This window comes from Buteo buteo, chromosome 4 (genome assembly GCF_964188355.1).
Source record: "Buteo buteo chromosome 4, bButBut1.hap1.1, whole genome shotgun sequence".
In the NCBI taxonomy this organism is placed as follows: Eukaryota; Metazoa; Chordata; class Aves; order Accipitriformes; family Accipitridae; genus Buteo; species Buteo buteo.
The window spans coordinates 44,415,024-44,991,739 of record NC_134174.1 but is presented as its reverse complement, the minus strand read 5'-3'; the positions used below and the strand labels follow the sequence as shown (position 1 = coordinate 44,991,739).

The 576,716-nt window shown below is 38.2% G+C and overlaps 5 protein-coding genes across 18 annotated transcripts in view; 4 read left to right on the top strand and 1 right to left on the bottom strand.

Moving 5' to 3' along the window:
• Window positions 1-51,584: 51,584 nt before the first annotated feature.
• On the top strand, window positions 51,585-59,668 carry PLAU (plasminogen activator, urokinase). The gene is made up of 11 exons (XM_075025733.1): window positions 51,585-51,684; window positions 53,303-53,414; window positions 54,561-54,615; window positions 54,794-54,898; window positions 55,451-55,616; window positions 55,960-56,045; window positions 56,179-56,368; window positions 56,995-57,149; window positions 58,138-58,278; window positions 58,862-59,007; window positions 59,440-59,668. Exons 2-11 carry the CDS (start codon window positions 53,355-53,357, stop codon window positions 59,632-59,634), a joined length of 1,299 nt encoding a protein of 432 aa, XP_074881834.1. The 5' UTR covers window positions 51,585-51,684; window positions 53,303-53,354; the 3' UTR covers window positions 59,635-59,668.
• A 54,345-nt stretch (window positions 59,669-114,013) lies between these two features.
• VCL (vinculin) lies at window positions 114,014-179,674 on the top strand. Of its 7 annotated transcripts, none has more exons than XM_075025718.1 (22): window positions 114,014-114,442; window positions 137,376-137,446; window positions 143,746-143,896; window positions 145,841-145,949; window positions 148,421-148,543; window positions 148,814-148,974; window positions 154,934-155,024; window positions 156,272-156,419; window positions 158,811-158,964; window positions 159,996-160,171; window positions 161,368-161,558; window positions 164,276-164,475; window positions 164,973-165,101; window positions 166,140-166,289; window positions 166,901-167,009; window positions 168,035-168,337; window positions 168,927-169,051; window positions 169,357-169,542; window positions 172,988-173,197; window positions 175,397-175,600; window positions 176,241-176,345; window positions 177,063-179,674. In XM_075025718.1, the coding sequence occupies exons 1-22, from the start codon at window positions 114,275-114,277 to the stop codon at window positions 177,207-177,209; spliced, it is 3,411 nt and encodes a 1,136-aa protein (XP_074881819.1). In that variant the 5' UTR covers window positions 114,014-114,274; the 3' UTR covers window positions 177,210-179,674. The 7 variants fall into 7 exon arrangements, with proteins under 7 accessions (XP_074881819.1, XP_074881816.1, XP_074881817.1 ...); XM_075025715.1 differs by having other exon boundaries at window positions 158,811-158,976; XM_075025716.1 differs by having other exon boundaries at window positions 154,931-155,024.
• Window positions 179,675-181,853: 2,179 nt separating this feature from the next.
• On the bottom strand, window positions 181,854-201,597 carry AP3M1 (adaptor related protein complex 3 subunit mu 1). 4 transcript variants are annotated; one of them, XM_075025731.1, is made up of 10 exons: window positions 201,469-201,596; window positions 200,209-200,365; window positions 192,500-192,775; window positions 191,610-191,781; window positions 189,156-189,293; window positions 187,099-187,184; window positions 186,659-186,792; window positions 185,770-185,977; window positions 184,227-184,371; window positions 181,854-182,907 (listed from the first exon to the last, which is right to left on the bottom strand). In XM_075025731.1, the coding sequence occupies exons 3-10, from the start codon at window positions 192,770-192,772 to the stop codon at window positions 182,807-182,809; spliced, it is 1,257 nt and encodes a 418-aa protein (XP_074881832.1). In that variant the 5' UTR covers window positions 192,773-192,775; window positions 200,209-200,365; window positions 201,469-201,596; the 3' UTR covers window positions 181,854-182,806. The 4 variants fall into 4 exon arrangements, with proteins under 4 accessions (XP_074881832.1, XP_074881831.1, XP_074881829.1 ...); XM_075025730.1 differs by lacking the exon at window positions 200,209-200,365 and adding an exon at window positions 193,990-194,183 and having other exon boundaries at window positions 201,469-201,591; XM_075025728.1 differs by having other exon boundaries at window positions 200,289-200,365; window positions 201,469-201,590.
• ADK (adenosine kinase) lies at window positions 201,527-501,878 on the top strand. 5 transcript variants are annotated; one of them, XM_075025723.1, is made up of 12 exons: window positions 201,527-202,005; window positions 217,787-217,861; window positions 237,993-238,046; window positions 283,282-283,360; window positions 341,004-341,176; window positions 348,806-348,914; window positions 418,723-418,893; window positions 452,285-452,320; window positions 458,946-459,060; window positions 482,849-482,935; window positions 499,778-499,837; window positions 500,356-501,869. In XM_075025723.1, exons 1-11 carry the CDS (start codon window positions 201,527-201,529, stop codon window positions 499,798-499,800), a joined length of 1,401 nt encoding a protein of 466 aa, XP_074881824.1. In that variant the 3' UTR covers window positions 499,801-499,837; window positions 500,356-501,869. The 5 variants fall into 5 exon arrangements, with proteins under 5 accessions (XP_074881824.1, XP_074881823.1, XP_074881826.1 ...); XM_075025722.1 differs by lacking the exon at window positions 499,778-499,837 and having other exon boundaries at window positions 500,356-501,849; XM_075025726.1 differs by lacking the exons at window positions 201,527-202,005; window positions 499,778-499,837 and adding an exon at window positions 210,826-210,965 and having other exon boundaries at window positions 500,356-501,816.
• Window positions 501,879-529,186: 27,308 nt separating this feature from the next.
• KAT6B (lysine acetyltransferase 6B) overlaps window positions 529,187-576,716 on the top strand; it is a 114,922-nt gene continuing 67,392 nt past the window's right edge. Inside the window, exons 1-2 of the mRNA XM_075026722.1 lie at window positions 529,187-529,383; window positions 536,210-537,105. Of these exons, the coding sequence (XP_074882823.1) occupies window positions 536,485-537,105 (621 nt within the window). The 5' untranslated portion in view covers window positions 529,187-529,383; window positions 536,210-536,484. The remainder of the gene's footprint in view (window positions 529,384-536,209; window positions 537,106-576,716) is intronic.

Genomic DNA, 576,716 nt, shown 5'->3' with positions numbered 1-576,716 from the left:
TCTATCTGGCCTGAAGAATAGTTCCAGTTTGCAGAGGAGGCCTCCTTAGGCTCTCTGAATGCCACTTGTCCAAAAAGACCTGGCGGGTGGCCTGCCTGGGAAAAAGAGAGCAAAAGCATGGAAGCGGAGGTGACCTAGTGATGTGTCAGCAAGGAGTGGCAGGCCTGAAAAAGACAGTACAGAGCCAAAATGGGATAGAGGCATATAATCAAAGACTACTTTGCTACAACAGTTCTGCCCTGCAGAGATCTTTTTTTTTATCCTGTGAGGCAGGAACCCTGAAGAAACATCACCTGACCTTCCCAGGGCTGATGCTTGGTGACTGACAGTGCTGTTGACACAACTGTCAGGTTATTTCATCATAAAATTTGGCCCCTTAATTGCTAAATTTAGTTCTTCATTATTTCAGAGAATGGCTGACTGAAGATCTGCACGTTTGTCAAAAAGATTTACAAAGGGAACAAAACCAAGCCTTAGCAGTGTGGATGTTCAGACTCTCCTCTGTTAAAAACACCTTTGGCTTTGCACATGTAAAATATCTTCTATCTTGGACAGCAGCATGCTCTTCACGTAGTCATTAGTCAAACTACGCAGCATGTCTAGGTGGTAAGTAAGCTTTATAGTCCACTAAATGGATATGTATAGTGAGAAACTGAAAAATTCTGACTTACCTAAAGCAACAAAACAAGATGGTAGCAAACAATTCGGATCTAGATGATAACATTTTCCTACTTTGCTTGATGTTACTCTTTTAGGCTAACTAGCAGAAGTCTTCAACTTTGTCTCTGAAACCAAATCTTTTCATTCCATATGTGTGGGATCTTCCCATTCTACACTGGCCAGGCTGGAAATCATAGGCTTCTTGCCATTAAAAAAAAAATCAAACTGTTATGTTTCAAAAAAGTTGTCCGCATTTCACAAGTTTCTGTCTCCACTAGTTTCATGCTTTGAACAAAATTTTAAAATCATATCTGATGAGGATATGTCCTCTGCATCTGATAACTTATCAATTCCCTGGAGTCCACACTCCAGCTGTTGATGTCTGCCTACATAAGGACTCAAGCATGCTAACTGTATTAGAAAAGGAGGCAAGATAAATGGCCAAGACACACCATAAATGGTCAAAGCACACCAATATAAGCAGAGATCAAAGAGGTATCTGCATCCCGTCAGAAGCTGGAACAGAGAAAAGATTTAAGAGCCTTTCTCTCTTACTGGCATGGGCACCAGGGCAAGACTGCCCAGATCTGGAACCCAGAAACATTGCTGCTCTTTATAAGTAAAGGAGCTCAGCTTAATTTTTTTTTGCTGAGAATTCACTGCTTGTTTTAATGTCCCCACAAACTCTTTGGCAGCAGCACAAAGGCTTCTTCAGACAGCTGTGGGATATTACTGAGCACATCATGCTCCTAGCAATGCAGTTATTCCCTAACCGCTGTATAATTAAGGGCTTTGTTGAGGTCTAGTGACATATTTGTGCATTTGAAGTGCTGCACCTTGTTTCATAGGTCAGATTGACATGCACCAAGAAAAAAGCCTAATTTCTAGCCAAACTTTTATCTGCAAAGGTGGATTCTTTAATAGTGCTTCATAGATGCTGGAGGTGTAGTCCATCCCCAACCTACTCCACTTGTCCTCCCGTTGGAACATAACCATTCTCTGTGTTTGATTTTAGTCACTATTAAAGCCCCGGTGCTCAATTAGAGATCTGACTTGGCTCTCTCAAGATCAGAGCAGCTAAACATTGAGCCTTTTGTTCTCATCGCCCAGTGAAAGGAGAATGAGATTCCTGAGTGGATGATTCTATCTTATTTGATCATCGTTTATAATTTCTTCCTTTGTTTCCTGTGATGGATTTCCCTGGGAAAGAAACAAAGAAGCTTTCCCTGCCTGGTGTGTGATCTCCTTGCCCTTCTGCTGACAAGCCAAATGATTGGTGCTGACTGGTGATAATATTACAGTCTATGCAAGAGGCAAAGGGGAAATGACCTGTCAGCACTCAGATAATAAAACTTGCAACTGCCACATTTCACTGCTGATAACTTATTTGTATTTCTGTCTTTTTAGAGCCTTTTTCACCCTGGAAAATCCTAAAGAAATTTTAAAATACATTCAGGAATTAAAGGCTGATTCTACCAACTTCTTTTCATGCAGGTGCTTCAAGAAAATCTGCAATAAAATCATGGGGATGACTCACATAAATGTCTGCAGAGGCAAGCACCATTCTTCTATTCTAAGTAGTAAGTACATTTACCGAGTACACCATATGCATTGTCTGCAAGATGGAAGGTTGCGTCTGTAAAACAGGCATCAAGACAGCTGAGAAAAATTTTAAACAACTTGAGTGACAAACACCTATCACCTTCAAATGCCTAATTTCTGTTATAAGTGCCATTTCATATTTTATGTCCCAACAACATAAAGATATGAGAACTACTTGAGATGTTATCAATCCTCTGCATTTTTCTAGTTCATCACTATCTGCTCCTTTCATGTGCAGATATTTAAGAAGATTTAAGGAATTCTGGATCAAGCTTTGATATATGTAGAAAGAAAGATAAAATATTGTCTAAAAGGATTTTAGATGAGTTTTCAAAAAATATCACATATAGAGAAAAAAAGAAAAAAGAAAAAAAAACCATTTTGTCATCACAAAGACTAGCATGTTAAATAAAACTCACAAGGCAGTATAATAGAGAAGCGATTATCTGGGCAAGTATGAGCATTCCAACCTGCTCCTATAGTAGAAACTATAGACCGACTTTTCTACAGTGACTAAAACCCCCTGAGGCTTAAAGTAATTTAACCTGCTTTTCTTAAGGAAGTATGTTCTATGTAGGTTTTGGCAACATTTTATTTTTCACACATGAGGAATTAACCAGCAAAACATCCTGCCCTTTCTCACACAGATGAAATAAGCTATATGATTTTCCATGAGAGTTTTTCTCCTCAATAGAAGATTAAAAAAAATAATAAAAAAGAAAACACAGAGCAAAACCCAATCTAATCTCTGTTGAAAACATGACGTTTGGTAGAATATTTATTCTTATGGGAACTGGAATAAGATACCAACTTCTAAGAGTTTTTTTTCAGTGGGATTTTGCATATCCATTGTATCTGCAATTTTGGGTGTTTTTCATAATCATAAGCGCCCCCACTGACTAGGGTGACTTAAAAACTTCGGTCACTCACTACTCCATGTCTTTCTGGCCTATAAAGGAGGTTGGGTAAGAACGGCACAGGGCTGAAACTCATAGCACTCCCAGAAAACATTTCTGATTCTCTCACGGATGTTCTGCAAGACATCAGGCAAGTCAGTGTCAACCTGCTGCAAAATCTAACTCTGTATTGGGTTTATGCACCACCTTTCCATCTATAAAATGAAAAGAGTGGCATTTTAGAACAGAAAGTCTTCAGGGCAGGGAGGGTGACTTAGCAAGTAGTTGTAAATTTTCTGGCAGGTTAGAAGCCTGATTTCAGAACCGGCCTCCAGCCAAAACCTTAAAGGTAACGCAGGAGATAATAATAAACTTTTATGCAGCTTCCTTGTGAAGCACCTGGGTACTATCAGTGATCATTATCTGACCTTGTCTTTTTCATGGCTACTGCATTGCATGCAAGGTGCTAAGAGTTATAGCTAATTATGGTAGTTTCATATACCCACATGAAAAAAACTAAAAGATTTCAGGTAACTGATAGCAAAACAGGTGTCAAAGGCCTCTGATCAAGACCCACACATCTCCAGTGGAACAGTGTTACAGGATATGCAGTTGTTAATAGAATTTTTGAAGACCTGTCCAGAATAGGAGAGGCAAGAGCTGAAATTTTGCTTTCCTGTGAGCAGTGACACTTGGATAAATGGGGCCTGCTTCAGTGCAAAGGAAGTTCCTAAGCACTTAATAGAATAATTTGCATGCTGGCCTTTTATTGTTTTGTCCTTCTTCTGTGACTCCTGTCCTCTAGATGCATAAGTAATAAGTAAGTTTTTCTGTGTCCTTGTACCATCAAAAAATCACAGGTCCCTTCCAAACAAGTTGTTTGGAGGTGGTCAGGCAGAGTAAAGCTGGAAGAACAATGATGGCTGGAACAATAGGCTGAAAACACCTTTGAAACATGGTTATACCCAGAAAAAAAAGAGAAGACCTGGGGATTGTCATTCCAATAACTAGATCTGGAGAGGTTTGAAAGAAAAGGCCATAGATATGGCTAGTCCTGAATAACAGCTGTTCTAAAATATATATTTCTATCATACAGAAGAATGTAATTTTATATCTCCTAGGTCTGTAATATTGCTTCTTCTAAGTCCAGAAGGGGTGGATAGAGTGATTCTAGTCTAAGATGGTGTATATAAAATCTATTGGTGTTCCAGTTTCAAATAAATGTGCTATATTATTTTAAATTACCTGTATATAAAGTCAGTCTTCATATTCTCTGCCATCCACCTTCAAAACAGATATGGCATACCCTCTTAAGGAATCGGGAACTGTTGAGTAGATAATGATGTCAACATGAATGTGCTTGTAGCAGCAAAACCAGTTTCTACAGGAAGATGGACATTCTGTGGGTGCTACCATTGAATGTTGTAATTTTCATGCAATTGCTAACATGGGTGCCTACCCACCCTCTGGTAGCTTGCTGAAGACATGTCACATGATACTCAGATACTTAGTTGATTTTTTACTTGTATTTCAAGATATCTCCCCTAGTTCAAGTCTGGGCCAAAAGATAATAAAAACTATGTATTTTCAAATTTAGGAAATTAGTATGCTTTATCTTCCACTATGGAAGCTGCTTTCTTTGTGACTTGTTCACGCAGCTCAGTGAACAGGCACTAGAAATATCAGGTAAAAATAAATTCTTATTCTCTTTTGGTGACAGTCCCACCTGCAAGCTGTGATGGTCATGTCTTTTCTGGGGTCACTGAAAGAGCAGGCCTTTCTACGTGAGCCTTCGCTGATGACAGTGTCATATCCACACATGTGCTCGCATTGCTGCACGTTTCTGTTTCTTCCATTAAGCTTTGGAAGTGCTAATAAGAAGCTGAAGTACTGTGCCCTAGCCAAGAGTATGTAAACCTCAAAGAGTTCAGGTTCTAAATAAGAAAGAAAAAGTAAAGAAAGTAGTGGGTGAAAGGAAGCACTGGTAGCCCAATTTGATAGATGAGAATCAATCTGAAGAGATATTAAAGGTCAGTTTCAAGAGGTACATACGCACAGCAAGACTTTCAGAGGTAGCTAGACTAGTTAAATTCTTGAACCATTCAGTGAAAGAGAGTTACCTGCAGGTAGGGTCAAGTTCCAAAACACAGTTCCTCTACACCCATTACTGGAGGCCAGATCTGAGGCAGGTTAAAATCAGAACATGTCTTGCACCTGTGACAAACAGAAGCTTAATACTGTAACTGGCTTTGGAGATTGCTATTTGGTGCTGAGACTGGCTTATTCTGTATAGCAAATAGTCTGGCTGGCTAATTCTTTCCAGCTGCGTTAAGCCACATCTCTTGCAGTACACAACCACTCTCTTCCTGGAGAAGACCCAGCATCCTTCCTCCTTAAGCTTTAGCGAACTACAGTTTTATTATCAGAAAATGTCTGGGTCCATGTGTCTTACAGCATTGTTGCTATGGGCTAGCTAGTCAAATCAATATACAGTCCAGAAGGAGACCAGCAGCAGTCTATTTTCTGGCTATTTTTATGTGTGTTGAGTTCAAGTAAGAATCATCCCAGGGTCAAGATGGAAAATCCTAAGTACTCTGGAATCCATTGAAGCTCTCAGCCTTCAACTATCTGTATTTCTTACCCTATTAATTCTTGTATCTTCTTATCATTCCTTCTCGCCTCCCCAATGTCCTACAGATACTGGATATGAGCTCCAGACACAGCTCTACAACTGTGGGTGAGCCTGATTGCCTTGACACCTTGCAAGAAGTCAGTGGGAAAGTCTGCCTCTTCTCAGTAGGCTCTGCTATCTCTGTACCACACCACCCATTAGTTCTATTTCCCAGGGTGGCACCAACTGACTTGCTTTATATTTAGCTACTGAAAGTCTCATGATGTTTCAGAATGTCCTCAGGTAAACTTACTAACTCCTCTGTCAAACCCACGAGTCAAGCCAGACAGCTTCTACTGTCTCACACGCTAAAAAGAAAGTTAGTCCTCAGTAGTCTTTTTTGATCAGAAAAGCCTGTGTATTAGGTGAGACAACCACACCTATCTTAACACATCTGCTTGTTTGAGCTTTTCTTAACCAAACAGCCAATAAACCTCCAATAACCAAAGGAAAGGAATAGGTTTTCCCACACAGAGCTGCAATACTCTACACTGCAAAGAGAAAGTGGATTATAAGGCCTCCTCTTTAGCTAGATCTCAGGACACAGGATGGACAGCCTAAAAGTCAGAAATAACTTCTCATTGCTAGGGTGCCTTCCACAGACAGCCAGAGCTGGAGGAAGAGCTACAATCCCAACAGGTTGCCAAGATGTATCAGGAGAGAAGGCAGGATTTCTGTCTTGTTTCCACTATGTTACCCTTGTCTTCTCTCCCCACAACCCTGTAACCTCAGTTCTCTTCACAGAGATACAGGTAGAGATAGTAAGTAACTTATCTTGGAAGTGCTGGCTTCCATGACACTAGACTTTGGATGTTGCCAGGATTAAAGATCAGTTTGGCCAAATAGAGTGAGCAATGTAGGCATCTATGAGAGATCTGCTAAAAGGCAGCTGCAGCTGGGGAAGAGCTAACTTTCAGTAGGAAACAAAGCCATGAAGAGCAGGTGTGAAACAGTAAGATGTGATAAAGAAATACAGGAAGGTGGACTTCTTTCCTGGATGTGGATCCCAGCTCATTTGTTGTTCTCCCTTCAGCCATACCTTGCCTGTTTGTGTGATCCTTTCACACAACCGAGGAGGAGGTGGGAGTTCTTGAAAGGTAGCGTACATGGGGTACAGTAGACTGGAGAAATGTAGTGAAGTGTCTGTGGAGCAAGACTCAGGATAAGACCATTTACCTCCTTGGTGGATCAATCCTGCTTGCTACCCTTCTCTCTCCGTGTACTCCTTAGGGAACTTGCTCATGTGTCCATATCCAAATGAAGCTCTGCAAAAGCCAGCATGAGCAGCTTTCTGCAGACCACTGTCTTGTTTCATGTATGCTTCACTGAGCTCTGCTTTCATCACAGCCCACTTTCTTTCCAAAGAGCTCTCAGTCCCTCCAGTCCCAAGTGGAGACAATGATCTGCACTCTCCTCTGCTCACACTCTGGGGATGTCTCCAGATTCATAAACCTCTTTAGCCCCCTCCACAGAGCCTTTGAGGAGCCCTTCCTTAAAGTTCACACCACCTGTTTAATTGTTAAGTCCTCTTACCTGGATGCAGGGCATGTCTGCATTAGTACATGCTCATTATTTTATTATTTGCTTTCCTGTTTTGCTCATGACTTTCAAAATGGTTTCTGAAAGATTGGGCATCTCTGTTCTCTGTCTACCTTAACGGGGACTTTGACTTGTGATGCTTAGACAAAAAACCCCTTGTAAGACCCAGGCATGTTTTCACAATCATTCTGCCTGACGGAGGTGTTGGGAAACATCTCAATTACAGTGTGCGCAAGTGCTCTGTAAAAGCAAACAACTCCCCAGCTTTCTCTAATGTGTTAATAGGTCTACTATAACTGTAAAAGGGAAAAAACTCAACAGGAAAGGCAGACATGACCAGTTCCTTCCTTAGTCTCATTGACTTCAGCTCTGCCACTCTGAGCCACCAAAGGCAATGGGGAAGGGAATTCAGGGGAAGTAAGCTGGGGCAATGAGCTACACAATACAATGCACAACGTACATGCTGCAGAACAAGACATAGGCCCAGACAAGTCAGAGCATCACTCAGGCCTGTGAACAGCACCTGAGTGTTGCCAAAGTCCAAAAGCAGCCGCAGGCAGGTCTGTAGTGGTCACAGAATCACCTGCATGGTGTGGAGTGAGGAGGTCCCAGATTAATCCCTAGGCCATGAGACTTACCAAGACAACCCATGCAGGCTGATTAAGGTATGCTTCTGTTTCTTTCCTTGTTCTTGGTGTTTTTCACTGCCTTGTTATGTCAATAACACAGTGTAACAACAACATATCTTTTCAAGCTCACTTCTCTACTTATTTTTTTTAGAAGTAGGAAAAAAGTGTGTCCCATCTGTAACTTGCTGTACCTCACTCTCTCTCTAGCAAAAATTGGAATGGCTGTAGAAATCCACAGATTAGCTACAAAATTCAGCCCATAAAATATCTACAGTCTCTCCTATCAACAGACAATGGATGAGTTCCTGTAGTTTTGTTCTGGTTTTAGGCAGCTGCCAGAAAACAGCCCTATGATGAAGAATGGGCTTCTGGGTTGCAATTCTCAAAGGTATCCGAGAGACGCAGGCACTTCATTTTATTTCAGACTCCAGAGGAGTTCAGTGCAGGAGCGTGCACTTGTGAGTGATTGTGATCTGAGATGCTGTCCTGGATTCTTGGCTGAAATGGAAGATCAGACATCCAGAGAACTAAGGGTTCATTCAGGCTACTGATGTCCTCCACAACTTTGAGAAGTGCCACCCCTCCCGCCAACATCTGCACCTGTAACATGGGAAATTTATAAGTTTCCTAATGGCAAAGGAGGTAGGATTAAATTGATGAGTCTGTGAAACATTGTGTGAAAAAATCAAGTACACAGGACACTTTCAGGAAAAGAATATACACTTGCTACATCACTGAAAAAGTATAATAGAGTGGTAATCATTAAAAACATAACACAGCAACTTGGATTAAAGGAGAATATGGATTTTAGCCAAGAAAGAAAACCCTATACTAACCATTTACCAAATATTTGTGGACTGCACTTTAAGACTTACTTAAATGAAGGCTCCACTGGACACCTTTGGACAAAGCTGATACCTAAGATAGAGCTACCAACATATTAAGGTATTTCAGAAAAGGGGACGCAGCTCTACTGGTATTGGCATTCCCTTGCAAACTCCTAAAAGGCATACAGAGAGAATTACATTATTTTTCCTGAGAAAAGTGGTTTTTTTTCTCTGACTATACAGGAGCTAGCTGACTCGCACACACAGAGTTCTGTGTGTCTGAATTGATTAACTGTCTATTAAAGGATTTCTAAATCATATTTTATAGCTTATACTATTAGAGGGCTCTCCAAAGCCATATTTTCAATAGGCCATAGTCTTACAGTTATGGGAAAACTGGTGTGTATTCATGAGTTACTTGGTACAGCCAAGTGCCCTTTAGCTTGCTAGCATCCTCCATCAGGAGTCTGGAATTAAAATACACTGAGTCCCTGATTTCAATTTTGTTTCCTTGTCTAAAGGAGAGGAGAATATGAACAGGACTTCACTGGTATCAAAAGTGTTTCTTAGTCATCTGGTGATGACCACCAGTAGTCCTGATGATAAGTCAGAACCAGAGTTCCCCTCTGTTTCAAAGGACCGGAGCTTTACTAAATCAAAACACAGTCCCAAAGACTGAGACTTTGATCTTGCCTTGACATACTCATATATACAGTGCACCTGTAAAGGAAATAATTTTCATTCAGACTTGCAAACACAGGAATAAGTACTCTGCATAGTTATTTGCTTAGCTAATCCAGCCAAAGGAAAAATTTGCCTGAAGGAACATGTCAACAGTTTGCTGAACAAAGGCTGCTTGTGTTCCAGGTGAATTTCCAGCCTTTTTCTGGTTAAATCCCTGACGAATACTCCACAGGCTAACTTCAGTTTGTAAAACAGGTTCTGACTATGATGGTTCATCATTAAACCAGTTGTTAGATAGATTCCCAGCTCTATGTCAGAGCTGAGAACATTCAGTACGTAATTGGACTTTCCTGTTCCGAAAGTTTGGTGTTTATTTGACCAGAAAACAGTCATTAAAGGTCACTTTCATGAGCATGAGGAAAAAAACATGAATCTTGTATAACTCAGGGTTATATAATAATTTTGTGGCTGAAATCATAATGGTGATTTGCTATTTTTGTTGCCACATGACAGATGCCAATCCAGCTGCTCTGTTCTCCCTCCAGGCACAGCCTCCCCTCCCCCAATGCCACCAGGAGGAGACAAGACATACAGAGGAGCTGAATACTGTAGGAAAACAATCTGCTGTGAGCCAGATACTTTGGTCCCACAAGTCTGCATAGCACCGTGTGAATGAGGGATACCGAGATACTGCCCTTGTACAAGCAGTGCAAAGTTGCAGAAGCAGCTCTGACCTCTTCTGCACTGGAATCATTCCCTTCTGTATATAAAAAGAAACAGGGAATGAGTCAGAAATGGGGAGAGAGAATATGGGAAAAGGAGAGTCATGTTTCAGACCAGGAAAAGGATGGGGATGGAACAAAGCTCTCTAGACCTGAGCAGTTAGTCCAGCTGTCTCTGTCACACTGCTACACAAGCAGCACAAGTTGAAATGGTTTCCTGCAGCATATAGCTAAAAGCCAGAAAGGCACCCTGAAAGCATTTGAGTGAACAGTAGAATTGCACCCCCAAAGTTGTTGTGAAAAGGAGCAAATCCTTAATCACTGCTTGTCAGTTATCCCAGCCTGCCTCACACTTCCTTGCTTAATGTGGCCTTAGGACTCTGGCAAGGAAATAAAATAAAATAAAAAAAAGAATCACATCTTCCCATACTAAATATGAGTATTGCAGCATACCAAACCCAAAAGCCCAGGTATAACCTTTTGCACTTTATTCTGTATATAAGAAAATTTATTTGTAAATGACAAAAAAATCTGGTTTTACTCAGTCCTTGTGAACTTGGAAATGAAATCTTTGTTTAAGTGGGTTTCTTCCATCATACATTCACACTGGCTTATTATTGCAGAATAGCAGGCGAGTGCTGAGCTGAGAACATTGGTTTGCCATTGTCTGAATGGTCACAAAATGCTGAGTTTTGCACAAAATAACTTTTTACTTCAAAGTTTCTCAGAAGATCCGAGTTGTTTGCACAGGTTTGCTATTCTATGTTTGCTTACAAGTGCTGAACTGTAGATGTGCTTGTTATTACATGGAAGATACTAAGTGCTAGAGGGTTGTTTGGTTTTTGTTGTTGGCTTTTGGTTGTTTTTTTTTTGTTTTCCATGGTACCAAGTATCAGTTGTACTGAAAAAAACCAAACAATTAACCAAACCCTTCAAACCCCATTAAAGCTAATGCCTTAATTAATTCTCTATTTCATTCCCCCCTTTCTTGTGGCAAACATAAGAACTGTAAAACAGTTATGACATATTCGTTTAAACTTCTAGACAGGATAAAAGAGTGGAATTACAACAATTACATGTTAAGTCTTTAATGAACAATTCTTAACCTATCTACAATTAACTACATAAAAATCTTAGAAGTGATAGTATTCTTCTTCTGATGAAGAAAATACCTCTCAATTGTCTCTCAACTGCAGGTAAATTCTGCTCTCATTTGCACTGTGTAAACAAAGTAGCTCCACTTAATTAAATTCCTGTTATATCCTGAGGAACCATAATTTGCTACTCAATTAAAAGAGCTGAACATTATAGATCAGATGCAAATGACTGTCTTATTACTTTACAGAAAGGCTCTCATCCTAAAAAAATGGAAGACCCAGCACCCTTCATGCACTGTTATGCATATCAAGAAGCACAAACTTTGTATTCCTCATTTTTAACATCCTCCAAATAAAATGAGAAATAGAATAGGAATATACAGATGAGAAGTTACATCCAAATAAAATGAGAAATAGAATAGGAATATACACATAAGAAGCCACATTTGGGATCTTATGAACAGAGGAGATACTAGTAGAGGCAACAGGTTTTAGAGGAACTGTGTGCTCTGCCCTAAGGCATTTCAATGCAATTTGGGCATTTAAATCCCCAAGATGCTTACCAAAATATCACCTTTAAATAAGAAAAAAGCAGCCTAAGAATCATTTACCTCAAGGATAATTACATTAAGCAGTAAAGTTAGAACTGACATAAAAGAAGCAGAGCATGCCCACGGCAAAGTTCTTGGAATTCCTTTATCCAAATTCAAAATATTTTATTAAAGAGGATTTGAAATTGTTGCTTCATAACAGACAGATAGATGCCTGTGAAGAAGCTCTGCCTTAACATGGACATATGCTTTCAAAGGGATATTTTAGAATTATGGATGCTGAGCTAGTCCCTTCTGAGACATGCAAAGATGGTCTTGTCTCATAGCAAACCCCATCTCTGAATCTAGAATTTTATTCTTCCCTTTAGAAGTATTTGATAATTTTGTATTACCCAGAACTATAAAACCTGAGGCTTTTCCATCTAAAAATGATGTTGTATTAATGCTGTCAACAAGAAATTGCTGTCTCTATGCTGTTTTCAATTACTGTACAGTTGGAATTAATTATTATGACATCTGGTTGCTCCAATCCGTGTGATTCACTGAGTTCACTGTCTAGCAATTTGGTGGTCACGCTCTTAGCATCTAGTCTGTGAATGGGCACCACACCGTAACATTCACCCTTTGACTGTTTTTGCAGCTAAGCTCCTTCTTTTTCAGTCTTGTCTTTTCTGTGAGCCTCTTCCTCCTACTGGCCAGCCTCATCTCCTTCCATGGTCTCTTTCATACCAAAGTGCTGTGCAGCTTCTGGTACATTGTCTGTTCAATGCATGTATTTTGACTATATGTTTCCACATTGCTTTTTTTCATTGCAGATTTTCATGGAGTGATGCTTGGAATACTGTGGTCTTTCCACAGTATTTGTGAAACATGATTAATCCAGTTCCTAGTGGGATGTAAGCTTGGATATGAGTAAACAGAATGTAACCAACCATTCATATCAACCTCCTAGTTTACATCAAACTTCTACTGACTCCAAACATATGTCTGCAACTGACAAAATGTTTGCCCATCATTTTAGAAATATTTACAAGAGAAAGTGAAAGGTAAGGGGGAAAGTGACCTATAGATAAAGGTCTTCTTGGATAACTCTGCCATTTAAATAGCTGCCCAAGGACACTCCCTCCCTCACTGTACTGTAACACTAAGAAAAGCTCTGTAAATGAATAGCTGGTTGAACTGCAACTGTACAACCTGCCTGACAGCCCCATCTGGCTGTGTCCATAACTGTCCATACCTTGGAAAATCTAAGGATAACACTGGTTACTCTTGGTGGTGTAGGTGGTTGTCAGTATGCTCAGGACTGTAAAGATTCTGTCACTGCTGGTGGCAGTCTCTGCTTTTAAGTTCATATGGCATCTCATTCAACTTCAGCCTGTGGAGCAACTTCTGAGGACAGGCTGTGTGTTCCTACTAGAACCTCCATCCAGGGCCATGTCCCTCAATTTGGTGTAGTGAAGCTGACAGCCAGAGTGTACCTTCTCCCTGTGGCAGAGGAAAATCTGGCCCCATTTTTACAATCCCGTGCACTACAACTAGGTCAGTGAATCATACTGGTGACTCACTGCGGTGTCTGTTGATTATAAGCACTTTGGTGGATGCCTGTTCTTAAAAATCATTGCTGCAGAGGCCAGGACTTTAGGAAACATGTTTATAGGAATATTGGTGGTTTTGAATTTGAAATGGGATTTACAAAAAATTAACCGAAACCCACAGAAAAGCAGATTCATCCCTGCCAACTCATTCTCTGGCTCTACTGACCAATGCCCAAGAGAGGAAGACAGGTCACCAGTTCAAGTTTGCAATCTTCAGCTGGCAAGAGTTTGCATCATTACTTTATCGTGACATGGCATTACCCTGCTGTAATACAGTGTATCGTATGCTGCATCAATCAGGAGCCTGATAATGACCACAGGGAGCAAAATTCTCACCTCAAATGCTTTAAAAAAAAACATTTTGCTTAAACTAATGACATTTTCATGGGTCCTATGATTTCCTACCTGAATTCATGCTTCAAGCCTTCTTCCAATAATCGGGATGGTAAAAAATATAATGGAGATTCTTCACTGCTCAGATACACCAAGGAACCTTGAAGTAATATAGCAACCGTAGAAAGTGGTGCCATGAAATTGTGAAATTTGGCAATCCTGACAAACTGGAGGGTGGCTTGCTGCTCCCTCCTAGTTAGCTCATAGGAGCATCCAGCCAGGGAAGGAGGCTGAGTTACTACACAGAGTCCTTTGGGCCCACTTTGTGACATGATGTCTATGTAAGAACTCAAATGTTTCCATGGTTTTATTAAACATGACCAGACTTTGAGCCAGCATGAACTCAAAATTCTTGGGTTTTTTTGCCTGCTTTATTTTAACTTTCATAATTTCTGAAATTAAAATCTGTTCTTCCCCCTTCTAGTGTTCCCTGGGTCTGTGCTGCTGGGGTGGAGGTGGGGGTGCAACATTGCTGGCCAGCTAGTTTTGGGAATTCTTCAAATATCGTGTATTCAGCCTCAGGAGAAAGGAGTGGCTTGCATGACATGATTGTGACAGATTTAATTGATTAATTTACTCCTTTCCCAGGATCATGGTGCCTTGTAACTGGGTTTGGGAGCAGAACCTCTGACTTTCCTATGCAAGTAAGAACTGTGACATGTTCAGAAGGTAAAGAACAAAAATAGGCAATCTGATCAATGCGGTGAATTAGAAACCAAATTTTGCACAATAGTTCTGATCTGCCAGCTGCAGTCCTGACTGCTGTCCTCAGACTCTGTTAATCAAATCCTTGGGCTTTCAAACTTGTGACAGACACATCACTTCCCCTGCAGACCACTTCCACTTATTAACAACAGGAAATTGTCTCCGAAAAAGACATGTGCTTTGCTTGGAGCGCCAGCTTTGGCACCCAGAAGGAACACTTCCTCTTAGACCTCAGAGCTCTTTAGTGCTCTGCTGGTTCTTCTCTGTTTTGACCCATCATTCTCCCTCCCACTGCAAATAACCAGCACTAAGATAGGTCCATTATTGTAATATTCACCTGTGGAAAGGGAAAAAAAAAAGCCCTCTGAACCATTAAAATGCAACATATATACCAATGCTCCTTTGGAGCTACACTAGGCTTGCCTGCATTAGCCAATAACAGGTTCTTTATTAGTGTGTCCTCTATTCCACTGTTACTAAGGGGCTACTGCATCATTAACGCATCTATGCACCAGGTCTGTTGCAATGTCTGCAGAACGTGGTTTCTTCTCAGTAACACATTGATGTCAGAACTACCAATGACCAATAGTGCCTGGACAATGGTTTGGGTGACAAAACTTAGGTCAAGCAAATTTGGCACATTCTCTTTGTAAATGTAAGACTTTTACTTGGGAGGAGACACGGTCCCTTAAAGGGCACATTCCCTAAGCCTTAGCCCAAAGCTCTTTACTAACAGTGAAATAATAAAGCAATTAATTAGAAGCACCACCTACAATGCTACTCATGGCCTAATGTTACATCTGACAGCTGCATTTCTATTATAATAGCTTGTTTTTATTGGCTGGGTTTTCTTGGCCAGGGTCTGGTTCAAGCCATACAGAAAGGAAGAATTCTAAAAACTCTGTAATGCTGCCAGCTCTTTCTGTAAAAAATGTTCTCAGGGGATGGGGAGGAGGTTCAAATGTGTTGTGATTTGACTGCTTCCTCCCCATTTCTGTGGAAAGAAGTGATAGCCTGTGTCTAAAGAGGTCAATCACACAATGGTAATAGGAAGAAATAGAGAATCTCTACTGTGAAAAGATGGTGGGGCAATATTTGGAAAGAAGTCACTGGTGATCCAATGTGTATTCTCAAAAGAAAGGACGTCTGGAAAGCAAAGTGGGTTTTTGAACCGGAACTATGAATAAAAACTTGAATATGGACATGAACGTAAGACTTAAAAAAATCTTATCCATCCTTCATTGAGCTGTTTTATTGTCTCACCTGTTTTTCTTAGCTGTCATGACTGCAAGAGCAAATATGGAAGAAGGCAACAAAAATTTCCCCAAATACAAAACCTCTGGACTACATATATTGCTCACTCCATTGTAGCCACTCTACAATGAACAATTACTTTTACCCTGAATGTCTGGCTGCCCTAATGTCAGTGACAGTGCTGGCACTTCTCCATTTGTTGCAGTATTAGCAGCCCAACTCCACGCTATTTATGTTCAGGAGTTTTGACAACTTTGTCCTCTAGATTTGCATGGCTGTGTAGGCAAGCTGCTAAAAATAATCAAACTGTTTCTACTCTAACACAGTCAATAGGTGATACACAAGAATTTGAGGAGAAATTCCTAAAACTGCCAGAGTTATACAGTATCATGATGAAGTATAATCACTGCAGATTTTTTTTTCCAATTAAAATACTTTAAATGCATAAACCCTGGTTCAGGAATGCATTTAAGCAGATTTTTCATTTTCAACACATGTGACTTACAGGCTGGTCTGAAAAGGCGTGATTTCTTGAACCAAGACAGTATGGATTATAATTACACAGTGCATTCATACCATACTGACTTCATTATAAAGTAATCTCAAATATAAGATGATGTTTAATTTTGGAAAATCAGAGATGAAAAATGAAGAAGAAATTATTAACATTCACTTTGTTCTGCTGCACCACAGTCCGGCCCCTTAAGTCCCTGTGCTATATACACAGGGGATCTTCCACAGTCCTGTTGACAGCCCCACCCAGCTGCTTCTTCTCCCAGTCCCACCGGGCTCCACAGAGCTAGTTAATCCAACTCTGTGCCACCCTGCAGCTCCCTGGAGCTCTAGACTGAGATGATGCTAACAGAGAAGGGGGAATGCAAAAGGGTCCCACTGACTATATAATAATGACTGAAGAAGGTCAGGCTATTTATATCCCCCACTATCCTCTCCAACAGGGATTATAAAATCTACACCTTCACAGGAATGGGAACAGGCTAAGCAAACAGGACTGTTTCTCCCTAACTCTCTCAGCCTCCATATATTTACAGTTTCATCCTGTGTGGCTGCTAGGTATTTAGCAGTACCTCCCTAGTCATGTAATTATAAACCGCACAACAAGGGGCTTCAGCTAACACACTGTGCTACTGGAGTAGCATCTGCCCTTAAGTACATCTCATTTGGGTTCATTGCAGAAATCACTTCTGCTCCCAGGTAAGCCTAAAGCATGCTAACAAGAGCTAACACAGCTTTGTCAAGAACAAATCATGTTAAACCATGTTTCCTTCTTGGTGCAGGAGGCCTACTGACCTCTCGAAGAAGAGGTAATAGATATATTTCCAGCACAACCCCATATGATATTCTCATAGGGAAACTAGTGAAATACAGTCTCTAGATGGACACTGCTATGGAGTGGTCCTACGATATGAAAAAGCATACATACAGTAGTCATCTGTGTTTTGCTGGCAAACAGAGAACTCTTTTAAGTCAGTTCCCACAGGCCTGGTACTAGCCAATGTTTTCGTTAACAATTTGGATGACATATTGGAGATTACAGTTATAACTTCTGTCACAGTGCAAAACTTGGGGGGATTGCAAGTGCTCTGCAGAGCAGGTCAAGATTTCAAAATTATTTTGATTAGGAAAAGAGAAAGTTCAAACACAGTAAGATGAAACTCAAGAAAGAGAAGTACAAACTACCACCCTTGAGAGGGGAGAATGAAAGCACACAAATTCAAAATGAAGAATAATTGCTTACTAGTGAAAGAGCAGTGAAGCATTTGGGCAAAATGTCATACACTGAATAGGGATCAATAATGTGATGGTGACAAAAAAGGTAAATCTCAGCTTGTTCTAAATTATCAGTATTGTTGTGGATTAGAGAATGGAGGTGAAAATCCTATGCTTCTGAGTGCTAGTGAAGAGGAATATGGTATTACTCTAAAGACAAACAAAATAAAGATGTAGGCAAACTGGACAAAGTCCAGAGAAGGGCAACATGAATGATAAATCAACTAGAAAACATGCCCTAGAAGGAAAAGTTGAAGAAATTGGGTTGATAGAGTCTGGAAAAGAGATAACTATGAAGAACCATGAGGAAACACAAAGGTAAAAGGCTTCTAATGCATGAAAGGATGTTATAAAAAAAATAGTGATGAACTCTTCTCCATCTTTAGTGGTAGGAAAACAGGAAGTAAGTATAATATGCAGAAGCTGAGAGTTAGTACTAACACTTCAATACTATCGAAAAAGCTCTTAAAGAAGTTACTTGGGGAGGTTTTAAGTCCCATTCACCAGAGATTTGAACACAAATGTGTCTCAGGAATTTGTGACTGTTTGTATCTGCTTATAACTAATACTACTGCAGTGAGGAGGTTACATGACCTCTCAAAGTTCCCTTTCATTTTCACATTTCTGGGATCATTTTAGTCATATAGGAAAATACAAACACGGAAGTATGATGGCTTCCCTAAGCTAAGACAGACTAGAAAGAGCCAAGAGAGAACACAGATCATGAGACTTTAAATTCTCTGCTGTAAGCAATACCTCTTCTCCACACTATGTACACAGCACTAAGCACTAAGCAAATTGATATACATTCCCAAAATTCTCAGGGAAATTTCCAGATTCCTCCTCCTTTTTATACACTATACATTAAGTGTTAAGACTGGTAACTTAATGTTACTGAACATCATTGGGACAGTTATGGCAGTAATTCTAAATAGTCTCACATTTTTATCAGGATTATGGATAGAGAATGTCAGGTTGCCTTTGTCTGCCAAGGACACCTATTCCTTTGTAGTACTTGTAGACCTGTGAAAGAATACGTGAGTCCTCTGTGTCAACATTTATAACTCAGTCTGCTCACCATGAAGAGAAGAGCCATCACAGCAGTGACAACCTAGGGGCATACCTAAATTCCACTTCAGGCATGGAGGCAGCTCTTTCCATTCCTTTTCTCAGTAATCAGTAGCACAGCCTCTGCAAGCTGGCCTGCATGATAGACAAGTAGCAGATTTCTTATCCTGGCACACTAAATGTTCTTCAGAGCAAACCAGAGAAACCTGTTTTTTGGCTTTTGCTTTAATTGCCATAGAGTTGATATGGTTTGGGGTTTCATGGGGTGGGGTTTTAAAAACTATTTTCAAAACAGCAGGAAGGGTGAAATAGATATTATCATTATTCAACATGCAAGGCTCAAATACTGGTGAAGATCAGGTTAGAACTTAAGGCAATTTTGGCAAACTAGAAAAACAATTAAAAAAAAAAAAAGAATGTAAATCTCTTTTGGTGAACACAAGGAATTGAGCTGCAATGAGAAGATGGCACTGGCTGGGATACTACTGTCCTGGCAGCAGTTCTGTGGGAATAGATCTCAGGGTTATAGTCATTCACAGAGGATGAGTCAACAACATCATGCTGCTGTGAAAAATGCAGGCACTATAGTGAAGTGTCTACACTGGAATATGGCCTGTACAACACAGGAAATAATCTTGCTTCGCTATCTGCTTAGGCACTTGTAAAGCCTCAGCTGAAGCACTGGGTGCAGTTCTAGGTGCCAAGGACATGGGCCAGTAAGAGACAGAAAGAGACCAACTAATGCATTCAGAGGTTCAGGAAACACTTCCTGTGAGCAGAAATCAGACACACTGCCTCAGTCACAGAAGAAGGCAAGAGAGGGGATGCTGTAGCAGTCTTAAAGTACATAAGGAGTGTAACAATAAAAGGTATAAATTCCTGTGGTAGACAAGACAAGAACTAATAGATTTCAGTTGCAGTGACTGTAATCCAAATTTTCATTAGAATAAATTGATGAGGAGCATACACTGTCTCTATTATCATAGTTTTTTTAAAGCAGGTGAAACAATATCATAGAGTGACCCTGCTTTTGGACAGAGGGATGAACCTAAGGTTCCTTCAAATATCATTTGGTTTATAATTTAATGAAAGAAAGAGTAGCCAGGATGTTCTATTGTAGATGGCTCGTTCCTGAGCTTAAGACTATAAAAGAAAACAAATATAAAAAAGTGATGTACAACCCTCTGCCTCTCAGACAACTTCCTTCTCACAAGACCATGCGGATGTGAATGTTATCAATTCCTGTTATGATATGCATAAATATAAAAATACTAACATGGGAAAAAAGAACCTCAAGCAAATCACCCTCTTCCTCTTTAATCTTTGACACAAGTTACTTCTGTCCAACAACAAGAAAAAAAATGCATCTGGTTTATGCCTATTATGGAAATGGAGAAGTGTTTGACACAGTAACTGCAAATCTTTCTAACAAACATTACTCCTTCCAGAAATTAATTCCTTGCCTAACACTATAATCCATTACACAGCCCAAAGCCTCTGTGAGACACAATGCCTTCAGATACCTAGGAATTAGTTAATCTTTTTAAATTGCTGTGACTGCAGGTTTATCTAATTTCCCTATGCCTCAGTCCCTATTTCCTGGGAATACTACAAGGTTAAAACCATGACTGTCAAAGAAAAGTCACTAAACAGATACATCACAATATACTTAAACCAGTCTTTACCTTGCCAATACATCAAAAAATAGGGAATGGGCTAGATAGTATGTTGGCTGGCATGTCAGCTACTCCTATTACACACAGCTTTTAAAATTAACAATACTTTAGCAGCATTTAGTTTTGGTTTTATTTGGAAGATGCCTCCGGTAGTCATAAAATCTCAAAAGGATCTGAAAACCAGGAAAAGCATCACTCCTCACTTTCTTTCATTTAGTAAAAATGGCTGGTATAATTGCTAAAAGAACCTCAATGACTTGCATAAGTTAAGAGATATTTAGATTCAATAAACATATTTTCCACATGAGAACATCTGAAATTAAAGATCCATTTTCACAGCTGGAAGCATTACCATAATGAAGATCCTTATGGGAGCATTTCTATGCTGACTGAGGATTCAAAATAAGAAAAAAATAAAGTATATATAAGTCTCATCCAGACTCAGGGTTCAGGATACTGGGATCAAGGGGTTGAACCTCATTTACTGATTATAATCCTGCAAAGAGCAGGCTGCAGAAGAGAAGGAAATAGAAACATTCCCACCATCTGCCAAGCAACCAGCTTTACATGGTGCAAGCACTACAAGAAGTAGAACAACTCAGATTCTGACAGGGAACATGGACTGTAATCCTGCAGCCCGGGAGCTCTTGTGTTCTTGGCCAGACAGGAGAGACCACCAACATGGACAGAGCTTCTACTGCCTAGAAAAACCTGTCTGAAAAGACAGTTATCCTTCATTCAATTTGATTAAGACAGTTGTAAGACATAAAATATTGGTGTGGTAATATGACAACTTTTGCACACCTTTCTGCATCTGAAATAATGACTCTGAATGAACTTTCTTTCCTATTTGCCTCTTCAGATCAAAGTATGTTACAAGATTTCTTGTAACATACAAGAAATTTCAAACATATGCTATATTCTTAAATGTAAGGATATTAATAGACAAATTGCCAAACAGGAATGGTTTTCTAAACAAGACCTCTGAAGTAATAAAACACAGAAAACCAGAGATGGTTACAGAGGACAGACCCAGCAACCTCAGTACTGAAAACAGCGCCAAGAACAATACTGGGGACCTTGACTCATGGAGAGCTGTTTTAAGTTCCCAAGTAAACTACTGCACATCTGCATTATATCCTGGAGAAAAGCCAGACTTGGAGATTTTATCTTCGTCTTTTATGAAACTCCTTAAAGTTACTCTTGGGCAATCTCAGACAACACTGAACAGAATTTAGGAAATACAGGACTCCATTGGCTAAACTGGCTGAAATAAGCTGAAGACAAGTAACTTGTAAGCATGCCAGCTTCAGCCCAGTAGGCCATTTGTGCTTCTTGAGATTCACTTTAACCCAAGTTTGTTTGACAAAGGCAAGGAAAAGTTGCTACAAACGATTGTGCTTCTACGTGTTACAGTATTTGCACTGTTGATTGAACAAACTCTATTTGTCCTCTTCAACATATTTTTCTCCAGCATTCATACTGTTATAATCATAAATGTACATTAAGGAACACCAGAATTGCATTCAAGATACTTCAAACTATCACACTGTATTTAATACAGAGAAGAGAATGACTTGTATAATCAATACTGAGCTTTTAAAATTAGTAAAGAAAACAACTTGACAGCCTTCTCCATGCACTCATAATTTACGGGAGAATTATTTTCTTTCCTAGGTTAGGCTAAGTCTCTGAACATGTCTCTAAAATATGCAGCTTTGCCATGAATTGCATAAACAATTAGCAGAAAAACCAGCAGCTGAAGCCAAATCTGAGAGGAAGAATATTTCCATGACAGAACAAACCCATATAATCATGGTTTAGTTCCACATCAATATCTGTAACCATGCTGGTATGGGATAAGAAAGACAGAAGGCCCACGAAGCCATTCATTTTTTCCATTCCAAGTATTTTTTGGATCTTACCACATGATTATTTAACTTCTTTAGGATATTAAAATAAAAACTTTAACACATTAAACTACATCATCTGGTTCATATTCATTCCTCATTCTACTGACACATTCAAAGAATTGTCAAATAAGAGAAGCAAGATTTACACTTGCAAAACCTGTATTCTTTCATACTCTGAGAACATCATCCTCCAGTGTTCCCTCCATTTTAGCTACAGTTTCAAATAATTGTTGGGAATAAATGTAAGGTTTTTTGGTATACAATACTCGTGAGTTAACCTTGGAATATTTTTCAACACAAGAGCAATACATAGTAATTCTGATCCTCTTCAGCAGCAGCAATTTTGGTTAAGAAGCAGCACTGTTTTTAACATTCCTGTGCCTCATATTAAAGTTCATTCAGAAGTTTCAGATGCTGCTTACCTCCTAACAGTGCTCCTTCTTTCTGAACTACTAGTTTGATCAGGCACCCCTCTTTCTGATATCTCATTTTTCATATATATTACAAGGAGCAAGCAGGTCCAAGACAGGTCTCTCTCCAAAATTAATAGAGAAGATAGATATAGAAAGTTGGTTTGCAATCACAGCAATTGTCTAAATTTCCTAACTGTGTTTCCTAAATACCTTGTGATCCACTAGGCCAACCAAATTGGTCATGGGCTTGCCTTTTCCAATAAACTTAAGGTGTCACATGATTCTTTTGTTTGATTTTACAACATTCACCATTTTCTGAATTATTTGTAATTATATATTCCCTCTTAATGCCTGTCATAATTTATACTCCAGTTTACTGATTTCATTTGTCAAAGACATCAGTGTGGCTTTAGTGGATTTTCAAACCTCATCATGTAGCCAAAATAATTCTTTGAAAGGGAATGGGACAAATGTTTTTTCAAACTTCTGTATTTCACTCCAATGCCTTTTAAAATCATTTAAATTAACTGAAATCGAGCAAGCATGGATACAGGATCAAATATCACCCCGTCATACCAATGCAATGCCTCTTTGAAACAGCACAGGTGTCAAATAAATCAAGTTTCAATGCCATAGAAGTGGGCTACTAAAAAAGGCAGGCCAGATGGGAAAAACCCAAGACAAAATCACAAAGTTCAGAAAGGATCGTGCATGTATCAGCCAAAATCTGAGCTGTAAATTCAAAAGAAAGAAAAAATGCAATTTGGCTGGTGGTTAATAGTCATTAACAAACTGCAAATAACAGAAGAAGAGAGACTACAATGTATGGTATGCAGTATCTATGCAGAGGAAATGAATAAAGGTGACCCTACAAGGTTGATGGTAGTCATATTCAGTCTTAAAAGTTACTTAAGTCACATCCTACTTTGTTTGGAAATACAGCCCACAGTTATGTAAAGCAAGACAGACTTAGCGTCAAGTCATGATTGCATAAACTTATTTACAATAGCATAAATAAAGGAAGCAGCGTGAAAAATATGTTGAAAATCTGACTGATGTTAGACAGTCCTCTCACTATTGCAATCATTTCACTGCTGTGGTGATCAGCAAACTTGCATAGGGACAGATATGTCTAAAAATTGTTCCTTGTCATCAAAAATACTAAATATGTAAACAAAGCTTAGTTCTGTGTTGGACCTGAGGAATGAGTCATATGGGTAGTGAGACAACTAATAGCGTCACAAGCATCTGGACTGTACTCTTCTGTGGATGCAAGTTTAGATAAGGTGACACCTTAGAAGAGGCAATATGGTATGTCCTTCTAAGGGGATACACTAACATGCTTCAGAAGAGCTGTGTTATTTCCTGTATATTTGAAATGTCAAGAAGTACTATGAAGGGCAACCTTATTCTTCAGATCCTGAGTTTGGTACAACTACATAAATTAATATTTCACTCATGTAAGACTTGGATATTGAATTCTTTGATAATTGGACTGAAAACTGTAAGTCAGTCCTTGCTCTGGCACCGTTACTATCAAAAGAGGCACATCTCTATACACCTTGATGATTTTTATCATCACTCTGCCCACAAACATGGGGAAGGTTGCTTACTAAGCTGTACTTCCACGGTATTATATCCAATTTTCTTACCCAGATCTGACATGTCATGAAGTCTATTGGTAAAATAGTTGCACTTCAAGATCTTATTTACATACCTCTTGACATCAATAGAAACATTGGTACTAAAAGGTACCGCACAGCAGACCCTCACTATACATTTAAACATCTATGAAACATCAGAAGAAACTCATGCAAGGACATCATCTAAATACTTTTCTTCTTCTTCACCCAATTCATATTACTGAAGTTCAGAATTTAATTCTGCATCTTTTGTATATTAATAAATTCAAATGTAGATTTTAATGTATGTATTTAAGAACAAAAAATCTGCCCCTTGAAAGTTTTTGGGTAGGTAAAACTCACACAGCTGTGTTACTTCAAGTGTCAGAATCTATTTCTGCATGTCAGCAACAACAAAATAATCCTATAGATTAGCTCCTGACAAGGACAGTAAAGCATACAGGCTTTCAATATTGTTAAGAGAAGAGACAGGTCTGGTGCATGGGCAGAACACAGAGCTCCAAGCAATACAAGAATTTATGATGCTTAACTCTATCAGTAAGACCCTTTTTGGGGTGTCAAATAAGTGTTGTAAGTTTAATTAGCATGTATGATTCTCAGAAAATAAGGAGTTTTAACGTACGTAAATCCTGTGTTGTTTTTGGTGAAGAAAAGCTAATAAAATACACTAGTTTAAGAGCACCTGTTCATTACTCCTCCCTGAGAGCTGCAAGAGGATCAATATTATGTACAACCTAAGAATACATCTGCAAGATTTACGGATTTTAACTTTGAAACATTTCAGATGAAAAGAAATTTTCAGGTTGCATTAGAAAGTGTTACCACTAGACAAGTGACTAGGAATTTTTTATGATATTTCTATACTAGTAGAAGTCTTTGTGCAGGTGCTACTATGCTAGAATGGAAGAGGGTTAAGGATACTAATATATTTTATTTTGCTCACAAAATTACTCATGCTCAAGATGCGAAGTATTCCAAATAAAAATTTCCATAATAAACTAGGCCAGAGGCAGGGATTTTCTAAAGAACATGAGAAAATGGTGTGATAAATCTCATTGAACTCCAGGTCATTCAGGAGGTCACCTGAAATAAGCATAAAGGATTAATGCAAGAAGTGTGACAATTTTATCTTCTGAACCTCTAGCTTTAACTGTGTAATTTGCATACATGCTGAACAGCCTTTTGCATGAAATACGCGGGATCTGTGAAATAAGACAGGAAGAAATCTAAAACTAGCCATATTGACAGATCCTGGGTCAAAAAACATTAGTCCAGCTTTTCATGTCATAGAGATATTAATAATAGGAAGGAAATCCTTATCAGCATTGGAAGAAGGGATAACTTTATCAGCCAAACAGCAAACACAATATCCTATTCTTTTGTCTTCCTCATTAAAATTAACATCTCCACAGAAGTGGAAGTCTGATTCAGAGTTTCTACAGATTTTTAATGACTAAAAAAGTCAGGAAATGGGAATGGTGATACAAAAAGTATCTAGTTTTCATCTTCCCAGGGATGAACGCAGTACTCCACTTGAGTGCGCGCAGTACTTCACTGCAGGACAATGCATGTGATGTGTGTCAGTGCACTGTATATATTTATGTTGCTGCTCCCCTCCCACTAAGTGGAAGTTACTGCAGAAAATACAGAACCAGATGGGAATTTAAACCCACTCCTATTGTATTTTATTTTAGCTACACTACTCTTTTATATTAAATACATAGATAGAATAACTGACAGCAGAACACTGAAAGAAAAGGGAAATGGGCCTTAAAGAGTGGTACCAGAAGCAGGCAGTTCATTGTGGAAGAGGAGTAAGCACTATTTTGACCGCTGACGAAAGCAAATTGGTTTCAAATTGTGTTTAGCTTCATTCTGACAAAACCATTAAGATTCTGCAAGTTAGTACTCAACTTCCATGGTCCAGAAGGTCTGAATGTTTATCCAGACTTCAGAATGATGCTGGTTTTATCAAAATTGAACTACTATTCTTCCTCCCAACAGGCCCCAAACATACCTCTTTACTCTTTCTAGCAGGCACTAGCATCTCCATTGTACCTTCTCTTGTCCCTATAGGACATGATATTTGCTTTCTTCCAACATGCCCTTACTGATTTTGAGGAGTCTTTGTGCATGTAAAGCAGAGGAAAACTGCTCAGTTTGTATCTCCTAATTATCTTTGTATTACCCTTGTTAGGTGCCTGGGGAAGTATCTTTTCTTCTCAAAGCAAAGCATCTTGGGGTTCATTTAATATTCCCTATTAGTACTCTAACTAGCTATGCCCTTAAGATGTGAAAAAATGCAGTCTTCAGTCATCTACAGTTTGAGGGCAAGAGAAAGACTAGCAGGTCCTTAGCCTTTTCTCCTTCCCTTGCAAGACATTTCAAAGTGAAAATGAGTGACTGATGGCAGAAGAATTGTTGAAGTTCTTCCATCCCTTTGGATACTTGGCGTGTGAGACATGTTTGTTAAATTAACTTTGTAGAGGTTTAAGGGTATAATGATAGGGATTTATGTGCAGGAAGAAGTTCTTTACCCATCTTTCCAGGTCAGGGGCAGCAATTCTACATAAGTTTCGGGTTTTTTGTTGGTTTTTGTTTGTTTGTTTGTGTTTTGCTGCTGACAACATCTATCATCATAAACCAGAAAATGAAAACACTTGTAATTTTCATAAAACACAGGCCTTGGTTACTCTAACACCTGTGTTCTGTGGATGTCCTTATTCCAAATAGTTAAAATTATGGATTTATTCATCATTTCAGTGATCAGATAGATACGCTGTCACCATTACCAGCTGCTGAACTTTGCCTTCCACACAGGAAGCTGTTTTTACCAACAGGGTTCTCTTTTTAGGACACTTCAATTTAAATTGAGCTACATTTTGCTTGAAAGATGTAGGATCTGTAAAATATCTGACAGGGAAAAATATAAAATTATTAAAAAATTATATATTTTTTCAAAAGCCTGACGTTTAATTTCTCAAGTGTTGTACTTTCCAAACAACTAGCACATAAATACATTTTTTGGCAGCCAGTAAACATTCCAGCTAGAATACCAATACCATGTATCAGCAGAAAGTAAACATCTGATTTACCCTAACATCTCAGACAGAGGAACTGAGTTAATATACTGGACAATCAAACACAAAGCCCTAATCTCCGCAGAAATTAACACTGTATCATACCATAGCAAAGACTGGTTTTGATAGACATGTCATCTTTAAGATTGGAGATCTCAATTTGTCAATATTCTAATACACATCTCCTGAAATCTATTAGGTGGGCAGATGTCTATGAGCAATGCTCATTTAAAGAGAACAGAGATATATAGGAATTCACTTTGCAGCTCATGAAAATGATTTGGGGAATCTTTCTAGGCCTGCCATTGATTTCTCTCTCCAGATTTCATTTTTATGACCTTGATCTAGTCAGCTGAACTTTCCATACCTTAGTTTCTCATTTGCTGTCCTACCAAATAATGGTATTTTAGTTGAATTGTGATTTTTCTGAAATTATGACTTTCTATGCATTTATAAAATGCTTAAAACAACAAAATCCTATTCTATTGTAGGCTTTTGAAGGACCAAACCCAGAAAATAGGTCTAGATTGCAACAGCTTTAAAAAACAAACAAACAAACAAAAAGATACAATATGTTTTTGGGTGGCCAGGATAAGACACTTAAGTCAACTTTTCATCAAACTTAAGTGCCAACTCAGGAATCTTTGAAAGGGGTGAACTGAAGCACCCACATTTAAAAAAAATTCAGCACTTGTAATGTACTCAAGGTAATTCCATACACTTCATGGACTTGAATCACCTGTTAGCATAGCACATGAGTTTCGCTAGCTTTTTTATTCTAAATATAGACCACACATATTGAGGTCCTTTATGTAATCTTAAAAATTACTCCACACCCAAACTAAACTAATTTACCATGAATGACCCAGAACTCCTTTGACTCCATTAGAGACAGCAGGCATGCAAAGAAATGCAATGTCCCAAGAGCTGTGGGAAAACTGTATACTTTGGACTGACAGGCCACTTTATTTCATACTTCATGAATAAACAAATCTGTTCCAATTAGTAAGTATTAAGGGTTCCTGTAACAACTTGTATTTACAAACCGGAACACATTAAATGCCATGAAAGAATGTGGAGTATGCAACAACATGAAAAGAGAAATATTTATCATCTACTTTAAATGATAAGCCCAAGGTCTCCAAGGAAAGACTGATGTTAAAATCAGAGAAATATGGACGTCTGATAAAGTCTTAATTTCAAGGGGTTTTTTTTGTTCTTTATGAATTTTTCCAAGGCTACTCTGTAGTCTCCAGAACAGCAGGATACTTTTCTTCATATTCTCTGAAAGAGAGAAATAATAGTTGAGGGTATTTATCACTATGGAGCCATTAAAAATGGAAATAATGAAACCAAACACATCATGCACAGTCACACACACTGCCCCCAGGGTGCTTCAATGCTCATGTGATTTTGCTGAAGATACCTGTAAGTAAAGCCCTGGAATGGAACTCACAAGACTTAGATTTACACCCTGTTTTGCCACTGACCTATAAGCAATATAATTTAAACTTTTGGTGCTTCCAGCTAAACCATTTATTCATACTATTGTCTACCCAGAATACTAGATGCAATTTACAGCTGGTATCCCCCACAAATGTAGTGTGTTTATCAGAGTTTTTAGTCTAGACCATGTGTTATGGGAATTTAACTTTAAGACTATTCAGGAGAACTTTAAGACTTTGCACGGAGACTTTTTCTTACATTTCTGAGTGGGGTCAGTTTTGGTATAGGTAAAGTGCCAGCAGTTGCCTAGAGCAGGTGATTGCTAGGGCACAACTGGAAATGAGTAATGACCAAGGCTGCAAGCAATCAGATGTGCGTCTGTGGTTGTCTTCAGAGGAAGTATCAGGGTATGGGAGATGACAGCTCCAGCTGGCAGTGAGGGGAATATATCCACTTAGCTATACCAGCCTCTGCCATGGCTTTCCTTCCATCCCTTACATACACTTGGGAGCAGCAAAAGCAGCAAGCTGGTCTCTCTTCCAGTTTAAACTGTGTATGACAGTTTTATGGACGTGGGTTTCATTTTGTCTCTTGTTCTTAAAAAGGGCAAAACAAGAGCTGACCTGCTAGGAAGCATTTAAATACTTTAATTTTTGCTTAATGAGAAAGGCAAATAAAATACTACTTTTATTTGTATTTTTAGCGGCATAAATTTTTAATGAATTGACTGGAAACCAGGCTGAAACTTGTATTACCTTTTTCCCAGTTAATCTCAAGGGACTGAAAATAGTCAGCCATCTTCATTACAGAAAAAAATAAATAAATGGATCCCCTATTGACCAAAAGCACCACAGAAGAGTATTTGGCGGCTGTGACTATTAGTGCTACTTCCTCCTACTAACTGTATTCTTATAACCAGAGCTTTTACTGTTTCAGCTAATGAGTCTGTAAAAGTAGCATACAATTCCACCATCTGTACATTTCCTAATTGCATCGATAGCTATGAATACAACTGTTCAAAGGTCACAAACTGTGACGTCAGTGGAAATGTGAGGGTGTAGCTAGGGACAAATTTTGACTCACTATTTGTAAGTGATCAGTCTAATGACCAGTCCAATACTGAGCTATTTCATCACAGTGGAAGACGTTTACCATTTTTCTAGAAATTTTTCGAATTATTTAAGTAACATTCATACATTTGTAACAAAAATGCAATGCTGCTCTCTTCCTATAATGCACTGAATAGTTTACTTTTAAAACATAGTGTGACAAGCACAATATCTGGTAGTGCCACAGTATCTTTTCAAAATCACTGCCAGCTGTCAAGATTGCACAGCCCTGGGCTAAATCTTTGCTCAAGGGAAACAATAAGCAGGAACTTGCAGATACAACCAGTTGAGATGTTTTTGAAACACCTGAAAGTTAAAAAGGTAAGCTGTTTATATAGTTTTAATCACAAGTGTTGGTTGAGTCTATCAAATAACTTAAGACTGTGGACAATGTGACAGCTTCTTTAGTCCATCTGTGAATACTGGTGTCTCACTAAAATGCTATCTGGGGACTGGGTACTATGGCAAAAACTTTGGTGTTCCTGTGTTTTCAGCCCAGGTGGTAATGTGAGCCATTTCTTTCATTTCTGAGCTCTACCTCTACTTCAGCAGTTATAAAAGAGCAGCAAGAGTTCTCACAATATCTATTTTACAGAACTACACTGGTTATTGTCTGGAGAATTATCATCAGATAGAAATGCTCAGGCACAGGTGGAAACCAAGACACATACGAAACCTTAACTGTTCCAAATTTTCACACTTTAAGAAAGAAAACTAACCCTGCAATTCTTTTGTAATTTGATAGAAGATAATAACTTGACCTTACAAAAACAGGCTGAAAGGTGCCTGCTAGCCTTGAAATTTGTGATCCCCTCACTCTTGTAGTCCCTCTCTATTGTGCATAAACTGGTGGCTCACCCAAATCAGCAGGATTTAACATACACCTAGGAAAGAAGTAAAGGATACCCTTCCTTTTTGCCCCATCCTTGTGGAGTGACACAACGTGACATTCACAGATCCACACAACAGTCAGACCAGAAAAACAATTTATATAAACAACCACAATTGCCACAAGTAGCAAACAGTCTGAGGAGAGGAGGGAAGCAAAAACCATGAGAGATGGAGGAAGCTGATGAAAGGGTGGTTGGGCTAACAGTCTTTGCTGGGCATGCCTCTGATAGTACAAGGGTATCTTTGTGGGCTGTCCAGAAGGATTGCTCACAATGAGATAGTTGGGGAAAACAGCTGAACATGGTAATACAACTGTCCATAGGACAGGAGGTAGGAGGAAAAGGGACAAGTCATCAACACCTTTCACATAAATTTCACAGAGAACAGCACCCACAGACACCTATCTTAGGAACACATCCTACTGTAAATATGACATTCTACAGTAAATATGAGTAATTCATAGTCCTCCATCACTCAGTTATTTTGCTCGTACTACATTGCTTTTCCTCTTCTAGGTTACTGATTTAATGAAGAGCTTCCTGCACTATAAAGTCAACAAGCAATGTTATGACGTACCTCTCCAACACAACATGTTACGTGTACCTCAGCAAACAGAATGGCAGAAGCACGTACAGCATGACTAATTTCAGGACTGAGATACAAAAATTATGTAGGACAAGGAAACACACGTGCTTTAGGTGAGAACTTAACTCACCCCACTACCTTTATGCCTGGAAGTGCATCACTAAGTTGGCACTTCAGCAGACAGCAGAATAGTGCTGCTCAGAGGATCTGTTTGCGAGCCTTGGCATAAGAGATGTGCTGGAGAACTGGAGATCAACAAGACATGCTCTACAGATCTGAGACAGTGGTGCAGCTCACAGAAAAGCAACTTGGAAGTGGTTGTAACTTGGATGCCTGTGCAACAGATGATTGAGTGGGGTTCACACTTTTGAATCTGTCTACAGGGCAATCTAGTGGCACTGCAACTTGTGTAGACATATCCTAAGAAGCTTTAAGCATGAATCTTCAGTGCTGCCAGCATAGCTGTGGCAGCTTCAGCACCACATGGCCAAAAGGGACTACAGGTCTAGTGATGAAAACTACATGCCCCTGCAGCTCTACTCGATGTAGCTAAGTTAGCAAGTGTAAAGCTGCCTACACTAACTGTGCTTCCCATCTGGGTTAGGGGAAGTTTCAGATACAGTTTGCAGGGAGTTTATATTAAGGCATCCAAATCAGTAACACCCTGTGAAATGAACGTTTACTGTTAGTTAGCTCTTTTCAGGTTCTGCCCTAAAATAGCCATGTTTCTTAATGTGTGTCAAATGTAGCAAGAACTGGACGTGGTGCATGACAGCTACATATCTTTCCTCCAAAGCCTGCTTGTTTTAATATTTTTCACAATAATTAAGAGGTTACCTGCCTCAATCTTCCTGCATTTGAATGGTCACTTTGGTTATTCAGCTACGAATGAAAGAATTCTAAGAATTGTTTTGGTTTCTACCATTTTATTTCAAAAAATATAAAAAGCCAGCCCAAACCTTATTCTTTCCTTTTTTAACCAAGAAGACATCTTAATTAATTTCAGCTGTGTTTACAGTTATACTTTTTGTCACTATGAGTTCTAGATTACAAGATAAACCAACAATTGCTTTGAACTCCACAGGGAATTTATTCCAGCTTACTGGAGTATTCTTATCATACTTTAAAAATCTTTAAAAACTAAACAAAACTAAAAAGCCCCCTCTTGTTTACACAGAATGTGTTCAAATATGATGTGACCAAATGCTCATGCAACATCAGGCAGCAGGATGCACTGGTGAATTCTGAGAAGTTGCAGACTAGCAGTGAGAAGACACAAGGCATTTTATTGAGAAATTCATGCTGCTAGCATTCCCTGAAACATATCCCTTTGCAAATTTTGTCTCATTTGGAAGGGTGAAAACAAACGGGTTTGCATAATAGGATAGGATAGAATAGAATATGTTGTGCACCTTGCTTTTTGATGTAACACCAGGTAATTAAGTCCCTTGCTTTAGAGTTCAAATTTTTTTTATTCTATTATCACAGACTACTTTCAAACATATTACAGAAACTCCTCTCTCTGCATGTCTTTGGAGTAAGCCAGGATTTCTTCCCTGTAAGGACATGATGTCATTTCAACCCATGACTCTTGCATGTCAGATAGTTTCTAGAATGAATATGAGAAAGATAAACTTCTTTCATTTATTGTTGCTTGTGTGGCAATACCCAGCTACACCTTACTTTCAGGTGAGAGCTGTTTTATTGATCTATCTGGAACCCCAGGAAAAGACACTTCCTCCTGAACAGATCCCACTGGCAACAGGTTTAGTTCTTATCCTACCAATCCAGTGCAGTGGAGAGAAAAGCCCTAGCCTTCCTCCATGGAACTGTTTCTCTTTACATCTTTTCCAGCTGTGGCAGACATTTTTGGTCTTTGTGGAATAATACTTTAAGGAACATTCTGCTACTTTTTGAGGCCAGCAGCTGCATAAAAATGATTGTTTTTATTAGAAGGCCTTCCTGAAATTATTTCTGTGAAAGGAGTAATGTTTTTTTCTTGAAAGCAATCAAATGCATTTATTGTGCAGGCAAAATAATTCGCTTTCCTAGTAGAAAGAATTGAAGTGGACTACAATTTCACAACGTGAAACTCATTCCTGCCTGGTCACCTCCAAAACTGAATAGGCTTCAGGATGTCTGGCACCTTCCAGTTCCTCTAAGGTCAAAACTATCAACTCTTTGCTCTCATGTTTTGAAACTGGATGTTCATAACCATTTAAAAATGGAACTTGGAAACAGACCTCATTTCTGCCAAGTTAGAGAAAAAGGGTCAAAATTGGACTTTCATTTCTAACATTTTATTTTGAAACAAGGACAATGAAAAGGAACTAAATTTGTATGAAGTTCCATTGGAGACAATGAACTTGTCTTAATTTTTAATATCCATTTTAAATTACTTGACTTTTTATCCATGAAACATGGACAATCAAAGTCTTATGAATTCTTCAGGAATATCCTGATCAAGTGAATCACACCTCAATAGGGAGCTTGCCCTACGCTTACTTTCTTTCATAGCTGCTGTCACATGCCTACCTCTCATTCACATTCATGACCTCTCTAGCAACCCATGGGAACTCAAAAAAGTAGTAGGAAAGTGCAGTAAGTGATATGAATAAATGTCTGTAATGCTAAAGATATGGTTGTTTCCAGCAGCTTCAGGAAAATTAATGTTCCCTGTCTTTGCTATCTGTGGTACTCCTGATAATGGCTGATGGGTACATATACCCAATGGGCCTGAAAATTACTTTTCTTCTCCCCTGAAGTCTGAGGAAGAGGTGGAGGGGAGATGGTAGAGCTTTGCTTCCATTTCTTTGGCTGCTCTGTATGTTTTCACATTGCTAGGTGTCAAAAGTTTTGAGGGTTTTTTTGAGGCAGTTGGAAATAACAGAAAGAAGACCTGTGCTAAATAATAACCCAGCCCTCTTCAGTCAGCAGCTTGGGAAAAGTCTGGCTTAAAATTCAAGCACTAGAATAAAAGGCAGGTCTCTGTCCCACACTTCACCCTGACCGCTTATGGCCTTGAAAATTTAACTTCTTATCTATAAATGCAGGGGGAAAGCAAGGCAAATAAATGTTTGAGGCAGAGTCAGGCAAGATGCTCCTATATAAGCATCTTTAGCTAGATAACATGTAATATGGATGACAGAGGTCTACATCTGGTGACTGTGCCTACTGCCACACACTTCAGAAAGAAATCTCATGGGTAGAAAGGCAACAGTGAAAATGTTATCTGCAGCTGCAAACAACCTCAATTAGCTGCTTTTAGAGAATGAGCTGACAAGCATTTCTCACCAGGGTGAACCACTGGGGAAAGAATCTGCTAGCAGAGCTTTGTTTACGACAGAAAAGAAAGAATGAAGAAAAGTACTTTGCCAGGAAGTGAGAGAAACAGAAACTTCCTGCTGCCACTAAACAAGGTGTTCTTGTTTATGTGTCTGAAGGAAATGGGGAAGTTGCCTTGATATACCTAAAAAGACCTTTGGGTAAAAGACATGCTTCTCCTCAATATTTGACATTCAGTCTCTCTTAATCTCCATCCCACAGAGCTGTGTGTACCCTGGCTAAAACTCTTACAGTTAGGTGAGACACCATCCACTTTTTGCTTGCGGATCAGGCTGCATAAAGCAAACAGGTCCACTGTAAGCAAATGAGATGTGTAAAAGCCATGTAAGCAGACATCAAGGAGGGGTGCCAGCTACTCATCTCCTTGCAAAATGCAGTGCATGCTCACAAACCATAAGCACTGACACATGCTTGAATTCTCAAGCAGTAAAAAAGCCCTGTCCTACCCATTTTATCTTCAACCTGCAGTTCCAAGGAGAGGGTGAAATAAGCCTGCCCTTTCCATTCTTAATCAGATACACAACAGTTTTGCCTGTTCATGATCCCACGAGGCTCAGAAATAGCAGAGTGCAGGAAGTGGCAACAAATCCCATTCATGAACCAGGTTCAATACAGGACGGAACAATGCCTTTTGTTTGCTCAATGATCTTTCACTGACACGCTGTAAAAAATCTCCCTAAAGCTAAAGTTAGAAGGGATTTTTGCTGCCTAGTTACTTGGCAATGTAAGACCTTTCCAGTAAGTCTTCAACTACTAATCCTTCCCCATGACTTTAAATGAGTAACTGCTTCAGCATGATACCAGTATCTTCACAGTTCTCCAAAGGCTAAGAAAGAGGTAGTCAAGTCATAAAACCTCAAAATAACAATGTTACTATTTTTTTCAGTTCTCTTTTGCCAGTCTCTAAGAGCAGAATTTCCCAGGAAGCCAGAGTCCTTGCAGAGGGACTCGACTGTCTATGATCCCACAGCTCTTGCCAACTAGCCCAACTCATCACCTGCACTCTGTGAGCTTCCACACTATGGCAATACAGGTATAAAATAGCAGCATTTCTGACTGAAGAGCTTTTTAAAGATTTTAATTTTCTGCACTGCGTAAGTCTTTTCAGTATTACAAAGTGAGAGCAATACACCAACAAAACCCCAACATGCTCACAAACAGGTTGCTTGGCTTCTATAGTTGTTCACAGAACTACAGGCAGAAAATGTGCTAGTTGAAGAAACACCCTAAAAGCAAGACTTAAAACAAGCAAAATTTGAAAAATTTAATGAAAAACTACTTAGCTGAAAATGGGCTAACATGAAATACATTAGTGTATGTTTGCACAGTACAAAGACAAACAATTATTTGCTTTTTTTAAATAAACAGACACTAATATACACATGCAATGTACACCAATATGCTAACTGGATATGACACAATCGATTTCTTTTGTTGTATGTTTTGTAAACTGTCAGAATGTAGACAGCCTAAATCGTCATATCTGAGGGGGACAGAGAAGCCACAAAGAAAGGTGCTGCAACAGGCAGGATATGGCAGATGAAGGCATCAGTAAGGATTCTGATCAAAATGGAGTTATGGTCAACTAGTAAGCTTCAGCATAGGCAGGTTGCTATGTGGGTGGAAGGTAGGGTGAAGGGATACCAGGCGTTTCATAATGGTTGGCATTTCTGGTTCAATACATAGTGAGTACTGGCACTCTATATTGTGTTGCTGGCGGTTGGTCTCACAAGGTCGCAGACTTTGAAAGCTCCTGTTACAAATTGCATATGATTAAATTGCTTTGCCTATATTATCCCTTTCCACATTTCTTTAGAAGTGTTTCAACATATTTCTAGTCCAAAGCCCTGTATTTAGAACCTTATTTTTCACTGACCATTTCCTTCTCCTTCCCTTTGCTTGACTAAGTGACCCAGCCCTTCCTCTAGCTTTCTCTCCTGGGGCAGCATCCAGGCTCCCTCACTTCCTTCACGATCAAGTGGAAAATTTTGTTTTGGAGGGTGGAGGAAAGATAAAGGAAGGGGAAGGGGAGAGACCAGATTAATTGGTGTGCTGTGCATGATCAGTGTGTTCTTTATACGACACCAAGAGAACTTCTTGATCACGTTTCAGAGTGAAATCTTACCACTGTTTCTCACATTGAGTAATATCCTATTCCTCACTCTGATGGAATGATTTATTCCTTTAGGAACAAAAGGGCTTGGACCTGCAAGTCCAGTTCCAGCAGGTGCTCAGAGTTGGTACTGTTGTGCCCAGGGAACTGAATTTTGTGTGCTTATGTCCCTTTTTCTGCTGTGGAAGCTACTGCATCACCCTTGATGAACTGCATCTTCTTGCTAAGATGATACCTCTAATGTTTAAACACATTCTCAACATTAATGGAGGTACTCACATGTTGACAAACAACTCCATTACATCCACTTGCTAAATGAGCTACCTAACATAACTCCATAACTCCAGAAATCAGTTAACCATTACATACAGATTACAGGGGTTAACTAAATGGTCCAAAAAGCATCTTCCTGCTACAAAATTCAAACCATTTATTTGTAGCTAGTAATGATGTTAACAATAATGCTAGCAGGTCCAAAACGAGTGTTACCAAGACTCCTACTAAAATTTCTCTAAAATTAAGTCAAATGTGGGTAGATAGTATTTCATAATTACAAAAAATGAAAATCAGGAAAATGATAAAAAGACTTCGGTGAACAATTAAACATGAAAAAGATTTACAATTCTAAGCACTATGTCATCAACTATATGTGGGATCACAGCAACCTACACTGCCTGCTGGACAACTTCAGATTTGAAACTGTGACCTTTCATAGCAGCTTCTGGCATTACTTTGTAAATCCGGGTACCAAAATTTGCTGCCACAAACCTTCACTTAAATTAGTGTGTGGAAAAATTACACTAGACATCTGTTTTGAGGACTTATTTTTCTTAAATTGTAAAGTTGGGATTTTTTCTAGGTAACAATGGGAATGAAAAAAAAAAACAAAACAAACAGAAAACCTATTGAGTAGAGAACAATTCTGTACTGGATATGTGATCCAGAAGGAAAGTTCACATGTGCGGAGCATCTTCAGTTTAAACTTTGCTGAGGTTTGTTCAATTCATATCCATAAATTAAGACTTTGTTTAGAAAAGGCTGTTCTGAGTCACTGTGCACATCTACTGGGTCATGAGTCCTGAGAGGAAATGTATGGCAAATGCCTCAGTACATCCCTCCAGCTGCAAAATTGAACTAGCTGAAAAAGCTCAGACAGCTTACAGTGATGGTGTCTGTCTGAAAGACAGTCTCCAAGCGGGATAAGTCACGGGACTGCAAAACTGCAGGTGCCAAGCCTGGCACTTCCATCAGTGCCCACAGAAAGACAGACTGCACATCTGAGTTGTAGCAGTCATCCTTCCAACATGCCTAGAGGATAGTGACCAGCTAAGTGCAGGAAAAAGGTACAAGCTTCGAGGAAAGGAGAAGAATTGTTCTCCCAATGAAGTAAGTGGGGGAAATTTGTAATTATTCCTGTCTGGAATCAGGGATGTTGAGGTTAATAACACTGTTCTCATCAATAGTTCAATGAATTTCCCAGTGGCCATAGTCACGAATTTAGTTCTATATTCCACACTCTAGAAACACATTCGGACACTGGCTCAACACTGACTCAGTGGGCTAGGTGCCGTTTACTGAATCACAAATACCACTTCCTGCGGGACTGTTTCTGCCTGTAGTATTTTGAAGGAGTGCTTAGCTGGTTAGTTTAGAATCAACCTCACAACTTAAGACAACAAAGTTGCAGAACATATGCAGTTTGTGTAGCATTTGAACAAAATACACTACTCTATCCCACAGACTTTGAATGAGGTTATTCAAATGCGGTAGCATTTCATACAAGTTATACAATATTCATTTTTTTCTTAGGAAGATAAACTAAGTTTTTTCAAATGAAAAAACAGAAAGCATGTCTATCTTTATGCTTCTCGTGCTTTGTGTCTTTCTTCAATGGCACTGCAAAGCACTTCTTTATAACAGAATGGACATCTTATTGAAGAGGATGATTTTTCCTTATCAGGAAGTCATGATAGCTAAAACTTTCTGAGAGAGTTGGATTTCCATATCTTAGGCTGGACAACACTTTTAGAAACAGACATAAACAAAACAAGCAACTCTTAGGTCACTGTAATATTACACATTTTAAAAACAAATAAAGTACTAGTGGGGGAATTTTACATAGTACTATTAATAGAAATTACACATATAATTTCATGTGCACATACCGCACATGACTGCCTCAGCTCAAATTCATTGCTAAGTTTCTGGTCAATAATGCTGATAAATGTACTTGTCTTTATGATATGTGAAAGACAATGGTCTCTTCCTCTTGGTGATAGACTGTTGGCTGCAAGTAGCTAAATGGTTAATTCCTAGTGAGGATCAGTGAGTTTATCATGAGGTCATGCTTGCATGCCAGTGCTAACCACTTCAGCTGTACATGGGACAGCAGAGCTGTTTCTGCAACACAGCCAAGCCTAAGCACTCTCCTACAGTTTTGTGACTCTCCTGCTATTTTCCATTAGCAAAAGTTTTGGCAAGCTGTGCTTATAAAAATGTTTGCCAAGTACTAGGAATATGCATGAAATAAAGCTGTAATCAGAAGTAATGGATGCTTCTGTTTAGATTTCTCAGTTAGCCCAGCTGTAACTATTCTCATTTGAGAGCTGATTTAAAATACATTTGACTACTTGCATGTCTGCCAAAGAAGCCAATATTTCACAAGTATCTGCTTTAAGTAGTAAGTCACTTTTCATTCTAAGAATGACTAAAGATTTAATTAGTCTGGAGGCTCAGTTACCTAGAGTTCTGAAGAAGTTTGTCCAAAAGGAGAGTAGTAGTACGAGAAGACAACTGTATAAGCCTGACCATGATCTGCTAGCACATTCAAATTTCCTTCTTAAGTTTATTGCACAAGGAGCTAGGACATTATTTTGCTGGTAGAGTAACACCACTGACCTCTTATCCCATACCTGAATGATGAAAAAAAAGAACCACAGGCAAACTTGAAAATTCAAATCAGAAATTCTCAGATGACATAAGGTGGGCTGCGTGTGTGGCAGGCACTAAGATCTGAACCACATCTTTTGCAGTGGATATAATTTTTAGCTTATACAGGCAGCCTGAATAGATCCATAGCATTCACAGTATTCCTATACACCCAAAACTTCAGCTTCTAAGTACCTTATTGTGGAATTTCCCATAGGCACAACCCAACATGATGCTGCAGAAGATTGCCCTGCTGTGGAATACAGGTTTCAGCAGAGGTGAGATGGCAATAGTACTATACAAGAACTCATGATTTCACTCTTTCCTTCAGTCATTGCATAAGATGCACCATTCTTAGGCTTTGGGATAGAGTATCAGATAAGGACACATTCCTATTGTTAATCACCTGCTTAAAAGCAGTGCTTATGAGCAATAAACACTTTTATTTTGTCAAGAAGTAAAAAGAAACCATAAAGTTGACTTCCAGCTGCTCAGCTTTCTGGATCCTTCTCTTCCTAGAAAGACTTCTTTAAAATAAGTATTACTATTGCTTCAAAAGGTAAATCTCATGTCAGCGTTCAGAGAACTACCTGTAAAATCAAAGGTGCCTCAGAGCTCCCGAGGAGTCACAGGTCCTAGGATTCTACTGGTTCTAATAGCATTGGTCCATCTAACATCTGAAGAAATCACCTCATAACATGAAAGTCACACCAGGTATTTAGGCATATATTCTTATTTTCACTTTTATTAAATTGCTGGAAAATCTCCATGTCATTTATTAATAACCAAAACATAGCTTATAATATTTCTTTTGCCTTTTAAAGTGTCTGTACTACGTAGATATATATTAGAGCTTATATTTATATTTTTTATAGTTTTTTGAAGATACTTAAGGTAAAGTTTGCCTGTGTGTCTAGTCTGAAGTTACTTACACAAACTGTTGCAAGTTATAGTACTTCATATATGCTTGCACAGACTTGAATGTCACATGCTCAAACTGTGGTTTCCTTATGTTCCTTAAATGATTTTGTCTTTGCTCTTTTTCTGTATTTTCTCATTTTTTTTAGGAATCAGTCCTCTCAGTATTTATCACAGCTACGGAGAAAATGTCAAACATGCCTATAGAAGGCAATGCAGAGAAACATAGAGGTTCAAGCGTGCCAAATAATCTTGCTCCAGAACTGAGACCTGTGAAACCAGAACAGTGCAGCGCTGTCAGTTTAATGAACATTACTTTCAGGAATTATCTCATGTTAATGTAGTGACATGCTTTGAGAATCAAAGCAAATACCTCTGCCTGGCACTGAATACGATTGTGGAATCACCTACTAATATATCACCAGGCTGTCAAAGACAAGATAATTTCCTTTTTCAATACAAATCACATAGTGGCAAGAACAAAAGGCAGAGGAATAGCATTAATCACCTAAAACTATCTGAATCAAGCAAGTGACCTAGTAGCCTACATTGCCTTTATTAGAATTTAGCTTGAAAATCATCACTCTTACAAGCTTAATTTCCACAGCTATCAAATTTAGGCATGGAAACATAAAAAAAAAAAAAAAAAAGGTGCTTGGCCTGGTTCAGAATGCCTGAGGTAGGTATTTCATGTCCTTATGTCCCATGAGAGCATTCCTAAAAACTTTTAACAGCTCCTATGGTATATGAGCTCAGGCTTTTCTAGAACCCTTGCACAGCTGACATTCAGTGCCTGCACTAGAAACACCCTTTTGCCCCTTAAGACTCATATCAAGTTATCTTCTAAGAGCAGGAGCTTGACAAAAGAGCCAGCAGTAGGAGCACCCACTTTTTGCAGTTACCCTGAAAGGAAAGATTGGGATTCCAGGCTCTTGTCAGCCTGCAGCATGGATTTCTAGCTTTTACAGTGAAGAGGGTAGCCTAGGACAGGAGTCATTCTCCACCTTTTCCTGATGAGAATGAGGCCCTGCAGAAAGAGAAAAGGGAGATCTATGAGGCCCAAGACACAATGAGTAACTAGGTAGCTTTCCAGGAAAAGCTGTTCCATTGGAACGTATGTTCTGCAGTGGACTTTTTGTATAATTTTGTGGGTACAAAAAACTAGTGATGAGTTATTATGGCCCAAATGCTGACCCATGTTACACCAATATAAACGTGTTATGGCATAACTGAGCTTATAGATGTGTATTTCAGAAAAGGGTTTGCATCTCTGATTTAGTAGGTATTTTGGTATCCAGACCTATTCCACTGAAATGAACAGAAGACAAGGATCTCCTTAAGCTAGTTTTCTTTTAAATAATATTTATTGCAGCATAAAGTAGTTTTTAAGTACAGCATAATACAGTAGCTTAGGATTTGTCCTGACATTCCTTACTCCCACTGAGTAACGCTTATTCACAGAAGTAGTTCCATATAATGAATTGTGTTACACAGACTATATTAGAAATTTCCATTTATCTCAGGGGAATTCACAGAGGCTGGCAAAAGCTTTCCTATTGGACTACAACATGAATGTTCATCACCAGGTGCCAGGAGGGAAAATCTAATTCTTTCCCATAGTCTGTCTTACCTTAACAATATCCCACTCTTTACACTACTTGCAACTTCTTCACACATTGATCACTTCAGAGCTCACCAAATACAAACTTAACAGTGGAGTTTCTCCTCCAACTCCAGTTTAGACTTTCTCCAGTCTTCCTCTGTCCTTTGCATGGAGTGGAAGCTATTCTCACCAGAACTGTTCAGAAGCAGAGCTCTGTCCTCGTTCTCCTGGGCTTGGGCACTCCCTTTACACATCACTGGCCACGTTCCACAGCTCTCTCCTTCACTGCCTCTCTTCGTACCCTTCTAACTCAACAATTCTTGCCTTGAAATGGCTCTCTTTTGGTTCCATTTTTGCCTTCATTTTATATCTCACTTGGAAACAAACTAATTTGCCATGTCTATGTGGGTGATGTTACACCTCTACTGTAAACCTCCCTCACTCTGTCAAAGAGTAAATTCACACATCTCTCTGGTATCAGCTTTTGTAAGACCTTTCATAAGAACAAACTCAACTTAATAATAACAGAGCTCCATCTTTCCTGGTCCTTTTGGGTCCAAACCCACTGTCCTCCACCTCCTTTCTCTATCATTAAAAGCAATGCAACTTTTCTGCCTGCCAGAAGTGTTGACAAATTCAATTCAACTTCTCTTGTCTGCACTCAGAAAAGGTCCTGCAAAGGCTTCTCTTGTGGAATTCTCTTTGATCAAGTCATCCTGCATGATCCACCTGTTCTTAACTGAGTCAACCATACATAATTTGTTTTCACTCTCAGAGCATCTCATGACCTACGCCCTCTAGGCCTACGCTCTCACATTCATCCTTTGGATGCTGACTCCTAAATAACCTGCGTGACCAACCTCCACTGTCCTCTTACCAACTTTTCTGATATTAAGTCCATGGATAAGTGGCTTTCAACCTTTTCCAGCACAACATTCATTTGCTAGTCTGTTCTCCTTCCACTTCTGACAACTGCTTACTTAATAACACTTCTTTCTTCCCCTTTTCCTGGCTAAACCACAGCAGTTTCTGAAAGGCAAATGACACTTAACACTGCCTTTCCCCCTCCACCACCTTCCACCCTGCCTTTCTGATCATGACTACAACAGTACCAGCATGCACCCCAAGATGCTGAGCCTTATGGGTTTATTAGCATGCACTCTGCTCTACACCTTGCATTCTCCATCTCCCCTGTAAATGTCTGTCTCACTCACTGCTTGGTCCATAGAGGCAAGTGAGCGTACTCGTGACACGTCTTGGGGAACAAAGGGAAGATGCACTCCAAAGCTGTTTCAAAACCTCCCAGTGATGGAAGCTTTGTTGTTTCTCAATTTGAGATACTTTGCTCAAAAAACACATACATTTCAGAAGAAATAAAATATTTTCATTTCCAACAGTTCTAACCAAAATCACAGAACGGCACAAGTGGTCAGTGTTGCCAAGAAAAAGCCATGGAGACAGAGGAGGGAGGCAGAAAGTAAGTATTTCTGCTTTCTGGCAGGAATACCCTTGGTAGTACTGATGATAGGTTACTATATGCAAGAACTTCCTTCTGGAATACTTTGCACAAGCATGAAAAGAAGGCCTATTTTGCAAACAAAAAGTGTTTTAAAAACTTTTTTTCTGTTGTGCTTTTCATATACGAGAAGGCTCTGTAATCTCTCGGGGTTATTTTGGGTTTTTTTTTTTGTCCTCTTTGTCCATCAATAAATGCTGAACTGCCATAGTCAGGATAAGTGTTAAAGTTATTGCAGGAGAGCAAGCACAACTTTCTTTAGAGATGTATTTACTTAAACTCTATAAACTTTAAACAACAATCAGCAAACAAAGATTAGGGAAAGTAGCACAGTGTCAATACTAGAAATAAGTTATAAGTACTAGAAATAAATTACAGGAAGCTAACCAGAAAAAAAAGGAAGACTGCAGCCAAAACATCCGAAGGAGTGGGAGAAAAGATAAGTACTATTATTAGAGCACCCGAGATACAGGCTATTATTAGAGTACCCAAGTTAATTCTGTTTCCCCTTTCTTCTCAGCAGTTTCTTTATGAGCTTATGCAGGAAAAATGCTGCTCTTCAACAGCACCCAGGAAGCAACTTGTTTTTTCTCCTTAAAACTCTTTTTCCTCTGAATTGTTTAACAGCTGTTCACTTGCAAGTGTACTGAGACTGCCTGACACACTGTGGGCTCTCTACACTCCCATCTTTCTGCATTTGGTATCCTTTTCCTTCAGCTGTAAAATTACAGAGGTGTCTTTTTTTTCTCCAGAGTTTTTTCAGTACTTCATAGAACAGTCCATGACTACTGTCACTAATGTTATGATTACAGAGTTGTTTTTCTGTAGCTTGTATTTATTTAAATAATTAAGGCTTTAGAAATTTATACTGCTGCCCACCTTTATGGTACCTGGATATTTACAGTCAAAGTAATCCTGCCTTTAAGGATCGTAGCACAATTCTTTGCCATGGCTGCAAGAAATCTGCATCTCTAGTAAGCAGCAACTCAGCCTAGCTGCTACCCTCTGGGCAGACAGGGGTCCCTGCCACTTATCCTGCACCCCTAGATTCGACCCGAGATGTGTGAGACCTACACAACATGCTGTTTTCTCCCTAGAGGCCACACTAATAAGAGAAGGCAGTGTCACACCCTATCGAGAGCAGGAACAATTAATTGTCTCTCCACTAAGACATTTGTTATAGTATTAGTGCTGCTTGGCAGGACAGCCTGTAAAATCACCGCTTTCTTCCTTGTAGGTAGGAACTGCCTTTGTTAGTTTAGGCATTTATCTTCCTTCATGAGTAGGAAAGCCAAAGACAGAGGGGGAAGGAGTGGAATCCTAAATGATCTTTCCAGGCAGCCTCTTGCAGAGATGAGCAGTGCCAGTTTTCTCACCTGGGCTGTATTGCACAGGGGGTTAGGGTGTGCTGCTTCCCTGGATACACCGTCACTAGGATACAGCATGCAGAACTCATCCCACAAAATTTGCTTTCTTCCCAGTTTTTAGCAAATCTATTTTCTCCAGAAGTCTGCCAACTGGCATGCTCTTAGTTTGTTGGTTTTCCTGTGGAATGTGAATCTGATTGACTGATGCACTGGAGAAATAATAGTCCAAGCCAGCTGTTTCTGTAAATTTTCAATGTTAGATTTCAGTGTGCTATTCCAGATCAGTAAATGGCAGGCACGCATAGGATTCACTTGAAAAATATCCTACTTCAGAACTTAAGATCACCAAAAGAAGCACAGTTTAATCCCTAAAAAACTCTGTATTTGCTTTCTGCCTTCTAGCTTTAGACTCAGAAGACTTCTTTTCTGGGTTTCCCCCAGTGCTACCAGCAACTAGAAACTAAAGACAGGCCTAGACCTAAACACAAACATAATTTTAAGCTGTTTAGAATCTGGATGCAACATCTGTAGCTCAGACTAATCTTTGCTTTGGATATTAGCTGTCTCAACTGAGCAATTTCAACAAATGTCAGAGAGAATTGCGATTTTCATAATCAATGGATTTTCATAAATGCTACGTGAGATACAAAACATAGTTTAAAAGCAGGTGCACATCAAGCTGATGAAGAAATCCTCACATGTGATCATTGCTGTTCAAAAAAATATCTGTATCCGGACAGCTCACTGAAACAACAAATCATTGTATACAAAAAAAGAACATTCATCAAGTAGCTGCTTTCTACGCATGAATGAAATGGGCCTAGTGACAGGGAATTTCATAGGTGCTCAAGATGCTCAGGCTGTACCTAGAAGAGTGAACTTCTAGCACAGTCAGCTGTTTTGAAGAATGCAGCTGGAGTATCCAACAAAACTGTGCTTGAGAGGGATCATATTGTTTTAAAGCTTCAACCACATTCTCTCCTAGTGTAATAAAATAGCTGAGCCAACAGCAGTTGGTTGCTTGTTGTGACTGAAGCATGTCTGCAAGTTTTTTATTATACTGTCTTAGTTCAGAGATAAAGGCTGGATACTCCTGCTGCTCCTAAAGCAACAAGTAGTGTCAACAAGCATCTGGAGACACTCCAGTGGCCCTCAGCTGATACACTCTGCTACTTCTACCCACACAGATAACACAGGTAAGAGAAAAACAGCAGGCAGCAAGGAAAAGGAACAAAATTTTAAATAAACAAAGAAACCTGAGTAGCTGAATTATACCTAAAGGAAATGAGATCACCATTTGCTTCAGATTCCAACCACAAACTGACAAGTAATCAAGAGTCATTAAAGTACAAGAATTTTTATGAATCACATTTGACTTAAAATCAGCTACTCTGGAAATTCCTGGGACTCATACAAGCTGTAATTTGAAAGAATAAGATTAAAAACTGAGCTCTATATTTTTAACTTTACGAATGGTGGTAATGTAACATTTGAAATCTGTTGGTTTACATTTAAAAATCTATTGGTTTATTCAGTCATATCTGTTATTATCTAAAGATCTAGAGGTAAACTGATTAAAAGAATTAACTTGGCTAATATCAAAGGGAGAATACAAAATGAAAGTGCCTGTGTTTTTAAAGGTGAAGCTAGAATATTCTGAAACAACTTTATACTGGAAAATTTCCTTTAAACTTGTAACACATTTTATGACTGTCTTGAAATCCTTTCTGCCATAATCCAAAATTTACTGCAGCCCAATACTGCTTGATTTTGAAGCCACATTCCAATACACAAAGCAGTTGTAAATATAGCTATATTCTTCATATTCTATACCCACACTTGGGGCTACTTAATTCAGTGACAAGCTATTTTCTTTAAAAAAAAAAACAACAACAAACTATTATAATTTTGGAGATGACAAGTCATGTCAAAAGGTGTTTTCTCTAGCTTTTGTATTCTTGATCACTAACTAAATACTGAATGTGAGGCTTAACCCTGCTCTTTTATGTGAGATGACAGAGGTTTAGGCACACATAACTGCTCATATGCAAATTCACACCTCTCTGTTCCTAATGCACTATAAGTAGAGAGGACTTGCAGATGATTTTTCTATTCCATGGGAAGTCATGTTGGCAAAACAGACATTTTACTAGTCAAAGGACTAATTCTGATATTACTTATATGTGATACAAACCAGATTGTGCTCCACACAACCACCAGGCTTAAGGCAATATAAAGCCTCAGGTGTATCTGAGCTCTGACTCTGAGAGCCCCTTGAACAGAAGGGACTGCTCCGCCTGCAATGAGCCCCATTACCTTCAGTGGGGGCTTGCAGAAGTGCCTGCTCACAGAGCCAGGACTTCAGGTTTAGGGAAGATTTCTAAGTATGGCTGTAATTTTAAGTGTGTAGAGATTCCTATTAGACTAGTGAGTGTCTCTGACTGAGAAAATCAGTGTGGAATATCAGGATACCACAGTAGGGGAATTTTTTTCTGACAGAACAGCACTTCTGTGGCAGTTCTTTTTACTAATATTTAAAGGGTTACTTAACTCTTCATGAATTCTATCCTTCTGGGGTTTACTGATGGACCACCAGGATCAATGTGTGGTAGATGGTATTTTCCTTTAGTTTTAATATTTTATCATCAGCTGTGAAAATGAACACTGGAACTAATAATAACTCCACACTGGCAACTTCTGCAAAACAATGTGAACCTCACAATCTCTTTCAGTGCACCACCATGAGATAAAAGCCCTGTATTTCTTTAAAAGGGTCGGTGTCCTCATCTAGTTGGAATGGAATGATATCTTTTCTAAATTTGCTAAGTCAAGCTGGCAAATTAGTCTGAAATTTTCAAGTTACTTCAACTATAAAATAAAAGAATCTGCAAGATTTTTACTGGCAACCAAAAACTAAATCACATAATCACAGTAAACCAAGAACTGCCTGACTGTGGGTCTGATCCTACTAGCTCTTCAGGGTTGGTTCCACTGCATCTGACCTCTGTTTGAGAGAAGTACTATACAAGCGCAAGGCGTTCACAGACTTGGATCCCATGAGCAGCTCATAATAGGTGTATACATTTTCTTTACCCTGTGCTATAATCCAGGTACAGACAAGAGAAGTACATAAAGCCCTATTATTAACAGCCCTGACTATGTAAATGAGAGAATGACTTTAGATTATGAACTGTATTTTCTTGTTTAGATGCTGTACTTCTACTAAGACGGTAAAGTGTCTTCTACAAGGTCACCCATACCGCTTCCTGTAGCACCTCTCTTTTCTTCAGAAGTCTTCCCCACTTCCATCTTGCCCACACCCCTGCCAAATTCAGATAAGAGACCAAAGTGATGAAACCACAGACATGTATAAGGAAAAAGAACTAAAGAGTGGAAAGCAGAAAGTGGCTCTCAAAATAAAAAACCTGTTCACGGGTCTCTACAAGAACTTCTCTCTTAAGCCCCACGGCTTGTCATTAATCAGTACCTCCTGGGCAAATAAGGTCCACTGAGAGTCTTTCAGTAGGCATTTCATTTTGTTCACTGTTCTTCCCAAACAACTTTGATTTTGAGTTATGAAGACCTTCTTTTCCTCTGTCCTATCACGATCTTATTCTGGAGTGGCAACATGGCTTGCAACAGGGCCCTTCTAAACTCATTACTGCATGTCTCAAGAACAAATCCTGACCCTGAAGCTACCGAAAGTCCCTTGGTCCTATTTCACCCCTCCCACTTCCTGCATTTCCTATCTGTGCAGGCAGGTCCAGCTTTCAGGTCAGGTGGCAGTCTTGCCAGAACTGCCAGGCTACAGATTTTCCAAGGTCTCTGTCTTAAGGCAGTGGACACAGCAAGAGTCCAAGGATTTATTTCACCGGAAACCTCACTTCAGATCTTGTGCCAGCCATTAGCCAGCTCAGTGCACTCAGGCACTGGAAATTATCTCATCCATTTCCGCTTCCCTAGGAGTCACTTAATGCTCATAGAGATCATGCAGCCTTGTTTGCTGTGAGATTACTTGCAGTATCAAAGCAAACTCATTTGCGGCTAGCTTGGATATCTCTCTGCGAAACCATAGTTTAGTTCAATCATTCAGCTATAATTAATTCACCTGTCTAGGTGCAAATATTCAGATCAAAGGAATTCGATGGCACTAAAGCTGTACTGCAAACCCATAGGAGTTTCTGATCAGTAACTGTTACCAGCTCGATGGAAACAAAGTGACACCACAGCCCGGGTCACTTCTCCTGGTGGCCTTTTATATATATTTTATCACTGAGAATAAAGTAATGCAGTACTTCAGTAAAACCTAAGTATATGACAAATGGTAGAAAAAGGGATTTTTGAATCTTGCAGTACCTTGTGCCAGAGTGCAGATAACAAAAGGTTTTGGCTCTTGGGCCTGGGAAACAAGTATGAACCATCAGGTTTTAGGAGGAAAATGAGTAACAGGGGACATCTACACAGCTTGGTCAAAAGTTCAGGGAGATCCTTGCTCACACTACTACAGCACTTCTCAGGGAACCCAGATGCTCTAGGGTTGACTCTTTTTCCAGAGAGTTTGAGGAAGCCACCAAGGCCTAGCACCTCTTTCTTGGGAGCGTGGAGGAGGAAGGAGAGGAGCTGTCCAGCCCCAAGGAGTCCTCTTTCTTGCACCTTGTCCTTTCCCTGCTCTCCCTGCTGAATCAAACCATGACCCATTTATTCATTTGTTATGTGTAAGCTTGGTGTATTAAAATTCATTAAGTGAGTAAATGTTCCAGACTGCTTTTAAAATCTGGATTATTTGTCCACCCCTGGAATTTATTCCCTAGGATAAGTTTACTCCACAGCCAGTCCTCTAAAGTAAAGAGAGTGCCATGGGGATTCTACCTTGATGTTTTCTGCCCTGTTTCTTAAGAGGATCTAATTGCTTGTGATGTTGATATATTCAGTCACCACAGAGAGAGAGAAAAATGACTCTCCTGAAATTCAGAAAGATTTGTTCCTTACCTATGCTCATTTTTGGACTTCCAGCTTGAGCTGTTTCTCTTGACTTAGTTCCTGCCATTCAGTGAAGTGAATTCAGTGTGCTTTTGGCAGATGTGAGGTCTGTTCTGATGTGAGCTTGAAGATCTAAACAGAAAGGAATAGAGAATGTAAGCACCAGTACCCAAATAAAGGTATGGTTATGCCACAGACTTGACACAAATAGAAGGTGGGGAGGGAAGAACAAAGCTAAGCCATATTCATACTAGTGAAGTTAGATGTCAAACATAAAAGGGCGGTCTCTTTAAGCTATGAATTGTCCAGTTATGAAAACATTCCTCCTTGGGGATATTCAGGTCAACTCCTGCTCTGACCTGGCCTCTGAAGAAACTGCTCTTCATCAGCTACATAGCCTATGGAGACCTGCCTCAGCTTAGTCACCTGCACTACCTGAAGGTAAACCCTATGAATATACCCACAAATACTACGTACTGGTTTACTGTTATTCACTGCGTTGCTACAACATCACAGCATAATGTGAAAAATCACATTTGACTGGGCTAGGAAATACTATCTATTTTGCTGGGCCTGCATTCTTAGATAGACATCTATCAGTTCATGTGTCCATCCACATCTTATGAAATGACCTCACTCTGAATATTTCTTTGGAAGACAAAGTATGGGAAAACCACGACCAATGTTTCAGGACCTGCAGATTGCTCAGGGGCAAGGGAACTTGTAAGCAGCTTTGGAGTAGATGAGTTTAGCCCCTGCTGTGAGCCCCATGTCCTAATAGATTCCAGCTGGAATGAGGAACGCACCCTGCTCACCGCGAATGTCCTGTGTTTCAGCTGGAGGCAGCTCTCTGTTCTCTGAAAGAACGTTCAGTGCCTCAAGCACGCATTCTGGCCCAATACCCCCTCCCAGCGGGCTGTGTTTAACCCACACCTGAATCAATTTAATCCTCTATTAATTAATAAATCATTTGTGCTTCTCTCATTATGGGTAGTCCCATATGAATAAAATACACCACGCGTGTTCGTATCTCTAGGCGTGTTTCAACACAAGTCATTCTTCTCATAGCTGTCACTTACATTTCTCTTTTGTTTTTTTTTAATGCCTCTAAGAAATTGCTGCCGCGGGGAAGCCAAGGAGCCTCTTACAGAAATCTAACTCCGAACGAAGTTGTTTGTTCGCCCTGACCGTACTCCCCACCCCCCGAAACCAAAAAAGCAGCATTTAAAATTTCCCCCTTGAGTCACGCCAGCAGCTTTTCCTTGCAGCGAGGTAAGCTCCGAGGCGTTCGCGGGTCCCGGGGGGGGGGGGGGGGCGGGCACAGCGGCCCCGCCCCGGGGCGGTGGCAGCGGCCCCGCCCCAGCTCGGCTTTTATAGCGCCCGCCCGGCGTGGGGCCGCCAGCAGCTGCCGCTCTGCGCCTGCCGTCCCGCACCGGCCCCAGCTCGACACCTCCTCATCTCGCGGCCTCCCGGGCTGGTAAGTGCGATGCCTTTAATAACCGAATTATGACTCAAGGGCAAAAAAGCCGCGTCTAAGTCGAACTGAATTAAGTGGTTGCTCTTTAAATTTAAAAAAACAGTACGATCTCATGTGATGCAGTATTTCAGCGGTGGGGACGATCTGTTCTACATGCTACAGTATAATTGTGATTTTCACAAGAAAGCAACGGTACTGCTATTTGTGATGTTAAGGCTGGGCCTGAGAAACTGATTTTGGTAACAAATAACAAATTACTTGTATAGCTGCTGATTGTGCTAAAAATTATTATCTTAATGTGAATAATGCTTAAGGGAAAAGATATCTGCTGAAATCACACCTGAATCTGATAAGCCTGATTTACCAAGTCCATGTACCTGAGGCATGATTTGCTTTCTTGCATTATGAAACCTGCTTATAAGCAAAGGGTGTATCTATATTAGCATTTTGGTTTGCATCACACCAGCTTTTTTCAAATGAATCCAGTGATCCTCTCTATTCCCCGTGTTTTGGTTCATGCCACCGAATGGCTTTAGACTACTTGCACTGTAGTTCTTCCAAATAAAACCAAATGGGAAGATGTATTCCAGGTATCAGCAGGTGTTCAGTCTGCAGGACCAAACTAGAACTAGTCCAACACAGAAACCTCTGAAGCAGATACAGTGTGGAGCAGGTCTTCAGCACCAACTCAGTTCTGCATACTCTCTCCTACTGCATCGCACTGCTTGCCAATGTAAATATAACTAAGATTCCCATGGAATCTTTTAAAAATCAAGTTTTCCAGTTTTCTAGCACTGATGACACTTTAAAAAAATATAAAAATTCCATGACTTGCAATTTAGAAAATTTAGATTGCAATTAGAAAAAGACATATTGGTACTTTATAGCTCTCTTCTCCCATTGTTTTTACAAGCTAGTTTTTTTAACAGTCACTCTTGGGAAGATTGCTATACATGCTTGGCTACAAGATCCAGCTGCATATAAGAAACCAAGGCAGAATATGTTCTAAGCATCTCTGATACTGTAAATAAGTGAGGTAACATCAGGACCAGACTTTCAAGAGTTTGCAGTGGTCAGAGGCGCTCAGTGAGGTGGCCAGGCTTATGTAAGAGCCTAGCAACAACAAGATGCAGTCAGCAACTACAGAGGTAATGAAGAAAGGAGCTTTCCCTTTCATACCCTAAATGTGGATGTTCAGTGCTTTTGTTGCAAGGTAGTAATAATTGGTTAAATGGGTACAAACAGCTGGACAGCAACTAAAGTGTTAGTCCACACTACAGACACTGAGTATGGACTTTTCCAATTTCCCTTTCCCCACTTCATTTAGAGTCTAAAAAAATCTGGTTGTATTGCTAAATGTAAAAAAAAAAAACAAACCAAACCAACCCACAAACAAACAAAACCCCCCCCCCAAAAAAAAACCAAACCCCAAAAAACTTCAAACAATAACCTCTAATTTAATATATGGAAATAATAAGCAGATATTCCACAACAAGTCAGTGCTTAATTCTTCTGTCAATCGTGTTGTGATTCTTCTGAAACCAACTGAACACAACAGAAATAAGAAAGCTGACTCTGCAAGCTACAACATGACACTAAGTTCTTCTTTTATTTTCAGAATCAAAATAATACAGATAGAAGAGGAACGAAGGGAGAAGTTAACTAACAACATGAAGTTACTCATCTTCTTCACAGTAACTCTGGGCACACTTGTCATGGGACTAGATTCTGTAAGTTTTGAAATAAATGGTGGGGGGGGTTCACTTGGAACAGCTTCTGGTTTTGATTATACTTCTGCTTTGGACAGTGTAGTTGGCTTTTAACTTGAATTCTCCTTTTTGCTTCCTTTGCATGTACATATACATCTGCTGCATATATACCTTCAAGAAACATGTTTTTGAACACTTTGGGTTTTCTTCTGATTTTGTTCCACCCTAAGATGTCTGCTAGCATTCAAATAGTGAAGACATTGTGCAATAACCAAGAAATCTAGCTTTTCTGTTTTTTTCTTAATGCAATTTAGATCTGGACACTGAGTATCAAGAGCTCACTGGTCTTTCATGGAGGTGGATATTAGGTCTTAACTAAATTTCCATCTCCCCTACTTGAAAGTGTAATGCTAAAAAAGGAGCAACAGATATGAATTTGAATATTTTTGACTATCAACTTGTATGACAGTTGGTATCTATCAGCAGAGCCATTCACCAAGGTTATGGAATTATATTGTTACCATTACTTGTTTTTAACTCAGGCAAGCCCACTTGACCTCTGGGAAAAGCATACTAAAAGCCTAATCTTATTTAATTCCATGGAGAAAGAAATATGCAGCCTGCAAAGCAGAGGCAGGACCTGACGTGCGGGGCAAGAATCCATTGTTGTATAAATCTACTGGCTTTTATTCCATAGCACAAACGTGAAGCACCAAGGTCACCAAAATGACAGAGGCAGCTGGAGAATGTTGCATCTTTGCTGCACTGCTTTGGTGGCTGAGAGGTGGAGAGGGAGAAGTTCCCTTTCCCATTTTAAGGACACTGACCGTTGAGAGCTCTTTAGGTACTTATAGCAGAGATAACTGCAATGTTGACCTGATGCAGTGGACCAGCTTGGTGGGGTTTTTCTAAGAGTTTTTGTGTGGTGTGGGTTTTTTGTTGTTTGGCGGTTTTGCTGGGTTTTTCCCCCCCCCCATTCTGCTTTGCTCAAGTAGAGTTCCACTTACTATTCGCATCCAGATACCACAGAGCAGGTTCAGCTGTTAACTACATGCAAAAACCTAAACTATTGAAGGTATGCAGTAGGGGACAGCACTTTGGCCCGTAAAAGATGATCAAACCACATAAAAGAAACCATTTCCTTAAAATCCTTTTTTTTCCTCTTAGGTTTATAGCAAGAAACACTACAAGCTGTCATATAAACACAGATCAGATCGCAAGGGTAAATACCTGCCTGTTCCCCTTGAACCTAAAAAACCCCTTGTTATCCTGCAATTACGTCTTCATACAAGAAGGAAGACTTTTAATGATACTTAAACACCTAAAACTTTGTTTGCAACTACATTTCACTTCATCATTCAAATGTTTTGTGCCTAATTAGTGATGTCCTTTTCTTGCAGAATGCCATTGTTTGAATGGAGGAACCTGCATTACCTATTACCTCTTCAGCGGAATCAATCGTTGCATATGTCCAGAAGGATACACTGGAATTCACTGTGAACTAGGTAGAGTATCTATCTTCTTTAATGCTAAGTAAATTGATTAAAAGGATCTAAAAAGATAGGCAAATAATGAATATGAAATGCCAAGTGAAAGTATTACCCACAAACATGTAACTGGAAATCCTTTAGCACCTTATGCTAACAGGCTAAGTGAGGAGTAACAACTAAATATTGGTGTAAAATCAGGATCTCTAATTTATTTTTTTGTCCCTGTCTCCTCATTAATGTTGCCTACCTCCCAAATGTTTTAGTTTGGGGTGGAAAAAAGTGAACTTGTTTGGGAGTGTTCAGAAGCAGAAGAACTGATTATATTGTGAAGTACACTGAAACTATTAAAGAAGCAATATGCATGCTTTAAAGCATAAGATACTTGATGCTCAAAATTAATTTAGAACAAACTTAATAAGAATATATAAACAGTCCAGATTTTGCATCATCTGTTTTCAAGTGTAATCCATGAACTTTTTTCTTATTAGAAGGATCCATACAGATTATGTCTGTCTCAGAAAAATTATAAACAAGAACATGCTGCTAACAAAAGATTTATTTTCTCAGACACTGAAAGAATATGCTATACTGAGAATGGGGAGGACTACAGAGGAATGGCAACAGAAGACAAATGTCTGCCATGGGACCTTCCCTCAGTAATCAGTAGGGGTCATTACCATGCTCGCTTGAAGAATGCTTTGCAGCTTGGACTGGGCAAACACAGCTACTGCAGGTAAGAAAAGCATTACTCTTCCTGGGATGAATTCTATTGTCACAGCCCCAGAAGTGCCTCAAGTGATGGTACATGTTTTAAAAAAATAGAAAAATATTACAGAGATTAATTTTGACTAAAAATATTCAGAATGTGACTTTTTGAAGTGTTTAGAGTTCTTGCTTACCACTGAAGCTGATTGTACTGCAAAATTCACAGTATGTAATAGTCAGTTTTTAATTATTTTCTTTGGCATATCTTGCAACTGAACACTTCTGGCCTTTTCAGGACAGTTAGAATTCTAAGACACTATAATTTTTTTTTAAACTATCTTTATGAAAAGAACACTTCCTTTGTCTTCTAGAAATCCAAATGGAAGGAACAGGCCCTGGTGTTACACCAAAAAGGGATTCACCATTCAAGAAACACCCTGCAACATAGAGAAGTGTGGTAAGTAACATTAGTTTCAAGACAACTGGTTGGTTTTGGTTTTTTTGTTTTGGTTTGGTTTTTTGGTTTTTTTGATAGCACAAGGTTGGTGCTTAGTTGTAAGGACATCTAAACAAAATTCTTCTTTCTATAGGGCGTGCATGTGGTCAAAGGAGCATCAGCAAATACTTCAAGATTGTTGGTGGAAGCCAGGCAGAGGTTGAGTCTCAGCCTTGGATAGCTGGCATCTTCCAAAACATAAGGGGCATTGACCAATTTCTGTGTGGTGGCAGCCTCATTGACCCTTGCTGGGTGCTTACAGCAGCACACTGTTTTCATAATCCGTAAGTTTACAGTTCCACATACTTCTTATTTGCAAGTTTCTTCAACTGATTTCTTTGCGTGACACTCACTGAGCAATCCTTAAAAATGTATGATAGTAAGAGTGTTCTTTTGAGCAAAACAAGAAGAGCAGCCATAAACATTAAGCCTCTGGGAGTCCAAGTATAGCAGAATGAGCTAGCAAGATGCTAATGTTTTGGTGGATTATGCAATTTAAATAGCTTTAGCCTAAATTGGAGCCAGGGCTTCATTTTACCTTGGCTCTTCCCAAAACTTAGAAGTTGTACTGAAGTGATGAGCAATAAATTTATGGGTGTTTTTTGTTGTCTTATCTGTGGAAAGGTGATCCTTCTGGCATCCTGCAGAGGATTCTCATCACCAATGCCTGGCATTAGTAGCAGCTAGCTAGGTGTGCATTTCAAAATGCCTGAACATCTATCTTAATCCCTTCAAATGGAAAATCTGGATGCTTTTCTTTAGCATAGTGGATCAACTTTCAAAGCTGACTACATCTTGCTTTTTCTTGTCAGCATGAAAGTAAACAGGAAATGGAACTGGGACTGGATCTAAACTGTTGACCTCACTCTCAGAAACTAGTAGTCTTCACAAATCTCTTATTTTCACTCAGGTCAAAAAAACCACAAGACAAATCCATCTATAAAGTCTTCCTTGGAAAGTCCATACTGAATGTTACTGATGATAAGGAACAAGTATTCATGGTTGATGACATCATCTCTCACACTGACTTTACAGATGACACAGGTGGCAATGAGAATGATATTGGTAAGTGTCATTTTAATATGAGCCTTTAAAACACTGAGGATAGCTGAAGACTACATAATTGTGGCACACATCTTCTAAAATAAGGAGAATCAGAGATGAGATGAAGGGGAACAGGAACTAGGTGTTTCTGAGAACTAGGTCTGTGCTGAGCAAGACTTTTCCACTTGTATAAATTTGGTTTGTGGCACATGTCAGGCACATTACCTGGCACACAGTCAACTATAAGCCTGTCTTATCTCTGGATCTGTACAAGGCATGGCTTTTTCATAAGCATCCCATTTCTACCATCTTATTTTATGTCTACAGAGATCACACTGTATGTATAATAAATAATGAAAAAATGCATGCACAGTAGGTTTCATCATATGAATAGGAATGCCATATCAGGTACCACATTAGCTGAAGGTTATCTTGAATTAATCCAGACTTCCATAAGTCTCTCTGGCTTTCACAAACCTATCCCTAAACCAACAAAGTCAGAGATGGGTTTTTGCAACTTACACAGAACAGACTTGCCACTCTTGCACTTGACATTTAGAACTCTACCACTCTGTCCAAATTCCTGCTGCTAAGTAAAAAGATTCTAAGAAGAGCTTCATGAGCCCTTCTGTTGAGAAGAACAATATAAAATGCCCCCTCTTCAGCAAGGCAGTGGGTGCCAACCTCTACAGCCAGTCAGGAAGTTGAGGTTTTAAAACATCTGAAGACATACTTGCCAAAGAATCTTCCCTGAGCTATCAGCCCCTAATGCATTCAGGAAGGAAGTTCAAGTTGGAATGTTTGCCAATTTTAGCGCTGGGAAATTAATTTTATTGTTACTATATAATGACCCAGTGTCATTCCAAAAGCAATAAGAAGAACCATGTGTAACCAGAACTAAATGTAACTGCAACTATTCCTGTTAGCTGTACCCAATACTCTTACTGTCAGAACTTGAGGGGAAAAACTTGTTTTATGTATCTAACTGTATCTTCTCTGACTTTCTTAGCTCTGATAAGGATAAGAACAACTTCTGGACAGTGTGCAGTAGAATCCAAATATGTCAGAACAGTTTGCTTGCCAGAGAAGAACCTCTACTTACAAGACAATACCCGGTGTGAAATATCAGGCTATGGAAAACAAGATTTTTGTAAGTGAATGACTTCTCTTTCCAAAGTTGTATTTCCACAGTGTGGGAACTGGATGGTTTTTATACTATGATCTGCAAAGGATTAAAAAGATTTCTTTCTATTATTCTATGTACTTCATGTGCATCTCTGAAAGATGATCTTTGCTATCATCTTCTCTAGTTGTCCATGGCATTTCTTATGTGATGCTTCTTATGCTTGTCAACCATACAAAGTAAGCCAAGATGTAAAACACAGCAATTTTTTCATTCCTGCTGTGGTGAGGAATAGAGAAAATTAAAGCTGTGTGGGAGTATTAACAAAGGATTGCATTTATGTAGAACTTCCTTCAAAAACTATCAAACTCTTTCTCTCTATAACCCAAGCTTTACAGTTTGCATCTGGAACACTTCTTTTTCTCTTTAAAACTTACTAATTAACAGTAGAAGTAAACCAGTACTGCATAAGTTGGAAATAAGAGCCTCAAATCAGAACTGGAATAGTTATGCTAATTTCTTTTAAGTGCTGAAAGTGTGTGTTATGGGGTTTTTTGTTTGTTTTTTTGTCTTGGATGGTGAAAATAGTTAAATAATCTTTTGTTTGCAGATGACATCTACTATGCTCAAAGACTGATGTCGGCCACTGTAAACTTAGTATCACAGGAAAAGTGCAAGAAATACTACGACAATATCAGAGTAACTGACAACATGGTCTGTGCTGGAGATCCTGCATGGGTGACTGATGCGTGCAAGGTAAAACTGGTTTGTTTTATCTTCTGAAGAATTTTAAATGCATGTACACTATATGGATCAGCTGGTCGCATCTTGTAATTCTACTAGTCAGAAGAGTCTCTCTATGTAGCTTGGTACATTGGCTTTGACCTTATATCGCTAGCCTAATATCTGTGATTATAAACTTAGGATGGAGTGTTGTGTGCAAGGTAACCATTCTCTCTTTGCCCTGCTATGGGGGAACTAGAGAACTGCTTACCTTACAGACTGTGTTTAAATCACAGCAGATGCTGAGCCTTCTGCTCCATCTATGCAGTGTTCTCAAAAATCATAGCTTTAGCTCAGTGGTATTTACTAGCTTGTTTCACTCCAGAACAACAAGAATCACAGGCTCCCTGTTATAAAGGCTCCATCTGCAGAAAATGGCCTAATATGCTCTCTTTCCATTGTCAGGGAGACTCCGGTGGCCCCATGGTCTGTGAGCACAATGGCAGGATGATACTTTATGGGATTGTCAGCTGGGGAGATGGCTGTGCAAAGGCAAACAAGCCTGGTGTTTACACCAGAGTTACTCGATACCTTAACTGGATTGATTCCAATATGAATGCGGTAATTGCCAAGAGTCGTTTTCTTCCTGAACCAAAGTGACCTTTTTTCTACAGCTGGACTCAAATGAAGAAAATTAAGCCTATACTGATGCCAGGACACTAAAGTCCTGAATGTCATGAGGCTTTCCTCTTAAATGCTTGTGTGGTCTGCCACTCACATCAGTGTTCCTGAGGCAGAGAGATGGTTGACGTATTATCTTACTACTCTGAGTTACCTGAAAACCACTCAGTGGGAAGCTAAAATATTTAACATTTAAATGATTATTCCCATGCATGATACTATGCATATCAAGTTATGTGTCTACTTTATTTATGAATTGGCATTTGGTCTGGAATTATTAGTACAGTTTTAATTTATTTAACGCAAGCATTCATTTTATACATGGCCTGAGTTTAAAAACTTTCCTCATCACACTGAACAATACCAAGACTCAAGTCCTAGAAACCTAACCTGTTAAGACCAGTACTGAGAGGGTGATAAGGCTTTGCATCAGAAAGTGGAAGAAACTGCATCAGCATTCTTATCACAAATGTGTGAAGAAGGACCAAAGTCTACTTAGACTGAGGCAACGCCTGGTGTACAGTGTCATTTGCTATAGACCCAATGTATAGCAAAATCTGATGGATGGCACATGTGGCTGTCAGCATTACAAACTCTCAATGTATTCCACTTAAAAACTGTGCTGCAAGGTGGCAAACTGGAATCTTGACTGGACTTCCAGGTCACATCTGAAGGGGTCTGGGTCCCCTGGAAAGTCCGATTGTGCAACCTTTCTACATGTGCAAGTCTGTGCAACCTATGCACCCAGGAGAGGATTTAAGGACTTGGCACCTGTTGAATGCTGCATATGTCAAAAGTCAGAAGTCTACTTCCATTCATTTACCTGATATTATATGAAAACTACTTCTTTTTTTCCCCGAGACTTACTGGTTTTATTTTTAAACTTGTCTTTGTTTTATAGATTTGAATTATTTGTATGAGGGCTGGAACCTCAAACTTTATTTAATTATTTTTACTGTGTTTAACTTATTTGTATTAAGAATGTTAAAATATCATTAAAAAAAATCTGTTATTCTTATGCATCTGTTTTTCTTCTCCTGAAAGGGGAAGGGTATGATTTGGAGGAACTGCCATTATTAAATTCTAATCTGAACCGGTAAACCATAAATGTTTGAACTTTCTATTTATTAAAACATTCCATATGAGAAATTAATGTCCTCTACTCTGGGTTAGAGTGCTAGAAAACTATGTGTACACTAGCAAGACAGCATAGGATAAGCAACAGTGCTGAGGACCGAATATCCATGCTGTTTAGGCTTCACCCTAAGGAAATACATTTCTCATACTCCAGAACTGCTCTGCAATAAGATCCAAATCACTTTGTGGGAGGGAGCAAGTGATAAGTTTCAAAAGTTCACTCAACTTGACTAAAATGCTACTGCATGTGGAAGAATGCAATGCAGCAATATCATAGAAAGGTGCTAAAAGGAAAGTGATAGTTTCAGCTTTCCTCAGTACTTCTTTGTGGACACTAATTTTCAAAAAGAAGCATTTGCAGTTAACCTCAAGTGTTGCTAAGTGAAATCTGAGGTAGTAGAAATTATATCTGAAGAGCAAGATTTATTTATATTTCAGTTTATTTTCCTTTTCAAGAAAGAAGTTTAACTGGAAGAGAATTCATAGTAGAGAGTGCTAAGAGCAAAGAAATACTTAAAAAGGGAATTGGCTTTAATTCTGGATAAAATGTCACAATTAAACTCAAAGGAAGTCCTTGCTGAAGATGATACATTCTTTCGTTTGGGCAGAAAATATTCTCAAGATCTCTTTTGGGTGGTTGAGGGAACACAGTGAGATCCTAGCACCATCCTAAAGATCATGTGCTATCTGCTTTGATTTTGGTTCTTTTAAGGAAGCTATAAGATGAGACAAACTGGAGACAGTAGTATAAACAGTGTTTATAGCAAATTTACAGAGAAGAGTTTGTATCACAGCATCTAGATACCATAGATTTGTGTGATGTTTGTAATTGTGAAAGTAAAAGGCTTGCACATGTAACAATATCCTGCCAAGCATTAAATAAATTCCTGCACTGAAATGGCCATCATGGAGCAAATTAGCAGCCTAGTTAGCAGGCTAATTTCTGAAGTGAGCAGTCCCATCCGTCCTAACTGAATAACACAGTGAGCCAGCAATACTCCAGTAGTTACTGGTCAAAAGATCTCAGACTAGCAATTTGGCTTGCTATTTTTTGGCCTATTTTTAAAAAAAGTTAGTACCTAAATGTTTTGTTAGTTGTTAATCTCCTCTCATAAATGCAGAATTTGGGGTCAAATTACAGGATCTCTAGCAAAATTTAACTGATTTTTGTAAATCAGACCATATTCATGTTTACTTACTCATTATAGTTCATTCAAGATTTCAGAAAAAAAATTCAGATGTGTATATGCAATCATTCCTTATGGAGCTCTCATACAAACCTTGTGGTCTCAGTCACTAGTTGCTTGATGCTGAACAGTTACAGATTTCAGAATCATTTTGGAAAAGTCTTGAGCAAGAAATATGTTGTGACCTACAAGCAGTGCTCTGACTACAAAGGAGCAGAATTGGCTCTTTTTAGAAAGTACTTAAAGTAACACTTTGGTCAAATGTTTTTTTGTCATGTTATACACACCAAAGAATGTAAAAAACCTCCAAAGAGAAAAACATATTTTTCCTTTTTTTTTTTTTATCAAATAGAGATGAGCTAGATAAACTCAACTCGTTAGACTGATTGATGTCTTCACTTCATAGAAAGGCAACTGTGAAATTAGAGTTGCTCAGGTACAAATTCAACTATAACAATGCTTTCAAAAATCAAGGGAAAATGCATAAACTAAATTCTCTCTTTCCAAAAAGCATACTGGTATTTGTAAGAAGCATGCTACATTTTGTAGCTTATTGTAGTCTGGGTACCTGAACCTTGCACATTGGTGATGGAATGATAGGAATAAGAATCTTAATGAACTCTTGTCCTTTAGATTCAAGACTGAAGCATGTAACATCTGGACTATTTACAACTCTGTTATTGTTAAAAGTCACATGTCTTTGTACTTCAATTTCCCTGCTATAAAATGGGTGGGACAGTACTTCCTTTCTCCCACAGATCTGCCTGGGTATGATTTGTCAGAAGGAGGAAGAGTTGACAACCGTGTGAATGTTCTGTGAGTAACATGTTGACATCCCAGTCTCGTGCAGGGACAGCAAGCACTACTTAAACACAAAATGATTACTGACAATACTGGATTGTGAACTGTTTGTCAATACAATTTGTGGTTGGGACCTGCAAACAGAAATTTATTAGTAGAGGTTACCACTGTGTGTGGTAGAGTTATCTGGCAAAAGCATGCTGTTTGTGGACTGCTGATAAAAGTTTGCACAGGGAGTTAAAATTGCATTGTTTTTAGAGAATGAGCTGCAGATCTCCTCTGAGAGACTGTGAGACTGGAGACTGTGCAAGACAAGAAGGAAGGCACATCTTCACTGCTTTTCTAGACAGTAACTAACAGGACAGCCTGACCAGTGTCAGGAGAGAATACTTCGGGCACCAAGTAAGCAAAGGTAATATAATTTTAGACAAAAATATACTATGTTTTAATCATATTTTTCAGGATGCTACAGCTTTCTCCCTTCAGTATTTCTTTCATTTAAACATTTATCAAAGTACTAAAGTCAACAGATTTCCAACAGGTGGAGAATATAGATATCTTCAGGGCAATTGCATATTATTATCTTTGTAATGACGAGCACATTTGTCATTGACTTCTATGGGCTTTTTCTATGAATAAAGTCAATACAATGTAAATTTCAACTTATTCCCATCATTATAAGTAAGAATGAAAAAGGAGCGATAAACATATGCATTTAGGTCTCTCTCATTTTGAAACTCAGGAAGCTCTGGAGAAAGTATGAATAAAGATAGAGTCTTAGGAGCAGAGGAAATTTAGATGATGTTTTGGGTGTGCAATCTTATTTGTTCTTTAGTTTATGTTAAATAAACTGCCCCAACAAAAGTGAAATCTTTAAACAAATATACAGTGTACATATATCTCTGATTTGGCTGCTATAATATTTCATATACTCTCTTTCAATGTTCTCTGCATGACTTTGCCCCACAACTAAAATATTGTGGTCGGTTGGCCCTGGCTGGACGCCAGGTGCCCACCAAAGCTGCTCTACCTCTCCCCCCCTTAGCTAGACAGGGGAAAGAAAATATAACAAAGGGCTCATAGGTTAAGATAAGGATAGGGAGAGATCACTCAACCAATTACTGTCACGGGCAAAACAGACTCAACTTAGGGAAAATTAATTTATTGCTAATCAAACCAGAGTAGGGTAATGAGAAATAAAACCAAATCTCAAAACACCTTCCCCCCATCCCTCCCTTCTTCCCAGGCACAGTTTCACTCCCTAATTCTCTACCTACCCCCACCAGTGGCACAGGGGGACGAGGAATGGGGGTTACGGTCAGTTCATCATGTATTGTCTCTGCCACTCCATCCGTTTCAGGGGCAGGACTCATCACACTCTTCCTCTGCTCCAGCATGGGGTTCCTCCCATGGGAGACAGTCCTCCATGAACTTCTTCAATGTGGGTCCTTCCCAGAGGCTACAATTCTTCACAAACTACTCCAGCATGGGTCCCTTCCACAGGGTATGGTCCTTCAGGAGCACACTGCTCCAGCATGGGCCCTCCACAGGATCACAAGCCCTGCCAGTAAACCTGCTCCAACATAGGCTCCTCTCTCCACAGGTCCACAGGTCCTGCCAGAAGCCTGCTCCAGCATGGGCTTCCCACAGGGTCACAGCCTCCTTTGGTCATCTACCTGCTCTGGCGTGGGGTCCTCCATGGGCTGCAGGTGGCTATTTGCTCCACCGTGGACCTCCACGGGCTGCAGGGGGACAGCCTGCCTCACCATGATCTTCACTACGGGCTGCAGGGGAATCTCTGCTCCGGCACCTGGAACACCTCCTTCTTCACTGACCTTGGTGTCTACTGGATTGTTTTTCTTACATATTCTCACTCCTCTCTCTGGCTGCAGTTTCTGTGCCACAGTGACTGGTTTTTTCCCTTCTTAAATCTGTTATCCCAGAGGCGCTACCACTGTCACTGATGGGCTTGTCCTTGGCCAGCGGTGGGGCCATCTTGGGGCCGGCTGGCATTGGCTCTGTCAGACACAGGGGAAGCTTCCAGCAGCTTCTCACAGAAGCCACCCCTGTAGCCCCTCTGCTTCCAAAACCTTGTCACACAGACCCAACACGCAAGTAATCTGATTGGCTAGTTATCAGACCCCGGGAAAGAGAAAGGCAGAAGATGAGAACACTGTTTTGCAAAACTGTCTCTTCCTGCAACAGAATCCACAGGAAACATTTTCCTTCCCTCCTTACAAAAAGTGAGCAGAGGACAATCCAGGTTGCAGTGCTGGTGATGATGAAGAGAAACAGCTTAGAGAACTGTGTATGGTGCTTGGCAAACACCACTGAAGAATGACAAGAGAAATATTAGAGAGAAGACTTTTTTTGAAGATGTTAGATATCTGGTGGGTACTAACATACATGCAAAACACATGTTGATATCATAAATCTGTGTGGACACATATTTAGCTAACGGTCGCAAGAGCATTCCAGATGCCTTTAGAAGACCTTGAACAGAATAAACAAGAAGACAAAAAAAGAGAAAGATGCCAATTAGAAGAACACAGGTGCGCATTCCACAATAAAGGGAACTTGGCACAAAGAACCTCAATTCTGCAGTTTATCTTGACCAATTAAGCTGAGACAAGTTTCGCATGTTTTAGTTGGTATAACCAATTATGCCTTATGTTTATGCGCATGTACAGAGTTGATAAAATCAATCATATTTTATGCTTGTGCGCGTGTACAGTGACTTTGCAGAATATGTGATTATAAATATGTGTGTGTTTTAGCAATAAATGTCATCTGCTTTCAGCTTTACAGGCGTCCGTTTATTTCTACCTCCTGCAAATCTGCTCTTAAGCGTATCGTTCCTTGATTTCAGATATGTGGCAGGCAACAGAAAGGAGTAGAATGGGAGTCCAACAAGCATTTAGAAACAGCTGAGAGGTGGGCATCAGCCAAAGAGAAGAGATCATATTCTCAGAAGCCTTAGGAGCTTAACTAATATGAACTCAAGTCCCTACTTATCTTCAATATGTCCACAGAAGAAACATTAAGCAATGATGATAAACCAGTATCTGATGTGTCCAGAGCATAGGAAGCTAGTTTAGCCTGTCAGCTGCTACAAGGAAGTGATGCATCCTGAATGGACAGACCACTTTACCTTATATAGCTGAAGCTTTCTTCATGGAAGTGAAACTAAAATGTGACTCAGCACTTAAAAATAAAATCTGTTTTAAATAAAATAAGTTATGGTGAAACATGATATATAGTCACCTATTCGTTGCATATGTTACACCATGTCCATGTGGAATTGTATGTGTGGGAGGATGTTGTTTGTGCATATCGAAACCCAAACTAATAAAGAGCAATATGACTATTTGGTCACCAAGCTTTTGGCTCAGTTCTGACACTTAACCAGAGTTCTTGCTTTGGGGCAAATGAGAACAGAACTTATCCATGAAAAAAAAGAGAATCAAACCTTTCTGCATTCATCAAGCTTGTAATCTGAAGTTTCAGATACCTCCATCTCAAGCCAAAGTAAAAAAAGCAAGTGACATACTTGAAATAATGCATATTCATTAAAGACCAAATCTGAGTTCAAACTTGGTCTGGAATACCCCTTCCAAATCCACCGCATAACATGCAGTTATAGAAATAGGCAATCTGAGCAGAATTTGGGTTGTGTTGTTTAACCTTTTGGCAAGTGAAGGAAGTGGAACATTAAGAAGTAAAAATGCAATAAACTTGTGGAACAAGTGCTATGTACTGCATGAACAGTAAAATGAGATGTAGACCCACAAGTCAAGCATGAAAACATATGCAGACCCACATGAGCAGCGTGCTCAATTCCTGTGTCCTGTTCCACAGCTACAGCCAACTAGTTGACTCATTCAGATTAAGGCTGCATCTGTCTGGTAAGATACACTACCAATATTTGAAGCTGGAAGGACTGCAAGTATACCAGCATCCAAACAGAATTCAGAGTGAGCTTAGCAAACCAGAGTTATCGGAAATGAACAAGCTAATAAAGACGAACAGGAATAACCAAACACACAGATGTAGATGAGTGACAACTGATATTAAAGGAGATCCAGAAAGCATAGCAGACCACAAGCTGGATTTAAGTCAACAGTATTGAGTAAAAAAATATAAACATGCTGACACGTACACCAGAGCACAGTTCGTAAACCTAGGGACTAGGCAGATACTCAGCTGTGTCTTGTTTTGAGCATCATTCCTGATGAGAACGGAACAATAATGATCAATGGTCTAGAACAGGACAAGGAGAAAAGACTGAAAGTATTTGGTTTATTTTATCTAGAAAAGCAAAATCTACAAGGGACATTTTCTTCAAAGGGGAAAAGGCTGCAGCCGATAAGGGAATAAACTGTCCTCTGTGTCTGTGGGAGATAGGGTGAGAAGCAATAAGCCTGGTTGCAGGAAGGGAAACCAAATTGAAGTATTATGAAATTACTCTACTGGTAAAAGTAGTGAAGCACGACGATAAATGGCATTGACTGGTGTTGAACCTCCTCCACTGGAATTTTTCAGAACAATTTAGACAGAGGTTGGTTTGGGCTTCTGCAATGAAGCTGGAAGAGATTTTGAGAAATCATCTAATCTCAGGTTCCCTATTTTATTATGAAATAAATGAACATGCTCAGTGACTGAGATGACTACATGAAAATGCAGACACCACAGGGAAGTTTAGAAATAGTATTACACAATTGAACTGTCTTTTTAGAAAGTGGCTTTTAAAAAATGGCTCCTGTGAGAGAAAATGGTCTGGATTTCTGAATTAACAATGAAAGGCGAACCTTTTAATGGCAGACTAATAACTACAAAAAGTTTTGACCAAACTTTTCAGTGACTCTTAACAAAATAATATTCCAGACAGAACTAGAATCAAATTAATTATTTCCATGTCCCACTGGGCAAAATATTTTCAATGAATAACATGTGCAACTGGCAAGAGAGTAAAATTATTATCCCCCATTGGATAGTGGAAACGTTATTTCTCTACTGAATAACTGGGAAGTGTTTTGTACATAATGCTATGACTTGGCATCATACGCATGAATTACCTCAGTATGTTTCTAGCTGGAGGCCTCTGGCTGTGATAAAACCTTCCAAAGCACAGTATTGTCATAAGGAAGCAATCTCGGAAGAAGCTGAAAATCACAGGCAACCACCTGATTTTGTCAGTCACAGGCTTATGCATTTTAGGATCTGATGCCTGGTTGGTGACAGTATAATTCCAGAAAACCAGATGGACACATTTACAAATAAAAAACATCCACAGGCAGTTTCATAATTTATTAGAAATGAAGCAAAGTATCTCTCCTAGTCACAGCTCAGATGTTCTAAGTTCAGCATATTCATAACTTCAGCAGCAGTAATTAAGAATCACCATTTACTAATTCTTCCTTAAATTTTCTTAAATTTTGTGTTGTGGCACAAAACTTTAGCCTAAGTTAAAACAAAACATCCTAAAGTGACATAAATCAGAACATCACTACAGCTGTTGAAACTGCAGCTGTTCCATGAAGATCACAGCATGTACTTGGCATTACTACAGCACACCAGCACCCATGATAAAAAAATCTTCACTAATGTTCCAATTCCTTCATCTTCAAATGCACCTGCAAAGTCTGACACATTGCAAATTGGGGTGATTGGGTAACTTTTTTTATTTTTAAACATGCTTACGTGCTGTATTAATAGCAGCCCCAGCCTCATGAAGAACTGCCTTGAACAGGTACCCTTGACTGTCTCAGTCGTATTTTGCTCTAGAACTTGCTAGCCAGAACCTGAGCCAACATTGCAGGACAACAAGTAGCTTTAAGCAGCTGCCATTCAAAAATGAATTGATTTGTCTCAGAAATTATTCTGACTAATAATCTTCCAGAAAAATAAGAGAAACTATCAGACTCAAATCAGCAACAGAATTCAAGTGCCATCACTCAAGTGGGAAGACATTTTTACTTCCTTATGTGGTTAACAGCTTCTGCTTTATTTCTGGAAAGATCTTAGCAGTCATTTTACAATTGTGATTCTTCACAGAATGTCCTAGGTATCCTTGTTTGGGTGTTTGATTTGGCTTTGAATGCCAAATGGGGCATGGAGGTAGAAAGCGGTGGAAGAATCCCTCAAAAACATGGGGTAGAAATGATCATTGAGTCTATCATGTGAAGACTGGGCACAACAGAAATATTTAAAGTATTCAGTTTTATACGAGGATCACTGAAGAGACTGAATCTAAGCTTGGCTGTTTCATTTCCCTTACACATCTTGCATGTGGGATCAAGTGTATTTGATCATAGACATCACATTTCATGTATACAATGTTTAAGAACGATTGCTAATTTCATTTTAAACTAGATGTAAACAGATAAAATTGAAATCTCTTTCCAGAACAAACAAATTTCATGTAAAATAACTGCAACAAGGTTTATCCTACATATTAAATCTTCTAGCATCCAAGGACACTTCTGTCTTATATAGGCTTGTTTTAAGACATGCAGTATCAAGAGCTTTTTTGTTTATTACCTGGGGAGGCAAATCAGAGAAATTTATCATACTCTGTAGCTGAAACCAGGCTATGGAAATATTTTTAGATGGTCGACTTGACTCAGCCTCAAACCTACATTAAAGGGACTTTTAGAACATTTAAGCGGGAATTACATAAGCTACTAGCTTTGCTCTAAAAATTTTGGAACAATTTTTGTTTTTGCAGTCATATTCTAGTCTTAAAATACACATATGTCCTCCTGAAGCGTGAAAACAATCACATGGACTGGAAAAATACTGACTGTTCAGAGGCAACAGAGCTATCAAACATATAAGCTGACAAATGGTGGGAAGCAGATAAAGAGACAGTGGATTCCAGCCTCCCAAGGATGCTAGCTTATGAGTGCTTTGAATTGCAAAGCTTAAAAATAAAGTTTGTCACCTGACTGTAATCTATGTCAGCAGGCTTGTAAATCAATAAACTTGCAATAATAACAAAAAGATTAATTATTAATTGCAGCATTGAAAACGTCATGAGGCAGCAATGTTTGAAGACCTCTCAGGATCTAGATAGAATATCTCAGTGAAAATATACCAGACTAAAGTGCCAGGCTATACATTGATGCTGATAGATTTTGTGTCAGTATAAGAAAAGAGACAAGTATACAGGTTGGTTTTAAAAAGTTAATCATCTTCCTCTGTTTGACAGTTTTACAGCTACAAAGGCTGTGTGGTAACAAAATCTGAATTTCAGAAATACGTGAGCTTTTTTGCTACATTTTTTCCTACCAACCATTCAGGACAAAGGCTGAAGTTTTTACATACATATATGATGTATTTCACCAATTTAACATCAAAAGATCCTGCAAATCTCTAGCATTTGAGCTTCTGCATTCAACAGCCTGAGAAGGTAGATCTATCTGCTGGTATATCCTGGTTTCTACAAGGACAATCAAGATCAGATGCTATTTAATTATTGTTTTTTCAGTGTCTGGTTATCTATTACACTTGTCCAGCCACTGCACCTAAATTTACAGTCTGTGGGCTCTTCGAATGGCAAAGAGCATTTCTGTATGAGCTTTCTTACTTACAAGGTTATCAGTACCCCAGCCATGTTGTTGGTATCACTGCCAAACAGAACTCTTAGTCTTGTATTTTTAGTTACAGAAGCTTGCCATGAAAACAAAGATGCATCAGGACAGTCTTTATACAGATTCAGCAACAGAAATTTAAAAGGCCTCAGATCAAAGATATGGGTAATCAGATCAATGTGGGGATTTGTGAGCTATCAGAGAAATAATGTTTTAAAGAGAAAATGTAAATATAGCACTGAGGAAAGCACCCAGCCTCCAAAAGACACCTTTATTACTCAATGATCTACAGGAGCACTTGAATTCTTATTTCCAGATTTAGTCCTACTTGCCTGGGCCAACTTCATCTCTTGTTTTACAGGAAACCATCTCACACCTACAAAGCTCCCAGCAGACAGGGCAGCTCCCCTGTCCTTAAATGCCACTATTGTCTGTTAAAAGTTTTATGAACATCTGAAGAAAAAGTAATTATGTCTTTCATTGATTGGCCTAGATACACTCAAACATTGATGGGTCGCACTTGCTTTTGTTCAAATCTATTTTTGAAGTTATGTGCCTGCAATCGATAACCCAGCATCTCGTTTCCTCTCACGGTACCAATGTACAGAACTGCCACTAGATGGGGCAGCAGTCTCAGAGAAGGAGATGCTGTCGCTCACTGCCAACGCAGAAACAATTTACTCAGCCTATGCACGTAAATCACACTGAAGTGGTTTTCTTTATAGCATAAACTTTGCTCCCCTTCCACCTCAGTAGTTATGAAAAGGCGAGCAAGGGATAAACAGTAGGTACTCAGCCATTTACGTGACCCTGCCAAACAAGACTGTGACTCCTCGTTGACATTTATAATCTTGCTTCTTCCTGATTTCAGGCAAATCTAGCACACTACACGGCAGCAGCAGAGTCAGAATGCTGCCCTTATGAGAATCCCTTGTCACAACAAAGCCCTCGTGAAAAAAAAAAAAAAGGCCAGTTATTTCACATCACGCTCACAGGAAGGCATGGAAATGGGGAAAATTGCTTAAGAAGAAATTGCAAAAGCGCAGTACAGTACATTACCGTTTTCCTCCAACAATGCATGAGATCCACTAAAATAGCATAGGCAAACATAAACCGGCACAAAAAATACGAGCAAACACGCCAATACTAAATCTTGCCAAAGGGTAACAGTTATTATTGTTTTAAGTGGGAGTGATGACAGTGATCTTCCCCCGAGCCGCTCTAAAGCGCTAGATGGCTAAAACACAACTGCTGCCGCATCATGGCATTTGCTGGGAGCATCCCCCTCCGCCGCCCCGCTCGGCGGCGGCTCCGCTGGGGGCGCCCACGCTTCGCGGCGGCGGGGCCGGGGCGGCAGGGCAGGGGGCGGCGGCGGCGGGGAAGGGAAGCCCCCGGTCGGCTGGGCGTGCGAGGACAGAGCCGGGCAGCCCAGGCCGGGGCAGGCTAGCCAGGCGTGCGTGCTGTAATACAGAACCACAGGGAGGGGAAGGTGCCTTTTCCCCGGCACACCCCAGACACCCGCAGTGATGCGAGGCTGTAAGCCCCGCTTATGAAAATATTAGTTGTCATATTATTATGAAAATATTAACCTCAGGCCGTGTGGCCACATCTAAGTATGAGTCAGCTCGGTGCTCTGGCCTGAGAGCTGCAAAATGTTACTGCTCCTCGGATGGACATGCTGGTGAGGCTGGAGGTGGCATCCCAAACATGACACTGAGGTCTTCCTGGGACTAACACGCGACCACTTTTCTCCAGACCAATTCCGTTACATGCCACACACAAACAGAGACTAGTACTTTGCTGTACCCAAGTTACAACATACTGCAATTTCCTTTGAGTTGGTTTAATCTCTTGGATTTTGGATGCTGAAAGTTTTAACTACAAGACAATGCCCACAAAGTTTCTACAGGTGCTTGGGGAACTCAGTCCTTGACTGCTTTCTGAAGGTAGTGCAGACATGCTCAGGTAATAGCCAGAAGTTTTTTTATAATTTATTTTTCATGGGTCTTCACATCTGACATCTGGCACATTCAGGCAAGGAAGCAAAGTACTGTCAAATGACTTTTGACGATGCACTTCCGTCAGAAGGCGTATGAACGTTTTCAAAACACAACTGATTTTGCACTGAGTAATTATTGTAATCTATTCAGGCACCAATGCACAGCTAAAAAGACAAATCTTATCAGTTTGTTCAAGAAGTTGTCCCATTCTGAAAGTAAAAATGGCATTATAATATCAAAATACGTGTAACACAGAGGCTAACAGAACATCCAGCCAGAAAGCACTTGCATATGTTTAACAAATAAGCCTGCACACCCCTTTGCTACTGGTGTCTGATCTGTGTTATCATTTGGTGCCAAATTACATGAAGCCCATGACCTGAATATTAGGAATCCTTATCATTCTGGATCTGGGAAACATGAAGCTGTTAAAACACCTGTGACTGGAAAACATGCGTTGTAAGGCCAAGAAATTTTTTCAGGCTCTAATTTATCAATTTTTTTTTAATACATTGCTGTTAGAGAAATATGAACTGTATGTCAAAGATAAAAAATCATAGTTCATCATGCCATTGAACAGCACTTTAAAGATTATTTTCTCCTTGACTTATGAACAGAACTCAATATTGTTTAAAGAAGCAAATGCTACTTTTCCAGACCAAAACTGAACAGGTAAGTAATCTCATTCTGCAGATGTCAAACAAACATGACATCCATCAGAATGCCTGAGATATTCTGCATTTCTTGCAACTTACCCACCCCCATTAGAAACTGGTTGTGTAACATTTAAATAGGTTTGTAACATAGTTTGTTAGACTGTTACAAGAACACAGCATACAAAAATTACCTAGTTTGTAGGTTAATATTGATCTTCGTTATAGAAGTTACAATCTAAAATGATACCAAATCACTCATTCCTTTTATAGTCATTTCTGCCACAAGTATATGATATACCATGTTTTCAAAGTAAATGAGATTAAGCTGTGGCAATCAGCATTGAATCAGAAGTTAAAGGAGGAGGTAGATAATTTTCATAATCTTCAGTAATTTTCAAAATTATTTCTAGAATTGATACCTTTTGCAAAAATGGGTGGTTCAGATGCCAAGAATAAATGAGTAGAATTTTTTTTGCTTAAAGGATAAATTCTGACCAAAATTGTGAAGACAATTTAGTGTAGAAGAAATTTTTCTAATGCATTCAGTTACAAATTAAATTAAAGATAACAGTCAAGTAATTTCCTCAACAAGATGCATTTGACCTATTAATCTATGCTACATAAACTCAAGAAGGCATTACACAGGAAAAATCTCTCCCATGCAAAAGATGGGGATTAAACAGCTGTCATTTCCAGGCCCTGCTGGAGAATGAGGTTTAATGCAGAAGCTCCTACTGTTACTGCCCAGGCTGCTCTCTGCATGGCAGCCTTTCAGTATCTGTGAGAAGGTAATAGCCAGAAGCTGCAATAGCTGCAGATTTAATGAGGGATATTTAACGTGTATCGCTGGGACACTCAAAAGGGTCCAGAGAACTGCTATCTTCCAGCATATGCATGAAAACAGAATTCTGCACCTTAGTTCAAACACACACTTGTTGGCTCCTGTAAGTTAATTCAGTGTCTTTCTTCATGGACAGCTCCTGATTTTCCAGCTCTCTGAGATCAAAGCTTATTGTGCCTTTCATAGCAGTTATATAGCTGATAGCATCTGCAGCTCTTTTGCAAGACAGTGCAGATACATCCGTATTCAGCTATCAAACATTCAGTTCTCAAACCTCAGTATCAGATGGTCAGTCTAAGAGTAGTTACAGACACTGCAAGATCCAGGGGTGTATCTCCTGTACTCTTTGGATGTACTCCTGGTCTCTTCAGCACGGAACCTACTTTAAGTTGTGTGTCTCCTTTCTGCTTCTGTGTTTGTCCATCTCTCAAAAAATTGTTTAACAGTTCCTACATTTCTCTATTCACTGGATAAGTATTTCTACCTTTACACATAAGAGGCGCATCATGCAAATATACATAGAATAGATTTCCTTACTATAAGAAAGTGCAGAATTCCATTAGAGGAAAAGGTACTACGTGCCATGAAGAGCAGACTTAAAAAAAAAAAATCTTGTTCTTCACTGTCTTTTCTTTTGTCAAAAAAACCCAAGTATCTTCTTCTTTAATCCTTTCTCAAGTAATCGGAGAATTGTAACAATTAATTTCTTCCCCTGTTGTGAATGTACATTGATAAAAACATCATCTTGCTGGAAAAGAAACAACTCATTTCAGAGGTTTTTATTTGTTTAAATAAAGACTCAATAAATCAACAAACCAAACATTAACAAAAGTAAAGTCAGCCTTAAAAGCATTAGTCAAATTGTCTCAGGTCTTAAATTTGAATTTCCCTTTTTTTGTTGGTTTCCTTAGAATCATCTCTTTGGTCAGTAAGGAATTTTGTGAGCTCCTGTAATCACACATGAAAGCTGTTATTGCCCCTAGTTAAGAGACAGGTAAGTGAAGCTAAACTGTAGGTAAGCAAACAGCCTTCAAGAAGAAAGGCAAGTGTCTATTGCTTATTTAGCATATGGTTCAAATGTGTCCACACACCAGTGTTTGGTCTGGCATACAATTCAAGAAGTAAAGAAATTAAATGGGAACGCTATCACCCTGCCCCCAGCCCTGAGATACTGAAGCCACTTTGTAAAATAACTGGACAGACAATACAAGAAAAAGGAGGAGGGACTCAAAGGCAGCAAATCAAGCTAGAGCTACACTTTGGCATAAACCTTCCAAGCATGGGTACAAATTTTGCTCTGCCAATGAGCTGTAAAACAGCTTTGGGCTCCAAATAGCCTGTTTCATGGGCAGGATGTGATACACAAACCTGAATTTCTGACCAAGATTTACAGAGAAGCTCTTCAATTTATGGCTGTTGTAGATAATTTTTAAGTGTAGGAAGGAATCTATTATCTATGGATGTTTCTTTTCTTTTCCTGAAGCTCTGCAGAGGTAGGGTACAAGGTGAGAATGACTTTCCAAAAGTTTTATTAGGACCTCTGAATGGTTGGGTAGCTAGAGAATGTTGGGACCCTACTTCTAAAGCAGATATAGACTAGCACAAACTTGTAGAAACCAACCACTAGTTCTAATACTATACTTCAGTATTCACAAGTCAGACTGTCTTGGTTAGCTAAGGAAGAAAATGTTTTTAGGGACAGAAATTAATATCCCAAGCTATGAAGCTAACCAGTACAGGACATGGCAGAATATTCACAATGCACAGGCCCAGTTCACTAAAGATCAAGATGTATTTGTTTAAAGAGAAGTTTTTACATATGCAACAAAAAGATAAAATAAGTGTGTTCACAGCTCAATAAGAGGAAAAGAGGTGGGTTTTTGTTGTATTTTACTTTTTGATGCAAATTATTCCCACTGTTCCAACAAGGTGTCGACCCGTATCTAAACCAAGTATTTACTACCCTGCAGGACATTTTCAGATTAGGTCCATAAGCAATATAACTATGTCAGTTAAAAAAGCACATAGAAAACACTTGTATTTTGTCACGAAACATGTCACAGCTTTATTTTAGCTGTCGTAAAGGGGTTAAACTCTGCTAAAGAGGAAAGCATTGCTTCAGCAAATGAACCCTATTTTCTTTCCTAACTATACAAAGTGTTGCATATATTTTCCGCTCTAGCAATCTCATTTTCATTGTTTCACACTACCATCCTGAATAGTAATTTGGCTTTGAATAATTCCCCTCATCATAATGCAGATGTCAACACCAAACAATACAGGCACAAGCTACAGTGTATGCAGCAGCTCTGGTTTAAAATGCAGACTCTTGTACGTAGAGCCAGTGGAGCATGTGGTTTTTATTTTTCAGCTGTTTCCAACAGGTTGAAAATTCCACAGGCTACAGAGTCTTGAATTATTTAGAATGCTGCTTTAGAATACTCCCTAGCTAGAAAAATACATAAAGAGGGGGGGAAATTACTTCATTTTACTTCACTGGATAGATTTGTTCCCTAAATAGTAGTGCCTTTCTAGGGAGCAGAGACTAAGAACATAAAACATGCCAGTTCAGGAGAACATATTGATTCATTATATTAATGAGACTCAAGAGCAATTTCATCATTGAACAAGACTAGCAGCAGGGCTATTCCTCTGCCTCTGTGACATGAGAGGAATAAAACTAAGCTGTAGGACTTACTTGACTACTTGGAACTGACAAAACTTAGGTAGGTGTAGAATAGATTAGCCTGCAATTGCTTTAACAGCACGGTGTTGGGGAACCAAACACCATGGCAGTTGTTAGTCAGAAAGAAATGGCTAAACATATTTATTCAAATGCATTGGTGATTTAAGTTAAATGTTTAAAAAATGTAAGTTAAATGTTTTAAAAAAATCTATTATTCATGGGCCTCTCTTGAGTAAAAGAGCATGCACCCAGCAAGGGAGTAAGTTAAGGTCAGATTTCTCATTAGGAATCTTTTTCCATCTCCTCTGCATGTATCTTCCCTCAAAAAAAAAATCCTCTGCAAATCGTGTTTGTCTAGATAATGTCCTAATGAATAAAACAGCGGGGCTTTAAATTTTTTTTCAGGATCAAGCCCAAATATTCAGTCCTGTCCTCCTCAATGCCAGCAGCTCCCATTGAATCTCACAGGCACCAAGTACTCATTCCAGAGGCAGAATCTGGCAACTTTCTCTTACCCTAAAGTTCAGATTGTCATGAAATAGAAATATACCTCAGTGAGATCAAATGCCTGCAAAGACAACTCTCAATCAAGAGATTCAAGACACTACAAAATGCACAAGTGTGAACTTCCTAGGCAGTTTATACTTTGAAAACATTTGCAAGTCATAGTTTCAAGGCTAGGCTGCAGCTCTAGCAAGAAGCTGAGAAGGAACTGAACTGCTGTAGCAATAGTGCTCTTTCTCTGAAGAGCCCCTCTGGGGCTTTCCTCACTTAGACCTGTCAAGTCTCATTGCTCTGAGCATATGACTGACTCAATTAGACCTCAGCTTATGCACTTGCCCACTTCTGCCACAGAGTCTGCATTTCATGTATTTGCAGTGCCAGGATTTTCCTCTGGCTCTTTGCTGTGCCTTGTTCATGGGGTTTCAGAAAGAGCAGACATGGCAGCAATGCACAGTTTCTGGGCAGCTTTCTAGCAGCTCTGCACTTTCCCACAAACACGTGAATCCATGACATGGCCTTGAGCATGCCAGATGCACAACCTTCTCCCTCATCAGCTAGAGTCCCATGAGTCAGCATCAATATCTGTTAAAAGATTCATGCTCTGAACATCAACTCAGTGAGCAAAGGGAATATAATTCAACAAATCTCTCCATGTCTAATTACATAGTGCTTGCACTCAACTGAAGCCTACCAGAAGCAAACAGTCAACATTGCCAGCTTCATGTGGACTGGTAACTAGTCACCAAATTGGCTGCAACTTTCCCCTGCTCCAAGCAGCGAATGGAGCTCAATCACTGACTGAGAGATGAATGCCTGTGGGCCCAGCTTTGCTTCTGAAACTGATGTGCACTAAGAGTGGAAGCCCTGCACATCATGCAAAGGCCAGACAACTTGTCTCCTCTGTTTCTCAAAGCCATGATGGAAGCAAAGGGCTACATTTCGTGCAGGTTCTTGGCTTTAGTAGTGACTCCCATTTCAAGGCACAGTGGAAGATTATTCAGTAAGAACTAATCATACTTACAAAATCACATCCTCTACTGACTGTAATTAGACAACTTAAGCATTAAATTTTTGCATTAGGCTTTTCATTTTCAAAACACATTCCTAGGACTAACAAAAATACAGAATAAAAAAGGCTGAAAACCTTAAACTCAGGGAGGCCACATTAATTTATGCATCCATCTGGTAAGCGCCGTTATTCTTTTTGGCATAGTACTTAGCAGAAGATAGTTATTTTCTATGGCTCAAATCACTTCATTGTTTTGTTAGTACTTATACTGATTAATTAAAATGACATGTGAAAAACCATCAAAGCATAACTTCTATTAAGTGGGGAATTTATTATCATCAGCATAGCCTAAAATTGATGCCTTAATTGAATTTGCTGCAAAAGCTGCACTACCAAGCCAGGTGAGCAATATTGCAATGTCATGTATTCTGTGCCTAGCCAGTTGCTTGTATGTTCAGAAGGAAAATAAGCTTAGTGGTGTATGAAGACATAAAATTTTTCAGGCATTTAGACTAATTAAAACAAGTAATTCCAACAAAAAGGAAATGGGCACGGAAATGAGCCTCCATTTGGAATCTGTAAGGGCAGTTAATGCATTAAAAAATGGCATATTGGTTGTGAAGACAGAGGTTCATATAAAAATATTCTGTCAATCCCAGTTAGCCATTATCAATATTTTTGAAATTAAGAAACAAGCTAAAAGCCATATAAACCAAAAGGAATGAGGAATTAGATTTCATGAGTGATCATTCCCCTGTGGGACAAGCCTTTAGTACACTGCTTGATGACTGGTTGGAAATACTAACAATTAAAGCAACCTTCAACTCTTCCTTTGGCTGACATTGTTCTTGGTGGAATTAGTTATAATAATGCCAGCTTTGAGAAATGGCTATGATGCAAGGCTGCATGCTTACAGAACAGGTATGTGTTGATGTCAGAAGATAATTTGCAGCAAAAATGTGGGTTTTTTTTCTGATTATCTGTATACAAAGAGGACAAAGGGTGCTTCTGCACCCCTGATACTGACAAATAAAACCACAGAGTGCTTTCTAAGACAACTTTATCCTGGTGTCACCAAGCCGCTAAATGCTTATTATCATACCGGGAAAGATCATGACACATCAATGAAATCAACTGCAATTATGTTTCTCAGCTGGGGCTGGTGTGTCAAGTATAGAAAAGAACTTTAAAATTAGCTCCCCATTTCACTTACCGTTCTCTGGTTACAAAGATATGAGGTTTGAACCTGCAATGTTCTTGTCTTCCTTCAGCTCAGCATCTCTCTCATGTTCACAGGTGAGACTTGGTTTAAAACAAGCAGCCTAGTCAACAAGAATCCTGTACTGCAGAACAAGCTAAATAGTTTTCTGTGAGTTTCTAGTGCCAAAGGAAGCACCAATGGTATTTAACAGTGTGTTTAGTTAGAAATAATACCATTCATCCTAAAGTGGGATAACAAAAGCTATGAGAACTTGTAATGATAATTGGTGTTTTGCTCAAAGCCCAGAGGTATTTACACTTTCATTTATAAGAAAAATTGTATCCCTCATGGTTGCAGAGAAAAAAGTAAAATAATGACTCAGGTGTTTCCTTAGACAAAACAAAGAAAGAAATGAAAAAATCTCATGATTCTCAAAGAAAAGTCCATGATTTTACAGGATGACGGGGGAGGGGAGAGATGAGAAGGGATACAGAAGTCTGCACAATTTTAACATACTTGAACTCTGTATATTTGTGATGTAATGTATTTTAAAGATCATCCACAGGGAAGCCTAAACAAACAGAAGACAAACCTGAGTGGTTATAATATTGCTAACATTTGCATTTCACTTTTACATGCTGCACCACAATAACAAGAATAAAGAACCAGACCACCCTATCTTAATTCTCTCCTGCACAATTTTTCAAGCTCCCCAGATCAGTGTTATTTCCCCTTTGCAATGAAAGCAGGCAAAGCCTTTCGATACTTTTGTAATAATGGAAGGGTTAAGGAAAATGGGTATTTACTGTGGATTTTCATCCCACATCACTCTAAATCAGGCAGAGCATGGCTTTAAATGGGCTTTTCCACACACCATGCTGGTAGCCCTACTTTTCAAGCTGAACCCAACCAGCAGTCTGTAACTCAGTCTTTAAATATCTCCTTCTGCCTATTTCTCAGAATTTTCATATTACCCAATAATTTTACTGAAGATCTAATTTCCACAAACTAGCTCTACATATTACCCAGCAATATCACTGTCTCTTAAAAACCTTTTTTATTCATGTGCAAGCAAGTTTTAAGTTTTAGAAGAAAAGCTTGTTTTCTAGGCCTGTGTGTAGCAAGAAGAATGTAGCAGGCTTCCACATCACTGGTTTCGTCTTAATTGAAAAGCCAGCTTGCAATGACTCAATACCTACCACCAGAATCCACCAGAATAATATATCAAAATATGAAAGAGTAACTTTTTTTTTTTTTTCCTCCTGTTGGCTTGGCAGCATTTCACTCTACTGACACTCTATTCAGCATGACCAGGCCAAACACGAAGCTGAGAATTTTAGCTGAGCTGAAGCCACACACTCAATCATATAACCATACTTCTTCCAGTAGCCAAGCTAAATTGCCCAGACTTATCAGGGCACCTCCACGCTGCATTGCATGGTAGTGGGTACGCACTGACTAAGTACTAGTGTAGAGGGAAGAAAGACAGACAAATCATCTTACAACAACCTCACTTGCTCAGGAGAGTGACTAAAATAGCCTTTGAAGTTAGATGGGGCAGGATGAATGTCTCTGGTGGTTTTGGGCATATATTTAAAGTGTTCTGAAAATGCAGTGAACATGACAGGTTACCTTGAAAGCAAACAGAAGGAGCCAATCCACTACTAAGCCTCAAAAGCACGGCCATTAAGGATCTTGTAATGTCTTATTTGGGAAAGCTGGTAAGTGCCAAATCAATGAAGATATAATTTTAGATCACTGATTTCTAAGTAAGAATGCAGAAAAGGTATTGTGCTCATTTTTAAAAAACAGACCAACTCATAAAAGTAGGAAAAAAATACTGTCCGCTGTTCTACACCAGGATGCCACTTTGAATAATCTATATACAGCATCAGGTCATAGAGAATTTCATAATTGTACAATGAAGATGAAGGAGAAGCTGAAAGCACAGAAATTATATGAAATTGCATGTTACAGCATGAAAGTAAAATACATATGAGGGGTCTTTTCTCTTTCATGGTCCTGCTGAAGAAAGCAAGATCATTAGGCATCACTAGCATCCAAAAGCTTCCCCCAGAGATGAAAACCCCAATGGATTTCACAGAACCATCATCTGCCCTTGCTCTTTTCTTCAAGCCAGAAAACTGTCCTTAGCTAAGGTAAAACAGACCAGGTCCTCTGGCACAACTGAAACAACCGAAGGATAGATCCTTGTTATTTCCTGACCTTGGTCCTGATTTTCCCATCATCATATTGCACAGGTTTAGGGTTACTCTGACTGACATTATGTGAGAAAGCCCCAGGTGGTTTTACAGCTTCCAGATAAGCTCTTTGCCTTATCCTGGCACAGCCATTGTGCCAGCATCTGAGAAAGCTGTGATGTAGAGCTGACTGTTGTTTTTTCAGCAACATTTGCCAATATTTACTCACGGAAGAGGAGTGGCAGATGGTAACGAATGAGTCATTGGTAAATAATGCAAGAACATTTTTTAACTAACCCTGAAGCAATCCGTTGGGATTGCTGGAGATCCCTATGAGACACATGACACCCACATCAATTCCATGGACTTAGCTTTAAGGAGAGTCTAGTTACAAATGCAGAGGTGGAACACTGATTTGAAGTAAATTTTATAGTGCTTGTTTTTCTCATCTCCGTCTATGCTTCCAAATAATTTTTTATTAATTACGTTTGCAAATGTCTGTAGTCCTTGAAGTCAGAGGGCACTCCTGGAAGCTCAAAGGAGGCTCCATAGCACCATTAGCTCAGAAATAATTTCCCATACATAACTGAGTGTTATGCTTTTTTTCCCTAAATTAGACATTGCAACACATGCACAGACAAAATCAGACATAATAGCAGTTGAACCACTGAGCTGAGTTAATAACTTGTGTCAACGTGGTGCGACTCATTCCTTAAATAAGAAAATTCTCATAATGTTGAGTAGTAAGAGGCCAGCATACTTATCTATTGAAGTACATTCATTTTCTCTTCTCCAGCACCATTGTGTAGCTATTGCTTATGGATCCAGGCTTAAGACAGCATAAGCAAAAAAATCAGAAAGTCTAAAACAAATATATAAGGCAACAGTTAGTGAGTGGATTTTACTGGGAGCCCCTATTCATTGTGACAGAAAGATTTCAAAATGAAGGCAAGTGAAGGCAAAGTCAGACAAATAAAATGTCATTTATGATTCCTTTTCAGAAATACAGTATATCTCATGAACATCCCTTCATTCTGTTTCCTTCAGCAGATTGACACATATTGTCCTCCTTGACTGGTAAGCCTCAGCCACAATGGGCTCAGCAGTATGCTATATTTCTGCACATTCACATCCACCCAGTACCATCTTTAACCACAATATTGCTTAGTCATTTCCTTACAAGTTTATGTCTCATCAGCAGTATAGGTCCACATATATGGATATGTGGAAACATATGTGGAAATTTTCAGAACCAACACAAACACAATTTTAGCTAATTGATCATTTAAGGAGGCAGTGAAATTTTATCAGAAACTGAAATGTTCCCCCTTTCAGACTTCCAGTCCTCACTTGTTCCTTCGGTCAGTGCAGGTTTAGATCTGAAATTTGGTTGTGCTGCTGCCTAGCAGCACGTACACAAGGCAGGAGCAAAAAAGAGTTCTACCGATGCCTAGAAAGCCCCAGCTCAGCGTAAAGCAATTGTAAACTTAGCTAAATGAGCTAGCATCACTCATCAGTCATCCAGAATTAGTATTACACTGCTGAGTGGCAGAAGAACACAATGGCCCATTACCAGACAAAATATAAAATCAGAGCCAAATATTAGAGCTCTGCCTTTTTCCTACAATGAGAAATGAAGGATTATATTCTACAGGTGTTAAGATGCACCAGTACTCTGAGAACATCCAACAACTAAAGAGCTATAGAAACTCTATTCTCTTTTGCCAGGACTAACACCTCAAACAGCAAGAAATCTTTAGCCATTGGTGAACAACAAAAACCATGAAGAAAACCCACAAACTACAGCTCTGTTTCATTGTTAATTGTTTTTTGTAAGTCATCTTTCCCACCCTTATCCACCTACTTTACTTTGAAATCTGTGTACCAGCATATCTCTTGTGTGCATGTGCCACACACACTTACATGCTGTCTGATGTTTGGCTTCCTGTATGATACAGAAGCAGAGATTCTTCTTACAAGCACCAAGCATCTACTCAGACAATGAGCACATCACAAATTGATTCTGAGGATCTGGAAGACAATGTCACTTCTTAGAATTATTGTGCCATCTCACAAATGGAAAAAACAGTATCTCCTAATCAAGGTAAAAATGTATTTCCTGAAGCTGAACTACGAACATAATTTTTAAATTTTTCAGCTTACAATGTCCAAGCACACTCAGATTTCTCCCTCCAGAATCAGTCTCCCTATTGGTATTTGCATCTTTCTCCAGATGACTAGGAAATTACACCTTAGCAGGTGCAGAAAGAAATTACTATACAGACAGTGCTCTGGTTGAAGAGACAGAAATAGTGATGTATTCACTTTATAACTGACTGGCACTTGCTATCGACCATGTAAACCCTCCACTATGACATGCTGATTAGCGTGCACTGTAATTTATCAGCCAGCTGTTCCATTCTGTGCCTTATAATCCATGCTCTAAAAATGCTGTCTTTAAGTGCTGTTGCTACCTGCTAGACTATAGTTTGCAAGTTTAAAGCGCAGAAACCTCCTAAATCATCAAGAGCAAGAAAAGAAGATATCATTAATTTAAAATACTTCTATTTAAACATACATTTCTAAAGAGCAAAATGTAGTCAGGCAGGTTGTTAAAACACCTAGATACTAATGATCACAAAGCCGTATGTGCTACACCGTATTTGTGGAGACCCCTGCAACTGTTGCTCTTCACCAAGTGTCCCTGACAGCCCAGCAGCATTTTCAGTACAATTACAAAAGCAGATTAGAGAAAGCTACAATTTATTGTAAGCAAGTGAAACAGAATGAAGCCAGCTCCACAGCACTGCAGTAAACCTACCCAATTTCAGCAGTGCTTGTCAAAATAAGGATCCTGAATATGACTTTGAACAGAAACCTGAGAAATTTAGGCTAGTCTGTATCCTTCCCATTCTCTTTTTCCTTCTGTTTAATTGGTTGTGTGATGGAAACAAGCACCAACACTGGCCTGCGACAAGAACTAATGCAAGAGTTGCACTTCTGATGCAAGTAATTTTACAGTAAAATGAAAATAGCCATGTACAAGACAGTAGTTGTGTGTAGACAATATTTAGTAATTTTGACTTTTTTGGTTTGCTTTCCAGCCCTGCTCCAGCTTGCATGTTTCTCTATACAGTTCTAACCCTCTAATACTTTGGCATCAATAATCTTCAGATTTTGTATCCTCACTGACTTCAGGTCAGATATTGTGAAATACTATGAAAGAGAAATGACATTAGTGAAAAAGGTTAGGAAAAGGATATGGTCAGAGTTCTATAAAGAACAGATTAGTTCAAGGAAAAAAAAAAAAGAAAGAAAAGAATATTATGTTCTGTTACAGTCTGGTCACTAGGAACCACCACACGAGAGGCAGAAGTGAGAAAGGCCAATGCACCAAAATTTGGCTTGTGGCTAGTTCAGGCCTTCTATGATTGATTTCTAAGACTTTTCTCATGCTCTGGCATAACAGATAGGCTCTTTAATTGCAAATTTTGAGCTTAAATATGTATTTCAAAGCCATCCATCACTATGGCATTTGGATGACTTTTGAGAAATACACTGGTAAAGCAAAATCATCACACTGGCCACTGCCTTCCTGGCATGTTCAAAACTGTCACAACCATCAGCAGAGAACATCCAGGGCCTAAAGCAGCAGAAAGTCTGTTCTTATGAAGGAAAAACGGACACCTGAACAGACCATACATAATGCCACACAGCCAAGACATTGCAATCTGCTGAATACTGTCTTCAGGGCAGAGGAAAGTTAATTGAAGAAAAAACATTTAAAGTAACAATAAAAAAACCCCAAACTAGTCATAATTAGATGGTTGGCACTTTGATAGATCTGCAGTAATTAAAATATGGAAGAGTTTTAGCTCTAAGCTCTTAACAGTGGGAAACCAGAAGACTCATGTTCCTGGGCAGGCAAGACAACTGCTGAAATTTAACATACATGGTAATTTAATTGAAACATTACTACAGGTTTGGGAAAAACAATACTTCAATCCTGGAAAAGCTCTTTCTTCACTAGAAAAGACAGAAATAACATTTCAGTGTAGTATTTACCAAAGGAACCACTACTTCCCTGCCATCCTTCCCCTGTCTACATTCTGTTTTCTAAGAACTACAAAGATTAAAAAAAAGGAAGAGGAACCTGAACAAGTAAAAGCAAGTTTGTGGTTGGTTACTATTTAAAATATCAGTATGTCTAGATCCATTCATTCAGAATGGCCTCAAGCCTAATGGACTGGTTCTTGTTTCTGTACTTCATGTTTATGAAACATGAAGATTTTCCAGTTGTATCACAGCAATTTCTAGGTAGGATTACACCAGAGAGTCCTTTGATCCTTGACTCTGCAACTGCATCATAATAAAGCATTTCATCTGTCCTCCACAAAACTGTGTTTTCAGAATTCTGCACTAACTGGAGTTTGGAATAAAGTAAACAATATATGATAAATAATTCTGTGCATTTAAGTGACTGTGTCAGGACAGCAAACAACTGAGCTCGTACATCTTTTGCAATCTGAGCGTGAGACTACTGCTTTAGATACCGAGAGCGAGGATGCACAGTGACACGCTCTCTGTTGCTGATGTAGGGAGACTGCTTGCTGCCCCAGTGTATGCATTCAGAGTGTCTTAGTGGCTTTCCCAGAGTTCAGTCTTAAGTTTGAGACACTGAAAAATTTATCATATCCTTTCCTTTGAGCAAGTCACTCACACAGTATACCTCAAAACTTTTTTACTTCTCTACATGCCTTGTACTAAGCGATATCCTGTCTTTCTACACGGGGTAAGTATTGTGCCTGCTCTGTCACAATGCCAGTCTGAAGGCAACAGAAAGCACTGGCATTGGCAGGGTGTCCCTAATCAGCTCAAACCTTCTGCCTCTTGTTTCCAAGTCACCAACCCTTCTATTTCTGTACAAGCTGCATGATCTCTGATGGCATAACATAGTTGTGGTGCCTTGCTTTCTTGGGTTTCTGGATGCTTCACATCTGTGGTCTGCCTGTTACACTGACTAACAACCCATTTCTTCATGTAGCTTAGGGTGACCTGATGAAAATGCACATATTTGGAGATAGTCCCAGTTGCATTATATGTCCACATTGGAATTTGCCCTCTTTCATTATATAGATCCTGAACTTCAAATGAGCATTATATTTTACTTGAATAGTACATTTCATAAGTTTGTCATCATAAACAGTGATGTTTGATAGGTGCCTCTCATTTGCAAAATGAAATAAGAAGTACTGCATTTCAAATTAAATGCATAGTAGTAGCTAAAACGACTGCAAAACTCAAACCCTGCCATGAGTATTACTGGCACTCAGCAACCTTATATAAGTTTAAAATGAGCAATATTATTTATATAACATAACTGCAGAGGCACTAAACACACTGTGCAATGCAAGAAGAGGTGTATACTTTTTTATCCCAGTCAGTTACAAGAAGTGCAGAAAAACACTTACAAACCTCCTTGTTTAGAACTTAAAGCATCCTTCAAGTATTACCATGGAAGTGTCTAATAGCCAATGTGTGCTGCAGAAGGTTATTCTACAGCACCAAAGAGCAGATTTATTTGCCTATGCTGTCATGGTAGGCATCCAAAAACCCCCCACAGGAGAACCCTGCATACAATGTTCACTCTTTTACAGAAAATGGATTTTTTTGTCTGCTTTAGTAGTGACACACAGAAAAGGACAAATACATTTCTGCTTGGGATTTCCCGATCAAAGCTGCCTGCATTCAGACAACACTACTTGCACAGTAAAGTCACCTGCTTTTAGGACATGCCGGAATTACTGTGTATGCATAGCTGTTTTACTCAACACTTTCCAGAAGGCCTGTGACAGCGAACATGCCCAGGGTTTCTGGAAGCGCAAACCTGGATCAGAGCTGTTGGGCCCTTACAGCGGTGTCCGGTTCAGGATTTTCACATATTCTTTGGTATATTTGCATTTTGCTTATTCAGAAAAAATGAAATAGAAGGACAAGGTTATTGTTATGTTTCTAATTGTTTGTTAGTTTCAGCCAAAAGCAGAATTACTATTTTTATTTATATATTTCATCCACACACAAAGAAGCTCAGGGTTTAACACACAGTCAGACCCACTGCATACAGGTGATATTATTCTCAATGCTGAAATATTTATTTACATGTGTGCCTGCTTGCTTACATTAGTTTCAAAGTGGCTGAACAAAAAGCAAATTAACAGAAAATAGAGTAAAGTGTAAGTAAAAGAAAACCAAGAGAAATGTTGAAGAAACTTCTTCCAGGACACATAGTGAGACAGTGTCAATGCTGGAGTCCTAAGACTCAGCAGTTCTTGGATTTGGAGCTCAAAGCTCAAGCAGAATATGCTTTTATCTCTCAGCTCAAAAAACTGCAGATTCAATTCAAAATAATTTATATTATCCTCTACCTACTGTCAGGCTTCCCTCTGTATGAGTTGTTCAAAGATTTGGGATAACCTCATTGTCTTAGCAGTGATTCATATAAACAACAAGAAAAATCATAAATAGCAACAATTATGGTTGATATCATCTGGTGCCCATGCCAGGAGGAGGCTGCCTGCCAAGGGGAACATTCCTTGCAAGTTAGTCCTACAACGTGCTGGCAGCCAGCAGTGCCTGGAACAAATCTGATGTTCCGCTCAGTTGGGCTGCTCCCAGGGCTCCAGTGAGGCAGGGCAACACAGGGTTGTTTCAGGGAGCCCCCCAGGGAGCACGGAAATGGGGCATTGCCTCTCCATCTGTACAAGGGAGGCTTTGTGATACGTGGAAGCATTTTGTAAAAGTTTCTAATGTAAAGCATAGGAAGAAAAAAAACACACTAGGGAGGTCAAGCTCTGCTTCTCAGACATTTGTTTTCATCTGTTACCATGCCTTAAACTGAACTATTCTTTTTTATTTAATATGTTGTGTTTCACAGTGAAGGATGTGTCAAGATTTTTAGCATCAATCTCCATGACAGAGTCGACAGCTAGCACAGATGATTGTTTCCGTATGTAAAGCATATTGTAGCTTTTGGACTTGTAAGCATCAGATTTTGTGTATTGTAGTAGGAGGGGCACTTGTAAGAGAAGTGATTTAAAACTAAAGCAAGTCTGTATTCAGTGCAGTTCTTTCTGGAGTCTCCCAAAGGTTAAGGGTAATTTCTTTAAGATCTTGACTTCCACCACAGAAAAATGCAAGCCTACCCTGTTGAAGGCTGAACTGCCTCTTCATTTTTGAGTGTAGCATTTCCTGATACCTTTTTAATACATGGTCAGAGGTAGGAATATGCTTGCCTTGTAACTTAATATCAGATTAGGACAGTAGATGCTACTGCCATGCCACCTTACCAGATGAGTATAGCACTTATATGAATGTCTGTTAAAATGCTTTTTGAAGTTCAGAAAAAATTAAGTATCTTCCATTTCCTGCTGCTCATAGTAGCTGTGAACATTTTTATTTCACACTAAGCAAGCACAGAGATCCCTATGCTGACAAGTGCAGACAATTTCAGATTCTCTGAGTCTGCACGGCTCCATTTTCCAGGTTGATTGACTACATTTTACTCTTCATGACCTTAAAAGAGTATTCTAAGAACAATTTCTGTGAGTAGCGAGAAGATGTATTTTGTTCAGTAAAAGATGGCAACTTCAGCTGTTGAGAATTTAATGGAAACATACATTATGTTCTGTGATGTGCTCAATTTTAATTAAAAACAAGCAAAGCAAAAACAGAAAAAAAATCCCTTTTATGTCACCATCTATCTTTCTTAAAATTTACCTGACTTAACAATCACCATCTTGATTCAATTCTTAAGCTTAAAGATGAAGATGAGGAATCTTTTCTCAGAAGGTACTAAGTATCACTGAAACTCTGTAGAACTTAGCTGATTTAGTAGCCGCTAGGTTATTAATTTCATACTTACACTTTTTTTACTTATACTTTTTTTGGCTGTTAAAATCATCCAAGGTCTTTATTTCAACCTGACACTAAATGAGAACTGAAAATAGAAAAAAAAATTCATAAATAGGGAAGTAATTTTTCAGAAGTTTAGACACTTTAGAGCTTGAAGCAGCTTGGTTAGGGGAACTGGAGCTTCTCTTCAGTGTGATAGCACAACAACGGTGACCCCTCCAAGTGCCCAGGTTTGGAAAGAAGGCTGCAGTGTCCAAGTATGCTCAACATGTGAGAGCCCATGACATGAAACTTTCTTCTACCCCTGTCTCAATGCCTATTTATATGAAGCATTGACTATTCTGAACTCAGGCATGTTATTCCATTTCATTGCTGTTGTCCTGTATTCCAATGTCTAGTTATGTTACCTAGAAAATCATGACATGATGTGCTGACTCCTTTCTTGAAAGAAGATTTTGTGATGTTTTATTGGTGGAGAATTTCTTTAAGCGAGACATCAGATAACCTGACTACATGCTTCATGTCTTTTCCTAGAAAAGATGTTTTTAAAATATGCATGCAATGTATTTTAGTTAATTAAGCACATCTACACCTCAATAAAAAGAATATTGTATGCTGGCTGATGTTGCAAACATCTTTGCTAAAAAGATTTCTTTGTAGTTATCAGTATCATCTTAAATACAGGAAGAGCCTTGAAATGTGTTTTTAAGTACTGAAAGCAGAACTTGTCTGGAGAGACATGTAGCCTTTTTAAGTCTAAGAAGAAAGGGATTTAAAAGGACTGAATAGCTCAAAGTATTAGCAATAAAAGACAGACATTTTCACATATAAACTTGTCTGAGTTCATCCAAATTCAACAGCAACTTAGGTCATCAAATTAAAAGAAGCTTTGGTGGTTCACTGGAAGCAAGTTTGTGGCTCTCAGCCCAGTTTCTAGAGAAAAGATACTAATCAAAAACATGCCTTTATTTGGCATTCATACTGGGTGTTTCAGAAAAGACCAAGAAATGAAAATACACAGAGCAGTTCTCTTAAAATATGTAATATTAGTGGCCTAGCTAGAATAGCATGTGGGAAATGTAACCTCCCTTTTTTCAGCTGTGGATATGCAATGCAATCCATGAATAAAAGCAGATTTTTATAGTATTACTAATGCAAAAATTTCTAAAAACATGTAATATATTCAGTAAGTGGGAAGGAGAGTTCAGGTGATTCACCACTGAATTCCTCATTCCTAAACTTAAACTCTGTTTATAGCATAATGCGACTTACCATTTTACATTGCTGTCATGGGCTTTCTTTTGTACAGTCCTTCCCCGTAAAACTGGACCCAGATGAAGCTGGACTCCCTTCTATCAAGAACACTGTAGGTATGTATCATGCTTTTATAAGACACAGCTATCCTACATGCACAAGGGACACTGGTGAGCTTCAAGTCCTTGAGCAGACAGTGGTATCAAAGGCATTGAAGTCGCTACAATGAGCCACGACCAAAGCTGCCTGGCTGGGAGGAGCGTGCAGGTCACTGCCCATCGACTTGGGCTGAGACAGTGGGAATTCCACAAGTGATCAGGTCTTCTTGCTCAGCAGAGCAGCCAGCAGACAAGACTTCTGCATCCAGTTGCCAGCTTAACTTTCTGCATAAAAATTCTTCAGTTTCATGGGCATGCATGTTTCTCCAAGTGTAAAAAACAAAGCTAGACACTGGGAAAAAGGCATAGATTTTCTGAGAATCTACAAATGAATAGTATTTCCCCAAGCAAAAAAGGTGGGGGAGGGAGAAAAATGCCTTTTTCCTTAGACAACTTCTCATATATAAGCATATGAAAATTCTAGAGATGTTCATATTGCTGTAAGCTTTATTGCGATGAGTAACCCCACAAAGACAAGCTGCATTTTCATGAAGAATCATTCTGTACATTTCTTTTCATCAAAGCACCCATGGACTTTTTGTTGGGTGCCCTCTATTCACGATCCAGTTCTCTCAGTCTGTGTGATCAAATTAATTCTGTGCCTAGAAATCAAATAATCTCCTTATGTAGGTGTTATGAATACAGAAATGCACACACATTATCAGACTGTTTACTGTTTGCCTCTTCTCCTTTAGAAATGGGGGAGGGACAGGTCCAGAGCACTCTAGCTATAAATGCTTTCTGTATATCATTGCATGGTACACTTGCGCTCACCAAATTCAGGCTGGTGGTAAAAATAACCCTCTCTTGAAGAGCAGACATTAATTTATCTACTAGGGTTTCCACCTGTTAACATTTTTCAGAGAGGGGCCCTGTCTGGAAGTAACTCTGTATTTCATGATGAACTCTATGTGCTTTACTGGACAGGACCAAGATGTGACTCATTGCTCTGAGATGTGTAAATATTAAACCTGTTTCAGCCATGGAGGCTCAGACTTGTCTGGTAATAGACAGACATCAGTGGCTCAGCTGAAAAGAGACCGCAAAAATCTGGACTCTTGATACTTTTCTTTTACCTGAAAGAAACGTTAGCACTCTTGAGAGTAATCTCAAGAAATAAGTCACTATAAGGAAGACATCACCAAATAGGAGCAGCAGGCTCTGCTTTCTAGAAGATAAAAAAATGTTTGCATCAGTCAGTAGCACACCTTAGTGATCTTTAAGTCATGCTTCTCCGTCCTGCTGGTCGCAAGATCATAATAACGGTCACTGGGAAAGTCACATTTTCTGATCACTGTGGGATTTACTCACGTGTTCTTGCATTACAAGTTTTTCTCTCAGGCTGTTCTCAAGTTACCTGAAATAGTTTTGCAAAAGATTTCAAGGCAGGGGAGAAGCAATGAACATTTAGCAGGACATAATTTATTAAAGGTTATTCCTAATGCCCTAGCCATCACAATACTAAATCATCATGTCAAATTAAGCAGAAGGCTTATTACTGAAACAATAGGCAAAATCAACTGTTTCCCATACTGTGCTCCCAATTATTTTCAAACTTTTATCAATTTACAATTTTTAAATCAAAATGGAATAACTTTTTTTTTAGATTTACATAAGGTTAATATAACATTCTCTGTCTTTTTCAGCATTATGTCATGACATTCTAGAATTCCTTGAGCCAAATGTATCTGAATTTAAACATTATTTGGCTACTGGAGTCATAAAATCATGGCAGTTATATATCAGGGGACATATTAACGGCAGTGATTCTGGTTAATGCAGAGATTGCCATTATCATTGAGAGGCAAGACAGACAAAGTAATTGCAATATTTTGGGTACCTGTGCACTAATTGAGCACCTGTATTGTTTTGCAAGAATCAGAAAAAAGGTGCAGTCCAGAAAAGCATCACATGATGAGGTCTTGCTCCTGCCCTGATAATACTGCTGGTAAGTTAAATGTATGTCTACAGAAAAAAAGCCACAGCAATATATAACCATTCATTTAGTGAGATGTGCTATGAAAGGTAATTGAAAATGCTTTGGTTTTGACATAAAAGATTCCATATCAAAGAGGATACAGTAGGGCTGGAAATTGGGAAGGATTTATTTATCTTAGCAGTGTGGCAGCTCAAGAAAATTTCCTAGCAGTGTACAACAGCAAGAATCAAGAATATCACAAGACAGAGCATAGTTTAGCTGTATACAATTCAGTGAGGAAGACAGGAAATTCAGTGAGGAAGACAGGAAGCTAGATGGAGGGCAGTTTTCACTGTTAACAATTCAGAAGCTACACCATGACAAAGTGGAGACTGCACCAATACAAGGGCTTAACCCTCACTGCTCATACACATATTGTTTCCTGCAGTTACTAGCAGCATGACCTCATCAACACTTGCTCAGCTTGATACAGAGCAGGGGTGCTGATATCCATCACTCGTACAGAGCCAGTACATGGTCTTAGCACTATATAAGACCTATGGCCTAGTGGCTGTGTGGTGCCAAGTCTTGTGAATTAGAGTCAGTTCCTGAGTTATCCTCAAGGGCTCTGATCACAGTACCAACCAAGGTATACTTACCTAGGAGTTGTTAACAGATGCCCCATTTCCCCACCTTCCATTTTGTTCCTCCAAATAAGAAATAACCTGCAACCACTGTGACACACAGAAGCTGTAACAGATAAACAATTCACTTCCCATATAAGAGACACTACAGCTCCAGCCTATGACATTCTGACAAAGATACTGGTATCAAGACAGCATAGCTTTCCAAATGGGACTACAGGCTATTCTGTCTCTGCTATTTGATGATCACTCCTGACCCTGAACTAGTCTTTAACATTGTAGGGAAAAAAATTAGCAACTAAAACTTCAGAAAGAATTCAGTACTGATATATACATCCTTTGACAGGGTCAGAGGGTGTCACAAGAACAAACCCTGGCGAAGCTTCTTTAATAATTAGCTTGAGAGAGATCCAAGCATCTTATTTTTGTCAACAGATGAAGGAAAACAGGAACAAACTGAAATTTTAATATCTCTAGCAGATATTCCCCCAAGGCTTTTCTCCGGGGCAGGAGAGTTCATTTGTGCATGTGCCAGTTATATAGCCAGTGACAGCTGAGTGAAACAGAGGGGGGAAAAGGGATTCTTCTCCATGTAGCTATCACACTTTGATGAATTTTCTTCTTGTATGACTTACACTGGCAACACAACAGAAATCCAGGTCTTTCCAAATAAACAATGCAAAAAGCCTGACTCAAGGAACTCTGAATCAGCCTTTAGTTTCCCACAGAAAAACAGCAGCTTTACACTTCCGGTCTGCGTATCTTATTTTAGATTACGGAAACTATTTTCACAGATCACTTAGTGGCATGAAAAGTTAGGATTTGATGTTACAAGATCCCAAATCTCTTTTTTCCACTAGAGCAAAAAACATCAGATGGTCAAAACCTCATAGCTTTAGTTGCTGTTAAACTGGATTTGATTTTGTTTTATGGCAATCTTCATCAGCCTTACTATTTTTGAGTCCTTCTCCTACTTTGTGCAATGACTGCTAGCAGGTATGGATTTACAGATTTCAGAAACATAGAACAATTCTGCAACTGTAGTGTATCATGTTGTTATAACAGTTGGTAGTCTTGAAGAAGAGGAAGCTTGCAATTAGCATGCAGTACACTTGCAAGAAATCTGGAAGAAAATACTTGAAGAGTTGTCTACACATGTTGCTAGAATCAATGGTTGTAGTAATCCAGGGATTCTCTGTAATAACTCAGTGTCGTACAAAATTTAAATTACAACAGCCACCTCATTGCTGATGCTCTATTTCAGATAGCTTCAAGCTAGAGACTGGGCTAAGTTTGTGTTTGAATACACTACAGCCAATTTCCCAAGTAAAAGACACCTGGTTCTTTCTATACTAAGAGTTTCATTACTTCTGAAAGTGCCAGTTAAAACCCAAGCACATCTGTTTGTTTGGTTTGGGTTTTTTGTTGTTGTTGTTTTGGTTTTGGTTTTGTTTTTTTAAAGGAATATTCCAAACCAGGTTTATGAACACTGATAAGAAAAATCGGCATCTTCTGCTTTTATTCCTATAGTACCTGCACATTGTATTCTCTCTGGAGAAGTGCTCTTTATTCTGTCTCCTGATTGGCTACCAAGGCTTCAAAGAGACAGTCTTTACAAAGGTTCTCATGCCACATCTTTCCTAATGTACTTGAGCTCTACTGCAAGGAATTAATGAATGGGAAGAAAACCCTTCTTGGCTTTCACTTTCTAATCAGAATTTGTAACAGTACCTGTCAGAAATAGCATTTTAGTTATAAATAGATAAGATTTGAGATACCTACCAAGGTGCAAACACAGAACGTTCCAAAGCCACTTCATAAGCCCTTCTCAGAATCAAACTGCACTTCAAAAGAGTACTTTTAAAAGTATGAACTGTCTTCAACCATCGAATGACCTGACACTTCAAATAAATATTTCCAAAAAACCATCATAAAGATGATTGATGGATTCTGTAGAAGTTTAGCCATTAGCTTTCTGCTATCACACAGCTTTAAATTGAAGATGGAAAAGATGATACAGCTTCCCTGACAGTTCTCAGTAAGGGAAGCACTGTAGAACCTTCAAGGCCCGAACCAAAACGAGGAACTCCTGCAGAAGTAGAGTTCATATTTATGAACTACAGCATCCTGCTCTGAAAAGCTCATTTCCCAAGCTATATAAGGTATTTTCTAGGAGTCACCATCTCTGAGATTATTAAGTTTCAGAAGCACAGAGTACCAGTAACTTTCTTTGCAACAGATTTAGAGACATTATCTATAGTACAAAAATATTTGACATTAAATAGAGGAAAATTCCGAATCCCTTCCTAGGCCTGTACTGGCCACTGATAAAGATTAGCCCAATGCAAACTAAATACATTAGTAAACTAGCACATTTAATGGGGACAACAGAAAGTAAGTCAGATCCTGAAAAGTCATGTAGTATTGTAATTAAGTGTAGCGTTGTAATTAAGTGTTGTGACTCATGCTACTTTCTGGGATTTTAGAATTAGAGTGCTGCATTTCTGAGCTTTTCTTCCCAAAATAGATATGGGAATTAGATATATTCATTTAACAGTTTGCATGGCATTAAATAATTAGAGAACTCTAGAACTAGTGCTCTATTAGTAGTAATAGTGAGGCTAAGAAGAAAACTTCTAAAGTTTTAGAGTCAGTAAGGTTGAATGCTGAGTTAGTGGGGATTAGAAGATTACCTAAACTGATATAATGAAATCAGTTTATTTCATTAGATAATAAGCAGGCAAAATTATGCCTCTCAAAAGAAAAGCCTAACAATGACTGTCCAGCCTTAAAACAAAAAACACTACTGAATGTCTGAATACACTGCAGTCATAGGGGAACTCTAAAGCCTAGCTGGCTGACACTGGGGCTTGTGGGCATGATGAGACAAGTTGTCTGCTTTAGTATCTTGTTTTAAAGCCTCTTCCACACCATCATGTCAAGTTCAGGAGAAAGCTATAGCCTAAGAAGTACAGATGTGGGTGATGAATTTGTTTCAGACTGTGAGTTAATAACAACTTGATTAGCCAATAGGCTAAATGAGAGTGATGATACACATGGCGTGAAGGGAGCCTGTCTCATGACTTGTCACTGAATTCCCAGTGATAGCTATGAACTGTTCCAGTATTTCTGAACAGATTAAAGGTGACTTGTTTTTAAAGGAGATTTTAAATTAGCTTTCATACACGATTCATTTTTATTTCTTTTTTTAAAAACTTTACTCCATATTAAATGACAACTGAGAACTCATCTCATGCACAATGAGTTGCACGCCTTGGGCGGCTGCTCTTCAAAAACTTGACTTCAGGTCACAGCCCACGTTGTTGCAACACTGCAGATCATTTGAAATCTATGGCATTATCTGGTCTGTTCTAGCTACGTGGAAAGAGTAAGCCACAGTTGCAGCTTCTTATGTTCCTGTACAAGGTAAACTCACAAGAAAAAGGGACAAAAAATACTATGAGTGGAGATTACTCCAGGACTGAGAAAAGCACAAGTTTGCTGTCTCTCTTACAAGACCAGAGGTCGTACTGTTTCCTCTTATCATGGTTTAACCCCAGCTCGCAACTAGGCACCACACAGCCTCTCACTCACCTCCCTGACAGTGGGATGGGGGAGAGAATCAGAAGGGTAAAAGTGAGAAAACTCATGAGTTGAGATGAAGACAATTTAATAAGTAAAGCAAAAGCCACACATGCAAGCAAACCAAAACAAGGAATTCATTCACTGCTTCCCATCAGCAGGCAGGTGTTCAGCCATCTCTAGGAAAGCAGGGCTCCATCACGTGTAATGGCTACTTTGGAAGGCAAACGCCATCACTCGGAACATCCCCCCCTTTCTTCTTCCCCCAGCTTTAGATGCTGAGCATGATGCCATATGATCTGGAATATTCCTTTGGTCAGTTGGGGTCAGCTGTCCTGGCTGTGTCCCTTCCCAACTTCCTGTGCTCCCCCAGCCTACTCACTGGTAGGGTGAGGTGAGAAGCAGAAAAGGCTTTGGCTCTGTAAGCACTGCTCAGCAGTAACCAAAACATCCCTGTGTTATCAACACTATTTTCAGCACAAATCCAAAACATAACCCCACACTAGCTACGATGAAGAAAATTAACTCTATCCCAGCCAAAATCAGCGCACCTCTATATCAGTGTCTGCAGGTCTAATTCTAAATAAAGACCAGGCCTTTGTGTCTTTACACATGTACACATTTACATAACATGTAAATAAAATCATAGTTTACACTGTCTTACTGACTTTTTCATGGTAACTATATACAGTTTCCACTGCAAGAAGAAATACTTGTCTTTCTGCTAGCCTTCTGAGTGCTATTTGGTATGCCCAGTTCTTCAGCAAATAGAAAATTAATATTGTCCCACATGAAGTGGGCAGACTATTCCTAGGGGAGGCAGAATAAATGGTCTGCTAGGAAAAATTTACAGCTCTACTCCATACATTGTGACAACTCTGTAAATTGTTAGCAAATAGGCGGCACTGCACCAAACTGCAGTTGAGGCACTTCCTATCAGGGGTTTAAACATAACCAAGGGGATATGCCCACCTCTCAGGAGAATGCTAATAGCAGTTTTGTAATGGTAATAGACTATTGTTACCAAAAAGCATGTTGGAATGTCTCAGACTATATAAATTCTGTCTTAGAGGCCCATATGAGCTGCTTGTCATCTCCCAGAGTGTCTGAGAACTCTGGAGACACTGGAAGATGTTCTGGAAGATGTTAAATCTCATCAACCACATTCATGACTGAATGGATGTTCCCCAACTTCCACGATAGTTATAAAGCCCCCCATACATTACTTATTCCTTTGTGGCTCTTCATACAGGTACCTCATTCATGCCAACCTCTGTGCAGTTTGCTAATCACTTTACTGCAAAAAGGATGAGCTAGTAGAGACTGTGCACTATGTTTTACCATATCACTACTTACTGTCATCAAACACTGTTGACCACATCTATAGCTGAGCTAGTATCTGGAAGTTGTATAGCAAAAGCAATTTATTTGCTGCAGAAAGTTGGATTTAGTTTTAAACAGACTAAGTAATGTTCAGAGTGTTTATGTACACAGTCCAAGGGCAGCTCCTGTTCTGCTTCACAACTTCCTTTGCAATATCCAGGAGCACCTCTGGATTGTCACGAGTTTAAGTCTAGATTGAATGTGTTTGGGAATAATGTGCACGTACCTAAACATATAATTCTGTTGCATTCATTTTGCAAGTTTCTTCAAAATTAAAAACTCTGGTAATGCTCAAATGGGAAAAAAGTTTGTGGATTTTTTTCCAGGTCACATAAGTTCTTTGAAGTTCAAAGATAAATTCCTTGCTCTATTAAAATATGTGTCAGTTCTGCTACTTAATTCAGTGTGATGAGGATTTCAGCAAAGATATTTCCTTGCATGCTTAGGACTTGGATAAAATTTTGCAAAGTTGGGCTAAGTACTTAAGAAATCTGGGAAAAATCATAGCTTACATGGAAATTATGAAAGACTGAGGTATAAGATCTGGGGGGGGGGTGTTTGTGTCTACGTACAGCTAGTAACTAATATTAAGTATTCTCCCATATGTTCAAACATTCCTATAAGCATTTGAGAAACATACAGAAGTCTTACAATAGTATGATTTACACAGAGTAAATAAATCATCCTTGTGTAAGGAAGTTGTAACTATGCCAAACATTTCAAGAATGGGAGTGTGGAGGAAAAGAGACATAAGTAGTATCACATCATCTCTATCTGGAATCTAAAACCTAAAGTTAAAAATTCAAGAGAATGGATTCTTGGCTGCATATTTTAGTGGAGCTAGAGAAGTTGAAAGAATCAGCTTAGAATATCCAGAATCAGCAGAAGAAAACCAACAGTGTACTCAGGTGCTAATTCAGTGCTGTATCCAAGATCACTGGCTAAAACCCATAACAGCATTAAACTGGGAAGCTAACTCTGAGACCACTTCAACACATCTGAATGCGTTAACAGTAAGGCAATCAACATTCAACTGTGTAATTACTGTGTTCATGTCAAATCACAGAAGATAAAGGCACATAGAAACAGTGCTCTAAAATGGCTCAAGAAGAGCCGTCTACAGACTAAGCCTAAAATTATGACTTAGGAATTTCCAGCCACTATTAAAGAATGAAAAAATGTTTATTTTTAAACAGTCTCAGTTCCTTCTTTTCTAAAATAAGGACTTACTCCATGCCAGCCTCAGAAGAGAGCACTACATATTAGCTAATATCTAACACATCCTTTGAAAAATATATAGTGCTGAATGAACTTGCAAAGAACATCAAAAGATATAAGTAATATCATTACTTGCAGAGAAAAAAGAACATCAGCAAATAGGGAGATCAACCTACCAGCAGACAGATTGATATTACTATCACTGCTAAACAATATTTTCAGTTACTTATAATAGTAATTTTTGGTGGCAAAAAGATAGGACTATTCACTGTTGATAATGTCAAATCATTATGTATTCTGTCTGTATCTTATAGACTACAACCAGAGTTTTGTGAGTTCAGCAGTTTTGTAAGTCCAGATACTTCTGAACATCATTTTGCCAGTGTGTGAATCACACAGCCTGTAAAAAAGACTACCCTAGTGGGATTTTCATATGTAGTGGAATGCAAGCATCTAAATTCTGACCCAGCATGTACTATTTCATGGCAGAAAGTAGCTTGCTCAGCCTTTCAGGTTACAAGACAAGTAACAGGAGAAATTCACTGCCACATTACAGGGGTGAAACCCTCAGTTTTCTACCTTAGGTGGGAATTCCTAAGTAGGGATTCTTACACCTTCCTCTAAAGGTGTCAGGACTGGCCACAATCTGATTGGACTTGACAGGTTAGTGGTCTGATCTATATGACAACTGCTACTTTCCTACAAAAAGTCTGTGTAAGTATTTGTGCTCATAGGAAAATATAAATAGGAAGTATTTTCTATTTCTTATATCAAACAAAAGTAACTTTGTCTGCTTCTGGAATACTAAGTCTGAACTCAGTGTGGCTGTAGGGTGCTAGCTGGGAATAAAAGAGAAAAGAAAAGAAGCCTGGAGATTTTCACAAAGCTCTGGAGCATACCATGCATATGTAAACATTTGCAGTAGCATTAGCAGCAGTGCCAAATTACCTCTCTTCTCACTGTAAAGGGTATCTTCTGACTGTGGCAACTGCAAGAAAATACATATCTAAGGTGTCAACTGCCTTCTCTTTAATTTTGCAGGCTGGGGGGACAATGCCACCTTGTTTCCTGTGTATGGCCCTGCTTGAAATTCGGCCTACAGAGAGCAGAAGGGGAAACAGTGCAGGAGAAAGAAACAAAACTCCTTTGATTCTGGGATGGGGCAGGGGAGAGCAACATAGTGGATTTGGATGGAAGAAGAACAGTTCTCCATTCTGCAGTATTATCAGCTGCATGGTTAATTCCCTGGAGTGCTCCTGCAGTGTCCATATATTCAAATGTACTGAAAGTAAGCTGTAACTTAAGAGTATTTAACATATTTTATTGCAGACTCAAAGCTGATTGTAGCCAATTGTCACCATTTTAAATATAAATCAATTTATATTTGCATGTACTTTGAAGTTATTTTGTTGTCAGTAAAAAACCAATGATTTTATCATAATGGTTACTTCTTTCCTGAGGACTCTTTTTTGTCTCAGCTTGTCCCAGAGTTGAATCTTGCCTAAATGACTCTTTCCAAACGAATGTCATCATTGTTATCATTGTTGTCTTCTTTTCTACTTTTTTCTTTTCTTCTTTTTTTTTTTTTTTTTGTGGGTTGGTTTGTTTTGTTTAAATATATATTGGCAGCTTTAGATGTTATCACAGAACAGCCATGCCTGGGACGCTATAGACAGGTGCTGGGCAAGATTCTTTACATAGCTCTTCTGTGACAAGGCACCTCAAACTTTGACCTCTGGCACCTGTTGTTCTTCTGGTCCTGGATTTTCTAGGGAGTTGTCTCTCTCCTCCCTGAATGTCCACACTCCCTCTTGTTCTACCCCTGGGCCTCCCAAGTTCTTGCCTTTATGCAGCTCCTGCAGTTCCAATCCTGGACTGGAGAGACCCTGAGCAGAATCTAAGCTATGCAGATTCAGTATATTGGGTTGTTTGTGGGTTAGGTTTTGGCTTTTTTCTTTGTTTGTTTTGTTTTTTAGTTTTATTTGCTCTTTTCCTAATGTTCTCTTAGAGATACAAGCTAAGGTCAGGCCTGGGTTGCAACTCTACTTCTTCCCACTTTGTGGGTGATGGACAGAGCAGAACGGCAGTGGCCAGGATGGAGTGTTTACACTTCCTCCTCTACAGTGGTGTGGACCATTGCATGATGCAGTATGATCTGCAGGATTTCAACGCAAAGGCCATAGTCTCCCGCTCAGACAGCATCTCTGAGTTTATCTGCTTGCACGCACTATTAAAGGCTATGTGTAAAAAGTAAATACAGGCCTCTCACTACTATAATCAGCATAACTGCTTTGGACTTTTGCACTGTGACATAGGCCATCTGTCATATTATTATTTCTTAAAAAAATACTTGTGCTCCTTTCGCATTTTTTTTTTTTAGAAGAATAACAACACTTGTTTGCTAGTGTGGAATGGAACAAAAATTTTCTTCAGTAAAGCCTATCTGCAAATACAAATCCACAAACCATGTTATCTGTTGTGTTCCCCAGCTGATCATTGTCCTGAACATCATAATCTCTCTTTTGCATTCTGTGTAAGAAAGTCCTCATGTAGTCCCACCTGTTCCTGCACTGGCAGGTTTACTTCCTACCATAACATGTGGCAATTAACATTTATACCTCATCTTGGCACTGATATGCAATCAAAGGGGTCCTCAGCATGTTAAGAGTCAGGAGCCCTGGAGTCCCCTTCTATAACCACCTGAAAGGTACTTGCTTTTAGGGTTTGAGCCACGCAAATCTGTGAACCATGATTCTTGTTATATTTCAGATCTTAAACTGATGTTGATCACATATTTTGCAACTAGACCACTGAAAGGAGAACCAGAGTCCAGTGTCCAGTACTGTGTTATCCCCAGGATCCTCTCAGCTGCAAGATTTGGAAGGCAACTGTGCCGAGGTGACACACTTTGTAGCCATCAAGTACCACAACCAGCTCTCAGAAACACATTGCCTGTACAGAGCTTTACTGACAACAGCAAGCGCAGCGTAGCACCTTCCCTACTGATAGTCACATTTGGAAATACACTTAGTGGTACTATTTTTAACTCTTCCTGAAAGCTATAGAAGTACTGGTTTCCTACGGGAGCTGAAGGAAGCTAACCTCCTAAGGGTGTTGGGCTGTGGATGCATGAACTGTATCTGCTCAGATGCAGGGGGATTTCTTAAAATGTTTTGCTTCAGTTTAAACCCATATTCTTTCTCTCCCTTACTATTACTTTGAAATTAAAATATAGAAGGCATGTTTCCTTTGCTAAAAGGAAGTCTATGCTCACCGTCATTTCATGGACAAAATAAAATCTTCTCCTTTCATGAAAGCCCTCGGATACTTGAAGCAGTCCTGTCTGTAGAACGCTTATATGATTTTCCCAAAATAATTTTTCTCGCTGTCTCAGTCCTTTGTTCAGAGTCTGTTTTCTTTACCTCATTTTCAGATCTAATTTTCCCTGGGTTTCTATTGCATTATGTTCTCTCTGTCCTCTCTCCCAGTCTCCAAGAGCAATGCAAACCTAATTAAAGACTCATGGAATTTTTAGGCTATGTTAGTTAGAAATGGTTAAAAATTGAAAAGAAAATAGGTTTGCATGAAGCCATGGGAGGTTGTTTCCAGGCTTCTTTTTTGGAAGAGAGATGCCACAAGTTTACTCCCAGCTTACAGGAAGGAGATGCAAGGATTGTACCTCACATAGAGTGTCATAAGCATGGAAATAAGGTGCACAGGAGTACACAAATAGGTATCCTTAATATATGTACAATTTTCTTCTTACGTGTTTTGAGTGCTAAAAGCATGTGTGGCAGTTAGAGGTTTGTCCAGCAGGCAGTCTCTGCCACATGACTAGATGCAAGCCCATGCCATGACCTGACCCTCAGCTGTGCCTCCCAGATCACTGTGTCCACAGTTGTCCATAGGGTCAGGACATGATGATGCAGCATGCATTCTGTTTTCCCTCACATTATCGCTAATTTTGAAATAGGAACAGTGCTGTGTTTATATAACATGTATCATTGTTGTAACAGAGATGAATCAATCCTAGCAGAAGAAAAGCTCAGTCACACAGAAGAGGAAGTAACAGCAACAGCAGATAACAGGTTACTTCCATATCGCACATTATCACTCTGAAGTTTCTCATTACCCTGACACCAATTTTGGTGTTAGAGCAGAACCATTTTACAGCAACAACATAAAGACACACAGAATCAGGCCACGTGTATCATCTAGCACACTGTCCCAGCTCTGACAGTAGTCAACAGTACATGTCTGTGAAAGCGTACAAAAGCAGGGCAAGAATAAAATAACAATTCTCAAAGTACAGGTGTCCAGATGAAAAATCTAAAGCTGAGTATCTTCTTGAGCCAGAAGTAGCGTCTCTGTGTTTAATAGACCCTGATGGGATTATCTACTGTGAATTTGTTCAAATAGCTTTTGAACATTTTTTACTTTTGAACTTTGTTCCATATAAAGTTTTGGAATCAATAACATCTTTTGATGATGATAAAGTGAAAATATCTCTCTACTAAAGTTATAAGCACTTAACATTCAAAATCCTTTATTTTGTCATTCATAGCTACAGATAGCACAATTTTTTTTTTAATCTCCAACTAAAGTCTGAGCATTTTAAGCACGTACTGTGAGGGACAGCCTTTCACGTGTTTATGAACTCATTTTCAGACCCCATGATCATGTACAGGATGGAAGATGAAAAGCGGAACCAAATCAGGCATTAGGGTTTAAGCCTTTTGAGGAGTAAAACACATCTTTCAAACAGCAGCCAAAGCAATGTGTTCTTACAGAATGAAGTACAAAATTTCTGCAGTTAGACAGAAACAAGTTAATCAAAGTTGCAACATTTCCTTTGTTGAACAGCTCTGAAAGCTAATGGTGTAATTTAGTAGCACTCCTACTAAATCTTTCACTGATAGCACATTAGCTGAATCACTATGACTCAAACATTAAAGTCCTAATTTGAGAGACTTATGACTTGAAACTTAGAAGTCCTTCCCATTACAACTTGCACATGGTATCTTTATTTTGGTCATGGTGGTAGTGGTAGAGGAGAAGCATGAAGGCACACAAGAAGTTTTTTAGAACCCGCAGAGAGAAATGTTGATGGTTTTGCCTAATGATATATAAATAATATACTCTCATATATACCACCATAATATACCACCCTGAAGAAACTCAAATTCAATTGTTCAGATGGCAGAGTGAGTTTCAGAAGTTTGAAGCACAGGGCAATCAAATCTCTTTTGCTAACAGAAGACAGGATTCTTCCTATAGGGAGTTTGGAAAGAAAAACAGAATCTTTTACCTTCATCTTAACAGAGTCTCCCAGGACAACAAGCACCCTATCTCTTCTACAGCCATTCTTGCCTGAGCTATTCTAGAAAATTCACAGCTACTTCACAATGAGTAAGGGAAACTAGCCTACAGATTATTTTCCTTCATAAAAAGCCCACCCCCATAAGAGGGCTTTTCTAATAGCATTTCAATTTGTAAGACATTGGCTTCATTTTCTTTGGTTGTTTCCTAAAGCCAGATTTATCCTCATGCTAACAAAAGGTCCTAAAACTTGTCTATAATGCAGCCAATAAGGGTACCACTTACAAAGTATTCTGTAAACAGTGGCTCACTAGAAATGTGAACCACTTTGCAGCCCTCTACTCTGTCAGACTTGGCCTTGCTGGTTTGGCTCTGTACTCTTTTGGCCTGTAGGCCACTGCTGCTCTACGTGCCTGGCTGACACAGCTACCACTACTTATGGAAGTCAGAAGCCTCAAAAACCTGCAACAGCTAAATATGAGCGAATCTACCAGCTAGTAGCTAGAATCTGTTGATCCTCTGCTTTCTTGGGGCTTTTTTAAAAGTTCCTCCATATGCTAAATGTATATTAAAAGCTCTTGTTAATCCTTTGAATAAGGATTTGCAGAATGTGAGGTCTAAATATTGGTGAATTTAGTTCTGTTGAGAGAGACTGTTCTGGCAAAATTTCAACCAGACCTGGTAGTAAGCCCCACTAATCTTCTCACAAGTGTTATTCTTATAAGTCTTCCTGATAAATCTGCAAACCCAACAGATTGGTATTGGCAGAGTATCGATACACATTTGGATTTGGGGTAAGTGCACTATTACATACTGAAAAACAGAATTGAAAAAAAATAGCTGCACTTCTGTTGTTCAGGCCCTAGGCAGTTAACATTCAACAATGCTTCTTTCTGCTATCACAGTATTTGTATTTCATTCCTTTATTCTGACTAAAGCATTACAGCAGTTACCTTTCTGAACAAATTCCAAGAAGCTCATGTACTCCCAACTATTTTGTCCCTTGCTGTGCTGAGGATGGCTTCCCAGGCTACTATGGCTGCTTCTCTTCTCCCATATTTGGAAGTTGGCCTGAGTATGGAGATCCCCTGTGGGTTTCTGTTTAAATTCCAGAGTCACTGTTGCACATTACCATTTCCTTCAGTTGATGTAAGTCAAATACAGTATGAGTGAAAAATGTGAGTATAGGCTTGGCTACTGCTTTGCAAGAGAAACTGTAATAAATGCAGAAAGTTTATCTCAGGAGAAAATGTTTCACAAGCGCAGCATGCTTTGCAGTGTGATGCTGCTGAGGCTACTGACCCTCATTTGGCAGCAGTCTGCACACACTTTACCACTGTGTACCACATTTAAATGGCAATGCTGACACAGTATGCAACAGTAAAGACTAACACACTTGCATGGAAAAGATTGTTGCCTGGCATCAGGGGCATTTTTCTATATGCAGAGCCCAAAACCTAAACAGGAATTTCATTTCACCCCTAAAATTTTAGGGCATCTGCAGCAACCTTAGTAGCCCTTAATTTTTGCTTCTCATCTTCCAGCAGCTCCAAGACAGCAGAACCCAAACATATACTAGTTTCAAAAAATGTTAAAATTTTTATTAATCAAGTGTTATTTTCTGTCAGTGGACTGAATACATGATATCATATGGAACATAATACCTTAAATAAGAATGATTTTAAAATAATTCAACAGACTAATAGTTTATAGCCAAGCTCCTTTAGGAGACGGTTTATGAACCTCTCATTCCTATCTCTGAATACTCACATGGGTAATGTCACCTGTGTAACGGGGCAAAAATCCAGTCCATTAAAGCTTGACCCCTACAGGAAAGTAAGGCAAAGCACAGGGATCTTCTCTATGTGTAAGAGATTCACAATTTAATTCTTAATAGCTATGAGTCTAGCTACAGAGGAGACTAAGAGAAAGATGATCATATTTTCAGTACACTTTAAAAAGATTCTAAAACAAATTTTATACATATAACATGTCATGAGGACAGTCTTTTCAAGCCCAGAAATGTTGCATGGATCAACGTAATTCTGGATTCTTCCCTTTGCAACAGGATAAAACTCTCACTACAGTTCTAATGATCTTGAAACCTATGAGTAGCACACTGTTGAATACACACTGTCTTTTCTGTGACACCACTGCATTTTTATGAGGAACAGCAAACAAAATGTACTTACTCACAGAGCAATCTTACAATGAGTCTTACTGAATTTTCTGGAAGTACAAGGCCCAATTATGTGAAAATTATGTGAACTGTAGGTTCAGGATCTCAGGGCAGGAAGAAGGAAGTATTTTTGTATTAGGTTAATTTGCTTTCCTTAATGTAATTACTTGAAGCTCCTCTGAGGTCTGGGATACTACAAGAGTTTTAGTCGAGATGAATTAATGAATATGGCACAGGTAAGAAACTCAAAAATATGTCAATGTGATTTATTCTGTGGATTTATACCTCTGCTGTATATGGAAGGGGTTTATACATATACAGAGAAATCTGGTGCTATCTAGCAATTTCTTTTTTAAGTATTGCCTAATTTGGCCATTTAGTACTTGCTGATGGCAGTAAACTCCCATATCTACTAATACAAAGCTACAAATCTTTAGTATGCATGCTAAATAATATAATTATTTAAGCCATAAAGAATCTATGAAAGAGTTAAAGATCTTCACAATTATCCAGTAAAAAAGCAATGACATATATGAATATATTCAAAGAGTTCATTATTACTAAATATAGTATTATTTAATTTTAGCCAGTGGCTTTTCCAGAAGCCTTGGCCAGTCCAAAGGCTTTGGCTTTGTGATGAATTGGAATGTACACAAAATTGCAGAAACCCCTGAGCCTGTTCATTCTGCACTAGGGATATAAATAATTTACGAGACTCCAAACCAGCAAAACGCTTAAAATTTCAGACTAATCTTACACTTACCAATACACACATGCTTTAACACTTCGGTAAATCAAATCCAGGTGAGGAACTACTAGGAAAGGAGTTGATACATACAAGCACCTAATATTACGGGGTGGGGGGGAAAGCCTGCAGAGGCACCAATAAACACGTAGCCAAAAAAATGCAAGTATTGCATAGGTCATCTTCTAGGCTGATTTGGATACAGGGGTCCTTGAAATTGAATTGAACATAATTACATGCAAAAATCAAGAACTGACTGAGTATCAAGATGTGCTCTTGCAATGCAGATAAAAAAATTTAAGACCTTACTGTAGGCATCTCAGCTGAGGTACCTGTCCATTTCAGTGCAAAGTAAAACATGGAAGCTTAAACTGATCAACAAGAGCAATTTAAACCAACCTTTCACTTTTTAAGGAAATGCACAAAGAGCATACAAGAAGTCAGTTGCCACATCTTAGCTGGTAGATGCAGCAGCTCTGTAAATTGCCTGATCACAAGAGTCTTACTGCTCCCAAAACCCACATTCTTAGAAAAGAATCATGGTGCAGCAAAGGACATTTAAATCTGAGTGACAGCAACCACATGAGGTTTAATATTCTTAACTTAAACACATTTAACATCTTCAGTTTACTTGCCTCAATTTCCCTGTGTCCATGTGTAGACATGACCATAAATATTAACCAAAATCACTAGTGGTAAAATGAATGTTTAGACTGTTAAAATGGTCACCTACTGTGAATAAAGCATTTACATTTTCTACCACATACTCAATTACATTGACAAGCTCTGAGCCAGCATACATATACTTGGAACACAAATACACATCCCTCATTGCCTAAAAAGGTTATTTAAAAGAACACTGCCATAACAAATATGATACTTGGTGGGATATATAGGAATAGTTTTTTCAATTCTTTTTTCTTGTAGTGGTACTTATCTATCCAATCACAGAGTCAAGTTCCTAAAAACTACCTGTTGCTTTTTGAAAAACCAAAGTCTACTGTAGGTTCATAGTAATGTTGTCAGAGGAGTAGAAAGACTTTTTGTTTGCATATACTGTGAATAGACTGTAATTTTAACTACACATACACTGTCATATATGCTTTGCATATATACAATAATATATTCTCATCTGGAATTTTTCAGAAGAAATGCAAGAAAATCTGTTTTTTTAACCTCATTCTTAGTTAGCAATTTCTAGAATAAACAACATATACACACACATATATTTAATATGCTTATCTTTCTTTTCTACATGTTTTATGTTCTTAAAAACATTCCTTGAATTGTGTTGTTATAATTGCTGTGATACTCCACAATAAACCACTCAAGAATGCTGTGTAGTTAGTGTTTTGAGTTGAAAGCAGTTGGCACAGTAACTAAGAAGATGAAAAAACAAGCTACATTTGCACTTTTGGTTTCCCAGCAGATGCTACATAGCTGTGTAGAACTTCCAGCAAGAAACTCCTTGAAGGAGACTGTAAACTGGTAGCAGCATTCTCTGCAGATCTAAGCCCCACTATGTTTTAAGACCACAACACACCTATAGAAGGGCAGTTAGGAACCAATCAGCGTTGTGTGATGAAACAAAGTTCCTATTGAGGAGATGGCTGACAACTGTGATTTAAATTTTCCAATCCTAATAGGCTGCTCCCATCTAGCTCAGACAGTGACTTATGATGAGTCAGCATAGAAAAATCCTGAAGTGTTGGTCTCACTGCAGTTCCTAGAACACAGTCAGCCAAGACCCAGAACTAAACAGAACCTAACCTAGTTTCATGGCAGAAGTCATCTTTATAATGGCAAGGCACATTGACAATTATGGTGAAGTTACACTGTGATACCTCCTTAGTAATCTGCTCTTTCATTCCCCTAGGCTGTCATTTCTTAGGTGTGAAATGTGTTCATTCTGTGCCAATCACCTACACACTATAGCTATCAATATAGCAATACCATTCTACAACAAACCCATGAAAAATTTAGAATTTATGTTTAAGACAGACATTATCACAGAAGGAAAGCTTTTTTTTTTTTTTTTTTTTTTTTACTTCAATCATCCATCGCTTACTCCTTAGATTACCCAAAGTTAATGGCTTGGTAAGAGGGAAGTGCAGAATGCATTGACCTTACAGTCTACATCCACTGATCAACAGTAGCCTCCAATCCTCCAGAAGCTGATAAAAAGAGATGCTAATCCTTAAATTTCAACATATGCTTAAATCTTCATAGGATCAAGACAGTAATGCAATCCAGTTTATGCAATATATGAATACAGCATTTCTGTAAACTTTTTCAGGCAGCTAATCAGGTATTACTCAGAAAAGTTAGAAGTTGGTACAGTCAGGGTACAACATCTGGTCATTCCAGGGAAAAGTGATTAATCACAGCCAAGTGCATTTGCCTAGAGAACCTAATCCTTCTCTGCTGTGGTACCTAATACTGAAAATAACTACTGTAAAATGTAGGTTAGTGCTCAGAGCTAACCAGACACATGTACTTCAATGAAGTATTAATACTAGCAAACCACCTTGTAATTACAGACAACTGCAATTTCATGAATCTCTTTGAAAATAGTTCTGTTCCACTGCTCCTGCCACTTGCAGCTGCAGGGCCATGTACCCTGACTGCAGGGTACAGAACTCTCCGAAAGATACTGTAGAAGAGGCTGCATCGCAACTACGTTGTTTGTAAGTACAGTGTTCTCCTTTTTTCTATCAAAGCCTATTAATTCTGTATTCATACATCTCACTTCAGTGGAAGTAAAGAGAGGATTTCTTTGCTTCATTGAAAGACTTCATCATGTGTGAGAAAAGGAGAATGTATTATCTGATCATCTGGGACAAAGAGACATTATGGCCCTAAAGTCAGTGGAGATTTTTGTAAGCAGAAGAGTCTGCTGTCATCAAGTTCTCTGCAGAAATGGGTTCAACTGGACTCACCTGAGTTCTTATGAAATAGTAAAAGACATGGAAAGAGTGATTTAAGAGCTAATCCTTTCATTCTAATCACTTTAACTTAGTTGAGATGCTAGTCACCACTGTTGTGCTAATAATAGATACTGCTTCTTAAAAACGGTAAGATTTTGAGCGTGTGAAAAAGAAAGGAGTTACAGCATCTCTTTTTTTCTCAGTGGGAAATCCATTGTCGCATGTTTAATACCATACTGGAAGAGGACAGAAGAATTCATACATTTCCACCTTGGGCTCAATAAACAGAAAATATTGTGATCAAATCTATCATTACTTTCTACCATCTGTTAAGGCCTGGAGAGTTAATGAAACTGTATAAACTGGAGAAGCAATGTCATAGTATAATTAATGTATAATTACAGACTGAATAGTGCAAAGGGCAAAAGAAACTGATTTTTTTTTAAAGTACCTGCTGCAAAGCTGTTATTCACATGACATCAATGCAACAGATCTGAATACTGCAAAGGAAAGAGAAAACACTGTAAGGGTGGTAGTTGGAAAAAAAACCCAAAAAAGCAGTGCTACATGTATTTCTGTTAATTGCATGGAATTTTCTCCAGATGTGGCTTCAGAAATTAGGTAGCCACAGCAATATCAGGCAGAGAATTTCAGCGATGGGCCTGCAGTACACTCAGTACAGACAATAAAAATTGATTTTTGCATGTGCAAAAATTACACCAATATAACCCAAACAGTGGAACAAACTCTTAATACCAACATACTCTCAAATACAAACACACATATTTTGGCCCTGTAGTTGAGTAAAGTTTCAGAAGGCCTCCAGAAATGTCCGTATGTTCTATATTTTAGTTTGCCTGTAGTAACTATATATATTAGAGCCACCAAAACAGCCTTTTATAATGATCAGATAACACTTTTTTTTCTTTAAAACATATGCATGCACATGCATATTTCAGCCAGAACAGAGTATACAAGATCCCAGACTTAAAGCCATTATTTTTAATCAGAGAACTTAGCTTATATGCAAGTCCCACAAATGACTGAATATGTGGTTTATTAGGTTTGCAGATTATTAGTTCATAACATGGACTAATTGCTTTTTGTAATTCCCAGCTGCTGCACATTACTATCTAGAAGGATTTTTATGTGTGCTCATTATTACCGATCCATAGTATGCTAAAGAGACACTGCTGGGAATGCATATACTAGAAACGATAAGTACATGCTATATAGCCAATAGCTAACAACATAAAATATTCTTATGGTGCATAGTTCAAGTCACTTAATTCACCCATTACTGCTGAGAGGCTGATATTTTAAGTATGTTTTCACTGCCAATAACATAATTTGATTATCTGTTATCAAGCCTACAAGTATACCTCTTTCCAAACAAAATTGGATTATACAACATGGAAATTAGTTGTCTGACTTCTACCATTGCAGATTCAATAAATACACACATATAAACACAATTCCCAGCATACTAAAAGAGGACAACAAAAAAAGAAATTCAGAGCTAAAGGTGTTGTTAAGATTTCTAACCCTGCACAAAACCTGTTTTTCTTAGCTCTTTAGGCCTACAACTTGTAACTATCCCCGTAGCTCCAACAACGGCAACTCTGGTACCAGAAGTTATTAGGACGGATCCTCGTGCACACCAGAAGCCTTACTGATTTAAATGCTCTTTCTATGTATCCCTGTGTCTGCTGTTAGGACCAGCTGTGTTCAAACACTGCACAGAAAACATACTGTTTGCTCTGAAACATTTAGGAGCGAAAGCTAGTCTGACAGGAACATTCATTTATAGCTTAAAATAGCAGCACCAGCACAAAGAGAAAAATACCTAAAAGCCAGTAATAATTTTCCAAATCTAATTCTGCGCTCACGTTATCAAGGAAAGGAAGATGTACAGACTGCAACCCTGCAACCCTTTACTCACATGCTTTATTTTATTACCATGAGTACTCCCAGTGTCACAAAAGGTACTGCCCAGGCAGCACCAGAGCACGGGCAACGTACCATTCTGTATGAGCTCACACCCCAAGTTTTATTAAGACTGGCAATGGCATTTAGGGGCCTCAGGACAGCACGCTCCTAAATAACGACGCCTTAAGGCGGGGGGCAGCGGGCCGCCGACGGCTGGCGGCAGGCGGAGAGCCGGCGACGGCAGGCCGCCCGCCCGCCGCTACCGAGCCGCGGGGCCGTAGCACCTCACCCCCGGCGGAGCAGCTGCCGGCAGCCGTGCTCCAACGTGAGCGCTACGGAAAAGCGGGAATTTATGTTACCCGCCGGCTACAGTTGGCATTCCTTCCCCCAAAACCACGTCGCTCACCTAAATGTATTTAAACGAGGTCCCCCGCCCGTGCCGCTGTTATCACCGGGGGTTATAACGGTAAAAACCCTTCTCCTGCGACTCGGCGCGCCCGGCCCGCCCCGCCACCGCCCGGCACTGACCCCCAGCAGCGGGCCGCCTAACAGCTCTCCCGATGGAGCGCGGCCGGGGCAGCGGGGGCCGCCGTCCGGCCGCGTCCCCTCAGCCTCAGAGGGGCAACCGTCGAGGAGCGGGTCGGCCGGGGCACCCCTCCCCACCTCAGGCGGGGGGCGCGGGCAGGAATCGGTCCCCACCGCCTCCCGCCACTTCTCTTCAGGGTGGGGGGGCGGAAGCGGTTGGGACCGCGCCCGGGGCGGGCCGGGGCGGCTGCGGGCGCTCTGCGGAGAGGGCTGTGGGGACAGCACGCCTCCGCCCGTGGAGGGGCGCCTCAGGGCGGCAGCCGCCGCGGGGGCGGGGAACAGGTCGCGCCAGCGGCGTGAGGAGCGCTCCTCGCAAGAAGCCGCCCGAAACAGCGGCGAAGGATGGGGGCAGCGGGCGAGGGACGCCCCCTCCCCGGTTACAGCCGGCCACACGCACCCCGCCGGGAGGCCCCATGTCAGCCCGACGGAGCAAACTTCTGCCGCGGGAGGGGCGGAGGAATCCCGCCACCGCCCGCCTCATCCCCCATTCCCTCAGCCATCCTCCCGGCTTTAATCGTCTCCTTATATGGACACCAGAATGTCTGACGTCATATCAACGCTGGGAAACCAGCGCCCGCGCAACCAGGCTTGGCTGACAAGGCGGGTGGTGCGGGAAAGGCGGGGGCGGAGGGGGAGGGAAGCGCTGGAATGTTGATGGACGTGGCACTGCGCCACTGGGAGCGGCGGTCCCCCTTCAGCTATTGGGCAAGGGCGGCCGAGGGGGCGGGGAGCCGTGGGAGGGGTAGGTTGTGGTTGTTGAAAAGCCGCCGCCTGGGTGAGGAGCTGTGCCAGTGTGGGGTGGGCGCTGCCAGGGGGAGGCAGGAGGGCACGGGTTCGAGTCCCGCCTCCGAGAGCTGCTTCTCTAGGCTGCCGCGATCCGCTGAGGGGAGGGAGGTCCGAGTGGTCGTTTGTTTTCCTCTTCTTCCTCGTTCTTCTCTTTGCGCGGAGGCCGCGGCTTTCTCTGTGGGGCGCCAGCCCGCAGGGACAGAGTTTGCCAGGAGTTTGTGCGGACTTCGGGCCCCAGCCCTCCCCCCCCCCGCCCCGCCGCCGCCATGCCCGTCTTCCACACGCGTACCATCGAGAGCATCCTGGAGCCGGTGGCCCAGCAGATCTCCCACCTGGTCATCATGCACGAGGAGGGGGAGGTGGACGGCAAGGCCATTCCGGACCTCACCGCCCCCGTGTCGGCCGTGCAGGCCGCTGTCAGCAACCTGGTGCGGGTGAGTAGCGGCGGCCGGCCCGCCTTCTCCGCTCCTCCTCACGGGAGCAACTTTGGCCGCCGCGGCCAACTTCGTGGTCCCACGGCCGCGGAGCCCGCCCCGGCCTGTCGCGTACAGGTGCGCCGGGCTCCCCTCCCCCCCGCTCCCCGCGCTGGCCGTTGGCCGCCCGACCGGCGCCCCGTAATGGAGCGGCTTCCCTAGGGAGGCACTGTGTGGAGGCGGGGGCCGGGAAGGGGTTAAGTTGGGAGGCTTTCTGGACCTCTGCGGCTCCTGTCTGGAAGCCGCCTTCGGCTGTTCCCGCCCCGGCCGGCGAAGGAGCTCGGCGAGCCGTTCTGCAGAGGAACGAATTGTCCGGAACAGCGAGTTGTTCGCCGTCTTCGTGACTGAAAAAGTCCGCCTTTTCCCCGCGTGAGGGACAGCATCACGCTGAAGCGCAGTGAAGGGCTGTAATTGTTGCTGTTTGTACCGTCCTATCCTCTCCGTGCGGAGTGCACCCTGAAACGCCTCACAGATGTCTCTGATACGCTGTGTGGTTTTTTGCTGTGTTGGAAACTCCTGTTTTAAGTGTATGCACTATAAAAGGCAAAACGCTTACTTGGTGTGATCCTGTCCTAAAAAAAAAAAAACAAAAAAACAACCCTAAATCTCCCAGGCGTTTGATAATGATTTTTATATTGGTGAAGGCTGGCAGTTTGTTATCAGTGTGGGAGTCGAGAAGAGACAGACCTGTGGCTTCTAGGCAAAGTTTGGAGTTGTAATTTGTTTTGTTTGTTACATAGCCTCGAGTGTGGGTTAACAGTTTGCTTGTGGGAAGCTAAAGGTGGCTGAAAATCGGCTTGGATCTCTCGAATTTTTGAAAGCAGCTATAGGTAGCGTGTCTCTAAGATCTGAGTATTTGCAATATGGGCATTTCAGTCTGAGAAGTGCAAATGACTAATACATTTGAAATGTTTTAGTTATATTAGTACTTTTATAACCAACTGCATCAGAAGAATAGCAAACTGTTGCAGGGCAGAAGTGTCTTGTTTGATACAGAAAGCACTGCAATGTTGCGTGCTTCTCTATTTCATTAAGAATTACCTGGTAATACTTACCTTGCACTTCTGTTAAGTTCATTTGCAGATACTCTGAGTTAATTTTTAAACATCAGATGTTACTTGCTCACTTTGAATCCTGTAAAACGCTTAAGTAATTTGTGGCAAGTGATATCCCTTGCCAGCAAACGTATACCTTAAAATGAAATAGCTACATACAGTTAAAATATTGTGACACTGTTAACTGATGTATTAATGCACTGAAATCACGAGGCTTGTGGGCATAAGAAGCTGTCAAGATGACTAATATATGTGATGTGTTTATCAGATTTTGGCTTGTAGTACTTGCTACTGCTAGAATAACTTGCCACTTTGAGGTTTTGCAGTTTACTACAGTGTAACTACAACTCTCAGTCCCCGTGACTTAATGAATTTTACAGGATGTACTGTCTGGAATACTTGTGCTTCTTGCTGACTTCAGCTGAAACTCTTGTTTTTATGAAAAACAATTGGTCTGCAGTGATGAACTGATGTAATAGGTATATTGGCTGTAAGGGTGTGAAGCCTGAGTGTATGAAATACTTTTCCTTGAAAGGAAGACTTTAGAATATCGCTTTGCCTCTCTGAGCTTAGCCTGTATGGCTGGATCGTGTGACTATTCCCCCCACCCCGTCCTCCTGAAAGAAACCTCATCTGATAAAGTAGCATTTATTAGAGAAATGCAGAAACAGAATTAGTTTCTTTCTGCAGCTTGCTAATGCCAGCATTTTGGACTGTTTTGGAAGCCTCTGGTTTTCTTTTCTTGCCTACTAGCTAGATAGAAGGAAAAACTGTTGAACTATTTTTTTGTGTTAATTCACAAAGAGCAAATAGAAGTGGTGTAATCTGAGGTGGTACTTACAAGGAAGATGCCCTGATCTGGTAGAATACAGCTTTGACTATACTAGGAAAAATACAGGAATAAAGTTCAGTTTCCTATCTGGAGCTGTGTTTTCAGTGCGTCATTCTGAAGTGTAAAGGTGATATGTGAAACTGCAGTTTCACAGAAGCAGGGATATTTGTGCAGACAGGTTATCTAATTGTGAGCCTTCTGGTGGCTTCACAGGTGACAGCAAAGATGGAATTGCCAGTATAACCAGGACAGTAATGTAGCTGCTGGCTCTTTGTGTTGCTTCCTGTCTGCTCAGGGTTCTTCATGTAGTGTGAGTATCACAAAGTGTATGTGACAGGAAATACTGACCAGCAGAGAAGTTTTTCACTGATAATTTGTTACACACAACAGCACTGTTCTCTAGCTCCCCAGTAAAGGACTCCACAGTTTGGAAGGTGCGATCTTTAATTCATCTTAACTATTGCATCTGTAAGTAACTGCTGTTAACAATAGTTGAAGTGCTGAGACCCATTCTTCTGCAAGGCCTAGGAGACGTGCTGTGTGGGGAAATGGGCTAGGAAATGAGAAAATCACTGAGGAAGGAGTCATGTGCAGTAACTTAAGAAAAGTTTATTTTGTTGATGTTCCTGAGATGGAGTTAACACAATACACTATATCCAAGAGTGAACAGAGGTTGATAGATATGAGAGTCTTAAAGTAAGACTACTGGATGAGATAAAAGGGAGTCCTACATAACTTGACTATAGACCTCTATATGAGAACTTTTCCTTAGGTTTGCCGTTGAGCATGCATTTCTATATTTTCTGTCAGAAATGTATGTGCTGTATTTTAAGTTTGTCTGAAGCCACCTTAAGTTTCATGGGTTTGCACACCCAAGACAACCTACTGTAGGGATGCTTCCCCATCAGAACCGAATTGTAAAGTAATCCTAGGTAAGACATAGTCCGAGTCATTGTTGAAGTTAATTAAATAAGTAAATCTTTAAAAGTTAGTCTCTTTCCCATGGTAAATACCAAAGACTTGGTATTCTGCTTTTCTGTATTAGTTCCCAGTATGTCGCAGTTTGATTCTACTGTCTTGAATATTCATGTTAGGGGATAGCTTTTGCAGAACAATACTCAAATTGTTTTGAAGTAATCTGGTGGAATTTCTTAACTGTGAGATAAGGTAAGTGCTGCCCACATGCAAAATGCCTTTGCATGTAGAGGTAAGCAGCAGAAGCTTTTTTGCACAAAAATAACCTTTGACTGGAGCCAAGAGTTTGAGGGAGAGGCTTCATATTAATATCACAAGATTATTAATGTACTAAATCAGTTCTTTTTTTAACAGAAGATCTTAATGTTTTTATTGACTGATACTTGGAGTGGATGTGTGCCTCTTATGTGAGGGTTGGGGTTTAGTTTGGTATTCCTTGTAGCTAAAGATGTAACACTGTAAGACAACAGAGTTGGTTGGGGCGAGGAAATAGTCAAGCCCAACAGGCAAGGAATAATTTGGAGCTTGCTAAATACTCTATTAGTGGGCAGTGAAATGAAATTCTGAATTCTGACTGGTCAAACTTTGCTGGGAGGTTGTGAACCGTATGGTGGTTTTCTAATTTTTAATAAAACATTCATCCAACTTTTAGCCTATTTTTAAAAAGAGGGATTTCTATCAAAGATGACTAATAATGATGAAGAAAACTTAAACCTATCACACACATTATATAAAATAACTTCATTTCATGCGGGAGAAAAATCTCTACTAGCCAGTAGTGAATTTACAAGCATTTATGTTCAGGGTAATGTTATATTACTGCCAAACAGAGAAAGCAAATTCTACTCTGCCATTTTAAACTCCATTCACTTACTGCCTTGTATGGGTTCTGGCTTTCTGTCAGTACAGGCATAGCCCACTTGTCACTTCTCTCCACTGTTTTGTACAGAACTGCTTCACAGCAGTGTTGCTTCTGCTCTGCCAAATACAAACACTACCATGGGTGAAGCTGCTGAGTTTGGCAGATAGGGAAGTAATCCTGTGCATGAGTATTAAGGTGATAGAGAGGAACCTGAGAAGGGACTTAAGGAGTACATATAATTTAAATACTGGAGCAGGATCAGCAACTCAAGGAGATGTTGGCTTTTCAGTGGCTGGGTTGTTGAACCATGTCCATGCTCTGAAAGCTCTGACCTGCTTTACTTGAGACCAAATAAATGCCTTATTACCCTGTTTTTCTGTTCTTCATTTTGACTGAGCTTGAGCCATCTGAGGAAAGTGACACTGGTATGAAATTCTCATAATGAAAGATTTAAGACATGGTCACAAATGAAGTGGCTGAGATCTTTCAGAACAGAGACCTGCTCTGAAAGGCCAGCAATTGTCTAGCTGATGATGCAGCTTCTGCCTTTCCATCCTCCATGCTACAGGTGCTGTCCTTTTGTATTTGAATCTATGTTTCATAAGTCTCTACATGCATCCAATTTCTATTACATTCTTTTTTATGGGGAAAAATTGCTTTAACTCTCAAAATTGTTAACTATCACATCTCTCAAGAATGTATTCTTGGTGGATGCTGTGATATGCTTTTATTTACCTACTGAGTTTTGGGGGCTTATGAAGCTATACTGACATCTTTCTGCATCTCAGTCACTAACGGCTACTAGCAGGTCAGGCTAATCATCAGTAAGGATCTCTTAGCATATAAATATCCTGTCTCGTACTCATGGTTTATTAGCTGTTTTCTTTAAGTAGAGCAGGGCCAAGCACTATCTTTAAAAGTAAGTAAATGCAGTCTGGAGTAAAATTAAGCTTAACTGGAGATTGTACTTGATGAGAATAACACCCTATAGCACTAGGTCAAACAGTCATTCATGTCATAGGTTTGTCACTTCCTAAAGTTGTGAGGTCAGTCTCTTTAAACTACCACCAGCTGAAACCCACCCCATCCAAGTACAACTAAAACCACACAGATTACTCTCAAAACAGGTAAAATTATACCAGTACTTAGGCAGTGACATAAAGTTTAAAACAGACCGAACAAAAAAACCCAAACCTCAACTGTGGTAGAGCTGCATTTAGTGTAGCTGTAGCAGCTGTCCTATCTCATCCTAGTAGATGAAGAAGTAGTAATCACCTGAAGTAATCAGCATGTTCTGGGTGTATATCCATGGGACTCTGTCAGTTGTGAAGTTGCCTGGGGTTGTAGTGCCATGCAGAAAGGGCTGTGCATTTTCCCTGGACAGGCTGTGAATAGCCTATCAACACCTGAAAACCACCAGCTTGGAAACTGCCTATATTAAATGAATTTGAAAAATACTGCCTGCCTTGAAATACTTGTCACGATTGCAGCAGCAAAAGTCAAGCACATGGCTAAACACTTAGAGTGAGGAGAAATGGTCTGATTGTTGTGGAGAGTGGGTGGTAAAACAGCTTCCTCATCCCTAAGTTTTCTCCTGGCATAGCTGACTTGCCTGTATCTCAGGGTACACAAGAGAAGAGTGAGCTGTTGAGGACAGCTTAGTGTTTCTCTTTTGAGAGAAAAATTAGTTTGCAATACTTACATTTATGTGTCTTGGAAAAGGATGGAGAAGAAGGGAAAAAGATAAGCTTTTTCCTTGCAGAATTTTCACAGCACAAAAGATGTTTCTCAAGGATTTGTAGTAACTTTCTGAAGTTTTTTCTCAATGTTTGTAACTTGCCATGGGTTATGTATAGATCTGCACCCCCCCATTTCTAGTTTATTGTATTGGAATATATTTGAGCTGGAAGAAATGAGTTCTTACAGCAGCTCATCTGAACTCTACAGAACTCAGAACTTTGTGACAATGAGAGTACTAGAAGAGCCCTGATGATCTCAAGAGAGTAAGTCTTTTCATTATAGGTTTCTAGGTCTTGCCTATGTGTAGTAGAAACTTGTGATTAGTGTTAGAAGAGTGTTTTTTAAATAATAAAAATTTCCTTCTTTTTTGAAATACAACATTCTACTACCTGAAATTTCTTTAGGGATAATTTACCATATTGTGGGAACTGTGGCCATATGCTCTGAGAAAGTGGATAAAACCCATTAGGGTGTGTGCATGGGAGGGACAGGGTGAAAAGTGATTAATGATTAATCAGACAAAGCAACTTTGTAATAACAAAAGCACATCATAAACTTTTTTCTTGCTTTTATCTGTTAGGAATTATCTTTACATAAGTGATAAATCAGCTTCCAATTTGAATGGAAAAATCTTTGTTCTATATTATATTTGGAAGTTAATTTATACCAGTCTCTTCCATCAGCTTTAAAAGGAATCATTTGTTCTCTGTTCCTTTAAGGGTGCATAGAGATGGTGAATGCCTCCATTAGTAATCACATGCAGCTTGCTTTTTGGGCATAAAAACTGAGAACGTTATTGTGGAATGGATAACCTTAAAGTGGCAGTCAGACTAAAAAATTCCATATGCCAACAATATGGTGTATACCACTCCTGCTTTGGAAAACTTAACATATGCTTTCTGCTGCATAAGTGAATTATACCAGTGAGGGAGGAGTTGTTAAATCCATATTAAGGGCCAATGTTTGGTGATTTATTCTTGTTTCTGACTTCTTGTAACTTTAGAATGTCATTAACTTTTGCTTTGTGCTTTGAAACAAGAAGTTACTTTTCTCTATGTAGTGGTATTGGACTGTAGGCATGGAATTCCTTTTATAGAGTTTAATAAAACAATGAACCAAATAAGATATGGTTGAGTATGTTTTACACTTAGAAATGTGTAGCTTCAGGACATAAGTGGGGTAATTTACAGGTGTCTACCTCTTCCCAGTATAGTTGAAATTTGGACTGATGAAGCAAGTCTTTGAGAGGGCTCGGGGGTGAGGTGTGTGTGTGTTAAAGATGGCTTTAAAGATGTGTTAGCAAATGTTGTATTAATGCTAGTTACTGGAAATAATGCCTGAGATCATTAACCAGTTGTTGTAAATGCTAAGCTATGTTTCTTGTTCCAAATCTGCTAGAATTCTTAAAAGCCAAATGACACTTTTTTCCCAATTACTTTTCCAAAGGAGGCAATAGGCCAGTCCTAGTCAGTCTTTGCCTTGCGTACTGCTTAATTTTGGTAGTGGCTTCATGTATAGTTAAGACTAGCTTTTTATCCATACTTCTCTGTTGTATAGCTTGTATGTGTTGTTCCTAAGCTTTTGTTTGTGACTGAATTGTTTTACTAAGTCTTACTGGCTTTGCATTTTTTTTCACCTCAAATATGAAGACAAAGTATCTACTGTTAGTAATATCAATCTCCTGCTATTTCTCACTCTGAAAAGTAAGTCAGACTGGCAAACTGTACCTTAAGAAATGTTGCAATGTAATGTGGTGGTTTTTGTTGTGTTTTTTTTTTTCTTTAGTGACACAAATTTTATTCTATCACTTGATCAGTCAAATGTTGAGAAGGAGTTCTTGATACAGGACTTGCCTCTGTGGCCATGGTTCTTAATTCCTGCAAAATTATAACCTTCCTGGCATTTATCTTTAAACACAGCAATAGGACCTCTTACTAAGGAGCACTGTTGTTAACTCATTTGAACAGTAAAGTATCTTTTTTATAGCTATATAACTGTTAGAAGTGCATCCGCTAAATGAATTGTAATGTTTAATTGCATAGTTTCTTCCTTAATTTTTATGACAACAGGCAAGAGAGAATTAACCCTAAATTGTGTTCTGTGATTGGAGTCTAAAGTAGCAATTTGTGTTGATGCATGGAAATACACCACAGATAAGTGGTTATTGCAACTACCTGCATTTCAGAAGACACTTTGTGAATACAAGATGACTTGCTGCATGGAGAGATGAAATGATGAAATAAAGGCTGGATCTCTTTTTCAGTTACAAATATTTCACCAATAATATCTCCTTAAAATGTGAGCCTAGCATCCTAACAGCTGAAAACTGAATTGGGGTGGGGGGACACACATGACACATGCCATATGCATAATATTTGGAAGTAGGTCTAGTTTGTCCCTGCAGTAATTTCAGGCCCTACTGTATCTGTAAGAATATGAAACTGGATAGAGAATCAGTAGAGAGGGCAAACCTTTCCTTTTTTTACTTTGCTCAATAATTCAAGTCTACTGAGGTATGGCTTGTACTTGCCCCATCCTGAGACTAGAACCAAAGTTTTCCGTGAATATATATGGAACAACTCACTTTGAACAAATCTCTTATTCTGAAGTAAATAATATTCTGATGCTTCAGAAAAATTATTTACATTATGAAAGATGATCACTGGATAACAATACTGGCTTATGAAAGGGGAAAGAAGGAGAAAAAAACCCCACCTCTTAACTCTCAAAGGCTTTCCATGATTACTGAAACTGTCAGCTCCTATTGACTCTCAGTGGATGATGATCTTTAACTCTTTCTCTCACTGAGACAACATGTGTTGGAACAGTTTCCTAGTACCCTGACTTCATGGGTAGGATAGGAAACTGATGATTAATGTCAGGGTTCTCCAGTAAAGAGTGGAGAAAAGAAACAAGCCATTCCTGTAGAAAACTTGTGTGTCTTGTTGCTTTTGCCTTAGAATCCTTATGAAGAGACCTTCATAATAACTGCATTGCATTTTCCATCAATGATTACACCCACAGAATAGTGAATGTAACCTGATCTTTCATACAGGATACGTTTTCCTTGTGCCAAACTTCCAGTGCATCCTGGGGACCTGGGATTGCCAAAGGCAGATCTTCTCAGTAAAGACTGAGGTAAAGAGGGTACTGAGTACTCAGCCTTTTCTGTGTTGTGACCAGGCCCCCCACCTATTCAGCAGTGGGCCCACGTTTTATCTAGTCTTCATTTTGCTGCTGTACTTACACAAGCATTTTTTATTGTTCTTCATGTCCCTCACCAGATTCAACTCCAGATAGATTTTTGGGATGGAGCCCATCCCTGTATGCTCAGGTAACATCTCTGCATTCCTCCCGAGTCATCTGTCCATACTTCTACTTCTTGTGTACCTACTTTTCATGCCAGTTTTGTCAGGAGCATTGTGTTCATCCATGCAGGCCTCCTGCCACCTTTGATTAACTTCCTGCTCATCAGAGTGAACCATCCTTGAGCTTGGAGGAGGTGATCCTTGAAAATCAACTAGCTCTCCAGAGCTGCTCTTCTTTCTAAGACTGTATCCCATGGGATTTCTCCAAGTAGGTCCCTGTAAGAGGCTAAAGTCTTTTCTGAAGCTCAGGGTCTGATTTGTCTTGTTTCTTCCTTTCAGGATCCTGCATTCCATGATCTCATGGTCACTGTAGCTAAGGTTGTGCCTGATGTTTGCATTCCCAACCAGTTTTTCCTTGTTTCTAACAGCAGAGTGCCTCCTGTCTTTGGCTCCTCAACCTGTACCTATCTACTAATGAAAGATGATAGTGTGTGATAGAAATACAGTATTTCTCATTGCAGTGGAGGTAAGCAATTGCCATTTTAAACTGATGTTCTGTGATGGCCTAAGAAGGTTTGACCTGAAGCAACTACCATGCTTAAATGTTGTCCTCAGAGACATATGGTGCATAAATGAAATGATGAATAACAGAACCAAGGAAAAAGTACTGCTTTGGCTAGTTCTACAAGCTTTATGCTTGGATGTCTTTGTGTATGCAGCTTAAAATGTTGGGGTATGCTGCATCTGTTCTGGTCTTACTACTCTACAAACTAAAGTTGTGACAGTTTTCAGTCCCTTGACTAGGATACAGTAAATGTTGTGTGGTAATTCCAAAATTGTCTAAATTCTTTAACTGTCCTAAAAGGTACAGATTAGTTCAAGGCAGTCTCAGTTCAGGTTAGCAGTAGGCAAAGACCAAAAGCCTTGTTCTGTAATGAACATAGATGTAACTGCATTTGCAATTCATAAGGACGTTCTGGAGTATTTGATGTTCTTGTGATGATATTTATCCAGCAATGCATGTCTTTAAAGTAGGTGCTAGAAAAGGTTGCTTTTTGTTTTTTCTTTTTAATGGACACACTGATGGCAGTACCAGGCTATGTGTTCTTTTCAATGTTTATCTTCTGTCTGTGGGAATAGTAAAATACAACGGTATTAAACTTGAACTGCATTTTACTAGCTGAGTCTTTGCATGAACTACAGAGTCAAGCCCTGTCCCTCCTTAAATGCTGAAGACTGCACAATAGGTAGAGAAATTAATTTCTTAAATAGGTATGGTCACAGAAGTGCCAAAGTAGCAGTATGAGAAATGGCAGTTATATCTGTAACCTCTGAATTGATGAGGAGCACTCTGGCCTGTACTGGGTAAGTCACAAGTGTCACCTTAGCTGAGTCATTGTGTGATGGCAAACAGTAATGACTGTTCTCTTCTGTCTTTAGTTTTTTTAAAATTCTATTCAAATAGTTGCTATACAATGTAAGGAGCAGGTGCATCAAAATGGGAAGCTTATTAAAGTCTGAGCCAGGAAAGTCCATATCAACTTCCTTGCCCATTCTAGTCTTTCAGTCATTTCAGCTCTTCATTTGCAGCAGAGTCTGAAGACTCCTCCTGTCAAGCAGGGAAGCTATTAAAAGTTGTCATCTGAAACTTCAGTTATTCCAGCTGAGTCGTTTCCTCTGCTGTCTTCAAACCTCTTCCTGAGTTTGAAAGATGCTGCATATTGTGACTGTTGTTGAGGAGGGAAGCATTAATAAAACTTTCTTTTCTTATGCAGGCCTTGTTTTATTTGCCTGCACAAATACTTCCTCAGAAGGAGCAGAAACAGACTTCAACCAGGCTGATAGTATGTGTGAGAGCCAGGTAACTTGTAAGTTGCTAGAGTATTTGGGTGGACTTGGTTCCTGGTGACCACAAATTCGGTTATGTTTTGAAAAAAATGGACTTCTTGTAAATGAGTAAAATATCTGTCTGTGCATAGGCAACAAACGGCTAAACTGTTAATCTCCAAATGGGATAGTAGTACATAATTGAATGAAACAATTAGTGCTAAGGTTTAGCTGTATGCAAGCTGGCATGTTCAACTTTCCTATTTAAACTTTATGGAAACCTTGTCAGTTGCTAAAATACATCCATGTAGTCATCTAAACTTGCTTAGGAGAGGTTTTTAATACTGAAGTGTGTGATGTGCTGAATCTTTATCTTAAGAGTTATTACTATTAAAAAAAAAAAAGCTGCTTCAAGCATCCACTTGGAAGTTACTGGGAAGGTTACTTACTTTGGTGTGTGTTATTTGCTTTTAGAATCTTCCTTTCTTTGTAACTTTGCTCAAGATTGATCTCAAGATGTTTCCCATTTCAGCCTCTCAATGTGTATACAGGTGTCTAAATATACTTCAGCTGTCTTCAAAAGCTGATTTGGTTACAAACAGGTTACAAAACCCACTCAATACTTGAAAGAAAACTTATTCTCAAGTGTAAAAACACTTTTAAATTACTGTGTAACTCTTACAAGGTTTTAGGTGAGAGAACAAGTAAACTGACTAGTGTTTGGACTAAACTAAAAATCACTTTCACAAGCTTAGCTATCTTTGCAGCTTTTACAGCATAATAGTTGTGCTGAATAAGAGCTAAACAAATGGAGTTTCTCTCAAACTCCATAGTAGTAGTGAAAAGGTCACTTTTTATTTAGCTTGCCCTGATACAATGATGAAAAAACTGTATTGTGAAGGGCTAGTAACTGCCAAACCACTGACTTAACTGTAGCAACTGAAGTGCTGCTTGATTATTTGCCACACTTATAAAAAATTCCCTTTTTCTAAAAAAAATCAAGGGGTGGGGAGTGGGAACCTCAGTAAATTTTAGGTAGGTTTCAGCTTGACTTCAGTCTTCCTCTGAGGGTAAAAAAAAAACAACAAAAAAAACCAACAAAAAAACACCCAAAACCCCAAAAACAAACAAACAAAACCCCAAAAGGTAATAGCATGACATTTCCTTTAATTCTCTTAAGTTAATGCTGGAGAAAACCTGCATTCCTTAGCTCTCTGACTAGACTCGACTGGCACTTGAGCTGTCAGACCAGTTGAATGCACCCCACCCCCCATACAGCCGGAAGGAATGTATTTTTCTGTTGATCTGAATTTTTTTTTCCTCTTCCCAGCTTGACATCACTGATTATCATAGTTCAAAGCTATAGAATATAAAGTGTTTTATCTCTCAGTTGCAAGCTAATTTCTGGCGTAACAGTTTTGCTCTGGCATTTTTTTTTTTGTGGGGGGGAGCAGTTGGAATCTCTGACCTGTTCTCCAATTACTCAGGACAGTGAAATGCTAAAGAAACTTTGCTACCCTGAAGCAGTTACAAGCTGCTACAAAGATTTGTTGCTTAGCCTTTGTTGTGGCAAATTTTTATATAATTGTCTTGCACCTTTTTCTTGTAAACTTCCTTGCACATGGCTTATTAGTTTTAAGTATTTTGGTGATGCTATTAACTAACCTTGTTACTGTGTGGCAATGTAGGAAGTAAGCTGTGAAGGGGTTTGTGAACTTGATGGATCTAGCTTCTGCTTTCACAGTTGAATACAATTCCTTTCTTCAGACATGTTTTCCAGTTTGCTTGTTAGCTGGCCCAAAAACTTGTATTTCTGTTTAATATAGTATAACGGTTGCTCAGAAGAGTGTTCTTTTCTGTTTCATTGCTTTCAAATCTGGAGCAACTTCCTCAAATAGGACAAAACATTGTTGGTAACAAGTGTAGCTTCTTATTATGGGAGGTGCTTTTAGTCAGATTTGCAGCAATACTGCTGTTTTTTTAACCACATTCTTGTAGAAGGTAAAGGAACTTCATCTCGAAAGGTGTTTACCTTACAAAGACTTAAAAGATTTTTTCATTGATTTCTATTAAACTTCTGAAAGGATTTTAATAGCTAGAAATGGTACCTATAACTTCTCAGAGTGGTAGCAATTATATACTATCAATTATTGGTGGCACTTTAATATCCTTTTCCTAATGCGGAGTTGATTTGTCAACATTCTTCTAATGTGACACAGCAATGGTCTGCTGTTATATGTGAACTGGATAATATTATGTATTTATACAGTGCCTAGCACAATGGAGCTCTAAAATGCTAACAAATTACAGTGAAAAAACTTCTGTTGTTTTAAAGAGTTGAACTTTCTGATGTCCCTTTATGATTCAGTGTCAAATTTAAAGATGAATTTTTAAGACAAGTTTATAGACGCTTTACTTCTCTACAATTTCAAACTAACGGTGACTAGGATTATTCCTTTTGTCTGCAAGAGGTGAAGCCAGGTTTGCCAGTCATGGGAACTTAACAAAATAAGCAGTTTTAGCCTAGATATTTGTAGGTACTGGACTGTAACATTCAAATTGCTGGCTTACACTACCTAATTTTTCCCCCTTTGTTTCAGCTGAGGATAGCAGCTTCATGTTACAGAGCTACACTGAGAAAGTCTGTCCATCCCATCAAGCATGTCCAGTTACTACTGCCTGGAGTAATGGGGCCAAACAAATCCATTGATACAAAGAAAAGTCCCACTGATTTCGGTATTATGTGAACTAAGCTTTCCAGTAGTGACTGCAAGAGTAAGAGTAATGCTTTCATAATGCTTGAATTGGGTGAACCTAGAGAAGTATAATGTAATGTATGTTAATGTTAGTCCAAAGCACTGTTTTAGAAGTAGGCTGGTTCCAGCACCGTTTTGGGTGGAAGTAGGTTTTATGGCTGAATCTAGGCTGTGAAAGTGGCTGAGAGTAGATTCTATGCTAGATGGCATGGAAGATAATAATTATTCTGAGTGGGAAGTTAGATCTATAGAATGAATTAAATCATAAGAATTTTCAAAGGAATCACTGACACCTAGGAATTGGATTACACCACTCTTACTGGTTATGTCATCCCATAGGAGAAGATTCTGACTACATTGTTAATATCTGCTGCTGTGCTATAGTTTATTAGCCTTTACCACAAAAAACACTTAATCTCTTCAAAGAATAATTTTCTTTTTCAGTATGAGTCAAGAATTAAATAGCAAATGCTCTTGAAAGTAGTTGTTTTTAAAGCTTTTCTGGATGTGAACAGTAGTTTGCTACTTGACCACATAGTAAGCTTAAGTTTTATTAAAAACTAATTTTAACAGCTAAGTCTTCATCTAACTCAGAACTAATGCCAGATCAGTCACTTATTTGTCTGATTTTTTAAATGTCATGTATCAGTTATTTCTGCTGAGTGGCTGCTTTGTAATAGTTTTCAAATTCTTTGTGATGACTCAGCACATAAGTGGGTTATCTTCTACATGCTGAATTCCTTGCAGAGCTGGTATAAGTGGTCATGAGTACTGAAAGCAAAATCAAGCTGGAAAACAATCACATAATATTAAGTTTCTGACACACTTAGGTTTTTAATGGTGCTGTAAATGAGCACTGTCCCTTGGAAAACAGCCCACCATTCCTAGTCCTTATTCTGTTTAATGTAACTAGATATTGTTGTAGCTAATTAAAACATCACATTTAACATGTGAGCAATTATTTACACCATTAACTTATTGTACACTTGAATTAACTGGTAGTCAAGTAAAATGAGACTCTTATGAAAGACAAATTGACCAATATGCTACAGAAGGTGAATAACAACTATAAAATACCATGTTAGTACATACCTTGCTGGTGAAGAAACATTTACTGTGGCAGGGCTTATGCCAGCTGTGAGTTGCTGTTGCTTCAACCATGTATTAGTGAGCACATGAAGGTATTTTTAATATAATATTGAAAACTTGGTGAAAAACACTAGTCATCTAAAATTACCTTTATTGATAAAGTATGTTTCCCTTGAGGGAAATACTAGGATTAAACAAAGTCAATGAGGGACAGAACTCTGTCTAGTTCCTGCATTTGCAGGTTGACTTAAGTAAATAGATTAAAGCAGCATCTCTTATGTATTCCTTCTCTGCCGCAGTACCTTGTTTAGCACTAAACCAATTTAGTTTTTCTAACCCATCAAGGTAATGGAAATAGATCCTTGCTTGACAGGGCTGCAGATAAATAAGCTGGCACTGATGACAGGCAGATGGGAACAAATTCAGTAACGTAGAACTGTGTCATGGGAAGAGGTGGGGGGAATTATCATAAGAATTTCAGAATTGCTTAGAATGAAGAGTGGTCTCATGACAGTGGCTTTGGCAAAATAGTTAAATTTAGAACATGCTAAAAAGCAGTGTCATGTAAATGGTGGGGTGGTGAGTTTTCTTCTGTTTATCTACTGATAAATACATTGCCTATCAGGTGCTGTGAGTCTTTATTCTGATTTGTTGTGTCTTAAAATCAATGATGATTGGTATTTCTCCTCGCTCTGCTATCAGAGATGTTCAAAACTGCTTTTTCTCATGCTTATCATTTTGTCTTCCTGCAGGAAACTGTTGGTGTCTTGAACTTGAAAAAAGTCTGTTACTCTAGAACAACTGGTGCTCTGGGAGGGAGCTCATAAGGGAAGCAGTGCTGCCCTTTCTTTCTGTGGAAGGGGGAAAGTCATTGTTGAACAGTCTGGCATTCAGAAGTCAGTACAAGTTTGCATGTAACAAACAGAAGATCCTAAAATTCAGTGCCTGATAGCCAACCTCCATTTTTCAGTTGTGGTATTATATTAAATATGCCTCAGTTAACAATACCTGTCAAATTAGCAGTGTTTTGCACAGGTAAAATGGGTTATAAAAAGTAGCAACAGATTTTGTAGTTAACTAAATATCAAAGTGAAATTAAGGCATTTATAGTGGACAGCTGCCTGGCACCTGATTTAGTCAGACATCTTAGAAACTTGAGAGGAAGAAAATTTTCTGCTGTTCTGCATCTGAAACTTACTCAAGTAGTGGCAGAGAATACATATGAATTTGTCTTGTCTTTCTCCAGCTCCTTGAATATTTTCTGTGTCAACACATGGATAAGTGAAATACTAATTTAATATTATTATTAGAGACCACCCCCAATTTAGTTTGTCATTCTGATGAAGGATAAAAATAGCCTGGGGAGAAAGTTCATTACTACCTATGTGAAGCTATACCTTGGGTTGGTTTAGAGACTGTGCAGTACAATATTTATCTATATTAGAAACACAGATTCTCACAGGCTGCTATCTGGAAAGAGATCTTTCTTCCACTTGATATCATCTATGAACTTCCTATGGTGAGACTTTTTTTTACTCTGTTACCAACAGCCTTAATCTTAAGTAAACTTTCCAGATACTTCTACTTGACTTAACACTTGGAAGGCTGGGGAGACAGGATTTATCTCAGTTACTGGGGTGGGAGAGGGAAATCCTCACCAACCAAGATTTTCTCCAACATGCAGATATTAGCAGATTGTCAAAGATGATGCAAACCTACCACTAGCATCACAAGGTTTGCTTGCTTTCAGACAAGCATCTAAATAATGAGAGAGTTTAGCTCTGTGATATTACATGTGTTACCTTTTAGTACAGTACTCATCTGTGTATATGTCTGCAGCAGGATTTATGTTAAGAGGTGCTCTGAAACTTAGTGGTGATTTGCAGGTCTGGGTACATGGAGATGAACTGGAAGAGCTTTTGGAGTCTTCATGCTGTTTGATATGAGGGACTGTCCTTAGACTTCCTTGTAATGTAAAAGTAGCTAATTGCAGCTGTGAATCTCATTTGTAGAGGACAATTGCTGTATCTTATTTTCCCAAGTGAGTTTTGTATATGCTCAGAGGTCAGAGCTGACTTATTTCACTGCAGTGGAGTTATAATGTCTTAAAGTAGTTGTAACTTGGAAGTACTGGCTTAGAAGAAGAAACTCTTCTCTTGATAAAAGAACTGATTTCCGAATTATAATAGTTCTGTAAAAAGTCTCACATAATCAGTATGTGCTTTTGTTTCCTTTAAGTTGTGCATCCTATAATTAGCTAAACCATCCAAGCCTCAGCTCTGTACTGGTAACAGAGTTAGTAGGCATTAGCAGCATGACTACAAGTCTTTGGATACCCAAATGATGTCACTTTCTGGTTTCCATATGGTTCTCGTTTTGTAGTTATGTATTTTACTTGGACAGCAGGATTTCCTTAGCCTCAGGCCCATTGAATTTGTCTTAATCGCCAGTGTAGACAGGTAGGTCAGTTTGCTGCTATTGGGGACCAGATGGCTGGAGTGTTCTAATTTGACTTATTGCCAGATGGCTTTCAAATTGTACCTTGCTATGCCTGGAATGCAGTCTCCAGGGTAATCATGAGGAAACCAGGAGCCAGTATACAGCTTCCATATTAACTGAAAGGCGAAGTGAATAGGCTCTGATTCAGCAGTCTCTTTAGGTTCATGCCTGCCTGGAAGGAAAAGTAGTCTTGTTGACTGATGTCACTGGTAGTACATATGCATTGTTCTTTTGGTGTAAAATAGAAGCAGGAAGAGAATTCAGCTTCATATTTCTTTGGACTTATTTTTCAGTCTCTAATTGCACTGGCCTATTCCCCTACGGAGAAGTAGAAAAACTTAAAGCTTCTTACCCCAGTGTTAAACTCGCTTAATTGCAAGTGACTTATCAGTAACACTTTTAAATCAAAGCAAGATGAGAGTGGAATGATGAAGAAATTGGAGATTTGCTTTGTTAAATGTTTCCAATAGAACCTTTGAAGGAAAAACAAAGGTTTTTTTGGGGGGGGGGGGGGAGGAGGAAATTGTATCTTGTTATAACTGACTTTTTTCAGTCTTGTTGAATGAGAAGGATTACATTGTGAGGAGTGACCTGTAAACATGTTCTCTTAGATTATTTTTTTTCTAAAAACATTTCAACATTGCTTGCCACTTCTGCTCACAGTTTGTGGAAAGTTCTCTTTTTACTAGAAGCTGTTTATGTCATCTGATGATTTTTGAGTGACTTCTCAACTTTAGGTGGGACCAGGAAGTTTCATGATGTACCCCAAAGCTGTTTGACTTGCATCTGGCAAAGTTTTATGCTTTGCTGCTAAGCCAGGATGTATGCATTTCTGTTTTGGTAACACTTACCACATGGCATGATAAAACAACATTCACTCCAACAGCTGTGTTTTTAAAAGAACTGAGAGAAATAGCTTGAAATACCAACAACTGATCTACTTGATACTGTAAATTTAAAGACAGAACATGGGTTACAATCAAAATACTGTGACTGACAACAATGAAGGTAAACAGCTAAGTCTTGTTTTGTTTCTCTTTTGCTGCCAGAGAGGTCCTTCCCAAAAGCTTACCATGTAATTTGGCTCCAATGACTGATTTCACAAAAGGAAAACTGAACAATTGTGAAGTAGTTATTGAGCCCTTGCCACTTTGGAACCCACTGAGACAAACTGTCTCTGAACTCAGTTTGAGATAAAGGACCTGCTTTCTGTACCTGCAATGGACATGCCTTGTGGGGGAGGGATGAACTCTATGAAAGGTATAGGATATACAACTTGATACCATTAAGTTCAGTCATTTTTATTATATTGTCATGCGTAAGACCCATCAGTATGTAATGTGAATTCAAAATGCTTTCATGAAGATTTAATTCTCTATGCCAATATTGTATTTTTCAGTCTGGACTGAAATGTACATCACCTATGCCAGCAAGGAGTAGGCATAAATTTGGTGTAACTTTGGCTTGCTTCTAGCTCTGCTTGATGGATTGTTCATAGTCTTGAAATCTAGGCCAGTTCTACTTTCTTAAAATGTGGGGTGGGGGGAAAGGACTGGCAACTCTGTTTTGAGATGGATTCTAGACATGGATATGCAATGTAGAAACTACTGTTATTGTAGAGTTATAGCAAATACTTAAGTTTATTTTTTCAGGACAGACATCTAAAGAAATTGAGAAAGAAGTTGCTGAGAGCTTCATGGAACTGCACTGATGTATAACAAATATATAACAAATTTTTGATGTGAGACTTAACGCTCCCGTTGTCATGTCACTATTCTTCCTGGAAGATTGCAAAACATAGAAGAATGTGTAAACCAGCAATTGGATTTTTAATGCTAAAGTTGCTTTTACAACATACAGACTAGATCACTTTGTGTGGTACTTTGATTTGTCAAGCAAAACTCGTACTGTAGCTAATTTCTTGGGAGTTTCTTTCTGACCTGGGGCTCTACTAGTGTTGCAGCCAGGGCTGTGTGTGTTCACTGGATGATGATGTGGGAATATTTTTAGTTTTGGGCTCCTTGCTAAAATGGCAGATGTTTTAAATTAGCTTCTGGAACATCGCAAGAACTAATTCTTCTAAGGTCGCCTTCCTTTTTAACTGGGGAAATCCTATAAGCTGCAAGGAAGATTTAACTTCCAGCATTTGGCAAATTGTCAATTTGGTATTGTCAATATAGGTATTCAGATGAATATTTGTTAAAAACCAAACAAACAATTAAAACCAACCCCAAACAATAAGCTTTGGACTCTCATCTTAAATATTTGTGTTTTATTCTATATGATACTTGCAATTTGCACTTTCAAACTTCTAGAAGTTAAGAGAACTAGATATTTCTGGGTGTTCGTGGTGTCGTTTTTTAAACAAAGTCTTAGAGAATTACAGTAGCTGAAACTATTTCCTTTTCTCACTGAACAGCTGTTCTTTGCTATATCCAGCAGGCTAAGAAGATGGGAAAGGGACCTTGTGGGTACCTATGTCTTGTCGTTCCTGCAGTAAGAAGCAGACATGACAAAAAGTTGCAAAACTGGTTATGAGGAAAAACCTCAACCTGATCAGAAAGTTTTCCTCTTGCTTTTCCATGGAGAAAATACTCCCCATCAGGAAGTTTCAAACATACTGATCCTCTACTAATCAGTGGCGGATAAGAGTGCATAAGACGGCTTTTAACTTTGCTTGTACAAAACCAGCAGGAAATCTCAATCACTTCCTGGTTCTTCTAGCTGCATTCCTAGAAGGCTTTTCAGGAGCCATATATGCCCTCTGACTTGTGTGTGTCCATTTCTTTTAAATTTCTAGATTTGTCTGCCTCTTGTTCCCTGTTGTTGAGTAGCAGGGAGCAAGCAGGGAAGTAGCTCATTCTTTATCTCTGTTCAGCTGATTTGCCTCTAATCTCCCAAAGAGTATGGAAATGAATATGGATGGGAAAAAGTTCTAACTATGATGCTGTCTTGGTAAGTTTTGCTTGAGAGCTTCCCTTACTCTGTGCTCCTCTGGGCAGGTACAGTGTTCAAGAAGTTATGGTCCCTTTACAGGGTTAACTAGTGTCTTTGGGACCGTGAGTAATGGCCACTTCAGTATTAATTAACAGCAGAAGCTTCTGTTCCATGGAGACTGTTGCTTCCCAATTAGTTAGGGAAAGATTGTCTTGGGAGGTAAGAGTATCTGAAACTCAAGTAGGAATCCTGTTTTTTCCACATGTATACTGTTGGATAGAAATAAAATACAGGTTTCCCAGATAATTGTTCTGTATTAGCATGAAGCTTGACAAGTCTTCTGCCTGAAACAGGGAATGTGTAGATATTATATCTTAAAGGAAAAAAAATAAGTCTTTATTCCCTTGGTGTTGGAGTATGGGGAAGGTAGACCTGAGTGAATCTCTACCTTGTGTTACACTGCAGTGTGTCCAAAAATTGCTTAGGCCATGTAAAAATTCAGTCTGAAAAACAAGGATCTTATTAAAACAAAAAGTAAGAAAAAAAAAATCCCCCGAACCACAAAGCTAAAAAGGAAAACCCACAAAACTCTTTCGGGGTTGTGTATTTTTAGTCATGAATGTGGCTTCGTGTTTTGAGACTTTGTCTGTTAAGTGGTATGCGTAGTACATTTGTTCTTTACATGCCATCTCTGTACTTTGGCTACAAATGCAAAGAACAACTTCTGGAAAGGTTAATAGTATGTAAATATGAAATGCTTTCCTTTGAGGCACAAGGTTTTATATTTAAACAGATCCAGTGAGTGTGTGCTGTATTGGTGCTTAAAATATGGTAAGAAATCCTTTCTTCTGGAAAGGTAGGGGACCTTTTTAATTGAGGCCTCACAGGAACTGGCTAAAATCTCGTGTCCTGTCTGTGTGCTATATAGTGCTGAGGATATTGGAGGAATGAGTATTTCTGCTTTGTGATGGACTTGGAAGAGCAATGTCTTTGGAGTTTAGGACAGTTTTGAGGTTAAAACTCCCCACAAAAAATGAAAATGGGAATTGACTCATATCCCATATGTTACTTTCTTTTGAAGACCAAAGATCCTAGCTGGCCATATATGACTGTCCATATGTATATGTGTATGTATAAATATATAAAGTGCATATATACAGTGTGTACATATCTATCTATAATTAGTTGATAATGCTTCTTTGAGTAGTGAACCTATAGATAGTCTCTTATAGAAGAGACTTATGCTTTCCAGACTAAAGGAAGAAATGCTTTTTGTATGGTCTAATAAAAATAGAAGTAACTTACCCTTGATGCTTGATGTATTGTAACTTGAGCAGAAGTTGTTTCTTGGTTGCTCATGAGTGACTGTTCAATATAAAATACCAATAGTGATTGTTAGAATGACCTTTAAATTGAAGCCCACCCATTGTAAACTTTATTCTTCATGCATTCTTTAAAAACTGTATATCCTCAGAAATAAATTTTTTAAATATACTGAACGATACGCAAATTGGTACAGCTGCAAGAGAAGTGTTGCAGGCCTGGTTCTTTGGAAATAAAGTATTACTCATCATTTTCACCTGGTGCCAGTGTTCTGTCAGAATGATGTGTAGTCCAAAGTTTATGCAAATTACTCCTTTTCTGTGTCATCTTTATCATGCATGTGTGCATACAAATGCCAGAAATATAAACATGTCTTTCATAAGTGCAATGGAAATAATTAGAACAAAGCAGGCTTATCCTCTGGTGGGTCATGTTACCCTATCCCAAGAAACAGGGCGTGAGATAAATTTATAATTGTGCTTCTGAGGCATTGCCATGAAATTTAGGAGTCAAAGCAATGCTGCAGTGCTGTGCTTTAGGAGGGAGCATGGCTGTTAGTGAGCCTACAATGAACATAAAAGACAGAAACCTATCATAAAATTGATGGCCTTTAACTTCCTCTCTGCTCTTCCCTTCATGACTTGCAAATATCTATGTGGCTTCTTATGAGTCTAGTACTAATATATTAGAAAAAAAAAAAAAGGTAGGCTAGGCTGACTCTGTGTTTGATCCAAATAAAATACTAGGGTCAATGTACTTTTGTAAAGCCCCTCTGAAAAGGACCAGACTAGGGAGCCACAGTTTTCAGCAAGCAGCATAAATTTGCAAGGAAATGGTGCTTCTGGAAGGCTACATAGCATTAGAACTAGCAAGTGCTGTGCATAGTGGCACACTACAACTTCTGTCAAAAACCAGCAAATCTTTAAACACCAGCTGATCAGGGATTTTCAGGGCTATCTTGTCCAGCTTGAGCAGGCCTGGCAGCTCTTAACACAAACCAGTGTCTGGGTTAAAGACCTTCTGCTTTGTGATGCCTTTCTGAATAGCTTATTCAGCTGGAAAATACAGTGAACAAAGGAGCTGGAAATATTTTGTCAAGTTGGTGATCTCACAGTTCAGAGAGCCAGCTAGCAATTATGAAGAATTCTATTGTATAACACAAGAACTAGTATATAGAAAACTCCAGATCTTACTCTATCTCTTTCTTTATTAGCTTCTGCATAATTATTTTTGCCTAAAGGATGGTGTGAATGTGCATGTGGGGTGTATTCTCAGTAATTAACTACATTTTTCTAATAGACTAGGTTGAATAGCAAAATGGGGGTAACTTTTTTTTTAACTTTGAACTTGATTTCTGACTTGTGGGGATTAGGAGGTGGGGAAGCCTACAGAGTTTACGGTGATTAAGTTTTTACGACCAAGTGTAGCAAACAATATTGTTTCTATGGAGAGAAGGAAGAGTGTGTGTCCCCCAGTTAATTTAGTAGAGATGTTGGCATGAAACAACATGATTTCTAAAGCATTAGACTAACCACAGTATATAGTGGTCTCAAAAATATACACATCAAACCTAGTGAAAGGCATTATCATTAGTACAAATAATTTTTTTGTTGTTGCTGTTTTGCTGTTTGTTTTCACCTAGGCTTTACAGTGAAATTCTGAATCTTAAATATGACTTCTTTCTCCTGCAGGTTGGAAAAGAGACTGTGCAGACAACAGAAGACCAGATATTGAAAAGGGATATGCCACCAGCATTTATCAAGTAAACTCATTTAATTGTAAATCTTCTATTGTAGGTACAGGAAACCTGTTCCAATGATAGATCACTGTTACTCATTTCTACTGTACAGATTAGAAAATACTCTTATGTTTGCATAGCTCTTTGGGGTCTCAAGGCTGACCTTTGTTAGGAATGACCTTTCTGCCAGCAGTGACTTTTCCTGTTACATGCTGTATATACAGGTACATATCTAGGGTATTTTTTCCTTTAAAAATAACAACCAAAACAAAATCAGGGTAACAATGGTACTTATCTATGTGCTGTTGTACTTTTGCCTAATAGTGTCAGACATAACGTGGTGTTCTCAATCTTTTCTATTAATTTGGTTGGTGGAAAAGTATGAATTTGTCAGTACAGGCAGCTGATGCATGATGTAACTGCCTGGAAATCTAAGACATTTAAAGAGCAGTGACTGACACTTAATTCCATGGCTTGGTGTCAAGGACAAATGACTTCCTCCTTCTGCTGCCTTAAGTCTTAAAAATCATACATCACTTCTTGTAGAATTGCCAAGCTTCTTACTACCAACTGATAAACTTTTGCTGAAGTGGCTTTGTCCTACAACCTACTGAATGTAGTGACCTCTTTATTAGTGTTGTCCAATCTGTACAGAATGACTGAATATTTTACTCTATTCCCGAACACAAAACAGGTAGATAGTCAAAACAAAGTATTGAGGCAAGAAAATACTAAAAATGAGAACAGACATGATGTCTAAAGAGAAAATTTATATTACGGTAGTGAAAAAAGGATTTAGTTTGTTGTATTGTAGGTTGACAAAATGACTACTACTAATAATAAAAATGCCTAGAACCAGGTGGTATTAGTGTAAGAGTTCAAAAATGAAATAGCTGAATTATTAGTGAATTACAGTCTCTTGTTTGAGAGTTCCTGGTATGTCAATGAAGGTGATGCTACTGCCTGAGAAGCTTTCTAGGGGAATCTGGGGAACAGGAGGTCTATAGGTCTGACATACCTTTGGAGCAAATGACTAGAAATTCTGTCCTAGAGAAGAGAATTAACAGATCCCAAATATATATCATTTGCTTTGGGCAAATTAACAGTGTATCTGTGGAGGCAAATTCTGCCTTATAAATCTGTTGGTGTTCTTAGAAATACCACGAACAGGGATAAGGGGTAATCTAGGTGATGCATATACACTGATTTTTAAACTTTTTGGCAAAGTCTGAAGGCTTTTAAGAAAATGAAGTAGCCACAGAGTACTAAGAAAAGTTCTTGTATGGAAAAGAGAAAATTGAGGGTGAAAGGAAAAATTACATGGTTAACCCTGACAGTGGTAGGATGTAACCAGTAGGGCTGTAGAGATCTCTGCTGGGATTGTGCTTTTCACCATATTCACAAATGCCGTGGAAATCAGCATGATCTGTGAGGCAAAAGTACTTGCTGGTGACCCAAAGTATTGCCCAGGGTAGTGAGATTAGTGGATAACTCCACTGCAGGACCTTATTAAACTGAGTGACTTGATACTAAGTCTGAATGAAATTATTTTGAAAGATCTGAAATGATGTACACATTGGAGAGCAGCAGATAGGATGACTGACTCTGAACTGACCATTACCAAGAGTGAGCAAGGTCTGGGAGCTGTGATACATTGGTGATAGCATCCATTGTATGCTCAGTAGTGGTCAAAAAGTAAACCAAATGTTAGGTTTATAAGCAAAGAACGAGAGATCAAAATGTCACTGTATATTTTTCTCCCACATCTTGAATACTGCGTGCACTTGTGGTCCCTAAATTTTAGAAAGGCTGTAGTAGAACTGGAAGAAGCTCATAGAAGGTATGAATTGCTTCTGTATAAGGCAAAGATAAGTAGGCTGGAACTCTTCAGCCTGGAAAAGGTGACAGAGAGGATTGAGGCCCTGACAAAGGTCTAAGGAAGTATGAGTTGCATGGAGAAGATGGAAACTTGAACATGTCTTCCTGTGCAAGAACTTGATGGGGGCATTGCTTTAAGCTAGTAGTTATAAACCAACAATAGAGAGAGCTTCTTTGTACAGCAAATCATGTACTGTTAAAATTCTTTGTATAGGTTTGGAGGTTAATAGATAAGTTATTGGAGGAATCCACTGCGGGTTATCAAATAGACGAACAGCAGGAAATCCCAAGAACTGAAAATAGTTGGAGGATGGGAGAGCGCCCAGAGGAAGTATGATAAATGCTTGTCCTGTTCTTAACCTTCCGTAGTCATCTACTTGCAGCTACTTTTGGAGACAGGATACTGAGCTAAATGGACCTTTGATACAATCCACTACAGTATTTGTTATGCTGTGTTCCTGGTGTGTGCTCTGGTTTGGGTGTAGAGGAGCTTGATTTTTTTTTTTTTGAGGGGAGTGTTTATATACTGAAATGAGATCAAAACTTTTTTTCTTGCTTCTTGATCAGTTGTATATGAACATGTAATTTTGATTGTGCTCATTTTCTAGGATGTGTAGAGTTTTAGTTAATTTCCAGCTGCTTCTTCACCTAGAGAAGTAAGGGATTAAGGAAAAGAGATTTCCTTAATTGCTGCACTGTAACCAGCCTTTTGATCATCACTTAGCAGATCGTGGAGACTTAAACAGTTAAATTACTGTAGAAATTTGATACAAGCACTGCTGAATAGTACTACTTTATGCTGGGTGCAAGAACTTTTTCTGCAGCAATTAATGATTGCTTGAATTGTGATATAATGAAAAATGGGAAACAAAGCTATCTATCACAGTAATGAAGCCTACTTCATAGAGTACTTGCTGTCCTAGATGCAGTAACATGAGTTAGGAATGTTCAGTGACCTTTATGAATGGTAATCTATTGCATTTGTTGGGGTTTTTTTGTTAATTTGTGGTTTATATCAAAACGAACTAGTACGCATTAACAGTTCCTTGTTAACACTATGGAATGTGTTGTCACTGATACCTGTTGTAGGGACAAGTGACAGTCACAGGTGAGCTGCCAAGGAAGTCTTATGTTTTCCTGCATTAAAGGGCATGATTTGGATGCAGGAAGTGAAACAGATGAGGGTTGGGTTTTTTCTTTCCTGAGAGAAGGGGGTTTTGTTTCTGAAGTATTAGTTCAGGAATTGGCATTTCTCTTTAAGGGAGTGCTCTAGCAGAGCTTGTACTGCACATGGATGATGGGGTAAGGAGCAGTGCGTGTGCACTAGCACTGCATTCCCTGTCCATATTTTCTTTTCAAAAGGACCACCAGTCTTGAGGGAACCACTCTTGGAGGATGAGGGAGAAGATCTGTTTAGTCTTTGAAAAGACTTGGGTTTTGTCTTGCCTGAGACAGGCATTGAGGGTTCATAATGACTGTATATGACGGTAATCTGTAAAATTTTTCAGTAGGAGCGTGATGGTGCAGCAAAGTATGTTGGCTGCTGAGAAGCTATCATGCATCCCTTCGCTTGCTACTAACATAAACCACATTGGAACTGTTGACCTAGAGTTAAAAAATGCTGTGTTCTTTATCTTAATTGTCTTAATCACCAGGGAGTATGAGTAATGCATATAATTTATATCAGATGTTTTGCAATGTGTTCATATTTCTTATTGTGCTTCTCTTGTAAAGAAGGAAAAAACTGTAATCTGTAGTCAAAGAGTAGGTTAACACCTGATTCATTTATACAGAGAATAAAAATTTGTGTGTGTTTAACTTGCACATGCAAACTCATTAAATAAGTCAAGCAGTAATGCTATTCTACATTAACATTATTTTGGTAGCCAAGCTGGAGCTGCATTGCTAGTAACTGTATTAACAAATTAATATTAATGTAAAATATTTGCTTTTCAATTTATATTTCTAGAACTGCAAGTAATCTAAACTGTAGTGAGCAAACTCACTGTGATTTAAGTGATTAGAAATTGAAACAAGCATTGTTCAAGCATCAAAGGCATTGTCTGGCATTTTTGGGCAGGCATCTCTGGGAAAAACAGAGGTCAATCCTAAAACCTAAAAACTAAAATGGTAGTTTAGTATAAGCTAAACTGTTTTCCTCACATTTAATAAGGAACACGCTAACAGGAATGAAGCTGATTGACTACCTAAAGTAGTATGGTTGGAAATATGACCTGTGTCTTCTCCACAAAGAATTTGGCTGGTGTTAACATAGCTTTATTGTAATCATGCCTCAAAAATAAATACACTTTTTTTTGTAAAGCTGGGATTTTTTTAGGTTGTGATATAATACAGGGATTGGAAAATTCACCATAGCAATGAACTTCTATTCAAAACTTTTGAATGTGTTTTGATTTTTATCATAGAACAAGCAGTTCATTTCAGTGAATATTTTTAGTGTGGTTTTTTTTTTTTAATGTAAAGTAATGGAATTACTTTTTTCCCAAAATTCTAATCTTTGTTTCTTAGCATGTATGTTTGCAGGGGATGAAGGGTGTCTGGTTCTTAAACACCACTCTGCTTTTTTGTACGTAGCGCACATTCCTTAAGTCTTTCAAAAGCATTGAGAAGTTTATACAAAATAGACATTATACAAAAGGAAAGTTTACCTTTCAAAGGTTCAACTCTACAAAGTTTTCTTTTACAGTTTTTAATCTTTAGAAACTTAATTTTTGTTAATTATGGTGACTTCTGGAGTAATACACATTTAGGATAATTAATTTCTTTACAAATGAAAAAGCTAGCCTTGAGATAATTATTAGTATTAAACAGATGACCATGAAATTGAACTGTAGGAAATTAAGTATTTCTGAGCCTATAGCTCTGAGCTTGCTGAATAGGTGATTTGTTTAATCCCTTTCTTGGAAGAGGTGAAAAGAATAAATTTGAGAAGCAAGCACAGAAATCTAATTTAGTGAAGTCAGTTGACTTTGATAATACAACTAAGTATGTTGCATAGTAATGAGCAGACCATTCGCACTTTCTGCCTTGAAGTCCTGCTGTATTTTCTTACTCAGTTATGAGTTACCACCACCTGATGTGCTGAGCAGATGTCTCACTAAAGAGCAGGTTGTAAGGTCAGCTGGCTCAATTCAATCTACTTTAGGGAGCCATTAGGTGAAAACTTTACTTTCTGAAAAAAGTGTGTTTTCCTGTAATAAGTATCTTATTTCTAGTATAGTTAAATATAGATGTAACCATTAAGTTCTGCCATTTCTGTTAACAGGGGATGTAGGGGAGACAATGGGATAACAGTGTAACTTTCCAATAGTACTTAACTGAAAGTATGATAAAAGAGTGTGTCCAAGTGGTCAGTAGAAAATGGGCTATATGAGAAGCATAAAAAAGTTGCAATAAAGAGATAGTATTGCTGTAATAAAAGGGTTTAATATTTCTTGCAGCCTTGTGTAACTTGAATGAGCACATGGCACTAACATGCATAGAGACTATGTATTAGACTACACTTACATTTCTGTCAAAGAAATGGGAGAAAATGGAGGAAAGTCACAGTGTAGTCAACAACTGCAGTTGTGAGTAGCATAGCTAACATGGAAGTGAAGTCTGAATTTTGTATTTCTCTAAGCTGTCATGAAGTAATTGCATCAAGCGAACAAAACTGAAAGCTTTTAAATGTTCCAGTTCTTGATGTTTTAAAATTGTGTTAAATGGCTTGATGGAACCTAATTTCAGAGCTCATTTGCTTATTGTAGTATCTTATGTTACTGTTATTACCTCTGTAATATCTTACAAAACCTCTTTTCTGTTTTTAAGTCTGGAATTGCAAGCTGCATTTGAAATTCATACCTTATCACTAAATCTTGTGGCTATTTAAAATGCTATTTCTGTCATGAGTGTTAACACTCTGAAGAGCTGGACTACAGCTTCAAAGATGAGGGCACAGTGTCTTGATTTTCTTAATACTATGTTCTTTTGTCTTAATGCGTAGCTATCATTTAATATTTATTAATAGCAATTGCTTCTTGAATGACGATGCAAATACAAGCCCGATAAATTTTAGCAATTACCTTGATTGTGAAGTCCTAAAAGAATAATTGTTTTGTCCTCTGCCCTTGTCATTAAGAATGAAGGATGCTTCACCATGTTGGGAGCTCATCTTAATGACACTGTATTGACTGCTGTACATGGGATACTTCCAACATTCCCTGTATTGGAAGACTGCATGACTTCTGAAAAACTGTGTTGTACAGTTGCTGGTTACTTTCTTGTTAAAATAAATACTCTATCTTTTTAAAATATAAAGGTGTAGAATGATCAGTTTGCAGTGCTTTAAGTAGTAAAGGTAAAAACAAATCCAGCATTTTTTCAAGTCTGTTGTCATATAGACAGAAACTAATCAGCAAGTTTTGTCTGATGACCTTCCATAGAGTGGAGAATGCCTGCACCAAACTTGTTCGGGCAGCCCAGATGCTGCAAGCAGATCCTTATTCAGTACCAGCTCGTGATTATCTAATTGATGGATCAAGAGGCATCCTTTCTGGAACGTCAGACTTACTTCTGACATTTGATGAAGCAGAGGTAGGAAACACAACATGACTGACATAGGTATCTGCACAATAGTATTATTAATTCAAATATTCACTGAACTGCATTAGCTAATCTAAACTATTGAGTAGATGAATGTGGTTTTGATCGTTTTAGCTTGATTGGAAGCGTATTTTGCATTCCTTTCTGTCAGAAAGAGCTTAGGCTTGTTGCTTTAAGAGCATCTTTGTATGACATGTTTAGGTGTTGCCTGTGATTATTTCTCAAAAAGGCCAGACCCCATCAACCCTGTCTTATATCTTGCTGACACTTTTCTGTATTCCCTTCACCATACCCATTACTGATAATTATATTCTGTGTATACCTTCACTGAAAAGCCCTAGGCCGCTCCTAACATGTCTGTCTGACTCATTAGCTGTGGCAATTTAATTAGCCTTGGGGCATGGGAGGTAATATGAATTTGGACTGGCTGGCTGGTCAGCCAGAAGATGTTTCTGATAGATATAACAGTTGCTATGTTTTGGCTGCTGCACAAGCCAAAAAGTGGCTCAGAGGTGCTGTTTGTCCATACTCAGATGGACAAAAAAGCCAGAATTGCAAAGAAACTTAAAAAGGAGGTTTTGAGTGTCATATTTGAAAATGTTTCTTTGTTACAAATCTTTCTTACTCTTGTGATCGTCTTTCTGGGAATGTGGAGTCATGCTCATTTCTAAATAGTGAATATCATGCTACTAGGAGGAAATGAAGCTCACGCTGTTAGAACTGCTGATGTTAATTCTAAATTTTACCCGTGCAACAATCTATGTTAATCTATGAAATTGTGTTACTCTTCCTGCTGTTCCAAGTAGTCTAACATGCCATCCTTGTCTCTCATTTAATCAGCTTATGGTACTCTTAGCATGTTCCTCTGAAATGAGGAGAATGCTATGGCATTTCTCACTGGCACTTGTGATTACTCATTATTTTAAGTGGTTTTTAATAGATAATATGAAGTGTTATAGGACAGAATTGCAAGGAAGTTAAGAGCTTTTAATCTCCATGCTTCCAGTGTTTAGGGAATGAGTTGACTTCTGTGGAGTTAATGCTTCATTGAACTAATCTGACAACTGCATGTTAACCAAAACAAAAATATTAGTGTGGAATGATTGACTTTTCACAAATACAAAAGCTGGCATGTCTCTATCCTACTATGTTTCAAGATAAACTAATATTGGGACAAAACTGAAATGAGTTTTAGAGGAAACTATAATCTGTTCTAGGGACTGAACACTGCATTTGGTTGGTGTGAATGAAATGTTAATTAACTCATTCTTCAATTAGAATTGTATGTGGTCTTGTCAGAAATAATGTGGTTCAGGAGGTTAGAAGATTAACTGACAGAGAACTCTGTTTTGGAATCAAGTATGAACTGAAGAAGTTAAGCTGAGGCAGATGTCCAGAGGTAAATAAAGTACAGCCTTCACAGATTTTTCTGGAAAGCTTAAGATGTTGGATCTACCTTTCCCGCTGGAATGCTGGATAATGCTTTATCCATATGTAAAGCTGTGTGGTGAATAATATTTCCTCTGAAAGCTTGGAGTCTGCTTTCTATATAGTTTTGCTTTGTGATTTAATAAGTTAAAAAAAATTTATTGATGAAATTGCAATGAAAAACTTCAAGCATTCCAGCATTATTAAATGCACTTCCTTATAACCTATTCTCTCAATGTTATTCTTCATTTATCATATGAAGAGAAAACACTAGAAGTAGGATTTTGCATTTGTGTAGTGGAATGCTGATTAAATATTGTCTCTGTCAATATAGCACTCTTGAGTAATGGCATTATGGGTAACTTAATTAGTATCCCAGACCTTTGTGATTGCCTGTATGCCATGTTGGCAGATGCTATACCTATTCTGTTCTAATAATAGGCTTGCATTTCTAATTCAAATGTAACTTAGCTTCATCTAATAAATGATGGAATGTTCCTTTTTTAGGTCCGTAAAATCATCCGTGTCTGCAAAGGAATATTGGAATATCTGACTGTGGCGGAAGTAGTAGAGACTATGGAGGATTTGGTGACATACACAAAGAATCTAGGGCCAGGTTTGATTTGCTACAGCTTATCATAAACATACTGAGTATAGTCTTTTCCACTGCCTTTTCTTCCCCCCACACCTTCATTGCCTGTTTTGAGTGTTTGGACAATGATAAAGCAGTTGCTTTGAAAGTGTCTGTTGGAAAGTTTTAAACTAGAGAGTGAATGATGACTATTTTCTGATTCACATTCCCTTAAGAATGTAGAAGAGTCAAGATTTTGGTAAATGATATGTACTACACAGATGATATGTACTGGACTTTTCCTACAGAATATTATATGAGGGAAGTAAGCATTCATTAGTAATGGTAAAACAAAAAAATTGAAAAAGCTGTGTAATTAAGCACTCACAGCTATAAAGTCCATTAAGCTGGTAAAATGTCTGCACTAATTGAGATGGTTAGGCCTAGTAGGAATTTCTTGGGGTAGTATAAGCTACATGTCATATATTAGCATCTTAATGAGGTTGCAGAAATAGCTGTCTTGCAGTATATACAAAAGCCCAGCTGTTACAGAAATTCTTTTTGTTCATTATTTGATGCTCCTTCACTACTTGTTACTTCACTGTTAACTCGCACTTTCACTGGTGGAAGTGATTGGTAAGTGAAGCACTGTGTTGCTATAGAGGAAACCTACCATTAACCTCTGTCATCTACTACAAATGCTTTAGTTTCAGCAAGCATAAAGTAGTTTAGGTATTTAACAAAAGCATTCTATAAAATCTAGATGTTGTGGTAATGTAGGAAGATGTTAGAATTAAAGTTACACTGAACAGAAGAATGCTTCTATGAACAGCAGGAATCTAGTTAGTACTTTATATATAAATAAGAATACGTATGTAGTGTAATAATAACTAGCTGATAAATGAAATGACTAGCAGTTGTCATGTCACAGAGCATGTTTGTAGATTATCCTGTTTTTATTTAACGTGTATACTTTACCCTGTTTCTAGATGTGAAAAACTTTAAGTTCCATATGAAGGTATAGTATTCTTTAAACTCTTTTGTGTCCTGTGAGAAGTTACCTTCAACTAAATAATTTGCCTCATTTTTGAACGGGAAAAGATGAAGCAAAAAGGGCAGTCTTCTCTTTCTGTGAAAATTGTTCTTTGACTTGGTATATACAATTTCAGTTTCTCTGTGGTCATTGTCTTCCATGTCTTTCAAATGGAAGTTTCCCCAAACTTCAGTTTACTCTATTTGGCTTAGTCACAAGCATTTGGGACTTTTCACTGAACCTCACAGACATAATTTGCTGTTATGTGTGTATGATAAAGTTAATAGGTGTTGAGCAAGTGTCTTAATTTCTTAGGATAAGATGTAGTCTTGTACCTTTATTGCAAATAATCTTCTCTAAACTCATGCTGTTCTGAATAAGTAGCTAATCTTGTGCTTTTGGCATGCTCTGGAAGCACTGTCTTTGCCTGAGCTAAATGCTGCTCAACACGTACAGCCCGTGCCCACAAAACTTTTTATGCCTGTAGTCCTTGTTCCCTTCAGCTGTATCAGTGGGCATCTGAACTTAACTGTTAATGCGAGCACTATATAAATAACAGAAATACACATAAAATCAACAAAGTGCTTATAGGTTTTATGTTGGAAGTAGAGAGGAGAACATGATTACCTATTTAGGCTTTTTTCATTTGAAAGGAAAGGTGGTTCTGCACAACTTCCCCTTCTGTGCTGTCGGTGTGGGTATTCTGCTACTTTCCAGTGATGTCATTAAAGCTCATTTAACCTTTTTGTTATATTAAGATGCCTAAGATGCTAACCAGCAGAAAAGTAATTCAGCCAAAGAGTATACAGCTTTCTTCCAGGTTTTTCCTCTGTAGGAGAGAGAGAGTAGAACCACAACAGCACCAATTTAAATCAGCTTAAATTTTTATGAAGCTGTCTGAAGTTTCCACATGTGCTATGTGGTAAACCTCATGAGTCTTAGCTATTGAAAACAGATTTGCTCCAGAATAAATTTAATTCTTTCCACACTTTTAGAGCACTGAAAGATTTCTAGCAGAACTGAAGTATAAATAGATACAATTCTTGAACTCTCTTAGAAACTCAAGGCAAACAAACAAAACCCTGATGTTTGCTTTTTCTGCTGTTCACATGTAAGGCTTTGATCAAGACTTAACAGAAAAGGAAATACATTCTGTAAATTAGCTTCCAGAGTTCATTAAGTGACTTCATGTCCTAAAGCAGTCATTTCAGGTATTTTCCTATTTTATTACTGGCCTTTTAAAGCAAGGATTTTGAGGAGTCCATTCTACTTTGCATAATGGCTAGGCTTTGAATCAGTGGTTTCTCTGAAGCATCTGGAATGTGTTTTAAGTAACAGCTGCTAATATAAAAATCAACTTGTAAACTTCAATATAGTTGTCATAACTCATTACACTTTGTTCTTGTTTAGAAAGCTCAACCGTTGCAAATTAGACTTAATACTACATTTATTTATGACTATATTCAATTACTTTAATCTTTAGGGATGACAAAGATGGCCAAAATGATTGATGAGAGACAACAGGAATTAACTCATCAGGAGCATAGGATTATGCTGGTAAACTCCATGAATACCGTGAAGGAGCTATTGCCAGTACTTATTTCAGGTATTTTCAGCTTTAATATTTAATATCTGAATTGCTGTCTATCTTGAACTGGAGTTCCCAAGTATTATGTTTATTAAAAATAACAGCCTGGACATTGCTTCTGTACTCGTTGCAAATAACTGTGGTTCTTGAATTAAAACTAGTCTCTTTGAGATAAAATGGTCCATGCAAAAGAAAATGTACTACCTTTGTATAAATGCAGTAGGAGGTCACCTTGAGCATTGATTGTATCTTGCATGTGCCTTTTTCTAATCTATGGTATTTTCACAGCTATGAAGATTTTCGTAACCACGAAAAATTCTAAAAGCCAGGGAATAGAAGAGGCCTTGAAAAATCGCAATTTCACAGTAGAGAAAATGAGTGCTGAGATAAATGAAATAATTCGTGTATTACAACTCACTTCCTGGGATGAAGATGCCTGGGCGAGCAAGGTACGTTTCACATGTACATTTGCCTATGGAAGTCTAATTTTTATCTACTGCATTATACACTTATGAACTTGCTTTTGAGACTGTTGAAATACGTATTTGTGCATCAGTTTTGTAACACTATGTAATCACATTGTATAATCTCTTCAAGGTTGAAGAACATCTTCAGAGGTGATTGTATTAACGTATCTTTCAAAATTAGCTTTCTCTCCATAAGCTAAGTTAAAGGAGCGTGGCATTTGAAGGTGGCTCAGTAGTTTACTGCACCTGAGTGGTCAAACAGAAGACTTAGATTTGTTCACGATTTAGTTTTGGCATGATTAGGAAATTCTGGAATATAGCATATTCCTCCTGGAGAAATACTTCCCCCCCCCCCCCCCCCCCCCCCCGTATATAGCTACCCTACATAATCACATTTGACAGAAGAAAGTTAGGTCTAAAAGTTATCGTTTATACATTAAACTGGTCTTGTAGCTAGGCATTCATAAGTGAGATTACCCAAGATTATTCTTCTAGATGCTACTAGAAAAGATAAGCTGCTGTCATACTCCTTGTGCAAAAGGCCTGAAGTTGAGAAATTTGAGTCAATTTTTGAGGATCCCTCCTTGAACACCTTCCCCTTTTCCCCTGCCCCATTTTTAGTCTGGACATGGGAGTAAATTTCAAGTGTCTGCCTTGTCTCAAAGAAATATATGTTAGACTGAACAGCCTTTTTGGATAAGTATGTCTGTGAAGCTGGCATATGGATGGTGTTGGTTCCTTACAACTCAGTGTTAAGCTGTGTCGTGACTGCAACTGCTTACCTGGAGTTAAGTGGTGCTCTTAAGTGATACCCACTGAAGATACTGAAATGTCTAGAAGACCATAAAGCAGATCTGACAGGCAGAATTGTAAAAGTGTTGTTGTGGGCTTACAAATAAATGTAGCTGCATAACTGAAATACCTGCCAATTTTTTTGAGTACCTTGAAGTAAATTCCTGAAGGTTTTTTTTTTTAAGGGTTAGTGCTGTGAGCAACAAGTAACTGTAAATATATTTAAAGAAAATATTGAGACCTGAAGCCAGACGTATTAACAAATTAAGTCTTTTGGAAAATCTAACATTGATGTAATATAGGCATTAAAATCACTTTGGCCTATATTGTTTGGCACTTGACCCTTAGTTTGCCTTTTGATCTATTTTGTCACTATCACTTCCTTATTATGACTACTTTGTGCATCTTTGTTTTTGTTCTCCTGTTTCTTACCCTTTTCTCACTTTTAGAAGGTAAGCTTTCTTCCACACCCTACACCTCTACCTTGTACTAAAACCAAAAAAAGCATGTATGTGGGGTTTTGTGCTGTGTGCAGACTGTGTGCTGTGCAACTTTTTACTTCTGTGCCAGCTGTGACACTATACTTACAAATATACACACGGAAGTTTTAAAAGGATCTTAATAGCTCTGTCTAGCTGTCTGTAGAACTGGCTGTCACTAAGAGAATGGTAACTGCAAGCTGAACTGCATTAAGACTATCTGAGTCTGATTAGAGTTAGCCCAAGGTTAGCCCAAGCACATTCTTGCTGAATGCTTTTGTGTTAACTTATGTTACTAGTTTCTGTAGCTGCAAATAAAGGATCCGGTCATGTAGGAACAAGCTTTCTGCATGCCCAGAAAACTTTATTAAGTCAGGAACTTTGTTGATTCTGTAGTGTTTCACCAGCAGCCTTCCTTAAGTTCAAATGGTTTGTGTTCTTCATGTCTTGGCCTAAAACCTCAGTTTTGTATGTGCATTTTTTCAATTCAGTTTTATTTTTGGATTTAAGCACTCCTGTATTTTACAAAGGACAAATACAGTTTTACTTTACATGACAAATTTGAAAATTCTTCTGGTAAAAAAAAAAAGACTGTTGCAAGTTACTCCTCTTGGTAGCAAGGCAGACCAACAAAAGATTTTATTAAGAAAATAGTTGATGCATTAGCAGTATATCCAAACAGGAAATATTGTCATTATGTGTAATGCATAAATATGTTTTGTGGACTAGTATAATCAAAGTTATCATTCTGTTCTGAGTTGAGATCTTTTTCATTGTATTTTGTTTTTGAATTAAGGTACGCTGACAATTTGGAACTGTAGCACTGGGCATTAACCAAACAGTTATGACAAAGAATTTGAGTTGAAAAATGTCAGATGAAGAAGCAGGCACTAATTTACTAATGGCCACCCATTACAGACCTTTTCTGTATTTGCATATATATCTAATGGTTGACTTACTATTTTTCTGGGACAGAGATGGAGGAGTTCTGTAATTCCACTTGAGATTACTGTTGTATGCATTTTGTGCCTGGTGGTCAAGGGAAACAGATTTTCCCCATGCTTTTCTGGAGCAAAGTAAGGTGTGTTTAGGGATGCACAGCCTTGAATTTTTACCTGTGTAGTACATGCTATTATTGATGTTGGAGTTAATTTTATGTTTATTATTCTATCTTGAATTGTTTATACATTGAAGTATCACAAGATCTACCTAGAGATAGTGGAGAATGAGCAAGTATATGGAGCCAGCGTTGTAGGCTTTTTTGTAAACTATGTTGTTGGTCTTTCTAGACTCTGAAATGCATGTTACTGTTACTGGATTGCAGTAATCTCTGCTTGCACCAACACTGGATTTTTTTTTAAATAGTATACTGATTTAGAACTGAAATACTGAGCAAATAATAATCTCTGACAAAATCTTTGGGGGGAAAAAAAATCTGTATTTATTTCTTCCATTCATAGCTTTGTACCTTTTTCCTTAATCTTTTCATTTTACAAAGAGTTTAGCTTTCTCTTGTACATTCTTAGTGTTTACTTTTAAATAAACTTGAAGTAATACTCAATTCAAACATCTTCTATTTCTATAGCAATGGAGGGAGTTAAAAGTTGTGGGAAGCTGAGAAGTATCTAGTGTCCTGCAGGATTGAACCCTGGATCGTGACTAAGCTATCTATTCTGCCAGAAGGCTCGCTTTGCCTATTTCCTTCAACATTGCCTTCTTTGGTAATGAAATGCAGATATTGCTAGACTAGACCACGTTATTGAGTCAGAGGTTGTGTTTTATATTCAACAAGGGATTGTGTAGGATTTATTTTGCTCCTTTTCAAAGCAGTGCCCATACCACCTGCTCCATGAATAATCTCAAAATTCTTGGTAGTGGCAGAAGTGATGCATAAAGGTATCTTGAAGTGCTTATTTGCTTTAGGAACTGATTTGTAAAAAGCCAACTTACTCTTTTTTTCCCTTCAGACAATGTTGCCTTAGTTGTTTAACTTGATTAACTTAAGTTGTTTATCTCTTCTGAAAAGGTAATAGTGCTGCTTTTGTTAATGAAATTCCTTTTGCTGGCAGGGGAACTGTGGGGAGAGGAGGGAAAGAATCCTTTTTTGCTGATAAAACTACTCTATATGAAACTTTTTTGCAAGATAGCTGTAGGATTTTTTCTTTTCCTGATTGCAACTGATATTCTGCTGCAAGTCCCAAAGAGTAAAACTTTAAACGTACTTAGCTGTTCAGGAAGGAACAAGGCATTTAAACTGCTCCAGAAATCAGGAATATCAAGACACTTTGAAGCAGTAAGACCTTGAGCAAGTTGCATTGTTTTGTTTAAATTGACTATTTCTACTTTTGTCTTCCTGCTTAATAGCCTGAATTGGTGGATAAGTCTAGACATTTCAGGATTGCTACACCTTTGTCACTTGCCAAGTATCTGACACCAGACACAGCTGTGGCAGAAACAAAAGTGCAGTACCAACAAACCTAGTTAAGGATGTGTTCTAATTTCCTATTTAAAAATTACTTGTCTCATTGCAATGAAAACTCCTTATGAGGCTAAAGCTGAGACACATTCCTTGCTGTGGCAGCGTGAGCTGTGAAGATGGGAAATCTGTGCTTAAGAGCAGTTGTCCTTGAACACTTCGACTGCTACACTAGGATTTTACCAGATTTTTTTAAATAGGAAAAGGGGACAGTATTTTGCAAACATGAGTGCAGAGCCACACAGGATAGCAAGACTTACACTGCAGAGCAATCCATTTCTATAGCCTTCATATGATAGGACAGATGGATCCTGTTATTGCTTGGGTAGCACTAGTAATTACAAAATCATGAGTGTAAAAGATAAAATACCCTTGATTTTTGTCCCCTGATATAAGACTTTAGATTCAGAGGCTTCTATATAATTTTGTTGAAACTGCAACTCTGCAGGCAGCTGAGACAACACAAAAGCCCGTGTTAGTAAAAGGGACGGGCAAAGACAGTTTTCCCAACACTCTCCTTTTCTCAGCCATCCCACACCTATCAACTCATCAACACACTAAGCAACATCTGTTGCCTTTTTAAAAATTTAGTTCTTTGTTTCAAATTATTTCTGGGTAGACAGGCCTGCAGTAGACCATTCATTCCAAACTAAAGGAGCTTCAGCCAATATATAAAACAACAGAAAACTAACACCTACCTTCATAGCTAGTAAGGTTTTTATATACATTTGAATACTTAAGTGATTATTTCCTTCTCTCTTATATATTAAATGCACAATTCTCAAGCTATAGAGAAGATGACTTTTAAAAGAATGTGCCTACCTTCCACCCCTAGCTGCATAGCCTACCCTTTTGAAGTTGTTTTTTTTTTTTAAACAGGTCCTGACCTAAGCTCTGATACCCAGTTTTTAGATTTGAGAATGAAACATCCAGGTGAAAATGACTCTGCTTTTGGTGTGCCCTCTCAGGCTGTGATTCAAGGGCCCTTAAAAATATCCTGCAGACTGTTGCATGACCTTTTAGAAAGTTGGTTGCTGAATTTTATAGCACCTTATGAATAGCTGACAGACCAACATGCCTGAAAAAAAAGCCAAAATATTTACAGTGAAGTGTCTTTGACACTAAGCATGCAGAATAAACTACTCCACAAAAATGTGGCAGCTTTTTAGTATTGTCGGGGTATTGCATGCCGTACCAGATACTGATCAATGATGCTAGTAAGCTTCTCTTCATAAGTGTTGGATATGGACAGTCCAATTCAGTTAATAACGCTAGAGCCAGGCTTCTTTTCATCACCTGTATACTAGTCATGGGATGTTAGGTGCATTTCAAATGATTTCCATGATATGTGTGGTAAAAAGCTATTTTGGCTTTTTCCCAACTTTCTACTTAAGGTACTTGTTACTCTTTTCACTGGCTTTCCATTTATGTAAGATAGAGAACTTCTGGCCTCTAGTGGAGAGATGACATGTGAACAATTAACAGAGCATGCAGAGAAATGAGAACTGGATGGGTTTATCTCCTCTAGTCAAAGAGGTGTTGGATAATAGCAGCATAAAAGTCAAATAAGGAGCTTCTCTGATGCTCCTGGCAGAGGAGTTCTGAGTTCAAAACAACCACATGTGAATACATGTGTTTGTCTCCTAAGACATTTAACTCCATATTTGAGAATTCCAGGAATTAGTTGGCAGTCTATTTTTCTGTAAACAGCAGCTGTTTGACTTTAAGCAGCAGAGCAGGTGAAAAATGCAGATGTGCAGCCTCTTACACTGGAGTGAGTAATAAAATTCACTGGCCAATTTCCATTTTTGAAAATTTTACTCTAATCTCGTTGTTACAACTTTCCTATGTGGCCTGATGTACATTAAGGAAAAAAAATGGAACTAACTCCAAGATGTGTGCTTATTTGAGTTCTGACTTCAAAAATTAAAACACTAGTAAATAAAGAGTAGAAAAACCACTAAAATTGCATGTATATTTTCTGCATTTTGAGTGAAATGAAAATGTTTGTCTTAATTGGAAAAGAGTGATTATGATCCGCTTGTTTGAAAATGGGGTTTGAGCTGCTTATATGGGTGTGTTTCTGTAAGTAGACTCTGCTTTATAGAACTTCTGTCTGCTTTGGCTGTGTTGACTATTTGTGATTTTATTTTTTTTTTTTGAGAATCATTTTGGTGGTTTCTCTTTTGTAAAGGACACTGAAGCCATGAAAAGAGCTTTAGCCTTAATAGATTCAAAGATGAATCAAGCAAAAGGTTGGCTGAGAGATCCAAATGCACCACCAGGTAATATTTTAAAAAAAAGAACAGCACAAAGTATTTTGATTTTTAAAGGTCTGAATAATTCTGTTTAAGAAAAAATTGCCTTTAAGCATTTATAACCCATACATAGGGAATCATTCTGAAGGAGCCTGTATTTATTCCTTTCTTTACATACTAGAGATTTAACAAGTTGCGTCTTGTGACCTGGACAGCTTTGCTTGTTTTCAGTTGTCTAAATAATATACTCTGTGTAACGTGCATGGTTTTCCTTTGCATTCCACTAGTAAAAACAAAACCCCATAAATTGCATTGAACAGTATTTAACTGCAGTGGTTGCTAACACTTAAAATCCCTCCTCTTGTATTTTCAAATTCGTGTAACGTTAGATTTGCCTAAAAATCTCTTTTAGCATTTCTCTTTCACACTTGACATAAAACTTTTTAATATGATAATCTGCTGTAAATACTGTAACTGCAGTCACCTTTACTTATATGAAGATTTTGCCTTTGTTATGCATCTTTAAAGCAAATAAAACCAGATTGAAGCCTGTTTCATTTGGACTTTGAAACACCTTATCTGAAAGACTTCCTCTGAAATTGAAGCCAAAATAATAGAGTTGTAAAAGTTGAAGTGAATTGCTGTTATTTGTGGAGCTGCTGCTTACACTACTTCTGACCTCATTCCTTTTGCCACACTCAATTCCAGAAACCTCAAAGTTATTTTCAGAGCCTTCTGTCATTGAGAATGACAATTAATGACACAAACTATTAAAAATTCAGTATCTAAGGATAAATGCAAAGATAATTGTAGAACTTGCTGCAAATCAGATTTTACTGGGTGTGTTACTTATGGCATTAGGGTGGGTTGCAAGTAAAAGGAATCTTGTTCTTGCATCTTCTTAGCCAAAATCAAGTCAGATTTGCAACTGGTGTAAGTTAAGGCTACATGAATCTTGCCATGTTGCTCTTTCCCTTCTCAGCCTAAATTACAGATTCTATAATGAAGTATTTATAGAAATTAAGCTATGATAACAGAACGATTAAATGACTTGAAATACACAGCATGTGATGCACATTATGGTTATGCTATATTGTTTCAGAAATTCTGTCCCATTATAATTATTACATTTGGTGTATATCTCATAGTTTTTGATAAATGTATTCTCATGCTGAACCTAATGCAGTTAATGTGGTGGGACATGATGAGACTAGCAGTTTACTCATACATGCCAAGGAATGTCTTGTTTGTTTTACTAACTGATTACATCTTAGGGGATGCTGGTGAGCAAGCAATAAGGCAGATCCTTGACGAAGCTGGAAAAGCAGGAGAACTGTGTGCAGGCAAAGAACGCAGAGAGATTCTGGGAACATGCAAAACGTTGGGCCAGATGACTGATCAACTGGCTGATCTCCGAGCTAGGTAAATCTGTTACTTCTAATGGTCAGTTTTCCAGTAGTATTAAACCAGATTTTCTGACTTGCAGTTGTGTCATTTCCTAACCTGTCAGAGAGCAGGCCAGTGGCTGTATTTTGCCTGTTTTACTTCAGTCTCTTCTGATACGAATAGTATGTCTTAATATGTGAAACCTTAATTATTTAACATGATGAGCAAAACTGCTCAAGTAGATAATTCAGAGTTTGTTTAATGTCAAACACATAACCTTCCTCCAAATTAGGCAGAAATGAAATTTTAAACTGTACTGTTTAAGTCTGCTCTCCTAAGAGGATATACCCCAATGGACTGTAAGATACATGAATATTCTAGGTTTTAGGTGTTTATTGGGATGCTAGACCACAAGCAGTAGTTGTTGATGTTTCAGTCACTGATTAAATTCTGCTGAACTTCATGTGCATTTCTTGCTTAGTTTTATTTAACGAGAGCCCTTTATCAGTTTTCTGCCTCCTCATTAGAAATCGGTCTTTTGAATTTAAGGGGTTTTGATTTTAGGTAGCAGATGAGTTTCTTTAAATTTACTGTATTTTTTTGATGTTAGATACTATGGCCTTTTGTTCTTTTGCCAAAAAGTAGGAAGTATGATATTCCTTTGTGAAGGCATAAAGATGATGCACTAAGAAATACCTGTTCCATGTAGTTTGAACACTATAACCCAGTTTTCTTGGAGCATAAGGAATTTTTCAGCTGCTTATCAATGTAGTAAATTGTTAAGCTAGAGTGCTTTAACATTGGTTTCTTTATTTTATTGTAACACTCCTCCCCACCCCCCAAAAATACCACACCCAGAAACCCTAGAAAGCTATTCATTGCGATCCATTAGGGATACAGGTAATGGTTTAATGGTATAAAATTTTCTCCTAAATGTTAATGTGTCTTTCAAATAGTCAGAAAAAGCAATGCAAGTTAGGAGTTTATGTCAAAAAAACCCAAACAAAACCAACAAAAAACTTTTAGGTAAAATAAGTGCCTCTTCTGACTTAAGACCCTAGTGAAGTGCAGGAAGTGAGCAAATTCAAATTAATTGGAGAACTGTGTTTTGTGTTACCTTAAGAATAAAGTACCTGCCATCACTTTAAATCCATAGACTGCTATGCTCTGAAATGATACGTACACGAGCTTGGAATAGTTCTATAACTTATTTCCCTGAAGAGTTGCTACTTTGCAATATGAAGGCTAAAAAGGCCAAAATTCAGAAATTGTTATATTGTCATTGAAGTGATGCATATTAGCTATAATAGTGGTAGTGGATGAGAAGCTGGTTTTAGTTTATCTTCATTGGGATTTCCAGCTGATTGACCTGAGAGAATGCAAGAGCTTCTTCGTAATAGTTTTTTCAGTGTTAGAAATTAGGCTAAACTCTTACTCTTCTTGTAAAGCAGCAGCTGCTGTCAGCTTTGTATTGTGTGAAGTTTTTGGAGGTGAGGTGGAGGAAGAGACAGGACTAAGATTTACTAACAAACGGTTCATTTAGATGTTGGTTTAATACTTAAATAACTTCAACTCAGCCTGTGAGAAATAAGGTAAAAAGAAACATAACTTGAGACTCTGGCTTGACTGTGTAAATACACCTCAGCATCTCAGTAGCATGCTTGTCATCCTTCCACTTACTATGGTCTTTTTAAAGTTAGTAGTTTGATAAAGTTAGCATGCTCAAAAAGCTTTCCAGTAGTCATATTATTTTGAAATGGAGTATGAGATTTCTTATGCAAAACTAATGTTCTCAGGCATATGTATTTGAAGTAATCCTTCTATCCAACTTTTAACTCCTCAGCATTTGAACAAAGAGTGGTAGTGCTGCAAATTTTCTACAGCCCTGTAAATTTGTATTGCTAGCACCCTTTTCACCACTTTGAAGAGTCTTACCAATAGCCCATAACCTTTAATCTACTTTGTTGACATGATTGAGGCAACTAAGACATCTTATTTTCACTTACTTAAGTGAAGACAGCAAGTCTGTATGGTGAGACGTAACTCCTGCAGGTTCTGACTGACCTGCAACAATCTATAAATGAGGACATAACAGGCCTTGCCCTGGGTACTTTAATGGTACTGTATCCTCAAATAGCCTTACTTTGTGACACTTAAAAAAATGTTTGTTCTACTGAGCATGCTAAATGTTAAATTCTGGAAAGGGGAAAATATGCTCTTAGTTTTAAACTTTTCTTGTTGTGGTCTTCCTCCTCAGTTATTTTTGTTTTTCCAGGGTGAGGGGAAAAAAAAAAATCTGATTAAATACTGTATCTCTTGCAATAATTGTTGGGAATGCTCATAAACAGTTTTTGTTGCCTCTTCATTAGAAAAGAGCTTTGTTTAATCCTGAGCTGAATCTGTGATGATCTTTTTTGTCTTGGGCAGAGGACAGGGTGCTACACCCATGGCTATGCAGAAAGCACAGCAGGTGTCACAAGGTCTGGATTTACTCACTGCAAAAGTGGAGAATGCAGCTCGCAAATTGGAGGCCATGACAAACTCTAAGCAGGCAATTGCTAAGAAGATTGATGCTGCTCAGGTACCACTAATGGTATAATAAATACTTAGAACATGATTATGTTACTGCTGTTAGAGCTGTTATACTGAACTATTGTAGTTGTTTCCAAACACAACACAGTTACTCGTTAGAAAGAACATATGGGGGATACTCACTTTTACAAAGAAAAATCTTAAATTCAGTAATTTACAGGGTGCTGTGAGTTTTGCTGTAGCGTATGACAGTTTTAAAATAATTTTCTTAGTATTGCTAAACATTTCAAGTATGAAATTAGAATGAAGGAACACCCTAAATCTGGACATAAACTGATCTTACTAAAGAAAAGAGTAGGGGAGTTTCACACTGCACGGATCTATCTCTGGGTAAAACCAGAGCCTTTTTACCCCTCTGGATAAAAACAGAGCCTTTCCTTGGGCTCTGTTTTGGGAGTGGAGTTCAGTTAGAACTTCATATTCATGACAAAAGCAAACCAGTGTTCATGAAACTACTTGTAGTTGATTGTTTATTTTTGTAACTTTTAATCTTCCTCAGTGGTCAGCCTATTAGTGATGATGATGGTTGTCAAATAATGAACATTCTATATATACCTTATCTAAATGTGAGTGTGTATAGAATTATATATATGGATAAATATACATTAATATTATGTATATTTTTTGAATGAAATGATAATGAGACTTTTTAGGAAGAGCTCTGTAAAGAGTGCCACACTGTGCACAAGAGCATCTGTTTTTATTTTTTTTCTGAAAGTCAGATGATGAGTCTCTAAAGCCACTAGTTAAATTTTACTTCTGAAAATACTGTTGGCAAATGTTGGGGGGAGAATGTAAAATCTTTGGGTAGATTTCATCTAGTTCGATATCTTTTTCAAAACAGAAAATCTGCTAGACAATAGAACAACTTCATGGTATCTAATAAACAGAAATTGCTTTTGAAAAGTATTTTCTGTTAAATACAGATTGAAAGCTGTATTGGTATTTCTTTCTGTTTAAAAATCTCTGTAGAAATAGTATTACTGTTTATCTTGACTCATACACAACTTTTCTATTAAGAATTGGCTTGCAGATCCTAATGGGGGCAGTGAAGGAGAAGAACATATTCGGGGGATTATGGCTGAAGCAAGGAAAGTTGCAGAATTATGTGAGGAGCCTAAAGAAAGAGATGATATCCTTCGTTCCTTGGGGGAGATCTCTGCTTTGACAGCTAAGCTGTCAGATCTGCGACGACAGTATGTACTAGTTTTATCATCGTTAATTTATTTGAATGACTTCCATTTGCAGTTCAAAGTACTGAACAAAATCAGAATATTGATGATTAATTGGGGAATATATTTTCCTCCAAGAACTGGGAATTGGCATCTTATACTTTTGAGTTTCAATCCTGCATTTAGTAAAAATTGAATGTGAGGAATTGCTCAGTTCCGGTGTGGGGGGTGCTAAATTTTTAACATCCTTAACAAAAATTTAATTTATAAAATATGGTATTCATTTTAATGTGTCAGTCTAATGATTTCTATCCCAAAGTCCAACTTGTACTATCTTCCTCAAAAAAACCCAAAAACAAAATAAAAAAAAAAAAATAAAAAAACCCCACCCAAAACAAACTAGGGTTGTATTACCTAGAAAATAATTTTTCTGCTGCTTTGGAATATTTGACAGGCAAACTGAAGCCAAAAGTGAACTGTCAAAGCACTTCAAAGGAATGAGATAATGTGAAATTCAAGTTTGTTTATAAAGACAAATGTCATCACTGTTTTTTGCTAAGCTGTTTATTAAATGGCAAGGTAGAATGTCTACCCTTCAGCCAGTGTCAGTGTTCTAAGCTGTAACTGCAAACTGTATGAAAAAATAAGACTTTCAGAAATTATATTTCTATATCAGTTTTGCAAAAAGGGTGCTTGAGAATGGAAGTGGAGGAAGTTATTGTATAAACTGTGATCTTCATCAATGGCTAGTTGCAATATGGGGACAAATACATTTCTTTCTTCATTAGACACTTTAATCAAGTTTTTCTTGAGATTTATCTACTGCAGATCTTAATGCGCTACCTTTTTTCAAGTTTATATATAGCCTTGGGTCTGTTGCTGCTTACTTTTCTGCTTGTAATCTGTGTGGCATTATTGTGGTTGCTCATAAAACAGCCATGAGTATGAGAAATAAGTCATACATCAGTATTATCAATGACAGTACCATGCCTTCCCCAACCTCAGTGCTGTGTTGAACATACATAATATCCAGGTACCACAGCAGAGAAGTGTGAGGTGGGGATTTATGAGTGTCAGATCTGCACTATTTGCTCTGAGACTTAAGTGTCAAATTTAACCTTATTTAAAAAGATGAAGTACCTTTTGTTGTGTATTCCTGCTGAATTTGGGACTAGCCGTAAATGATCTTTGTATGACTATACTTTTTTTTTAATACTTAGTGGAAAAGGTGACTCTCCTGAGGCCCGTGCGTTGGCTAAGCAAATAGCGACATCACTTCAGAATTTGCAGTCCAAAACAAACAGGGCTGTAGCAAACACTAGGCCAGTTAAAGCAGCTGTCCATTTGGAAGGCAAGATTGAGCAAGCTCAAAGGTGGATAGACAATCCTACAGTTGCTGATCGGGGAGTAGGTGAGTGTTTCCGTGTGCTCTTCCCCCCAGAGTTTTATGGTTAAACTCGTTAGTAATTTTTATGACTGAAACTACTGCTCCCGGGATGCTGAGCTTGTGTGAAATCTCTTTACTGATGTGGAGACCTGCAGTTTGTGGCTGGAGGTTTAGAGCCAAGTCCTGGCTGTGATATTATTGAATCAAGCTGGCCCATGATTCTCTTTGTCTTCTTGAAAGAACAGCTTTGGTGAAGGATAGGAGAACGTGTGCTGTAGAATAGACAAACTTTAGACTACTCCTTGCTCTTATTATCTTGCCAATATAGTATCTTGAATTTGAATTTATATCTACTCCAGCAAATTGAGTCCTTCAGAGGGGAGAAAAACATTCATAAATCTGACCTAAAAATATCATTTCTTGTATGATTTCTGGGTTACCTGAGGAGAATGCTACTTAATCAGAGAGAAAGGTGATCTGAGAATCCAAGCATGCTATCGACGAGCATATAATTATAGTTCAGGCCTTGCTCTACTGAGAGCTTATTGTAAACCATTTCTGAATTTCTTGTTTAGCTTCTTCTGAAGCTATTGCAAGTAGGTGGATGAAGCTTGAAAACTGAATTCAGTAGTTTTTTCCATAGCAGTTAAGTCTGAGCAGTGCAGCTGATAACAATGAGTGGAAACATGCCTTATAAGAAGCAGTATAACTGCAAACCTTTATTTTCTCTTTCTCACACCTTTCCCTGTGTGTCAAGATAACTTCTGTTGTGTGAATAACCATTCCTTGAATTAAAGATTTAGTGATGTTGATAGCTTGGACACTTCTGAAGTGCAAATTTATATGCAATATTTTAAACAGAATAGCGGAGTTCCATGTTTTGACATCTTCTGATGAGCAAATTGTGCACAGGATGAGATGACTAAGGCGGCAGTAGGTAGGTCTTTGGCAGTAGATGGTAGGTAGGCAGTAGATGGTTTTCAGCCACTGCCAAAACTTCCTAATCTTGATGTTTCTCTTGAACACAATAACCTGTGAGGCAGTTGGCTCAAAAAAGCACAAAACCTAAACTTAATTTTTATTATTTTTAGTTGAAAAGAAACAAAAGTAACTTGAAAAGAAACAAAGGTAACTTAAATCCCGTTTGAACCCTGTATGTGCATAGTTAATCATGAGGCCTGTATACATACCCAAATCTTCCTGAAGGAACTGAAGCTTCTCAACACAGGCTATATACTACAGAATTTAATCAATTGATGGAGCAATACATATGACAAAAATGTGTGTAGAGATGCAAGATGTTGCATGTCCTGTAACTAAAGTTTCTAGTTTAATAAAAAAATTCTGTAGCTTGAAGTCATTGTACAATTTTTTTAAATTTAAATGTCTTTCACTTGCATAGGCACTTGGCAGGTTGCTTATAGGAAAGGAGTATTAAGACTATAAATCGGGTATGTGCTTTCTTCAGTCTGGACAGCACTTCTGGTAGAAATTGGCCTAATATTTTCAGTGCTACAATAATGTGAAAATACTTTAGTGTTCTCTGCAGTATGCACCATGTGAGAAATAACTTTGTGTTTGCAGTTATCCCAGGGTTGTGTTTCAACATGAACTGAATTTTGAAGTAACAAGGCCGAAAGTGTATTTTATTTTATAAACACATGGGCTGCTTCAGTAGTGTTAGCTGCTACAAATATTTACATGCAGTCATATTATGAATTATCCTAGTTAAGTAATGGCTAAAGTAATTGTAATTGGCAGGTACAAACTAGGCAAGATGTTTTGAAATACTAAACTGGTATGTGAAGTGTACTTGCTTGGCTGCACTTGACTTATGCAAAACAACAATTAAAAAACATCCTGGAACATTCCAACAGCAGCAAACTTAGCCACACTAATAAGCTTTCTAAAATGATGGTGGCAGTGCTGAGTGATTCTTGGATAGTCAGGTCATGTGACAACTTCCTTCCAAGTAATTTTGAGCTTGATCATGAACTTGGATTACTTGTGTGTTAGTGTTGGCTTAAAATGATTCTTCAGTAGGTCTTTAAAGGACTTTATATATGATGACTTCTTTTAAAAGAATACTACTATTGTGTTATTGAAAGAACAGGGGAGCATATTTTTGTGAAAGAACAGAAAGCTTCTGTAAGCGAATGAAGGAAATCACCCACGCTAAAAATAAATTTTTTTACAGAAAAACTTCCAACACACTGTGGAGGCTTTGTAAGGTGTTCCCCCCTCCCCATCCTGGACACTTGACACTTCTTACCCATGATTTCTGGAATCCTGGGAGAGGGTATTCTGCTTTTTCATTTGTGTTCTACTTGGCTTTTGTCCCCCTCTTACTCCTCATCTTCTAATGACTGGTAATGATGTGGAGATGAATTGCAGTACTTGGAATTTGCAAGTGCTTTCTATTGGAATCAACAGATTAGTTACATAGGAGTTCCTGACAGCTGTAATGTTTAACTTTTGTCAGACCACCCTAGTTAAAAAGGATGTGCCTGTAGCCAGAGGTGCTGTAATAAGCAAAAAGAAACCGGTGAGAGTTGAATTCCTCTATGGGTTTGAATTGCAATTACTCAATGATAAACTGCACAAGATACTTTCCACTACATAAGGGTGTTCTTAAAAGCCCAGGAATTCTGAAGTGTCACTTACTTCATGGTGCATCTGATCTACGCTTTCAATTTTTTGTTCCACTGTATGTTAATGCAACATGACATTTTCCACTGTAGGCCAGGCAGCAATTCGTGGTCTGGTTGCAGAAGGTCGTCGTCTAGCCAATGTCATGATGGGACCTTATCGTCAAGACTTGCTTGCCAAATGTGACCGTGTAGACCAACTAGCTGCTCAGCTAGCTGACCTTGCAGCAAGAGGGGAGGGAGAATCTCCTCAGGCCAGGGCAATTGCTGCTCAGCTTCAGGATTCACTAAAGGTAAAAATCTGCTCTTGTGCAGTTCAACACATGATATGCTGAATGCTCCTCTGATGAAGTGCTTGTGTGTGGGAGGCATCAACAGAAATAAAAGTGCAGCAAAATCCTGTTGTTTTAGCTGAGATGCTTAAAGCAGACTTTTTATGAAGGCCTTGATATCATGCCGTAGGGATTAATTCCCAATGAACAATTTATAAGAAAAATCAAAGTCTCATTTAAAATAAAAATAGTATGCTAGTATTGCGAATTTGAGGGGCAAGGTCTCAAATTGTGCTGTCCATAGCTTCTGATGCTGCTTCAAGGAGCGGTATGTAAGCTTCTTGTATTTCAAATTATTTAAAAGGTGGTTCATTGATCATGCTTTTAAGATCATTTTACCTTAATAGCTGCCATTGTAATGGGATTGCTTTTTTTTCCCAAAAGAGGTTTTATGGGATTTGAATCCCTACAAACTTAATATTCCTGTATCATATGCTTACAATTTTCCTTTTTTTAAGGATCTTAAAACACGGATGCAAGAGGCAATGACCCAGGAGGTTTCTGATGTTTTTAGTGACACCACAACTCCTATTAAATTGTTAGCAGTAGCAGCCACTGCTCCCTCTGATGCTCCCAATAGAGATGAGGCAAGTATACCCAGGTGGTCTTTTTCCTATGTGAAGCTTCAGTTATTGTTTAATTTTACGGGAATTGGTATTTTGAAAAATTAATGAGTATTTTGAAAAACAAATTGATATTTTTTTTCTTAAGCTTGTGATACGTGCTTATTAATCCTGACAGCGTAATGATTACCATGCAAATCTCTCTGGACTCTAGGATATTGCACATTGTGCTGTATATCCCTGGAAACTGTATTGCCCTGGACTTCAATAAATGGCAAAGATTTCTCACTCTGATGTTCTTACCACATTGCCTTCAGCATGCTAAAAATTCTTGTGCAAAAATCACTGACACACTAGTTAGTGGATTGTATATCTCAACATTATATAAGCTGATTAAAATAGTCAAATTCATGCCAAGATTGATTAACAGATTTAACCTATTCTCTTGCTAGATAGTATCCTGTACCTCAAACCAACTGGCTGCATATGAATTATCTAAAACTCTGTGTCTGGCAGCTCTGTTTGACTAATTGATTTTAACATGATCAAAATGATTCCCAAGGCCTTGGGGAATTTAGCTTTATGACAAGAGAGCTTTTTGTCAAAGTATTCTGTGTCTTGAGTAATTAAGGACTATGGAAGGAGGGAATTTTTTCAAATATGAAGCTTTATCTTTTTAGGGTAAAAACACATATTTATCTTCCAAATATATTTCCTTTTGGATTATGGGTTTAAAGATTAATGTATGAGCTAAAATAGCTTTAATACAGTATTTGTTACAACAGTAGTCATCAGGAATTAGTGTACTTAATACCTCAAAGCTATAAAGTGTGGTAGTATCCTTTGTTGCCCAAATGAGTTAGTAAAGAAGAAAGTCCAGTAATGTAAAGATTCAAAAAAATAAAACAGCTTCAAAGCTTTTGTGTCCTCTTGCATTCTGTCAGGAGATGAATGAAGTTTGGATGTTATGAAAGTGTCCCTGATATTTGATGCTTTGAAGAAATTGTGTATTCTATTAGGAAAGTTAGGCTCTTATAATGGTTTTTCTCTTCTGACAACTAGGTGTTTGATGAAAGAGCAGCAAACTTTGAAAACCATGCTGCTAGACTGGGAGCTACAGCAGAAAAAGCAGCTGCAGTTGGAACTGCAAATAAAACTACTGTGGAGGGCATTCAGGCAACAGTGAAATCAGCAAGGGAACTTACCCCACAGGTTTGCTTCCTTAGTCTCGAAAGGCTATTAAAAGGGCTGGGGATGACTTCTGTGGAATGTGCTTTATGCTTCTGTTCTCAGACAATGATGTTAATACCAGCAAAGAACATAGCGCTGACACTCTTAAAAGGGGAATGACAAATATTTGTGTGCATGATACCAAGTAGAACAAACTGATTAAATGACATGTCTTATTCTTCAACTTCTGGACACAAGTGTTAGTGACTTACTCTTGAAACAAAATTACTTTGAGGCTTAGTAAAATATTTAAGTGGAAAACACACTCTTTAATTTTATTTTTTTTTTTCCAAATTAAACTTCTGCTTAAAGTTTTGGTAGTGTAATAAGTATTGTACTTTAGTGTTTTCAAGAAGTGTTTTTAAGATATATTACCATGTAACTGAAGTTGCAGAAAACAAGTATTTATGTCAACAAATTCCAGAAGCATTGTAAATCTTAAAGCAGCTAGATGTTGAACTAGAATTAATGAACTAGTATTCCAAATAAGGTGCTACACATCCAGTCCTGAAAAAACAAATGCATTTTCAAGAATATGTGTGATGTCGTTATATACTGATACTTCCATAATTTAAAACGTTTTCCATTGGCAGGTAGTATCAGCTGCTCGTATCCTCCTGAGAAATCCTGGAAATCAAGCTGCTTATGAACATTTTGAGACAATGAAAAACCAATGGATTGATAATGTAGAAAAAATGACAGGTAAAGCAGGAATTTCTGCTGAAGATTATATTTGTGGCTAGCTAGCTGGTATAGACTTTTTTCCCCTATTCTGTTTGGATTGATGAAACATGCGTAACAGTAACAACTGATTAAAAAAAGAAAGAGGAGAAGTGGGAATATGCTCTCTTGTCTTCAGAAATCTGTGTATGTTACAGCGTAAACAAAATAGCTTGCTTCATAAGTCTTAATTTTGATACGTAGGGGAGCAAATTCAGCTTTAGTTCTTTTGTGGGAAAAACAATACCATTACTTTTTATTGTGATTGCTATTCTAGCAGTATTATCACTGTAGCAACTTGAGGGTTTTTTCTGCATAATCTTGGCATGTTGAATGAGGACATGAGATAATTAAGTGAAGGTAAGAAAACATGTTCAAAATGATGTAACAGCTTGATTAAAGCAGTGAATAAAACAACGCTACTGATCTACTGAATCTTGCCAAGACACTTAAAATGTTTCAGTCCTTCCAAAGTGCAGATTCTTTGTGCTGGTCTGCTAATCTCCTGACTGTGTACTACCTCCTTCTCCATCCCCATAATTAAATTGTGGGTATTTTAAATCTTACTGCCTTGTCACTATATATCACCCTTAAGTAATAGCATAGACAGAGGGATATTTCCTTTTGAATAAATGGGAGAGGTACAAAAAGTACTGAATATGCTTAAAGAAATTTGGTGGGAGGAAGGAATCTCTGCTGCATATATTGTGTAAGCCTGTTCTTAACTCAAGCAACATTCCACAGTAGGTGAGTAAGCTTGGGATGGCATTAGTAGGAGCAAGCTTGACCATGGTTACTGTGATAGAGGTACCACACAATCAGAAGTAAAACTGTAGTAACACATTTGGTCTGATTTCCATGCCCCCTTCTGTCTGTGTCATCATTGTGTTCCGCCCCCCCCCAGTTTGGAAATACTAACTTTTCTGGTTGTGAACAGTCTCTGGAATACCAAATGTCCCTTTCCACAGATGAAACTAGAATATTAACGTGTTTAACTTTTATTTTAGGGTTGGTGGATGAAGCTATTGACACTAAATCTTTGCTGGATGCATCAGAAGAGGCTATTAAGAAAGATCTTGATAAATGTAAAGTTGCGATGGCCAACATGCAACCTCAGATGCTGGTAGCTGGTGCCACCAGCATTGCTAGACGAGCAAACCGCATCCTACTGGTAGCAAAACGGGAGGTTGAAAATTCAGAAGACCCCAAATTCCGTGAGGCTGTTAAAGTAGCCTCTGATGAGCTAAGCAAAACTATATCACCGATGGTAATGGATGCTAAAGCTGTGGCAGGAAACATTTCTGACCCTGGTAAGGATTCAGTCAGCTGATTTCAAATGTATTTTTTACTGCCTGAAGATAATGTGAAGTAGTGCTCATTTCATCTTGTACAGCTGTGTACCCCCTTTTATGCAAATATTGCATACACTTAAATCCCAGAATGGTGAAATTAAGGTCACACCACTAACTGCTGAATCCTGCTCTTCCAAAATGCAATCAAAGACCTTTGGCATGTTCAAGGGAAAAGGATTCAGCATTCTAGTTTATTATGTGATTTCATCATTTTTGTTAGAAGTATTTGTTATTAGTTGTCAGTAGTACTACTTTATATAACAAAATATTACATAATTTCTTTTATTCTAAAAGTTGGTTTGGGAATTACTTTGGCTACTGATAGTGACTATTACTCAACCTGGGCTTTATTTTATGCATGTTGCATATGACACTAATATTTCAAACGTAAATCCACTGTAAACAATTTGGTAGTTTTTAAACATTTGTTTTTCACAGATATAAGTGTACTCAGCATAGCACATTATAGAAGTAATTTTTTGGGGTAGTGTTGCAGTTCTAAATATTACAGAATGCTATTAAACTGGTAATGGGATTTTTTGTTCAGCTTTGCAGAAGAGTTTCTTGGATTCTGGATACAGAATTCTGGGAGCTGTGGCCAAAGTCAGAGAAGCCTTCCAGCCTCAGGAACCAGATTTTCCCCCTCCTCCTCCTGACCTTGAGCAGCTTCATGTAAGTGCAGCATAGTTTGTAATACAATACACAGTTGTCACCAACATATGGAATGCACACTGAAATTAATCGAGTATATTTTCATTCCTTAGCAATAAAATGCATTGTCTGGCCAGCCATATGTACAAGTAACCTTAAGTCTCAAAAATACCAATTCAGCTTTCAAAAGAAGAGATTAAAACATAATATTTCTTGAAAAACTGGAAAAAAGCATGAGGTCATGAAATCATGTCTTGCCAAGACACCATCCTTTACTCAATCTGTGTACTATTTCATTGCACGCAATAAATTTTTGCCTTTCTTAGCTGACTGATGAACTTGCTCCTCCAAAACCACCACTTCCAGAAGGTGAGGTTCCTCCTCCCAGACCACCACCACCTGAAGAAAAGGATGAAGAATTCCCAGAGCAGAAAGCAGGAGAAGCTATTAATCAGCCCATGATGATGGCTGCTAGGCAGTTGCACGATGAAGCCCGGAAATGGTCTAGCAAGGTAAGAAGTTACGTGTTATTTTTAATTTTTTTAGGATCAGTGCATTTGATCCAAAGTCAGTTGTCTCAATGACAGAGAAAGTCTTTTATAGACCAAAAAGTAAAAACACTGCCGTAGGAGGAATTAGAAACCCTTTCAAGTTTGGAGTGAGCTAGGGTCAACTGTTCTAATACTCAGGATTGCTAGAAGGCTTTATTAACATATCTCTAAACACAAATATGCCTTGTATGCTAAGCTGTTTGTGATCCTTGATGCTAGTATTGCCTAGAGAGCCACTAATACTTACGTCTTTCTAGGCTGACAAGCTGCTATATTTAAGTGACTTTGAAAGGTCTGTATGGATGTTGCAGATGCCAGCTGCAGGAATCATGAACTGGTTTGTTTTAATTCTGGAAGGAGCTGCAAGTTACTTTGCAGTTAATCTGGTGCATTTATGATTGGAAAAGTGACTGTATATAGATGGCCTGGTCTCATTCTTTTTTTGTAGTGAGTCACATGCTATCAAGGCCAAAATCCTTCATTTCCTTACCATTTCAGTGCTATGACAAAGCAGTGTGAACTTGTCATTCTTACAAATGCTAATATAATTTTTCTTGCTTTCCCCTCAAAAAGCTACGTTTTTCCTCTGGCAGCAACTGAGTAAGAACTTCTGAGATTTAGGCTTCTGCAGGTATAAATTAAAGGTCAGAATTTGGCTTTTAAAATCTCCACCTTTTTTTCTCCACCAAATTAGATGGTGAATGAGAAGATAAACTTCAGTAGCTTACAGAATCAACTTCAGTGCTTTATGCTTAAGGAACATCCATTTTGGAAGTACAGATAAAATACAAGCAAAGTTCTTCAAATCTGTTTGAGTGTCTCTTCCATAAAATGAAAAGCTCTCTTTTCCCCATACTTCTGGATATACCAAATACATATTTGTATTACTGGAGGGATAGTAGCAGAATGTATTACTCATCTCAGAATGTAGTTTTGAGGCCAAAAGCCTTAATTTCAGCTTCCTAAAAGTGTTTTGATGTTTGAATTCCAAAATGGATAACTAAACAACACACAATAGGTAACAAAATGCTTTTACTATGTACATACTGAATTATCTATATATACTATATACATTTTAAATTAAATAGTGCAACTGTTAAAATATTTATCAAAGCCAAGCAGCAGACTTTAAAACTCCTTGCTGATTGTGAGAGATCTAAGCTTAGTGTCTTTAGATGATAAAACACTATTTTCATTGCTGTTTCTTTAATTTGAGACCAACAAACCAGTAAATTAGCCTAGCATTTGTCCTTGTAATTCTTTTTAGCAGTCCTGTTATAGCAATAAGAGTACAGTTATTTTGACAGTATGTTTTGGGGGAAGAAGTATTAAAACATTTTTGTAGTCTCTGAAGTCACTTACTGGGTGGAAGAGGGATCGATGAACAGTGCTACTGAGGAATATGGGTTAGACCTGGAAAGACAGAAATATAAGGTCTTGCTCATGCTAAATCACAATAGACTGTCTTCTGCTTTTTCACCTAATTAAGTTAGTCTACTGGTACTTTACCATGGGACGCTTGAGGGGGGGTGAGCAACATTCTTCATTCTTGTAAGATGTAAAATTGATTTGACTTTTCTCCTTCACACAAAATCCTCTTCACTGAAGGGATTCTGGGCTTTTATGTACTCCTTTTTTCTCATGGAGCACAAACTGAACACTGGCTATTGCTTTAGCTTTCCCTGCCTTTCCACTTCATTTGGTTAAAACAGAGAATGAGGGATATTTGGAAACTCTTCATTAGATTAAGACTTAAATAGAAGTTGTCTTTGAAGATGAGTTGATTTGGAAGTATATAAAAGTTACAACTTCATTCCAAAACCTCTGTGTATTTTCATTGGTGTAGAAGTTATTTTTATAAAAGGACATATTTTAAGCAAAACAGTTGGAAACTGTCGTGGTTTAACCCCAGCCAGCAGCTAAGCACCACGCAGCTGCTCACTCACTCCCCGCCATCCAGTGGGATGGGGGAGAAAATCGGGAAAAAGAAGTAAAACTTGTGGGTTGAGATAAGAACGGTTTAATAGAACAGAAAAGAAGAAACTAATAATGATAATGATAACACTAATAAAGTGACAGCAGTAATGATAAAAGGATTGGAATGTACAAATGATGCACCATGCTATTGCTCACCACCTGCCAATCGACACCCAGCCAGTCCCCGAGCAGCGATCCCCTGCCCCCACTTCCCAGTTCCTAAACTAGATGGGACGTCCCATGGTATGGAATACACCGTTGGCCAGTTTGGGTCAGGTGCCCTGGCTGTGTCCTGTGCCAACTTCTTGTGCCCCTCCAGCTTTCCCGCTGGCTGGGCATGAGAAGCTGAAAAATCCTTGACTTTAGTCTAAACACTACTGAGCAATAACTGAAAACATCAGTGTTATCAACATTCTTCACATACTGAACTCAAAACATAGCACTGTACCAGCTACTAGGAAGACGGTTAACTCTATCCCAGCTGAAACCAGGACAGAAATGTATAGTTTTTGGTAACAATGGTTTGACTTCTATCACACTTGGCTTTAGTCAAAGAAATACAGTTAGCAAACTTGTAGAATGTTTTTGTATTGAAATGCTGCTATATTGTAAATGCCTGTATTGTTATACCACTTACCTCTTCCTTGTGATCTATCCTAACACGATATATTTGATTCCTTTTGTTTTTTGAGGGTAATGATACAGCATATTGTAGCAAAATGGTATCATATGCTTCATAATCCTCTTATTCTACTAATTCTGTTTCAGTCTTTAAGAACTGTAATATTCACAGCATTCATAACATTCATTATCACCTCCACTTATCATAGCCCAATTTTGCTCTTTTCTGTGTTAACTGCGGTACTTCAATACTCACTTCTACAGTCTCTTGTCCTGCCTTTTTTTTTTTTTACTCTACAGAAAGCAGTGTCAGTGGTTTTCCTGTGATCCTGCTGCTATCTCTTCTTATTACATATATGTGAATGGGCTTCCATACAAAGCTTTCTAGTGGCACAAATACCACAGTCGTCAGCTGCTGTGCCTGCTTCTATGCAGTCAAAACAGCTTTCATTGAAACAGACAATCCATTCGTTTCACCATTGTCTTGCCAGAAAAATGTTGTTCTGCCAGTCAGCTTCTGTCTGTAGAAGCTGTATGCTCAGATGAAAAATGTTGCTGCATCTTTGAATTGTAACTTCTTAATATTTTTGATAACTTTCTTTCACAGGTGAAATGTTTGTTTCCTTCTGCTAATCTTGTATTCCTTCCCCTCCTCCCTCTGACCTGACCCTAGAGCTGCATTGTCAGATCCTGAGAGACCAAGAGGATGTTTTGGTTACTAAAACAGCTCAGTTCATGCTCTTCTACCAAATTCTGCTTCTTGTACTAACTGTCCCCTGTTTCTCCACCCTTGCTGCCACCTGCAAAGCCTGATGTGACTGTGATTAATGAAGCGGCTGAGGCTGGTGTAGATATAGATGAGGAGGATGATGCAGATGTTGAATTCACTCTCCCCTCTGACATTGAAGATGATTACGAGCCTGAGCTGCTGTTAATGCCAACCAATCAGCCGGTTAACCAGCCCATTCTGGCTGCTGCTCAGTCTCTACATCGTGAAGCAACCAAGTGGTCTAGTAAGGTACTCCTGAGTCTCCCCGGGGACTGATCCGTGTGCATCCAGCCATTTGGAACGCTGACACATTTGCATCACTCTTGATCCCTGCTGGGCCCCACCATTCTGAATGAATAAGTGTGTCTGCACTTTATTTTGAGGACTGAGAGTGGCTTCACAGGTTTGCTAGATCTGTTTGTCAGTGCTGGATTGAAGCTTGATTTGAGTCACTTATTAATATTCAAAGGCTTCCTCTCCCTTTGCATCTGCCTGTTCTTCTTTGTTATGGCAGTTTTCAAATTTAATAGGGGTTGTCTTCCCTCCCCCCCATTCTTTTTTCCATTCATTTGGGCTACCTGGGAAGCCATGGTTAATGGTTTCTTAATGACTTCCAGATACAGCAGAGTATACAGCATTCAAGAAGTCATTTAACATGTCTATTGTGCTTTTGCCTCCATTGATGCCATCAATTAAAATACCTTCCAACAAGGAATGGCTTTGTATGGCGGTGTTTATTGAAGAGGACTGACTGTCTGCTGGCTTGCACTTGGCTGTATTGCAAATGCTGGTCTTGAGAGAATTCTTTTTATGAAGAAGCTGCACTGAATGCTGTTAGCTGCTGAACTGAGACTGTTTATATGAAACCAGTGGAAATCTAACATGAGGTTCAGACATTCACAAGTAGCCTGCCTCTTCTATCTAAGCACAAATGTTTGCAAGACTGGTCACTTTCTATCGCATGCTGCAAAAAATAAGGTTGGTGTCCCATAACAAACAAAGGTTAGGGGGTATGTGTGTTTGTATATGTATCTGTGTGTATATATTTACATAGATAGATATACTAAACTATTTTAATAAAAAGGGCTTTAAAAATGTTCTTGTCCTTTTCAGATTCTGATGCTTGGATAACTTGTTAGAGGGCTTCGTAAATGACACTGGTCCTAATTTCTTGATCCTCCTATGTGAAAACATGGAAAAGCTTTGTGTTATGTCATTTGCATCCTAACGGGTTATACTAGCAAACTGTTTAGCTATTAGGTCATGGTAATGAATAGTTCAGCTTTTTGTGCCACCTGTATCTGTAAAATATCTGGCATATCTTCTTGAATTTGCTAGTAGTGAGTCATGGAAGTATGTGCACAGGGATAGAGAATACATTTGCTAAGTTGGGTTCTGGCTGTGTACTCTTAGCTCCAAACTTCATCGGTCATTAACTGTGGAATTATACCAAGTAAAGAGTGTGCTAATAGTTAACTCACTCTGCTAATATTTCATCCACACAATAGGAATGCTTCATGGCACCAAATAATTCACTTTTGTCTAACAACTTTGTCTACAAAGGTGAATCTAAATATACTAACAGACTACTAACAATTGATCATCTAGGTCTACTTTTTCTTGCACTAGGTTTCTCTCTAGAACAGTGTATAAGAAATTATTTTGCTTGATCATACTTAATTCATGTTTCAAATATTTCTCAAGTATTTCTGTGACTGTAATTTTGATGTACAAGAAACCAGGATTTTAATGTAAGAAATATTACTAGGTTCTTTTTTGAACTATCGTGTTCTCTCCTGGAAGCTTTATTTTAAAGGGGGAGATTCTGTCAAAAAGGAAGATTTATTTTCAAGGAATAACTTAAAAAAAAATAGTTGCATCTCACTTCCACATTACCTGTGACAGGAGTTTTGTATGTTACAGAATCTTTTCCGTTTATACTCTAGCATTATAGCAGCATAGCTGATGCTTTAACAACTTCACTTTCAGATGCCACTGAAAATTTTATGCTCAACTGTTACGACTACACTATTTAACTTAATTAGTGCTATTTGGTTTAACAAGCTATTTAGCACACTTTTTTTAATTTTAAAAAAAAGCCTTTTTTGGGAAATCTGGAATTTCAAATGCTAATAACGTGCTTTATCTTAAAACCTAGCCAGCAGAGCAGTAACTTATTCTGTGGACAAACTAACACTTTTCTTTACCACTTCTTTTCCAGTTTTGAAGCGAACTTTCTTCCTGAGTGTTAGGAAGAAAAATGTCAGAAACATACAATTAATACAGATCTTCCCTGTTCCTTGAAGAAATCTCTTCTGTGTTCACAAGTGGCTCTTCCATCCCTAACTTCTTGAAAGGGTTGCTACCAAAATCTAGACTACCATTCAGTCGTGACTTCTGTGAAGCTTCTGTCCTGGCATGAACACTAACTTTTGTTATTCTCTTCAGGGTAATGACATCATTGCTGCTGCTAAACGAATGGCACTGCTAATGGCAGAGATGTCACGCCTGGTGAGAGGAGGTAGTGGAAACAAGCGTGCCCTTATTCAGTGTGCAAAGGATATTGCTAAGGCATCAGATGAAGTCACTCGATTAGCCAAAGAGGTGGCAAAGCAGTGCACTGACAAGCGCATTAGAACAAACCTCTTGCAGGTAATGACTTAACTTGTAAATGCCTCAAATACTTCTTTTTTCTTTTCCTTCTGTGTTTCTCTTGGTGTGAGTGAGCACAGGAGTTGTGGCAGTAAATCATGTGAATCTTTCCTTGGCTTACAAAGTTTTGTCAAGTTCTTTGTCTGTTTTTAGATCCCATGGCCATATATATTCTGTAAAGTCAGGATTTGTATACAGGTGAGTGGAAGATGCTAGTGTCCAAAGAGATGTTGAAAAATACTGTGCTATGAACACTGGTCTGTCCTAAGGCTGCATTGCTTTGTATTTCATCTACTCATTCCTTAGTATCAAAGAATAGCAGCAGAAATACAACACTCCTTAGTTTTCCAGTCTCAGCCGAATAGACATCATCCTATTCCTAACCAAGTAGATCCTTGAGGAATATCTGGCAGAACAGAAAAATGTTGGCTCCACCCCAAAAATGTCCAAAGCAAGTAAAATAAGATTCAAGTATCCTACCCATATTTGCCAGAAAGTCTTGAAGGTTATAAGATCCCCTCTATGCTTATTCCTTATCTAATAGTAAAACAATATTAAAAAGTTTATCTGAAAAAAACAATAGATAATGTATTTTTTTAGTTTGCAATGTGAAGTGGGTTTTTTTATCCCCATTCTTTAGGTCTGTGAGCGAATCCCAACCATCAGTACACAACTGAAAATTCTCTCCACTGTCAAAGCTACCATGCTGGGCAGAACTAATATCAGCGATGAAGAGTCAGAACAGGTAAGAGGTGTAAAAATTGATGGTAGTGTGGAATTGTTGACCAGTTTTATGGGGAAAAATATACAACATGTAATATCAGATGTGTTCTGGGAACTTGATGTTTGGAAGCTTACCTCAGCTGTTTAGTGATGATAATTTTAGTATAGCACCTTGGTTTCTGGCTGAAAAGCTACAGTTTAATAGAGGAACATCAATCTTAAGCCAAAAAGCTACTCTGGTTCAAATTTTTGTATGAACAACTAGTTAATTTCCTTGATTTAACAGTAAAAAGCGAGCTAATGAAAGAACTTGCTTCTACAAAGATGGCAGGTTTGACATCGGAGGAGTAGTAACACCATCTGGTGGATTGTAGTGAAAATGTCTTCTCCCAACAACATCCTCAGTACTTGTGCAGTTCTGGTAGCTTCCAAATGCATGTTTTCAGTTGAAATCCTGCAGTTTTGGCTTCTGAGAGGGATTATTCTACCTTGAGACACTAAACTTTTATTTAGATTTTGCACAAATATGCAGTGAGAAATAGGAAGTCTTGTTTTGAGTCTGGATAACACCTGCTGGTTTCCAGAGGTTAGTTGTTTCATTTACTCTGTCATAGTTTAAGTCAGCAATAAACTGACTTAAGATGCTTGTCCTGGGAGTCCTCATGCATAACGGGTTTCCGTGCTACTGTCCCAAACATGGTATTTACTAATACATTGGAAATTTTTCTTTTCTTGACAGGCAACTGAGATGTTGGTTCATAATGCCCAGAATCTCATGCAGTCTGTGAAGGAAACTGTGAGAGAAGCTGAAGCAGCATCCATTAAGATAAGAACAGATGCTGGATTCACTCTTCGCTGGGTCAGAAAGACCCCATGGTATCAGTAAACACTTGCCACATAAGTATTGTTTTCTGTAACATAAAATGCCTTTTTTTGGTAACAGAAGAGATATATTAACAGCAAAATGTGCTGTATACGTGAGCTTAAGATTACCTTATGCTAATGCCCCATTCTAAGGGTATGAATTAAAAGAGATTGCATTTGAAATGTCTTTGGAACGCATTTGATGCCAAACACCTCAAAATTGCTTCTGACAATAGACAGTTCTTATCCTTTATTTGTTTTGCTTTTGAAGCTTCTTTTCATGAATTCTGTACTCCCAGAAGCACATTTCATTTATGCACTGTATATTCCAGTAGTTTCCATGTGATGATATAAAACATGGACCTCACTTAAGCTTGTGTTGAGAATCTAGGACACTATTGGTTACTTAGCAGTTTTTTAGGGACAATCATTGATACAGAAATATTCAACTTTTCAGTGGGGTTTTAGCTGGCTGTTCTTAAACCATGCAGAAATGATGGAAGGTGTGGGGTTTTTAATTAAAAGTGGGGAGAGATGAGCAGCAGAACAGTTGTAAACTGAGGATTAAAATTCCATGTCTGAAATAATTTTTTTTTTGCTTTTGATTTTTGCCTGGCAACAGTACTTTAACAAAAACTGGAGCTGTCTTTGTCACCTTCCTGTCACCCTGTAGGTAGGCATTCCAGAACTCTTGTACTGTACCGAAATCCTTTGCAGTGAATGTTAGTGGCACACTGTTGCAGCTTGAGACTTAGGGCTGGAGACCTTAAATCGTGGAACTCTTTCCTTCTTGCTTAATTCAGTAATATATTGAGATTAAAAAATCCTGGTTCTCTTAAGCTAGCTGCATGTCCAGGACCAGAAAATGCCACATGCTGGCTCTTTCCTTTTGAAAATCAAATGAGCACATGCAACTATTCTTTTTTTTTTTTCTTTTTCCCTCCATCTAACATTGTTCCAGCCACTCAAGGTGGAAATTAAAAGATAAAGCTGTTCAGTTAAAAAAGACCTTTTGCCTCACTGCCCTTGTTTCCAACAATGCATGAGCTTTTTGAAACCCAAACACTGCAGGGACATGAAACCCTTTTTAGGTAGTCTGATGGTGACCAGCAAACAGTGTTTCCTAATGCTAAACATACTAGGATATTTTTACTGGTTTTGAGTTTGGAGGCTCAAAATCTTTTTTCAAGTTCAAGCAATAGTGAATTGAATGAAGTGTTACTGTATCTTTAAAGAAACCCAAACAAAAGCACAAGAATAAAAACCACACCACACACCCCCCATACTAAAATGGACTTGTGATGCTTTTATCCTTCCATAATTGAACATGCCTTCATATATATATAAAATATATATATAATTTAATTGTTCCATAGTTTCTTTTGACATTTGACAGAAAGGAGAATTACTGTTTTAGAATGAGTCTCTATATTTGCAAGGAACACTTGCAGACTTCTGCCCTGATAAGCACTGACCTCATGATGCCCTCTTAATTTGCTGAAAATTGTTGCATGATCAAACCACCTTTAATGGAAGTGCCCTTGTGGAAAAACTGCTCAGTCTTAACACCTGGAAGAAAGAGACACACAACATAGTCAGCTGTCCTTTACCTGTCTGCAACAGTTACTCCACACTTGGACTCTTTCCCCTTCACCCTCCCTTCATTGCACTGTTATCTAAAAAGGGAAGTTAAACTGATTATAATACATCTGCCTCAAACTGTCCTTAGCAAGAGAAAGCATGTGTTCATCTTTAATTCACTCCTTGTGTCTGGGTATTATGAATATGTGGTACTTAAGATCTTTCCTTAGTATTCTCTTCCTGCAATTACCTGCAACAGGAAGAGGAAGGAATTGGTGCCAGAGCCTTAACCTGAATGTCTTGCATTTGGTTAGTTTATACCAGATCTTTAACATAATTGTAATGTAGTAATTTCTATTTAATAGTGAATAACACTGAATAGGTAGGGGTTATTTTTAAGGGATTTTCTAAATAGTCTTCCTGTATTACTTTTCAACGCTCTTCACATTTCCTCCTCCCCAGTTCAGGCTTCTCTGTGACTTTTTTTTTATTATTGTTATTATTATTATCACTGTTTAGTTGCTTGACTGATATTAATGCAATATTACTAATGCCTTTAATACATAATTGTTTATGCCAAAGATCACTTTTTGTTTTTTGAGGAATGTTTGCAGGAAAGTTATGAATCATGGTTGCCTTTGATCTTCTTCCAGAATGTTTGCTCTAAGTTCTTGAACTGTTTTGTAGAAGCTAAGATACTTGTCCACCTTATGCAATTACTGCATTTTTGAACACTACTGGTCTTTGGACCTGAAATGCAGCAAAAATTTGAAAAAGACCATGAATGTCACTTAGAAATGTTTTACCACTATAAAACTTTGTTTATAAAACAAAATGTATTGTATAGTCTAATGTTTTCAACCTTTCTCTGGTTCTGTTAAAACAATAAAAATGCATTTGTACAAATGTCAGCTTGTGAGCATTAATAACGGAGCAGTGGATAACACTAACAACAAGAAGAGCAAAAAGCTAAAGCAGCTGAAATACTAAAGCAGAACAGTTGTTTCTGCATATTCTGAACAGAAAAAAAGTGTGAAGTTTCTCCAAACAGGAGAAGGTTAAAACAAGTTGTTTCTGTCTTTTGTACCCATAGAACTAGTATTTAAAGAACTTACTGGAAGCTGTGGTCCAGTGGGAGAAAATGGGAGTTTCTCCAGAGGTCTGATGGTCATCTGTTCTAGTAGCACTGAACAAGGCTCTGAAAACTTCTGAAATGGGATTTGCCTGATCCTGTCAACAAGGGAAAAACTGCTACTCTGGCCAACACCTCATAAATCTGAATTTTACTTCACAAATTGAATGCAAGGGTGATTAGCATGGAATCACTGTCCTGTTTCCTTCTCTCCTTCAGAGTAAGAACCTTTTATAAACACTTTTTCTTGCTAAAAACTTCTACCAGCACACATAATGTTTTGACTTTGTGGAACCAACATTTATTGGTGCTGTAGGACCACATACGGTCCCACAGTGCCAGAAGGCATCTGGGATTTAGTAATAATAGGTAAAATTCAGATTTCATACTGTTCACACAGCTTTCTCCATATCTGAGGGATGATGAAAACTCAAGAGACAATCACCTTTGTCAGCACTCCCAGAGCTGGACACCTAGAGAAGCGGAGATCAGAAGTTGGCAGTACTAACTCCTCAATAATGACATCCTCTGGTTTCTTAAGCTGTACTAACTGTACAGGTGCTGGTGCAATTTTTTTTAAGTGGGAGAATATGAACATGGCCCCCCACCTCCCTGCAGATTCTGCAGTTGAGTTTCCTGTGTTTGCAGAAGTGGCAGGAGCCAGCACACCTACAGCAAAAGGTATAAGCCTCACTGTTTCCCTGATGAAAACCATCTTCATGTTCAGGGTGGTCTCCTACCAGGTGAGTGTAATTCTTGTTGACAGTGACTTCTGGTGGTGTGCTCTGAACTATGGATCAAAGCTTTTCCAGAGGCAGAAGCTTCGTATGTGCTTCCCTGGTGCCCAAGTTACAGAAGGTTGGCAAGGCTTGTTCTGTAACATGCTGAAGGGAAGCACTGGTGTTAAGACTAGCCAGTTCTGACACTACATTATGTTCTGTATCAGTAATGGTGTCAGCTCTGAAAGGAGATCTTGGCAGCATTTCCAGGCTGCTAATGCAGAGAGCAGCTCTAACTACACAGACTTAAGCTTGTGATGTTATCAGTTACATCTGAAGAGAAGACTTGTAGTAAAATTACTGTAACTGAAGGATGCCATTTGCTGAAACATGGAGCGGAACTATAGCATGAGTAATGAATTGATGGATGTTTCTCCAGTTGGAAAAGGTAGACTAGAAGGTTGGTAGCTTTTAATACCCGGTATTGTGCCTACCCAAACACAAGGCCTTCTTATAGGTCCTGGTTCTTAAAAGTGCTGTTTTATCTACACTTAATCTGCTGTAATTTCAGAAATTCAAAATGGTTGTCAGTGGCCAAGTTTCCCCTAGTGACATTACCAAAGTTACCAGTAGAGAATATATGCTCATTTCTTTTCTTACTGGCTTGCTGCCAGTGTTCCCATGGGTTCCCCCTCCTTTTTTCAGACTTGGATCATTTTTTGTCCCACTATTTGAAATTTTGACTACTGAATGACTTAAGTTCCTTTTCTTCATCTGAAGGTAGCACCTATTCATCAATTTGCAAGCCAAACAGGTTAGGGAAAGAAAGATTCTCCAGTATCTCACCCTTCCTTAATTCTGAACTTGGGTTTCTCAGCCTACCATCTACTGACCAAATGTATGGTTTGAAACCTTGATGGGTACTGTGGGACACATACTGGGTTACAGAGATAACAAGTTTATGCTGGTGTATAAGGAAAAGTTTACTCAGCTTTGCATTATCACTGCTGTGTCTTTGAAATGTCGTAATCTAAACATTAATTTTGCTCCATTTAAAAATAAAAAAAAGTGAGCTAACCTGCCATGCTCCTAAATGCCCTTTCTAAATTTTAAATAGCTGCACAGTGATCAAGGTTAGTAAAGATGTAGCAAACGGTCATCGTTTCATTGTATATCAGATGACTCCCGCCTAAGAGCATCAAGAATAGTTTACGATAGCATGAACATTTCACATGAGAGGATGTATTTGCAGTAGAGTTCCCTTTATTTCATAACATTAAAGCACGCAACCATTAAATACACTTGACACTTCTATTGTGCTATCTAAAAAGCTACGCTCCAATGTACACATGGCACAAATCTGGTGGCATCCACTTTGAACAAGTGGAACATTTAAATCAAAGCAAAGTCTTCACATAAAAAAGATCTTACTCTCTGCAACTGTATTCTTAAAAAAACATGATGGCAATGATGAGATTGAATGGAAAGAAAGTGGATTACTGAAGCAACAATCACCTCCCAGATTTAATGCAGAATGTTATTTTTATCAGCTCATCTGCAGATGGCACAAATGAAAGCTGATTAAGGCAAATACTTCTTAAGAAAGGCGATTTCTTGTAAACAAGGAAATTACTTTTTTCTTCATCAGCTCTTTCTCAGGAGTGACACTTGCTATGTCCCAGGCCCCTGTGGGATCCCTGCCCCTTTCACTGCTGCTTTCTATTTCTGAAGGGATTACATGATGCTTTGTGGAATACCAGTTTGCAGCTGGCTGTGAGAATAGCTGAGCTTTCTTTGCAGGTGGCTGCAGCAGCAAAACGTGCCACCACAAGACTCTTCCAGTGGCCTGGCTGGCCTTCATGATGTGCTTGGCCTCTGGACTTTGGTATCCGACTGGCAGTGTAGTGTTTGAGACATTTTGTGGATCATCTATATCAAACTATTCACCAGCGCAACAATTCAGTAAAAAAAGAGTGAAGGTGTATTAGAAAAAAAGTACCTTATTTTAAAGCTGTATTAAGAAAGACTAAGCTATGCTTTCATTTTAAGAGCTGCTGTGCACAAATGCTTTGATCCCAAACTAATCAGTGTCTATTAATTAATTGGCACCTAATTAATAGCAACATAAGTCACTAAGCAGTCAAGTTTTTTTTAAGGGGAATTTCCTCTTGCAAGTAGAGCATCTTCTCATGTCCTGACTTGGAATTTTCCTGCTTTTGTAATATATTTGACACCTTTAAAAGGCTTGTATTTTTCTCCATACATGTCTAGGCGATTCACTTTCAGTCCTGAAAAAGACAAAAACAAGTACAAAGTTAAAAGCAGAATGCTAGAAATCATGTCAGTCTGTTTACAAGTCCTGCTTTCTAGAAGCATATTAGAATTGGTTAGGAAGCTTATTTTCTTTCCTTTCACAAGTTCATCTGGTTTGAAACAGTAGAAGAGACCATTCTCGTCACCTCATCATAGCTGCCCTGGCAGGGTAATAGCTCTTTTCTGTTCTACTCAGTGAGCTGACATCCTCCTTCCAAGGAATGAACTACTGAACAAATGAGTTTATCTTCTACAGCTCCTGTACACTGCACTCATTTCCAATAATGTAGCTGAAGCAAAGGACAAGGTTTAGCTTTCTTTTCACTCTAAATCATAATTGCAGGGACCAGCAATCCCTCTGCTATTAACTGATTGCAAGGACCAGCCATCTCTCTGCTATTAATTGAGGAACGCCAGTAGCTGTTAATTACCTAACAATTTCAGGTCGTCCCCTGCTTTCTCACAGGTCTTTTATAGATTTAAACTAGCGGGTTGCAAGTTTAAGAGGAAACTGCAGGATTCTGTTCTTATACAAGAACTAACTGTTACTTACCCAGCAAAATAGTCTAAGAAGCAAAAGGACCATAGGCTGTACCTACCTAGAAGGGTACTACATGCACTGCCACCGATTCTCATCTACTGCCTTCAGTCACCCTACTTCTTCCCAAATGTGAGTCTTTGCTCTGTTAGGGTCTTAATCCTGCAAAGCTTGCTTGCAGAAGCATTTTACCCATGGACAGCTCACATGATTTAAGTGTTTGCAGACTGAGGCCTTGTTTGCCTTAAATTTACTTTTGCACGTACCCTATAAACTTCATTCTGATTTTACTTGTAGACTGTTTTGAAGATGAAAAACTAACCAGCTCCAGAAGGAAAGAATAGGAAGGGCATTCTTTAAAATTAATGGAGTTTTTGAGTTTTTTTGACCACTAGAAAGGGCTTTAGTGGTACAAGGCTAAGGCAAGTCAAGAGCAGCATGCTAAATCATCATCCATCACTCTTCACTAAAAGGATAAATTAGCATGTTTAAGGCAGAAGTCAACAAAGAAAAATCCATTCTTCTGTACACTTCTCACAGTCTTTCTTAAGCAAAACAATTGGGGATTTACAATTCCCAGCAAGGGAGTCTTCCAGCAAGGGTAACTGTCAAGTTTAGGTAAATCAGAATTTACTGGTTTGGACCAAGTTGACTTCAGAGCAGCATCTCCAATTAAAAGATAAACAGCTTCCCACTTCATTTCCTACTGCTACTCAGTCCGTCAGTACCAATTTCACATATCACCTATGCACTCACCTGAAATTGCAAGCTGTTGTATCTTAAACTGAATGTTTAAACTTGGATTCTCCTCTGGCTTGGGTGCTCCAGACTGCAGGTTCACTATGCCCTTCAGGTTTGGTAGCTTTTGAGGTGTAATTTTGCCAACATCCCATGTTAACACCTTGTCAGAAAAAAGAGAATAGTAGCAGTAGCTTTCTAGGAAACAACCTATAAGGTCAAGTTCATATTAAGCTTTTAGTTTGCAGGCTGGGTACGGAAAGTAGCCTGGTAGCCCTGAGAATTAGCCCACTGCCTGGGAGATGCCATGGTTAGGGCTCGTGCAGGTAGGGTGTCCTCTCTTTCCCAGCATTTCTTTTGCCCTGTCAGCATTCCTTAGTTGGTCTATGTATTCCATACATCTTGCTCCCTTAGTAATAGTGATTGTTCCTGTTGTCAGAGTGGGACAGCTAGATCCAGGAAGCAAGGAGAATAACTAGCACAAAGGTCATAGGAACACGAGAATGAGGAAGACAGGAGCAAGGCACTTGGCAAAAGAAGATGTTTAAGCTAGAGTAACTTTCTAAGGGTCACTTGTTTCCCATTGATTCTTACACTTTAAAGAAGATACATGGAACCAAGTTGGCCCTTTACTCACCCAATAAGTTGGTTTTTTTGTTCATATCATAAACTGAAAATTGTTGATAAATGCAGAAAACCTTCAGTTCTCCCTACTTTTACAAACTTTTGCAGTTACAGTCCACCTAGTTATCCCAACTCTTGGATAAAAACACAGTATAATTTATTTCTGCAGAGAGGAAAGGAGACTTCAAGTGTTTTTGTTAGTGTTTTTGTTTTTAAAAGATCAAGGTCTGTTCTTTTTGAAACAGAATGTTACTTGGAGACCTTTCACTTACAACTCAAATCAATTGCTGACTGAGATATTCCAAGGGCAGCAGAAAGCTCAGAGCAGGGTGTTAGAGCCAGCAGAATGGTTTGGCTCAGACTGCATTTCAGCAATATGGTTCCTGGGTACTAAATAGCTTCAGGAGCTTTAGGAATTTTAGGTCTCAAACCCGAACTTGGAGGCAAGAAAGCAGGACTCCCAAGATACTGTTTTTCAGACCCTTTGCTTTCCTTCCTGTGTGTCTTTAGGCAGATCTTTTCGAAGACGTGTTTTTATTATCTCCCGCTCCCTGTTTTTCTGGCTACCTATTTTCAAGTCTACTGCATTTTCTCCAGATAAGTATGTTTTAAAGAACATAAATTACAAAATATACCATAGCTGAAACCACTAGCAAAATATTGCTGCATCCGCTGAAGAAAAATGTTAGCGGGATGAAGGAGCAGGGGAAAAGAGGGGAAGAGAAGGGAAGCGAAAGGAGACTGATAATACCACATGTCACAACTGGTGTGTATCTAAGTTTGTAAAAGCAAATTTTAAAGACATTTTAATTCATAAACATAAGCTGAAGGGAAAGTTTTCTGTGAAGTGTGGAATGCTGCTCCAGTGCTCTGCAATACGTATGACTTGTTCTAATGTCATCTTAGATATTTAAATAAATAAAAACTTAAGACTTACTTTAATAACTGGGTCAAATGTATAGCTGCCTTGCGTAGCAGTGAGGTTCATATTAAGTACAGCCTTTGGCATGTGAACTGTCATGACAACTCCTTCTACTGTTTTCCCCATATTCTGTTTTGGTCCAATGGTAACGTCAAATCTTCCCGAAGAACTATTTTCCTTAAAACTGATCATATGTTTCACATATACAGGAATTGCCACCAAGCTGAAAAGAGAAGACAGTACCTGAATGCATCCTGGCTACTTCTCTGCTTGAGAAAATAACACTCTTTCTCATAAATAGTTCTTGTGTTTCTGGCAGGTATTCAAGTTAGAATCAGTTTGTTTCGGAAATGAAAAGTGATACTTAACTCTTCAACATCATTGCTTAAGTGATTTTATTAGCAGAGAATCACAGGAAAAAAAATATTTTCTTCCAAATCATTTGTCCTAATCTCTTTCCCTCCATCTGTTTGGGTTTTTTTTAAGTAATATCCCTGAACCAATTCTCAGAACAGTCACCAGCCAAATCGGACTTAGTTTGCAAATATCTGCAGGTTAGACACTTTTGCTTTATTCTTTTTACGAAGATCAGAGTCCTCTGTGTATACAGAGACTCAGCCACAAAGCATCTAGCAGCAACAATGATTACGAGGGATGAATAGCCCTATATTACTGTCATGTGTGGTTTATCCCACTGAAAAATGATTGCTGCGTATCAGCAGCAAACTGAAAACTGTTTTGTTGTTTTAGAGGGGACAGAGCAACAGATGAGAAAAAACCTGAGAACATGCATTTTAGCAACAATGCAAATTCCCCCCCATAACAAGGAGAAATCTGCAGTTACTCAGATGGAAAGTGGTAGATGGTATATCTGAAGAACCAGTGTGTCCAAACAGAAACATACTTCTGTGAACTGACACGGTAGGAGATCAGTCTGAAATTCCCATCAGGAGGAATAAATGAAAGGACTCTCTCAGACTCCCAGCGTTTGAACCGAATACATGGATGGAAGCTGACGTCATCCAGCAGCCGTGGGTTCTGTAAGTAGTGGCAAAGTGGTAAATGAAATCTCATCAAGTATCAGCAGTTTGAACTAGCTACTGAACTCTACAGAATTCCTATTTCTTAGACTCTAAGTATCATTATCTAAGCCGTTATCTAAGACATGGTTCTGAGCTAGATGGATTTTTGGTCTGACCTTCTACAATACGATGCAAAACTTAGGTTATTTTTTGTATGTGTAAGACAAGAAGCAGCGATTGCACTCTTAAAATTTATATACTCTGATCATTAAGAAAAATAAATCGTGAGCAATTAAAATTCCTCAATATGTGCTAAATTTACCATGAAAGAAAGAGAAAGATCTGGCATTCCTGAGAGCTTAATACACGAATCAATAACACCTTGGATTTCTGCAAAGACAGTAGAACCTGTGGAGGAAAAAAAAAAAGATACTTAACATTATTATCAAGGGCCTAACAAACATTGTGAAGTGCAGCTAGAGAGCACAGATGACATTTGCACAACAGTCAAGAACACTCCAATCACAGATAAGAAAGGTCATTCCAGTTACCTGTGGCCTAGGCAGCTTGCTAACATACATGAGCCAGAGCAAACAGCTTGTCCCAAATCAGCTAATTATACTTGTGCCAGCTGTTACACAGGACTTGTACTGGATGGGCTTGAACTGGTTGCCAGCAATGAGCAAATAAGAGTTTCAGAATATACAAGCTCTGAATCTTCCTTTCTTTCATCCCTGTCCCCTGTCTCCAGAAAACTAGCAAGTTGTATAGTGGTGCAGGGAAGGTGAAGCACATCAAAACAATCAACATCAAAACACAGTAAGTTTGTGCTATAAAGCTCTAGATAATCTTGGCTTTCACTAGCGTGGCTTGTTTAACAGTATGATTACATTTTCATCTTGATGTTAAATAAATCTATAGCTGAAAAACCCCAAAGCAAGAACACCAAGAATCTTATCCAGGAATGGCTCATTTCCTTAAATGCCCTATAAAGACAGAAAGGCATGAGCAGGACTCTGGACTAACTAGCCCTACAAGCAAAGATTATTTTAGAAGATATGTAGAAACTATTGTTGATCTAGTCAAGGGGAAGGAGAAACTGCAGGTTAATATTTTGCCTGAAAAGAAGGGATCCTGTTTCAGATGAGAGCAGTTAACTATATTCCTGTGAAACAAGATAACATCCCTATTCTAGGGGAGCAACCTTAGCTACTTCTTAGTCCTAATGAAAGTTAGGAAGAAAGATTCTTGCATTGCTAGTCCCCAAGAGATCAGAGCAGAAAAGAGTAGCTATGACTGCTGCAGCGATCTTCAGTAGGAAATTTTAAATGCTCAGTGGACACTGATTGGGCTTGAAATACATACAGAAATACAAATATGGTCTTGATTATAACTCCTCAGACTAAGCACTCATACTAGTCTTGGGAATCCTATTGAGCTAGGAGCGTAACACAGCTGTCAGGGTGTTCTGACCGTGACTGCTACCTTCTTTTAGTTTCAAGACACCGAGACTAAGAGCTGCACAATAGCTATTTATGACTATCCTGTTCAACAATGGCCAAAGCGTTTGTTGAATTGGTGTACGGAACCAAACCAACATTGACTACTGCTACAACAGCAGCACCGAATGAAATCAGAGATTTGCTCCCTGTCCCATACCACCACAAAATAGTGTCATGCAGTCTTCAGTTATGGTAACCAATGGCCCCAATGACCAAAACAGCAGGCTCCTGTTCACAGCATAGCAGTTTTCTTTTTGCATCAGTTTTTTCTACTTCCTGGCACTGCCAACATTTACATAAAAGTTATCATATTCCTCCTCAGACTTAAATCTCAGATTAAAGATTTTTGTATTTGAAGATATCATGTTTCATTTACAGAAAAGAAAGGAATATTATTGTGCTTCATAGTACCTGGCTCCAGTTTATATATAAGGAAAACAATACTGTCCAGCTATTTTGCACCATGTTTTGTCTTGCTATCAGAAGAAAGCTAATGAAAGCTTTTGTCTTGCTCATTTGAGGGCCTATGAGGACTGCAGTAAATTGTTGGCAGGAACAATGGAAGAAAATTTTCTCATCACATTTAAAACTTCAACTATTTTTCCATTTATATCTCTTGAGAGATAATTAATATACAAACAGAAAACATCTAAGTACAGAATATTTCTTGTGGATGTTCTTGAAGCAGCCTAGAGCATATTGTTATTTTAAGATGAACTGAAGAAATACATTTGGGCATGTCATTTTAAATTGTATATTTCTATTTAAGATATAGGTTCATGTCTATAAAACACATGCAAAAAAGCAGTTAGACAAACATCAGTAGCTAAATGTAAACACATTCAACAAACAGAAATGAGTTTGCAAGGCATCTTACCCGATTTGTCTATAATCGCATCAATTTCTTCAATGACATCAAAATAGGCTTCGTTGTTTGTGTATTTTACCCCTGCTCTGCGCCAAGGAATGTTGGACAACTGTCCAGTGGGAAGTGTGTCACCCACATTACTACTGCCTTAAAAATGAAAAGGAACTCAAGATCAGTAATTAATTACTAGAGGAATGTTTCAACTGCCAAAATTAAGAATCAAAGCAAGATTTGCCCCCAAGAACTGCAGACTAGAACCTGGACCACTAAAATTTCATTCATTAGGTGATGTGAATGCACTTTTAGTATGTGTCCAGACTTATGTGTCCAGGTTTTCAGACTATATTTTGCACAGCAAAATACAAGGCTCAAGCCAGCAGGAGGTTTGAGTGGGAGTAGATGGGGGGCTAGGTCCTGTGAAGGATTTCATCACTACAATTCAAGGCATTACAGCTTCTTGTGAGGGCCTTAAGGACATCTCCCTCTTCTCCTCAGAGTTTTAGCTGGCTGCCTTCAGGGCTGATTTACCAGTAAGAATTGTAATGAAGACAAACCTGGAAGAAGCCTTAGGGAGGTCTGTCTCCCCCTTTGCTTGGCAGCTGTTGTTAGGCTGAGGCTCTCACCCTTGGTACCCATCTGAGCTACCCTGCAGCAACATGACAGCCATGTCTACACTGGACCACATGCCAAATCGATCCAGACCCTGGCCCACAGACTTGACTTTCTGGCTTGACCTGTCTCATCATGATGGATTTTCCTGGCTATCACTGAACTGTAGATGACCCTGTTATCAGATCCTGACCGACCTGTTGGCTCAAATTCTGGGCTCCTTACCCGTGATGCCTCTGCCCCTGCCTGCCTTGCTGTCACCCTCAGCTCCTAGTTCTTCATACCACCCAGTGTGAGAAAAGGGCTTCCTGAGCTACCTAGTTACAAAGTAAACTAATGATTCTTTAAAAAGGAAAAAAAAAAAAAATCTTATCATATCTGGGGCTTAGGTGACTGATCTTGGAATCCCAGTATAGTGGAAACAACTCCCTCTGCTAGAAGTAGGTCTCAGGACAGTGTGCCCTTTAGCACAACAAATGTGGTAGTGTGTCCTGCCTTCACTGAGAGGCTGGCAGCCAGTGGTTAGCATTTCTACACAACCTGCTGGGTAGGCCCTCTCCTAGAAGGCAGAAAACAGAAGTTTTCATTCTTTTGAGCTAGTAAAATAGCTCACAGAGAAAAAACCCTCCCTAAAGTCCACCCCAGTGCTGTAACACATGGGGGACGAGTTGCAACCATTTTCTCACTCCCACTGTATCTCTGAAGGGGAACAGTGGCTGTGGCCGTGCCTTGCGTCCCTCAGCAGCTTTGCAGGGTGCAGCAGTGCTACACAGGCTGGGCTGCCAGACCAGGCAGGCAGAAGAGCTCTCAGGTGGCTGTTTCCCACTTCCTCAGTGCTGAGCTGTTGACAGAGACAAGATGCAGGCTGCCCTGGGCAGGCGCTTTAGGCTCCTAGGGAATTCTAACAAGGCTTTAGATAAAACAAGAGGATTTGATGCTGCAACCCTTGGCTTCAGGAGTCTTAATTCCCCTAACAGCGGTGCATCTAGTCCATTAACGTCATAGGTATTTTTCGTAACTACTACCATCCAAAACCACATTAAAAAAACCCAAACAAACCCAAAACCCAGAAGTTAAAACTGCTGAGATTCATACTCAAAAGATTAAACCACATGTGCTACCTCAAAGACCCGCTCCTCTGAGCACTACCTCTGTGTGGCCCAGTGGCCAACCTACTACCCTTCTCTAACACAATGTACAGGCAAACATCTCGCATATCTCTGACCCCATGTGACACCTCATGGCGCACCTCCTTTGCACCCGCTTGCCAGACAAGCAGATTCCACCAGCTCAGCTGACAAACATTCGGCTCTGTCAGTGTGAGACATACCTATTTACAACAGCCTGAAACCAGCTCTGAACTTGATGGATGCTAATGGTGGTGGGGGCAGGGAGGAGGCTGAGGATAGGCTATTTGCTTCCCTTCATGTTATCTCCTCCTAGCCAGAAAAGATTTATTGGATATCTGTTATATACCTTTCTGTAATGATTTCTTATAAAATGCATAACCTTCTCCAATGCAACTTAGTTATTCAAACCTCAGGGCTAGCTCTGTACCAATCCCAGAGCACCTGTCTCCAGTATGTGCTGTCTGTGCTGGGAACTGTTATTCCTGAGGGACTTCAGCAGCTGTGGCTGGACCAGACAGTGCTAGTGGGAATATCAAAAGGGCCAGGCATAAACTGCAAATAAGGAGGAAGTTGCTTTTATTCAACTTCTAATTGTGAGAAGTGGCAGGACAGTGGCCTCACCTTACAGATTCACACCAATATGATATTATTTTTTAGCTATAAAGCATGATGGGCTTTTGTTTTTAAGCAGCCAGTCACCACTGAAAATTATTTCTTTTCATACCTGTGATGGAGTTGACAACGGAGCGCAAAATTGTAGGAGGCTTAATCAGCTCCTTCAATATGTTAGATTCTGTTGCCAGTGGAAAACCATTGTCTAACATTTCTTCTAGAAGTTCATACACAATAACCACATTGTCCTTAATTGCAGTCTCAGAACATTCACCGAAGTAATCCTAAACAAATCAGGGATTACAAAGGAGAGGATTTTTATCCCTGTTAAATTGCTTAGCAAAAGTTTGTTTGTTTTTTTGCTTACAGACACCCCCCCAATATATAGAGGAATTCTAGTGCCTAAACTGACTAGCTACTTCTGTAGTCTGATGGCATCATATGTTAAGGTTACATTTATCATCTAATTAAAAATAAAGACAGCGTGAACAGTGAAATTGATGTAATCTGGTTTACTAGTATGTATGTGCTAAAGGTTCTCCCAGTTGTGAACATTAACACATCTTCAGTTAGAAGACTCATAAAATAAGGAGACTGTCTTCTGACAATGCTCAATCTTCACAGAGGTTCCTTTATTTACAGTATCTGTGAAATGGGCTGAAAACTGACTCACGCTTCACAGCTCTTTCCTCCCTACAGAGTGCTTCATGACTGCATGCTGCTTTTCATCTATATAACATGAACGGTACAAAAGCTTACAGAAAAAAGACAGCATTTACAAAGTGTGATTTGGGTTTTAGTGCATGTGCACTGGCAACTATAAATCAAATGAATACACAAAATACACCTTCTTTTCCTTTGTACTCTATAAACTAGTGCTTGACTTAGAAATTGCAAAGGGGGAAGTCACTGACGAGGGTTTATTACCTTCCTTTAAAAGAAGTTTATACAAAAATTCCCTTGGAATTATTTCAATTTTAGAATTATTTAATGGTGACAGACCTGGAAAGTATCTGCTACTCGGTGCAGAAATTCAATTACAAAGAGTGGTGGCACTTCTGTCTGTATGACAGACACAAAGAAGATTTTATCCCGATAGATGCTGATGAGGTAGTGATGTGGCGTTGAGATGACAGGAGGCACATTCTCAACATCGATTGCTTTCTCCTGAGCTTCAAAGAAATAATCACACACAGACTGGCTCACAACACTCTTCCAGTGCTTCTCCAAGAATATGTCACCAGAACAGTTTATAAGAAACAGGCTGTGGATCATTTTCTGTTGGAAACACATTCAAAGAAGTTAAAATGAACAAAAGGATGTAAGGATTGACATCACTGTTTCTTCTCCCAGATTCCCTTTCTTACAATGGTCATTCTTTGTTAACATGCACTGTGAATTTAAGAAAAAAGATCTGCTTTGCTGCTTTCCTTTAAATTGCATTTTCTTTATTTAGAGGAATGTTCCACCACAAAATATTTCACAGTGGATTAAGTTGCTAACATATATCACAAAGTAAGCAAGAAGCTAGCACCCTTGATTTCCACTTTCATCCCTATTTGGTATTTGTAATTTATTTCTTAAACAAAAGCTGACTTTCATGAGTTGGCACTCACTTAAACATGTTTGGCAACATGTAAGGGTAACTTACACATAATTTTCCTATGATGGAATTTGTGTAATATTTACACACATAATTAAGAATTGCGCTATCTTAAAGATACAGCTCTTTAGCTTGTCAGCTTTCAGCTACTGAACTAGAAAAGTGTTTATTTGCTGGCTGATTAGTCTTTTACTTATGATCTACGCCAATCTGCACTGGGATAAAGGGTTGTAATTCATTAAAAGTACACAAAACGAAGAGTTTAAAACTGATTTCATGAATAACATTGCCTCAAATGTGCTTGACACATGAAATACGTTTACATAAAATGTTTTACACTTAAAAACTCACTCATGAAAAAGGGGAGTATGAACTGCAGATAAGGAAAGTAACTGGTTTTTCTTATATCTTTAAAGATTTACAAATAACATGCCTCAGCCACTGATCCTTCATTTTATTCATGGGACAAGAAGCTTATTTGCCTTTTTAAAAACTAATTCCCAGTCTATTTCTTAACTGTCAATGAGATACTAAGTGAACTAAGTTGTTGATTCAAATGAAGTGAATAAACCATTTTCTCCACATTTACAGAAGAGACAAATGCTATTAAACTTCAGTTTATCTCTTTAGCCTTTACATGAGACACATATAATGCTTTGGCTGACTTGCAGCATTACCACCCTCTGACAAAAATAAGGTCCAAGTTTAAACTCAGGCTTAGAAAACAAACAAAATGTAACCCAAGCACTGGCTCATCAAGGTGAAGTTAACCTTGGTACTTAACATCCTGCAAAAATTCATTCTGTAGTCAAAGAAGCTGCCCCTGCCACTGGCTATTCATTCCTTTTGCCTGGTATTGATTTGAGCAGGTCTGTGGTTCCGCAATTACCTATATTAGGAAACTGGTCCAGCCATAAATTGACCCAGAAAAAGGAGTTTCTGGTCCGATCAGCTTCCTGATGCAAGTTTTTACATTGCCAGAGAGCGCTACAGCTGGCACAGAGGAGGTGGCAGAAATGGGCAGATGATAGCAATGGAGATATCCTCAGTTGAAGTTTATTTAGCCTTTGGAGGAATCCATGACTGGAAAGAGACCAAACAGTTACTGGGCATCCACACCTTGAAACAGGAAGACCACCATCAGCTCTGCATGTCCAAGTGAAGCCAGACACATCTACCATAAAACCTATCATAGTTTTCATTATTCTTGGGATGTTTGGCCAGGATCATGCCATAAAATGCAGATAAAATTTGCTTCTTCGCTAATGTTAACTCTGGCACACAAATGTGAAGACTGCACAGAAGCATCTAGATGTAAATGGCCCAGTCCCACAGAGATTTAAGAAGTCCAAACACTGCATTGTTCAGCTTCATTCCAAAATACTGGAATAAGCACTTAGCTCCATCCAGAGTGAGCTCTTGATGCTGTGTCTGAATCTAAACTGCCCAGAGTACTAGTCTGACCTTCCATCACACTTGTAACACTGAAAAATGGCCTGGCCCTGCAGATCTTGACAATACAAAAGTATGTCTTCCAAAGTTGAAAGAGAAGGTGAAAAAGGACTACTGCAGAAGGTAGTTAGCATGCTATTTCCCTCCACCTAAGTCAGCATATGTGGGAAGGTAGCCAAGATCCAGTTTTTCAAATTCTAAACTCCAGCTGCTCCTTCACATGCATAACAGCAATGTGCTTATCTTCACTGGGGCCTTGCCAGGTCTTAGATACCTCCTGCTAAGAGCACACTGTCTTTGGTGGTAGACACAAAAAGACCAATAGTCAAAACGTAGACAGAAAAATCCAACTAAGCCAGTATGGTATACAAAAGGAAGTTCTTTTGGAAACTGTGATTGCCAATTTGCTTAAGAGTGGGAAAGGAAACAAAGCTTCAAAACATTATTACGTGTTTCTACTGTATCTCTCCTGGACCAAATTAATCTCTAATTTAGTTTGTTGAAAAAACAGACGATTTTAATACTGTGAGCACAGCATTCTTATAAAAGAGCCTTGACACAGTTGCTTTAATCCAGTTCAACTAAACATGTTCTGAATTTAGCCAGTGCTGAACATTAAAACCCTCCAAAATCTCCTGGATAGTCACACAGTGGTGGCAAGTATAATCAACCACTGAATGTCAGTATTGTTCCACACCAAGCCAGCCTAAACATATGAAGGTGATCAGCTATAAAGCTTAGAATAGTTCTCTGTACATTTTAATATGGATACAATAGCATATGTGTTAACAAATATAAGACCCAATTCCTCGTAAATGCACACAAAGCTGCATAGGAGAGTTTCAGTACAAGCAGCACCGCTAAGGCTCCACTTCGAGAGGACTTGACCTACAGCCCACTGTGGAGAAGCTATGCTGGACTGCGGGCAGCTTTGGACAATACTCTGGCAAAGTATATCAGATACGTGTGACAGTGTTTTTAAGCCCTAGCAATTGTCCTGCTGTTAACGCTCATACAGATTCTATTGATCAGAAATGATTGCATTTGCCACAATATACTTTTAACAGGCACAGCCGTGCAGCAGGCCAACATAATCGCTACATAAACACAGCCACTTCATTCTACTGTGCCTGCAGCAAGCTCCTGGCGCACAAAATGGCTGTGTTAGCAGGGCCTCTTCTTTTGCAATAAGTTCCACTTAGGACATTAGACCATGACTGATATGCAATCAAGGGAGGGCATGGGTAGCCAGAAAGGGTGGTAGCGTTGGACCACTGTCCCTATTTACTCATCTGCCCCAAGCTGCCCAGGTACCAGCTGTGTTCATACGAGTGTTTGTGTGGCCTCGTGGTGAGGTGCAGTAGCATACTGATCCAGGGGACCACACTTGGCAGATTACAGCTTTACAGTATCTGTGGAAACTCAGCAGTAAAATCCCACCTAGCTGCCTACCCTATCTTCTGGGTAGGATGATAGGGATTACAGAATTTCCCACAATACATAATTATTCTGCTTCTAGCGTAAGAGTTCGCTTCAAAACCCCTCATTCCTTCTTCACAAGTTTTAGCAGTAGACTAATTTGCTGCTAATTTGAAGTGCTCTTGAAAATCAAAGCGCTCTCCTTGCAGCTTAAATATAGAGCAGGCAGACCCATGGGCACAAGCCCTGCCCTATCAGTCAATAGGCAGCTCAGTTTGTACGCTTCCCCGTGCTGACTAGAATAAAGAAGCTCTTATAGCAGTGGGGACATCAGTCTATTATACGCAAGACTAAGTGATTTATCCCACACAGTGTCAAGCAATTGGCACCAGCCAATTAAAGATGGATTTCATGTTGGATATCTTACAACTAGTGCTACTACAAAAATATCTTATGTAAGCTATTCTTTAACAAAAATTACTTACAGTGCTCCCAATATTGAAGATTTCCCTGCTACTCTATTTTTGAGTGCCAGATTTCATTTCAGGCACGTAGACATCCCTGAATTAATTTCTCAGTACCCTACCTTCTTCTATCTCATCAGAACATTAGATTTGCAAAGAAAAAAAGATTAAATAATGCTGAACATAAAAAAATCAATCTAGTAACAGTAAGATTCCTCACACCAACAGGTCAAGTTAATACTTGTGGCCAAACAGCAAAGCACGTTAAGAGCTGCAGCACTTTGAGGGTAAAGGTCTTGAATCAAAGTTTGTAAGTTTAAAAAAACAGTAGCAAAAGCGCACCACCAAAATTTAAGAATCGTGAGAGTACCTGTGCAGCAGTGTGCACATGCACCACTTTGAGATGGCAGCATAAAACCACTCTATGTAAATACTGAAAGTGTGCTTCTAGAACTATTTCAGAAATATGCCTCCCATCTCTCTGCTTTTAGGCCTACCTAAGAAGCAGACTGAAGATGTACATGGATTATTATTATTTGCACCTTTAGTCCAGAGCAAGCCATTCTAGTTCATTTTTAGCAGGCTGACAGCCTTCCATACTACTGCCTGACTGAAAGGCATCACACAGGCAATGCAGCAACAAGCAGCCCAGCAGAGGTTTTGCAGCTTCTCTTCACAGACTTCCCATTCTTGCTCTGACAAGCAAAACTCCATTTGATTCTCTGCAGTCATTTCCATCCTACCAGAATTTGAAGTCCTCACAGAAGAACTAAATATTTTAACTAAGGCGCCTTCAACATGCTGTTTCCAAGTCTGTATCTTTTCTTTTAACTAAATCTGGATTTTGCAACGTTACTATTCTTTCAATCTCTTGGCACAGAAACATCTGGACTGAAGTCACAGCAGGCTCACAAGACAAAAGTGGAGCTCTCTGGCAAGAGGGAGAGGCTGTGAGAATGGGAAAGACTGATTGCACATGCTTGCCCTTAGCTACAATTAAGTACTCTAAAATGTAATTAATGCAGAAATACTGTTACCAGCTGCTTCTCCATAAGACTGAGCTGAGTTACAGTGAAAGCTCTGAAAACTGGGAAGTGAAGAATTTATCACTGACCTCTGCAATGCCCTTTAGAGCTAGCAATAATTACTGAAACCAGCTCAAAATGGGACCATCACTGGGAAAGTATTCCACAGCTTCCACATTCCCTGCATTTGGTGTAGCTGCTCTGAAGGGTGGAAGGATTAGTGGTGGTGGACTGTCTGAGCTTCTGTTATGTATTTGTGGAAATGAACTTCTAGTGACAAGCAAACGGAAAGTAGTCAAATGTTTAAAGTAATCTGGAGAAACAAATAAGCTAAAATAGGCAGTTCTATTTCTATTTTAAAGCTAGTATTTTTGTCACAACCAGCTGGTCGGTAGTTTAGCTTTTTCCTATAAATACAAGATGTGTCACAGATGTGCCACAGATGTGGCAAAACTAGACAACCTTTCATCCCCACCGCCCCAACCCTATTCACTGGCTCTTAAAACAGCAAACCTAATGAAGAGAAGTCCTATTAAATACTTGAATGACATTTTCAAGACAGCCATGTATGGCAGCTCTGAACATATGTATAACTGGCTAGACCAACCTGACACAACATTAGAACTTGTGATTCAAACTGATACACCTGGAAGTCTCAGATATTACCAAAATGTGAATGTTCTGTAATTTCACAGTTTTTGTAAGGCTCCTAACATTGTTAGCATATCTTACTGCTGCTGGTCAAGTGTCATTAATCTTTGTACTTATAAGATGTCCATGGCTTACGTATCTGCACATTAAAGTAAAAATGTTTTTGTAGCCCTTCTGAAGAACTGCTTGGTGTACCTCTCTGTTAGTCAAGCAAAACTCCCATAATCAAATCCAACTCTAATTTAACACCATGAAGTGCTTGTGTCTGTGCAACTACTCAGATGCATATTTTATCAGCAAGATCATCCCTATTAAAGACTGAACACTTTGCTTCTCAGATATATACATTTATATATCTTTACTCTCATTTAAAACACTGTTAGTAACTTTCTAGAATTGTTTTTAAAAGGAAGTTGTCCTTTAAGAATACTCTGAAGTTGTCTTAAATCAGTGTTTGGTATCCGTAACAAAATTTCCAAGTTCCTCCATGCTTTTACCAACAACAATCACAGCCTGCTTAAGGATTTGTGCAGCATTTCATCTACTGACTGATGAGCTTTCTAACAATACATTTGCATGGTGCCTCTGTTCAATTTACTTCTAATTGCTGGCAAGATAGTTCCATCTCTTGCCAACAGAACAATATTAGATACTGAATAATAGAACAATATTAGATCCTGAATAACTGCAGTTCCCTTTGGGACCTGCAAGAACAGAAAGCTTCACTATAAAAGCTGAAAAAGCAAGAGTTTCTTAGAAAAAAACACCCACCAAAACAATTAAAAATTCATTGCTTTAGGACTACTAAGGGGCGACTGAAGAAATTCACTCTCTGAAAGCAGTACTGAATAGATAGAGAGGACCAAATGGACACAGGTATGGTGAATATCTTGTCAGGCACTTACTGTCAATGGGATTTTCAGGAACAGACTGATAATTAGGCTCATATTCCAGCCAAACCATGGAGAACTATGAACCGCCAAGGCAGCAGGATTCAATCACAGGATATAAAAGCCTCATCTCAGTAGTTCTTTGGGAAGATGTTTTCCATTGTGCTCTCCCAATTCACTGCTCCAGTAAGTCTGATGGGCCGGAGGACAGTGCTACCAGCTTTATACTGCTCTTTTTCACAGGCTCTATTTTAAGAGGCACTCAAGGTTCCAGAAAGGACAAGCACAGTGCCAAAGAGCTATGCACTACTGAAATACTAGATCAAAGCCAACAAGTATCACTGGAACCCTGCTGTAACTGACAGCTCTTACTAATGTGTGCATTCTGCCACAACTAGTCCAAACATATACAGTAGAAAGAAGGCATGTAACCATTTTTACCTCCCTTCTCTTCCATGAGAAGGGAGCAGAGAGGCACACTTTTAATTCTTCCATCCTATATGAATAAAATCAGGCTCCTGAATACTAAGTCTTAAAGAATCTTCTACGAAGTTCCTGTTAAAAAGCAGCCTCTCATGCATTATGTTAAATAAGCATAAAAAAGATCACTTATTTTCTGTGTATTAACTAAGTTTTGAAAGCTATATAGGAAGGTGTAAGTTGGTGGAAAATAAAAGGGAAATAAGAGGAAGGAACTTAACATTTTAAAAAGGTTTAATTTGGTTTCTTCCCATTATTACATCCACAAACTACAGCTGCTACTTGTCACCTGCTGTTCAGACCTCTCTACCTCAAGGACTCCAATTTCTCTTTCATGAATGCTCACGACAAGGTTTCTATTTAAGATTCCTAATGCAGAACTGCTTGTAAGGAGAGTTTTGTTTGAAAGAGTAACTGGGACTTAGCTGGTGCATAGCTATTTTGCACAACAGGAGATTTCATTTCTAGACAAGGACAGTAAAATTAAGCACTAGAGGGCGTGGAGTGGTCTTAATGTTTAATTTGCCATCTGCAAGGAGCTTTCAGGTATGTGCACACAGATGGGAAAGAATCTACTTGTCCTATATTTTTTTTTCTCAAAACCAGTTTTTCTTGTGTTTTCGAGTTAGCACCCAACACACCACAGATTAAGTCCCAGACATTTACAGTGAAATACAATTCAGATGGGGTTTTTTTGAACAAATGAGAAGCTATGTACAATTCGAACCTGCTGGGAACTGCCAGCTGAATCATTCTCATAGTTGGTCTAGTCAGTTCTTTTGCAAAACGTTGCTTCCATCATTTTACCTCTTGCAAGAGTAATTTAATTTGCTTGTGCTTTTCTTGCAGAATAGGTTTTCCTCTCCCATACTGTAGTCTGCCACCTATGAACACGAATTTTCATTATTCAAGTATGATTTTTTTGCCTGGTTGTTTATACAACTGCTACATTTAACGGTGAAGCTATTCCTCCAGTTTGATCAACATCTAATGGGTACAAATCATTCAGCACACTGAAAAGATGGTAAGTGCATTGCTACTTCAAAGCAGGTTAGGCCTGAAACAAAAGAAGCAACAACCTCCACTCAATTACCCTGTTAGGTACTGAACAGGGCAGAAGCCATTGTGCAAGGCACAGTGGTGGATGATAACGGATTAATTTCCAGCGCATATTATGCAAATCCACACTCACAGCGCCCCTTACTAATTAAGCAAGTACAGCACGACCATAACCACTAGGTTTGCAGCAATGCTGCTGAAGAAAGATTCGGGTGATCTGGGTGCCGCTCCTCCTGCAGACCCCCCCCACCCCGCGGCTCTGCTTCAGGTTTTGCCTCATATCTCATGCAGGCCCTGTGCCATCTCCCCTTAATACTAAACTAAATGACCGCCGTGGGTATAATCCCGCCTTCTCATCACTGCTGATCATTTTAGAGAGTAACCTACGTGGATCCCCCTGGAACTGGGACACCGGTCCGAGGAGACCCCAGGGCAGGAGGCACGCCAGCCGCTTCCTCGCCCGACCTCCCGCCGAGACCCTGCACGCCCGGAGCCCTGACAGGCGCCGCCGGCCGGGCCTCGGTTCCAGCGCAAGCCGTGCTGTTCTGCACACGCACCAGAGCCCAGAAAAATATTTTTTTTTTTATTCAAACACGGAAATAATTTTCTATTTAAATGAACACCAAACAACGGCAATGGACGCAGGTTAAGACGGGAGGGCTCGGGTTCACGGGGCAGTCTCCCGCTACCACCGCGGACAGGGATGTCACCCCTGTCCGACTTCAGCCACCCACAACGGCCGGCGGCTGCGTACGGGGCCGGGGACAGGCGGCTCCCGCCCGGCGGGGATCCCGCGGCCGCCGCCGAGGCCCGCCCCACCGCAATGGCCGCCACTCCCCCCCGAACACGGAAACCAAGGCCCCCGCGCCCTCCCCCCCCCGTTAGGCCTCCCTGAGCGGCCCGGGCCCCTGGCCCCCGCCCCACGTACCTCCCCCGGCCTGGTGCGGCCCGTCCCGTCCCGTCCCGCTCCCGGGGCAGCGGCCAAGATGGCGGCGAGGCCCCGCAGCGCGCGGGGCCGCCCCCCGGCGGAGGCACGGGCGGCCGGGGCGCTGCCTGCGCTGAGCGCCGAGCAACGGGCGCCCCCCCGCCAGCCCCGCCGCCGCGGCCAGCCGCCCGCCGGCGCCCCTCGGCCTCGGCGGCGGGCAGGGGACGGGGCTTGCCTCCAGGCGCTGAAACCGCCCGGGCGGGCGGGCGGCCCGGCAGCGCACCGCTTGGCAGGAGCGGCGGGCGGCACGGCCTCCCCTCCCCCTCCCCGTCAGGCTCCCGGCGCGGCCGCCCGCCTCGCCGCCCCCGCCCCCCGGTGGCTGTGCCGGCGCGGTCGGCGGGGCGGGCCGGGCCGGGCCGGGCCGGGGCTGGCGGGTGGGCGGGCCGAGGCGAGCGGAGCGCGCCGCACGCCGCCTAGGGCGAAGATGGCAGCGGGGGAGCCGCAAGCCAAGAAGCTCAAGCTGGAGCAAAAGCAACTGAGGTAACGGGCGGCGGAGAGGGGCTCTTCTTCACCAAGAAGCCCCAGCGGATAGCGGAGGGTCGCTGGGTGCCGCCGGTGCTGCCCCCGGTGGAGGACGAGACACGTGCCGCCGCGGTGCGCGGCCAAAGTCACGGCGGGAGGGTCCCGCCGCGCCGCGCTGGGCTCGGCCGGGCTGGGCGCGGTGCGGTGCGGACGGCCCCGCCGCGGGACCGCGCTCACCTCCCGGCGGCGCCGGGCGCACGTGGAGGCGGGCGGCGGGGGCGTCCCGCTGCGCTGCCGCGGCGCCCCTGCTCCTGCCGCCGTCGTCCTGGCGGCTACCCCTCCGCCCCCCCGCGGGCACCGGTGCCCGGCCCCGGTGTTTGCCCGGGGGCGCCGCCGGGCTGGACGCCCCGCAGCCGGGGCGGCGGCGGGCGGGAGCGCTGCTGCCGTGGCGGGGGGAGGGGGGGGCGCGGGGTCCTCGCGTTGCCTTGGGGTCGGTTAGTGCGAATGAGCTGCCGAGCACCTGGACGGAGTGGCGCGGTGAAAGGGAGCACTGCCTGCAGCTACGGCTCCCGGTATTGAAACAGCTTGGGTTGTCACCCAGCGTTCCTCGTCTTTGAAAAGAGCCTCCGAAAGCCCCCAATACTACCCTTGAGGGGGTCTCGCTGTCCCCCTTAGACAGGAACTTAGTTATCTGAAAATTCTCATTAACAGATAATGTTTTCTTCAGGACACGTGGAATATTTTTAAACGCTTTCATACTGAAATAATCTGTGCCATTTGCTATACTTCCTTATTTGTGTGATCACTGTATAATATCGCTGACTGAATCCCATGTGACTGATGGCCTGCACCGAAACAAGTAATTTATTTTTAAATGTCATAGCAGAAAAAATATAAGGCTTCTCAGTGCAGGAAGCACGGTCAGAACGAGTACTGAGAGAGCTATAGCGGAGCTTTTGTTGGTGCAGTTTCTGGTTTGTTTTCTTGGGATCATTCAGACACGAATATAATTGTAAGATAGCTGATCTCCTTTCAGGTATTCAGTATAGGAAGAGGATTAATGACATCAGGCTTGAAAGGTCCAAAATTACCATGGCGATAACCGATAACTTGCTCAAATATAGCGTAAAAGAGATGGTCTTTAGTACTGAGGTGAGGACAGTCCCTTTCGGTACTGATGTCCTTACTGAAAGAACTAATCCTATTAAATTTGTCAAAGTCGGGGTACTTGCTTCTTTGGCAGCTGAGTGACTTCTGAAGTCTAATAATAGTTGACAAGCTCAGCTGCAGATAGTGGAAGAGGAAAAATGTAACTGAGCTCTGAAAGCAAATAAATGGCAGGCAGCAGTGTAAGGTTGTAATTAAAAACCAACAGTATTTCCATGGGCCTTAAAGCAAGGTGGGGCAAGACACTGGCAATTGCAGTGTTTCCATTTATAAAGCTTATTAGAAGAAACTGCATTTTATCCGCTTCGAGCATAAATGTGAAAACTCAAAAATTTGAGGAAGTTATTGGCGTACTGAGTTAAAAATGTAAGGGACGTTTACAATGGAATGGAAGGCCATGGTGACATGTTCTGACAATAACTGATTAAACTGAAAATAATATTTTTTGTAAGGTATGATAGATAAAACATGAGGAATGTTGTTAGAACTTCTCTACTCTAATTCTGTTTCAAGTTATTTCAGTACGAAGTGTAAACTAGACTCCAGCTCTGTTTCGTAAGAGGAGAAATGTCATAATTAACTGGTGATCAGATAAAGTTAATGTGTGCTGTGGGCCACAGGTTGGACTCGTGAAGTGGGTGAGGTGGTTGGACTAGATTTCGCAGACCTCTGCACATGTTTGAACATAGCAGCAAGAACGTGTTTGACTGAGTGCTGCTGTGGGACTTTGTCCTGTGTTAAAAGCCAGTACAGAAGGTACCAGAATGGTCGAGGTTCCTTGCCTTTGTTGTATTTGTACCGAGGTTCGGTTATTAATGCAATGCACTGTTACATATGCTCAGGAGTATCGGAAACAGTTAACCTACCGATTGGAAAAGATGTGAAAAATCACTTGAAAATTCTGGGAAATAATAATGTCATATTAGTTATACCAAGAATTAGAGGAGAATTCCTTGTTCTCAGCATCTAGAGCTGAGACTCTCCAGCCTCTTCAGAAGACCATGTCTAATGGACTCAACAAGGATGGTCTTGTACATCATTTATTCTCCCATGTGATACGAACCTGAATCTTTCCTGTGGCTACCACGAAAGCTATTTTAATATAAAAAATGACATAAAAAATTTACATTCCACTCCGTAATATAAGCTTTACCTTGTCAACAATAACAAACGTTTCCTTCCCCTATATTTTTTTTCATCAATTTCTCTCTCAAAGTGGCATCACGGAGATTTCATGGATACACTTTTTTTTTTTTTTTTTTTGGTACCTTTTGATCCTTTCAGGCAAAGGAAAGCAAATATTGCTCCCTCATGAGGTAGGCAAAGCTGACCGGGTTCAGCTAAAGTTGTTTGAAAGCAATATAGGATGGCCAGCTTTTGCCACCCAGTGAGCAGAACACAAAGCCTGAGACCCAAACTAGCGTTCCCAGCTCAACAATGCGTTGTGCTGACGTTAATCTGCTGGGCAGCAGGTTTTGCATTGTCTTTATTGACGGTTGCAAATCCCCGCTAAAACCAACGGGCTTTAGGCAAGGCCGTTAATGCCTGCTGCGTTGTTTCAGGCTTCTGACTACATCTCTGCTGTGTGAAATAAAATATCATTGTGTGTGTAAACTGTACTGTTTGAACAGAAAATAGGCTTGCAAAACTGCAAATGGCTTGTCACTGAGTGGTAGCATCAACTTACTAGAAACATCATGAGGCGTTACTTTAGAGAATTACTAAGGATTTGTGTCCTTTTATGTTTGGTTCGGTTTTATCTTGAAGTCTGTGAAAACCACAACCAGATTTCTGTTAGCAGACTGGTACAGTTATGAAAGAATTTGGATATTCTCTGGAGAAATGTTTGAGCTTAAATATACATGTCTCTCTAGAAATATGCATGCATGCAGAAGAAAAAAAAATTAACAAACTTGTGAATCCTCTGCTGTGAAGTCCCCTCTGCTGCATTATGGCCTTCTGGCCATTCTGCAGCTGCTGTATTGATTGAATAGTCATGACGTAGCTGGCTGTTTGGACAAATCAGTTTATCTAACATGAAGACAATGTAAGCATTGAATTTGACAAATACTTTATACTAAAAGTACAAAGTACAATATTCTTGTTCTTTTGTTACTATTAGACATCTTTTCCTTTTCAGAATAAATTATCAAACACTCTGTGGGTAATTGTTATCAAAAGCAGTCCTTTGTCATTACTGTTCCACTAGATTTTAGGCAGCTTGATATTGGTGACTGTAAAAAATATTGCTAATTTCATGCATTTTTCATTTTCTTAATAAGCTGGCATTTAATTTAGCTCATTCCTTCATCAGCTTTTTACAAATGAAAGAAGATTCTGAACATTTTAAATTAGCTGTGACAAAGCTTTCAGAATTCAGTAAATAATTTTTCTTTCTCTTTTATCATTCCTGGTGCTTTTTTTTTTAATTTCACCTCACTCCCCATTTGTATTCATTTCAGTTTCTGTTTTCATGGTTTATACTTTTCTCGCTTTCTAATTTCTCATATCTGCAAATATGGGTAACTTTTTCTATCTCAGTACTCTAAATGGCCTTTTAGTGCAAAGAAAGATCTGAAACTCAAGCACCTTGCTGTATTTGCTCCCAGAAGAATAAAAGCAATAGGCTTTTTCTTCAGATGGATATTTAGACCTCTGTAGAAAGCAAACAAATACTTTGAAGACACTAGCAACAGACTTTGCTAATTCTGCTTTATTTAGGACGTAATAGCAGCAACCTTACCTTCAGAGTTGTGTTGACAGAAATATGCCTGAAACTGGAATGATTTGCAGCATGGAAAATACCTTGCTCTTACTGTTCAGGTGCCCATTTCCATTGTTCAGATATGTAACTCTCAAATTACTCTTTAGATTGACACGTGTCTTCACCTGGCCTTTGATGTAATCCTGTTGGATTTCTCACAGTGTGTGTCGTATTTCCACAGTTTTGTGTTCTTGTACTGGAGAAGCTTGTTACGGTGTTTTCATCCTTTTAGTTAAAGTAATTCCTTGCTTTACGGGAAGGAGAGTGTAACCTGAGGAAAGAGGAGGTCGTGGGAAGGCTCTTTCTGCTCTGGACCTCGAGCATGGCTGGTGTCTCTCTTGCTAGTGATGTTACCTGCAGCCCACTTGGCGAGAAGAGTCATACTGACAAACAACGATAGTTTAGTTGTAATAGTCTTTGCTGATATCCCACAGAAACGTATGCCTCTGACTTAGTGTGCTGCCTCCCTGCAGTCAACAGGACTAGTCTTGTCCCTAGAGCTGCTTGCATGCTTGATTACCTGTGGGAGGGGAGCCAGTGCAAATATGTCTATTTCATCATGAATCTTCAAGTTTCTGTGATTTTTTCTGAGACTTGCAAGTTCCTTCTTTTTCAGCTAATGAAACAGCTTGTGTAGAATTACTCATCTAATTAGATCTACTAATATTACTTATAAACAGACAAGGAGGATGCCCGGAAAGCAGACTTGAGTGAATGTAGTACTAGTTGAATATGGTGTCAATGCAATAGTGTGAAATGTGCTTTCTGTAGAACACCACCGTGGCTTATTCTGTTGTTGCTGAGGTGTATTTCATGTGGAAATGTTTGAAGTAAAACTCTGGCTTGTGATTCAAGGTTGTGATATTGGATTTGAGGAGTTACTTACACAGGCATGGTACACAAATATTTCACAAAACCAGTTTCAGAAACAGGGAATGGGTTGCTATGTAAAGGTCATTAATTAGTATTTGCTGACAATGTATCGGAAAACCTTATCTTCTTGAAAAAAGTAAATTGAACTTGCAAATACAATGTGAACACTATGTTTTCTGAAGGCTGTTCATTTTTTATTTATATAAATTGCTTCTTAAATAATTTCAATTTACATACTAATATTATTTATATAATAAATATCAAAGCATTGTGTGTGAAGGAGAGAAGCCTCTGGGTATTACTCAGAATTCAGTGAAGGGAAAGGGATTTCTTTTTCCATTTTGAACTGTAATAATTTCTGTAATGATTGTTTGACCACAGTGAAAGCTGTTCCACGCTTGAAGGATATGGTAACGTAAAGCTACTTGCTGGCTTTATGCTACCTTGGGATTTCATTTACAGTGAAATATTTTTGTGGTTTTTTTTTTTCCTTGTACATTCAGTGGTACAAAGCAGTTGTAACTGTCTCAAGGGCTAGGCTATTTGACTGGAATAAGATAGAAAAAAAGTATAGCTGTCTGCAATATGATGAAGACTTAGCAGATTTATAGACTTTTCCTTTGCTCTTACAGCTGTATGGTCTGTGAAGCTACATTAAAAGAAATGGGATTATGCTATGGAATTTTAAAATAATAAAAGAAATTTCTTAATACTTTGCTAGTAGATCCATACAAGATAAAAATACTTCTTATTTTATGTTGCAAAATATTAAATTCTCTCTGTAGAAAAGTTTTCAAAACAACCACTGTTCCAGTAGAAAATACATGCAAGGTCTGCAAAACACTGTTATTGAAGGAGAATTTTGGACTTCCTGCTTGGTAGTCCTGTTTTATAATGTCTGCTGAGGCTATTATATAAAAGACCATCCTTCTCTCTTGCAAAGATAGAAGAGTGAGCAGCTTATCTAAGATTAACCTTAGTTTTGTACTTTGAAGAAATTGAGTGAAATATGGGGGTTAATGGAGAACTTTTTGTTTATGTATTGTAAACTGGGCAATTCATACCAAATGTTTGTGGTGTAAAACATAACACATTAGTCCAAGGATAAGGCCTAGATTGTCTATATCTTGGCTACACAAGTTACAAACGTATAAAATGTATAGTTTCATGGATTACTTCAATAAAGTGCAATTTTAAAAATTTTTGCATGCTTACCTGTTGTTATATCAGGTAGGGGTGGAGTTAATTTTTAATTCATACTGTGCTTGAAAGGAAGCGTTTTAGTGAAATCATCTGAGGTGTAATTGTTCGTTATATGTAGAGAAACTCACATGGTCATGAAGACCTCTTCCTTACTGTATAGTAACAGAGGCAGTTGAGAGAAATTGTGGCTAGACCCTGTCAGGTATTATGTATTTTCAGGTGCAAAAGCTGTGAATTCTGTATTTCTCTTAGAAATTTCCGAAGCCAAAACACATGTGAAGGCACAGATCAGCTGCCCCATGCAAGCAGAGCAAGTTTGGAAGGTGTTAGGGAGGCTGAACAAACTCAGGCTGGCTGCTTAGCACATATGTGATGTGACTGTGAGTCGCATTTGTGGCACAAGCATCATAAAGTTAATCTATGAATGACCCTAAGCGACAAATGACCATTTTTCCAGGGATACCCTGCTTGCTATTGCTCCACTTATGTATCAGGAAGTCTAGAAGTTCCCTGGTAAATAACAAAAAAAACCCATAGTGGTAGGTGATGCCTTGAAGATGTCAGTAACAGTAGAACCTGTGGGTATGTGATAGTACAAGCAAGATGATTGGGCACTTTGGAGTAGTTCAAAGTTTATAAAGTGCTATTGACAAATGCTGCTGAGGTATCGTATGTGTTATTTCATAAAAGGCTGTTTAATTTTTTAGAAAAACACCCTTTTGATCCTATCTTGCTGAACTGGTAAAAAGTTAGAAGCATTTGATGGTACCTCCTCTGGACTCGGCTTAATATTCATAATATGCAGTTGTATGTTACAAATTACTATAAATATAGATCATGTTAATGTATTATATATATTTTTCCTTTACATATTCTTATGTGCTTCTTAAAGCCAGGCAATTATTTATGAGGAAATCTACAACTTGATTTTTTTAAAACTAGATGTATTATTTAAAATACAGTGATGGGACCAAAAGACCAAGCTGTGTTACTACTATTGTTATGTTTGTGATGGGATTTCTGGCTGACACCCCCCCCCCCCTTTTCAGTTACAAAACAGAGGTTTGGCTATTAGGCACTGGAATTGTTAAACTAGGAATAATTTATTGTTCAGCATGGATCAGAGGTTATAGCCATTATATATCGAAATATACTATTTACGTTTTATTAGAGTTCAAAATCCTTCTTCGGGATTTGGGGACCTGTTGTGCTGTGTGTTGCAACAGTAAGGGGGTGGATGTGTTTCAGTTTGACTTTTCAAGACCCTTGATGCACTTTAATAACAAGAATTTTGTAAGCGGTGATTAATTTTTGAGTGTCCAGTTTAGAGAATCTAGGAAATTTGTCCTACATCAGGTATTGAACATAAGTATTCCTGTTATCTTCATGTGACACTCTAGGTCCTTGAGCATTATGAATTAATGAAATTTTGTCATCGTCTCTTCTGTGACACCCAAAAATCAGAAACAGTTGAAAAGTTTGGCTCTAGTTTTTCTGAGTACAATATTCCCATTTTGTAGATGGAGAGGAAGGGAAACTAAGGCTAATAACCACCTGATTAGGAATTTTAAAATATTTAATTAAACTGACACAGCAATACTTAACAGAACAACGTGGGACTCACTTTTGGCGAAAACAACCTCTTCTGACATCAGTTTCATGAATCAGTGTTTCTGGTGCTGGTAAGTTAACAAAGTAAGTGCCAAGTCTGCAGGGAGTAGCAGTAACTTTGACAGTCAAATGAAGAGCAAGCGGGTAGAAAGAGCCAGAATAGGAACCTGGCCTTACCCATGCTTTTCCTTTCTGATAGGGCAGTTCTGCTTGAATGACAGGCGGACAAGAAACAGGTTAGGCAACGCAGGGCTGCCCTTTTTTTTCCCCCGCAAAGGGCGGCAAACAGGCCCACATCTTGTCCGTGTCTCCGCTCTTGCCCTCTGGCAGGTTGGAAAGATCAGAGTCGTGTCCGGTAGCCGCGTCCCACAGGTGCCTGCCAGCCGCTCCGGCGACCCGGGCATGCAGTAGATCTCCCGGGAACTGAGTGAGAGCCCGCATCCGCCGGGAGAGCCGGCCCTGCCCCGGCACCCGGTTGCGCGGGGACGTGGTCTGCGCTGGCCGTGGGTGCCGATGCCTGGCGGCGGCTGAGGAGGAGGGCTTCCCGGAAGGTCACCTGCGGCGGCGTGAGGGTCTGACCCGACACGCAAATAAAAAGAGTGGAAAGGCGGTCTTGTCGCGTGTGTAACACTCGCGCGTCGGGGGAGGCGTCAGTCAGCGGCCGGGGCGGACGAGCGCTCCTGGGGGGGGCGGCGGCGGGGCGGCGGGCGGGAGCAGTCCCAGCCGGGGGGCGGTTGGGGTCCCCTTGGGAGCGCAGCAATTTCCACGGCCCCGGGCCAGCTGAGGGACGGCGGTGCCAGGGGCTCCGCTGGCCATCTTTAATGTGGGCAGCACGGCTGGAACTCCGCACCTCTTCGCTACCTCGATTAAACGTTTTTTTTAATTAGCACTGGCGACCGTCACTGCCTCCTCGGGCTGGGGGAGGAAGGTGACAGCGGCAGGAGCAGGAGGAGCTGTACGGGAGGCGCGTGCTCTCTGCCCGTACCAAAGATGGCGGCCAGGGAGCCCGTGGCGCCGGGTGGGCGTCGCCGCTCGGTACCGTGAGCTTCTGAACCGGGGCGCGGGGCCGGTCGCTAGCGCCCCGAGGCCGCCGCCGCCGCCTCCCGGGGCTCCTCGCGTCCCGCCGCCGCAGAGGGCCCGGGCCCGCCCCCGCCGGCCGCCCAGCCAATGGCGGGACGCGCAGGGGGGCGGGGCGGGGGCGCGCGGGTGGGTCGGCCGAGCCGTGGCCGCCGGCTCAGTCGCGGCCGAGGCGGGTGGCACAGTGGCCGTAGCTGCCGGCGGGCGCGGGGCGCAGAGGCGACGCTGCCGCCAGAGGCGTTCTGCCGCCGCCGGCTGGGCGGGGAGCCATGCCCACCCTCAGGTAACGCCGAGCCCCGACGCGGCTCCCGCAGCCCAGCCCGGCGCCCCGGGGGAAGGGGCGGCGGGCGCTGATGCGCTCCCGCTCGCGGGGCGGGGGCGCTCGGCGCGGTATTACGCCGGAGCTCGGCTCTTCCCTCGTTCTCCACCCGCGCAGTTAGGGTGTGGGGTAGCGCGGCTTCGTCCCCTCCCTTCCTCCCTCCGCCGTGAGTTGGTTTTGCGGCCGCGCGCCCCCAGGGCGAGGAGGGAGAGCCGTGCCGGTTCCCTCCCGGCCCCTCAGCCCGGCGGGCCACCCGCGCGGTTGAGGGGGGTCACCCGCTCCCGGGGCGCGCAGAGTTTATTTCTGGCGGGCAGGTGGGCGCGCGCCGGCGTCGCCGACCGCCGCCAACGGTCGCCCCGGCTGGGGGCTCGCGGCGGCGCCGAGCGATGCCGCTCCTCAACGGCTCGTCCGTCCCGGCCAGCCCCGGCGCGGCCGCCCGCCCCTGCCCGGGCGGGAGCCCTGAGGAGCGACGCGCCGGGCTCTCGGACCGGGCGGCGAAGCGCGGGGCGGCGGCCGGGGCACGGCCGGGGGTTTCGTGCGGCGTCGCTCTGCGGCGGTGCCGCTGTCAAAGGTAGCTCCTGAGCGCGGGCGGCCGCCTTCCGCGGCGGGGTCCCGCCCGTGGGGGTGGGAGGACGGATGTCGTGGGACTCTGGCAGCCGCCTTTGAACCTTAAAGCATCGCGGTAGCGTGCCGTGACTGGAACCTGGTTTTAAATGAAGCCCAAATAACGAGAACCAGGGTAATGATGACAGGCTAGGCTCTTGGCAGTCTCTTGGAGCTGCGGTGGTGTCAGTTTATCAGCGATAAATGGAGAACGACAAACCATTAACGTTCAGTGAAAGAAATTATTGCGAACAGTTTTGCCTCCTAAAACACTTCATCTTAAGATGGGGTGGTATTGTGAACTGGTAGCCTTCATCATGTAGTTATTTTGATCAGTCCTTCAGTTGCTAAAGAAATGACTCCAAGTTCAGTGATGATTAAAGGCAACTCTCCCATCTCCTCTCTCCACCCTCAAAACTCGATGTATCAGATTTCACCCTGTTTCTGACCAAGGAGTACAGATGGTAACTCTTTGAAATTGCAGTAGTATCTCGCTATCGGAGCTTGTGGAGTTAGCGCAGCTGTGTAAGGAGCTGGGTAGTGGTGGAACAGTGTTTTTTTTTTCTGCGGCAGCCTTGCTTACATAAGGCCAAGGCTTTTAGGCTTGGCTTCTAAGTTGGAACCTGTGAATGTGTCATTCTGGAAGACTCTGAAAGTTTCATAATGAATGAAATCTTCACTAAAGATACCTCTTTAAGTCAGTATGTCAACATGTAACTCCTTAGCCAAATATTGCATTTACTTAATACCTAAGTAAGGAAAGCATGTGAGCAGTCGTACAGGCTACTTGTATGTTTAAGGTGTATATGCTAAAGTGATTTGCTGATGAGTGATGCAAGGGAAATTGTCTGAACTCTGGAATCATGGAATAATAGTTCTGAGCTACTTTTAGTGTCAAACAAGTTATGGTTAACAGTAAATGTCATCTTATTCACTTACATTTATGTTGCATAGGTAAGTGGGATGAGAGAAGGATGTTCTTAGTCGAGAGCTTATAGCTATTGAAATGCTATGAATCTGGTACTATTGCTGTTTTGTTTTAACCACATGTATAAATGATTTTTGATAAATTGAAATCTTGTGTAATATGGGGTTTAACTACGGTCCTTAGTGACTGAAATGGATATGCTGAGAACAGGGTTAGAACATGCCTTGTTTGGCCTTACTTTTAAGGGCATAATCAAACCCTATAGAAATATTAACATTTTAGATCTTATGAAACCATACCTTATATTTGTAAATGGAAGACTAGGCAGGCTGTCATGTAACTGGGACACCCAGATGTCTCAGCCATGTTTTATTAAGGCTTTCTGACTGTAAAATGTCTTAGCATAAGAATTTAATATTAAGTGTACATTACAGCTGCACAGCAGTATAAGGCTGTTATAGAGCAATAAAAAAAGGTGAAACTTTCAACTTGGCTTCCTTTACTATTAGTTACTATTATATAGATGAGGGTTTTTTTTCAGCAATTAACAAGGAAAAAGTATGAAGTGTTTTTCAAGAAATAATAGGATATTTTTTTTTTTAAGCAAGACATGCCAATGTCCGAAGGCTCATAATATTCCTCTGTCTCTGTGCCAGTAGCTAATAATATGCTTTCACTGGTATTTTGATGTTGCACTTCCACTGAAGTTCACAGTAGCATGGGATGATAACAATATTGTATGATAGTTAGATACAGGACTGCTAATCTTCAGCAGCCAACTTGGAACAGGACCTTATTTTCAAAAATGCCAGTAGAGCATTAGTAATGTATAACTATGATATTGGACACAGCTTTCCAAGTAATTCAGTTACAGTTAATTTTGTTGACTTCTTAAAAATGAATAAAAGGTAGCTCAGTACTGATGTGGGCTTTTTTGTTTCGTTGAGTTTTTGTTTTGGTTTCATTCAGTTTGGTTTCATTTCATTACTTCTGCAACTTGTGATAAGAGTAATATGTGAAACACTGGCTATTTGTGAAAAATCAATTGAACAAAATGCCATAATTGGCAGGTAAAGATTTATTTATATTTAATGAATTATTTTGCTTGAACTTATAATTACAACTCGCTCTTAATCTAGTCCAAAGTTAAATAACAAACTCATAAAATGTATTTCTTGTTGTCAAGAATTTAGAATGCAAATGCAGCGTACATCTATGCTTTCTGTAAAGTAAGTTACCGTTGTTGCTGTAGTTTTGCCTGCTAGATGGACAGCATATTTCTGCGTCCAAACAAGTTTTAGATTTGTATGAACATCTTATTCTTAGTTTAGAGTCTTAAAAGTTTATATATTGTTCATATATATGTAGTCTGTGTGTATATATATATGCATATATATATACACACACACATATGTACTGACTGTGTTAGTTATATGTCCTTAATTTGTGCAGGTGGTGGAGTTGTTGCTTATTTCTTGAAGAGCTGAGCCAAATACTCTTTTGCAATAGGTTAGTCAAGTTAAGCAAGAACATCCTTCTCAGATGATCAGATACCAGTACTCCCATGCGAGAGAAGGGACTGGAGAGAGTCAAGGAGGCTGTGAAGTACATAAATGTTTGTTCAGTGTATGTTGCAGAGATAAATTTCCCAAATAACCTATGTATTGTGAAATCTCACATTTCAGGAAACTATTGCTGCTTCCTCACTATTTTTCACGTCTAGTTGGTTAGAAATAATCTGTGAAATTTTGATCAATGCAGGTATCCAGTGTGACTGAACAGCAAACATAAGGTCAGTAAGGTTCACATGTACTGCTGAATGTGTTAAACTTGGTGAGAATGTAACAGTTTAATATCTCGTTTTCCTGCTCAGGAGACTTGTAAATTTAGCATTCTCCAGGATCCTAAGTATTATGTTTAATTTTATGCTTTTACAATATGCGGCTTTACAGAGTATATGTGATTTTTTTTTAAATGTATTTTTATTTTTTAATTTTTATTTTTACAGAGGAGCAAACTGTAGCCAGGTAACTGCTATAGCTCATGTTGTGCCACAAAAAAGTGTAGTAGTGTAACAGTGCAGATACTTTGCAGCCCCTCAAGAAGGAAAGGGTGATTACTACTGCACTGAAATGTAGCCAGTTTTGGGCTAATCAGGTTGAACATGCTCAGGATTTACACACACAAGTCTTTAACAGGAGAAACACTGGACTTTCCAGATTGTGGTTCACAAAGCTTATATTAGAAAACACTGATCACAGCGGTGATCTTAAACATCTGCTTAAACTTGTTGATTTTTTAAAAATTGTGACCTGAAAAGAGATTGTTTAGACTTTTCCTATTTTCCCCAGAAAGGTATTTTCTTACCAAATGCAGTGTCCTGTCAGTTAAGGAATGACACAACTACAGTCTCTAGTACAAATGGAGTGTATGGACTTTTCTCCTTTTTGCCAATGGAATGTTAATATCTAGTTTTAAGCATGGAAGTTCTAGTACCTTGGAACTTAGTTAATTCAAACATCTAGCTGAAACAACAAAAAATGTAGAAATACATGTTAATTGAAAACACAAGGCTAGCTATTAGTATATATTAGCTCATGTATTTGAATTATTTGCAAAAATAACTTGAGTGTTATAACCCGTACACTTCTTTTCTTCATAGAAATCAAACAGTTAATGTACTCAAAGTTTTATGTGTTTGAAAAGCTGTCAAGTTCTGTTATCCTACATTTGGTTCTGAGAAACAACTATGCTGAAATTGGGGAGAGTGCGCCCAGAAGTTTCAGGGGAATGTTTCTGAACATACACTTACTAGCCTAGCGATAGCTGCCTTGGCTTTTAAAACTTTCCATCCCAGATGGCACCCTACTACACAGCCTCTGGAATACTTGAACGAGGATGATTATAAAATACTGTGGGAGAAGGAAGGCTTGGGGATGGAACAGGACATGTTGTATGTGATGTAAAGAGCTGCCTCGATTAAATGACACTGAAACTGCTAGTTTCTGCTGCTGCTGACATATTGGGAGTTTGTATGCACGTTATTGGCTTGTTAGAGCTTCTGTGGATGCTAAACCAGTACAAAGTTGCTCTTGTGCTGCTTCAAGTATATTGACCAGTATGTTCTGCAGCCTGCAGCTTGTTAAATGTTTGGTAGCTTCCATTTTGCTCTTCCATTGAACAAGATAACTTCTTCATAGGTAGTCACCTCAATGTGTCAGCTGTGTTTCAGAGAGTTTTTGAAGTACAGCTGCTGTTTTCTGGCATGCCATACACTGAAGTGCTGATACTTGTCTTATATAGAAGTTATCCATGATATGCATTTTTTTTCTTAAGTGTAGGTATAAAATTATTGATGGGTAGAATTTCACAGAATGTGAGAATCGGCTAAACGTCAAGTACAGAAGCGTACAGTTTGGGACAAATCTGCATTCAGCACTTTTAGAATTCTGACTTGTTCATTCATTGTCCTGCAATACTACTGATGCAATACTAGTTTTTAAAATGGAGAGAATGTCCTGTCTTGGGACTCCAACTGCAATCCCCTTTATCCTTATGTCTTCTTAACTGTCACCTGTCTCTCCCTCTTCTTTTCTTCTAGCTAGATATAACTTATGGTTATGCTATTTAGAAGAATCAGTACTACTTTTCACACTGACAAAAGTATTTAGTGAGTCTTACAGGTTTTTACTAAGCAGATGTTACCTGTCTCAGGAGCAAGCTGGATTTCTGACTCTGTCTTCACAAAGCAGGGTCTTCCATATTTTACTTACAGTGAAATAGGCTGTAAAAGCCTGTCTTTAAAACTACAGCAAAAAAATAGGGTACATGAAGTGTGGTTTGCTGTGTCTCAATTCAAGGTTATTAATCATGTTTTCCACTTCTTCACTTCTGGTCTTCAGAATTCAGCATTTAATGGGAGCTAATGTGGCATTGTAAAGAGGAAGAAGTTTGACTGTGTACTTGCAACAAGTAGCTTCAAATTTGACAAATAATTGTCAGCTAAGGGCTTTTTATAGCGCATGTGAGAGGAAATAAGTGAATGAGTTTCCAACCTCTGTTGGACACAGTTCATGAGATTGTTCTGTATCATCCCCTTTCTGCTTCTTTTATTTTCTTTTTTTCTTACCCTGCTGAGGAGAAATCAATGAGATCTATCATTTAGTAGGCAGATGTCAAGTCTAAAATATTTATCTTGCTCTAAATGGGCTAGAACAATTGAAAACTCGCTCACTTTCTTTGAGATTCAGCTGACACTGTTACTCAGCTTTGGATCCAACTGCAGATAAACTTTGGATCTGACTGCAGTGTTATAGTAGTACTTATGGGGGGGATGGAGAGATGTAATATGCTTTCTCTGCAAATACTTGATAGAGATGTAGTAAAGAGGGAGATGTATTTGGTGGTCATACTGAAGCTACCTTTGGTGAATAGAGCAAAGGCTTGCCTTGCCAGTTGGAGGCAGCAGGTGTTAGCTTAGCAAGGAATGTGATGGGTTTGGATGTAGTTTTAGGCAGCCTTCAAGAACAGCTGCATTCACTCCTACTTGACACTAGGCCACATATCTAATCCTTTGGTATTACTGCATTATCACCCAACTACATGCTAGTCAGGAAAATGTAACACATGGTTTCTGAATGAATCTTAAAAAAAACAGTTAAAGCTGGCTCTTTCAGCTGTTTGCAGTATCCCTGATGTCTTGTTTTTATGTGGCAGAAGTCATGGTAATGAATTTCAAATTGATTAAAAAGTACATATGTTCTTATCAGTAGATGGCTATGCTGTTTAAGATGGCTGGCAATGCAGAATCCTTAGTCTCTTAAGTTTATTAAAACAGACTTAAATTGTTAATTATTGGTCAGTAGCAGAGTAAACCCAGCAACTAAGTCTGTTCAGTGAAATTCTTATAACCTGATCTGATGCTCCCCATCTAAAATCTGGTATTAGAACCTGAATGCAATCCTTTAAAACAACAGAATGTAGCATGCAGCTCTAATTCTTTATCTGAGTGAATGATAGCTTAACAGAATATATACCTTTATATATTATTGACTGCTTGCAGTTTGTGTATTGATCAAAGATTATTGTGGGATAATACTTCACTCAAATTTGACTCTGTCTATATGTCAGGTCTCCATGTGGCTACTGCACTGGGCAAAATGTGTGTATCTCTAATAGAAAGTAGTCTTCAACATATTATACTAGAGCAATAAACTAATGCTGAGCTAACTTGAAATAATTGATTCTCTTACAGTGAAAATGTCCTGTTTGGAATGGGAAATCCTCTGCTTGATATCTGTGCAGTTGTGGACAAGGACTTCCTTGACAAGTAAGTCTTGATGTCTGTCTTTTTTTTTTTTTTTTAATGTCAGTTTTGTTTCCAGAATGATGCCTATAAATAAATGGATGACTACCTGCTTGTGTAATGCTAAGTTTGTGCTGATCTCTCTGGGATTCTGGCCTTATGCTGGAAGAAGCCAATATTGTATCAGTCATTTGATTGTTCTAGCTATGTGAAGCTGTGGTGGTAGTCTCAATGAAAAACTTCAGTGTTTTCATGTGGTTTTGGTGTTTATTGTTTTCTATCAATTGTTTATTCTAGTCTCTTCACACTGTCTTTGTGAGCTTTTAATTGGAAGCAATCATCCATGTCAGTAAGATATAGGTAGCTCTTGTATGAATACTTGTGTGCTACTTCTGGTGTACTATTACAGTGCTCTCTTCTTTCTTCATTGATGACTTGGGGGCAAATAAGCCATTTCTGTAACACAGCAAGGAAAGCTGTGCAAGTGTACCTTCTTTTTTAAAAAAATATATTCCAATTTATCAGTCAAGAACAGGACCACTTCTTATCACGTGATCTGTTATCTTGCTTAAGCCTAGTTGTTATGCTACCATCCATATAACCATATAGCTGAATTGCTGTTTGTGTATTGCTGTTGGTATTAAGCTTGCTTACTCTCTGATCAGCTTAGAGATGTGTCTTTTCAGAGGTGTAAATTATAGTTGCTCTTTTAAATCCTTTTGCATGAGCTCACTTTCTTCCAGTTGTTGCTGCTTTGTTTCTCTTGTTTGCAAGAGACCAGTAAGATGATTTCATCTTTCAGAGTGCTTCCAATTCTTTGTTTAATTTTTAAAGTGTTACTGATTTTTTTCTCTAGTTGTTCTTTTAGTTATTGATGGGAGTACTGGATCAAGAATGAATTTCACATTACCAAATAAAGGACAGGTGCAGAGTTTTTATTTGTGAATGTGTACTGTCAGCCACAAATCTTTTGTTCTGAAGTTCTTAGTAATAGCAATAATCTGTTTTGCAATGGATATTTTATCCCTCAAGTTTTACCTAAAGGTGTTTAAGTGAGAGCCTGAATATTATAAGCTGAAGGCAAAAAAAATGTAATGGAGTGTATCAATCTCAAAAACATCTGGAACTTTGAGCACTCGAGATATAGACTTGATTTCTGAAAATGTAAATTATTCTGATGTAATTCTCTTCCTTATGTTTCTACTGAAATAACTTGAAAACTAGTCTTTGAACATAAATAATGCCCCTGCCCAACAACACCCCCCCAACTAATCCTTATAAATTGCTGTCATAAAAGAGGTGGTGGGATCTATATTGCAACCCTGAAATCCTGCAAGAGTGCATTGTGCTTTTTGCTGGACCTGATGTGCTCTGCAGAATTTAATTTAATTTAAAAATTAGAAGTCTTATGTATTCAAGTTTGAGTCCTGTCAGACAAGTTAAATTATCTTTTGGAACAGCATATGCTCTGTGAGCATTTCTTTACTGCCAAAATGCCTTTGTGGAGTATTGCATTATTTAAAGCAATAAGCAGTCCTCCAACAACAGTTTCACAGGGGACCTGCTGATAGTGTGATAGCTCTTGTAATAACCTGAAAACTGAGAAGCTTGTCTATCTTCTTCACACGTACCTGATTTTTATTTCTAGTTCCCTATTTGTGACCATATGCATAGTAGTCCAGTTAAGAAACAGATGAGCATGTTCTACTCCTAAGTCCAACTACCTTTTGCAATACTTCCTGAAATGGGAGTCAAATCCCATGTTTCTCCAGCTTGTGAAGGGAGATAAAATAGAAAACCCAGCTGTAGACCAACTGCTAGAATAAAGTTATTCAAATGCTGCAGGGAGGTGCAAGAACATAGGTATTTCAGAACTGTGAAGCATTTGACAGAGAAATTGTTGATCATACTGGACTAGTCTCTCCGTTTTTTCTTGTCAAACAAGATGTGCATCCATCTCTAGCCACATGGTGTCAGCTCTTGGTATCTTGGCAGTGATCAGGTAACTGGAGTCTGTGTCTCACCTCTTCAACTGGATGGGCATGTTTAATGGGGCCATCAGGCCAGCTGGGTTCTGACTTGAGAAGGTAGCTTAGTAAAATGAGGAAAGAGTTTAGGTAAACACCTATAAGAATTCTATACATTTAACTTTTTCACTGTTTCTGTTTATCGTCCTCTCTTGTATAACCAGTTTTAAGACTAACTATCTTTGTTCAGAATAAAGGACTTGATGTTGCAAGTTTAATCAATGTATATTGTCAATGAAATGAGAGAGTATTAAAATGAGTCCTGTAACCAGGACATTACATTATTTTTGTAATTTCCGTTAAGAAAATGCAAATGGAAACAGCATAAGATTGTGTAGGAAGTCTCAAATTAAAAGGAAGTCCTTTTAACAATATTTAAATAGCCCACAATCCTTGTTATAAATAAACCTGAAAATGAATACATGATGCAGTCCAGCCCCTGCCAGATTCAAACCAGCTTGCTGCCATGTAATACTGGTTTGAGGATATGAGCAGTATTGGAGGGTTGGGTGGGTTTTTTTGGCTTGGGTTGTTAGCACAGCCCTGTAACCTTTCTTTCAAGGTGGATTTTGGTTTAATCTGGGCTCCAAAGTCTTTTGCTCTCTTGACAAGTTTTGGAAAGCTTTAAGCCATTCCTAGACTATTTCTAGGAGAGGTAGTCTTAATTTATATCATAGTAGGATTTTACTGTGCTTGTCTGAGCTTTTCTGACCACATCAGCAGTCTGGCATTACCCGAGTCAGAGGAGCTTTGGCCTCTGCAGGTAGTAAGGTTTTCTGGGTCTCATTTCATGTATCTCTTCAGGGAGACAACCGGAAAAAGTGTTAGCAATGTTGATGGCACTGTTGCAAGCTGGTGACACCCAAAACCACTTCAGTTTCTGTTCACAGAGCTGGAGAGCAGTCTTAAAGTAAATATAATCCATTGTATGTCCTGGGTTTTTATGAGTATCTACATGAAAGAAATATCAGTAAATGCCTCCCCCCCCGCCCTTAATTTGCATTAACTCCATAACCTAACAGTATTTATTTTTGTTTAATTTTTTCTGGGATATAGATAGTGGCTCAAAGAGCAGCTTTTTATGGGTGGGAGGGGAAAGAAGAGAAAAAGGATTGATGCTTTCTGGGTGAATTGCTAACTATAGCTGCACTAATCTGTGAAAGTAATTTTGTTAACAGGTATTCATTAAGGCTTTTGGTGTACTCAGTTCTGCCCATGACATTTAATAGGAATTATTCTTTTACCTACTGAATCTATAACAGGCATTTAAGAATAATTTGATCTACACTATGCATATTAAACTCATAAAGCAGGCAAAGAAATTCTGATTAACATGGCAGTGATGTTTTAAGACTCCATAGAAACTCAGTACTATTGACTCCTGTAAATACTCAAATGTCCTGCTGTTAAAAGTTAGGAGATGGCATCTGTTTCATTGCTCCCCCTAGAGCACTCTGTTTTGCAAATATTTAATTTTTGACACTTATCTAACTATGTAGTTAATTTTTATGCTGTAGAGATCTGGTCATTACTTGTCACCTCAAGTGCACATCCAGTGGTTGAGAAGCGTGTTCACAGAACGGACAAATCTCTTGCTGTTGTCCAACATTTGGGTCTATAACTGCATGAACTGAGGAGGTGGAGAAAATCATTATTGGCAAATTCTTGTTGACAGAGTTATTATGCTAGTTTTGGAACTTCTGAATATGTGAAAAGCTTCTGTCTTCCCTAATTAGCCAGTGGGAAGGTGAGGAAAATATTTGCAATTGCCAGCACCTGTGTAAGCATGTAAATATCTTTCGGTCCATGCTCTAAAAAAGGACTGGAGATATAGGGGAAATAATGATATATGTCCTATTTCTCACATCAAGGTTAAGGATGCTTATTGCTTTATTTCATTCTATTTTCTGGGGTCTTGATCAGAGCCATGATCTCATGAAGTGAGGTATGTTACTACTCTGAATGCGGAATTCCATTATATTTGTCAACTCTAGACTGATTATTTGATCACTGTCATTGTCCAGGATTACAAGTTGCTATTTGATTACTTTTCGGTTGTCAAAGCAGCCAATTCTTTTTCTCCTTATGTGTGTTTGGGTTTTTTCCTACTTAAAATCAGGGTCTATGGCGATCTTTGCACAAGTTAGTTGAAAGCGCTCAGTAAAGATCTGTAGTTTTTAATAGCTTTCATGCCCTGTATCATCTGCTCCTTAGTTCTCTTCCCTGCCTTCTCTGTGACGCTGTTGTAAATACAAACTATCTGTAAACCAAGAAATGGGTTTATAATCTTTTTACTCTTCACTGGAAAAACAGGTTTGAAGAAATGAGAGAGGAAGAATGAATGGGGTCTTCAAAGTGTGTTTGTGTTTTGGAGTGGTGGTGATGGTTACTGTATGAAAAGAGAACATCATCACACTGAAGGAAGAAATGCTGTCATTTTGATCTGTAATTTCACAAGTATGGGTATGGATCTCCTGTGCTACCAACTCGTCTGCGGCACTGGAAGTGGTTAGGTCATTACTGGAGATCACAAGATGCTTGCTTATTCTCTACCTTTCTTCACTGCAGAGTGCTGTTGGAGGGTGATGGATTAGTTACACACAAACTTTACTAATAGAGCAGTGTTGACATCTGGTAAATTAAAATTTCTTGTTTGAGACTGATTTAGTGCTTGCTGTGAGTGAAGATGATGTACATATTTGATCTTTTTCCACTGTTGTGGGAATTTGGATTATAAATTAGGAAAAGGTTTGAGAAGCAGCTGAAAGGAAAAACATCTGTTTACTTGCATTAAATTTAGGTTGGTCTGTGTAACTGTGGCTTTAGCCATTCCACCCTGTGTTACTCTCAACATTTTCAGTTTGTTACCTTTGCTTGTATCCAACAGAAGCCTTTGTAACTTCTGATAGCAAAAAAAAAATCAAAGCACCACTCATGCAGTTAACTCTCATAAAGTGGCTAAGGGTCTAAATAGCTTTTACGCAATCAGAAGTGATTCTTTGTCTGTTCACCAAACTCAGGTTTCAACACAGTCTTAAGGCTTCAGTGGAAAACAAGCCCTTCCCCAAAAACACATGCTGGAGTGAGCTTGAAGACTGAGAAAGACAAGTGGTGATTCAGTACTAGGAGGTTGCCGGATCAAAGAATGCACAAGCTGCAGATACACACTTTGCTGTGAGATTTAAGTGGGGAAAGGAAACCCCCAAACTTACAGCTTTTTTCAGTTTCACTAATGTGTTTACTTTGACTCTGTGTGCTTCATCGACCCTCTGGGACAGGTTAATGGGGTTTTGTTTTGCTTTGATTTAGGGATTGTGTTATTTGTCTGTACAGCGCTGAATGTTTGGAAAGTACATAGTAATAACTCTAAGACTTGTCCTTGAAAATTAACCCCCCCCTTTTTTTTTTTTAAGAAGATAGCTTGCTATATGATGTTCCATTGTTTCAATAATCCTCATAAAAGATTGCTACTAAAAGTATCTGTTGCATTGGCTCATTTGGCAGAGAAGTTGAACAGCTGAGGGTTTTATTATTACCTTGTGGTTTTGAGTTGTATCTGTAGAAGTAAATTTAGCTTATCTCAGGGTCTGAACATTGTTGAAACTTCTGAGCCAAATTGCATCATCTAACTGCTGGTAAATTATAAAAACTTCAGTGTTTGCTTGCAAAAACTTAGGGTAATGATGGCTGTCTTTAAAAAGGTCCTCTCAGAACTAATGCGCATATAAATTTGGTAGTATTCCTGACAACATAATTAGAGCTTTCTACAAGCCTGATAATTTCTCCTAGTGCATTTAGTTAAATGTGTAGTTTCAATGAGTTAAAGATTTTAGTTAAGTTCCATTTGGAAAAGGCCATTTGAAAAATCTACCTATGCAATGACAGAGTTTTGCATGAGGAGTTGTAATGTTTTCAGGGTATACTGAGCTTGAGCAATGATTATAGAAGAGCTTGTAACTACTTATTTACCTGTAAAATAAGATGTAAGATGTTCATGAATAGGAAATGCTCCACTCCTTGTTATCTCTTCTCTTTATTGTGTATTTTCACTTTCTTAAATGCTTGCCTAGTAGTAAACTCTAAGTCATAACTTCATTTTTTTTTTTATTTTTCCATTTCTTCAGAAAACTTGCTTATTTAATACATATCAATAGAACATGTCTAGTTTTTGGATTAGTGGTTTTCTTTAAAATAACCTTGAGACACATGACAGACTGACACACACACAGAGCTCATCTGTATTTTCCCTTGAGCCGCAAGTAAAAATTTGTTTAACAAAACTTTGGGAGTTGCATTACAAGGCAAATGATGAAATATTGGGTTCCATTTGCCTCCTCCATGCAAACAAGGAACTGCAAGTGGAAGAGCTCTATGAATTAAGTGTTTCTCTTTAATTAGGCAATAACATTAAATGAAAAGACCCTCGCTGAAGATGTCTTTGATGGAAAAAGCTGGGTTTCTCAGTAGAGAACTGGAGTTCATCCAAACTAGATGGTAAAACTTTCTCTTTGAAAGTGGTACTTGCTGTTTGTACTGAAAAACTTTTCATCTTAGTGTTTCCTGATTGCAGAATTACAGGATTGATTTTTATTTAGGATACAGTAGGTAAAAATAGTGATTCACATTCTCGGTATGGTTGCAGGCATTCTTTTTAATTACAGGGTAATAAGATGCAATTTTAATAGCTTTCCATTCCCATCCTGCTTCTCCAAACCGAAATTTCCAACAGCATAGGAAAGGCTAGAGTTTTTTTTTTTTCTAGTTACTATAGTAATATAGTGAAACAGTTTGATCACTCGTGAGCTGAAGAATACTACTTTTTAATATTTCTTTTTAGTAACTTGCTATTTCGTCAGGCTATTCCTGAAGAATGTGCAATTACCCTGTCAGTGTTACTGTTAACTGTAACCTACGTTATGAAGTGCTTGTGCCACTCGCTGTTGATCCCTGATACTATGCTTGTGCTCTGTGTCGCATAACCATGTCCAGGCCTGCTCTGTGCTTTGCCTCTTCTTGTCCTGTTCCTTTCTGGAGTGTTGGACCTGTGGCCTCTGCTGTAGCCACAGGGAGAGGGTGGAGGCAGCCTGTCTTCCTCTTAATTACCAGTGTTCTTGTTTTCCCTTCATGGGCTGCAGAAGGGTAAACGAGCTGTTTGAGTGCTATGTTACTTTATTTTTGTCAGGGCAGAACCATCAATACTCCCAAGTTACTGGAGACCGAGTCGGTGTTGTAGATTTCATGTCATGAAGCCTGCAGTTCCCTAATAAGCTGAGATTAAATGCAGAGCTGGGGACAAAGATCCTTCATTTCATAAATCTTTGATTCCCCTGTTTAAGAAGATAATAGAGTATTTCAATGAAAGTGTTGTGTGTTCTTTTTTTTAATTATTATAATGAGATTCAATTATGAGTTCATCAGTCACTGGTGTAGATGTTTGCAGTACATGTCCCACTATTAGATTCTTACTTTAAACGAGTGCCAAATCCTATAAAACAATGCTATATCTTCTAGGACAACTCAAAAATTGCACTCAGAAAAGCTCTGTGTTTTTGCAAGCTGCATAAATTATTTTTAATGTACAAATTATCTTCATTTTGTAGTTCAAGTTTAAACTTGTGGATTTATGCCTGTCTTGTTATCACATGAAGACTAGGGAGCTATGGCTAAACAATTTTGGGTGATTATTTTTCCAGCTTGCTCCAGTTAATTTATTTTTTTTCTTGCATTTTTTCCTGTGTCATGAAGTCACAGCAGAAGTGATCAAGTTTCAATGCAAGAATGAGATGCACATGACACAGTGTAAAGGAGAGCATACGACTGCCTAATACAACAAGCTGTAACAAGTGGACAGTAGGAAGAAGTTATAGAAATACAAATATTACGAGCAATGTTTTTTCAGTCCTTGTATTGTTGAGGCTATTTGTCTTTAGTGTTGAGGCTGGGTTTTATTCTTTTTAGGCAACAGCAGCTTCCCACTGGTAGGAAAATAGGCGACAAAGATCACTGTAAAATTATGCTGTCATTCTAGTCATGAAGTGTACATTCATCTTCCTTCATGAGAATTGAAACTATGACCAAATTCACTGCGTGACCGCTCCAACTAAAGGTGGCATGCACTCTCAACTATGGATATTAAGTTAATAGAAAAACAAAAATGGTATATGGTGATGCAGATGTTTTAATCCCAGTGTTTTATGTGGCTTCAAGCTCATACATCATCAGCTGTTTTTCAAGACAGGAACTGTAGTTACAATGTTAATCTTTTAATTTTTAATCTTTATATTTCCTGGCCTTCCAGTAGAAGAGGCAAAGTGTTCTAGAATCTCATGCATCTCTTGGGAACTTTTTTCATACTGTTGCTGTGTGGAAAAGAGATCGAAGACCTTCCCCCAAATTTGGTTGCTATAACTTCATTTTTGCAAGACTGTGTTCCGCTGTATTTCATTGAAGCTATTTTGGGTTTGAATTGTGCTTGTGATGTTATGTACAGCAGTACTAAATGACAACTAAAGTACTAAACAGAACACAGGTGTTAGCTGGCCTATGTTAGGTAAAGTGTTTGGATGTGTATCTTGATTAGATATGGTTTCAATTTCAATGTCTGTAGTATTTTTAATCTAGATTGTGATTCTACAAGCTTGGAGTTGTTGGAAATCACATTTCAGAGGATTGTGGGCTGGAAATTACCTATCTTCTTTAATTAAGGGGAAAAAAAAAGCGAATCTTGCCACCTTTGCAAAAGTTAGCCTCTGCAAAATCCCTGACTTCTTTCTTCAGCAGCTTTTGTGCTAGGGACATGGCTAGCATATATGAGCTAAGGCAAACTGTAAAGTTGTATCAACAGATTCCACCATTCAAATACCTAATTAATTAATATGAGTAAGTTGCTTTAGTAATTACTAGCTTTTTATTGTTTTGAAAGTGCCAACTATAAATTCCTGCTTTAGCCAAGAACATCTGAGATGTAGCTGGCTTGTTTTCAAAAGCAGGACGTTTCAAGTTTTATATGTAAATTGAGGTACAGAGTTAATAAAAGAAGCCTGGCAACCCTACAAAATAGGAGGATATTGAATTTCAAATTTCTGCTGACTCAGAAATACTCAAAACACCTTTTTCTACAACCAGCCCTGGGACAAAACTGTTACTCAGCCAAAGCAGGAAGCTCTTCTGGGCTATAAATGGCAGGAACTGTCCAAATACCTCAGTCCCTTTTTCCTCTGCCAGATCCTTGGATGTCTGGGCTTGATGTTGCAGCTACCACTGTGGGTGAAGGGTTAAGATACAAAACAGTGGCTATGGCTAGAGGCGAAAGGGAGGAACAGTTCTCAGAAGCAGTAATTGCTATTCTCTGTATGTCTGATCCTCTTGTGGTAGCAGAGCAAGGAGTTTATCTTTCAAGAGCTTTTCCCTGAATCTCCATCTTGGTATTGGTCCTTCATTTTTTTAAGATGAAATTAAAATTTTCAGTGCAGTAAAGAAACCTTCTCTGCCATTTTCCATATGCTACTTTTTTCCAATAAAGCTAATGCCTTTAGTGGCTTGGACAAGTTTTTTCAACAGGGCTGGAATTTCACAGTAGCTGCAACACTTGTCTCTAGCTTACTGTTTTCTCTAGGCAGTGTTAAAAATCATTTTTAGAGAAGGCAAATTAAGGCACATGAACTCCCTGAAAATTCCCTATTTAAGTTTCAGTAAGCTGAACTGTCCTGTAACAAGTGCTCAGGTGCAGAGACAAATGATGGAAGAGATCTAGATTTTAGGCAGCATGAAGACTCATTTAGGTTGCAATAATAGCATGGAATTGATAACTTTTGCCTAGCCTGTCACAAACAGAAAGACATCCATAAAGTTGTGTAACAGGAAAATGGAATACATCTTAAACTATATTTTTTTAAAATAAATAAGAAAAAAGTTTTAACTGGTATGTAAGACTCACTGTTAGTTTCCTTACGATTCTAAATGAAGCAATGCATTTTGTGTTAAATATGTTACACCAGTCTTTTTCTTGGTCCCGATGAATGATGAAAAGGTAAATTCTTAGCACATTTAAGACAGTGAAGTATTTAACATCAGTCGAGATTCAGTACAGCCTCAACACTTCCACTATCATCCTTTTGGAGGATTTTATTGCTTGAAAGTAATATCCTGGGCTGACTTTGTTGTTTATGAGTTCTTCACTGGAGAATACTTGTCTCTTGCTGCGTTTTAATTGATTTTTATTGATGTGACATTCCTTTCTTTTTACTAGAGATATTAAAATAATTGTATTTTAGAAATTCTGTTTTAATTTTTTTCTTTTAAAGATAGAAGCAGAACAGATCTAGTATGGGGACAAAGTTGTAATTCAGTTATGAAATGTATTGCATGTTGATGGAGCCTAACACTGTTGCTTTAAGTTTGCAACAGTGCAATGTTACTGCCTTTGTTAGTTTGTCCAAACTATTAACCTGTATTTTATTGTAGAAGTACAGCCATTTGAACTTCATCCTGACACCTAAAGCACATTGCTTTACAAGTCTGTCTTATCCTTAGAAGAAGGAGATGAAGGATTCATTTTCGAGCGTAAAGAAGTTCAGTTGAGTAGCTGGCAGCGCTGTTCATGTATGGCATACAGAGAGTCTTTACTTAGAAGAAATCGTTAAAATAATCGATAAATCTAGGTAGGAGAATCTCAAGGTCACGTCCACAACCACACTACTCTGCCTTAGCTGAATTATATTTTTTACAATTTCCTCTCAAAGCAGAGCTGCTTATGCAGCAGTGAGGTATTTGGGGAATTTCAGTACTAGTGCTGACAGGATCTGTTGTTGAACTGGTACAAGTTGGTCCAAACAGTAAATTTTAAAGTGATAATAGCAAGTAATTGTGGATAACTAGGAAGAGAACAGGAACACTTCAGTTTCTTACTGTTCAGATTATGTTATTTTTACTTTTGGGGTTTTTTGGGGGGGGTAAGTTTTTATGCAAAAGAAACTTTAAGGCAAGATTGTGAAAGCTGGTTTGTGTTTATAATCAAAATTAATTCAACCACAAACCAATGTTTATTTCTGGTTGAAGAAAATCAGTATGTAAAGGTTAGGTTATGATTTCAGAACGGAAACAATGCAAAATGAGTGGTATGACTAAAGAAATGGTTTAAATATTGAAGGCTCAAAGAAATAATATTAAAAGAATATGTTAAAGAGTTCAGTCTGTAAGCAGAACTGCCTGTAGTTCTGCATAAGTTGAATTAATATTTTATTCCTTGATGGAGTTACTAAAGGTCAACCAAGTATATTTCTACCAGCGTAATGAGTATAGAATTCAGATTACTGATTTCCAAAAAAATGTACAGAGTGTGTACAGCTTTTTAGAAGGTGCTTGCAGTCAGATATTTAAAAAATCATTACTGGAAAAAACCATTTTTCTTTAGCTATATACTGGAAGTGTTTAGATGTCTTAAATTTTTAGCTCACTAGTTTATAGTTAAGAAAACTGTGTTGACAAGGCCACTACTATATGCTTAAGTCCAGAGTGATAGGGCTGACCCTATTAAGTGATCATAGTTTTCTGCAGTCTGGTGATTAACAAGCTTTGAACTTTCCTGGCTTTCTTAATCCCTTTTAATCATTTAAACCTATTATTTTTTTGACTTCAATTTCAAAAGCCGTTTAAATCTGTCTTACAATATTAATAGCTGATTAAAGCCCTGATTTCCAACCATATTATCAGTGGGAAGTCTATCTTATTACACTGAATATTTTAGAAAAATCTGTTTAGGAAAATGTTGATCAAGGGTTGGGGGAGGGGAATCCCAAAGAAGAAACACCAGAACTATACCTAGTAATGTTTATATTTAAATTAGTGATCATATCCATGCAAGAAATTGGGGAAACAAAATGCTGCTAACTTATGACATCAATAACTGTGTTTCTTTTTCCTTTTAGGTTTCAGGACTGTAATTTTAATTTAATTCTGTGTTGAAATTTAAAACCATCTTTCATTTTAATAATAAGTATTGTGGTAAAAAATCTTTCTGCTAATATTTTTGGGATCCCTTTCACCCAGAAATTCCAAGTTTTTTTCTGAAAAACAGAGATTTGTATAGGATGTGATGCAGCCAAATAAGACTCCAGTCATACTAGTACACAAGAACTGGGTACTAATAACTGGGTAAAAATGAAAACACCAGAAATTCCTTCATGGGTTCTCCAAGATGGTCCTTCATTTTCTCACCCCTGACATTTCTTTTCCAGTAGCAGTGTTTTAAGGTCTGGATTTTTTTTATAAATGAAATGGCCAAGATCTGTGCTTTGAGTTGCACTTAAACTTTTCCTTAAGCAGATGCTTTTGTTTTGTTAAGCAGTGTAATTCTCTGCCAGGACAATGCTACATGTTCTTTCCCTAGCTGGACTTGATTCTTTGTCATTGATAACTATGAAGAAATTTATTTTCAGCAGTCTTCAGACAGGAGTATCTTAACCTTCTGTTGCTATTTTCTCATTACCACTAGTGTGTGCTTTACTCCTACCTGCATTTTTTTCTTCCTAAGCTAAATGTTTTAGCTACATGCTTTTCTGTTTAAAAATATGAAGGGATTAAATAATTAGTAAGGCTGACCACTCTGTTGGTTTTGCTCTTTGTTTGTTTGCTCTTTCCTATTTCTATATTGAAGTAGTTCATTGATGTCTTCAATGTTTGACATAAGTTGGAAGCTCAGGTTGAGTTAGTTGGAGATCATGATGCCTGGTTTCCTCCCTCTCTAAGTTACTACTCTCTGGGATGTCTTTACCCCTGCCCATATTTTTGTTCTTTTTATTTACCTACTTGGCTCTGCATCTGTCTGTAATTTCAAATTACTGTGTTTGAATGGGTTCATCTCATTGTCTGCTAGAATGTTGTGTTGCCACTACATGCCCTTGCCAGTCTGCTTTCATCTATGGATTTCATCAGTAGCTACTGTACCTAACTCTAGATCACTCAAAAATGTGTGGCATGCTGTTGGGTCTAATGCTGATCCATGTTGAAGTCAATCTGAGATGTGCATTCTCTCACAGCCCTAATACTTTCCTAATGGAATGTCTGAAAAGTCTTTTAGGCAGTTTCCTCTTTTGTTGGTATAAGTGGACTATTGCAAAACTTAGATTTTTCTGGAAGTAGGCTTTCTTTGGGATCGTATTGCTATCATACAATCCCTCTTTAATCCTTCAGTTTTTCAAGGAAGAGATCCTGGACTTGCATTTTGTATTTGGCAATGAAGCAGCATTTACTCAGTAAGGAAATTTTCTAAAATTGTCTAACCTTTATGAAGTCATCCTAGAGTAACAATGAATGATGATCAGCTGTCATTAAAACCAGATATTAATGTAGAAGGGGTCCCTGTTTTGCTGTCATTTGAGGCCAAGAAAGAATAAAAAAAGGTAGGGGAGACCAGCTGCTCTGTTATGGAATAGGAGAGAGGCTAAAGGGGAGAGATTTTGAGGGAATGGGGAGTTGTGGTACCTTTCAGATGGGGAAGCTGGGAGACTATAGCAAAGCAACAGAGGAATTTATGGAAAAAATGAAAAAGTAAATATATCAAATTGGCGGAAAAAAACCCAGTGCAAGGCAGGTAAGAGACTGAGACTTTCAGGATACGAATGAAAGCCCTTTACTGTTGGTTTGGGTTTTTTTTCTTTTTTGATGGGGAAAAAAAAAAGATGTCTTAAAACAAATATTTGGACTAGGGTGCATGTATGTGCCAGTTACACAAAACTTTAATTTTGGTTTAGCTGATTGCATCTGGTCCATGATGAATTTGGCTGCTGAATTTATACACAAGGTGTGGTCTGGGTTGTGGGGTTTTTTTTCATCTTGATTTAGAAAGTGCATAGCCCCCAGAATCTGCCTTAGCAAGCTTAAAGTAATGATCCAAACAAATAAAAGCCATGGTACTTACACTCAATATTTGCGTGCTTGAAAAAGACTACTAGGCTACTCAGAAGAGTAAGGCTACGTTATACTTAACTGGAATTTCTAAGCAATTGTGGCCTTGTCAAACATGCAGAAATACTGCCGTGCTTTAAGTAGTATTTTACTCTTGTAGGAAGAGCAATTCACTTATTGCCTTTTGACCTATGTATATAGATCAAGTCAGAACAAATTGAGTTAGCAGTTATGGCAGCATTACTCAATCTGTCTGATAAATTGCAGGTGGAAGCTAAGAAACAGGCTGACCTTCTATACCCATCCCCCATAAATCTGATGTGTTAGAAATATCTTGGGAGCTTTTGCTTGGGTTTGCTGTGTGCATTGGTCTGTAAATGCTCATGAGGATGCACTGTTGTAGCAGGTTTGCATACAGTTGTGTTTCTGACCTGAAAGATCTTGTGGGATGTGTTAACTGCATTTGGTAGAAAGTAGTCAATACAACCTGAGAAAGAACATGTGAGCACCAGTGTCCCACAAGCTGGTTGTCCTAGTTTTTATAAGATTAATAATTAAGAAAAACCAACAGAAAAAGGACTGCACTTCTTTTTTTAGAACAGTGAAAGTAGCCTTAAAATTGCCTGAAAGTTGAAGCAACATCATTGCTGAATCGTTCTTATGGAAACTTCTTTAGATTAATCTGAAATACAAGACAACTATACTGAAGTCCTTAAGGTTTCTTAACGGCTTTGAAAATTTATGAAGAAATGCTTCTGCAGAGCTCTGTTTTAAAAGGTCTTTTCTTTTATTGATGAAGCATAGCCTAGTATAGCATAAATTCTACTTGTCTTGTCCAGTTAATACAACCAACATGCTTTAGGTCTCTGACCGAAATCACCCTCTGTTCCTTTTTTTGATGACTTTTCTGCAAAGTTCAAAGAACATGTTAGAAGTCCTACCCTTTCATACATTCCATTTTTAATCAGTCTGGGAAATACTTAAAACAGTAACTGCAGCAAAGCATGTCAAGTACAATAAGCTTATGGAATAGCAAAGCCCAATTGCGTTTAAAGGGGAGCAAGGTTTGCACTGTGGCAAAAAGTTTGTATTGGTTTGTGTATCAAACAAGGCAGAGGAATATCTGCAGATATATGTTTAGAGCTTCCTAGGTTGTTTTACTGTCACAACTTTGTATTACTGAAACAGTTTTAATCTTTTTTTGTGCTGACTACTCACATTGATGGTTAATGCAAAAGAATTCTTTTATCTCTAGCATCTTGTTCCTTCACAAGTATTCTTGAAAATATTGATGAAAATATTACTCTGATATGTATGCAGTTTTTTGTACCTCTTTGTTTTTGTGTAGTCTGCATGATGGAGATTTTGTCTTGGCTATTCTGGTCCAAGCAGCAGTGTATATGTCTGTGCTGATTTTTAGTTTAATATATGTGCTATTTTTAGCTATTGTTTCTGTATAAGTTTTTGCTTAGGTTGGTGGATTCAAGTCAGAAATTTTGAAAGGTGAATTAATTTTGAAGCTATGAAAATATTGCCATTTTTAAAACATGTTTGCTCATCACCAGTTTTTAATTAGGGCTTTAGGACAGGTGAGTTCTACAAGCTTTTGAGGAAACTCTTGTTCATAGAGCAGATCTGAACTTGATATTAATTTGGAGTTTTTCACCAGTACATTCTTAGCGTAGGCTGTATTTTCTTTTTAATTTGGTTAAGGCTTTGTAAAATTGGGTTCTGCCTGAAGGGAACTGTGCCTTATGGCTGTTTGTTACATTAAAAGCATTATTGTAAAAATGCTGACTGCAGTCCAAACACATTAATTTTCATGCTTTCTCATATTAGGAGCTGGGAAATAAAAAAATTGTTGAGTTGTAGGATTACCATTTCAGAAGGATATTTAAAATGCATTGCATAAGTCAGAGCTGAACTTGCAGGTTCTAGTATGCTTAAAAAATGAAAAGCAGACATTTAATAAAAATGTTACATTTCTGCAAAAACCAAAATTGAGATGATAAACTTGTAGGTGAATACTAGGGAAGTCATATACATGTAAGACGAGAAGAGTATGCCACCTTCATCAGGTTTTTTTGTAGCACTGTAACCAAATAGAACATGTTGGTCAAGAGTTGTATGTCCAGCTGTTGCACACAGTAAAACTCTTCCAAGTGGTCTTGGCATTTTTTTTGATAGAGTATATTTAGCTGTATGTACAGCCAAATTTCCTTAACACCGTTCTGGCTGCGTATAATATCTGTCCTCAGAATGCCTGCAACAGTCTTTTAGTCTGGGTCTGTGCTACTTTGTTTTCAGGCTTGTGGAAAGGAAAAATTTGATATTATGTATGTATCTGCATGTACGTAAAATTTGGTTCTGGAAACATAACAATTGGGAAGGAAGAAACTAACATGAAGTTCAGATCTGAGTTCTGGTAGAGTTATTGGTTACAGTAAACAAATGAGGAAAAAAAGAGAGGTTCAGGATAGCTTTGTCTTTGGAAGTTGAAAATGTCCTGGATAATTAAAATTCAGTATTTCAAGATTTTTCTCATTGAAATATATCCCATTTGTTAATGTTCTGAAGTTATGGAGTTAGGAACTAATGGGAGGCATTCAAATGACCTTGCTCAGCAGGCTAATTTAGACATTCTATATCACTATGCCCCATTGTAGTGAAAGGACAGAGAGACTGCTTTTCCAGAGTGTGAATTGAAGTTGGGTCTTTGTTTCTTGATGAAACCTAGGGGCTTAGCTTGCTCATTTGTCTTGATAAGTCAAATGCCTAAACATGCCTTTTTGTAACCAGGTTGGAAAGAATACTCTTAAAAAAAAAATGTCGACGCTGAAAAGAGTAGTGTAAAGCACTGTGAAACTTCTCATTTAAACTGGATTAGGAGATGGATGGTAGAGTAATGATCTTTGTTAGCACCTATCTGCAGCTACCTCACTTGAGCTTTGATCAGAATAGGGTATGTTGGAATGACTATGATACGATGACATCTAGAGGTTAGACCAAGATGTTGTGGCTTAAGAAATTCCGTAATGAACTGAGTGTGGGGAGAAAGCTGCTGTCTTCCAAAAGTGGAATTTTTACCCAAGGTACAATAAGCCTATTGGACTGTCAGAAGCCACCAGCTGTGATGCTTAGAGGCTGGGATGTGTGTATCTTGGGCAGGCAGCTGCACCAGTTTGGTGGAAATATGCAGCTGTGTGGTGTGATAATTGCTGCAGTTGGGGCACTTTTTCTGTGCATCTTCATGACTGTGTGTAGCTGCCATTTTGAAGGGGGTGGCTGGAACACTGGCTACTCTTCCAGCAGATTAAATGTCTGAAAGACATATCAAAGTGTTTAAATGTATAATTTTTGAAATGTACTACAGTTTGTTTTGACACTTACCTATACAATCTTTCTGTAGATCCTTGCATGTTTTTATTTTTAGGCCCCTTTTTTGAAACAGGATCTTGAGCAGTGATGAAGGGACTGCTATGACTTTGAAGCTGTATCACAGTTTGGTACTGGATAGTTGAAAAGAATGATCATTATTTAATGTTCTAGGATGTTTTGAACTTTGAATTTCACAGGGTAGAAAATAGAAAAAAGTGAAGTTGTGGTCCCTTCAGTTCCTTTGCTCACTTTCATAGCATATTTGCTTCTCTTCTACTTCCTAGTTTAATGCTAGGTATGTAAATGTATACTACATGTACGATATGTTGTTCTGGTTGCTTAGATTGTTTTAAATGTCCTTATTTAAAATTTTTTGACTGCATATCTTTAACTTCAATTTTGCATTTAGTATCCTTGGCTCCTAAAATTTTTTTTTGAAGAAACTCTCCCAAATCTAACCTTCATCAGTTAGGAAGAGCCAACTGGTGCTTATCAATCTTGCCTATGAAACACATGTTGGGAAATATTATGTAAGCTGGTCACTGTGCTAGTTGCACATTTAAATTTATTAAATACTTCAGCAGCTGTGTATGAAATATAATCCTGTCTTAATGTATAAAGTACTAATAAAAGTTTGAACTCTACAAGACTGTTCCTTTATGGGAAATTTCCTTTGACAAGTTGCTATCAAAGCAATATCTTTAGGGGTCAAGGAAGAATATTTGAAAAATGCCATATTCATGGTGAAGGAAGGGGGTGGTGGTGAAAAAAATTGGGTAGGCTAAGGTTCACCAAAGGAACCATTCTGCAAACCTTGGGGTAGCAACTGTGTGCCTCCCGCACCCCTCTGTGGTATGTCAGTAACATACCCGAGGCGAAAATCACACATCTTTTAAACAGCGTTCCCATTATGTTACATGGTTTCTGTTGTAGCTAATTTACTAGTCTGAGTAAGTAGTGAAGGGTTTTATTTGTTTTTTTTCCTCTAAATAACTGTGGGGGTTAAATTGTGGTTTAAAAAAAAAAAAGTGAAGAAACACAGGCAGATCCTTTTAACAAATGACCTGATTTCATTTTAAATATGATTGCAAGTTGCATAAGAAGAGTTAGTGTCCTTTGACTTCTGAAAGATGTTCCTTTTAGAATTTCCTGGTAGCTCTTTGCTTTTTCTCTGATACATAAGTATTTTCTATCAATAAAATGCTTATTAAGACATGATAAATTGAGATATTGGGGAGGTGTAGCAGCATTATGAAGAGACTGGTATTGGGCTAGTTCCTTTTTCATTAAAGAAAAAGAGCCTGATACTATTCACTACAGAAAACATTGATTTGGAAGTAAATGTAAGATCACAACAGTTAAAATTTGTGGCTTAAAGACTGATAGTATGGTAAACTATAAAGAAGACTTAGCTATTAAACCAAGTGACCTGAATCTGTTATTGAACAGTGTGTTACAGTATAGTCTGCTTCCTATAAGAGTCAAATGTGAACCCTGCGTTTAGAAAGAGAATGTGGATGGACCCCACTGTATCCTAATTAGAAGCGACTACATGAAGGGTTTAGCAGCAAAGTGGATAAATGGATGCAAGTCAGCATGATACTATGGCAAATAACCTAAGGCAGTCTCTGCATATGTTAACAAGAAAAATAGGTCAGTCAGTTGATGTCTTGTATGTTTGAGTGCAGCACTACTGAGCTTGAGAATGTGTCCGGGGTTGATACTGCATTTTAAATGGATGCTGAAAAATCAAGTTTCAGAGAGTATCATCAGAAAATGCTATAAGGAATAGAGAACATACACTTTATCTGTTTATATGAAACAAAAATCAATTTGCAAGATAGCTTGATTGTAGTTGGTTGGTGACCAGAATCTTTCCTCAAGAGGAGTAATCTATGGTTCTGCAGTTGACTGGAGCAAGGAACAAAAACAGAGGGCAAAGGGACAGTGGGAACCTTCTGCCTTCTGCAGTGTGAGCAGTTAGCTGTTTGGAGAATTATCAAATGGACACTTGACTTTTAGCTGCTTGCATTACGTATGACTGTCTTACAGAACAATCAGTCAAAAAAACCCGAAACAAAACCTAAAAACCAAACCCTGCAGAAAACCATAGCAGTTAGATTTGTGGAATATTTTGAGATGGCAAAAGATTTTACTCTGAGGCAGAACAAAAGTGAGGTCACTTCTTAAAGGTTTTCCAAAGTGAGTGACAGTGCAGCCTGCAGCATGACTAGTAGTAGCCTGTGCTGGGGGAGACTGGGTTCCTTTTTCCCTCTGATTCAGACAGTGTAGGCAGCCTGTTCTGTTAAATTGCCTATCAGGTTAAGGTTGCAAAGAACGTTTCTCTCAAGCTCTCACTTTCATCAGAGGTTGTCTGTATGGGCTGCAGAAATTTTCCTGAATAGCCTGTTGTTAAAGTATATTTTTTTTTTCTATAAAATATTTTTGGTATTGATTATAATAGTTTTATCTGGTACAGGGGGAAACACTACATCTGGTTTTAGTGTTCACGTTGTCTGTATTCCTGTAATGTTGTGTCAGATCCAAATTATAAGATCAACGTACAGTTTATGTTATGAAGTACGATGATTTTGGATATATAGTAAACCAAAGTATCTGATATAGTTTGAAGCTGTGATATAAAGCAAAAGTTTTGTGTGATGTTAACTTTAATAAAAACATAAAAAATTTTTTTGAAAACTACTGTCTTTGTAATACCTGAGGTACCTGAATCAAGAAATATTACATAGTTTAACAATATGCCAGTTTGAAACTAGAAAACTACATTTTATGGCTATATTCTCAAAGGACTAACTGCTTTATGTTTTGTGGTTTTTTTTCCCAAGGTATGGGCTGAAGCCAAACGACCAAATTTTGGCAGAGGAGAAGCACAAAGAACTGTAAGCTCTTTTATGGCGATATACATGCATGTTACATGTATTTACTTTTCTATGTACATACATATCTTATAATTAAAGACCTGAAGCTAAAATTTTGTGTTTTCATAAATAGCTTCTGCTCTTCAGTATTGTCTGCTGTAAATTACACAACTTGTCTGAAAACCAATTGTTTCCAAAAAAAAAATTAAAAGTTTTTTTCCTTGATTTGTTTTAAAAATTCTTTTCTTAACTGCAGTTGGTACACATGCAATTTAAATGTCTTGTTGTTCATCCTAGCTGGTTTTATGTATAGTGGTTACACTGATGGCTAGTGCCTGCCTGCAGTATGTCTGTGTGTAAGTGAAATGTTTGTTTATATCTGGCAGAAATGAAGAAGATGGTTTTTTTTCCCAGGTTCAGTGTTGACTCGTTATTTTAATTTGCCTACTTGTGTGATATCATGGCCATTCCCACCTTCACAAATTCACATCAACACAGTTGGGCTGTGGTGTGGAATGTAGCTAAGAGTCACCGGTGTCCTGTCAGTTATATTGAAATTTGTCTTGTTTTGGCTAATCTGATTTTGTAGCCTAAAAACTCTTGTTTCTGGGGAAGAAATGTTCTTTTGTCTTGCAGGAGAAGTAGCCATAGGAAGCTTAATCAAACGTTGCAATAACAGCATATTCAATTATTTTGCTCCTTCATTAAAGATGTGACCAAACCAAAGAATCTTGAAGTTCAAATTTATTCCGATTTTTAGATAGTCTTCCATGGTCAGGCAAAATAACGTGTTGTTTTTTTTTATTTTGGCACACTATGTACTAAAAATAGAAAAGCTCTACAACTGAATTGAAAGCAAATACTGGGTACTGTGCATAAGCATGTGTATATATGTTTGGAAAATGCAAAGTAAAAAGACTGGTAGGCATTGTCTGCGTATTATCTAGATATGGGGGGGGGGATTCTGAGTTAGTATGCCTGGTTTTGAAGCCTTTGTGGGTTTTGTTGTTGTTGTTGTGTTTTGTTGTTGTTTTTTGGGGTTTTTTTGTGGTTTTTTTTTTTCCCCCAGTTATGGTAGCTTTTAAAACAGATACTGAAGTTTTCTCAGTTACTGACTTTTAAACTGTACACATGTTTTGAAAGTGGAGGGGACTTAGAGCTTGGTATGCTTTCCGTGATGACCTATTAGTTCAATCAAGAGTTACTATATTAAATAGGTGAAAAGTACTCACTAAATAAAAGATGGCACTAGTGGAACATTCCTGCTTTTGTATGTGTAAGCATACAGGTTACATAAAGGCAATACTGTAATACTTTTTATTTCAGAATTTAGTTTAAAAATTCTCTTGTTCTTAAAGCTCTTCATTAAGTGAAGTAATTGTCTCTTTTATTACTGCTGTTTTTAATTACTGCACATTAATACCACTGGCTGCAGAGCTATAGTCAGTGCATGAACTCCAGTTTTCTTCTTGCCTCATTCAGTCACTGTTCTCTATGAGCTGCCTGAAAAACGATCTGTGTGAATGTCCTCTTTGCCATCCCTGAAATCTGTATTATGTAACTGCTTTTTTTTTTTGAAGATAGATAGTTGGTATGAAAGACTGTAGAAAATGCTTCACTTGTCAGCCCTTAAATAATTTTATTCAGTCTCTTCTCCATGATGACTAGCGGAATATTTATGTAAAAGTTGTATTTCTGAATAAGGTACAGATTTTTAGGTTTACTTTCACATTTCTTCCTTTCAGGATAGAGAGTGTGGGGTATTTGGCCCCTTTTGTGTGCATCTGCATGCTTAGATATAAGAAAAACACCTTTTTTTTCTATTTTAAACTTTAAGTGCTTGCACATGATTGTCTGTTTCCATTATTACACTAGCATTATTTTGCATTATTTCATAGTATCCCTAAACGACTTAAGCAGCTTATCCATGTGTAAGATCAGGTAACTGTTTCAGATGAATTAATATCTATAGCTGTGAGGTTTTCCCATGTTAAAAGTTTGGATATTTCTCAGTAAGGACATAGATTTCAAACAGTAAAAATGTATTCTGGTAACAAAGATTTAATTCCTTTGGAAAAAGAGTTATTTGCTAAAAGCCTTAGTGATTAAATTACTAGCCAAATTTTCGTGTTCTTTCAGAGGAGGGAAAAAGACATTTAACTTATATTTGAACATCATGGTAATGTACCTGTGATGTTAAAACTGCTTGAGCTTCAGGCAAAAGACAGGCAACAGCAGTTGCCTTTGATCGGTAGGTAAGACTGGTTTTATGTAGCGCACTATCTCTAATAACAGAGTACTTGTGGACAGCATAATTATGATTAACCTATTAAATGTGTTAGCTTGTATCTTTTTTAATGATCTAGAAGTATTAAAATTACTAGCATGCTGAGGGGCTAAACACAAGTTAAGTGACATACAGGTCTGTGTTTTGGAAAGTACAAGTTGTGCTGTGTACACAAGCTGTATTTGCACAATAGATACTGATTAAACTGAACCTTTTGATGTGAGGTATTTCATTTGAAGTAGTTTAAACATACTAAAATCCTGTTTGAGCTCTTTATTAGGTATGTTGCATATTACTTAATTGCATATTAGTTACTGATATGTTTACAGCATAGTCAGTTCTTAAATAGAGGGTTAAACTGCTTTGATTAAATAAAGAAAATTCAGTAAAGCTGAAGTTTTACATGAATCAGTTGCAACAAACCTTTCTTTGTTTTTTTGTTGTTATCACTACAGTAGATCCTAAGATGATTTATATGCTGTTGGTTATAATGAAAGAGTTTGAACATGCTTTTGCCATTGACCTTGGCATCTTGAGTGTTGCTGGATACTTGACTGGGGAAAAACTCTCATAAGTCAGTGTCATGTTGTTTCAGGAGAGACCTTTGGAACTTTTCTAATATGCTGTGTTGTCGTGTTCTCGGACCATGTTAACTGTACGGTACAGAACAGATTAAATAGTGTTGAACCTCAGAGCACTTTCAGTCCTTCAAGCTAAATTATCTGATTTAATTTACAGATGAGTCATTAGATACTTAACTATCCTTCTCTGATATTTAGATAGGCTTTCATATTTAAAAGAAGTGCCAGTTCTAGGGAATGGTGCAAGACAATTTACCAGTAGGGTAATTGTTGCTGATTTGGTTATAAACTTATTCTTAGGTTCAGTGCCCTTATAACTAAGGTGGTGTTCTGAACCTGTCCTAATGTTTTTAAGTCAAATGCAAACAAAGTTAGGCTCTACGTGTTTGTGTTCAGTGCCAAAATCCCCCTGCTTAAAATATTTTATCTTCCAGTCTTTGAAATGTCAGCAGCTTTTATATTGACTTACCTAGTAATGAAGACCTTTTTTGGCATTCTTCCTCTAATAGTATCACAAGGGTTTCTCTGACTGTCAGATGTCCTTCAGCTTCTTAGAGATCACTTCTATGTAGCTGTTCTTCATAAAAATCTAAATTCTGTTCAATAATGAATGCCTCATCTCCAAAGGTAAGTGGGCCAGCTATACCCTGACTTGGCTTGATCCTGTTGTCCTTGAATCTTAGTTATCTGGAGAGATAAGTATAGTCACTATGACAGACTGGAGTTGGTTTACAGGTGTGGTATCGTACTTCTATTTTAAGAGCTAAGGTATGAAAGATCACCTTTTTTTTTTTTTTTCTTTCCTCCCTGCTTCCAATTCACTTTGACTGTAGCAGCCTTTTAAAATTGTGTCTTTTCATTAGTGTACATTTTTTTATCTTAAAGGAATTTGTTATCACTAAAGTTGTAAGTTGGTGCATATATACATTCTTTTCATTCATTCAGATGGAAATACCTAGCCCCCGCCCCAGTCAATTCCTGAATGCACATGAGGTGGAGGGTTACTGTCCTGCAGCTCAGCCAGGAAGTGGAATGGGTGGAAGCTCCTTAGCCTGCTTCTACGTAAAATTAGCAGATTAGTTCAAAACATTTTAACTGATGATCAAGGCAAGCATGCCAATGTCATAGTGAATCAGATGAGCAATCATATTTGTTTTCACTGGTGAGTTTGTTATTCTGCAGTGAGGGAACAGTAGTATCTTCCATTTGCACAGGTGTTTTACAAAGTAAGCATGCATTTGTGGCTGAAGAGATGTGCTGGAGATGTTTCCCACCTCCCTTAAGCCAACTAACCCCCTGTGACTTTGAAGAGAGGTAAAAAAAGAGTTCTATCCTGGAGATGTTTCCCACCTCCCCTAACCCACTTAATCACCTGTAACTTTGAGGAGAGGAAAAAAAGAATTCCATCCTGGAAGACTGCTGAGGAAACTTGGACATAAAAGGTTGATGAGGCCTTAATGATCCATATGTTTTTCTCCTTCTGAGAACAATAAATCAATATAAACTGAGAAAAATGGAAGTATTTCTCCTGACCGTTTGTATAGTCCTTTTACAAGAATTGCTCCTATTTTTAATTCTCAGAATTGGACTGAATGACTTTGAAGGTCATATTAACCAAGTATAGACTTCTTTGTGTGTGCATGCATGTGTTGTTGCCTAGGCTGTTTGTTGTTTTTGTTTTTTTTTACTATAGTTCCACATCAAAAGTTTTTGAGGAGAATAAATTCAAGCTAGCTGCAGCAAGTGATGGGGTGTGACCTAAGTTGTCTTGATATTGAAGTAGAAACACTTAATTTGTTTACCTAATACCCAATACAGAGTCCGTTTTCACTGTGTAGAGTAGTGTTGGCAGAGGTGTTGGGGTTTTTTTAGTAATATTCTCTTTTACTAAAATATGGGCTGTAGCAAAATCTTGGTAGCTTGACTAGCTTGTATGAACAGGTGACTGAAATATATTCATTGTGAGTCTTAAAAGCATTGTTTGGAGTTTAGTGGTACCACTGAGTCTGTAAGCAATACTTCAGGACACTTGTTTTAATACAGCTTTGACTGCTGGTTGTACAACTTTATAAACTGTTTTTAAGCAGTTTTGGCCATGATGGAATGCTTAACTTTCAAAAAAAGTTAGTTGAAGGAGAAAGTAGGAAGAATGGCAGCTATTTTGTGCCCCAGAGCCACCTCTGCTTCCATAAAATGTCTTTTTACAGAGATAAAGGCCATGAAGTGAGAAAGAGGAAGAATATAAATCTAAGCTTCCTTTCTCTTCAGTCAGCTGTTTGATGTGTTGCAGTCAGAAGGGAGGGCGGATGTGTTGGTCCACTGGAAGTTTGCTGATAGGAATTTTTTTAGGTATTTCATTCTTAGCTGCATATTTGCTATATGAATACTTTTTCATAGTGCAGCTGAACAAGGGAGTGAGGGACTCTTAAGTTTGAGAACAGCTATTTGGGTGACTGATGCAGTTTTTAATTATCTGTACCATCTGGATTTTTGTGTGTGTGTGTTCTAGTTTTGCTTAGCCAAGGTGTGTGTAAGTAAGTATTGGAAGGATGAATCTTGGGAGCATAGTAGACCTGTTTCGGGATTACAGATGGCCTGTATGATCCTTTGGAAAGAGTAGAGAATTTTACAGTAGGGGTTTAGAAGTAGTCTGGGTATGTTAAAAGCTAGAATGAAAGGAATTTGAACATCTTCATGGGAATGTTGTAGTGGAGTTTCCTTGTATTTGGGGGGGTTACCATGTGTAAATCACTATCGCAATACTTAAGTGCAAAAGCTAAGGGACTCAACCCCAGACCCATTTACTATGCAGCCATGCCTGATGGCTCAACATGGAGTGAGAGAGATGTGAATGCTGGGGACATAAAGAGGTGCAACTGTCTAATGCTGTTGGAAACAACCAAGCTACAGTATTTTGTGCCACTAGAGGGTGTAGCTTATGTTCAGTAACTTTAAAAAATCTTTCCATATATGTTGCTTTTAGGATTTGGTGTCCTATTGGTGTGTAGTCTCTCTAAAATACCTTTGTTTTTTATCCACCTGTTATCCCCAAAACCTAAAAAAGAGGGTAGAAAATTCTTTTAGGGTAAAGAGATACTAAAATATCAGAAATACGAAGCTTTAAATCTTTTGTTGCCCTGCTCGACATATGCTGACAACATAGATGATTTGTATGGTTGGGGTGATGCATGAACCTGTCACAGATGTCTGTCAAAGTTGTTGAGTTACTTTATATAATATTCCTCATTTGTAATTACATTTTAGTGGATTAGTATATGATATGAAATGTGATTTGACAATGAAGTAATGTGGAAAACTGTTATGGCAATAACAAGGTGCGCAGCTTTATGAAAAAGCTTAACAACTCTCATCTTTACACAACTTCTTTTTTTAGATTTCCTCCTCATTTTTTTAGATCAAGCTATTATCATACTGGCCTGTTTCCTGGTGTAGAGGTTTGTATGAAAACTTCAATAAAAATGTCTGCTGTGGAATCGATACTCATTTTTACAAAATCTAATATTTTCAGAATTGCTACAAATTGAAACTTATAAGCTACTCTTTTTAATGAATAAATAGTAATTTAGAATAATCAGTCTTTTTAAATTGCTACCTTCTCCAAAAGGAAATATAAATTCTGTTGTGTATTGACACTTACTATTCTATGACGTATAATCAAGCACTTCTTTAAGTAAACTTTCATTAATGCTTGGGAATTCTGTGGAGTAACAATCCAGATGATGTGCTGTGGATATTTGAAAAACATGTAAATGTAATGAAAGACATTGATGGTTGGGAAGAACTCTGCTGATCTGGAATGCATTTTGTTAATCCTGTTCCTTGGGTTGTTGGCTCCCTCTGTAGAAATTACGTTAAATTGCAGTTTGATTTCTCTAGAATTGTTTTATCACTCTGTGGTGTATATATAAAGGCTTGGCTCACGTGTAGAAAAAGAATGATTTATGGTTAGCTACAAAATTTCTATTACAGATTCCTCCCTCTATTTTTCCTTTCAGTTCTCTGCCTGCCCACCCCCTACCTAATTCTTTTGAATACAGCACAAATGCAAATTAGTGTTACACCAATCATCTCATTAAATTCTTGGTAACAGACAATCCTGCGTAAAATTTCCAAAAATTAGGAATCTAAATATAGCAGAAGTGCTTTTTCCTTCTTTGATGGAGGCAGTCTTTACATCTGCTTAAAATTAAAATAAAAACTTGGAAGTGTTAATTATATTGTAATTTCATTTTGCATCCTGCTGTTGATGATATAAGGAATCTGCAGGTTACTTATACAGGGTGATAAAGATATTGGTTCAATATTTTTAAAGTGTGCTTATGTATCAATGCAGTATTGTAATTAAGCCTTCTGCCTCTCTTTACGTTAATTTGTGTATATAGTGTACTAAAGCAGAACTTTGCTACGTAGCTTTATAGGCTCTGTTAGGATATTCTTTACTGTTAAACAGCTCTTGGAAATTAGTGTTCATTCATTCTTATATGACACAGTGGTTATTTGATATAAAATAGAGGAAAACTTCTGATAATAGCTATGGTTGGCAGGTAAGAACAAGGCTTATGTTCCTTTGGGGAGCTTGGTTTTGTAGCGTGAGCTGCTTATGTGAGGCTGTTGTGTGATATAACACTTCCATGGTAGTGGGAAGGAGGAGAGCTGGAAGGGAAAGAGAAGGATAGATGTGAAAGCCAATGGAGAATCCAAAATGCTTTGTGTGTGACATACGAGAACCCAGAAATGAAAGGTCTAAAAAAGCTGCTAGAGGATTAAAACTTAATTTGCTTAAATCAAGGTATGGAAGTTCCTAGTGTCAGATTTATTCTTCTTCTGTAGTCTTGCTCTTAGATAACTTAATCTCATATATTAATTTTTCTTCTCTTACCTTCAAGAGATGTTTTTCAAGTACCTGTGTCATCTACTTTGATTATCACTACCATATTATGATTGCTACAGCAGAGATATCAAAAGATCCTCCAAGGGAAAGATGTTTTGGAATATTTCAAACTGTAATTCCAGCTCAAATTTGAGAACTTTCAGGAGCTCTCACAGTAGTGGTTATTGAGTTAAACTGATCTTTATGATTTCTTAGACTCTGAAAATTTATGCAGGAATAGGTGGATTGACATGGACCTGCCTGGCTCTTCTATGTAGTGAGCTAATTAGATGAGTTAACTCTATCGCTCTTTTTGTTAGTAATTACTGTTACTTAGTATGTACTCTACATACTTTGTTTAAAGCAAGGAAATATATTTTTCCTTTTGCTGCCTATTCTTGAAACCACCCTCAAGCACAGGCTGAGCTGATAGCCCTCAGCGCTAAATTGAATGCCTGGACTTAGAAGGTTCAAGTATTCTGTGAACTCCTGTAAAGGGTTTCAGCTTGCTACTCGCCAACTGTTCATAGCAAAGGCTTCACAAACAGCACAAAATAGTTGCACCTTCTTGTCCACCTGTGGTTCATGTTTCAATAAATGCAGTTTGGGCAGTCAGGGAGGCATGATTGTCCAGAATAAGACTTTTTCCTCACCTATTCTCTTGACACTTTTCTTATTTTACAACAAATTAAAAAATGGTGTGAAAAATGGTGTTAACTGTATTTTGCATTGACTCCAGGTACGCACAAAGTGTGGTGCTAATACAGTAGTGACATCACTGCGTGCTACCACTGACATATTTGAAGACTGAGTTTTGAATATGCAGACTAATTTTTCCAGTGCTGCATATTTCTGTCACTGTATTCATTTCTTTCAGATAGAGAATGGGGTGCATACTTACAATAAGATGCAATCTTAAGCTGCAGAGCATACAAAATCTTCTGGGATCACTATTTCTTAGTTAAGGTAGCTGAAAAGGCTTCTGCATCTTTGCTGCACAGAAGTGCACAATTTAGAGTTGGACATAATCTGTCTTTAGAGTATTAATTTCTGTGTGTTATGCAATGTAGCACTAATCTTGAGATTTTCTAAAGTTTAGAAATGACTAACTGGTCATTTTACTAACTTGGAAGATGTACTGTCTGTCTGTGTCTCTTGGAGAATGCAAATGAAGATACTGCTATGGAATGGGTTTGAGCCATCAGAGCAGTTTATTTATGCGGCTCCTGCAGTGTATCTTGCAGCTTGAAGTATTCTGAGAGATAGAATGAGAGCTTAACTTAACATGGGATTTTTATTCCATTCTTTCACTGTACTTCTGATATGTTATATTTTGCTCACAGTCCTGTGGAGACAGCAATAGATGCAGAAAAAAAGTTAATACCTGCCCGAGCATTTTATGAAATTACGTTACTTTCATTTATTTCATAAATGTAGTGTGTGTGGAGGAGAATCTTCACAAAATCTTCTTTTGGCAGGTCCTTTTCAATTCTGTTTTTGTTCAGATTTTAATGAAATACACAGCAAAGCAGTGGAAATTGTGGCAATGTTTGAAAGCCCCAAAGGACATGCCGTCAGTACTGGTTTTGCCACAAGGTGGAGCTTTTTGTGGTAGCTAGCTTCATGGCAATTAACTGAAAGCTACAGTAAAAGATGTAAAATGTCTAAAGCTTTAAGCCACTTTAAAGTACTTGGTAGTGCACTGTTGTCTTTTTCTTTAAATACTTCTAAGCTTGAGATGAGGAGGCTTACTACTTTCATAGAGACTGTTTAAAACCAATGAAAAGAAGAAATGTATATTTTGTTGTACATCATGTGTGTGCACAGTTTGAGCTTGAGATAAGATGCACCTGAGTACAGCAAGCAAATTGTGTGTGGGTTTTTTTGTAACACTGACCACTAATGTATTTAGTATTCAGATTACTATGTTAACAGATTATGTTATAATAGGCAAAGTTGCAAAACCCAGAATGATAGTTTAATTATTTCTTCTCTAAACTCAGTTTTGTTTTGTAGGGGTTTGTTTTGTTTTGTTTTGTTACTGGCATGACGTGGTTGAGGTGATGTGCTTTAAAATAATTTACATGTATTGCTGGTATGATTCTCTGAAAGCTAACCAATGCAAAAGAAAGTAAAAAAAATCATTATTTAGTTTATACTCACTTTTTGGATATTCCTAAGAGTAGATGGAGAATTTAAGCTTTCAATATTTTTGCTTTTTAATGAAAATATCTACTGTAACAGAAGATATGCTATAACTTAATTTTAAAATGCAGACATCTTTAATTTGATTTCTTTAATAGCTTGAGGCTTTTGTGAACTCATAGAATTTTAAAAATAGAAGTTATTCCTTGGTGGCACCTGTGTGTGTGTTCTGTTTAAATGCATAAAGTTTGTACTTTATTGTTTCTTCATAATTCTGTAAGAGACATAGGTTATAATGCCACTGTTTTCGTAAGTAATCAGGTAATGAGCTGTATTGTGGTGAAGTCCTGTTGTGCTCTTCTTGGATGTTTGTGTGCTTTTCAGTGAATAACATGGTATATGTTTTTCTAGTGCTGGGACTTCAATTTTCTCATTTAAAATCTTTTTCAGTGAGACTGTTTAGAACTGAATTGCCAGAGACATTCAACTGATGCCCTTGCTTGTTATGCTATTGTAAAAAAGTCATGATCACATAAGATATTCCATTTCCAAAGCTGCTAAAGCAACATCACTCTCTTCACTAATTTGGCTTTAAAATTATCCTCATTTACACATATAAGTACCCCAAATAAAAAATATAATAAGCTGTATAGTTTATCAGCAACTGAAAGAATAGCTAAGTCTCTGTTGTCCATTCAGTCTTTTCTGGGTTAAGCTTAACCCCAAGAGTACCAATTAGTGCTTAGAATAGTGGATTCTGCTATTTTAAAGGAGGTGATCATCTATCAGAGCAGATTAAATGGCTTGTGTGAAAATAATTTAATAGCTGTCCATTAATTGCCTTTCCTTTCATAGAACTTTAGAAAGAGACCTCAAGAGATCATTTAGTTTCATTCCCCTAATCCAGCTAGACATACATCTTTGTCATTCCTGGCAGATATTTGTCTAGCCTCCTCTAAAGGTCTTTGGAAATAGTAAGAAGTCAAGTGCAATCTTAATACATAATCTGTATTGGTGAGCTGCTTCATTCCCACTGAAAAGTTCCCCTTCCCCACACTAAATCCAGATTTTAATCTGTTCTGGATACAGTTCAGTTCTATTAGCTGTCCTATTCTCCCCTGACACAGAGAACAGATTATTCCCTTCCTATTGGTTTTATTTTTATGTTCTCAAGTCTGTCCTTTTCTCCTCATCTGTAGACTGGAGAATGCAGGATACATCTCTTTCTGCAGCCCACATAATCTCAACTTCTTCCCAATCTCACTGCTTTCCTCTGGACTCCCTCCAGTTGTTTTAGGTACTTCATGAAGTGTATTGCCAAAAATGAGATGCAATCTTCCAGCTGTGGCCTTGCCATATGTAGTATGGACTTCCTAAGGCATCAAATTAAAACATATTAAACTCCAAGCTGACAGAGTGGAGATGCTGGTTGGTATGCCTTAGAACTAAAAATTAGTTTGTTATTAACATTCAGATTGATTAAGAAACAAGACTAATAAAAAACCCACTTAAAATTTACAGCATCTATTACTTCATATGTTTAGGATTTAGTTTTTTTAAGTTCAAGAGTAACTGCACTACTAATTAACCCCTATTCAAATATGATTAACCCCTCCCCCCCAATGAATGAATTCAGGAAAAGAAAGTAGATACTTCAGACAATTCAGATAATTGACTCTCAGAAGTCCTCTGGATACACTACATAAAACAGCAACAAAATAATGTTGCATGTTTAATTCCTGGAAATGTTTCTTTGTGACTCAAATTTCTAATGTGGCTTCAGAGAATTGAAAATTGCTTTTTTGGAATGGCTGCTAGTTTGTGTTGTTGTTGGGAGTGGATCATTCTTCTTTGCCTCCTCGGAAGCAGGAGACAATGAGCCAAAGGCAGTTTGTCATCATTTTCAAATTGGAATGATCAAAGTTGTATCTAATTTATTTATGAAGAACAGTTCTTTGTACTTCTGAAGTAGGTGTTATGGATGAGCCTTCCTGTTACAAGAAATCACTGTACAGAATTTGGCAGTTCTGTTTCATTACAGAAGTCTCCCTTTGCATCAAATCTGCTGTAAGAGCATGAAGTGGCAGAGGGCTTACAGGATGAAACACCAAACTAATGCCTGTAAGTCAACTGAACAGTGGAGAAAAAACAGTGAAGAGGGAGTTGGATAGATTGCAGAATGCATAGGAATGGGATGTGAAAAAAGGCAATGGTTTTAGACTGGGGAGCCAGAACAGTGCAAGATTGGCAGGACAAGGCCATATGCAAAGACAATGTGCATATATATTTGCTAGGGTAAGGATCTGTGAACCTATGCACCCCTACAGGCAAAAACATAGAGCAGCCTGTAGTGGAGGCAAATATTGAGACTTGAGCCATTTTAGTAATGTGACGGAAGAGATCACTTGAAAAGGTTGACTGTCTGATTTAATCAGGATATGTAGAAGCCCCTGCTTAGCAGTCTAAGTATATATGTCTGGTAGGGATATGTGGTTTTACATTTGCAGGGAGATAAATTTGTGTTTTAGTGTAAAGCTGATTTGCTTTCTTGCTGATCATGAATAGCATTGAAGACTTCCCAGGAAATATCTCAACTTCTGATCTACATACTTATATAGCTCAGTAATCATTGTATATGGGTGTCTCAGGCATTTAAATTTATTTGTCCTTGCAGCTTTCTGTTAGATAAGACTGTAATTTTATGGATTTGTGGCCAAAGCAAATAGGGAACATAGCTGGCTCCAAATTGCGTGTGAAACTTGCTGCAAATTCAGAAGCTGTGGGCCTTAACCACTGAGCTATCTGCTTATTCTGAAGGGCGTCTCCTGCCCTAATACCATACTAACTGTATGATCAGATGACCTTGCGTTACAAGAAGTGGAAACAGTGACTAACACACTGCAGCTTCTGTCCCCAAACCAGTGATCACAGATGGAGTGCAGCTGCTGCAAGGGATTCAGTGGTACCTTCTGGTCACGAGTCAGCTGGTGCAGTTGCAGCTGCAGATGCCAGTGTCTCTGCTGAGCAGCTGAAACCAATATACATTATTCAGGCTGGTGCAGGAGTGTGTGGGAGGTGATGGAGATAAACTCCCTGTGCTAGTTAAGCATCTTAAGCACCCTGCCCCCAGTACATGTGGCCTTGGCTTGTCTCTTTAACTGATGTAGCTGGCTCTGATCGTGAGGGGAGTAACAATAGAGCTGCAGACAGTGAGAATGTAAGAATATTAATTCATCTCAGTTATTAATTTCTAATATCTACATAAACCAAAATGAATATACACACACCTTCTCCCATCCTGCTTGTCCTAGATTTAGGTCAGCAACTTGTGTGCAGTTCTTTTATTGGACTATCAAAGACAGGAAGATAGAATCACAGTCTTCCACTGTATTGGAAAAAGTATTTTGGGAAATTCAGTATTAGTGCAAAAACATGTTGAGTGCTTTAAGCTGGAAGTGAATATTTAAACAAGATATACAACTACAGTAAACACTGTGCTTCTAAACTGTAGTGACAAGTTATCTTACAGATTTGGTGAAAGCCTAGATGGGCTATTCTGATTTGCTTCTGAACTCAACTTTTCTGAAGTAGGTGATCTCTTCAGCTAACATTTCTAGCATTCAGCAACAGTGAAACATATCTGTATGCAACAGTGAATAAGCCTAGCATTCCCTTATGTTGGCATAGTCCTGCAATGATTTCTGAATTCTTTTAAAAAAACCAAAAAGTTTTGGGTTATAATCTTAGCAGCAGCTATGGGAATATTTTGAAACAGCAGCTTTCTTAAAACTTCCCAGTGTGTGAACATCCCGCTTCACAATGCAGAGAAAATCATGCCATCATAGTTGTCCAAATAATGTGTTAGTGGTTGATATAATTTATGGGAGTTTTTCCTTAGTTGGAAGGATGTGCCTGTGTCAAGGGCTGGACACTAACTATTAAACTGTGTGACTCTCTGTTTATTGTCTCTACTCTGGGAAAAACACCCTGCAAATGTCTTCAAAACCAGTTCTTTCTATTCTTGTCATATTGGTTATTGCAGATGGCAATTACTGTACTGCAACCTTTTTTCCCCTGTTATTTCCTTTTGTGATTTCTTTTGGCTGTGCCACAGGTGCTTACCATGAGTAGAAGTCACTATTCTGGTACCCAAAAATATAAAATACTCTGTTTCCCAAGGAAATAAGACATCAACCAAACAAATAGAAGGGAGAAACCTAACTGAATATGAATTTAAAAAAAATAGAGGGAGGAATAAACAAGCATAAAATACACAGAGAACAGTTGTTTGGGGTTTTTCTTGGGGGTGGGGGGGAGTGTTTTGTTTTGTGGTTTTGGGTTGGTTGGTTGGGGGTGGGTTGGTTTGTTTTTAGTATATACTGAGAAAACACTGAATCATTTTCTACCTAAAAAGTAATAAGGAGCTGCCTAGTTCAGGAGAAAGGATTTTTCAACCTTTAGTGAATACATTAGTAGGATTTCAGCATTGGAATAAACTTGCATTACAGATCTTGTAAACATTACAAGTTGCAGAATCTTACATTTGATACTTGGAAGTTCAGTATTGTTTTTACACAATTATTTGTATGTGCAGTTGCTCTTTTCAGACACTTTGCTACTACTGTGTTTCCCACCAAGATCCCTATCTTCTTGGGATGCTGGCTGCTCAAAACAACTGCAATTAGAAGTGGAAATGCCCTACTTAGCTGTTCTACAGTTGCGCCAGCAGGATCACTGTAAGTGATGCGAGTGATGAACTTCTTAAAGGGAAGATATTGCCACTGGATGGTGCTATTGTTATGTTATTTAACTTGCATTCTGTGATAATGTGGATGGCATGAAATCTTCCCTCCTGTCATCCCCAAGATTTTGTAAAGACCTGCTGCAAGCAAATCCTGTGTATACAGGTCACAGTACCAATGGGAGAATAGTCATCCGTAACCTGTACCTTCACAGAGGCTGGGCAAAGGTAATTCTATCTGGTGTGATCCATATTTGAACTTTGCAGATGAATGTTTAATACAAGTTTGGATGACAGCCTGCTGCTTGGTAATACAGTTGTTTTTATGGAAAGTGATGTTCTTGAGGAATGGGACATATTTGAGCCAATCAGCACCGTGAAATCTGCATATTCATAATACATCTAGTTATCCAGAAAAAGATGCTGAGTTACTGAAATTGTGACTTTAAACAGTTTCCTAACAAGGGGACTGTCTTTTAAAACGGCAGGGGTTACATAGTTAGCTACCTATTACATTACAAAAAAAAAAAGTTTTGACTGTTTTATGCAAATATACCGCATTACTTCGTATAAATGAGAAAGTAAACCAGCTTTTGAAAGCCCTTCATGTTTTTTGAGGGGGAGAAAATGAATTCTTCTTATAAATTTGCATTTCAAAAAGTAAATAACTACTTGAAAAGGTGCACCTTCTTTTAAAGATTAGTTTGATAAGCTAGAGATTTGAGAGTTAAAATGGCTTTAGAAATTTTTGAAATTAATCTTTGAATATGCTCTGAACAATTGGAAACGTACTCCCATTTTCCTATACGCTGGTTTAAAACCGAATTATTTCTTTGTGCTTGCTCTTTCTCCCCCTTCCATTTTCTTTCACATATTTTGACCTCTTGAGGGCAATTGGAGTAGATTTTTTTTTTAAGAGGTATAGGAGAGGAGAGGAAGGAAAAAAAAAATCCCTAGAACCTAAGAAAACTATTGCTGTCAGTCCTGACTTCAGAAGAAATTGAGAGATTTGGCAAGACACCATCTTGTGTATTTGTAACCTATCTCTTTTACCAGTTGAGCTATCCTGTATCTGTCTTCTAACAGTTCTTAAGCTCAGTGAGCAATATCATAACCATATTTGACAGGGCAGCAAAAATGTGCAGGATAATAAGTTACTTCAGATTTCAAGCAAGTTAGTGGCTTGATAAAGAAGGGAGTCCCATGGAGGGAAAGGTGGGTAGAACTCGGACATTATTTGCTCCCAGCAGCATTATGTCTAGTTGGCTGGAACAGCCTATAGGTGCTACTCAGTCAACCATGATGCAGGGAACCCCAAATCAGCAGGTCCTTGCTTTTTACCAGCCAAACAGCTAGGGTACTGTGGTGGGACTTCAGGGACATGACAGAGAAGTAAGGCTATTGCGGTACGAACTATGGAATATGCTTTCTTAAGAAACCAGACTTCATTATTTCTCTGATCAAGAACCATAAGAAGCAGTTTTATATTCAGCAGGTATACCTTTCAGGAGGCTACTTGTTGGGTATGCTCATTACTTATTGAAATCAGAACCTGTTTGCTTGCTCCATCTGCACCTGGAAGACCTTAGTTTATGATACATATGCTAAGTCTGTCCTGGAGTTCTAACTTTAATTTTAATACTTGTACTTTTCTAAGATAAAAGTAGCTATCTGTTTTTTTGTTTGGTTGGTTTTTGTTTGTTTTTTTAATTTCTTTTACTAGTCAGACAACCTGTTCCAAGTCTCTGTTCTAACAGGCATAGATTTCAGTCTGCTTCTTTTGGTGCTATTATTTCATATGCTTACTGTTTATTTTTTTCTTTCTTTCTGTCTCAACCCATTAACGCTTTTACTGTGTTTATTTTGCTTGCTGTTGTAGTGGTTAGCTCTATTTAGCATGGACATTGTTGATGGCGACTTGAACTTTTGAGATAACAGTAAGTATATACTTATACAAAGCAATGCTGTGTATCTTGAGTTCTCTGAGACAAGGCAATTCTCTCCCTAGAGCTCTGCTCAAGAACAGGTATTGGTATGAGGCAGGATGATGTCAGACTGTAAGGAGCTGGCCTGAAGGGCAGACAAACTATTTCTGAGAGAAGTCTTGGAAACTATTCAGAGGCTTAGGGACATGGTGCAGTACTATTGGGTCTAACTGGAGATCCTTGGTGCCAGGTGGGGAGCAAGAAAAGGTGCAGGGAATCCCTGCTGGAAACTGAAGTGCAGCAGTTTTGACAGGAAGTTGGCCAGCATACTTTGGAGCTTCATGTGAGGTTTTTACAACAGTGGTAAGTGGCGTTGATCTTACACTTGAAGTGTCTGTTGGGCTGAAGGCTTTGGGATGTACTTACTTGAAATGCGCTATCTATGTATAGATATGTTGCAGGTGGTAGAAGTTGAAAAGAGATCCAAAGTATTAGGCTAAGTATGTCAAAGACGTAATCTAAAAGGATTATGAATTAATGGATCCATTTCTCTTGCACTGAGGCTTGAGAAGATGAAGAGATTTAATTCTAGTTGAAAATCCCCTTCGTTATTACTCAGTTCTCTGCACAGCAGCTGGTAGAAATGTTTAAATATTTTTAATAGAATATGTAACTCTTCATGCTTGATACAAGTGAATGGATAGCTAAAGATACCGTTTGGTTGTTTTTTTTTCAAATTTACACTCTCACTTAAGTTTCTTAAAATCCTTTGGCATTCCAAAAGAGCTAAAATGCCTAAAAGTAAGTAAAGATCTTAACTAATGTTAATCTTACTGCATCTAAAAGCACTGCAATGTAAGCTGGATGAGTTGTTTTACTGTGATATACTTTTATTTCTTCATCTTCTGAATACCTGAAGATTGTGTTTCAGAAATTAAAAAAGGAAAAAAGCCTTTGCGTTCTTCTTTGTGTCCATCTCCCTGGGACAAACTGAGATCGTCTACAAGATCGAATACCTGCAAGAACCTGTGTTCTTGTAATTGAGGGCAGGAAGCCTTCTGTGGAGTGTTTATTGGACAGTGTCATGTCTGTGTGAGTTATTAATGAAATTTGATTAATATATTTTATGATTTCATCGATGATACTTTGGTTAACATCACTTGCAGAGTCAGGATAAAATAATCTGTATCTTAATGGGGGGTGGGGTAGGGGGTGGGATGTATCTCTCTAGAGTTTTTTCAAATTCTTCGTGTTATATGATAGAACCAAAAATGAACTGTCCATACAAAAAAGTTTCAGTAATTGGAATGAAATATATGAATGAATCACTGTAGCTAGGTACATGATTCCAGATATACATCAGTTTTTCAGGGTTTTTATTCTTAATTATCGGATCTGCATGTGAAAGAGTGATTATGTTTATTATGTGACTGCTACTATGCCTTCTAGCTTCTGTAAGAAGTAGCTAAGCAGAATTATCACTTGTTTGAAGGAGTATGAATCCTAGATACATTCCCACATTGAGTTCTCATGTTCAGTGTGTCATAGGTCTGTCTCACTTAAATTCTTATTACTAGAGATTCATTTTCTGACTGTAATGAGGTAACACATCACAAACTCATGTTTTAGTCAGTGTGATTGTGAATATAGATAGGGTGTTCAACAACCAAGATGTAGTAGTAGCATATGTCTTTTTTAAAATTTATAATGTACAGTAGTCATGATAGACTTCATAAAACAGATATTGTTTCAGAGCATCCAGCTTCATTTGATAAATGAAGAATATTCTTCAAAGATACCATCTGTTCAGGCCTCATGTTTTTGGGTCCAGTATCTTCTTAGTGTAGATTGATGAATCTTCTCTGATTATTAGAAGTCCCTTCTCCAACTTTTTTCTAGTTTTCAATTTATTTTAACCTTTCTTTCCCAACTATCATTTTTTTACTTTCTTGATTCATTTTCTTACATAAAAGCAGTTAGAACTCAGGGTTAGGCTTTAGTGCCCCATGTTACCTCTTTGCTCTTCCTTATGACTTTGGATACTATACAAACTCTCTATCTTGTAAGAGTAGAAATCCTTAATAGGTGCATTTTAAGGAGAGGGAAAACTGGCCTTTTATACTGCTCCTCTAACTTCTTTTTTTTTAATATATATCCTGGATTCTTTTTCATCTATTCTCCGTATTAAAGTTGAGTTAAATCTGTTAGCTGGGTTTCATTTGTTATCCTGTTGTTCCACTCTGAAAGATGGGCTGCTGGAGCTGTCCCATTTTGGTCATGCTATGATGGGCTCCTGTCTGTGGGAGCTCTGCCTTTCACTGTGGGGAGAGATATGCACAAGTAGAAGAGGAGTGTGAAAACCTTGGAGTTCTGCCAGAAACAGCTTGCCTCATATGCTGTCCTCTTCTTCTGGTATAAAAACTTCAGTGTTAGAGATGTTGTCCTAGGCTTGACAACAGCCTACAAGTATCTTGATAGGGAGAAAAAGCAGAGTGTTGGGAGTGTGTTTTTTAGTATAAAAGAGAAGCAACCCAAGATTAAACCAATCTGGGAGCTTAAGACATGCAAATTGATCTAAAATGAGGCATGCTGAAATTGGTAAGCTGGTTGGATGAAGGGGAACGAAAATCCTGCAAGTGGTATCTTGACAATTATGAAACAAATTATTTTTCCTTGTTAAGTCCTTAATAAACTGGGGCAGGGGAAAGCATATGCAGATGTTAAATTTTGCATTAAACCCCCAAAGCCGCAATGAGAGGGAACACAGTATGTAAATTTCTCATATTACATCATGACTTGTCTCTGAATACTTGGCATTATTTAAAACAACTTTGTTGAATTGGACGAACTTTGATCCTAATCAGGAACATTTGATCATATTAAGTGGAGACTTCAAACTGGTGTTTATCTTGAAGAAATGTTTGCAAGTATTGTATGTATATCTAAACAATCTAAAATTACTATTTTTAGTGTATTACATGTTGATATGCAAATTTCTGTTAGCCCAAAGAGTGTATTTACTGCTTTCCAAATTGTACGTGATGTTTAAATTTATCCTAGCAGAAAGAGGCATTCATTTTATGGACTTTCTTTTTCTTCCTGCTCTTTCATGATGCAAATGTAGGTTTGGAATGAGGCTGTATAGGCTTGGCCTTAAAGGATGAAAAGTGCTGTTAGCCTAACCCTTTCTGGTGCTGGTAGAGTGGCAAATCATTTACTCCAAGCAATGTAGCGTGGGGGCAGTCCCTGCTATAGCCTTATCTCCTCTGTGTACTCTGCAGTGAAAAGGCGAGATTATGTCTATGTTTTTGGGAGAAGAGAGTATCGTGGTTGTCTGAGGTATAATGCTACCTATAACAGAGTTGGTTACTACAGCTCTGTAAATCAGCCCTGTTCATGTAAATGCCACTTCTGGGTTTAAGTAGACTGTAGGTTATCTGAGACAGTCAGTGGTAATACATAAATGAAGGGTGCTTAATTAAACTGACTCATTGGATTTACATACAGGAATAGTAGTTGGGAAGATGGATGTTATATATAATCTTAAAAACACAGCAGGGAATTAGCCTTTGAGAAAAAGACCCTTAGCTAATCTGGATGCTGCGTGGGCAGATTGAACTAATGTGTTCCATAGATGCATTTAAGTTAGTGTCTAGTTTGGATTTTCTCTACTTTTGAATTGAATCGTCCAGCTGTCCCCACTTACTGCACTTGGCTTCCCATTGTAGAGTGATCTCCGAGCACATGAACTGAATTATTTTGGGGCAAACAAAAAAGAAAGCATGCTCCAGGAGCATACCCTGTCTACCCCAACAGCCATGATGAACTCAGGCTATGGGAGTAGGCAAGAGCTAGTCTGACAGATACCCTGAAATATTTGTACAGTGCATGCCTACTCCTAAAACCAGCTAATTGTCTGGCTCCATATATACAAGCTTGAAATTATTTTTAGACCTAGGACTTCTTGGGGCAATGCACTATCCATCGAGCTATCTGCATAGTTATGATGGCACTGTTAAACCTTTCAAATGTGGGACTGCTGCTGCTAAGTTCATAGTGGTTAATGGATATAGGAAGCTTATCTTCTTTGAAGAATAAACAAGTGAAGACATGGTGAAGAGTTCACCACTCTGTTCTTGGAAAAGAATAACCACCGATGTGGGTTTTAAAGAGAAGAGAAAAATCAGGACTGGGCTGGAATGCACGTACTGGCTGCTAGTAATGCTTGGTTTTTTAGGGATGTTTCCATACAGTTAAGATCTTACAGAAAGTTTGCTCTTCATAAACTGGTTTCTGGAGTAGTAATACCTGGTTGCTCCCCTTTTTGCAGTTCAAGATAAATTCTACTTTTAGCCTTAAATGTACAGTTGAGGGAGTACCTGTTTTTTCCTGGAAGTGAACGATTATCAGTTTACCAGTCAACTTGTGAGATGTGCTGTGTTAGTTCATGTTCAATTTTATGTTTGAATTACATTTCTTGTTGCATTCCTCTAATTCTTTAGGGTTTTGCCTGCCTGCAGTAACTAAGAGAGACTTTCTCTTCATGTGCATAACTTGGTTTTGCGTTTATGTCTCTTAGACTTGTTGGAGATAATGGTAGTGGTAATTCTAGTGCACCAAGGTTTGAGGCAAAGCCATGCTGTGCTTCTAGCGGTGTTAAAATATATTCTGTGCCTGTCAGGCACATCATATTCGTGAACCAAAGTTGTATAAAAGATTCACTTGATGTGGAATGAGATATACAAGAACATTTCATGTGCACGTCTGGTTTGGTTTTCACTTTCTTATGTGTTCTGGGACGTGGTGGAGTCCCCTAGGTCATGTAATAAATTTCTTAATACTGCAAGAACTTAAGACATTTTTTAATACCTTTTTTCTCTACCATTTTTTGTTGATCATTGATGCCCCCTGCCATCTATGGCAAACCTGATATTTTGTTAGGATACAGTTCAGGCTAACAGCAGGAAGGTATCTCTCCTAGTGTGGATTTTGGTCTGTAAAGTGTATGTTCTGTGGCCAGCCTGGTTTATCTGTGATTGCCTACAGCTATGGAGAGGATTGTACTTTAATTCAATTGGTCCATGTATTCTTGTTTTGTATTTCCATTTTATCATTTAGTGATGTTTTGCTGCCTTTAATAATTGGAGAGCAAGGCTACCTATCACTAGAGTTACTGAAAAAGAATTACCTTTGCAAAGCATGTTTTTAAAAACAGCACATGTAATGGAGATTTCAGGCTTATGTGCCATGGCAGCAATAGCACACTGTTTTTATAGAGACATTAATATCACTGCAGGGGTTTTTTTCTATCGTTTCGTATCATCAGATATCAGAGTGATTGCTGCTTGCAAAATCAATTAAATAAAACAAAGTTCACAGGTATTAAATAGCAGTGGAACATGGAAAAAATTGTTGGTGGGAGTAGCAAAAGAAAGAAATGCAGTAGTTCTGTCTTGGTACCATCCAAGTTGTGAGTGAAATAAGCAGCCTTGTTTGGGAATTGCAGCCGTCCAAACTCTTGACATACGTGAGAGACAGTGATGTGAGTTTTAACAGAGGGAAGGAGGAAGTTGTTAGGTGATGCATCTACTGTCTTCTCTGAGGTTTAGTTTTTATGTTCTATTTACTCTGGAGCCTGTTAATTTATCTTCAGATTTCTTGTACTGATAACCTGTTCCTTTGGGCTTGGTTTTGTGACTTCTGTTTTTGAAGTTAGACTTCAGCATCTGGACTGAGGCCTGATTCTCTAGTGTATAGGATTTAAAACTTTTTGGACAACTGTGTTCCTCAGCCTGAAATGGTTTTGTTTTGGTTTTTTTTTTGTCTACCATATCTTGAGTCACTAGTGAGCTTGAATTTCTGGTGAGTATTGTTATTGTATCACTGTTGAGTGAGAGAGAGAGAGAAATCACTTAAATTCCTGGAAGAAGTACCAACATATATCAAATTCTCAGTAGACTGAAACTGACCTATTTCAGTGGATGAGAGGGGGTTGATAGTATGTTTGGATTACTGTGGTGAAGAGCAGCACTTTGACCTTTTATGTGCTGCTTGTGGATTAAGTTTCAAGGTATTTTGGAGGTGGAGGCATGTGTCTTTTGTTGTTTTTTTTTTTAAAAAAAACAACTTATAGCTGAGTGTTCTTAACTTGTTTAAATGCCTATGGTAATCATGGTGAGGTCATAAAATTCATTCGTTAGCCTTTCAGAGGAAGGACATGCATGCTTATTGTAAATTACATGCATCAAATTGATTTGAAATTGGACCATTAGTTACATTGATTTAAAGTGTCAGAAAATTGATCTAAATTTCATAATTTAAGAATGCAACTAGTTTCTCTTACTTATGGGAGGATGATTTATTTAGAGACCAACTGGAGCATGAGTACTTGTATAATAAAGTAGATAATGGAGAGGTGGCAGTGCTGGGAAAGAAGTAAAAGGGCTATCACAGTTTGTTCAGGGAATAATTTTAGTGTAACCCATTGAAAACCTGAGTATTTCTGAATTTCTTGTTAAAATATGTCTCAATGTACTGTCACATTTTAACAATTGCATCTTTCCCTTTTTAGTATGCTTTGAAGCTTTCTTTGGCAAGCATTGTGTCTATTTAATAAAACATTCTAAATAAAAGGCTTTTCCAATTGTAATGAATGAGACGGTATGCTAGCATAATATATTCGGAAGATGCTGATTAGGAAAATTCAGAAGTTTAGTATACTGGAAAGTTTAAAAAGGTATCACATACTGAAGTTACCCTGAGAAGCAACAGTTGGGGGAAGTGTGTGAAAGTAAAATTTGAACTCTGTTTTTTGTTTCTAAACCTTTACGACTGGTGGTACTATTTTGGGTAAACTGTTAATCCTGTGGCTAGTTTTGTGGAGCCAGCAAATGCAGTTAGGCCATGTTGAAATGTGCACTGCTTGTGTTTTAATCAAACAAAGCAAAATTGCACAAACTTAAGAGTATAGCAGTCTTGAAGCAATGTAAATGTATATGTGTATATAAAGTGTATATGATGTAGACAAATACTGTTATGGAGTATTTTTAACCACTTGAGGGAGTTAATTCTGTTTCCTCAGATAATCAATTAACAGTAAGAACAAATGTATTCGTTCCTGTAAGTTGTGACCTCTGATCCACAGAGTCCTCTTAAACATTTCCGTGTACAATTGAATTTGAATGTCTTGGTACTGAGCTTTTTCTTACTTGTCTTAGATTCTTAATGGTGTGAAGAATAGACCTGGATTTGTGAATGTCCAGTTTCTTGCAGGGGACTCATGCTAACTGAGGCTAGAGGTTTCGTAAGGCTGGACTGCCTGGAGGTGCACAGAATAGCATCCTCCATTAAAGGTCATGGAAATACGTGAGGGGAGCCTGAGAACCAATTAATTCTGCTAAATATTCTCTTGATGCTGAAGGGTACTGGTGATGCATATGCTTTGAATTAACTTCTTATCAGTTTCATCAGTTTGGTGTTTCATTTTGCCAAAACCATGTTTGTTACATGGGCTAATAAAACTGGATAGTTATTCATGACTATCTTAAGCAGAAAACTGCTTTTGTGTTTATTTAGTGTAAATGGATTTGTTGAAAGTGTCATAATCAGCATACAAAAAGTAAATCAGAGCATTATGATCAACTGTGATTATTACTATTGAATTTCATAATAGTCTTAATACCTTGTGTATGCAGAGAGCAACGCTGGTGCTAAGCTGTATGAGTAAAAAATGTGTCTAAATTAGATAAACTGTAAGCCTATAAAATTTTTTAGGAGGGACCAGTAGAGTGTTTGAGGAGAGCAGGGGGAGGAAAAAAAGAAGCTGGGGGTGGGGAGGGGGGGTTGTACCTTATTGTTTTGAAGTCATTGAAGCTAAGTACGTTGATTCAGAGAATCGAGTAATATGTGTAGGTTGTTAGACAAGTTATGGCAGTTCTAAACCTGAAACAATTTTTGAAATGGATTAAGATGCACTCATTTTAACTTTTTCAAGCTAAATACAGCAGATGGGATGAAAGAAAATAATAAAAGCGACTGAAAATGGGAGGCAAAATCTTAGGTATTGAGATACTGAATTTAGTTCTGATAATAGAAAAATACTGTAATTATCGATTGTAGTAGGCAAGTAGGTCAGTTATATTAATGTGTTTGCTTAAATTTGATGTTTGTTTTGATTCTGTGAGAAGGACTTAGATAAAACCAGTGGAAAGATGTTTTAATCTTGGTAGTGAATAAAGCAAACATTGGGAGGCGGGGTGTGGGGAGGACCAATGATTGTTATTAAAGCTTTTTGACTCTTGTTGTTAATTTACAATAAAAAAATATTTAAGGTTTAACATCTTAAAATCATGATTTATGTTTATCTGTGAAGTTGGCCACTGGCTGTTTCACTTCCCCTGCTTGGTATTCATTTAAATACATAAGGAAATTATTTTTAAAAAAATGTTCCTACAGGTTTGTAAATTCATTAATGGTTAGGAAGGTAAAAACGACTTAACTGAAAGATTTTGTTTATGTAGTAAATGCATCTTTAAAAAAATTGCATTCTAACTTGCACTGTAAGTAGTAGCGTTAGTAATGAACATCATAGAGGGACCTGACAGTGTATGAATTATTCACTAGTAGATTATTATATCTTTGTTGTTAGCATGCAAGATAATGAACATAATTACTGTGGCAGTAGACTCAGGGGAATGTGCAGTTCTTCCTTCAGTCTAGACTGGAGTTACCATCTAAACGACTATTAGGAAAATATGGATGAGGTCTGGTAGCTGAGGTGCTGCTGCTTATTTCCTTCTGCTGCTTTAGTAAATGCGTATGCTTTGTACACTTCAATCTTCAAGGTTTGTGGTGGGTTTTTTCCTTTTCTTTTTTTCCATTTTTGAGTGCAGTAATCATCTTTCTGTTCTCAGTCTGGCAGTACTGTGCACTAACTAAAAGGATTTGATTGTTTAATTGTAGCAGCATTGTAGATTTACCCTCTTCTGTTAGAATGGTCTATTATAGTAAATTAGTATAAACAGTAATTGCTTAGGAAATCCAGGGTAAAAGGTTAATCAGCAATTTGCCTTTCTTTAAAGGACTTAGCTTGTTATGATTTACTTGTCTCAAAGAACTTTTCAAGGCATTAGTTTGTATGCCTCTAATCTATAAGGCTGTCCACCTGATCTTAAGTTAAGCTTTTTGATGAACCAAGTACTTCTGTTTTCTGCTTTATATTATGATAATGTAAATTATCTGTAATAAGCCATCCTAATTAAAGTTGGTAAATCTACAGCTCTGCTCCAATTACACACTAATCAATTATACACTAATTTAATTCTACTTAGCTTGATACAGAGCATCATTAATCAGGTTCAGATTTAATACAACAGATTTACTGTATTAACCAAAAAATTGGTGCATTCAAATAGGCAGAAATAAAGGAAGTCATGATGCTAAACAGCGTACATAAATACTTTCTTATCAATAATGTGTTATGAAAGATTTCATTTTTCCTTAGGGAAGTGTAACTAAAACTAGTTCTTTCTTTGTGAGCAGATTATTGGTGTGAGCTGAAACCACTGATAATATAATACACTTAAGCAGATCATGGTGTTTGTTCTGAATGCTCTAGCTAATTATCTAGTACAGGCAATTGTCTTACTTGTAATGTTATTTAAATGATTAGTTGTAAATTAAATTTGCCACAAGTTGCATTGCCCTTGGTGGTAGAATAGTAAAAGCTAGTGGCCAAGCAGATGTCGTTCTGTTCAGACTTCTAAAAGCTTTACCTATATGTAACTCTTTGTAGAAGTTTAACTTATCTGCTGCTCTTACCAGTGTGACTGCTGTTTTGATGGGCTCTTAGGTAGGTAGCCACACAGGCAAGAAGGCTGTCTTACATGCTGTGTTTTCCCTCTCCCTTTGCATGGCCTAGGAATGACTGAAATCTGCCACCTGGAGACTCTCTAAAAGTTTGTGAGTTGCAGGGTGGAGTTCACTCGAAAAATACAGATGTCACACAAAGCTAATATGGTTTCCAAAAGTGCTCACAAATAAAGACATTAACCAGACAAAGAGAAAATTCTTAGAAAAGAAACAGCCCAGCAAACAAAAGGAGACAAGGTCTGCAGGTGAGGTCACTTCAAAGCCCCTGTTCCTCTCACAAGTAGTTTAGTTTAACTAAGAAAGGGTTGAAGGGGAATAAGGGACTTCAATAGGTAATTCATAAGATAAGATAGTAGGCAAAACCTAACTTGAATAATAAATAAAGTTAAATTTTTTTACTCAGAGGAAAGTATGATAAGTTGCCAGAGAAAATGCAGGAGGACAGTTAGGTTGGGGAAAAAAATTTTGGAAACCATTATTGGAAAACAGGAATAGGAGAAAACATGGATAGTGGTCACTGTCCTCAGTCCTGCTGTTCTGGATAACATGCATCTTTACAAACAAAGGGAACTGAAAAAGAACTTTTTGTTTTTCTGCCTGTTCAGGTACAAAAAACCCATGACCAGGATTTATTTCTTTTGTTATATATGCTCTTGCTCTGTCCATATTTAAGATCCCTTCTGATAAAATGTGTATTTAAAAATTCTTAAATCTAGATGGCTTACAATAAAGGCTTCGGAAAATACACTTATTTGTTTCCAGAATCTTAATTTGAGGCTTGTATGTGGTGCATTGATGATTGTCTGTCTTTGCCATTGCTGTCACATTTCTGTCCTAAACCTACAAAGCATATTAAAAAAATAATGTGTTCAGAAGATGAACAGCAGCTTCAGTTCGCTTTTCTAGGAGATTTGCAAGGTAGCCTTTTAGAACTCTTTAATTTGTAAAGGCTTGATATAGCTTAATAACCTTTGCCAGCTAAGTTTGACTTGTCTGTTACAGGATCTGAAACTGAACTGTGGAGGATAAAAAGGTCTTTGAAACTTCTCTGGATATTGCATATTTCATTTTATGTCATCAGGATTTATCTTTGTCCAGTGATATCTTGTATTTACGTTTTGGGGAAACATTTGTCCTTTCTACAAGTTAAGCTAACAAATGTGCAGTCAAATATCAGTTCCAATAACAACGTGATGATTGTTTGTGAAACATAGGAGTTTACTTTTGGGAGTATTTTTAGTGTGGCTGTGCCTAATCATTATCTCTGAAAGTAATTTAAAGTAATCTGCCTTGTTTTACGTTAAAACTAACCAACAACATTTATACAAGCAGTTATTGCCATCTCCACTAAGGTGACAGTAACTATTAGCTGTGTGATTGTCTTAAATTCTTCAGTCTTGATAACAAGCGTGCATCTCTGTGCAGGTGGTCTTTGGCAATATGATCATACACTATTTTTTACGTACAACTGTTCAGAGCACAATATGAAAAGAAGGTGATTGTGTAATGAAAAGATGCCCTTGTCTATAGAGCATCCTATGCTGTGGAAGATGGGATATGTGAAGATGAATGAGAAGAGACATAGTGGAAAGGGAAGACAGGGTTCCTTTCCAGCAGAATTTAATAATCTCCTGGAAGATTGTATTCTAGTCTTCTGTGTAAGTTTTCTGACTTTCACAGGTGATTTCCCCCCCTCCCTCCAAGTGTTTGACTTGTGATCTTAATGTGCTGAGTACATATGACTGTAAGTAGATTAATGGAAGATATACTTCAAACATATTAGGTACTAGATAAACGTGATTACAGAATAAAATGGGTCCTAAGCATAACAAGTTGAGCACTCAAAATTAGCATATATTTTTACCTTTGCTCCAACAGAAAAAGGATAATTATACCTTTAATCTTGCTGGGATGCTATGAAAATACATTTGTTTATACTTGAATGTAAGTGCTTCACTGTAGAAATTTATGTTGCAAAATCCTGCTGAGAAAGCCAATAATTCTATCTTCTTAAGTGGTGTATACAGAAGGTGTAGGGCCACGAGCTGAATAGGGAGGTGAAATAGAAAGCAGCACACACAAGAAGGAGCCAAAGTCTTATTTCCAGCTTTTCCTAACTTTAAGGTGTTTGACTTGGAACTTGAGTGATTTTAACATAAGGATTTTGTGCATCATTAATACAGTTTCAGATGTTTTGTATAGCTCTCTTTTGGGTATAAACCCACTTTGCATTTTGTTGTAATTTGAAACTGTAGCAGTTTTGCTTAAAGTTCAACTTTTTCCGCATTAGAATAGATCAGTCAACTGAGAAATCCACAGTCTTAAATTCAGGAAATAGAAATTAACTGAAATGTGCTGACAGTTAATTTTTTTCCTTTTTTTAAATTGTAGTTATATATATGTAATTTGAATTGTGAGACATCTAATAATTATGTAATGTTACCTGTTATCTCAAAATACACATTATATATTATATTTTAATGAATGACTTCAACTCTGCTACTAATTAGTAAAGGAGAACAGTTAGCATAGATCATTACTTAACTATTGCCTTTATATCACACAAATCTAAACTTCTACTGTGGAAGTGACATTATCACTTGTTACTTTTCAATGACTTGCAGTGAGAGCTACTGGAATGCTACACAGAATATTCTCATGCACAGTGGAACATACCTAAGAGCGTCAGTAAGTTATGGATGTGTGCATGCTTTTTTTAAAAAAAATGAACTTCTGAAACAACTAGTTATATACTGTGAACATAATCATACCATTATTACCTCATTAATAATTTGATTTTCATTCATGAGGTTTTTTCTCCACTTTTAACTGTTCTCCTTTACTAATTAGTAGCAGAGTTGAAGTCATTCATTAAAATATAAACGTCTATGTTTATGCAGTAAAAAGTGTATGTACTTATATCCCTAATTCTAGTGGGAAGTAAAAACTTTTGTGAAAACTTAGTTTTAAATCACCTTTGTGACTGATTGCTTAAAGTCTTGTATTTTCAAAACAAGTATTTCTAAATGTGTGAAGAATGTTAGCTACTTCTGAGACTGCTGCAAAAGTTTCTTTATGTTTTCAAGTATTTTATATTAATGTACATTGTTCATAATGGACTTCTATTTCAAGCTTAACTTTATAATTTCCCTCTATAATGAATGAGAACCTATTAATAAAAGTCTTTGTTAAAGATGAAGTTTTGTAAAATGGACACAGTCTTCAACAATTATGGAAAGTTAATTCAACAGTTACGAAAAGTTACTTTTTAGAAATAAATGCATATTAGCAATATAAATATATTTTTAGAGGAGTATAAATGTTCCAGATGTTTCCAGTATTCACAATTGACCTCAATTACATAGCACTGCTAAATTGTCTCCCTCAAAAGCAAGTTCTGCAAATGTAGTTGTGCCTTCAAGCATGGCACAAAGCCGCAACATAATCACTTTTAAACCAGAGGAAGAAAAGATCGGGGACATAAGAGTGTAAGCTGACAATACTCTGATTCTAGACTGGTTAAACTGCCATCTGTTGTTATATATAGATAGATATATACATTATAGCAAAAACCTGGATTTATTTTGCTATATGTGATATATTTTATAGATGCGTACACATATATAATTTTTTTCCTGGTACTTGTTTTTTTGTTTTTATTATTACTTTTGTTTTTAATATTGTTCTTGTATGAGTCAAAAAGCAGAGTAAAGTGGTTTTGGAGACCATATTTATTACTTCTGTATCAGGTCCTTAGATATTATTAAAGGATAACATCTCAGTATTGTTTGGTTACTAGTATGCAGGCTTTAAACACAACTTGCATTTGGATCTGTTTTGACAATAGTAGTTAATATTGTATGGTTTTTGTTAAAGCGCTGTTGAAAAAATATCTTATTGAGCTATTTGCGGTGTTTTTTTTAAAGGGATGTTTAAGATTTCACGTACAGTTTAACTGATCACAGATGAAACTGTAAATTAATACCTCATGAGTTTTACTGACTGCAGGGCATTGTTTGTAATTCAAAGCTGCTTTGTTCCTACCCACTAGGGAAAGACCCTGTTTGAGCAAACAAATTAGAATTCACCATGATATCAAACTATTTATTAAAATTGAAAACTCTAATTTTGGATTTATTATTTCACTGTGACTTTTATAATAATGTATTTGGAACATATTTTTTAAAAGCCTAATTCTTTAGGGATTGAAATAAAAGATATAAAATTGGTTTAATTGTTGGTCTTAATCCACCTTGGTCGAAATTTTGTACTCGGAGAATTACATGGCATACAAAAAGAGAAAATGTTGCAAGTTGCTTCAGTTCAGCTTGTTCTTGGATCAGATGCGTTTCCATTCCTACTGACTTTCTGTATAGTCTTGATACAAATAACAGCGCTATAACAGAAAACTTTCAGGCATGTTTCATATATAAAGTTTAATTTTCTCACTACCACTAGTCATTCTTAGCTAGAGAGAGTCAGTATGAATATGTTTCCAACCTCCTTTTTTTTTTTTTTTTTTTGTCTTCTCTAGTCTCAGACAGGATTTGGAGGGAGGCCTTTTTTTATACTTTTACTATTTTTGCAGTATAATTAGTGAGTAAATGTTGGAGAGGGAGATAATTTTACAGAATTTGAGACTTTCTTCCTATGGTGAGACTAAGTCAGGAGCTCCTGCTAGAAAAAGATAGGCTTTGTCTGTGAACAAAGACAAGCTCTTGCAGAGGTATTCCTCTGCAGAGTAGCATATTCAAACTTACAGGGGAGTCAGTCACCCACCATCTTCTGTCAGGTAGACACTTTCTTTAAGTTCTCCACTCAGTAATGGTCTCTGGATCATCCCACAAGATTACATGTGCTACAGAAAATATACTTGAAGTGTGTTTGAATTGGGTGGCATTGCTGTAATGTGGCGAACATCACTGGCCAGGCTTTGGCATAAGGGCCAAACGTTTTTTTTTTGTTGTTGTTGTTGTTTGGTTTTGGGTTTTTTTTTGTTTGGTTTTTGGGGGGTTGTTTTTTTTGTTTTGTTTTGTTTGTTTTGTTTTTTGTTTTTTGTTTTTTGTTTTTTTTGCAAGTGGTTCAGCCATGCTAACATAAATGTAATATTCTGCCCACGTCTTCGCAATAACAAAGCAGTGTGTCATGGTGACAAAGGCTACTTAAACCAGTTGAAATGTCTCATGTACTTCTGCTTGGTATTATGTAAGAACATAGTTATGGTCACATCTAGTCAGTTCAAAGGCTCAATTACTAGTATTTGAGACAGGAGGGAAGGACTGTGAAAAATAGCAAGCATGACTGAATTTCTATGTTTGTATTGAATATTCTCCCAGCTTCCAAGAAATAATATTTAGACAGTTTTTGAAATTGAACTGGTGGGACAAGGGGCAGTTGTCTGTCTTAACAAATAAATTTTACTAGATATTTTTTCCATTCATTTATCCAGGCATTTCTTGAATCCAGTATGCTTCTGACATTCATGGTCTGCTAAGGAAAGAGTGCCATAGCTTCACTGTACATCTTGTAGGAGTATATTCTTTTCCATCTTTGGAATCTGTCACTATCTTGGTTCATTTATGCCCTTTACCTCTTGTATTATGAGATGATGTGAATAATCACAACCTATTCCACTGATGAATTTATAGATCTTGATTGTTTCTCGCCATAGTTAACTCTTCTAGACCATGTCCTGGTTGTCTTCATTAATGTGAAAGTATTTCTATTAATTTGATTATGCCTGTTGCTCTTCTCTGTACATGTTTCAGTCTCTCGCTGTTTCCCATTCAAGATGATGAGGACCAAAACTGCTTACAGTGTTCATACTGTTGATTTCCCACTCTGGCATGTTGATGGCCTTCATTTTCATTAGGAGGAGCAGAGAACAATCATAACATTGAGATTTTTTCAACCTGGCTGATCTTACACATGAGCAGTAGTATTTATGTCAGGGTCCTTTATTGTTTTAGAACTATTTTTACTTCATTCACACCTGTACACCACTCAGTCTTGATGTCCCCTTAAAAAAATACACTTTCTAAAATTAGTGTCTTATATCAACCTCAGGACATTCAGATTTGCCCATGGAAACTCTCTCATTCTGGTCTTGTCTTGGTATTCAAAATTGTTCTTTGAGCTATTTTTCTAGTCCTTGTGGGCTCTTGCATCATTCTCATCATGCTTAATACTGGAATGTCTACAGATACTACAAAAAGATGTGTGTAGTGGTGGTTTTTTGGTTGTTGTTTTGTGGGCGGAGAGGGTTGTACTCTTACATGTGTTTTCCTTTTTCCCTCTCCCCAACAGGAGATTTAGGTACAGTATTGAGGGTTTTTTATTATTATTATTATTTTTGTAATGTTGTTCTTTATTTGTGAAAGTTAAAGAAATGTTTCTACCACTTGGTGAAGTGGTTGTGATTGCTTTGGGTTTCCATGGAACTTCATTACAGTTGCCTGATTTCTTGAACAGCTGGGTATTCTTTATCTTCTGTGACCTTAATGTGAAAGATTATGTTTGAAACGAAATGAGTTGTTGACTTTCATTTTCTTCAAAAAGTGTGTGGTGAGCTCCTTTGCAATCTCCTTGTATGTCGGTTTCTCTCCTGTGGGAACTTTTGTGTTATGTGTAGAAGATTAAAGGATTGTTCAACCTAGAAATAAGAAAACTTAGAAAATGTAATTCAGTTTTCTCCTGCACTTTTAATTATAGACATAGAGGGCTGGTATGAGCCTCAAATCCATTGTATAGCAGCAAGCTAAACATATGTAGCTGGAATATCTAAAAGTTTGCCTAACTGTTCTCAAAATATGAGTGAAGGAGACTTTCTCCCCTCTGTGTAGGGTGTCTCACTACATGTGGTTAGCTTTCTGTAATATATAATCTAGGTCTTAGTTAAGCTCGTTTCTTCTTGCCTGCAAGGGATATGAAGAAATGTTGTTTGATTTCTTTGTAAGAGTCATTATTCAACTGTCCATCTTGTTTCTAGACATTTCTTTTCTTGACTAAACTCAATTTCTTCAATCTTTTCTTATACATCATGTTTCAATACCTCTTACTCTACTTGCCTTCCAAGTAATATTCTAGACTGCTTTTCATCTCAAAGTAGGCTACCAAAATTGGACTTGACAGTTGGGCCTTCGTTACTATTGAGTAGAAAAGAGTACATTTTCCTTTCATCTAACATTTGTCATCTTTACTACTATATTCTAGAAAAATACATGCCCTCCTCCTCCCACAAGTCCCCTAGCTGCTGCAATGGAGTTACACTGCTGACTGATATTTACATTTTTGATCCTCCGTTACCTTCAGGCACCTTCCCCCTGTGTATAAGGGGGGCTTACAAGAAAGGTGGGGACAAACGTTTTAGGAGGGCCTGTTGCAATAGGACAAAGGGCAATGGTTTTAAACTAAAAGAGGGTAGATACAGATAGATATAAGGAAGAAATTTTTGACGATGCAGGTGGTGAAATGCTGGAACAGGTTGTCCAGAGAGGTGGTAGATGGCCCATCCCTGGAAACATTCAAGGTCGGGCTGGATGGGGCTCTGAGCAACCTGATCTACCAACCCAAATTATTCTACGATTCTATGATTTCCCAGTCAATGATGTATTTCTGTGTTTCATAAAGACAGATTCTTCCTTTTTTTTTTTTTTCCTTCCCTAGTTTTTGCAAGGCTGAGGGTAAGTAAGTTTCTTCCTCCTTCATTCCAGCCTTCCTGGGAGGAGATAAATTCCTTTGTGTGCAACTCCTGTGAGAAAATGCTGCTTTTTAGAAATACTGTTCAGCAAAAGAGCTGGTGTGATTCTGTGAAATTTAACAGCTGACCATAAGCTTCTTAATAATAGCATGAAGACTGACGCAGGGTATCACTGAACATGTCTTGTTAGTGTTGTAGTGGCAGGCTGTACACAGACAGGGGAAGTCAAAATGACCGGTTTATCAGAGGGGTGTCTCAGTGTTGTCATATTTGGGTTAAATGTTTGGATTTTTCCTTTCAATCCATGTATTGTTGTTCTGTTGTGGAATTAGCCTTTAGTGTTGCTTTGAACATTGCTTTTTGAAATGATTTATGAAGTAGTATTCCCTTGCAGCTTTTCTGTAACTTGTGATCTTGGGGTGTTCCCCTCCCCTCCCCTGTTCATGGCATATACTAATTTTTTTCTCCAAAAGGTGACCTTCTGAGATTGTGCCTATGGAGTGAAGAGACGGACTGAATTGTCATAGGCTGTGGGATGAGTTATTTTTAGCTGTTGGCATTTCAGGCTGGAACACTTCATTCTGTCATGCTTGTTAATGAGTCATCTGGAGAAAATGGGCTTTTTGCTTTCAGAGAGGGTCTGTAGCAAATAATAATAGGCTAATCTCTGCAGGAGATATTCTGTCAAGTAACTAAAGCTTCAACTAGAAAATTTGGTGAAATGGAGACTTATCATCTCCCTGTAAGAATAAGCATGCACTCACTGTTATTATTATTGTACTATGATGTATATTAAAATCTTAAAACCTGGAAGACTGATTAAGAGCTTAGTAATGGTATAACAGTGAAATAGTTTTGAGAAAGAAGGTTAATTGAAGATAGTCACCTTTTACAAGTAAAGAAGAATAACATAGTTGCTTCCTAATTCAGAACATGGTTCACTTTCTGGAATCTGAATATCTTATCGAGTTCTAGGAATCTTCTGCAAAGATTCCTAACTAGATAAGCCATATATAAGGCTTGTGTCCTTGAGAGAATCCCAAATTCATCAACATTCAGTTTATTATTTTTAAGGATTATCCAGCATCTTTATTTTGGTCCCTACTGAAGACTGTATTTTAATTTATTTTTTTTTAATTTCTGTGCATAATTCATAGTCTCTCATTTGACCTCTTCCCTCAAGGTTTGAAGGCTTTGTCCTGATACAATGCAGGAGGCTTTGTTTCGCAGCTGAAAATATCACCGCTCAAGTAAAAACCTTAATGTAAGAGTAATTAATCAAAGTTGTTAATCTGGTTGCTTCATTTTTGTATTATTGAAATTCCAGAATTCGGTAGTGCAAACAATTAATTTATAAAAAAACCTTTGCAAAGATTTAGGGAGAACTATATGAAAGACGGGAAGAAAGACCCCCAAACTCTGTTCTATAAAGTAAATGATTTAAAGAATAGCATCAGTGTCAAGTCTTTTTGTCATCTCTGCTACTTCTAATGCCACTTACAATATGTATGTTTACCTTCTTTTGTTTACACATCTTCCTCTTGCAAAGCATATCACAAGTCTGAAGAGGCCTTTCTGTTTTGGTGGCAAGACGATGTTTTCTTTAGAGCTAATAATTTTTACTCTCCATTGATTATTTAGCCATTTGGGTTTGCTTTTTTCAATTATCAAGGGAATATCGAGATAAAAGAGAACATTTTATCTTGCCTCATTCAGATAAATATTTTTGCATTATTAGCACCTGTTGACCTTTCAACCTGTACTGTTTTAACCCATCTTCTCATATTGCTGTGGTCGTGGTACAAAATGGTTTAAACCAGTCAAGTTTAATGTTTCTGATATTACCAGAGTGTGCAGCTCCTAGATAACCCACAGGGCTTAGACTGGGTTAGTCAAGATTAATATTTTACATTTTAGAAACTTGGCATATATCTACATTGCAGATGATAGTGTTGTGGTCCAAACACTTGAGAAACATAAATAAGCTGATGTAAGTATAAGAATCAATTTAACCGCAATAGCGTGGAAATTTGCATGGGAAAACTTATGCTGTGTTTTAGCAGAAAGAATTAACTTTTCCTAAACATCAGGCTGCTGTGCCTAGGCTGCTTCCAAATCCCAATCTCATTTGTTTATAGCTCATTTGAGCACACTACTCTCACTCTAGAGGTTGACCTGTAATTGTCCCCCTGGTAGGCAAATTATGCATCTTCGCAGGTAGCAGTCTATTCTATGTATCCAGTCCTTGGATATCATCCCACCAGTGTAAGTTGTCCTCCTTCTAGGAGAGTCAGATTTTTGTCTTTTATGGAAGTGAAAGCAATGTATTTCCATGTTATCCCTTCTGAACGGTTTTGGTTCCTTCTTTCTTAAATCTCCCCCCCCCCCCCGCCCCGAGTATCCTAAGATGTTGATAATAAACAGTTGATTCCTTCTGTAGTTTCCAGTGCCACCTAATGAAAATAAATATGTGGACGCGTGATTACGTACTTATCAAAAACTTACAAAAAAGAAATGTATTTGGGAGTATGTGTATGTGCTTCTGTAAATATATATTGCCTGTGTTTTTGAGCTACAGAAATTCATGTTGTTACCCACTATCAGTAGGTGAGTATCTTAAGGGATATTCAAAACAAAGCTGTATTGAGAAACAGGGAGGTTAAAGAGAGCTAAAATAGAAATCTTACTTGGTGTTTACTGTTGGTTGTGCTCAAAGCAGGGTTTTCTGTGCTCATTCTCCATTCATGAGGAAAATTATTATAGTTCACAGTGTGTTAATAGGAGCTTAGAGTGGACATATACTGTCTTCTTGGTCTACTTAAATATCCTGATGTATTTTTAATGTTTTCTTGGTTTAAATTTACTGGCTGGTTACTGACTTAAAAGAATTTAAAATAGCACAAGGGGTGAAGAAAAACAGGTGTTTTAGCAGTGTAGCTGAATTGATATGAACCATTTTTATTACTGTAAAGAAAAAAATTTATTTAGTTTGTGGTTAACAACTGTCACCATTGTTTTGGACTTCATGTTAATAGAGAATATTACTCAGATAAAATGCTGCTTAATCTGAGTGATTTATGGAAACAATCAGTTTATGATTTGGTTTTGGAATAGCTCTGAAAAACTTACTAATACTTTATCGACTGAATTGGAACCCAAACTTTGCAACTTGATTAATTTATTTTTTGCTGTTTCACTGTTTTGATGTATTTATAGGTAAAAGTACAAATTGTAAGGTTACTATAGTAAAATATTTCTCTGTGCCAGGTGTGAGTGTGCATATGTTTTTTTTTGTTTTGTTTGGTTGTTTTTTTGTCAGCTCTTTATGGGCAGCTTAATATGATTAGTAAGTACTACAGCTTTAGATAATTTAAATTGTAGCAAAGATAAGGTTTAGGAACTCTTGATGACTGAATACTTCTAATATTAAAATCTTCTTGGCAAATATTCTATTACGTTAAACAAATTTTCACTTTGATGTGAGCTGTAGTAAGTTGATGCTTGTGAAACAGCAGTTTCAATTAGCATTCACTAAAGGTTTATTGACAGTTAACACCTGGTCTCTACTGTGCCAGGTGGGAAGCATCTATTGCAGTCTTATATGATTGTTGCATAATTAGGATTATGATCTCTAATTTGCTTTTAATTTTGTAAATCTAGTCTTATTTTCAAAACCAGTCAGTGTTACTTGTGTTCCTGCATTTTTGTTCTAGGATAGACAAAGTTATTGATGTTAAAAGAATTAAGTAGTACATTATTTTCTAATATGACAAACAAGTTGCCCTTTCATTGGTTAGCTAGAGAGGAAATTTGGATGTAAAATTTACTGGTAGGTCTCAGAAAGCATGTATTTTTCCCATGCTACTTATGAGAAGCAAACAGAAAATGACACAGGGTTTTTTGGAAGTTGTATTCTTATATACAAGCTGCCAAATGTATACGGGGAACATCAGGAGCAAGTGTAAATGTTTTTGTAATACTGCTGAGAAATAACAAAGGAAATGACCTTGTTCCTTAGTGCTCCAGAACATATTTTGGCACATCCAAGGATGAAGAAGGTAAATGCTACATACTTTTCCCTGCCTGCAATGTCTTTTGATCCTTATTGGCTATGTATAAGGGCAGGGAGCTATTTCTGGCTACTGTGTTTTGCAACAAATACTATGGTGCAAATCCCTAGGTGTATCTGCAAAGTTTTTGAGTCTTGGCTGATCTTTTTGAACATCTTCCAAAAAGACAGTGGGAGGAAAGCATAAACTTGTATTGAGTTACTGAACTGAGGAAAATTCTTTAATAGTATTTCTGACTATCTATCCTAGATGAAACTTATTTTTAAAAATGTTTTTATTAGAAATTTAATAGAGGGAGAGAAATTTTAGTCTTCTTGACCTATACTATAGCAATCATATAATACATATATTTTAAGGTTCGTGAAGGTACTCTGTGTATATAAAATGTGTGTGTATATATATGTAGTGTTTAGTGATAGAATCAGAAATGTAATCTTTTAATAATCTAGTGGTATAGTTCTTCTTTTCATTTTCCTACAGCATTCAGAATATCAACAGAAAAACTTGCCTTGTGGTGGCTGATGCTTCTAAGTATAATCATGTACATTTTTGAGATAATGTACAGGAGGAAGATATCTGGATAATCTGGAATAAGGGGGGGTGTCTGGAATAAGGGGGGAAACACTTGCATAAATTTGCCTGACTCTTTGCTGAGAAAAGAAAAAAAAAATTTACTTTGAGAAATGACTTTAAATCATGATCCTTAAGAGCTGATGTTTTAACCTTACATTTGAATGACTTTTTCCATCTTGTTTCAATATGCCTAAATGCAAACACATGTGGAAAATGTTCTTTTGGCTTTTATCAAACTGACATTTAAGTGCATTTTTTTCAACCCCGCTAACATTTGTGGTAAAATATTTCAAAGCTATGAATCTTGCAATTTGCCTATGCATTTTTTTTTTCATCTTTCATATATTAACATTTGGTACTCATAATCCTAACCTGGTTGAAATTACTGTTTTGTTTTTTTCATTTGCTGTTTGTTTTGATGAGGTGATTAGGAAAATACTTTATGTGAAATTCTAGGTTGCAACAGTATAGTTCCATGAAGAGTCACTGTTTTCTGAACTTTAGTAAATAAAGGAGAAAAATACGATAATCTGCTAGATTCAATTGTAGCAATCATATTCTTAACACATTTAACTTTCTGTTGTATTGTATTTCCATGGTGCTAACCTGTCTCCAATACTTCCTTTTTAGCGTGTTTCATTCTTCCCCTCTACTCCCCTACCCATTCCCAAGCTCTTTAATTCTGTGCCAAGCTAATAAGGAGAATAACTAGCTCTGGGTAAAGTCAGTCATTGCCAAGCAGCTGTTATAAAGTTTTCTCATGTACCTCTGTGGTTGTACCTCATTTCTAAAAGGCAATATTTTTGCTCTTTCTGGTCCAATTTTAAGTAAGAACAACCAATTATATCTGCATCTCAATCTTAATTGGTTATATGTCAATGACTGAGGATGAAATGGTTCATATAACTATCCTTTCTAGGGTTTGAACTATGAACACGGAGTTGTAAAATTTAGATAGAGAAATTGGGTACACTCTTTAGAGTTAAGATTATGAATTACTTTTCTTTTTACCCACAGCACTTGTCCTGAAGTATTCTGCCTTTTACTTCTGTTTAAAAATAATACATTGTGGTTTAATTATAACGTTTGGTTCTCAAGACTAGACCTTTTCCTAAAATCTGAATTAGATTTTACTTAGGATCAAATTATGAGGGCTTCAGCTTGCCTACTAACACTGACCAGGGAAGGCTGTCTTTCTACAACGTGTACCCCATCTGCCTGGTGGTGTGGCTGCCTGCATTGTTCTGGCATTGGCCCAGGCTGTGATGAAACTGAGAATGTGACAGATGACAGGCTTGTCCAGATGTATGCATAACTACTTCTGCCATGCCCTGCAAAACAATCAGGATGCGGGTTTGGCATTATTTAGTTGTTTGTGTTGATTTATTCCTTGAGGGTTTTCTTAAAAAATGGAAATAATACTTGGTACTTTTTTGTAGTTTTACTGAGCTTTTAGTATTATTAAAACAGGTTGTATAATATGTTCACTCTCTCACAATTTTTTCTTTAATTTATGGAGTGATTTCATAGACATTCTGACACAGGTTACTTAATTTGAAGATTTAAGTAGATTTTTAAAAATGTAATTAAAAGGATCAAACATCTAACTGTCAGTGTATTAGTCTGGTTCTTCTCACAGCTGAACATCTAAACTATTGCCATGTCTTAATATGACTACTTCTTGCAACTAAAAATAAATATCTGGGAAAGGTGTCAGAATCACCATTAATTATGATTTTTAATTAGAATCTAATTAAAATTCATCCAATAGCTTGAAAACATACCAAATCCTAGTCTGCCTTCCTCTCTAGAGGTATCAACAAAGGCTGCCTCCGCAGCCCCAATTTACCTCCAAAGAAAAAGAAGTTACAGATTTATGTGTAACTTGCAACCTTTTATTGATTATTTAAGACGTTTCCATCTAGGTGTATTTGAAGGTTTTTATAACACCAAACAAAAATGTACAATCCACTGGAAATATATTATTATTATTTAAAATAACCAGATTTTTTTCTTAGGTTCAGGCTGTCATTATCTGGCGTACAAAAGCAAAAAGGGCAAAAATTATTTTTTTCTCCTCTCTAGCAGTTTCTGGTAGCTGATATTTTTTTTTTTTAGCATGTAGCTCCATGCTGATATATGCTTTTGAGTACATCTTAGGTAATAAGCAGATATATCAAAAGATGTCCAGGGCAATACACCCTGCTGAAAAACAAGGATTACTTTTCTCTACGTCTTGCTGGTAAGTATCTTCTGACGTATCATCAGAAGTGTTTTTTCCTGGTGCTGTCTCTGTATAAAGACAGTTAAATGTTGGTATTCTATGGCCGTTTTACTCTTCAAAAAGAGTTTCTTGTAGTTTAATATAAATTGTGTCCAAAAACTTAAAGCATTACTTCAATTGCTTTAATTTTCCTTACTGTAGCTCCATTGCCTTATGTTGTCTGCCTTCAGTTGTAGGGAATGTTTTATGTGCTTATTTTTGTTGTCAGTTTGGGTTTGAAACCATGGTGAGACAAACATGACTGTATTTGTTGCTGTGTAACATAGAACAAGAAGATAGTTCCAGCTCCAAAAAGCTTCAGATTTTGTGTATAAAATGAGTTATGAGAGATGGGTATTGATCCAGGAGAGGATTGCCAGTCATTAGGCTGGAGAATAGCCTTGGGAAATCACACAGCCTTACTGATGACTTTCTTTAGACATGGTGAAAGACAGTTTGAAAGAAGATTTAAGGTAGATTTGCTAATATTCACAGCAAATTCTAGTAGCTAGATGTTGGATGATATCATGGGTTAGTGAGAGAAAAGGTATTTTTGTTGACCACTTTGTGCCTGGAGGCTGTTGTAAATCTGAATATACCGAATGAAAGATAGTATGTATGTTCAGTGCCATAACACTTTGCAGGGTCTTGACAATGTAGAGAAGTGGCTTCTGCTTGAAATGACTGAGAAGGGGCTAGAAGAGGGGCATTGAGAGAGGCTAGCTACTCAGAGGGATAGCTGAACCAGATGATCTTTGCAGCTGTATGCATGGATTGGATATTAAGATGAGTGCATTTATCAGTATAGTACTGGAAATTGTGCTTTTTAAGAGGTGCTATGAAGGAGTAGTGTAAGGTTTAAACATAGTTTGGTAAAAGGACACAGAGAATATGGATAGTGATGATCAGATTATGAACGGTTTGAGTGACGAACAGGGTAGTGAAATTGTCAGCAGTGATACTGGGAGGAAATTCTTACAGCTGCTTCCAGTTTGAGGTAATGGTATGGCATATACAAGAGGAATCTGTGCCTTTTAAAAATAAGCCTCTGCCTCCTGTCATGTAAGGGGGTGTATTGTGGTGTTTTTTTTTTTTTTAAAAAAAAAAGTGTAAAAATTTTATTCTCATTCTTGTTTGTATTCTTTTATAAAATAGCTTATTCCATTACCTTCTTACACTTTTTTTTACTACCCATTAATTCTGTCAAAAGTGAAGCTACTGAAAAGGCTCACCTTTCTGTATCAAGTTCAATTAGGAGTCAATCCTTTTTTAAAAAGGGGAGGGGAAAAAGAGGAACTGACAGAAGTGCTTTTGCCTTTAGTATAATTGAGCAAAACATTAACATATCTTTGGTCAGTGCTAGAGTTGATCAGCAGTATCACAGCTGAAAACATATGCTGCTGCAAATGCAAACTTATTTTTGTTAAAATATGCTGTAAGGTGGTGAACAAATTTGTGGTACCAAAAATAGGGGCCCCTCTATATGGTGCTGATTGTGGGATTTATTATTCTGTTATTTAAGGTAATGGTATGTTGCTAGGTCAGGAGAAAGGTCACAGTTCTCAGATACAGCACAACCTTAAGAAATACTCAGAAAGACCAACAAGTGCAGAATGTGGAACAAAAATATTATTCAGTCTTGCTCATAAGGTTCTAATTTTCTTGAATTATCCTAAGCGTGATAACAGCTTAGTCCTGAAGCACACACAGAAGCTCTGTTTAGCATTCCCAGGGCGCAGAGCAGTTTCTACGGTTGAACTTCCTTCCTTAAAATGGAGAGTTTTATAAAAGCAAACACCATGTTTTTGAGGCATGCTGGAATGAGAGTCTTCTCTTTGCAGGTCAGACATAGAGCAGACAGTGACAAAGTCAGTGTTCCCATGCTGTCTGTGCCATCTGCTGACATTTTGAAAAATGTCCACCTAACTGTTCATCTTAAGATAAAAAGCTATTGGCATTCTGAATTTTGACATCATTCTTGATACAACTTGGTTATCAGGCTCTTGTGGATTAAACCAACACAATTTATATTGTCCTTCTGATGTGTCATGGAAAATGACCAGCAAAAATTACTTTTCTTGCATGTGTACAAATTCTCATCATGTTTTATACAACAGACCTTCAGAGGTGTTGAGTTTACTATCTTAATTCAAAGAACAGGAGTTAAGTCTTTTAATGTTCAATCTGAAGTAGTGAAAGACAGTCACCGTTTGTCTTATTCTGTTAAGTAATTGTAAAATAATTTGTTCAGTTTATTTCTTAGATTACATAGCTGTCACCTTGAAATCTTCATAATATAGTATTTTAAAGCTGTTTCTAAGTTTTTTCCCCAAATTCAGATACCACCTATTTTATTCATTCAAACTACAAGATAAGTATTTAAATACATACTCATCTAGATTTAGAGCTGCTAAAATACCAGTTGGCATGCCTGTAGATATACAAGAATACAAAAATAACTATATGATTTGGGCAGTACACACTGAAATTGATTGAAAAGGTAAAATGTCAATTAAAGAAAAAATATTGCCAAAATACTTAATTTGTTCATGATGGCTTGTATGTCTGCTTGAGAAGCTGTTGTTAGAAGACCTGTTGTTTTGTGGGGTTTTTTTTCCCCCACTTTGAGCTACTTGCTATCATTTGAGGTTTCAATTGCTTGACATAAAATTGGTGGATAATTAGTAGTGTAGATAACTGTGAAAAGCATATGTAGTAATTTAGTTCTTGGTTCATTCTAATTGTCTGCCCATCGGTAGTTTGCTAGGGTGAGTAGCTCATTATTCAAACATTTTAAATGCAAAGTACTGTAGAAATAAAAATGCTCTTATTAGTAACATGGTATTGAAAATCAGGACCTTTTAAACAAACAAGTCATTATTTGACAAATCTATCCCCAAAGCCATTGTTTCACATACTATAAGGAGATTGGTGTTGTGAGGGGGAGAGGAAGGGTAGGGTTGGCAGATAGTGTTCATTTTTCACTGTGTCTGAAATAAAGATGTGTCACTGTTTTAAAAGATGCTAAAGGTGAATACAGTAAAACATGTTAAAATACATCTAACTGGGCAAGCTTCATTTGTTAAAGGTAAACATCTAAAGTTAATAGACCTTAAGGGCAAATCTGTGCTATTAATTAGGGTTGACCTTAAGGTCATTTTGAACCTCAAATGTGCAAACAAATTTTACAATAAACATTTTAACTTACCTGCAGGAGTACTTCCTTGTGAGTCTTAATATCTTCTGAGGTTGTTAATCCTGCTGTTTAATCCACTAATTTTGAAGTGTGCTTAGAACTTAAAGGCATGATGCAGTATTTGTGCATAGCCTCCCTGCAGTCCCCACAACTCCCTCTTTCTAGTTCCCTTTTCTGTGACACTTTATTTCCCTTTTCTATAGCCTGTGACTAGAGAGAAGGCTGGTTCTTAAGCTGTGGTGTACTATAATCAGAGATGCAAAATATATCCTAGTCAAGGAAGAGTGTCTTATACTACTCTATCTGGGTCTTAACCCTAAGGTTTGATCTGAAATGTGAGGGTAGATATTTCTGTTAAAAGTTTAAGTATTTGTTTTAACATTCAAACCTAGTAATATATTACTGAATGTTACCAGAGAATGCTATATTTTCATAGTAGTATGACTTGAAGGATTTGAAAGCTCATCTGGAGACACTTGGCTTTTCTGTTACCAGATTTTCTCACATACTAGTAGATATGTTCATAAAAGTTCTTCACCTGTCAAAATGTACTATTTCATATGAAAACTTAAACCATAGCACTGTTGTTTGGGTCAAGTTAATTTTGAAATAGACACCAGATCTTGATCTTCTCACTTAATTTTACATTCTGTGTCTAGCTTTAATGAGGTGGAATTAAGTATCTGAATGTCTTCAGTTATGTTTCTTCAAGCATATATTTCATCAATCTAACAGTTCACTGCAATTGAGCTTATGCTTCCGATAATGTTTTATTTCAGTTATTTAGTTCACTCACAACTTTAAGGTGAAGGTTTCAAGTTGATGTCACTCTTTGCTTTGTAATTTAGAAAAAATTTAAATACAAGTCCCCAGCTTGCATCATGTGTAACAGCTAATGTATCTGAATTTCTTGTTTTCAAATAACACATCATCTATTTCTAGTCTTCATGTCTTCTTCTGAAAAGAAAAAAAAAATAGAGTTTAACTTTTCTCCACCTTTTTTTTTTTTTAACAGATTTGAAGAACTTGTGAAAAAGTTCAAAGTAGAATATCATGCTGGTGGTTCTACTCAAAATTCCGTTAAAGTGGCCCAGGTTTGTTCTTTCTTAAAAAAGAATTTTTGATAATTTGAAGCGTTGGGTTTGAATCAACTTGATGCTCTGTATTGTGTGTGGTCATCATGAGTACTGTTGAGTGGGTGCTTGTGATTTTGTTGCTCAGACTATGCTTGTATTTTTTGAGATGATTTATTTTGTAGTTGTGCTCTTTTATTCTTTTCACGCACTTTCTGTTAATGTTATAGTTACAACTACAATGTACCTGGGATTGGAAGGGAGGGGTATTAAGGAAGGTTGAGGCAGGCATTTGTCAAAGGTGTACAGTGAAAGGGTAAGAGGCAAGGACAAGGTCCCTAGCTGTAGTTAGGAATCTTCCAATGAGTAGAAAAAAGTCACAATGGGAGTAGTTACACAGAGAAGTTGTTGAATCTATGTGCTTGGAGATTTTCATAACTTATCAGGATGAGTCCTTGGACAACCAGATCTAAATTTGAGGTTGGTCCTGCTCTGAGGGGTGGGTTGGACTAGAGACCTGCAGAGGTCCCTTCTAGCCTGCATCATTTTGTAATTCTAAACATGTTTATCCTGTAAGAACTTGAAAGTTTGTCCATAAAAGATTGAAATGTAAAACTTTTTTTTTTTTATACAAAGATAATGTTTCTGTCTATGGGTATGATGAATAACAGTAATGATGAATTGGGTTTCAGGTATGTTAGCTTTTCTGTAACTAAAGTATGCCTTTTGTCACAATACTCTTAAGCATATACCTGTATGTATACTTTTAGATTGTGATAGATGTACAAATCCTATAAATAAAAATATACAAACTGTGTGTATAACCTTTTTCTTAATGATCCTGGCTTATTAACTTCTAGATTTCCTATATAATTAAAACTTACTGCCAGATAGCATTAAATGCACATTTGGAAGAAATTAAGTTAAAATTTAACAAAGGTTGCCCCCGCAAATGAAAAGAAAAAATTTGTTATAGTAATGATCGCTGCTCCTTTGTACAAAATAGTTGCTTCTTTACTAAGGTTTTCATTTTCTGAAACCCCAAATGTCTTGAAAATATTTGTGATAAAAATATTTCATAACAGGGAAAAACCCAAGTTCCATGTGTTTTATTGTATATAGCATTGTAATTCTGAAATAGTTATGTTTTTAAAATACAGACAACTTTCAGAGCTTTTTTTGGTTTTGTGGTTGGGGGGGGCATTTACTATGTGGTCAAGCCAATTTTTTGCTTCTTATACTTTAAAAAACCCTCTTCATCAGGACAGCTTAAGTTATTGGATTCATTCTGTGTCAGTATGACTGTTGCTTGACCAATGGGGATGGTGTAGAGGTGGTGTGTCTTCTATGACAGCTGATTAGAGGTCAACTTTTTGGAGGGACTTCTGCAACTGTTTGTTAGTTCTGAGGCATGAAACTCTGTTTCCATTCCTGCATCTAGATTGAGGAGTTTTAGAAGCAAGTGCATGTGGTAGACCCAGAGTTTCTAAACTTTGAAGTGTTCAAAGAGCCCAGGATTTTATTTCTGTCTCTCCCTGAAGTGACCTCTTTGGCATCAGCTAATTTATTAGTAAACTATGTCTCATACTTAACTGTCTTTTTATCTGTCCAGATGTTGCTCAATAATTATTCTATGAAGTACACAGAACCTATACAGAGTCAATGAAATAGGTGAAATTTAAATCAATGAAATGTAGGAGTTTCTGTGTCAATGCTCCTTTCTTATACTGATCAAGTTTTGTCAGTGAACTTTTCCTTTACTTTGGCTCTGAGTTGGGTGCTTCATTCAGTTCCAGTTGCCATCTGGAATTGTATTTCCTTCCAGAAGGGTTGTCATATCCTAGTTTTTGTTTCAAATAAGATTGAAACTTCAGACAGTTGTGCATGAATAACATAACATCACTAAGAGGCTTTAAAAAGAGGGATGGGAGGGTGAGCGAGAGAAAAAGAGAATTCGGGAAATCTTGAAAGAAGCTGTTACTCTGTAAGCTTTAGCAGAAGAAAAAAATGTAAGGATAGAAAAGTGTAGTTTAAACGTAAACCAAAAAATTAAACTAGAAATTCTGGAAGAATTTTTGCAGCAATATTTATTGGCATATTGGAGAGAATGAGTGTGTAAGTAATGTTAGATCTGAATAACCTTAAATATATTTTTATTTGTTGAAAGTAATAGGAGAAAGCAGAGACTGATTCAGGAAGTCTGACTGGTGGTTGAGAAGTAAAGGACCAATAAATAAATTAAGAGTTCTGAGGTAGCCACACTCTAAGTGAATGTGGATTCTCTGTGAGAAGATATGTGGGGAAGAAATCCTAAGAATAAAGCTCTTATTAATTTCTTAACTTCTGTTGCTTTATGGGAAAAGCTTGAAAAAGTATGCTAAAAACTGAGAAAATTGCAGAGCCATTTATAAAATGATTGGAATAAAAAAAGGAAAAATTTAAGAAGCAACTCAAATAAGGTCATTGAATTGTTTGTTTCAAATAGGCTGCTGCTTTAAGGGTCAGAAAAGCAACGGTATATTGTAGTAAAAATACCCAAAGGCAAAATGAATGGGGAAACTTACAGTATATAATGTGTTTAAAAAGGAAAAATGAAACTGTCATATGCTTGCTTATATGGTGTATGATGGTCCTCACTTCTGTTACACATGTTCATACATTTTTTGATTTTTTTTTTGTATCTGTAAAGATAGAGCTACTCAAGAAAGACTCTCTGTTCCTGAAAAGGATAAGCCAACTTCTTCTTAAAAAGGCGGGGGGATGGGAGAAAAAGTCTTAGAAATACTGTATTTATCATGTATGAGAAACTTGATATGGAAATCACAGAAAGAGACAATAGGAAGAAGCTCTGAATTATGAAGAAAACTGGGAAGAAAATGAGGCTTAAATCATGGGGTTTGCAACTAAAATTTAAGGCAGCAGCAACTATAATGGAAATGAAGATTTTGGAAGTTTACAAAGATTTAACCAAAATTGCAGTCAAGCTGTGAAGGCTAGAATTAGATTTTTTTTTTTCCTAGCATGTTAACAGAAAGAAAAGATTTGAAGTGCAGCCTTGAAGAAAGAATTTGGCAGGTAAGGTACTAAAGGGTATCTTGGTATTTTTTTAATATTGACTTGCAGCAGAGCAGAAGTAGAGCGTGTGGCATGCTGCAGGAGTGAGGGCTGGTTGGAGAGCATTGTGAGAATCAAAAAGCTGAATGTTGACTGCCCAAAGTGGGCATTAGGTGGACAGGGTATCTCAGCAGGGTCAGAAAAAGATAAAGGTCTGGATGTATCAGGGACAACAGAAAGGATTTATTTTATAGAAATGCTTCTAATGTATGATGGAGAAGACAGATTTTTAAAAAATAAAATGCAGAAGCAGAGTCAAAACGTACATTAGAGTGAAAGCTCTTTAAAAGGAAAGAAAGGAGCAAATGAAAAATTATTCTGTTGCAAAAGAAATACAGAAGACTTGGATTAAAAATTGAGAGGATGGAAGATAAATGGTAAAGGGGCAGAAACCTAGAAATATCACAGTCTTACTTTTCAGAAGTGTATTATATAAGTGTTTTCATAAGTACAATAATATTTTTTAAAAATATCTGAAAATTGTGAAAGGGAGTACCAAGAGCAATATAAAAGTAATGAAGAGCAGTATGAAAGCCAGTGAGATAGGATGTTTATGTTCAGGTTCTCTGGGATATTAAAGTTGTTTGAACATATACTGATCTTGGAAAGAGCAAGGAAGCCAAAAGTATTTTGGCTTGACCTAACTCATGTTATGAATAAGGAGAGAGGCGCGGGGAAAAAAAAAGTGATTGATGTATTCCAGAAATGACAGGAACAGGTATAAAAATGGAAAAGATAAAGTAAATGAGATTACAGTTTAGTCATTCCTTAATGAATTTAAATTCACAGCAAATTATGTCTTGGAAATACTAATTCATATCAGGAGAGGAATAGTGACAGGAGGAAGTGAAGAAGGTAGAGGCAGAAAAGTGTGCGAGGGAAAAGACAAAACTGTTTGAGAGGATATGAAATAAGTAATCTGGAAAGAGAAAAACGGCATAAAAATCCCAATGTTGCTCTGATTCTGTGTCCCTCACTGTCCCATCCTTATTTCCTCCTTACAATCTGCTTTTCCTTGTCCACTCTGATCTTTCTTGGTTGTAAATTTGTTCACCTGGAAAAGAAAAGATGGCTAACCAGAACAGATGGAGTACTTCTAAGGCCTTAAGGAGAAGTCTTATTGAAATAAATATCTTTTCATTTAAGACTTTAGTACTGAGTGGAAATATAGAGACAGACTGTAAAGAATGGGGAGAGGGGAAGAGGAATAATGATAAAGGGCTTTCCTGAGTGCAGTACAATACAGAAAGCAGTTGGAATCCAGATTATCAGTGAAAATGCAGGTAATGTACTTCTAGAGGTGCTGTGTTACTATTAGACACAGTTATTGGGAATTTTTTTTTTTTCTTAACCCACCAGTAGGGAGTGTTAATAACTTTGCTGGATCAAGCTTTAATTAATCAGGTGTCATTCACTGAAAATTGCTTGATAGTATTTGGAAAATGAGGACTAGAGATGATGAACTGAATTGCAGTCATTTGGTTTCTAGAATAGAAACTAAAGTTTAACTTTTCTGTCTGCTTTAGTGATCTTGGCATTAGAATTATCCCTTTATACTAACTTTTAGTTTTGCTTTGTGTTTAAAGTTAAAGTTATGATGCATGCTTAAGAACAAGGAGGAGAGTGGGGGTATCAAATTGAAACTGCAGTGTGCTACTCTGACCTTTACTTGTCTCATTAAATTTTGGCTTTTATATCTAATATGATATGTGACATCTTGCTTTAATCTGAGCTCTTGCAATCCCTCCAAATGATTGGATCCATTATATTAAATCTATAAAATATGCATACATGTAACTGCATGCAGTTCATAAATAATGTATTGTTTTAGAGTTCTGCCAACAAACTCAATTCTGATTTGTGAAGACAGTATTTTACTACTTCTCAGCTTCCTTCTGTAATTTTAATTAAGACTGTGCCTGTCTAACAACAGACGTTGATCTGGAAGGGAAAAAAAATCTGAAACTTTTAATAGGGCTTGTGACTTTAAAGTATCTGAAATGGATAGCTTACATGTGCAGACAGGGCAAGTATTGCTGACCAGGCTATATTTGCATGATTTTTATCAGTGTTTATTTTGTCTTTGGAGTGCTGAGGTTAAAACTCCAAGAAGTACTCTTTGACGTTTTATCTTTCTAACTCAAGCGCTGGATTTCAAGTCTAACTTGATAGAATTTTATAACTGGGATTTTAAACAACACAACCTTGGCATCAAACAGCACATATTCATTCTTGTTTTTCTGGAAGTTCATATAAAGAATGCCATATTCTTTATCCTCAGAATGAGTGCTCTTAGTTTATGCTCAATTTCTTCATGGCTTATTTTCATTCTAACAATTCTGCTATTGCTGTGGATTTAACTTAGCAGTTAGAGAATGCTATATTCTACCATTTATTCATCCTCAGAAGAATTGTGAAATTCTCATTACGCAAGTTTTATTACGAGTGACGCCATGTGACCTTGGAAGAACATAGCTTGACACATTTCAAGTTGAATTTGTAGGACTGGCACATAAGGGGAAAACACAAGTTACAATTCTCAGGAAGCTTTCATATAGATATGCTTGAGACTTCACAATAATGTTTTTAAAATATGTACCTCAGAAAATCATAATGACTCCCTGTTTTTTTCTGCACAACCTCTTGCTATCTAATCATAAGCTTTTGGGTTTTTGTGGTTGTACAATATCTTTTGCAAAAAGCCTACATACTGTTGTTAATTACTTTAAAGAAGCTTGGTTTAAAACTAGTGTATGTGTTTATTTACTTTTAATAATGTGTTGATTGGAATGACTTTTAAATGAGGGATAACTAAGAGAGAATAATCTGATGCTAAATTATGTTGAGCATTTGAGTCCCACCGTCTTTTGTACGTCAGGGAAGTATGACACTTTCCCAGTATCAGCCTGTATTTCAAGAGCTTGTAACTTCATCCCAATTTTTATTCTTCAATGATGATTAACTTGATCTGTTAATTTAAAGTGATTGTGCTTTTTAGCATCCTAATAAACTGATGAGTTTGAGAATTTAATTTTGAAAAATGAACAGATTGATGCTTGTTTATAAAAAACTGTATGTGCTGAAGGCTTAGATGTGTTTTAATTTTTTACTATTTGTTATGTGAGTAATTAGCCAATCCTTGGATTTATATTAAACATATGTGTCTGCTGGGTCATGTCATGCTTAATCAAAAAATAGTTGGTAAAATTAAAAATTCATATATGAAAAATACTTGCAGGCAGAACTGCATTTTTTTAAAGAATATAAGCTGTAGTCTTGTAAACATATAACTAGTTTCATTGCAACTGGTTCCATGCTTTTAAAACTAAGTTTGTATGTATTTGCATAGTAGTACCCTTGGCTAAACATTACTTATTGTATGAAATCTACAAAGTCCATCACATACTAGCTCTTCAGTGTTCAGTCATTTAGTGATTTCCTCTTCACTGCCCTGTCATTCTATATAAATGGGCCTATAACTAATAAATTTAATCTTTTTCTCACTTGTAAAAGATTTCTGGATTACTTCTATACAATTGATTAGACTGAGGCATTGCAGGAAGAAAGGTCTGGCTTGGGACCAGGCCTCAGAATGTATTGAATATGCATAACTGGAAGAGAAGTAATGGAAAAGTTATCAGGGAGGTCACCCCAAGCATACTCTAAATTTTTTGATGTTGATGCAGCTTTGCAGTATGTATCATCATTTTAGGGAATCCATCATGCCATCAACTAGAAGTGTTCTCTGTTCTGCTTATTGTGTGCTTAAATTCACTTATGCCACAAATACCTTTTTCCAAAAACTCTTTCTGGAATAGCACTCCCAGAAAGTGCAAGCAAGTCTGTTAAACGACTTTTGCCTCCTACTTGGTGAAGCAGAGAACATTTAGGTCTGTATCTTTCTGTTGACCAGATGGAAATAGGTCATTTTTTTCTGTGTTGTGTCTGTGTGACAAGGTTATAGTAGCAGAGGGGCTACAGGGGTGGCTTCTCTGAGAAGCTGCTGGAAGCTTCACCTGTGTCTGACAGAGCCAATGCCAGCCGGCTCCAAGATGGACCTGCCGCTGGCCAAGGCCGAGCCCATCAGTGACTGGTAGCACCTCTGGGATAACAGATTTAAGAAGGGAAAAAAGCTGCTAGGGCACAGATACTGCAGCTGGAGAGAGGAGTGAGAATATGTGAGGGAAACAACCCTGCAGACCCCCAGGTCAGTGAAGAAGGAGGAGGAGGAGCTCCAGGCACCGGAGCAGAGATTCCCCTGCAGCCCGTGGGGAAGACCATGGTGAGGCAGGCTGTCCCCCTGCAGCCCAGAGAGGTCCACGGTGGAGCAGATCTCCACCTGTAGCCCGTGGAGGACCCCACGCTGGAGCAGGTGGATGCCCGAAGGAGGCTGTGACCCCGTGGGAACCCCGTGCTGGAGCAGGCTCCTGGCAGGACCTGCGGGTCCGTGGAGAGAGGAGCCCACGCTGGAGCAGGTTTTCTGGCAGGACTTGTGACCCCAGAGGGGACCCACGCTGGAGCAGTCTGTGGCTGAAGGACTGCACCCTGTGGAAGAGACCCACACTGGAGCAGTTAATGAAGAACTGCAGCCTGTGGGAAGGACTTATGTTGGAGAAGTTCATGGAGGACTTCCCTCCTATGGGAGGGACCCCATGCGTGGAGCAGGGGAAGAGTGTGATGAGTCCTGCCTCTGAGGAGGAAGTAGCAGTAGAAACAACGTGTGATGAACTGACTGCAACCTCCATTTTCCCATCCCCCTATTCCACTGGTGGGGAGGAGGTGGAGAACTCAGGAGTAAAGTTAAGCCCAGGAAGAAAGGAGGGGTGGGCCAGAAGGTGGTGATAAAATTTGGTTTTATTTCTCATTATCCTACTCTGATTTGACTGGTAATAAATTAATTAATTTCCCCAAGTCAAGTCTGTTTTGCTCGTGACAGTACTTGGTGAGTGATCTCTCCCTGTCCTTATGTCGACCCATGAGCCTTTTGTTATGTTTTCTCTCCCCTGTCCAGCTAAGGAGGGGCAGTGATAGAGCAGCATTGGACACCTGGCGTCCAGCCAGGGTCAACCCACCACATTTTCCAAGAGAGGTAGGCTCTGTGCTTTCTGAACCATTTGGGTCAGAATCTTAAATTCCTCAGAGTTAGTTTTGGCCTCATGCTTGATATTTCTTAAGCAGCTTCATTACATCCTCCTACTCAGATGGGCTTGGTGGCCCCAGCGAACATGTGTTTCCAATATTTTCAATAGTTCAATCCAGCTTTCAAGAAAAACTATGAAAAAGCTCTCTAAACCATTTTCTGTTTGATATGGCTTAATAAACTTAGGGGTATAGCCTTACTTTCTCTGCCAGAAAACAATCCTGAAGCATGTGTCCCCTTCTATGCCAGCACCTGTGTGTTTCTGCTGTGCCGCACCAGTGTAGCATTCCACCAGTGTGATCTCCTGTCAGCAACAACGCTGGCACCCTGTGCTGTCCTGCAAGTGCATGTACCTGCTTCTCAAGCCTATTCAACATATAAGATAAGACAGAGAAAGAGTTAGGACTTACAGCTAAATTATTCTTATTTATAACTTCCTAAATTTTATATGCTATTAGCCAGTAAACTGAATCTCTTAAACATCTATCCCCAGTGCTGTAGCCAGTCCTAATGAGTGAGACTTGTACTTGGTGAAGGAATAGCAAAACATGCCTCAGTGCTGACAAAATTTGTTGTTTAAGTTTGTCTCTCTGGAAATACAACAGTGGCTATTCCCACTATTGCAAAGATGATGTGCTATTGATAGTGTCACGGCGGACAGTGTCATGTGCCAGTGACATAAATTTCCTAAGTTATTTATTCTTTCAACCGCACTCTATCATTCATGTATGTTTCTAAATTAGCCTATATAAAACATCACAGTAATGTGTCTGTACTTCTGACAGAACAGACAGCCTTTCCTCTTCAGAATTATAACATGCAGCTTGGGAAACTGGTGTAATGCTGAAGCTGATTGTTACGGATATCAAAGAAATTCTGTAATATTTGAGAGCTGCTTATGGTTTGTTTGGGGTTTTTTTGTTTTAAAGCCTTAGAGAAGATTTCTAGACCTTTTTATTCCACTGTACCTAAGATCAATTTCAAAGCCTTATTCAGAGCTACCTGGAACAGTTCAGAAAAGCAACAAAACTACTTTATCATTATGGCAAACTGCAAAATTCTAAGCAAATTTCCCCCAGGTTACAAAGCTGGGTACTTCTCAAGCCTTTTTGTGCTTGTGAAGGAAGCCCATACATTGTTTCTATGGTTATGGGTCAGATGTTGAAAGTAAATGATGCAGCAGTGTGCTGGAGGACCTAACTTTTCAGTTACTGATAGGCTTTTTTCTGCACTCTGGTTCTGGTTTGCATACCGGGAGTAACTGTGTACAACTTCTCTGTGTATATTCATAGGCCTGGGAATATAGTTTCAAGAAATACCAGGTTGGTCAGAAAATTAAACTCCAAAGAGCCTGTGGCATTTTTTTTTCAGATTGCAATGCCATGTCCCTAAATTTGTTCTCTTGAAAATGAGGCAGTTTCAGTTACACCATCATCACTCTACAACAGACTTTGTTATGAGACAGATGGTAACTGTTAAGTATTGCAAGACAAATGTCTTTATGTGCATCACTTTGGCATGGAATTGAGTGGCTGGCTGCTGGTCTCGTGGACTTGCCTGTTTGATGCACCAGAACCATATCCACTTATTTCTTCAGGCCTTGTCCCTGGCCAGCATCCTCAGTAGGAGTGTGGGAAGAATGTCTTTGAAATACATCACATCCAACATCACTTTAGAAAAACAGTAAAAAGAGTTGTACAAATCACATTCCCCTTAAATCCATTCAAATAAAACCTTGAAACTCATTGTGTTTGAGTGAGCTTCAGAGTACATATGCAGCCTCTGTTCATCTATCCAAAATTGTAATTTATTTAAATGATTAAAAACTGTTTCCATATTCCAGAGTAATCAAACATCAGTCACCCACATGGAATCAGAAGGCACTATATAAATGGTAGCAGTTGGCTCTTCCTGGGAGTGCAATTCAGCTGCCTTCTACTTGACTCAGCTTCTATGCCTGTTTAGCTATGTTAGCAGCATGTTTTTGAGCTGTAAAAATTTGTCGGTTTTTTTCAAAAGAAATGAAGGAATTTCAGCTCTGTCCGGAAGCTAATATCCAGCTGAGTGAGTGGACTCAAACTGCATTGTTTTTTGGTTTTGTTTTCCCCTGAGGCAATGCCACCTCTAACTTGTAAACCATGCTGTATATGAGAGTGAGATTAATTAGCACATTCCCTAATTTATGCTTATTCTGAAAATAGAGATGTTTCTAGGTAGCATAATAATTGATGCAGGCTGGGATTTATCCTGAAGAAATAAACAGCTGGAAGTATCAGTGAGCCACGTTTAGGTACCTGGTTCCGGGGGTGCCATGCTGTGAACCCCCCAACATTTTTTGTACGCAGAGTGACAATGGGGCTGTCCATGCAGCGGTGGGCTGATGGCATTCTAATAGTTGAGTGACATTTACTTGACTTGTTCCCATTAGTTGTTACTGGAAGGAGAATGACTGCTTGATTTGGCAATCTCAGAAGAGAGGGTAAATCCCTGTGCTTCACTGATACTAATTTGGCATGCCACTCAAGTCTTGGGAGCTCAGGAAGTGGTTTATCCTTAGCAGCTCAATAAATTACATAACTACATCTTTAGTAATTAATTAATGTTAAGTGATGTGATACAGTGGGGAGTTAATTGCTCTGGAAATCTGAAATGGCAAGTTACAGGGGTTTCTTACATATCTCTAGAATATTTCCTGTTGAATGTACTTTTTTTTCTTTTTCCTGAACAAGGACACTGAAAATGTTGCTGTTAGCTAAGAACTCTGTGCAGATTGTATAATATACTATTCCTGGAGACCTAGTGCTTTTCTCAGTTTAAATGTATTAGTATAGTTTCCTTGCACGTTTATTAGATATATTTACAGGTTTTTTTGCCTAAACCCATTCTTTTCTCTCTTTCAATAACTTGTGCTCAATCCAAGTGTATGTATGTCTGATTTTGTACTTTTGAGTTCTGAATTTGACTTTGCTGCTAACTTGCATTGTGACCATATAGTAGATTAGTAAACCTTTCTCTTTCTTATGTATATGATGGAGATAGTGGTTTATCAGAATAGAAATTTAATGTAGGAATTTACCTAGTCTTTTTAATAATGCAAAGGGATAAGGACTGGTAATTTGATTGGTTCATCAGGAGTTACAGTAGTGCTTTTTTTTTTTAGGACCCTGAGCATGATTTTTAAAGGAACATGTAGGATCGCCTTACCAATCACATCAGCAATCTGTGTTTCACTGGCTTTTGCAGTGGCTAGCATTATGTGCTATTCTGTTCAAAGAAAGGATAATGGAATAATGCAATGAACTTCTAATAGGGAAGTCTTATCCTAGGACTACTCCACCAGTAATTAATTTACAGCCTGACCCATTAGGGTTGGCCTGTAGGTATTCTTATTATTGGTATATATGTCTAGTCTTTCTTGCTGCAAAATAGTATTTGGATGGATTTGGCCTATTATCATCTCAAACAACTGTAGGAGAATATTTACCAGAATATTTAGCCCATTTTGCTGGGGTTCTGTTCAAAAAGGTCACAAGAACTGAAAGGAAAACTATGCTTCTTGTATACCCTGAATTTGTTAAAGCACAAACACATACGCAGCAGCTCCACTTAGTTTCTTGTTATGTTGTACTTGGTAAAGCAAAGCACTGAAAGTTGATGGTGTTGTATTCACTTCAAATCCTGTTCTTTTGTTCTGCTTTCAACCCTTTTTTTTCACTTGTGAGTGAAGGAAGGGTCCTGTAGGCATAATAGCTAGATTCTGCATGCTTTCCCTAGCTATTCACAATATCTACCTTAGACTCTTTCCCTATCCTCACACCTGCCACAGTATCAGGACTAACTGAACAATGTTTCAAGTATTTTTGCATTTATTTTTCCCAAATCACTATACATTTGCCCTAGGAAACAAAATAAGTAAACTTGTTTGCTTCTACACAGGGTTTTATATTTTCCATTTTTCTAAGGAGAAGACCACTCTGATTTACTAAGACATCTTTAGGAGTTACATGCGTGCATTTTAGAATTTAGTAGTATTTACTAATGAAAGATATACTTTATATTACATACTAGTCTGTGTAAGAAAAGGTAATTTTAGATATCCTAGTAAAGTGAAATTACTACGCCCAATTATACTGAGTTTCTTCATGACGTTACAGTCTGACAAATAAATGAATTAATTCAAGAACTTTATTTACTCTTAGGCTGTCAATGGTAGCATTAATGCATTGAGGTATATCTGTAAACCCTAAGAACATAAGTCCTTCTTTCCCTGTCATTATAATGGTACAAATGTGCTGTAAGATAAATTAAGCTGATTGGTTTGTCTTTTAAAAATACAACCTGAAATCACAGTGATCTGATATTCTTAGTTTGTAAATAAAATAAATAAATACAAGAATTTTTTTTAAGGCAACATTCTAGAGCTCACTTGGACTCTGAGATGAGCTGGGATTTTCTGCCTTTTTCATGCATCTTACGTGGAAGAAATTCTGCATGACGGTAGATTAATTCCATAGTGTACAGTAGATGGTTATTAAACAAAGGAGGAAACTTGTTGACATAAATGTTTAATATTGTTATTATTCATTGTTCAAGTTTTTAAAATACTTTGTATACAGGTTGAGACTATAGTGGGTGTGATTGATCAAAAAAGCTAACTTTTGTGCGGCCTCAGTGGTTCTCACCTGTGATCTCAAGATGGGTCAGCTTATTCTGTAACAGCTGCTGAATTGCTGCAACCTGCAGGCTGAATACTAAGAGAAAATAGGTACTGGTTTATTTTAATTTACCAGGCTGTCAGCTGTAGTAGCTCAGTAGATATGTCACGAGCAACTGAATTTTTCCTGCAGTGAGGGCAAGGGTTCCTGGGAAAGGGATCGGTAGTCTGCTGGTTAAATACCACTAAGGTCTTCTATGGAAATCTGTTCCTGCTCATAAGTCAGAGCTCTACGGCTATATGAGAGCCCAGAAAATTAGCTCTTCCTATGTAGAGGATACACATTACAGAAATCTGTCTGGATCATTATCAGTGGTGTCCAGCTACGTCTGTAAAGGCCCCTACCCTATTGTGAAAGGGAATTTGATCTCAGATTATTGGATCTTCAGTTTATGGATATAGCTAATAATAATTGCAAGGTAGTCCAAAATTCACCATTAGTCTAATTACAGTAACTGAAGAATTTGGATCCACAAATTAATTTTACGAACGGTTGTCATAAGTGAAATGCAGATATCTTGATAACATGGTGATATGTATTACCTTTTAAAATTGCTGTGAAAAGTTGCTAAATACTGCTGCTTATAACAATCCCCCCCTTTTTTTATAAATGAGATGAAATGATAATGTATCTGATTAAACCAAGTCTAGAAGTTTAGGGTTTGCCTATTTAACTCACTGTGAAGTTTTTCAAATATTATTTTCAAAACTTGATTGAATTGAAGTATTCAAAATACACAGAAGTTAGCACTGCAGGAATACACTTAGGTTACAATTATACCTTAACACTAAACTGAATTATATCATTAATTGAATTTTTTTAGGCAGTTATATGCTTTAGAATACCTTAAAAATCTGTTTTTCAAAATTGTTTTGAATTTTTTTTGTGTTTTCTCTTGTCCAATGTTAGTTGGCCATAGGAGACAGGTCTTTGTGATGTTTTGGAGTCATGGAACTGAAAGCTCGTTTCTGACAGCTTTACATTCTGTTCCCTTTTCAGAAGGAACCAGTTCTGGAGAGCAAAAGGAAGTAGGACTCATTCTTTTGAGGGAGTCTTAATATATGAAATTGAGGAAAAGCACATCCACCAAAGGCAAAGGAATTATTCTCAAATAAGCATTTGTCCAAGTATTTGCATATTTAGTTCCATTGTTTCTTCAGAACCATTTTTAATGAAAAAATTATTTTTTTTTTTATTTTATTACAAGCTAGTCCTTGACCTTATAAACTGGGCAATTTATCAAGTTTTGCCATCGCTATTGATGAAGATATATCTACTTTTCAAATGCTTTGCAGTAGCCCTGTAAGAAACTGCATGCCTTGTTTGGCCACTAAGCATGCTTTAGGATCCAGAGCGTGATGTAGCAAGAGCCAGGTCTAGTGGATCACAAAATAAGGACAAGTTGGCAGGAATGAAAAGAAAATATTCTCTTTCTCCTACCCTATTTCTGGTATGGATGGATAATGGCTTTAGGTATGACAAATATAATTTTTTCAGAAGAACTAACATGATTTAAAAAACTGTAGCAATGACAGTTTTTAAATTTACATACATAATGTAAATTTGGGCTTTATGCTGGGAATACTGCTGTGAAGTAGATCAAGTGTGATTTTCTGTGACAATCTAACTGTGCTAGAATTTTAGACTAGATGACTCAAAGCTGCCCTGCTAAAAATAAAGCAGGTTTCTGTTTTAAAGTCTGAGCTGTACACATCCAGAATATATATGCTAATAAAAAAAAGTGGGCTTCTGTGTATGACAGATTTTTGATGCTATTTTATTTAACTTGACATACAGTTCAAAGGTTTAAAGATCCTGAGAACTAAGGTACTTAAAAGAAAAGGTAACTGGCCTGGTCATATGAAGCTACCTGTCATGAGACCCCTATGTCAATAGCTCTAATATTTTTTACAAATAAAAGAAGCTGGATGCAGCAATTAGTGAGGCAGCACAGGCTTGATATGCAGGTTTCCTTTTGTTAAATATCCTGGGCAAGTTAAATTTTAGAATCAATTTAAATATTAATAATTAAATTCCAAAGCGGCTTCACTTACAAAATAGACAATTACATGGCATGCTTTATTAAAAATATTGAGGTATAGTAGTTGAGTATGTTCCAAGTCAAGCAAGAAAGAACATGTATCAGATAATTATTTTTTAACTGCAGCATGACGGAGTGAGATGGCATTTGGGGTTCTTGGTTTTTCTTTTAGAACTTCTCATTTTTCCCATCCATTCTTTGAAACATATCGGTGAACTATTTTGTTAGTCCTATCAAGGTGAGCTTTAATTATTCCTTCATCTTTTCCAGAAGGTGTAGAAGGAGGGGAGGAATTTGACCATCATCTGACCTGTGTTCTTGTCAGATTTTTTTCATTTTACTAGCATCATGAGAAGTGTCTAGTCTTTAGGATGCTTTTAGACAGCTGAAAGCAGGGTTTTGACTACCATAAAATAAATCTTCTGTTCAACCAAAGACATAAAAACTTTGTTTCTAGCTCATGCTCTGAACTGCTGTCTGACCACTGAAGTTGAACTACTCTTTTATGGTGTGTCTGACTTAACAAGAAATTAACCTTTTCCGCTTTCCACAATCCCCTTCCTTGACTTTTTTTGTGAGCTTTTGAAAGACGCCACATGTTCCCAGTTCTAAAGCTATGATTTAAAATGATATGGGTGAAGCAGATTAAAAAAAAGTTTAAAAACAAATCCCACCCTGTTCCATTTTTATAGGGCTTTTTTAATGGTTTTGCTTGCTAGTTTGGGAACTTCAAATGGCTTCTGACACTAGACAAAGTCCGTGTAATTTCCTCTTCACCCCTACATCTCTGCAAGTGTTTGCTTTGGATTTGTTCTCTAATACAAACTCACTGTACCTCTTGGGAGTCTGTAGTCTTCCCTTGTTCTCCAGCTTTCTTGTTGTTTTTCCTTTCTGTTTTCCCCATTTGGAACTTAGGAAGGGAGCATCTCTTTTTCCAAGGGAGCCGCTCCACGTTATTGTTAGGAAAGTAGAAATATCCCTCCTCTTCTAACAGAGGGGATTCAGAGTGCCGTGGAAGGATGTCATATACTAGAAGCTTTCCTTTTTATTTTGACAGTCTGCTTAGGAAGAGCTGATGGCTCTTTGAATAGTACTTGGTATTTCATTAATGTGGAATTTGTCAGGTGCTGCTTTCTCTGCCAAGTGTCATGACCCACTGTCCTTACGGGAGGAGTACCTTACAATTAATTCCAAAACCGTTGCTTTATTGCTTTGGTTTTGGAGTATTTTTGGGAGTGTTGTGGTAAGACATAGGGTCCAACCTGTCTTGTAGGATCATGCTTGAATTGTAGTCATCTGCATCTCTTTTAAGGACACCAGCAGTGCCAATTTTTGATAACATACAATTACAAAATATAATTTAAATTTAAAGGACTATTAAAAAGAAAAACACTTGATGCTTCTGTATCTTTCTCTTTGTACAATAGCTTTTCAGTTATGAGGAGTTTGTTTCAGAAACAGATTGAAGGACAATTAAAAAAAATGCCTATCTTCTGCCATTGTTGTGGATCTACTTCACTTGGCTCTTCCATTAGGTTGCTTTGGATGTGGGTAAGCATTCATTTTAACAGAACTAATATTAGGGGTGTAATCAGAGGAGTAAGGAAAGAAGAGATGGAGACAGCCTTTCCACAGTCATGTTCGTTATTTATTTGGCTCACAGCTCAGAGATCCAAATGTTGCTGCTACTCTCATTAGCAGTGATACCAAACTGTTTGGTAACTACATATTACGGGAACTGACATCTTTGTTCCATGAGCTGTCTTGTACGGAGTCTTCCAGACCTCTGTTTTCTTTTCCATGGTAGTTAGAATTTACGTGAAACCCCAGGGGGTTATCAAATTTTGCCAGTATGCAGACATGAAATAATTGTATGTTTCCTTTAAGTCAGTGCAAGGAGCATCATCTATAAGTTGCTGAGAAATCTGAACATAAATGAAAAGCAATATATCGGGACTGAACTTAGTGTAGAAGTGATACCAATGGAAAGATGAAACCTTTGCTAGAAGTTAGTGCTTAAGATATTGGATTTCATTAAAAATTATGTGGGGCTTAGGATTGTCTTCAGTTTAGGAGAGAGCTTTAGAAGTTGCTTTTTATTGATTACAAGTCTGTGCTGTTATTCTGACAGGTACAGATCTTACCTTTGAGGCTTGCATGCTCGTTTACTCTAACAATCATAGAAAAATCCCGGAAAATACCTAAGCCTTAAAATAATGCTATCTGGTCCAGAATACGGCAACGGTTGAGCTGAAAGCTTCAGTTCTAAACTACAGTTGCTCTCCATTACATACTGAAACTGGCTCCAGAGCATGGTACTAAATATCAAAGCTGACTGGACTACCTAGGGGACTGTGTCTCCTTTAGCAGTAAACATCTCTCTCACAACGGCTGTCCTCTTCAGAAACAGAGGAGCTATTAAAAATAACAGCTGCAAAATCTGGAAAGAAATAGTCAAATTTGGAGATAGGAGAAGGTAATTTATAGGTATGATCTCTAACTTACGCATTCTAACAGAGGACAACTGAGTCAAGTCAATGTAAAGCAATATATTTTATGAGCATTTTATATCATTTCTGAACGTGGCCTAGATTTTTCTCCTGATGATCAGCCTACAGAAATTTTCTTGCAAGGGAAATTAGTGACCTCAGATGTTACTGCCTTCTGATGCTAAGGAGAATCTCCATCCTTTACTGGATCTGGGGGGAAACATAGTGATAAACGATGAGGAAAAGGCTGAGGTACTTAACACCTTCTTTACATCAGTCTTTAATAGTAAGACCAGCTGTTGTCCAGGTATCCAGCTCCCTGAGCTGGAAGACAGAGACAGGGAGCAGAAGGAAGCCCCCATAATCCAAGGGGAAATAGCAACCTGCTACACCATTTAGACACACACAAGTCTATGGGGCCAGATGGGATCCACCCAAGGGTACTGAGGGAGCTGGTGGAAGTGCTCAGCAAGCCACTTTCAATCATTTACCAGCAGTCCTGGCTAACCAGGGGGGTCCCAATTGACTGGAAGTTAGCAAATGTGATGCCCGTCTACAAGAAGGGCTGGAAGGAGGATCCGGGGAACTACAGGCCTGTCAGTCTGACCTCAGTGCTGGGGAAGGTTATGGAGCAGATCATCTTGAGTGCCATCACATGGCATGTACAGGACAACCAGGTGATCAGGCTCAGTCAGCGTGGCTTTATGAAAGGCAGGGCCTGCTTGACTAATCTGATCTCCTTCTATGACAAAGTGACCCACTTAGTGGATGAGGGAAAGGCTGTGGAAGTTATCTACCTAGACTTTAGTAAAGCTTTTGACACTGTTTCGGACAGCATTCTCCTGGAGAAACTGGCTGTTCATGACTCGGGTGTGTGTACTCTTTCCTGGGTAAAAAACTGACTGCATGGCCAAGCCCAAAGAGTTGTGGTGAATGGAGTTAAATCCAGTTGGTGGCTGGTCACAAGTGGTGTTCCCCAGGGCTCAGTATTGGGGCCAATTCTGTTAATATCTTTATCAATGATCTGGACAAGGGGATTGAGTGCATGCTCAGTAAGTTTGAAGACAACAGTAAGCTGGGTGAGACTGTTGATCTGCTCGAGGGTAGGAAGGCTCTACAGAGGGATCTGGACAGTCTGGATTGGTGGGCTGAGGCCAATTGTATGAGGTTCAACAAAGCTAGGTGCCACCTCCTGCACTTGGGTCACAACAATCCCATGCAATGCTACGGGCTTGGGGAAGAGTGGCTGGAAAGCTGCCCGGCAGAGAAAGAGCTGGGGGTGCTGGTTGACAGTCGGCTGAATGTGAGCCAGCGGTGTGCCCAGGTGGCCAAGAAGGCCAACGGCATCCTGGCTTGTATGAGAAATAGTGTGGTCAGCAGGAGCAGGGAAGTGATCGTCCCCCTGTACTCGGCACTGGTGAGGCCACACCTCGAATACTGTGTTCAGTTTTGGGCCCCTCACTACAAGACAGACATTGAGTTGCTGGAGCATGGCCAGAGAAGGGCAGTGAAGCTGGTGAAGGGTCTGGAGAACGAGTCTTATGAGGAGCAGCTGAGGGAACTGGGGTTGTTTAGCCTGGAGAAAAGAGGAGGCTGAGGGGAGACCCTATCGCTCCTGAAAGGAGGAACTACCTGAAAGGAGGTTGTAAGGAGGTGTGTGTCGGTGTCTCCTTCCAAATAACAAGTGATAGGACAAGAGGAAATGGCCTCACATTGTACCAGGGTAAGTTTAGATTGGTTATTAGGAAAAGTTTCTTCACCAAAAGGATTGTCAAGCATTGGAACAGGCTGCCCAGGGAAGTGGTGGAGTCACCATCCCTGGAGGTATTTAAAAGACATGCAGATGTGGCACTTAGGGACATAGTTTAGTGGTGAACTTGGCAGTGCTAGGTTAATGGTTGAACTGGATGATCTTAAAGGTCTTTTCCAACCTAAATGATTCTATGAAAAATGATAACCCATTATTATACCTTTGCATTTGTTTCAACTGTTTTTATCATGCTGTTTTGAATTCCAGACTTCTATGATTTTTTTTTTACTCTTCCACTTTCATGAATGTTCATGCATTTTCAGTAACTATTTATGATAATGGCCATTTCATTTCTTGCTTTCTGTGGAGTAAAATAACAACAGATTTAAGCGTAAAGCAAGATAAACATAGTTGAGAGTTCAGACAAGACTGTGGAAGGCAACTGAGGGGAAAATAAAGATTTATTTTTTTTTTTGTACATTTAGAAATATTTAGCTCTGTAGTTGGGCTAGAAGGTAAAAATAGCTGTCCCTGGGGAAGTGGAGTGTCTTTGGTAGAATGTTGTCAGGCAGTTGTATTTTACCTACTTTCTCTTTGACCTTTTTTAGTCTCATTCTGTACATGTCTTTCAGTAAATCAAGTTGCATGTGCATCCCTCAATTTCTGATCAAGGTGATGGTGGGAGGGTGTGCTGGTTTCAGCTGGGATAGATTTAACTGTCTTCCTAGTAGCTGCTATGTTTTGAGTTCAGTATGCGAAGAATGTTGATAACACTGATGTTTTCAGTTGTTGCTAAGTAATGTTTAGACTAAAGTCAAGGATTTTTCAGCTTCTCATGCCCAGCCAGCGAGAAAGCTGGAGGGGCACAAGCAGTTGGCACAGGACACAGCCAGGGCACCTGACCCAAACTGGCCAACAGTGTATTCCATACCATGGGACGTCCCATCTAGTATAGGAACTGGGAAGTGGGGGTGGGGAATCGTGGCTCAGGGACTGGCTGGGTGTCGGTTGGTGGGTGGTGAGCAATTGCCCTGCGCATCATTTGTACATTCCAATCCTTTTATTACTACTGTTGTCATTTTATTAGTGTTATCGTTATCATTATTAGTTTCTTCTTTTCTGTTCTATTAAACCGTTCTTATCTCAACCCATGGGTTTTACTTCTTTTCCCGATTTTCTCCCCCATCCCACCGGATGGGGGGGCGTGAGTGAGCGGCTGCGTGGTGCTTAGTTGCTGTCTGGGGTTAAACCACGACACAGGGGAAGTACTAGATGAGAAAAGTGAGCTTTTACTGTAGAAATAACATCTCTTTCAAAGAATTCCAGTAACTTCTTAGAGAGGAATAAAAAGATATACAGGTGGAATTGGTCCACAATACTGCAAAATTTCTCAAAAACGTGCCTGGGCTTGACATTCTCCTTACTTAAGCAGGCATAACAGCATCGACTGACGTAATTTGTGATACCAGAGCATAATTATTTAATCATAGTAGCAGCTTTACTTGCCTGTACTCATAGGTTAAGGTTTCTTAGGTAATGGAACAAAACAGTTGCATGTTTTTATTCAAATCTATTGCTATCTTCACTTTCAAAACTGTTGGTGTTTCTTTAATAGGAAATACAGTAAAACATCTTGAGAACACATGTAACAGATTTTCAGTGTGGACCTACTTGCTCTCCTCAGTCTAGTGTGTTGTGTCTAGGTGTTGTAACAGTTCCACATCTGTGACTGATCTTGTATATGGCAATGTGGTGCATTACCTAGACACCACACAATTAAGGTGAGGTTTCCAGCTAGGATACCTTTGCTTTTGTTGGTAAACTCAGGCCTTTAATGCCTGTTCCGAGTTGGGGCTTTTTGTGTCATATTTTCTCTGTGTAAGTTGAAAACCCAATCTTCTGTATGACAAAGTCATTTAGGGATCTATTAAACCTCTAATTTAAAATCAGTGATGTTTTGGAGATTATATAGGTAAGCTGGATTTGAGGCAATGTTTTTGAATTACAGCAAGTCAGCATCTGCATAACCTCTTCAATTGCCACTTGGACCAATATATTAAAAAAGGAAAATTATTTTTCAGGATGCAAGGAATTTTATTATGTCAATACTTTAAGTGGTTGTTTTTATCTGACTAAATAGAAAATGATTGGTTTACAAATATGTGTTGTAAAAATAAATGAGTTGTTATGCACCTGCTATCAAGTCTTCCCTTGTTCCTGTGAATTTCAGGAAGTATTACCTCATTCTTCACAAAAACATTGTTTTGAGATTGTACTTGAGATAAAAATCCAACTGTAAAACCCTATGCCAAAATACAAGCCACCTTGGTCAGCTACTGATTTAATTTTGTTACTCCAGTCTTTCACGAAGGAAGTAATGTGTCCTAGTCAGCAGATACTGCACTTCTGCTAGTAATATAACTTAACATGATGAATGTCAGGGCAAGCTTTTTCAGTTTTGTGGCTTTAGAGTTTTTTTTCTTGAATAAGAGTTGAGTGAGCATGGTGATGAAAGTGAAATGCAGGATAGATGAGTATTTAAATATCTCATTCTGAAAATGAACTGGAAGATAAAATTTTAAATATCATGTCCTAATAGCAATGAAATTTGAAATTAGGTTTACTTCAGAAGCCCTTTTTAGGCATTTTTAGGTAACTTTTTATGTATTTCAATCTCGTTAATTTAAGCATTACAAGAATGGAACGTCAGAGTTGCAAGCTAGGAACTGACAAATACAGGGTTTGATTCTTCAGAGAATTGTCTTCCTGTTACTCCTCCCTCTGTATTCCTCAGGGTTTTCTATCAGTATTAAACTTAGTACTATCTGACATGGGTGTAAGAATCATAAATATATTCAGACTTTGAAGTACCTAGTGTTGCTATTTACTAAAGGAAGACTGGTATCTCTATGGATTTGAGGAAGAAAATATAGAGAAACTTTTTCTTTTCCTCTGTCATAAAATGAAGTTTCACTGATATTTTGTGACTGTTCATGCTCTCAGCTATGCTTTTGTCAGCAAATACTCTTTCATTCCTGTGAAACACTTGGCTCTTGAAATCTTTAACTTTTTCAAGAGCCTTTACCAACTGAGCCAAATTTGACAGAGTAAGAAAGAAATTGATACAAGTATAAGCAATAGTCAAACCCAGGAATACTGAAGTAGTCCATGCAGTCACTGGGATGCAGAAAACCTGTATTCAGAATGTGCTTTGCCATTTCTCAGCACCCTAGCTAGGTGATCTGCAACAAAAGTCTTGGGTGTGCTCAGGTCTGTGTCTCTGATGAGGAAATGCATTTTCATCATAGGCAATCTTCCTGACAAAAGTCTTGTCAAATAAAGATACCTTTCTGCACTATGCCTTGGTTTCAGGGAGACAGTACTTTTTTAATGAGAAGTCTTAAATGGAATTAAATGAAACTCCCAGACTACTGCATTCATGATCCACTTTCTTCTCTAATTTAAAACCAAGTGAGAAGAGAGGGTTCTTTAACAATGGGGAGCAATATGCAATGGATATTGGCATTCTATGGAACTTGAGTTAACTTCTGATGGTAACTGAGTGCCAAAAACTTGTCTGGACTCTGAGACTGAGGTGCGTAGTGAAATTTGGTATAGTACTGTAAGTGGAAACATACCTCATTTGTACTGTAATTTATTATCAATCTAGCAGAGAAGCTCTGTAAGCAAGGGGATATCAAAATTTCACTTTCATTAACTTAGTATTATTGTCTGTGAGTTAGAAAAGAAAACATTTTGCAATGTTTTCTTCTTTTCAATACTTTAAAACTATCTTTACTGAAATGAATAAAGGTCTAAAGCAGCATTCTGTGATTATCTTTAAATATTTGTTAAAATTGTGTTTATAATTAAGTCAGATTAGTTATACTTAATTCGGATTAGTTCAAACTCGATTTGCAAGTCTGTAAACTGAATTACAGTAGACTTGCTAGAATTAGTAAAAGTTGTGTTACAATTCTGTTTTGCATTCTTTATGTTAAAAGAAATTACAGATGCATCTGATTATAAGCTGTTAACTGGTTTTGAAGTGACATGCGCTGTTTAGAATATTTAAAAACTAGTGAATCCATTTATAATAATTCTCTCATATTTTGTAAGAGTATGCAAAATGAAGCTTGATAAAAGATATAGGCTTTTGTATTGTAATCTCATATTTCATCATGCTTTTTGGAACTTGTATGCTACAATAAGGATGTTTTAAATTAAAATTACTGTTTGTGGATGCTTGAAAGTCCTTAGAAAAAACTACTTGGCTATTAACAGAAATTGAATCCTGTTGGTATTTTCCATTTCATGCATAGTAAGTCAAAAGTGTAATATTTAAATATGCTACAGAGGATTATTAAAATTATACAGTTTTTTTTTAGCCGAAACTTGAAATTATCTGCTAGCTTTCTTACTATAATGTAGTGCTTAAAAATGTGTACAATTTAACAGAATTTAAAATTGTAGATGGTTTCCAGCCATTAAAATAATTCCCATTTGGTTGCAAATTCCATTGCAATCAGAAAAGACCATAACAATTTTGAGTTTTATTTAAGATATAGAAGAGTAGATCTGATTTCCAGAAGTGCTGGGTATCAGCAATTCTGAAGTATTTTAAATTCTAGCCAGAAGCATAACATAATTGATATTTATATTATCAGGTATAGCAGCATTCTCAGTGCTGTCATTTCGCTTGTAGTTTTCTCCTTGCTTGTGAAATTGTGTCTTATTTATTATTTGCACTTTATTCTTAATCAGTTTTCCTAATGTAGTAAAAACATTGAAATGTTATTATATGATTAGCAATTTTCCACTATATTAATCCAGCATTACATTATACTATGTGGTGACAATAATGATTTCTAATGTGGTAATGAGGGAGAGTTATTAACGTGTCCCAATATTTAATAGTTTCTTAATTGCAAGATGGAAAAATATTTTAAGTTACCGTAACCAGCTGTGTTAGTGGCAAGAATTGCAAAATGGTGGCATCTGGGCCATAAAAATGTTAAGATATACTTGGAATGGAACACTGTCTCCATCACCTTTAAGCTATTTTGGTTTTATCTTTGTTTTCAGGAATCACATAGTTATTCAGAGGATATTTTTTCCATATATTAAACTCAATATTAATACTGAAAAATAGAGGAAGACTTCCAGATTTAATGCATGTTTACCAGTGTGCATTAAATGGGTATGCAATACACTTTTTTTTATGAGGAAGGTGAAAAGTCTGTGGCATCCAGCTGGGAAAATGATTTAAAATCATTAAGCTGTCATGGCCATGACATAGTATACTAAAATAGCCACAGTAGAAACTAAGAGCTGCACATAAACAGGAATAAAGACTCTCTTTTAATTATTCACAACCAGCATAAAACAAGTAAATACATATAATAAGTGATATATCAAACTGAATATATTGAGTGGACTCTTACATTCAGTAAATCATTTAAGAAGTATTGGAGGTGTTTCAAAAATTGGAAGTTAGAAGTCCAAATGGAGCTTCTGGCCTTCTTTGTGTGTATGTGCATCATACAGATAAAAGTATGACTGATATGTTTTGGGGAGAAAATAACAAAATAATTTGTTTTTTAAGATTCAAATACCAATTTTCTGAATAGTATACAAATCCAGTTGCTAAGAGATTAAAATGCTCTGCATTGATTTAATTTTTAAGATTATTTACTTCCAATGAAATGTAGATATGGATATTTGTGTAGCTATTTTAAAAGACTATTCTTATATTGAGAAAATTGTTCTTGAATTGAAATGGATGTGCTATACTTTTCGTATTCAAAATGTCAGAGTGAGATCCTTGTGTTAAGTAACATCCCAGTTTTAAACCATAGGAGTATTGCATTGCTTTCAGAGCTATACTTATGGCAAGCATGGTTCAGAGTCCATCATGATTCCAGTGAATTTATAAATACTTCATTGTACATTCCCCAATGTCTCAGGAGCTTACCTGGAGCAGGCAAGGACTCTCCAGCTGCCACTTACTCTTGCAAGAATTCTTCTGGGTATGATGCAATTGGAAGGAAATTGTGAAGCTGATCTAAACTTTGCAGGAGGCTGTTTAGATTCCAGGTTTTTTCCACTATCTTGGACTCTCATTAAACTCTGCTTATTTCTATTTGCATAACCTCACAGAGTAATATTAATGAACTGATACTAGGTTTCTTCCATTGTGTGTTCTCAGGTTTAGAAACAACCATCATTTTCTGGCATCAATGTCTTTAAGTTTTCATGATAAAATTACTTTTGCTTCTGTTATTTTTGCCTTTCAATTTGGAATATTATTTTCTGAAATATCGTAGGTTAAAAAATATTGATTAATTTATTAGTCAGCCTTATTTCTGCATTCTTAGGTGTAAATTGTCCAGCACGAAATGTGTACAGTTTTGCTGGTACACTTTTCAAATCAACAATTTAGTTTATGAGGTAATGTTAATGACATATTAAAGAAATTTCTTCTAAAAATTCCACTAGAGTGACTTGCATTTTATTACCCAATAAAAACAGTGAGGCTTCTATCAGGATTCTTACAACTGAGAATTTTGCATAATATAACTGTCACTTGAAGGCAGTATTTATGAACATGAGGGCAGTCCTATAATAAGTAAAGGATGAGCTTTCACTAATTTTGCAGCTGCTACAATTAAGAGATAGATTTAGATTCACTTTATGTAACGTGTTGTAAAATGAATTCTATGAGTGAAACTGGAATGTTTAGCCTGCTTTTATTACATGTTTAAATAGCATAAGGAAATGACATTTTCAATCCACATCCCTCTAAATACATATATTGTTCTCAGTGGTTAATTTCAATGCAGTTCTTTGTCTCAGTGATTTGCTTCTAGCAAAAGTATTGTCTTCTGTTCAATTATTGTGTGTAAAACTCAGTGAAAACTTGCTCACATTTCAAGTTTTATTTTCAGAAAGAAACAGTGATAGAGTATAAAAACATTGCAAATGCCAGCACTGCTTTCTGTTATGTGTTAACTAGTTTTTAATCCCCAAATGGTTAAATTTCTACCAGCCTGCCACTGCATTTTACCAAAAGAACAAATTGTTCTTACCTGCTTCAATCTTTTTTTTTAAAAAGATAAGCTGCAGTTGTACATTGAAGGAATTATTTCAGGTTATGGTTGAAATTCTATGGTGAGATTAGACAATCTGGAATCATAGACCAAAAAATTTGTTTTCCTCTCAAGTAAATGAATAATAGTACTGGTACATTGGCACCTCTGAGCCCCTTCTTGTAACGTCTACTTTCTGTTATGTATAATCTGGGTTACTGAAAATCCTATTAAAATAGCACTCCAGCTTTTCCTCAAGTTTTGTATTATTTCAGGATCTACTTTAGATGAAAAGGCTTAAAGCAACAGCACTAATGAGATTTGATGTATAGATGCTGTACTGAATGTTATGATATTGCAAAAGTTGAGAGCATTACTCTTACTTGTAGTCTCATGTTTCAATAATGCAGATTTGCTTCTGCTTTACAGATTTATTTTGCCCATCTATATAGTTAAATATGCATCTCATGGTGTTGAATTCCTAGTTGCAAAACCAGAAGCACTTACAGAAACAGATGAGTTATCAGTAACAGAATAAATGCGTATGAAGGTGCACTGTAAAAACATCAGCTGCCTAATCTTATGGGTTTGTGTTTCTCCCTTGCCACCCCTTTCAGATGTCCCTTTGTTCTGACAGATGAAATATGGAATGCTATTTGTATTTTAGTTTATCTCTAAGATAACTACTGATGAATTTTTGTTCTCTTCATACACATATATATTTTCCACTTTCGGCCAAGAAATTTGCAATACTTTTCTTTTTGATATTAAGGGGGAAAAGTTAATTTGTCTAGTGAAGTTCTATAAACAATTAACAAGAGGTATATTAATTTTTATAACTGTATACTTAATTTTCACCTTAATTTTTGCCTTCTGTGTCGTGACAACACTGCAGATTTTTGGATGATCCCACAGCAATGTTCTTTTTTCTTTTCAGTGGTCGGATTGTTCTTGTACGCTGTGATATTGTTAGATGTGGGTGGACACCTTTTCTCAGATCTCACAGACAAGAAAAGAGGACATTTAAAAATAGGTGGTTTTCCCCTTGTGCCAAAGAATAATGTTTGAAACTCAATATCTTAATGTGTGGTTAAGAATACTGTATATTTATTGATTGTTTGAAAAATTTTCAGATACTCATACATTTCTCTTGTCTCTGTGGGTACCTAAACATTAGCTTGTAAATGAAATTGATTTGACCAGAAAAGAAGTAGTATTTTCTGTTGCTTTTTCAATATTTCTTCTCTTGATTAATTATTTTAAGTGGTTTTCCTGTTTGTCAAAAAAAACCCCAACAAACCCCAAACCAACCCCAAACCAGCTTTTATTTGAGTATTTCTCAAACAACTTGACTACTTCATCACTCAGGCCTGCTTTGTTGGTTTGATGGTTCTACATTTACCTACGCTTTACATTTCTTTTCTCATATCTTACAATGTTTTGGGGGTTTTCTTTAGGTGTGATCATGCATATTAACAAGCAGGCCATTTGCTCCCTCAAAGTTTTCTTCCCAGTCTAGTATTGGAACTCTTCAAGAAATCTTTGAATTTATCCCTTCTTACGTAATTTGTCAGAAAGTCTCTGATCATCTTCTCTATTCTTTGTGCTCAGATGCATTCTGAATAGATGCTGGAATAGGGAGTAACTTTTAAGTTACTAAAGCTATAAAAAGTATCTGGTGCGATTTTTCTCAACTGCAGCATCTGCATCAAAGTGTTCCTAGCTTGTCTCTTAGAGTGCCTATTACCTCACTCACCTGGCTTGTGATTATGTTAATTTTACAGTGCTGCCAGCGACAGAGGAATATGCCCAGCTGTCCTATTATGGGTTACTTTTAAACTTTCACATATAGTTCCATTCTGTGAATTAATCTGTGAACAGTCTCAGGACCCTTGAGAGAACTATACTAAAACTGTCTTTTGACAAAGACTTTTTCAGTTTCCTACTTCATGTCATTTATTTCTGATTGTTTCTCTTCTGTTTTTTGTCTATTGCATTTGTGTTGTACTCTACACAGCTGGTGGTCATTTGTCATCTCATCTATATTGATCTCCTTGGCTATGTCAGTCTGTTCCACCACAACCAGAAGCTGAACAAAATGCATGCTACAGCTATGTTCATTTGTCCTGAGATGAAAAATAATGTCACACTCTAAGCAGTGAACCACATCAATTATAGAATTCTTATCTTTTCTTTAAGTGTTCTGTATCAATAAAAGGAATATCAAATCTGATAGTTCTAATAGTCAATTGCCACCTTTTAAATTACAGGTATGTAGTCTTTCCTTCGAGCAAGTCCATACAGCCATCAGAACAATAGCAGTGTGTGAATTACAGGTTTTGCAGGAAATCAAGCAGGGAGTATGCAAGTCTCTGTTGTTTCTTTCTGTATTCATCTTTGCAATAATAATGCCTCTGCTCATTTTCACAAACCTTAATTGTCATTCAGAGTATCCCATTTGAGTTCAATTATATGCTCTTAAGGGGAAGGAACCCTGTTAATGTTTATCTGTAAAGCACTGTGTTCATTTATAGCACTCTAAGTAGTGATCAATTTTCTTTTATACTATGCATTCTGGTTTGTACTTCAATCCATTTTAGCAGGCAGTAATTTTTCAACAGCAATCTTTCTCAGTGTGTGTGTTATTGGTAATTCAGTAAAAAACTATGATAGTGGCGTGCAGTTTTTACTTGCTTTTTATCAATTTTGTTTCTTAACTAACATTTTCAAAAAGCAATATAATTACATACTGTTTGAGAGCATTGCATACAGGTCAGGGTAAATCTTATTTCTTCCATTTTTCCAAAACAAATGATTTCATGTCCCAATTTAAAAAAATGATACTATACCTGTTTATGCATACGGGAAAGCTGTCTTCTAGGTGGGCCATATTACAGATCAAAGTGATTAAGTGCATTATATTTAATGTCTTCATTTTGTTTTTAAGTACTTTTGTCTTAAACGTTAGAAGTGCACAGAATGGATGATAAGAAGTAGCTTATTCATATACTTGCAGTGCAGAAGGAACTGAAATGAGGCTAGGATCATATGTCTCTCTTAACTTTGCACCAAACATTAAAATGTGAAGAGTAGGGAGCCCACAGTGCTACTAAAAGAGGCACTGTGGTTTTAACACTGTTCATTTGCCAGAATAGGAACTAACTCTGAAGATTCTTAAAGAAGAAATGGTTTTTCAGTATTAATTCTGCTTGTATTTACCTTATGTCATAGAAAATTATTAAAGTACAGTTTTAGTGGGCTTGCTGATTTCAGTTCTTTGACTAAGTAAAAAGGAATTTAGATTCACAGTAGATGGTAGCCAAATTGCCTTAGGAACTTTTTTGAGTAGTTTTGTGATTTTTTTATGAAGAATACTGACCACCTGTTCTGCAGAAATGATGATTATTATAATTTAAAAGAATAAGGCTGGGTGGCATACCCCAGAAATCTTCGTACTGGACATCTTTGCTAGATTCCACTTAAGACGTGTGTAGGAAAAGGCCTGAGGAGTCATGGAGATGCACATTTCTGCACAACAGGTATCTGACAAATAGGCAGCCTGCTGGCTAGCGCTTCCCTGGCTTCCCTTGTCTTTTCTCTTGGTCTTTACGGATTGTGGCTGAAGTAGCATTCTTGCATATCTGGGGCTTTTTATTTGTTTGGTAGGTTTTTTAAGCATCCACACTGGTGTACAAGGAGATTTCTACCGTTTAACCCTTCTTTCTGTCTTCATTTTTGACTACTATCTTCTGAACCATTCAGGCCTCTGTAGAGCTGAGAAAACATCTGAAGTTGTATTTGGAATTTTGTATACATTTTGGGTATAAAATGATTCTTGCATGCCCCTATGACTCCACTCTTTAACAGTGAAGCTGGAAGAACCTGAATCTATTTAAATGAGAATCAAGTTTCGCGATCCCAGTTCTTTAAATCCTCTATCCTGCTGGCAAATGGGAGACTGATGTAGCCAATTTCAGCTGTGTCGGAGAAGAGCATTGGTTATACCATACGTGAGAACAGGAACTTCTTATGAAAGATTTCATATTCTCTTCCCGTTAAATGTTCACACAGAAATACTCAGAGCCACTGAGCACCTTGCTTTCACAGTAGACATTCAATATTTTATCTGTAATCAATATCAATAGAAGTTGGAGTTATCTAGTACTGTTGAACATGGAAGCCAGTATATTTAATACCTAACTTCAGTGATTTAGGCATGTAGACTTGAAAATTTTCATGAGTCTTTATGCACACTGAAGAAATGCTGACAGAAACTATTTCTAGTGAAGAAAAGCATTCTTAAAAGTTAAGTTGCTTCCTTCTTTTAAGGATTGAAAATATGGCTACAAAGAATTGTTACAGAGATCAAAGATTGCTAGACACATGAACTGACAGTTTCTAAATGTTAGTTGTCAAAAAAAGATGTTTCTGGTGTTATCGTTTCAAGTGAAATATAGTTGTTCCATGGCTTCTTAGCAGTTAAATATAGCTCTTTTTCCCCAAGGTCCTTTTTTTTCTGACTTGCAGTCGGTTTTGGCTTATATCTATTATATATTTGCTTTTTTGACATATTTCCATGCAGGATGTTATCAAATGAAGTATTTGGCAGAAGTACTGCTCTGATTTAGCAAGAATAAATAACACATCATCTGTAACTAGAGTATCCATTTATTCTCATTGGAAACATACATTGTGGTAGATACTTCAGCATTTTTTTGAAGTGTTTTATCAAAGTGTAAATTCAGATACAATAAGCATGGAAATGCCACATCAGGCATTTCATGGTTACTTGTAGTTTATGGCTGAGATGGAACAGAATCTGTAGGTGTTATGAGGCTTGGGAAGGGGGATTTTTTTGTGTGGTGTTTACATTTTGTAAGATCAGGGGATAGTAAAAGCTTGCTAGGAGGGCACTGTGATAAAGTAGTAACTGCAAATTCTTACTTAACTTTGTAGTGGTCCATTTACACTGCTTGAAGTAGGGTAACTTCTAAAAGCCAACAAAGAGCATATGTTGAATGTCAGCATAGGTCAAATTTTTAAGTCATGTGTAAGAAAATCCTGCCGTTTCAAAATAATTACAATGCAATTTTGTGTATTGTGTGGACAGCTGCTGTTTACAAGAGAGGAAATCTAGTGATAGCAGTTTAAAACTGCCAAATGAGAAGGCAGGATAACTCGATAGACTACTATATTTGAATGTATTTCAGTAGACATAGAGTTTTAAATTATGTTACGTAGAAATTTGTTTTCTTGTGCGTGTAACATTTTTTATAATGACTAGTAGTTATTATTCCATGCAATAAATTGTTTGATACATCCTTTATTACAGTCATACACTAGATAGGTAACTTGGTAATCTGCTAGAAATAAAAAATAAAATAAAACCTCAATTGATGTAGGTTTTGAATGTTTGTTTAGTAGTATGTTTTATTGCTTGTTGCCATGAAATCAGTTGCTCAGAAGTTATGTGATATGCCATGGTTGGTAGGGAGGGCATGGAAGTTGCTTTGGAGGAAAATAGGTAAAACAAAAGATAGACTTCTCGCATATAAAGATCTTGAGACCAAGAGGTCAAGAAGGAGAGGTGACATAGCCTGCTCTGAATGTTTCAACTTTTGCAGGTTTAGGTTTGAAAATTAACATCTTTTAGCTCTTGCATATTAGTTCAGAGTTTTCTCTTTAGTTGCAGAAATCATACTAAAGGAAGACATTTAAAATAGAATAGAAATTTTGGACCTTGGTGTTTTGGGGGTTTTGTTCATTTTTTTGAGTTGTTGTTGTTGGGGCTGGGGAGAGGACTTGGTTGGTTTTGGTTTCTTTGAAGCTGGTAGAAGTCATTAACCATTCCAATTCTTCGCAAGGTATGTTAGTTAAAATATTTCTAAGGTAAAAAAAGTAAGGACTAAGGTACTTTAGTGACCCCAGTCACAGTTACTTGATATTAAGTATTATATTAGTATCAGCACTTAAAAGTAATTTGGCTTCTGGAAGTTTTGTAAGTTGTCAGACTGAGATCCTGTCATTCTCTGTGAATGTCAAAGATGTCATGTGAGACACAGACTATGTACGATTTGCTCTTTGTTTTGAAAATATTAATTAGTTAAAATTTTGTGGTTAATTTTGCTTAAAGAAACAGAACTTAGCATGCTATTTAAATGTAAAACTAGTAATTGCCTGAAGACGATATTTCATTTAATACAGGACAGGATTCACTGAAGTTGGGGCTGCTAAAAGATTGTTGCACATCTGTGGAGACTGAAATAATGAATGCTCAATTGTGTACATATTCAGTGATGTATTATTTCATGGTAGCTGCAGATGTGAGGTATGAAGTTATCTTTCTCTTTGAAGAGAAAGACCTGAAGTTGTCTAGATACCACAGGCAATTATGTCTTGTACTCTCCTTCACAAATTTTTCAGCTTCATCTAAAAACCATCTGATTGGTTTTCTACCGTCCTCTGCTTTTTCTGAAAAGCTGTTCCAAAGTAAATAATATTGTAATTTCTGTCCTGTTTTTCCTGGGTAATTTGCTTGCATGTTTGTGTCGAGAATCTCCTCCAAGTAGCCATTTTGGTGTTTACAATTCAATGCAGAATTGCAGCATTGCTGAGGTTGGAAAGACTGCACAGTCCAACCCCCCTTCTCAAAGCAGGGTCAGATAAAGCAGGTTGCTGTGGACCGTCAGGTTTTTAATATCTCCAAGGATGGAGTCTCCATAGCCTCTCGGGAGAACCTGTGTCAGCTTTCCACCACCCTCACAGTAAAAAGTGTTTTCCTTGTGCTTAAATGGAATTTCCTGTGTTTTGATTTGTATCCATTGCCTCTTGTCCTGTCACTGGGCAGCACTGTGAAGAGCTTGGCTCTGTCTTCCATGCTCCCTCACATCATATACATCTTGAGAAGACCTCCACTGAACCTTCTCCTGGCTTAACAGTCTTGGCTCTCTCAGCCCCTACTCATGACAGGTGTGCCAATGCCCTAATCATCTTAGTGGCCCTTCACTGGACTCAGTCCAGTGTCCCCCACTAAGTAGAGGGAAGCAGTCACCTCCCTTGACCTGCTGGCAGTGTTCTTCCTAATGCAGCCCCTGGATGCCACTAGTAATCTTTTTTGCAAGGGTGCATTACTGGGTCATGTTTGACTTCTTGTCCACTAGGACCTCAAGTCTTTTTTTGCAAAACTGCTTTCCAGCCAACCTGTCCTGGTGAATGGGGTTATTCCTCCCCAGGTGCAGGGCTTTCCAATTACCATTGTTGAACTTCATGAGATTCCTTTTGGCCCATTTCTCCAGCCTGTCAAAGTCCCCCCCAACCATCTGGTCTATCAACCACTCCTCGCAGTTCTGTATTGTCTGCAAGTATGCTGAGGGTGCAATCTGTCCCATCATCTAGGTCATTAATGAAGATGTATTGTCCTCAGTATCAGTCCCTGGGGTACACCACCAGTGACTAGTTTCCAGCTGGATTTACTGGGCTGATCGCAACCCTTTGAGCCCAGCAGTTCAGGTGGTTTTCAGTCCACTTCATTGTCCATTTATGTAGGCCATATGTCATTGTTTGAGAATGTTCTGAGAGAAACTGTCAAAAGCCTTGCTGAAGTCAAGATAAACAACATCCCTTGCTCTGCCTTCATTCACTGAGCTAGTAATCTCATTATAGGAAGATGTATAGTCTAATGTATACAATCTTTGTCATCCTTTGTTTTATTGAGCTATACAAAGCTAAACTATTTTAGGATCCCTTTATACTCTCTTCATTCTCATGATTTTACTGTTCTGTTCAATTTTTATTTTTCTGCTCTGAGACCAGTGACCAGGCTGCAAAAGGTATTCTGGTTGTGGTCATAACAAAGATTCTTACAATGGACTTAATGTTTCACTGTCTATATTGGAAATGCTTTTTGTTTTTTCTTAATTAAAAAAATAGTGTCTTTTAAGGCATCTCATGTTGTTTAAGTCAGGTTGTGATCAATTATCACGTCCAGATCTTTCTCCAATAAATAAGCCCCTATCTTTATATTAAAAAAAAAACCCAAACAACTTACTGGGCATTGAATATGTGACCTTGCATTTCATGCTAAAGCATTTCATACTTTTTTCATTTTCACAGTTGAATAGTTCTCGAAGTAATTTGGTTCCTCTGTAAGGTTTTCTGCTTTTCCTCTTTATTGAGCTTCTTTGTAAGCAAATCTCATTAGCACTGTTCTGTGCTGTCTGTCATTAGTGTTTTATAAGATCTGTCCGAGGGCTGATCCTGGAGGAGCTCCAGCGTTAACTTGCTTGAAGCCTGATGATCCCTATTTCAGCATAACCCATTGCCAGGCACCACTGCCTATTACTTTCCTGGGATTTGTGTACTACCAATTTCCATTTCTGCAGCTTCATTAATAGTTTCCTCTACAGCATTAAATCAAATACTTCAGTCAAGTCCAGATATATTAAATATCAAAGAAAAATGTCAGATTTGTCTGGCATAATCTACCCTTCAGAAGTCCATGTGGCATTTTCCCCACTTTTACCTCCTTATGTTTCATTCAAGTATTCAAGAAGAGTGCCTAAAATCTTGCATGCTATTGAGGTCACATTGCACATCTTCAGTTATCTATATCATGTTTTCCCTTTTCTTAAATGTAAGAACTCTTTCTTGCTCCCCATGTTTGCACTACATGGTGTTTCAGTAGTCAATCTATTGTATCCTATAATTTTTTATAGATGGCAATTAATACCTGCAGGCAAAAAGCTGTAAGTCTCTGAAGCAGACATTTTCTATAAGAAATGGTACGTGAGGTACTTGATCATGTTTCCAATAGCTATGCTAAAAATTCTTTGTGCATATTTTCCATGCCCTTACTTCATCAACTATGTAAATTTGTAGTAGTTTTAATTAAATGAGAGATTGATTGTTTTCCCTAGTAGAATTCTGCTCTTTTTTAAGTTTTTTATCTGAAACATAATTTTTATCCTGTAATGAGTTGTTATGTATCTGTTTTGGAGGCAAACACTTCCAAAGCTTTCCTAAGTGCAGAGATGAAAACTTGGTAGTGTGTGGTGTAAAATCTTTACTGGTTTATTTAAGACAAATTTTAAGAAAAAATCAAAAGTTAAAGAAATTACCTCAGAAAATACTCTGATTTTTGAGGGTATGGGATGGTGGTCAAGAAGTTGGTGGAGCAGGTGAACATGGCTTTTATTTTAGAATGCTCATTATAAAGCAGCCGCTTGAAATTATGTGCCTTCCTACCCAAAATGCTTATAATGCTGTGCTGCAGTTTTGGAATAAAGCTGGAAAACAAGGCATGTGAAGTGTAGGTGAAAACTAGCAGGAAAGTAAAGTTCAGGCAGCTGTTGGGCACAGTATTATGAACCAGTATTATGTAAATACATGTCCATAAGGTGGTTGCTGCTTCTGTGGGAGAAACCCAGGAAGCTCTTGCTGGATCTGGCATGAGATAGGCACATGGGAGTGTGCAGCTAAGATCGGAGTAAGATAGGGTGAGTGATGGGGAGCTGCTGACAACCCTTCACTGCATCACATAGAGCTGCACATCAGATTCCCCTTAGCCAACTTTTTCCATGAAGGTGAGTCATTATTAGTGTACCCTGCGAAGTCTTCCAGAGACACCAAATCAAGTCCTTTGCTGTAAACTCACTATGCTTTTTCCTTATCCAAGAGGGAGCCTGGCCATTTTTCTTAATGAAAAGGGGGATTGACTTGTTTCCTTAGGTGTGTTCAACAAGGAGTAAAGCTGTCTCCCATTTCCTTTGGTGACTCGTGTTTGAATATGAATTATCATTTATCAATTCTTACATTAGTAAACATGCATGGTACAAACACTGAAGTAGAATAAATATACATAGCTCATTATTACTCTCCTGTCTGGTCCCAATCAAAAGCTAATTAAGCACATTGGGGCGATAGTGCTTTTGTGGGTAATAGATCCCTAGACTCTTGCTTCCTAACAGGAAGGTATTGAGAATTAAGTACACAAAACAATGTTTTGCCCTGGGAATTTTAGTTTGTGCATTTACTGAAATATTTATGATATTGTGATTCTATTTATATTGTAAGTTAGACAAAACCACTAAAGACAGTGTTTCCAAATGCTCATTCGCATTATAAGTTCCACAAAGAAGGATTTAAGGAAGCATTATTTTGTGAACTTTGTGACAGCATATTAAACTACAGTTTTCAGATTTTTAACGTAATACTTTCAAAATGTAAAAGTTTAATTTTTAAAATATGATTTTTATGTGAATAATTTTTAGTATATGTGTTTACCTGCTGAAAACAAACTCCCTTTATTATTTGAGAGTGGTCATTTTATATCATTTTTGCTTACATTATCCTACTCTCTCAAACCAGTTATATCTGACTAATTTAATATCTTTGGTAACCCTGATTTAAGGTCAATTTTTGCATAATATTTTCTGGTTTATGATGATAATTGCATAATAATGATTCTGTAATCAACTGTTTTGCAACAACTTTCTACATATTCTGAAACCAGTATTTTTTTAAAAAATCACTTTAACAGTTTAGAATCAGTACTTGAAATCTGTTAAATATTGAAGGCATAAGCAAAGGTATATTACAGTTTAACATACCGGGGAAGAATTAACATAAGATAAATATTGATCATCATAAACACGTAGAGTTCCATTTTACACTGAGTATAGTAGAATAATTACTAGACCAATAGTAAAAGTAAGTTAGAAACTCTAAGTTTTATTGGCTTTATATGCAACTTACGATCTTTCAGGGGATTTTCAAAGCTGTAAGTAGCTCTTAAATGTTAATTTCCATGCTTTTTCAGTGGATAGTCAACTGAAATTTTTAATATTTCCTATCATTACTAATGAAGAATGGGTATTTAAAATTGGACTCTTATGCTATCATAGTATCCAAAAAGACACTCTTCAGTAAAATGTTCAGCACCAAGTCAATTGGACATTCATATGTATTTAACTGAATGCTTTCAACCATGTAACAATGTGATGATAGTAAAAAGTGTATCAGTGTGAAAATAATACTAATTATATATCTTAGCAGACTGCTGATCTGGATGCATTATTTTTATAATTCTCTGCAGTATTGCAGTTACAGTAGTAGTATATTTTATTTTGATCTTTCTAATGAATCATACAACACCTTTTGGAAAATTGAGTGCTGGAATACTTCCATCTAAGAAGTCTTTGCCAAATGTAGTATTATTATTATAAAGTAGGTGTAACTTCCTTTGCCAATCATACTAGCTATGATAGCAGAACGGAATGCCAAGTACTGGCAGCTGTTTGTTCTATTATTCACTGTCTTTGATATCCCTTGCTTAGTCATTAGTACTTCCACAAACATTTAGCAAGTTAATGTGTCAGCTACATATCAGCTATAAAAGTATTTTTGGCAGTCTTTCAAAGAAACTTTTGTCTTGTAGTTGAAAGAATCCAGTCTTCTATTCAGTGTTTTAAAAATAACTTAAGTTTAGATAATACAAACTGTAGCGCTAAAATTGAACATGAGTATCACAGTATTTATGAAGTATTTAAAAATTTATTACGTTTAATTTATTCTGAAAACTTAAATTCAAGAAATCTGAAGCCACAGGTTTTCACCCTCTATATAACTTTGTTTTACTCTGCCCAGTATTCTAGATTGAAGAAATAATAAATTCAGAACAAGACAGCATAAATTACAGATTTAAAAAAAATGGGGTAGTTGCAGATAAGCTTGTCTGTTAGCCAAGTTAAATTCAGTGTCAAACTTGTGAATTTCATTATTTTAGTGTGTAGAACGTTATAACATCTTGATCTACGCAATGTTATTTTCATATTGTAGACCGTTGTGGCTTCTTCCCCCCAACACCACTTCCACCTCTTCCCGAAGACCTTATTCTGTTGGTACATTGCACTGTTGATTTGTTCCTCAGAGCTACAGATCCACCCACCTGGAACTTTTGTCCCATTATGTGATTGTTTCCTATTCTTTAAAGTTACAAGTTGCATTTGCTTAACACATTCAAAGTTCAGAAAGAAATTCTCCTCTTCAGTGTTTTTCTATATGACCCTCAAATTAAAGAAGCTGTTTAAAACAAGCGAACAGAAGTAGTTTCTAGCAGTTACAATGACTATCCCCACTTAGAGTTGTCTCTGATGTGACTAAATAGTTCAGCTTCTGAAGCATACAGCTTTTCTGTGTTGGATAAGGGAAGTACAGTATATTATCAAAGGATCTTCACACTGGCCTGCAGACTCTATACTGTGTATCTGAAAGAGTTTGTTGTCACTGTGATAAACATGCATAACTCCCATTACTATTAATGGCAGTTATGCCTGAATGTCAAGAGAAGAATAACTTCTTAATGCAATAAAGGAATTAATTGAGCTGTGTTTGGTTCATTGGTTACTGAAATGTGATCATTAGACTCAAAGGAAAAAAAAGTATTTGAGTTATATACTAGTTTACTTTGTACTGTGCAAAACCCTATTGATTTGCCAAGGCAGAGCTATTAGATCAGTTAATTTTTGGATATTTGCTGTACAATTATGGTGAATGTATAGCATGACAAAAAAGCAGAATTCCATTACTGATTCTGTGAGATGTAAAAGGAGCATATTTTATTTGTGCAATTAAATAAGGTGAAATGAGAGCTTTATTGAAGTTCGCTTAGAAAAATCTGACTTGCTTCTGCCAGCCATTTTGACATCTAACATGATTCAGTAACCTCATGAAGAATTACTCACTGAAATAGTTTGAGAACTTTAATTAAGAGAACCACTGAATTATATACTCAAACCTCTTCTGCTGCTCCATTTGGTGTTGTGTTCATTTTTTCTGTTCCCTGTATGTTGAGTCAGATAGTTATGGATAGTTAGAGTTCTTAAGCTCTATTCTGTTTGGCTCTATTCTAGGCCTGACTATAAAACAGAAACTTATTTTGGTTGTTCTGAAAATTTTGTAACCTGCTCTTCTCTCCACCATGCATCTGCTACTTTAAGTAGTGTCTGAAAAAAAAGTCAATGCTGCCTTGAGTGCAGCTGTGATGATCTGAAAAAATTGGGATTGTAGATAGAGTGGCTTTTTTTTAAAAAAAAACAACAAAAAACACAAAACCACAATATGATACAACACCCTACAATTTGTGCAGAAGACTGCAGATAACTGGACCTCCTGTTAATGTGAATGTAGAAGGTTTCACAGAGTGATCCAGCTCTCAGACTGCTTATTTGGAAGAAGAAGTTTTGTTTTCCAAATACAAGGTGCAATTCCATCTTTACTGAGCCTTGTGGTAGACATTGCCTTCAGAACACAATAAATATTACAGGTAATACTGGTTGCATATATAGTATTTATTGTTTGGTTTAGGTGAATATTATTTTAGCCAATTTTGAGTAAGCAGAATCTTTTTTCTTTTTGGTATAACACTTTACAGGATAGTGAAGTAAATGTTAAAGTGGTTTATTTATCTGCCATCTTTTCTGAACCAAATTTTAGGCTTTCACTGGAGTTTGGTACAAAATATACAAATGGAAAATTGCTTCATAATTGCTTATCAACACTTACCTTTCATTTAAATTTTAGGGGTATGCTGAAAACAATGATTTTATGTATTCTGATGGAAGCAGCAAGGTTTTATTTGCATACCTGGGAACAATTTATTGTGATTGACTGAACAAATTTTACCCATGTACTAGTAACAATAGCTTGGTTTTCTTCCAGGTATGTTTGTTTCGTTACTACAGTTCAAGGAGAACTTGTTTTGGAATAATAGGTTGTTCAAGGGAGAACAATTTGTGATTGCTTTCCAAGTAGATACAGTAGGAAGTTTTGGGATAATGTGCTCACCCAGACAGAAAAATAGGATTTTTACTGAGGAGATCAGCTAAGTGAACATCATCTTTTTGGTGACATGCTTGTAAGTGAGCAAAAAGTACTCTCCTGCCATAAAAAGTTTGTTGTACAATAGCTGTATGTTACAATAAAGAAAGTGACAAAATAAAATATTGAATGACTGTATAATGCTCACTCATATGTGCAGTGTAGTTATAATTGCTTCCTTATTTTAAGGTGGTTTACATCTTATCAAAACACTGGATTTTTCTCTTAATAGAAATTTCATGTGCAGCATTAAACTCTGAATTCCATAAATCAGTTGATTTCTACATACTTGATAGAACTTATTAATACTCTCTAAGTGGGATCCATCATTGCACACTGCCGGTTGTCAGAATTCATTGCTGTGCTGTAGAATTTTCTCTGAATTTTCTTTTCTCTGTTTTAGTTCTTTCTCAGTGTACAGGAATGCAATCTGCTAATCCTAAACATGATATGTACAAACTGGCAGTGGTGTGGACTGACAGTTTAGTAACAATTTAAGAAGGGTTTTATGTTTGGGTTTTGTTTTGGTTTGGTTTTTTTTAAGGAGTCTAAAGCATCTGAGAAATAAGCTTAGACTTCTGTATTGGTGTTGTGGGGTTTTTGTTGTTGGGGGTTTTGGGGGGGGTAGCTTAATGTTGTAACACCTGGAGTTTGCTATGTCTGTGATCTCTGGTAAGGTCAGGGTTGAAAGGATTTTTACAACTTTCTATGTTAATATCTTCTGGATGTGCAGCCTATACAACTGTAAAGTTCTTGTCTTTTTAAAACCTCATTCTGAAACAGTCCAAGATAATTGTTTTGATGTATTTCTAGCTCTCTTTTTTTAACACTGCTATCTTTTGTTCAGACTTTAGCAATTGTTAAGACGGGTAATGGATTAGCAAGGAAATAAGATACAGTTCCCTGACTTAGGAATGCTACTTTTGGCTTTTAGTGGAGGAAATTTTTTTTCTTAAAAGAAAAAGTTGACAGGATTATACTGTAAGTCATATTTAATTTCAGGAATGACTGTAACAACATTGTTTTCCTACATTTGTCACCACAAACTTTCCAAAATGTTAAAATACTGGGTTAGACTGGGATTTTAACAAATACATTTTGGAAAATAAAGTATTTATTTTGGCTTGTGTGTCAAAAGCTCTAGAAGACAGTATGCTGGTGCTGGGGCTCAGTTGTAGAGAGGTAACTCATCAAAATCATTGCTGCCAAAGGGTGAGCTTTTAGTATCGCTAAATCTAGATGGAATCCTCACTATGGCAATTATTTCTCTTTTTTGAGGGAGCAACCTGGAGAATTGATAAATCTGGATTTAGACACACCAGGCATGACAGACTGATCTGTTAACAAAGGTTAGCTGTATGCTGGTAATGCCAGTTTCCTTTGTAACTTTCTATTGTGTTTGGGGTGGTGGTGGAATAGGAGCAGCTACTGAAGATGTCAACTTGAACTAGCTGAATTTGGGTTCATTTCTAACCTACCTTTGAAGGAGTCTATTGCTTAGTGTTTGCCTCGTGTTTGTCTATGGATATTCAAGTGATCTAAAAGTAATCATGGATTTGTTAAGTGGTCCATAAAATAGAATGAGGAAAGAAAATTCTTGTCTGCTATATAGAATCTGTATATGAACATCTAAGTGGATGTGCACTTTCAGGAGAAAACTGGAGAGGTCTGAAAATGAAGAATTTTCATTGCCATGTTGCATCTCATCAGGAGAAATATTAGCTTTGTTAGGCTAAATTTAAATGTTGTAAATAAGCCTCAGCCCTCTGAGAAGTTGATGATTGTGGTCTTGCTCCTCTGAAATTTCTTGCAATGTGAAACCTAGAGCATAACAGATTTCAGCCTCTCAAAAATCAGTCTATCCTTATGTGACAGCTACATTTGTTTTCTGGAAAATAATAGTGAAATTAAAAAAGGCAAAAGAAAGGGTAAATAAAAATTATAAAAATAGAAGCAATGGCATTGATAGTAACTAGCCCCTAATCAGATGATGTGATGAAGTGACAGTACACAATCCATACCTTCTCCCTAGAGAGTGAGACCCTAGAGAGAGAGCCCATCCTGGCCATCTCTTATCACGTATCCACAGGGCAACCCCTGTACATTGATATGTGGCACAATAAAGTGTAAGTATGGGAATATATGCATTATAAACCTGGATATCTACAAAGATGGCCTGCTGCCATTGGCCAGTAGTAGGCTGCTTTTAGCCTTCAGTAACAATTTGTCCAGTCCTGTTTTAGGCTGTCTTAAAATAAGAGTAATCACATTACCATATTAATAAGAATATTAAAAAACAAACAAACCCCCTCTCTAGTTTCAATAAAAAAAAAAAATAATTGGGATAACATGTCAAAACTCTACAGCATTTCCCAGAGTGTGGGTTATGTCATGTTAATAAAGGGATGAATGCTTTTAACATTGTTAAAATAATGGATCTGCAGAAATAATATTTGTTAACACCTGGACATTCTAACTTTATTTCAGCTTGCTCTTTTTAATATCAAATTGCTTTGGTTTTATAGAAGTAGTTTTTACACCTAAACTGGTAAAAAGATATGTGTTTGTGTTTTAGGAATAAAAAGTAGTGATGCTGGCTTTAAAATCATATGCAGGGGCAGTACTTTCGTAACAGTGTCTAGCATTGATCTGGTCTGTTCAGTTTCAAGTTGCTTTACAGTTAATAAATGGCCTCACAGCCCACTGAGAGAGCAATGTATTTGTATCCTGAGGACTTAGTCTTGAATAGTCATATACTGTGTACAACAACTAACAATTTACCAGAATTAAGATAATAGGACCAAATTCTCTTTTAATCCATACTGGTATAATCCCACTGATATCAGTTAGGTTCCATCAATATAAATATGTGCAGAAAATTGGCTTTTAGATTAAAAGTATCTGAAAGGCTTAGGAATTTGTTCTGGAAAATTAAAAGTAAGGACTAATGAGTTAACCTTTTATATCATTACTTGTTAGCTTTTGCATCAAGAGAAACGGTGTTATACCAGTTATAACTGGTGAGTGTTTTAATACTGATACTTGTCCTTATCTTTCAGTTTATTTATTGACAGATTCTCTTCTTAACGTAGATAGAATCTTTTGTTGTTGTTGCTTCAGATATTCTAATGTATTAGCATTTTTTCATACATTCGCTGCCTGAAGCATACGTTTAGTGCCTGAAGCTAGTTTGCTGCTTCTAAGTAGCATTTCCAAATCTTGCATGCTGTATTACAAATACAAATTTGCATTCCATGTCATTTTATCATCTTGACAGCCTCCTAATCTACTGTGTTCCTCTGCCTCTATAGAGAATAAGTAGATGGAATTACAAGTTGTTATCCGTGGGAAATCATGTAATGATGTAATTAACATTAGTAGAACAGCTAACAATAATGACAATATCCAAAAACTCCAGAAGGAATCCCTAAAATTATGTTGCAGTTTTTATCTCTCTGAGAAGGAAAATATCACAAGATATTTATAGTTTGAAAACACTTGATTTTAGTTTTCCTTAGATGTTAAGTTAAATACATTTATACTTGTGCACTTCCAATATGATAGATTTTGTACTGTACAGAAAATGATTATACAAAATACCAAAGTAATAATATGAGAATTTTAGTTCCAAATTAATTAGCAGATATGCAGTTAGGGTTTCAGATTAAGTACATGCCGTCTAATACGTTGGATCTTCAGGGTTCACGATTAGCATGTCCTGCAGCCAGTGCAAGCAAGATAGGGGATTGTTGGCTTTGCCTGGTGCTGCTGAAAGCAGTAAATGCCCCTGAGCAGAAAACAACAGAGATTGTTGAATTACATTATTGTTTAGACTATTTTACGTCGTCTTCTTCTATAAAGCATATATAAAAATATCTCTTTAAAAAGTAAATGGACTATTATATGTGCTCAGATGGAGATATTTTATGACAGATTTATTATAAAGAAGAGCAGATAATTCTGGATGTTTGGAATTGCCCATGAGGGAAAAAAATCCAAGTTTATAACAATTAATAAAGTTACTGTATTCCTAATGCATCAGCTGAAGATTTCTGTCTCATTTAATAGCATTGACTATCCTCTATGACACATACAGGCCAAGAGTGTATCACACCAAATTTTGGCCACAAGATTTTTCATTTAGTTTTATACATATTTTTTTAACAGTTATTGGTTATGATGCTAGTAGGAACAAAAAGGTCCTAGAGTATGTTTTGGAAAGCAGTTTCTTCTGGCTGTTCTTTGATTCTTTTTTTTCCTTTCTTCGGTGCTAGCTATTCCAACTCTTGCCTTTTGAAATTAAGTTGTGAATTGGCATTTCATCCTGACAGTACAACGTTCATCAATAGCAAGCATTCCAAAATACAGAAAAAAATTAAATGAGAAGATCCTAAATCTGTGAATTTGGGGGATAGAAGATAAGCACATTTTCAGAGATGCTTTTTTTTGTCCATATCTAAAGGTTCTTGTTACTAGTAGGATCATAAGACTGAACTGAAATGCCTATCACTAAGTTTTTGTGAGAGTCACTTGTGGTCACTTAGTGGTTTATGGTTTATGGTATTTGGGTGATTTGACAGGCGATTCACCTGATCTTCAGCAAATCTGAATACACAACTAAGATGCTTAGGGAGCTGTTCTGCAACTTGAATATTTTGGGATGGTGGGTGTATCGAAAACATATTTTTAAAGTGAAGTTCTATTTACTCTTTTTAAAAACAAATTACTGTAGTTTCTTAACCTTACAGGAATTGCAGTTATAATTTATTCTTGGTTTGCCACGTTCATGGAAAAAAAGGAAAGAGACAGTACTCCATATTCTGTTTCAGAAATTGTTGTTTTTCAAAATTTGGCATTTTATTGTTGCACATGCTTTGATGCAGATAAGACATTGCTTCCTTATTTTACTTTAAACAATTCAAGTGGTACTCTTTAAGTGTCTCCTGCACTGGATGTCAATCCCTGACATAGATCTTCTCATCTTAACTATTATAGTTTAACAGTGGTCAATACATGCATTGTAGGCGATGATATTGGAGAGGTTTTTAAAACATGGAAATAATGAAGCTATACACGCATACTTGCAGATGCTCCTTTAAGTAAAATAAAAAATTAATTACCAAATGAAAAGATAATATATACAGTCATACTAAATATGGATTTTATTTTATTTCATTTGCATCTGCATAAATCATACACAACTCTATTGAAGTGAATAAATTTACATCAATATAAAACTGGATTAACTGAGATCACAGTTGGTTCTGGGCTTTCCAGCTTCTCAGAGGAAACTGGAAAAGGAAATCATTAACTTCAAAATGCACCTTACTCAAAGAATATTAAGTGGATCAAGGCTGTACAGTTGTCAGCAAAGCATCTTTTCCTTAGTGTTTTGTGTACGAATTTCTTCTTTCTGTTAATTTTGAATTTAGAGTTTGAAAAAAAAAAAATTCCTATTGTACAAAAGAGAAAGTGAAGTTCATCAGGTCCTGTGATTTTTTGAAGCCAACAGTAAAAGAGTTGACTCTTTTTTGAATCAAACCCAGCATTCTAGTAAATGTAAAGTTTCCCTTGCCTTCTACTTCTGCCAGATTAGGTCTGAGAGTTAGTGCTGAGGCTGAGCTGATCATGGGAGTCAAGTGTTGAGTGTCTTAACCATGACTGAATTCAGGAGAAAACAAATTTAAGAGCAATTTGCAGTTCTTTTTGAGAAGTACACAGGATTTGGTGACTAAATTATCTCTTCTGTGAAAATTATTTGAACTTACTAGAGCGTTTGAGCTATGTGCCAAGAAATTCAGGTAGTGCCAAATGCTGCTTTCAACTGCACATAATTTTATGTGACTTCTGTCATACATTTTGTTAAAATTCAAGAAAAAAAAATTAACATTTGTTACTATCTAATATAAAAATTACCATGAAGGAAGGGGTACATCAGTTTAAAAGTAATCAAAACTTATAATATTTTGTTTGATATCTTGGGAATCAGAATGGAGTGTCTTTAGAGTTTATGGCAAATAGAAGCCTTCTTAAATTATTTTGACAAAGGTATTGCTCATCCCACCACAGCAATCTAAAGGCGTTACAGATGAAACTGGCAAGGGGAAAAGTGATTCTTGTGAGCTGGGGCAAATACGATACAGTATTTATATGCTTAAGAAATCAAGAAACAGGAAAAATAAGATCATTGCCATTCAGTTATTGGCGAATTGAATAAAAAAACATCTATTTAGATGGGTGGATAATATTAACCACTTAGGGGGGAGAGAGTATGCTGTTCCTCCAAAGTGGTTAGCAAAAGCATCTGACATAGAGGCTTGAAGAAGTTCTCTGCACTGGACTACAAAATTTCCATCCTAGAAGTCCTGGGGAGGAGAAGGGAGCCGGAGCTGTGCAGCGCACACAGAGGGTGCCCGGTACAGCGTGCCTGCTTCCTGCCTATGCACCGCATGGGTGGCTGGTGTGTGCATGGGCAGTCCCAGGTGCTCCGACTGCATCCGGCTTTCCGTGGGTGAGCAGGGGGATTCCGGGGTATGGGCACAGGCACTGAGAACTTCAAGACCTGTTGAATCGCCTCTGCAGAAGAACTGACCGAACGGAGTGTTACGTGCAACAGCAGTTTGTCCAGACTTCTTGATGTCAGTAAGCAAGAAACAATGAGAAATAAATACTTCTTTTGCAGCTAGTATTCTGTATTGATCCTATATCTAGTTGGTACTGGAATAAGAAGCTGAAAGGTAATTTAGAAATGTGGAAGTATATACTTTATCCAAAGATTCTTGTTCCTTTCTGAACTGTTAAAGGTAAGGCACCAATGTTTGTACACATAGCGATAAACATAATAATGGATTTGTTTCAGTAACATAAAACATTATAATTTTGAGGAAGTGAGTACTTCTGTTGGGAATGCTATGGCAATTACTTTTATTATTTTGCGAGAACATGTGTCAGTTCTCCTCCAAATAATTGTTCACATGCACGCTGTGGATCCAGTATTCTGCTGGAATCTCAGCTGGTCTGTGTGCCAGTCACAGTCTTTGGTGAACATAGAGCATTTCCAACTAAATGTGGTGGGAAGTCACACGTGAGGAATCCAGAGACTTTTCTGAGACTTGTCTGTCCTAAGGCAGTAATTTTTCGGTTCGTTCACATTTTTCTTTCTTAGAAGAGGGATCATTCCTTACGAATATTGAACCTTGGAGGGAGGGCATTTCCATGTGGAACTGTGGATGGAGTATACAGGATAACACTTAGGAGAGGCCAATTCTGAAATATTAATTCCTAATGGGGTCAACTCAAAGCCTAATATCACCTTTCCAAAGTTTCATCTTGGTCATTCAGAGGGCTCCTAGTCTAGTGAGAGAAAGTTCGAGGAGGGACACCAGATTTTTTTTTTATTTTTTTTTTTTTAAACTTCTTTCTCTTAATCTTGTCTGGATAAACTTCTTTATTAACTCTGGAAGAAATAAACTCCTTACCAGCTTACGTGGAATGCTCCACCACAGTGCTATAAGCCTTGCTGTACCTATACAGTAAAGTTTAGGCTGAATTTACACCCTTTGCAACTGGGTGGGGTTGTTGCGGGTTTCTTTGAAAAAAGATTGCAATTTAATAGCGCTAATCCTGTCACTTCTGAACTTGTTTGGAGCTCCTGGAATGTTTCCTCCTTTGCACTCCTATGAGAAAATAGTTAGAATCCAACTAACTACTAATTTCTACAGCAATGCTGTTAGTGCTAAGTGACAGCTAATTAGCTGCTTTCCTGACTTGATTGTCTGCCTTTGTGGCATGGTGTGACAGGCTCTTATTTAGGCTCATGTTTACAACCTGTAAACATGTTCTGTTACCTGTAAGCTGTATCCTGACATTTATATGAAACCCATCAGTTTCTAGTGGACAATTCTGATTTTTTTTTATTTTTTTTTTTTTAAGTCTAGGTTACATACCCCATTCCTTCAGAACAATGAGATAATACTGAATAAATGCCATAGTGCCGAAAGTCAGCACACTCTCCAGATGCCCAGGCATCTTCAGTGACATCTCTGAGGGATGTCTCTGTTCAAGCACTTTGTAGATTTTCCCACATGGAGATTGTCTAACTTCTCCCTTCTCTGCCCACCCCTCTGTTATGCCTTTGGTGCAGCACCTGCGCAAGATGCGTAATTATATTGCGGAGTTTTAGAGTCAATGTCTTTCTACAACTGCTAGGTAAATTTTAAGGTTCAGATACTATTTGGAGTCAGCCAGTATGGGAATGAGATGTGGAAATCAACTGTTAACTGAATAAAAATGGAGGTTATTTAATACTAACTGAAAATTCTTTGGAATGTACTTTCTGTAGGCATGTTTGCAACTAGCCCTTCTTTCTCTTTTGACCAAAAAGATTGGGATTTAGAAATGGAAGGATTAAGTACATTTTACATTACCCCCTACTTGTTGCTGTGGCAACACAGATGCATAATTTTAAAGGCAAGCATTTCTCAGCATTTGGGATAGATAACATTTTGTCTCTTCTTGCTATTTCAGACTGAGAAATAGGATTATGATTCATCAAATTCTTACAATTTTCACACATTCACTTGAAATATAGTGTGTTGTATGTTATGTGTGTAAAATGTATAATAATTTATAAATTAGAAAAAAGGGTGATCTCTAATTGCTTGGGAATTCCTCATAAATGAAGGGTTTGCTATTACAACAAAAATTATAATCTGTGTTACTAGAGCTTTGGTAAATAGTTTAATGCATTGGGAATTCTTGTCAACAGATAGTTGAAGACCTGCCACTTTAAAAACTCCCTTGCCTTAACTGCCTTCTAACTCCAGTAGTCAAAAGCTGTTAAGCTTTAAGTGCTTTGTCATATCTGTGGGCTTTTATAGCAACCAGTAGAGCAGACAGCAGTGATGATGGAAAACGATGGTAGGTAGACTTAAAATACTATAAAGCATAGACACAATTGTATGTAATGCCTGGAATTGAAACCTTTTTGAATGAAATGATCGGCTATATGTGCCACCCTTATGGACCCTGTAAGAAGAAGAGAAGAAATGTACCCTATTGCTAACTGTGCATGAAATTGCAGTGTTAGGAGATATTGACCAGATGTTTCAATCTCAACAAATAGCTTGTTATGTGACTGAGTGAAAATCTCTCTGCTGCTTTGATCACATACACCTTAAAGGAAGAAGTAATTTAATAGAGGCTGTCAAAGTTCATCATTGTCAATAAACTTTGACTTGACCTTTGCCATCTGTTTTTGATACTATTGCTGATAGAAGATGATAGGCAGCTGTTTACAGTTTGTGCTTTATGAATTCTGTGCTGCCAGACAATGAAAGAAGTCTCTTCACTTGTGGAATTTTTGCTGTCATTCTGAGTGTGGGTGTATTCATTGAGACTGCACATCATCTAGCTGGGGAGTGAAAGTGACATATGCATGCATTTTGAAAAGGAAGATTTGTTTTGAGGTTATAGATATGCAAAATCACATGCGAAATATCCTAAAATGTCACTTTGCAACAATATCAACTTCACTTACAGGTTAGTACTTAAATACATATACAGTGTTTCACACTGGAGAAATTTAAGGCATTTTTAAAATGCTTATCAGTCTTCCCTATATCTCTAGGAAGTGAGTGCTAATTCTTTACAGGTAGAGAAGGCTGAGGCATGGTTAACAGTAGCGTACAGTTGCCCAATGAGTTTGTCTAACTGTACCCAAGTATGAAGTTCCATTTTCATGTTGTTAATATGCTTCCATTAACAGCTTAACACTACAGCTTCTAGACACAGCGTAACAAGACTTTTTTGTGTTGTACTTTATTTGCCACTTTGCTATGTTTCACACACAGTGTTCAGCAAGGAAGTTACTATCTTTGAGTTCTTTTACTGATACAGATACTCTTAAACCTTACCTCATACATAGCTTTGTAATATTAGCAAATTTCTTCATAAATAGTTGTATACACTGAAACAGCTGCAGAAGACTCCCCAGTAAACCTGGAATTCTTACTGTTGTGATACCCTTCATGTAACTGTCATCTGAGTGATAAAGAAGTGGCATGACCAGCCCTGTTTTGTAGATGTATCATCTTTTACCTGGTTTTGAGCAGGGACCACATTAATGTTGCGGAAAGGGAAAGGGAGTGACACATCAGATCAAACAACAAGGAGGTAGTTGATGTCTCAGGTTCTGTGCTTCAAATGGGGAACAGATGCAAGGCCAGCTGCAGTCTCAGTTATGTGCCTTGTAAGATCTTGCAGGAGACATTCTGCCTTTGGCCTCAGAAACATATATTGAGCTTCAGAAGAGAGGCTGCAGCACTTCAGGTATTTGAGTCAGAACTGTAGCATTATAAATACAGGATAAGAGGGTGATGGAGTAAGGAATATTGGAATTAGGTCCCTAGACTGGCCAACATTTAAGGGGTGCAATAAAAGAGAGAGCTAGGTTTTGGCCACACTGAAACTTTGGAATACAGTTAATACATGTTTAATTACAGAAAATATGCTTGTATTTCCTTGTACAGCAAGAAGCTTACAAACGAGACTAAAAATAAAACAGCGGAAAAGCAATTGAGGAGCAAGAGGTAAAGGATAGGAAATGGAATACAAAAAAATAGCAGCACTAAAAATAGTTATTTGTATTACAGATTTTGTTAAGAGGCAGTTTGTTAGCTTTGTGTTTTTAAATGTAGAAGTGAATGAAGTACTGCTCCTGGATGATTAACATTTTGATAGACATCTTAATTTGAAAAACTATAGCAAAATGTAACTTGTGGCGCCACACTATAGCTAATAGATACTCCTGTGCAGAGATTTGGATAGTACATGTTGAATCAGATCCCAATAAGATTTAGATATTGGTCTCAGTGCAAGGCTTTAGCTAGTCTTTTCCTTTAAAAAATACTATCACTTTTATCTCATTTGACTGGAAGTTGCTTGAGGGTGTTGTCATATATTTTAACAATATGGCTTCCTCATGCAAGATTTGGCAGCTTCAGCTAATGGTGGAAGAATTACTGTGCAGAACATGGGGCTCCTTTTTGCAAGCCTGCTTTTATAAAGATAGGCTTATTTTTTCCTTTTCTATTTTTTTTCTTACATGGCCATTATGTGATAATAGCTGTTGCAATCTTTAAATGTTGATCAATGAAAAAAAGGAAAAGGAAAAAAGATACCAAAGATGTTGGAACAAAACTGTAGTATCTCATCCGTTTTCCAGGGTCTTGATTCTGTGTTCTCATAACAGTGATTCTGTAGTAGGTATGCTGGGTCTGCTTGGGACAGAGTTAAATTGCTTCATGGGCACCTGTATGGTGCTGTGTTTTAGGTTTGTCACCAAAACAGTGTTGTTTAACACAGCATGTGTAGCTATTGCTGAACAGTGCTTGCACAGCATCAAGGCCGCCTCTGTTTTCTCATTCTGCTGCCCCAGCAAGTAGGCTGCAGGGTGGGAAAGAGTTTGGGAAGGGACGCAGCCAGAACAGCTGACCCCAGCTGACCAAAGAGATATTCCAGACCGTATGGAATATGGTCAGCAATAAAACTGGTGGGGGCAGGAAGGGAGGGGGAGTTTTTCCACGGTAGCCGTGGTTTGGAGACTGGCTGGGCATCGGTCTGCTGGTGGGAGGTGGTGAATGATTGCCTTTGCATCATTTCATCTTGATGCATGCATTTTTTTTCTCACTGTCGAACTTCCAATTCTCTCCCCCATGCCCCCAGGAGGCAGAATTGAGAGAGTGACTGGGTGGTGGCTTAGCTGCTGGTTGGGGTTAACCCACCATGGTAGGGATTTTAAATGATATAATATATGTAGTGGTAACAGAATATTGCATTCCAGTTGTGCTTGAGGTGTATCACATCATTCATAAGAAATAAGTAAGCTCACTTGGAACAGTGGCACTGTCTTTTTTTAGGATTGTTTTGCATATTTTCAGGTTCTCATGTTTTTAAGCTATATATAATGATTTAGTTTTTGATCCCACTTTTTCTCATTTTATCTGGTTTTCTAAGATTAGGTGTGATTTATTTTCTTCTAGCATCTAAAATATTTCTAAAAATATTTGTAAGAGTTTTTTAATGGACTGTGTATATAATTGGTGATGTGTCCTAGGGGTAAAACAGACTGGTGAAACCTTCTGAAAAGTGAAGGGACTCATTCTAAAATCCAGAATATAAAAATAAGAGATAATCCAAATAGCACTGGATAAAAAGAAGCCATTTCTGTTCTGATTTACTAATAAAGAGTGCTTCATGAGTAGTTGCTAACATTGTTTAGATTTTAGCAAGCATGTTAAGTCTTAGCTAATTTTAGGTCTTTGGAGTCCTCTCCTCTGTGAGCTGCAATTTAAAATAAGATCGGATTTGACAGATCATGCAGAGAAGAGTCCAGCTTCAAATAATGTACTTCAGATGCACTTCAGATGTCTGTATTCAGTGTTAATGAGTTTTGAAGATCCTTCACTGTGAAGGGGCATAATGCTTCCTGTTGTGTTGTCAGTTCCTAGGCATTTAGGATTCAAGTCTACAGCTTAAAACTCCTATGTGCAGAAGGTATGTCAGTCTAAGCAAAGCTTCATACGCTTTGGCATTGTTAGTTTAAGACAACTGACAGATGTGGAAATGCGCTACTGGCTGCAGCTTTAAAAAAGAATTCGGGAGCTAAGGAGTTCAGATGCAGAACAATGTGGAACCGGTAGCGAGAGTCTTTGTCAGACTCCTTGTTCTGATTATCGATGTTGTCCAGTTAACAGTGGCACTTACAGCAAAGCATAGAGTTGGAGTAAAATGAAATAATTCCTGAAGGATTTTTGGTTTAGTCAGAGGGCTATAAAGCTGTCTTAAGCTTCATTAGTATGGATTTTCTTTTTAAGTCTTACAGGATTGTGTACTGAGACCCAGCAGTAGCAAACTCTTCTTTTGCAGGGGGAGTATCTTTGCAACTGGAAATAGTAAGGTAAATGAGATCAACTGTTTAGTTTTGCTGCTTTTTGCCTTTCAAGTAGAGGTCCTCCTTTGAACTTTGCAGGAACAACAAAGAAAAGCTTTGAATGCAGATCAAGTGTTGTGATATGGAGTACTGGTCTCTGCCCCTGTGGCAGAAGCATGGCATTCTCAAGCTAAATAGGATAAGCTTGGGAAATAAAAATCAAAGAACTCAGTTCTCTCCCTTTCTTTAATTCTTTAAGACCACCAGTTTTCTTTCATGTAGTATGAAGGGGCATTTTTTTATTTTTGGGGTGTAAGGTACCATTCAGGTAACGCTGTCATCTCATCTTGAATATTGTTCTCAAAAGACATCATTGAGTAGCCAATCAAAGTCAAGTCCCTTCTAGTGTTGGAAGAAGTGCTTCCAGAAGTGCTTCTGTAACTCAGAGGAAAGGTTGTTTCCAAAGCCGTTTGCTAACCAGCGGGAGATAGGTGAGTCTGCGGATGTGAAAGAGTTCAACATAGTTAACTCCAAGCAGTCTAACAAAGTCACAATTGAGTCTTCAGTTTTACTTGTTACCAAGTTTTCTTGGCATCCCAACATCTTGCAAGAAAAGACAATGCCATTCTCTGCAATTCCCATCCACTCCCTGGAACAAAGGTTCTTATGTTTCTCTGATAGCTAAAGCATGCCAAAGAGTTCACCTTGTTAACTGTGACCATGAAAAAACACTTGAACAGATACTACTGTGAGCCCAAGTTAGCCTAATGGAAATAGGGAGAGAAGTGTTCTGTCACCTTCTAATATATCCTTGAGTGTCCAAGGTGCTGGCCTCTTTTAGAAGTGCTGGCTTCAGTATTTGATCATAAGGAATAATGTGCCTGTAGGGATAGGGTAATCTGATAGTAGATGATGCTTAGTTTGAAATCAGCCTAATTTTAAGACAGAGTTATACTAAAGGCAAGAAACACATTTAGTTTACCAGGCTGTGTACAACAAAAATGTAAGGCAAATGCAATCTGTTTAACTCAAGAGAACATCTGAAAAGTGTTCTATTTCCCATGCTCCTTCCTCTGTCATGGGTGCTTATCCTAGCTGAAAAGCTCAGGGCTTGTCCTTGTGTGTACTGATAGCCAAGCTGCGTTAACAGTAGAAAACTTTAGGATGGAGAAACACATTAGATTTCATAAACCACTTTAGATTTTGAGTTTCCTTTGTGGTATCCCACTCTTGAGGCTGTCTTGTTCCTTCATGATAGGTTCCTACTTTTGACACTTCTGTCTTTGGGCCATTAACAGCCTCAGATTCCCTTGGGTGATGATGAGGATTCATGGTGTGGCCTGGTGCCAGCCTCTTCTGACCAGACTGTCAATACAGTTAGTTAATAGCTGCCTTGCTGCCTAGCCAAACCCTAGATAATTAACTCATTATGCTGTTCCCTGCTGAGCTGGGTCATTTTCCGTTTCTGTCTAGAGTCTTTTTCATTCAATTAAATCTCGTATTCCACATAAATCTATAAAATGAATTTGCATTTATGTGTGCAGTTCGTTATTGGCCTTCATTTAATATCGGATATAACGCTGCATGACTGTTTCATGGTGATAAATGTCTTGTGATGACTGACCCCCATTCCCATTTAGAGTGTTTTAGCCAAAATGTTGCTAATAACAACAATAACAACGGTGTGTGAAATAGCCCATAGAAGCCTGTTTTTTCCGTATCAGGTTATTAAAAATTAAACTCGAATCCAGGGTCAAATTTTTTAAATAGTACTCCAGAGTCTACCTTGAAGATGTTATTTTGTCTCTTGTTTTTTCACATGTATGCAAAAAATGCCTGCTGTGATGTAGGGTTCGGCGTTCGGAAGATCTCGCGATGTCACGGAAGGTTAGAGGGTTAGTCGCAACCTTGTGATGTACCTGTAATCCCGCCTCCCCTTGTTAGTATAAAAGCAATTAACTGCGCAATAAAAGGCGGAAGTTGGCGCTGACACTGCGTGTGTTATCTGTCTCTTTCCCTGGTCCGGGCCGACCAGTGATCTAAGCGTGGCACCTTGATATGTAGCGAACGCTACACTGTGACTCATTCTACTAGGTGCAACTTCAATGCGATACCACAGAGATATTTCTATAGTTCAGTTTCATCAAGTTTGTGATGTGGTGTCCATTTTTTGCCTTTACTAATATGTAGCCTTTTAGCTGAGGAAAAGAGGAACAGTTTGGAGGAGTTCTGCAACTAGCAACACCTCACCACCATTACTGTGGGAATATGTGGGAGATAGTTCCAAGAAGCTAGGAGTATTTGTAACTGGAGATCTGTGATGATAGGATCTTTCCAGAAACAATGCTGAACTACTTTTTCATCTTCCTCAGTGTTGGCTAACTTAGCTCAGATGTTCAAATGAAAAGAATACCTATATAGTGGGAATATTCCCTCACCATATCAACCTGTGTTTCAAATAATCACACGTGTGAGCAGAACCATTGCTTATAGAAGTGGTCTGCACAATATACAGAGGTTCATCTCAAGAAATCCTAGCTCGTGACCCCTGATTCTCAAGAATAACTTTACTTACATTTCAAGTAAGCATTGTGATAGTTACGGCATGTATCACATCTGAGTTCAAACTGAGCTGCTGCCAATAGCCAAAACTGTGATACTTGAACAGAAATTCTTTTTCCCAAGGTGGATGTGAAATATTATTTACTGTTGCTCCAAATGTTGTCAGACTTTATATATAAAGGATGGAAAAGTTATGTCATTTGATAAAATGTTGTAAGCCTAAGGTGCAGTTTGAAGTCTTATGTTTTTTGAAGAATTGTTGAGGTTTGATGCTTTGCTAAATGCTGTTCATAGTGATCTCTATCAATTCTTGCTATTTGTGAGAGTAAAGCATGCTTTTCAACATGGGACACAAGGCTTCAGGTACTTCTGTTCTTACCAGTGTAGAAATTGGTTCCATATTTGCTTACAGTAGGTCACAACATCTTTAGTCTTGTTAAATAATCTGTTCTACTTAACCATACCTCAAAATATAAAAGACTACTGTTCCTAAGACATCCTGAATGAACACTGCAAATGTGTATTATGTATGTGCAAATGTATGTAAAATACAAGGACATCATAGAAAATTCTCTTGTTAGGGGTTTTCTTAATTTGTATTAATTTAGAGTGATATGGAATACATTAGCAGAGCATATGTAGCCTGCATTTCATGAATGAGAGATTGAATGCTGCCACCATCTGACGACAGTCTTTTTTGTACTTAAACTTTATATATATTAAATTACTGCAGGAAAGAGACCTTGCAACTTTTGTCCACCTTTGCCTTATTAATGAAGACTTTTACATGACTAAAGATTTTTTTTTTCTTTCTCTCCTCTGGAGCTGGAAGTAATAAAGATGTGACTAAGCATGTATTTCCAACTCAGTTACTTGACCTTTCTACAACCCACAGCTACCATTAATGCTGCTTTGTAATGGAGACATTATCGTTTATTTAAATCTTGATTAGGAAACAATTATAAGTAGGGTTTTAGTATAGCAGTAAATTGATGTAGCCTTTAATTCATACTATAGATTGAGTGGATAAGCCTTCTGACTGTAATTAGAGTGAATTATAATCACTTCAGTTGGTTGACTCACTACCAGCAGAGTAGGGCCTATGATTGGTTCTTCACGGTTTTTTAGTTCACTTTTGATTTACAGTACTGCTAAATGCTATTTTTTAACTTAGTACAAAATGGAGTTACATTTACAGTTGAGTGATACATATTTTGTATTAATAAAAGAGGAGCTTTACGAAATAATCTGGCACCTTAGCAACACTGTGCAGCTACACTCTTTCTTTACAATTCAAGTGACAGAACTGCTCTTAATAAAATTGGAGATAGCTATTTTCATGCGTGGTTTAACAGTGTAAATGGGGAGCATTTCCTTTTTTGCATATAATTAAATGCTAGACACAAATAGTTATTTTCAATACCATTTAATTTTTATATATATTGTGAATGTTGCACAATGTTTCCTCTTAGGTTTCTCAAACGTATTGTTTTCCTTACATGCTATCTCTCTGTTTTTTTGGGGGGTGAGGTGGGGGGTGTTTCTTTTGTCTTTTCTTTTCTACAAATTTTCTTTAAAGATACCATACGTTGCTTGATTAATTGTAAGTGTAGGGGCATCTCCTTTGAGCAAGGGACTTATTTTGAAATACCTTGTAAAAACATACTAATCTACTTTATTTGATAGTGAACTATATGTATTTAAGTTTTACATTAGGTATTAAACACTTAGCGGGATCATTAAGGGTTAATTTTTTATTCTTTGCTGGACCTTCCCTTCCTTGATGTACCATATTTTTTTTACTTCAGGCATAGAATTGTTCTGTATGTCACAGTGCTCTGTAAGCACAGAATTAAATATGGAAAGTGGAGAGAAAAAAATGGCAAAAAATAATATACCAGGCATGCTAACTTTGTATTTGTTTTTGTTTGTTTGTTTGTTTTCCCTGTCAATCTGCAGTGGATGATTCAGAGCCCTTACAAAGCTGCAACTTTCTTTGGGTGCATTGGCAAAGATAAATTTGGAGAGATCTTAAAGAAGAAGGCTGAGGAAGCTCATGTGGATGCCCATTACTATGAGCAGAGTGAAGAACCAACAGGAACCTGTGCTGCCTGCATCACTAGTGATAACAGGTCAGGGGCCTTTGATATTTTCTGAAGATATAAATGCATTCAGCATAGTATGTGGAGCCTAATTTGTTTGGAATATTTGGCCTAGAAAAATTGTTATTTGAATGGTAAGGGAAGTATTACCACTGGTTTGAAACAACACAGGACTGCCTGGCTCATAGTTTGGGGCTGGGTGGTATTAATATACTTTTAGAGAACAGCAGTTCTATTATGGCAGAAAAGTGTGAGATAATAATATACTACTTCTTTCTGAACTTTATAGCTTCCAGTTGCTCTGGAGTGAGAAAATATGTGGGAGACAAAAGCTGGTTAACAAGTATGTTTATGCAGCATATGGGAAACCTGATTGACATGCAAGGCATATACTTGATTGGCAAATGAAGAATATACTTCAGGTGATAATGTATTTAAAGAGGATAGGTGTCAGCATATAGCCTGATTGAAAGAGTTAATTTGATTTTATACAAGAGGAAGAAAAAAGTGGGGTTTTTTTTTTCTGTTTCAGTTGTTGAGATGTTCATCTAATAGCTGTAACTCTGTATGTTTACATCTTAACAATTTCTTCTGAATTTTGGCTTTCATGTTTTCATTTGCTACTTTTTTTTGGATGGTCTTTGCTATATAAAAAAATCACTTCTCCAAAACTCTATTCAACCTTTCTTATATTTGTAGACTATGAACAATGTCTTTGTGGTATTTTGTATGGTTTCAAAGCATTCCATAAGTAAGAACCCATTTATAGAATTATTTATTTGGGGCATTGTAATAAAATCAATAAAACCAAGAATTTCAGAAAGAGATAATGAGGACAATAAGCATTTATCTTGAGCATGGCCCTTTGCTTTCTTCTTTCTCCCTCCACCCACAACACTTGAACTTATGTATTACTTCTTTACTGATTACCTCCTCATGACTTTTTAAAGGTTTCAAAACTAGCCAGTCATGTCTGCCTTAACCTTGAGATGTTACCAGCACACACGAACCTTCCCTGATTTCTGCCAATATCTAAATTTTCTGATACTAGATATTGAAACAATAATGAAAATGCTATTGGTTACCCTGAAGAATATTTTCTTTTTGGCTCTGAATAAGAGCAAAATATCTGCCATTATCCTTTTTGGTTTACCTCTGTGGCTTTCAGTGCCATTGATCCTGAGGAATTGCTCTTTCCCTTTCAAAGCAGTATCAGGAGTTAGCAGAATTTATTAAGGTAAGATAGCAGTCCCGTTATTAAAATCCACACCAAACTTCTTGGTGAATGTTTTGGGCAGAATTAGCAAAGGCAATAGGCAGCAACATGAACTGAACTGAGAGTCAGAGGAGGGAGAATTTTCCATATAACATGTAGAACACTAGAACAGTTTTAGTTAGAGTGAACATCTGGTCCAAACCCCTGCAGAAAGCAGGGCCAACTTTGAAGTTAGGTCACGTTTTTCAGGGCCATGTCCAGCTGGGTTTTTAATATCTCCAAGGATATTCTGGGCAAGCTGTTCCAGTGTTTGACCACTCTTCATGGGAGAAATTCTTTTGATGATACCCAGCTGGAATGTTCCTTCTTCCAGCTTGTGTCTGTTCTTTCTTGTGTCCAAGAATAGTCTGGCTCCATCGTCTCTGTAAACTTTCATTAGATATTTGAAGACAGCAGGAATGTCTCCCTTTAGGTACCCCTTCTTAAGGCTTAGCCAAGCCTTTCTTCATTTGTTAAGTATTCCAGCCCCCTCATAATCTTGATGGCCCACTGCTGGACTCACTGCATTGTGTCGGTGTCTGCCTTGTAATGGAAAGCTCAAAGGTGGAGACAGAACTCCAGATGAGGTCTGCAGACCAGAACAGGGGTTTTCCTCTGTTCGGAATATATAACTTCCTTTGTCCTGCTGGCTGCGTGCTTGCTCATGTAGGCCAGAATGCAATTATCCTTCTTTGTGCAGGTGCACTGCTGACTCGTGTTCCAAGCCTGGTCCACCAGCACCTCCATGTCCTTTTCTGCAAAGCTGCGTTGTACCCTGTCAACATTCAGCTTATGTTGTTGCGTGGAAGTTATTCCATTCTAGTTGCTTGACTTTGCATTTGCCTTCAAGTTTCTGCCAGCCCCATTCTCCAGGCTATTGAAGATCCACTGAATGACAGGCAGCCCTGTCCTCCAGCTTATCAACCTGTCCTTCCCAATTTAATGTCATACATAATGTCTTACTCTCAGGAATGAATGTACATACTCAGTGGAGGAAGGAAGTTCATTCATCTTCATCTGGAGTTTTGACGTTAATTATGTCTGCAGACTTGCCCCTTCATCTCCAGGATCCATATTCAGTTTTTCAAAGAGAAGACAAGCAATAAAGTTGTTTCTGCTCTATGATTCTCTCTCTTCAGTCACGTAGTGTCTGTGTATGCATCCTGTAGCAATCACCATTTCCTAGATGACATGATGGGAAACTGAAGTCAGACTGTCAATAGACATACATCATGAATTCAGGAAAAATACGTGCATCTTTTGCCATGCATCTCAATGGAATTTAAAAATCTAGGTAAATTTATTCATAAAAATGTCCGCAAGTACTTCTTTAATTTATTAAGTCATATTTTTGATTTGCTAACAAAAAACACTTTTTTCTCTTAATATCAACCATTTGCTCAAATACTAAAGACAGTGGCTTAATCTCAATCACTTGTTTTAGAGAGTGCTTGAGAGAATGCAGAGAGTACAAGAGACTTATTTCCTTCTGTGGGAGATAGACAAAAATGGCCGATGGTTGCTGCTAAAGACTTCATTGTGCAACCCCACCTCTTCTAGTGAGAGCAAGTTTATTCTCAATCTTTAATTACCCTCTGATTGTTTCTTGGTTTTCAGCATTTTCTATATTTGTAAGAATCATTTCAACCTGGCCCCATTTGATAACTCTACTTACTGATTAATCTCTTGTTCCAGTTGAGGTACGTGCTAACTTCCTTCTTCAGGTAATTCAGCTTTCTTGTCTCTTCTGGAGGAGCTGGCTAATGGCACTCCTGGTTTTCCCAGTAAGTGGCTGTGTATATTTATGTTCCAGAAGCCCTGATGTGAATGTTCATTGTTTCTGATAACTCTGTGTAGCTTTCTGCAGGAAAGGGTTCTGACCTAATTTGTGATTACCCCTCTGAATACTCTAGCTTAGCAATACTAATACGCTTTCTTTTCTGTCCTGGTTTCAGCTGGGATAGAGTTAGTTTTCTTTCTAGGAGCTGGTATAGTGTTATGTTTTGGATTCAGTATGAGAATAATGTTGATAACACACTCATGTTTTCAGTTGTTGCTAAGTAGTGTTTAGAATAAGTCAAGGATTTTTCAGCTTCTCATGCCCAGCCAGCAAGAAGGCTGGAGGGGCACAAGAAGTTGGGAGGGCACACAGCCAGGACAGCTGACCCAAACTGGCCAAACAGGTATTCCATACCATGTGACGTCATGTCCAGTATATAAACTGGGGGGAGTTGGCCTGGGGGGCATTGCTGCTCGGGAACTAACTGGGCATCAGTCGGCGAGTGGTGAGCAGTTGCATTGTGCATCACTTGTTTTGTATATTCCAATCCTTTTATTGTTATTGTCATTTCATTATTATTATTGCTATCATTGTTAGTTTCTTCCTTTCTGTTCTATTAAACTGTTCTTATCTCAACCCACGAGTTTGACCTTTTTCCTTCCGATTCTCTCTGCCATCCCTGTGATGGGTTGACCCTGGCTGGACGCCAGGTGCCCACCAAAGCCGTTCTATCACTCCCCCATCCTCAGCTGGACAGGGGAGAGAAATATATAACAAAAAGCTTGCGGGTCAAGATAAGGACAGGAGAGATCATTCACTAATTACCGTCATGGGCAAAACGTGGACTGAATGCAGCTAGAGAGTTAAGAGCTGTTTGATGAGTGGGGAGTTTTTATTGTTGTAATTGTGGTGAAGGGACGAGGGGTGGATTGTGTGTAAATTGTCCACTTTTTGTCGGTTTTGTGATGATATTATTTTGATTTTGGTGTGGGGAATTATTTTTGTTGATGTGAGTGAAGATTTTGTGTGATGAATGTAGATTTTAATGATAGTTCTTATAAATGTGATGCACAGAGGCGAGGGGTGGAATGTGTTGGTTTGATGTGGCAAGGTTTTGGTAGCAGGGGAGTTACAGGGGTGGCTTCTGTAAGAAGCTGCTGGAAGCTTCCCCTGTGTTCGAGAGAGCCCATATCAGCCGGCTCTAAGACGGACCCGCTGCCGGCCAAGGCCGAGCCAATCAGCGATTGTGGTAACGCCTCTGTGATAACATTTTTAAGAAGGAAAAAAAGTTGGGACGGGGAGAAAACAGCCGCCGGAGAGAGGAGTGAGAACATGTAAGAGAAACAAGCCTGCGGACACCAAGGTCATTGAAGAAGGAGGGGGAGGAGATGCTCCAGGCGCTGGAGCGAAGATTCCCCTGCAGCCCGTGGTGAAGACCCTGGTGAGGCAGGCTGTCCCCCTGCAGTCTAGGGAGTTCCACGGTGGAGCAGATCTCCACCTGCAGCCTGGGGAGGACCCCACGCTGGAGCAGGTGGGTTCCCGAAGGAGGCTGTGACCCCGTGGGAACCCCGTGCTGGAGCAGGCTCCTGGCAGGACCTGCGGATCTGCGGAGAGAGGAGCCCACGGAGCAGGTTTTCTGGCAGGACTTGTGACCCCGTGAGGGACCCACGCTGGAGCAGTGTGCTCCTGAAGGACTGCACGCCGTGGAAAGGACCCATGCTGGAGCAGTTCGTAAAGAACTGCAGCCCGTGGGAATGGCCCACGTTGGAGAAGTTCGTGGAGGACTGTCTCCTGTGGGTGGGACCCCACACTGGAGCAGGGGAAGAGTGTGGTGAGCCCTCCCCCTGAGGAGGTGAAGCGGCAGAAAATAACGTGTGATGACCGTAAACCCCATCCCCGTCCCCCTGTGCCACTGGGGGGCTTGGTGGAGAAATCCGGGAGTGAAGTTGTGCCCGGGAAGAAGGGAGGGGTGGAGGGAAGGTGTTCTGAGATTTCGTTTTATTTCTCATTACCTTACTCTGGTTGATTTGTAATAAATTGAGTTAATTTTCCCCAAGTTGAGTCTGTTTTGCCCGTGACAGTAATTAGTGAATGATCTCTCCTGTCCTTATCTCGACCCGCAAGCTTTTTGTTATATTTTTCTCTCCCCTGTCCAGCTGAGGATGGGGGAGTGATAGAACGGCTTTGGTGGGCACCTGGCGTCCAGCCAGGGTCAACCCATCACACATCCCACTGGGTGGAGGAGAATGTGTGGTGCTTAGATGCTGGCTGGGGTTAAACCATGACATTTTCTCAGAGCTTTTCAAGAAAATCCTAATGCATGATTAAACTCTGAAGTAGTACCTACACTCCCTCATAATCTGTGACTGTGATTTGTGCATTCTGCTCAGAAATACCCACATGCACATAGTCTCCATTAAGCTGTTTGGTTTGAAGCACTCTGGCTGTATCCAATTACCATATTTCATTGAAAAAAACATCTACCTTCTCTGTGTCCCACATGTTGAACTTACTGCTGTTAGAGTTACAGTTTTAATTTGGAAAAGCTTGGTGCTTGTCTTCAGTGTAACAATCTTTTATTACACATCATGTGCAGAGCTTCTCTACAGTTGGATGTAGCCACAGAGAGCTAGGTTTACAGTTTCAGGGGCATGTGGTAAGTGAAAGGAAACATACAGAGAGTCTTTGCTTAGTTTTCTGGAACATAACTGCTTTTTACTTAGCAACATACATAGACAGACAAGATTTTTCCGGCTAAGTCCTTGATGGGTTTGCCAAAACTGAAAGATTTAATGTGCTTTTAAAATTTGGTTTACAGAAAATTACCACAGTTATGCACATGTCTTTCTTGGTTTTACTTGGCTCTCCAGTGGACTTCTTGTCATTGCAATGATAATATTCATCAAGAATGAAACTTCTTGCCCTGTTACATGTACTGCTACAGAGGCTTGGTTTATTTGTTTATAATTTATTTTTTTTTAATTTTCCAAATTCACATTACTTCTCGTTACCTTTAGGCTTTAGAATTAAAGAGACACGCCCGAAGCATATTCCTGGGATGAAATGACACAGAACTGTGCTATGTATTTTGATCCATTTAGAAAAAAGTTAATTTAACTTTTTGGTTTGATTTTTATATACTCGATCTGTTTAACTTACAGGGATTGTCACTGATGAGTGCTTCAGAAAGTTTACAGGGAGACTTGGTTGCTGTCTTCATAAGATTCTTTTGGGCTTTTGTTTGTTTTTTATTGAATAGGACAAAGAGAAATGGTGATAGTGTAAAGATGCTGTTTTGAGGTGGAATAAATTTTTAAGAATTCCTAGTTTACTTGCCTCCTAATGGCTGTAGATGGTACTCAGTCTGGAGGCAAAAGCATAACTCACAGATGAGCAATTCACTCTGACCCACTGTCTCTGGATTGTACTAGGATTTATATGGAAAAAGGTGATACATACAACATCAGTTGTATGCACGGTGGAGAAGGCAAAAGTTTGCAATAGCCATATGTTGTATGTGTAATTAGACATTATTTATCTGGCTAATATCCTTAACACAAAACAGTGATGGGTTAATGTTAAAGATGCATCCTATGACTATTAAATCTTGAAAATTAAATTTTAAACTCTGTATGCCAACATGGAAGTGCCTGTTTCCCCAGCTCCTCTTCTCTAAATATTGGGTGTTATTAAACACTCTCATAATAAAATTGCACAGAAGGATTTGGTTGTGGTAGCCGGAGTGGAGAGCTAGTGCATAACCATCTTTTTATGACCTGTTTTTAGGAGTACATCTGTAAGTTTTGTGTGTTTCATAAGGCTGAATTGAATGGCTGAAAAGGAGGATTTAAAATAGAATATATCTTGCATGTAACAAAGTAAATAAGATACTTTTTGTTCTTGCTGATGGAAGTTGTGTCCCATGGCTTGTGTTATAACTTGTTAGGAAAGAATGAAGTACAAATGAGTTTTTGGTAGTTTTCCAGTAATGCACACTAAGCCAAGGGGTTTTTTAACAGTTCATCATCTAAAAGTAGCAACGTGACCCTTTTTCATTTGCTAAAGGAAAATATGAACGTAATGGGGGAAAAAACACAAACAAACCCCTTTTTAAATAATATAACTATTCATTGGAAAATGATAAAGGCAAGACATACATATCCATCAACTTTTTGGTTCTAGTGAGGTATAATAGTTTTCAGAAGATAAACTGGAGTAGCTACTTTCCTTTTTGTGTTGGGTACTAGAAAAGTTTTAATGAAAAACTGCAGGTGCTATACCATATGGAGGGAGTTGATCACAAAATGCAACACAGGTTGATTATAAGCAAATAAAGGCATGTGAACAGCATAATAGTGAAAGGTTACATAAACTATGTATCTGGATTTAAAATACATTATTTAGTAAATGGTTTACATAAAAATTGTATTTAATATATGATTTAAAATATATTATTTAAATATTATGAAATGGTCAAATAAAGTATGTGTTTTATGGCGCTCTGTTAATTGCTTTTATGTTCCTTAGGATCTTTGATTATCTTTGAGAAATGTTGTTCTTTGTGAGAAATTTGCAGTAGTGTTAGTTAAAGAGGATCTAATGCCTGGTTTTTAATCACTTTCAGGTCTCTTGTAGCTAACCTTGCTGCTGCTAATTGCTATAAGAAGGAAAAGCATCTTGATCTGGAGAAGAACTGGAAGTTGGTGGAAAAAGCCAAAGTTTATTATATAGCAGTAAGTTCAGCTTCTTTCAAATTGGCAAAATTTGTGTTACAACATTGTGAGGTTTAAGCAGTGAGCATGTCTGTTGCATATGATTTAGGATGATTTCAGAGGAATACAATGAAACAAAATGACTGCTTCAATTTCAGCATAGTTTGATTTCTTTGAATTTAAATGTACAAATGTAGAAGTATGTTTTAGTTGTGTGCCTTCTTAAATTAGTGGGAAAAATCATAAGAACTAAACATATTTTCAGAGCTTTTGTAGTAGTGCATCAAATTTACATTTCACATTTTCTAGTAAATTGTTGTGAAGGATGCACAAATTATGTAGAAAAACACTATTAGCATAATTATTCACTGCAAACAGTTTGAGCTTATTTGTGTGAACAATCTTAATTGCTATTTATTCCATAGTAATTACTACAGCACCTTATAACTCAATATTTCAGAAAGAATGATTGTGACAAATCTCTTGAATGTGGGCGGTGAGGCAAACTGATTTTAATGATGAAATCTTACTTCTGGAATGAAGGGGTTTTGAGGATGGGGCATTAGTAGATTGACAATTAGTATTCTTTTTTTACCATCCAGAATGAATCAAGCCAGATTAGTGTATTTGTGTAGATTACATCTTGCCTAAATAGAAGTGGTGAATTTTTTTTCATCTTGCTCTCAAGTTAATATGACTGATCAAAATTAGCAAACATAAAACAACTATGACAGATTAAAACCTCATAACATGCATGTAATGTATGGATTCTGTATGACAGCTGCTTCCATTCCGCTACCTGAGCTATGTGGGAACAGCTGGTAAGAAGTGTAAAAAATTGATTATCCAGGAGGAGCAAGTTCATTGAAAATACACTTACTTCTTTTAGCTAGTGTTAATGTCTCCTACAGCCTGTTAGTGTGCACTGCTGTAGGCTTTACATGGTTGTTATTGATTCTTGTGTATGGCCAAGACTGCCCCTTTATAACTGTCAAAAAATACTTATAACCTTCTCCGTATACAAAGAAAATACATCCCACTTCTATGACCATATGCTTGTGCTGCAGTTAAAAAAAATACATCTGTGTATTGTCTACTCATTTTTTATTTATGTTTTTCAAGTGTTCTGCACTAAATGTTTTTTTGTTTAACCATGCTTATATATAATTATCAATTAAGTTTCCCATATACAATTTAGAAAAATTAAACTTAGTGGAGCTGCTTCAGGAAAAGTGGGAAATGTTACATGAGGTGAAAAACAGGTTTGGGTTTTTTAAAATATAGCCTTCATCTTATTTTAGTTCCAAAGCCACTCTTCTGTGTTGAGTCAGTTTGATCACTTAAGTTTTGACTAGGTGATTCACTACACTGATTTTCATATATATTAAAAGCTGTTCTTCAGATGCCAGTTCTGTGACATCCAAGCTTTGACTAAAAGACAGAGAATTATTGTACTAAACTGAAAATAAAACCCAAGATGTGCATATGTTAATGGATAAATAAATAACACTGAAGTGCCGATAAATTGTATGAGATACTTGCAAAATGGAAGTCAGATTAGGGAAACATCTGATTGCAGGAGGAGATCTGTTGCGTAAAGAACCTGGTTCGCCCCTGTAGCAAAAGCACTCATGGATGGGTTCATCTAAGAGATTTCTAGGACAGCGTTATCACTTCAGATTACAGATTGCATGTGGAACTTTACTTAAGGAAAGGAGACAATGTGTAGAACCATACACGTTCCGTCATGCTACAGTGCATTCATGCCCTTTTCTTTCATTTAACTTCTTTACTTATAGGTTTGTGGTGGTTTACCAGATTAAACAAAACCATGTAGTAAAAAATTACCATTCCTGAGTTATAGGATAGCTCTCAGAGTCATTAATTTGTCTACTGTTTTCTGTCTTCACTGTAGTCTTGTTACCTTCCTTGGCTTTGCACTGTGCATATGTTGCTTTTCATTTCCGTCTTTCTATCCAACTGTCACCTATTTCTTGGATTGCATTAGAATGTATGTTAGTGACAGAAACTTATGCTGGAAGTGTGTGTCCTGAGATTCTCAAACAATCTATTTTCTTGGCAGAGTAGGGCAGTTGTTGCTTTAGGACAGGTCTGTGATATCCTGTGGTCATCTGTAAGTGCTTCCTAGAATAGATAATATGCTTTTCAATGCAGCATTCAGCAGAATGGCCCTCAGATGAAACTTAGCTCTGAAATCTATCAATTCACAGAGGGAGGAGTAGGTACAAAGGAAAAGATAGTAAAGCCATGACAGAACCCTTAAAGACAGCTTCTGTTACTATGAATGAACACAATACATTTATTTTAGCCATCTGGTAATCAGATCCAGCAGACAAATTGGAGAAAGACTAGCAAAGAATAGGACCTTGTAAATCACAAATAGAAGCCAAACACTGAGGCTGCCCCAGCTTTCTCAAAGATGGTAAACTTTAAAGGTGTATTTTAATCCTTAAATTACTCTACTTTGTATGATTTAAGATAGATTAAGTGTACTGTCAAACGCTGTGCAATTTCTTTCCCTTCTCCAGATATAATTCATATACTTGCAGTAATTTCTACCATTGACATCATATCTTCCAGTCTGTCATATTCATTTCACTGTGGATCAGCTAGCTGTGCTGCTGGTGTCTGATTAGAATTCACTGTGAGGGATTTTATTTGGTTCCTATTGGGGCTAGAAAATGCTCCTTCCTCAGACATTTCCCTTATTTCAGAATAAGCTGAGAGTTATAATAACACTAAACATTGTCATTCTGCCTCTGAAGTTGTGAATGGGACACAACCTGATGACATGAAAATAATCTTAAATTGTGTTGGGGGGGGGGATGTTCATTTTTTTTCTTTCTTTCTGTGAATCTATGCTTTCTGTCAGGACTTGCATTTTAGAATTCTTATGTGTTAGAGTTGCATTTTACAAACTTGGGTGATAAAACTCCATATTTGGGCACCTTATTTGTCTTATTTTCAGAGGCATTTAATAAACTGATGGTAGTACTGTGTTTATGTAGGCATCTCTAAGAATTCTATAACGTGTTGGGTTGTGGGGTTTTTGTGTTGTGGTGGTGTTTTGGTTTTGGTTTTTTTTAAGATCATCAGTGTCTTTAGTGCCAACTGAAATCTATGGGAGTTGCTGGTACTCAGTTTCTTTGACATTGCACACAAACATTTTAACATTTTTAATGCAACTTGCAGTATATAACTATTAATTTTCATATCTTACAAAGGCCTGGAATGCAAAGATATTTTTATTATCAATGTTTTTGATTTAAAAAATAATCTGCTGATAAGAGCTACTTAGGAAAGCAGAAAACCTGAGCAGAATTTTAGTTGTCATTTGACTCCAGAGAGCACCTCTGTGTTACTGTATGTGAGTAAGGAATTTTGCACTTGCATAACAGGAGGAAAAATGGAAGAGGAGAAAATGCTCTCCTTCATTGAAAGCTGCACTTAACCTTGTGAAATCTTAACTCTGTGATGACTGATACTGCTTGCTCATATAGATAGCTGAGTTTTAAATTTCTACCTGAACATTATTGCCACAAGTGTGGTACTTCCCAGATGTGTGTTTTCTCTTGTTCCAGTTAGCCATCCTTATTTCTGCCAGTTATTTAGCTTTACTCAATTTGTTCTTTAGTCCAACACCTGCATTCATTTAATGTTTGCAGTTGGAGGTAGGTGGGTGAAACACTGTCATTTGATGCTAATATTATCTTGGTGCTAAAGTAATAAATGGGTTCTTGAAAGTTACTTCTGTGCTTCAGGTTTTCTTTTTTTTTTTTTTTAACTTAGAGATTTTCCTTTACTAAGCATATGAAATGGCAGTATTGACTGCAGTTAGGTTCCCCATCTGTAGTAACTTGAGTCTTTGCTTAGAATGGATCAGTTAAGTAGCTCCCAAAAACCGAACAGATCTTCCTTTAATAAAATGCTTGTCTCCCTTCTGTACAAAGGAAAATAGCAGATTATTGTTTCAGGACTGCATTTGAATTTGTAGTTTGTGGGTATAGTTTGTGTGCTTAAAAAGCTGGTGTTATAAGTGATGTCTCTCAAAGCTTTTCTCATTAGTATCTACGTAGATTCCTTGCCTAGCCATTTCATATAGGTATGGCATTGCTGATGCTCGTGCTTATCTGTGTTCGTTAAAGAGACGTGGGACCATTTTTACACCATACTTTATGCATTATGATCTCTTGTCTTTACTTTTTGAATTTACAGTGCCTGAAAGCTTCAGCTCCTGTGCTACCTATTGTAGGTAGAGTAGAGGAGGAATGAAGCTTTTTTGTAGCTCTAAGACTATTTCTATGCAGCTGAATTTTGGGTTGTTCACTTTTAGTATTGCCATATAAACTTTTATTCAGAGTAGATAACACTTTCACCTAGTCAGCTTTGCACGGGCTGTTGTTATTTCACCATCTGTAAAAGTTTAAACCATTCCTTTCTCCTCCTTCCATGCAGCAAATAATAGAAATTTCTCAATGGTGATGCCCTTCAGTTGTACCACATTCAGTATAAAGCTTTCTAATACTGCTTAGATTTGTTAGCCCACAGTTAAATTTCATTCGCCACCTTCAGCATCTCTTCTGTGTTTACAAAGTTAATGGTAAGTGTAGTTTATTTTGCTGTTAATGGTGTTCTGATGAAGACCAGGTATTCTGGTCTTAGGCTGAGTTTCAAGTAGGAGATCTCATGTTGCAGCAATGTACGAACCCAATGTAACATACCTATCTGCTGGAGGAGAAGTTTTTAAAGCTCCAGCCACCCTGAAATATTTCAACAAATACTGTGGTATTTTTGTATTTATGTTTTTTTAATGCCTAAGTGCTTGTCTAAGCAGAGAGATACTGTAGTGGCGTAGTGGGCTTGATGGCAGAATTATCTGGTTTCAACATGAGTCTGTCAAAACATAAGCTTGATGTCAACAATGTGTAGTGAAGCTTAAATAACGTTCTACAGTATTTTACATGGGGTTTGGCTATTCTACTTGAGAAAAAATGCTGATTATTATAACAATGTAAGTATAAATGAAATTTCTTTTGTGCTGTCTCCTCCTTTCAGAGTCATATTCAATGAAGGCATTTTTATTGTAATTTACTGCTATGATGACTATGATAATTTACAATGGATTGTGATAGGGTTTTTTCTTTGAGATGTGTTAGGTCTGTATGTGCATCTTGGGAAGTGAGAGACGTAGACACTGGCAGGAATCAAAATACCCCCGAAAAAAGACATTTGTTTGAATAACTCCACAATAGCTTTTTTTCCCATTGATAACTTTTGCCATAGTGCTCTGGCATCAGTATGTATGCGATTTGACATGCAAAACTATTTCTCACAATAATGAATAGGTTTTATGGCCAGGAAAACACCATTCTGAATGTCTTAACCATAAAGAGGCTGCAGCTAGCAGCAGTTAGTTGTGGCCTGTTTTGCTGGCCTGGGATAACATCGCCTTCCTGTTAAAACCCACCATCTTGAGATATTGTGTTTTCTGGAAGTTATAGCTGGAGCGTGATGCATTCATTGTGGAGAGATGATGGACTCTGTATCTAACCAGGAAGCAAATCTGCCATTTACTGGCTTCCAAAAAAAATATGGGGAAAATACTTTCTCTCTCATAAATACAGACATTCACAGCTTTATTTCTTTGATTAAAATGTGAAAAAGAGCTTTGTCTAAATCAGCACCAGCATGTGTTATGTCATTCTGTGATGTATTTAGGATGCGGTGTGCATTATGCTACCATTTCAGGTATAACTTCTCATGCATAGACAATTTTGCCAGTGTTTTCTCAACTTATGTGGAAAAGTGAATTAGAAACTTTTTTTTCTTATTTTTTACGAAGTTTGATCCTCAAGATGTCATTCTTTGAAGATGAATGCTTTGTACTTTATGCAGAAAAAATGCATCATCAACTTTTAAGAAAGATTGTACCTCCTTTTTCCATAATAGAAAATTAATGAGACTCTGTCTAACATTGCAAAAATATTTATTTCTAAATGTTCACCTCTATGTTATTAATTATATCTATTTATATAAGGAATATACCCGTTTCCTTTCCTGTCATTCTCCTCCTACCCCAGTAGCCTTTAAATTGCAAATATGCTTCTTCAGCACAGTAATTAGTGAAGCTCAGTCATCGCTCCTTTTATCATGTGATTTTGGGGTGTTTTTCAGAAGAATGCATTATTAGAGCACTTACACAGCCAGGCTAGCTGCAACAGCCAGGCGGCAATAGCAGTGCCATTTTTCACAAAGAAAATGTTGAACAGGAGCCAAATGTTTGGTGGCAGAGTCTGTTGCTAGGAAATCAAGTTCCTGAGGCGATTAATGACAAAGCAAGCAATAACAAGAAGGCAGAATTACAGATTTAAAAGAGAGGGAGAAAAAAAGTAGTTGGTGTTATAATTACCCAAAGAAATCCGTACTCATTAAATTGGCTGTTTTTATGATTGACTTTAATTGGAGGTTAGCTCAGATATTTAGCTCCTTTCCCACCCCTTTAAACACACACATGCACATAATCTGTAGAACTGCAGACTTGTTTTTCTAAGCATTGAGAGGAGCTTGCCCTGTAATTTGATCCCCACTGACAGATGCATTTTCTATGCTGCCATTTTGAATTAACCTATTGTGCAACAATTTTCCTCAGCTCTGTTGAATAAAACATCAAGTCTTATTACCTCAGATGAATTTGATAGAGTAAAAGAATGTACTTCTAGCTGAAGTAGACTATTTGCAATGAGTTCAGTGATTTGAACTCTGCCAACAAGTACCAATAATTTGTGATGTATACTTAAAGAATGAGAGAAGAGCCACGTGGGGGGTCTTTTTGGCTGTACGAAGTTCAAACGCAGATCTCAGAGTAATATTGTTGTTTGTGCTAAGGTTATTCCACGAGATCATGCCTTTTTAGATAAAGCATGTTAACTAAGATTTTTACCATTAAGCAGATTGGTTTTGAACCGGAGATTCTTTTACCCCCAGTGGTTATCCAAACTGTCAGGCTACTGCAGGCTCAGAAAAATAAAAATCAATCCCCCTCTCCCAGAAACCCCAACAGTTGGATTTTTCCTCTGAGACTCCTTTTGTGAAGAGAAATTTTCCTTTGTAAAGTTAAACTGGAATAAATGATGCTTTAAAATGATTTTAAATTCCAAATAATTTATATCCTGTGGTAAGAGAAGAACAGGCTTTCACTTTATTCACTTTTCTCCCCAATTAGAAAAACTTATGCAGCTGGTTCAACAAAATTTTGGCACAGAGATGGGGAGGCAACTGATCCTAACATTTAAATCCTGTCATGTTTCATTGATCATGTTCAAGACAATATTCCCTACTTGCAGCAAGTGATAAGTGAGAAAATACCCTTTTACAGTACCTGTAAGTGAACATACAGAAGCTAACTATAAAAGCTAAATGATGCCATAGCTCTCCAAATTCCTAATCAAACAGTGAAACAATGGAACTGCAAGTATTCTGTCCAACAGTACCCACATCACTAATCAGATGCCAATGCCAAGCTGTCTGCTTTGTTAAATACCCAGGTTCCCTGAGGCAAGAAGACAGCTGCTATAACTACTATGAAATTTGGTAGCTCAATCTATTTTTGCTACCCTTGGGCTACCAAGCTACTGTTAATTCAGACCACCCCAATTGGTACACTTTAGGGATTTTTTTCAAAGTGTTTGTAATTAAAATGATAAAACGTCATTATTACTCCAAAGATGTTGTGTGCTTTTTGCATTTGACAGATACCTACAGAGATAAACCCAGCATGTAATTTTCATTGACTTAATGATTGTGATTGCATTACCCTTTTAAAAATATACTGCTTTTTAGGGGGGCAAAAAAAAAAGAGGGGAAAGGGCATGCTTTTATTTCATTAGTAGAATTTGTAAATCTGTTGAAATACTACCAAATCAGTCTCTTGGTTACAAGCTACTTGTCTGCAAAGGCTGAATTGGGCTTTGGAACAGGCTGGAGAGCAGTGAGAAGAGGTCTTCACGAGGGCCAGCTCTGCCACCAGGGACAGGGACCTGCCGTGCCGCTCGCAGACCACTGCAGAGACCTCTGCTCCCAGATGCCTCTGCCTTTAGGGACACTGAGTCTCAAATCATATGTAAAGTCTGGGCAGATTTAACACACTATTTAAATGTAAATTAAAAAGGGAAGCCTTCATACTCTAAGGGGTGAGGTGAGTCATTTTGAAGGGAAATTTTTATTGCAGGTCCTCTTGCATGTCAGTCTTTATTAGATGCTCTCTTTATAAGAGCACAGTAATTTTGTCTGTTACCACGTCAACTTTGTTAGAACAAAATCTCAAAACTAAAGCACCAGCAAATTGAGGAGTTAGAAGCTCTGACTGAAACAGTATTGGTTCTATCTTGAATTATTTTTTGTTTCAGTACTTCTCTGATAAGGTTTAAAAAGAATCATTAATTTAAGACTGTGCTAAAGAGTAAAACTTGAAATTTGTGAATTTTTCTAATTTGAGGTAACTTGCTTATTTTGGATACTGACTACCAAAATTTATAATAAATTGGTAGTCATCACTCTGTGTACAGTTGACTGAAATCTGGGGTTCCACCTTTCTTCCAAAGGAGTTGATCTTATTAACATGTGGATATTTCATAGTCTGCATAACCCTGGAATATGTATTCTTCGTGTCTGTGTCATCAACTGCTGCATTAAAAACTGCGTATAAATACTACAGCAATTGTGCTCTGGTTTACATGAAGAAGGTTAATTTTTTAATAGCAAAAACTATGTGCATGTGTGTAACTTGAGGGCTGAGTTAAGCTATTTATGGTAGCCCACTACTTGGTGTGAAGTTGAAATTGTAGTTTCATTTATTGTTTACCTATGTAATAGGGACAGTGCAGTTGTTTAAATACAAAACTTATTTTTCCTTGCAAAAAGTTACGATTAATTATTTGCTTTGAAAGGAGCACTCTGAAATGATCGCATTTGTGATTGTTATTTCAAAGCTAGTAACTTTTGCGCTAAAATTATAGAATGTTAGAATATGTATGCATAGTACAAGGGGATTCCTATATGCTTCCTCTTAGCTCAAAAACTGAACTGTACTGAATGGCATTGATCTACACTGTAGACTACAGGCATTTTGAAATAGCAGGGTTTGCAAGCAGGATAGGAACCTGAAGGCTACTTTTTGATTCTACAAGTAACAATTATCATTTTAAAAAGTAAAAATGTTTTTACAGCATAGCTAATCAATATCCAAAAATCTGTGTCAAGTAAATTTGTGTGCTACATTCTGCTTAGCAATTGTGTACTTAAGGTAAAAAAGTATTTTGCAAAAAAGCTTCTGCATTTTCAGTGATAACATACTAAACACATTAATAGTATTCCTTGCAGACTGGGCTTTTTACAACTTTGTGATAGATTCTTCAGCCCTTTAGAAGGCAGAAGGGCTGAGTCCTGCCAGCCTTGTTTGTTATTGGGTTTATTTGAAACAGGAATTGACTAATTCCAAAAACAGGCTCTGGAGGTTCGTTTGAAAGAGGCTACGGGATGTAAGACAGATCCTGGATTGGCCTTGGTGCAACAGAGGAAAAGACCTTTCCCCTTTCTCAGGGGACATCTGCTTTAGTTGAGTTCTTTGTGGTGTTTTCTGAGTTTCTTTTTAAAGAATAGAACTGTGCCTTAAAGATAGGGCTGAGCAGGTTTTGTGGTGTGGCTTTAATCCTTCTAGTCGTGGGGCTAATGCTCAATCAGCAGTGTGCTGGGTCACCTGCTTGGTAAATGTGCTTCAGACTGTCTGGTTTGGTCAATAGAAAGATGCTCCTTTTTCTTTTCTTCTTCCTTTAATTAAGGATAGAATACTTAAGGAAATACAAACTTCTCTGAATAAGTAATGAGTGCTGTTTTAGAAGAAATTTCCACATTGGAGAAGTAGATGTAGGCGCTGTTTCTTTCTAAAGGCATATCCAGACCATCATGGTAGCAGGTAGGGCTTAACTGATGAAACATCATTTTAGCATTATGAGCAAGATAAAAATGCCAGGATTTATAGTTGCAAAGGTTCGACAAACAAAAGCTAAGGGCACTTAGATTTTGTCCACAATAGAAGGATTTTGCTGATGCAGCTGCTGTGGAAAACCCTCCTGGGGATTTACACTTCTCTCTGGCATAAATGCCCTAATGTGGAGACAGTTTATAACAGCTGCTATACTAGCAGAAATGCTCTCACCTTCCCAGACTAATCATACTTGCACCAAAGTTTTTATTGGCAGGACTAAGTTGGTTGAGGACAATGTGTTTTTTGCATGTTTCTGAATAATGTAGCTGCTTAGGCAAAATTATTTAATAAATACCTGGCCATAATATTCACCATAAATATCAGCGTACTCAGACCTCGTAATCCGTAGATATTGCAAAGCCCTTTCTAAATCACAAGATTTCCCACATGTAGTATGCGGCTAATAATTTCTAGCCCTTGAAGATCTGTAGATGAGAAGATCTGTCTTGTTACCACTTCCTATTGAAGTTGTTTTGCAGAATGCCACTGCTCCTAATAGTTTTTTGCCAACTATGCTATTGCCAGATGCAATATAACAATGCTTTCCTGCAATTTTGAAAATGGTGGGGAACAGCAGTTAACAGTATTTAGCATGAAATATGCCTGAGCATATGCCTCTGAACATGTCTTTTTAAGACCATATGGAGTATAATTGGTGCTGAACAACATTGAGGTGTTTTGTGAAAAGTAAAGGCTAAGCATTAGAGAGTCATAAAACCTTAAAGAATGAGGCAAATGGAAGAAATGGGAGAAAGAAGGGAGGTACTGAATGTTCTGTCTTGCTCTCTCTGCATAACTGGAAGTGAGAGACCATGGTATTTTTAATAGATGTCTCTTCACAGTAGGGTTAAAATTAAGAAATTCGGCAAAACAATCACAGGTAGTAGGCATGGAAGCAATTGGAATGAACCCAGGAGAATATTGGCATTTATAGCTGGGCTTACTATCATTGGCACTTTTTGTATATGGAGCTCTTAAGGCACTTGATCACAGCAAAGTAAGGCAAGAATGAATTTCATCCTTAAATATGAATTTCCCCTGTCCTTTGAGGACTGGAGTCAAAATTTAACAGGTTTTATTCATTTACTTATTAAGATATCTTTTTTCCAAGAGGCAATTTAGAATTAGTACAGCTATGTGCTAAAATTAAAATTCCTCACCATTTTATTGATTTTTAATCATGAACTGTAGCTGAATGTAGAAAAAAAATTTACAAACTATAAGTGATTGAAAATTTCCAACAACACGAAGGATCCAATTTTCTTTAGAGGAAAAAGAGAAATTTTCAATGAGTATGTATATAAAGGATAGCAAGTATTCATTCCCCAGAACTACTGCTGTCCCTAACTGCTTCTTTATACTGCTGAGAATGGGCTGAAGAGAGTTTCTGCTGAGGGCTGTAGATTCTTATCTGCCTAATTGAGCCATCATTTGTTGACATGAGGGAAATCATGTGACCTGCCTTTAATGCATTTCTCAGTAACAGCAGCAGTGTAAAATGTAGTTCATGGAAGGGGAACAGAAAATGTTAAAATTTTTTAGAATGGCCTCCTGTGTGGAATACTGTGAAGTTTGTATTGCAGCAGAATCAAATGTTTGAATGTTTGTGCCGTAAATATGTTAAATAAAACCAGTTTCTAATTATTTTGAAAACGTTGAACTTCTTTCTATTACAAAGCCCCAAACCTTCAGAATATGAATTTAATAAGTTCCTAGTTTTATCAATATGCTGATAAAATTATGTCAGTAGAATTGAAATCAGGTGTCATCTTTCTTTTCTTTTGAGCAAAAATGTCCACGTAGTAATCTGCCCAATTGCAGAGTTGGCACCAAGTGTTGTACAGTGGTAAAAGGAACAACAGAAAACATTCAATATTATCATTTAGTGGATAAGTATCAGAAAAGGGTATTAAAAAAGCCTGTAATTGGAGGCACATTCTCTGCTTTATTCAGTCCTTCTAGCACATCAATTTTATGTTAAACTTCAGTCATGCTCCCTACCTAAATATGCTATTTTATAGAATGTAGAATTACAGACATGCCTGCTGCCTTTTGGATATCTGTTTGCTAGAATAATCTCTCTCCCCCTCCCCCCCCCCCAACATTTATTTGAATTGATCTCATCTTTAATTTCAATTTTGTTTTTAAAATAAGTGATTACTGGCTGCTCTGTTGATTAAGCGGTATCATGAGTTGGAGGGTAGGGGTACTGCAGCAAAACCACTTTAGAATGTTGTGTAGAACTGTGATGGGTTGACCCTGGCTGAACGCCAGGTGCCCACCAAAGCCGTTCTATCACTCCCCCATCCTCAGCTGGACAGGGGAGAGAAAAATATAACAAAAAGCTTGCGGGTCGAGATAAGGACAGGAGAGATCATTCACTAATTACCGTCACGGGCAAAACAGACTCAGCTTAGGGAAAATTAGCTCAATTTATTACAAATCAGCCAGAGTAAGGTAATGAGAAATAAAACGAAATCTCAGAACACCTTCCCACCACCCCTCCCTTCTTCCCGGGCACAACTTCACTCCCGGATTTCTCCACCAAGCCCCCCCAGCAGCACAAGGGGGACAGGGATGGGGTTTACGGTCATCACACATTATTTTCTGCTGCTTCACATCCTCAGGGTGAGGGCTGATCACACTCTTCCCCCGCTCCAGCGTGGGGTCCCACCCACAGGAGACAGTCCTCCACGAACTTCTCCAACGTGGGCCATTCCCACGGGCTGCAGCTCTTCACGAACTGCTCCAGCATGGGTCCTTTCCACGGTGTGCAGTCCTTCAGGAGCACACTGCTCCAGCGTGGGTCCCCCACGGGGTCACAAGTCCTGCCAGAAAACCTGCTCTGTGGGCTCCTCTCTCCACAGATCTGCAGGTCCTGCCAGGAGCCTGCTCCAGCATGGGGTTCCCACGGGGTCACAGCCTCCTTCGGGAACCCACCTGCTCCGGCGTGGGGTCCTCCCCAGGCTGCAGGTGGAGATCTGCTCCACCATGGACCTCCCTGGACTGCAGGGGGACAGCCTGCCTCACCAGGGTCTTCCCCACGGGCTGCAGGGGAATCTTCGCTCCGACGCCTGGAGCATCTCCTCCCCCTCCTTCTTCACTGACCTTGGTGTCCGCAGGCTTGTTTCTCTTACATGTTCTCACTCCTCTCTCCGGCAGCTGTTTCTCACTCTCCCAACTTTTTTTTCCTTCTTAAAAATGTTATCACAGAGGCGTTACCACTATCACTGATTGGCTCGGCCTTGGCCGGCGGCGGGTCCGTCTCAGAGCCGGCTGGTATGGGCTCACTCTCTCTCGAACACAGGGGAAGCTTCCAGCAGCTTCTTACAGAAGCCACCCCTGTAACCCCCCCCGCTACCAAAACCTTGCCACATAAAACCAATACAAGAACTCGTGTTAACTGAGGAGCCTGAGACTGATACAACTCTGGAGGTTAGCTTACCAATGAATAGATAATCTGATTCCATCTGCTAATTTTCATATCGCTAGCAGTCATGTCACCACTGACCTGACAAAGAAGAGTATTTGAGTCTTTCTGCAACTGCAGATCTCTGTAGGATATCCTCTAAGCTGAAATGAGTTGGCAGCTGGAAGAGTATTTTATGTCCTTCTCTTGTTTTACTCTTGTCTAGACATCCACTTGTGGCTGCTGTTGGGATGTGATACTGTACTAGGAAGAACTTTGAGGTGTTAATTTACTATGGCAGCTTTTAAGTTCAAAAGATTCATGGCTTGCACCTCTCATTCTTGATTTTTGACCTAGTGAGAGAAGAAAAACGTGAACAATAATGAAGAGTAAGACAAAAGTGTTAGAGGCGAACAAGGAAAGTATAAATCTTTAGATGTTAGATAAAAATGCTCCTGGGCATGCTATAGCATTGTGTCTGTTACTCTTTTGCATAAAAAGAATACACATACTTTAATGTTTTGTTTTCAGAAAAACTGTGATAATACTAATACAATAGACCACAGCTCACACATTTGTGAACTATGGCAGAGCATTTACTGTTTTTTCCACAGTGTTCAAGCTATTGGTTTTAGATTTGAAAATAGATTTTGTTAAGCTATTAATTGTCTTAAGTCTGTGTTACCAACTAGAAAGAGACTCAACAGTTAATAACTGCCTTGAAGGCAAATTTTTTTATTCTGACTGTACAATGTAATAATATGTAAGTCAGTCAAAAATTCAAGGGTGGATTTAGACTCACATGTAGAAGGCAACACCTAGCAGGCTACCCAGGGCCTGAATTCCATTTTCTAAGCTGAAGGCTATGCATGGCTGTAATAGCTAAAAAGCTATCATTGAATCACAGTCAATATGTATTTAACCTGGAGTCAGAGTCATCCTTGCCTCCTCTTGTTTCCCTATTTGGGAGAATAATTCATACCAACTGACAGAGTATGGGATATTTTGGTGCTGAGTGACATATTGTCAGGAAGGAAGAGCACTGCCACATTTCCCCCCATTCTCCTCTTTTCAGCCCAGTTAGATTAGAGAGTAGTGAACCTTAGACTTTGTTCTTGCTTTCTCCTTTCTACTCATAACATAAATGTATTTGTGCATATGCAACTGATGCATCAGTTGGGATTTGGAAAGTCATCTTCTCTTCCTAACAATAATTGAGCGGTATTGTAATAGTCAGTAAGAGGTTTTTTCCAAAAAACAAAGTTCGGTCATCATCTTGTCTTTTCGTTCTTACTAGTACCATATATATTGTAATGTTAAAAGTAGTCACCTACATTTTATTGTAAATAGATACTATTTCATATTGCATCAGTTTTACAATACCATATTGTTGTCTTGTTACAATTCAGCTAAGTTTTAAATTTTTATAATTTTAACAGTAGGTAGGCTTTAGTTTTAAATTAATAGGAAATACATAGCTTTATTTGGAACTCATGGAAGCTAATTCCACTGGTAGCTGCAAGACTCTTAAAACAAGAAAAACAAACCCCCAAAAGTCTTAATATTATTAAGTGTATGTGCCCTTTAGGTAGCATATGTGTGTTCTTGGTTTTGCCAATTCAAAATGTCCAATGGAAATCAATTTCTGGTTTTAGTACAACAAGAAAAGGGGGATTGGGGTAAAAAGAACCTTGGTGTGTTGATACAGCCGCTGGCAAAAAATCAGTGTTGCAGAGTGACTCATCTATACTAGAAGGGCAACAGTAGCCCACAGCTAAATAAAAGGAAAAATCAGTTACATTGTGTGTACTCTTATTTTTGCATATGTGCTTTAATATTTTAATTAATGTAAGATTAAATACTTATTATGACATCAATAACCCCAAAATTTGCATTTCGAATTAGGCAAAATCTTAGAAACAGTTCTGTACAGATTTTTGGGCTGAATCTAGAATGTGTTTATAGTCCGTTCAAGTTGAAGAGCTCTGGCTAAATATGGAAGTTTTGATGAAATACGTAAAGGATGTTAGCTGTAAATTCTCTGTGAGTAATATTTGCTTTGGAGTTCCGTTTGCCTTCACTGATAAGTTTGCCTAGCGGTACTCAGAAATGATGATTGCCCTGAAATGGGTCATGGTTCAAAAATAAGCCCTGTGCGAATTAGGAGTTAATATTTGCCTGGTACAACAAATGAGTAAGAAGTTTTAGAGCAGGCGTAAAAGCAGTTCTCAAATTAAACTCTCTTGTTTAAAAAGAATTAAAAGCTTTTAGAAACCCTGTGAAACATTGTGGGTTCACCTTCCATGTCAGTAGTGTTTATTGCCACAAGAGCCACAAACGTTTGAGAATATATTATAATAAACTACCCTTCTACCCAGATGTTAAAAATTTTTTATTAATGACTCATTTTGCTGTGTAATTGCCATAAAGTTTTTTCATTACCAAAACCTCTGATGAGAAGACAGCTTTCCCAAAATTTCTCAGTACACTGGTTTTTATACTGAACTTTATAGTTTGTTTATTTTCTAAAAGCTCTTAACTTCTAATGTCTGATATAAAGTTGGGGTTTTTTTGTCTAAAATGCATTATGAAAGGACACATCTATTCTTGATCTGTCTTTGTTTTATTTTGTATAGCCTTGTTTGGTGTAATGTTTCAAATAATGGAACACCACAGATCCTTCAGCCTCAAAATATGGTCTGCTGTTTTGGTAATAATGGGTCAGAAAAATTGGATTTTATTCTTCTGTCATCTTTGTTCGCTCTAACTTGCCACATTAAAAAGATTACTGCCATGTTGGTGATAAAATCCTGGATTTCAAGCATATGGAAGCAGAGGACTTAGTCTGCAAAGGTGACTGGTTTAGACTCCAGAGAGAGATGCTTTTTTTTAATCTCCTTAGACCTTAACCTTCTTCATGACAATGTTCTCTATACTTTGTCTTTTATTTTGTAGTTTTAATTTGATTGTGCCACATGGAAGATTTCTGTTGCTTACTGTAATTTGATGTAAAATATAAAAATTCGTCTTGTCATTCTCAGAATCTCTCCTGCTGATGAGCTGCAGGATTTGGTAGCCCACAGTCATGTGGGCCTTTAAAACTGAGTCATGGACCTCATAAATCGTCTAAAAAGCAGTAACAATACAATCTGCAGCTGTTGTCCTATGTAGGAGGTGTGGCTTTTTTTCACAATAGAGAAGGCAATTAAATGAGAGGGGGCAAAGAGCATGTTATAAAGGAGTTTAGTACTCTGTAGGTAATGCTGCTCAAGTTTTTATTCAACATATTTAAGATACTTTGTTAGGATGTGGGATAACCCCATTTGGTTTACAGTGTGGTTTTCCTGAAAGGGTAGCATTGATTAAGCACAATAAACCAAACAAATCATTTTCTCCAGACGTGTGTGGTTGACGTTCAGTGACTGTTGGCTAAGAGCCCCAGACTAGCAGTGGTTGATTTGCCTTGCATTAATGTGAGTGCATATGGTTGGTGGTTCAAATGTAGCAGTAAATCTAGGTGTAATTTTTCTCATATTTTGCTCATATTTTTGTTATATACCTCAGATTTTGTTATATGCTATTAAGACCACCTGATGAGTTTAGAATTAAATATTTGATGTATTATGTTGACTATACTGTATACTTACTAGTTAGTTTTGTTAAAATTTTATTAAACACTATGTCATATGTTCATAATGGGTATTTGAATTTTTAATATAAATGTTACAATGGGTTCCTCTTTCAATAAAAGACAGCTTGTCATCTGACTTCAGCAAGCTAATCTTAAAAAAAAAAAAAAGGCAAAAACAAAAAACCAACAGAAAATAAATTTTCAGATACTAGCAAGTCAAATGCAAAATTAAGCACACTTTCAAGTTGCTGCTTTGTCAAAATGGATTTAGATTTAGGGAAATTCCTGTGGATTTAAGTGAATTCTCCCAGGAAGTGGTGTACGTGAGGGAAATGAAGAAAACAACTTGCTATGAAATGCACAACATTTGTTATCACTTTCAAAGCTGATACTGCATGCATTTGTAGCTGTTTAAGACTGGCTTGAAAGCAGTTGGGTAAGTCTGCTTTGAGAGATGGCCGTGCTGCTCCCGCTGTGACATAGCAGGAGTATTGACAGTTGGTTTTAGCTGAATGGGAGTTGAGCTACTTTGAGCAATGCTTTGTTTAGGAGTACTTTGTGCTCTGATTTATCTTGGTAGTCTAAGGTACTCTCCAAAGTTATAGGGAGGTTGTTTAATACAACTTTTCAGGCATAGGTTGGACAAAGTTATTGTCATTGATTTTTCTTTTAAGTCCAAAAATAAGAATTAACCTCATCCCCTCTATTTGCTTTAAATCAATGATGATTAAATAAACTCCTTTTTTTCCCTTCCTCTTATGTCCCTCTCCTTAGATATTTAAACATACATAAAACTGGGATTTAGATACTGTTTATTTTCTTTGCAATGTTTTTTTCAACAGAATGACAAAGAGAAATATAAATGAGAAATAAAACTGTGGGACAAAACAAGAGCAACATTTACAGCTCGTGAGAGAGTGAGTTGATAGTGAGACAAGTTCTAAGGGAAGAGTAGGAGATCATGGCCAAGGTCTTCCTCAGGTAAAGGTGGTAGCATGTTGCTCAAGAGTTCTTGAGGTTTATGACTTTTTCCCAAGTAAATATAAATAATAGTTGTTTTGAACTTCTGCATTTGTGGCATACTGGAATAATAAGTCGTACACTTCAGTAGTATATGTATGAAGTATATTTTTTTGTTTTGAACTTGCCACCTGGTAGTTTTATTTGATGTCCTTTAGTCCCCATAGTATGAGAGACACTGAGCAATTGTTCTCTGTGCCCTTCCTGACACTAGAAGCTAGCTGTTTGTTCTAGAAAGGGTCTGTTCATATGGGATGGTCGACATGGATTGAGCAATGATATGAATGTAGAATGCCAGGCTGACACCATATGGATCTCGTTAGTGTGGGTAGGTTGTGAGGAAACGCATCTAACTTCTGAAGTGGAATAGGCTAATATGTGCAAAGGCTTTAGAGTCCTAAGTCTTGCCTGCAGGAACTAGGGAACAGTGAGTTTGAGTGTGAGTTTACAGCATGGTAGTCACTCTACTATTGCATGAGTACTCTGAATGCACACCACACTGAAGGTCCTGCAAGATGTACTTTCATACTAAAAACACGGACAAGCTGTAAGTATAGCCTTTCCAGAAGTTACTGTGGAGTACATACTGTATTACAATCTGGCCTACTGTATGTTTATTTTCCAGCTTGTCCAGTGTGGACAAGCCCAAATACAGCATTTGTGCATAGATTTCTATTTTCTCGTAGTAACTTTATCCTTCCTTTTTTTCACTCATATTAAATAGTATCTCTTAATTTTGTGAGTAATATTTGGTTTTCACATGTTTGTGGCATCCTGGCTCTAAATTTCATGGTCCCAGTTTTCTTGGTCTCTTTTCGTACACTGGGTCTGCCTGCAATCATGGAGACCTTCTTCTGGCTCCCAAGAGCTGAATACTGTATTTCAGATGAGGATGTATGATTGTAAGTTACTCAGCATTATTTCCTAAACTTAATATAGACTCTTTCTTTGCTTTTTTTGTAGTTGCTGAGCAATGAGTTTGTCTATAGTAGGTAAAACCTGAGGGAGTGTCTTTTTTTTTTTCTTGTTCAAGGCCCTGATATTAAACAGAAAACCTTTCTTTACTCTTTTGAACGGCTGTGGAAGACCTAGGATAGAATTGTATAAATATTCTAGTGAAGGAGAATTGGAGATTAAAAGATACAAGAAAAAAAAACCACCAGTCATCTAGATTTTGGGAGCGTAAAGACAAAAGGAATGAAACAATTGACAACATGTGAGAATAGTACCTGTCTTGAGGCCTGATTCTGTATGTCTGGTTTGGTGCTGCTGGTGAAGAAGAGGGCAAGCTGAAGAAAGACTGTATGCTTCCCAGAAATCAGGTTGCTGTTTTGTAAGTGGTATCTAGATAGATCAGGTTTTGTGAAGTTGAAAATCCCACATGAAAAAAGAAAAATCAATGTTGCTTACATTGTTTTATCCCATTTTTGAATTGGCATGCAAATTGTATTTTTTAAAACAGAAGTTGTTGTTTTGTGGTTTTGTTTTACATTGTTTAGGCAACTCAGTGTTGCATACATGGGTATGTATACTTTCTCCCAAGAGTGTAAACTTGTGCTGCTTTAAAAACCTAAGATTATTGTATATCCAGTAGCAGTAAGTTAAAAAAAACCCAAACAACAACCAACCAAACACACAACCTCCCTCCCCCCCCCAAACCAGCAACAAAACACAACTTGGTAGTTGTAAAATGTGGGCTGCTACACATGGCTTAATGCCAGAAGTCAGTGATTTGCAAAGAATCGATAATATCCTGAAAAGAATTTTATCACAGTGATGCCCTCCTACACCTAACCCTTACGATTGCCTGTAGCTTTGCTCAAAATGAGGACATAAAATCAACCTTAAAAACCATTCTATGTTTTCACAGAAGCAAATATTCTTATTCATAGAGGCTGTTGTGCAGAATGCTTATGATTTGTAAGGTTAGTTTTATAGATAAATGTAACAAAGTAATCAACAAATACATTAAAAAGAAAGTAGTGGCAAGTGGAGGAGAACATCATGGGCATGCAGTGGTACCTTGTGGCATGCTTTTTTTGCAGTATTGCTGGTTTCTTAAATAGTCTGAGCATGGCTTTTATGAAGTGTGAGTGGGCTGTATTTCTGCCTTGGCCTTGGAAGAGCATGTGTGCCTTCAGATACCATCTAATTTCATTTCTTTTTCTTTGAATATGGTCTTTGTGGCACCACAGTCTAAACAGTCCAGGTGTTTTACCCTGGCTGGCTGCTCTGAGATCCTTTTCTAGAATTTTTTCTGTACAGACCTGCTAATCTGTTTTGGCCCCCCAAAACATTTCCACCTTCTTTATGTCTGTTCTTAAATTACAGGAATACATTTGTCAGTATAACCTGGTAGTAACTTTACACACACAGCGTGGTAGTAATAAATTTTAAAGTAGAATTTTTGCACTTAGGCTGAGAGTGAGAGTGCTCCCTTAAAAGGGCTCTGTGTTACTACACAAGGACATCATGTACATTTGCACTACGGAGCTAGGCCAGGTTTTCTAAGCTCAAGTTGATAGACTGAAGTTTGCTTATCCTGAGTGACGGTGGACACGTAATGTGCGAAATAGCACTTCAGTTACTATGCATGTCCTATCATTACTGTATCTTGTGTGTGACACACAGGTTCCTGGGGCTCATCCCAGTGTTAGCTAAATCAGTAAGCTAAATCACTATTCCATATGTTTTTCTAAGTAGTTACATTGAAGCTAATCGATACTTTTGGGTCACATAATTGTATGTGGCAAAGAGTTAGAAGTCTTGCTGTGGAGCTTGTCAGCATCCACATTCAGAGTAGTTAAGTTAGCAGGAACTGAGTTGTTCTAGCTTGAATTTTATCGTATATTGTGTCATAATGGTTTCTGCTGTGGCTAAATGCATCCAGGTGACAGTCTTCTCCTTCCTTGTAGGTTACCACCCACAGGCCAACACTCCAAAAGATAATGTCCATACTTTGAAATGAACTCTGAAATGTAAAAAAACTCCATCCATAGAAAGGGCCAATGATTAGCAGTAACGTTGTTACCACCTCAAGAATTGTTTTTTCCTTGGAATCATTTTTCATAGTACAAACCTGCTCATAAATACCAAGTATATGTTCTCAGGGGAAAATCTGAAGAATATTTTCTTAAATATGCCAAACAAATTGAGTATTCCAGTTCTCTTCTTTTAAAACAAATATTTTCTGGGAGACTAGTCTCTCACAAAAGTGGATATTGATGTGGTATCCGTGTGGGACAGAAGAGGATTGTTTGAGCTCACTCAAGTGAAGTCTTCCACCCCTTTTGTAACAAATACAGACACCAGTAGATGAATGAATGTTACAGCTGGTGCCTGTCGTGATCACATGTTCTGCTTATGGATCTTATCTTACCCTAGACTTGATGTATTACAATAATTGAAGTAATAAACTTCACAGTGAAAGGTTCAAGAAGTAAAAGATACAGCTTCTACACAGATTTGAAATGCCTCCCTTTATTAAATTGAGGGTTTGAAGTTTAGGAGAGCAGCATTTCTGTGGGTATTTTTTATGGAAACACTAAAATGTTTGCTCTATTTCTAGTGAGTGTAGGTGGAAGAAGGCAGCATTTTGTTAAGCACATGCAAATATAACAACATTCTGACAGGAGCAATGTTAATTTATAAAAATTTCCTTCACATGTGAATAATTGATAAGGCTAAAGTCTCCCACTGAAGTTTCTACATGACGGATCCATTTCACAAAGGAGATTAATTCTTTCATGATGATGCTTTTCAGTCTGATAAAAACAAATGAGTGGATTCTTGAAATGTGCCTTTTAGCATTACGGTATCTTTCACTCATATTTTTCCATACAGAAATCCAAATGGTTCTTCATTCAAGTGACCTATGGCCTGTGTAGTCTCAGTATTTTCATGTGTGGTCTTCAGTACATAGCAGCAAGATCAACGTCTGTGCTGCAGAAAGAAAGAGAAAACTAACAGATGTCTGTGAATGCAAGGAAGTGTTGTGGAAATAGAGATAGGGTGCAATGCTATCTGTAACTTTGTAGAGAGTTCTGTGGAAACTTGACACTTCTGGAGTGCTGGCGTCCCGTACCAGTGTCTCAGAGCATTATGGCTGCCTATTGTGGGAACCCTATTTGTCAGCAATCCCAACATCAAAGCTAACATACTTATTTGTAGAAAATGCAAGGTCTCAGATTCAGTGTGTCTTCCATAAAACAAAACAAAACAAAACAAAACCATCCCTCAGAAAAAAACACCAAAGGCAATTAGTTTACCGATTAGTTTCTATTTCTTACTTTGCTTATGGCTTTCCTTTTTTGTTTTTTTTTACTGTAATATTCTACCTTTTTTTTTTTAATAGTGACTAGCTTTTTCATATATTTGCTGCTTCATAGAAGAAAACACTGTTAATTTGTCTTAATTTAACTGTCTAGTGAGGTCAATGCTCTTATTATTATTTAATAATACATCAGTATAAAATATTTCCATGGAAGTTAGTGGACAAGATTATATTCTGCTCCATAAGGCTGCCTAGATAAATATGCAGATGTGATATTACATTTTCCCTTTGAATCTTGTGGTTTCCATGTGTCTTATGAGTAAATAAAACATTGACAGGAAAAACGCATACAGGACTAAAGCTCTAGTTCTGTCTGTCTAACCTTCTTCATCAGTCAGTATAGCCATTAAAGGAATTAAATGCCAGTTATGTGTTGTTTAGCAAGATTGCTTCATCCTAGAAGCAGGTAGTCCTATCGTCTTTAACTGGTCCCATGTACGTACAATTCCTTACAGGGCAGTTGGTGCACAGGACAATTTTAGTACATGAATTTAAATGTAGTTTTTAAAAGTACTATCTTACTTGAGTAAGGCTAGTCTGAAATACTGCATTTACCTGGCGATAAGCTTGTTTGTCCCTCAATGGCAGTATGTTTCAGCCATTGCGTAAGCTGTTCAGGAAAAAGCACTTGATTCTGAAGACTTATAAGCAAAAAGAATACTGGTAGCAATATTGCAATCCTTCCAAAATACCTGAGAACTGCCTATTATGAATGGATTTCATAGGTAGGGGAAATAACGGGCATTTAGGGTACAATTCATAGTGAGGGGATCTTAAAACAAATTTTTGAGGGTTTTTTTCTTTCTGTTTCCTGGACTTTTGAGCGTACTCTAAAGTCAAAGGTGGAATTGTTGTCTAGATGGTAGATCCTGCGTGGTGCTTGTTTATTTCAGCATGCAGTCTTGTATTACAGAAAGAACTATCAGAATAATGTATCCAATTATAATTTGTGAGAAGCTCAGTTAAAATCTACTAAGAAAAGCATCTGGTTTGCTACCGTCTTCTTGAACATTTAAACAACTGTGTGCGTGTTTCACCTTCAAGCTGATCTCTCAAAAATGTGTAAATGCATGCTTTACACAATTCTGTCATAAAATTCAGTTGGTTGCATTACTTACGTGCCCTTTTCACAGCATTCTCTCACTTCCCACTCATCTTTAGCAAACCTCTGTAGTTGTTCCTACTGATTAAATTGGTGCTTAGAGACGAGTAGAGAGTAGAGCACTGCAGGCTATGCATCTTGTGGATCTGATGTGATCTTTGAAGACTGATGGTTATTTTGTGGATGGGCTTTTTATTTACCTGTTCAAACCTGGGAGTAAGTTGACATTCAGAAATAGCACGCAGCTCTTGACATGTAGCATGGAAGCCTGAACATGAATGCTTACAAGAAGATAGCTGACCATCCCTTTTGGGCTGGTTTTAGATTCGTGCTGGTCAATAAACTTCCTTTCCTGTTTACTGTTTCACAGTAACAATTTTGCTTCGTGATCAAGTGAAGAGTGCCTTAGCACAGGAATAAATGCTTAAATATACATCAGTATAAAATATTTCCATAGAAGTTAGTGGACAAGATTATGTTCTGCTCCATAAGGCTGCCCAGGTAAATATGCAGGTGTGATATTACATTACTAGCCCATGCATCTAGTAGTATTAAAGAGGTGAAGTTTGAACAGGGAGGCAAGACAGTAAGTGCTCTTTTTCTCCAGCTGCAGGAATGTACTGAGTGCAACAAACATAAAAGGGATTACATGATCCATAAAAATGTTGGCCCAAGTAGGCACAACTGTTGATCTAATCAAAAGACGAATGGGTGGAAATCACATATATTATCTTCCTCAGATTCTGTCTCAAAGTTCTGAGTATGTAAATGTTATTGTTATTCAGTACTTAATTGTAAAATTTACTGAGATATTTGATCCTGAGTTTTTAGTGATGTGATATTGCATGTGTTTAAATGCATACCGCATGGAAAAACAAGTGACTCTTTGGTATATACTGTTTGATGGAAAAGGGAACTAAAGAAAACCTTCCCTATCCTGACAAACTTTACACAGAATTCCCTAGAGTCTGCCTTTATAGTAATATTTTGTATCAGACTTCAGGTTCTGTTACTATAAATGTGAAATTACTCTTAAGAAGGCCTTATGCATTTTATTCTAAGGCTATTTATATATACAGGTGTTATTGAATTTGCTGCTTGTTGTCCATTTTCAAAGTTGAAATTCATTTTTAAGGCTTGGGGTCAGCATTTTTCAAAGTTTGCAAAACTGTAATCCTTGAAAAATATTGTACATAAAATAGCAAGCTGTTTTGTATTTGCTAAAAGCTGAGAAAGTTATTACTTTGGCTTTTGCCAAGTAAGATGACTAAAAAAAGAAAAGTTTATCAGAGGGGATTACAGAAGGAACAGATTTATGGCAAGTGTCTGATATATACCCAGAACCCTCATGTTCAACTAAACCAGACTTGCCCTGGGCCTTCTGGAGCACAATGCCCTTAGCAAGTAGCTTTCGACAGCTTTTTCAGGAAGCAATATTTTTCTTCAGAAAGAGGGTCACTCCACTGTTTTTCTTTTTCCTTCTCTCCTGTCTTATCTTTTGAGTTCAGGAAGTATTTTAAATTTACAGCCAGCTTTGAAGGCATGAAGCAAGTTCAGCCCCAGAAGTATTTCCTGTTATGGCATTAATCTAATTCCATGAAAGTAGAACTGATTTTTCATCTGTAAAGTAGATAAAGTGCCTGGAGCAGCAGACCATTACTCTGGGTTATCATGATAAAGAGGCTTAGTTTTGACACCAAAGTGTTTATCAGCCTAACCAGGGGAAGATTTCATCCTTTTTGTTGAAAGAGATATTAATGGATTCTAATATTTCTTTGCTTCATGGAGACAATGAGTTCATATTGAAAATGTTGACCTGAAATAACAATGTTCCCGTAACATATTATAAGTGAATCTATCTGGAAAGCTACCAGTACCTGGGGGAACAAGGAAAACTAGTTGTAAAATTAAAATATAGTGGGCGAGTATGTCCTAAGTACGGGATAGTGCTAATTTCAGAATTATAAAATAATTTTAGAGCTCTGGCTGGAGCTGCTGTTTTCTTTATGGCTTCAGTGGTGCCTGTGAGTGCGGTTACTCTGATCTGCCTCATTTTAAGGATGTTCCAAAATATATTACATAGTAGCACTCAGATACTGTAGATGAGAACAAGTTTCACATGTCTTCTGGTGGCTAAAATGATGTCACCTTTATGTTTCTAACAGTGCTTAAAGCACTCTGCGTTTACCTAGAAATGTGCAACATCTTATACCTTATTCCTTATTTGTAAGACTGCCTTCTACAGTGTTTAAGACTTTATTAGTATTTATGTTATAAAGAGATAGTTTGAAGACAATACTTACACTTGTTCATAAAAACTAGTGCCAGCTTAAAGGTTTGACTGTATCCCAAGTGTGTACCTGTACAACCTACATGTGCAAATCTGTTTCAGGCTATGGGAGCTATAAGAAATCTCACAGTGCACTTCTTCCCCACTCCAGTTCCAGTGTCCGTATTTAGGTGTCATCTCCCCAAATTAACATTCATCTCCATATTTGTTTGCTGTCACTTTAGAGCTAGGGATAAACTGTATTCACCGGTCTTGTGAATATTAATATAATAGTAATTTTTACTTCATGTGTAATTAATAGGTTTTGGTATGTGAGCTCCTGAGGACTGGGAAGTGATGCATTTTTTCCTCACCAACCTCTTGGGAAGCATTGCCTTTGGTTTGCCTAGGGAAGTAGGAACCTAAATTGGCCCAGCCAGCAGGGAGGGGCACACCAAAGGCAGCTCTATGCAATGGCAGCTGAAACAGATTTCTGCTAGCATATTAAAAACTAGGGATGCATGGGCCAAATAAGCCATAAATACTCAAGGTTACAGGAATCCCCAAGAGTGACTTGAGGCTCGAAAGAAACACTGTTAAGAAGCAGGCACAGAAGGAAACATCATCCTGAGTCTGAACTATTTTCAGGGGCAGCAAAGCGTTGAGCCCATGGCTGGTGTGAAGGACCAGAGTCCAACTAGGGCAGCCGGATTGTCCTGAGGATCCACTGGGCTTGAAAGTCTGCTAGCTGAAGGGGATGCGCAAACATTGTGAGGCCGAGCCAGGATGAGGGGATACCACCGCAGTGTGCGCTTGCTTTGCTTCTGTGTCTGTCACCAAATGTGATAGGTGGTTTGCTCCAGAAAAACGTCTGGGGCCACCTGGGCTAATTCTCTTACACTTTCAGTTCTTAAGCTATGAATTCTGCCCCTATTCATTTTGTCATTTGGAAAAAAAATTGCTGAATGGTTGAGTGTGATTGTATTAACTATGTGCAAATTCATTATTTTAAAAAAGTGCTTACTACATTTCCATGACAGACAATATAGTCTTAAAGTTAGTAAGACAGCAGTGTTTTCAAATCTCTGTATCTGAAAAAATTTCAGGCATGTTCTCCCAGCACAAACCAGGACACCTTACTTCGTGTCTTCACTTGTCTAGTATTATAACCTATTGGGCTGCACTCTGAATTGAAGCAGGGAACTGAGCTAAGTGAAAGAAAGGAGAAAAAAAAAAGTTGGGTTTTTTGTTGGGTTTTTTTTTTTTTTTTTAGCCAATCTCCTAGCAACCCCACAAATCGTTCTCCCATAAAACTGGCTGTGGTATAGGTATATTAGTGATCAATTGTGGAAGGTGGAGGTTAGGAATTACTTGCCCTAGCACTGCTGATAATAAAAGTGTGCAAGTAGTTGTGGCCTAACTCTGTGTATATCACATTTACATTTTTAGTAAAAAGGATGCATGTGAGGCATATTTATTGACCCCCACTTCTCATACCATTATGCTTGTACTTCATTATTTTGGACTTCCAAGACATTAATGTACTGCTTGGTTTTAAAAATATCTTTTTATTTAAATGTGGGTAGATGCTGTTGTAGTAGCTGAGTAAAAACTGGTATATACACAGAGATTTAAATTTGAAAGATTTCAAAGAGATGCGCCTATTATATTTTTTCCTTTTTGCTATTTGACGTAATGAGATAAAAAAATACACTTTTTTTTAATTACTTATAAAATTGGTCTTGCCTTTATTTATGCAGTGTCTGTTAGGGCAGGTCTGTAGTGGAGCATTCATTTTGCAGTATATCTTCAGCTTCAAAGGCAACGTAACAAGCCCCTCTAGCCACTTTCCCCTATGGCTTTCCCAAACTGCAGCCTGGAAGTCTGCTGGGGGAGGGGATGGGAGCATCTGGGCCTGAAAGGATGGAGCACTTTCAACTCTGTTTTCTGTGCTGTAGAACAGCTGTTGAAAGAAGGTAACCACCATGCGTTAGAGCAGCAATTAGCACTGCTCTGGCATATGTTGAAATGCTCTCACCCATCCCCCGGGAAAGTGAAAAATTATGTGAGGTGCAAAGGTAGATGTCCCTTCTCCACTGTATCTCCTGTATGATGCCTTCCTGAGAAGGTATTATGTCTATTCGCCAAATTTCTGTCTTTTGATATTTTGGGGAACAGGGAGTTGAAGGGTAGGAAAATGATGATTCCTCTACTTATCAGTAGATTTTTTGCATATGATCAATATTTAAAGCTTTCTGCTGAAGAGTGTTGACTGTGAATTTCCTATGGTTTCCTTAGAGGAAGGAAGGGGGAGTTGTATATTATTACAGGAAAAGTATGTCTTGCTCTAAAACTGCACCTATGGTTTCAATTAGTCAACTCTCAATTATAATAATGTAATGAGGAGTAATGAGGAGGTGGGGATAACCTGGGTAATTGCAAATGTGACTAACACAAAACATATGTAAAATTAGATTGCAAGAGCCTTCATTGAGAGCTTAATGGAAATAAAAGTCCTATCATAACAGTTGGTGCACACAGAAGATCTCATCCAGTTAGACACATGGAAGCAGACAGATGCTTACGTTGCAGCAAAGAACTAGCACAACTGTGTCACTCCTGTATGTAGCCAGCTCTCCAACCAAACCAGGCTTAATCAGACACTCTTAACTTTGGATGATCATGAGTAGCACAGAACTGCTGGGAACAACATTTTAGAAGCAACAAATACCTTGTCCTTGTGAGTAAGGGAGTATTTATTGGAAAAGGCCTGTGAACTACTGAATTGATTTTTCAGAACTGTTTTTAAATATGCCTTTAGGTCTTTTTTCCTTAAGTATTGATAAATGTTATCCTGGTCAGATATATTTGCTTCTGACTTTCTCAGTAGCTTTGACTGTGTTTAATAAATACCACATGCCTTCAAGCTGCAGCTTTGTGGCAGAGATGATGCAATTGTATTTCATTCTTCTACCAGAAAATGCAAGTTTAGTATGTAGTGTTCTAGCTGAAGAACAGAGATAAATCGTTCCCTTCCTGAATATTGACATAGAAGAAGCATACATGACTCTGTTCACATCTGCAGCAAATGTTTGTATTCATTCAGTCCTATGCCTACGTGAAAAATAAGTTTAAAAAGTAATTTTAGGGGGCAGAAAGTTGAAAGGGAAAATATGCTTAAGGTACAAAAATATTTTCTGTTGGTTTGATTGGCAACTGTATCTATTACCACCTTATCGAAGGCCAAGATAGAAACATCTCTGTAATTTCCTTTCCTTGAGAAAGGGAGTATGTTTGTCTTTTAGAAAACGTTGTCTGAGGGTTCTAATCATACACAAAGGAATCTCTGAATTAATATTTTCCCTAGCAAGTATTTAAACATTTTGTTTTAGATTATTAGAGATAATCCTGTTCCTTAAGCAATCCCTGAAGTTTCTAGGGAATTATAGGCATGTAAGCTGGAGGATTTTACCAGGCAAATTTAGTAGAGGCTATAATAAAATAGAATTAATGAATGCCTGGCTGAATATAGTCCACTTGGGAGAAGTCAGTATGGCTTCTGCAAAGGGAAATCCGACTTGTGGTGTTTGAAGGACTCAACAAACATGGGTAAGCGTTATCCAAGTAATACAGCTATGTCTACATTAGGAAGGAATGCCATACAACAGGAGCAATCTTCAAAGCAAAACCGTGCAGACAACTAGACACCCATGGTGTGTTTGGTGCGCGGGAAGCAGAGGGCACTGGGAATAGTTCTCATCTGGCTGGATGGACCACAAAACAAAAACAAAACAAAACAAAACAAAAACCAACCCAAAGCAACCCAAATTTTAGGAATTATAAAGCAAGAACTAGAGAACAAGGCACAAAAGACAAAACATTATTAAGTCATCAAAGAAATCCACACCTTGGATAATGCTCATAGTTCTGGTTCTGTCAATTCCAAAAGGCTGTAGTAGAATTGGAAGAAAGTTCAGAGAAAGGCAATAAGAAAAGCAAAGATTTATAAAGAATGGCTTCTGTTTGAGGACTCTTGCTTGGAAAAGAAACAGTTGAAAGAAGGAAATGACAGCAGCTGAAAAAATCAGTCACAGTGTGAGAGGATACATTAGGATCAACTGTTCACTGTCTCTTCCAAGGTGAAACTGAAGTGTTACTTAGTCAAGCTAGTAGAAGCCGGGTTTGAAATAAATACAGGTAGTCGACATGTGGCCCATCTTGCCAAAGGTGGTTCCATATGCACAATGTTCGCTTCCAAGACAAGTTCTTGGAAGATGGATCCACTGACTACTGCCTTATAAGACAAACTACAGCATGCTCAGGAAATTTTTTGAGCTGGCTACAATTGGATGCTGAAAGATTACACGGGGAAAGTGTGATAAATGCATGCCTTGTTCTTAGTTTTCCCTGTGTGTGTCCACTCATGGCCATTATTAGAGGCAGGACACTGGACTGGATGGGTCTTCAGTTGAACCGGTATAGCTATTCTTATGCTCAGTATTGGAAGTTGTGGCTTGGTTTCCAGAATGTACTGAAACATTAGAAGATTTATAAAGAATTTCTATGCCACAGAGAGACTTTTCTTGGGTATAGAGCTGATGGGAGTAACTGTGCTGCTCCTTGTTTCCATTTGCTACTTTTGCCTTTGGTTTTGGTAGAAGTAATAAGTTTGCTAAGACAGAGCTATGGGAAGGACAAGTTCTGGCGGAATAATATGGATGTGAACACCTGATGCTCAGATGATGTGGGAAAATACAAAACAACAGCTTACATAAGAGCAAATGGAGAGCTGCAAACTGGCCTTTATGTGAGCCCCATTATTTCATCCAGCAGAGCTTCAGCTGGAGTGGAATATCTATTTTTGCAGAGTAAGTACAATTAGTAACACTAATTCAAGCAGTATATATTGCCCATCAGCTCTTGCCAAAAAGATGATTGGAAAAATCTTTAGCACAAGAAAGCTAAAATCTGAAATGAACTTCAGATGTTTCACTCTAATGTCAACATATCACTCAGCTTTGAGTGGGTTATGCAAAAAAATAATTTCTTTTTCTTTATTATTACTAGCATTCTTCTTTCATTACACCACAACTGTTATTGAACTAAAAATTATTTGGGGTACCCTGGACTCATTTTGAAAAGTTTGCAAGAATACAGGTAAAGTCCCTGGGTGAGCATCTGCCTGTGGCTTGACTTTGCGTATGTTGTTTTGAAAATCTATAATAGCTCAAAGTGACACAGCATCCCTGAAACAGTGAGTAAGGCATGTTATAAAGTGTGTTTCTCTGGTAGAATTGTCTGTATATGTGAAGCTATCATTACTTGCTGGGCTTGCCATTTTTACCAGTCCTAGTTTCTTTTACCATCAACCATGTAATTCTAACTCTATTTCATTAATTGTCCTGTCTCAGCTCAGGGATTCCAGATCATGTGGGCGTGGCAAAGAGTCTTGATGAGTGCCTGTTACTCATCTGATGCTATCTTATGTTGCGGTTGGCCGGGGATATTGCAGATGGTGAGAGAGATCAGTGTGCTAGTCTCACAAGTATGTATTTCTTCCTTTAAAAAAAAAAAATTAAAAAAAAAATTATCTTTTGTGCTTCACACATTCACTGGTTTCTGTTAGAAAGTTTTAACACGTTTTTGTCACCAATGCCTTTATTATTGTATGTGTGCTTGTGTTGCACTGCTCACAATCCATTTATGTCCTGTTTTCTAAGAGGGAGATAAGTATATATGTATTTATTTCTGCAAGGTCTCAGGTCAAGGCAAACTCCTCTGGACAATTTGAACACAATCATTTTAGTCATCTGTTAGCCTTTGCTCATCGTGAGGGTTTTGGTTTTGGGTTTTTTTTGAAATGAAAAAACAAACACTAAAAAACCCAACACCATAGAAATTAATGTTGGATATTCATGATGCTTGTTTTCTCTCATAGTGAGAAAGCAACTTAATTATTTTCAAGTAAAATTTTACATTGTTAGATTGAAATTTGAATCATTTCTTCAGAAGTAGAAAAGGAGCATACTGTTTCTCTTAAGATAATGACATGCATGTGGTCATGACTGATTCAGTATTTTGATCTCAGATGCTCTGGACATCTATCATGTAGCTACTGTCATATAAATTACACATTAATATCACTAAGATTTTTTCCAGCATTTACAGTAGTGAAACTTCCCTTCATGACAAAGTATTAAAACTATTATAGGATATGTACCATTTTACTGGAAATTTAATTTTTTTAAAAAAAAAGCTACCTACCTAAACATACTAAGCAGCTACATCTCATTCAGCTTTCTGATAAAAACATATCACTGATTTGATTGAAACATTTGGAAACCTTACAGGAGTATTCATTTCATAAATAAGATAAAATCATCTTAATAGGCTATAATCCAGTCTTCTGCAGTTGGTAAAGGATATGTGATCCATTGGTTATACATTTCTGGTTGGTATTTTAAGATATTAGTGAAGGTTTCCCTAACTAGTGAAATTAGCTCATGAGGACATTTGTTACTTTCATATGGCTATTACAGAAAAGCTTGTTTAAACAAAGCCCTATCATATATGCAGGTTTCAGAGCCAATGGAAATAACAATCTATGTATCCAATTATGTTGGAGTATTTTTGTATTCCCAATCCTTGAACTTTGTTTTCTGTTTCCAGACATTTGTACTGTTTTATAAATTTTGGCTAATTATGTAATAGCAAAGGTAGAAAGAGGAGACTTGCAGACAGGGATCAGGAGGAAGGAGAGGGGGAAAGATGAGGAAGCAAGCAATAGAGGGTACATTTTCAACTTTAAATATGAAATCACACTGAAATATTCATGGTGATGAAGCTGACACAAACCATTCAAAAAAAACCATTCTATAAGAAAGCAGTATAACTCCTAAACAACAACTAGGGAGGAGGACGTGCTCCACAGGAGCAAGGCAGAGGAATGTTCTTTGGGTAGGACTATATTCAGAAGATACCAGGAGCAACAGCTGGCTTAACTCCATGGTTTTGTAGGACTGATCACAGCATACATGACAGTAGCCATCACTCCTCCTTGAACAGGGGGAGGTAGCTGGAGCCACTAAAAATCTGTGGGAAATTTGTACAGCTATGCATGGGAGGAATGCTATACCAAGTACACTGAGCAGCTCTCATTCGGTGCAGTATGTTTCTTTTTTCTTTTTTCTTGTAGCTAAAACATGAAATCAAGAGAGAGACATAATTGTTCAGTTATTTACAGTGGCTGAGGAGGAAATGGAAAGGCAATAGGAAATTTATGGAGGATATAAAAATAGCAGGTAACTAATAGGAAGTTTGTCTGTGATCTTAATTACTTTGCTTGTAGCTCATATCTTATTCACTTGTGGTTTTTCTAAAGTTAGTATTTTAGGGTAGGAATTCAATCAGCCTTTATGTACATATCACCTGTACTATAATGAAGTTGTGATGTAGATCAGAGACTTTGAACATTACCACAACATGAATAAATAATAAAATGATATTAATAAGAAACAGCAGCCCATCTGCACAGGATGCACAACCACGCTACATTCAATATATGTCAAGTTTAGATGAGTTGCAAACTTTAGGTTTCTTGAGGTAGTGCACATTTCCGGTGTAGAGGAAATGTCCTTAATCAATAAAAGGCTTCGTCATTAAGAAAGAACTACTTTTGTATGCAAATGCCTGTTGAAAGAAAAAACATGTATATTCTAACACAAAGTACATGTTATCTGGGTCTAGCAGAACTTCCTGCTTTTGAGATTTTAAATTATTAGATTGCAAGCATTCCAAGACAGGAGCAGTTGGGCGGTTTTCTAATTGTAAAGCAGTAGCACAATGAAATCTGAAGTAATACTCATGAGACAAAATAATTTACTCAAAGGTCTTACCTTCCTTTATGTTCCTTGCTGTCTTGAAATGTGAAGATATCAGGAAGATGACAAAGGGAAATATCAGCTGTCCGTGGATAGAGACACCCTAATAAGCACTTAGCAAGATACTTAATGATTAACTGTGTGCATTAATTAGTTACAAGTGTTATGTGTCATTAATAAATCTATACTTAATTACAATATTAAATACCTTATGTGTTTTATGATTAATTCCATAACTAAAGCAAGCATTTACATGTTTGTAAATAAATGATGATTATGGAGTAATTATCGTTAAATTGACTAAAATGAATTGTTAACTGTGTCACTGTAACCTGTTCTTTTCACTCTAAGCATGAAGAAAAGAAGAATGAAAGAAACTTGTAGTTGGGGACGGGGAGGGGAAGATTTCCCACCTTATTTGTGTATTTGCATGGGAAAATTCTGTGCTGTAATTCCTCCTGTGTATTTTCAGGTTAAGAAAGATAATGTATACCAGATTCAGAAACAACAGCCCGTTTTTAGCAAAGGTAGATAATACTGTTTGCTCATAAGTACATTAATAGATTCTTTTTGCTATTTAGTATGTTTCTAAATGAATAAGAAAAAAGTAATCCTTGTGTGTATTTGGCAAAATGTTGTCTATTTGTGTACAGTTCCTTAAGAGAATAGAAAAAAGCTATGTGCATTTCATCTTTGTGTTAAAAATGATTATACAAAATGTGCTTTACAGTCTGTTTCTGTCCTATTGAAAGTTGGAGAAAGTCTTATTTAACTTCAGCAAAATCAGACCATTATTGTTCTACTCATAAGGAACTTGTTTTTGTGGCTTAAGCTACTAAAATGCAATTGGAAAAACTGCAGTTTCTTAGAACTATAAATTAAATTTTTCATCCTTTAGAGGCAAGATGACTTAAGTGCCCACTAGTTTTTTAAAAAGGAAAAAAAAAATCTGGTCCTTTCTATATTTTTTTTTTCTCCTATTCAGTTTTCTGAGAATGGCAAGCAGTTTCATTCTTATTCAACAGGTTTCTTTCAATACATGTTCTTCAGTCATTTTCCATTAATATCTCTGGGCTCATTTCATATAGTAGGTATCAGAAAATGCCATGTAATTGAAAAAGCAATAGAAAGATATTTCACCCACACTTGCTTCTGCTATACCTCTTACCTCATCACTAAAAAGCTTAGCTTATTAGTATACTCCTAGGTTTCTCTTATGAAAAAATAATGCTGGCTTAAGTTAGAAGACTTTCTGTTTATCAGTTTTCCGTTTCTGGATGCTAACGACATCCCAACATTCATGAAAGGTTTGCTGTTATTGCCACTGTCATAACAGATGGGCTTTCCTGTTCATAGCTTGTCCATCTGACTAGTTTCAGTTTTTCCCATGTGTCGTCATAACAGTATAGAAAGAGCTGTCTAGTCATGGCCTTGTCTGGACCATTCAGGGAAATTAAGGCACACAGTGGTCTTGGAATGCAAAAGCATATTGCAGTTTGTTTCCCTTCCTCCATAAATTATCACTAAGTTACTTTGTGGATGGATGTGAATTTCAATGGAATTACTAAACTTGATTGTCTGCTTCTTTGAACACTTTTCTAGAATAGAAGTGCTGTGTTAACATCACTTAATAAGTAAATTGAGAAAGAATAAAGTGGTTTTTGTTGAGAGGAACAAAACCTCCCAAAGTGAACAAGAATCATTTCTATTTCACATGTGTTCTTTAAATTCAAGCACATTCTCTCAGTTTTTCATCTAAAAGGATCAGGTATGATATTAGCTACAGTAATGACATTTCAGGCAGCACTCAATGAAGATGCAAGTTTTCTGAGCAGAGCTGGTGACCAAGGCTCTTTGCTGATTCAGGAGATCATTACTGCATTATTTAACAGTTCTTATTTTTAAAGTTATCACTGGAACCATGAGGGCTAGAAATAGGTCATTTTTATGGTTCTGAAACCTACTTTTCTAAATTATGTCATAAAGTAATGTATTTGCACAAGCCCATTTTGATATTTGAGACCTCTAAAAATTTAAATAAAATGTGTTCCCTCTTCAGGATAGCCATCACTCCTTAATAGTAAAGTTTATGATCCACTGTTACCAAAAAGAATTATTTCACTGCATTTCTCAATGCATATGCAAAGTTTTCACAGGACAGTACTGGTGTGATATTGATACTTTTAATATGACTGAATATTCAGTGACAGATTGTGAGAAAGATGAGAAAGGTGACAAAGCTGGAAGCATGTAATTAATGTGAGTCTTCTCTTAATTGCAAAATGTAACTGTTCTGTCCAGGACTATTTGGAGGAAGAGAGGGAATGAGAGAAAGGCTGTCTTTGAGATGAAGATACTGAATCTGGAGCCATGAAAAAGGCCTAGATTCCTGGTTGTGCAATTTGAATTTTTTGCAGAACCTTGGCCTGGAAGCTTGCTGTTTGGTTTAATTCAATAACACTTGTGAAATCTTCTCAGCTTCTGTTATAAGCACAAAGTATTAGTATTATTTGCCTTGTTGACAATTTGGCCCAGGGATAACTGCATCAGCCAAGTATTCACTGGTAGTTATATACATGATATACCCATGGGTCCTGTCGGTCCCTGTTACGATTGTGATGTGCTCAGAAAGGAAACTATGAATTATATTTCTGAAGAAATTAGGGGCATCTTCCAAGAAAATGTTCTGTATGAATCCAATTATAGCTAACATTATTAAAAATCAAAATTCAGCCTTACTGTCCTAAGACTAAGACTCGTTCATTGAGCAATGCTTCAAAGAGGAGATGATAGTGTGACAGATGTCATATTCAGGAAGTATCAGCCATATGAGCAAGAGTATAGACGTATTATATGCATGTACACAGATATATCTCTCTTTCTGTTCTGGCTGGAATCCCTCACAGTCTCAAACTTTATTTTTTCTAAAGATACCACACTTGTATTTACATTACATAGTTCACAATTTGTTTTGCTTGTAATTTCAATTTTTTATTTATTATGATAGAAGTGTGACTGAAATTTTAAAAATAATTTTTCAGACATGAGAAATAAGAGTTATTTTTATCTCAGGATAGGTTTACTCTACAGAAGGTTAGATTTGGCATTCCCAGACTTTAAAGTACTCATAGAGAAAGTAAGTGCAAACTTTGTTTCCTGGTCACACAACTAGCCTTAACACATACATTAGATAAAGATAATAAAAGTCATAGTAATACATAATATGTTATTAACAAAAAAATGCATCTCGTATCAATCCCTCATTTTTTTTCAGCAGCCAGCAGAACTTGCAAAAAGCCAACAGAGATGCAGAATTGCTGCAGGACTCTATTGATTTTACTCTCATCAATTGCAAATTAATTTTGCTGCAGTTTATAAAACACTTGTATTGTTCTAGCTCTTGCTCTTAATAGCAGATGAGAATCTCTAGTTCAACTGAATTAAACTATTACAGCATTGCAAGATAGCGCCAGAAATGAAATCTGGCTTGCATGCTCAAGTATTGGAAGTCATGCTTTTTGGAAGGCAGCCCGTAATAACTTAAAGCTTATATAATTTTAACTCCTTGGTATTCTTTAGATGCTCCGAGTTCTCGCCTGGACATCATGGCCCAGAGTCATTAACTAAGTTCTGCCAAAGACCTTCTGCCTAGTATTCCCAGCTGACTGCCTCTGTTTCACAAGTGCCTCATCCAATAGGACGCAGTGAACACAGGGTTTTGCAGAGTTTAAACAGATGAATCCAGCCTCACTATGCTACTACCTCTGAGAAAATAGTCAAAATAACTGAACATGTAACTTTTTTTAAAAAGTACAATTATCTATTTTAAGTAATAATGTTTTTCAAGATGCATGTTTTAAAGACTAATTAGCCATGTTATCTTACCTTCTTACCTCATCTGCCTGTCAATGGCCTGTTAATGCATGAAGATTGTTCTACTTCCCACTATGCTGCTTCTCCTAATTATCTTTTTGAAGATGTTGAAAGAGGAGAAAGCAACCAAGCTTCCATTCCATTGTTGAACAAGGCTATGCTGTTAACAAAGTCTCAGTCCCTTCTCTGTAACATCTACAAGGTTGTTTTGGTACAGGAGAGAACTAGAGAAAATCCAAGTTTTGTAAAAATCTAAGATTTTTCTTTGTAAACAAGAGGTGCATCTTCTTTCCTTGGGAAAACACTGTAAAACTGCCTTTCATTTTGGTAGCATACATTTGATATCCAAGAAAAGTACTGTGGCAATGTAGGTTTAGAACAGAATTTTTCACATAATGAAGTTAAAAGATTTTCTAGTGTTCCAGTCACATACAGGATGCAAGACTAATTTGAAGGCTTTCTTATCACTTGGTCTTTTCCTGGCAGGACATGTAACTATGACCTAGTACAGCTGCCATCATTTTCAGTTGCCACTGGATTCTCAGTGTATGCCATTTTTTACCAAATTCATAATAAATACCATAGAAAGTCATCCTGTACTCAAAATTATAAAATCACTATGTAATAAGAATCTGGGTAAATGTGTTGAAATACCAAAAGAAATGTTTTTGCAAAGACTTTGAGTGCTGATCTGCTCCTATTTACACAATAAGAAATAATAAAATTTTTTAGAAAGTGACAATTTTTTTAACTGCATGCCATCCTAATAATATAATAAATAAATATTTACTGTCTAGCAGTAACTTAGAATCTGACACACATGGTCCTTTTCCAGTCCTCTTTTTTTCCAGTGAAAAATTGCATGTGATACACTTGTATTTTCATCACCTTTCTTTGTGCTCTTCTGGGAATTGCTGAGTGTTTTTACTGGTAAGACAAAGGCAGAAGAAATGTACTGAGACCAAGTGGTCATTATTGAAATACAAGAATCACCAGGAAGGTGCAGCAGTTTCATGTTCCATATCTGCAACATACTTGAAGTTTGGAACTGGTGCTAATTTTGGTATCTCTGGGGCCAACAGACCATTTTCTGTAGTTCTGAGTGCGTACCTAGGATTTTCACAGTAAAAATTATTTCATTGAAGCTTTAAGGAAAATACAGGATGGCATTCATTCATTCATCACGCACAAGGTTAATGAGAGACTTTAGACAAAAATTCTGCAGTCCTGTGGATTAATTTGTTGCATAACTAATATAAAAGCCCTTCTTTTCAGAGCAGAAACTTTGCTATGCATGATACATCATTTAAGTAATAATAATAAATATAGCCCTTCTGTTAGAACATTTCAGTACACTTTTGAAATATTGTGAACACATAGAAGACAAAACTTACCTGACAGTCATGACTGGCCAGCTAATCTATAGCAGACCTTAAAATTAAACCCAATTTATTTCACACTATTACTAGCCTAGAAATGGCAGCGTTTTCCTAAAATGAGCTTTAAACTTCTATTAAAACTTCCAAATTTTCACAGTAACCTAAGGAATTCAATGACAACCATTGACCTGTAGACAATATTAAAGCCAGCATAGATCAGGTCTTTGAGAGGTCATGCTGCTGTTTTCTGCAGTGGCTGCAATCTTGGAACTGTGAGTGGTACAAGAAGTAACTGTGGAGCGATATTGAAACGTTACATATTCTGTTAAAGTCAGATAGCAGTTATCACTGGCCTTCTAAAGGCATGAGAGGGAAAACAAATGTGAAGTTACCTAAATGAAAATTTCAGTAAACTGAAAGAAAAGTTTAAGGGTTCAGTACTCAAAGCTACTTGTTTATCTGGTAATACTGATGGTCACCAATAGTAGTTTCAAAAGTAGTTAGTATCTTACATGCCAGCCCTGCATAGGTTCTTTTTAAAAAAATCCTTAAGAGTGTGTCCAGTGTTGCAAGGATGAACAAAAGAGTTTGTTCTTCTCTGTAGTTTCAGCTTTTCTTTTTTCCTGTCTTCTCAAGCCTGCTCTTTTCTTATCCTGCTTTGCAGTTTGATCAGCCAGAAACCATGGCACATTTAGTCAACATACTCCGGAAACTCCATTCCTGTTGAAGTATTTGTTACATTGAAATGAGACTAACAGTTTTCATGCTGTTGAGGTATGCAAGCTACTGTTACCTTTAGCTTTGGGGAAAATCTATCAGGATTTTTCCAGAAAAGCAAAGTAAGGTATGTTCCTCTTTGTGATAAACTAGCAGTTGCGTACTTTATGGGTGAGGTTTTCTACAACCACTAAAGGGCAGTGCATGCCATCTTATAATTTCTCTTCTGCAGCTGTTGAACTGTCCTTGCTGTTAAGCAGATTGAGATAGAGCCCATTGTTGGGCTTTCTTTTTTGAGAGATTTGTGAGCTTGATGCAGTTTTTAACACTTAAGAATAAAGGTCTACTACTGTGAGCAGGACATGAAGAAGAAAATTCTACCTTTTTCTTGTTCCTATTCAGAGGCCAGCTCCCATGTGCCCGTAGTAAGTAAAAGAGCTGCTTGTTATTGAAACATTTTTGTTAGCCAAAATTTGGCTTATGTTGTTAAGAGGAATCGTATTTCAGTATTGGTACAGAAACAGAAATAGTGTGCAGATGTAAGGGCCTGATTATACCAAACACAATGTGTGGTATTTACTGTGCAATTGAAACTCTTAGCTTTACTAATAAGTAAATATGATCAGGTTGTGGATTAAGCAAGTAAACAAACATAATAAATGAAGATATTTGAAATTGTGTCTCTTATTCATGTAATCTGACAAGTATACTTTAATTATTGATCAAGAAAGAAGGCAATATAGTAAATACGCGGTTGCTTACATTAAAAATTCAGCGTCTTTCAACATTTAGCTAAGAGTATCCACACATATTCTTTGTGATATGGCTCTTTTACCACTACGTGGCACCTGTTGGACAATGTTGATGTCTTTTTTTAAGGATAACTACTACCTTATAGTATACTGCGTAAAAACGTTGTCTTAGCAGGACAAGATTCCCTTGAGTCATTGCGCTGTTATATATGACAAGTATTGTCCAAATATGTGATTTAAGAAAGTGGAATATCAGCGCTGTGCTCAATGGTTATTGGGTTAGTAGTTTGCTTGGTCTTTTGGGTTGTTTTTCTTTCACTTTTCACGGTATATCAGATTTGAGGTTCCATTAAGAGAAACTGGAGAAGTTGTTAGTCTAATGACAAATGAGAAATATCTCTTTTCTATATGCGGTAAGGGAATAAAATTCTATAACGATCTGAACATGTTCTTCTGGGCAATTTTTCACAATCTGAAGGATAGCTTTTACTTTGATACCATTGTGTTTTCAACCAAATTGTAATGAAAGAATGAAAAAGACTATTTTCTCAGTTTGGATATGGCAGGAATGCAAATGTGAAATAGATACTTAAGTATTTCAGAGAGACTATGCAGTCCAATGGCTGCTAGTCCCTCAGTCTCAGGTCTAATTGCTTAGTAGGTCTTTATAAAGCATTGCCATGTTATGGAGTCCTATGGCATCTAGACTGATGCAATATTGCACTTGGCTCAGGTTTTTTCTTTAGTTTGTCTTTCATAAGAAAGGTAGTATTTGAACTAAGTGGTTATAATGAGTTCCTTTTCCAGCAAATAGGAATTCCAGGCATCAACTTCTGTGTAGGGAAGAGTAAATGACCAAAGGAAACAAAAGGTTTGCACATTCTGTACAGCTCTACTTAAAAGGAACAGAGACTTATGAAAAAGTATCAACTCCAGTACCTGGCCTGCTTCTTTTAAAGCTACTTCTTTTTATTGTATTACCTGGAATAAACTAAACACATGGCAGAGCAGTAAAGACAGGCTATTTCATTACATATTTTAATATGCTGAGGTTTTTTATTGGTGAATTGAGCAGCTGTGTCTTGTTTTTTCTTTATAAAAAATTACCGGAATTTTTGAAAACAGTATGAAAATGTTCTGCTATACAAGAAAAAAAAAATCTATCATTAGTGCATACTATTGAAGCTTTAAAATGGTGATAAGTATTAAAAAAATAAATAATCTGGGATCATCAAGGTAAGGAAACACAGCTTTGTTCAGTGTTCTGCTGACAGGTGGCTGGTGTACTCTCTCTTCAGACAGTTTTTGGGCCAGATTTTTCTGAGAGAAATGTCTGCAAGATAGCATTGTAGAGGTGACTTTCTCTGGGAAAAAATTTGCTGGAGTTGATCAAAATTCATTTCTCTCAGGTTTTACTATTTTAAAAACATATTTTAGCAGCACATTAGGATAATGCATAGTCCTCCTGTGTTTGTTGTCCTAATGGAGAACTGAATTCAAGTCAGAGCTACTGCATGCCTTCCATTCATTTCCTCTGCTTAAAACTTCCTGAAAAGATTATTATCTTAGCTTAAAGAAGACATCCAGCACTGACAAATTTTGGCCCAGATGCGAAGTCTGACAAAACTATACACAATTGACAACAGTCTTAGAATTGGAAGTATGAAACCAGTTAGATAGTTGTATGACACTAAAGGGCAATCCCTGAGATATGAAATCAAGTTCCTGATATGAGTTCTTAGGTATCAGATGGGTTGTTTTTCCTGGTGGCATTTTACCATTGTGGATTGAGGTCTTTTACATCTCACCTTTTTGTTAGCATTTGGGGACCTGATTTGTTTTTTGGGGGGTGGGGGTTTTTTTGCCACTAGTCTGGTAGGTAAATATACCTAGTAAATGTCTGTCAGAAACACCACTTCTTTGTGTGAGGAGATCAGACTTGACACATGCAGTCCCCGCATTCCTAGTTGTCACAAAAGTTACGTGTCCTATCAGTAATGATTTTGCTTGTTGATAGAGATGTAGATTTTATGATTGAGGTATATCCAGTTTGCAGGGATGAAACTGTTAGTGGTTTGGTCCGTGTCTTTCTGGGAAGTCTGGTAACATTGCACAATCACATATTTCTAGAAAATGCCATGTTCTGTTCTGACGTTCATTTGCTCGGTGTCCCAGGCAGATCACTGACAATGCGTGACCCACAGCAGAGGATGCTGCTGTCAGCCTAAGGTCTTCTCAGCTCCGGTTGCTGGAGGAGAGGGGAGCCACACTGTGAGATCTCAGCATTACAGGCTGAGCTGTTAGGGAAGCGGCAGCAGTTAGCTTCTGAATGAAATGTGTGAGTGGTACCAGGTCCAGCAGATGGGTCTCTGTGGTGTCCGTAGTGGTGTGAGCTTCCAGTCCCCGGTGGACTGACGTTAATCTGCAAGGACATACTACCTAGGGCGAGATTGAAGAGTTTTAATAAAACAGCAGGCAATTCAGTTCCATGCCATGCGTCTTTCTCTCCATTTACAGTCTGGTGTTTTACACTGGTATAAGCCTTAAAGCATAGGAAGATGCATGTTTTACAATTCCATTTTACAAAATAGCCATAAAAGTCTATGTAGAAAAACTTTCAATATTTAGAATAAGCTTTTAAAACGTATTTGTCTATGTTTATTTTTTAAAAAATTGAATTACAGGAATATGTTACTACTGAATGGTGTATAGCCTTTTAAAGAAAGAAAAGAAAAAATCACTGCCAACTGCTGAACAGCTAATTCACTCAATATAAAACAAAGATGCATTTCTGTAGGGCTAACGATATGCATCCCATCTCCTTGACAACCGCTCTAATTACCTCAGCTTGGACGATCAATATTTGATCTTTTTCCCACCATACAAACATGTCACTTTAACTCCATAGCTTTCTCTTAGCTTTTTGATAATTTGCAGCCGAGTGAAAATGGTCCTTTCTATTTGTTCTCCCTGGCTTGAGGCCAAGGGTTCTCTCAATAGTATAATGCAGTTCATTGATAGGAATTTGTTGATCTCCTGAGTTGGTTTTTGCAAATTTAGGGCAATTAAAAACCTTTAGAAAGCATTTCAGTTGAAGTCAGTAATTTTGCTTTTAGAAATTACTTCATCATTTTATGATCATTTTTGCTTCCTCTGTTCATAAAACAACTCCAGAAGAAAGACAAAGCACCATTTTATTGAGTGGTTTATATATACGTAAAAGACACAGTGTTCAAACTTAGAATTAAGCAACAATTTAGAAATACTTTAATTGGAATGTTTAACTTGTAAGAATAAGAAATTTTTAATTCTATTTTGGACTCTGAAAAGTAATTCTCTTTCCTTTAATACAAAGATCATGAAGCTTGATGAAATTTAACAATAGTAATGGAAACTTTCTAAATACATTTATGTCATTTAAGGTATGAAGGGAATCCAGTGTTGAGGTAGGGGTTGATTTGTGCATTTTGTTTTGAATAATTTTTGTTCAGAGAGGTTTTTTCTTACTAGACTGTTCCAGAGATATTTTAGGATTTATGTGTAGTGTCATCTGAGTTCAAAATACAAGATATCTCATTTTACAATCTCATGCAAAGAGGGAGTTATTGAACTTCTCTTGACACCTAGGTAAGGAATCTAGTTTCCCTGGAAAGAAAATGGGATTTGTGGGTGGAAACCAAGAAAGTAATGGTCACATAGAGCTGGAACTTCAACATCCCTCTGTGGAAAACAGGGAGGGACACCATCGGTCATTTTGGAGTGAATGTTCTGAGGATATTTACTTTGAACTTCTTGTAGCTGTTACATGGGTAAATATGTTGTCAGTCAGATGCAGAATAAAGATTGAGTTCTATGGTGAAAATAAGTCAAACAATTCTTTAAAGATTCTAATGATGCCTGAGTGACAGAAAATGGTGGATTTTTTTGCTGACAGATGAGCATATGCTAAGATTTCAGACAGCTTCACCTTGCAAGGATTTAATGGAATACTGAGATATCTTACATTTGATAAAGGGAGCAATGACATTCATAAAAGTAAATTAACTATAGCTGACGATGTTTGAAATTATGCAAAAAGTTATCTGAATTTTATACCCCAAAATCACAACAGAAACTACGTACAAAATTCCCCATGCTGCTTAATTTTCTACACTAAATTAGGAAGTGATCCTGTGAAGTAAGTGGTTGTTTCACACAAAGCTTTCTCAGAAAGCTTTGACATGTGATAATGATGATAATATTGAATATGCAAAAAGAACAGAATCAAGGTTATGTGGGATGGTTTTGATGGTGGCTTTCCTCATCTTGGAAGCTTTACATTCTGCAACTTGAGGAAGATTCTTTGATTGCAGAGGGTGTTAAGGGGTGGGGAAGCTGAGTGCATAATAGTGAAAAAATGCAAAATGTGCACTATAGAACTACCAGTTATCGTCATTATCATCCATTATCCATAATCTCCAGTGAACAAAAGGAATATCTGCCCAAGTAAGCAGACACACGTTCACTCTTTGTACTCCAGGCAGATGCGAGTTTATTATGCCATGTTCTGATGTATCCAAAGGCCATATTCTATACAGCACAGAGCCTGTCTTAATGTACCTTTTTGCTGAGATGCACTTATTAACTTAGGTGCTGCACTAACATAACTTTCCCAACTCTTGTTTTTGACTGTTCTTGCAGCCAGTTTGCCCAAATCGTAAGCGTGCATCTGCCTATAAAAGACTGTTGAAAATACTGTGAATCTAAACAAGTCAATTTAACTGTAACAAACAGAAGTATGTCCATACCAGTTTATGATGGCATACCATGCTTTCTTGTTGATACTTGTATTCACCATTTCAGAATGGATTAATGCAAACCTGGAAGCAGCAAACTCATTGGAAAGTCACAGCTAAATACAGTGTTATGTGCCAAATAATTTGTTTAAGATATGTTAGGTGTGAACACCAGACTTGTCAAGATGGACTGATCATGCTTCCACTCAGTGAACACTAATAAGTTGTTGAAGTTTGTGGAAGTGTTAGTACAAAGGAAATGACACTCAATAGTCCAAAAAAGCTTTGTGAATTGTGGAATGTGGCAGGGCAGAAGTAGAACTAGTGAGCACCCAAAATTCAGGCCATGGAATGAAGTGATGTAATCAGGATAAATTCTTTTTTGTCATGTGGTTTATTTACTGATGTTGTTTCCTTGCTTTTTTCCCCATGCACTGATAAGTGGGAATCTATGTTGTTGAAAAATGCTAGGATTACCTTGGGTGGACAATGCAAGATTTTTTGCTATCTGGAGTTGTATCATCATCTTTTTATTTTCTCTTCAGTAATTACTGCTGAGCTCTTGGTGGTTTATGGAAGAGTTTAAATATTTTGTTTAGTGCATGCTGTGTTTCTTAAATAGATACACTGTGTTGAATTATAATCTGTTCATAGAGTAAAAGGCTGCTATGCCCAAGGATACGTTAAAATCTTTCCAACTGCTCATACTTGCAAAACAAGATCTATCACAGTAGATCAGGGCAAAAATCCGTCTAGCCAAATACCCTATATCTGTCAGTGGTCAGATATTCCCTAAATATTTAAGGAAATGGGGGAAGAAAGTCTTTCTTTCGTGGTATTGTGATAGCTTGCGGCTGTCAGCAGTTATGGACTTCATTGTTCTGAAGTTGAATCTCCTCACTCAAGAGCATCATGTTCCCATCATGATACTAAACAATGAATTCATTTGAAGAAAATTTTCATTTGATGTAGTAAGATGGTTTATTGAACCTTTTTTTTTATAGTAACACTGTCAAATTTTTGCTTCTACAATGTAAAGCATTTTAATACAAATCCTGAGAATCTTGATAAAGATTACTAGTATTTGGGAGCTACTGAATCTGTAATTTGGAACAGAATACAAGAGAAAATCATTCAGGACCTATACCAGACAAGCTGAGTGTTAATAAGATGACACAGTTTCACTGAGTGTAGAATCATGTCCTTGAAGGCAAAAAAATAATTTCCCATGAAATACCTTCTTTACTTAGACTAATTAGATTCACATTTAAAAAATCTTTAGTAATGGCCTAATTATTTAGCCAACTAAATATATTGCTTAACCAAAGAGACAGTCAAAAGAGGAATTACATCCTGTTATTTGTATGAAGTGCATTTTTTTAACTACTACAAGAGTTTAGGTCCAGCTTTATTACCACAGTTATTCCTGTGAGAAAGTCCAAATCCAGAAGACATGTAATCCTCAGGGAAGAGGAGGATGTTGAGAGAGGGTATGTTAGAAAGAAAAAGTGAACAGGAAAATGTGAAGGCTAAACCATTAAATTTGGTGTATCCTTACATTTTGTTCCTATATTGTCAAAGTACCATTCTCTGTTACAAGATACATGGCATTGAACTCTGGAGGTTGCTTTTCTTCTTGCTTTTTAACTTACACCTGTGCTATGTCTGAACCAGATGGGTCACTTTGTCCTTCCTTTTTTGTTGTAGTTACGAAAAGGCAGACGCAGAAAGTATTATTGTGGTATATGGTTGTCGAGTATATTTAGATAAATGATAGCTAATTTTATCATAATGCATCTAATTAATAACCCAATCTCTTTAGACAATACAAAATTTTCAGGACCCATTTCAGTGTAAGCATTGTATGCAAAGTGGTGGAATAGCTTTCATGCACCTTACAATAGTTTGTTAATTAAAAGTAAATAGGTCTCTTAAGTGGAAAATGAAATTATCCCATTGCTTGAAATACCTTGATGCAGTTTTTATTACAGGTTGCATATGGTATCTGTTAGGAATTTGAGCATGGGTTGGTTGTTGAATTATTGTGTGGATTAGCTGTAGTATTTGAAGGTTCTCGACTTTAAAAGCATGTGTCTGTTTTAAATCCTACATAAATTCCTCACAGTTTTTTAGAACAGTCTGTAACTCTAACCAGGGCATTTTTAACACCACAGCTTCAAACAACAGCAGGAGCAAATCTAAAACATTGCTCTGAGTGGTTTCATAACATCATTAAAAGATTTCATTTTAATTAGATAAATTCCCTCTTTCTTTAACTTTTCAACCTTTCTCTCCTAAGTTCTACAAGGCAAAGGGCGAAAAGACTAACTGAATTGAATTAAATATTAAAACATTAAAATTGGCATTTTAGAGCTTATGAGAAAAAGACAGGGGGAAAAAACTCTTAAAAAACATATTTCATGCATATTTCAGATTTTATTTTAAGACCTTTCCAAAACTATTATGGATATTCTTAGTAAGAAATATTATAGGCTGTGTTGGCTCCCAGGGCAGCTAAAGTTTCCAAAAGGAAGTTCAGTCTGTAATACATCTTTCGCATGTTATTTTAATAAAAAAGTAAATATCATTGTGTGTTTCCACTGCTAAATGGAGACTCATTGTTTCGTCATGTTTCCCTACATCAGCAAATACATTTAGTAAGAATAAAGTAAACTTTATTTCAAGTTACACTGATGTAAAGCATTATGTGTATGTTACAGTAAAAGTGATTTGAGGTTGAATGTGAAAATAGCTTAACTGGTGCCTCCCTGTTTCTGTCTCAGTGTGTCTGGGTCTTTTCACATTCATGGATTCATTTGCATGTATTTACATGTTTGCAACTTTTGATGTTAGTAAGCTCTCTTATTTCTCCTCACTCAAGAGTGGAGAAACTTTATTGGTAATCAAGTACTGTGATCCACAGAAGAGTAAATGAAAGAGAAATTACATTTACTTAGTTTGCTGTTACCATTTCTCCAGAGCAACTTGTAATTTGTATAAAGAAAGTCAAGGAAAGCTGTTCACTGCATATAAGCATTGATCTGCATTGTAAAACCAACAGCGCTTTCACTGTTGTGGGTCATTAGTCTGAAACGTGCTGAAAGAATTATAACAAGTCTTTGCAGACTTTAAGAGCTCTGTAGCATGAATGCAATTTGTCTTACTAACATGTTGTCCCTGGTGTTGGTAGAAAATGGGTCAGTCCATCTGATGCCTTGTGAAACATGGTATATCGTAGGCAGCATATGTTGATCTTGTATGTTTATCTTGGTTTTGAGACATAGTGAGCACCGACTTGTTTAAGAACATAAATTTGGTTCAAACCCATTTGAATAATGACATCTAGGTTTGTTAACAATGTCAAAGAAAAGCAATGGTATAACTAGGCTTCTTGAGAAAATGGCAATACTGTGTGGATGGACTTTGTGTAAGTTTTGTAGGATGAAACTAGAATAGAAGTTCATTTGTTGGTCAACAAGGGAAAAAGGTAACTGCCAAATAGTCCTCATTTATATAAAACTTTCATGCGGAATTCTTACAGTGGTGTCCAGGGGCCTGTCTTAACTAGAGCTAAATTCATAATTGTTTGTATATATACTAAGAAGAATTTATTCCTTTTAATAAACAATCAATGTCAGGAGGAATCATTCTGCCAAAGTTACATCCATGCCATTTTTACTTCCCCACAAGAACCATGTGCGAATTGGCAGATTGTGTGGCTATAGATGATGTACACTGAGGACTTCACTGTAAAAGCTCTGACAGCCTTTGGAAAGGGGGAGATTGAGGCAGCTGATTGATGCAGGTATAGTAGAATTTACTCATCAGCGCAGTACAGTCAACAGAGGATTTTTGTTGCTGAAGTTGCATCATTGGTAATTGAGCTCTTGTGAGTCCATCCGGTCACGGCTGTAACACAGAGGCTTGGGTGATGCAGCTTCAGTACAAGAATGAATATCACTTCCTTATGTGCCTGGCTGGAACAAACATGCTTCAGGAGTTTGGGCCTAACACCCAGGTGATTTTCTAAAATCAGAAATGGGGGTTTAAAGCGATGGGAATTGGGACCATCTTTGGGTAAACTTTCCTATTGGTTATTCAGGCTGTAGACAACAAAAGAGATATGGAACAGGTCCTATGTGGATGCATGTTTTACTCATTGTTTGTTACCCACATTGACAATACGTTCTTGTCCTCCAAAAACGTTTTTCTTGTTTCATGCGTAGACTCAGGGCCTGTGACCGGGGAAGTACTGCATGTTGGAGGCACCAGGGGAGAACACTTGGAAACACCAGTAATTCTGATCATGGTCTTGAGTGTGACCTGTTCATGGCTAGAGCACGATTTCTTTTTCTTTCCCCCACATGTAACAATAGATGATTTTAAAGGACGGCTTATGCTATTCTGCTTGTCAAAGAATCCTGGTGTCTGAGTTCGGTTCACAGAGGCCTTAGTTGTCATGACTAACTGAGGGAGTAGAAGAATAATATGAACAGTTGGTACTGGATTATTTGACTGAATCGCAAATTTTAAAATGTAAATAGCAACAATCTAGGTTTACCAAGTCTGTGGGAGCTGGCAAGAAGTCCTTTGACAGTCAAGGACTTCTATTTCTACCTCTGACTGTAGAATAAAAGTGACTTGGTTCCCTTTGGGGATTGTATATGGTTCAGTTTTATATATTGATCAGTGTTTTTTAAATGCTTTTAAGGCTTTTAGACCAGGTGTTATTTGCGGAGTCAGTTTCTCTGGTCCTTTGTGAGCTGTTAGAGTGCTAGGGTATTACTGAGTGATTGACAGGGCATACTTCTGGTTTTGTCACCTACTTTTTATTTAATGCAAAGAAGTGAGAGAGAGGAAATACAGAAAAATACATTTATCAGTTTTTTAGTTTTGTATAATTATTTCTAAATCTCCTTGGTTTGTTTGTTTGGTTTTTTTTGCCCTAGTGCCACCATAGAAACTGCAGCCTAATTATGAGGAAATTGAAGTAACTTTTCTGAAAACTGTGTTCTGGAATTCATTTTTATTTGGCTCTTATTTTTTAGTGGACTCTGCGTAATTTGCCAAAATCTACCAATTCTTAGTTGACTTATATTACCTTTTAAAAGTTGGGGTTTTTTAAAGTTTGCACTACATGTTATTTGTTAGGGATATGGTCTGACAACTCTGATAACTTCTCAGACAGTCTCAAAGCACTATCTAGATGACATAATTAATACATCATATAAAGAATCAAAAAGAATGAAGCCACTCAATGACTTAAAACAGCACTATGAGACAGTTTAGGACAGGAAGTGTAGAATAACTATGTGCAGCTGGATCTACAAGATGAAATTAAAGAGACAGGAAATACTTAACCAAGCTGGAATTTAACCACATCTAAAGTGGAATTTGATGTGGAAACTAGCACCTTTAATTCTATGAAATTTTTTTCAAAGGAATGCTTATGATCGTATGTGGCCACAATCTTAATTTTCTTATGTTGACACTGAAATTTGGTCATTGATTTAACCAAATTTTACTTTTCTTGTGAGAATGTCAGGATCCTAATTGTCTTTGTTATACATCCCTCTTCTGTGCAGTATTTAATTCTTGAATGGAAATGCATTAATGATTTTCCAGGATCAAATTATCAATCAATAATGATTGATTTTATTTTTGCTGTTTAACAAAAGAATTAGAACTGTCCCCCTCTCGATTTCTTTTGTTGTTTTACTACAATTGCAGACTGTGGACAGGGCTGACTCTGGTCAGTACTATGTGAGTATGCATGAAGTAAAACCACAATCAAAACCCTTCTCTCTCTCCTCTCTGTCCCTGGAACCTTCTCTATAACCTGTCACTCAAATGTAACTTTTTCTTTTTTCATCCTATTATCATAGTGCCTTGGAGCCTTAATGACAGATCCAAGCCCTGTTGGGCTGCTACTCAAAGAATTATTTCCTGTTGTAGAGCATGCAGTAGGGAAAGCACATAGAAATAAGCATAGTGGTGATGTTGGTCTGAGTATCCCACAATCTGCAGCGCTGGAAGTTTTATAGTAGGCCTGGAAAAGGAGAGGCTTATGGGAAGCACTTCACCTGTTTGTGGGACAGAATGGGATAAAAACAAATAGCTAATTGTTTCAAAAGTGAAGTAGCAAGTGGTGAATGCTCACAGATAATCTGGTTTAAGATGGGTATGAAAGGCTGGAAGAGGAGCCAAGTACCAAGTACTTGAGGCAGTCAAGAAGGAGATGAAGCGAGAGTGATCTGATTAGATATGAACTGGAAATTATTTCTTTTTCAAGGTCAACTGGAATAAGGTGACGTCTGCTCAGTTTAAGCTGTGTGACTAAAAAATAAAGGAAATGTTATGCAGAAACTATTAGAAGAATTATAGTGAAGTCCTAAAAAAAGATTTGAATTGAGAAAGTGGTTTGAAAGTGTGGGTCTCAGCTTGAACAGAATAAGTCAGGACTCAAACAGAGAGCGAGGGGGAAAGAGAAAGGTCCTTCCACCATCAGCTTAAATATGTTTGGTAATGATTACCTGGAAATAGGCTAGAGCTAGAGGTAAAGATGTCTTAAACCAACCTGTAGAACCATGTTCAGTAACGTTTAGGAGGATCTTTCAAAAAATGTGCTGAAGGAGTTGTTAGAGAGATAAGAGCATCAAAAAAAGAAAAGTTATGAAAGTCAAGAGAAAAAGAATGCTTCAGAAAGAAGAATGTGGTCAATTCTACTGTAAGATGATTAATGAAGAGAAAACAGGCACTTAGGTTTTCAGAGTTGGGAAGAATTTTTTAGAGACTTCAATTATGCCTTGGTGATAGAAACTTGCATCAGAGATTTACTATAGCATAAAAGGTGTGGAAAGTGAATTTGAGTTGGAAGTTGATGGCCATATTATGGAAAAACAGTGCAATAGCCAAAAAGATAGGAGAGGGGAACTTGGAAAGAATCAAGGGCCATTATCAGTGGATGAAAGGGCAGGATGATGTAATAACCTGTTATTTTTATCATATTTTTATCATCTAACTCTAATCCTATGAATTATAGCATAAAGTATAAAACGTGCTACTTGAAAATTAAGATTTCTTTATAATAAATTCTCTTCTGTTGTCTTGCCTTCTATACTCATCCTTTCCTTTTCCTTGTTAAAATAGTTGGCAAATCTTTAGCTTGCTAAGTTGCACATTATGTCATTGGTACATTGAGGCACATGTATCAGCACAGTTCATAAGTGGAAGCAGCTGGTTTCCTCTGCACTTAAGAGAATGTACAAACACACAACCAAAATCTTCAAATCCTCTGTATGCTTTGGATACAATTCCTATCCTGAAAAGCCATGCTGTGATTTCAATTAGTGCAGATGTGCACCAAGCCACCTTATTGGCTCAGAAAAGAATTCTTTTGTTTCAACACTTGAACTGCTAGATCTGGTTAATGTTACCAAATGAAAAAAAAATAACATCACACCTACAGTATTAGTCTTATACTCCAGTATCTGAAAAAGCCTTGGCAGGGAAAAAAAAAATGTTATCATCTCATAGGGAAAAGCTGAATTCATACACAGGAACTGCAGGATTACTTCGACATTTTACTAGTCCCCTGTAACACCAGCAAGACCCGTAAATGCCTAATGGAAAAACAGCAGAAAATGAGATCTGCAGCAGGCCTTTAGAGATCAAATTTATGTTGCTGAACACTTTTTTCAGGTCAGGTTTAAAGGTCAAAAGAAAGTGGATAGATTAAATTTGCTGATTTTGCCGACTTTAAAGGCCCCTTTTAGAGGTTTTCTGTTTCTATGAGAAGCCCCAATATGCTTTTGGATAGTTTCGTGCAAGAACTGAAAAGTATAGAATCTTTACTATATTTTTCTCATGTGAGAAAGACACACATATAATAATACTTAGTTATCCCCAGTGTGCCCTTGAGCAGCATCTGATTTAGATCCAAGGTATGTTATCATCTTGAAGTAATTAATACTTCCTATTAATAAAGTTTTTAGTATATATTTATTTCATATGCAGACTAAGACTCATCTATCACAGGGCCAGCTGTGACACCACAGTGACAAAAACAGTTACCCTAATTCATTTTCACACTTGTGTTAAAATTTATCTCCCTGTTTCTCACACAATATTTTTCCCTTCTGTATCTCCAAGCAGAAGAGTATCTCCCAGTGAGTATTTCTAACTTTCACATTCTGTGCTCCCTTAAATGTGAATAGAATCGAACTATAATATTCTCAGTTGAGAAGGAAGAAAGTGGAATGCAAAAACTTAATGGAAAGGACATTCTAGATCATCAGTCTCCGCAAACACTTGTAACAAAATGAATGGCTGGGAGCGGAAGGATGACTGTTGGGCAATATCTTCAGAATTATAAGTAATTTGCACATAATGCAAAAATTGTCATTTTTAGAAACAAAACACCTTCTTTTCTGCAGGATGGTAATACTACACAGAGACAAGTTGAATTAGAAGCTTAGTTTCTGTATGTGAAGCCGTGTAGAACAAACAGCATGTTTGTATACCTGTGTTTTGTTTCACGGACTTATTTATATGGAGTTACTTCATCAGTCTTTAAACGTATGAGTAATTCAGTGCAAGATTGTTCAATATGAGCTCAATATCAAGTCTTCATACTTCCCAAATCAAAAAATGTTGACCTAGCCTCCTCAGTATGTCTCCTTAGGAAAATCTAGAATGTGTAACAACTGCAGTTGTACTCCCAGTGTATACAACTACTTGTAAGTTATGATGCTTAAATTCATAGTAAATATTCACTCAAAAAGCCTTTTAAAAAAATTACTTTGAATTGCTACTTTTTGTTAACTTTCTAGTGGATACTTTTCTACTATGTGGTGATTTTTAGGATGTGAGGTTTTCAGAATAGTTCAGAATTTTATTAGTATGAAATTCAGCAAAGACCATAGACAACTGCGTTGGCTTTCAACTGTGCGAGTTTCCTATATGCTTTTTAACATTAGGTATGTCTTTGGAATGGAGGAATTAAGTAACATCTTTAAGTACAGATTTACCAGTATCTCCATAGTTTGAAGTACATTATTAGCCACTCATTTAATAAAAACTTTCAATATAAAGCTATAAACACTAAAGAATGTTATTCTTACAATTCAGTTCTTTAGCAAAGCTTCTGCTGCTAGGATTTGAAGAGCTAGCTGTGATGAGATCTTTGTGTCTTGCATGTAGTCCTATGGGAGGTTTTGGTGTTTGAACTCCACTGCTAGTTATGATGATTTTCAAACTCAGCCAAAGTGGATATAATAATTCCAGTTTCAGTGCTAACTGAAAGATTTACTGAAATGGGAGTCCAAATATCCAGGCACTTGTACTGAAATATAGCTGTCTTTTACAGTCACAAACACAGAAGATTGTCTGACCAGAAATGGACCTTGCTGAACTAACTGAAATAAAACTTAATGCTTGGGTTTCAGCTTAGGAACAGCTTATCACAAAACATGCACAAACTCAGGGTAAATTTGAAAATTCTCCTTTCAGAATGGAGCTGATGGGAGAAATTTTAATAAAATTGGATACATCTGCAGTGGTATCATATATCAACCAAGAGGCAGACAAAAGAAGTAGGAATTTATTGGAGGAATCCATCTGACTCTTCTTGTGGGCAGAATTACATCTGGCATTTGTGAGGCTGTGCCATTTCCCAGATCTTCACAGTATGATGGCAGACTATTTTAACAGGCCGGGATGTTCATTTGGGAGAGCATGATCTCTGAATAGATACATAATTCAATGTAGTAAAATCAAGGTACAAATGTCCTCAGAACAGACTCTTTTGCCATAAGAAGAATATTCAAAGGCAAATACAAATTTGTAACAGGCAGTCAGAAAAGCAGACAAAGTATTACTGTATCAAAATGCCATACATGCAGAAGATGTTTTATAAAAGTTTAGTTTTTCAAACAGCTCCTTGTCATCTGTATCCTCTTCTCAGAACATAGAATGATTATGTTGGTAATTGTGGAAAAGTGCTAGTCATCAGTGCTGTTAAATATCTAAATTCTAAAATGTATCATACAGTCTTGAAATTGTTGAATATTTTCTAAGGACTATTATTCACAGTGAATATTCTAAAGTTCCTTTGCTCTGAGATTAGAGTGGACAGGGATACGGCAGGGTACATGAGATACAAGCAGTCATCGTTGCAGAGAGTACATGCCAGAAAAGCAACTTCACAGGAAGACTTCTGCAACTCTTGCGCATCTGAATGCAATTTGTCAGAGGTAGGGTCAGAAGACACCTCAGACTCTGTTTCTTACACATATGCCAAAGTGCTGCTGTGCTGCAACCCAGTCTCAAGTCTGCTTTTTCAGCAGCCTGAACCAGACCACAGTATTATTACTCAGCGGTTATGGATGTGCATGAGACTAGATTGCAGTAGTGTTGGATTTACAGAGTTAAGTGCATAGCTTCACAGATCTGAGGCTCTCATTCAAGGAGTCGTGTACTTTCTCTGCTTCTAGACAAGGCCAGGGCTGCAATTTCTAGTAAGTAACAGTAGTTACCTCTGGCTAACCCTAGCAGTTAGGTGACATAAACATATTCTCCTATGATTATGTGTATCAATTTCAAGCTAGGAAGGTGTGGATGAAGCTGACTCTTAACTGGTTCTAGTTCGCACTGGAAGAAATCAGTTGGTTGCTGGCAATAGAAAATCTTGACCCTCTTCATTAGGTGTCTGAAGTACTCATGCGGTCAAGCTAGAGCCTAAAACCTAAGCTAAATCATCATATTCAGAGTAAGTTCTCTCTGTTTGAGCAGTTTTGTCTGTTTTGGTGTCCAGAAGGGAAACTTCCCATCAGACTGCATGTCAAGAAAGTAAATTTCTAAACTCGAGTTCAGCAAACTTTACAAAATCAGGACCAGTTTCACTGTTGGCACAGTGGTGCTCATTTGTAAAAGCTAATGTAAAGCCTATGCCAGCAAGAAATTTATTCTCCTCTTTACATTTCAGTTTTGTGCCCTAGTGACCGATTTAAAAAAATTACCTTTTTTTTTAAGTCTTGGTGCTTCGTAGCATCCATGAAGAATAAGTATATGGGTAGGCACATTAAGGATCAAATTTACCTTCACAGGAGCCACTATCCTACAATAAACAATTTTTCAACAAGTGTCATTTGCAACTTTTATGAAAATCTGTCAGTGTCCATTTCCAGTACAGAGCAACTGTGCTGATTGTGCTGAGAGCTGGAGGAGTTTTGCTGTAGAACTGCAGGAGGAGCTGAATGTGCCTGCGTGGTACTTTCATCTGAGTGACAGGTCAGAAAGTATACCTCTCCAGCCTGCCTGGTGGCTATTTGGGTATGGAAAAAATAAACAAGCTATCCATCTGTTTGTGCATCCTGTTTAAATTATTGATGAGGGCAGGTAATATTTTAAAAAACAATTATTTCCAGTTGTAAATTTTTTGCATTGAGTTTCACGGAGTAAGATTTCCTTACTACAGAAATAGAAAGCATGAAGGGAAAAGGAGTGAAAGGCAGTTTGTTCTTCAAATTAGTACATCTAAATTGAACAAAGCCATCCATTCTGCTGCTTTTGTGTCACTGTTGCTAGATATTAACTTGATAAGGACAGAGTATGTTAAAATGGGGACTGGAAAAAAGTGTTGAACCTTTTTTTTTCCTGGCTGCTTTATCAGACATTATAATGTTTATTGTTGAGATTAAGTACTCTCTGTTCAAGCAGTAACAATTTTCATAGTGGAACAAAAGTAAGCAGCACTCACAAAATTCATTTTAACAAGAAGTATGAACAGAAAGATATGAAAACTATTGATTATGTTGTCTGTGGTGACATACAAACAAAGTGATAACTGTTCACATCTATAAAAGTTGAAGAATGGCAATGTCAGATTGTGCAAAGATTAACATAAGAATCTGACATCTTTCGTGAAAATTTATAATTACATTTGAAGCTTTGGTAGAGATTGGAATGAGGGTGGAATTTTGTCAAGTAATTTTTGCTGTTGCTCGTGTCATTACCAACTACTTAACCCTTTGATTAACGACAATTATTGCTATGGATAAATGAGATTACTGAAGAGGGGAATATGTTGTCCTGTGATTTATAGCAGTATTGAAACATCTATTTCAGAAGCGAGCTTCTTAAGTTTAGTTTTGTTTTGCAGAAGGTGTTCTAAGTAGCATCATACAGATATTGCTCTCGGGGAAAATTTTGTGAAAATAGCTTGTGTGTGTCTCCACTGCCCTTTCTGAAGAAAATTAGAGCTCTGAGTATCAGAAAGTTGAAGAAATGTAAAATATTTATCCCTGGCTTTGGAACTCTGGTTTGGAGGTACCATCATCGCTTTATTTTCCTGTTATTTGTAGAAGTGTTTGATACCACTCTGCCAGCATTTGGTTTCTTACTAGACTCCTGACTGGGCTGGACCATAGATGTTGATGAAGAGGCATTGCAGGAGCAGGAGTAAAGAGGCAATCCTTGATTTCCATGGTTTGCTGTTTTGAAGAGAGAGCAAGCTTCAATAAATACCAAATCATCAGGCTTTCCTATATTTGAAGGCATGTCATTGATAGGGATAAATACAAATATATCAAAAAATTGAGACAGAGACTTTCCATGTTTGCTTTGAGGAGTGCATGCTGCATTTTACTTTGACATGGACCAATAATTGTCATTCCCTAAAATGAGTTTATTTATTATACAGCTCCAAAATGTTCTAGTTCGGCTGTTTAAAAAGTAGAAATTATGTTTATTTAGCATAAGGAATGGATCTAAACTCTCAGAACTGAGGAGGTGATTTTGAGAGATCCCAACTTCCTTTTCTTATAAAAGCACTAAAACATGAGCTTAAATGCTGATTTAAAAAGGAGTACTTTTTCATTTGTCTTTATTTATGTGTCCAGTATGTCAAAGTTATTCATTGATATTCTGATACAGAAAATCATGGTTATAATGTATAAATTAGCACACAAGTTAACACTATTAAATACATTATGATAGCTTTAGTATCTATTTTTCTTATTCTCTCTGTTTTCAAGGACACAAATTAGATGGGCAGAGATTCAAGTAAAGGGCAAAAAAGAGCAGGGAACATTTTTTCATCATTAATATTCTTGTAGCAGAGCTCATTCCTGTCCAAAGGACTGTCTACATATAGGGCTGTAGGCATTATTAAGATCTCATTGACCTCATAATTTGGAATTCAAGGAAGCTCCATGTGAAGTTGAAGGGCTGCAGGCGGACCTTAACCTCTAAGGTATTATTCTACTCCTAATGCATTTACATGGTTCATTTGCAAAGTGTATACATTTTTGTGTGTTTATTTCAGGGTAAAATAGCTAATGTCCTACATGATTGTTAGAGGTATCTGCAGTATCTGGGATGCTCTGCTCTGAAATACTCTCTTGGAAGCTGATAGAACATGGGAGGATATATGCTTTGTCCACATATTTTTTTGTCCGTATTTTTCAAATATGCACAGATCTAGTATATCATAGACTTCTAGAATAATTCAGGTTGGAATATGTTCAGTCATTTTGACTATTTCTAATGATATTCTAATGTTTGACCCCTATTGTGAAAATTCTTTTTCCATGTAAAATTTCTTCAAGTTCTATATTCTATATTCTGTTTCTATAAAATTCATGTGAGTTTCAAAAGCAGTTTGCATTATATGATTTCAAATACAATTTTTTAGAGCATAAACTCATATAAATCTATCTTCTTTTTTCCTGTACACTTCAACATTTCAAGAATAAGCAAATTTAATTAAACCAGACAAACTAATTTGGGCACTAACAAATAAGAGAGAGTTGGTTCAGGGGGTTAGGCCTATCTTCCAAAACTAGACTTGCCATGTTGGAAATATCTCCTTGAATGTAACTTTTTTTCCATAAAGTAACAGTTTTGGAGGCTTAAGTGTGTCCTAAGAAGTCACTAGTTACCAGTTACCAGTGATTTTCTTAATTGTTATTTGTATTCTGCTTTGTTATTCTTTATCTGTAAATTGATTTGGAACTAGAAATTCTCACTTACGTGACAGTTTATGAAATCCATTTGTCAGTCATACATTAAGTAGAAAATACTGCCCATATGTTTATATTGTTGCAGAAAAAAAGGTATAACATTACACAGTATTTTTAACATCGGTAGCATGTAATCCTACCATCAAAAATTGCATCACAATGTATATATGTGAGCAGCTTCATTCACTATTTCCTGAATTACATGTTGCCAGACACTAGTGTTTTTAATGGAATATCTGTGATTTGCAAGTGTTCCTATCAGAAGCTGTACGTCATGTGAACATTCAGTACTAAGCACACTGTAACGTTTGCAGAAGGGACCTGTACCCCATTGAACTTGGATACCTACTTACGAAGTCTGAGAAGCTGCATGGGGGCATTATGCTTCTAAGGTGGCTAAAGGGGTGTTGTCACAGGCCACACATTCTTAGGGAACAAATAGGTATTTGCTCACTAAGTTTCAGGGCTTTCCTGTTCTCAAAATCATTTTACTTGAAAGCTCAGAGGTATTCTGCATCAAGAAAGGTTAGTTCATTGCCATAGGCTGACCACCTAACTTGATCTTTTATTGTTTTTAAAAATACCACACATTTTAATTGAATGGAAAAAAATGTTTGCTCAGTCATAGCTCATGTATCTGTAGTCTGATTTTCTATAAAGGTGGGCAGATAATATGACAGGATGGAAAATATTCAGTAGAAAACTAGGACTTTAATTTAGAGTTTTCAAGCATCTTGAATAGCAGTGCAAATTGAAGCCCCTGAAACCTGCTACTCCCACAATAATATGACATTGGAGAAAATAGTGTCTCAGCAGAGAAGTTTCCCCTCAGGTTGTAAGACCTGGGAGTAAAAGACTAACACTGCTTTCTTTGGTTACAGTAGTGGTCCTGCTATTAAAAGTGGGTTTCTGAGGTGTGAGCTCATGAGTTCATTAGAAACAGGAACTTAATGTAAGTATTATTTGGCTCTAAAAAGCTAATAGGGGTATTCCCCCTGCCCCTTTGAATTTGAAGAAAGTACTCATTCAGACTATAATAATTAATGCTAAGCACTTACATAGCTCATTGTATTCAAAGTGTTCTACAGACAATTATTATTACCCATATTAATTTAAGTGAAAAATATCTTTGTTTAGAGTTTAGCAACTGTCCACATTTCAACCATATTTCTTAATAATTATTAGAATAGCATAGGTCCTGACCCTCATTTATTTGTGTGTTCAGAAACAAATTCATGCAACAGTCTTTATATAATGAAAATTAAAAGGCCAAGCAATAACAATGCTCTTTTAAATAATTAATTTTAATGTGTGGAAATATGAGCAATAAATGTTTTATTGTAAACCCTGATGTGGTAATTAATCCAAGTGATTAGGACCTAGTTGCGTCTTCATAGTAAATGTTATATTTGCTGTGAAAGAAGTTTCTTTGGAATTGTGGTTCTGGGGCTAGAGTTGCGAGAAGAGTGATATTTAAAAGGAAATGTTAACGCACTTACTTTTAAACTTGGTAAGCCAGAAACTGAAAGAAATACATCCTTCATTATTTTGCCAATTACTTTTTTAGTTCTTCTGAGCATCTTATTTTACTGTGCACTTAATTTTATGTAGTAGTGGTGCTTACATTAAATTAAATATATCATAAGGATATGTAGGCTGTTTAAAATCAGCTAGGAAATACCTTAGGGAGTGGGAGAGGGTATTTGTTTTATTCATGATTTACACCTTAATTTGCAAGTAGCAAAAGTCCTACTATTTCATAAAACTTGTCATTACTTTAATGCAAAGAATAAGTGATATTAGTTTCACATAGAAACAATATTAGGTGCATTGGTTGCACTTTGCGTAGCCCTGTTGCACACCAAATGAATTCAGATCACCACACAAACTTTAGAGCAGCTCTGGATTTTCAATAATACAATTTATGGAGTTTGGATGGTTGGGGTTTTGTTGTGTTATTTTTTCCCCAGCAAAATTACATTTTGTAAACACACTGTATGCTTCTGTGGTTCTATATAGAGCTCTGTTTTACCCATGGAGAGTCTGCTTTACTTAAACAAGGACTCAATTAAAGGATGAGTTAGCATTTGAATAGTGCAATAAGCTTCAGAAATCTTTTGTGTTACCTCTTGATCATTTCTTTTTTCTCTTCATACCTACCATGCTACAGTATCAGTGTAGACTTTCTGATGATATGATCTTTATTAGTGAAATAATATGCTCTTTCTTGGGGCTCTTGAAATATATTCTAACAATGATGGTAATGACTTTGATTAATATTTAATCCCCATGCTGCTATGTTCTTATAATTTACAAGATCTCAAAGGTAGTTGGGGGAGGGAAGAAAGGTTACCGCTTAAGTGTTTCAGTATGAGAGTGCTTAGGGAAAAACATACCTATGTTTTATTATACCTTATATCTGTTTCCTAACCTGAATTTAAGTGAAACCTTTCATGACCACGTTGTTGACAGGGAAATCCGTAAGGTATAGAAGTCATGCTGGAGTTGATGTATTTTTCATGGCAGTGGGCTCATTCCTGTATTTGTTTATATTATGTAATAGTCGCATTCCTCTGCATCACCTGGGAATCCTGACACTGTGAGGGCACAGGTATAGCAGTGTATACTAGTATGGAGCAAGAGGTTGGTGAGGATTTTTTTTCCTTTTCTTGTGAGCAGGGGCACTAATATTTATAAATACAGCAGAGCAAGCCCAAATTAGTTTCCCCCTCCACTCCTAAAGTCACAATATTTGTGTGCAAAGTCTCTTGCATGCACACAGCAGAAGAATTTTTATGATTTTTGGGCCATGTAATATTAAAACCAAAATTCTTAAGTAAGCAGTACCGATATGCAAGCTTTGAACGGTTCTCCACAGACTTTGTACAACCATATCAAATAATCTGCATTTTTACAGGATCTTTTGACACCCAGTCAGTCAATGGTGATTATCTACTAATATACCAGTGGTCAGTCATTGTTTCAGTCTTTGAGTGTTCTACCTGTATTTATAAAATAAACCATTGTGCTGATACAAGCACATTTAATTAAAAAGATACTCTCGTTTTTTCTCTTCTTGTTGAAGGCTATTTGAGTAAGCAGGGAATAGGCTTGTTTTAAATGTTTGCTTATAGAGCTTTCAAACAGGATTAACTGTCTAGAGAATTAGAAATTCTCTATGCATTTGTAGTTACATAGATTCTCTCAATTTACTAATATACCATAAATATTATGTACACACCAAACTTGAATGAATTCAACATATGGTTGATGTTTGCATAATTAATGAGATGCCAAATTATATTAATGTAACTAGCCATACACAAAAAAGCAAATGTTGCACAATCATCAAAGGCCTAAATTAACTATACCTTATTCTATACTTCCTGAAATGCTTATTTGCCAGGACAGGGATGCTAGGGTTGTGCTCAAAAGGGTGGAAATTAAGATTGAAAATAATTATCTCATCATTCCAAACATCATAAATAATATAATTACCATTTTTTAGACTTCTGGTCAGTGTTTCATTAAAGAGTAATTGGTATGTCTGAGTCTACTTTTTGGTCCAAACACACTGTTGTCCTCATATTAATAGATGAGTTAGGCAAACCTAATTTTGATAAAGAGTTATTTTAGAAGGATGAAAGGTGAAAGAAACAGTTTCTCTCTTTAATCAACAATTTAACAAATATTTTAAGATGCATTGCTTTCTCAGTAAGGATTAAACTGGTTTTCAGTGAAGAAAAAGTGTGGCAAAGTGTTTTGGGGGTACTAGGAGAAAAGAAGAAAAGTGGCTTGCTCTTTATCATAGCTTGTTTGATTTGCAGCTTATATTTTATTGATGGTAATACCCTATACTTTATAATACCTTTCAACACAGAATTTCATTCTTTTCAGTAATGTTAAGTAATTAAACCTTCCACTAGTTCTGTCAATGGAGGTGTATTTATCATTATAACTATTTTGCAAGTGGGTAAACAGAGGCAAAAAAGGTTGAATTATTAATCAAAGTAATAAAACCTCTAGGTTCCTGTCTCCCAGCTGATGTTTAATACTTCCTCCAAAATTTTGTTATAAATTCAGTATAAATAAAAATAGACATCTCCCTCCCTGAGCTTAATAAACTCACATAAAACCATATGCTGAACTTTAGAGAGAATATAGAGATTTTTTGCTACCTCACAGAGGGGCAGACTTTAGAGAGCTATGTCAAACCATCATCTTAAGATCTTAATTCATCTTGCCAAAATGAGCTTAACTAACTTTGTTTCCAGGGAAATAGGAGATTTTTTTATTTGGAATGACATTTCCCTACACTAAAACTAAGTATATTACTGCTCTCTCGCATATGTGTGTACACCTCCACCTCATTGTTAAAGTTCTAATCTCTACACTCTGCGAGTATACATCTCATAAGTAAAGTCACACAATTATTTTGTGCTAAATATGGCTTGGAAGAACTTCTTGGAGTGTGCTTAATTTAATCGATAGTAATCAGAATTGAAAAAGATTTCCAACTTGTTTAAAATGAAAAAGAAATTGCTAATATATGCATAAAATAATTATTTTCTTTAACATATATATTGGAGGTTTTCTGCTACTGTTGTAATATGATAGATACTAATAGGGCAGCAATCAGAGTTCACTTCAGCAACAAAGAAGCTGTTCAAGTCTGAAAGCAATCCTCTCCTTCTGACATGTTGGCACCATCACAGAGGAAAATGTCACGGTCAATATAAGCACATTTACTGACAGGTTTTTTCCTGTGTTACTGAAAACTGTTTGAAACTTGGCTTTTATCAAAAACAGAAACACTGGCCACTCAGAATGATAAAACAATAGCTTACAGCTTAGTCATTTTCCAGTTATAAAGCAATACTTTCATAAAAATAAACAATGCATACAGGAACAAGCCAAAACAATTACTCAGAGAAATTGTTGCATTCTTGCTATCCTTGCTTCCTGATTTAAAACAACTGTCTCCAGTAGGAACTGGACAAAAAGCAGTGGGTTTTATTTCATTAAGTAACCCACTTGCTGATCACTACAAGATAAAACATAGTTCCAAAATGCAATTGATACTGTGTAGGTGCTTTCTACATTCCTAAATGACCTATTACATGAAGAACTGGTACATAGATTAAAATAACATACATATATTTCACTAATTTACAGACTGAACATTTCCCAAGTGGATAGTTATATAGAGGTTTTGTCCTTCCTAGAAAAAGTAAAAAATTACTTAAAGCACAAGCACCTTCATTAATAAGGGTCATGTTGTTTATTTAATTTGTGGTGTTTTGTTAAAATTTCCGGGGTTTTTTTCCACATGGAGTATTTTAATATCTCTATCATTTGATACCATTCTGTCATATGTCAGTAAGGAAAATAATTTAACAAATAATTTCAAGCAGGAACAGGTTGCAAGTATAAATGCTCAAAACTCAGAGGAAGAGGTCAAGGGTCAGCATGTCTGCTAACTTGACGGTGTTGCACATTCTAAGTGTCGTGCTCAGATAGCTCAGTGTTAAAGATTGTTTTTGAATTGCTCCCTGCTCTTTTAAACTCACATAAATACTAAGACAGATGAAGAGCTTTTGCTCTAATGTTCCAGGAGGATTCCTTCTGGTTTCTGTTCCGAAGGAAGATGATTTTATTGCCTTGTCTCACAGTGGGTGGGACATGGACTGCACCCAGTCTGTGCTCCGTGCAGTTCAGAGGCTAGACAGCAAGAGTCTTTCAGTCTCTTCTGGTTGTAGAGGCACCTGGAAGCCTTGTGTAAGTTCTTCTGTCTGGAGCAGTTACCTAGTGGTTCATTCTCCATCCCAAGAATTGCCATGTGTTGCAGCTTCACTCCTTCCAAGCCCTAATATTTCTGCTAGACTGCAGCAGATGAGGCTGATGGCAGAGCAGAGCTGAGGCAAGTCTCTTCTGCCCACGTGTGTGGCTTGAAGTTCTCTTTGTGTACAGAATATAGGAAACTTAACCAGGTCCAAAAACTCTGACTTGGTTATGTCTGTCATTTAGCAGACCAAGTTCTTTTGGCACCTTAGCAGTCTCACTCTTTTACTGGAACTGCCAGCATACTTGAAGTTAGATGCTTTCCGTAGGGCTTTACTGAATCACAGTATTTATCAGGACTGTCACTATGTAATTGTAAAACTTTCTATGTGCCTGAAAAATTCCACCTTTTAGATGGATGAGAGTGTGATGTCATCATAATTGCATTTTTATGTAAATGCTTGCTATAAAATAATTTTGGATTAAATGATGTGTTTCTTTCATGTTGGCAGAATATAATTCGTCTTAAATGGCAGCAGACTGTTGCATATGTGTTTCTGAAAGTTAAATATTTTGATTCACACTTGCAATTTATTGATTTTACATTGTTACCAAATGGCATTTCAAAATCAGCTCAGAATACCATGGTTCAAAATCCTGTCACTCATATGATAGTTATTTTCATGTAACCCACTCTGCAAATGGGAGTGGCAAGGAAAGAGGAAGAACTAGAAAGAAGAGAGGGCAGATGCATTTTAGTGGGTAGTAGGTTTGAAAACGACCCTAATTTTTATTATCTCTGTATGTTCTTATGCAAACATTGCTTCTGTGCTGTTAAACAATAAGAAATCTGAAATTGCAAAGCTGTTTGTTATCATCTCAGCCTGGATTTTTCTAAATGTACACTAGATCACAGATTTCAGTTTTGGTTTTAAGGGAATACTCACTGGCTTAAAAAAAACATTAATCTTGATCCTCATTGTGCAAACTTTGCATGTATGTAATCCAGACGAATTCAGTGCAAGCACGTTATTTCATGTGAACAAATGATGGCAAGACTTCTCAGTTTGGACAGAACACCTTATACAGAACTATTTCTGCCAAAGCCAGAGTTGTTCTTGCTTCGTGAGGTGCTTCAATACCCTCTGATTCTGTGCTGCTGACACTTTTGACACCCTTAATTTGCTGCCCTCACATCTGCTATAGCTAGTGCTGTATGAGCTTAGTGTAGGTCAGAAGAAACCTTTTGGGTCTGCGTGTGATAAAATTGAGAGAGGTGACTTGCAAAGACAAATCGCTTGTGTGTAAACCCACCAAATCCTTCCAGTAATGCTAGTGTCTATTAAAAAAAGACTTGAGTGTAAAAGACTACCCTATATTCACAGTGCCCTGTGCATCAAAGGTGCATCAAAGAATTCCTGAATATTGTAAAAGTGAGATTAATATGATTTTCTCTCTTGATTTTGTCTACTGCTGTCATGTGCATCTTAATATTGAATTTTAAAAGCTCTTAAGTTACAAACAAGCTACTGTATCTCCCATAGCCATGTGTCTGCAATACACAAATGTGTTTTTCTTATTTCTTCCTTCTTGTTTCTCTTTCTTCCACAAAGAAAATGTTTTTCTCCACCAAAGGACTTTATCTAAACGGAAGGACTGCTTATAGTGCATAAGAAAAATATTGTTGTGTTTTGGGCATGTATACATACAAACGTACATATAAATAATTCAGTCTATCATCCTATTTTCCTGGTGTATGTATTAGTTCAGCCTTGCTCACTGGCTTGTGGTACAATGGTACCTTCCTCCTGGCATAGGAAAGAGGCTCATTACATTTTGAGCAGCAGAAAATAGTGGCACATCATGAAGCAGTAGCATCTGGTATACTCAGTCTCAGTCAGTGCATGCCAAAGGAATACTGTGTGCTGCTAGTATGTACGACAGCCTTTAATGTTTAATAGGTTTTCTTAGTACAATATTGCTGCCTTTCACTTACTTTCACTGCACTGACCAATTACCATATGCCCTTGTACGTACAACATTCTTTCACAAAGATAGATACATACACAATAATTTTGTTTCATATGCAACGTAAGTTTCTCAAGCTTTTGGAATTTCTGTATATTAACTAAGTGTCTCATCCTTTGATTACAGATACTTTCCTCATGGTTTTAAGGTACCTTTGGGTTTTGAGGGTAAAAAGGTTCCCAAAACTCTCAGAAGTAGACTGAGGTGTGTAGGTGGGTATAGAATATCTTCTGAGGGGCCTCTTAACTTTCTTGTTAGTGGGACTAGGACTTCTTGCTAGTGAAATACAAAGTCTTTTATACCAGTGATACCGAGATACACGTATTCTCACACTCAGCGCTGATGTTGGCTAACAGTTAATTGTTAGAGTAGGAGGAGTAGTTGACTTAGGCATTCCTTTGTATATATCTGTCTGGAGGAAAAGCAGTGGCAGCTGCAAGAGCATGCAGGTTGTGCTTCTAAGGAAGCCACAGAGTGACTTTGCTGTGAATCCCAGTGAGATATAAGAAAACCTGTTTGTTTTAGTGGAGTTTATTCCTGTACAAAATTGCAGCATGCTCCAGTAGCATGGTCTGTGGCTTATCTAGTTGTAATTCAGACTTAGGAAGCTGGATTCCTGTAACTATACTGGCCATAGCTGTAATTGGAATTCCACTAAAAATAGAGACAATCTCAATTTAAATACTTAAGGAGGGGAGGTCTAATTAGGTTTCTTTAAACCCAAATCTGTTCAATTCAGATTTTATACATTTTCTTCCTACTTTAATTCCACTGTGTGAATTGTACTGCTACAACCTTTTTTTGTATTGCTATAACTTTTTTTTGCAAAGAAATGTTATACTTGGCAAAGAGTTCTCATACACACAACTCTTAATTTCTAGATGTTTTAATGTCAAATAGTTATTTAAATAAAAATATAAAAAACTCTTGGAAGAATGCAATTAAATGGCAAAGTGATTTTTAGGAAACCCAGAAGACAGAGCTGTAGCCTTTGAGAGTTCCCGGCCTTTACTTTGGAGGATCTGAAAAGCAAGGTCTCCTATCTGCATCTCAGTACTTTTATCTTTCCTTTCCAAGGAAAAGGGAGTTGGATGCAGGCCTGAGTTAGATCTCACGGGGATAGTGTTCTGTACCTTAAATTACAGTCAGATGTATTTTAGTTCAGATTAAGTTTTCAGCCTAAAATTGGTAAGAAGCCTAATTATTTGACCAGGTTACTATTTACGTAGACCACTGTATAGCAATCTGTGATTTATCCACAACTGGCAACATGTTAGCCTTGAAAGGTTTTTATTTTGTGTTTGGAACAGTTTTTTAAAAATCCAACTCTGTTCATTAAATGAAAAACTAAAAGATGGCAGAGATTGCTATGGAGACAAGATGTTATATAAACTGTTCATTTTAATTCTTCAGAATGTAAAAATAGCAAAGAAGCTTGAATGTTTACAGGCTTCCAGTCGTTCAAGGTACTGAGTAACTCCACAAGATGCAAGGCATCCTTGCACCCTTTGGACTTTTATTGTCCTGTAGTGAATCGTGCCCAGATTTTGAAATCGCTCATGTATTTGTTAGACTGGAGAGCGTGGAGTAAGGAGAAATAAACAGAAAGACTTTCTAAGTCGTTTTTAATCTGTAGACTCTTCATTACGTTATTTTTTCTAGTGAGTAGAATGCCTAAGATGATCTGTTAGCTGAAGCATGCAGGATGAAAATACAGATATTCCATGATCCAAAGACATAACAATATGGATTAAAACTGGAAAATAAGACTGTATCACCATTATACATTTTAGAGTGTCATGGTGGTGATGTTACAGATAGGACTGAGATGCTGTCTTATTTATCAGACCCTCCTCAAAGTTGTTTGTTACTGTGCCTTAGACATTATCTCTGGCCTTAAATTTAACACTTGCTGCTCTTGCTTGAAAATTACTATTACTCACTGAGTTTTGAGAACAGTGAAATTGCTTTTAGGATCATAAAAGTGAAACATACAAAATTTAATTAGTGTAAAGACTAAGCCTTTGTCTAATTAGTAGATTAATGAAACTGTAGGGGATCTTTACATAAATCCTGGAACACGTGTGGTTGAGGTAACTGTCTGTAGTGCTAAACTCAAAATGGCAACCTTGAACCGTGCTTCCTACAGAGGCGAAATAGGCATCCACAATTTAGTAGACACGTAGTAATTTCTGGTTGAGTTCTGTTTATTTGGTTTCACAATTGATACTTGAATGTTCATATTCAGAATAAAGAACAATACTTTTGGGAAGGGGGGAAATAAATTACATGTACAGAAAGGTGAAAACACCTAGGTTTTTCCTGCAAAACAGTAACAACTACTACAATGACAGCAACTCAACATATTTATTATAAACAAGGTAATAATTTTTCAGGCAAGGGATTTCAGTAATCTCCTAGCTGTGTATAGAGCCATCGTACTGAACTTTGGAATTAAGCAGCACAATCTGATTGACTCTGTTTACTAAAAAGGGGTGTTTAGAATTATATCACCTTTTAAAATACAAACATTAGTCTCAGCTGCCGTGGGAAAGTGTACTACATGGAATGCAGAGGTAGGGAGTTATGTTTAATTTTGGAGGGCTGTGATTCTAGGCATATGCAGAATCTTTGTCACCTTCATAATACCTTAATGGAAAGGCAGTATTATCCAGAAGTTTTTATCTGTGCACGGGTGTGGCAAAGGTGGGTTGGAGGAGACCTGGAAGCAGCATACTTCATGTGGTTCCTAATGTGAAATTAGTAACATACATTGATTTGTTTGGATGCTTGCAGGGATTCTTCCTGACAGTGTCACCAGAAGCAGTATTAAAAGTGGCTGCTCAGGCTTCTGCAAACAACAAGATCTTCAGCTTGAATCTTTCTGCACCATTTATTAGCCAGTTCTACAAAGAGCCTATGATGAAAGTCATGCCTTATGTTGACGTCCTTTTTGGAAATGAGACGGTGAGTCTTAAGAAAGCAGTTAAAGTATTTATATCTCTTACACCTAGCTGTTTGTGTCTAGGAGCCTGCTTCTTGGTTCTCTGTTATTTATGGAGAGAGACTGACCATGTGAAGTGTCACTAGAAAATGAAATCCACAGTCACAGGACTGTGATATTTCAGTACATGCCAGAGATGTCACTTGGCCTGTTAGAGTTTTACAACTTGTTCATTCTAGTGTAGAGACACGTGAACAATTTACTCTAGGTTAAAAGAGAAAATATCCAACACATTGGCTGCTTTGTAATAACTGTCCATGTGCATGATGAAGACGACTCTTTGAGGAGAAAACTAAGAAACGGTTAATTGGTTTAGAAGGTTCTCAATGATTTTATGGTAGATGGACCAATTCTGCCTGGAAGTCCATGGTGATAGACCAAATGAATTAAAATTTCACTCATGGTAGTGCTATCACTTTTTGATTTTTTTTTCCACTTCAGAAAGTGCTTTTAAATATTTATTAGTTTGCTCAGCAGAAAAAAGTTTTAAAAAGCCTTGGAAAGTGTGACACACCTAAATGGAGCATGGGCTTGTCTCTCGAGGTAACTACATTAGTACAGGAAAATTCTGGAAAAGCGACTTATTCCTGTTGGTGGTTATTCCTGATTGTGACACAGGGAGTTGCACCAACACAAGTCAGTTTTTACACTGTTGTCCACATTAGGGGCTAGCATTGTTACAGATACAGGACTTCTAAACCAAAATAGTATTTTTAAAATGAAGAAAATTGCTATGTTTTTAGATGCAGTAGGATAAGGAAAACCTTTTTAACTATAGTTAACGATACAGAAGTATTTTCCAGACATTTTGCTGCTATTGCCAATTGTTACCTTTATTCTGTCTTTAACTATACAGTCCTTCACAAAGATGCTACTGAATATTTTGATTAAATAACAGTATAATCTCAACAAAAAAATCTTGTCAGATTTCACAAATTAAGTAATAGCAAGTCTAGTCATTGTTTGGGTGGAAGGGCTTCATAGAAACTTCTGGGCTTAAACCTTGCTGGTCTTTTATATAAATATTGTCCCATTGACCTGTTAGGAGAATTCAGATCACAGTGGTTCATTAGATGGTGTTTTTCAGAAGATAAAACATAGGTTGTTACTTTTTGTGTATTTGTGCTCTTTATAAGCAATAGTCCACTGTACTGGTGACATTCCAATTTTAGAAATTATATTCAGACTACCTTTATTTCCCCTGCCATTTCAGTTTGCTATGGTATTATTCACCTGCTGTCATAAAATATTGTATAGGACTGTTGTGTGTATTAAAGTTGAAAGACACCCTGCATTTTCTGTGTATAAATTCTGAAGCATTTTGGTATCTTTCAGGGTAAGATCATCCTTAAACTTGGCGGTAGGACATATATATATTCAGAGTACCAGCCACTTATGATTTGTTACTTATACTAATCAGTTGAAACCCTGGTCATTTTTTAGTCTTTGTTTTCTGATAGATAAGCTGGCCATTGCTGATTTTGAGTTGTTGAAATGCTGTTTGCAGTGGTTTATTCTCGTCTTTCTGTGTGACTTGAAACCACACTCTTGGCATGGTGTGCTTCTAATTTTTTGGTAGCTGCTGTATCTTGTGATTGTCAGTATTTCTGCTCTCTGCATATGGTTTGTGGTAAAGAGTAGTTGCAAAACTCAAGAGAAGCTCATTCTGACATTTGTTGCCTTCTAGTAGCTTCCTCCTTTGTTTTTGTTATTGCTTTTTTTCTCCTATATTCATTTAATCTAAAAGTACATTCAGGACTTATTTGTGTTTATGTATGCCTTGATGGGCAATGAATCACTTCAGCTAGCCAGCACCAAATTTTTGCCCATTTACTGTGACTTCCTTTTGCTTTTTGCTACATTTTCCATCAGTTTTGCTAGTTTAGTTAAATACTGAAAGTGCATAAGTTAACATATAAGCAAGGCATACTAAGTGGTGTGGTTGTTAATTTATTAGTACAAACAATAACTCTTAGACATAATTTTTATTCTTCCCTATATTTATCTTCGCTCCACATTATAGACTGATACAATTTTATTGTTAAGCAGAGCTGTTTATTTTTTGAGTAATGCAAAAACACCCAAGAGCAGCAAAATTCCAAATTGCTGCTATTCCTAAACTAAAAACAATTGGCAAATTGATTTTAAATTACATCTTCTACTTAAAAATTTACATCTGAATGGAGATTGGTTATTTCAAGTTTCATCCAGATGGTAATTAAAATGGGCAAGTTACAAACCTCTCAGAATAAATGTTCTAGTTTAGAATGTAAATGCCAGCACACCCTTAACTGCAGTGGAGACACCAAATGCTGGGATAACTACTCAGTACATGTATTGGTTTCAGCATTTCCTCAGTGACCACTGGTGTTTTGATCATTTGTTTAAATCCCTTTTATAACTAGCCACACATCTTGCCTGGGATTTTTGATACTTATTAACTGTACTTCATATAATAAATTTGGTACAGAACATTCAGAATAGGAATAATTATATGTTCGTTGCTGCTAACCAATTAGGGCCATTCTGCAGTCATTATCTAGCAATACACGACTGGAGAACTTGATTATTGTCATTGCTTTTAATTTTTATTAAATTAAGGTTTTTTTAATAGTGTCATTTTGCAAATGGTTCTTAACAATAATACCTTCCAAGCTACCGTAATCACTGGATAATTAACCTGCCAGGATTAAGCACACTCTACTTTGCCTCAGGATGCTTAACTCTCAAATAAGGTCAGTTATCTCCTGATGATAACTGCTTTGTCACAAGTTGCTGCTTAATTCGTCTGTAAAAGCTCACCTTAGAGTACATATTTTACAACTCAAAGTAACTTTCGGTAACAGAATGGTCAAAGGAGTGAAAGCTTTTAAAATTACACCTCTACACAGTGTTGTGGAATGTTTCCTACTCAGCAATTACACTAGGCAAGTAAAGGAGCCTAAATTTGCATATATTTCTTTCCCAGTTAGGGCTAAAGCTTGATGTCTCTGATATACTTGACCCATCAAAGTCGATAATGGGCACAGGAATCTGAACTCAATTTCCAGTCTCCCCAAAAGATGTGTGTTACAATGGCATCTCCTCAGGGAAGGAACTACTTCTGGGGGGAACGGTCTGTGTATTTTGGGACGTGCAGCTGGATAGCAGTTTCTTTTCTGTGGAGGTTTTCAGAATTCAAGGGATGCTACAAAGCTTTCACATGATTCATCCCTGCATATGGCAGTCATTCATGACTCAGAGGAATATTTATTAAGATATTGATGTTGTAAAGATCTTCTGGGTTCTCTTCCTACATGTAGGCAGGACATTGCTGAGAAATTTTAGAATTTAGAAACTTTAGATTTACAGACATGCTGAGCTCCTCATCTATTGCTTTACAAGAAATGTAACCAAAGAATATAGCTTGCAGTATACAGTCTACAGCGATCAGTAGAAGTTGAGGAGGTTATATAAAAGAGAAATCATGGATTTTTCTAAAGCACGAATATAATAAAGAAAACTATGAAAACAATTATTCTTGGAAATTAGATCCTCTTCCTCTCTAGTGTAAAGAGCTGTTACTTCTAAACACCCAGTCTCTGTACAAATTAATTACAGGATTGTAAGCTGAAGTTCTGCAAAGACAGATGCTTCTGCAAGCGCCTTGGGAAATTGATGCTGGTGTGACAGCAAATGTGCTGAAAAGAAAGACGGTTGCGTGCAAGACTTCTGTCTTTTAAAAAGCAATGACAGTATCTTTAGTGGTGGTTCTGGAGTTATGAATCCTGAGCTTTTAAAAAGACAGGTGCCTTTGTATGCAATAAGATATCAAACGGGTCTTGTCATCATTTCATCTTACAATTATACCAAAATGGTATATTGTGCCTCCTTAATTTAAAATATTTTCAAGTGAAGTATCAAATACTAACATAAGCATCCCTGCAAATATATGTGGTTTGGACACAGCCTTTAAGAACCTATATAAGCCTTTATAAAGGCAAGTCTCTTTAATGACATGGAAAATTCTCTTTAATGGCAAGGAAAAACAATAAATCTAAAACTGATAACAGTGGTTAACATGCTCCTGATTTTGAACTTGCAGTCTGTCTGTAGTTTTGTGCTTATTTTAACTAGGGGAGCGAATGGAAATGCTGCTAATTTTTCTGGCATAAAACCATGTTCAACACCTAAATGACAGTTTCCAAACAAATTGGTCTATTCCCTTTCTATAACCTATAATGCATGTTTGTAAACAACTTTTACTCTATGTACTTTGATATATTACATTAAGATATGACACTACTGACAACCTTCAGTCCTGCCTGCAAATCTCCTCTACTGGATTATCACCTGGGACCCGACTGATACCTGCTGGCTTAGGAACCTGCCCACAGGTCACAAGAATCTTGAATGAGACATAATCACTTTTGTAAGATAAATGAGCCTCATGGTGATTCTTTTTAAACTAGTGTGCATTCATAATGGCATAACTGAATTGATCTGAATTTACACCAGTGTAGTTGCTACTGTTTATAGACCTAGCAGGTAATTTTCTACACTACCTGAATGTCCTTTCACAATAGTGAATTGTCTGATTCTGAGGAAACAATTAAGAGGTAAGGGACAGGAGAAGGTCGGGTGGCAAATGTAATTTGGTGTGTGGAGGAAGGGACATACAGTTTGACTTTCAAGAAATAATGAAAGGGAGACAAACATTTCAGCCTGTTCCTCTGTATCACATGGGGCCAAGAAGTAAGGAACATAGCAAAGGATGGCTGGTCATGCCATAAATATCACCAAATTTATGTTTATGTTTATGTTTGAAGTATTTTCAAGTAAGCATTTAAAATTATTTTTTAATGTTTCAAATTATTAGTAGAAAGTAAATACTAGATCATATTTGAAACTGAGTATCTTGAAGAGGCTCATTTTACTGTACTGCTAACTTGCATGTATGTTATGTAAAGAGCCCTTAAGAGACATTGAGTTTTGCTTTTTAGCTTACTGGAACTGGTCCATATTGAGGGGTTATTTTCAGTCAGTGGTTGTTTGCAAGCTATCTTCCGTGTGAGTTCAACCTCTACCTTCAGCTCTACATCTTTACTCATTTTGAATTAAGTTTTCAGAAACATTAATCATCTTAAATGAAATTAAGTTGGGTGTCAGTGTTTTGCATTTCAATTTATATGCCAGTATTTTCCTTTTCCTTATGCTTTCAGTTCTCAGAAATTTGCCCCACAGGTGAGGGTAATTATCTTCATTTCGCAGGCTGAGTGAGAGACTGAGGTTTGCACAGTGTCCTACAGGGAGTCTGCAGTTAAGTTAAAAATCATAGTCAGATATTCTGACCCAGTTTATTAAATACACATGGGAAAAAAATTTGTAAGGAGACATCTCATCTTCTCTTCTATTTTAACAGGTAGAGGTTTTTAAGGTCAGCAGCTGCTGGTGTTTGCTTTTCTAAACTGCAGTAAACAGATAGCAATTTCTTTTTATAAATCCTACATTTAAGATTTCTGCAGTCTTTGGAGGGAGCCTGGGAATTAAAAATTGTAATTCCGAATAGAGGAAAAATAAATATTATTTTTCTTTGATCTCTGTAGAATTTTGACACTTTTTTCCTGGTGCAGGTGTTGTGGTTTCAATTATGGGAAAGCTATGGCATTGTAATATTGCTGCTTAATTCATAGAATTAACTTTCTCAGTATTGGAATATCTAATAAATTGTGGCCAACTGTAGAATGAGAGGGTCTCTAGCACAAGGGAGGTTGATAATGTCAATGGCATATTGTAAAGATGTGCTGTGGGAAGGATGCTGAAACAGCCCAGGGCTATTTCAGCTGCAGACACTGAATGTGCCTCTCTGTATCTCTACTCTTCCTCCCCCCCCTCCCTTGTGAACTGCAGTGGCTCTCTAAGATAAAATGCTTTTAAATAATTTCCCAACCTTGCAGACGTCTTTGATAAAAGCCCTGTTATCTGAAATGATATGAATCACTGTGGAGTTAATCATACCTTATACAACAACATATTTTGTTGTGATTCATCCTGTTTCAATTAATCATCTTATTTATCTACATTGTCTCAGCTGCTGCACTGAAATTCATGAGTAATAAGCAAGTAATTATTTTGGTTTACCTAGTATAGAGTTTACCTAGTACATTATGAATGAAAGGAAAATCAAGAGCCAAGTATTTAAATTTATACTTAGTGCTGCTTTCAGCTAATGTCTAGCTATTTAAGCACTTTCAGAATTCTATCTCAAAAATGGCTTTCTTTTTTCCTGTTACAGAAAACAAGCAGGTATTTAGAAGAGAAGCTTATACTTTCCAACATTCTTCACTTCTTAAAACTAAAAATATTTTGTGGTAGTCTCTCAGAATGCTTAGGGATATTTATCCTTCCTTGTGCTATGCAGTGTTGAAATACTTTTAAGATTGTGAATACTGGAGAGAGCATAGCACAAGACAGAACATGTCCTGCAATAAGGGAAGTCAGGTTTCACTGTATTTCAGCAGCTTGTGTTTTACTGAAGGTGATTGATAACCCTTTTCACTTTGTAGCACTTCCCAGAGCATCTCATAACACTTCATAAACATTAAAGCTCAGAATAAACCAATAAGGTGGGTGTGTAATCTTGTCTCTGTTTTACAGGTGGACAATTGAGAGGTTATTTGCCCAAGGTCATACAGAAAGAGTAGAGCCAGGAACAAGCAAAATCAAGTTCTAACTTTTTCTTCAGTTAGTGTCCTGAAATGTTGTCAGCTGCTAGATACATCTAGGACAAAACTCACCTGTCTGGAGGAAAAGACCTACAGAATTTGGTGTTCAGTTTTTAGTGTAATAGTAATATATGTCTCTGAAAGCCTTTTAAAGGTGAACTGCATACGCATTTTCAACAATCAGAGTACTAGGGCAAAAACATATAATATAATACAAATATATAATGTAAGAGCTGCGAAAATAGGAGTATGAATAAAATTTAGTTACACAGTTGATTAAAACTAGAAGAATGAAGGCAGAGATGTTCACAAGAACTTCTTTAAAACAGTGTAAATCCAGAATAATTTAATTTCACAGAGATATTTGCAGATAACAATGCAGGTAAAATACATAGGTTTCAATAAAGGTTTTGTTTTCCAATCTAGCTAAGGTCTATTCACTGACTCCACGTTTCAAGCTCTATTTGGGGCAGATGTAGCCAGTTTCTGATTCAGAGCATTGTTAGATCATGCTAAAGCCTTTTAGGCCAAAACACACAGGCGATTCTCCTCCTGTTACAGTCCTTACAGTGAATTGTAAGGCTGCAGTGCCATGTTATCCCCATGGATAACATCTAAATGTGAGCTCATGCAGACTTCTCTCACCTGCCCTCATCACATAGTCTCATCTGCCCCCTTTAGTCAGATTTAGCAAATTTTATGTCCATAGCAAGAATGAGTTCTGTGGGCTAGGTTACTATTGAATCACTGAGGCAGTCCAGCTTTCCCAGGTGTCATGGTTTAACCCCAGCCGGTAACTAAGCTTCACACAGCTGCTCGCTCATTCCTCTCCACCCAGTGGGATGGGGGAGAGAATTGGGGGGGGGGGGGGGGGGGGAGTAAAACTTGTGGGTTGAGATAAGAATGGTTTAATAAGACAGAAAGGAAGAAACTAATAATGATAGTAATAATAAAATGACAATAATAATAATAATAAAAGATTGGAATATTCAAAACAAGTGATGCACAATGCAATTGCTTGCCAACTGATGCCCAGTTAGTTCCTGAGCAGTGATCCCCCAGCCAGCTCCCCCCAGTTTATACACTGGGCATGATGTCACATGGTGTGGAATACTCCTTTAGCCAGTTTGGGTCAGCTGTCCTGGCTGTGTCCCCCCCCAACTTCTTGTGCCCCTCCAGCCTTCTTGCTGGCTGGGCATGAGAAGCTGAAAAATCCTTGACTTATTCTAAACACTACTTAGCAACTACTGAAAACGTCAGTGTGTTATCAACATTCTTCTCATACTGAATCCAAAACATAACACTATACTAGCTTCTAGGAAGAAAATTAACTCTATCCCAGCTGAAACCAGGACACCAGGCAACATGATCACTAGATCTGACTAGATGAGAGGGTAATACATGGTCATACAGAGGACTTTGAAAAAGAAAGCCTGATAATCTCTCTGTTTCATCTGATCTAACCAGTCTATATTGTTTGGGTCTCCCAAGCAATATAGGAAAGAAACACAGCTGGGGACATTGTCTGACTTAAAAATTTTATTTCTGTGTATAGTATTTACAGCAATATCCTTTTTAATCTTGACTTACGTTATATATGCAGCCACTTGATACAGTTTTATCTGCAGGTATTTAGATGAATGTTATTATGTTGTAAAGTTCTTGGACAGAGGTTTTTCTATAGAAGAGCTTGTATTTGCCTAAGAAGTATGTATTGGTGCTTCCTGTGTTTACAAATTTGAGTCCGCATAAAGGGTACTTGAAAGAGAAGAAAAGGGAAGGATAGTCAAGGAGCCAGTAGTAAGTCTGTGATGGTGGTCAAAACCCTGTGATCATATATTGTAGGTCTGGAGGCTGCTCTAAACTACTCTAAACTAAACTTTTCAAGAAAATACACAGTATACCGTAACAAAAGCAGAGACTAAAAGTAGATGTGTTTTTCTGTCTGTGTGAGTGCAAATGTTTTAGTAATTATTTTAATACTGAAGCTGCTTAAGAAAAATATGTACAAAATGCAAATGTTTAGTTGTACAAAAGTACGTTGAAAGTGCATTAGAACGGCTTTTGATTTTTGTTTTTAAAACTGTTTTATAAGGAAACAGTTTGAAAACATAGTTTAGGGGGTTTGGCATAGAATTGGCAATATCTTTCAAAACTACTGTTTCAACCCTGTTTCTTTTCTCATGTTATCTTTCTCTATCAACACCTTCCTTCACCCTGCTTATATAGCTCAAATAATATTTTTATTCCTTCAGGAGAGTTTCACATCTGATTAGAAATCTATTAAGTAGTCTCATTTTTCTGACTTTCTTCAACAAAGAAGAGCAAAACTAGGCATTTGAACCCTTTTTTCTTTCCAACTAGTTATATAATCTTCTGTCACTGGGATTCCTACTGTTTGTAGATTTTATAAGAATAAATGTAACCCACTGATGTTTTCTTAAGACTACTAAAAAGGTGCTATGTGTAAGTAAACAATGCAAAAAGATTTTTCCTTCATGCATTGGCAGATATGTTGAAGGTATTTAGAACTGACTTCTGCTAAACTGTTATTGATTAAAATCTGTATTTTAATTTTTAATTAGAATTTAGAGTTAAGACATTAGACCTGATAATACTGGGCATTTTCATGGATTAAATTTACTAATTATACAATTAAAACATAATTTGTCCCTCCTATAAATGGCATTAAAAGGAAAGCTAAGTGTGCACTATATTGTGAAGCATATGCAATGGGTCATAAATATATGTAAGGGTTGCAAAAATATTTTATTAATTTCTAAATAGTTTTTGAAAGAGTTGTCAGAAACTTAGGAGAAGAGCTTGGAAAAGGAGTAGAAAAGAATACAGTTGCAGCGTACCTAAAGTATGTGAAAGATACATAAAAGCATCCATGGTTTTCCCAAAGGTATTAATTGATCCCTAAAACCTTGCCTTATTTATAAACATAAGCCACCCCATTTACAACAGCCTTTGGGTGATAATTTTGCAGCCACATGAAAGTGTCTCCTTAAGCTATATTTTGAGGTTTAGTGGTCATATTCTGACTTACAATACCATTTGTTTAAATATTGACCTCTAAGGGAAGCAATGTGGAGAAATTGCTTTGCTATAGGTTTTTGTTCTAAGTTAACAGAACTCATCTGTCCTGGTCACTATACTTTTTTTTTTTTTTTAATTCTCCACAGAAATGATCTACTAAACCTTTACTGTAGTAAAAGTACTGCCAGCACAAACGTGATAAGTAACAATGTCAAAATGTTGCTCATTAAGTCCTCAGACCCTCATCTGCCACCTTATATTCCATGTCAAAACCAGCAACCTATGCAGTCACAATAGGGAAACATGCATATACGAGTCATTTGCTTCCCATGCTAAAGTAGTTTCCAGGTGAAGAGGCTTTCTCCTCTAAAGGAAAGAATTGTAGCAGTCTGATGGCTGGGATGGTAGAAATTTTGAAATATATAAACCTGTCTGTTTCTTGGTTGTTTCTAGCTGTGTAGAGGGGGACCCACTACTCTGAATTTGGAATTCAACAAACAATTGTATTCATCATCCTCAAGTTATTTCATTCAGAGGCAGCAGTTTCACAAGTTTCTTCTTCCCAACCGCAGCTAAGGAGAAGGACTTCCTCACCACCCTTACAAAGGAAGCAGCCATCAGCAACTCCTTCTGGTCCGAGCCTTAGAGCTCGGAGCCAGCTGGTTCTCCCTGCTCCATAAGGCCACGGGCTTTCCTTGTCAAAAGGAAAACCTTTAGCATTTGAGAAGCTCACTTGAAAGCAATGGGAAAGTGGTACACATTCCAATGGAAGATCCTTAGGATCCCCAGCTAATCTGTTCTTAGTGATACTTTTCAAGCCTTACTAGTGGAACAGGCTATCTGAGGATGTTCCAAATATTCCTAGAGTTAGGAGTTTTATTTCAAATTTTTCCGATGTTGAAGATTGATGGATTGATTCCGGGGAAACACATTGTTTTTATTGAGAAATTCTGCTTCTTCATCTTGATGTTATCGTCCTTTGAGTCTAAGCCAGTCTGCAGGTGCCAATCAACAGCATGCTTATTTTTCTTTCTCTGTGGCTGTCCTTCTGAAGGATACTATTTTTGTAATTCTGAGAGGCCAAGCTATTATCAGTATCTTTGGTTCCTGGCAGGTAAGAGACCTCTCAGAACTAGGTCCTCTTCAGGATCTCTTTTAACAAAAGGTGTTTCTGCTCTGGAATTCCTCTGAGAGACCAGGGCATTTTTATCTTGTCTAGCCAGACCGTTGACCTCTCCAGGTTGTACAACATTCTTTCTTTTTTAAAAGAACCAGAATTTTCAGGAGAAATGAAGTTGTAGCCATAAATTGTGTTGTTGGGGCAGTGCTGATTGCTCTGAAAGGAAGACCTTCCTGCAACTGGAAAAATATCTGAAATTTCATGGAATTGCAGGTATCTTTCACCATCGGTTCACCTGAAGTTTTTTGTTAACTTTTTTTGAAACATGTATGATCTCTGTGTATGGGCAGTCAGATGGTCTCAATGCACACAATATTTAATATATATGTCTTTTTGGAGCAGCTATAATTAACATGTCTTTTTCCTCTCGTTGGAATTTCTACTAGACCAGTAGATACATCTGTGAGTGGTCTTGGACACATACCAGTTTCAGATAAATGGATCAGTCAATTTAAATTCTGCACATATAGTTGCCAAACACTGTGCATTTGATTTGAACATCAAAGTAAATGCCAGAGTTGGATGGAGCTGCATCTCGGTATATATGAATTAGGATAATGAGTCAAAGTACTGAATCTAACTGCTCAAAAAAGAACACATCATCTGGAACCAAATTCATCTCTTCTAGAATCTAAACTGGTGAAAAGAACTGAAGAAGCACATAGCCTTATGCTGGCCAGTTGTAGCCCATCTCTGAACATGCATTATCTGAGGGGTGGGTAGACACACATATGAGCATTATAAAGGGTAGCACTGGTGGGAGGGGGACCCATTATGCAGAGTACACCATGGAAACCATAAGTTTCAGGAGTCTGTATTAACTCTACTTGCAGTTGAGTTTCTTTCATATTTCATACAAGAACTTTGTGTCCCAGGATGAGTGGTGCATGTATATATTTCAGGTAGAGCAAGCTAAAATCAAGATCAAAGCATTTAGTGTAACATCATCTTCAGCTGTGTTCTTGGGATAATTTTTAATCTGGCATGGAAGTGACAACGTAAGTCATCCCAAAGTTATCTTTTAATTTATGGTAAAGATATTAAGTATTTTAGGGGGGATCTTCCTTGTAACAGACTTCATTCAAAGCATACCTATTCATTTTGCACCTCTTCCAGTGGAGCTGGTTTTTTTACAAAGTTAAATGTCAATTATCTCTTTTTAATCAACCTTCTTCTCTACTATTCTTAAATTAGAGTTTCGCTTTCTTGTTATTTGGAACTTAAAAGTGCACTGTATAGAATACTGCAACATAAATTAACAGAAGTTGGTTACTTTGGGGGGCATTTGGGTAGATCTAGACTGAGAGAATAATATGTGATAGGTTAACAAGGAATATTATCACCCCAGGAGGATGCTTAATTCAGGAGTAAATTATGCAGACATTCTTTCTTGTGGCTATTGTTTAAGGTAACAGTTTTTAGAATTGTATCTTATGTAATGAAACACAAAGCAAACCCCCTAATTTTTCTATTTCAAAATCTGTATGTTCAATGATACAGTAATGATTTTGAATGTTAGGTAGATGAGGAGAATTGGATAATTAGACAATATGACTATCCACAGTTAATATCCTTTAACACTTATTTTTCAGGGTAAAAGCCAACTCTTCAATGAGAGTTTACAGGAAACCAGACTGTTCTATAAACTTTCAGTTTCCTGCAGTTTTCTGTATAACAGTTTTCCAAAGACAGGGCCCTGGACTAGATAGATTGCTGATCTGCTCCATTATGGCCAGTTCTGTGGTCCTTGAACAAAGATATTTCTTTCAAGAAAGATTAGTCCGATAATTAGAACTCTCTCATTTTACAATTTATACATGTGGAAAGTTTTCTAATGAATTCTTTTTAATTAGAATTGAACAACTGTTTTCAGTGGTACTGTTTTGTTCATCTGTTAACAAGACCTCTTGCAATAAATCCTAGTTCAGGATAATGAGTAAGAAAAATTGTACTTCATGTAGATAGAATTCCCAAAAGTAGATTTGAAATATATCCAACTCATCCTGCAAACTGTTTGAAATGTAACTAATTTTGTCTATACTAATCTGTCCAAACCATGTTACTAATTTAAATCAAGATCATAACAAGTTACGATGCTTACCTTTTCGTAACATTTCCTTAACTACGTTTTTTGTCTTGTATATTTCTTGCATTCCATTTTTCTGGAATCAAACACATCATACTCAGCAACAGCCTGGGGTGCAAATTTGGTATAACTGTGCAATGTTTTCCTATTTTAATTCCACATTTTACAAACACTTCTATGGATCTTATGTTGCCTGTCTCAGCTACATGGAAAGCGTAACAAGGTCTTCAGTAGTACTTATTACTGAACATAGTTACTGTTGTCTCTCAACAGAGCCAGTTTCTATGCTCTGAACTAGCCATCCTTCTATAATAAACCACCCCTTGAAAACCCTTTCTGTGTTCCTGCTCCCAGTAATGTCCCTGCAAATACAAAATGCCTCCCTAATATTATACTGGCTAGAGACATAAGGCATGCAATGTTCAGGCCTGCATCAATACCCTTGGTCCTTGGATGGCTGTAAATGGAAGACTGACAATATTGTAGAGGGGAGATCCCCAGCTTGCCAGCAAGACACACACAACTTACTGCCTGCCCTTCAAGGCCTCCAGGATATTAAGCCTTACATACGAGTTTATTTATCAATAAGCTATTATGGGATAACCTTAGAAGGTTTCTAAAACATTTTCCCTTGCGCCTCACACAACTTCCTGACTTTACAAAGGCATATGAAAAATTGTATCAATAAAATTTTCAAATTCTCTAAAATAGTTTTCCTCTGAAACATGTCATATACAGAATATATGATGAGTTGGCATGTTAAAATGGTTTTGTGGGTCCTTTTCTAAGGTAACTTGCCTTACTAGCTTGCAAATTGACCATTTGAGTAATGTGTCCATCCCAAGAAAACTTTTCTAAGAAACCATGATGTGTTCTTTTTTCTCGCCTATCTCCTACCCTTATTATTACAGTAGTTAACTTTGTAGAAGGTGTTTGGAGTACTATACGCTGTACAAAACAGAGTAAGAGGCACGTCTGGTCCTGAGAAACTTAATTTTAAACAGAGATAACAAACAAAAGACTGGGGAAGTAACAACCAGAGAGAGGTGAAATGTCATAACAGTGATCATATTCTTGCTCAGTGCCATTACCAAAAGTGTAGCTCAGGTTTTTGCCCCATAATCTCATATATCAATTTTTAAAAGAAATACAATCAACGGGAAAGAAAAAAGTAATGATGGGCTATGCTAACTCTAGATATACAAATCCCTTCACTATAGATTTTTTTAGTATTTCATTTGCATGGGGTTTTTTTTGTTTGCAGTCTTAAATATGCAGAATTAAAGCAGTTCATGATCAGTTAAAATTTAAAATATTTAAGAAGGCAGTATTTAAGATTAACTGTTCTCCATTTACTGACCGTTACTTGGAACCAAAAAAATCTTGTATTTTTGTAAGCATAGTAAGCTACACTGTTTTTCTTTAAACTTTAGGGTATGAATTATATTCCTATAATGACAGCTGCAGGGTGGAATGTTTTAACACACTGGAGTGAGATATATCTTGGACACATTCTTGGTATCTTAAGTTCAACATGCTCCATATGGTGCCACTGAGCAGTGATTTTGAAGAAAACAGTCAAAGACTGCTGAAACAGCGTAAAATACAAATTAGTCTTTGCTATATAAGTAAAAAAATTCACTGTCAATCTTTTCAGCTTACTGCATGAATACTTCCAGCAACTTTTAATAGTAGTACCCATGTTTTAAAACAACTGTTGGATTCTAGCAGAACAGAGTAAAAGATGGTGGGCTAAGAATGCATTCTCATTATTAACTGTATTATGCCTAAGTCTTATGCAGGAGAGCTAAGCGGAAGGAGGTTGGGCTTCCCTGTATTGTCATGTTAGACTTTAACGTGGCAGCAGGGATTGTGTATTGCAAGATTTGTAAGAAGTAGGTTGCTCTTTGTTAACTTGGTCCTCTGTCAGCACAAAAGAGCCACGGAAGAGCAGTGTCACAGGGAGGTGTCTTCTCAGTCCTCCTACTGAGAATAGTAATGATAGGGTACCCTGTAGTAAAACTATGTAACCATTGTTATGACTCACATATTTTAGTGTTTATGTTTTCAGGACATTGGACTTTTTTCATGTATGTTTTTGTTCATACTATTATGACAGGTAGGAGTTAATGTATGAGTAACTTGATTGTCTAGCTTTTATCTTACTGTGATTGGATTTTTTTCAATATAAACTTAACCCTGAGTTTATATTCCTGCTTATGGATTTCAGAATTCTTAGAGCATACCTGCAGTTCTTAATACTGAAGTTATTGGTTCATACCCTGATTTTAACTCTATATTGACCTGATGTAAATTTTAGTCCTGGATCATGATTATTATTAGGGCTTTTTTTAAAGCATCATACATGGACTCCAAACAAGAAACCCAAGGATTACACGGCCATGCCCATCTCTTTCAATTAGTATCAACCTTAAATCATTTTGTATTGATGTTGACTCTTAAGAACAGATTTACAAATATAACAGCATAAGAAAAACAGCCACAGTGCACCAACCTGTTAACCTATACTTGTGTACCTTTTCTATCAGCAGAGCAGCATAATGAAATGAGAGCGTTACTGATGAATCAGACCCTTAAGGTGGTGATTTGCTGAGTTATATTAATGTGAAGTTGCATATTGCAGCCTGAGTTGATATAGGAGTTTACTGCCAGAGAAAGATGGAGATTTTACTCCCTGTTCTCCCCCTTTTCAGACCTGTAGTTTCTGTCTCAGGTTCCCTCTGTGCAGTGGAGCTAAGGCAGCAGAAGCATGGGGGATATTTGAAAAGAAAGGCCCATGGAGGTGTAGCCACATGATTTTTAAACAGGGATGTAATTAGAGACAGTCAATCTAAAAGTAAGAAACCAAAACACAGTCCCTGAGCTTCTTCCCCACTGCTAAATTGTTGCAATCTATAAAATGATTAGACAAGGACTGACAGGTAACTAGCATTTTAGTAATCCCTTATTAGACCTACCTGCACTGCTGCAGTCCCTCTAAATATAATTAGATAAAACAATCATTGATAGTTTGTTTAAATTTCTATCTTTAAATATAGCCTGAATGTCAAATTTTAAATGATAGTTACTTATGACTTTGTTGGGATACAGCCAATGTTGGTATCTGTGGTAAAGGACCTAGCTGCCAATGGATTCAGAAATAAAGTTCTTGTATGCTCTCAGAAAGTACATTCAAAGCATGCAAGGTCTGGATACAATATTTCTCATAGTAAACAGAAGTCAAATCTCTGCTTTAAGTGGAAAACGGAGCATAATATTCGTGTTAGAGACATGACTAGAACATCAATGATACATTAAGGTGGCTGCTTTCTCCTCATACATAAAATATAATTACCAACTTTTTTTTTTTTCTTGCAGCAGCTGGATTCTCTAATTTAAAATGGTATCTGTTGATGTTCAACCAATCACTGGACATACATTGGTATATGTTCTGTGAAAGACTTATTCAGCTGTACCTCCCTCATCAGTGATAACTGTGTAGGCCTTCCAGTCTCCACGGCCACCCTAATCCATTTGATATGATGATATAATGCAGCTGTCACAAAACACTATCTCCTTTCTTTCAGAAACATAAGACTTCCAAGCCATACATGTAATCTAACCCAAGGAAACGATCCCAAGGGATCCACTTGACCTATCAGTGTCTTCCTTCATTTTGTGCTGTGGGTAGACCAGTCCCTTCAGTTATCTGCTCAGCAGGATTACAGTCCCTGTCTAAATTGGAAAAAACTGTGCTTTCCTTCTCTAAGCATCAGTTCATCATCACTATGTGTGAGAAGCTTGCGTTAAGCTATGTGTTAAGCTTCCACTTAACTGTTCCAAAACAAGTTTGTGTATGAAAGACCTAAGAATTGTGTTATATTGCTCAGCTGGGACAAAAGGAGGACCTCCTTAAGCCAAACATTCTCTGTGATGAAGAGCAGCACATGAAAGGAGACCAAAACCTGTTTCTGCACATTAGTGCTGTTTGCTAAAGGAGGCAGGGTCCAGCCTGTTCTTTTCTAATTCAACATCTCAGCCGTTGGTGGATTATTTGAGGAGAGGAGGAGACAAAGAATAAGGGGAAGACTTGAGAAGATCAGATGGAGCTCTCTACCTGAAAATGCTTCTGTATTTCCCAGAGATGGAGAAACTTCCTTAGCCTTTCAAACTTTCCACAACGGCTCAACCTTGCCTCAGTGCATCAGGGCTTGGGAGTGGTTTTCTTCATGCAGGCCAGAAGCCTGTCCATGCTTTGCTACTTACAGGCCAATAAATTACTCCTCCAAAAAGTTCCTTTCTTGATAAATCAATCTGCTCGTGTGTTTGCACTGTATTATGTAAGAGGAGCCTTGTCATCTTATTGAAATAATAGGATGTTGCAAGATACCAAGTATTTATGGCTAGATTTAACGATTTTAAAGGAAGCAAATTATTGCAGCTCCAGGGCAGCAGTAACTTACATAGTGACAACTTATACATGTTTTATGTACCCATTTACTTCAATGTTCACTACAAAAGTATAGTAACCATAGCAATGACCATGTCACCAGATTTCTTTGCGAGTTCTGAAATACAAAATACCCATATGCCACCTGAACTGTGATTATTTTCTGCACAAGTACTGAAAGTAGAAGTTGAGAGTGTCACACACTTCTCTAAACAAACAGTAACACCTTGATTTATGGAACATTTTATGGTGAAAAGCAATTGGTGTAAGTGGATCTCAGGTCGCTAGCATCTCCTAGTATTGTAAATCCCTTGCCACTAAGCTGAAAGAAAAGCTTCACTGGCTCCTATCAGCAGAGACTCCACTAGTATACGTTTAACCTTTAGTCTTCTGTGGAATATTGGTACTTATATGCAGTATTCCAGGAAAATAATGTGTGGTATTCAGGAAGCCATTTTCTCTGATTTGAAGTGTGAACTCGTAAACAAAGCCATCTTTCAGCTATTTACAGCTTGGTAATGTTATATAAAATGGCATCACAGGAAGTGGTGCATTTTTTCCCTGCTGCTTCTTCTACTTTAGAAATGGCAAATTTATGAAGAATTTAGGTAGTGACCTTCTGTACTTTGGGGTGCAGCTCACTAACACCAATAGAATTGAGGAGCCAAGTACTGGATTTCCCAAATCAGCATTAACCACCAGGGCAGTGGCAGGCTACCCCAATGTGACTTGTGACAGTGAGCAAGTAAAAGGTGAAAACTCTTTTGCCACAGATCTAGACTTCTCCTTCTTATAGCTGAGTTATGTTTTCTCACGTGTAGACAGTCTGAGATAACCTGAATACATATAACAATTGTGAATACAGATATTTATAAAGAAAAGCCATTTGCAGGACTGTAGACTTAATCCACCACTTCAGTCCTTCTCCTTTAATAAAGACTTGTCTACACAGGAAGATTAATCTGAACTGAGATAGCACATTATTTTAAGCACAACATCTTTAACTCAGATTTGTATTGTGTCCATTTGTGGACAATCTTATACTGGAATAGGAGTGGTTTGTTCCTGTTTAACTTACTTTGAAAATGTGTTTAACTAAAGAGGACCAGGGCACATGAATTATTGAACAAACATGTCAACACATGGAGCCAGCCATTAGCAATTCCATGTGAAGATGCAAAAGTAAAATTGATCCACATTCATGTAATGGTTGATCTCCTCTTCCTCGCATCATGCAGTGTCAGAACTCTTCCCACAAAGAAGGAATCTCACTTTCCTGGGTAGGGAAGTGGACATGGTGCTGTTCGGTGTTAAGTTTATCTGTATGAGTTTTAGGGAAGGGTTAGGAATTTACTTCAGCTGGGAAGTTTGATCCAGCCTCCCTAAGTCCTTGAACTGGAGGTGGAGACTGAGTGGTTCAGATTCCAGCTTTATGTAGCAGTGCCACCAGTTAGACTCTCCAAATCTGATCAGAGGCCCCCAAAGGAAAATGAAGTCTTAAATTAGAAAGAAGGCAACTTTTTTTCACAGCTTCCGTGTTTACATGACTGCAAATTGTGTAAAAGGATCCAAAAAAGCCTCTTTCATTGTATTACAACTAGTAATCATTAATAAATAATTCTAACTACTTCAGTTTTTATTTGGATTCTCTCTGTTCTCCTATATTTCTTTCTCAGAAAACAACTTCAGTATTTTTATGTTTATCTAGACAGCGAGTGGAATTTGCAAATAATCTTTTAAGAGCATAGGTTTACTCTTCAACCAGGTATTTGAACTGACCGTGGACAGGTGACCTGCAAAACTAGATGATACAATTTGCTGGTGCGAGTGCTGTGCTTCAGGAGTACCTTAAGCTGTGTGACTCTGCATGAATTACCAGCTCAGGCTGCTGGCTCAGGTGGTTCTGAGATCTCTGTGATGCTCCACTGCCTGATATAAACATGCCCAAAGTCTTATATTGTCTCTGACCTTTGCACAGACATACAGGTACTAGTCCCTATATAATTTACCAGACAGCCTTCAACAGTGACCTATCCATTGTAAGGGTAAGCTCCAGCAAGTCAATGGAGTATGACCACCCAGCTTCACGCTGATGGGCAGGTGTGGTGGGAAACTTTGTCCCCCTCTCTCTGCAGCTGATCGGCTGTGGGATAGATTAGGTCACTCTGTGTCTCTACTTTTACCACATACTGCTTTCGTTGTCAAGAGTGTGTTTGTTCTAGCTGTGATGTTAAAAAGTATAGCTCCATTTACACCTACAGGAATAGTCTGGCCAGAGTGTTTTTTATCATTACTGGCAAATACACTTAATATGGAAGCACATGCGTCTTGTATACGGTTGAAGGTATAACGTACACTTACATTTGTTGGCACTGCAACAGACTTAGGAATAAATCTGCCTCAATTTCTGGATGAAGGCTGTCTTTCTCCTACTAAAATCTGACATCCAATTCTTGTTCTGTAGCTACTCGAGTGTTGTATTTCTCTGTCCTCTTGCTGGTGCAGCCACCCGGTCTGGGGTGGATTCCATGTGTGTGATGCTCACACACATGCTGCTCTGCTGCCAGGATTAGAGGACCTAATTTTTCATCACATGAAAAGAAACTTGCTGGTACAGTACATTACTAAATGCTAGAGACTTATTTCATGAAATGGGAACACCGCAGGGGAATCTGGCAAGGAAGATGTGTTTATGTAACTGAATTGAGTGTTGCAACTGCCATCACTTAGTTCCCTTGGCTGCAGTGAGCGAGTTGTGAGAGAAAAACAAACAGAGATCTTCAGACACTGAGGGCAGCTCTAATTACATACAAATAATTAATAAAAATTAAATGCAATATTATTAGTAAATACAAATACCATTCATTTTCTTACATGATCATGTGTACTGAGCTCATTGATAGTGACAGAAACACCCAGGCTTTTGCACTTTTATTGGAAGTACATATTCTTTGGGTGTCTTCAGCACATTCTGATATCCCAGGGAGATTTATGACACAAGAGTAATTGCACATAATGTAAACAAGATCTGCATTTGTTGGCTCTTTTACTCAGAATCCTTTTCCAAGTCCAGATGTGTGATGTGTAAATGTTAGGAGAACAGACTCCTTATGAAGTAGCTTTATCAAATGCAGCTAGTCTTCCAGGAAAACAGAGAAAATATAAATTAGAGCTCAAGACCTTGGTCAAATCTGGTGCATAAAATTTTATGGTTATATTTAATGTTCCATATGTGCTTTGGACAAGTGCCATGTTTGTAAAGAACTGTTTTAATATTATTTTTTAAAAGTGACACTTTTAGCACAGTATCCTCTGCAAACTGTTCACTGCTTGCCATGTAAGCCAGCCAGGCTCCAAATAAACTGTTTTCATGGTCTAAACCTAAGATCAAAGTGCCTTTTAGAGCATGGCGATTTTCAAAACATGGTGTAGTAGATGTCATGTGTGACTTTCAAAGCATAATTCAGACAACTTGATTAACTTCAGTGAAAGAGGGGAGTGTATGATATAAAAATCTGACAAGGGACAAGGAATTAGGAAGATGTATACGTATCTGCTAGCGCAGAATATCTGTTCTGGCTTGTTGTTTACAACATAATTAGATTTTACTATATTATATGAGCACTACATTCCTCCTAGCTCTTTTAGGAAAAACAAACCTCAAACCAGAGACTCTACAAATTAGTGCCACTTTTCAGAGGTCCTAGCCTAATTTTTTTCTTCTTTTCCCTAAATCCCTAAATAGCTGTCTTTTAAAAAAACTTCCAGTCCAGCATTTGGTGTGCTGTTATTGCCATTACTTTTGCTCTGAAAGTATAGCACTACTGTTTTAGAATGTTCCCTTTCATTTGTTGTCTGGTGTTTGGCCAAAAATTTATTTCTAATATAAGAGAAAGAAGTAAATTGTCAGGAGCCCAAATCGGAATGCAGTCTGAACAAAAGAACAGCACTACTTTGACCCTACAGCTCTTTTCAAATTTTGCATAAAATGGAAGAGACACAGCATCTTGGAAGAAATCACAGGAATTCTTTGTGTTGGAAAGTGTGAGGCAAACTAAATAGATTGAAATAACTTCTGTTATATTTAAACACAAATACAATGCTACAGGCAGAGGAAAAAAAAAGATTATTTACACTTCTGAGCACTCAGGAGGTGTGAGAATCTGTAGTGAAGGGCTTGAGCAAGTACTTAGCTAAAAATAACCTGTCCAAAACTGAATTACTATTACTACAACTACTAATTTCAGCTTCAGAATAATTTGCAGTCTTACATTTGTCATGTAATAAAAAAAGAAATATCAGGTGCAATTTCAGGTTCATTTGCAATATGCTAACACATACTAAGCATATAGTAATGGTTAACAAATATATAAATGTATCTTAAAAATATAATGTCAGTCTGTAACCTCAGTAATTAAAAAATAATTGTGAGACAAATCCTAAAATAAATGTAGCATTTTAAGGACACAGAAGTAGAGGTTAAAATGGTAACTGTTCTGAAGTATAGGTGAGGATTAAAAAATGTTCTTTGAGTCTGGGAGTATGTGGAGAATGTGCATATGGTAGAATCAGGATGGTAGGTTTTTTGTATGCTTATGTACAAAATTTATAGAATGTTACTGCTTGAAAACTATGATACATTTTTATGATCCTTTAAAATATACAACTGGTGCCACTATGAGAGTGTCCTTGCTTAGCAGAGATTTAGAGAACTGTTCTTATAAAAAGAGCACAATTGCAACTCAAAGTTTTCTTTTATTCAAATGTAGACCAAATCTTTCATTTCTCTTCTGTTTGGTCTGAGTCCAAATTTTACTTTTCAACTTGGCTTTAAAAGTTATCTGTGTGAATTTATGAACTGAAGAATAGTACATAGCAAATTGTACAACAACCTCGGTCATTACGCTGTAACAGAAATGTATTTACATTTCAATATAACTAGTGAATGTATCTAATGATATTTTTAAGCGAGAATATATAATAATTCATTGCAACTATATTAACAAGGTAAAATTACTTCATAGTAACAAGAAGATATATCAGTACTATTTAACATGAATGATGATGTAATTGGTATATCTCAAACAACAGCTGTAGGTCTTCATAATCTTCAAGTGCTTACAAAACTTGAAAGTGCCGATCAGTTGTGGTATTTTAGTGGCTGTAATGCCACTGCAGGCACATATTTTTTCCCTAGTTAGAGGTCTAGTGAATAAAAATGCTTGTGAAAACCATTGATTTAACCAGGAATGGTTTGGAGAATGGGTGCACGTTGAAGCCTGAAATAGAGAAGGTTTCAGAGAGGGAGATCACCTTTGTGTTGTCGTGAGCTGTATATGCATTTGGGAGTCTTGTATGTGTGTGTGTGTGTATATATGTGTACATAAAGTTGATTTAACAGGGAAGGCAAACACCTGACAGACAAAACCACTATGGATTCAGCTTCTTATCAGTATTACTGCTACATATCCAGTGCATCTTAGAGTAAATGATCACATTGAAAGAAAGGGGTTTGCATACAGTTATCTATGTAATAACGCATTGCTAAACTATGCATTTTTAACAAATAAGTTGTTGTCATAATTATGCTGTTATGTATTAGGTGAAAGATTACTGATCTTTGATGCAGAAATGTAATTTTCCATAATTACATCATTTACTTTTTTTTCTATAGGTATTCATGCATATTCATACATAATTTTGTATTCTTTTTTGCATCTCACTCTTTATCGTTTTCCTTTTTTTTTTTATGTGTGGTATCTTAAAAGTAGAAAGGAGTGCTGAAAAAGCTTATGGTTTGCTTTCTATCACAGGAATTCTGAACCCCACTTCTTGGGAAAAATTCACTTTCCTGTTTGAAAGCATAGGAACAAAACCAACCAATAGGATAGTCATGATCGTTTTACCTAAGCCAATTTTTAAAGGAAAAAACAATTATAATGGAATGAGAATGATTTGAATGCTTGAAGCAATTGGTTATAGATAATTTGAAAGTCTGCTGCCAAGCATATTATAACCCACATGAAATAATTAGGTGAAGTTCAGTGGTCAAGACATTAATTGACTTCCATGTTTTCTTCATCTTTGGTGTGCTGTACTGATGCTAGCAGTCCTTTGGCCAGTAGAAGCTGGATGGACGGGTTTTCTGAGTCTCTGAGAAATACTGCTTATTTGTCAGAGAAGCTTGTTCTTATTCATTTGTAGATCTTGACTACCCTCACCTGCTGCGTGGCTGTGGTTAGTTGCTTGGTTTCTTTAGCTGTTTCTTTTCCATCCTAACAGTCATCTGACTTTTCTGCATATATCAGCAAGTCTTTGATAAAGTCTTTCCCTGTCTGCCTAGCCCAAGCACGGATTTTGTCCTGTGCTTGTAGTCAGTAGCTACTATCTTAATGCAAAGAATAATATCAAATTTCAAAGACTTTGACAGACTGGAGAAATGGGCCGATGGGAATCTCATGAAATTTAAAAAAAAAAAAAATGGAAGGTCCTCTTACCTGGGGAGAAATGTTGGTCCCAGGACAGGCTGGGAAACAGCTGGGTAGAAAGCAGCTTTGCAAAAAAGGACCTCAGGAAAAAAAAAATGGATTTGAGCTGGCAACATGCCCTCACAGCAAAGGCAGCCAACAGCATCCTGGGCTGCATTAGGAAGAGCATTGCCAGCAGGTGGAGGGTGGTGATCCTTCCCCTCTGCTCAGAACTGGTGAGTCGCATCTGGAGTGCTGGGTCCAGCTCTGGGCTCCCCAGCACGAGAAGGACATAGACTTACTGGAGTGATACCAGCGAAGGGCCACAAAGGTGATTGAAGGTTTGGAGCATCTGTCGTATGAGGAGAGGAGACTGAGAGCCTCAAGAAGAGGCTCAGGGAGATCTTATCAATACATATAAATACCTAATGAGAGGTAGTAAATAAGATGGAGCCAGGCTCTTCACAGCACTGCCCAGTGACAGAACAAGAGGCAACAGACACAAATTAAACTACAGGAAATTCCACTTGAGCATAAGAAAAAACCTTTACTCTGAGGGTGATCAAATGCTGGAACAGATTTCCCAGAGAGGCTGTGGAGTTCTCCATTAAAACCCCAATGGTCCTGGGCAACCTGCTCTAGCTGACCCTGCTTGAGGAGTGGGGTTGGACTAGATGATGTTCAGAGGCCCTTTCCAACCTCAACCCCTCTGTGATTTCTGTAATATCTCTTTAAAATATGTTGGAGTTTGTGATCTCTCTAATTTCATTACTTGACTTTTCTTTCAGCTTCTGCCCTGTCTTAGCCCATCTCAGGTTCAGGTTGGCTTCTCTTAGAAAAGGAACAAACATACCAAAAAACCACTCATCCTCAAATACTTAATGGTCAGAAGCAGGAAAATTCTAACTTTTATTGATTTAAAAAAAATTGGTGCAAGAAATTAACAACTTGTCCAAGATGATAAATAGCACCTTAGTCACATCTGGAATTAGAGCTCATGTTCTTCAGTCAGGACCACAGTGAACTAACTGTGGTCAGATTGAAATTTTGTTTTTTCCATGCAATGACCATGTTGTGAGAGAGAGCCACTAGTACAGACTGAGAACTAGGGTTTTCCTTCCATAAAGTAGCTGCAGTAGCTAAAACTGAAAATACAAGAAAAAAATTTTATCTTGAATATTCATGTCTTGAACACAGATAAATGCATCATCGAATTAGCATTAAATAGCACAATAAACTCCAATAAGAATCTTTAAGTCAATTGGGTTCAAAACTTCATTGAAAGAGTAAAATGTGTGATATTAAGATCAGTTATAAAGCTAGCATTATTGCTGGAGGTTGCAGAGAGCAATTTTATTTTCTTGCTAAAGTTAACAAGCAGTGCAAGCCTAGCACATGTAGAGACTTACGCGATGATTGCTCTTTACAGGGTTCCAAATACCATAGTCTTAGTTATCATTCTAAATGGCTGTGCATGACATACCAAACAAAGTGTATAAAACAACTCAATTTCACTGCTAAAAATGTGTTAACCTTTTAGCTGGACTAGAGACAAGTCCTGCTGGATCCCAGCACTTTTAGCACAGTATCTGATTATTCTCTTCATCTGAAATTGCTAGATGAGAATATCTTGTCAGTGATTTCAGGCTAGTCTTGAGCGGTTGCAATCATAGAAGGCCTTGTTGAAAATGATGCAATCTTTTATTTCTGTTTGTCATCCTTCAGCCAGAAAGTTAGCATTAAGAGCATCCAATGAGCAGTACTAAAGATTTCAAAAGACCCTGCACATCTCTTATTTTTTATATGCATATAAAACTCTTATCTTTTAGCTATTAAATTAAAGGTATTTGTTTTCATTTTTATTCTGTTCTCCTGATTCAGTGATTATTAAGGAAGGGGTCTTTTTTTCCTTCTCCCTCTGTTCTGATCATGATGCATCTATTTTTAAGATACAGACACATTTGTATAGGGAGGTGGTGTAAGGAAGTATCATTCACTAATTTGATGCTTATAAAATGTGAGGAGAGACACACATACAAAGTCATAGGTAGTTCAGTTCTTTAGGTAAGGATGTAAGGCAGAGATACAAGTAATAGCACTTTATCCATCATAAAATTTCAAAATGGCTCAGAGGCATATCACTGTTGCAGTTGTTGCAGACCCTGTAATGGCATTAAGCTCTGACTCAGGGTGATTTTTTCCATAGAAGATTCTAGCAGGAACTATAGTTCTAGTAATAACCTGAACAGGAGAATAAATAACTTGAATATTAATGAATTGTACGTGATACAGACACTCCAGGGTGAACCCGAGCAGGACAGAAAATATGTTTCTTTCTCAATTCTTTTCACACTAGGCTTTTTCAGACAAAATTCTCTGGTACTCTGCCAGAACCTCCTCTGAACATTACAACTTTAACCCCATATGGTATTTGTACTTGTTCTGATTATTCACTTGAACGGATTATTAGTATTTTGCGTTCTCAGCTACTGGGTGAAGGCAGTGTAGATATATTTACCAGTATCTTTAGTACTACTGGAGCAAGCTGAAATAATATTTTAGGATATGATACCAACTCTTGCTATCCTTTATGAAGAAAAGCAATTTTGGGGTCTGGCAGTACTCATGGGAAAAGTAAAGAGGGAAAAAAAACATCACAGTGTCCCTTTATGATAATCTGTCCATCCAATTGATGCCAGCTGTGCTTTCTTCAGTGATAACTAGTGAGGGGTAGATACTTGCTCAGATACTGCTGATACGCAGTGTTGATTCTCAAGCTGTGCGCGGGGTCTGTCTGTCCTGTGACCACTTTTATTGATCTTCTCTGAAACGTGAACAGGTGTACACGGCTGACCAAATCAAGGATTAGTTTTCTGTGCTTGTCAAACAAAAATAATATTGAAGCATTACATCCGTGTAACACATCCCCAAGTATAGCTCAAACTTTATCAGCTGTAGCAGAATTTCACCAGATAGACATTTGTTTCAGAAAATATGCTGGGTGGTTCTTTTGACTTCTGTTTCTCAAACTCTCATATGACCCATATTAAAGCAACTGTCTCTGGGGGAAAGAAAAAGAAAAAAGAAGGAGGATAAAATCATATTCACCTCCTGAGCCCTAAATGCCTTTATAAATGGCTATTTTTAATAAAGGCATATAAGCTTGTATTGCTTTTACACAGTGAAATGTGGTAATAGTTGACCTTGAAGTAATGCCTGTCTAAATCAGACTACAATGACATAAAAGGCTGGATAAGACAATCTAGTGTTTTGAGTAACTATTGATAACTACTTAGCACTGAATTAAAGAGGAACATCTGTATCTTGCCACTAACCACAATAAATGTACTGTTGGCACTGAAGGTTAGTAAACCAGCTGGAACTATGTCCTGTAGACTTTCCACCCATTCATTTTAAATAACAGAATAATAGTGGCCATTTGTTGAAATCATGTTTTCAACTGATCAACGGATAGTCTTCAGCAATATCTACCTCTGATTCCTTAGGTAGGTCACAATTAGCATTACCGCAGCTTTGACAACACCCCTGTTTGCATAGCATGAAAGTAATCATAGTTCTTGCATGCTGTTAATTCATCATGTGAAGAACTGTGGATCTGCTATTATATATATATGTGTGTGTATATATATGCATCTATTATTTTCTCACTTAAAATTGGGATGGGCAATAAAATCAGGTACAACTTAGTTTGCCTTTGTGTAGCATACACAGGAAAGTGGTATAAAGACAGATCATATTACTGCATGTTTATGGGCTGCATTAAATACCTGGATTTGATATAAGAACACCCCACCAACTGTGTCATGAAGTTAGTGGGTGTTTGTATGACATCTTTGTTACAATTCAAAGGCAGCAACTGAAAATCCATTGTCCTGTCTGTGCCTTAAGCCACATTTCTGAGGTCATATTTAGTGTAAACTGGCCTGGAGGTGGAAGAGTGGAAAACATGGCATGGTACCACTCACTAGCCCCCTTCTTAAAAAACTAGCTTAGCTCCTGCACTGTGACAAGTGTTTTATCAAGGAAATACCAAAAGGAGGGCACATGGTGATCTTGAGAAGTCATTCTTCATGACTTATCTTCTGACAAAAAAAGGAGGGAGATTTTAACAAAAGATGTCCTTTATTGGCCCATATTCAGAATTACTGGGCACAACAGATACTGCTGAAATCAGATGTTCTCAGTACCGATGGAGTATATAAAACTAAGGGTATAGCTCTGAAAGCACAGGATTGTATAAGAAAGCTCTTTGTTAGGGACAGGGAAAGATGACAGAAGAGACAGGCAGATAGGAAGGACAAATGTGCCTACCTAAGGAAAGCTGAACTACAAGTGTTAGTAATTACATTATAATAAAGCAGAAGACTTTCATGTCTCTATAGTGCAGTGAGACAAATAATACATGAATTTTTTATTGGTTGGTTAGTGGGGTTTTTGTTTTGTTCTACAAAGTTTTACAAAAGTATACTGTCCCTTAGGAAATCATTAATATTTCTACTTCAGAAATACAAATCTTCAGCACCTATCTCTAAGAAAGGAGGTTGTCAATATAGAACAACTTTGATTATTTGGGTCAGTCTTCTACAGAATTAAGTTGTACATATCAGTGTGCATCACTTGCATGAAAGTCTTCCCTATATCCCCGTTTGCTTATTTTACTTTGTTGTCATGCATTTCATTTAGATAACAGGGTTTTAATGTTAGAGACGATTTGTGAAACTAACTTTGTTGCTGCAAACAAGGCAATCTGTAGAAAAGCAAGAGGGGATACAAAGAACACAAAGTTATACCACGATTGGAGATGAACTCATGAGTGGGATGGAGAGTACTGATTATGCTGGAAAAAAAGGGAATTATCTAAGTGAGATAATCATAGCTTTTAATGTGTTCAAGGAAACAATGTAAATGGAAGAAAACTAACAATTCATACTTCTGAAATGTGTGAAAGGATGGAAATGTTTAAGATTGATTTTTAGAAGATTTTAGCAGTTTAAAGAGTCTTGTAAGGTGTAGTGGTGGAAGTACTATTCAAGTTATAATCAAACATGGTTGGTACCAGTAGGAATGGTTCCATCAAATGCAGACACTAGGTGGATGGTCCTCATAGTCATTTACTGTTTCTCATTGAGTGATTCCACTCAAGTTTGCTTTTTTATTTCTTTTTGTTGTTACGCACTCTGCACTGCACTGCATTGCAAGGATCTTCCTCTGCAGTTACACATGCTGTACGTGTGTGTGCAGGTTTAAGATTACATTGATTCATGGGCCAGGCTGAAGTCTCCAAGTCACAGATTTGTTATGCAGAGGAAGAGGATGATATTGCTGAAAATGTGAATTGGGCTTGTTTTGGGTAAGTCAGGAAGTTTACAGTTACTGCAATAGCAACTCCTTCAAAACCTGCCAGTAACCTCCCAATTAAAAAAAAGTAAATCAAATCTAGGTTTGTTTATTTTTTACTTTTTCTTTTCCCCCATGGAAAAATAGAGAATTAGAGAGAGCTGCACAGGGTAGTACTGTAATATATGAGATGTTTCCTCTACCAAGAAGGATGGCAGGGGAGGGATTAGCTTCAGTGTCCCCTGCATTTTCTTTCTTGTGTAATTATGGGAAATGCATTCAGTGTGCAAGGGTATCATTGCTGTCCTGCTGTTTTATCATTTCTTTATGAGATAATGTTGATTTCAGCAATGAAATGCAAATTTAGTTTACAGTGCTCCTTTTCTCCATATAAAGGTTAAAATGCATATTGTAGATAATACTGTTGGTGGTGCTTTTGGAACAGTCTTTGTCAGCTAATTTTGGCGATACATGGTTTTAAATGCTGTTCAGTGCAACTGCATGAGTTTCATGTTGGCCTACATGAATTAATTTTAACCCAACGTGCATGTTGTTACCATTTTGGCTATAATTCGATCAAGTCATCATAAAACCTTGGTACCAAAAAAAAAAAAAAAAAAAATGGGATGTGTCAAGAATATTTAATACATAGTGTGCCTTCTGTGTGTTATGGCAAACCAAACGTATGATTATTGAAGTTGAGCCATCTTAACTTTAGAATCATAAAATTCTTCTAATACAGGGAGCTAACATACCCATAGGAATGCAGATGCTAATGGATTCTGTGTTTGGAGGGTATGTTTCTGTTTACTTATAAACAAATAGTTTGTATTGCTGGTGATAAAAGGACTCAGAACTTTAACAAGTCCTGTTACAAATAGCCCCAGTGTAGATTATAGACAGCTGAACTTACTAAATGCTGGGACTCCAACAGCAATAAAATACAGGGAAGAATGGAAATAGTTTTCAGCTAGCAAGTTCTAACATAACAGCAAGGCCAGTACTAAGGGAAGTTGTCTTTTTTATTGTTATCTCTTTAATTTATCTCGCTTTCCTGTGTAAACTGCTCACTATTGTGCAAAGAGAGGGTGTGTGTTAACTTTGGTGACATTGTGTTACTCCCATTAAGTAACGCAGTGTGCAGGTTTTTTCAGCGTGACTGTACTTAGGATTTTTTTTTTCTCCCAAACTGCATAAGCCAAGTAATGTTTCATAACTAATAATCCCATTTCTACTTTAGGTGGTACAGCAATAAATTTGCTGTCGTGGTTAGTAAAAAGATTATATAGAAAAAGCAGTGTGAGTTTTTAATATAATTGGTATGAAAGAGTAAAAAGGTGGGGGAGAGGGTTTTATGAAATGAGATGTTCTGTTGTAGACAGTAATGGAAAATAGCTCTGAAAATGCTGAGTTGGAGTAATGAATGAATAATGTCTAAAGTTCATCAAAACTGAAAGAACTCCTGATGTGAAATGAAGCCTCATAAGAAAATTCTGTTCTGTGGCTGTTTTGCTTTGCTGTTGTCGCATGTCACGCATGACTGAAAATGCTGCATTCTCTGGGGAGCGGTAAAGCTTCTGTGTAGGTTGTTTATTTCCTTAATCCCTCCTTCTTCGTGATTTCCAATGTCAGTTATAAAATGGAAAGCCTGTAAATATAGTGATTATCATACTGATTATCACCTGCATCAGGGAACGCCCTGGCTGGCCGTTGTAACCCTAGCAGCCTCCACATGTTACAGCCACTTAGATTTTAACCTGACTACTTTATTAGAGACGTGAAGCTCAGTATGAGGTGCCCTAGGGCTGCACAGATGGGTTCTGCTTGTTTCCTGTTCTCACTGTTATTGTGAGTAGATACTAAAAGGTTCTTATGGCTTTTATCTGGTTAATTTACTTTTAACTGTCCCTGGCATTCAGGACCTGCCTCACATTTCTCACCATTTTGCACCAAACTGTAGTCTCCAAACGTGTGTTTTGAGCTTTATTATCTTTTTTACTGGAAGAGCCTTAATTCTTAAAGGGATGTCATTCTGAGAGAGGCTGATTCTTAGGGGGCTGCAGGCACAGTCCTTACTGAAAGAAGCTCTCAGGAGTTATTCTGAGGTTCGGTTGATAGGAGAGAAGATAATAAATTAATATTGCTGTTGTTCTTTGGCACATTCAGACACCCTTAGTTTAGAGGTCAACTGCAGGAAAATCTATGATTGTAGGCTTGCTACCATTATTCATGTAGCCAGGCAGCAGACCAGGCTAAAAGATGACGCTCTAACAGGAAAATCCGAAGATGAGATACTTTTTAACAAATGTGCAATCATTTATCCTTTCTTGTGGAAGGGCCAGGTCTTTCAAACCACATGTGCTATGCATGGGTGCCCCAGTACAGAAAATTAAGATGAATTCTCTCAAAGTCTCCCACATAAGGAAACACTACTTAACTGGAATAGTTTTTATTTCACAGATGTAAGAATGTACTGGTGTCCAGTTTCCTGGCCAAACAATAGTTTAACACAGATGTTAATGTCCTGCTGCATTGGGACATGAAAGAAATCCCCTTAGGACAGATCAGTGTAACTTCTGATTTCAATTGCATGACAAAAACCTGAGGTTAAAGAAGTAATTTGGCTGCAGTACATAATTTTTAGTCTGTTTTCTTATTCTCTGCCCCCTTATCACTCCCTTATTTTTTTGGGGGGGGGGGTTCTGTGTCCTGGTCCTTTTTGAGGCTTTCTTGATTGTGTTGCAGTTCATTGTAAGTGCATCACTTTAGAGTGGAAGCTTTGCAGGCTCCTTTTTTCATATGAGCATAGGCTTTGTTAATCACACGCTGGTTTAGGAAAACACTGCATGATATCTTTGAACCCTACACTCCTTCTTGACAGCCAGGCTAGCAAATGTCATTGACTGTGTGATGTACAAGAAGGAATTCAATTGTAAGTAAATTGTCAAAGTGGCTAACCTTGCCCGCACCCAATTGTCAGGACCATGATTCAGTTTTTCTGTCAACATCAGCTAAGGCTAACCCGGTCAGCCTTATGTTTCTGCAGTGAAGCAGCCTGAGGAGTTGTGCTTTTCAGCTTATCACATTTTATTAACCTCAACTTACTGTTGTTATAATCAGTTGTACCCACTTCAAATTCTTATATTGCCTCCAAATTGGCAGATCATATAGGTCCACAAGTATGTATTTTCTGCAGCACTGAAAGCTGTCGCAGGGACACTGGACTTAAATGGTTTGGTACGGTAGTTATTTTTGTTTAGTTGGATCAACTCACCATTTTGGCTCAAGACTTATCCCTCTATTAATATCACTTGGCAAAGATAATCTGGAAGAATGCAAGTTAAAACATAAAGACTTTGAGGGTTTTCTGCAATATTTGCAATGTTAAAGTAGAAAGTGAGTAAGGGAGAAAAACATTGCTATTGTCTTCTGTCTCCTTGCTTTTATTTCAAAACAGATTTTAATTGCTCCAATTAATATAAATAAGAAATGAGGACATTCTGATACCCTGATGTTTCCTCTGTTCTTGCAGGAAAAGAACATAGTTAAATTGCCTAAAGCAGTGATTAAGACATCAGAGTATTTTAAAATGCTCATCTGATTCCACCACAAGGGTTTGAACACATTTTGTGATCCTTTTTTTTAATGCACAGTAGATGACAAATGATTTTCTTAAAATGGCTTGATAACCTGTATCCCATGAAGTGCCAGAGATAAATAGAGATATGATACAATTTCAATTAAAAATATGTCTGAAGGATGTTTGTCTGGATTTGAAGTAGTGGTTTCCTAGTCAAAGCCCTATCTCCAGAAGTAACTTCCCTCGCCTGGAAAAAACATACTGTACCTTCTTTATTTGAACTTGTGAAATGTGTTGACATTGTACTGTTGTTGGGCTTGAGGGAAGGAGGGGGAAGCTTTTGGTGCGACTATCAGAATTGAACAACTGTATATGGGTTTACACTGATAATCGTGTGAAAGGAAAACTGGCTGAATGAGTTTCAAAATGTGTTATTTCTTCATTATCTAGCGCTTTATAATTAACTGTTCTTTTTTTATTATTTCAGGAAGCTGCCACTTTTGCTAGAGAGCAAGGCTTTGAGGTGAGTTAACCCACAATTGCACACTAAACAGATCCTAAAGGTTTTTTTTCTTGCTGATAATGAAGTTCTTTTGGACAATGATTGATGTGCTATTATACTCTCCAAGCCTCGCAGTGGTTGCCATGGAAACTTGGCAGTCGTCATGGTTTCTTTGTTCTGCCAGCTCAGTGTTATGACGCACTCTGCTAGGTCTGCACCCAACATCGCCTACAGATGTTATTTATTGAATTTTGAAAAGCCTCTTGGGAAGCCGAGAGGTTGGGCACAGTTTCAAGCTGCCTCTGCAGATATGGGACCTGTCAGTTTGTTCAGTTAAAAAGCTACCTCATTAGCTGCATTACACTCCATAAGGATTCACTGCTAAAGCAGTGATGAAGCAAGACTAAATAGTGAAATATAACACCGCTTAAATAACTTAAACCCTGCCATATGCGGATTATCATTATGCAAATGAATTTTAGAAAGGTTGTATATAAAATTGTTAGGTACTGATTAATGTAAACCGTGCTTCTACAAACAGCTTCTTTTAGAAGGGGTAGTGTGGAATTTGTGTTTCAAAACATATTCGAGTTGGTGTTTTCCATCTGTGCTCTAAAAATGTATGATCATCTACTTTCTTGAAGTAAACACAGTTGATTTTACACTGATTTTCAGAGCTTTTGATTTCATCTTCTTGAGGTATTTATTTGAACAGTATCTCCCATTGGCTAAATTCAGATAACTTAGTCTGGAGAGCTATCAACTATTGGTCTCTAATGCTGAATTCAGATAGGCAGGTTTTAAATACTATAATTAATGTGACAACAGTTGTGCTAATTTTGCAGATAGTAAGTGATCTTACTGAAATCTAAATTGCAGAACTGAACAGACATAAATCCTTCTACATGTTTTTTCACTGGAATAAGACCCACCTTAATTGATTTGTTTGCAGTGTAAAAGAATAGCTAGGAGTTTGACTGCTCAACACCTATTTTGCATAAATAAGAGAAGGCGCGCAATTCAAACTGCATCACTTTAAGAATGTGCCACTTTTGTGTGTGGATGGTTGTATATAAAAAAAGAGGGAAAGACTGACAGCTTTTGTTCTACAATTTAGACTTCTTTAGAACCATACACCAGCAGGTACATCAATGCCATCAGTGTTTTACATATTAAAACTGTGGGCTGTCCCATTTCATTTTATGTTTGCCAAATTCATCTGGCTGCTTTGTAGAAATCAAGACTTTTTATCACTGTCAATTTTCATTTGTATAATCTGTATTGTTAGCATAAAAATACACTTTGGGTTTATTCTATCAAATGAATGAATTTCACAGATGCCTCCAAATATAATATGAAGCATAACAAATTATTGGTACCCTCTGGTAGCTAGACAATAAAAAAGAAAGGAAGTAGTGTATTAAGTCTACCCATTCTATAATTTTATTGCCCCCTTGAGCTAAAGACTTTGAATGTGCCTGGTTTAAATTCAGTTCTAGTGACAAGCTGCTTTTGCTGGTGTCTGCTAACTACCATCATATTAACCTTTCCATTAGTGCTTGCTTAGAGATTTTAGCACAGTTCCTTCTGAACATCCTAAATCTGCCACATTTGATTACAGTGTATCAGTAAAGTGCACAATGATTATGATCTTATCTCTTATTACCCCCTTGCTTGGTAGCAACTCACATGTCAAGTTTACTGACAGGGATGTGTAAAACTTGGTAAGTATCCACAGTCTTATTTCCCATTGTGCTGTGGAGGAAAAAAAAACCAAACAAACAAAAAAATCACACTACTAATAAAGTATCTTAGGAAAAACTTAAAGAACTTCAATTAGCCTTTCAATTAAAACCAAGAAAAATTTCCAGCAACTCTCAAAAGCTTGTAAACTTGATTCTGTGATTTATATTGAGAATAGAAAACTGCTGAAACATGGAAAACTAAAGGAAAGGACTTGAGTGACCAGGGCAAAAATCAAGAGGATATTTATCATAGAATTGATGAAAAGTTGCTGGTAGCTGAATTTGAATTGCAGCCTGGAAAGAATTTTATTTTTTAACAAAAATAATCAGAAATCTTTTAGCATAGAGAATCAGTTGTGACTAGCTTCTTTTTTTTTAATTGTCTCCTTTTCTACCTCCCAGTAATTTAAATTGTTTGTGTGGACTGAATGCATCTTTTAAACATGGATTGAATTAAGTATATCTGAAACAATTTTTGAAAAAAAAGAAGTACAATCAAGTCAACTTCAGGAAAAAATATACCTTTTCTGAAGAAATAAAACCTTGTCATAGGAAGGAGAAAAAAATTCCATGACACAAATCTGGTTTTTTATTTGCAAGAAAAACCGCATTCAAAAGAATTTTTATTTTTATGCTTCACCTTACCAAGAGTTAGTTTTCATTGTACTTTGCTGAAATACAAGTTATTCTTGTAAAATCAATCACGATATTTGAAGACTATTATTTCCTTCATTTTATCTCCTGACCAGCACTTACCTGCAATAATCAAAAGGAGAACATTACTTCTGATGCAGTCTCTTCCTGGAGTGCATCACTGTTTTCTTTTTTTGTGAATTTCATGTCTATGACATTTTAAAACTATTAAATAGATAGTAAATTCACTATCTGTGAAGACAGTGCTTCATCCTAATTGTAAGTTGCAGTCATCTCAGTAATCCGTTGTAATAGTCACAATTTTTATTGTGACAGGGAAGCTCTTGGACTTGGTTCCCCTTGAAGTGGTAGAATGTTTGTCAGTATATTTTAACTGGACGTGTGTAATATGTTTCAAATAACAAAATTGCCAGGACAAAGGTTTATGAGGTTTTGTTTTTACAAAATGGTAACTTGCTGTTTATTCTATGTAGGAATTAGAAAAACAAAATCCTACTTTAACATAAAATTTAGGGTTCAATTCTGTCTGTCAACCCAAGAAGTAAAATGAAGTGAATGGAACAGTAGGTATCTAAGGGGTTAGTAGCAGCTGCCATGTAAAATAATTTTTCCTGTTAGAGGCAGAGGTCTCCTTCTAAGTAGTTATTGGTTGGAGAACCAAATTAAAGAGTTTTGGTACCCTGGACCAAATTTAGGTCTTCAAGTTAATGAGGTACACTGCACAGGTCCACTGTTCTCAATGGATTTATGCCTGTTTAGGTCAGGGCTATGGTAGTCCCAGATATTGTGTATCTGTTCAGAGGCAAAGATCAGAAGACGTAGTTTGACGAGCAGTTTTAACTGTATGCAGTTTTTCTCATACTTTTATCTGATCCTGGGATATCTGATGTACTTTCTTTACATGCATATATTCCACTTGCTTGCTGGAACGAATGCCACATGCAAGGTTTTTCAGGTGCAGCATCAATAGGCAAATCACGCTTTTGTGAGATTTGTATGTCAGCTTTGTTAAATCAGATTCAAGTGTATAATTGGATATGTGTGAATACCCTGTGAATTTGGGACATGTTATAGAGGCTTTAGGGCCACAAACCAGTACAGTCTTACCATTCAGCCATGTCTGTAGATACAGGATGTATAAGAAAGTCTTGATAAGTGTGCAAGTATGAGTCAGTGCAAAACAAGTATTATTCATTTCAGCTATTTGAAAATATTATGTATATTCTGAACAGAAGTAGAAGATGACAACATTTCATTATGTTTGCCTGACAATGAAATGAGGGGCACAGTAACTCTTCAGTCTTATGCTGTAAATATTCACATATATTGTGGAAAAGTTATTAACCTTCTCAAGACTGAGATTGCGGCTTTTCCACTATATAAGCTCTATTTTATTCTCTTCCTTTCAAAAATTTTAGTATATAAAGTGATTTTGGCTAAAATGGCCAAGTTAATTCTCACAGAAGATGCTATTCAGTTACTGTTAAAGTCTGCACAATCAGACACATCTCCAAACCATTCTGTTTTGAAATTTCTGCTTTTTAAAAAACTGCCTTTTTTCCCCTAAATACCTTCCTTCTACTGTTACACACTTATTATATATTTAATTCTTCCTGAAAACATGTGCTTTTTACTTTCTTTCACTGTGTACTTTATTTCATCCTTTACCATCATTCTTAACTAATCTTCTTCCTCAGGGTCCTTTTTTCCTCATATAAGTTCATCTTTATTCTTCCTTAAACTGAAGAAATCATCTCTTGATTGTGCCATTTTCTCCTATTATAACTTCCTCAATTTTCCTTTTAAAATCCAAAGTGCATGTAAATACATTGCACAAATATCTTCAAGCTCTTTGATTTCTATGCCTGCTTTGCTCCACTGTAAATGTGCTTAATAAAGTCACTAGTAGCCACTTCCTACTTAGGAAAAGATAAACACCTCTCTCCTGTTTGATCTCCATGATGCTTTATTGCATTTTCTAGTTCATGGATCTCCTAATTATCAAGGCCTGAAATAGTTTAGAATTCAGGTGAACCTTCAGAAGCCTACATATTACCAAGCTGGAGGGCTGTATTTCTCCATCCATCCCCTATTCAACAGCTTGTGTCACCAGCTGATACCCTCTCTTCACAAATCTCTTAAAAAGACATTTCAAAACAGAAGAGAATCAATTTCAATTTTTTTCTCTGGCAGCTTTAAGGGACCCCTCACCTTTAGAGAATTAGGGGTAAGATGGCCCCTGTTCACTGTCCTCAGTCCACACAGAGGGGTTTGAGGTTCTCCTCTGGCAGAAGATGTTGCCTTCTAAAAGCTATATTAACAGTCTAAGCAGGAGGAAGGAAGAAATAACACAAATGATAGCGTACTGTATGGAAATGAAAAGTATGAGGGAATTTTAAAAAGAGGTAAAGAGACCAATAGGTAAGGGGAAATTATTTTCATGTTTGGTAAATGTGTATAAATCAATGGGCTCACTGACTACCAGAGTCGGGGGACAAATTAAAGGGAGGCTAAGAGTATTGCAAAAGAGCTAGATAATTTTCACATAAATAGATACTGGTAAATATATTCCCCAGGCATATTCTCTGTCCATAAGAAAGGTGGTGCTCGAAGATCAACAAGATTACCAAAAATCAGCAAGTAACCAGGACTGAATGGTATGCAGATTATAGTTTTTGAAGTGTTTACCTGACCTGCTGATAAAAAATAATCAATCTCTTGTTAAGATCCACAGCTGCAGTCAAAATGGCACATACTGTACCTGCGTTTCAAAATAACACTGTATGCTGATTTTGGAAGATAAAATCAATTTATCAATAATATGAATTAATTGTAACATCTCTGATAAATGACTTGAAACCACTCTGGATAGCTTTATAAATGGACTCCATTCATTATATAATTGTGTTAAAAAATGAGTTGGGATTCATAATGAAGAGGAGACAAAACAATGCAGAAAGTATTGTTGTGTTTTCATATATTCAATGCTAGGCCCTCACCCACCACATCAGCTATGTTTCACTACAGTTGCTTGTATGCAAGAGCAAACTGGGAAAAAAGTATGGTGTTATTTAACACAGATATGAATAAACTGGGTCATAGTAAGTAGCACAGAGAATAATTGTAGTCTTTCTTACTTTTCCTAATGTTAAAAAAACAAAACAAAAAGAGAAAAAACATATAAATGATGGCAAGAAGTAAGTTGAGATATACCAGAGTTAATTTGTAGAACTTACTGACTCGCAATAACTCTGAGAACAAAAGCTTCCCACATAGCATTATAAAAGGATTTGATGCTTAGACAAATAACAGGAATACCTATATTTAGATTAGATTGAAAACTGAATAAATTAGAAATTGAAATCCTTGTGTTTCAGATCATAGGGCAACTATGAGAATAGGAAGGATAATAGTCTAATGAGAAGTTGTGCTATTAGAGTTTCTTGCATCAAGTTAAACCTTTCACACTTATTGCTGTCAAAGACATTGGGTGGATGAGAGGTTTGGTTCAGTATGCCAGTTCCTCTGTTCCCAGCTACATGTGCTATGGTGTACAAAATCCCTTCAAAGAAAAGATTCCTGAAATTTTTGCATCTTAGCCTTACTGCAGAAAATCGGGGATGTTCTGTGCCCCACTGAATATAGCTTTCACCCTTTGCTTCCCTGCATCTCAATTATGCAACCAGCCAGTGAGCAGAGAGCATATTCACCTGGGCTCTACACCCCCTAAGGTGCTGCAGTCTACAGTCAGTTTGCTTGCTGAGATTAGTTGCTGCAGGGAAGTTAGAGAAACAGTATTTGTAATCCTGCTGAAATCAGAGGGATTATAGTACTATAAAACCTGGCTAAATTGGATGAAAATCAGGCTCAGAGTTTATCCAAAGTATTCTCTTACCAATTTTATTTCTAATTTTATGATAGGTAAGGTTAGAATCCAGTCAGCAGCAAAGAAACCCACTAATTGCTCATTAGGAAATGCTCTGTAATTCCTTTGTTAGCTTTGCAGTTTTGCAGCAATTGGAATAGCTGAACTATCATTATCAAGATTAAAAACAATAGTCTCATAATAATACATAAACCCTTAGGAGAATGAAGTATTCCTCCTTTTAAAAATCTTCCTTTACTGACAATAAAGTCTATTTTATACCTAGCCATAAGAAAATAAATCTTTGATCTCCTAATAAAGTTCTAATCTTTCACCACTTCAGTATGCTGGTAACAAAAATTTTCTTTCTCTCCATGAATAGACTGAAGACATTAAAGAGATAGCCCGGAAGACACAAGCCCTGCCAAAGGTGAACACTAAAAGGCAACGAATCGTAGTCTTTACCCAGGGGAAAGATGACACTGTAATGGCTACAGGTATATTTTTCAAATCTCCATTGTCGCTCACAGTAAATACTCTAGTTGATCGATTACAAATTGTGGGTTTACAAATTTTGAGTGTTAAATGGTAGTCAGAGCGTTTGCCTTTTGATTTTAGCCCATGTTTCTCATCTGTTATGCTTTTAATTGTTTTAAGATTCTGAATTTAAGAAGTTAATATTTCACAAGAATGCCTGAGAATTTAGTTCTGAACATCTTAAGTTCTTTTTTTATAACATAGATCTAAAATATTGATCCAGTTGGTTTTACTCAGATTTTTATGACTTGAGATTTTATCTGTGTAGCCATCTTTGCTGCAAACAAGAACACACTATGCCTGCTGAGAACAGCTGTGCAACAGTATAGTATATTTAAACATTTGTGAAGAGGAGGAAGTGAAATCCAGTACTAAGTGAATTTCCAGGCTTTTTTGCTTTGAGCAGAAAGTCTCACTTAGCTTTTCTCAGCCGTCTGCTCTTCTAGTCTCAAAGGATTACGTGGGGAAAAGGTGTTCTAGCAGGGATACAAGCAGTTTGTGCTGTCTAAATTGATGATGTACGACGCACAGATTTAAACGTTATAAACATGACTGCCTACCTTTTGACAGTCTCTTTAATTCTGTCCACCTATGCTTCTAGACTAAATAAAGCTATTAAAAACATGTGCTGTGGCAAGCCATTTTAGTCATTCATTCCTTCACAAGGTAAGTTATTAGTCAGGGCTGAATTCCTCCTTTGGAAATGAAGTAAAGTTGAGGAAGCTTCGCACCTCAGGGACTGGTGCTTATTCATACGATATTTGCCCAAAAACCAGAATTGGCTTCAGACTGTGGCTGCAGAGCTAGGCACTAAGTAGGTATGTCACTGCTATATAGATCATTCTTAGCAGCCATTTGAATGATTTCTCCAATAGTTTGCTTCTTCCCCTATTTTGTTAGCTACAAACTGGTTTAAAGGCAATAGAAAGCAGTCATTGAGAGTTGGGTATGTGTATTTCACTGAATAATGATGGAAGTGTTGCTTCCAGAAAGTTACTGCATTACGTGAATGGCCCATATGGAGGCACTCCACTTGAGTATTGTACACTTGGCTGAAAAATAGCAGTATAAAAATGTTTTTATACATGAGCTAGTAATAACAGTAGTAAACCTAAATCTTATATGTAACCCTCCTGTGCTCTTATTTAATTTTCACTGTGTACTTATTTTATTCTTCAAACTGGAGTTGTTAACAAATCCATTAATCCTTTCTTTGATATTTTTACAACTGGGAGCTTATTTGGGGACTGACACTTGCTAATCTTAGCTGTTTGTTCGCTGTGAGATGAACTTAAATTAGAGAATGCACTTTATATGCATGATAAATGCAAGATGGATAGAGAGTGTATGCAATGGTGTCAGCTACAAAAGCAAACATGATAAATGTTAAGGCAGTTTTGAGCTGTGGGATAAGCTATTCAGTGCACAAGCATAGCTGAATCTCTTTGCTATGTTGTTATTCATGGCAGCCAAATAAATGTCAATAATAAAAGAGAATTAAAGATTTTCATTTCCCAGAGGCAGTCCTCTAATACAGCTTGATCTTTCACTTCATTTGTAATTCGTTCTCATGTCAGGATGCAATCATTCGCCAGGCTCTGTGTGTCATGTTAAGTCATTTAATAATGATTAAGAACATAAAAATGTTTGGCCTGTGGGGCAATTCTCGAAAGAGATACCAATTTGTTATTGTTTTCCCCCTTTTTCCTTCCTTTGGTGTGGATCATCTTTTTCCCACCTCCTCACATTAAGATAATAATGAAAGAAGGAAAATGTGTCCCTTAATTTAGCATACAGTGATACCACAGAATGGCATAGAATACTGCTAACACACTTATTTCAACACTAATTACGTCTAGTTGTGCTTTGAAACCTGCATTGGAAAGTGTAAAAAGTTTCTAAATTATCTTTGGAAGAATTACTGCATTTAGGAGTGGTTATCAGTATAAAATTAATTTCCTAATGCACAGAAGAGGAGTGCATTTTTTGAAAAAGCGGGCTGTGTTTAGTTGTTTATCCTGCCTTTCTGCGGAAACTATATAGTCTCAAAGAGTTTGTGCCTGTATTAAAATAGTATTTGCAAAGTCAGCTATGGATTTGAATATGCTTTTTGGTATCATCTGCTCTATATTTTGTCCAGGTTAATAATAATAGGAACAACATGTTTATTAGCTGGAAGGCATTTCTGGCAGTAGTGACTCAACCAGAGGGGTCAGTATCCAGGCAAAGGACTCTACTCTTTCTTCCCTTCTACTACTGCCTTTAACCAGCCTTCATCAGCTGTTGGGCAGATCACATATTCCAGTGGTCTTAGATTATGTCTGAAAGAGCACAGGATAGAGCTGGAGCTTACAAGTGTGAGAGTAAAAGACTCCAAGGTGAATTTGGCCTTTGTGGGTTTTCTACCTTTTGTTCCTCCTCCGCTTCCCCATTTTCCCTCTGGAAAGGTCTCTGCTCTCCAGCACCAGCGCAGAGTAGCATTACTGTGAGCCATGGGAGTAGACGTGAACGGCTTGGATTGGGCTGCAAGCTGTGAAGAGACACAGCCGGATGGCCACCCCCTGCTTCTTTTATTCCTCCTGCCCATGCATGGCAAGATGAGATAGGCAACACTGAGACTGTAAGAGCATCCTTAAGAGAGCTCTGTTTCCTCTGTCAAAGACTCTGCATCCTGTCCAGGATAAGGCAGCCATGGGGCCAGGTTGAGAGGGGCTGAGTTACGAGAGAAGGAGTGCACCTCTTTGACGAGTTATGTGTATGTTGAATGGGGGATCAGATCGTGGAAATAATGAGGGGATACACTTTGATACAGCTCTGGCTGGAAGGAGAGGAAATAAGATGGATAAAAGGGGTTGTTGCAGGTTGCCAGCTCATTCATGAAAGGGCACAGATACATACGTGCTGGAAATTAGATGTCAAAATTTTCTTGGGGGAGGGGGGGCAGGATGAAGAGGGCCAGATACAGGTAATCATTACATGTGGAAGGGACTGTGGCAACAGTTGTTGATTCCTGGACATTCCAGAGAATGGAAGTATCAACAGGCATTTGAGGAGCGAAGCATAGGGCAGAAAGGCGCAGTTTGTTACCAAAAGGAAAGACTGACCAAAAAGTTCTGAGAATATAGCTCTTGCAGACAAGGGAGAGAGGTTAGACTGAGACAGCTAAAACGTCTACTTCCTCTAAAAATTTAGCCCAGCCATACTGCAGTCATCTTACAAATTGCTGCAATTTACACAGCATTGGTTTAATGCCCACCAAAAGCACTGGTGGCTCACCTCAAACAGACCACAGGCTGTAGGCACTCAGGCATGGATTGACAAGCAACTTAGAGGTCCATGCAATAGACATGGAGCAGATCATGAAAACGGTTAGAAGCCGTTCCCATTTGTCAGTCCGCTTTCTTTGGCTGTCTGAATTATTTATGTTTTCAAAGGAAGAAATTCTATCTCTATCATGGAGCGCATTGGGTCTTTCTACAGTCTGTTCCTGTCTCCTCTGTCATAGTAGTCCAGCCCCAAGGCCCCTCTTCTCTCCCCTTCCTTCCTGTTCTCTGTCAGTAGGAATAATTGCAAGGAAGAGGCAAGCTCAAATTCAAGCTGAGTTGTGATCAGTGTGTTTTATAGAGAAGGAAAGGAGTGTTTAGGCTTGGTACACAGGAGCTGCAGCAGGTGAAATGTTGACTGAATTAACTGTCAGCTTCTAATAAGAATCCACAGAGCATGTGCAAATGATCATTGGCTGAAGTTTTCCTCTTCATGTCATAGAATCAAGGAATGAGTTGGGTTAAAAGGGACCTTTAAAGGCCATCTACTCCAACTCCCCCTGCACTGAGAAGGGACATCTTCAACTAGGGCAGGCTGCTCAGAGCCCCATCCAACCTGACCTTGAACGTTTCCAGGGATGGGGCATCTACCACCTCTCTGGGCAACCTGAGGTGCATTTTTCGATGATGTCAAATTTTATCTTTTTACTGAAGAACATGAAGAAGGCATTGGATTTCTCAGTGACCCTAAGAATTAGCATTGACAAAAATGCTGTAATTTTCTCTAGCATCGGTCCCCAACATGACTGAATTTTGATAAAACTCTCTTGAAAAAAAGTAGCCTGTGAGAGACACCTGTGACAAAACTTTTCAGTACAGAGCATTATGCTTTGGGAAATGTACTGTTAACTGAAAATAGGATCTATGGACTTACTTACCAGAAAAGTTTATTTGAGGTACAGTATTGGGCTAATTCTTTGTGTGGATGCTCCTCATCCATACTGGGAATTACTTGGCTATTGAGACTCTTGTCCCGCTACCACAGCCTTGTTCCATTATATCCCTCTTCCCTGACCTGAGCTTCTGGATTTGACTGAGGGTTCCTGAGCTTATGCGATACATTCATTTCATGTTTCAATATTTTTTTCTGTAACCACAAAAAATACATATGCGGGGAAAGCAGGGAGAGTTAATGAACACATGCAATCTCCTGATTTCAGCAGCTGGAGCTTTTAAGAAATGCACCAAAAATCACAAGCTCTGGCAAGAACATATATGTCATATCTATATGTGTGCTATAACATTTGTCAGAATCAAATGCTGTGAAAGCTATCCCTTTTACAGAGTTGCTCGTAACATTTTTAAACAAATTACTTTTAGTCAGATACATTTTATGACTAGTCTTGGCCCAAAGGGAAATCTTCGGAAAGTCTGAGCAAAATCAGTTCAGCAATGGAAAAACATACTTTTATATTGAAATATTTGCATAATTCAGAAACAGCTGAAGCTACAAACTTTAAACTTGGCTTGTTTTATAGCTTTAATAGAGGAAAGAAAAACAATCCAAATTTAAAGAAAATCACTTTAGCATTTTTCAAGTTATGAATGATGAAATTTGGTATGTTCAGGCGTGAACCTAGAATTTTCCATTCTTTTTCCCCCCCAATGTTTGCAAGACCACCTCTGTTGAGGGCACATTTATAATAACCTCATTTGTTAGAATATGGCAGTAAAAATTGATTTTTTAAGGATTCAAGCATTAAAGCCACCTCAGTTAGGGCTTACTAACCACTTACATCTTCTTCAGTTTTTGGGATACATTACTTGAGATATTTCAGGAAAGGTATTAGCAGTGCTGGCAAATGTGGTAAAATGAAAAAGGTCCGTCTTAAAAATTTCTTAGTGCACCTACCACATAGTACATACTGAAATAGTTTTGTGAGTTTCTACTTGTTATTATTTTTATTTAATCTATTCCGTAAATTAAACAGCATGTGCAGTATAGCCAAATTAATGTTGCAATAAAACTTGCAACATTACCAAATTTTCGAGCCTGCCTACCAAGCTTTTGATGTTGGAGTAATACTAGGCTTTTGCCTCTACCTGTTATCTGCTAAATGGCTGTTGGTGTCACCCAGTACAACCATTGTTAAGGTAATATATGCAGATATGTTCATAAATTAAAATTTTATATGTTTGGATAGAACCCAAACCTGATCTAAATGAAAATAATGACAAAGGTATGGATAGTATGTTTTTATGAATGATGAAGCTTCTTTTACTTTGTAAGGATATGTTAGATCTTAAATATTTTAGGAGACTTTTTAAACCATTTGTTTTAGAAGGGTTGTCAAAATTGTGGAAACTAGAGAGATTTTAAGAGCTGTTCTTAAATCATAATGCCATGATGCTGTATGCTTTTGGGGGGAATAAAAAGGACTGATGTTGAAGCATATAACTTACTCTAAACAGAGGTCAGTAGGTTTTCTTTGTCGGGTTGTGCTGCAATCATAGACCAGCATGTTACCTTGTAAGCCTATCTATAAAACATAGAAGTATTTATTACTATTGACACTGCTGACATTTTATGGTGGGCCTGTTTGCACCTCCTCTTTCTGTAAGTTACTGAGTATTGTGTGTTCTCCTCTAAGAAGCAAGAAAAAAGTGTTATTTTTTCCCTTACTTACAGCTTTCATGCTTAGCCTTCCAGACAGGAAAACCCTGACTAGCTCTTTTTATCAGCCAGCCTTCTTATGTGTTTACACAAACAAAAGTAGTGTCTTTGACCTGGGGAAATAGTAGTTGGGTTATATTACAGCTCTCTTTTTCACAGGATTACACACTTTCACTCTTCCCTATCCATTTATATTCATAAATAGAGAGAAAAGTTTAGAAAACAAAAATGGATTTAGGAAAAAAGGAAATTTTAGTCCGCTAATGGCATAACAAATGAGCCAGAAAGCCCAACAGAATTAGTTTTAGTTTAGTTGTGACTTAGGAAACCACAAAACCTAAATTAATAATGAGCATTTGTTGATAAGGATTAATGAATAGCAAAGCTGGCGATACCTTTTTGTAACTGAGACCATTCATGCTTTCATGCTGTGTGGGAGAGGAGGTCTGAGCATTTTATTAGACAGCTGAAACACATTATTAAAACCTAAGTTCCTGGATACTGGTATCTTGACTGGACTTAAAAGTGTATGAACTGTTGCATCTCAAAGAATGCATATACATGTATGTAAATAGATACATGTATATATGTAATGTGTGTGTGTGTTTCAGTAATTTCATAATAATTTAAGAAAAGGATGTCTTTTCCAGTCTAATGTGTTAGTGTTCCAGTTTAGCCCAGAAATTGAGAGTGAAGCTGGGAAATCCCCTTTTCGTGTATAATCCCTAGTGATAAGGAATTTTCAAGGCAAAACTGTGCCTCTTATTAAACCTAGCTGGAATTTCATGTGCTACAATGAATTTACATTCTCACATTCTGAGGAAAAATTACCCCTTTAAGCTGTGAAAAATGCATGTTTGTTGAAGGACAATAAATGCAGGCCCCTATCCCATTCCTTAGGACTAGGCAGTACTTCCTCTTACACAGAAGAATTTCCGTATTTGTTTCTCAGATACAAATATATAGATTTAGGAATTCAGGTTTTGTACCATAATTCTAAAAAGGATTTTTAGAGGCATAACTGTTAATACACAAATCCACTGCTTAGGTAGTAGAAATTATATGATGTTGGAGAGGTAATATGGAGCGAAAGAGTGGGAGCAGGACTGAAGCAGACCAAAGGTCTGTCTAGCCTGGTATCTGCAACAGGGTACAATAGTGGGTGCTTGTAAAAGAGGATAAAACCAGAGCAAATCTCTAGTGATGCTTGCATGTTACACTCTCCTAGCTTCCAGCGATCTGTAGCTTGGGGATTTCTGAACTAGAGATGTTGTCTTTGTGCTTAATAGTCCAAAATAGGATTTTACCATCCATAATGTCTTGCGATAATGAGTGTCACAGACTGTGTGTTATGTAAAGAAATACCTCCCCTTATTTGTTTGGATTCAGCCACTTAGGAATGTTACTGGCTATCTCTTTGTCTTGGTTTCAGCTGGGATAGAGTTAACTGTCTTCCTAGTAGCTGGTACAGTGCTATGTTTTGAGTTCAGTATGTGAAGAATGTTGATAACACTGATGTTTTCAGTTGTTGCTCAGTAGTGTTTAGACTAAAGTCAAGGATTTTTCAGCTTCTCATGCCCAGCCAGCGGGAAAGCTGGAGGGGCACAAGAAGTTGGCACAGGACACAGCCAGGGCACCTGACCCAAACTGGCCAACGGTGTATTCCATACCATGGGACGTCCCATCTAGTTTAGGAACTGGGAAGTGGGGGCAGGGAATCGCCACTCGGGGACTAGCTGGGTGTCAGTCAGTGGGTGGTGAGCAATTGCCCTGCACATCATTTGTACATTCCAATCCTTTTATTACTACTGTTGTCATTTTATTAGTGTTATCATTATCATTATTAGTTTCTTCTTTTCTGTTCTATTAAACCGTTCTTATCTCAACCCACAAGTTTTACTTCTTTTTCCTGATTTTCTTCCCCATCCCACTGGATGGGGGGGAGTGAGTGAGCGGCTGCGTGGTGCTTAGTTGCTGGCTGGGGTTAAACCACGACACTCTTCCTGCTTGTGTTGCACGGCCAATCCATAATCATTCCATATACAATATCTTGTTACTTTTGATTTTGCGGAACTCTTGCTTATCTCCCCTTCACTAGTCTTTTTTCCAGACTCTTTTCCTGTTCTGTTTACTTGTTCTTCGTTTGCTCCGTAATTCTGACACCCTGGGCCACCCTTCACTGCACTTTTTCTCAGGTCTGCTGTACTCTTTGTGAACGGGGGACCAGAATGTGCAACTTGCCAGGTCCTGAGAAGTTTACAAAGTGGTTTAATTTTGTTGTTGCCTTTATTCTGTGTTCCTTTCTTAATAATTCCTAACATTTTATTTGCTTTTCTGACTGCCATTGATGGTTGATCTGACATTTTCATAGAATTATCTGTAGTAACTTCAAATTTTCGTTATGGTGTGGTAATAGGTGATTTAGAGCCCATCATTGTGTATTTAAAGCTAGAATTGTTTTTTGTATGTGCACCTTTTTTACATTGATTGACAAAGAACTTTATAGCCCATTAGTGTGAGACACTTTTGCAATTCTTCACACTCAACTTTTGTTTTTACTATCCCAAATGAGTCTAAACGTATCACAAGAGGATGGCACACGCTACACTGAAGAGGTCCCCACAGAAATGGTATATATAGCCTCGAGGTGCTACCCATAACAGGTATGCACAGTTAACATCACGACTGGACTTGGGCAGGGGGATTTCAATAAGGCCACCTCTTAAACCACTTGAGGCCTGTCTCGCTTGACTCTGGAGAGCAAAGTTGAATGAATTTACAGTAAGATGCCGATTCAGGTGCCATTAAATACAAAATGAACACTCTTGTTCAGGAAGGAAAGCATACCTTAGTACACTGTAGCTTAATTTATTTATTTATTGAGAAATGAGGCCTTCCCTGTGATATTATTCGTCCATTAGATCATCCACATAGAATTAATTTATCATAAATTCCTGATGCCTCCTGTATAAATGGCTCTAATACTTTAAAACAGTTACCATTTTACTGGTGACCTGAGTGAGTTGTGAAGTGGTTTGTAAAGAAAAAATTACAATGGTGCAATATTGTTCTGTTTGCTCAAACCACAAAGCAACAGAACTACCTACCAGAAATCCTGAGAAGACAGAATTGAAGTCATTAAGCCTTCTGGTTACCAAGGCAGGCCCCTACTGTTGTGGGCAGTCATGGAAGGAATGAGGATTCACCTTATTCGTTCTATGGCTACGCAGTCCTCGGAGCACAAGAGACTGAGACTTGGGTCCCTGGCAGTTTTAAACTGATAGAAAAATCAGAAATCACTGGCTCCTCCTAGGACACACACTTCCATCCCCTACTTTTCCCCCACCGTGCCAGCACTTCTCCACCCACATGGGGAACCAGTTCAGCAGTCTGCACAGACTGGCAGAAACCTAACCTGGTAGGGTAGTGAGCTCTCTGAACCAGCTCGTTGCCAGGTCCAGATGAGTACTAGTGCCAGCATGGGAGGAGAGAATGCAGCATTTGCAGTAGAAGGAGACAAGGATGAGACTATAGTATCTGCAAACTGTAGTGGCTGAAGTTGCTGTGGAGCCTCACTCTGGGGCATAAAACATGATGTTTTATTTTGAACTTCTATCTAGCAACAAAGACTGTAGTTCCAAAGTTGGAAGGAAAGTTGCTCCAGGATCAGCTGGTAATACTGTAGAATTATGTCTGCAAAGCAGTGATCAAAGAATAAGGGGACAGAGCCATGAATGTACTATCAGAAGGGAAACGATCGCTTTGACATCTCATATGCTGAAAACCACCAATTTTCTCATATAACTATATTAAAAGAATGGTGAGACAGCAGAATCGCTCGTTCAGTAATTGGGAAGCACTGGAACTAATGATAGCCTTCCAAATTTAATTTGTGCTTTTCACGTGTACATGTAATTGATGCAACTTTGTCAAGGTTATCCTGTTTTCTGAAAATGACACCTACCCCTCTCCATGTACACGAAACATGCAATTCTGATGACTTTTAGTTTTTCAGCAACTGTTTTTGCAGCTACAATGTTATGTCAGTCTAAAGGTATCTTTCTGACTTTTTGAACAAACTGAAGAAAATCCAAAACTACAGTATTCTGTTTTATATAAAATAATTATCCTATAAACTTTTCATTAAATGTATGCTTTAAGTTTAATGTTCAGCATTGGCCTTTTCTATACATGCATTCTGTGTTGCTGCAATATTCAGTATTGGACTACCCTTTTCTCCTTAAAAGCATATGCTTTAATGAGTTGAAATCTGAAACCCATGCTTTAAAGGTTTACAGTGCATAGCCTTCTCACCTCCTGACACTTAGGTTCAAATCATGCTAACAGGGTGGCTGTTCTATGAAATTAATCAGTAATTTTTTTACCAATAAATTTTAGAGAAATATATTTTCTCTTTACCCTAATTTGGTGTGATTATTTTTTGGATTGTAAGAAATTAAATGTATGGCTTGTTCAGCAGGTTTCAAAATAGATCAATTATTTGTTGGCTTAACTTTTTTTTTCCTGTTGAGATGTGGGAAGATCAATGTCTGTAGTGCCCTAGGTCATGATCAATACTTTTAATAAAACTTCCTTTTTTCTTCTTCTTCTTTTTTTTTTTTGCCTTTGTACCTTTGTACGGTTTTGCTTTTATTAATGAGCTTTTCCTTTAGTTTCAGACCATTAATGGTTTTCAGATAATGTCATACTGCCCAAGGTCAAGGCCAGTTTGAACTTATAACTCTACTTATCAGCAATTAAATCTATTGGATGGGCTTAGATGTGTTAGAAGACATAAGAGTTTGAAGCACCGCTTTCTAGAGGCTCAAAGTTAAAACAAAACAAAATCTCAACCTTTTGGGAGGATGACACATTAAGGTTTGGTTTTTTTCATTTCCTTCTTAAATAAATAACAATTGTCTTATTTATGGATCATATATTGGCATTAATATCTCAAGTTACTACTGTGGCCTTGACTGCTCTTCAATTAAAGATATTAAATGCTCCATATTGAGTTTTATAATGGTATATTGCTCATTTTGCAAAACCAGTTTGAAATAAGATAATGTATCTTTTGTTCCTTGCTGAAATTCTGGATGGGAGGGTAGCAACTTATCAAAGTATGTGTTGTCAGCTGGAGTGCTTGCAGAGAATGTGATATTATTGTCTGTGAGGCTTGACCCAGCGTCTTTTGAAATCAATGGAAAGATCTCATTAACTTCATTGGATATCGATTATGGCCATGGAGAACTTAAAACATTCATGAATATTAATGGTTTATACTGATCCATGTGTCTTTTTGTGTGTTGTACCCTGTCTGCAATCTCCGATTCAATTTTTGTAGTCTACCTAGAGGTTATACGAAAAGCAAACTTTATGTATGCTGAAAGATTTGATAACACATTTTACCTTAAGGTATCTTCTTTGTTGTCTGTTACAAATGAGGTGCATAAAGAACTGGGCCCTTTGACCACTGGCACCTAGGCAGAATATCTTCTGTAGATCTTCTTTTCCATTATTTTGGCAGTGTTAGCCTTTTTTTATTAGGCAGCAGTTCACTTCTTAACAAATCATCACAGAGGAGTTTGAACAGCAGAATCTCTACTCAGAAGGTGCCCTACAGACTCTGATAGCCTATCATCTTTAATTTAGAGATTTTATTTCCCATGTTGTGATGACAGTTGAATGAACATTGTAGAAAAGTTTAAATTGTAGCTATCCGTGTCATGCTTTTGCCATAAGTGATGGAACTTACATTTTCAAGCCTCTAATCTTCACCTGCTCAAATAGTCACTGTAAAATAATTGCACAGAATGGAAGGAGAGTAAAATGTGAGAGTATGTGTGGTGACCCTGGATGAAAATTAACTGCAGGAACTGACCCTTTGATTAGAATTTTCTTTGCTGTAGCATCCAGTTGCAGGCAATAGAAGTTGTGGGAAATAGGTGTCTGAATGGAAGACAAATCCTTAGCTCCAGGAGGGACAGAGCAGAGATCCTGGCTAGTGGAAAGAGTGGACAAAGGGGAAGTTTGAATGGGTCCTGCTTCGCCTGACTTTGGGGATTTAGGATTCATTTTGTGAAAGACAACAAAACATCTGCAGTTAATTTGGGGGCGGGGTGGTAATTGGAGTTCTCAAAAATGGTTAATTGTCTAAAAGTGGAATTGTGAGATTTTATGATCAGTTTGGCTCAGTGATTTCCACAGTAGGTTTTACAGATAAAGCAAAGTGGAAATTGTTTAAACGCCATATCTGAAAAATAGGCTGTGCACGTTACTCGTATACCAATGACCTGGCCTTGACACACCTGAGCATAATATAGAATATGAAGTGGCAGTTTAGATATAAATCTCTGGACACCACAAAAATAACGTTTAAATAGTTGATCCCCTTTGAATGAAAGTAGGTTCGGGCTTACTTTCACCATAGCTGTTTTCTTTGTTATGAATAATAAAGTCAGTGAAGTAAGCAGACCTGACAAAATATATACAGACAGCAGATGTAGTGAATGCAGTAAACATGAACTATTTTTATATTGTTAGGTTTTGGCTATACCTACTGAATGATAGAATTCTAATGTTTGTTTAAAAAGAATACACAGAGTCGTTGGAAACCAGATTTAAAGTTTGGAAGGCTGCTTACATTGATTTTGTTTGCTGTAGTCCTCTACCCCGTGCCCCCCACCGCCCTCCTAACCCATCCTGATTCCTCTGCCTGCCCCAGTGATTAGCAGTCAAAACTAAATCAGAGAGGAGTCCATGGAACCAAATATTTATGTCCCTTGTAATCTGACACTGTGATATTGTACTGTGAACCTGAAGAGATGCCAGGCCATGCATTGTGACTAATAGCAATTGATCACAAATGAAACTGCAGAACTCTCTTCCAAATTGTTGGCTTTATAAATTTGATAATAAGTACATTTCTTGATAGAATATAAAAGCGCAATAGACTATGCATGCCCTCTCTTTCCTCCCCACCTGTCCAATTGCAGAATGCTGTTTGTACAGTATGTTGTTGTTGCTGACAACTGAATAAGAATTTTTAGGAGCAGTTGGCTATCAAATGATGGCAAATTTAAAGGTTATGCAAATTGTGCCAGTACAGCCCAGCTTGTTTCAGACCTCTTTTCTTTATTATCATATCAATTGAGTCAGCTCATAGTAGACAAAGCAAGGTTATGGGAACCACCTAGAGCATCATGCACCATTAAACACCAATGCAGCATACATGAACATCTGCAACAACGATCTTATTAACAGAGGGTATAACGGAAGGCAATAAGCAGCTTTCTTAGTCTCTTAATTGTAAAAAATTTAATAACCTAATACTTGCATTATTTATCAACAGCAAGTTGATCAAAAATTATGCAGTCATGGTGGATTAGATTACAATACCTATTGCACACTGTAAATTATTACAAAAATATGAAAATCTGTTTGTGAGCAGTTGAACACTGTAGTTACTAGAGTGCTAAAAATGCAATTTTCTTTTAATCTCTGGTGCACTGTGGAATACGAGTATCTGTTTTTTGAACTGACATTTTTATATTTGGCTAAAACCAAATATAAAAAATTGTAAAAATTGTTTTTTGATTTCCTGCTTAACTAGACAGCTTAAATGTTTCAAAAATCAAGGCACAGTTGTTTTGTTGTGAAAAGTAGAATACAGAAACCATAAAATGGTCTTTGTGTGTGCAACCAAAACAGAAGTTTGGAGAAACAAAGTAAAGCATGTTAGATGTTCACACCAGATATGTATTGTGTGCTGGCTTCTGGAATAGTCACTGCACTGGTCTAGAAGATAAGAGCACATGAAGTTGTCATCTCAAATGGCTTAGGGAAATGAATACAGAAATTAAAATATGTTAGAAATTGATGATAAAGAGAAATGAGGTTTGGTTCTTCAAGGCCAAGCCAAACTGCTAGGGATAGGCTAGGCTGGAGCACACCCTTTGCTGGAGTTGGATAAAGTGGTGGGGAGTGACAGCCCTCTTCTCCTTGGAGATGGGACACTGGTGGATTCCCTGTTTTTTGTAAACAGGGAACTGGAGGCCTACTCTTAAAAGGTTGGAGCTACAGAAGGAAAGCACTGCTCTTCCAATTTCAGCCTGAACATGCAAAATGTACAGGCATTTAAGAATAAAATCAGAACAAGGAAATAAGAGACTGGATGAGTAAAACAATTCAGGCTCTACGGTCAAGTTTGACAAGTGCATTCAGCAGAAAAACCTGCTCCAACCAGCTTTGTTCCTTCCTGGCACCCTCTGCTCCCGCCTCTCCTGCTGCTGAGTAGCAGCTATCGGATCAGATTTGTATTTATCTGGAAAAAGAATGAATCCTTGTAAGTTTTTATTGGTGTAAAAATCCAAATTGTGCTAGGATCGTTGGCTACAATCAGCCTCCAGATAGCCCGTAGACACCTCGGTCATTTCTCTAATCAGTAGGAATCAACAGGCAACAGAGAAGGATGGAGGGAAAGAGGGTGAATGAAAAGACAGTAAGCAGCAAAGATGAGTAAAAGCTTGGTACAAGTATAAATTTGGCAAGTTGAGAGTTACAGAAGTTAATTTTGTTTCCATAAAAAAGGAAAGTTTTTCTTCAAAAATGTTAAATTGAAAGTCTTAATTTTTTTTTTTTTTTAATCTGGGTCTATTTCCTCTAGGAAAATATGGCAAAAAAGCAGGCAGTATGTCTAACTAACCATTGAGTATATGTTTTATACTGAAATGGTTCTAAAAGGAACAAGTAACAAGCATTTTCCAATTTTTTTTCCACATTTTTAAGTTACAGTTCAAATGATCTCATTCTGTAGGCTAACCAAGAGTTTTTTCCTGCATATTTATCTTTTTTAAAGCAATATCTGCTTCTTGCCTTTCTTCATAACTTTTCATAACTTAATTATATCAGCAGAATGTCCACATTTTATTTATACGTATCTATTTACTTGCTTACCAACATTGCTTTTCAGATTGGAAACTCTTCAGAGCAGGAAACTTTTTTTTTTTTCCTTCTAATAGGTATCTTGGTATACCTTGACACCTTGACAATATGAGAATACAAATTAGGTTTAAAAGATCACAAGCTGAACTTGGCTATACATGCCAACTAAAGTTTGATTAATTTTAAAATGTTTTATTGCTTCTAAAAAGAAGATCAATGAGTTGGTTTGGGTTTTAGGTTGAAATAACTTAAAACTGAATGATTCAGCAATTTATCACTACAGAAATAAAACTTTAAAGAAAGGTAACAGAGTGACAGGCAACAGTAGGAGTTCAACAAGGTTCTGCAGAAACAGACGCTGGAAATTTTTAATTTGTCTGCTAAGTTAGTTATCTTGGTTTTGTCAAGCAGCCTGTTTTTATAGTGTTGGGGTTTCCTTTAAATGACAGCACGTGCACTGTAAAGCCTGTTGTGTTACCTTTATGAATGCCTATATACTACTGCCATGCTTTAAAGGGCTTGTTACACAAACATACAATTCAAGAGCTCTTGCCGGAAACTGTTTGTCAAAACTACTATTATAATAACTGTATCCAAATGAATTTAATTCACTATGTGAATTGTATAAAAGTATAATTGTATAAATTCAGGGTTGCAAAATTTACATTAAAATGTATTTGACATTATTTTAAAAGGTGGTAGATTGATTGTCCTGCTTGTTAGGTAATACTTTTAAACTGATGAAGAGATACTACAGAGATCATAGTTTGGGGTATTTAATTATCTAAGAAATTACCTGCAACTAATGCAGGGGAAAAATAAACTTCATTTTGGGCTGAATTCTCTTTCTAGACTGGCATGAAGCTTAAAGAATTCCATTAAAAACAGTGGAGCTGCTCTGGTTTTAACTGGCAATTTAAGAGCAGACTATTTTCCCATTGGGATTAGAACAAATTTCAGCCTCCACTGCAGTGAGATCTTCTAATAGATTTAAAACCTGCAAAATCCTGAGGAAATTCATTTAGCAAGCATGTTTCATTCTTCAAAAATAAATAAGTAGTCTAGGCAGATCTTAATTAAAGGCAACACAGAATTTACAAATGAGAAGAAAAAGATAGTTGTAAAAGTTCTAGAGCTGAGCTCTGAGTTAAAAGGATGAAAAATTAAAATTTTGACAAGTAATTTGAATCTTCAAAGGCAATGCTGTAGAATTTCTTGGTGTATCTACCTCAGCAGTGTCCAACTAGTATCCAATTAATTATTTTTTTTTAAAGGAGAAATATATATACACATTAACTTATTTTTAGTAATGTTTCTAGGGAAAGCTGTCTCTTTCATTCCGATGGACAGATTTTATTTATGAAACTAAGTATAAATTCTCCCAGAAGAAAAAGCTCCTTCAGAACTGCTCTGTAGTGACCTAATGTTCATTCCTTCTCTTTTCAGTCTTACTGATGCTCAAGTAAAAGAGAAGTGCCTTGGGCCCGTTTCTGCCTCCACTGACAACCCATGCTTCTCAGATTATCATGTAGCATAAACAAAGCTGTCATGTAACATGGCATTTATTTAAATGATGTGATTTCTGTGTTCACCACTCTGAAACTGAGGTATAGCTAAGAAACCTTGCAAGTTTTGACAGGTGCATTTGCCCCGCTAGAGCAATATGCTTAATGTATAAAAAATGTGAGGCATAATACAGTTTTTGTCCTGCTCAAAATCAAATTATAACATGTTCTTATCTTTTTTTCTTTTTTTTTCCTTTTTTTTTTTTTTTTTTGCCAATGCCCTGATAGGCTTTCCAGTAGGAATTGCTTTGACCTGATTATAGGTTGATATTTGTCAGAAAATTCTCCCATAGGACAGTGTTGTGATGGTCCAGCTATGCAGTGGTTTAAATATGTCTGTAGAATACCATGAAATGGAGTACAAACACACATGCATTCCTGCAGTGTGTGGGTCAGTGCAAACAGTAAGTGAAGTGCACAGTCTGCTTTCTGAACTGAAAGATGCTTCATTTTTGCACAGTCCCCATAGCCAAGTCTCAGAAGGTTGAAGAGCATGTGTGAGCTAGAACATATGTGTTGGCATAACTTGGATGTACATTTTTGATTTATTCTTTACATCAGATATTGACATTCCAACTGTCATCATTTGTGTGTGTTTTCAATTCTTGAGCTACCTATTTACGGATAGAAATAGATATGTTTGTATTTCCCATTCCCATATACAGCTCAAAAAATAATAGTTTGGGGATGGGACAGGGGGGGTTGGCTTGGTTTTTTACATGTAAGGATCAAATAAGATGTACAGTGGCCAAACTGATACACATAGGATTTACAGTGCAGGAAGAGATATTTGTATTTGCTGATATCCAAGGCCAGATCTGGTTTTGTGTCACGCTGTAATTTCACTGGTGTTGCTCAGCTCACTGCAGTAGGCCATGGTCTTGATAGAGACGAGGATCATACAGTTCATGGGTTTCATTTGTTGTAACCTATCTCTTCTGTCTTCAGGACTGATTTTGATCTGAGCTCTTCATAGTAACTCCAAGACTGTCGTTGTGTTGTATCAGTGAAACATCTGCAGAAGCTTTTCTTAATTTTGGTGCCTATGACTTCACACCCTTTGCCTTTTCTGAGTCCTCAACCTCTTTCCTGGTCTGGACAGAGATCACAGGAAAAGGATTTAGCTCTGAACACTACCTTATGTCTTCAGCAGCCATGCAGAGTTAGAGGAGTGCGTTTTCTGGCAGTTCAGTGGGCGCAGTTTCAGCTCCCTCTGAAATCTGTGCCTAGTGGGCAAATGGCAATGCTCTTGTGTGCTCGGAAAGGCTTTTTCAACAGAGTTCATTGCCATTCTAAACTTTAAACATTGTGACACATGCCAGAAAAAATCAGCGGTTTGTTCTTTAGGGCAGTTTTTCCATATATGTATGCATATATTTTTTTTTAAATGTTATATTAGCACCAAACTGAAGCAAAACTAGTATTTTCTGTTGACCTCTTGCTTCCCTGTCTTTTACACGCAGTCACAGTGTTTTGTTTACTTGTGCAAACAAAGAATTATTTAGTATGAGAAATAAAGTAGAGCTTCAACTCATGGCACTGGCAGTGATGATACAGAAAATACTGACATTTAAGTGGCTCCCACACCTTCTATAAAGTAAACAAAACACATTTTGGCCTATAGAAGCTATTCATGAGTCATTAGTTGACGCTGTTACAGTTTTTACAATTGTTGTAACTAGATACTGAGTTCTGAGTCTGATCTCATGCTGGTATAAATCACGAGTTATTTCAAAGGAGTGGTGTTGAATTAACAGGAGTGCAGACAGAATCAGACGTAGGTTCAAAGGATATATGCTGGGTGCAAGAATAGTGTTTAATTTTACATCAGTGCTAATAGTTGATGTGTATGAGTGCATGAGTTCCTTTGGAGGAACCTTCTTTCCCCTGTTAACTCTAATCCTATGAATCACACTTTAGTGAGATGCTATAAATATGATGTCTGAATAAAAATACTTTTGACTAGATAATGGGGCAATGTGTATGTCTGAGGAGAGCTATAAAGAGCAGACAAGTCTCACTGAACATCTTTGGATTAACATTATCTCCTAAGAGAGAGTGAAGAGGGGGTCTGCACACCGTCATTTCCCCTACAGATACCTGTAGGACCATGAGTAGAGCTACAGATGATTCAAGGTCTTGGGCATCATATTCCTTCTCTGTTTCTACTGAAAATTAACTAGCTGCCTCTGAGGGACAGTACTTTGCATCCTTGCCAGCACAGCTATATGGCCTTACTTTTGCTTAGCAAGCTGCAAAGAGAATTTTAGCCTGATTGCACTATTTGGGTCTTTTATTATGGAAATAAATTAATATTTATATTAATTGTACCATGCCATAGACATATAAATGCATTGTAAATGACAACTACTCTATAACTTGTTTAGCGTAACATTGTTTATTATAGCAATAAAAGCTTAACTTCTTCTACACTACTAGCTATAAAGTTTTCTTGGCTACGTGTTGAATTCATTAGAATACAGCATCATTTGTTGTGTATTATTAGAATATTTGATTAGAAAGATCCCAAAGCATGTGGCTGACTTGCATCTCACTTGTTATACTACTTAACTCCACTGACTTGCACAAATAAATTCCGTGTTTTTCTGACAAGCCCTACATGGTTACAGCACCAGGCCAAACAATGCACAGAACTAAATGGAGGAGAGAGGAGATGTTGGCATGCAAAACAAGGCAAAGTTACCATGCGCACAGAAGGGCTGGGGGGCTGGAGTGTTCATCCAGTACAGCTATCTCAAAGTCCCAGCCTGAAAATGCAGGATCTCATTCTGTTTGTTTAGAAATGACAGGTTGGATCACGACTGCCAGGTTTGAAATACATCATCACTGGAAGTCTTAAGGATTCCTAACCAGGGGTTTAGTGCACAGTGCCCTGCCCCACGTTGCCTTATAACTTTGAACAGTGCTGTGCTGATACGGTGGGAGAGTTGCGGTATCTGTTTGATTTATGTTATCAAGTGTGGTATCTTTGTATGAAGTACAGCAACAAAGTTATTTTTTACTGTAGAAAAAACAAGAGAAGGTGTTGTTATACTAATGATTTTTAAAGCTGTATTAATGTGCTGAAGAAGGCGCAGAGACTTAGAGCCTGTAGGCTTCTGGGTTTTACCTTCTGGAGAGAGGCAAGAGCTCAGAATCATCCTGACTGACATGAGCTTGTTTCAAATACTTTTCTCGTTACTTCTTACCCTACAGCTGCCCAGAGACATTTATAGGTTTTGAGTTCAGGTTTCTATGTTAAGTTCTTCCTGTCTCTTTTTTTTTTTTTTTCCTCCTTTCTTTTTATCTGTTTTTGGCCCCTGATCTGAAGAAAATTAGAGGGGATGGAGGTGGGGAGGAGATGGGACAGAATTCTGTTTCACAGTTGTTCCTTTTTTAACAAGTTAAAGCTCACAAAAGAAACCTGAATATGTCTCCATCTTGTAAGCATCTGTACTACCACTACCAGCCCACGGATCAAAAGATTATTTGAGGAAATAGCTAGACATTTTTGTATATACTTTAGGGCTCCCTTCTTCCTTTTATTTTATTTTAATACAAAATTAAGGACACTCGAACATGTTGCCCATAAGAGTTCTGTTACAGGTAATTAAATGTAAGTTTACACATTTAATCTACTTTTAAGAGCAAGAGAGACTGGTAAATGACCCAGTTAAGGAAAGTACTCAGCCTAATTGGATGTAATGATTGCTTGCTGGTGTTTATTACTGTACTAAGAGTAGACGTGTAGTCTGTGATTCTAATTTGGTTTAAAGACAGACCTGTAGTATTTGCAGCTATCATCAGAGTTCGATTGTTTCAGTTAACGTCATGAAATAGGCTTCTGTTCATTTGGGAGCTTAAATGTAGTAGAATGGAAAGAGCACTGTTTTTTCACTTAATATTGCTCTCCAATTATTATCTCTCCAGACTGTTTTACCTGCAAAAATATCTTAAGCTAGATATGCTAGCACATATTTTTGCCTGAAGAAAATTAAGATTTCACATCTTTATGTACATAGTGCAACAAATTAACAATAACTAAATTTACCAATGAGCTAATTCCTTCTGATTTGTCTGTGAATATTGTCTTCAGCCTATGAGATCACCACATCAATGTTTGCATTTGATTATTTCTATACCATTCTAAAACAGTTGAGTACCTCACTAATGTAAAATCATTGATAGTTGAAACAAAGTCCCAACATTTTAGGTTTCATTAATGCTTGTTACCAAAACTGCCTTAATTATAGATACCTTGTTGCAATTTTCACTCATAATTCTGGGCTTCCAGGAAACTATATCCAAGTGGAATGTGTTGTATCCCAGAGTGTTTACCATAGAAGATATTTGTTGCTTAAAAATAGTACACTGGATTTTATGCCCTGAGGAGCAGCACTTGGACTTCAAAACACTTATGTAATTATTCTTTATTTCATAAGCTCTCAGAATGATAAATGAAGTCAGAAATGACTTTGAAAAGCAAGGCCACTGATGACCAGTGCACTTAGCCAAGGTGTCTCTATGTTTGCTATCATGGATTTGGGAGTTTTATAACATAATAGATCACACACAAAAATGAATTTAAAGCAACATTAAAGTCACAAAAGCAAGGATATTCAGAATGGAGACTTCTGCTTCATCTTAATTTACCCTGTTGTGCCTAGTTGTTATACAAATCAGTAAGAGATGTTAGCTATTTTTATGCTATTACACAGACATAGCAAGGTAATTTAATGGCAGTTTTAATTCCAACTGACTTCAGTTATTATGGAGGAAAGAAAAAAAACCCAACACCTCAGTGTTACTTTGTTGTATCTTTCAATATGTATTATCATTAACTGTAGTTTAGTAGACTCTACTACGCTAGTAGAAGTTCTCCTAAGGTTAAAGAAAGATAATTTGCCTATTAGATGTGTGCAGATGGTAATATCTTTATAATGTAGTATATGCTCCAAAGCCATGCTGGCTCCTTCTGAAACTTCAGTACTTCAAAAGATGAGATTATTGCTCCTCTTGAAAATATATAAAGTTATAGAGACAGAATGTATGACCCAGATACAGTAGGAAAACTGTGATCAGAAAAAAAAGATTATTCTCTTATCAGCTGAATTTCTTGATGTATTTGGGAGTTTTGGACTAATTCAGTTACAATTACACCTACTGCAGAAAGAATAGAAAAAAGTTCGTAGTGCAATACTTACCTGCAAGTACTAGAGGGAGCTGAGGGAAGGAATCAAGACAGAGGAGGAAAAGAAGGGAGAAGGATGATGGTGAGAGCTTTCACTTGTGTTAGTTTGTTTGAATAGAGTCTCATTTGAAGCCAAGTCCCACTTACAGCATTCAAAATATAATGTCTGTGCATTATTCCCTCTCTGTGCCCAACCACATATATTTGTATGCATATGCAAGTGTCTACTGTGTATTTAACGTAGAACATCTGACTGTGCCCATGCACACTTGGGAAGGAAGCAGGTTAGTTTATTACAATGTGTCTTCAACAGAGTTATCAATTTGTTCATTGTTTTAGTATTATCTAGAGCAAGTCATACATACCTTCTTATGAAATGGATGCATACACTCTGCTCGTCTGGCAGAGTTTAATGTAAGACCTCTCCTTTCTTGATTTCCAATTCAAATGAATGCTGTTAAAATTACTAAAAAACATTGCTCTTGAAGACTATCTTAAGGGCACAACACAGCATTGAATCACATTTCTAAATAGCTTTCTTAACAGGATAGAGAGTAGGATGCACTGGGAACTGACTGAAACCTGTTCTTTAATTGGAATATTCATCTTATGTTTTTCGTTACCCTTTTTCCTTTGCCTCTCATGGATGGTTGTTGCTAATGCTCCCTTCCTTTCCCCTCCCCTCCCCTCCTGGTGGGCCAGCCAACAGTTCCCTCTGGAGGCAGCATCATTATATCTGCCTAGTTCACTTAGTAGCAGATGGTGAAGAGCAGTAGAGCTGATACACTGCATTTCACAGAAACCAGGATCCTTCTGGTACCTCTGCAGCATACACAGACTTGCCTGATTTGAGACTGCGAATTCTTTATATGCCTCCCAAACTAGATTTCCTTGTTTGCTACTGTGTATGTCAGTGTAAGAGTGATTTTTATTATCTGCTCTGTTGCTGGACAGTGAAGAAACCACTCACCTCCAGCTTTCAGCTACTGGAGGATCTATTTCCCATTTTATTTCTATTTTTACCAAAAATTAAAAGAAAACAGCTCTGATGGTTTTCATTTTCACTGGTTGACAGGCTTTTCTTCCCCCTCCCCTTTTTCTAATTCCTGCTGTCTGCCAAAGGACAATCTGTTTGCTCTGAGACAGTTTAATGCATACTGACTACCAGAGGCAGAACTTCCATTGGCTCTGTTACAGGGGTAATTTACACTTTAACAAGGTATTGTGACAAGGTGGTAATTATATTTTTATCACGTCATTATGACATTACCACCTGGAAAGGCATAGCTGATTAATTAGTGGCATATATTAAATTTATAACCCTAGAACTCTAAAGTTATCATACCTAAGTGGTGTAATTATGTTGAACTGTGGTGTGGCAGTGAATTGGAGGTGAAGATGCTGAGCATCCACCTATTGCAATAGGTTTAACGAGTGCCAGTAGAAGGCAGGGAGTTGCAGAGAAGTAAGGGGTTTTTTAAAAAGAAATACTAAGGAAGAGGGTGAAGTCATTGAAATCTTGAAACCAAATCTAGTCAGATGGCAAGTTGCAAGGCTTCTTACATATATGTGTTGTTTAAAAAGATGTAATTTGGGAGCACTTTGATTTACACTAGTTCCTACTTTTTATTTCATGGCTTTATTTTAGGTAGTTCACATGCATTTTGGTTCTTACAATGCAGCAATTTCTGTTGAACTTTTGGAGGCTTAGACTGGCCATTCTGGAGGCTACATCACCTGTCTGCAACTAATAGGAAGCACTGGTTTTGGCAGGATGGACTTTTCTTAGTCTTGTCTATATGCCCAGGTGTTTTATGTCGTTCCTCCTGGTTTACTTTTTTTCTCTTGCCCCTAATATTAGGAGATAAAGACAAGAAATGAGGCTGGAAGCAATTAATGAAAATGTCCACAACAAATAGCTTGATCAAATGTGTTCCCATATCCCTATGCAGTGAATACAGACAGCATTATAAACCAAATCTATTTTTATCCAAATTATTGTGCTAAAGGTCAGAGCTCCAGTTTTGAATTGTTTTGATTTTCACTGTTCATTGTGCTTTTCAAAGTCATATTTCCAAGTAACTCATGTTTTATTCTTCCCTTTCACTACAGAAAATGAAGTGACTACTTTCCCTGTGTTGGTGAGTGATCAGAGTGAAATTGTGGATACCAATGGAGCTGGAGATGCATTTGTTGGAGGTATTTCTTACCTCTTTCTCTTGTTTGGAGATTATCCTATTATTCTCTCTGTATAAAATCTACCATTTTTTCATTCAACTGTCCTTCAGAATGAGCTTCACTCTTTTAGAGCTTTTCTCTGCATCCTGAAGTTATATGATTTAATTACATTCTGATTTTCAAAGGGAAAGTGTGTCCTATTACTTTAAAAATAATATGCCATTATGCTGTACTCCGGTTGTTTTCATGAGATTAATTGTATCTGTCAGATTGTTGCATAAACAAGCTGCATAAAGTACTATATAGTGTACAGAAATCCCTCCTGGCTTAAATGTTAACACATTGTTGTTCTTTAAAACAGGTTGTAGTGAATATTAAACAGTATGTTAATAAGTGAGCATGATGTCTTCTGATCATGTCAATTTTGGTAGAACATCTGCTTCCAATACAATTATTTGGACATCAGAAAAGAACATAAAGGGTTAATTTGTTAAAACAAACCCAGAAAATATCTGGCATTGCTTAATATCCATTTGCAAACTTACTATTTTTTTTGGCACAAGCTCTAAGGAAAAAAGAGGATGTTATGTCTATGCCTGTTTTAAAAAATGATCCAATATAAGCCAAAACCCAATCTAATCCAAAAGTTCTGTCATTCATTGTAACCTTCATATATGTAGTTCAGTGATGCACTATTGCATCCTGAAGGCTCTAATATCCAATACGTAGTAGCTGTAAGGGGCTCCATTAGTCACTAATTTACTGGAAACATTACCAAAGAGACTTTATAAATAGAAGCGCAGGGCTCAGTCTTGTAGCTATGAAAAGGATAACAAGCAGTGTGTTAACAAATTAAAGCTTCAGAATGGTGTCCCGCTTCAAGAAAGTATTCAACATAAGCTTAATCTTAAGCATATGAGTAATTCCCTTCCTTACTTAATACATCACTTAAACCAATGATAAATTTTCGGTATATGCTTAAATCGGGCTGAAAATAGGAATGTTGTTACTCATTGCTTTGGTGCTTTCATGAATCAAAAAGGACAGAAATAGAGGGAAACATGTTGGGTCATGTTATTCATACACCTTTTAGCGTACACTTGTCACTCTCTATTGTTCCTAAATCACAAACGAGACTAAATTTGAACCAGTAAGTAACAGTGACTATAACACAAATAAGGTCTTCTTCAAGTGCTTGTCCTTATATACATGTGCTCTGTGTATCAGCTGTGCCAGTAAGCTGCTGTTCGGGGGGGGGGGGGGGGGGGGGGGGGGGCGGGGCATGAAGATAAAAGGTCTTGCCTGTTTTGTTTTCAGATCCTGAAAATCAAATAATACTGGATAGGGCCCAGGTGGGCAATATGGTAGACACCAACCAAGATTTGCCTCAGCAGGAAGCAGCTTTTCATGTGTCTGCCATGTTTATCTCAGGTTGTATTTATTCTTGGTCTTCAGATTTTTTTTGAAATCAGGACTCTTTGTTTTTTTTAATAATCCTACTTCTGTTCTTTCCTAGTTTAGCTGCAGGAAGACTATTGCAACTAAATAATCAGGCTTTAAGAACTGCCTGGTCTCTCATAACCCTTCCTTTTTAAATTATATCCTTTTCCCTGGTACTGCCATAGCTGCTGGTTTTCTGTAGAAGGGCTAAAACGTTGACTTTAGTAATTATTCAGAACATCCTGAATGGAAAGGCTGATATAAACCACAACATACTCAATTCCAGACTGCTACCTTCCACCAGCAGTGCAAGTTGTTCAGGCACATCCTGTAAGGCTGGTCTTGGATCAGTTGTGAGATTCCTTTCTCCAAGGGGAAAAGTGATGTGGAAAATGCTAAACTCCATTCGGAAGGAAGAAAAGAAAATAGGTCTTCTAGAAGATCAATTCCCCTTTGTCATTCTATGTCTGCTGAGATAATGTGTCTGGATACAGCAAGCTTCAGTGTACTTGGGGAATCTTAACAAAGGTCCTATATCACTGTTCATGGACATACATTATTTTCCTCTATTCCCCACAAATACCACTGAGGCATCAGATGTTTTTTGTATGGAGCACAAGTGCAATGCAGTCCAGTGGTAGCATGGCACTGTACAGTTCTCCCTTGATACCAGGGAAAGAAAGGACCACAGCTGTTTTCCCCTCTGTAATGGAAGTTGGGTCAGCAGTTGCAAATCTGTCTGAAATCTCATTGCGATTGGACACTTACCTGAGTACGTGAGCTTAGGTTCTTGTTCCACCATAGTTCTCTCTTGCTGTGACTCAAAGCAACATGAGCTTTAGAATATCCGTAGTTCTTCCATTAGCTTCTGAGATATCTTAGTTCTCCTCTGTCCCCCCATAAATAATAAATTGGTCATTTATTCTCCTCAGGGAAGAGATTTTACTGAGTTTAGTCCAGATGGGAGATTTGGGAGTCATAACAGTCTAGAAACACACCTGATTCTAGTCTTATATACTGTGGTCTCCTTCTTCATGCAGTCATTTCATTTTCCTTCCCATATGTAGGAAATAGGATACTGCACTGGATAGGCTTTGATTTGGTCTGTGTTTTATTTGGGGGAAATGTCTGTATTTTATCTATATCACACTTTTCATGTGTTTTCAAAGTACATATTTGCAACAGGAAAAGTTCTTTATTGTCTCCTTACTAGAAAGCCCTATGCAGTAATGTTGGTAATACTACTCAACATATGTATCCTCTGTTGATTCTAGCATTGAGCCAGATGCAGTGTTATTGTCCTGACAGAATTTTTATAATGGGAAGGTTATATTCTCTTCAGTGTTTTTTCTAGCTTCTTTCTTTGATTGAGATTTTTATCAAGTTGCAACAGTACATGTAATATTTTGATCTTAGTGTCCTTGTAGTAAAATGTTTCAAAAGTCATCCCTTAACTAAAAAATGCACTCAGTGTTGTAATACACTCTTCTGGAAACGTAGTTCCTTTATTCAAACAGCAGAGAACAAGACTCCCATGGCAAAGCTTCCCATACTTCTCTGGGACTGGTATATTAACATGACTGAACAGTGGTTTTGTTGGAGCAAATATCTTGGCTGAGGGGAACATGGGTTATAATGAGAACTAACCCCATCAAGCAGGATTTATTTTACATTAGGAGGTCAAGTTTGTTAGACTCGATCATATTTTGAAAGGTCTTTCATGGAGGCACTCTCTTCCAGAGGTATAACTCGCAGATTGTAAGGAAATTCCTTCTCAATCATTATGCCAACTTGGCAAATCACTCCTCATGTGTTTCTCCATGTGAAAGTGGAAAATAAGAATCTGTTGGGTTTTTTTTTCTAGATCCTATCTAAGTAGTGAAGGTCTTGAAACCTTAAAGTCATTAAAAAGTTTAAAGACACAAAGTTTCTGGGCACTTGTAAGTCTGTGAGTTGATTCACGAGTTCAGCATTTCTGAACACGAAGCTGCTGGCCTCCAAGGAGAACTAGCTCAGTCCAACAGCTAGCAACAAGAAATAAACTGCATTCTTTAGCTGAAATGTGTTTTTATTAAGTTAGCACCAGGAATACCTCTGAATTTCTTGCCTCTTACTGCAGGCATCAAGTCATCTGCCAGTCAGGCTGGTGCAATGCATGAATAAGAAACTGGCTTTTAAAGTTGCTGCAGGTATCTTTATGCTAAAAACACTTCTCTAGACAACACCAACAGAGTTCTGCTTTTACTGCTTTCCAGCAACACTGCTGTTTTAGAAGTTAAAGCAGTAATTATTTACTTTGTAGCATCTCAGCACCTCTTGTGGATTTCAGGGGTACCACAGATTTTCGGTTATAAATCCCTGAAATACCCATAAATTAAAGTTGCAATTCCATCTCTGGCTTCTGATGACATTGACAAATCAATTGAGCTTTGCTGACATGGCTTATGTCACAAGAGTCCTCTTAATGGAATTACAGCCTTTGTTTGTAGAGTTTGGGGGACATTCTATTACTCGTTAAATTAACATTTATTTATTACTAGTCAGCCCCAGTTTGAACCTTTGCAATAATGATAATCAAAGCATATTTAATGGCAATAAATAGATTGAAATATGGACAGTTTTACCATCTTATGCTTTCCTTTATGCCATCCTGCTCTCTTTAGCCAGAGTAGGTCTGCCTTCTGTTTGGACTCCCCTTTGTCATCGCCACCGTAACTAATGAAAACAATAAGCATCTTTTCTGATAGTTACTGCCATTGTTCCCTGCTAAATCTCTCTCCTAGAATCTGTCTACTCAGTGGAACTGGGTAGAGAGTTCATAATAAATGAATAGGAGAAGGTGTAAAATCAATGTTTCTCCAGGTTCTGTCAATATAAATATATTGACTTAGTAATCTACTATGATTTAGTCATATACTGCATGAAAAGTACTGGAGTATGGAATGTAACTACAAATCATTTTAAAGTAGCGTGATGAAGCAGTGACAGAATGATCACAGCAAGTGTATATTACTTATCACCATGCTATAAAGATATTATATCATTCTCAAGGAAAAGAATTCAGATAGAAGGAGCTCTTCATGGAGCATTGTGCAGTGCCAAATACAAGCCGATAGCAATTTGCCTCTGTCGGTATCAAAGCTGAGGTGAACGGCTCAAACCACCTGTCAATTTAAAAATTGCATTGCCAGCTTCCATGTACCGAGAAATCTCATAAAGCTGCTAGCTATAGTTTGAAAGCTACATTCAGAATTTTTTTGGTGCACATGCTTACAGAATAAGTTCTCTCTCTCTCTCTCTCTCGTGAAACCTAGCATGAATCTTCTTATGAGATGACCAACTACTGTCTCAGCTATCAGAGAACTACTCTGATAGAAGACATGGACAGCAACAAAAGAATTGTCATCCTTTATACGTGTCCTTGCATAGTGCACCTCATGGCATCCTTATCTTTTCTTTAGAGACCACAAGGCTTAGTGGAGATACTTCCCTCCTTTTGTTTCTGTTTCTGTTGCCAAACTGGCTCAATAAAGCTGTTCCCTCATCCTTAATATAGAGGTTAATTCTAAACATTATTTTTCCATCTTAATCTAAATGCCTCTACAAATTAGATAAAGACCTTGGACTCCTAAGAGTTTGCCTAAGGTTCATCACATCTTCAAATTTTAGCCTGTTTTCATGAGGTAAATGCAAATTATTTTCTATAGAGTGACATCCAGCTTTGATTTCAGAGCTAAGTAATATTTGGTGTACTTCTACATTATTGAAATGTTAAAATATTATCCTTAATGTGAAACATTCTTTAAATATATTATACATATACATACATGTATGTTTCTAAAAACACAGCACAAGAAATATAAATATAGGTTTGCAAAGAACCCATAGTGCACAGAATAATTACTCATCATTACTCCTCCATTATTAAAAGTTCAGTTCAGAAACCTTTTTTAAAAAAGGTCTGGTTCTGTTTTCCGAACGCACTAGTATAACTTTGGAATACCTTGACTGAAGCCAGTGGATTTAAACAAGTATACTATTGATAAAAATGGAAACAGAATTGAATCCAGTATAATAATTCTTATGCTGTTGTTCTGCAGAATCTGTCATTTATGGAAGGAATCCAAGAATTTTTAAAATAAAAGATCATCTAGGTGGGATTTAACATGATCTGAGTTGGCCCTGCTTTAAGCCAGGGGCTGGAGCAAGTGACCTTCAGAGATCCCTTCCAACCTAAATTGTGTTATGGTCCTGTGAGTTCTAATCCTATAGGAATTAGGTTCACAGGTGCCATTTCCTGCTCCTCCGGAAATCCAGCCTCAGCCATCTTCAGAGGGCAGTGTTGGTGGCTAAAGAGTAGAAGCTGACTGAATTAAAAAATGAAGCTTATACAATGGGAATTCCATCTTCGCACAATACATCTGATACAGGTCAAAGGAAGACTGTATTCATGACTTTGTCTAAGTCCCTTATGTAATTCATGTGAAGGAATTGTGTGGATGGAGGCATGTACACATGTGAGAAATGAAATAAGTTCTTATGGATAGTTGGTATATGGCTATACCAGGAGTGCTAAATGTGCCAAAAAGATCTGATAATGCCTTCAGCAGAGACAGATGATTTGAATGGTTTGTCAGAATACTAAATTATGAGTGAGCTTGTGACTACATTAAAAAGAAATTTCCTTAATGGATTTATAAGGCTCTTTAAGATTGTAGAAGAATCTGTTTTCACTAAAAACATCACAGAGAAATGAAATATTCCTCTTATTTGTTGTATTTTCATCTCTGTACGAATCTCTGTTGTAAGAGCTGCCCTTCTTCCAGTACTCGCCACCCCTAAAACTTTCTAGATTTGTTGAAATAGGAGTTCAAGGAACTAGGAATGGTTCTTTACCAAACAGCCCGAGTGTGATATCAGAAGCTACTTAATCCGCTTACAGTGGTCTTTAATTTGTATAAGGTTTTTATACTTGTTCAAGATACCTTGGGAAGTTGTCATCATTTTTTTTTGCTGATATCAATTACATATGCATGTGCATGTAACTTGTTATGCCTGATTTTTGCTACAAAATTTAACTTCATGAGCGAAGAGACAAGGGGATACTGCTTTGAATTGTTCTGTCTTTTCTTTGAAGTAAAGATAAATGTTATAACAGAAATCAGCACTCCCTTAGTCTTAATTTATACAACATGGGTGGCTAATTGCCTCTGAGCAATCCTGTTGTTACTGAGATCATGGCTGATGAGATACGAAGCTTTGAAATAAAAATACCTTCTTAATGTCATCAGCATTTGACTGACAGCCTGTTTTGCCCATCTTTAATACTCCTGGTTGATAAACAGCATACATAAGTATAATAGCTGAGCTGCAGATAGGGCATCAATCTTTGCTTGCTAGGGGATAACCTGTCAACATGTTCATGACTTACCGCCCGTGTGTTCTGATGACATTTGTAACTCTCTCAGATAAACATCACATCTAAACCTAGGCTATTAGATGGCCACATTATCTCTGTAACCGACCTTCTACAAACTAGAAAATTACCAGATTATGTGTTCCTAGTTGGTTTTTCTCAGTTTCAGCTAGAGGCACATCATTATTCTGATCAATAGTGTAGCCAGTCACTAGTAATTTCAACATTGGTACTGGCACAATTTAGAAATTTGCCACAGTTTAAATTGCAGCTACTTAAACAAAACCATAAAAATAGATATCACTCAGGAAAAATATGGAATATTCCTGTTTTCTTTTTCATTCCCTTCTTCACTTTTTACCAATTTCCATTCAAAATTATTTCTTTGGAAATAATAAGCTCTTCTGTGCTGGCATTATACTTAAAACTGGTAGCAAGTGTTGTCCAAGTATAATTTAATTGTGACCCAATCTGGTTTAATTGTTTTGTCTGAACTGCTACCCTCCTCTTGGTTTCTAACTGTTCATCTTAATTTTATTACATATGTGGTTTTTATCAAAATAGAGTAACTTGAATATGGTAGTTCACATTTGCACCTATGCAATTTAAAGGCAATCCAGAAAAATGCATAGTAGAATTAATGTAAGGCAAAACATTAGTATACTTGCTGTCATTTTTTAGATAACATGTAGAAGTGAGAGATCCATCACCAGGATGGATCAGTGTATGGAGTTAAAAACCCTTGGAAGTTTCTAATTAGACTGAAGCAAGACCTGATCCTTCTAGCGGCTGTGTCTCTTTTCCTGTCAGTGACACCATCAGTGTGAAGGGAGCCTCAGTACACAGGAAGAGGATTAATATTTTGCAAAATTGGGTTTTAAAAGGCCTCATTTACCTCACCATAAATTCAGTGACATTCTGGACAGGCTTTGTGAGAAATAAATGTTGAATAGGTTGCGTACTTTTTAAAAAACAAACCCACTGTGTTAAAAATAGATTTTCAAAACCAATTATAAAGTTCCAATTTTTGCTGTAATAGCTATGGGACAATTACAAATTGACTTAACGCCTCAAAGCAAATCATCACCGTTCAAAATACTTTGTCATGCCTACTATCCCTATCTTCATAACATTTCATTTTATGTTAATGTGTCATGTGTTAGAAAATCATGTAATGATAAAGAAAATGTTCATGTGGAAGGTTAGAAATTACTTTAATGAGGTATTATTACCTTGCTCGCAGACTGTTGGTAATATTTTTGTGTTATTTTAATGTATTCTGAGTAGACACAGAGGCACTAGTCAGATTGCATCATCAAGAACATTCCCCTGGGAATCAGGGCAGGATATAGGCCCCTAAGAAACAATACGTCAGACTAAGCTGATGCTATATTTGCAGGACATACAACACACAATGAAATATAAAAATACACTGAAATATGTTATCTACTTCACGTCTAATATGACTTGGTGTGGTGTTATGGAGATTGACACAATGACCGTAAAGGTACTTCTCAGGCTGTGGGATTAGCTAGCAGGATCCTCACTCACTTGCAGCTGCCTCTGTTATATAATAGGATGGTGACATCTCCCGTAATTTGTTCAATTCCCCCACACTGAAATGGGCTTGTGCTTGAAGTGGGAAGATGGCAAGGTTGCAATAAAAAAAAGAAGTAAAAAAAAAAACATGGTCGCAGTTGAAAGCTGTGTTAGTAGCAGTGCTTGTAGGTTGGTTTGACACTGATCTCCGACTCTACTTAAAGGGACATTACTGTTACTGGTGATCAGTAAATTATTAGTATCAATCCAGGACTGTAACAGATATTTAAAGAGGCAAAAGATATTACATGCCACCGTATTAAAATAGGAGCATTATGAATAAAATGCCAGGGTAGGTTATTTCAGCCCACAAAAGTCAAGAAATTCATAGGCTGTCTAGCTACTGTATTCCCACTGCATTGGGTGTTGCTTTTTGATTCTCTTTGCAAACTGCTGTTTCGACTGTGTGGAAGTATACCTGCAAAAAAAACCTTATTGAAAGATGGTCAGTCCGCAAACACAACTTCAAATCTCCTAGCTTTTGTGCATGTGAATCTCAACTATGAAGTTACATTCACATAGCCTTTTTTGTACTTGAAAATGTTAAAAACTGAATAGAGGACAGTACATAGTATTCCATTTTGTTATGCTTAGAATTTCATTATTTCTACATTAAATTAGTGAAATTCTCTTCCTCTTATCCCAAGCAGTAGGTGTAGTAATCAGCACCATTTAATGTCAATACAACAGATCTGTTTTGAGGCTCAGAAAATTTCCTTGGGTACCAACAACAGACAGCTTATTTCATTCTGCTGTCTCAAAAATGGCTAAGGAGAATTTTAGCTTTTGAAGAACACTTCTAGGAAACCTTCTAGGCAATGTTTTTAGGAAAAACAAAGAGAAACATCAACCTGGAAAGTATTTTTTTTTCAGATAGTTAGAGAAGATGCTTTCAATGAAAATACCTGTATTTGGTTTGGCATATACAGTGCCTTGAATATTCCTTGTAAGCTTGGAGGGTGGTTTTTTTTAATCAAATGTTTCCCCCTGATCCTGGCTGTTGGAGACAAGCCCAAAGCCACCAGATTCTCATCCGAAAGGGAATTTCCCAAAGTTCATCATGTGGACTTAAAAACACAAAATAGGACCAAACCATCAGAAGTTATAACCTTGTTATCAGTTTCCTCCATCACATCTTTCTTGGAGCATATTGTAGTCTGCAGTGATTCTTTTCTTGAACAATAAGATGTGCTGGGGAGTTTAACAGAGGTGATATGCAACAGACTATAAAAAGAGTCCACTGCGGATGATTAACGTGGAGGGTGTCACAGTATAAAATACTTAAGCCTCTCCTCCAGCTTTGGGCTGTTCCCTCTTCAAAGGATGGACAGTACTCAGTCAAGGCATAGACCAGCCAGTGATACGAAAACTCCCATCAATCTCAGTAGGCTTCAAATCAGGATTTAAGTTTTCTCCATCCATTGCACAGCCTTCAGGACCAAACCACTATAGAGTTGCAACCACTGTTCCTACTTGCACAAAGGCATCAAAGAAACAAGTGTGCTAATTTTCCTTAGAGAGAGTCTCTGATGACCTCAAGCATCTGTACAGAACTTGGGAAGTACGATGACACCTTATTCTATAAGCTGCAGTGAGCTGGCCCAGTAGGTCCAAACAGTGGTAATCATATGCAATGCAATAAAATTATTCAGCCTTGAGTAACTAATTCCTAATGGAATAACAGGAATATAGTGGAGTTTTATTTCTTTTTTTTTATTGTCACATTTTTCCAGGAATCTTTCATTAACGTTTTCCACAGGTAATGGTTTAAAGCATTAGAGTCTGAACTCTTTTTTGCTTTGTGTATTCAACACCTCCTCTCCATTCCAGGAAAAGGCTGCTAAACAGAAAACACTCCTTTCTCTTATTCATAGTTGTCTAGTAAATGCAAAGTTGTATTATTTGCATGTGTCCATAAATGACTGTATAGCCTTAGGCTAAGGAAGACATACACCCATCTGAGTGATCCTTACAGAAATTCAATGCATTCAAAATGTGTCTGTAAATATAAAGAAAACAAGAGGGATAGGGACAGCAATACCAATACTCACTGCTTTTCTTGAAGACGTGCTTGGTTTAGTATTCATGCTGGTGATTAGAAAATAAAAAGTTTGTGTAAGAGGGTGGTACATAGACAGTGAAATGCATTTAGCATGTGAGCATTTTATAAATAAAGTAAATATAGACTTCCGAAACATTTTATTCATGATCTCATGGTTTTGTCATTCTCTGGAAGTAAAAATATTGACATTTACCAGGCTGTTTGTTCCAGCTTTCTGATCTCCTGCAGTTTATTTTTATAACAACCTTATCGATGAGCCTCTTACTCAGCTCTCTAGGTTTAACTGAGTTGAGTCGATTTGTTACCGCAGCTTCAAGGAGCTGTTACAGAACAAGCGAGACATCCTAATAAAGCTGTAAATGTGTTTACTCAAACATGGTATTGATTTTACTTGGAGAGGGAGAAGCTAGTCCTTAGCTTGGTGTCAGGGAGGATGAATTTAACTGCAGTTTTTTCATTGTCATCTGTCATGGTTGTGAAACACTAAGTGAAGTCACAAGGGGATAATTAGAATTGCCAGAAATTTAGCCCCTAAAATCAGTTAACCACTTGAGATTTTTGTAGTTTAATTAGTTTTTATTGAAACTTTCCTCCAGTGGTATAGTCAGGAAGGGTTTTCTAATGTTCTTTTCAGTGAGAGTGAGATTTCAAGGTTGCCACTTGTTAGATATACATCTTAAATGACTGTTTTTCTGAAAGGGTTGGTAACCTTTTTTCTCTCACTTGTAATTAGCCTGGCACTACAGTTCTGTAGAAGCATAGAGCCATTTCATTTTAAAAGAGAGGGAAAAACACTTGTTTGTACACATATACATTTGTAGATGATAACATATATGTGCATGTGTGGAATAATGCACACATATTTTCTCTATATATTTTGAGAGAGAAAGTGCTAAGGTGTGTGAAGGTTGAAAGAAGTATAGTGTATTTGAAGATGCTTACATTTAATTTGCCTTATATACTGTAAGTCTAATGTGTCAGATCACAGTGCCAAAATACATGAAAATAGAAGCCAAATCCCACCCTTAATCAAAAACGTTTCCATTTAGAATAGCCAGCATTCAGTTTGATAGCAACGGGCAGGGCCTCTGGCTTACCACAGTTCTTGGCTGTAATACCCACCATCTGCCACAAAATTAAAAAAGGAGAAACCTCAGCATGTTGACGTACGGTCGTTCAGCGACTATATTGCACAATCATCTGATGCCAACATCTTTAGCAAAATCTAGGCTGGCTGGCTGGCTCTTGGCACCAGCATCGCTAACCACCTGATTACAAGTGACCAGACTGGTGCTACCACAACATTAACCCACTCCAACAGCACTAAAAGACATCCAAAAAAGCCTCAGTCATATCAGCTACAAGGCTTTAAATTGCTAGGGTAATGTTTCTTGAAAACTGCATCTTCCCACACTGCTGGCCTGGAAAGCTAGTGGGATCACATAAAAATAGATGAGCGTTTGAGCAACTGTGATAAATGCGGTATATGAACGAGAGTGTGAAAAGGTGCTTGCAACTGTCCCCCGTGGTGGAATAACACCATTTTAAAAAAGGCAGTTCACAAATTAAGCTGTAGAAACTTTAAATACAAAAAGAGGAGGCAGTTCAGCTGTTCATGATCCTTTCTGTGGCTGGGACAATTTTGCTGGTGAATGGCCTGGCTAGCGTGGATTATATTAGGTGCTTCAGGGTTCAGCTGGAAGAGGAGGATTGTCTGGGAACATCACATAGCAAAAAGGTTTTGAGGGGCTCTGACTCAGGGTCAGCTTGTAATTGTTTATAATTAATGCATTTGATAATTGCTTTTTTTCTGCTTTTCTCTCTTGCATTTAAAATAATACATTAATTTTGCCTTGGGCTTTTTATAAAGGTTGGAAGTGTGAGAGAAACTGCAGAAAGACGAGTAGTGGGGGAGCTGGGTGTCGGAGGCTATAAACGGATTTCCAGCCAGCATTAGTAATTAACAGTCATTAAAATTAATTGTCAAGTGTACAATTTGAAATGAAACATTTGGCTTCAATATGAGCTGTTTTTAAGTGTTGTTAAACCATTACTGAAGCAGACCAGAACTGTTTTTAAATCTCTGCTATTAGACTCCCACATTCCTATCCAACTGCACTAGCGCTAGGTGTTCATTCAGAACTACCACTGATAATCTGGAAACAAAACTTTCAAAGAAATTACTGATTTCAGTTAAATTGCCTCTGAAATGTCTATTTTGCTGGCCACAAGAAAATGAACTTGGTTCTCCTTTAATGTTTTTTAAGTGCTACTCAGCTCTTAGAAGTGACAAAGTAAAGACAACTTTTGTGTCAGTCAGTGGACAGTCTTGCTGGTCTTTTCAGACTTATATTGACATTTGGTTGGACTCAATGATCTTGAAGGTCTTTTCCAACCTAAATGGTTCTATGATTCTATGATCCCCAAGGAGATTTGAGCTGATTTTAGTGAGGGCTTTGGTTTGGGTCTGGATTTTGAGGCTCAAGGACCACTTGTGGCACTTGGCTTACAGAACTTATCATTTAGTGGTGAGCACAAAAAGGAAAAAAGCAACTTGACTTTTCCATCCCTCATTCTGTTTGCAGACCTAGCAATTATAAACATTGTCTTTGAGCATATGTAGTAAGGAGGCTGGAGATAATAAAGATTAATGCTCAGTTATTTCAGGCACACTTTTCAGAGCAAAGTGATGTCAGAGACACTTTACTGAGCAGAAAAGAAATAATTATGGGCCAAAAATAGCTATTGGTGTCTTATAATCACTTCTATCATCTGGGAATGCAAATACATTTTGTACCACTCTAAGGTTTAAAGCCGCTTTTGAAGCAAAGTTGTCTTTGCTTTCTAGGATGATGCTGAATATGTGGGATGAACTGGACACAGTTCCAAACAAGTTCTTATCCTGACTAGGTACAACGTGGTTACTTGGCTGTCCATGCCTGTGAGGGACAAAATGCATCCCAGTCTACTCTGAAAGCTTACCGAGATGGCTAGTTACAGTAAGGTGGCCTACTAGATATCCTGCAGCTGCCATTTCTCTTACTCCACCAACAATAAATGCTTTGGATATCAGGGCAGGAGGCAGACAAGTAGGAAAGCCTTGAGTTTGGTTCTCGCCTTTGTCTTCTAGTGTTAAGAGACTGGTACACAATGCATGTAACACCATCCACAGCTTCAGCAGTGTAGAAATGCTAGTGCAGAATAGCTGCAATTAGAAGATGGTAGACAGTATTGCCTGAAGTTGTTTTGGTGAAATACTTGAAGTGAGGTTGCCTTGTGTGGCCAAAATATACTACTGCTTTCGGTGCTCCATTCCAGTGATAGCCAGGAACCAGTTCAGGCCATGGCAGAAGTTAAAATAGTTGCTGAGCTACTTTAGTATGTGCCGGGATGATCTAGTTCTGTGATCCCAGGCCCATGATACAGGATCAGAGTTCAATCCTGACTTTTCTGTCTGTGAAATTGTAGGAGGAGTGTGAAGTCTGAAGCCATGTTCACTTATCTTCTTGCATTTCCAGTCATGGCACCTTAAAGAGATTACAGCCTTCAACTGCTTATCATCTTCCCTCCACCGCCTTGCTCAGTGGTAGAGCTGTTTGAGTACTCACTAACCCACTTCAGTTTAAATCAGCTGGGTTAGCAAAGATCTACTATTCAACGGCTTACTCTTTAAACTAATCTGGCTCATTTTGACAGTGTATCAGGTTATTCAAGCAGCAAAGAAGAATGGTGAAAAACAGATGGGGCAGTCACTTCTTCAGCTGGAACTCCAAGATTTGAGTCCATGCCTTGAGAGTATGAATCATGGGGTTTGCATCACAGTACCTTATACACTGGAGAAGGCAAACTCTGAATTATATTCTGACCATGTTGCTTTTTACTGCATTAACTAAAAAGAACATTCTGCAGCACAGCAGCCAACCTGATAGAGGTCTTTGTTTCTCTGCTCAAACAACAGTGCTTTCTGGTGTTCCCTTGGGGTCTGCTTTGCCAACTGCCTAGTCTTAGTACACGATGTAGTTCTGTATTTGTGATATGTGTGTTTGTATTGTCATTCGATGTGGTATTGTGTCAGATACTGCTATTTCTATTTCATCTATGAGACACATACCTTTTAAGAGAAACTCAACAGACAAGAGAATGGTTTGAGGGCAAACTCCCCACTGCAGTTTCTACATACCTCATATATGACAGCTGTAGTTAATGTCATTTCTCCACCACTCTGAAATCACACAGATCTCTCATTTCTATCACCAATTAGAACAGGATGTTTTTTCACCTGATTCTGCTTTCACTTAGATCAGAATAAATTAAGAAGTAGCTTCACTGAAGACAAAAGATACATACTAGCTTGAAACTATAGTGAGCCCAGGAGGTGATGACGGTGTCTCTCAGTCTCATTGGTATTGAAAAATAATTCAGTTTTATGGTCCTTTGCTCCTTGGATTTTCTCATCTTCATTTATGTTTGATGCCTTGATCATAAACATAGAAGACAGTTGTTCTTTTTTGTATAAATCCCTCTCTGAATTCATGCTCTGCACAAAACCTAGCCTCGTGTTTGCCTTTGGAGGCCTGCCCAGTGCATCTTCAATACTTACTGAGTCAGAAATGGACTGTCTTAACAGCCTCGTTTTACATACAGTTACAACTTGCTTTCAAGTTTTAACCACCCAGAAGCACACTGGCAAGCTCCTGCCTCCCAGGCAGTTTGAATTTAATGATTGACATTCTCCACATATCCAAGAAAGTTTCTCCGAAGAATGCATGTTAATTTAATGGAGAGCAGACCATTTTCATCTCGTTATTCAGAAATGGTCTGATTTCTGCCAGGCATGCTGTTTGAATTTCTCAACTGTTACCCAACTATTACAGCTGGACCGCCCTGCCTCAGTTGTGTTGTCTGTCATCCTCTGACTGCCATCAGTGATAGCACTCACAGCACAATTTCTTCCTGTTTCAGATTCTCATCTTTGTATACTGAAAACTCCTGTCTTCTCCACTTGTGCTTAACTTTTGTTGGTGAAGCAGTCATTTTTTCCTAGCTAGTGTCAGTCAATATCTGTGAAATTCCAGCTAACATGTAGTTCTATAGAAAAGTATTGATGTCAGAGACATACGAGTTTTCTACTCGTTGTCAACTAAAATGCCTACTTTTTATGGCCTCCCTATTCCAGTGAAAAGGACTTGATTTATAGATTTAGTAGTTTCAAACCCTTCCACCATTCAGTGCAGTTTAGAGAAAACTATACATCAGCTAGGCTTCTTTTCACTATCAATCATGACCAAGAAGCCAAGATAGATCTTGGTAATTAATGAAAATGGGGTCTTTTGCTCACCAGTATTATCCTTCTTTAATCTAACCTTATTTTTCATGTTTTACATGATTTTTAATCTTCAAGGAGCAGACATTATTGCAAAGGATAAAATACTTTTATCATCTTCTAAAAAATATGCTCTAATGTGCCACAGGAGGAAATACTTAGAAAAGGAGCACAGGTTAAATGAGAGCATCACAATATGATGTAGAGTCTTTGTTTCAATAGTAACCAAGCTGAACAGAGAAAGTGTATTTGAAAGCCAGCTAGCAAAACATATAATCTTTGAATCAAAATTTCTAATATGTCAGAAATTGGTACCTATGAGCTACATAGTACTTATGAGAGACATGGTTTCAAGACTAGATTTGTACTGTCAAGGCCCAAGGCCTGTCAGAGCATGACACAGGAACTTGAAATGGTGGATGAAAGCTTTAAAAAGAACATGTTTCAGCTTGCTAGAATTCTGATTTTCCTGGGCAAGTCTCACTTTCCTTCTGTGATTGGATGAGGAAGAGAGATACATCTGAAACATATTAAAAACAGGATAAAAGTGAATAAAATATTACCTCTAGAATGACAGAGTGGAGTTTTAAATTATAAGATACTAAGTTTACTTTTCACATCTTGAAAACCTCTTCCAAATTTAAAATACACGTTTCACCTCTGCCATAAGTTCTGTCATGCTTTCGATCACAATAGTTTCAGCCAAGACATAATGTTTCAGAAATGAGGGACTCATTTCTGATGCCACCAAAATTTCTGATGCCACTTGTACTTAACTTTTTCAAGTACCTATGAAAAATCTCCTTTTTAGGACTCTCTGCTTATATTCATTTAAAGAGGTACTCTGGTTTTCAAAACACTCAGGTCCCAGTGATTTCTGGTTTTCTAAGCCATGCATGCTAGGGCTTTGTTAGCTAAAGCAGTTAACCAAGTGCCCTGATTCTGAGAGCTGCTTGGTTCTCCATACAGTTTGCTGTTTACGTAGGTGTCTACACATGCTAAGAGGTACCCTCTGTTTCCAAGGTCTTAGGTTAAGTTTCCTGTAATCAAGGGCAACAGATGTCATCTACCTTTCCTCATCAGGTAAAAATATCTCACCTGCTTTTCATTGTGAACACCTGTAACTGTAAATATAGATAAAGTTTAATTGTTATATGCCTTTCTCTTTTTTTGAGAAAAGCTTGCAGAGGGACAGTTGTGTGGGGCTGTAGCTGTGGCCAGTATAAACGAAAGAAGCTCTCTTCAGCAGGGAAAACTGCTGCTTTGTTTTTAAAATGGTATTTGAGGAATCAGGGGTTCTCTCTGGAAAAGAGAGCAAGAACTCTGGTAAAATCATTTTGAGGGCACTAATAGAGATCAGTCTTGATAACATTTAATTTACCTGAAGCTACCAAATGGAGACTTCAGGTAGAAATAACAGCAGCAGCAGTCCAACTCAGCAGGTCACTCAAGCGCAATACTTAATTTAAATTAGCCAGGCTACCTGTGTATATACAATTGGGCCAGTATTTCAGTGCTTTGCCCTGTGACAAACTGATACATTCAGAAAAACTAGTCTAACCATTTTCTTCCATCTCTTTCTCTCCCACTTTGTTCCGCAGGCTTTCTCTCGCAGCTTGTCTATGACCGGCCAGTGACCGAGTGCATCCGTGCTGGACATTATGCAGCCAGTGTAATTATCAAGCGTTCAGGTTGCACCTTCCCAGAGAAGCCTGACTTCCACTGATACTGGTGAATTGGAGGGATCAAGAGTAACTCCCATGTTGCCATGGGATTGCTGCCTAAATTTTTCCTCCTTCCCTTTCCTCACCTTTCCAATTACCTGCATCAACGCTTCTGTACTTCTGCTCATTGTATTCTAAACAAAATATATATTTCTATGGTGTTTTCCTTTTCATACCACTACACTGTCTCAGTAGTCTTACCTTTTGGAACCAGTGCTAAGTGAAGCTTATTCTCTCATCCATCAGGAAAAATTGTTCTATTTACACAGTTTATATGGAAGTCCCATGTAAATGACACTGCTGATTAACACCATTATAATACTTCTGTTGAATTATCTAGTTTGTATCCAGCTCTGGCCAAATCCTACTCAACTTACGTGAAATCAACAGACCTGACTTTATTTGTCACTTAATATTATAAACCAGGAATTGTTCTTTCTATATAGTGGAGTCACACTAGTGTAAAGAGCGGTGTAAATGTCCCAAGAATTTCCTTACATACTTGAGTGTACAAGATCTGGCCATCACATCCAGCCCAGCTTCCATGAAAGTGGATAGCTATGTTGTCAGTAATTCAAGGACCTGATCCAAAGCTGATGTCGTGCATTCAGTCGTCTTGCACTGATGCCAGTAGCTTTGGGTCTGGCACTATGTGAGAGCAGGGTCTGGCCACTCTACGTACAGTCACATTCATCTGTCAGGTGAGCTGGCAGATAGGTACTTTCAGTGATTTCAGGGCAGATGCATGAGTTGATGATGATCATAAACATACAGATAGAGCCTATCTCCTCCATGTGAGCTTTCTAGAGGCTGTATTTAATTAAGGTACACATAGTGAAAATGAGGTACAGAAATATTTATGCAGGATATATTGACAGGATATGCCAAACAGAATCTCTGAAACGCACATTTTTAAACTTTTAATTTACTTTGGATAACTAAGCAATATGGTGGATTTTGTTTGTATTTACAGTATTCGAAGAGGTGATCTGACACTGCATTCATTACTTTGCTATGTAATTTGATACTGATAAATAAAAAAATTGTCATACAGTAACTCCCAGTTTTGTATTGGTATGTGTCCAGCTTTCTTCCACATATCATACTGAAATGGGAACAGGAGATGGGTGCTTAACGCACAGTACATGCTAGATCTCAGCATTTTCTATGTGACTTTCAGTGTGCAGGTGGGTGTTCAAGGGTGATCTCAGCAGTAAGGAAGGGAAGGAACAACAGTTTGGCATTTATACCACAGGAGAGATGAAAAATTAATGGCTAGGGTTCATCAAAGAATGTTAAGTCAGGGCGGGCTTTGCACTTTGCTGCATTGCATGGAACAAGGGATGCACAGAGATTGAATGTTGTTATTACAGTTTGTGTATTGCAAAGAGCAAGGGGAAAAATCAAGGCTACGACCCCGATTCCTTTGTTTGGCCCAGTATCCAGTCTGATACATTGGACAACAGGCTCTGTCATCTTAGGGGTCAACTGGTGGGATCCCTGCAAGTACATCCAGGAGCTTCATACCAGCCACTTCTGAAAATCCTCATGGGGCCATGGAATTCCATTGTCGCAAGCACAGGTCACTGCATCGTAAGTACCATTGGTTCTTCAAGGACTCAGGCTCACAGTTTCTGTCTGAAAAAGGTTGCATGTACAGGCCTTGTCTATGCGTGGACCTACTCATGAACAGCTTTGTGCAGATATGAATTGTCTGGTTTCTTCACAGTGCTACTCTCAAAAGAGTTTTGCACTTTATATTTCTCATGTTCTAACACAGGAGAGAGGAACAGGAATTAATATACTGGAGTGAAAATGGAACTGCAAACAAAACTGAAAGAAGCTACAGTGTGCATGGTCTTCAGGCTTTATGGGTTGATCAGAAGAATGTTATTTTTTACATCTCATGGTTAATTATTAATTGATGTTTCCATGCAATATATTTTAATCAAGGGAAGCTGACAGGCTGAGAAAGGATGTGTTGCAATCCCTGCTTTAATGTATAGTCACATATGCCACACCATGCTTACTGCATGAATTTGGCTGTCAGTAAGGAAAAACCCAATGGTCTAGTAGTTAAATTTACTGTTCCCTTTGCTCTGCATCTGTCACAGTTTCCATTCCTTTTGAAACAACTTTATCAATGTCCTGGCCAGATAATTATGGCCCATTTAAAACAGAATATAAATATGTAAACATTCTTTACTGTATCAATGAAACTACAAGACAGCATAACTACTGTAAAGGAAGGGAGGATATGTAAAGGAAGGTAGTCATAACATAGCAGGGGTTCATTCCTTCTTTCGTTCTTTCTTTCTCTAGGCTATTCCTTGTTTTCAATTCAAGCTGAAAGAAAGTCAAGTCAGAGGTTCTGTTCTGAGCTTCTCCACTGACGTGCTTGGTGAGCTTGGGCTCCTGACATTTGGCTCTGAGTGTCAGCTACAAAGCATAATTTGAAGCCGGTGTGAGCAGCTAAGGAAAAAACTACTACCTAATTCATGGAAGGGCATCAGAGTCTGACCTGCTCTATTTAGCCATTCATTATTTCTCCAATATCTGTCAATGGATATTCTTGCGTGATATATAGCTACTTAGAAATGTATTGCCAAATCATGCTAAATAATTTCAATTTGTGCTGTCAAATTGCCTGACGATTTCATTCTGGATTATTTTCAGGATCTGTATTTCTTTCCTGCTTCTCACTGCTGAAGGGGGTTTTTATCTATATGATGGATAATGGTGCCATCCTTAATATTCTCTCTCACAAATATTCTTCCTCTCTCTTTGGTCCTCTACCAGCTTATTCCACACAGAGGCACATTACAAAACTGGGCTTCCTGAAAAACATCATTGAAAGAGTTGTCTGCCAGTGACATGTGACACTGTCTCAAATCCCAGATGGGATAACTGAAGTGAGTCTATCACTGAACTTGAGTCATCATTCAAACCCAGAGTTCTTACCTGGGTTACTTTCAGGAAAACAAATATTGGAAATCCATTTCCCACTAGCCACCAGCCAAAGCATATCACCCTCACTCAGATAAAACTCTTCCCTTTTGCTGGAAATAAGACTGCATAACCTGTGCCCAGCATCCTGCATTTTGGACTTGTTTTAGTACCACCTAAGTGGGTAGCAATACTGCTGAGATCAGCAGGCAAGGAAATAGGTCTGGTATTCAGAAAGCCACATGCTAAATAGCTGAGAAGAATTAAGAGCTGGGAATCGGGAAATAAAGGTTGTGTTTCCATTTCTTCAGGTGATCCACTTTGTTACTTTGGACAGATCACCTTCCTCTCTCAATCTCTTTCTCTCTGTAAAGAAGATAGTAAGCTCAATTAGATGGTAAACTCAAGAGATGAAGGTGGTAAGAATTCATGTAGGGCAGTATCAGCCACATCTCTGCCTGTACTCCTTGCTGGTCTTTTGATTATTTGAATTTTCCCTATTGTACATGAACTAATTTAAAGCTATTTGTTTACCCTTAAAAAATAGTGCTAGCTGTTACTACTTGTTTGAGGGTTAAGGAAGGGAAGGCAAGGAAGGGGAAAGGAAAGAAAAAAAGATTTACTTATAAAGTGAAGTAAAATATGCTACATGAAAATGACAATAGAAATGCGCACTGTTTGAAGATGACAAGTCTGGGAACAATCTTTAATTTAAAGGGTCTTATCCACAGTTTTCATAAAGAAATGTTAAATAAAAGTGTGATGACATGTTTGGGATTTAAAGGAAATCATTCTGCAAAGGATTTATAGCAATCACAGCTCTAGAGCATTAGGATTACAGATCCTTGTGCTGTTCCTTTTCAGCGATCATGTGATTGGTCTGCTGTTAAATATAGCTCCCATTTAGTGAATTGAGACAAGCATGGGAAAGGTAGGGATAGTTTCCCTTTAACCAGCAGGATTTCAGAGGTGTTGGAGATTACACAATTCATTAGTTTTTACATAAGATCAAAGGGAGAGAGGAAGTCTTAATTTGGGCACCAACTGCTACTGTCTGAAAGTCTTGCAGATTAAATGAGAAGTGAACATGTGCGGTGCTAACTGCTTGTATTAGAGCATGAGCCTATTGTTTTATATCTCACTAACTCATTGTTCTCTTCCTGGAGATAATTCTCACACTTAAGACCTTCGGAGATAGTTATGTCTACTGTGAATAGTTCAGCAACCAACTGGCTCATAGGTTATTGCCTAAGCATCTTTCCCTTGGTCTAATCCCCTGCAAGGTTTTTTTCTGAGCAGTGTTGTTAATCTAAAATGACTGCTAACTGACTCCTGTGTCAAACATTATTCATTATGTGCTTTAAATGCTTCCTGCAGAGGCCAAAATAAATTTTGCTTTTTAAAAGCAGACCACAAGGAGTGCCTATGTAGGATACTTCCTAAAAGATTAGACTCAAAATGGCAGTTAAGATGATGAGGGGAAAAAAACTGTGCTCAAAACAAAGCTTCACAATTTAACCAGGGACATACAAAATGGACAAACCTCAGTTATCAAAACCTACTTTTCATACAGAATTATCTATAACCTGTTCCTGTGAGAGAAAACAATGCACCCTTGCAGGGCAGGAGAAATACTTCTATAAAGACATGGAATAAGTGACTTTATCAGAAAATGAAGGCCAAATAAACAAAATTTTTTAAAGCAGTAATTCTTTTGTGTCTTGGGTTTTTTTCAGGTGTCACTGGCGTTGGCATAAAGTGAGAGGGGGTTTTTGTGTCAATGGCACTGACAGGCCTTGCATGCATAATGACAGTATGGGAAGAGAGACAGACAGATAGATTTGAATAGCAATAAGGTGGGTTTTCTTCCAGTGTAAAAAGAGCATGGAATTCATGTGTACTGAGATGAAGTATATAGCCTTGCTGCACAGTGCAAATATTTAATACTGTTCTAACTATCCCTTGGTTATTGGAGTGTGACAGTTAATAGCCGTCAGCTGCCAAGCCCAGTGAAGAGTTTGGTTCCCTAAAAAGAAAATGAAAAGTTAAAAAATGAAGCCAAGTCAGACTAGAAACCCGCAAATCATAAATGTGCTATAGCTTAGCAGGCAGATCATCTCCAAAGTTTAGAGCCATGTTGACCTGAGCTGCTTCTCAAATGAGAGAAGGATTGAGTATGTCTGTCTTCTAGTCCTACCTTTGCCAGGTACTCACAGGCAAGCTTTGGCTGGGCTTTCTGCCTCCTGAGGCCCTGTTACTCCCTATCAATGTTTGCAAAGGAGATTGAGGAACGGATGGAATGAAGAAAAGCAAAGCATTATCATTATTCTGGATCAAATATCTCAAGTCAGTGGTGCAGCATAAATGCATAGAAAAATGGAAGAGCTCCTGAACTGAGTGTGAGAGAAATTGTGTGCTTAGAAGCCCTTCCTGTCTGTGGTGCCATGGAGATGTTAACATCGGTGTAAAATATTGCCCTAAAAGAAGCATTACAGTTGAACAATAACAGCATATGAGAGACTATTGCAAGAAATAGATTCGGCTTGAAAATCACCTCTCATTCTACATATTATTTTTCCTGTTCATTCTACAAGTAACACTTCACTGTACTTAAAAATTGCTCTATTTTGAACGTACCTACTTTTAAGTCCTTGGGAATAGTCACATTCCCTCTTCCCTATGTATTTGCTGGCTGTTCTTTGTGATGGTAAGTACCAAATGTAAGCGATTAGAAGGCCATGCTCTCCAGGCTCCCTGTGTAGCCAACAAAGAGTGTGCCTCCAGAGGACAGATTAGAGCAGGGAGCTGAGCAAGAACTCCTGAAATGCTCTGTAGGCACCTCTGCTGGCTCTAGAGACAAGGTAGGATGGGACCTAACTACTCGAAGGCTGTTAGCCATCTAAAGTGGGAGCAGAGAGGGGGACTGCTCTTCCCTGGCCTTTTCCGTTTGTTGGTATTGCACTTTTCACAGGAAGGCAAGAGGAGGGAAAATAAATAACAGACAGGCAAATAAAGCAGCAAAATCTATAACCATCAACAAAATGATGTTTAAATTACCTTGATCTCAGTTTCTTAAAATTATTTGGATTGCAAGTTAATGATGATTCTTCTGATTTCTCCTCATCATATTAATACTTGTGGTAGATATTGCACAAAACCCCATTGCTCATCTGCTGTTTGGGCAGTACTTCCTACACAACCTTTTGTTTCCATAGGATTTATCTCTCTCCTGAAATATTTCCCCACAAACACACCTCCTGTCCCAGTTAGCTTCATAAAAAGAGTAGGTTTGGGGTTTTTTAAGGGGTGAAGCAGTTACCAATCACAATAGGTTTTCCAAAAAATTAGATTGTTGTCATATCTGTGGATCAGTGAATTATGAATGAAATCATTGATCCAGCTTTGGGATTCATTTTCAGGGATATCACCTATTGGTGGGACTATTAATGGCACTCAAATAACTTGCAGAATTTCCAGGGTTCTTCTATCAACCTATCACACGGACAGACCTATTTTAGTCTGGCCTGTGCTAAAGCATAGCCAGCTGCTGTGGCTGTCTTGCAGGGTAAGGACAAAGCACTTTCCTATTCATCTCCCAAGGTCGGTACAATAACAAACACATTTTATGTCTGATGGTGAAAAGCATTTATCAGTGCAACTTTTGCATTCTGTAAATGGCCACAAGATTTCACAAGATGAACACCCTGGATTTAGGGAAGGCTGTGCTCCAGATACATGGTGATTTGAATGTATCATGAATACATACATGATACATTTCATTACCTAAAATTAGCAGTGAGACAGCCTCTTGAGGCTTGATGGTTACTATGCACCACAGTGTCTCAGGACAAAGCAAGAAACAAGATTTTACCACGTAACCTGACAAATTCAGCTTGGGAAAGGAAGAAATTAATTTGGAATGACTTGTCATAGTATGTTTACTATAGAAATTTATGCCAGCTCAGAAGTTAGCCCTTCTACCCCCCGGCAGCAGCAGCAGCAGCTTAAATTGGGCCATGGGAATCTCACAAAGTAGGAAGATATTTGAGTTTCCCTGAGGCTCAGACAGAGTTCTGCCCTGAAAAGAAGCCTCACATATTGTTGTCTCAAAGGAAAAAGATAAACTGTAGTGTGCTTGGGTATTAACTTGCACAGTATCAGCTACAGCTTTACAGTTTGGGCCGACATGCAGAAGTACTGTGTCATCCTTTGCATGACATATCTGCATACCTCTGCCTGACACAGTGTTTGCTTGTCCCTCTTGATCCTGCCTATAAAGTCTCAAGTAGCATGTTTTATTTATCCTAGACTTGTAACTTTTTCCTAATGACCTCATTTTTCTAAAAGAGATGAAGATGGGGCAGTGATGTGGAGGACATCTCTCCTGTATCATAGTTCATACCTTCTGAGACAATCAGCTTCCCTGAAGACTCACTCATGCCTTGCTGAACTGATGATGGAAGAACTACTCTGTGCTAAAAAGGCCAGTGAGATTTCTAATGATCCATTGTTGCTTATGCCTCTTCCCATGTTTCATGCTGTAGTGAGAAATCAACTCTGTTGAACCAGCAGGCAGCCCTACCAAAGGACTAGCCTCTTTAATTGTCTTCAATTCTTGTCCTTTAATTTTCCTTGGACATATCCTGCCCATGTGCTAGCCAATGCTGATGCTGTGATAGCGAATGGGATCAGAGCACAGGGCATTTGACATTGCAGCCCCATGTTGCTGCTGGATAGAGTTGAGTAGTACACAGAGCAGCCAGGATCACAAGGGGTTTGGTTTACTTCCCCTCCAAACACTACTGGCAAAAAGAAAAGAGACACAAATGCCTGTTGCACAGGTCTCTTGCTTCTCAATTCTGCTCCTTTAGCTCAGCTTAATGATTTTTTTGCTGCCTCCTGCCTTCAAACCATAGCTGTGAATATTAATCTTCCAAAGTAAAGCACCATAGAAGTGGGCCTTCATACAGGACTGTCGCCGGCTGCCACTCCTGCTGACAAAAAAGATTGCAAGAAGCGAGAATTTGAATAAAGGACAAACGTCACATATGCTGTGTGCTATGGAGGACAAATGCTGAATACAAAATATGTTTAATTGCTGAGTTAATTATCTCACTAAAGTCTAAATGTTGTTTTTTGGCACTCCCCCCACCCCCAGTTGTTTACTTTTATCAGTTAGAAAATAAAAAATCAATGTCATGAAAAACATAATTATATTCGTACTACTCTGGAGTGTTTTCTCATTTGAGTACTGCAGTCTGATGCGTTTTATCACTTTCCATCAGATTATAGCAGTGGAAATTGCCAGCTAAAACCTATGGCTTTAGAGCAAAAAAGCGGAAGAAGAAAACCCACCCCAAAGCCATGTGCCTTGCCAATCATGTCTTATTCCTAATGACAAAGCTTCTGCGATTTCCTTTCTGACAATACATGAATAGCTAGTGAATAACTGGTTCAACAGGAGCTTCATTAAAGTCCAAGGGAGAAAGCAGGATCTTTCATGTGAATAATTTGGAATGATTGGTAAAGATGAGGCATTATTATAGGATTGCCTTCTGCTCCAGTCAGAAATATGCAGCCTCTTCCTTGCTGAAGTATGAAAACATTTTGTAAATAGTTCTAGCTACTCCCAAGCAGTGGATGATCTTGCTACTTAGTGAAATGACTTTTTGGTTGTTGCTGTTTCTGGATTAAATACACCCATTCTCCACACAAATGGAAAGTAATTGAGCCTTGTTTGGGGAGCCGAGCTGCAGACACATCCTCCGACTCCCAGTTTGAATAGGTTTTGGTGTAAGCCTTGGGTGCTTCTCCTCCACCACTGCAGCACAAAGGGTAGTGACACTGACCCACAGAAACCCAGACCCTGTGACTGCGTGCACTGGCTCACCCCACCACCCACCACACTGCTTCACTCCGTGCCATCCAGTCTGGGCTGGAGATTACATACCAGGTAAATGCAACAGCGGGTCCTCAACGGTTCTGCCCTACAGTGTTCCAGGGGGGGCAAAAACAATATAGAAAGCTCAGCCTGGCACCTGGTCAGCAGAGTGAACGTTACCCATGAGAATGACCTGTGATCATTTACTGGAGCAAATGAGTCCACGTCAAACAGCCACCTCAGCATGAACCACTCTCTCGTCCCAGCACTCTGACCATGACCCCCACATAGCAGGGCAGTGCAATACAGCAGGGTCCTGCCACTGAACTACAGAGATGCTCATGTCACCCTCCTGGCAAGTTAGGAAAAGGCAAAAGGAGCAGAGACAAGCTTGGGATTTCAGGGAGTGACCAAGCCCTGGGACTGGGAGCTGACACCCTATAAAGACAGGCCAATTTTTGAATTTCAGGCCTGGGCTCCCTCCTCTGTGACAAGAGCCCAGGCTTGCCGGGCCCAATATTTCTGACTAGAGCCAATTAACTTCATGACCTTACTTGGGATTTCATATGCCCCTAGGTTTGCCATATGGCATCCTAAATCTACATATACCTCAGATTTTAACAAATAACCAATTTTTTTTTTTTAAGGAAGGACCAGATAGTTTCTTTACCCTGCAATAACAGATGCTTCACCTGACATGAAAAATCATTCAGTGATTCTCGCAGCCCCTGAGCTGAGTTGCCTGACTCCAGCCATCTTAGATGGATGTGACCTCAACATGGGGAAACTCAGCAGTAGGGCAGCTGTCTCCTTGGCTGTACCCCTGAGGATAATGAAGCCTTCTCCAGTATGTCATCTCAAGACATCACCTGTGAAGCTTTAAAACAGTGAGTGAATGCATTAAAATATCACTTTAAAGATAATCTTATAGGGTCATTCACAGTCTTGAGGCAGTGCTTTCTTAGCCATGCACAGTGTCGGGGCTTAAGGGTTCAGAGTTTCTTACTGTCTGTTGAGTCTTTTCTAGGTCGAGTTGGAGAAGGCCTTGAGCAGTACCAGTGTGGCTCTCAGTGCCCCCAAGGAAACAAACCCACATCCCAGCTGGACCCTTTCCCAAGAGGTTCAGCAGGCTGTGGTAGGACCACAGTGTAAAGGCAGTTCTCGAGGAGAGCATATTGGATGAACATCTGGTGAGAGTGACCATATATGTGCCAGTGGACACACATGCCCTCCTGCTCTGGCCTCTGCCTGTTTTGCCAGGAGCCAAAAATCAGGGAATTGATTTTTCACCCCGTGTACCTACTACAGCTCAGCACAGTTATGCTAATTTACAGAGACATACGCTACCTGCCAGAATTTGGTTAATTCCTGCCAAATTAATGACTGTAATAAATAGCAACAGCCATGTTGAACATGATGCTACTCCTCTAGGCAGTGAATAAAACAGCCTTCCCAACTCAGAGACTGTGGCCCGATGTCAAGTGGCCCTATGTCAAGTGGCTGCAATGCAGCCAACTCAGAGCAGCTGAGGAGGCTACATATACTGGAGGAGATTAACTGCAGGGTAACTTACGGAGGGAGAAGCAAGTTTCATTTGCTATGAGTGCCCATTTGCATGGACAACAGTTAGTCTGAGCTGTCCCTTTACCGTGCTGAGGCTCCTTACCCCATGTGTGCTTGAAATGTGGAGCACCACACTACCCCTGCAGGACTGAGAATCTCCAGAGGGTCTAGAGCCTTGGCAGATCCTTCTCTGCCATTTTTGAGTTTACAATGTCCATGTTCATTTTCACATCCTTACAGTCTACTTTTTAAACCATTTACCCCACCTCTTTTCACAGGTCTTCAGATGGCTGGCCAGCAGAATGTGCACTGCTGGCATTAAATAGCCCTGAGAGTTGAGAACTAATAGTATCAGGATTGATATATGAAAAACATCAACAAATTCAGGGCATGCAGCAACAGTGAGCAGGATTTCTGTGAGCAGTTTTGCCATTCATTACCAAAAAGAAAATATTTGTCATCACTCTTCCCCAGAATGTTTTTACAATGGCAGCTGCTACCTGAGCTGGTATTTGGGTTGCTGAGCAAATGAGCAGCATCCTAAGGAAATAAACACACAGGCAGGTGTGCAGCTATGCTCATTTGCTGCTTTTTTGAGGGCAGGAGAAGGGTGATGTAATTAGCAGACACATGTTTAAATTTTTAATTAAGAGTTTTAATGGATTATTCACTGCCTACCAGAACACACATGCTCTTACTTTCTTGCTCTTTTAGGCTGGGTTCCTAAGGAAACCACTTAGTCAGTAATGCTGCCTGCCTGCCAGCCAGCCTGCCTTCCTTCCTAATCAGTGTTGAACTCTTCGGAGTTCATGGCAGGCAAACACCACTTTTGTGGTAAAATCATGACTGCATCACAACACATTGGTAGGAAAAGGTCTGAGCAGCTGCTGCAGGAGTTTAGCAATAGGCACAAAAAGACTTCTTCCAGGAGCAGGGCCCAAGCCTTCAGCTAAATCAGCTGGGGCAGGGAGAGGAAGGCAGGAGAAGAATACAGGGGAAGAAGAAAAGAGCATCTTGACATGTTGACCACAGCTTCCCTGGACTCCCTCTGACCTACTGTTTAAAGAGGATTTTTTTTATAGTTTTTTAGTCTCATGACACTTGCTGGTGCAGTGATTCTCTTTGTGATGCCAGTGTGATACAAGTTGCAGCTGAGGTTGGAAAGGCACATAACTGAAATACCCACTGACTCCAAGAGTTGTAAGTGCCACTGCTCACACAAGTTGTTTTCTTCTACTTGTGAATTAATGGCATTTATTTCCAAAATGTCTCTATGCTTTGGGTATAGAAAGGCTGGAGGACTAAGAAAAAGAGTTCCCGAAGCTTCTAGCCCTGTCATCGCTGAGAGAGGGGAAACAATGCAAGACTGTTAATTTTGCTCCTGCTGTGGTTCAGTAGTGTAAAAGTGGTAGGTTTGATTCCTGGCTGAATCCACCATTTCTGTTCTTCTGTGAAGGAAAAAGGGTTGATGTTTTTGCCGAGATCATCAGTCTTTAAAAACTGTGGAGATTTTGAGAGGAACAGCCTGTCAGGGAGCAGTGAGAGCTGGCTCTCTGCAAGGGAAAGTGAACCGGGAGCTGAGCACAGTAACACAGCTGGCAGGGCAGGAGTCTCACCAGTCCCACAGCTCTCAAGTGAGGCAAGCAAGGCAGGTCCAGTGAGGGTAACGAGGACCAGGCACAGCCCAGCGAGCACCAGGCAGGATCATGGTGATAAGGCTGGTCTGAGATCGGGCTGGAAGTCAGCTGCAGTTCAGGGTCTATGTCCAGAGCAATAGGCCCAAAGCCAGGGACAGGCATGGCTGTGACATAGCAGGAGCTTTAGCTCAGATGGGAGCCAAATGGAAGGGGCTTAGCTTAAAAGCAGGTCCCGCAGGAAGTGGTATCAGCCCTGGCTGAGGCCTCCTCCCTGCAGCACTGCCTCCAAGGCCAGCAAAGGAGGTGGGGCAGCTCTCAGCTGCGCCAGCTCCGAGTTGGCCCTGAGCCCAGGCAGCCAAACAGCCAGGAGGGGGGATGCTCTCAGGGCCCTTTGACAGCCCTTGTGTCTCTCTGTGTTTGCTCTTGCTGAAGCATGGAGGAATAAGTTGGAAAGTTGCTACGTGATGTGGAATGGTCCCTGATGGCTTTAAAACCCATAATCTTCCCTTTTGGATGTAGGCTTGCCAGATATAACTGCTGCTTGTTGCCTGGTGGTCCAGCAAATGGTTTTTCCAACCCTTTGGAGCCTGAGGAAATCATGAGGCTACTCAGCACCTGCTGGTGAACATTCTGGTTGACACAGCATGGAGAGGACCCTGGCCCTATGCACAATGTGAGAGGGATGACCACCTGGGAAGTCCAAGGCGCAGAGTCATAAATATTAAAGCGCAGAAGCTGAACAGCCAGAAATGAAGCACATTGTTACAGCTGAACAAGAAAAAAAAAACAAAACCAAACCACCAAATTCTTTCTGTATGTGCACAGTGTAAGTAGGAAAGCAATTTCACTGCATCTGTGTAGCAGGGGTACAGAGCTCCTCCTGTACTCTGAGCTACATAAACTCACCTAGCAACTGGACTGGGATCTTGGGCTCTGAGCTCTCAGCCAGTCCTAGCACAGCACAAAAATTGAGTGTCACAAAGCAAACTGCCAGGGAACTCCTAGCACCAAACTACAAAAAGATTCTTGTCCCATAATTAGGATCTGCATATTTGTTTTGATTGTTTCGCTGCAAAATACCTCAGTGAAGCTACAAAGGATATATTTGACATCTATTGCTGACAGGTTTTCCTACACCATTCACCAAAGCAATGTTTTGCATGCCTTCTCTTCTGTTCTGTTTACTACATGAATTATCCATGCATTAACACAGTTTACAATCACTTTCATTTTTGTTACTGTTGCATTCTCACTTCATGATTAACTTTTTTTATTAATTCCTTCCCACTAACTTGCCTGAAGGTAATGCTTTGTTGTGCACCAGCACCGCCCTGCTAAACTGCATCGTGCTTCTCTGAAGAAGGTTCGTACTGTTAGCTCTATTTGCAGGATGGCCTAGGGAGAGCTGAGCAGTTGTACTGGGCTATCAGTGTCTATTGGAGGTTCTGCTTAAATTCCAGGGCATGACATAATCCCTGAAGGACTTTCCCCCATTGGTATCTCTGTCAGAGTTGCTGTTTGAACGGACATGGTGAGTCTCTTGTTCAGACTTGGCACTTGTTGCAAAAGGTGCATTTCCACTTCAATCAAACAAGACCCAGCCTGAATCTGGTTGGAGAAAAAATCTTGGACCGTTGGGATCTCTCCCTGCTCCCCCAAATAGCTTTTGTAGATAAATTAGTGAACACAAATATCGTAGGAGCAGAAGGAAATTGTTCATGTTATGACTCTCTTCTCAATTTACTTGGGGATTATAATTTTGGTCTTAATCTTGTTACTGCACTTTTTGCTGGTAATCTGCTTTGTGTTGTTCATTTACATTATTTTAATAGCCTATATATAAACCCATTATAACATATCACTACACTAAAAGTATGTGTGCATATGCATGTATGAGCATGTGTCTACAGTTTTATGTAGATATGCAGTCATTTGGTTTTTAATATAAAAGTTGTCATCTTAGATTTTTAAATGTGGTGCCAGCTTTTCAAGGTCCTGGCCTCAAATTATTGTATTAATTTAGGAATAAGATTGTGTTGGACTTAAGGAAGAATTTTAAGACACAACTGCAAAATGCAACATAGAACGGAAAATAAGATACATTTTTGGCTTCTTCTGTCCTTTTTAAAAACATATGAAATGGAAAAAAATCTGAAATGAAAAAAAAAATCAGAAATCAGCAGCTGATAGAAAAAAGTGTTGTTGTATAGAATGGAAATATGGACAACTCTTCCAGGCTGCCTTTCAACAGGAAAGCATATATCAAGGATTGAAGTGAAAGAGAATGGGAATATTTGGCTGTAGTTAAGGTTGGCTCTAATAACAATTCTTCCAAAAGATTATTTGAATTCTCACAGCCATAAATATCTGCCACTCTTTTTCCATGTGCAATTTTATAAAATCAAAAGGCAATGGATATTGCAAAAAGTCCTGAAAGTATACGGACAAGTTTTCCAGTGAGCATCCAAGAAACTGGAAATGTCACAGACCCTTTAATTTAGCCTTGCTAGCACCAACACAGCACTTTCACAGAGTATTGCCTTCATTGGAACTGCTCACATACTCAGATGTTTGCAGCGGCATTTCTGTGTGTGGCAAACTCTTGCAATATGGAAGGTTTTCTTTTCCCTGGCAGTGCAATATGCAAATACACTCCACTGATGCAAATCTGAGCCCACTTAGTGCAGCTTGTCATACTGAAATAGCCTCATCAGTGCAAACACCCAGCATCCTTTACCCAGGCTGTAATAAGATCTCAATGACATACACAAGGGTTTGTAGCATCAGGTTATTATTCATGTAACATTAAAGTCCTGCTCTATGTGGCAGGCAAATGTATGGCACTCTTCATGGCATTTATTTACAAAGAAAACTTGAAAACACAGTGCATCTATATATCAGGGCATATAAGCATTAATGGCCCTGACCAGCCTCACCTGGGGCCTCCCCACCACCCCACCCCTGTCCAGGAGCCCCATTTCAGCTCAATCCTAGGCTGTGTAGTAGGAGTGCTGGTTTCTAGCTCAGCTGTAGCCATGCCTGTGCCTGGCCATGGGCCCTGTTTATCCAGACCACAGGCTAACTTTCCAGCTTGACCTTAACTTTGGCCTTGCCTCATCACCACAGACCTGCCTGTTCATCACACTGCCCTGCTTGACCTCGGACCTGCCTCATCACCACAAACTTGCCTGGTGAGCTTGACCTTTGGTTAAACCTGGCCCTGATCTCAGGGTCTGCCCTACCCTGCCAGCCCTGGGATACCCCTCAGCTCCTGGGCTGCAGGGGGCACCTGACCCTTGCTGCTCCCTGATGCTGTACTAACAACTCATTACATGTGTCCAGGAACAAGAGAATGACATTAAGAGATGAGTTACAAACTCAAAAAAACTTGTTAATAATGGAATCAATGAGTTGGCACCCTTGCCACCGTTAGCATGTGCCACATGAAGGATTTTTTCTAGTGTGTCTCAGACCCTGCTTCAGCAGTATGAAATATAGATCATGAATTAATTAGAAACAATTCAGTTGCATGATCATAACATTGTTTTTCTTTCCATGAATGGATGTAACTCATCTGTCTCTGTCACAAGTGCTCGAATTTGTCTTGGAATTGGACTCGGGGCCTCCTGAGTTTCAGATCCTCCGTCATTAGGGATTTTAAAATTATACATGTAGTTCTGAGAACCTCAGTCTTTTGGGGGTTTTAAATCTGTCTAGCAATGGGAGATAATAATTCTGCCTTCTTAAATACAGCTGTAAGGCTCCCTGTGTACAAGAGAAGCCTTGTACCTAGAACAGTTGATGAGCTGCTTCTGCCCAGCATTGCAGCAGAGAACTAGGTAGAGCAGAAGCAGAACCATGGGCTGGAGGCACAAGCCATGAGGAACCTGCCAGCTTTAGCTAATTCAGTCTTTCTGATGCCCCTCCGTTGAGCAGCACTTCACATGCAGCCTCCCTTTTCACTGAACTTGCAATGACTGCTGTGCTCAGTTGCAATTCAGCATGAGAGAAGACGGACTTTTGTCCCTGGCAGATGCCTGCCTGTCTCGAAGTATATGCACAGTTTGGAGTGTCCATCTTCTGGACTCATGCTAAAGACACCTTTGTCAGGGGAATCTGGTATGTAGTGGTGCTTCTTGGTGTATATGGGGATGGTTTTGTTTCTTCATTGTACATTTTGTGTCCTGATCTTTTGATCTAAAAAAAAACCAACAAAAAACTTGTACTAAGCCTCAACAGTTCATAAATCTGTGTTGAAAAATGCAAGATGCTGCTGAAATCAACTGTCATTTAAATCCACATGGATCATGTAATGTCTACAGGCTTCTTCCCCCACAACATGGAGGAGATGAATTTAAAAACCAATCAAACACACACACACACAACCCCTGCAGGTCCCCCAAGGTCACCATGTAGTCATTCAACTCAAGCAGTCAGTCCTGCCTGTAAAGAACAACACAATATTGCTAGGCTCATGATGGAGATCACAGTGGTGTCAGTTCTCAAATCAAAGAGAAATAAAGGGTCATGTTCCTGTCCCAAGAGAAGGCAATTGGTTTTGAAGGGCTGTCAATCTAGAAATTTCAAATACAAACATGTACCTATGCCAGCAGAGTCAGTCTCCTGAATGTATGAATAACCTTTTTCCAGACTGGATAGTGTAGTACAAAACCCTCTGAATGGCAGTCTTTGGCACAAATGAAGGTGGTGGTGTTTCTTTGATTCTTTCAGCTAAGAAGTATTTCAAAACAGAAAGATAAAAGTGGCTACATGTTGCTTAATTGGTTACTGGTGAGGAATATTGCTTACCCAAGATAACCATTTGCAGTAAACACTAATAAAGGAGAAGAATTAACTGATTTAGGACTATAATTAGGGTTGCAATGGCTTAAAACCCAGTAGAGAAAGATGTAGACCAAATATCAAGGAAAAAACATTTGAAAACAGCAAGGTGTTTATTCTATGAAGTGCTGGCGAGGTATTGAGGGCAACCTCCACCCAGGTCACTTTAAGGTAGGTCACTGAGAAAAGTGCACAACTGAGTTACACATTTATTCTGGACTTTCAGTTGCAGGTCATCTTTAAACCTCAGCTCTAAAGAACACATTTTAGGGAGTGATCCTGCTGAAGGAAGTTACATTTGTCAGCTTTTCCTCATTTGGATCTACGTTCTCTGCTTCCTTTCTATGACCCTATACTTGGAGCATTTAAAGAACTAAATCATCAACCCAAAACAAGTAACTCCTTTCCTCCTACCTTCTCTCAAAAAGAAGAAAAAAAAAAATCAGAGAAATTACAAAGAGAATTTTAACTAGATAAAATCAAGGAAATTTCAAATTGAAGTAGGCCCTTCTGTTTAAACAGTGGTTAATGCTGTTACTGATTAGAACCACAGTAGTGCCTAGACGTCTTAGCTGAGATTGGGGGGGGGGGGGATGTAATGTCACTTTCTGTATATTCTAGATTAAAAAGACAGTCAAAGCAGGTATGACTGTCTCTATATGATAGAAGGTGAAACTCTGGGAGGTTAAGTAAGAAAGACAGAAAACGAAGCCAGAGCTTCTGAGTTTCAGTTCGGTGCTATATTCCAAACTCTTTCCCTCAGTCAGGGAGTTTTGTTAGGGTAGAGCTCTGAGAAGGTTTGCTGTTATTTGACCAGTACATTGCTACCTGTACAAAGTGGGAACTACAGTGCTCGGATCAGGTGGGCTTTGTGGCAGGAATTGGTGCCAGTTAATGTGGGTGGCTGTGGGTTAATTCTTTATGAAATGAAATTGTTGTTCATGTGTGTCATGCAACTGCACTCAAGAGACCTGATTTTGATTGCTTGCATTACCAGCTGGGAAGTCAGAAGTTTGTAATTTTAGAAACAAAAGGAGAAATGTAATTTCCTGGACTATAGATGATTTTTTAAAAAGCAATTATCCAATGTCTATAGAGTCAACATGTAAACTCAGTGCTAATTCTTTTCTAAGAGGTTAATTGTTATATTAGGGAAAAAAACCTCATATGCAGCAATTGAAATTGAGTGGGTTCATCACTATATTCAGAACCCCCTTCCCAAGCTGAACATGTTTTTTCTAATAATCCCCAGCATTTACACAGACCATTTCTGAGCTCCAAGTCTGCTTCGCCAAGAGACAGGTTAATATTTTTCCTATTTAACAAACAAGAAAACTGTAGCAAGGCACTTTCAGCAAGACTAGAGATAGCACCATGTGTTTAGAACTCAAAAGATCCTGCTGCCAACTATTCTATTTAATCTCTTCAGCCATATTATTTTCCATTAGATTATGTGCCTCTGATAGCTCTGGGTTTCAAGCCAAGGAAAAGTTAAAAAAAAAAAAAAAGAGACAAGTGAAACCCTGAAAGAAACAAAGGACACGTAGGCCGAATGGGCAAAGGGATGTGAACAAGAATGCTCTGCTGGAAGTTTCTGGCTTTTAAGAATATGTTGCTACTGTGTATCATTTCTCTATGATAAGAAATCATATTAATGATTTATTTTTACAGATTCCCTCTGAAGAAAGTAAATAAAAATAGCTTATTTACTGTCTTTCCTGAAATGGCTACATCTGTAGGCACAGAAATCCAGGGCCTGATTTTAAGAGGTGATGACAAAAAAAAAAAGTCAGGCTTACTTTTCCTGGATGTAATGAAGATGGAATTATTTTTCTTATATTCCTGAATGTTCTCCATTTACAGATAACTATTCAACTATGTTTATGCTTTAATTTTAACCAAATTATTATGTTGGATTAAAAAGTCAACATTTGCTAATAAAAACATTAAGCTTATTGTGAATGCTCATTCTTCGAGATGCTGCCTGCATCAATTAAACGGTATTTCAAATTCTACCACAACCAATTCTTAGTCTAAGGAAAACCTGCTCTATAACAGATAACTTGTTAATCTGTTAAAAAAACAAAAAAAGCCAGCAAGCCTCAAAATGAGAAAATGCATACTTCCAATGTACATAATTTCTCATTTGCTTATTCAGTTTTACTACTAATTGAATGCTCTCCTATGTGTCTTGGCATTTGCAATGACAGCATTTGTGAGAAAGTTATTTTTATGATGTAATGTGGGAATTTATTACATATATTTGTAGATTCCTTTCCTGTTAGATAATTTGGTATTTGCTTTCTTTTTGATTCTTTTATGTATCCCGTGCTTCCCAGAAAGAGCACTGAGGCCACAGATGAGCTCTTTACTTAACTTTAAATTATTTTCATTTAGTCCAGAATTTCCAAAGATTAATTATTTTGTGCACTCTACTTCAGATTGCTTCATTTGCAGGAAATTAACGTTCAACATTACTTGGAAGTGAAAGAAAATGAACAGATCGCTTCTAAAAGTCTGTCATTAATACCATATACGTATTTTTCTATTCCTAACGACTGGGATTTTAAATCAGCCATACAAAATTAAGCACAAACACACAAACACTTAAGGTATGATAGTAAGCTCATCAGTCAGTGGAAAACTTTCACTGTTTTTAAAAGATTTGGGATTATTCCCTGAAGCAGGTGTATAACTTCATAAATACACACATGAGTAGCCCTGCTAAAGTTCAAGACTATTCAGTTGCAGTCACATATCTTGTTCAGCCCACAGCAAAGCTGGGTGAGGATTGATTGAGGTTCTTGGTACTGCCCACCTTCTCTCCCCAGACTGTTCAGGCATAATTACATCTGTAATCACTCCCTAACCCGATACAGTTTACCTTATACACTTTTAATGGCAGGTCATTTCTAGGATGCCTGAAAGTTCTCTACACCTTCTGTGGGGCTGCTTGCATGTAAGTGAGAGACAATATAGGGGATGGATGACTCACTGGATGCAAGTTAAATACCCAGCTCCTGTAGAAAGACAATAAGAGTTGATTAACTCCCAGCTGAGCTTTTGAAAATATCCAACTTTGCTTTTAGGCCACCTTTCAGCTGAAAATAATGCTGCTGGTTGCAGTGGAGCAGAATATTCATCTTGGTTCTTAGCTCAGGCAGCATGATATCTCACTTAGCAGCAATAAGCTGTGTTAAAAAAAAACAACAACAAAAAATCTGGCAGCCCAGAATTAACAGAGTGGGTGAAATACTGTGAGGAGCAAGAGAGACAGCAGTGGATGTTATGGAAAGACACAGGGTCTGATTACCCAGGCGTTGAGAGGGATGGGGGAAAAAAAAAGAGGGGATGTTCTGCAGCTTAATTAATGGAAAGAGGCTTGTGCATCTGACAGCAGCCCCTCTGCAAGGTGAATTCTTTCATAAAGAGCCTCATTCATGAGTTGCCAAGACATCCACAACCTATTCTTGAATTCACACAAAAATTAAAAGAAAAACAACTGACTGGCTAATTTAGCAACTTGCAGGATGCAGCTGGTGCTACTGTTTTCACAAAAAAAAAAGGCCTTTTCCCTTCCACCTCCTAACCATTCCAGTATTCCTCCCCACCCCCAGCTATTTTGTATCCTGCTGCACCAGTGAGGAGTGTGACAACTCCTGACTTAGCTGGCACTGTGGGATATCAAATAACAAAGGGGAATAATATCAGGATAACTGGGGGGTTCTGGCCAGTGCTTAGGAAACAATTCTGACAATCTTGCTACTTGCCCAGGTTCTGCCATCAGCTGAGAGGTAGAACTTCCCTCTTTTTTTTGTTGTTGTTTGTTTTTTTGTTTGTTTTTAATGAAATAAACAAAGGGCTTCATTATGCTGGATAATGCAACTCCTTCCCTAACATCTTCATAAATCACCAGCTACCTATCCTATCTACCACTGAGGAGACGGTTTGTGTGATTCAATGTGTATGAAGAAGATATTTCATATTTCCAGCACTCATATATTATTACTTTAGCTCTTCCCAGCTTCTACAGTAGTTCACATTCTCATATTACCTGACACAGAAAAACAAGTCCCTCCTGCCCCTCTGTCGTGGTTTAACCCCAGCCAGCAGCTAAGCACCACGCAGCTGCTCACTCACTCCCCCCCCACCAAGTGGGATGGGGGGGAAAACTGGGAAAAGAAGTAAAACTCGTGGGTTGAGATAAGAACGGTTTAATAGAACAGAAAAGAAGAAACTAATAATGATAATGATAACACTAATAAAATGACAACAGTAGTAATAAAAGGATTGGAATGTACAAATGATGCGCAGGGCAATTGCTCACCACCCGCCGACCGACACCCAGCTAGTCCCCGAGCGGCGAATCCCTGCCCCCACTTCCCAGTTCCTAAACTAGATGGGACGTCCCATGGTATGGAATACACCATTGGCCAGTTTGGGTCAGGTGCCCTGGCTGGGCATGAGAAGCTGAAAAATCCTTGACTATAGTCTAAACACTACTGAGCAACAACTGAAAACATCAGTGTTATCAACATTCTTCACATACTGAACTCAAAACATAGCACTGTACCAGCTACTAGGAAGACAGTTAACTCTATCCCAGCTGAAACCAGGACACCCTCAAATCCCTTTTCACTCAGATTTTCCTTCCCAAAGGATATCTAATACAAAATCCTACTGTGCGTGACAATAATTTAACAACTGGAGTTAGTCAGGTTGGGACCCCTAATACAAGCAAGCCACTGGCTGTTTTTAAAGCAGCATTGAGCAAATCTAAAGGTTTCTGAAAGGTATTTGAAATGATGTGGTATATTGCCACCTGACTCTGACAGGCCTCCTAGCCTAGCTAACAGAGGTACTCTAGTACAGGCAGCTATGGGAAGTGACTGAAATAAATTGTTTGTGCAGTCAGAGCTTTATTTAGCAAGGGAACCTCACAACTAGTGCTGCCACCAAAGAAAGTAAAGAAAACATCATACAGTCCTAGCTAAAAATCCAGCTGGAGATAGCAGTTTGGTCCTCGAGACCAGCCAAACTCCACTTGGTTCAAGTTGCAAAAGTAAAAGACTACAGTGGAGGTTGCTCAAGTTTCAAACAATACAGAGCTGACCTAAGGTTCTTCTAAGCCTGGGCTCAGCAATTCAGAGCTGGTTTGTCCCATGGGTTATTTCCCAAACTCCCATCCTTTATGAGAAGGTGGGTGTGCCAGGAGCTGCTGAGCAGAAGTTGAAAGAGGAAGTGCTCCAACCAGCTCTGCAGTAGGAGAGGGTTTTCACTGTCCCGTTGAGTCTGAAACGTGGTGGGTGTGCCTTTCAGTAATATTTCTTATTGCTCTGGCTGCTTGTCTAGTGCTGTTGTACACCAAGGGTTGGGCAGCAGCAGAATAGTCTCCAAATTATGTGGCTGATAACAGCCTCTCCGGTCATTTCCATTTCTTCAGCTTATTAATAGGATTTAAAAAAAAATAGTGGAAACTGGATGAGAATGGGATTAAACAAAAATATGGTCAACCTCTCTCCTCCCCCTTTTTCTCCATGTTTCTTGGCAATGTCTGACCAATAAAAGACTGCCAACAACTTCAAGTCTGGAAATTTTCCCCTGGCTAAAACTGAACTAGAATGTAGTACACCCACATCACAGTTGGAAGTTGTGAGGATTCATTCAGTTACATTAAGGACTGTCAGGATCCTTTAGAGGCTCAAAGTAACCTTATTTAGCAAAACTGCCTTTGCAGTCTCTTTTATTGGCTTCTAAGTACTGAGGATGGCCGCCTTTTCATCTGAAGGGCTCTGCAAGTGTGATGCCAGGCTTTTTGGAGAGGCTTTTTTTCTCCCTCTCTCTTCTTGTCCAGTTGGATCTGGAGAAAGTTATAAAAGTAATGTTCATTAAAACAGAGAGCAAGAGAGAATTCCAGCAGTTTGGAGAGCAAAAAAGCTGTTGGGAAACTGTGAAAGGGATTTTGTGTGAACTCTAAAAAGAATCCCCCTCCCCTGAAGAAGTGACAACCCAATATTCCCAAAGCTCAAAAAGATGAGCTGAGGTGTTAAGATGGCTCCTGCAAACACCAGCATCTTCCCCTTTCACCTAGACTAACTAGTTGCAGCAGGACAGTAGCAAGAAGGATCTGAGCCGCCCCTGATTATGGCATCTTTCACTAGCTCTGGGCAAACTGATCTTTATTCATTTTCAATTCCATCCTTCATCTCATCAGCTGCCCTCACAAAGTATTACTGTAAATGTGTACAAAAACACAAAGCTGCTTCAAGTTCAGTGATGATGGTTGATATAGAGTCCTGCAATATCCCTGGCCTTCCTCTTGGGATTAGCCTAGAAAACACTACTCTTGCACACAGCAGCAAAATGCTTCCTGTCATATCAGTGCGTTTTACATGGCAAAAGGAGAAACTTAAATCCAGTATAGCTATAACTAACAATTTACTGTGGAGCCTAGGTGCTAATCCTTTTTTCTCCAGCAAATTTGTTTTGAGTCACACTTTATATTAAGATTCCATTTGTGAGGTTTAACACAAGATTAGCAGGTGTTTCTATGTAAAGCATATAGAGTTTAAATACATTGGTAGGCTGTTTCAGTCAAGCTATTGTTTCAGATGAGCTATTGTTATAAAAAACCCTATTGACCCATTGGACTGGTAACAATTGATTACCATTTATTAAAACATCTATTAATCACTTACTAATCCCATGTGTGTATAAATAGAACCTCTGTATGCAGTATTGTGAGATACTGTGTATATGAAAGACACCATCTTATAGGATGTATCATGTATAAAAGCCACCTGTTTTTTTCTGCTTTATTTTTAGCCTTTTCCTTTGCACTCCTAAATTCTATTAATCCTCTTGCCTCTTTAAAATGTATAATAGTTAATGCAGCAAAAAGACATGCCTCTGCAAAGGTTTCAAATATGTGTTAACAGGCCACTGGTTTCTTCTCCATGACTAGCACAGCTACTCCGTAACTGGATCTCTCGTGGCTACAGCAGGGCCCTTGAAACTCAGGTGGCCAGATTTTTCCTTAAACTGGCATCCACTTCTAACCACTTTGCTCTGTGCTTTGTAACTCTGGTTGAAGAATAGGAAAAATAATATACATTCACCTAACAGAGCTCCTATAGGAACTAATTAATTAAGGATTGTAAAGTACTTTGATATGGCAGTGTGGTATATTTACCAGAGCAGAATGGAACATGTGGGATTTATTATAAAAAGTCACTGTCTCCATCCCTGTGGGATGACAGCTGATGTACCACAAACACTTATTTCCAAATTACAGTATTATGCCAATTACAACTCCTGAGTTGAGACTCTTACAGTATTTACTTTATAATCTGTTAGTTTCAGGAATTAAAAAGCCCCGAAATCAGTAAGATGGCAGCAGGAGACTATTTTATACTATTATTCAATTTTATTAAAAGTAATAGATGAGACAGCAAATGATCAGAAAACATGCCCACACTTTGTGTGTGTCTGTGTGTGTATAAATATATGTGTGTATATAATAATATAATCTATATTAGTATTTATTAATAGTGCTTAAATTGGGCAGTGATGCTCTGTTGTGTGCTGCAATGTATATCCTCATACATAACCCAAGAAATGTTCTGCTTGTATTCAGAGGGGTAGACTTAGTTACATGGATTAATCTTTCAGATTAAATTACAATATAAAAGGCTGTAAAAATAATATCTCATAAATGAAAAAAGAAAAGGCTGGTTTAATCCACAGGAATATGAGGTTGAAGGCTAGGTTTACAGGAAAGCTGCTGAACTCATGGCACATGAGCTAAGCAGAGGAGGTGGTGTAGGTAAAGATATATGTGTTCAGCTCATCAGCAGGGACATGCTCAGGATGGCTGTGGAGGCTTGGAAGAAACTCGCTGCACTCTTAGGATGACTTGTCTCCCCAGGGTCACTTCTTTCAACAGCGTATGCCAGGGGAGGCAATTTCCAGGTGACTGTAGTCATATATGTGGTTATGTATGGTAATAATAGAAGGAACATCCTGGCTTTGTTAAAGTCGTAGGAAGTTTTGCCAGAGTTTGATGGGGGTCAAGACTTCACCCTCTAGCAGCTCCAAAGATAAATAGAGATCTGTCACCATACCAACATGGACAACTATATAATTGTTTCTAAATATGTAACAGCCCCACTAGTTCTAATGGAACTGCACCAGCGATGAAAGCCCTCACAGGGAAATTCTTATTCTTATATATGGCAGTAATTTCATGCACAAGAATTTTCTCACTGATTTCAAATGAGTGTTCAAACTCTAATTTAGCGTTCTTTTTTGTATACTGATGAATTTTGACTGCATACGGCTGGGCTTCATTTAAGCAGTAGTCTCCAGCTTGTCTTATGCCACTGCTATACATATAGTAATTTTAAGATCTTGGTTTTTGAGAACTGAATTTAAGGCAGACCATGCTCAGATTTTAATTTTTGAGAATTGAATTTAACTCAGACCATGCTCAGCCCTTAACTTCTTGCTTTCTCTCATTTGTGATCCAAAAATAGCAACCATACATGCATTTTTATAATATTCCTAAGGACTTTTGGAGAGGAGTGTATGCTTACTACAAACACTACAATAGAGATGTGCAATCAAATATATTTTTCCATGGGGGGGAAGAAATCCTTAAATAAGGATATTTAAGCTATACTTAAAGCAAGGAAATTAATGGAACAGAGTGAAATGGGCCATAGTACTTCCTTCTAAAAGCAGATAAGAGTGGTTTTGATTTTAGACACTTTTTTTAATATCAGGGACATCTTAGCAGATGGAATAGGTATATTCAATGTGTAGGTGCCTAGGCACCTGTTACTGCTCAGGGGCATTAACTGTTGTACTTCAGCAGTTTTGTAATGGCTATGGGTTGTAGCGTTCGCTACATATCAAGGTGCCACGCTTAGATCACTGGTCAGCCCGGACCAGGGAAAGAGACAGGTAACACAGTGTGAGTGCCAACTTCCGCCTTTTATCGCACAGTTAATTCCTTTTATACTAACAAGGGGAGGCGGGATTACAGGTACATCACAAGGCTGCGACTAACCCTCTAACTTTCCGTGACATCGCGAGATCTTCCGAACGCTGAACCCTACAATGGGAGACTAAATCCCCCAAAGTCTGACAGTAGAAGACATGCTAAAGTGTAAATTTTATTGCTTACACTAACTTACTTGATGGGCTTATAACTTTTCTATGAATATTTTTAATGTAGGGGCTTTTTTCATACAATAAAACAGAAACATTTCCTATCTAGATCATAAACCCAAATGCACACAACATATTAGACATTCTCTATTCGATCCAAAGTGTTTCAGGTACTTATGCCTTGTTTGTGTAACACTCACTGTGTCAAACTGAACTACCCTAAACTCACAACACAACTCTTTTGAAGTAATTATTTTGGGAAATAGTATAATTGACAGTGAGAGTGGATCTAAGTTTGCTGGAGGATGATTCATATATAAAGAGGTTCATGTGCTTAACTTCACAATTTACATACTGTTAGATACATCTGTAAATGTCAAGATCCATAGGAATTTCTCTTCAAACAAAAGGTTCTTGAGTATGCTAAAAACTGGATCACAACACCCAATGACATATTGTCCTATAAAATTTATTTTTAGGAAAAGAATTAAATTAAGAAGAAAGAATGAAAGTATTTAAACCAGAGACTTCTATGATTTTTCTCTGTGCTACTACTTATGTGTTCAGCACACTTGTAATTTCAAAATGGCCAAACAGATTGTCGAGTTTTCTCCAGTGTTTTGTTTCCTGAACTGGGATGTGCCATACCAAGTTTCAGTTTCAAGAGATTATTTTTCTCTTTTACCACTAACCAAGTTGTAAATTTCCCAGAAAGAAAAAAATGTTCGTCATGGAAATGTTGACACAACATTCAGAATAGTATTGCAAATGTGATGCTCTGCTACAAATTGTGCTGTAATGATTTATATTGTTTCCAATAATTTAAAAACTATTTTCAATCACAGCCAAGTCCTGAATAATACATGAACCTTGAAGGGTACTCCAACAAATATTAGATCACTACACATTCCAATTTCCCACTCTATGTTTAAAAGGCTGCACCTGGCAGTTAAAAGACTAAAACCTTGGTCAACAGGTATGGTATCATATATACATGCTGGAATATTATTTTCACCTGGTAGCTTTCTGTAAGTAGGTCATTCAACTTTACAGTGCTCTAAAACATGACCAAAGAGCTTCCTTATACAGCATCTCCAACAATTGACTCTGAAGAAGTTGCACTAAACCTTAATGCTTAGGATGTTATTATGGAAACTTTGTTGGCTTGCCAGTCTACATGCAGTACATGATTTAGGAAAGACCTTAATTTATTGTAGAAGGTCATTTTCCACCCACTCTAGAAGGAGATATTTTTTTTTAATCTTTATCTTTTCTTCTTCAGGACCAGGTATTTTTAGAAAACTTTGCAGACAGGCACCTAATGCAACATGTCACCTACAAAACATGGAAAAGAGGATGTCTAGGAGACCTCTGAGATGGGTCACATTTCAAATTTGGGAAGATGGGGGGGGTGTCTAGTTGGTGCTTACTCGAGTAGATGCTCAGGTAGGTAGATTACCTTTTCCTCCCTTGCATGGTACCCTATGGTATATACCCTATGGTATTTTGTCATGCCATACTTAGGTGAAAAGTGGTGATTGCTAGCCATAGCTCAGAAAACAATCACAAATAGTATTAAAACTTTGACATGGTGAAGTGGCCTTTGGCAGCAGGGCTCAGGACAGCATGGAGAAAACATTTAAATCAGTTTTAAGTCTATATGTGTTATCACCTTGTCCGTTAAAATATATTCCTCATAACGTCTTGTTACATTTATGGCAAACTCAATGGCAGGACAACATCTGTAACGCGTTCACCCTCCTTTCATCCCTCAGACTAATTATGGTTGCCTCAAACACAGCCCCCTTCCTCCGGACCGAGGAACTGTTCAAGCCCTTGAACTGCCAGAGCCTTCCTGTGGTGGTGTTTCCATCGAGACGTTGTAAATCGCCCCATATTGGACGAAAACCCAACCCAAACCCCCGAGGACGGCGTGAAGGCCCCCTGGGAGGCGGCGGTGACCACTTCCCCTCAGGCCGTCTTCCCGCCCAACGCGCCCCGCAACGGCCACTCGCGCACCCCGTCCCTCAGCCCCACAACACCGCCACGCTCGCGGCCTGCTGCCGCCGCGGAGACGCACCTCCCCCAAACTTTATTGCCTTTTTTTCCCCTTTCTCCCCCCCCCCCCCTTTTTTTTTGAGGGAAAAAGGTGGGGGGAGCTCAATTTCCCACTTGCCAACAGCAGATAAAAAAGTGGGGAGGGACCTCTTCTGTCACAGCCTATGTAGATTAACCTTTCAATTAGCTGTTATCAGGTCCTGTGTCTTAGCACCAGTCCTCGCAATCTGCGTCCGCTCGGCATCGGGAAGGCTGGAGGTCTGGAGTGGGTTTCTGTTTTAATTTCTAAATTAATGATAATTGTTCGTGCCGTTCCCCTCCCCCGCCGTGAGCCGAACGCTTGTGTCTGATCTGCCCGTCCACCTCTTAGTATTTTGGAGTGAGAAGAGGAGCCCCGCGGAGGAGGAGGGGAGACAAGGTATTCTCTCTGTATTCATCTTCTTTTTTCCCTTCTTGCGAAGGGGCTTAGAGAAGGTAACTGGTGCAATCAATCCGCTGGCTGGGGATTCCCTCCACCCCCTCCCCGGCTCGTCTGGCTCTCCTGGCTGGGTCTCTTCAGTGTGTATGTGTTTGGGGAAGGGGGTGGGGGGAGGTTGTGTTGTTGTTGTGTTCCTGGCTCTGGTTGCAGCCAGGAGAGAGAGCGAGCGAGCGAGAGACAGAGAAGGAGAGAGCGAGCGAGCGAGAGAGAGAGAGGAGCCGCGATCGCGTTTCAGGGGCAGCACATTCCGCAGGAACCGCTGCTGCAGAAACACACACAGGCAGAGAAAGGAGGTCATTGCAAGCAAAGGGGGGAAACCTGCATCGGAGGTTAGATTCCCAGGAGTTTACGTGGGGGATAATAGGGAGCATGCGATGGGTTTTGTTTTGCATTGGGTGACAGGCTGCAATTTGCCATAATAACCCCCTTTCCCTCCCCTCTCTCAGTGCAGGGGGCTTGTCACTAGGCTGGGTACTTTTTTTTTTCTTTTGCATTGGAGGCTGATGCACGTGTTTGCAGACACTTGTGCTTGGTAAATGCATTGCAATGCTCTGTGTTTTGCAGGGGAGGAGGAGCAGCAGCAGGAGGTGATGGCTGGGTTGGATGGGGTGGGGAGGGGGGTAATGGAGTGGCGGAGGGAGGCAAGGGATGGCTGAGGTTTTTGTGTTGCATGCTCCCACCCTGTCCTTCTGAGGCGGCAATTGTTCCTTCGCAGACGGGGTGACAGAGAAGTCCCTGTGCTTCTCATGGCGAAACTTGCAGGGACCTGCATGTGGCTGTAGAGCTGGGAGTCATTGTCGCCGTTCCCACCCCCTCCCCTCCCTTCGCCGTGCGGGCTGTGTGTGTGTGTGTGCGTGCGTGTGCGCGATAAGCGGCTGCCACTGCCAGGCACCTTGGGAGGGTTGTGCTGGGAGCATGCTGCTCCATCTCGCCCGCCCGGGTGAGTGGCAGGATCTGAGGCACGCGCGTGACGCTCAGTATTTAAGGCTGCTTATTAGCGTGTGTCGCGCGCCCGCCCGCCCTGCCGAACTGGTTCAGGCGGCCGCCGCCGGTGTCTCTTGCTAGCGATCGCCCTTTCGAACAAACTTCAGGAGCGGGTGGGGCGGCGGCGGGTGGGGGAGGGTAGCGAGGCCGGGGGGACCAGACGGACGGCAGTGGTAGCCAACCGGAAGGCGGGCTTGCGAGAACTCTCGCCTCCGCTTGCGGCGGGTGACCAATCACTAGCGCTCGAGGCTCGGGAATGAGGCGGGCCGGGCTGTGGCGGGCAGGTGGGCGGGCCATACGGGTGTGTGGCGGCGGTGGCAGCCAATGGCAGCATCTAGCACCGCCCTTTCTCACCATTAGGCGGAGTTGAGCGCGGAGGGAAGGGGTGTGTTTCGTGATTGACATGCCCCGCCTTCCAATGGGAGAGAGAGGCTGGTTGCTGGGCGGAACAGGGCCGGGGTGGGCCGTTGACGGACACGGGCCCGCGGCCTGTGAGCGTGGAGCGGCGTGCGCAAGACGGCCCAATGGTGGGCGCCGGTGGGCGGTGCGTGGGGGTAGGTAAGGTTTTAATGAGACTCCATTGGGCTGTAATCAGTGTCATGTCGGATTCACGTTAAGTACAACAGGGCGAAACAAAATGGCGGCGTAGGTGAGGCGAGCCGAGCCGCGGCGGTAGGGGGAGTCGCGGCGGCCGCCGGCAGGGGGGCAGCGCAGCAGCGGGGGCAGCCGCCTCGGCGTAGTCTGGCCGCGGGAGCAGGGGAAGAGCCGGCAGCAGGGGGAGCCGCTGCGGCGCCTGGAGGAGGCTCCTCCCCCCCGCGGCCCCGGTCCCGCGGAGGTGAGTGGTATCGGGGAGGGGGGCCCCTCTCAGCCTGCCTCCCGCGGGCGCGGCGGGGGGGGCCGGCGCGGCCGCTGCCCCCGGTACCGCCCGCCCGTCGCCCCGGTGGGGTGGGTGCAGGTGCACGCCGTCGCCGTCCTCTCCCGGCTGCTCTTTCCTGTGGGGTCGCCGTGCCCCGGGGAGCAGCGCCTGCGGGCTTGGGGTTTCAGCCTTTGAAATGAGAAATCCCGGAGGAAGGCTTGGAGGGTTCAAAAGCCAGCCCCGGCTCGGCCCCTGTCAAATACAACAATGCATTGGCACTAGGCACTAGGCGTTGCAAATCTCCCTGGGTTGGGTATACTGCAAAAATTTTAAGTAAGTTGGGGAGGGAAATATTCCAGCCTTTAAAGCCACGTTTCGGAAGCGACGTTCGCACCGTAGTTTTTTGCCCAGACCTTACCTTTAGCATTCTGTCACTGAGTATTGAAAATAATCCTCTCCACAAAAAGCAAACGGAAACCCCTTCTGTTGAGGATCTCTATCCCAAGAAGAAATGTTTCCACTGAAACCCTCTTCCTAGGTTAGCAGTGAATATTACCCTCCCATGCTCCCTGATGTTCTGTAGTACTGTATTTTGAAGTGCTAAGAAATTCCATGGAAGAGGGTGGGAAGGGTGAATTTGGGTGATTTTGCTGTTGTTGTGTTGTGCTGATGCTGTTTCCTCTGGTGGTCCTTGCTGCTGTCATGTTGTGAACTGCTTTTTAGCATATGATCTTAAACTAGCTTGTGGTGTATAACAGAGTGCAAGCATTTCATCAGGTTGATTCACTCTTATTTCCCACACCCCTAAGTCTTTTGGTGTAGTTTTGAAGTTACTATAATGTCTCCTCATCTGTCTGTTTAAAGCATGTGCAAGCGTCGTTGCCCTTCCTTGTTAAAATTGAAAACTGTTGTATAAAGAATAATGCAATAGCTGGCTTCGTGATCTGAGTAATTTTAAGAGTGTCATGTGTGCTGGGAGTCCTTGCCAGGATCTGCTTTCTCTCTCTCTCTTTTCGTAGGTGCATATGTATTTTGCAATGGGGAAACAAGTATCTTGCCTCTTTTGCATCATTAATTGAGCTGGGGGTGGAATACAGAGTTGATTAGCTGCAGAATTCTAAGTAATGGCTTGGAGGAAGGAAAAATGGCAAAAAGCTTACTGAATGCAATGGCAGTCTTCTCTTCCTCCTCCTCTGCTGCAATCCTTACCTGACCCTGATGCTGCAGCAGAGAGCTGGCCTGCTGCTGCTTCTCCTGAGTGTGTGCAGAGCAGGTAGGAGGGAGCAGAATGAAATTGTGCTTCACAGGTCACCGGCAGGTTGCACAAGTTGTTGTCATCTTCCCCCCTGCCTCCCGCCCTTCCTATTTCTTTTTTTGGTAGCTGTGTTAATCTCAGTTTTTGGAAGTTTAACTGCATTTGCATTTTAGACAGCCAGAGCTAATTTTTCATGAATTTCTCAAAAAAACCACTTTAGTATTTTGTGAAATGCTTTCAGATACTTGTGTAATAACTTTTTGTTTCAGGGGGTGGGAAGCAGAGCTAATTTTTTTTTTTCTTTTTCTTTCTTTCTGACTACACAGCTTGTTTTCACAATATGATCACTTGCAAATAATTTCAGATACTAGTTCAGTCTAAAAAAGACCTTATTATAGGATTACTGATGACATCTAAGATTGACATGTTCAGTCAGTGCTTTCTTTAATTAGAATCAGCTGTGCAATAGGTGTGTGCTTTACAAAGGACATATTTGCATTCATTCTAAATCCCAAGCTGCAATTTTGCAACTTCTTACTATTTATCAGATAATTTGTGCCTTAGGTAAAGGGACAAGCCTTGACTAGAGATGGCTTTTCACATTTCGAAGGTAATGTACTGTATTTAACCCTCCGAATGCTTATGTTCTGCAGCTCTTCTATAGCAGACTTGTTAACAGACTTGATCAGTAGTACAGTGCAATCAAACTTTCTCAAATGTTCTTATTTTCAAAATAAATAAGATACCATAGAGCGTAGAAGCTGGAATATGACATAGAAAGAGCTTAATGACAGTTGCCATAAAACTTGGAAGTGGTCCTGTGTACTTAACAGTCTGGAAAATCAAATCTGTGATTGGACGGGTACTGTTGAGGGTTTGGTTAAATGTTATTTAATTATGAGGGGAGGAAAATTAATAAATAGACATGAGTGCCTGCTACTAATTTACAATCACTTGTAAAATTGGTATTTCCTCAAAATCTGTTTGGGTAAGCATTGTACTTTTTATATTAAATGAAGTATGACCACCTTTTTATGGTTTTGGTAAAATTAAGTTCTAAACTTAGCAACCTGAATGTCATTTTGAATTTCTCTGCATCCTCTTATGTTGAATCTGGAAAGCTTGTTTCTAAAGCAGCTTGTTTGGTGTTTATCCAGTCACTCAGCATGTGTATGTATGTATCTCTGTATTACCAATCTTGGATCAATCTCTCTTAACTTGACTTATGAAGGACCTCTTTAACTTACAGGTCCAGGATCACTGAGCTGAATTATATTGCTGGCAATGTTTGTTGTTAAGAGGTTATTCTGAATCTTATGGATGGTAGACCTTGTCATATCAGTTGTGGAGGTCAGGGTGCTATGCTTCAAGTACAAATGCAGTCAGAGTGGCAGAATAACCAAGACTCTAGAATAACCAAGACTCTAGCTTATGGTAGAATATATATATCCTGCTGATATACTCAACCAGTGTTGGTTTAGTAGGTGCTAGTATGCAGGAGGTTGTATTACACATAGGGAATTTTAAGTAAATAAGTAAAAATGCGGTCCTGAATGTATACTGCTGTGGAATTCCTGTACCAAGCAGCAGAGTTTACATGAAGATACAGGTTTATGCTTGCCTTTCGCCACAGTCACTGGCCAATAAAAATTCCTGTAAGCCACAAGTTATAGCATTTATACTGAAATGTTCATCAGTGTCCAGGTACTTGGGACAGACCCTGCACTGTATGTTCTGGAATTTAATGCAAGTGATGTGGTTGCTTGTATGAAATTTAATACAACAGTACTGCAGTAGGTTTAAAAATGAGGCAAGTACATCTGACTCAGCAAATGCAGTGTTCAGCATTTAATTAAGTACTGACTATCTTCATGAAGATTCATAGTAGAACAGCCTAACTAAATAACTTTTAAACTTAAAAGTAGCTTTCTAGGAATCTGGAGCTTTATATGTAGCTGCTACAGAGAATTTCCAAATTGATAGGCAGGGTGTATAAAATAGTCTCAATGTGAGTGAGCCTGCACTATATATAGAGTTCTGCTTTGTTGTATTATTGTATTTTCAGTGTCAGAGTTGTGAGGGGATTTGTAGGATTCATAATACCATGGAAACTTTTTTCTTCCCTGTATTTGTCTGCATTCTGCAGCTACAGTGTTATTTTGGAATTACCTGAAAACAGTGAATAATGCCATCGGGGAAAGAATGGCTCTGGCTAGCTGGATTAAATTAAAATTTGTGTTTATAGAACAAGTTACTGTTTTGTTACAAATACTTGAAATACACAGAACTGTTATCAAGTGTAACTTGCATGCATACAGATTGGAAGCAAGAAACAGGATCCAATCCATGTAGATCAATAGGGTTCAGTATGAGAGCCAATTAAACATTCAGGCCCTGCATTTGTATCAGGAATGTGTCTCTTCATTCTGGCTGTCAGTTGAACTTTCATATTTATAAATCTGAAAATTCTTAAGCTTCAATCAAACCTAAAGAATGACAAAGTCATAGAATGAATTGGTTAATATTTCTACTATTTGGGTATAGAAGAAATTTGTATTCACCAATGACCAGCTGCTCTTTTGTTACTAATCCTGTTGTGTAGGTATAATAATGTGTGAAACATGATCTGGAGTTCATATTTAAAGAGATTTTTGAGGGGGTAGAGGGAGGAGAAGGTATGGGACCGAAAGTGGGTTTTGTACTTCTCTTCATGGTTGCAGAGAAATCTTTTTAACAAGTTGAAAATAATTTAGATTACTGCATCAATTCAGGTTTTTCCTATACATAAGTTGCTCAAGTTTTAAACATGATTGAAATGCAAGATGACTTGAATAAATGAATAAAAATGAGATCCAAGACTTGTGTAATCATAGATATTATTGTTAGTTATAGGTTGCTTGCCATAGCTTTATAAATGTAGTTTCAGATTAACTCGGTTTTAGATTTTGCTGTGAAACCGGTGAATCTTCTTCCCTACAAGACAACCCGTTTATTGAGAATGAAGATTTTCCTCTTTTGGTTTTTATTTATTTTCCTTTAATTTGAAGTGATTATACAATTCTTTTTATGTCTTCAAAAGTTCTTCCTCACACTCCATGGCAGAAAAAACTGATATCTCAAATATATTTATTTATTTGTTAGGTGACTACTGTCTTAGTTTATTGTCCTGCAGGATGAATAAACTCCTGATTCAAGATGTTCTTTCAGGTTTCTTGTATGAGTTGTTGTAGCCACTGAATTTTCTATTAGAGTGATATATTCTGTAATAAGTAAAGAAAATTGTTCATTAAACTGTCACCAAAACATATTTTGTCAATGTGACCTCTTTATTTGTCTTCATGCTGACAGTGTATTTATGTGAAAATGCCTCCTGTTACTTCACTTTCATTTCTGTTCCTAAGAGTTTGTATCAAAAGTACATGCCTCTCTACTGCACACCTTTAGAATGAGAAGTGCCTTTGTGATCCCTTGCTGTATTTTATGGTACCTAGGTATTAATGAAGGATGTAATACCAGTAACTCAGTTCTGATATTTTGGTTTTGATTTTTCTGAGTTGTATAATCAACATATGGCATGGCACTTATAAACGGTATACTGTAAGAAATGGCAGTGGTTAATAATTTGACTTTCATCAGTTGGAGATATTTTGGTTTTGTGGTGGGTTTTCTGGGTTGTTTTTCTTTTGTGCATGTATAATCCACGCAGATAGTAATTTTCTTATATCCGTGGGTCTAGAAATGATTTCTAGGCAGTTTGTTTTAGAGAATATTTTCAGATCACTGGCTGAATGGAAATTGTCCACCAAGTCAGTAGTAGGTTAAGTGTTGGGGTGATAGAATTTAGGAAAACTAAATCCACTGAATGTTATAAGAAGTGGAAGGATTTTACGATGATTTGTTTAGGGTGGGGTAGGAATTGGTGAACATTGCATACAATCTTGCAAAGATTTTTGCATACTGCAGCATCTACAATATGAATGCATGTCTGAATGCATTCTGTTTCTCTTTACTACTTCAGCATTAACTGTATTCTCTTCCTGTCTCTTTTTTCTTTTTAAAGGTGGCAACAAACTTTCTTGTAAGGATGTACCAGTATCATTACCAATGAATCCTTTCTACCTTTCCATAACAGTAAAGTAACTAGAAGTTTCAATCGGCAGATACTTCCCTGCCTTTTCTGACTCCTCAGGATGGTTATTTTTGAGATGCATCCAAGCAGTGTGTGGGATCCTTTGATTTGTGTTTGAGGTGTGACCAACCTCTGAAAGATCTGCTGAAAGGATAAGGAGGAACCTCTATGGGTAACTCTTGGCTGGAAACAATTACTGGTCAACCATGGTAAAACTTGCTAACCCTCTTTATACGGAGTGGATTCTTGAAGCTATACAAAAAGTTAAAAAGCAAAAGCAGAGGCCTTCTGAAGAGAGAATATGTCATGCTGTTTGTGCTTCCCATGGATTAGATAAGAAGACTGTTTCAGAACAGTTGGAACTTAGTGTTCAAGATGGTTCTATTCTTAAAGTTACCAACAAAGGCCTTGCATCCTACAAGGACCCAGATAATCCTGGACGGTTTTCATCTGTTAAACCTGGCACTATTTCTAAATCTGTTAAGGGATCTAGAGGAGCTTGTACTGAGCTTCGTAATGTGGATTGGAATAAACTCTTGAGAAGAGCAATTGAAGGGCTTCAAGAACCAAATGGCTCGTCCCTGAAAAACATAGAGAAGTATTTGAGAAGTCAAAATGACCTAGCAAATATTTTCAACAATCCCGCCTTTCAGCAGAGGTTGCGTCTGGGGGCCAAACGTGCTGTAAACAATGGGAGATTACTGAAGGATGGACCGCAGTATAGAGTGAATTATGGCAGTTTGGAAAGCAAAGGAGCTCCAAAATACTCCAGTACTTTCCCAGCTTCTCTTCCACCTGTCAGCCTTCTACCCCATGAAAAAGACCAGGTAAGTCTGAAAAATGAGATTAAATGTAGTAATGCAAAAATGATTCATGTTCTTTGTTTACTTACCTAATGCAAAAATAATGATTCTTCTTGTTCCTAATGCAAAAATAATGATTCTTCTTGTTCTTTATTTACCTGTTTAAATGTGTATAAGTGAGGACACATGTCAAAGATCCATGCATTGGATAGTTTCCTCTTTGGATTTTTCAGTAGATAAACAGAGCAGCAGGGAAGAGTACAGCTGTATGCTCTCTTCTAGGTGTGAAATTGTTCTGTCTTGCCTGGCAGACTGGTGTTGCTGAAATCTGCAGTGTGGTTTGATTGTGGCCTTTTTACCTTCATTTTGTGCCTGAATGTACTGATTTTCTTATAGTTTGAACACGACCTGAAATACTATCAGTAGAACTCTTGACTTTTAAGACTGTTAAAATTATAATTTTTAAAGATATTTGTATGTAGATACTGAACTTTAAACTTAATAGGAACTGTAGTTAATACAGATATTCTAGGAATATAAGTAAAGGTGTCAGAGCAACAAATTGAGCTAAACTGCAGAATCCTCTTATTTCAGTTTTGTTGGACTTCCTACATGGGTTTAGTTTTGCTCTTACTTGGGCCTTCTTTTCAGGTTAATTATTCACAGAGTTTAAGCCTTGAGGGAGAAGGGGGTGTCAATTAGTGTTTTCCTTATGAAAGGATCATGTCAAAGACATGTCTGTAGGTATTCTTTGATCATTCCTCATTTAGTATGGTGAAGTGTGTTTTGAATTTTCAGCATACTTGGCGGGGGGGGAAAAAGCTACCTGTACTGCTTGAATTGGGTTTCTTAGAATATTTGTAACTTGGTGGTTTGATTTTTTTTGTTTGTTTGTTTCATTTGTGGTTTTTTTCCCCTCCACTTCTCAGTGGTAAAGTTTGGTGGCGGTTCTTTTTGGCATGGAATAACCCAGACAACTTTGCCATTGTAGAAGTGCCATTAGTGTCTCCTAGAAACTGCGTGATGGTTTTCACTGTCTTCTTCCTTCAGCTGATTGTGAGGTGCTGGAGGGTGCAGAGTAGAAAGTGCTTGTGTTATAAATATTTAGTGAAGTCAGAGGTGACACTACAAATGTCAGTAGCTGCAGGTTGATTTTTGTGAGCTTCTTTAAATACGTGTTAAACATGATTGCATTTCTATGTGGATATCTATGTATTTCTGTCAAATTGGACTTCTTGGATAATTGAAGGATACATGGAGCTTCATGCTCAATAATCAGAATGGAAATTCAGAAGTGTTGCTTACTGTGCAATTACTGCTGTAGCCATACCCTATAAAGATTTAATTACTTATAGAGATAAAGCTGTCTGTTTTTTAAGTACTTTCAGAGATTCTTCTGTAATTCTGATACTCTAGTGGCATGAAAAATTTGATGGCTGGAGTACTGAACGACCAAAAGAGTTTAATACTATGATCCTTCATGTGAATTCTGTGGAAACAAAAATCTCCCTTATTAGGCTACCTACTGAGACTGGCATCCGTTGCAAGGAATGTTAGTTGGGTCATGGTGCTGAAAAAGCCGTTACTGCCATACTAAAATACTAGTATAAGGATAAATCTGTCTTTTAGAAGTTGGCCAAACAAATCTGTTCTCTAGCAAGTGCTTTGGCAAGAAATAAGCTTTCATTTGGGTGCCTCAAAATTAGCGGTGTGACTTGCGTGTTTAAAAGCTGTTCAGCATGCACTTTCTCCTGACAAAAATAGTTTTGATGTGAAGTTCATGAATCGGTAGCTGTATATTGGTGTAGTGCACTGCTTAGTTGTACTAGTTGTGGCACAGGTTACTAGGCAAATATATAGAGACTGGGTTTAAATATGGGATTTTTGCTGGTCTTCAGGCTGTATGGCTTTAAATACACTTAAAGGACAGTTCAGAAAGTAACTGTATGTAGCTGTCTATTATTGGGATATGACTGCATGTTCATTTGAAATTGATGGTAATTAATGAATAAGCTGAATGACACTGCAGGAAAACTGTTAGGCTGTTTTTATTAGGAGTATTTAAGTGGCGGTATGGGGCATGTCAAGATTATTCATGGAATTTTAGACAGTAAAATGTAGCCAGCTGGCATCTCTTAGGAGTGGCTAGTCTTTGAAGACATTGGTGTATTTCAGTGTTTCTTTGGCTGTTTAGGTAGCTAGCACAAGAGCTGCTTTTTTGTTTGGGTGGCTCTTTCTGTTTGTTTGGGGGTTTTTGTTTTTAAATACTAGAGGTGAAGTTCAAGTATCTCTTCTGTTGACTCTCCTTGAGGAGAACAAAGAACAGGAGGATGTGCAGAAATCTGTTTAGATGACTGTGGAAGTTTGAGTAATTTTGACTTTTTTAATATGTAATTGACATCTCATCGGATTGAAACAGTTCAAAGATTTAGTGCATTAGAAGTGCATCACAGCGCTCTCTTTGGCAATCTGAACTTTTACACTCATGGTACCAAATGCAGACTCTGAACCTTTCTTCCTGACTGAGTAAAAGGTCATCAGAAGAGATACAGTACTGCCTCTGTGTGTGTGGTGGTTTGGTTTTTTTTTTTTCTGTTTTGTTTTGGGGTGTGGGTTTTTTTTGTGGTTGTTCTGTTTTGGTGTGGGGTTTTTTAGTTTTTTGTTTCTTTCCTTTTCCACCCTCCACTCTCCTCTCTTGCCTGCCCTGCCCCCCCCTCCCCCCCAGGCATCAGAGTATCTAGTGCACTGAGAAGATAGATACTATTGCAATGCAATGCCACTGAAGTTAGTTTTGCAGAAGTGGAGCTTTGAATATGTTATGGGTGTGTTGAGTGTTTTGCATGCCATGAAATACTTACATGGAACAGGGAGCTGGAAGTGCTAAATTTTCCTCTTGATGGTGATGATACAGAGCTGCTTTTTTTGTCTTCATATTAACTGGGTGATCCAATGCAACTAGATCTAGTCCTCTTGTTTCATTAGATGCAGAAATAGCTGCAGTTGGTTACAGCAGTGTAGCTCATATTGCCCTGTTTCCTCCTGTTCTCCATAGGCCTGGAAGGAAGCATTTGTGTATCAATGGTATGTTTCTTTCAAGTGTTATTATCCTCATTCTTCTGGATTTGGGCAAATGTATGTCAACTCTAAATTACAGGAAGAGGAAGTATGCAGTGCAGCTGTTTAAATTTTCTCTTCCTCCACCCCTTTCTATTCCCTAGTGTGTGTGGAGGGTTGCTTTTTCACTTCTGTATGAAGAGATGCAAGCACAAGGCTCATAGGAAGGACAGATTCCATTAGAAGGTTAGTAGCTGTCATCAGCTATACCATGTCTAGGCTGTACATCATATAACATGTAATGTGTAGTATAAATTACATTTCAAAAGGACATCCCAGTTATCCTAAATAGTCTGGTGGTTACATTAAGATAGATGCTTGCTTGATGTGGACAGGTAACTTGAATCAAAGCACTTCAAAAAATCCCTGTTTTAAAGTGTTTAAATTGGTGTGCTAAAGGACCAGCCTCCAGCCAGAGGTGGAGCCGCCTTAACAATGAAGGGAAACTGAAAACAGTGCTCTCCTTTAGGATGAAGACTTGCAATGTTTTTTTCTTCCCTGCAAATAATAAAAAAAAACAATCCCACACATAAGAAATCAGGAAAAGAAGGAAATTTGTTGCTCAGTGGTTTGATCTTGTGCACTTCACTATATTGCAGTGCATAGTTAGTTTTAACAATTTAACTCCTCTTATGTATTCTTCCTTATGTTCAGAGTATCTTGCATAGATGTCTTCTCTTGTCCTTCACACCTTCTCTCACACAGCATCTTCTGAAAAGGTCTGTATGAGTATGTTAATGAGAAAATGCAGTGTGAAAACTGATAACATAGAAGTAAAGGATGTGAACAGAGAGGAAAATCAACCTGAACGTGTTGAGTGATATCTAGCTTTTTGATAAGCCTTTGATGCATTAAAGTACACTTCTGGAACTGCAGCAGTGAAGTGGTATTTAAGTTATGATTAGTCTTTAAATGGGTGTTTAATTTATCTTTAATGGTGTCAATGGCAGTACTGGTGGTGTTTTTTGTGCGCATCCACACACGTGCACTGTGTCCGTCCTTGTTTTTCTTGTCACTTGGGCAAGCACTAGGAGGGTTCTGTGGTTTGGAAACTGCATGAAACCTACTAGGTCTTAGGAGTTAGCCATCTCCTGAGCACAAATGCTGTGTGGCTATAAACCCGAAGAAGCAGATGTTTGTAGGCTGTAGACAGCGCTTTATTTACTTACTATTAAACATGATTTAAAAGGATAAATCCAACTTTAAAAGGTGAAGAGGCAATGGCCATTGTAACATTTTCAGAGGGCTGGGGAAATGCGTAGTATATCTTAGTGATTACAGCTTTGCTATATTCAGAATAATTCCTACTTAAAGTATACTTTGAAAGATGCAGTGCAAATGGACATGACTTGGTCCATACGGTATTTTCTTCGTTCTCCTGAACATTCTCTTCAACAGCTGAGCAACTGTATTAATAGTTGTTTCCATTTGGTTCTTGGCATGAAAATTTTTATTAATTCCCCTTTCACTTTCAGTTTGTCTTTCTAAGCTGACTTTCATGCAAAACCAAACTTGTTTTATTAATTTTTCATACTCTGAACTCCTATCTAATTTTGTTTTCACTGGCCTACATACATTTAGCTTTTCATAGTGTAACTTGGCATGGATTGAATTTCAGTTTTCTGGTATGTAGCTTGTGCCAGTGCAGACACTGGGTGTTCCTCCTTCTGTCTTTCAGGCAAAGGGCCAATCTATAGAGAATTGCTTTTTTGGCATCCAGGCTCCTCCCTGCTCAGTTTTTCAGCTTCCTGCCTTCCTGTGGGTAGGCAACAAGAGACTGTTGGCTGAGATTTCATTGCTTACTCTACCTTGTTCCCTCTGGCCTCTAGACTTTCCACTGAGCAGAAACAGAAAAGTTAGGCAGAAAGGAAGTGCTACACAATGTATCTTACTGATTTACACATAAGGGGATATTCATAATGCCTAACTTTGGAGCCAGCTTTATGTGGAGTCTGTGCTCTTGAAGGTGAGTCTGAGCACCAAAATGCAGTGATAGGTAAGTTTCTGTAAGAGAAAGTTTGCAGTGCTACAGTTAAAGAGACTGTAGGCAGTGGTATGAAAAAAAAGAAGAAATCTAGGCTTGAACTTTGTCAATCTATAAAATACTACTGCTTTTAGAGACAACCTGTGTTTCTCCCCTCATAACATCTTCACAGTGACAAAAGACTGAGGAACGTTAGTGTTACTTGACAAACACAAACTCTTATGTTTGTGCTTCTCATTATGTCAATTTACAAGATAGCTTTATTTCTTGGAAGAGTGGCCTGCGTCTTGGTGTGTGTGGCTCTTGTCCTTGAAGTTCTGGGATGATTGCTAGGTGCTGCTGCTCTCTCTCATTTCTCTGCTGTTCCCTGTAGTGTCTTGAATGCTCTAAGTACCAACTCCGTGCATAAGCCAAGTGAACACTTAAAAATGGATCCTATTCCCACTTGAGATACTGGAGCTTACCAGAAATTGAAGTATGACTTACCTCATCTTTTGAGCATTTAAAACTGAATTGGAAGTCTTGTCATCCCGTATCATGGAGAAGCAGCTCATGCCACTGTAGATCGATATAGTGGACTTCTGGGCTTTTTTGTATTTTACAATTCAGCACATTGGAATAAAACCAAGACGCATGCTTGTGAAAGTTTCCTTGAATTGGATGGTGGGAAGGAAATTAAGAACTGCTGTTTCCGAAGTTAGATTGGTCTGCTCCTGACTTATTTTCTGCAAACAGGTCATCTGTTTGCAGTTTCCTATAGAACCATCACAGAAGATCCTACTTGTCCTTTTTTCCCCAAGTTGGATGTTTTGGAACATAGTTCTGCATGATGTGCTTATGGTTCTTGTTTACTGCAAAGAGTGATTTGAAACCTTATATTGCAAGCTGTTTAATCCTAAGGCTTGCTAAAATTTGATTCTCTTGGTAGCCTCTCTTCAAAATTACTTGGTGTGATGTGCTGTGGTGAGTCCTGGTATTGAAACAGACAGCAATGAGTTAAAGAAATCCTGTGTAGTTCCAGTAGTTCTGTTAGTGTTTGTTCATCTACGCTATTTTCTATGAACTCTTCTGTCTTAACTGGGAGTGGCATTTGATTCCTAAACTACAGGTAGAGGTTTTACTCTTCGCATTTTTCTTCCAAGATTAATTTTTCTTTAACTACTCAGTACGTGGATATCTCCTTTGTCACGATTCCTTCTGGAATATAGAAATACCAAAAGTCTGCCTTAGCTGCAAGGAGAAGTACCTTGCATATTTTCTCAGTGCTGTATCCTTACCCATCTTAAGTGTCTTTCCTCTTCTATGTTCAATAATAGTGATAGTCTTGACTCTTGGGTGTTTTTTCTGTGGCGTTTGAAATGTGGTAACAATTCCATGTTGTTTCTTGTTGTTACAGGAACTTTGTTATAAAACAGGTGATGAAAAACCTTGATAACTTGCAGTTGAGGTTGTCTGCTATTTTTTGACAGACTATTTTTTTCTCAAGGAAGATCCCCAGGTGTGGATCAAGTGCTAATCAACCACAGCTTTCCAACTTGGTGGTTGGAAATGGCAAAAGATTGTCACTCTTGAAAGAATTTCAAGCTAGCAGTGAGAAAAGAATTGCTCAATTGGTGTAAAAGTCTTCTTTACAACTTTGAATCCATTTATGGATGCTAATGCATCTTCTTTCAAAGGGCAACTCTCTTCTCTGTATTCAGGACTACATTTGCCTGGGTATAAGGACAGACTGATAGTTCCTATGATTGTTTAAACAGGGCCTGTTTAAAGTCAGGACACAAGGACTTTCTGGAACCAAATGGAGGGAGTTGCTGTTGCGTACTGGAACAGCACTATTAGGGCTCAGATTGTGGCTGTAGAATTTTGTAGATGACGTACATCAAATCAGGTACCACTTAGCTGACAGATCTACTGCTGTTCTTTGTGGTTACCTGATAAGAGACAAACTAACTTTTAAACTAGTATGATATTCTTCAGTTGCAAAATCACTTGTCTGTATTTGTTATTGTTGGTTTTTCCTGTCTGCTCATATCCCTCCTCATTGAGGGAAATTATAACTGGTGTCACTGAGATTTTTCTGTGGTTTAGTTTTTTTCCTCTCCATGTTTTTGCAGAAGAGCTCAAAGTTTCAAATTTGCAGTCACAGGCATCCTTCTTACAATATGAATGGTGTGAACTCTTCAAGGGATGTCTGCATAGGCAACTCCAGGGCTGCTGCATTTAGTTATAGGTTTGTGTGGGTTACTGTGACTTCAGGTTGTGCTGTAGGGAAGATCATAAGGAAGATGTCCTTGGGGGAGGGAAACTGCAGACTTGTAAATTGTCAACTCTTGTGTCTCTTCTCTGTGGTAAGATACACGTGTGCAGGAATTTCTGCTTTCTCAAGTGTTCTGGATCTAGAGGGGCAGAGAGTCCCCTTCTATCTCCCCTTGTGGTTGTAGTGGTACAGCCTGTCAGTTACCAGCTAATGCTGTACTAGGTGGAGTAGGCTTGAGACTTGTTTTTAATTACAAGCAGTACTCTGGCACAGGAGAAAAGCTGTGTATGATCTCAGCGAAGTTGTCTGGGAGGCATAGCTGATGTTTCCTCATCTAGGAAGAGCCCTTAATAGAAGTGGGGGCTAGCATAAGCTGTGATAAGTTTGCCACACATTTTCCACATTCTCTCCAGCATTTAATTTCATCACCAGTGGTGTTTTGAAGTTGGCTTCAATTTCACAGCTCTGTTTTTTCCAAAATGGTGAAAATGACTGACTGTAGTTTTAGGAATTAATTTTTATGTAATCTCCATGTATCCATGGCAACATTAACTAGCACTGTTTGCATTTGGCTCAGTAAGAGACAAATGTCAATGGCACTTGTATTTCAGACATTGAGTACACATATTCTTAACTAATGAATAAGTAGTTACAAGTAACAGTTGAAAGGAGTATAGTCAAGATAAAATCATAGATGTGTAGAATTCTTTTGTCCTTGTGTGGAACTGTTGTGATAAAGCACCTCTTTCAGCACTATGTTTTGGGTGATTATAGTAAAGGTGCTGTTTCTCAAATGGTGTCCTGGTTTTGTTTGGGATGGAGTTAATTGTCTTTCTAGTAGCTGGTATAATGTTATGTTTTGGATTTGGTATGAGAAGAATGTTGATAATACACTGATGTTTCCAGTTGTTGCTGAGTAGTGTTTAGACTAAAGTCAAGGATATTTCAGCTTCTCGTGCCCAGCCAGTGAGAAGGCTGGAGGGGCAGAAGTTGGGAGGGACACAGCCAGGGCAGGTGACCCAAACTGGCTAAAGGAGTATTCCACACCATGTGATGTCATGCCCAGTATATAAACTGTGGGGAAAACTGCCTGGGGGGACTGCTGCTCAGGAACTAACTGGGCATCAGTCAGCAAGTGGCGAGCAATTGCATTGTGCATCACTCGTTTTGTATATTCTAATTCTTTTATCATTACTATTGTTATTCCATTATTGTTACTATTATCACTATTATTTTCTTACTTTCTGTCCTATTAAACTTGTTCTTATCTCAACCCACGAGTTCTACTTTTTTTCCCAATTCTCTCCTCCATCCCACTGGGTGGGGGGGAAGTGAGTGAGTGGCTGCGTGGTACTCAGTTGCTGGCTGCATTTAAACCATGACAGATGGCAAAAGGATGAGAGGTAACTGACACTAGCTGCAACAAGGGAAATGCCAGATAGGTGAAGGAGAAAATCCTGTATAGCGAGGATAGAGAGACATGGAACAGGGGTTCAGAGTGGCTGTGGAATCTCCATCCTCAGAGGTGGTCAGAGATTGAGTAGTCAAGGTCCTGAGCAACCTGAGGGAACATTTAGATCTGGTCTTGAGTGGTAGGTTGGTGTACAGGCTCCAGAGGCCTCTCCTGGCCTAGAGAATTTTATTTCAACTTGAATTGAAAGTTTGTCAGTTTCTTCTAACTATTGGCTAATTAAATAGAAAGTGTAGTTTCTTTATGCAAGACTACGATGATGAAGATTTGCAGACAGCTGCATCAAATAGCCAAAATGTAAGCTAAAGAAGTTTTAATGAGGGGTAGAAGCTTCACCTGGGAAAACCACTGCTGGAGAATTCACAGTGTGTTTATTATTCTTTTTTGTTGTTAAAGTTTCTTTCATAAGTGTATTTTGTGTGTGTTGCTTTAAGAATAATGAACATCCTGATTTCTGCTTTCTTGGGACTCCCTGAAATCTGGAAAAGTAAGAACTTAGAGTTGCTGAACTTCTAGCTTTATATACCAGATCCAGGAGGCTGGGTCTGAAGCCTTCTAGGCTTCATTTAAGTTTCACCATTATGTTGTGTGGATACCTTATCTGGTGCTGCTTGTAGAACTGTTGTCTTTCAGATTTTTTACAGATCAATATAAAAAACACCCAACTTGCAAGTCCTGTGGAATTCTCTAAAGTGCTTAGGATTAGTGGATAATGAGCAATAGTTAGCAAAGTGGTTCTACAAAAATAAAAGCACAGTTAAAGGGTGATGAAAAAGGCAGTGTTTGAGCCTAAAAAAATTCTCAAGACCAAAGTAATCTCCATTATAATCACTGAACTTAACAGTAGTTAGTTAACAAGTTCTATGCTTATAAAGGCTGTTGTGTTCAGATTTAAAAGATACTCACCTTTCATTTCCTGCTTTTTCTATTTTGTCCTCTGAACACTACCTGCTGTAGGAGTCAGGTTAACAAGAATATGTTAGTGGTAGAGGAAGAGGACAGTGTATTGACTCCTGCAAGTAAGCATTTGGTTATCAGTCAGTTTATAAATATACACATGGAGGTTTATGTAATAAACAGTGGGGTTATACATAAACATGGTATATGAATATTCTTGCTCTGCCTTGAACTGCCCAGCTCTCCTCCCTTCCCTCTTTATCCAGTGGTGAAAACAGAATGTCACTGAAAACTTCTTAATGCTGTTTTACAAATATTAATGCTGCTTTAATATTGGAAAATTGTATAGTAAAAACAATTTCTATTTATTTTGACATGTTTGGCACACATTCTGCTGATTTAGCAAAGCAAGCTTCCATTCAGATGTTACAGATGTTTTCTGAACATCTAAAAATTATAGATAAATCAGTCAAGAAATGACTAGAGAAGACCACTCAGAAGATAGACTCTCAAGTTAGATAGCAGCATGTGCTATGTGCATACAGAATGGTCTGTTACTGTGCTTGTGTATGCATGTTTAACTACATGAAAAAGTATTGGAGCTCACACTGTCTTAGAAACCAGCGATGTGTCCATTTTAAAAAAATTACTCTTGCTGGGCTACTTGACAAGCTTGTCTGCCATACTCTTGAAGGAAATTATTGGTACTTAGGTCTATTAATGGTTCTAAATGTTCTTAAAACAAATTTTAAACTACGACATTTGTAGAGATGACAGCTTCCACTGGAGTCAAGCAATTCCTCTTCTTAACATCTATGCATTTAACTCTACTCTCTCGTGATAAGTCAAACATGGAATGCAACAGCTGTTAAAAAAAAAATAAAATTAAAAGAAGCCCTGGCTTTAGCTAGTCCTTGTGCTTTGGGCTTTGCCAGTTGGAATTTATGTGGGTGATGGGCAGGTTTTTTTCCCTTCATGCATTTGTGCACTGTGTTTAAAAAACAGTGAGCAGCTGCTCATCTTGCAGGCATGTTTTCAGCTTTTCAGTAGAGAGTTTCAGGAGTCTTCTCAGATCTGAACATGAGATGGATGATAGGAGTCTTTTTTTTTTTTTTTTTTTTTTTTTTGAGTAATAAACCACTGGAGGAATCTTCCCTGTGTGCCAACTTTCTATACTGCTCTGAATTCAAGTTGGCACCTCAATTCTGCCTGTGAATTTAAGGAAATAATTGCAGCTGCTGTTCAGCCCAGAATTGACAGATTTTGTTTTATGTCTCCTAGAAGATACTAATGCTGGGAGAGGGATGTACTAGAATTTTGTTTGGTACCTCTCTTTCTTTCTCACTGATATCCTGCTTTCTTAAGTAACATTTTCAACATGTTTATTGGGCACTTTCAGCCTGTTACAGAAAAGGTACTGATAGTTTTCAGAGTTAGTCTAGAAATAAAACTGATCTATCTGTTTTTATGTTAATGAACTTGCTGGAGTTGACTTTATTTGAGAAAATGACTTTGACAGCTGGCAGCTCTGTTCTGCCTAAGAAAACAAACCAAAAAAAGCTGCATGTTCAGGCTTCATTGTGTGAACGTGCCATATTTAATTTTCTGTATGTAGTTCCAAACAGAACTGCCCATAATCTGCTAATGTAAAACTGAATCTTAATGATTTATATTGTTTCTTTCTCAATATTGTGTTTGGATGTATTTTGAAGAGACTGCTGAAAGATTTGATTTCTAGAGAAGAGTTACTAATATAGCTGAGGACAAGCTTTTTCCCTTTCCTTATCTCTGTCTGGTGGTAAAATTCTAACTAGCTTGATATTTTGCTATTACAAGTGAGTTTCACCAAAACAAGTGGATTTCTAATTTTCTTAGAAGTTTTATATGGAATTTACATGTAAAGCTTGATGCCTTAAAATTTTGTATTTTGACTTAGTTAAGAAATAAATACCATGGTGTTCTTAATTGGAGAAGAGAACAAAAGTAATTTTCTCACCCCTGTGTAGCAGGGGAGTGAATCCTAGAATAGTTTTAGTAGCTAAAGTGGTTTTACCCTTGAATCTCTTATTTTGCTTTTCCTCTCAAAAATATTTATCTTGAGTTTTAGCAGACTGGTGTTTTACCTTTTAAATTTCTGACAATAACCTTAATAGCAGATTTTTTCCTCTCCCCACAACACATGCATTTTGTTTACTTCATTGTTACTGATATCATTGTGAGGCCAGCAGCTTTAAATAAGGTTAGCTTTTTGTCTTTTATGTGCACAGCTATAATGACTCCCATTGTTATTGCTTTCTTAAGTCATGACAACTTGACTTTTTTCTTTTTTTTTATAAGTATGTATTTAATAGACTTTACCAATTAGAGTAGACATCTGTTTGGAGATCAGTAGCAATCAAAATCACTTACGAAGAAATTGTTGGCTCATGATGCATCTAAAATATTTCTGGAAGTTCAGCTTCTTTTTAGCTGTTGCTAAGAGATGAATTTTCATTGACATGAGGGATGTGAGGACATGTCAGCATGCTACCAGTTGTTTTATAGGCAGTTAGCTCTGCCGCCTTGCAGATGGTTGGAAAACTCTTGGTAGTGGGTAAGTGTGTGCTGATTATCTCATTGGATTAAGGTAACCTTTTGTCGTTCATTGAATTCTGCAGACCAGGCACTGAGCAGCTGCTCTACTGTTGAATTCTGGATTTAGTGAATACAAAGATTATGCTAAAGGATATTTAGTCCTATTCCAGGTACTGAGCATTGGACCACTGTAAGAATTATTTAATGCTACCTTCAGTGTGTTAGTAATCAGGGCAATCCAATAAGACAGTGTCTTCAGCATTTTGACTAAACTGTATTTTCCAACTTTGTTGTCACCACATGGTTATTGATAATTTAAAACTTTGAAAATAGGTCAGAAGGAGAGATTGCAAAAAGCCATTTGTTTTTTCCTCCTTCCTACTTCTCTCCCTCTCCTTTTCTTGAAGTGGTGCAAAGGGAGGTAACTCTTGTTCTGCCTGCTTTTTGTATTAATAGTTTTGTTAAGGATTGTGTTTTGTTTTGATGTGGTGGTGTACCCCCCACCCCTGGAAGTTTGATTTGATATTAGCTCATGTGGCAAATTTCACTTAAAACTAGTTCCCAGTGTATCGACGAGACTTCCCTCAGAAACGGTTTAGGCAATCTGATGATTATGAAGTTCATAAATACATCTGTTTCTATATTTTGGATTACACTTGAGAGTATGCATCTCATCTATTGGGGGGTATATTTGAAGGTCATAGTTCACCATCATGTTAAAACTGGCTTGTAAACTTGTTTTCCCACCCTTTTGAAAACAAATTAGTAGGCAGAATTATGTTGCTTTTGTTAAAGACTGTGTTCAAGATTTAAATAAAATAGTTTCTAGAATGATTTTGGAAAGGGACAGGAGAAGGAATTGGAGCATTCCCCCGGTAAAGCTTAAATTATTTGGATTGCAGAAAGCAGAAACACTTCTGGATTGCTTGACAGTGTTTATAGACTTTCAGGTCTTCAGATCAGTATAGTTTTGTCCCAGAAAATTCAATTTTGTAAGGATCTGAAAGGTGGGGGGTTTTTGAGAATAATTCTATTGCTTTGGAAATACAATGGATAAAATGTAACTAGAATAAGGTACTGTTATAGCAACTATATATAAAGGGGTATACTTGTACACTATGTTGTATGGAAGGGGGTAATATACTCTCTTCTGTAAGAGTAATGGATTGAGGACTTAAAGGATCTTCTAGAGAGCTGCTTTCTTAAGGCATTATGGTCCTCTCAGATTTAGAAATAGATTAGAAGTAACTGTGTTTGGTATTACAGTACCTCTTTTCTGGGGTAAGAGGTAAAGAGAAGAGGGCTAAGCTTTTTAAGGGACTATGTTTAAGGGTCACTCTCTAATGAGCCTTAGAGGAGGTGTTTCTGAGATACAGTTTAGGTTCATCTTCCCTGACCTGCTTAAGTGTAACTTTTACTTCATTCTTGAAAGTGTGTGGGGTTTATTTTCATTTTTTAATCATGTGTATAATGTTTTAATGGGTGTTTGTTTTCTCCCAACCCTCAACCCAAATCATACGTACTGATTAGACCATCTTCCACACAGTTTCAAGTATTGTTGGGCTGTTTCTGTTGAAACTACATTGTTCAAAAACTAGAAAGTCTATTTTATTGTCAGGATTATAATGGCAAAGCTGATTAAAAATCAGCATTTGAAGTATAGAATTTAGAAATTAATCTATTTTTAAGTTGAATGAATTTTATTTGTTACATAAAACTATAGTAAGATGGGCATATGATATTCTGAAGAAATCTTTGCAGGAGCCTGGGAGCTGAAGTGTTTTCCCTGCTGTAAAAATACCGCAGTCAAATGATACATCTTTGAAATTATGGAAAAAGATGGTGGCTTCATATTTGATTACCCCCAATATATTTTTGCCCTAATAATCAAACTGGCTTCCATGTCTGAATAGAGTGCTGACACTTAGGTGGAATACATTCTAGCATAAATGTTTAAAATAGTTTCTCAGACTGAAGAAATTGCTCTTCTCTTGTATCTAGTAGAATTTTTTTATAGATTCCCCACCCTGCCCCTTCTGGTTTGCTGAAATGCTGACATCTTAACTCCAGTACGTTTCGAAGAATCCCTCTCCACTTCTGTTAATTATCTAGCAGGTTTCTGTTGTGACCTGGTTCATGTTTTGAGAGTTAATCATGTTCATAGGGTATAAAAATCTGAGATACTGTCATTGAGAAATAGCTTTAAAAAAATGCATCTGTGTGCCCCAGTGTTAAAACTAACTATTGCATAATAGTATATATGAAAATAAAGTCTTTCATCTTTTAGTAACCTTTCCTAGAATATATTGGGTGACTAAGGTAAACTGATAGTTAATGCTTTCTTCAGACAAACCAGACCAAAATATAGTAGCTTATGCGGTGGTATCTTTCAGTTGTGAGGGACTGTGGCCTTGTCCTGAGACAAGGATGAAGATACACAGGCTGCGTGCTAACTTTGAAAGTACCAGCTTCTAGTATCAGAGTTCATAATGACGACTTACGCCACAGCCTTGATTACAGCACTGTTGTTTCTTGGTGGTGCTATAATGTGGTCAAAAATAGCACAGATAAGCATTGTGCATACTTGTTACAATTTGGGAAGTTTTTCTCAGTTGTGTGATCTAGCAGTCCCATTCACCTCCGGTCTTTTGAAGTCCTGTAGTAAAGGGTACTTGCTTTTGGGTAGCTTTTTAATATTGCAGAATGCTACAGTTGGAGAAAAAAAACTTGACTTTGTAGTATTAAATTTAAACAGTTTTCTTGGAATAAGTTTCACCAGGAGGAAGTACTACAAGAAATATTGTATATTACCTTATTATATCACTCTTTATTGAAAACAGGCTGTTAGACTATAAAGCCCGAAAGAGAGAGGGTAACTAAATTCTTAGTTGGGGCTGATACTAGCAGAGGTACAATGACAAATATTTTGTTAGAAGCAAAACAGCAACAGGGAAGCATGACTTAGAACTACATTTCAAATTAAGACAGCAGCTATTGCTTGTGAAGAGCTATATGAACGTGTGTTTCTTCTCCTGTAGTCTGTTGATGTGTTGACTTTTATATAGAAGTAAAACCACCAGTTTTGCTAAGATTTTTTTAAAGTAGTGCTACAAGAAAGTAATGTTAATATTTTGCTTGCAGTTTTAACTCGTGTATTCACAAAACAGTAAATACTTAGTCTACAAAAAATTTTTTCTTAGTAGATCTATTAAATTCCATCATAGGTCTATTTTATACAGCTTTATGCTTACTGTCAGCACCTATTGCCTCTGTGGTTATTACCATAGAAGATGGGTTTGGTATTTATGGTGTATGCCTGGCTTTCTGTTTCCTAGGTGTGGAGTTCCAAGTACTTTTCAGGCTTTTCTAAGAGCAGCATAATCTAGAACAGATAACCCATTTAGTGAAAAGAATAGCAAAACATAGGTGTTTTGTTTGTTTGTTTTTTAAAAAATACTTTTTAAAAAACACTTTTTATGCTGACTTAGTGCACTGAAGAAATTCTTTGAGATTGTTGTTTAGCCTCATCAGTGTAAAGCTTGAGGGAAAAGCTATAGTAAATACTTGATTAGCAGCTTCCATGGAGGCACTAAGAAGTGTCCTGTTACCAAACTGGGAGGCAGTAACATATAATCTACATACAACCTGTTCACACTATGTACAACTTAGCTAAATTATCAGGGTTCTTTTGCCTAAATTACCAGTTTGTATTCAGACTCTACTTCTGAGGTACTATGAGCATCAGTGAAAACAGTATACTGTGGGGTTTTTGTTACTTTCGTAGTCACTTTGAATGCTTCTCTGCAGTGCTAATTAAGAAGTCACTAATACAAATGGCACAAGTGATAGATGAGACCCAAATACTGTGTCATGATGGACAGATTTCATTCTTTCTTCTCTAAATTTGTGGCTACTTCAGAAACTTCAAGCTGAGCAGTGTTCATTTCTTTGTACAGCCGTTCCTGAACTTTTCCCATAAGGGGACCTTAACTGATAAGATCTTAACATCGGTTTTGTGGTTTCACTGCTCATAATTAGGGGAAGGAAAAAGCCAACTATGATGTGAGTTTACCATTGTGGTATAGGACACAGTATGTAGTTCATGCTGTTTCCTGTCATGTAATAATCTTTATTAGGTTCATTTGCAGAGTTAAATGTTCTAATATTTAGCTTAAAATAATTTGGGGAAATGGGAAACATACATGGTAAGTGTTGGACTGTTCATCTGCTGAAGGAGGAAAAAAATCTTTTTTCTCACCTTTCTATTTCACTGGCACTAGCTTCCTCTACCCACCTACCTGCCTTCCACAATCAGTTCGCACTGCTTAAAAAAAAAAGTGGCTTGAGGCCCTGATGATGATGTATGTGTTCTTAACTAGAGTAGAATTGACTAGAAAATGCAGGCTTAAGGCAGTGCTTATGTTTCCAAAACCTTGGGAAGGAGCTGGCAAGTCCTGTCTATGGTATGTTGTGCTGCAGGGTCTGCAGTGGTAGTGGCACAGGTGAAGCTTTAGAATAGGACTGTCTCATGTTAGCTCAAGAGCTCAAGCTTTTATAGCTGGATGAAAATAATCTTTCTTTGATCGTGAGTTACAATACTGGATTAAATTGTGACTAAGTTAAATAATCCATTACAGTAGAATCAAAAGACCAAATGAATGCAGTGAAGAAAGTTTTTTAGAGCCTAATGTTTAATTATTCTGACTTGGGAGAACTCTGTCTTGACAGGTGTCATGTAGATGTTTTATTTGAGGATTGAAGGGCTTTTACCTAGATTATAGGAGAGAGCTGTTTGCAAACAAAAAAAGGTGGAATTTTGTTAATAGAACACTACTCAGAATTGAGTAGCCTAATGTATCCTGCAGAAGCACTTCTGTAGTACTGTACTTTTTTTTCTGTTTAACGTCTGAAATTTGCCTGATTTAAGAATATCCTAGCTCTTCTCCAGGATATAACAAATTATAAAGTAATGTTTCCTTATAGAGGACCAAGCTGTTATCCTCAGCTTTATCTGTATATAATCTTAACTAGTGTATGCTGGTAACTAACTTGAAATTTGTGTTGTGATCACTGATTACAGGAATCCGAAGACTAGCCTCAATAGCTGCCTTACCCATGTCTAAAGAATAATTTCTGTTAGGGTTGTCTTATTTGAATTTGTGTTTTGAACACAAATATTCAAATCTTTTTAATGGAGTGCTAAAACTTACTGGTTTGTGCCTAACAGTTCACCACAAATGTCAGTTTCTGCCTCAAAAGTTAAAGCATACTGAAATTGTAATGCCATGACATTAAAATACTATTCTTTTGCTGAAAGGCTTTGCTGCGAGTTTGCTTTCTGTTTTTGTAGCAGATAACACAAGTATGTGTCATAACTGATACATTGATAAATGATAAAATCATTATGTTAAATGGTAAAACAGTGGGCTGGAAGAAAGGATGCAGTGCTACAGAGCTCAGTTATATTGCTATGCTGGTATATCACTTGGCCATCCAATAGAACTGGGTGAGGTGTTTGCCTTGGTTTTGAAGACTTCCTGAATTTGATCAGTACAGATTATGTGCAAGATCTATAGTGACCTTAAGTATCGCCAATCTTTTATGGGGTGAAAACCTGACGCATCTTTAGGGGTGTAAAACAGGAATGCCAAATCAAAACTTAAGTGCAGTGTACAGGTTTTGAGGTGGAATCTTCCATCCTTCTCTCTGTTTCCCTTTCCCCATGGATTATATAGCTTCATTTGAATGATGCTTCAGACAATGCAGTCATACCCGCAGATGCTTGAGACACCTTTTCAACTGTTATCAGTACTGATGGGCACCTACCCGTGAAAACTTCTGGAGATATTTGGCTAGTGTGTTATCCTTGATAAAATATGTTCTGTCTACATGAAAATGTCCTGAGTGCTAGTAAGTTTTTCTGTGCTGGCTGTCAGGGTTGACAAGTGACACATGTTAGAAGTGCAACAACTAAAAGGCAGAGTCTTTTGCCTCCTAACAGGAAGCAGCTTTGTTGCTCTTTGTGGTGGTGGTGGTGGTGTTCCTAGTAATACAAAATAAAATACTTGAATTGTCTAAAATTCCAAGCCATCATGAATACATTTGATGTGAAAACAGTTAACAGGACCCTAAAAGTCCATAACAAAAAGCTGTATTATGCAGTGAACAGGTGTTGGCCTTTAAATTCCAAGCAAGATGCAAAGGAACCATAAAAGGAGTATTATTTACTTTCATGCTATAAAATAAAGGGTAGAAGCAAGGGGTGAGGGGGGTGGGGGGAATATTACCTTCCGATGAAAGTTGTATTCTGTGCATATGCATGGCAGTACACAAGCTGTTAGATTTTGAAAAGGATGCTTTCCTCATTGCTTTTTGCTTTGTAGGGATAAAGGGTACTGTACAGTGCAGTTGCAGGGTGATGAATCCTGTATTTCTTTTCTACTACTGCTTTCTCCTTTGATTCATTGAAGACCATTCATGACATCTGTTCAGGGCCAATAAGAAAGGGCTTCTTGGCTTTCAGACTTTCAGACCTTTTATGCTAAACAAGATACAGGTATTTTCTCAGATGTTCTTAGAGAAAAAGATTTTGCAGAAGTAGCTGAGAAGATCTTAGGATTTCTCGTGGTCATTTGAAATTAAAGACTTACTGAATCATCCATTGTCTTCCGTGTCTATGCTACAGGGTGTTGCCATTTCAAGCTGTTTGGATAGAAGAAATTCTAAGAACATGCATTCCAGGTTTTCTCAGAAGGGTTTAGGAGGCTTTAGCATGTTGGTCACTAATTATGATTTGAGTCAGCTAGGATGCTTCCTGCTCCCTTTTAGTCCAGGAGGGTATCTGGCTTGGCTGGACCTGCAGAATTTCTATCTCCATGTCTCATTCACTGCTGTAATCAGAAGTAAATGTATTAATTTCTAGTACCAGAGGTAAATGAATCTTGAGCTGCTTTTCAGACTTTAAGTAATGAGTCTAATCTATTGCAGTAAAAGCTCTACCAGTCAATGAGTGTGGTACTTTAAGTAATTCTGTGGTTTAAATCTAATTACTGTACAGTGCTTTTTAAATCAAACTTTTGCTGGCTGCAGGGCAAAGCATCTTAAGCCTTGTCAAACTTAAATTGTACATTATGTGGAATTATTTTAAGAGTGATAACTGTGATCCTGTCTTGTGCAATGTGTTCTGTATTTGCAAGAGAAGAATTGCAGCTGTCGAAGTTGGTCAATTATATAGGAAATAATGGGATCGACTGTACTGAGATGCCAGAAAATAATTGAGTGTGTACATGGGAGCCAGACTCATTAGTCTGTGACATCATACAGTGAATGTAAGGTTTTAATGATAAACTAGGTACTAATTATGAAGCTTTTTCTATGCTACAAATGAGCTAATTTATAAACTGCCAGCACCTGAAGAAGGAAGTCTCTTGGGGCCAGAGGGTTGTGTATTATAACATATTTATTGGTTTGATAAAAGCTGTATTGCATTATCTGTCCAATTTAACCAGGAAGTATTTTTCTTATAATTTAACTGTAAATCTCAAGAGGAGAAAACTGTAGAAGTATGATTTTACATTTTAGTGCTGCTTAGCAGTAGCGATTCAGGAATTGATGCAAATAACTGTTTAAACAGCTTCTAGGGAAGAGAATTTTTTTTTTTCTTCTGAGAAGTTATTTCTGTGTGCCTTGGGGCACTGTATTTTTACATGTATCTTTTATTCACACACAATTGTATATGTGTGTATATATATATAAATGTTTTATTTGCATTACCCTCATTTTATACAGTGATTTACCAACCTTGCTGTCTTGTGAAGACTGACAGATTTTGATTTTAAAAATAGAAAAATAGGGTGCAAGACTCAGTAAGGGTGGAAGGGAAAAACAGAAGACTACAGGGAATGAAAAAAAAGGTGAAAGAGGAAAATACTGTGTACTGTTAACTTTGTAATGGTGACTTTTATTGTTGAGAGCAGCTTCTTTTCTGCAGGTACTGGCGGCTATTCAGCAGTGTTGATGTTTTTTCACTTGTCTATTGAAGTTAGTTGAGTAACTTAGTGATAGCTGTAGCCAGCTGCAGGTGCTTGGGCCAAAAGATACAGGATTGCTGTAACAAAATGGCATGGCACCATGTCCCACTGCAATAAACTGGGCTCTTATTACTGACATGTTGTTTGGCCTTCTGAAGTCACTAGCAACATTGTCCTGGAACCTGTAGTGTCAGTGTGTTTCTCACCTGTGAGATAATGTTATGAGAAAGTCATGTGAGGGGTGGGAGAAACTCAGCAGGACAGCTATTTGGGTGATTATGGATTCTTCTTTTTGTCATAAGAACTTAAAGAATGGCATTTGCGCTATCACACTTCCTTAGTGCTCATTTATGGAGTAAGTGGTAGTCACCTGAACATCACTTAATAACCCTGTTATGATGTCTGGTTTTGGAGGTGGGCAAGGATTTCTAGGTACTTGAATCCTAGTTGAGAACTCAGAGCCACAAAAGTATACCAGACTAAGCCTTACGGAGGGTTAAAGGTTATGCAGAAAACAAACTAGCTATGTCCTTCCTTCTTTCTTTTGGTCTAGTATTCACAGTTTGTGAAGTTACATGTTTACCTAGAACACCTTAAGTATTCTGCTGGTTAAAGTGATAGAGAATTAGCTGATGCTCTGTGCATGCTCTCTGAGAACTATCAGAGTTGTCATTGTCTCAGTGACTACCTGCTTCACTGAAGTCTTTAGATAACATGTAAAGATCATAAGTAATCAGCTCTGATCATCAGTTAACCAACTGCTGCTTTTCCTTTACCTTCGAATTTTTTTTTTCTTTTTTCAATAAAGCTTTGCATTTTTGGAGTTTTCCCTATTGAAAAACTAAGCCTGGAGATATTTTTTTATATTCCTTGCAGAGCTGGTCCTTGGTTTTCTGGTCCATCTTAAGGACCTTAAATTCCAAACTATATCTGCTGTCAGAAGACTTCAGCCTGCCATCCTGGCTTGTTGATAGCCAGCCTTTATCACATGTCTTCCGTGTGCCATGTTCATAAGAATCAGAACTCTACATTCCCCATCGGTAGTGCTGTTGTGGCTGACATGCAAATGGCATGGAGGAGCCAATGACCTTTCAGTTCTAGTTACTACTGCAAGAAGAGAGGACTAAGGCTGGAAGGTGGTGTTCCTGCCTTCAGGCTGTAAAGAAGCAGTTTGCTGTTGTGTAGGCTGGTTTTCAGACTGTGCTGGTTTTGGCTGGGGTAGAGTTAATTTTCTTCGTAGTAGCTAGTATGGGGCTAGATTTTTAGATTAGTGCTGAAAACAGTGTTGATAATTCAGGGATGTTTTAGTTATTGCTAAGCAGTGCTTACACAGAGTCAAGGCTGTTCTGCTTCTCACCCCACCCCAGATTAGGCTGGGGGTGCACAAGAAGTTGGGAGGGGACACAACTGGGACAGCTGACCCCAACTGACCAGAGGGATATTCCAGACTGTATGACATCATGCTCAGCAATATAAAACTGGGGGGAAAAGAAGGAAGGGGGAGAACGTTTGAACTGGTGGCATTTGTCTTCCCAAGTAACTGTTAACGCATGATGGAGCCCTGCTTTCCTGGAGATGGCTGAACACCTGCCTGCTGACAGGACATAGTGAATGAATTCCTTGCTTTGCTTTGCTTGTGTGTGTGGCTTTTGCTTTACCTGTTAAACTGTTGTTATCTCTACCCATGAGCTTTCTCACTTTTACTCTTCTGATTCCCCCATCCCACCGGGGGGGGGTGGGTGGGAGGGGGAGTGAGTGGTGCTTAGTTGCTGGTAGGGGTTAAATCATGATACAGTCTATTCCTGATGAAAACCATGCTATAAAGCTGCAAGGATCAGGATGTACTTTTGAGGGGATTCTGCCCACTGGCATGTTTTCTAGCACCTCTCTCTGTTACTTGTATGTCCTGTATCTTGTCCTGTGTTTCCTCATGCGCACTAATTTCATTGCCTGCATGTAGTAGTAACTGGGATTGGTTTGAACATAGCATGGCTAAATAGCTTTGGATGCTTGTAGTTTGTTTGTTTTTAAGAACGGGAAAACCTTTTCATAAGGGCTCAGGTTGAGTGGGGATTTTTGCTTTGTTTAATTGCTAAGAATACTGTTGTATTTCATGCTAGGTTATCCTCTTCTTCCTTCCCACCCCAGTCTAACATGTGACTGCTATTTACAACTCAGTTGTGGTGTAGGTATTGTACTGTATCTCATAGGAAGTCCTGAAATTACATGGGTGCATGTTTCTCTTTTCAGAAGAGAGGATGTGGAGGCATAAACTATAGGTAGTGAAAGCAGGAGGGGTGGAACAGGATGCAGCATTGTCTTGGGAAGATGAAAACTTAACTTGCGAACTTCTCCATCTCTTGAAGTCACATCAAAGACTTATTCTATATGAAGTAGACGTGTGTGCACTTTGAGAAAATGCGAATCTTTGCTGAATATATCAGTTTACTTGTATCATGTAGGATTTTGCTTGAGTGCTTACCTGAGAGCAAGCAGTCCCTTTGCATAAAGTGTACTGGCTGTCTTGTCCCTTAAACTAGAACAGAGTGGAAAGGTAAATGTGTGTGGAAGTGATTAACATTATGCTCTGGAGTTACTGCACATGTCTTTAAGCACATTTTTAATGTAACTATCTCTGTTTTGCCAGAGGTTTTCATACTGCATTATGCAGGCATCAGGGCTCATGTGATACTATACAGTGACCATCGTGTCCTGTCCTGGAAGCGATGGGGGGGTAAAGACTTCAAGCTGGAGACATGCCCAAACTGCTGAACTGTTTGGTGTGTCCTAGTACCTACATATGGAGCTGTGATTGCTGCCACCTTCTGCAGGGTTGCTGCTGCTTTTGAATTCATGTAGAAAGGAGTGTTGGTATAGTTCCCTTAGGTGGATCCGTCACTTCTGTGCAGCCAAGTGACTCTGCATGAGCTTCCCCAGCCCATGGATGTGATGTGTCCCAAACTGGCTTTGCACAAGCCACCTGTTGCTGCAGTTGGTTTCCATGCCAACTAAGTCTGGGAGCCATAATGCTGAGCCACATCTATGTTAGAAGAATTAAACACAACTCTTAAAACAGGAAGCTGGGAGGTTGTAATAATCTGGGCTTCTAGACACCTTATTTTAGTGGTGGTCTTGCTATTTGTCAATGTGAGTTTCTGTGGTCAGTAAGAAAATAGTATCTCTGTGCCTCGAGAAAATGTATTGAAGGCAAATAGATAATTAATGTTGGCTTTTGCTCAGATCAAATGTAAATGCTTTTATTGTATTATCTATTAATGGTCTTGGTTTGTTTGGGTTACTTTATAATGTATGATTGTTTTAAAGGAAATGAATCTTTTTTGACTTTGTTCAAATACACCAAGCTTAATGAAAGGCAGTTCGAACTGGATTGGTTTAATGAGGCCCACTTCTATCAAATTTACTGCTTTAAACCCAACTACAAATAAAATGAATTAAGGCTGAATTATTTCAATGTAGATGTGCATGGAGCCAGAGTGCTATAATGATTAATTTCCTCAAGTGTTTAATTCCCAGTAGGTTTTTGTGTCAACAGCCAAAAAGGAATTTATTGACTTTACATTAAGCATAGTTTGGTCTAGTTGATTGTATTATTCAAGTGTAAATTAGTGGGTGGTAGAAGTCTGTGTTGTATTGGAATTTTATTTTGTCTTAAGCAAATTGTCTCATGCCTTATTAACTACCAGTGTTTAAAATGTATAGTTCTGACTCTTGGAATAGATGCTAGAGCATTCAGAAGTGTTTTTAGTGGGTTTCTCCTAATCATTATGTAAGAACATCTGTATTCAAGCAGTGTTTTCCCCCTTTCCTGCCCTAAGAGTGCTGTTAAGACTGCATAGTAAGTTTGAATGTTTTGTGGCAAATTCACTAGTTGTTTTTTTTTTTATTTGTTTTATTTTATGAGTGGTAGGATGTTTAGGTTCAATTTCGGTATATACAGATTTACAGACCATTTTCTCATCTGGGATAAGCATAGTTTAGACACAAAACACTTTCTGTTGCTTCCCTTCTAAGTCCCATCTTGTACATCTGTTGCTCTAAATAGATGACTTTCATTTGTCTCTATGTATTTTTATGGATTGCAGTCAGGAAACATGATTTAACTAATGTCTCCTGCCTTATGCAAAGATAATGCTAGAGGAGTATCTATTTTTTTTGGTTGTGTTTTAAAGGGCAGCAGATGCCATGTGGAGTAGTTAATACAGTGTGTTTATCATTGTCAAAGTTGTATCCTCAAATGCTTCTCTTCACCCCTAACCTAACATGGCATCAAAGTATTATTAGAAATGATAGGTGTTGAAATAGATGATCCTGATAGACTTTTTTATGTTTCAATTAAAAATTGTGCTGTGCAAATTTTTTTAAAAAAGCAGACTTCTAGTTGGACATGACAGCCCTCCAGTTTGAAAAAATAATTACTGTTGGATCAAACTTTCTGTTCCATGTCTGTTATCAAGTTATCTATCAAAGAAAATGAGATGAGTGATTAAAAGGTTCAGATCAAAGGCAACTGATTTAGCTTCACTGGAGGCTCCCATCTTTTAATTTAAAATGTATCTATGTCTAACTGATTGCCTTTCACATCTATAAAGAAATATTGACATCCTGCTAAAGTATGCAATGACCTCACTTCTAGCTGTGTTGTGCAGGTTTCACTGCAGGCACTCTGAAAGCATTGATATTCCTGTAACCTTTTGAGGCAAGATATGTGTTTAGTGTATTAATGAGCTGGTTGAAGTGATGTAGAGTAATTTCATCCTTGGGTAAAAACAGATGTGAAAGATTCTGGTTTAATATTTAATCAAGCTCAAAGCCTCTGTTGGCTTGTTTAAGTTGACCTGACAGCATCATACCTGGAAACACTTTGAATTAAACCCTGAGTGCTTGACCTCGTTCAAACAGTTGTAATTTAATAAGACTGCTGTCTTTGTGGAGATAGTGCGGCTAACGGGTAAATCCTTTCTTGGCCAGGACTGCTTTTTATTGCAGTGGAAAAACTTCCTATCTGCTCTTAAAAAGATTTTAATCAGATGAAGTAATAAAAATGAAATAAAGAGCAAAAGAAGTTTTGTATGAGTTGCTAGTCCTAGATTATAGTTAAGGGATTCCAGAAGATACCTAATTTTTTCAAATGTTTTCCACCATTCTCTTGTGACAGGTCCCTGGCAATCGCTGTACTGTAGCTCATCTTTTGCCAGAACTTTTCTTAGGGTTAGGAAGCTATTTCTCAAGTGGTATATATTGATTTGGCCTCAGTAAAGTCAGTAGAGCTTGCATCAATTTAAGGCAAATGGAATGCTTTTTGTTTGTTTGTTTTCCTGCTTGTGCCTGCAAAAATGTTTCTAAACTTTGGCATGTGTCTCAAAACAATAGGACCCATGAAACAAGTGCTTCAATGTTTGTGAGCGAGTGTAACAGTATTAGCTAAGCTTTTGTGAAAAGGTGGCAAAAGAATAGAAGAAAAGTAATCAGCAAGCATCAGAAGTAGGTTTCAGGTGGTATCTGGGGTCTAAATGAAGCAGGTTACGTAATACTGAGAGAGAGGTCCTGAAAAGGAGTTGTTCTCACTTATTAAATTTAATCACCAAGCTAGGAATGAAATGAGAGAGTTAAAATTGTCCATCTTGTTCTGCTAAATATGATTTGCATATACTACCAACTTGGTTGGGTTTTTTGGTCTCATTTTTCCAAAGGAATTGGATCTATATGTCTGTTCAAATTCTACAGCAACATTTAGGATAAACATGGAGAAATACTCTGTAGTGTGCATGTATGCGGGTTTTCCCCTGCCCATATTTTCTGCTTTGCTTACACTTCCACAGAGTTTTGCTTGTTTATTTTTAAGGTATACCTAATAATGTTCTCAAATCACTTGGGGGGGGGGGGGAGGAGGAATCTCTCTATGGGTGGTCTGAGTAAACTGGAGATAGATTATAGGTATAGGTTGAGCATTACCTGGAGAAGAAAGGAGACAAATGACAAGGAACTGCCAGTTAACAAGAAAAATGGAAGAAGTTGAAGTACAGAAATTTAGATGGTTGCATCATCAGGATCCACATCTCTCTAATTCTGTGTGGATATTCAAAGGCTTAAATAAAATTGTCAGACTTCTTAAAGATTGACTGCGCAGAACGGTGCTGCTGTTAAAATTTGCCATCACATCTGCTATTTGACAGTTTGACTGTCTTGCTTCCCTAGGTTAAGCATGTGTTTTAGTAATTCCAGAGGCTACATAGTTGAAATAACAATAGTAAATTCAGAATTAATTTGAAATAATTTTTGTTCTGAAATATAGCAACACTTAATTATGCTACAGTGTTATTATAAAACATCATACGGTTGTTGCTAAAGAGTATTAATAATATAGTTTGAAAGTACATACTGGCAAGGACTGCATATACTCACAGAAAGCTACCAAATGTTGCAACAAACCTGCTTTAACAATGCCAAACAAAATAATCGTTCATTAAAAGCCCTTTTTCTCACTCTAGCAAAATGTGACTTCTATTCTCGAGTTCAGTAAGATAATTCCTGTTTTAATGTAATGGAATTTACATTGACGTAGGACATTACATTACAGCTTTCTTCGTCTTCCTTCATTATCCTGCAGTTGATGAACATGATAGGTATGGATGCATGCATTCAACATTTCTATTCTAGAATCAAACAGTGAATCAGGGTAAGCTTGACCATGCATTATAAAGAATTAAGCTAATATTGACTGATGCCTCAGAGTGGATCCAGCACGTTGTGACTTCTTCAATTATGAGTCTTTTCAAAGGCTTCAAACAGAAATTGTGGTTCAGAGTTCTGCTAAACCTCACTGAAGCATAGCTAGTTGTGGGTGGTCTTTGACTTAGGAGGGTGAAGAAAGGAAAACAAATTCTAAAATAAGTGTTCTTTTGCCTAATAGTTACTTTATTGACACTTTGTGTTTAGGTATTTTAACTGCTCTGTGGTTTGAGAGCTTGATAATGATTTGTCAGTGTCGTGGTTTAACCCCAGCCAGAAACTAAACACCAGGCAGCTGCTCATTCACTTCTCCCCCACCCAGTGGGATGGGGAAGAGGGGGGGGGGGGGGGAAGTAAAACTCATGGGTTGAGATAAGAATAGTTTAATAGAACAGAAAAGAAGAAACTAATAATGATAACTCTAATAAAATGGCAATAGTGATAATAAAAGGATTGGAATAGGGAAGTGATGCACAATACAATTGCTCAAGACCTGCTGAATGATGCCCTGTTAGTCCCTGAGCGGTGATCCCCCCCATCCCCACTCCCTCCAGTTTATATACTGGGCATGATGTCACATGGTGTGGAATACCCCTTTGGCCACTTTGGGTCAGCTGCCCTGGCTGTGTCCCCTCCCAACTTCTTGTGCCCCTCTAGCCTTCTTGCTGGCTGGGCATGAGAAGCTGAAAAATCCTTGACTTTAGTCTAAACATTACTTAGCAACAACTGAAAACATCAGTGTTATCAACTTTCATCTCATACCAAACTCAAAAACATAGCACTGTACCAGCTACTAGGAAGACAATTAACTCTCTCCCAGCTGAAACCAGGACAGTCAGTCCTGAGTTTGCTTCTCTGATCTGTCATCACTGTTGTTTAGAAGCAGTGGGCTACTGCACAAAAGCTTGTGAGTTTCAACAGAGTATCTGAGCTGTTGATTTCTTGTAGCATAGGAAGTATGCAAAGGTATTGTCCTTTAACACTGTTTTGATTTCTTAGAATGTGTCTGAAGGCATCTGATAAACAGGTTTTAGGAAACTTCATGTGCTGTACTTGTTTTACATGCTAAAAAATATATAGTCCTTTTCCCAGGGCTGTTAGAGTGTGATACCGTAGCAAGCTGGCAGGTTTCTTCTGTTGTCTCATTTTCTTGATAGGACCTGGGGCCTTGCAGGTGGCTGCCTGTTAATTGTTGCTTGACTCATGGGGACAGGTGTGGCTGCTTCTTAAACCCAAGATGTAGAGGTAGGATGGGCTTTTGGCAGATGTATTCTGTAGCAATTCATTTTGCTAATAGGAGGAGAGAGGCTTGAACTTAGGCTTTCTTGATCTGGATGTGATTGAACCACCACCCCACTTTGCTCAATCCCAAACCAACAGAACAGACTAGTCTCAAGATCTAATTTATCTTATTTTTACATGAATGTCCTATGAGTTTTCAAACTACTTGTTTCTAGTTATTTTTTGAATCTAACAAAAGGGGGGAACACAGGCTTAGTTCTTCAGAACAGGCTTGTAATTCATGAAGATGCAACACTGTTTAAGGTATTAAATGTTTTCTTAGAAGTTAAGTGTGTGGGCAGATTGTGTTCCTATGAAACTCCAAGAAGCTTCCAGGGTACATCTTTACATGCCTTTGTAGTATATGAATGCTGCTATTAGCAAGAATGTTCACTATGTACTTCTTTTATCCTGTGGTTATTAAAAGCTAGATTAACTACATTTAAAAATTGACAGCTTGCTACTTCTGGGTGTAGCTGGGCCTGAGGAGAAGGTGTCCAAGTTTTGACTTGTGTAAGGTTGTATTAAAATGCAGCCCAGTAAAACGAGGCGGGGGGGAAAGCAATTCCAGTGTTGTAGCAGATTGACAGATTTTGTTTGGATAGGAAGTCTTTAGTTTCTATGCATCTTTCAACAGTGCTAGTTTCTTCTGAAACACATCTGTCTTGGATATACACTGCTGGAATCAGTAGAGGTGTCTAAGGTGAGGCTGGCCCAATATGCAGGAGAAGAAAAAGTATTGGAGCTAAAATTCCTGTGAGGGGAAAAATGGTACATTTGGCAAGGTTACCTGCTTGCTGGTTTACTTTCTATTTTCCTACATTTAAAAAACCCCAAAAGTTGCAGTTACATTGCAGCTGCAGTCAATGCCGGTCAGATATACTTTGGCCATATTACCTCAGTAAAGTTTAACTTAATGGCCAGTTTCAAACACTTAGCTTGTACTCAATGAAAAATAACAAGTAGGTTTTATGGAAACTGAGAGTGACAAGGAAATGCCTTTGGAAGCATTACTGCTGAAGGAAAAGGAGGGACAGCTCTATCTACATCTTTGTTGTTGGTATTTCAGATAATGGTAGAGGTCAATTCATATGTGATACTGGCTGGAGATCCAGGGTAAATAGAGAGGAGGAGGAATATTGTGGATGTGAGTGTGAGCATGAGGGATATAGTTTGAGAATTTGGAGATGAGATAGTGAAGGAAACAAAAGATAGGTAATCCAGTCAGAAGCCAGATCTCACTAGATGTGTTGTTCTGGGAAATGAACTGTTCATAACAGTCCAGGACTCTAGGTTAAGCTAACTTTGTTATTATGAAACTAAGTACTTTCAAAATCTTATGGGTTTAAGGGATATTTCATAGCTTAAAATAGAACTGGAAATCTGTGAGTGTTGTTTTTCTTTTATAGCAACAGATGCAGATTTCATCATCTTGTTTAAACAAAGGATCTGCATATTCTGTCCCTTAGCATAGGCTGTGGAATTGGTGTGCTAGGATAGCCAGACATAGTAAGGAAAAATACTTTCATTTATTTGGTGTGATGTCTCTGCTCTTTCTGTCCTTTCCTCTCCCATCCTGTTCCCATTACAGAAAATTGGTTTCAAGAAACATGTTTTTCTATTTGTGTACCTTAATGGAAGATGCAACAAAGCTAGGAATTGCTTAATTATATTTAATAAGATGATCTATGGGTCAAATGTAAGCTCTTCCTTTTTTTTTGGCTACAGACAGACTGAATATAAAATAGACCAGTGAGTGGATTTTGCTTTGGTTACACTGTTAGGCATGTATTCTTAAGAGATTACCCGTGGAATCTCTTGTATGTACAACTCCCCCCCATCCTTTTAGAACTTGTGTAATATAAGTACAAAACATGATTCTTGTCTGAAAAGTATACAGTGATATTTTTGATTTGCAGACCTCTCCAGAAGTTGGAGAGTTGTAAAAAGAGTGGTATGCTTTCCAGTGGTTGGGATGAAAAATATCAAAACTTACTTATCTAATACTGATTAGAGAAGTGTACCTGCATCATTGTGTCGTAAGCTTCTCCATTTGCTTTGCCTTCCTGAAAAATAAATGCGTGCGTATGTAACTAAACCAGGAATCAGACTAGGTTAGTCTCCTCAGTAGGAGGTGCAAATAATTTTTCAACTAGTTTGTCATGACTACAGCTTTATTTTCTGAAGGTGCAAGCAATTAGCTGTGTTGATTTAGCTGTATACTTGGTATCGATACCCTGCACTGTGCCTACAGTGATCAGTGTCACATTGAGTGCTGCATGGTAGGATCTATCTAACATGATTCTGTAACGCCAAGCCCAGGGGGGACTAGCAGCATGAGCAGTAGTTTGGTTTTGACAGCAGAATGTCCTTGTTGCTATTGATTGGGTTGTTCAGTGAAGTGAAAAAACATTGATCCAGCTTTAAACTGGTAGTATATGATAATCCTGGAGATGAATGAGTATCAAGTGAAGTATTGCTGGGGGGAGGTGGCATGGGGGGAATGCAATATTGGTTTTCTGTGTAGCTAATAATAGGCTAATGATACTTTAAAAATAGATGGTTTATTATATAGATCTGCACTAAATTAAATGATCTGCAACTAATAAATGAGACATCTTTCTGTACAACAGATGTAAACAGTGGTTAAAGGACATATGTCTCCTCTCCCTAATAACCCAAATAGGTGTTCTCTGTGTCTTTCTAGTCTGGGGCACTCTAAGTAATACTGATATCTTCACTGGTGATGGAGGGTGGAGGGGTTACTCTTCCAGTATTTCAGTGGCTGATTGGTAGTTATGTTTGGCATTGAGCTGCTCTGAAACAACATATATATGTTTTGCAGCCACTGTCAGTTAATTCATGTTTAAGTCCCATCTCCGTGTCCCTATCTCATCCCCTTGTCACATCTAAAGCTACCTGAATCATGTTACTTTTTCTTGTAAAGCTAACTTTTTTTTTTTCCCTGAAATGAAGAATCTTGAGATACAGGGGTGTGTGGAATATTAACTTTGAGCTGATTCTTCTGACACTTGATCTCCTGATTTCTCAGATATTATCAGGCTAAAATGGATGAATGAGATGGCATTTCTGGTGTTAATGTTTTCTGGGATTTGAGTCTGCTTTGACTTTTGCACTCTTAATATTTTTCTTTGGGATGGATGCTTCTTGCACAGCTTACTTAAGGAATGGGAAAGGCATCTTGAATATGGGATAGGAGGACTGTCTTCGCCAGTCAGTATTTGATAAATGTCAGTTAAGGGAGGGACTAAATGCTACTGTTTTATTGCTTAGCCTGTTTGGCAGCAATGGTAGTGAATGGCTGCACCTTTGCGTTCCTGACTACCTGAGTGTTGCTGTTGCTTGTTCAACCTGGGATCCAGCATGATTTAGCTTTATGAGGGGTGACAGCATCTCAAAGGGTTGAGCTTGCAACACTACGCTCTTGACTCCTTGTTACCACTGCAACTCACCAGTTCATAGGGTTGTGGTACTAGGATTAAGGAGCTTTCTTTTTCTTGCACTGTGTACTTATTTTCTACCTCCATGAAGCTACAGTTGCATGTACTTCGATAAAGACAGCATGAAAAGATCCTATGTGGAGTTCTTAATTTCTTTGTTCAGTGCGGTCCACAGAACTTTCTCCAAATAAATGTGCCAACGGTAATTTACACTAAGAAATCATGTTGGCAGAACAGACTGCAGGTCAGGCTTTCAGAAATGCTGAAGTCCATCCTCCTTCCCTGTCTACTTTGGCTTTCCCATTCTCCCTGAAAGATTATTCTCTGAAGTGCTTGAATTGTCTATGTGCATGAGCTTTAGAGATAGCCAAGTAATTTTGAAGAAGACTGATTTATAATCTGCTGTTTTAAAAAACAAACAAACAAAACCCCATCTCACACCATATATTCTTCAAACAAATTAGTCAGCTAGGGGTGGGATATTTTTTGTTGTTGATTTGGGGTAGGGGTTGCTTCAAGATAAAATAAGTCTGAACTCTCCTACAAGAATGTTGCAGTATTGGATTTTCAGCATTGTAACTTACTGTGGGCAGGTCATGTTAGTTAGAGATAAATCTACACAACTGGTGAAGAATCCTTTGTCCCATCTTGTATCTGATTTCTTCAAAAAATCAAATGGTCCTTAGTGCAGGAGATCTGATAACTATTACAGTGCAACTGAAGAGAAGCTATCACAATCCTCAGTGCACACACTAAAAATTGGGGAAGAGGTTTTGGATCTGAGCAGTTGAAAGTGGTTTGATTATGGTCTACATTTTGTTTCAACATCTTATTTGGAAAGCAGAAAACTTTGTAATATGTGTTCCTGCATATATCTTCAGAAAGCAGTTACTTTTCTCTGATAAATCCAGCAAAACTGGGGAAAAACTGGAGTCACTCCAGTTGTTAGTGTAGTAAAACTGAGTGGAAACCAAAACCTACCAGGCTCCTCTTATGGATAGCAAGGGGAGGGAGGGAGGAAGAGGGCAGACCACAAACTGCAGCATGCAAAATAATAGTCCAGTAGGCTAGTGAAACACATGCTGGTCATATCTGTTTCTCTTGGCAGCTGAAGGAGGGGATTTGAATTTCATCACCTGGACCATGCCAGGAAATTACTGCATCAACTTCATCGCTTGCCAGAATTTAGTAGTTATGAGCACTCACCTGGTTTAGCTGCATAAGGTGTTTGTGTTCTGTATCTGTATATCATTGCTCCTTTTACCCTACTGAATGTAGCTACCAGTACGGATGACCAGACCAAAGAAATTGCTCAGCTATCTATTGCATTTCCTGATAGGATTATGATTTCAGTGCTTTAATTCAAATTTTAAAAAGTCTTCATTTATAAAAAAGAACAACTTTGTTTTGACAGTGAAGTAAAATTGGGGAGAGAAATAGGTCTAGAAAAGATTGAAAGTAATATTGTCTAATATACTTGCATTTATTGGCGTTCTTGGAGCATTTTTTTTGATAAAAAGCTGCTTTACAGTTACTCTTGCATTCAGTTTTTAGACACTTCATTGTAAGTATGAAAGGGCATAGGTTTTACTGCAGTGCTTGTATCCAGGATCAGGGTACATATTAACTCGGTCCCATATTTTCACATTTGACATCATCTGTTTCTTTGTGTCATACAAAGATCATTTATATATTTACAAAAATATCCCCTCCCAATAATCATACAATTTTATATTAAAAACATACTTTTACTATTAGTCTTGCATTCCTTTGTGACCAGTATGCCTTTTAGGTGTAATAAGTAATAAAGAAACAAGTGGCAATGATAGCTAATTAGTGGTAATGCCCATTTTACTACTTTAAAGATGTTTACCTCTTCCAGAAAGGTGTTGTAATAACTATAGGTAAGACCTTTTCCAAATAGGAACGTTCTCTGTAAGCCTAAGCATTGAATATGGCTTATGCTATCACTTTTTTTTGTGCTTGTGAGGGGATTACATGTTATTTTAAGAGTTCTTCACTTTAAACTGTTAGTTAAAGATGCATCCAAGAGACACATCTTAGTGGCTTGTTTGGGGAGAGTTGTATTTGTGTTAAGCTTAATCCTCCTTACTTTTGCAATACACTTTAGTAGCTTCATACAGAAATTAATTGTATTAAGCTTTAAAGAGGCAAAACTGATTTTAGTAGTATTCCTGTTCTACAGTACGTTCTCTCACTGTGTCCTCTTGGTGTGTTTAGAGAAACACTGCTCTTTTGTCTTAACTGTCAGATCTAACAGTCTTCCAGGAAGGTTAACGCTGACAGAGAAATTCCCCCTCTGTGCACCAGCACCCATCCCACCCCGCTTCATTATCCTTGAATTTACTACTAAAACATGATTGTTTGCTGTTCTTGTCTTATATTTACACTTCAGTCTTGCTTTGTACACTTCTTGCAATCAGATGATTATATACTTAATTGAGAAACTAGAAGTGGCAAATCAGTTTAAGTGTTTGGCTGTAGTTGTTGTCTTCAGTATTGAGATTGTCATGATATTTCAACAGAATCTGGTTGCATCAGTTACCTCCTTATTTGTCTTACATGCAGAATTTAAGTGTATGGACCTGTGTACACATTTCCCCTCTCCCCTCTGCCTCCCTGCTAATTCGGACATAAACCAGTTCTATTGCCCATGTTGTATATTTTCTTGCTCCAACACAATTTGCTGTATGTAGTTGGGGAATTTAGAGTAACATTACATTAGATCAAGTTGGTATAAGTTAAGCCTGCACATTCATAGAATTTGTTCAGCTGGTTTATTTCTAGCATTAAGTATTGTAACTCTTTGATTTGTGATTAGATGATTGTTGCTTAGTCAGCAGTGGTAAGAGTTTGCAGCTCTGGCATGCTGTTCACTTTGCAGAGTTACAAGTGAGGAACTATTGGGAAAGATGTAGGCTTTAAAAACTGTTCAGAAGGCAAAACAATATACACAAGACTTCAGTTCTTTCCTTTAAGCTCCTTTTTATGGTTTTCCTTCTTAGAGAGGAGATGGGTAGAGTATTTAGAAGGAAATGCTGATGCACTTAAACTCTCAACATACATTACACATATTTCATAATGTCAGTGTATAGACAAAACCTTTCTTATAATCTGAATTTTGGAGAAGGTCCTTTCACACAACGGGGAGGTCTGTGTGTGGTGAGTTGACCCTGGCTGGATGTCAGGTGCCCACCAAAGCCGTTCTATCACTCCCCCTTCCTCAGCTGGGCAGGGGAGAGAAAATATAACAAAGGGCTTGTGGGTCAAGATAAGGACAGGAGAGATCACTTGCCAATTACTGTCACGGGCAAAACAGACTCAACTTGGGGAAAATTAACTCAATTTATTACAAATCAACCAGAGTAGGGTAATGAGAAATAAAACCAAATCTCAAAACACCTTCCCTCTACGCCTCCCTTCTTCCCAGGCACAGCTTCACTCCCAGAATTCTTTACCTACCCCCCCGCCCCCCTCCCCCAAAAGGCACAGGGGGGCAAGGAATGGGGTTTATCATCAGTTCATCACACGTTATTTCTGCTGCTTCATTCTCCTCAGGGGCAGGACTCCTCACACTCTTCCCCTGCTCCATCATGGGGTCCCTCCCATGGGAGACAGTCCTCCACGAACTTCTCCAACGTGGGTCCTTCCCACGGGCTGCAGTTCTTCACGAACTGCTCCAGCATGGGTCCCTTCCACGGCATGCAGTCCTTCAGGCACAGACTGCTCCAGTGTGGGTCCCCCATGGGGTCACAAGTCCTGCCAGAAAACCTGCTCCAGTGTGGGCTCCTCTCTCCACAGATCTGCAGGTCCTGCCAGGAGCCTGCTCCAGCACGGGCTTCCCGTGGGGTCACAGCCTCCCTCGGGTACCCATCTGCTCTGGCCTGGGGTCCTCCCTGGGCTGCAGGTGGAGATCTGCTCCACCATGGAGCATCCTGGGCTGCAGGAGGACAACCTGCCTCACCATGGCCTTCCCCACGGGCTGCAGAGGAATCTCTGCTCTGGCGCCTGGAGCACCTCCTCCCCCTCCTTCTTCACTGGCCTTGGTATCTGCAGGGTTGTTTCTTTTACATGTTCTCACTCCTCTCTCCGGCTGCCGTTTCTGTCTGTCCCGCAACTTTTTTTCCTTCTTAAAAATGTTATCACAGAGGTGTTAACCACTATCACTGATGGGCTCGGCCTTGGCCAGCGGTGGGTCCGTCTTGGAGCCGCCTGGTATTGGTTCTGTTGGACACAGGGGAAGCTTCTAGCACCTTCTTACAGAAGCCACCCCTGTAACCCCCCCTGCTACCAAAACCTTGCCACACAAAGCCCATACACTGTGTTAGAACTGCATGCTGTTTTAAGAAACAGTTTCAATGGCAAGTGTGTTTTCAAAAACATGTCTAATGGGCCTAAGACTATTGTACGTTTATTGCTATGCAGAAATGTTCTTTTTAGTATTAGCTACTTCACTTGCTGAAGTAATATAAGCTGAACTTGAGTACTTCTGTGCACGTAAACTATGTATGCTGAAATGATGTGTCCCTGTTGGTGATGAATGTTGGATGACTTTTGGGCCCAGGAACCTATTCTGGGGACACTGAAAAACTCCCTTGCCCCCTGCCATGGTCAAAACTGAAATTTGGGATTTCTGATGTCTCCCCACCCACCAATCACATGACCAAATATTTTCATCAATTTTTCTTTATGGACTACGCAGCCCATACAATTTTTATGTTTACCTAATGGGCACCTGTTCTTACAAATAAGTGAAAGGGTTTGGTTGTCAGATGATCACTTTTCAAACTGAAATAAAATGAAGGCATGTCCCTTAATTCTTCCTAGTATGTCTGAATGAATGGAAGGGTCAGTTTAAGAAAGGTGTTACGTTTTTTTGCTATAAAACAAGGTGGGGTAGTCTAAAACTATGGATAGCTTATTAGTTTTTTGGGTATATTGTCTTAAGAATAGAATTGCTTTAAAATACTAACCTGATGTCTAGGGCAAATAGTGAAGTTTCTTCAGAGGAATTATGCTTGCTTTGATCTCCGAGTAGATCGAGTACAGATGAATGCACGTTCACTAACTCTGTTAAATTAGAGCGTTAAATGAAGACTGACAGTCACTTCTAAACTGCTTTGTTGCAGGTGTCCCAGAAACTCTTTGTCAGTTATTGCTGTCTCTTCGCTTTTGTCTGTGTACTTGAGGGTTTGGGGTGGGAAAGAGGTTCCTTCTGTCTCTGTAAACTTATAATCTTGAAGCTGAAAAGTTCTTGGTATAACTACTGCTAAGAATGAATTAATATTAATTTCTTATGTTATTTTCTCAGAGCAGACACCTTTTGACTAAAACCATGCTGTAGGCTTCTCTGACCCCCCTGTCCCCCCGCTGCCATGTATCATGTAGGGGTTGTATGTCTCTGCTGACCATGACACATTGACTCTGTGTGTGCAGAACTATACTCCAACTGCATGTTTGGCCCCAGTTCAAGGGATAGGATCAGGGCTCCTAGGTGCTGGATTCTCTCTGGTGGTATCTAAGTTGCTAGAAGAGGAAAGAACAATCCTTAAGTTCTATAAGCAGCACTCTCTCCTAGTCATTGGGGTTTTTTTAGTTCTTCTGGTTTTGGTTTTTTGTTGTTGTTGTTGAGTTTTGTTTGTTTGTTTGTTTTAAACAGTGATACTATAATCAGCTATCCAAAGACAGTGTGAAGGGAGTCAAATCACGGGTCCAAACAGAGGCTCAATCTCTACATGGAAATAGTATTCTAGTGGCTGTTTCTATATTAATTCAGATGCTTTCAATTAAATGGGACTTTGAGAAAGCTGTAAAAATGTCCTGGTACGTTGTTTGGTATTGTAGTGGAAATACAGTTAAGTGGGGGAATGGGGGATTAACTAGTGCAGTAATAAATTTATGCCGCTATATAAACAAAAGTTGCAACTATGGCTCTGACATCTTAGGTAACTCTGTCAGATCATACTGTTGCAATCTGTCTGCTGGTAGGTTGTGATTCTTATTTCTGTTTGAATTCAGAGATTTCAAGCTTTTAGAAAATGTGCTTGTGATAGTACAAGGATTTATTACTGGAAAAGTCAGGAGGCTGCCCAGAAAGATTGTTGAACCTCCATCCTTAGTGTTCAGGACTCTGTGATACTGGTTTGTTGTGTCTCCCTGTTGTCTGACTTGTTGTCGGTTTATTTTTTGCTGTGAATTTGTCTCCTTCTCTGGACATGCCATAGAAGTTCTTTGTACTTTCTTACAGAGGTGATTCAACAGAGGTATTCTGGGGAAAAGACAGGGAACTTAGAGATAATGGTTTCAGGAGGCTGTATAGATTTGTATGAGGAATACTTTTTGCCTATGCTGATGGCTTCAGTATTCCATTCTACTTCCACTCCACCTTTCCCCTGCAAGCAGTGCAGATGCTCTAGAGGATGCTGTGTCAGCAGACTCTGCAAATTCTGATTAGGAGGGCACACATCGTAGTGAAAGTCTTGATTTTTCCTAGAAAGCAGTGCTGGAATAGTGACTATACTGTGTGATTAGCTATGATTATGGGCAGGAAAACAGCATTTTCTCCCAGGAAATAGGAGTATTAGAATGTAAAAAAAGACTTGCAGTATCTTTTCTCCTGCAGTTGTAATGGAAAAGATGATGGGGTGCAAAAAAAGTAACAAATATGAATTTGCCAGATGTCCTTAACGTTTCCACTTCCTTCTGTACCTGTGGATATTATCTGCACTTGTTGTGAGGTAGTAGATGGTGTTTTCTTTGTCTGTGGTGTGTGGGTTTTTTTGTTTTGTGGGGTTTGGTTGTTTGTTTTCTTTTTTAAGAGATGCAGATCTTAAAGCAGAAATTTCTGCAATTTTAGTTTAAATGTAAATTTTCCAGACCTTACTTGTTTTTGTGTTTAAAATTGAGTATTTTGGAAAACATACCTAGTTGTATCCATTCTTCCTTTTCCCCATCATCCATAAAACAACATTTCATATTGTGAATGCATGAAAGATCTTATAATTAATGTTGATGTTTTGGGGATGTTACAGTGCAACTTCCTGCCCATGAGCTTCTGGGAGAGACATGATGTTAGGAAATGCTTGCAGAATCATGATATTAACAGCAAATTTGGCTTATAGCTGCTGTTTTCTCTACTAGAGGCTCCTGGTATGGAGATGTTTTTTGCCTTATTTTTCAGTGTGGCAATTGGTATGGTGTATAATATGTAACAAAGTTATTAGTTCTCATCAGTCTTTTCCAGCACACTTTGAACAATAAACTTTACTTCAGTGAATAACTGTCAAACTTATAACTGTACTCATATGAATACAGAATAATTGAATTGCAATGATATAATTAAAAGGTATATAAATCTGCAGGTTGTGTGAGCTATCACTGATACAGGATTTGAAGTGTGACCTTTTGAGAGCCTTTTTTTTTTTTTCTAACAGCAGAAATTCCTGACTCTTTCAGGGTGAGGTGAGTTTTTTTGGTGTGTGTGTGTGGATTAAGTTTTCTTACTCTGCTGTCACTGGCAGAGGAGGGACTGTTGACCTCACTATGAAAGCAAAAGCTAGAGAGACTGTAGTCATGGTGTTCTTCCTGAGTGCATTTTAACTGTATTTTTATTGATTCATTGATGGACAGGAGGAGTGAAGAGAGGAGAGTTGTGTTTAGTAGTCAGTAGCAGCAGAACTACAACCCATGAATTTCCCCAGCAGAAGGAAAGGGGTTGCTGTCCCTAAGAATGTGGGAGAGAAGTTGCTAAGAAACCTGTTACCACAAGCTCATTAAGTTTGCCGAACAGCAGCAG

What these genes read in the sequence shown, in the direction of transcription:
- ADK (XM_075025722.1), top strand. Translation starts at nt 201,527, where the DNA reads ATGGCGGCGAGGCCCCGCAGCGCGCGGGGCCGCCCCCCGGCGGAGGCA. An exon ending in CCAAAGTTTATTATATAGCA is followed by an intron (nt 348,915 to 418,722) that starts GTAAGTTCAGCT and finishes GGATGCTTGCAG; the next exon opens with GGATTCTTCCTGACAGTGTC. An exon ending in TCCTTTTTGGAAATGAGACG is followed by an intron (nt 418,894 to 452,284) that starts GTGAGTCTTAAG and finishes TTATTATTTCAG; the next exon opens with GAAGCTGCCACTTTTGCTAG.
- AP3M1 (XM_075025729.1), bottom strand. Translation starts at nt 192,772, where the DNA reads ATGATCCACAGCCTGTTTCTTATAAACTGTTCTGGTGACATATTCTTG. An exon ending in TACCGTGTCAGTTCACAGAA is followed by an intron (nt 185,978 to 186,658) that starts GTATGTTTCTGT and finishes TTCTCTTTTCAG; the next exon opens with CTTGGTGGCAATTCCTGTAT. An exon ending in ACAACAGCTTGCAATTTCAG is followed by an intron (nt 182,908 to 184,226) that starts GTGAGTGCATAG and finishes TGTCTTTTTCAG; the next exon opens with GACTGAAAGTGAATCGCCTA.
- PLAU (XM_075025733.1), top strand. Translation starts at nt 53,355, where the DNA reads ATGAAGTTACTCATCTTCTTCACAGTAACTCTGGGCACACTTGTCATG. An exon ending in GGCAAACACAGCTACTGCAG is followed by an intron (nt 55,617 to 55,959) that starts GTAAGAAAAGCA and finishes TTTGTCTTCTAG; the next exon opens with AAATCCAAATGGAAGGAACA. An exon ending in CTATGGAAAACAAGATTTTT is followed by an intron (nt 58,279 to 58,861) that starts GTAAGTGAATGA and finishes TTTTGTTTGCAG; the next exon opens with ATGACATCTACTATGCTCAA.
- VCL (XM_075025714.1), top strand. Translation starts at nt 114,275, where the DNA reads ATGCCCGTCTTCCACACGCGTACCATCGAGAGCATCCTGGAGCCGGTG. An exon ending in TGACATTTGATGAAGCAGAG is followed by an intron (nt 143,897 to 145,840) that starts GTAGGAAACACA and finishes TTCCTTTTTTAG; the next exon opens with GTCCGTAAAATCATCCGTGT. An exon ending in CACAAAGAATCTAGGGCCAG is followed by an intron (nt 145,950 to 148,420) that starts GTTTGATTTGCT and finishes TTTAATCTTTAG; the next exon opens with GGATGACAAAGATGGCCAAA.